Source organism: Manis pentadactyla, chromosome 11 (assembly GCF_030020395.1).
Source record: "Manis pentadactyla isolate mManPen7 chromosome 11, mManPen7.hap1, whole genome shotgun sequence".
Classification (NCBI taxonomy): domain Eukaryota; kingdom Metazoa; phylum Chordata; class Mammalia; order Pholidota; family Manidae; genus Manis; species Manis pentadactyla.
The window spans coordinates 24,803,518-25,380,233 of record NC_080029.1 but is presented as its reverse complement, the minus strand read 5'-3'; the positions used below and the strand labels follow the sequence as shown (position 1 = coordinate 25,380,233).

The window sequence follows — 576,716 nt, the reverse complement described above, 5'->3', positions numbered from 1 at the left end:
AGGGGTCTGGGAGAGCGAATGTCAGGTACAAAGGCCCTTGCCTATGTGGCCAAGGCAGGGGGTGACCAAGGAGTGGGAGGAAATGAGGCCACAAAGATTGGGATGGGGGCAATCCTGCAGGCACTCGTTGGAAGTTTGGATATATTCAGATAAATCTGGAAGTGGGAAGCCACTGGAGGGTTTTCAGCCTAGAAGTAACATGATCTGATTAGGATTTTTAAAAGCTTCCATTGGCTGCTAGGTGGAGAACTAGTTACAAAGGAGCTGGAGGAGAAGCAGGGAAACCAATTCAACATTTTATTGCTTGGGTTAATATCAACATTCCAGCCCAACATCTCCCTTTAGACAATTATGCTGGCTAGTTGCATAGAATCCCATGCATATGCAGTGCAAACACACATACATACCTCCAGGTCCCCACACTCAGGAGGACCCACAGACTGCCATGTTCCCCCACATACACAGAGGCATGTAAGTCTAATGCACACATGCTCCTGTACGTGGCACCAGCAGAGACATTTTCATGCACATGCAAGTATACACACTCCCATCTGTACACTTCCTTACACACATACAAGATACTTCCATGCACAGACACACATACAGCTATACACATTTTCTACACAGCTACACAGACATACCGTTTCCCACTGTCCAAAGAGAAAAATGTCTGAGCAGGTGGGGTGGCTGGGAAAAGGTGTTAGGCATTTTATGAGAGGAAGATATCATTGCAAACCAACCTAGTCATTGAAGAAAGAAAATGCCTGAATGCCTGCTTTACCCTAAATTGCACCTGATGGTTGGGGTAGCCAGTTATTAGTGAAACTGCATTAAAGCCTTCATTCATCAGCTCAGGGCCTCCCCCAACCCCTACTTGCAGTTCCTCCCCACTAAGCTGCTGCTGCCCACCTGCCCACCCACCCCTAGCCTTAAACAGCTCTCACTGCACCCCTAATGGCTCACAGGGCATGAGGGGTAAGGCACAGGTGGCTACCCCAAAGACCTAGGAAGTCCTGCAGCTCCAAGGACCCGGCGGATTGGGGGAGGAGGTTTCCTTTCAGGGCCTCAGGTGCCTGGGCAAGCAGAGAACAGGCTGAGGGTGAGGGGTGTGGGGTGGGACTACTATGGGAAAATCTGGACCCCTCAGAAAGTAGGGCCCGCCCTCCAATCCCAGCCCCTCTCCAGCACTTCCTTCCTGCAGCTCTGAGCCCCAGACACGGTGCCCTGCCAGCAACCAGCAGCTCTTCACACACACACCTTCAGATCTCTGCCGCCCCTGCCCCCGCTGCCACCTGGAACCACTTCCTTATCCTTCTGTACCTGGCTTGGGAGCCACTTCCTCAGGAAAGCCTCCCCTTACTGTCCCACCATGTCCCTCCAATGAGAGGTCCTCCTGGGCTCATCTCCACCTGAGCTTTTATTGCACCATCCAGAGCCCACAGGGTCATACTGCTTCCCCTTCAGGGCAGACAGCATGTCTGTTTTATTCATTGCTGCTTGGCACATAGCAGGCGCTCAAAAAATACTTCCTGAATAAATGAAGGTTGCTTCTATGCACCAGCGAAACTAGAAAGCAACAGACACCCTGCCCCAGAGGAATCCTCCGAGTAAAGGCCCCTCCCTGCCCACTGGGCAGACATCCCCACCCCCTCATCAGCCTCCCTCTGCCAGAGGCCTGGAGCTGCGGTGTGTTTATCTGGACCAAGCTGTCCCAGGAAGGAGCCAGCCATGTTCCCACTCCATCCTCACTCTGAGGCCTGGGATTCAGATGTCTCTCTGGATGTTCAACATTTGCTCAGGGAATTAGAAGAAAAACAAAGTGAAACCGTTGAGGTGACAGACTGGTGACTGAGGCAACTAGACCATACCAGCCCCAGGGTTTCCAGAGAGGGCTGGCTGGAGGGGCAGGGGGCATGGAAGCCTGGGGCCGCCTGAGGACTCAGAGGAGGGAACCAAGTGGGGCTGGAGATCCTGGTGGCTCAGGCTCCTCCCTCTCCACACACCCCTTCCTGAGGCTTCCCCCTGGGGGATGGCAGCACCTGGGCCCAATCATTCTATAGAACTGATGCACTGCAAGGGCAGACCAGGGCTCCTGTAGTCACCAGGCTGCAGAAAGAGATGTGTGCGTGTTCCCTGAGCTCAGGAAACCTACGGCATGTGGGGTACACAGCCCTATAAATGCTCTGGAGGGAGCTGCAGGTAGGTACAGGCAGGTCGCAGGGGTGCTTTGAACCAGTTCCTCTCCCGGAACCCAAGACCCTCCTCTTCCTCCAGTCCTGTGGATCCTGAGGACAAGCCTATGGCTGGGCTCGCAAACGTCTCCCCTGGCCTCCAACACCTGCCCTCAAACAAGGCTGGAGACAGATCCTGGGAGTGATCTAGGGAGACTGGACCACCTCCTTCCTGCCCTCTCACTGCCTCAGACACACACTGCCTCTGCCCTGCAGTGTCACCATCCAAGCCAGCAGCCCCCAAGTTCTTGGAGAATGGCCCCTTCCCAGACCAACAGGATGAGCACCCTCCCCTGGGTTGGAAGGGAACTGCAGCCCCCCAGAGTCTCGCATCAAACACAGCTTGGTGGTCTTTGCTGATGATGCGCAGAAGAAGGCCCTGCCTGTAATGGATAGCAGGTATGGAGGGCCATTGCCCCTTCCTCCAGGGATGTCATCGACCCGAGCCTGTCTGTGCCGGGGCCACCTGTCCACCCCACAAGGCACAACCAGCCTGCTCCATGTCTGAGGCGGCTGAGCAAAGTGGGACCCCTGGGGCAGGGCAGGCACCTCTGCTCACCCCTTGCCTCCTGCCCCACTGGACCCTCTGCCCTTCCTAAGCTGCACACTGGGAGCTCCGCCCCTATTGTGCCAGCCTTCAGCAGCTCCAGGCTGCCCCAAACAAGGTGGGTGCTAGGCCCTCGTCAGCTTCTCTCTCCTGGGCTCTGTGGGTCAGGAGGGAGAGTTTGAGTGTGTAGGGGCCGCCTGGGGCTGGGGGGACCAAGTGCAGGAGAAACGGTCTTCTCTTGGCTTTGTAAAGCAGACCCACCCCCCAGCTTGAAGCTGGCTGGCATTGGCATGCGCCATAAATCTCCGGGATGCTGCAGCTGTGACTGGATTATTTATAGCTCCGGTCTTACATTCCTAACACGAGAATATCACACAAAGGGAAAGGTAATGAAATCTCACCTCTCCTGTACGTCCCTCACTCCAAACTGCAGGGCTTTCTAGAGCCCTTGTGTCTGCAGGAGGGATGACAGGCTCGCCACCCGCACCCTGCGTGTCTCCCTCCCTGTGCTGTCAGTCACAGTCCCCCTCACCCACGGTTCTCTCAGACACACTCTCACACACACATTTCCTCACAGATGCACAGGCAATTCTGCTCTCTCTGCCTTTCAGTTCACCCTGGCTGAGCCTTCCTAGGCCCCAGACACACTCCACACATCCTTGCCCTTTTCTGTCCTCCACCACTGTCTCAGTGTGACTCACTCCCTCCACTTGTGTTTTCACTTATTTGCTTTGTCACTGAAGACACTGGCGCGTTAATTACCAGGTCTGTCTTCTGTGAGGCACGTCAGCTCCTTGTCAATAGTGGGTGGAAGTGTCATCTTACATTCATCTTGCTCTGCCTTTAAAACTCCCCTGGGCATTGCCTCCCCAGGGCAACCCATTCTGTGGCAGTGAGGCCTCTGATTCCCAGGCTTGACACACACAGAAACACAGAAAACATAGGCCACAGAACACACCTCTCACCTGCTAGAGGTAACAGCTGAGGATGTTCTCAAACTGGATGCCCAGCCCCCATCCAGTGCAGAGGACAGGAAGTTCCTCTCTCTGCCTCCTGTGTTACTGTCTCCCTGGTGTTCTGTAGGATCAGCCCTGTGTTACACCATCCTGCAGGCACAAATAGGAAACCCTGAGCCCTGTGCAAGCTCCCGTGGAGAGCCACCCCCTTGACTGGCCCTCTCACACCTCTGCCCACCTCCAGGTGCAAGCCTCTGATCATGCATTCTATCTGCAAGGCAGTTAGTCACCAAAGGTTCTCCTCCATTCTAGGCACTGTTCCTGGACTAGCCATTCCATATCATGAAAGATCCAGAGGGGGAGGCAGAAAACATGCAAACACGGTATGGACCACATTCAGAACTGAAGACCCAAAGATGAGTTAACGTCATTCCTTCTTTCAGAGAGTCACTGCCTAGCTGCAGGAAGCCAGAGGCAGACAGATTAAAGAGGTGAGGGCAGTATAGTGTGACTGTGATGATGTTGTCCAGTGGCCTGGAACACTCTTGGCTCATGTTTATATCAGGTCTCATCTTTGATGTCTGTCACCTCACCTGCTGGGCCTTCTAGAATGACCTGTATAAAATAACAATGCTTCCCATTCTGTCAACCACACTCCCCCTACTTGTCCTATCCATCTTCTTAGCTCTTACCACCACCTGACATTTTTTGATGTTTATTTGTCATTGGTCTGCTCCACCAGAATGTAAGCTTCCTGAGGACAGAACCTTTGTTTTGCTTCCTCCTGATTCCCCTGTGCTTGGAGTAACAATTGGCAAGTGGTGGATGGTTTATAGGTGTCTGTTAAATAAAGGAAATGTGGGCAAATCACTCTTCAGTGTCCTGACTTTCCCTTGGGTGAAATAAGTAACAAAACCCCACTCTCACTTTCCACATGGGGAAACTCAAACTTGAAAAGAGATAATACATGATAGTCAGACATGCTTTTGACTCATCCGACCATAGATGCAAATAAATTCAGCAGAGATCAAATCCGTGCATGGCTTTGCACTCTCTATTGCATAAGCAATGAGGGACTGTGGTCACAAACAGACCGTGTATGCCCACTCTAATGGCTCTGCCCTGCAGTTGGCCCATCTGCTCCTAGAAATAGTGAACATGGGCTCTGCCATATTCAAGTGGGTGACTACCTGTGGTCACACAGCTGGTCAGGGACTGTGCTTTTGCTGCAAGTCCCTAAGAGGAGGGCAGAATTTATCAGGTTGTTTGTGTAAGCTCAGGACTCAGGAAATAACTGGAGATAGCCATGTAGGAGTCTGGATCCTGAACCACTGAGCCAAGTCAGAGGTCTAGAAAAATGATGGGTCAGGGCTCAGCGGGACTGTCTCCAGAGCAGGTTAAGAAAGATGAGGGTGCTAGGTGGGTATGCTCAGAGCAGAGTGAGGTCCTCCTATCTGTATATTGACTCTCTGCAGCACCATTAAAACGTCCTCCCTTGACCTCTATGCTCCCTGCTGTCAAGGCACTGGACGGCTAGCTCCACCCAGTGAATTTGAGAGAGGAATTTGGTTTGGGCCAAGTTTTCTTCCAGCTGAGCCCAGGGAAGAGCTAGAGGCCTGACCAGTGAGGAAGTTGCCAAAATTATAGTATCAGGGAGATTCACTGTCAGATCTAGACTGGCTTCATTCCTGAGTCATGCTTTCCTGCAGCCTTACAGCATCTCCCAGCACCCATGTGTTCTGCACAGGTGTGGTGATACTTTAAACCAATGGACAAGACCAGAAATTTGCCCTTCCCTGCTCAGTGAACTCCTATTCACTCATCAAAGCCCAGGCAAAATTGCCCAAGCTAAAGCAGTTGCCCTTCCATTATCAAGTTGTGTGTTTCTGAAACTTTCCTACTAGACTGTGAGCATATCAACAAGGACTTCGGCTTATTTATGACAACATTCTAAATGCTGAATATATGATAACTGACTATATGATCCAACAAAGCAAGGATAATCCATGCATCCTGACTCTGCCTGATTACATCTCTCATTCCTCCTCCATAATCCAGGCATCTGCTCAGCTGAAGGGTCAAGATGTTCCTGTTTGGCAGGGACAGTTACAGGTTTTGATGACCTGCCTCAGCCAGATTATTATCTACTCCACATTATCATTTATACATACTCTGCAAGGGGCTGAGGGAAATGGTTATACAAAACAGGAAGAGGGTGCCAGCCTGTAGCAGTCCCCTCCTGCTCTAGCCATGGACCCCTGGCTCCATATAGGCATGGGACCTTCATATCTTCCCAGAATCCCTTATGGAGCAGCCCGTCAGTTCTTCAGACAGGTCAGAGAGCCCCTCCTCTTGGGGGGCCTTGGAGGGGTAGAATCAGCTGGGAAGGGAATGTCACCCTTCCTGTCTGGCAGTGAGCCCTGCGGCCCTTCACTCTGGAAGGCTGAATGGGTGCATTCCACCCTGGGGCAATGTGAGCACCGGCTGCTCCCTCAGCAACACCCCAGGGCACAGGGGACAGGGCACACATAAAGCAAATACCTGACTCATCTCAGCCTCTCTCCTGAAGCTCAGAAATCTCAAGGCTCTCGGACAAAATTCACTTGATCCACAGCCTCTCTGCCCTCACCTTGTCACTGTCTTCACTAACCCTCAAACTGACTTTTTCCCTTAGGCAGATAATAACATCAGTGTGTCAAGTCAACAACTGTAGATGACTTCATAGTTTACAATATAATCCATTATCTCATTTAGTCCCCTTGATAATGCTTTGAAGGGGGTACTGTTCTTTCTACTTAACAGAAAAAAAATTCAAGGCTCAGAGTGACTTCTCCAAGATCACTAGCACAGAAGAAATGTGAACCCCTTTCTGTCTAATCCCAAAGCCTGAACAAGCTCTTCCCGAACACTGCATCTCTGTATGTTACAGCCTTTTCTGGGGGAGCGCTTGCTGAGGAAGAAAACACACAACCTAATCCCCCAGAGCTGAAATTCCAAAACAGGGCAGAGGTCAAAGAAAAGCACTAATTTCACTCCCAACCCATATCCTTATTTCCTTCTCCCCAAGCCTTTAACCAGAGTGGCTGCTGGTCAACACCAGCTTCAGGATTTGAACTAACAGCTTTTGCCCTCGCCAGGGAGACTTCTAGCAGCCAGACTGAACTCCACAGCCCAAGACTGCAGACCAAGGGGCTAAAGCATGGTGCAGGGCTCAGATTGTGGAGCCACAGAAAGCCCTAGGTTCAAATCCCAGCTCCACTTCTTCCTAGATGGAGGAAGTCCCTCCTTATGCCTCAGTTCCCCACTCTGTAAAAAAGGGGGAGAACAGCAGCTCTCCCCTGGGCTCTGGCAGGATGCAATGAGACCACGCACAGAGAGCACTGGTGGCAGGTGGGCCATATCCTTAGGGCTGTGTGGTAAGGTTGTGGTCCTGCAGGAGCCAGGGAACAGTGGGGAGATAGGGTCCAGTCTGAGCTTGGCTGCACAGAGAACCAGCGCATTAAAGTTTTGCCAGGGCTCATCTCTAGGGTGGGAGTAACTCACAGTGCTTTGCAAGGCTGTTCAAAGGCTTGGAAATCATAAACGGGAAATACCCTGCACCCAGAATCCACTAATTCCTTTCCTTCTCTCCCTCGAATGTAAAATTTCCTTCAGAAAACATCTAACCTCCTCCAGCTTTCGTTTATTATCAAGAGGAAACATGGTTTTGTGTGTACTGTGCCTGACACAGTAAATGCACGTCCCCTTGGAGAGCTGAAAGGAGCTGGATGGGCCCCGGTGGGACCAGACACAAAAAGAGCTGAGCAAGAGGATGGGCGGAGGCGGGGAGCGCCCAGTGCCTTCTGGCTTTATCGGGGCGTGCCTAGAGCTGCAGACAGGAGGTGGAGGGTCGTCCTCATGCCCCACTCAGAGAGGAGGGAGGAGTAAGACAAGGCCAACAGGCTCTGTTCCACCTGCCACTTGTTTGGTGGTGACCTTGTGGGAAGGACTTACCCTTCCCTTTTTAGGACTGTTTTCTCTCTGCAAAATGAAGTGCCCTGAAAGGTCCCCACCCCCTAGAATTTCCCAGGATGCTCCCTGATTGTACTAAAGAGGCCTGATCCTCCTGCTTGTCCATAGCCTTCTGCCTGCCTTCCCTGTCAACCACCACTGCGCCCTCCTACCCTCTCCTTCTCAGACACGTGGGGTTTATTTTTAACTAAAGTTAACAGGCAGTATCTGGAAAAGCTTGTCTGCAGAATTTCTTGCACTTGTTCGCCCCCTCCCCCACAGTGGGAGGCGGAGTAGCTGAGGGCCTGGAGACCTGCCCGACAGGTGTGGAGTGAAGGACAGCAGGCCTGGGGACTGACACAGCTCAGCCGTCCTTGGCCAGCTGGAGGACTGGAAGGGGGCCCAGCCTGGCTCCGGCTGCTCTGGTTGGGAGGAGAGGGTGCACCTGGGGCAGGGGCGGAAGTGGAACATTCTAGGCTTTCCAGACATCACCTCCCCATCAGGAGCTGATTGTCCCAGGCTTCCCTCTACCCTGGGGAAGTCTCTGGGCAGAGTGACCCAGTGCCCCATATTGCAGGCCAGGCCTCTGTCCTTCTCTGGTATAGAGGAGGAGGCAAGCAAAGCACATACCCAATAGGCAGACTGAGCATGTGCTTGGGGCACCAGCAGGAAAAGGGCATCAACAAAGTATTTGGGTTTGGTGTGGGTTTTTTAAGGTCTAATTCTTAGTATTCCAAAAATTGCAAGGAAGTAGTCATCCTGGAAAAAATCAGAACTTTGTTGGACTTCCTCACACTGATTTTAAGATTCGGGGTGGGTTTTTTTTTAATCTGTATGTGGGTGGGTTGGGAGAGGTGCTCCTTAACCTCTCAGCTCTCAGGGCTGCTAAAGGTCTTAATCCAGCTCAGGGTGTCAAGGATCAGAAAGGGGGTGGGAAATGCAGGGTGTTGAGGAGGAGGGAGCATGTGACCTCAGGCAATGGCTACATCTCCTGGAGGGAGGCCTTCCCTAGATCAGGGTCACTGCATTGTTATGCAGGGAAAGCTGGCTAGCCTAGTGTTAGAGTGCTGTGAGGTAGCCAGAGAGGCAGGATTGCTCAGGGTCCCAGAAAAAGACCCCACTTGGCAGACTGAAACTCCCACCTCTAGGCCAGACCTGGGATTTGGAAATGGCAGGGCTCTTGGCCAGAAGGGGCCAAAGATGGTAGACATTTTGGAAAGGGAACCGGCAGCCCATTTCCTGGAAGGTGGTTCCAAAAATGGAACTCAAACCTGTGAGTCCCCTGCAGGGCAGGGCAGGGCCTGCATGCCTCTTCTCCCAGAGTTTCCTAGAGCAGGAGTGTGTCACTCACAAATACCCAACAGCAAACATTTACTAAGCACCATGAACCAGCACTTCACATACATTCCCTCCTCAACTCTCATACTGCCCTTTGACATGGTCACTCTGTCCCTGCTCCAGAGGGGACGAACCAGGCTCGGGGAAGTCCAGTACCTGCTGAGGAGCACACAGCTAGCTAGTGTCAGGGTGAGGATGCAAGCCCAGTTGTCTGACCGCCCAGCATGCTTTACTCAATACCACGTCTCACCCCCACTCCAGGCCTCTGGAGGGACAAAACAGCCGGCTGGTCCCTCACCTCTCTCTGGCCCACCATGTACTTCTCAACTTTCATGGGGCCAGGAGCAGATGTGGGCCTCCCATATTCATTATGGGTGGGAAAACAGACAAACACCCCAGGCCCAGAACCAGGACAGGCTGCATGATTGACAGGGCCCAAAGCAAAATGAAAATACCTGCATCTTAGTTTTTGTCACCTCCATCCTGCACACACCATCTGGCTGGGTCTCCAGGGACCTCCCTGCTGCCAAATAGAAGGGACACCTTCTAGGCCTTATCTTCCTCAATCTCAGCCCAGTACCAACGGACCCTGTCAGTGACTCCCTCCTACAGTAGCTCCTGTGGCAGTCAGGACATTGCCCTCCGACCACCTTCCCCACCTTCACTCTCCCTCCTCCTGCCCTGGCAATCAGTGCTCCCAGCATTCCACTGCCTTCTCATTCTCCCCACTTCCCCCCAGGGACCTCATCCAAACTCACATCTCTAACTACCCCCACAAAGAAGACAACGCCTCTCAGCTGCTGCCAAGACCTGTCTTGCAGCCCAGACCAGCATGTCCCACTGTTTACCTGGCATCTCTCCCCAGCTGGCCCATGGCACCTCAGGCCAGTGTCTAAAGCTACCCAGACCTCTTCCCCTAAACCCATTTCCATGCTGCATTCCCTGGGCCCCTGAGCTGAGGGCTGGCCCTGCCTCCTCCCTTCCTCTGCCTCAAGCACCTGGGCACCAGGGCCTGCCGTCTCTCCTCCTGACAGCTCTCAGCCCTCCTTAACTTGGCTTCATCTCCATCTGCCTGGATCGCTGCAGTCCCCTTCCTTGCTAGTTTCCCAGGGTTTTCCCTGCACCCCTCCCAATCTAGGTCTCAAGCTGCTGCCAAAAAGATCTTTTAAAAAGGAAAATCGGACTGTGTCCCTCTGCTCATGACATCCTTCAATGGTCCTTCAGGATTAATTCCAAGCCCCTCAGCTTAGCTCAGGAGGTCTCACTTGCAGGGTCTGCCTCACCTCCCCACACTCCAGCCCAACAAAACTAACTCTTTGCTCTTCTCCGGTGGAGCCTCGCGCTGCTGCCTCCCAGCCCTCTCCTCCCCTCTGTCTCCTTCCTTTACAGGTCCCACCTTCTGGAAGGGGTCCCACCCATGCTCCTGCAGCCCCATGGTCAGAGCACTTCCTGTCCCGGCACTGGAGGTGTGTGGCAGGGTATCTAAGCCAAGCAAGAATGAACAGTAATAGCCAACATTTCTTGGGAGCCCATCACGCACTGATGGGCACTCTGTGTTTTGATTTTCCAACAACCTCGTGAGAGGTATTCTCATCTCACAGGGGGACCCTGATGCCCTGAGAGAGCAACCAACTTGACCAACGTTAACAGCAGAGCCAGAATTTGAACCCAAACATCAACAGGTCAGTATTTGTTGGGTGAATACAAGTTTTCAGGGCAGCATGGACCTTCAGTAGTGTGAAAGGAGAAGCAGTGGGTGGTGAGGGGAAAAAAGGAGAGGGAAGCAACCTTTCAGACAGGAGCAACTGTCTGGGACCTAGGCTTCTCAGGCCTCTGCCATCCTGAGGGACCAGGAACCCTGTGTCAGGCTCACAGCCTCAGTGGGGAGGAGAGAGCCCTGGGAAAAAGCCACTGCACGTAGGACTGGAGATGAAGGGACAAGGAGACCAAAGACAAAGATTCAGCTCTTCCCAGGGAGAAGGGCTTGACCTGGAGCACGCTGGGTTAAGAAAAGGAGGCCTAGGCTGTCAGAGGCCCTCCCTGGCCCCAGGGTGCTGGAGGCAGCCGCTTGGACTGGCAGACACCTGCTGACCCCTTCTGCCTCCGTGGGGGTGGGGCAAGGCTGAGGACTCATAGCGGCTGAGCCTGGGTGCCAGGTTCCTGTGCAACGGCCAGGCCTGCCTCCCCCAACCCCAACTGGGTTGCTCCACTCACTGAAGTGGCATGGAGACCCTTCTGGGGCAGAACGAGCCTGGAGCCTGAGAAGCTGCCTCTGGGCAGACAGTCTGGCCAGGTAAGTCAACCCTAGGTGAGGGGGATTCTCCATGGCAGCTTCTGCTCTGGGCCCCTCAGCTATCCCCCATTCTGTCCTGCCTGGGAAGCTCCCGGCCACCAATCTTTCCCCCTCCCCCAAAACTATCCAATTCTAGAGGACTTCCTTGCCTCTAGCAGAGCGGGCATGTTGGCAACTTCCCGAGTCAGAAGTCAGGAATCCGTCGCCTGGTCTTCGCCAAAAAGAGCACCGCGGGACCAGGCAGATGAGGAGAGGAGGGGTGGGGGTGGTGTAGTAGGTGGTCACATGGCCGTCTGGGCTGAGACCCAGGGGCGCAGAGTTAATGCCTTCATGTTCACGTGGCCTGACATTCCAGAGCTGCTGCTCCTGGGGTGCTGGCCGCCAGCATCTCCCCATGCCTGCAGCAACACAAACCTGTTCTCAGAGGCAGCCAGACCTCCCGGAGCTCTGGCTCATAAGCCACTAACCCATGGCCCTGGATTTCAAAGGCTCACTCCTTGCAACAGAAATCCAGGTCTCCCTGGAAGGGCTGGTGCTGGTGGGGAGTGAGGTGCGGGGCTGTGGGGCTAGGGGAGCGTGTGAACGCCCCTCAGCTATGAGACAGCAAGTGAGGCCAGCAGGGGCGAGTTACTGTGCTTTGGCTGCCCTGGCTGTAAAATGGGGTAATGAGAGTACCTACTATGGGTATTGTCCTGTCAAAGGAGAATAATAGCAACAAGCAGCCTCAAAGGGTTGCCATAATAAATAGGATATGACGATGCCTAGTCCATTGCCAAGTGCAAAGGTTATAGTCAATAGTGTTTCTCCCTTGCTCTTTTCCTTTTTCCACAGTTTCCAAGTCTGTTGTCTAGGGAAGCAATTCTGCCAGCTTCACCAAGCCATCATAGGTGGTGGGAGAGAGAGCAGTGCATGGCTACTGGTGACACAGGCACTGGACACTGCAGGAGATACCTGGCCTCCAAGGTCACCACCCAACCTCTCCCCATCCCCATTCCTTCCAGAGAAGCCCCCAAGACACACAGAGGCTTCTTCACGGAGCCCAAGGCACCAGAGTGATGTAGATACATTGGGTGTGAACTAAGGATACACATACACCCCTCACCTAGGAGCCTATCAAGAATAATAGCTAATCTCTGGCTGTGGGGGTAGGGGACACCCCAAACCCAAACTGGGGCTCTGACCCAAGTCTCTTCCTCCCAAGACCTTCTTTCTTGCCTTCAGCTTGTCCCAAGATCCCCTATATCCCGAAGATACGTATTATAAATCCAACTTCCTTTGTGCATCTAATACGGCTGAGAGCATGTCCAAACAACTGCCAACAGTGTTTACCTGGGACCGGAAAGAGACTGCCACGTTTTTTACTGAGTATCTTTCATACCTTTTTTTTTTAAACCATATGTATATAATACCTTTTTTAAAATTAAAATACCCTACCCCTGGGAAGTTAGAAATAAAAGAGGGCTTTGCTTACTGTGCTAAGGAATTTGGACTTTATCCTGTAAGCAATAGGGAGCAAATGGAGGTTTCTAAGCACGGACATGACATGCTCAGATGTGTAAAAGAACTGACTGCTACAGAGCTGTGGCCTGCAGTGGGCAGAGACTGGAGCCAACAGGAGACCAGTTGGGAGGCTGAGACACTTTTCTCTTGAGTCTAGCCTGAACTGGGGACCTCAGTTGTTCATATGGTACCCACAGAGAGGTAAGCCTTCCTGGATCAAACCCCAAGACCTGCACACAGACTCTTGTACCTGGTGGATACACATCTATGACCGCAAAAGACAGGACAACCAAGCCAGGCCCAAGAGTTAATGGCCACTTCTTTTCCCCTAAAACAAGCAAGATCGCCAGGGTAGATGATGGCTCATAGGGTTGATGCTACCCATAGGAAAAAGATGCCTTAGAAACTAGAACCCCCATCTGCTTCCTGCCCACCTCTCTGTTCACCAAAACTGAGACACAGGTGGGCTCATTCTTTGATTAAGTTTGAAGGTAGCCGGCACCTGATGGAGACTTCAGAACAGCCTTGCTCCAGAGCCCCTAATTGGACATATTGCTTGGCGAGCACCACCATGTGTTCCCAGAACACTGAGCCTAGGACATGCCCTCTCCCAAGGGCTTCCCAACAGCCCCTACAGCGTTGCTCACTGGCACTGGCTAGGCTTACACTGAGACTCTGGGAGGTAGGAAAAGGGCTGAGAGATGGGGCTCAAGCTCTGAACCTGGATTTCTCAGGCCCTGTGGGCCAGAAGTCAGAGGCCCTCTGTATGGAACAACATAGGGGTCTTGGGAAGAGCCCAGGCTCCAGGCTGGGCTTAAACTGCACACCAAGGATGGCCTTGGGCCCTCTCTGAGCTCAGCTGGCACATCTCTAAAATAGGAGCCATCACACCTTCCTCAAAGGATGGCGTAAAGCTTGGATGGCATCATGTGCATCTAGCTGGCCCACCATGCAGAACCTGGCAGGCCATTGTCTCCTTCGGTCCCCTCTTTAGCACTGGGGAGAGACAGCCAGGCTGAGGTGGCAGGAATAGAGGAGAGAAGCCACAGCTCAAAGGGAGGCAAGAGGTGTCTTAGTCAATCTTTCTCCCTTCTTACTTAATTCCGTGCCCAGATGGTTGCTTATCCAACTGTCTTTAAATCTTCAGAAGTTTCCAATCAGCAAAGGTGGAGATGGTATGAAGATCCACACGTCAAAGTTAAGAAAAGACTCCACTAGTTCATGCCCACCTGCTATTTATAGTCAGAAACCTAGAAACTTCTCTGAGCATCCCCTTTCCTAAAGGGATGGCTGCAAAAGACCAAGGGACAAATGTTTGTTCCCTGTCTGCCAAGAGTTAGAAAAAACACTGAGCCCCACGCCACCAGCCACTCACTCTCCTTTGGGCCACCTCATCATCACCCTTTCTCATATACAACTCTAGCTGACCAAGTGTCATGAATTATTTGTCTTTTAAATATCCATTGGCACTGTTCTCTAACAGGCATCTAGCTATGGCTCTGCCATTGTGTGACCTTAAGCAAGTTACCTCACCTCTCTGTGCCTTGGGCCCTCATCTTTACAAGGTGGATGGGCTGAACCTAAGTTCTGACCTCAAGTTCCACGGAGGGACTTTAGATAAGCATGAACACCTCTAAGAATCTGGTAACACCAATTGCATCCCAGAAGGGAACTGGCTGGCAGAGGGGCCAACTGCAGAAAAGAGACCTTTCTGTACTGGATTCCCCTTTGCATCTTTTGAATTTTGAATCAAAGGAATATATTATCTATTAAAAAATAAACACATTCAATTTATATTAAAAAGGAAAGAAAATATATGCAAATCCATGTGTGTGGGGGACACCTGTGCTTTCTGCAAAAGGATTTTTTTTCCATCAGATTTTCCAAGGTGTCTCTGACCTCAGAAATATATAGAAAGCATTTCCCTGGATTACCTTAAGGGTCATTCCCAGCTCCAATTTCCTTGATTTGATAAAGCATGATTAAAAAACAAAAGTGAATTTCAGTACTCATTACATTAAAAGCCTGGGTGATGCACGTGAAAATGTGCCCTTGAATCTTACATTTAATAACTCAGCACGCATGCCCACATGACGGGAGTGGGTTCATATTCGAATGCAGGACTCCACAGGGCAGATCTCCTGTCCTGCAGCCTTCAGAGATCTAGGTCAAAAAGTGACCCTATAAGGGGATCTCTCAAAACCCTCCTTGCGCTATCCCCCTACCCACTTAAACATCCAGCTTGGATTAGCTGTACAAACAATGCATAAAGACAATATGGATTTTTAAATGTTGGCCACTTTGATTCTTAGGGGAAAGGGAGTGAGAAGGATGGGAAATGGAGGAGATCCAGGGTGAAACGGAGATGAAGGAAGCCTAGGCTCATCCAAAGGCCTCCATCTGAATCTCTGGGACCCACAGAAATCCTCACATGCTGGAGAGGAAAATGCTTCCCAGGCGTGCAATGTGGAAAGCTTCAGGGAAGGGGGAATCTAGCTGAGGGATCAAAGTAAGACTGGTTAAGCAACCAGACTAGCGGCTGAATGGGTCAGGGCAAAGAGAAAGGTCACTTGGTCCCAAAAAAGGGAAGGGAAAGCAGCCATTTAACAATTGGCCCCTGGCTATGGTAAACTTTAATTAACTGCACCATTATAATTCACTTCCAGCCTGAGTTCCACCCAACCAGCTCTCTCCCTCCCACTTCTTCCCCATACTGTGCCCCTCTCCCCAGCCCAGGTCTCATAGAGGCAAGCTTGCTTAGTGAAACCAACTGGCTGCCGGTGCTGGATGCCTCATTATTACAGCCCTCCTGCTAATAATGCACCCAGCAACAAGAAGGGGTAGCAACTACACTCACTGTTCTCAGCTCTTTATGACAGGCCCCTTTTCCTACCAGGGGCACTAAAGCAAGAGTCTCATAATCCTAAAAGTACCTGAATGTATACCGTCGCAATGAAGACACAGCAGCAGGCCAGCAGGAGCAGATACGCACAGAGGCAGGTAATAAGGCCCACTCCCACTTGGAGCCACTGGAGAGCACTCAAAGCGTCACACCCTGACAGGTCACCCACACACGGGGACGTGCATATGCACAGTTCAATGCTGTGGCTACAGCCACCATTCCTTCATTCAGTGGTGGTTCAATTACACCTGTGACACTCTCTCTCTCTATTCTCAGGCTGCTGAGCTTTACCCATTTTAAGAGTGCGTATATTGGGAGGGGGGCTGGAAACACCTTAGAGGATCTTCCAGGCGAAATATTCTTGGTTTTTATTAATGAGCTTATGAGAAAAGCCAACCCAGACCTTTACGTGAAACATATGATTGGTAGCCAGGCAAGGATGGGTTTTAGAATTAACTCTTCCTACAGTCTGCTATGCATTATCACCCCCAAGTTAATTACCCCTGAAGATGAAAATAGGTTTCATGACTCACAAGCACCAATACAACACTTGGCAGCAGACGAAAATGCAAGGATACATTTTCAGGAAGCTGACACGCCAATCTATTTATATGCGGGGAGATTCTTAAAGAGGTGAGAAAGACACCTCCCATGTACCAGGATTAAGAGGCTGCAGCAGATCCATTAATTGCCATTTGTCCACCGCCCCCTGTCCCACCCGCCACACAGAGCCATGGTTTCCACTACTTCAATGATGGTGGTGGCAAAGCAGGAACAGAAACCAAAAGAGCGCTATTAACAGCAAGTACCAGCACTGACCCAACCTCCACACCGGTGCTCAGGGCTAACTGGGGATTTGCTTTTCTCTAAACCCCATATACCCACCTCCCTATGCATCCACCCCTCTTTCAAGGGAGCCAGATTGGGGGAACCAGGTCTCTTCCCTTAGTCTCTTAGCTGTGGTGGAGACTGTTCTGGCCCAGCTGCCCCCACCAGAAATGGGATTTGGCCAGGAATGAATTTCAGATAGGATCTCAGGTTTTGTTTTGCTTCCTCCCCACCCCCCATCTCCCACCCCGAGCCGTTTTCTACTCTTCGTCCACTTGCCTCCCAGGAAAGTACAAGGTTCATACGAGGTTTGTTAGCCTTGCCCTAGCCTGGGAGGGATCCAGTCTGGTCTCGGCTAAGGGAGTCAGAGCACTAACGGGTATTCCTGACCCTGGTCTCCTTGCCACCCCTCTGTACCTCACAAATGCCACCACCAAGTTGGGCAGATGAGTTAATTCCATTTCTTCACCAGTGGGAGTGCCCTAAGTGATCTTTGCCTCAGGAACTGGGTTTGAGCTTTCTCTTCCCTATTCCCCCCAGCTATCTTCTGACCAGCTAAGTGTGCTGCCCTTTTTCAAAAAGAGCAGAGAAAGTGTGGGGAATGACTGAGGTGAGACTGCTTTCCCAGTGCATCAGCTGGAAGCCTCTGGGAACCCTCCTGGCTGAGAGCATGCATTTGTCTTCCCGTTGCCCACACCCCTCCTGCCTCCACTGAGGGCTCCCAGCAATGTGGCGATTTTGCTTTAGATGTGTAATCACAGTGATTTCTACCACATCTCAGAGGCAATGCCTCCTAGCCCCCCACACCCCTCCTTTGAACAAGTCATAGCTGCATTGGGTATCAATCAGCATATACTCACAGCCAGAGGGGCAAGGCACCAAAAAGCATTCCTGACAATGCCATTTGCAGCTGGGGCAGCATTGGGGAAAATAGAGATGCTTTAGAGTAAACAGAAATCGCTTAGTCAGCAACTGTCCCGCCCCAAGAGGTGAGTGTAAACAGCCTGGTACTGAGGGGGAGGGGCAGGCAGCCCGAGGGGCCTTCCACAGATGCCATATCTGAGGGCTTTCAAAGACACCAGTATTGCTGTTCTGTTGGGAGGTAGGGAGGGTATCCCCTTTGTTGGAACTATGTGACCTTAGCCCTAGAAAAACACACTTGCTGACTCAGGGCAGAATTAATATCAATTGGATTTATTACAATTTACTAAGCTCCAAGGCACATTACAGTGTTCTGTTAACTACAGAAATGTATAAAGGACAAACAGAGCAGATTCTCCATGTCTAGCATTTCGCTCTACTGTTCAAAAGCATCCGTGCATCAATAAAGCAAAAACAAAACAACACGTGAAGATCCAACACATTCAGGTCCGTAGAAACAAACTGAAACATTTTCCCTCACAAACTTGCAACAAAAAACACCCCCACCCTCCCCAACACCCCTCTTACCATTTTGCAAACAAAACAGAAAAATGGAACAGAACAAAATAAAGTGAAGACTTCAACACTTGGGGCTGTTTAGAAAGAAGCTTTCACCATTTTATAGCTTTTTTTTTTAGGCAGCAACACTGGCCTTGGCAAAAAAAAAAAAAAGTCATGTTCTTTTGTGTTTTTTTCCTTTCAGAGAGTGCATAACATTTACAAAAATACACACCAGCAGCAGTCGTTGCTAAGGGCTAGTAATTCTGTACCTAGGCAAACTCTGCCACCAAGTAAATGCTAACGAATATGATGCAAATGACCCAACCAATTATTATACTGCTTAACACAAACCAGGTTATCCTTCAAATGAAGAAGTTACATACCTTTGTTCCAAAATATAGAAACATACGACGAAAATAATGTCTATACATAAGACTAACTCTTTGCAGTTTGTTATATTCACAACTCTACATCTTGGGGAAGGGGAGGGGGAGGGCCTCTGTGGGCGGGGGAGGGGCTCTCTGGATTGGAGAGGAGCTGGTCTGGGGCAAAGGAGGTGGCTGTTTTGTGGTTCAAGGGTCTCTCTCCTTTTTCACTTTAACATCTCCAGCTAAGATCGTTGCGATTTCGCCCTGCATGAAAGCCCAAGGTACATTAGACCCAACCAAGGGGCATTTCTCTCCGCTGGGGCAGTACACCTCGCCGGTGGCTCCCTGTGCCTTGATACTCTCTCTGGAGCAAGGGAAACAGAACTTGTGGCTGGGGACAGATGGGCACTGAACGAAATGCGTGTCCTCCAAACGTTCGTGGCAAATGGTACAGCACAGCGGCCCGCTGTTGGCCATAGGAGAATCTGGAATGTTTTGGGGGTGCACTTGGTCCATGCCCGGGTGGGTGCTAGGAGGTGGGGGCGCCACCTGTAAATTCAGGTCCCCGTTCCGTGATGCCAAGCGGCGCTGCCCGGGCACAGAGGCCGGCGACACTGGGCTGCTGCTGTTGCGCCTCGCGGACGCAGTGGTGGAGTGCACGGAAGTGCCATCCTTGGGTGAGTGCGCGGTGCCCAGAGTGTCTGCCACCGACATGAGGGCGGCCATGGGGGACGGCCCGTTCTGTGGGGCTGACTCGGGCGGGGTGGTCCGGTTGGAATGGGGTCCCAGGGGTGGGGGCGGCGGGGGCGGACCCCCCGCCGCATGCCCTGGCGCTGCAAAGCCCCCGGCCGACATGGTGAGCTTTAGTGCCTCGCTCTGGTTCGCCATCCACTGCTGCCTCTGCTGCTCCTCGCCCAGCTTCAGTGCGCCCTCGGCGGAGTCCGGGGGCTCGGGAGATGCTTTCCTCTTGCGCAGGCTGGCGGCTGCGCTCCGGCCCGAAGGGGCAGCGGGCGGCAGGGCCCCGGTTCCCGGGGGTGCGCTGGGGGCGCGGCTGAGACTCACCAGTGCCGTGGGCAGCATGGGGCAGTTGGCGTCCAGGTAGGGCTGAGGCAGCATGTCGGCGCCGGGCACGCCCTCCTTGAAGAAGCGAACGGCCTCGGGCAGCAGGTCCCCAAGTAGGCGCCAGTCCCCGGAACCGTGCTTCTTCTCATACTCCAGATACTTGAAGCCGGAGGAGAGACCCCGTCCGAAGTCCTTCATACAGTCCTGGTACATTTGCTTGGCCACACCAGACGCGCTGGAGTACACGTTGCCCGAGCCGGTGGGATACTCAATGAACAGCTTTAGTTCGTAGTCCATGCCAGGTTTGGAGACGGCGTCAAAGGCGAAGACTCGGCCCAGCAGCGAGTGATCCTTCTTGAAACGCACCTCGTAGGGCGTGCAGCCCGCCAGCGTGAGAAGCGTGTCGCGAACCATCTTGGGCTTGCTGGCCCACTCCTCGGCGCGGTTGCGCAGGCTTTCGCTCAGCTCGGCCAGGGCCTCGGCGTTACGCTGCTTCTCCTTCAGCTCACGCTCCTGGTCGGTGCTCGATACTGAGCCGGGCCTTTTGACACCGGCACCCACGCCCACCTCGGCAACCGAAGACGAGGTGGAAGACGCCGCCGAAGACGCTGAGACTGACACGCCTGTGGCGCCCCCGAGACAAGCGGGGCCCCCGGGGGCGCCAGGGGGCGCAGGCGTCGGGGGCCCACGACTGCTCAGGCCGTGGGGCGGCGGGGGCGGCAGCACGGCAGCGCTGGCCGGGCCATTGAGCAGCGTCTGCGGCAGCAGGCTTGGGGGCACGGTGAGCTGCGGGCCTCCGCCGCCCCCCGGGTTGGGCAGCCCCGTCACTAGCCCGCCGTGCGTCCCGCGCCGAGCCGCCACCGACGCGGCTGCTGAAGAAGAGTTGGGACTCTGGCGGTTCAGTTCCGGGGGCCCCTCCTCCGGTGTCGGCTTGGGGAAGCCATTGGGGCCCCCCAGGCCGTTGGGCAGCCGCGCGGCATGGCTGCTGCTCCCCAGGCTCGGCGGCGGCGGCGGGTACTCAAAGCGGCTGCGCTGCTCCACGGCGGCGGCGGCGGCGGCGGCAGCGGCGGCGCTCAAGCCGTAGCGCTCCAGGCCGGACGGTGCCGCCAGCACCGCGGGTTTGCCGGGCCCGTCGACGTGGTTGAGCTGCTGTTGCTGCTGCTGTTGCTGCGCGGCGGCAGCGGCCGCCGCTGCCGCCGCCGCCGCCGCTGCCGCCTCTTTAGCCGACAGGGCCACTGTCTTGACGCCGACGGGCGGCGGAGGCCCGGGGGAGCGGCCGTCCTGGAAGCAGCCGTGCGCCCGCTTCAGCTGGCGCGCGGTCTCGATCACGAACTCGATGCGGTCGGCGCCCTCGTAGTTTACGCAACCGCGGCAGACGGGTTCCGAGAAGTCCCAGATCATGGCCCAGGGCATGCGGGGCAGGTCGCACAGGTAGCAGGACTGTCTCCGCGACGAGGACACCTGCGCCGCCGCCATGGTGCCGACCCCGGAGGTGGGTCCCCGCCCGGGCGGTCTAAGCTGAGCCTTCTCCGCCCGGAGGACTGGCCGGCCGCGGGGGGAGTCCGGCTGCGGGGGAAGGCGGGGGGGCGATAAAGTTCTGCCCCACGGGCTGGAGGCAGCGCGAGTCTCCGCCGCCGGCGCAATGCCTCTCCGCGGGGGCTCCACCGCCCGGGCCGCGGACGGGTTCAGCCCTCGCTTCGCCCCCACCTCCTGCTGCGGCTGTCTCGTCGGCAGGGAAGCTTAGGCGCCTTCTTCCTGGTGCAGCGGACCCGGCCTGGGACCTCCGGACGGGGGGAGGGGGCGAGGGTGCCAAGCGCTGGCAGCCGTTGGCTCTAGCCCCCTCCCCGGTGTGGCTGGTGCGTGGAAGCTCGGAAGGGGCTGTCTCTTCCTCTCCCTTGGGGGCCCCCTACGAGCTCAGTCCTCTGCCCGCCAGGCTCCCCGGGGCGAGGGCTAGAAGGCTCCGTGCCACCCGGCGCCGGGTCCAATCTTGCTCAAGTCGTTGCTTCCCTGGAGGGCCGGCGGGCCGGGGGGCTGGGAGGGAGTGGCAGCAGAGAGGAGCTTCTCCCCTCCGCAGCTTCGGCCGTTCCGCTGGCGGTGGCTGCGTTTGCACGGCCGGAGAAAGCCGCCGCGGCCACTGCTTCCAGGACGCGCGAGAGGAGAGGAAAGGAGCGCACGCACGCAGGCTCCCGCCGCCCCAGGCCTGGCCGGCGCCTGGGCCGCCGCAGCAGGCGGGGCTCACGTTGGCTGCAGGGCGCTCGCACGGTGCCTCGGCCAGGGTCGCATCCCTTCCCGCTCGCACTCGCCCAGAATGTGGGGTTGTGATTGTTACTCTACGTTCCGGAGGCGCGTCTCGGCGCTCCCGCTCGCGCTGCGGCTCGCGCTGTCCCCGGCTTGGCCGCGCGGGATGCCGCCCGGGCGGAGCGCTGACGTCACCGCCATGCTCTGCACCAGTTCTTCCCCCCTCCCCTTTACACTTCCTCCGTCTGTGGAGCCCACTTGTTGCTCGCGAAAGGCGCATGCGCGGCAGGACGCCCAGATTCCTCCCAGTCGGCCCCTCCTCTGCGCCTCCGCCCTCCCCTCCCCCCTCGCCGTGTGTGTACAACAGCTGAGGCTCGGCGAGCTAATGCTGGAAGTCCAGGACTGGGGGTGGAAATTAAACAGACGATGACCTTTCCTTTCCCCTCCCGGCTTTCCCAAGTAAAAACGCATTTAAAAACCACAAGTGTCGTTTCCGATCCCGCTCCTCACCCCACCCCGGGCAGTGAATTTTAATGTCCTGTTCAAGATTTTTGTTGTGAATTTCATATAGGGTGTTAACCCATGTCATCTGCAATCAAACCTTTTCCCCCGTTACGGATGTTTCATTCACTGCTGTCACCGATGATGAAGCACCTGCAAAATTAGCTGTTTTCCACTCTTACAGAAACTGCCTTTTCTCATTGTTTTTTGTACACTGGTCTAGCAACCTAAGCCTCAACGACGGAGCTAAATAAATTCAGGGTAAGCCACCCCTTCCCCCAAGCCGCACTCTAAAAATTTTGGCTGAATGTCCAAAGAAGCTACGAGAACCCGGAGGCCTTTAAGGAAAAAAGGCTACTGGCTGCTCACAGCTGCAATTGGGGCCAGGGAGGGGGAGGTGCTGGAGAGGCCAAACAGGTGAGTGGTTTTTCCAGGTTTGACAAAAGTGTGGGGACGGCACTTAAAAATATTTGATATCTCTTTGTAAAACGCAGTTTTCAGTTATTTCTCGTGTGCTGTGATTTCATCCCATAATGCCCCAGAAGGCTGAGCCGTCTGGTGATTTCGTTTCCGTTAGATCGCTGCTCGTCATTATTGCGTATTGTGGAACATATATGTTGGCTCTAATCAAAGTTTTTCAACTGATTCTTCTAAGTTTTGGGTCTGTTTTTTCTTTTTTTTTCCCAGGAAAACAGATAATTCTGGGCAAGGCTGGGGATGGGGAGGCAATGTAATAGGATCTCAGGATCTGCAGTCAGGCAGACTAGGTTGGAATTTCTTCTCCATCACTTACTTGGCTTTGTTCTTGAGCTAGTCTTAACCTCATAACCTGTTTCCATCTGTAAAATGGGATCGTAACTCCCAACTTACTAGGACTGTTTTGAGATTTCGTTTTCTTGTAATAGGTAACTCACTGAGTACTTGCTGTTGACTAGACATTGCTAGGTGGTTTGCTTGCATATTATTAAACCCTCAATATTATCTACAAGATAGATTCTACGATTAACTCTGTTTTACAGTCTCAGAAAGTAAAAAAGTTAAATAACTGGCCCAAGGTCACACAGCCATTGGAGGTGGAGCTGAGATCCAAATCAAGTAAATCTGATTTGAGAAGCCACTTTGACAAGCTTAGGTTCTCAGAGGTGGTTTAGGGTGTTCAAAATTTCCATCGCTGCCCCCCCCCCACTTTGTTACATGCAAGCTCATGTAAAGTACTATGAAATATGCCTTCGTAACAAACGCCTCTTCTCCTATTCCAAACAGATTGTGCTGCTGAATTCTTCCATATACAGAAGTTTTGGATCTGCCACTGACACAGACTATAACATAAATACACTGTATAGTGTATAGAGCAGTGTTGGACTCACCTGAAGCCATTGGTAAAATGTTGGTTAGTATTAATATTAGCGTTGGTACTATTGCTAGTTAACATGTAAAAGTACTTTGTAAAGTACATAAAATGTAGGGAGCATTATTCTTATCACTACTACCACTATGAATTGTAATAGAGCTCAGTTGAAGCAACCAGAAAGATTTATTTTTGACACTTGACCTTCAGAACCTGTTCCCCCATCCAGCACTCCCCAACACTCCCCAGTACTCTGATCTTCTGCTCATTCTGGGGCCCTAGGTGCAAAGGAAGGGCTGTTTTAAGGATAGGGAGAAAGGGGGAAGGAAGAGCTCTAGGGTGCCCCGCTTTCATCTCAGAGCAGCCAGATTTCTGTTTTTGCAAAACAGTGAGCTCACTGTGCACTCCCCAACAATAATAAACTTTCCCTGGCCTGCTGGCTCCCGGCAGTGATTCCTCTGTTAAATGCTGCTGTGGGAGCATTGCCTCACCCTTCCAAACTCCAGCCCTCCCCACACCACAGCTACCCTGGAGTGAGTCAAAGCATAGGGCTGGGAAATGGAGTGACATCCCCACCGGCCCAGGGCTCAGGACTTTGGGCTTGTCAGCTTTGGCTTGGCTGGTTCATCCATTTCTTTACATTAATATTTATTCAACCCATCCTTTTATTTACCAAAAATACTGAGGAATAGCAATTTAGCCCCAACCCTCTAGCCAGGATGCTAGAGAAAGCGAGTTGGATTCTGTGTCATGGTGGTGTTTTGTATGTGCACACATATGTCTCTATCTCCTTGTCCGTCTCTATCTTCACTGTTTCTAAAGGATATATATATATATATAGATATCTACACACATCCACAAATGCCTGGTGTCTTCAGGCACACTTGAATTAGAAATAAACTTGCATTTCAGCAAACTTCCATTACAGTCCCATAATCCTTTAATTTAAAAAGCATAGCTCTCTTGATAACCCTTCCTCCCTCAAAGAATCACCATCCTTTATGATGATAAATTTCATCTTAACTGTCTGTCTGAAATGGCCCTATGTGGGGATATGTCAGGGATTGTGAGAGGCAAGACAGTGTTTTCAGAGAGATTTTTCCCCTGAAGGAGGAGAATCCTATATGACAACACTGCGTCCACAGTGGGTAGGACTGGGGTGAAGGTGCTCAACCCAAAACACCAGGTGGAGAGACTCTGGCAGTGGCATCTGGGAGAGTCTGAGCCAGGCTCAACCAGGCCCAAAGGGAAATGCTTGCAATCCTCAGAAAGTTCCTCCTTACAGCTGCTGTCTCCCCACAGCTTGCCATCTGAGCTAGCATCCTCAAAGAACCGCCCACCCCAACCTCGGCTCTAAACTGGAGCAAAAGGTCAGCTCTTCACTTCGTCCTGGTTGGTGGGTGGGGGAGCAGGGGTCAGAACAGCCCAACCTTAGGGGTGAGAAGAGTGAAGTGTGCCCAGGCATTTATAAGCTGGCCGCAGTCACCCTGTCGTCATCCCGCCAATCCCGCCCCCACCCCCGCTGGCTTGTGGCACACATAGGTCAGGCTGGGGTACTCTTAGGCCGGGCATCCCTGTAGCCAGCTGGCTTGGCTTTCGAGGAGGCCCGGGCTAAACCTTGCGTCACCCGGCTGCAAAGCGCGCAGCGTGCGGCCAAATGCTCAAGCAAGAGAAAGGCCTTTTTTGGTAACAGTCAGCCTGGCGGTAAGGAAGACCCGTTCACCGGCCCGCTAAAGCAGCCTCAGAGCAGATGAAAACAAACGCCTGGGTAGGGCTGCCCTTTGGGCTCTCACAGGGCCCCGTCTTGCACGCCAGGAGCTAATGGGGCTACTGGGAAGAATCGAGTCAGCACAGTAATTTACACATTTACTTCCAGGCCAGTTCCGTGGCGGAAGTCTTTGCTTTTTTTCTAAAGTATAAATTCTGATACTAATTTTTTTTTCACTTAGCCCAGGGTGCAGGGTTACGCAAAGCCATTCGAGCGTGAAATCCCAGCAACTACGTGGTGCGCTGAAAACCTTTTGCGAAGGCAGCCTGCGGCGCTGCCAGGACCTGCCCAGCCCGAAGCACGCAGGCAGCCTGGCATTCTCTGCAAAATTGGGTGGAAGGAAACGGTGAACATAGTGGTTGGTGCTGGCTGGCCACAGAGAGCGATCAGATCTCTGACTGCTCTCTTCCTGAAGGGGCGGGGAGCAGGGAAGGGAAGAAAGGCTGGAGTCGTGTCAGGTTCCTCCCACCTCCCACTTCCTTCCCTTGCCAGCATGTCCGGGCACCGGGAAGCCCAGCGCTGTCCTCAGCAAAGCGGATGTGTTTTTTAGGTACCCCCCCCAAAAAAGGAACTATGGAATGAGCCTCCCATAGACCAGTCCTCGAGGGGGCGGGGAAGGAATCGCTGTTCAAGGGTGCTATTCACTGACTCAGTTGGGAAGGAAGACTTGAAGGGCAAAAGTGAGCGGGGGAGCCGTTAAGGCCACAGGTGCGCACACCCCCAGGACCCTCCATCTTACTCCGTGTGCACTTGGACCTCAGCAGGGAGCAAGAGTGCCAGTGGGTTCCCATCGGCCAACATCAGGCCTGGGGATTTCCACTGCCTGGCTTTGGAGACCCGTCGCCGCCAGCGCTTTCCTGTTGGGGCCGCCAGAAGGCAGGGCCTCAGAGCCGAAAGCCCTCCCTGTGACCTCACCATCCCTCGGTCAAGCCCGGTACAGACAGGCAGCCATCACTACTGTCCTTGGTTGGGGTGAAGGTCCAGGATCTCCAAATAGTTTGACTTGCCCAAGCTGGGCGGTTCAACCCAAACCTCAGGAAAGAGGGCGGAAGAGAGGGCACTTAGCATTGCACTTATTTACATTGTATTGTTCAACTTGGACTTGGCTGACCCTCAAAAACTCTTGTGACCTTGAGCAAATCATCTGAACTTTGGTACCTTAGTCTATAAAGTGGGAATAATTACACTGCCTCCTTTGCCTGTCTCATTGGCCTGTGTGAAAGATAGAATATTATAATGTACTTAAAACGGAAGAGATTACGAACAACAGAATGACCAACATTTGTCTAGGCCTCTGAAGTGCATTCCCAGACATTATCTCACCAGTCCCACACCAGCCCTGTGAGGTAGGTGTTACTTTCATCACCTTCCTATATAGGTGAGGAAAGCAGGTCCAGAGCTGGTCCAGAATTACTGGAAACCAGTTCACTGGCTCTAAACCCGCCTTCCTTCAAGTACATCGGTTCTTCCTTTTTTGTGGGGGAGGAGGGTTTCCCAGATGTTTCTAAGAAACTGCGATAAAGTAAAATGCCTCTCTCCACAGGAGTTTGTGGGTGAAGAATGCCACTACTATCTAAATAGATGCAAGATGATATACAGGCTAGCATCAGCTATTTTGGAGTTAAAATCAGTCACCATTCAGCTTTGAACAAAATTGTGTAGCCATGCTTCCCTGGCATCCCTGAGACTTTTCTCTCTCTTCCTGGGTTTTCTATACCCTGGCCCTAGGCAGAGGTGATGGAGGAAAATCTGAAGCTCTAGAACACCCTGAAATATTTAGGAACTCACTGAGTTACCTTCACAAGATTACTGTATTTTAAGTGTCCTCACCTGAGGAGGACCCCAGATGTTCATGCTGAATCAGGGACAGGAAAGTGAAGGGGGTGCATTTTATGGTGGAAGGAAGGAGCCTCTTTCTAGACCTACAAGTCATATCACACAAGTAACCACCCTTTGTCCTCAACTAATTGAGGTCACTCTGCACCCAACAATACATACCTCCTGTGCTTGGTCTGGAAGCCACTCAATGACCATGGGAGACTGCTGCCCTCAAAGCACTTCTAGCCTAGGGAGGCCTATACCCATAATGATCAAACCTGGCCCAGGTGTCATTGGAGCTAGAGAGCAAGGGAACAAGATACCTGCCTACCCCCACCCCATCTAGAGGACCACCATCCTTTAACCTGAACTTCTGTCTTTGGCCAGACTGAGAGGATCCAAGCCTAACTGTGTTCCTGGTGGGTGTGAAACTATTCTTATCACTTACATTTTGTTTCAAAGCTAAAACTTGGCTGCCAGATGGACTGATGGGTTTCCATTCCCCAGCTCCTTAACCTGTACCCTTCCATTTTCCATTCAGTATTCAGCTACCTTTTTAGAGAGGATTTTCTCAGTCCTGGGGACCTAAGAACCAAGCTAGATTGGCTCCAGCCCCAAATCTAGAAGCTTCCATTTCCTTGTAGGTGTCCTAGCTTCCTGATGTAATAGCCCAAAATCATTAGAGACAGTGCTTACTGAACACTCCCCATGGCCATTTGACTGAACTGGAGCAATTTATGTACTCTTTCTGGGCCTCAGTTTCCTTGCCCATCAAGTGTTGATATTAAAACCTGTTATCCCTACCTCAGGGGCTTACAGTAAAATTCTGTATGTTGACAACTAGGGCTGTAGAAAGGTGAGACTTTGTCCTGAATCTCTTTTTCAGAGCTAAGCCCTTCCAGATAAAGTAGCTGAAAACCAAAGCTTGATGCTAAGGCCAATCCACATTCTTCATTTTGTCTCTGGAAGGTTTTCTGTTGGGGTGGACAGCCCAGCATCATCTCTGTTCTTCTGGGCTGAGGGAAAAATAAGCAGTGACTGACCCTCAATCTAAGAGCTAGAGCAGGACAATAGCAAGGTTGGGCTGTCTTCTCATCTCTCCTAAAGGGACATGGATTTCCCATCTTCAAATCCATCCCTGGTGGTGCCCAAGCTTGGAGCAGTTGGGTTTAGTTGGGGCTTTTGCTTTTTTGTTTTGGTCAGTTTGGAAAGAAAAGAGGCAATGACCTCTTCTTCAAAACCAAAACTAGGCAGGAAGTGTGCTGGGTCTGAGTGGCAAGGACTAAGGGTGTAATTACAGGATTTTGTCCAGCATTCTCATGTAATTAAATCCAAGGGAAAGCGAGCCTGAGCCTGACCCATACTTTTTGGATGCAGAGTAGACAAGAGGGGTGTATGTTGGGGTGAGGAGAGCAGTAGGTGAAAAATAGATCTGCTTTCCAAGCTGAGAAGCAGGTTTCTCCCTTTTATTAGTACGTTCACATCCCTTTTCCAAAAGGTAGCCAATTACTCATCTTTTGTTGGGCACCACAGCACTCTCCTTGGTGACATTTCCCAGTCGTGCGCAGCCTTCTCCTGCGCACTGATTTCCCTTCAACCGTGGACTCTCCCCCCTCCCCACTTTTTTCACATTGCCACTTTCTGCCTGGTTGCCCACACAATAAACCCACTGCAAAATCCTCAGCCAGCTTTCTTGCCTAGAGTTGCAATACCAACTACCTCCAATGCTGTGAAATAATCCTTCCTTTTGTTTTAAACATCTTCTGTTTCCCCGTGTCCTGCTTTAAAATACTTCCTACCACCACCGCCCCATCCAGTCTTCCACAGGGCTGCCTCGGTTTCCCCTGGCAAGCAGTCTCTGTGCGAAAGAGCCTGGGGGTCTGCAACGGCAGGGGACTTCGAAATGGGTCCAAAGTGTCAGGGCCCCGGGGCCCGCCTCTCCCCTCCCCTCCCCTCCCATTCCCAACCCTTAGTGTCCCTCTGATGTTTCCTGGACATTGTGAACTGGCAGCAAGAATGGACACACTGCTCACATTCTTAAAGGCAAGAAACCTGACCCACCCCAAAACCACACACTCCAAAGACAGGGTACTCACATTTTCTGGGAGGGCGGGCCTCTGCTACAGTTTGCAGGGTTGGTCTCCAGTGCCCTCTGCTCTCCTGCCCCCTCACCACCTCCCACCATGCCCACAGGTTACCTCCACCCCCACCTTTTACACCCCCTTCACCTACTCTTCCCAAGAACAGATTATAAGAAAGGGCAGCCAAGAAACCTACCCCTGTTTCTGGCCTCTGCCAGAGATTAATCACACTTGGGGAAAGCACAAAACTTGACTGTGTTGGGGGGCAGAGTGGGGGAAGCTATATTAAAAAGGAAAGACCAATAATTTTGACATTTGACAAGCTGACCAAATTGGTGCTACCTTTCCTCTCCTTTATATTATTAAGTCGGTGCAGAGGACTGAATTATATTTCTTTCCCACCCACTTTACCCCCATTTATAGTCCCCCTCCTTCTCTAAGTCTTCATGTTTGATGCTTTAATAGTACTAACTGGCTTTTAATTCTGATTAACATTCTCAGCTGGTTTTGTGTGTGTGTGTGTGTGTGTTGGGGACTGGAAAGACACATTCACAAACCTGACCGCCTGACAAATTCACCCTTTTCATCCTCCTCTTTGAAGTGACATCAAGATGACTGGGGATGGGGTCTGAAGAGAGGAGGCATGGAAAAAAGAGAGGGAGGGGGAAGCAATTTATGTGCTTTTCTAAGGCAGCTAGTAAAATTCCTAAGGGAGAACAAATGCCAAAATTGACTGTCTTGGTGTATTTTAGACCTGATCATCAGGGTGCATCATGTCAGGGCTTTGCACTGGAACTAGAAGCCAGGGACAGGCACAAGAAACATCCCTATAGCTGAGAGGTGCTCTTCTGAAGGAGGCAGGAGGTAGGCATTTGCTCTCACCAGATTCCTTTCCATCAGATTTTTTTTCTCTAATTCATTGCAAGATGTATTAAAACAAAATGGGCTGATAAAGAAAAGACAGGGATAGAAAACGCCCCATAAAACATGGCCCCCAAAGGAAAGGTGCAAAACCCATTTGATCCAAGATACAGATATCTCCACCCTGGATTTTTTTCCTGTGCTTTACAACTCTGCAGACGTCAGGTTAGCAAAAGGTAATAAATAGTCCTTGCACAGCAGGGGCTGGACTAGTGAAAACAGTTTACTGAAATTAATGGGCCTCGCTTAAACCAAAACCTCCACTTTGGAATTAATGCCAGACAGAGTTTTCCTGAACTCTATCCAACTGCTTAAGCAGCAGACAATTTTCGTTCTATTTGTGCTGGAAAATAAAGCTTGGGCCCTTGATCTCAGTGTAGATTATATATTTTTTTATAAATTCAGCAGAATGAATACTATGCCAATTTTCAGTTTCTGCTAGTAGAAGCCCTTGTGCTCTGGGCTGTGCCTGATGATCAGAAGTAAACTTTCCATTGAAAACCATCTCCGAACTCCCTCCCCATCGGTGGCCTCAGAGCTTTCACCGTGACATCCGAGAGATTTAAGGAAAGCTCCAGAAACAGGCTCGGTTCTCTGTAACAACCCTCTTCCCCAGGGCTCTTGGAAAAGCTGGATCTGAACAACGCTGCCAGCATGACCTCCATTCCCCACCCTAAATGAAAATTCAAAGCACCCAAGTGAAAAATACTCCCGGGCCTGCACCCCGACTTGGGATATACGGTTATGAAGCTGCTTTTATTTTTATTTTTATGAATGTTATTTTTAAGGCCGAAAGGCGCGTGCACACACACACACACACACAGGCGCGCGCGCGCGGCGGGACTTTACACCCAGTGGTTATGGCAAGTACAGTGGAGACCCATCACCCGGCTGTCAGTGTCTGATCTCAAAGTGCCCCGCTTCCTCCCCGCCCCCCACCCCCCATTTAATAACAGTCCGGTCGTGAGCAGCTTGCGTTCTGGTTTTCATTTGTACAGCCTGCGCTGGTGACACAGGACATGTGGAAAATTTTGAGAGCACTGCGGTGAATGGCGTGGAGGGGGAGCGTGAGCAGGGGGAAGGGAGGAGGGGAGGAGGGGAGAGGAGCGAGTTACTTTTTAGCTTCCGCTAAGTACTTGGCAGTGCGCCAGGCCCAGAGGATTCTGGGAAGCGAAAGCCTCCCCAGTATAAACTGCCAGCTTTAAGCAACCCTGACAGTTCGGCTCCTTCCAAACTTGGCAGCCGTTCAAAGTGCTCTTTCATTTGAAATGCTGGAAGCCTGCCATGTGCAATGCAGATTTGCTGTGCCTGTGCGCAGAAGGAACTGATAAATGCCGTTGCAGTTGCCATGGGGACAGGAGGCTATCAGAATGGCCTTGTGATCCTCAGCCTCTCAGCGCGGCAGGCTCTCACTCTGCCTCCCGCCCCTCCTCCTTCTAGTCAGTGAGATGGTGAAATAAATGTTCTGGAAAAAGGTTAACCCTCCCCGCTCTGGTTCCATAGCCGACAGAAGGTTAACCTCGCAGCACTTTCCAGGACTTAGTGCCAACCAGGACCACAGGCCTGAGCACTGTCCTTGACGGGTCACCACACCCCCAGCCCCCACTCAATCACACACATCCCCAGCCCTGCTTCCTGTTCCCTGGGGGCTTTCACAAAGCTGTGTTTTTAATAGAGCTTTTCAGCAAGCTCAAGTTGTAAGTCTTTGAGTCATCAAAACCCGGATGTAAACACAGCAGCCCTACCTTCTGCGATGTTTGCGTGTATTTTATCTTTTTAATAATATTTAGCTGGCATCTTAAATCTGCAAGAATGCCAGATATTCTAGCCAATCACGTACATCATGCATGATCCATCTTGGGGAGAATGGCTGCCTGTCCATTCCTTGTTCTCCCTACCTTGAGACCGTGGGGAATCTGGGTCTTTCTGAAGCCCTCTTATTGCAGTATAGACAACCCAGTGCCTCAGAACGCCAGGCTTTAGAATGAGCATGAGACACTGGGTGATCGGAGGTGAAGTGAAACAGGTCTGTCATTTACGTTGGGAGGGAGGGAGGGAATACCAGTCTGGATAGCAGACCCCCCATTTTGCACAAGCTGCTATTTGAAACACAATCCGATTCAATGTACAGAAACAAAATAGCACATTCAGATTTGGTAAGTGTTCAGGTCTATAATGCCAACTCTCCGGGTGGCCTGTTTAATGGGGAAAAAATGAAATACTCCATTCCAGCCAAGGCCTATGGAGGCCAAAGAGATTTAGTGATTTATTTATATTGAACGCTATTCCTTCTCAACCCAACTCGCTATTTCCTGAAGGTTTCCTGAACCTAAACCTTCGTTAACATCCCAGGAAGAGAACATATTTTTCCTGTGGCTTTCAGTATTTTCTGCTAAATGTATTTCAGCGCACTGTTTATCTAGGGTTTCAGCTTTCAGACCTTTATATACTTTTGACACCTTGAGGCTGTTCCACTGAAAAATGATGTATGTTTATTAAAGAGGACTTTATGTGCTGGGCGTTGAGGCAGTGGGAATTTCTCTTTGGGTATAATGAGGGCTTCAGGATGAGATCCAAGTCAGAGGCCTCTTTGGCTTATGAGGCCCTTTTGACAAAGTGGGCCCTACATAGCTCACACAAGTCCTTGAATACCAGAAAGTTGAACCAAATTAGGTATTCCTTCGTAAGTATCCTGCTGACTAAGAGGCTGGGACCAGGAGAAAGACTAAAAATGCCCCAAGTTCCCGGGGCTTAGTTGCAGTTTCTTTTAACCCACCTCTCTCTGGGTGTCTGCTTATGATTGTCACAGCAGTTCTGGCCAGGACGATGTACTCTATCTCACTGGATTTTCCTGACTTCAAAGTAGCCCCTTCCAAATACATACATTTATCAAAAGCTATTTGCTTCACCTTGCCAGCAGGCCTAAGGCTGGAAGGAATAGTGTTAAATGCGATTTTTAGGAGCAGGTGGCTCTTGAGACATTTTGAGGTGGGTTTGGCTTGGAATTAAATAGGACATGGAGGCAAATATCAGGTGATTCAAAAAGCCCCTCTTTCTCTCCCCACCAGCCCCCCACCTTCCCAGACAATCTAGGCACCTGGGTTTTTGGCTCTGGCAGCTGTTAAACTTTGGCAAGCTAAAAGCATATTTCATGGTGGTGATTCCTTTCCCATGTTGATGGACGTGTTTCTGTACTGAGTGAAGGGATGTTTCCTGACAGTGTGCATGAATCAGAGGCTGTATTTTTTGATCCAGGGCTTCTGGTGACAGTTTTAAACTGGAAGAACAAAGATCATGATGAGCTCCTATCGTCAGGGTCCAGAGATAAAGAATCCATCTGAAGGACTGGCCATAAATAGCTCAGATGTATGATTTCTACATTTTAACCATGCCAAGAGCAGCCCATTTCCCCAGAGGGCAATGCCCATGTTCACATTTCAGACACTACACATCCTTTCTCTCTTGATGTCCTTGTGCTGTTTATCTGTTGGCTTCAAAAGTTCTTACTTTATTTTCAGCCTTCCTCTCCCAAATGGGAAGATTTGCAAAAGCCATTTATGTGACCCTTGAGTGCCTTTCCATCTGGAAGCCAGCCGTGAGATTCTAAACAGCTTAGACACTTGCCCATGCTCTGCCCTGTTACAGTAGGATGACAACAGAGTGAGTAGGTGGGGCGGCCCCTCTGTGCCAGGGCCTGAAGAGCCAGCTTCCCAGAAGTCCATGGACCAGGAAGGTTTGTCAGGGCAGCTTCAGGAGTGCTGGGGAACAACTCCCTTTTGTTCTACTGTGTAGCATGTGACCAGAATGCTGCCAGCTAATTTTAACCCTACCAAAGTACTGCTGGAAAAAAAACAAAAAACAAAAAACTCTCTTGCATCTGGAGAGAGAAATGCTGTGGGCTGGATAAAAGCATTTTCAGCCTATGTTCCTTCCTGTTTCGGTTTCCAAACTTGTATTATCAGTAACCTGAAAAATGATGAGTTTCACCAAATTCCTGGATATTGCACAAGAAGGACAATGAGTCTATTTCGGGTGCTGTGATTGTGTCTGGCACAAACCCTGGAAGCCATTGTTTTCGGGAGGGTGACCGCTTTGGGGTTTCCTGGTGCTTTTCTTCTAGGGTCTCAAAGCCCCAGAAGGTAAGGGGGAGGGGAGGTGCTCTCTCCATGGCAACCATGTCAGCTGTACTCTGAAAGAACCTGGATGGGAAGTAGATGCTTAGGCCAGTGGAGGGGTGGCAGTGGCTGTGGTGACCCTGGAGGTGTTAAAAAGGTGGGTGGTAGAGTGTTTGAAGTAGAACAGCAGGAGCAGGAGGAAGTAGGGAGAGGGCGCTTTCACAATAGCTGGGTGGCCCCCTGGGACACAGGCCACCAGCTTTCCTGCTAAATTTCCATTTCCGCTTTCAGCACCATGAGTTAATGGAGGACTTCATGGAGTTCCTTGCCCTGGATACTGGATTCTCAAAGCATTCCTCTGGTGGTGAATTGATGTCTGACTGGGTGGCCTCTGATGTGAGTGAAAAGGTACAGAATCTGAAGATCAAGGAAATTAAGCAGATTAGATTAGATAGTGTGTAGCTGCAGCCAGCTGTTCTAAAATGGGTAGTGAGCTGGCTGTCATTAACCTGAGGGTCTATGCTGTAGCCCTCACAGATAATATGACAGCGAAGAGACGGAGGGAGACGCCCTGGTTAATGCTGCCGCACTCCTCTCAACCAGGAGGACGTTGTTCTGACAGCTGCTGAGGGCTTCAGCTGTCTGAAAGCCATTTGCTAAAGCCTGCCCTGTCTGGCCAACTTCTGTGTATTTAAAGGATCCTTGTTGGTCATTGAGGCCCCCCTCTCCACCTGAATCCTCAGGCACAGACACCAACTTTGGAGGGGCAGAGAACTCCTAAGGGACTTTCACCCAACCGTCTGCCTCTAAACTTGCTGCTGTAACCTGCCCACAGTAGTCATGATCAGTTGGCAAATTCCTAAATTAAGGTTCTGTTTACTCTGCTGTTCCAAAGGCTTGTTTTGAGCAAGATGTTGTGCTTTAATTAAAAAGATGAGAGCTCATGAGTAAGTGAAAATATTTTCGAATCTTCACAAATATGTTAGAATTTTGTTTCTTGTGTTTCACAGGAGGGGGTCAGGCTGGTCACTTTTCTCTATAAAAGCCCACTAAAACTTTTCTGTAAGCTAACAGCTGGCTCTTCTGCACAGTAGAATTACAAAGAGAACCTTAAGTCAAGAATTTGTTCATGCTTCTCTGTTTGCAGATTTTAGCCAGCATTCAGGTGTCATTAGGACACAGGCCATTTACCTTTCCCCCCAGAGGATTCCTAAAGGTTTCCTAATAGCTCCACAGCTGGAATGCAGCTGCGGCAGGGTGGAGCAAACACAGTTCCTTACGGGTCAGCAGGGTGAGGGAGGGCAGGGAATCTTGGAAGGTTGGGAAAGTCCCTCTTTCTAAAGCCAGAGCTCAGGAATGAGTGGGGCCTCTGGTGAGAAAACTTTCCAGATGGGGGAAAGGAGGGTAAGTTTTTGCCCTCTGGGTAGATTCCAAAAAATCGCTTTGGGGAAGCCAGCTATTTTGAAATCGCCTTTAAAGCAAACAACACAAATGTTTAAATTGACCTGGAAAACCCTTTCTTTTTCCTTCCCTTACAATCCAAGTCTGTTCCCTTGAACATTAATCAACAGGAGCATTTGCCCAACCTCCTCTCCTCCCCCACCATTTTTTTTTTTTATTATCTTTGGTTCAGAAAACTTTTTGGAATCTTTCCCAGGCTGGAGCTATAGAATGTTTCCAGGAAAATACATAAGGAGTGTCTGTGTTTTGAGTTTCTCTGGAGGGGATCTGAACATGTTTTTCAGAGGGACCGAGCTGGGGACAGCCAGGTCTTATGCAAGAGTCCAGCCAAGCAAACGGGCAGATGGTGCCGGAAAGATCTGTGTGCACTCAAAAGTGCTGAAACAAAGGTGTGGCCTAGCAGGCCTGCCTATTCTCTACCTCTTTCAGCCTTTTATTGTGGCAGCTGCCTTGATGTCTGTCTGTGCTCTGAAGCACCCCATCTCTAGGAGATGTGCTGGGAACAGCACCAGGGTTTGGACTTCATTCTCAAGTTAGCAGCACTTGTAATTTCTATCTAAAGAACACCCCAAGACTTAGATGGAGAAGTGCTGGGTGTCAATACTCACCCAGCAGATAGAGGCCCCTCCCAAGAGTGGAATGTAACAGGCAAAAGGTGTCCTGGGGCTGTGGCTACCAAGGGTGGTGCCAACCCCCAGCCTGTGCCAGCACAGCTCCACTTGGGCCCAGAAGCACACAAAAGCTACATGCACTCATGGATAAGAAACATCCATACACAAAACCAGGAAGGGCAGACATAAAGTCCGAGGGCGACAGGGACTCTCAGGACCTCTCCCTCATAGACGGGGCTCTTGAAAGCCAAGGTAGGTGGGGTTTCCTGGAAATACCCTCTACTGGGGCTGCTTCATGGGTAAAGGAGGCAGAAATCGCTCCACAGGAAGGCAGCTTTGTGTGAGAGCTGAGCTGCCCCAGCCACCCTCCAATGAGTAGTCTGCTGCTCCTCCTGGGTAAGTGCCCTGTGTCTCTGAGGATCCAGAGACTCAGGCGAGGAAGAAACAAGCAGGGGCCTGCAGTGCTGGAAACTCAAGGACTCAACTCCTGGCTCTCCTCACTCGGTGAGTTTGATGACTGTTTACCAGTAACACTGATATGGTTCTTGCAGTAAAATCTCTTTCCTTTCTACCCAGGGGACAAACTGATGCCAGAAGACATCTCCCCCACTGCAGGTTGGGAAGGTGCTTAACAGTCCAGACTTTGGAATATGAATAGCTACAATGACAAGGCATTGATAATAGTCATCAGGCACCTCTTCTGTGTCTGGTGTTGTGCTCAGTGTTTTAATGCATCCTCTCTACTAATCCACACGCAATGAAGTGGGTTCAGTTATTATTCCCATAGCATACATGCAGAAATGGAAGCTCAGAGAGGTTAAGTAACTTGTCCCAGAACACACAGATAGTAAATGGTAACTGCAGTTAGAACTCAGGATTGCCTTCTCCTACACTGCTGGTGAGATTGTAAATTGGTGCAACCACTGTGTAAAGCAGTATGGAGGTTTCTTTAAAAACTACAAAGAGAAACACCATACGACCCAGCGTTTCCACTTCTGGGAATTTGTCTGAAGAAAACAAAATCACTAATTTGGAAAGAAACATGCACTCCTATGTTTATTGCAACATTATCTACAAAAGCCAAAATATGGAAGCAACCTAAATGTTTACTGATAGATGAGTAGATAAAAAATAGGTGGTATATATACATAATGGAATATTATTCGGACATAAAAAAGAATGAAATCTTGCTATTTGCAACAACATGGATGGACTGAAAGGGTATTATGCTACGTGAAATAAGTCAGAGAAAGATGAATACCATATGATTTCATTTATATGTGGAATCTAACAAAACAAAACAAATATAGACCACAGACACAGAGAACAGACTGGTGGTTGCCCTAGGGGAGATGATAGGTGAAATAGGTGAAGGGGAAAAAAGTTAGACTATTTGATATCTTGATCTGGGTGAGAGTTACATGAGTATATACACATGTCAAAATTCATCCAGCTGTACACTAAGATTTGTGCATTTTATTGTATGTACCTCAATAAAAAATGAAAGAAAGAATGAACTCAGGGTTGCCTTATTCTAGAGTCTCCATCAAATAGACCTAAGTTTGAATCCTGAGTCTGCCATGTGTGATTTTGTGACCTGTGCCAACTTCCAGGCTTCCTCATCTGTTTTCATAAATTAAGTACATCAAATATTGGCAATTTCATATAATTTGGCCTGAACCTTCCTTATAAGATTGTTGTAAAAATTAAATAGGATAATGCATATAGAGTACTTAGCATAGTGCATAGACTGTAGAAAGCACTCAATAGATGCTAGCTTTTCATAATCAGTATGTTTCAGAGTCAGTATGTTCATTCAGTATAGATACATTTCATAGACTTTGGGTTTTCTCAAACCCTTGCAAGGTCCTGCACATCCCCAGACAGGCACATCAGCCCCAAGTACATTTGGACACAGTGCTGATGCCAGGGCAGGGGCCCCTTCTCACTCCTTGGTGACTTCTCTGAACTTGTGCCAGGATCCAGACATCTGGAGCATACATTTTTGTCTGAGCCACTGATTCCTCCCTTCTACATTGCTCACCCATGATGTTCACTTAGGTTCATTAGGGGGTGCCAAATCTTCAAAATCCTTCAAATCTGATCACTTTCCCTTCCTGCTTAAAAATTTTCCAGGCACCTAACAGAATAAAGACAAACTCTTTAGCTTGGAAGGCAAGGCCCCCCAGGAAACTGCCTCCAATCCAGCCTTTCTGTCTCTTTCTACCCCTCAGTTGTTTTTTGACCACATTAAATCCCTCTTTTTTTCCTTGAAAACAACATGAACTTTGAAGTCCATGCCTTTGCAGGGCTCATTTCTCTACCTAGAAGGAACGTTTTCCCCTCTTCTTCTTTGAGCAAACTTTTATGCATCTTTCAAAACCCAACTCTGTGTCCATCTTTCCTGTGAAATTCATCTTCAGCATTTCCTGGCTCTATATTCCATGGCAATTTGCATATATCATACAGAACTGTTATTTTCTGTTCACACAACTCCTTGACTGGGACTTGCTGAAGTTGAAAGCTAGGGCTTAACCCATCCCCAAACTCAAAGGGCCCAGAAGGCCCTAAATAAATGCTAGTCAAATGAACATACGTGAATGCAAATTTTTATGACATAATTTTATTGGCAGTAAAATAGTATGTGAGTATATGTGTATATTATTTATACCTTCCCTTGTCCCAGCAAGAGTTTGAAGTATGTGGATATACCAATCTTTCTTATTCACAGGCTGATATAGAATAGTGCTTGGCACATCCTATAGCAGAAAGAGCCAAAACTTTGGAGTCAAACAGTTCTGGATTTAAATCCTAACTTGGCTTCTTACTGTGACCTTACATCATTAGTTGATCCCTCTTATCCTCAGTTTTCCCTTCTGTAAAGTGGAGATTAATAATTACCTATGTGGTAGACATTGTTGATTGCCATCCAGTAGTCGCTCATGCTTTCTTCCTTAGTGTCCTGAATTTTTTCTTCAGGAGCCCACCCCCTCTTCCATGTGTCTGTTAGAGGAAGGAGAAATCCTGATTAGTCTAAACTAATCTTGTTATTCCATTCCCCTTGCCAGTCATTCATCTTGGGATGGATCTTTTTGGGGTGTATGTGGAGAGCTGTTCTAGCAAATATCCCTTGCTCTCAAAACATGAGAGAAACAATTGTCCTTCTGCAGCCAAATGTTGTGTCTGGAATGATGGCTGGGGCAATAGCAGCCATCTTGTTGGGATGAAGATAACTAGTCAGAGAACCACGACAATAAGCTAGGGATGCTAGACTGGAAACATGGCATGAGCTGGGTTCTAGAGGCACAACTCAGGAGCTGGATTATGCTGCCCTGGAGCCACCAACATCTGAACCATTTTCTTAGATCAATTCCTTCATTGTTCAGCCAACTACCTCTGCTTCAATCTAATACTGCTGAGGTTGCTGTTACTTGCATCCGAAGCATTCTGAAAGATCAGTGTAACAGGGTTGTCATGATGACTAAATAAAATTAAGTTTGTTATGTACCTAACACAGTGCCTGGTACATGGTAGGTTCTTAATAAAGATTACAGACTTCCCTGCTGTGACATTCTGAGGTGAAGGCATGAATGACTGTGATGAGTGGCCTGAAGAACTGGACAGATGGTAAGAAAGTTTAGAGCAGTTCAGCGGTGGGCGGGCGTTGGAATGACAAGGAAGATGACAATGACAGTGCAGTTCAAACATTATGTTATCAAGTGTCCTGATGGAACTTCTTGGGGCTGTAACAATAGTTCCCCTGTGTTCTTCTCAGGCCTTTTCTTCCACCAGTCAGAGTTAAACACTGCACAACACAAGCTTTTCTAATTGTGGGCAGCCATACTTGTACAGTAAGGGTGGTCTCTGATTACCCTGGGGCATGGAAGCCCTACGACAGGATGAAGGCTAGAGCGTAATTTGTAGCTCCAGGAGGGGCCAAGATTTGGAAGCAGAACTAACATACCCTCATAACGCAAAACACGGGCTGTAACTGACAAAAGCAAGTCTGTCCTCTCCAAGGGTGCCCAGAGAAGTCCTGTGGACTTCTGCCACTTGAGAATGCCTGCCTTTGGGGACCCTGGGGCTAGTGGCCGACCTGGCTTTTGGCCTGCTGACCAGGCCACAGAGTTCTGCTGCATGCCAGCCCATTGCTCTTCCAAATGTCGTTCCAGGAGGCTCAGCCACACCAGTGTCTGCCAGACTTACGTCCGCCCAGCTGCGTAGGCGGCCCTGGCAGCAGGAGATGGGGCCGGGTTTGTGCAAGGACATTGTGGATCCCAAAGGAGGGTTGTAGACGAGGCAGTGGCTTACTTCAGGGGCGAGCCAGGAGCGAACTCAGAGAAAGTAGGGAGCAGAAGCTGCAGCCTCAAGGCAGCTCCCCTTTTCAAAGACCATCTTCACCTTTGAAACCTGTTCCAGGCCCCCTTGCCCTCCAGCTACCTTCTGGCCTTTATTCCCTGCTTGCCCTGCTCTCTCCCAGCCAGGTTCAGCATGGCCCTGTTTTCTAGGACTGACATTCAGTTCCATCCCTCAACTATTTATTGAGAACACTCTATGCAAGATGCTATACTCCTGCTAGTGACTGGGGTCTGGTGGGGGGGTGTTGGTGAGAGAGACACAAAAAGCCCCAACAAGATGAGAGTAGGAAGGACCTCAAAATGTTTTTCAAACTTCTTTCCACTTTAAAGTCTTCCCTTCTCTCCCCAACAAAAGCCCGTGTATTTAAGAAAGGGAAAAACCTGAGACCATACACTTGAACTGGCTGGGGCAGGGGCCTGTCCCCTCTGGCCAGAGGCCGACTCCACCCACAGAGGCTGAAAAGCCCTGATCTAGACCTGCAGGGAAACTTAAGGCCCAGATAAGTGAGATACACTGTCAGTCAGTGGCCCAGTCAGGGTCAAATTCAGGTGTCTGCACACTGGCACAATGCCTTACTTATTGTACTGCCCTACCCTTTGCCCCTTTGTTTCAAAGATCAACTGGGGCGAGGAGGCAAGTTACCCCAGAATAGGACGCATGCTACAGGCCAGTGAAAGAGAGCAAAGGATCTAATGCAGGGAGAAAAATCTTCAATGGAAGACTGGGAGGAGGCTGGGCCTAGAGCGGGATGGGTGATTTGACATGGAACATGGCTGCCGAGCGGCAGGCAGTTCGGTAGTGGGAAGGAGGCAATGCCAGGCTCTGGAGAACATCATCAGCTAAAGCCTGAAGAAAGCCTGGCAGTGCAGAGACCTGGGTTCCAGCCCTGGCTCTGCCATTATAGGCTAGGTGGCGCTGGGCGGGTGGCCTCCCCTGTCTGGGTTTGCTTCCTTGCATGTAAAATGGCAGAAGGGCTGAGCTAGCTGGTCCTGTCTTTACCCACTGTGATGCTTCCTCCCCTGCCACGGGGCTGGCCCTTTTCCCCACCGTCACCACCCAGGACACTCCCCAGTGTATGCCAGGTGGCTGGAACTGACACCAGGAGGAAGTGGCCCTGGTGTGCCAGGAGAGCAGCTCAGAGTTGGAAGTTCAAGGGGCCCGCCCAGAGCTTTGGGGAACAGTGACAAACCACAGGGAGGCAGGAACCCAGGGCAGAACTGGAGCAGGAACCATGTCCCTTCTGAGAAGTATGCCTTCCAATCCAGCCGTCTCCAGAGGCTCCAGCTCTGCCAGCATCCCTTGCCCTTGCCCACCACCTGGTAGCAGAAAGGGGAGGCCTCCAGTGTAAGGGTGACAAGCCTCTTAGCTCCAAACCTCAGTATTCTTACTTGTAAAATTAATACCTTAGTATTCTCATTTGTAAAATTTACCTTTCAGTATCTCAGATAGTGAAATGACCTTTTCAGTATCTCAGTTCTCCAGAGCCACTTGTCCAGTGCCTAGCACAGCACCTGGTGTAAGAACCACTCAGTAAATATTCGTCCCATACACTGCCAGAGGACTGCCTGCTGAGGAAGACCACACAATTTGAAGGCTCTTGACATTAAACAGACTGGCTGAACTAGGGCCCAGTTTGTCTCACGCACCCATCTCTCAATCGCAGGAGGGGAGAACCAAGCTGCGCATGGGGTTGGGGGGCGGGGAGGTTGGTGAGAAGCCCATTAGACACAATGTGTGCGCGCCCCCTGCTGGCTAGGAGCAAAGGTGCAGACCTGCCGGCTCCGGGGATCCCGGGATGGTGCTGGGGGGATGTTCCTCAGTACAACTAGTTGCTGCTCAGTATTTTGACTCAGGATTCCCAGAGCACCCACCAGGTGTCACCGCCAGACTTTGGAAGGGATGCAAAATGAGTGGCAGGTAAACTAGGTTTTTGGAGCCACTAGTTTTTAGAGTCAGCCAGGCATGGGTTCAAGCTCAAAAACCATCCCAGAAACCATCTACATCAGATATAGCAGTGAATAAAGTGCCTTGCTTCTTCGACTTGTAGTGTGTGGTATAACCTTGAACAGTGCACAGAATCTTTCTGAGCATTAGTTTCCTCATCTGTCATGGTGAAGTCTTCTCTACCCCTTTCTCCCAAAACAGAGAGAGACAGTAGGTGTGGATCTCAAGGACTCTCATTTGGGGTGAATTGAAAGCCACCGCAGTCATCCCTTCTCAAGGGAAACCTGGACCTGCACTGTCACTGTTTGGTTCATTTGTTAGGGTCCCTGTCATGATTCTGTGGCAACACTGGCTCCCCAGGTTCTTGCATCCATTGGGTACCCTGGCAGACCACCGGCTCCAGGCCTTTCTGCTCAAGGATAATGGTGGAGCTGAGCTCCTAATGAGAGTCCATCAAAGCAGTTGTGGGAGGATCTTGCAGACAGCTCCTCAGATGGTCCAAGTCCCACACTGCACCTTCCAGGCCACACCTGGGTGTTTCTCCTTAAGTTAATCAGACTGTTTAGCCTCACAGTATCAGCCTGGTAAGGGCCATTTGTCTTCCTGGCTACCTGCTGTCTTCCAGACTACTGGGTGACTTCTGTCTCACTGGTATGGCTTTGAGGGCTTAAGGAGGATAGGGAAATACATTCTCAATGAATTTTTATTAACATCCACTATCATTACCACAATCAGCAAATTTCTGCTCCCAGTGGCCTTTACTGCCCTCATGTACATGTGCACATATGCACATATCACACATGTGGGCACACACACACATGTGGGCACACACATACACACACAGAGCAAAGTGTGGGCTGGGAACCCTCGATGATATGCTTTAATACTCATATCAAAACACAAGCCAAGTTGGGTCCATTTTATTTTTTGAGGAGGTATATAGCATCATCTCACATTCTGTATATGTACGTGCTTTTGCATTCATTCATGTAACAATGTTTTATTGAGCTATTGCCAGGTATTAGGGCAATATCAGTAAACAAAATAGACAAAATCCTCACCTTGGAGCTTATTTTTGTGCAGTGAGGAGGCATATGGTTAAGCCAGTGGCATAAACATGATGTTTAATGGTGGGTTTGGGTAGCCCAGGAGAGGGGGTCGATTTTAAATGGAGTGATCAGGGAAGGCCTCCGTAAAAAGGTGATATTTAAGTAAAGACCTAAAGGAGGTAATAGAGTGAGCCATGTAGTTATTTGGCAGGAGATGGTTATGGGCAGAGGAAATGGCAGATGCAGAGGCCCTGAGGCAGGAATATGCCACATTGACAGAGAGGCTGTCCTAGAGAGAAGCAGGGAGAGGAATAGGACAGGCAGTCAGGGAGGGAATGGGGAGGAGCAGGTGGCGGCAGGCTTTGAGGGCCACTGGTGTTTACTCTGAGTGAGATGGGAGCCATAGGGGGGTTTTGAGCTGATGGGTGATATTAACTGCCCTGCATTTGAACAGGATCATTCTGCAGGAGTGAGGGTGGGAAACCAGGGTGTGCCAGGCTGTCGAAGGGATGTAAGCAAAGGAATGGTGGCTGGGACCAGGGGGGTGGTGGCGCAGTTCGTGGCTGGGCAGTAAGGAGAGTGAGATGGTAAATCACTGTTTTGAAGTGTATAAATACTGCTCTTGCATGTTTTGCTGTTAGTCCCTAAGCTATGTAGGGAGAAGGAGCAGTGTTCACACATAGGATCTTGCTTGACTCGGCAGGGAATTGGAGTGTCCTCTGCAAGGCCCAGTCCTCAGGTGGGAATGGCGATGACGGTGCTTCCCTCACAGGGGTGTTGTGGGGACAATACACGCAAAGCACCTAGCAAGCATTTTGGACTCGGTAAAGAGGAGCTACTTTTACTCATAAAAGGGGGTCAAGGATCCCCCATACTCTTTTCCCAACCAATATAGTTCATTTCAACTGTCCTCTGAAGGTTCAGAAATTAGCACCTGTCTTGTAAGGAGGACATGAAAAGCTCCATTTAGAGAAATGTGGTGGGAAGAGGTTAACCAGGGTGGGCTTCCTGGAGGAGGAGCTTGGCTGAATTCCTTTCTTTTCAGGTGAGGAAACCAAGCTCAGTGACATTTAATCACCTGTCTGAGGTCACAAAACTAGAAGCTGGCTGAGAAGGCCTTGCATCCATGCTTGGCCTGGAAGCCACTGAGCTTAGCCAGGGTGCTGTCATGGGGACAGGCCATTCCCTTTAGAGACCAATGACCATTCATGTGAAGACATGGGACAACATGACCTGAATGGCCATCACTTAGGATGGAGCACGAGTAAGGGAACTTGGCACCCACTTCACAGTCAGATATTCTTGGGGTGAGCTTTAGTATGTGCTAGGCCAGGCCACACAGGGGTTTAGATGCGTAATCTCGTTTAACCCTCATCCTGCAGATCAGGAAACCGAGGCTGGTTTTGCCTGAGAGGGTCAGACAAGAACCCAAGTGTTTCAGTTATCTATTGCTGTGTAACAATCAACTTGAAAAGTTAGTGGCTTAAATCAATTTATTTTTTCTCATGATCTGGTGAGTCTGGAATTTGGGCAGGGCTCAGCTGGGTGGTTCTTTGGCTTCATGTGGCATTAGCTGAGGTCACTCACTTGGCTACATTCAGCTGGCTGCTGGGCTGGGAGGGAAGTGCCAAAAAGGCTTCCTGCACGTGCCTGGTACCTCAGCATCCCTGTCCACAGCCTTTCCACTGTCTTCAGGGTAGTTGGATTTTTTTACATGGCGGCTAGCTTCCAAAGGAATGAAAGCAGAAGCTGCCGGGCTCCTTAGGGGCTAGCCCTGGAGCTGGCACAGTGTCCCTTCTACCACATTCTACTGGTCAAAGCAAGGCACAGGCTCAGCCCAGATTCAGGAGGAGGGAAAACAGATTTCTCCTCTTGATGGGTGAGGCAGCATGTGCATACTGGAATGGGAGACGTTTGTGGCCATTGTGGGAGGCTAACTGCCATCCCCTGCCTCCTCACAGCCAGTCTTTCTCCCAGGCCCTGGGCCTAACCCCAGGAAGCTCTCATTTCCAGGGACTTGCTGAAGACCGCTAGGCCCCTACCTCAAGGCACATGCCCATGTTTGGCCTTACAGGGCCCTCCTGCCCAATGACTCCCTTGTGTTCTATGCCTGGCTTCATAGGAATTTATCTTATCGTGCTTCCTCAAGAGCAGGCACCGATTTTTCCTGCTTACTGGGTCCCCATCACATGGGTTAGCCTGAGCCTGTCTTGTTCTCAGGAACCTGTAAGAACCTACAACATGGCTCACAGCCCGTCAGACACCTGAACAAGACGGCGTCTGATTCATGTTTGCAGACCCAGCCCCGGCACCGGGCCTTTCCCAGAAGAGCTCTGTAAACAGGACTTTCTGGCACCTGAGGTCACGTGCTTGGGCCTGGAACAAAAGGAGAGTCTTCCTTCTCCAGGACCAACCTCATCACCATCACCTGCAAATGTGTTTAGGAAAACAGACCTCCCACTCACTCTTCCTAACCAGAACTTGCATTTTAACAAATGACCAAGTGATTCATATCATGTTAAAATTTGAGACAACAGAGGTAGAAGTTCCCAAGGTGAAAGGAACAGAAACAGGTTGGGAAGACAGATGCCAGGTGAGCCCACCTAGAATGATAAGGTGTGGGTCTTAACTTGGCTGATGATTAGAATCACATGTGGTGCTTTAAAAACAATCCTGATGCCCAGTGTGTGCCCAGATTAACTAAATCTAGGTCTCTGGGGGTAGCAGAAGCAGCAGAAATTTCTAAAAGCTCCTTGGGTGATTTCAGTGTACAGCCGGGGTTGAGAGCCGCTGGATTAGAGTATTAGTTCTTAAAGTATGATCTGTGGACCACGTGCGCTCAGAACACTTGGGGCATTTATTGAATGTGCAGATTCCTGGGTCCCACACCAGGTTCTTGAGTCTGAACCTCCTCGTGGTGGGGCCCAGGAATCCACATTTCAAACAATCTCTCTGGGTGATTTTAATGTGCACCAAACTTAGAGACCATTGGTTTAGGGCCATGAATAAGCAGTAATTGCAATGATGTTTTCAAATGCTACAAATATAGTGGGCAAAACTTAGAAAATATGGACAGGTAAAGTAGGGGAAAAATTTCTGTGCTCTCACTGCCTAAAGACAATTAGAGGCCCCTCTCCGCACCTGTTCTAAAGAAGGAAGGAACTCCCTCCCCCAGAGGAGCTGCCACCCGTTGCAGAGGTCAGCTGTGATTTCGGATCTGTTCTGCTGGCAGGGTGGAGCCAGCCTGTCATCTGGCCTGGACAGAATTATTGCCTCAAATTACATGGTTGATTATCAATTACTTGTGTCCATGTGAGAGTATGTGTGTGTGTATGTGCATAAGTGTCTTTGAAAATCATTAAGGGTCGTAATTCTGGATTATCATTGATTAACGAGAGGGAGGCCTGGTACCTCCAGCAGCCGGGATGGCAGCCCCGCAATTATGTCCCAGCTGATCAGTAATTGGTGCATCACAAGAAGATTTTTCTCTCTCCGCTGCCTCCTCCCGGCCTTTCCTGCCTGCTCTGCAATTAGCACCATCGATCATTCCCTCCCAGCCCAGGCTGAACTCACAGGCCTGCGTTCTGGCAAGTGGGTGCAACAGGGACGGCTGACGGTGGTGTGGGGGGTGGTGGCAGAGACTCAGGGTTGGGGCTGTGGTGCTGGCGTGAACCCCAGCTCACTGAGAACTAGGGTGCCTTGAAGAGTCTTACCATCATCCTTCCCAGCAAGCCCAGGAGCCATTCTCCATCTCCCTGCCCACTCCCCACTGCATGGATGAGGAAACTGAGACCCAAGGAAGGAAAGAGGCAACTTAAAAAAGATCTAAAACCAATCATGCCACCCAGTGTAGCAACATGAGTCCAAGCCCACAGAGCCAAGGGAAGAGCAGACACAGAAGGGCCCCTCCTACCATCACTCCCATCCTTGGGAGGCTGTAAGGTTGCCACTGGTTATGCTTTCCTGAGCAGCGTAAGCTTTTGCCCTCCAGAGACTGCAAATAGGTGACCAACTCCTGGGTGGGGAGGAAGTGCCCTGAGGCCCGTGCGGGTTCACGCGAGGCGGTACATCACCCGCCTGGATAGTGGCAACGGCCTCCTAATTGTTCACCGCACTTCTACACTCAGTCCCCAGTAGTATCTGTCACTCTGGAATGGAGTGATCTCTGTAACGTCCCGTCCTGTCTTACCCCCTGCGAGATACCCTCCCTCCACCCCTTCTAACTCCCCTTTGCTGTCAGGATAGAGTCCAGGTCCCAGGCTCCTTTCTTGCTCCACCCCACCGGCCCTCTCTGCTCCAGCTCAGACCCCTCAGCACGCTAGCTCCCCCGAGTCTCACCCCTCTACCTGGAACCTCTGTTCCCTCTTCCCATCTCCTATCACCTGGGGCACATATCTGTGGGGGAGGCAGCGATGCTTTCTCTCATATCTGGGCTCCATTCCCAGGAAAGGGGTTCTGCCCTCCCTGGGGACCAGCAGTTACAGAAGCAGCAACTTTAAGGACAGCTCTACGGGGGTCCGAGAGGATGGGGAAGGCGGGACTGTGCCAGAAACCTTCCACATAAAAGACCCCGCAGAGGCGCCAGGCAGTTTGTTTCTGAGCCTTACAGCTGCCTTGGCTATTTTCATTTTTATGTACTTAGGGTGGTCAGCAGGTCATGGCAAGCGGGAGACGCAATGCTAATGACTCCGGCTCCACGTGGCGACCATTCAGGAAAAAGCTGCAATGTTCTCTCTGCCACATTAATCAGAGAAGCACATCAAGAGCTGTTGCGTGGAGACAGCTTTCCTCGCCACACCTGCCCTGCATACTAATCACCATCCCCTCCTGGCGGTGAGTCAGCTCCATGCCAGGCAGGGCAGTGAGGGAAGGCCAGAAATGTCAGCTCCATGTGTGTGGGGCACAGCCAGAGGGGCAGGAGCCATGGCCCCAGCCCTCAAACACACACTGCATATATCTTTGAGGCCCCAAGCAGGTGGGGATGGCAAATGCTGGGAGAGTTGATCTAAATGAAAATTCTTGGCTTCTTCCTTGGGTTTAGGTCTTACCCAAGTCTACCAAGGGGATCCCTGGACAGAGTCTGCTTAAAGCAAGAGGGACCTCACTATGAGGCACTTTGATAATAATAAGACATAGCCTTAGGTTGTGCTTAACACATGGGAGGCACACCTGTAAGCACTCTCAATATGTTACTCATTTAATCCTCGTACAGCGCTATGCACTGGGTGCCATTACTATTTCCATTGTGCAGATAAGCATCGAGACACAGAGAGGTTAAGTAGCCCATCCAAGGTCACATAGCTAGTAGCAACCACTTGGGTTTGAACCCTAGCACCCCTACTCCGAACCACTCCGTTCCGCTGCCTCTCATTGCTCTACCAGGGCTCAGAGTCGCCTGAGCTGGGAGTAACCATGGAAAGACTCTGAGTGTCTTTGCATGTATTCACTCATTGATTCACTCACTCATTCATTCATACAGCAACTATTTGTTGAGCACCTACTTTTTACAAGGCAGGGTTCTCAGCACCAGGGGGACAATGGTAAACAAAACAGACACAGGCTTAAGAGGGAGACTGGCATCAGTTTTAATATTTTCATAATGGGCCATGAGAAGTACTGAGTCCCATGAAAGCAGGGGGCGGGAGGCCCTTTCACTATGTTAGCTTTCAGAGCGCCCACGTTTTCAGCTTCCTCCTCCCATCGTTATGAATACAAATACATATTGATCATTCATTTGGAAACAGCCCATCAGGGCACAGCAGTGAGCAGTCTCCTCAGGGGCAGCCTCATGGGGAAGACAGATAAATGCAAATGTTCCAGAAAGGAGCTATTGGGTGTTTTTAGGGCCAAGATTGAGGGTTCTGAGGGTTATTTTTTTTTCATTAAGAAACACATCAGTTCTTTAAGGGTCCTTGGCAGGGAGAGAGAAACCAAGAGGAACTGCTGTCTGCTAGATGTTCCCATTGGCTTTGCCCAGTTACTACTAAACACCATTGAAGGACCGGGCAGTAGTTGAGCTCATCAGTGCACCAGGTGCCAGGCATCTCTCTGAGGATGGGCTGGCCAGTGTCCACTGCCCCCTCTTCCTAGCTGCCCCACCTGCTCTCCGTGGGGCTTTTGCACAAGACGCTCAGGGGATTCCTGCATCCGCCTATAGAAGAGACACCTGTGTGCTGTCTCCCCTCCTAGTGTGTAGTCCTGCAAACCTGACAATGAGTCTTGGAGACTACAGGCTTTGGGGAAAGGTGGGGAGCAAAACAAAAAGAGCATTTTAAAGCATGTCCCTGTTAGTTCCCTTCTTGGACTCCCCCATCTCCCCACCTGGCATATGAACTTGTTCCTCCTTTATACAGCAATGAGAAAAGTGCCATATGGCAGTTACATCGGGCTTACGGACTAGTTTCTGTCCGGCCCACTCTCATTTCCTCCCAGCCATGGGTCTACAGAGTGGCCCATCCTTCATGAGACACACAGAGGAAGGGCAAAACAACAAAAACCATGCAGACATCCAAGCAATGACACCAGCCAGGAGCTCTTCTGACCGTGTGTGTGGTTGATGTTTGCCACAGCCCTAGAGTACTGCTGTTACCACCCCCTGTTCACTGAGGGATGAAAAAACCAAGACACGGAGGTGTTCAGAGACATTCTCAAAGTCTCTTGGCTACTGATGGCTGTGGTATGGGCCAGAATGACTATCAGTCTTTGCTGATTTGCTGTCATGGACAACCCGGTCATGGCTGAAAGATGTTGGCAGTAAGGGTGAGAGTTTAGAAGGAGTTTTGTCCATTTTGCCAGGAGAGGGGTCTGCCAAAGAAAAGGCCAGTACATCCAGAAGGAGGGCGTGGGCCAACAGACCCTGCCTCCAACAGCGCAGGGTCTGAGCTACCGAGTGAACCAGCACACCAGGAGAGCGGCCAGAGGCTGGAAGCAGGCAGGACGCCTGCAGGCGCCCCTGTGGAGAGCTGTTTAGGAGCTGCCTGGAGCCCTCAGCAGGCCTGGAGGCTGGCCTCCCCCTTGGGTTTCTTGCCCAGCTTATGTTCTTACCAAGAGCCCCCTCCACCACTGTTTTCTCTGCTCTCCAGGAGTGAGTGACAAGCACACCCTCTCTGAGGCCTGCTGAGGAGTGAGGCTACACCCGGGTTTGGTGCAACTGAGCCTCTCTTTGGAGCTCAGGGGCCTGGCACAGATCTCAGCTTCATGTCTGTTGTGTGGCTGTGTGGCCATGTCACCCCCACCCCCATGGCTATGAGCCTCATCTAGAGGGTAAAAACCCAGGTGGGCTCCTGGTGCAGAGGAGATGTATGATCTATGTGTTCTGCCCCCATTCCCTGCTCTTCCTTCTAGGACAAGAGAGGAGGAAGGAAAGGCACCCTGGACAATCGGGGCTGGTCCTACAGTAGGCTGGCAGATGCACGGGTCTCCACGATGGAAGGGCTCCTCCTTCACAGCCTCTGCGGCAGGCCTGGGAGGTGCAGGCAGGCAGTGCCAGGCCAAGTAGAGAGTTGAGGGCCCCTGGCTTGGCACCGGGGATGGTCCTGCCCTGACTCCTTTGGTGGCAAAATCACTTCGATCCACAGGCCGGAGTGGAGCTGTGGCTTAGTTTCACCAGCTGGCCGGTTGAAGGCTTCACCAGCTCCCCAGTCGGGCCTGCCGCAGGTGCAGAGGCAAGCTGTGCTTCCTCCCCTCCGCCGTCCCCTAGGATGGAGGGATTGGCTGCCGGTGAGGGGCTCCCCTAGAAAAGGGGGCTGTATTCAAAACAGCCCTCCCAGATTCCTTTGGCCTTTTGGGGTCCTCCCCACACATCGCCCCTGCTGCAGGCCTGGAGCTTCATGCCCCGCAGGCTGTCTCTGTAGCGTCCATCAGACACCATAGACCCCGTAACAGACTCAGGGCAGAAGTCCTGGATGGATGTTGGGCTGCTCCTGGCCCCTCCAGGGTTCCAGGGGCCTTTTGATGTGGGTCTGGGTAGACCTCTCCTCCCCAGGATTTCTCCTTTGAGAGAAAAAAAACTAAGGGATCTTGGAGGAACCCAGCGTCCCAAGAAGTATGGTGAGGAATGGGGATTTGGAGAAGGCCGTGATGGGTAAGCCAGGTAGGCAAGAATCGCAGAGGACAGGAGGATACTTTTCCTCACACTAGTTTTTTTCTTCATAAAAATATGTGAACACAGAGGTAAGGAGAGAAAAAGGTGAAAAGTTCCTTTTATTCCCGTCTCTCATCAATATCACCACTTTCCCCAGCAGTATATTAGCAGTTTGCTGGGTATCATCCCAGACATTTTCCAAGCATTTACACACACATACACACACACACACACACACACCTGTGTGTATGATGCCAGGATCTTTGTTTTTCTTTGCTTTTATTTAAATGAGATCGTGCCAATCATATTCTCTAACTTTTGCCCTTATATAGTGGTATGTACTGGACACTTTCTCACATCAACATATATGGAGCATTCTCTTTTTTTTTAATTTTTGGTTTCGTTTTTTAAACTTCTGCATAATATCATATGTGTGGATATTACACAATTGATTCAACCACTCCTCTTCCACTCACGCCTTCACTCAGGGTCCCTGTTGCCCAGCCAGTTCTCATGAACATGCGTCAAAGGCTTTACGGTAAATGGGACCTCTACACAATTCCAGGGGACCTGTCCAGATTTGAGTGCACCGCCCCTCCCACCCCCATGAACAGATAAGGCATCTCCAATTTGTTCCCATGCAAACAATTTTGTACCCGGTGTCGTTGCCCATGCATCTTAGTGCCTACATATGGGTGGTTCTCTAGGCACTGGTACCTCAAGGTAGAGTGAGTGGGCAGAAGTACATGCACTCTGCATTTGACAGACCTTGCCAGGGTGTCCCCCAGCACGCATCCATCATGTGGCTGCTGGCTGGATCAGCCGCTTCCAGGAAATCAATTGCAAAGACTGGAGGTTGTCAGTAGCTGGAACGCTGGAGGCCATTTAGGGAGTAGATTAAATCGTAGGAGAAAATCGTACTAGGTTCAAGACTGCTCATAATGGAGACCCTTTGGTGACCTTGTTGGAGAAGGTAAAAGAACACAGGCAGATATATTCTCACTGATGATCACATACTACCAACCCACCTGCCAGAGCACAGCCCTCTGCCCTTAGAGCAGCCACTCCTCATTAGCTGAACTGGCAGGAAAGGGGAGACCCGGTCCAGGGTCCAAGCCGCTGGTGTGTAGGCAAGGAGGCCAGTGGGGGTACCTGCTTCCCTGCAGGGTGGACCCAGCCAGCCATCAGGCCCTTAGCTGCTCAAGGTCCTAGAGCCCCCTTGCTCCACTGCCCACGCCTGCTCCTGTTGCTCACTGATCTGGCAGCCAGGCAGCAGACCTCTGGTGACCCTTTTTCTACCTCTTCCCCAGTCCAGATCCTCCCACTGAGTACAGCCCTTTGCTCCTATGGCTCTGTTCTTATTTTCCAACTTGAGACCCTCACCCTGCACCTCCAGGGCAGGGGTCCTCTTTGAGGGCAGCTTGAGGGAGGGAGATGCGGTGTGGACAATCTGATGTGTTCCTTAACTGGGAGAGTGACCAGAGCCTTTACCTGGTTTCAAAGCAGCTAGGTTTGCAAGCTCTCACCCCCAGTGCCTTCCTCTCTAGATCCCAGCCACCCACACTCTCACCTGGCCATGCACAGGAAACCCAGCCATAGCTATGAACTTGGGGAAACACACATTCATTTTCTACATGCAACTGTCTCTCAGCTCTTCAGGGTGACTTCCCTGATAATGGTCAAAATAACTTGAGCTACCACAGAGTGGGCACTCATGGTGCACTTGCCAAGTACCTGTGAATATGATCTGACTTAATTTTCACAAACTCGGTGAGATACGTACCACTGTGATTTACAGGTGGGGAAACGGAGGCTCAGAGAGGTTAAGTGACTTGATCCAGGTCATACATCTGGTAAGTGCTAGAACCAGGGCTGGAAGCCAAGTCCCGGTCAGACTCCAGGGCTTGCTGGCTTAACCACTGTACTACCCTGATTCCCACGTACTTCATTTCTTTCCTTCCTCCAGGGTATCCCAGAGACCAGGGTGAGCTGGCCAATTTCCCAGGGCTGTGCCCAGGCTGAGGGGCACTGCCTCTTCTGGTCCTGGAGTTCTGTGGGTGACTGGCAAAGGAAAGACCCTTACATCTCCTCCCACCACCCCGCCCTTCTCCAAATTCTCTGACTCTCTCTTTAGCAAACCCAGCCCCTGCTCTGGGCCAGCAAGCCCTGACAGGCCACCCTGGCAGCCAGGGAACACTTTGGACTCGGCCTAAGGACTCTGGAACTCCCTCTGGCCAGTACCTCCCCACCTGGGTCTGAGTGGGGGCTGGATTCCTTTCTTCCGGGCTGCCCAAGTCCACTGGCTGGGAGAAGGGAGAGGGAAGTAGCCCCCCACCTCCGTTCCAGAGGGACCTGCTGCCTTTGTGTGGCCTGGGGCCGGGCCTGCCGCATCTCGCTCCTGCCTCCCTCCCTCCCGCTGCGGCCTAGCTAAGGCTCCAGCGGGAGGAGGAGGAAAGAGAAGAGAGAGGGTGACGTGGGAGGGCAAGAGAAATCAGAAGGACCAGAGAGGGCTGGGTACTGCGGGCAGGGCTGAGAACACCGACAACAATAATAACACAGCTACTAGTACTAATATTTTTAAGGCAGCTACCACGTAGCATTTGTTATGACCTTCAGATCCTCTCATTTAATCCTTACCTTTACATCAATGTGACTAGTAGCTGTGATTAGTTTTACAGGTGATAATTCAAGGCTCAGTCATTTGGGTGAATGTCCCAGCTGGTGGGGCACCGAGCCAGGACCTTATGTGACTTCAGAGCCCTAACCACCTCCACTGCCCCACCCTCCCAGCTGGGGCTCCTCTCCACTCAGGGGTGCGCCAGGATGCTGAGCCTCTGGGCACCTGCATCCTCCTTCCATGTGGCTTGCCCTCTGTTCCTCCCCAGTTCTCCCTGGTGCTGTTCCCTGCTGGGGCCCATCTAAGAGGTCAAGGTCGCTGCGGGCCTATTGGGCTGTCCCAGCATGTCCTCACTCTGGAACAGCTCTGTGCCTTGAGGGTCTCCAAACACCCCCAGCTGCCCAAGGACAGACTCCCGCCGCCCAGTGCAGGTGCCCAGACCATTTTTGCTGCTGAGGGGACAGAGGCACAATGACTGGAGGTTGAAATTCCCAATCACTGGATAACACCACAGAGTCCATAACATTAATGGAGGTCAAGGATACTTATCTGTTGGTCTGAAAAGATATCCTAGTATATTATTCCATGAAAAAGAAAGAAAACAAGCAGGTTTTATAACTGTGTACCATAAGAAAACATTTTATTAATGAAACAAAAGTATTCTCTACTAAGCATAGAAAAAGGATGTTTGCCAAGATGTTACAGATGATTTTTGTTGTCTTCTCTTGGCTTATCCGTTTTCTTTTTTTCAATGAACACCAATTATTCACATGACTTTAAAAAGCAATAAAAATAAATAGTCAGTATCTGTCCTCAAACCCCCAAAAAGCTCTCCAAAAAAATCACAGTTCCACATTCCTGGACCTACCCTTCCCTGCCCACCTGCCCTTTTCACATCTTGGTTGGGGGTGGGAGTCGCACCTGCTCTAGGATGCCTTCCCTGACCAATGGGAGGTGTGAAGGCTGTGCAGGGCTGACCCACCTCTGTCCAAATACACAGTGCCTGGGAGGCCCTCTCCTTTCCTCCCGATACCCTTTCACAGACGAGGAAAAGCTCTGCTTTCTACTGAGCTGTTTGCTTCTGCAGGCTGACACCAGCTTCCCTGAGACCAGGTCGCTCAGAGGCCAGGCCCTCCAGGTCCTGTGGATTGGACCCTGCAGGCGAATGGCTCCTCTGCTGAGAGGTAATCATAGGAAAATGAAGAGTGAGGGGAAAGAAATCACAGAAGCTCCTGATCATAGGAAAAGAAAAAGCAGTACCTCAGGATGGGGCTAGGCTGACCCTTCCAGAAGGCTTGGAGGAAACTAGTAAGGAAATGGGAATGGAGCTTTCTGAGCTTCTTCTACATAGTAGTGGATCTCCCCACCCCCACGTGAACAGCCCACTGTCACTCCTCAGACCACCCTCCCTTTGCACAGGTGAAGCAGCTGAGGCCAGGTGGCACCCGGGCCTTAGTTTCATGCATTTCTGGTCCTTCATCTCCAGAGTAGGCTCCAAAAAATGACTCTGGATAGAGAAATTCATGTTGGCAAGGCAGTGCCTTCTCCTCCCATGTTAGGCACTGCCCAGTCTCCACAAGAGCCACAGAGATCCCTCTGCTCAGGAGCAGGGGCTGGGACCATGCATTTTCCTGCGGGGTCTGGCTTTCTGAGCACCTCCTAGTTTAATGATTCCATCATTCCTGTCATTATAATAGCAGTCAACAGAAAGGCAGCCTGAAGTGCCTGGCAGAGAGCTGGGCTGCAACCCAGCAGAATCCAGGACTCAAAATGTTAAAAAACAAAATTCATCCAAGTAAATTGGAAGATTTAATTGGCTTTATTAAATGATTCATGAATCCAGCAGCATCCCCTCTAGCAAGTAGAGAGATGCTCCAAAGGGTTCCACAGAGGCAAAGGCTTTTACAGGCAGGACAAGGAAGTCATAAACAGAAAATAAAGATTATTTCACCTTCATCTGGGGACAAAAGGGTCTCATGTGGATTCCTTTGAGGAATGGAAAGGACACAGGTGACATTATCTTATCGATGCTGAATGGAGAATTCCTGACTGACTACATTTCTGGGGAAGGTTGAAACTGCAGTTAAGTTAGGCATTCAGTGCTGGTTTGGTGACCTGGCCTAGCAGAAGTGATCCCATGTTGGGCCTTATCTTTCTGTTTAACAAAAGGAAATGGGCAGAAGACCTTTAGTGTCACCCTGAAGCTCCGTCTTCAAATCACAGTCCCTGAGGTGGCCATTCCTTGAGACCCAGAAACCAGGCTCCCGTCCCCCAACCCACCCCACCAAGCCTCTTACACACTCAGGACAGACGTGCAATTGGTGCATCTAACCGGCAGGCAGGAGACCCTTACTCTTCCAGCTCTGCACCTAGCTACCTGGGTCACCTAGGCTGAGTCACCCCTCACACCAATCCTCCTACTTACACAATCTGTATCAAGAAGATTTCAAAAGATGTTGTTGAAGAATGTTTAGCTGCTCTCTGAATCTCCTCCCTGAGTGGGAGTCTGGTAACCAGTTCCAGGCCCTGAATATCTTGTTTTGGCTTCAGGGAGTGGAAATGTGATTAATTACGACATCTCGTGGACATAATGGGTAACTGCACCCAGTTGGGCAGAAGCCACAGGGTGACATCCAGCTTCCGTCATTATGTGGAAAAGAGCTGATTGCAATTAACCACACTCATCACCTCACACAGAGAGAGCTGTCTTAGAGCTGGAAAAGAATCCCTCCAAAAAACAGAAAACAACCTACCTGCCACAAATTTCCATCAACTTCCAGCTATGTAACTCTTTCTTTCAAATTTGTCTATCTTCAAACTGACCTGAAAAAGAGTCTAGTGGCCATGGAGGGAAAGTGCTGTTAATATTAACAGAAGAAAAACATAATGGGCTGTTTACTTTTGCCATGAATTTCATGCATTATCTCATTTACTCCTCCCCAAAATACAAGGAGGTATGTGTTCCTATCCTCAGCTTTCAGATGAGGAATCAGAGACTTGGAGGATAAGGAGACACTAGGTTTCAAACCTGGGCTGTTGGGCATTAGACCCAATTATCTTTAGCCACCACTCTGTGCAACCTCACCAGCACCAGTGAATACCTACCACGGTAATCCCTTGAGGCTCGAGAAAATCCCAACTCCTGGGGCCCTGGCTTTAATCCCCAGACTGAATTCTCCTGATCACCCTCTATAGCAGTGAGAGGTGAGTAGACAAAAGGGGCATTAGGGTCTGACAGGCCCAGGCTGGAGTCCCAGCTCAGTCCCTCATTAGCACCATGACCTTGGGCTCACTCCTGAGCTTCACCTTCCTGAACTGCCAAATGTAGGTCATAATCTTTCACCTTGGAGGAGTGCTGTGAAGATTAGAGAAATAATTTGCTGCTGGGTAGATACTCCAGAAATGGTGGCTATTCTTACCTGCAAGGTCTGTGAATAGATCTGGAGAGGGGCCAGCCTGGAAGATTTCTGTAGGTGGTACATCTGATTCAACTTTTGTAGGAAACACCACCACTAAGGAGGTCTAGGACTTGCATGCAGGTGAGGGCTAGCCTTCTCACCCTTAGGCTTGTACTGTTTCAGAGGGAGTGGCTGTTGTGTCACGGCTCAAAGGATCCCCAGAAGAAGGAGCTCAGTCAAGTTGACAGAGCAGAAACAAGATCCTAGGACTCTGGGCCCCCATCTTTCCACAGAGACAACATTATCCAAAAAGAGTGTCCTGGAAGAATTCAAGTCCATGCCTCGAGGTATCTACAGAGACCCTGGTGCCATGATTTATCCTCTGTGAAGCTCAGGAAGCACAAATCCAAAACCAGAAATAGGGGGTCTGGATTCCAGCTCTACCTCCTACTGTTCTGTGGACCCTTGAGCTTGGTTCTCTTTTTGCCTCTACAGGGTCACACCACTAAAGGCTTCTCCTCTCAGTGTCTCAACGGCTCCTCCTCCTGCCTCTGCAGATGAGTGTGGTCCTTCTTGCCCATACCTGTCTCGGAGCAGAGATATGGCCCTGACAGGACTGTTCACACCTATAGCCCCAGGCCCTAACACAGCATTGGCACATGGAAGGTGCTCATTGGTAAATGAATAAGTGGGATGCCTCGCTACTAATAGCTGTGGAGCGCATTGCTGGAAATATTACCACTGCAGAGAGGATGGCATTGGGGTACCTGATCATTCCAAGTGATATATGAGTATGACACGATTCAAGGCTTCCTGTTTCAGGTTATACCTAGGCCCCAGCAGGACAGATACCAGTATTAGTCACCTATTGCTGCATAAAAATTACTCTGATACTTTGAAGCTTACAATAATAATAAGCATTTATTATCTCACAGTTTCTGTGGGTCAGGAACTGGGAAATGGCTTAACTGGGTTTTCTGGCTCAAGATTTCTTAGCAGTAGCAGTCAAATGCCCATTAGGGCCGCAGTCATCTGAAGGCGTGACAGGGCTGTAGGATCCACTTCTGAGGGAGCCCGCTCACATGGTGGCAAGCTGGCGTGGCTGTCAGCAGGAGGCCTCAGTTCCTTCCCTTGCTGGTTTCTCCATAGGTCTGCTGTAGTGACTCAAGAGACAGCAAGAAAGAAGTCACAATGACTACATTAGTTTCTTAGGACTGCCTAACAGTACCACAAATGTGGTGGCTTGAAACAACCAATATTTACTTTCTCACAATTCTGGAGGCCAGAAGTCTGGAATCAAGGTGTTACCAGGGCTACACTCCTGGCAAAAGATCTAGGGTAGAATCCTTCCTTGCCTCTTCCAGCTTCTGGTGGCCCCATGGTTCCTTGGCTTGTGGCAGCCTGTTTGCATCTTCACACAGAGGTCGCTGTATCTGTCTCTGTGTCTCTCTTCTTATAAGGACGTCAGTCATTGGGTTTAGGGTCCATCCTAATCCATTATGGCTCTTGATTACTGCAAAGACTGTTCCCAAATAAGCTCACATTCACAGGTCCTGAGGGTTAGGACTTGAACATATCCTTTTGGGGTATAGCTGAACCCTAGAAGTCACATATGACCTAGCCTCAGAAGTACATACCATCACTTCTGCAATAGCAAGTGGTGACAAGGGTCAGCCCTGTTCAGGGCGGGAGGAGACTGCACAGGATGTGAATATCTGGAGGTGAGAGGCCATTCTGGAGTAGGCTACCACAATATCAAATAGCAAATTGAGCATGAGACACACCCTCACATGCAGTGTTTACAAAGGAAACAATGGAGAACCAACTGCAAGCACTTGGGCCCCTGGGCCTATCAAAAATAGGAAAAGAGTCAGAGTGTAGAAAATGGGAAGATTGGAAATAGAAACCTTCCAAAGAGTAAAGCTCTTCTGTGAGTTGTGCCCCAATGGAGGTGGGTGCCCTACCACGTTCATCTCAAGCCCTGTGGTGGGGGCTTCCACGAGGTCGTTCAAGCTGTGGGCACCCACGGGCCTGTGTCAAAAGGAGGGGCTGTACTGGGATTGGGGCAGAGGCCACTGAGTGCTTCCCCTGGCCAGATGTGGTGCATGGGGGAGAGAGGACCAGCATAGGGTTAGTGTAAGACCTGTGGCGCCTCCTAGGGGATAAAAGGATCTCAGCAGGAAAAAGTTGGAGGGGAATGCTGGTTTCTTGGCGGCTGAAGACGAAGTCACAGTCATTACCCCCAACAGAGATGCAGCCTGGGAACCTCAGGAGAGGGCCCTGAGGTGGAAACCTCTGAAGGGCAGGACATCGCCTTGGAAACAGCTTTCACCATTTGCCAGGCCAAGAGAGCTGGCAACTGTACAATCAAGTAACGATCGCCCTGTTCCCCTTTCCCTCGCTTCTTTCCCTCCTGCCCCTCCCACTTAGACCTTGGAAGCAACCAGCAAGTGGGGAAGGGGATGGGCGGTCAGGTGAGAAAACACAAAAGCTTAGCACACCCCAGGGCCTGGCGGTGGCAGCCCTAACTCCAGACCTTAGAGCAGGAAGAGGAAGAGTTAATCCTGAAGCAAGATGAAATTCCTTTCATATCTATGACTGGAAGCTTTAAATCTCTAATTGATTGTAGATTTTGTGATATAAAATGACATTATCTGAACCTGATCAGAAGAAGCCTGGGTGGGCTGGGCTCTCCCCCAGGGGGAGGGAAAAGGCCTTCCCTTGCTGAATAGTTAAAACGGATGGTGAGAGGACAAAATCAGTTGCATTTTGATTACATCCCACATTCAACGGATTGGTTTCACTGAACTCAAGCTTTCTTAAGAGAAGTTGAGTCAGAGCCTTGACCTTCAAGGAGGTTCCTAAAGAAAATTCCATTTCAGCTTCTGTCCAGAACTGAAGACTGTTTACTATTTTTTCCTAGCTATCTGTCTGGAAATGACACTAAGAACATCAACAAAAAAAGGACTCCTTGTCCGGGTGCAGAACACCCACACCCTCCCAACTCTCACCGGGGCTTGGCCTGGCTTCACCCCGGGAGGGGGAGGCAAGCATAAGGTCTATGGGTTGCGTGTGCTGGAAGAAAGGTTCCTGGGAGGATACAGCTCAGCCTGGGAACAAAAGCTGTTTTTCGAAAGCTCTGTGCAAAGTCCACTCAATGGGGGAGGCGTCTGGGCAAAGCCAGGAGAAAACATTCGGGGAGAAATTTCCACAAAAAATGTTTGATTCCCCAGGGACATTGAAACCATGCTCTGATCTGTCCGGTGTCTTATTTGTTATTTTTGAAAAAAAAGAAAAAGTAAACAATTCTGCCCGTGAGTCTCCCCTCTCTCACTATCCTTGCCCCAAGCTTGGAACTTATTCTGTCCTTTTTTAGGAGTCAGGCTTTGTCAAGAATGCCCTCGAGGAAAGGCTCTAGGACCAGGCAGGAGCGGGGCTCCGCGGAGAGTCAGGGCCTTCAGAGCGCTGCTCTGCTGTTCAGATACCCACCAGGAAGTTTCTAGCACAGACGGCTAGGCAGAGGCGTGGGCTGGAATGCGAGTGGAGATGTGAACCCGGAAAGCAGGGGCGTTCCACGATCACAGCTTCTAGAAAAGATGCCTTCTCAGCACAGAGGCTTCAGGGAATAGAGGCCCTGGTTCTCTATTTCAGTACAAAGTATTTGTTGTGTTCATGTAACAGCGGTATTTCAGGACCTAAACAGGCTTGGTTTTTCAGTCTGTAGGAGACAGGGCGCCTAATACTCTTGAGAAGATATGAGGCCCTAAATAAACTCTCATATCACCAGGCCACCCGTTTTTCTCTCTCCCAGACCCTGGTGCCAAGAGACCGTCACAATCGCCTCCAGGCAACGGAGCCTTCTTGGATCAGTTTTCTGAAGAGCTTAATCATGAACAAGTCCCCGTCTCTGCCTGGAGCTGACAAGCCCAGGAGGGTCTCAGGGTGAGGCCTTCCCTGCTGAGGCCACAGCCCCTTCAGGGGGCCGCAGTGTCCCGAGCATGTTGCACTGGGGAGTAACTCCGGAGTGTCTGAGCTCCCGTGGGGTTGTCAGGGCTTTTCAGCTTTGGCCATGCTGACACTTTGGGCTGAATAATCTTTGCCGTGGGAGCTGCCCTGTGCATTGTATGGTGTTTAGGACCAAGCCTGGCCTCCAGCCATAAGGTGCCAGCAGCCCCCATCGTTTCCCTCTCACACACTGTGACAAACAAAATTGCCTCTAGATATTGTCAAATGTCCCTGGGAACCAAAATCATTCTTGGTTGAGAAGCAATGGCTAGGAGCAGTGCCCATGCAGCAACCAGACAGCTAAGGAAATCCAGGGTAGAGCTGGGCCACACATATCACAAGGGAATCTTCACTTTGTGCAAAAAAAGAAAAAAAAACCAAACCCCACCCAGGTCTATGTGGTCTGTATATCAGTTAGTGCTCTCTTGGTTGCACCAAATGACAAAAATTCAACTCTGAATGACTTCAGAGGGGGTTGGATGCTGTCACATGTACCTGAGAAGACCAAGCATAGTGCTGGCACAGGCCTAGCTTGGACCAGGGACTCAAACAATATCACCAGGACTTGGTTTTATCTTTATCTCTTAACTCTGCTCTTCTCCACATCCTCTTCTTGTAGGGGCAAGATGGCTACCAGTCCTGTATCTTCTAAGGTTTGAGAATGTGGAAGGAAAATGCAAAGTGTTCTCTCTGCAATCCTAGAAAAAGTCTCATTGCACTTCATTGGCTCTGATTGGACCATGGGTTTGTCACTGAGCAAAACACCATGGCCGGGGAATGTGATGGCCTAACTGGCCAGGCTGCAGTCACATGCCCATCCGTGGGTCTGGGAGTACAGTCAACTGTGCATGCAGGACATAAAACATGGAAAAGTGGGGGCTCCCAAGAGGAAAATCAGGGTACCACTACCAGAGGACAGGTGAAAGAATTCTGTATGATAAAAAGCAACAGAGAGCTACCACAGTCTTTATCCTAAAAACAAGTTCATCATTATTAAACCCATCAAGGTGAGAGGTAATAATAGGGATGGCTTTGCTGAATGGCAGTACAAAGGTTGTGCCATGATTGTTCAAATCAAACTCCAGGTGACAAACGAAAGCTCTCTTATGTGTCTTTAGGACAAACTAGCCACTGAGATGATTCATTCAAATGGTTCCTAAAATGAAGACTACCAGAGTTCCACCAAGACACTTCCTCCCCTACTTCCATAGTAACACATTTGTATTTGGGGCCATAGCTGTCCAGCATTTCCCAGTCTCCCTTGCAGTTAGGTGTGACCATGTGACTAAGTTTGCACTATTTGAACAGAAGAGATGACCAGACCTATGACTGAAGATAGTAGGCCTGCTGATGCTCACTCTTTCTCCTTCCCTTGCACCACACATAAACTTGCTTGAGTCCCAGCTTTGACCATGCAACTGAGAATGATGCCCTAGAGGATGACAGAGGAAGATGCAAGGAACCTGGATCCCTGAATGACCATGTGGCACAGAGCCTCCAACCATCCTAGAATAAGTATCTCAAGTGAGAAAGAAAGAATTTTTTGTCTTTTCTAAGCCACTAAATCATTATATTTCATCTTTTTAAGATACAAGTTTTTGGTTTGGTTTTTTTTTTCATATTCTAATTACCTTTGAAATCCATCATGCCACTGGCCAGTCAGGGGTCATCAGGGGCCACCTTAGGTCAGGCCCCAGAAAGACACATTTGTGGGACTCCTGTTTATATAAATGAATTAATTCAAAATTAATGCATTGTACAATATTCATAAGCCCATTGAGGTATAGTGATTTATCAATAAAGATTAAGAATAATGGAAAGAGAAATGCTGCTTATATATGCATTTATTGTCCAATTAATGTACATGGAGATTCCTTATTGCCAGGAACCATCTCTTTCTGTCAAGATCCAAAAACCATGTCTTTTCAATTTCCTATCACCCACTACAAGACACAATAGCACACCATTACACTTATTAAACACTGGGCACCTAATAATCTTTTACGAACACCATGCCAATGTTCTATCTCAGCCTTTACTTGCCTTTTTTTTATACAAATTTTCTTTTAATAAACATTTTTATTGAAACATGAAATGTTTAAAAGTACACAAATCATAACAGGACAGTTGTATGAATAGTCATGAAGTCCTATCCCTGAGCAAGTACTTATATACTTTCTGTTCCAGTAGACATGACTATTATGGACATTTTGTATAAACTGATTCATATAATATGTGCTCTTTTACAACTAACTTTTTACTTAGCATGATGTTTTCAACATCCATCCATTTTGTAGCATCATTACTTTATTATGTTTTGTTGCTAAATAATGATTGTATAGCTATACCACATTTTGTTCATCCACTCATCATTTAGTGGACATTTGGATTGTTTTCACTTTTTGGCTACCAGGAATAATGCTACTGTGAACATTCATGTAGAAGTTTTGTGTGGTCTTATGTTTTTAATTCTGTAGAGTATATGCCTAGGAGTGGAACTGCTGGATTTTATGATAACTCGTGTTAGCTTTTTGAAGAATGGCAGCCTTTACTTGTCTTTGTTGCATACTGTCATTTATTTGATCTGTACTGAGTTTTTGTCCTAGAAATTGCATATTGTGTGAGTTAACCTTGAAAATAAAACTCAGTCTTTTTTTTTCAGCAAAAGCAGGTTTACAATAGCAGGGCAATAGCAGAGAATTACAATTCAGAGCAAGCAAGATGGTGTAAAACCATAGGCAAGTTCAGAGAACAAAGGATGAAAGGGTGAACTTGGGAGGGGCTGTTATAAACAAAAAGCCCATTGGAGGAAATTGGGAGTTCCAAGTATTGTGGCTGTTCATTGGCTAGGTTGTAACAGTCTCTCACTGGCTGGCCTGTTGCAGAGAGGCAGAAACCTTCCTCCCTCCTGGTGGCCAGTAAAGCTAAGGCGATATGGTAGGGCCTGAGAGCGACCCCTGCTGGGCCTTGCTGGGCCCTGTTAGTGAGGTTTCCCTTTGTTAAGTTTTCACATGTGGAAGTGATGTTTTGTGTTCATTTGATAGAGAGCCTATATATTTCTGATCCCAGACACCTTCATTGGCCAACACTAATACTGAAAGGGGGATTTTAAAACAAGTAACAGTGGTAACAGAACACTTGACTTTGAACTTAGAATATACTTAGGCCATAACAGCCAGTTTCTACAGTTTCTTTTGCCTTTTGAAGAAGGTGTAAAGCAAGTTGCTGGCTTGTATTCTAGACTTTGGGCAGATCCCTTTGCTGAAGAATCCTGGTTTTCCAGGCAACAGAACGCAGTCCCTCGTTGGTCCCCAACCCTTGCCCAAGTCTTAAAGAGGGCCACCGGTGCACCTGCGCAGATGCTGTGGGGCCATCCTTATTAGCAATGAGACCCCTGCCCACCCTCTCATCCCTTACCCCCAATCCTGCAATGCCCTGGGCTTGATGGTCAGCCAGAGGCGAGGTGGGGGGTTGCCTTGAGGGGTGGAGCTGACTGAAGAGATGGGTGAGGGATGCCTAGACTTAGATCAGCCTTTGCTGCAGGGTTGGGTCTTTAATGGAGGCCAGTCATGCTGCAAAACCTTTTAATGCTAAAGTCATGACCATTTAGGGACACAAGCTGGACTTTCCAGGCATATGACACATTCCTCTTCTTATCACAATAAATTGTGCTAGTGGTGAGTGGGCTCCGGGCAGAGGCAGGGGCTCTGCTTTTTCTGGTTTCAGCAGTACTGGTGTTTGTCACTTCCTGAATATGCAGGCTCTTTCTGGTAAGGGAAAGGAAAATGCCAGTATTAAAACTTGAAGAAAGAGTGTCCGTGGCTTGGAAAAAAAATCCCAGAGATAATAGTACAGTACTCTGCATCACAATGCTCTTGGTATGAAGGATGATATTGTTGGGAAAACATGGCAATGATTCTGAGAGGAGGAGAAGTGGTTCCAGAGAACTGGCCTCTGATGAAAGAGGGGATTTGATTGATGCACTATGTCAGTGGGCACACACATAATCATCTAGACACCATCATTCCCATTCTTTCTGGTCCTTGGGCTGGCCTCACCAGATTTTCCACTGTGCCTTAAACAAGGTAATATATCAGGATGGGTTCTGTCAGCCCTAGGCCTCACATCTGTGCTGGACACACAGGTGGCATGATGTGTGGGCACAGAGACAAACCCTAAAAAAAACTCCCCCAAACTAGAGAGCCTCATTGACGTCACTGAGCCGCTGTGATTTCTTCCAGCTTGCCGTTAGAGAATAACAAACACTTTACCATTCGCAAAGCACTTTTATTTATAGTATATTTATTTTATCCCATTCCATTCTCACAACCCTGGAAAGGAGGGCAAGTATTATTATCAGTCCATTTTAGAAATGAGAAATAGCAGCTCAGAGAGGTCAAGGGACTTTCTCAGCAGACTCCAGCTTGTAAAGCTTGTATTCAACTGAGATCTTTAATTGAACCCTGGGCTCTGTTCACTGTTTCATGAATTCTACTTTTAGGGCAATCCCATTTCTGTCTTTGTCTTTTGCATTATCTGGTTCTGAAGAGTTTAGTTTGTGTAGGTTTCTTTTTTGCATTTGTTTGGGTGGGGTTGGGGGGGAGTTACAGATGTTTCTTAGAGTATACAGAAAAATTCTTGTACAGCAAGCACCCCAATTGACAAGACAATGTTAAGTTTCAGTCTGCAATCATTGCTTATTTCTCTTGAAATGGCATTCTCACAGATTGCCCATAAGATGGGAGCTTTTCATGCATTATATCCCTAATGGAAATTAGAGGTACCTTTAAGAATGGGTTGGGTACTCATTACCTCAAGTTACACAAGAAACCCTCATGGGATGAGTTTACAGAACACCATCAACTCAAGTATTATTATCTCTTTGCATCAGTGGACACACTTTTGTTATATTTTATTGAACTAGAAAGGTTTGGAGTTTTATTTTGTTAGAGTTGTTTTATTTGGGTGCAGAGCTCCCTAGAGAGAAAGAGAAGAGTGATGGAAGGAACTAATGAACTGTCATTCCCCATCTTGGCCTGGAAGACTCAGTCCAGCCCCAGTGAGGGAGGAGTAGTCATGTAAGACTTAGAGTAACCAAAGATACAAGCAGTTGTGCTATGGGACACAGGTAGCCAAGAACAGCCAATCAGCGAGAGGTTCATTCATTCCCCAATGCTCCACCCCACCCTCCACTTTGGCTACTTGGTGGCCTAGAGTGGCCCCAGGAGAGCATGCTGCATCCAGCATGGCATCAGGAGTGCCCATTTAGGAGCAGTCTGTTTACAGAGTGTGCACATGCTGGCGAGGTACCCTTTTGTAGGGGGTGTGGAGAGAAGACCACCAGTGGGTTGGTTACAGTGGAAGAATAAGTTGGTCTGCCTATAAACTATGCCTCAGGGGCCTCCAGAAATAACTGAGGATGAGTTGGCAAGGGAAGGGATGAGTATAAAGTTTGACAGACCTTCAAGAGGGCTTGGAGCTAATGAAATTTCGGTCTGGATATCAATAGGACAATCTATAGGCTGGTGAAGTCTGGTAGTGGGGTATTGTGAAACACTGAACTGTATTCTTCTCTTCTGTGTCATTCAACTTCAAAAATTCTGCTTGTAGTGAAGGTGCCATGAAACATGCTTATAGTGCAGTCTCCTTCTAAATGCAGTTATCTGGGGCAGGCCCCCTCTAGCCGATTGCCCTATCTCCCCCCATCATTCGAGGATGGGCCACGCAGAGGGGAGGGAGTCTCTCAGAAATTGTTTCTAGGGCAGCAGCTGAGAAGTCTAGCTGCAGGATTTGGGGATGGGAAGAAAATAAATAGTTGTTTCCTATGTCAGGGCAGATAGGATTTGCTAAAGGCTTCTGAGTGACTAGGTTATTAGGTAAAGATTTTTTGCTATTTCAACTGAAACTGGAATGAGAGTAAATATGGAACTATAGAGCAAACTGCAGTGTAAAGGATTTAATTAGAGCAATAAAGGATTTCCCAACATCAAAGGAAACAAGTTCTTTGCTCTTGGCCCATTTTTAAAGGTAAACAGAGAGGCTTCCTTTGTCTGCCAACCTTCCAGATCTAGTTTAAATGGCTCCCTACATATCTGTTCCTGAATGCCCACCCTTTGCCTGAATTCACTGACCTTCTGTCCATGCTCCCATATCCTCATTATAGCACTTAAAACTGGTCTGTGAATTTCTCTGGGTAGAGAGAGAGTGTCTTATTCTTTACTGCTTCCTTGACCCTTAGGAGGTACACAGTACCTAGTAAATGTTGGTTGGTTTGATTGTAAGTGAAAAGCTGCATCAAGGCAGGAAAGTATGGTGGTGCTCATAAAAGCCATACACGTCAGCACTTTTTGAGCTTCATTTGTGGAATGGGCCATGAGGGGCTACATGAAGTTGATGGTGCAATGAGGTTGTATAAGGTAAAAATTTTTGTGCCTGATCTCACACAGTCCCCTTCTCTACTTTAACCCTTCCTTCTGCCTGACAGTGGGTCTGGAAGCAAAAGTTAGGTGCTCTATGTGAAGACAAGAGGTCTGAATGATTTCTTGAGAATGGCAAAGGATTTGAGGGAATGATGGTGGAGAAAATGAGCAAGATGCAGGTGCTGCCCTGGGATGTGGGAGCACAGAGAGAGCAAAGTGTGCTTACCAAAGGCGGCGGAGGGCAAGTCGGTACCACAGGACCACTACCCCAAAAGCGTCTTCTTTTCTGTGTGGATTCCTAATACGGTCCACTCAGGAGGGGCCTCCAATGAGTGTGTGTAGGACTGTGTACCAGTGCTGCCAGGAATAGCTACTTTACCGGGCCCTGGCACCTTCCTGAGGAAGAAGAGGCCAAACCAACACACCAGATAAATCAACTCAAGGGAAAGGGGTTAGTCAAACCCCAGGCGCTGTCTCACAACCATCTCCGCAGTGGATGGGAAAGAACTTGGCGCAAGTGATCCAAAGACTCCCTAATGCAAGATCTGGAACATTCCAAAGACCTCCTTACATGGAGAGAGGGAGGCCTATGGCACTGCTGCAAAGTAAACAAAGAACGACATGGGGTTTCTTTTAAACTGGAGCGTGTCAAATAGAGGTGGGGAGGCTGTGAACACCTTGGCAGCAATTATGCAGAAAGACGGCAGTAGATACAGGGCAGCACCCTATCCAACAACATCGGCAGTGTCACACTCCAACAAGAGCTGTGTAAGAGCTGCTAATTACTGAGACTCCAATAGGAGCTGTGTCTTAAAAGTGATTTTGAACTGATTGCAGCTTATTGAACTGACTGCAGCTGTAAGCTACAAAGGAAGGAATCTAAATAAAAGTGAAAAATCCTTTGATCAAACACAAACAAACTGTTCCAAATAAAAATACCTTTAGTTTACATACCCATCATAGCTGTCTGTTTCACATGTGTAAACAAATGCTTATACACATTTACTAAACATAGAAGTTCCCTGAGACAGGGACCATACTTGTTCACCTTGATAACTCCTTACGGTATACCATAGCATCTAGCACATAGAAGCTGCTTACTGAATTGAATTTGTGGTAATGATTTGACCAGATAATTGTCCTTTTTAGGATAATGGGCCACTATAAAATGAATACCCAGGTGAAGCAATACAAAAGGCCATTTTAATAACCTCAACTCCAAGAAAACATACCATTTTTTCTAGAAGCCCAAAAGAAATATGCAAATACAAACATTCTTGAAAGCCAACCACACTACATTCCACCACACAGACTGTGTTGCTTGAGCCGAGTTGCTAGGCAACCACTTGGTAATTCCCCTTGTAAGAGAGATGAACCTGTCATCTGCTTTCTTGGCTATATGTGACATAGGGAGACAACAGGTAAAGGACAGGCAAGAACACCTGCACCTGGATGACACAATCACTCTTGAAGTGTGATGACACTGAAGAAAATCTCCATGCCCTGTCAGAAAGTGCTGGAGGGAGAATTCCATTAAACTATTAGCACAAGACATTCTGGTGAATTTTCTGGGATGTACCCTGTGGGTAAATCCTGTGGGTTATCCTGTTATCCCTGCCCACAAAGCAGGAGACCAAAAGCACTGTAGCTCTGCATGTGGATGGCTGTCAACTCACTAAGGGCTCCAGATCAGCATGTCCCATTACTGCAGCTGGGATGAGATTTCTACCAAATAAAAGCAGGCTTTTAAAAGAACACTCGACATCTCAAAGAAATCCAAGTTCTGGGTGAATAAACCACACTTTTTTTATATACCTGAGGAAATGCTTTTAGTAATGTCTTTGTTTGGACATGATTTCCCAGACATTTTAGGCAAATGAGCTCCTTTGCAAAGACCCCACTCTGCTATAGGTATTAACATCGCTGCCTTTGAAATAGTCTGAAGATCTGATAAAGTATTGGAGAATGAATAAGAAATGTCTCAAAACTTCTCTGACATTAGGAAAAAATAGAACTTAAACTTAAATGCCACTTCCGATTTAGAAGGCTAAGGGTATACATCTTTTTCATATGAATTTTCAAAAGGACTGTTCCCCTGGTTTAAAACAAATAAGAATATTTGCCCACTCCCTACTCCCACAAATATTGTATATATGTCTTCTTTAAAATGGCTTGCATTTCAGTCTCCTGTTTGAGATTTAACTTTGAGATCTTAGACTCTGGGATCAAGCAGTCAGTTGAAAAGAAAGCAGTTTCTGAATCAAGATAAAACCAACTAGGCAGTTTTGATGAATAACTGGGTAAGGTTTCACCTTAGCCTCTAGTGCCCACTTACCCAAACTGTTGTGATGCTGACTTAAACAAGCCCAACTGGCCATCCCTGTGGAGTGAAGCCTGTCAAAAGTGCCAGTCCTGTCTCTCTGGTGCCATAAAGAGGATTGCTGGCATGTGAAGTTCCTGGGCTTGTCTCTGCAAAATAAAGCCAAGGCATGTCATCTCTACCAACTACCAGGTTTTATAAGATTCTTCATGGAATTCCAAACAGAGTCAGCCATTCCAACAGAGCCAAATTGTTAGGGAGGAGGAATCATGGGCATTCCTGAACAAATGCTCAGAATGAAACGACCCTACAATGACTCTAGGGGGAGCAAGTTGTAGAAGGAGCAATGAAGGCTCTGGAATTTCTTCACCGGAATTAAAGTGTGGAGCAAAACCTGCCAGCAGCTACCTTCACTCCACCTTCTCAACATGCAGTTGTACGTAAGTGGCCTGGACAGCAGAGCGTTATCAGGGACCTGACAAAAGAAGAGGAGGTCTCCGGTCCACCCTGCCCCAGTGGTCCTGGAGGTGACTCACTCCTCTGGTTGATGGTGTCTTCCTTCTTTGGAATCCTGTCAGTGATGCGTGAGCCCATTGTCAAATTCTCAGAAAGCTGGAGTCCCACTGGTGTCAAGTTGGTTGAATAATTTTTATATAGAATTTACTTTGTGGAAGAAAAATATTAAGTAGCCTACCCTGATGGAGTTCAGACTCTAGTGGGGAAGACAGATACGTACCCAAGAAATTATAAGGCAAACCAGTCTGGATCAAGCCACAAGAGATAGAAAGTGTTCAATTTGGGGAATACTTAATGTCTGTCTGTGTGAAAGCTGCTCCTGATGGTGGGCTTTGTATTCAGCTTCCTATTACTGAAGAGTTAGGTTCCACTGAAGAGCTCCATCTCCATCTGGTATTCTGCTGTGGTGGCCTGTGTTCCCTCCCTGTTGACAATTCCATGCTGGGGAGCTCAGCTGGGATGCGAAGGCTGTTTACAGAAGGGAGGGAAGCCTGTAAGGCAGGATAGGAGGCCAAGGAGTAGTTAAAAGTCCACAACACAAAGGGGCAATTGAACAGCTTTCTGGTTCTGGGTCTTCTACAGAAAGAGAGGTGGTGAGTTTAAGTCAAAGACTATTATATTCAGTGGGGGGAGATGACACTTTATATTTCCACTAAAAAGGTTCTAGATAGAGGATCTAACAAGTAGAAGGCAGCTGCTGAGTGGTTTGAAAAGATTGGAGGGTTGAAATCAGCATTATCCTCCCACCCCCACTCTGCCCCCACAACAAATACCTCTACCATGTGCAGAGTGAAAGAGGAGGACCAGATGGAGGTGTTTTCTGCAGAGTTAGCCTTTCTAGTGCTCAGTCTCCATTCCTGGCATCCTCTCCCGTGAGTGCTTGTACCTTGTGCCTTCTGGCCTGGCTTCCCACTTGCCTCCCCCTCAGCACAGCAGGAAAGGGTGTGGTGGTACCATTTCCACTTTACGACAGAGGCCGTCTAGCAGAATGGCTAAAAGCAAGGATTCTGGAACTCAAATCCTGGCTGCACCACTTTCCACCAGTGACCTTGGCAAATGACACAGCTTCTTTACCTTAATTTACTCCCTGTAAAATGAGAGTAATGACACCACAGCCATCTCATAGGACAGTGTGAGGTTAAAATGACTAAATCTAGGCAAATCACTTAGAACAGTATCTGGCAGATAGGAAGCACCATGTTTGTGGTTATGAAAGAATTTGTCTTGAGTTCTATAGTATTTGCATGTTAAACAATTATACTTAAAAGAATTTCAGGTAAGATTGGCAAGAAGATGGAGAGCTATTTGGGAGAGGTTTCCATTGCCCCTGAAACCAAACCTGTCTATATATTAATATCCTGATTGTAACCCAAATATTATCCTTTTATTGTTCCTGCTCTTCCAGATATCTCCTAAGAATATAAGGTAAGAACCAATTGGCTGGTGGGGGCCTAAGTCACCTGAACTTCTAAGGAAAAGAGGATCAGGCAACTCTATCACCCACCTCTGCCTCTGCCAGCCTGGGACCTATAGACCTCGGGCCCATGTGCAGGCTGGAGCCCCCCTCCTCTTCTCTCCTGACTCATGGCTCTGGGACTCTTGAGCATAAACACACTAACCATCCCAGCAAATCCTCTTCAAACTGTGAAGTGGTCAGCACTAATGCTAGATGCAGACTAGAGGATAACTTTTACAGATGGCCAAATTAAGTTTCAGAAAAATAAAACAGATGTCTTTCAAATGTCTGCCCAATAACTGATGCCAGTCCTTGTGTAATATTTTTATTGGACCTCAGCAAAATTAGAAAAATAAGAATAATGCAATGTATTTTTCATAAAGCAGAAATCATTCAACTTATAAGATTATGACTATCTTCCCTCCTGTGTACAGGAGAGGGAAGATGTTGAAATGCTCCTCCTTTTATAAAATGATATTGACAGGAGCTGGGATTTGAAACTATATCTTTTGAATACTTGCACTGTTTCCAATCCTTTCAACTACTTTTAAGTAATTTAAAAAGAATTTTAATTTAGAAATAAAAATTATATATTAAAATAAGTATTACACAATTATTAAGTATATTAAATTATATACAAATTGTCTATTTTTAAATAACTTCAAATAAAACTCAACACAAGGTTAACTCTTCATGGCATCCTATACAGGACTGAAAACTCAAATCCTCACATGGACAGGGCAGGTAATAATTTGATGAAGAGGGGTGGAGGTGCAGTTTCTGACCTCCTGTCTGTGGCTCTGCAGGAGAGGAGAAAGCTGCAGCCTATTTGCAAATCCGCTAAGTATTGCATTTAAGGGAGCAGGTCTCCCCCTGCTGTCCGTGATGGTAAAGCAAGAAGATACCATACTTCGAAACCCACTCTGTCACAGGAACCTTATAGCCTAAATAAGAGTGTAACAACAAAGATTTAAGAACACAAAGCATCAGGAAACTATCAACAGAAGAGATGCTGATTAACAAACCCTGGTGAATTTATTTATTTATTTATTTATTGGTATCATTAATCTACAATTACATGAGCAACACTATGGTTACTAGACTCCCCCCATCAACAAGTACCCACCACATACCCCATTACAGTCACTGTCCATCAGCGTAGTAAGATGCTATAGAATCACTAGTTGTCTTCTCTGTGTTGTACAGCCCTCCCTGTGCCCCCCACCCCCACATTAAGTCTATTGTAAATAGTGCTGCGATAAACATAGGGGTGCCTATGTCTTTTTCAAACTGGGCTCCTGCATTCTTAGGGTGAATTCCTAGGAGTGGAATTCCTGGGTCAAATGATATTTCTATTTTGAGTTTTTTGAGGAACCTCCATACTGCTTTCCACAATGGTTGAACTAGTTAACATTCCCACCAGCAGTGTAGGAGGGTTCCCCTTTCTCCACAACCTTGCCAACATTTGCTGTTGTTTGTTTTTTGGATGGTGGCCATCCCTACTGGTGTGAGGTGATATCTCACTGTGGTTTTAATTTGCATTCCTCTGATGATTAGCGATGTGGAGCATCTTTTCATGTGCCTGTTGGCCATCTGAATTTCTTTAGAGAACTGTCTGTTCAGATCCTCTGCCCATTTTTAATTGGCTTATTTGCTTTTTGTTTGTTGGGGTGTGTGAGCTCTTCATATATTTTGGATGTCAACCCTTTATTGGATATGCCATTTATGAATACATTCTCCCATACTGTAGGATGTCTTTTTGTTCTATTGATGGTGTCCTTTGCTGTACAGAAGCTTTCCAGCTTGATATAGTCCCACTTGTTCATTTTTGCTTTTGTTTCCCTTGCCCAGGGAGATATGTTCATGAAGAAGTTGCTCATGTTTATGTCCAAGAGATTTTTGCCTATGTTTTTTCCTAAGAGTTTTATGGTTTCATGACTTACATTCATGTCTTTGATCCACTTCGAATTTACTTTTGTGCATGGAGTTAGACAATAATCCAGTTTCATTCTCTTACACATAGCTGTCCAGTTTTGCCAACACCAGCTGTTGAAGAGGTTGTTATTTCCCCATTGTTTATCCATGGCTCATTTATTGTATATTAATTGACCATATATGTTTGGGTTAATATCTGGACTCTCTATTCTGTTCCACTGGTCTGTGGATCTGTTCTTGGTGAATTAGTTTTTACACTGGCTTGGCTTTATAAAAATATTCATCATCTATGTTCATGAACTGTGTATTCTATATATCTAATTATATGCAACCATACAGTGGCTCAATAAAAATTTGCCTATCAGTAAACTGATCTGACTCAGTTGGTTCCATTACTAAATCTGTCTTTGAAGTTTAAGTTATTGATACCATATGGCTGCTCATAAGATAGTTTGACTTGTTTGTCCTTTTGGAGAACTAAAATAATCCTCACGCAATCATTTATTTCATTTATTCTCCTTTGCCTGGTATTCATTATGCTCTCACCCACTTTAAATCCAACTTTCATCTGTCCTTAAAGTTTTACTTCCTGTTCTCTTCCTCCTCTAACAAACAAAAGAACAAGCTGAAATTATTTTTTTCACTCCCTTGGTTTTATTAGATTTTTTTTCAGATTCCTCTGGCATTTATCACATTCTCTCCCATACTGTATTAGAATATGTCTAATTCCTACATCAGATTCCAAGGTATTTGAAAGGAAAGGCTGTTTTACTCTGCCTCAGAAAGAGGCATTATGGGTAATGGTCAAGACCCCAGGTTTCTTAGTCGTGTCATAGGCATAAACTCCAGTACCCTCATCTATAAAGAGGATATGATAATAACATCAATCATCATGAATTTGTACAGGCATAAGAGAAATGTATGTAAAGCTGCCTGGTTCTTAATTACTTGACAATTGTTAACTATTGTTTTCATTCCCTCCATCCCCTAAACAAAAACCTCATATACTGTAAGCATTCAATTATCCTTTATTGGTAGTTAATGCTAATAAATACATTCATACCCAGTAATGTTTTAGCATTGTGTCTGGAGGACTAATGTGATTAACTATGACCTCGCAGTGCTTAGAAAGGCTTGGATTACCAACACAGGAGGGCTATTTCCTCCTGCCCCTTCATCTAGATCAGTACTATCCAACATAACTTTCCGTGATGCTGGCAATGTGCTAGAATGTGTGCTGTCCAATACAGCAGCCATTAGCTGCATGTAGTTACTGAGGAAATGTGGCTACTGCGAATAAGAAACTGAATTTTTTCATCAGTTCAATACCCTCTAATTATAAGTGGCTACCTTATTGGACAGGGCAGCTCTAGAACTTGCCTCCACCTATCAACTTTAAATTCACTCGTGTCCTCTTTTTCACCACTGAAGTAAATTTTTTCTAATCTTAAAAAGTAACCCTCACCCATTCAAGGCATCGGCACTTCCACTTATTCCAATCCCTTTTCTTCTTTGGCTGCCACACGTGCGTTCAGTGTGACACCTGGCCAAGATCCGGCATGGGAGACAGCATCCATAGAAAACCCAACATGTTCGACAGTCGCATGGGACAAAGCGAGCCGTACATCAAATGACATGAAGTCATCTAACAAAAATACTGATTACGTCCCTGCCTCGTGAGGCACTGTCTCACGGGTTAGTTCGGAAGGCGTATCAACCGCAGAGACAGGCGTGGCAAAAATGTGAAACGGGCGCAGGGCGGCCAGGTCACGCCTCCATCAGTCCGAGACGGCGGCGAGATTGGCTGCCGGACCTCCCACGCCGGCCACCGCCTCCACAGCTCGCGTGCAAGTCAGCATGGACAGTCCCGGTCCCCAACCTTAACAGTGTCCCAGTGTACAAACCGAGAGAGCCGTTTCCCCTGGCCGACCTACATCCGCTCCCACAGGAAAATCGCCTCCAGCTTTGTAGGCCAGAAGCCAGCCCACCCCCGACTTCGCCAAACCCCGCCTCAAAACCGTGCCCCAGCTACTCGTCTCTAGAGGTCCCCTGTGCAAAATGGCGGCGGGGGCCTGGAAAACCATAGAGACGTCCTCCTTCCGCGGAGAGAGAGCGAGCCTCCTAGGAATGTCCGCGCCTCCCAGACAGGCTGCAGGCCGCGCCTTCTGGCGGAGGCGGGGATAGGGTGCGCCTCCAAGGGCCCCTCTAGGAGAACAGCGGGCCATCTCCATGGTCCCGGGTCCTCCGAGCCGCATCACGCGGCTGGTGAAAGCGTCGCGGAGGCGTGGGGAGAAATGGGCGGGACGCTGGGGGAATAGCTTGAGACCCGGCGACCACGGGGTTGTCATGGAGCCGCGGGGCCGTACTCGCGCATGCGCCGCCAGACCCGCGGGGCCGGTGGTGGAGCGGCAACCTCGGCCCTAGGTGAGAACAGGCGGGCTGGGCAAGGGGTGAGAGAGGGTTTGGGCGAGGAGCGTGGGGAAGTGACTAGGAGTCGGGGAGAGAAGAAAGGAAGCGAGGTAGGCAAGAGAGAGAACCGGCACTTTCGGGGGACAGATGCAGGTGGGAGCAGGAGGTGGTTTGTCCCTCCCCCATGTAGTTTGTTGGTTTTGCTGCGAGCAGCGGGTCTGCGTGGGAGAGGGGTCGCGGGTGAGGAGGGGGCTTGTGTGAGGAGCAGGTGGGGAAGACCGTCAGGGCTGGTGGGTCCTGGGCTAACCCTAGGGGCCACAGCCTGCCGGGCGTCCGGATGGCGGGGGAGAGCCTGAAGGCCTGAGGGGCAGTGAGCAGAGGGGCAGATGAGTGGGCGCGGGAGCTGGTAACCGGTGAGGGTCCTGGGCCTCCCTTGTGGGGATGGGGGTACTGCCCCGTTCTGGGCCTGGAGCACAGGTGTGCTCTTTTCCAGAGACCCGCTGTCACCCACTTGGCTGGTTATTTCCCCTGGGTGGCCAGCTTGCCAGGCGTGGTGGCAGGGGACGGGGAGATGCAGGAGCAGGTGGACAGTGCCAAGTAAGGAGTTGGTTGGTGGTGGGTGTGTTGGTGGGGAGCTCTGATCCAGACCCAGGGCACAGGCTGCAGCTAGGCTCCCTGTTGTTGCCCAAGTCCTGGCAGTACACATTGCCTGGGCGTTTGCCCTGGGAGGCTGTTGGTATGCCAGTCACAGCACAGTCCCAGGGTCTGCCCAGTTCTGCCTTGCTGAGCTGGCAGGCTGGCGGATGCCTGGAGGGTGCTCCTGCTGTCAGGCACAGATGCAGTGTGGGCTGGTGTGAATGGGGAGGTGGGCACTGTTACTGTGAACCCTCCTCAAAGCATGGAATTTGGGGAAGTTCTCCATATCTCCTCTTTGAAAGGAGTATGGAGTGAGCTATACCTGGTCTCTAACAGAGAACATTGAATAGAACTGGGGTTCGAGATCTTTGGCGTGAATCTGCAGCCAAGTTGGAGAATGGACATGGATGTGAAGAAGAAAATGAATATTAGAGAGTTAGGTAAATGGGGTTTTCCCCCATTCTGTTAAAATACAGACATTCCCCCAGAATGGTATCTCCAAATGACTTCAAGAAAATCTAGTAATATGTTTATAATTCTGACTGGGATTACTCAGAATTACTGGGTTTTTTGGGTGGTAAGTTCTTAATTATCTGTGGCCTTATCCCTTTATTGTAGTTAAGCCTCTGCTTGGGCTTTCATCTCACACCTTTGTCCATGCACACATGTTATACACATGACACCTTTTGAAGGGAACTCGAGCTCTCAGGGAAGTTGCCAAGTACCTATAAAAAGAGATCTGAGAGCAGCATTTCAGATCCTTTGCTTGTAAACCTTGGGTGTCCTCTTTATCAATCCATAGAAACTTGATTAGACCCCCCATTAATTTGGTGGATTCATCCCTGAGGTTTCATCTTAGAAGAGGGGTAGATGAGATATGTTTCCTGCAGGACACCAAACCTAGAAATCAGATCCTTAGGGTGACCATGATTTTTGGAAATGCAGAATCTTGACCTTCAAGCTGTTCAGGTATTTTGGTGACAGCTAAGCTGCTAGGGCTGTCAGCAAGATGCAGCAGGACAGAAGATTTGTTGGAATTTATTATTCTGTTGGGTATCTCACACACCAATTGTTGGGGGCTGAGATTGCAAAGACGAAAAAACAATTCTTGAGATTGAGAACACAAATAATTCAACTCTAATGTAAGAAATGCAAAAGTAGAAGTAAGAGCCAAGTGCTTGGAACACTTGTTAGAATTTTATCCAATATTTATATAAACATCTGTATTTATTGATTTACTTTCTGTTATGAGTTTCAGTGTGTACTGTACTCTCTGGGAACCTTTTGGACTCTATGTTACATATGCACTTATAAGAGACCAAATTAGGTCGATTCTGACAGTTTGAGGAGCTGAGGTTGGAGTCCTTCTAATGCAGGGTCAGGCATGTGAGGATCTGAGATGTTTGTAAAGCAGCGTTAGTGGTTACCAGTCTGTGCCAGGAAGCAGAGATGGCACGGTAAGAGCCTCCTAACGCATTTTCAACCCCCACTGCTTATGAGTATTTAACTTTATTGTAAAGTAATATCAAGGAGGAAAAATCTTGAGGTCATTAGACTTTGCTGTTTGCATGGTGGTGTGTCTGAGAGCTGGGGTAGTAAATGTCATCACTCTGTCTGCTTCCCTCCCAACGAGGGCTTCATGTGTCCTGTGGATGAGTGGTTCTGTTGTTCACTGGCTAATCGATGTCCTCAGCACCACTCCCAAGACAGAAGTGCCTCTCCTCCCAAAACAGAGGGTCAAGGTAGGATGTAGCCCTTCATTCTCCATCCCACTTGAACCTCCCTGGGATGCTAGGCTTTTTCTGCTGCTTAAAGAGAACTCTAATTTATACAAAGGCTTTCCTATTTTTAGTCATTTTCAGATCTAAGTTCGTCAGTTTACTGTTCTCAAAGTAGATTATGCATTCTTTATTTCCAACTGCCACCAAAATTCCCCAGAATCTGAAATTTTTGCATCTGTTCTCCTTTTAACCTCTTTGTCAAAATTTCAGTGTTTTGATTTCACAATCCACATTGTCTTGCAATTTCTCAGTGAGCCAGATAGAATGAATCCCTGTGTGTCTCCTGTAGTCTGTTGACTAGCCTTCAATAACAGCGCAAGATGTTTTTTTGCTGTCACAAGAAAGACTAAATTGTCTTGTAGAAGAATAAACTGGGAGGCTTATCTAAAATACCTGTATAAGGGTCCATGTTTAGTAAGATAATATGAAACTTTGTCAAGTTCTCAATTAGTTGCAACTAATATGAGCTACCCTCCTAATCTAAATCAACAGCGGCTGGGTCAGACTGGAGGCTATTTGAATGCCCATCCACAGGCTACATCTACTTCCATTTTGAAGAAGCCTTCTATTCACTTTTTGAACATTTCAGGGAAATGAAACTATGCACATTTGTTGGGTTTCATACAAAAGTACCCTGATTTAATTGGAGATAGAGTTTTATATTTTAGTATACTTTTTAAATTGGATTGCCCATGCTGTCAGACTTCATAGCCGCTCAGTAGAGAGACAATGCTTTTACACAGTGCTCGGCAAGATGTGGCAGTGCCATTATCGTTTATGCACATAGGACATGTGACCTGTGAAAGAGTTCTTGGTTTGACATGGATTGAATGGGGAAGCCAGTCCCCTTAAATGAGTTAGATATGGTACAAAATAATTGTTATTCGGAATTATTTAAAATTCAATCTCATTCAGAGCAGCGTGTGTTCCTTTTACTCCACTTAAACTGTTTACAAAAGTATGAGCAAGAGGGTTGCTCAAGAATGCCGGAGACTTCCTTGTCTTCTATTTAATTTTATTTCAAGTCATTCCTCTGCTTCTGGAGTAGATCCTGTATTAGCAGAAATGTTTGGACTTGACATTTCAGGGTATTCTTGGTACAGTGCTTTTTGGAAGGGAGCTTGTGTTTCTACCCGGAAGGACAAATCATTGGAGTTGCAAGTGGATTGTGAATGAAAAAGTCACCAGGTGTAGTGTACACCTAGTATTGTGACCCATCCAGGCTGCTATACCATAATACCATAGACTAGGTAACTTGTAAAAAGTAGAAATTTGTTTCTCCCAGTTCTAGAGGCTAGAAGTCTGCTATCAGGTGAGGGCTGTCTTCCAGGCCTCAGACTTTTCACTGTGAAAAGGGTGAGGGATCTCTCTGGAGCCTGCTTTTTTATTTTTTCCCCATTAAAATATTGCTATACAATCTTATGTTGGTTTCATATATACAACACAGCAGTTCAGCAGTTACTCATATTACCAAATCCTCACCCCCTCCAGTGTGGTGACTATCAATGTAGTAAGGTGTTACAATCATTAACTGTATCCTCTGTGCTATACTACCATCCCCGGGACCAACCTATATTGTGATTGCGAATTATTGGGCCCCTTATCCCCTCCCGCCTTCCCCCTCCCCAACCCCTCCCTCTTGGTAACCACTAGTCCCTTCTCTGTGTCTGTAGGTCTACTGCTATTTTGTTCTGGAGCCTCTTTTATAGGGCACTAATTCCATCCATGAGAGCTCCACCCTCATGACTGAAGCACCTCCCAAAGGCCCCACCTCCTGACACCATTCTTTCAGGGTTAGGGTTTCAACATATGAATTGCCCGGGGGGGTGGGGGCGGCACACAAACACTCAGACCACAGCACCTACCTAGTCTCATTAACATGGTCGTTTTCCCTCTTGGCCTTCTGTTCTCTTTCTTCCCTACAGTGTTTTAATCATGCCACCCTTACAGCTGCCTTTGGTGACTTAAATGGTCTTGTTAAAATATCTGGAATGTTCTCAGCCTCTGCTAGCCCTTGAAGAGCTCACTTGTCTCATTCTTTTTACTGTTTGTATCCTGGTTCTAGATCTGCTGTGGCCCACCTGTGTGTCCAGGGTCAAATCTAGGCTTCTCTATATTTTCTGAACTCAACTTGGACAGGTGACAGCCTGCCCTGCATCTCTCCTTGGATGGCCCACAGTCACTTCTTTCTACATGTGAATCAGCCTAGCCACCCTACCCAACTCCTTCTGTGCTCTTGGGCTCCCTAGCTTAGAAAATGGTACCACCATCTACCCCCCAACACATAGTCACCACTAAATGGAGTCATCTTCCTAACGATGTCTACAATCTGTTCACTTCTCTCTGTTTCCACTGCCACCACTCTAATTCACCTGGACTATCATGGTAGCATCTGAATGAGCTCAGTGACATTCTTGCCTTTCTCTACTTTAGTCTCAGTCCAGTATCCAAAATGCTTTTAAAATGCTGATCTGATCACGTCACTCTTCCAGTTAAAATCCTTCTGTGGCTTCCCATTGCTCTTAAGTTAAAAACCTTTGCAAGGTGGGTTACAAGGCCCTGCCTGTCTGGCCCCCACCAGCCTCTCTAGCCTTCTGCTCCCTGCATTGTGCTCTGGTTTCCCTGGCCTTTCAACTCTGAATGTGTCAGGCTCCTTGTTCCCTAAGACCTTCATACCTCCACCCGCCCTTCCCCCTTTCCCTGGTGAACTCCTGCTCACTCCCTCATCCTCTGGGTGCCAGCTGCATGTCACTTCCTCAGGAAAGCCTCAACACCCTCCACCCCCAGGAGCTCCTCTCCTTTCATAGCTATTATCAAAATTAACTGTGATTACTTGATTAATGTCTGTCTGTCTAGACTAAACTCCAGGAAGGTAGCAACATGTATCTGTTCTATTCACTGCGTATCCCCAGTCCTAGCACAATGCTTGGTTCACAGCGGGCACTTGATAAATATTTTTAATTGACTGACTATAACTTAACTGAGCCTGTTTCCTCAGATAGCAACTGAGGAGATCATGATGAGGCTCAAGTCAGCTAATATTAATGGCAATAATGTTACAAGCTTTTACAGAATCAAAACACTATTATATACGATCTAATTTGTACAAAAAAGTGCCTTTTAAGTCAAAATGTAGCATGCAATACAAGGAGTTGTTTTTACTCTGTTCAGGACCCCATTCACAGGAGTGAAAGGTTAATTTGAAAAACTATGCTATGGGAGGTGACCACAGTAAGTAGGAGCCTGTGGAGGTACGCTGGGAAAGCAGGCTTGTCCGAGGTGGGCATTACCTCGCCTTCCCTCCCCCACGCAGCAGGATGAGTTACCCATTCCAGAAAGCTTGATCAAATGTGCCTTTGTTAGCAGTTTACAAAGCTTCCACTGAATGTGGCTTGTGTGCCTTGAGTTTATAATGGAACTAGAGGGCAGTGAGGGGGCGTTGTACCCCCTTTTAGGTAGAAACGTTCTACTGTTTGGTAAACTTGAAGCCGTCATCAGTTGAGACCTCTGAGAAAATACAGAGGGAGTGGGTGAGGCCAGTGTTCTTCACCCTTACTTGACTCACCACTTGGATCACCTGTTTCGGCTCTCCAGGCAGTGACTTCTTATGTAATTTATTGTTTTTCACAGGGCAGTCGGATGAAAAGCATACTGATGAATCCACTTCCTTCACAGTAAAATATGGAGAGGAAAAGCTCATCCAGAGAGAGCCCCAGAAGGCCCTCAACCAGACTAGTCAAAGGCGCAGACACCAAAGAAGTGTCTCGGCAGCTCGGCATGGCAGCTGCCGAGTCAGATAAGGACTCTGGATTTTCAGGTTAAAAATACCTTATTCTTTCTACATTGTAATAAATGATTTGCTTGAAAGATGTCCTCCCTTAAAACTCATTTGTGGGATAAAGATGGGAAGATTTCATGTACAGGATAAATAAGTGAGCTCTTAAATGGCAATCTGATGCTATATGGCAGATTATATACCCATCAGAGTCACCATGGGGTTAGTTCTTTTTCTTAAGTTTTCTTTTTCTTTTTTTTGAAATATAGCTGACATACCATGGAGTTACTTCTGAAGGAATAATTTGACATCATTTTTCAACTCAAGACTCTCAACTTTAAATCTTATGCTTTTAGCTCTTGCAAGTGGTTACTGGAAAAAAATGTTTAAGTACTCATTATTCTGTAGTCTTAGCTCCTTTTTCATAGGAATGGTTACATTGCTGGAAAAGAAAAAATACTACTGCGTTTTGTCACCATGTAACAGATTAAACGAGCGTAGTATATAATTTAAGAACTTATTTTGCTAAAAAAGTAATTTTGCTGTGTTTAAAAATGTTTTCCCCCACAGTCCATCCCTACCAGTATCTGTGCAGCTTGTGTTTGGACTTTGAGACCCCTGGCTCAATTTCAGACTTGAGAATCTATTAGAGACGAGAAAGTAGAACAGTTTCCATCACTGATTTGTTTTAAACCTTCACCCGAAAGGGCTAACTTGCATACCCATGGAACTTAGTTTTGTGCTGAAGCACTTGTGTTTCCAGGTCTGAGGGTAGTGATTGGAGTATGGTTTTACTGTCCACATTTTTGGTCCAGGGGATGCAGAGGGGTGAGGTCAGGGGATTCTGGCTGGATCAGCATCGTGAAGAGTGGAGCCCTCTGCTGGAGGAAGATTTATACTATCTAGCCTCACAGAAGCTAATCAGCCCATCTTTTTGGCCTATTAATTTATAGTGAGAAATGCAGCTGTTAGGAAAACTTTTCTCTCACCCTTAGATTGGTATATTTTCTCCCTGTAGGCATGCTGCATGGGAAGCCAAATTATAAATAGACTGTTGCTCAGAGAGGAACAGAACACTGACCCACTGAAGGACTAGAATAAGGACAGTCCAGGGAGGGAGGGCCAACTTTAGCCCTTTAGGTTTTTCTTTATATCTTAGCATGATTTCCCAAGCTTGCCTCCTGATAAGGCTCATCTAAGGCATTTGTTAAAAATATTAATCACCTCTCCTAGAGACTGTGATACCGAGGGCCTGGGGGAGGGCCTAGAATATGGGTTTTATTTTTTTACAAGTGTCTCTGGTGATTCGTGTGATCACACATGTTTAGGAAACATTGCAGGCTTACGGTCTCTTTTTATTCTTTTAATATCATGTTTGTTTTTCATATCATGAAGGTAAACCATGCTCATCGTAGAAGCTTAGAAATTTAGGAACATGTGAAGAAGAAAATAAACATTATCCATAATCCTATCACCTATTATTCCCAGTACTGTTGACATTTTGGTACTTCTTCCCACAAGTTAAGCTTTGTCAGGCCTGTTGTTCTGTAGTATGTCCCAAAGTCTGGGTAGTGTTTCTGGTAGTTTCCTTATTCTCTGCGTAGAAGTGCTCAAAGAAGTATTGTGCTGTTCAAACATAAGGCAGTGTTAAAAATAATCAAACTCAATATGCCCAGAAAGTGGCCCCAGTGAGTGCCTCCAGCCCCTGTGGGCCAGTGCCAGCGATTTCATCACAGCCTGAGTTATCATTCCATTTACCTTGGACTGTGATGTGATTTTCAAATCCAAGATAGTTTTTTCCATTTTAATTATTTTCCCAACTTTATATTTTGAAAAATTTGAAGTCTACACAAAAGTGAATGAATACCACAGATGTTTTTCATTCAGATCCACTGAGTGATATCATTTTGCCATATTGCTTTATATCTCTCTATATACATACACATATATGTAAAATATATATACTGAACTATTTGAAAGTTACGAACACTTGACATTTCACCTTAAATACTTCAGTATGAATCTCCTAAAGCAAAATTCTCCTATATAATTATAATATTATACCCAAAAATTTAACACTGATACAGTTCATCATAGTCCATATTCAGATTTTTCCCATTGTCCCAACAGTGTCCTTTATAGCTATTTGTCTGTAAACGTGTTTGTTTTGTACCCAGGACCAGTTGAGAGTTGTGCATTACATTTAGTTGTCCTGTCTTGTTAGTCTTACTTAGTCTAGAACAGCTTCCTCATACTTCCTTTCCAATCCTTTGTCATTAAAAAAGAAAGAAAAAAAAAAAGGAACATTGTTATCTTTGAGTTAGACCTGTGTTTTGTAGAACATCTCACACTCTAGATTTTCCTCGTGTCTCTCCATTATTAGAATCAGGATAAGCATTATTTTACCAGAATACTGTGTTTTTGATGTTACATCCTTCCCATTGCAACACATAAGGAGACCCTAAGTCTGTCTTACTCTTGGTGACACTCTCCTTAATCACTTGGTTTAGGTGGTGTGTGAGTGTATTCCAGATTTATTTATTGTATTCTCTTCTCTTTGTAATTTAACAAGTAATTTACGGGATGACACATTAAGGTGTGTGACTGTACCACTCCCCGACAAACTCCAGACCAGTGATGATCCTGCCTGCATGAGTTACTACAGTTGGGGTTTAAAAACAGTGTTCTAACTTTATCATTCTTGTACATTTTGTTAGCTGACATTCTTCTGTGATGAAGTGCTTTCCCTCCTCATTTTTTGAATATCACTATGGATTCATGAAATTCTTTTGTAACTGAGTGTGTCAATCCATTAGTATTGTTCTTTTTGATACTCAGATTGTCCCAAATGTGGCCAGAGAACGTCCCTTCTGGAGAACTCCTGTGTCCTTTTGACATATCCCCATTTGTGTTTGAGTACTTCCTTGCTTCCTGGGAGAGTGAGATGTACAGGCTCATCTTGTACCTCCCCTGCGAAGGCCCGGAATCAGCTGTTTCCCCAAGGAGCCCTGCTTTCCTTTTTTGCAGAATGGCATTCAGTTTATGTATTTTGCTTTTGAAGTCCTTGGTTTCTTGGCCATTTAGATTGCTTGTGGGGCTTTGTGAAAACACCCCTGCCTCGGCATCGGATAAGCCAACTTAGTGGACTCTGGGCAGGCCCCAATATCCATATCTCCTAAAAAGCATCACTGGAGATTCTGTTTAAATCCAAGTGTTAAAGTTGCACTCATTCAAATTATAGCCACATTCCAGTCCTGCCTCATCCCGATTACTCTGAGATTCTTGTTGAGCATTTAGGGCATTACCACAGTCCTCATTAGCAGGGCTGTAGCAGCCTCTTGGCTCACTACAGCAGGTAGCTCATTAACTCCTTTTTGTATGGATTTCACGTAGGGCGACCTTATTTTCTTTGTCTTTGGGAGTATCTTTCTATCACCCGTTGTGCAGGATTCCCAGTAGGCACAGTCAGCGTGCATTTAGGTCACCAACAAAGGGGGTGCTTACATGGGTGGAGGGAGAAAACAAAGACACATTCCCCAACATCAGCTTTAATGAACTTAGCCAGAATAGTACAATTAGAAAACTTAGGAAGAAGTTACTTAAATTTCAGCAAGGATGTAAGTTTTGAGGTTTGCAGATTGGTTTTGTTTTTATTATATCTTGTGTCCAGAGTCTCTAAAGGTCTTAATCCTGCCGCAGGTCCCACATACACTCCCCTCCTCCTATGAACCCTAATTGATGCTGGCTTTTGTATGTAATAGATCTAGAAAGGAAGTCTGTTGTCCTAGGACAGTGATTCTTAATCTTTTGGGGTGGAAGGGATAATAATGGATTCCACTGAGAATTCAATGGAAGCTGAAGACTTGTTCAGAAAAATTCACAAAAAAAATGTATCACAAATGCTCGCTTCAATTTCAAAGGGTCCATGTCTCCCTTGGAGGCCAAGTTAAGAGCCCCTAGCCTAGAGAACCTAAGTGAACTGCCCATTCTTCTGCCCACCAGATGGGAGCTCCGAATGTCTGAGCTCGGCAGAGCAGATGGAGTCCGAGGACATGCTGAGCGCCTTAGGCTGGAGCCGAGAAGACAGGCCAAGGCAGCACTCCAAGACTCCCAGCAGTGCCTTCCCTACACTGTCCCCGATGGTTGTCATGAAGAACGTGCTGGTCAAACAGGTGAGGAGGACTGTATCTCTTAACGCCTTTGCAAATGGAAGTTTCTAAGCTTCCTGCGCACAGAGCTACTCCCCTGTCTGCCAAGGAGAGATTTCAGAAGTAGACCACCGCAACCACACTGCTGCGTGCTCCTCCCCAGGGAGACGATGTTTCCCTGCAGCTGCTGAGTGTTTTCACAGAATGACAAGAATCTTAATGTGTTCTCATTTTTCAGACAGTGAAACTATTTTATTTCTGTATCTCTAGTTTTTCCACAGTCCCTGTGGAATTCCTTAGTTATGTACAAAGGAACCAGGCAGAAGTGTCTGAACTCCTATAGGACATTCTAATATATGGCAGAATTTAGGGTAGAAACAAAAGAAACTCTTTTTAATTTGAATCGCCTTGGGAATTTAGAAGTGTAGGATGCATTTATCTATTTATCTAGATATCTCTATCTGTCTAATTGGTAGAGGCAGTTTCCATGTTTTTCTGTAGGCCATGTCATTAATGAGAAAACAGCTCTTTGGTCTAGGTATGGCTATACCAGCAGAATCCACACAGCATTGCTGCAGAGTTGAAAAGTACCTCGTTTGGGGCTTTATTACATAACTGTGTATATCATGGGTTATTGTCTAGATATGAAAGAAGACTTAGATGAAAATCTAAGCTAAGCCCCAGTGTCTGAAACAGAACTCAATCATATAAACGTGGTTAAAGAACAACTAACCATACCCTACTTTGCTGTAAAATATATCAGTTTTTGTGTGTGTCCATTGGTGAGGCTGCTTGAAGCTAGTGAAATTTGAAATCTGGCTTTCTGTTGTTAACCTTCCTTCCCACCTTAGATAGAAGACCATGGCTCTAGGCTGACAGGAATCCTTAATGTCTTAACTGTTACCTAGGTATTTCTGAGGATCACACACTGATTTTCAGCAAGGCAACCTGGTGGGTTTGCAAAAAGAATTGAAAGATTTTTGCTTGGCAAATCCCATCTCAGCTGGAAGCCCAGCTCTCCTTATTGAAATGAGGAAAAGAGGATAAAGACATGAAATGGAGTCCGAATGAGATTGCCCAGGCCCCACCAGCACTGTGAGGCTTTTTGGGGCTTCCTTTCTCCTGGCTCTTTCTCCCTGCTTTCCTGTCTGGCTCCCTTGTCACTCTTTCTTATGCATCTGTGTTTATATGCCTTCTTTGTAGGCGAGGCTGGCAGCTCCCGAGGGCTGAGAACAGCCCACAGTTGAGGAGTAAGTAGGCTTTTCCAGCAGAGCCACATACTTCAGAACAAAGACCTGCTGCTGGGAAGGCTGCTGGGCTCAATCTGGAGATAGGAAGCTTGGGGGCAGACTGACCTCATGGAGCAGTCTAGGAGTTCTGTTTTTCACACATGCTGGAATCCAGCACATTCCAAAATTAAAGTAATTATATATTTTTAAAAAGCTCTGCATATTGTGTAGTGTCTTGGTTATTGCTGCTTGGTTGTAAGTAATAGTCTTCTGAAGGTCTGATTCCAGTTCTGCCACTGGACTGGGGCATCTTGCACAGAGTTGCTTAACCACAATGGACTTCAATTTCCTCATCTTTAACAGGAAGGCTCTATGTGAAATGATTCTGAAACTCTATCCAAGTCTAAGATCGTGTCCCATATTCCCTCAGATGATTTCTGCATGAGTAATACATGTTAAAATCTAGTAATTAGAACAAATAATCTAAGTATCTTTTAGGGCAGTGGGTATAATAGCAGCATTAGGAAGAACAATCCAGTGAAATCATCTTGAGAAAGCAATGACTTAGATGTTTTCTGGATCCGTTTGCCTTGTAGGTCCACCCTTAGGGCCTGAGTGACTAAGGAGATAGCCTGAAGTTTTACTTCTGACTGAGCTGGACTAGGCTGATCTCTACTTTGCAAGACCCCTGATTTTGGATCTCTTCTGACAGGGAAGTGTGGTTGCTAGGCCAGCATTGCTTGTTTACGTACATCCCAGCGTATATCTGAACACCAAAAGGGCTCAGAATGGACTCTCCTGGTCATTCCAGCCTTTACACAGATGACCTACAGTTGAACTTGGCCTAACATTCCTACCAAGGCATCCAAGAAGCTGAAATGTGTGCCAAACAGTGTGCACATGTGGGAAGACAGTCCATAGCTTTCTCCTGATAAACGACCCCACCAAGGGTGAGAACCTCTCTCAGGCTCTCTGCCTGGCCTCATCTACTCTCATATCTTCAAGACCAAGTTGGAATTGAACTTACTTTTTAAATACTGGAGACAAGTAGCCAGTGCTTTAATTAAAAATAAAAATGTAAACTTGAAGAGTAATATAACCAAAGCAGTACAACAGAATGGTTAGAACAGGTTTGAGTCAGACAGGCTGGAATCCTAGCTCTGTCACTCGGTAGCTTGGTGACATGAATGAAGCAAGTTACTTTTAACTTTCTAAGCCTCAGCCTATTTATGAAAGGAAATGATAAGTACGTTGTGGAGTCATTCTGGAGAGTAAATGAGAGACCCGTGTAAAACATCACACAGTGCTAGCCTGCCCTAGGCACCGATACTTCGTACGTATGGTCTTATGGCTCCTGGGTGCTACTGATTTAAAAAATGGGCCCATGAGCTCCGAACAACATGTAACTTTTTAACCAAAAGTTGTTTGCAGGTGAAAGAGGTTCCAGACATAACCGAATGAAAATAAATTTTGGTGTAAAGTCACATGTATAGTCTTGAGATAAGCACATTTAACTTAAGCCAGGAAATTATACTATCCATATTTTTATTGCCTCAGTGTGATGTTACCTGTTATTACTTCACCAACCTACAGTTTCCTTTTCTGAGTGATAGCACTTGAATAAAAAATAGATACTTATTTCAAATTTCCCTTAGTAAAAGTTAAAGAAAAATGATACCAGATCCAAATGGATTTTCAAGCCACCCTTTTGGTCATTTCTTTAGAAGGGCCACTTGCATATGTGAGGGTAGCTCCTTCCTGGAAATTGTCGTAAGCATCTGAGTGTCTGCCTTGCCCTGTAGTCAGAAGCGTCCAGTGTCTGTCCTTTCCCCAGGTACTGAGTAGTCTGCTGCTCTTCTCCTTTGTTTTTAGGGCAGCAGCTCATCCCAGCTCCAGTCATGGACTGTCCAACCCTCCTTTGAAGTTATCTCAGCACAGCCACAGCTCTTATTCCTTCATCCATCTGTACCGTCTCCTGCCAGCTCATGTCACACTGGAGACAAAAAGTCGGACTCCAGGAACTACTTGCCCATCCTAAATTCTTACACCAAAATAGCCCCACACCCAGGCAAAAGGGGCCTTTCCTTCAGCCCAGAAGAACGAGGAGAGAGTGGAGTGCGAAAGAAAATCTGTACAGAGAGCCTTGGGCCGAGCTTGTCTTCCAGTGAGCCGACCAAGACTGGGGCTGTGCCATCCAGTCCTCCGGCTCCAGCCCCCTCCAGCGCCAAGCTTGCCGAGGACTCCGCTCCGCGGGGTGTGCCCTCCCTGGTGGCAGGTGGAAGTCCACAGACTCTTCAGCCGGTGTCCAGCAGCCATGTGGCTAAAGCTCCCAGTCTGACCTTTGCTTCCCCTGCCAGTCCAGTCTGTGCATCAGATAGCACTCCACATGGGTTAGAGAGCACCTCCCCGCTCTCACCACTCTCCGCGAGTTACAGCTCACCTTTATGGGCTGCAGAGCACCTCTGCCGCAGTCCAGATATCTTTTCAGAGCAGCGGCAGAGCAAACATAGGCGCTTTCAGAATACCCTCGTAGTCCTGCACAAATCCGGTTTGCTGGAGATCACTTTGAAAACCAAGGAGTTGATTCGTCAGAACCAGGCAATGCAGGTGGAGCTAGACCAGCTAAAGGAACAGACTCAGCTGTTCATAGAGGCTGCCCAGAGCAGGGCCCCTCAGGCATGGGCCAAACTGCAGGCCTCTTTAACATCAGAGTCCAGCCACGCTGGCAGGCACCTAGAAGTGCTCTCTGACCACCCAGACATATAACCCAGAAGGCATATTTTCCTGTTATTTGAGTGCTTCTTTTTACTCTTTTGCTGTTATTTACTTCTGTTTCCCAAAGCTTATGTAAGAGCTTTTCCTTAAACTAAAACTCTTCAGTGGTTCACTTATGAAGCCACATGCCAATACTTGGCTGCTGTCTTAAGCTGTGGTCTGTGCACAGTTTACATATGTCTCTGTCCCACTGCAAATCTCGGATTTGGAGTGTCCTTGAGTCCCTTTTCCTTAGCCTGCAGACACTTAGATGGGTCATGGGGCAAAACAGGAGGGAGGATTGTGTGGGGCTCTTCTAGCTGTCACCTCCCACCAGCCACTATTACTGTGATCAAGGGTACAGTGACATGGATGAGCCTACGGAGTGATGCCTGTCAAACCAGGGAATAGGTGACATAAAGATCCCTTCATGGATCTTCCTTTGAATGCCTCAGTCACAGAGAAAAATAAGAGGAGGTGTGTCTGCATTCCACAAGGCCTTGTTTCATTTGGATGAAACCTTAAATGCTTTTGGGCACAGGTTGGGCCTGGGTGCAAGCACTTAATCACGTGCAGCTTTGTTTTCTGAAACTTGAAGGGCAAGGGGAAAGAGTAATACCATTTAACTCTTCCACTTTAATCACAAGTCAGATTTCACTTAAACTGGTAGGCAGAATGCTTCTGATTTTTGAAGTATAGAATGGATTCAGTACCATCTGGAATTACAGTTGATGGATTGATTTTTTGACTTAAAGTCTGAAGAAAGTAGCCATGGCCAGCATCTCTTGGTCAGGAGTTGGAAGAGTCAGGAAATTTATGCTTCCTCTCCCCACTTTCTTCTTTTAAAATAATGCAACCTGTTTCATGTGTGGAAATCTTAAAAGATAGTCCCATGGTTTCTGAGAGTGTAGTGTAAGTTAACCCTCTGCTGCCACCTTTTTTCTTTTTGTTTTTATAAAAGAGGAAAGAAGTGATTGTTAAGCTTGCTAAATTTTGAATTAAAATCATCCTGCATTATGACACATAAGTTTACAAAATATAGGAAAATATTCTTACCAATTTATTACTTCTGAAGTTTGCATTTCTCCCACATCACAGTGTGTGGGGCGATGGTGAAACAGCCTTCTGGGTTTCTCTTGTGCGTTGGATGTTGTCAGCAAAACCAAGGGTGTAGCATTGGTTATGTGAAGTTCATCCGAAGATGGAGAGTGTGATGAGAATTTCCAGACGATACACACTCTTTCAGCTTCATTGTAAGGGTAAACTAGATTTCTAAGTAGTAATGTTTCAAACATTTTTATCTTTCGTCTAAAAATCTCATCCTCTTGAACATCTTTGTACAAATTACCTTAATAAGTTCTGTGTGACTAACTTCATCTTTTCTGCAAGGAAAATGTTCTTGAAGTTTTACCAACGCCAGAAGCTAATGGTCACATTGATGAGGTAATTGTAACTTTAATATAATTTTTAAATGACAAGGCTTCAGATTGCCAGCACTCTGTTCTCAAGCAAGTGCGATTTAGATATGACAATTTAGAAATAAACAACTTGGGAAAATCTCTTCCGATCATGGAAAAAATTATTTGCCTTTTGCTTTCCAAAAGGGTTTCAAAAATTGGAGTAAATGTGTCATTAAGCAGATTCAGCTCCTTTAAATATTTTTCTCTTGGCCCACTCCCTTTGCTTCCCCAAATCTGTGTGGTACGGTGGCAGCTCTGTGCCGTACACCATGCTAGGAAGCTTCCTTTTCAGCAGAATCTATTTGGCAGCAAAGCTACAGAGACAGGTGCATTCAGAACAGCCTGGGCACCAGTCATGAGTCGGAGTGTCGAAATCTGAACACTTGCTGTGAACCAAATTTATTCCATCGGTAAAACCCTCTGTGGAGCTGTAAGCCTCCTGGATTCTTCTTCCTAGATGAAGGTTTGCCTTTCCCTTTCTATCATGGTAAAAGGTGATGAAAGCCATCATTGATCCTCATTGCTGAGTGGCAGGGAGAAGCTGCACCACCCCCTGGCTCTTCTTGATCTTGTAACTTAGTACTGGAAGTCTCTCTAGGCTGTTAGTGTGGATGTTCTTTCCCTAGTGGTGCTGTTAGCAGGTGAAGCTGAGTAGAGCAGCTAGAATTTGGAAGAAGAGATCCACTGAGGCTAGCAGACAGTTGGGATCAGAAGCCAGATCGGCAAATGGAGGAACCTCAGAGTTGACCAGAAAGATGTCCATTGGTTTCACAAGGCTGTAAGTAGTAATGGTCTTTGCATTGCATGATTTGATCTGGTGTGAAGTACTGTGGCAGAGCTACTGTTTTCTGACCGTGAGAAGCCATTCTTATTTCAAACCAAACCCTTAAGGGAACTTTTGGCAGATTTTGTTGGCAATGTTGAAACATGTCTAGAAAAACCTGCTGATTGAATTGGGTATGGGAGTAGAGGTCAGTGACGTCTGTACTTTGTGACAGTCATTGCTTTTTATTGATTATAGTGTTGTCTAACGACTATTGAGTCCTTCAGCAGAAAAGTAACTTTCGTGCATTTATTGAGGTGTTTTTCCTGCTATGAATTCTTTAGGGTAGAGATGTATTTACCAAATGTGAATTCCTTTGAGGAAGTATGAAGTTTTGTAGAAATTGACTGTGAAATGTCAGAGAAAAATAAAAATCACTTACTTGAAAACCATTTGGCCTTTTTACTTCATAACTGCTTAAAAATACTAAGTGAAATCTAGACTAAATACTTGAATTGATGTAAGTTTCAAACATATGTACTCACATATTGTAGGAATGTTGGGGTAGATACTGGGGGTGTGGAAATTCCTTGTCAGACTTCACCAGTGTGAACTTAAATTAAAAGGAAGTGCAGGCAATGTTGAGGCAAATGAATAGACCAGTGTTCCCTAAGGCTTAGAAGTTTATGTTGGGTGGGTTGGGTGGAGTGAGAGTAGAATACACTCCAGTGATTTCTTCAACTATCTGACACTTTCACAAATAGAATTTTTTAATGACAAAACTACTACAGTTGTCCACTGGGATAAACGAAAGCCTCATTAAGTGAAGATCTTTCTAAAAACAAAGAGGTCCTTAGCAAGTAAACTCCAAGCCTTCCTTAATGTTTCTTAAGAGTTGATTCCTAATGCTCTGCTCCTCATCATGGTTCACCTACAGAGTCTCGATGAGGAGACCTGAGTCCTCCCTGCTTCCCGAGGCCAGTCAGGATGCCCCTCCCTTGAATCTTAAGACCCTAACTAGAAAAGTTAAAAGCTTATCCTCCCTTAAAGCCTAGAGGGTTGCCATAGTCTAATTCTTAAACAGTATTTCTGTCCTACACAATTCAGAAGTAACTTCTAAAAATATGTCTATAAGAGCACAAAAACTAAATAAAAATGAGTAAATATGGCTAGAGGAGGCCCCTCCTCAAACAGAGCCATGCTTCCATAAGAGGTGTAACCCAGAGAAACAAGAGGCACAGAGTGGATCCTATGAGAACAAGAAAACCACGTTTGTGCCTGTAGCTCTTGGCCCCTCGGCATGGTTCCTGTACACAGACATAGTTGTCCACCTAGGATGCCTGTTGGTGGATATGTCTGCTTAATCCACATCTTTCATGGTGTCACTGCAGATTGTAGCCTGGTGTGAGGGGATCTAAAGACCTGCATGCACTTGTCACAGCTGTTACTCATTAACTTGGGTGACTTTGGCCAAGTCACTGAAAGTCTCTAGGTGTCACTCCTCTCAGCTGAATCATACAGAATTGGAACTGGTTATTTTCTCCCAGTTCTGATCGTTTTTAAGATCTCCAGCTGTGTTACAGGTGAGCCATAAAATTAACAGATTAAATTGAAATAAAACCTGGGGTGCCTACAAAGTAGATTCCTAGTGCTCTGGTAAGATTATTTTCTGTTAAATTGTTCTGTCAGGCTTTTAAATTATATGTGACTCTGAGAGAAGCATTTTGCCGGTCTGCATTCCTTTTGCCTTAGGTTCACCTGCTTGCAGCTAACATGGACTCAATCCCTATATAAAAGGCTGCTCTCAATTACTAGCCGCAAAGGAGAATGATTTGGGGGTTAAATCAAATCATGGCCTTTCCTAATCAGTCATCTGCAAACAGCTCTTTCCTTTCATCTGCAATGAAGGAAATAACTGGTTTTATATTTGGGGGAGTATGTCAGCTTTTATTTCATTCGAGATTTCTCTCCCCACAACCAAGGAGGATGTTTCTGCATATGTCCTAAGGAGCCTCCTAGGTTAATTTAACATTTTTAAGGTAAACAGTCACAGACTGTAAACTAGGAGGCACTTTGTAAGGACTTTATTCTGGTCCCAGCCTTCATCCAGGGCAAGCACCGTAGGGATGGGGAGAGGTCTGCCTGGCGACATTGCAAGATCAGAATGGCTAGGGAGAGAGAGGCAGCAGGGAACAGCCTCTATATAAGAGGAGGGGAGTAATCCTTGCTGTCTACTTGACATCCTGAGATTATGGTGAGGTACCAAAAATGATGTCTCCGAAGTGTTAGAAGCACTCCATTGAGCAAGGCAGCCTCCCTGCACACAAACCCTGGGATGGAATTCAAGCGATAGCATTCCACCGCTTAAGGGTTGTCATTGCTTGGAATAATTAAAACTATCTTCTACTAAAATCTCATTCACAACTCATGGAAAGGCAGCAAATATCAACCCAGCTTTGGTTTCCCTGGAAGGAGCCGTTCCATGGGTCCATGAAGTCCTGTGACAATTCTGGCTTTTTCCTCTCAGAATTCCTCCCTCATTCTTAGAACACATGGCTTTCCTATCTCTTTCACTTTCTGAAAGATGGTTATGCAAGACATTAGAGAATTGCTTGAAAGAGCAGTCTGTATGGTTCCTTCCTCAAATTATAGCAGCTGGGGGAGATGAGCAAACCAGAAAGAAAAGCCTGTGGAGTATGAAGTTAACAGCACGTGGGTGGAAGCTGTTAAGAAACGAAGGGGGATAAAAACTGGAGGCAGGATCCCGAGGCCAGCGCGCGTGAGGGCCCCCATAGGCTGAACGTTAGCGTTTGGAAGGAGGCTTCTGAGGGGTGGCTTGAGCCTGAGAGTAAAAATAGCTGCCTTTAATTTTCCTAAAGACTCACTTTATCTCTGGAATTACAGTGGCCTTGGAGATGTGCTCAGTAATTCTGATAAATGTCTCTATAGCAGGCTGGCTGGGGCCTCTGTTCTCCGGGGGCACCCACAAGCCTTTGATCACTGGGTGGCAGATGGCAGCGCTTGGCCTGGAGCCCACCCTTCATCCAGGGCTGAGAGCAAGGCAGCTCCTGGGTCCTGGCTAAAAAACCAAGACCTGCTGCTGTCATACATGGTAAAGCCGTAACACTCCTGCAGAGAGCTGGGCTGAAATCATCGTCTCTGCTCATCCTTTACACAACTTAATAAATTGCCCCAAAGGTAGAGGAAGAGAACTTAAAAGATAACCACACATAAAAAATGGTACCCACAGCAGGCCCTGCACCAGATCTAATATGCAGGAAAACTGGCTCCCACTAGGTGGTTCTCCTAGTGAAAGTTTAATTCTGACTCCCCTGTGTTCTTCAGCAAAGCTTCTGGGCTTCTCTGAGCCGTCACTGGGCTGCGCAGGAAATGCAAATGAGCGTTCACTTAAGCAAAACACAGAGGAAGGGAATGGTCCGCCAAAGCAAGCAGCCCAGGATACCCACAGCCAACAGCGAAGTTCCAGGCATGGTTTAGATGGCGTGCTTTCACTAATGGCTCTGGTGCTCTGGCAGGCTGAGAGAGACCAGAGTAACTTGAAGGTGAGAACTTTTTTTTAAAGCCTCCAACTCAATGCCTGTCTAGTCAAGATGTATTTGGAAGTTTGTGCTTTATAGCCTGAGCTGCTTTCACTCTCGAAGCATTTTCTGAGCATCAGGCTGTGAAGCCCCTAGCCGGGAAGTTACTAATGTTGCTGGTTGTACTGTTTCAGACTGGGCCACAGTGACGGGACTGGCCTCCTGACCCCACCAAGTGCAGAGGATTGGGAGAGGTGGGAGCAAGCACACTCAGTGGTAAATGTCTCTGCCACTGATTTTTTTTTTTTTAATTGAGGGCAAAAGGGCTCTGTAGCCCACAGGGTCAGAGGTGAGAAGGCACCTGACAGCACAGGTCAGCCCCAGCGTAGGTCCCTCTTTGGGGACCTTTACAAATCCTCAAACATGTGGTCTCCACTACTCTGTTTTTCACTCACCCTCCTTCCTCCCCCCAAATTTGTATTATTCTTAAACCCTGTTTATTTCCACTTCCCCTGGAAGTTTTAATGATTCCTAAAGCTTACTTAACCAAGACGTTGTCATTGTTACTTCAGGCTAACAAACTCATTGCCAACAAGCTTATGGCCCAGGTGCTGATCTAGCTGTGGGTATAAAATGGTAAATGAAACAGGCATGGTCTCTGCTTATATTCTAGTGGGAGGGCAGCAATGACTGTCAACTAGTCAATCATCTCTTTGATGGTCTGAGTCTCACTAGGTCTTAAACATCCAAAGTTGGGTGTGTAAACCAGGCAAGGTGATACTTTCTACCTCCTACTTTTATTTTGAAGATTAACATTTAATAACCTTTGGGTTTGGCATCTTTGATTAGGGCATGAATCCTTAACATTAAACTGTTGAGAACAGAAGTGCTGATGTAGGCACCATATATTAATTAGTTTATAAGTTCACCCCCAACACCCAGGCACACCAATAGAGAGTTCTTGGAAGTGGATTATCCTGTTTGGTGGCTCACCTGCCAACCTCTGAGCTCACGCACAGGCAGCTGCGCTTGCCTTCCCCAGCTGCAGCCAGCAGTAGCGTTCACAGGCACCCAAGTGTGGGTCCTTCGCTCTGCACTGTAGGCACCTCACTTTCCTCCACCTGGTTCCTGGGGGGCAATTCTAAATACTTACAGAGGTGCAGGGCCTAGAGAGAGAGACACATGCAGTCCCAGCCCTGGAGCCCTCGCAGCTGAGCCAGATGTGACTCACAGGGAAAGCAGCAACACAAGGTAGCCTGGCCTGGTGCCCAGGGCCAACCACAGGCCAGAGCTGCAGGAGCTCTCCAAGGCCTGGCGAGGAACTCAAGGTGAGTTGAGATTTGAGCTCAGCTTTGGAATATGGTGTTTAGATAAGCCTAGAGGAAGGGCAATGATGTTTTAGCCAAAGGAAAGAGCTTGAGTTCAGGCATCGTGATGAGAATATCATGGCTTTGGATCTGTTTTCTGTGGGCTCCTAGCAAGTTACAGAGACTCTCTGGGCCTTGTTTCCCCATTTGTTCTACTCTGAAAGATTATTGTGCCATGTGTGCAGTGTCTAGTACAGTGGTTCCACATGGTGGGTGCTCAACAAACAGTTATCATAAAATTGTTGCTGCAGGTGAAACATGCTGTTCAAGGGGTGACTGTGGGGCCAGCTGGGCTGACCTAGATCCAAGGTCAACCTTTCCCTTTCTACCTATAGCCTGGCTCCCCTCCTGCCTCCCTCACTCTGCTGCACCCAGAACAGAGCCCCTCCTTAGGACACACCCTGCAGAGCCCTTGACCAGCACTCTCCCCAGCCTGTCCTAGGTCTCACCCCTCTTCAGGGCTATATAGCCAGAGGGTGGGGCTACAGACGAATCACGAGCCTTGACTGTCAGCCTCACCCTAGTCAGGATCCTTAATCTCACACTCGGTGCAGCCTAGCTGGTGACAGTCACCAGTGTCCTGCACAGTCGGTCCTCCACACCTGTTTCAGGTGAACTTGCCCAAAACCCCCGCTAGCCTTACTGCCCACCCCAGGCACCTCTGCTGCAGTGGCTCTAGCCATGGCTGGACAGTGGCAGTCTCTGGGAAGCTTATAACATGTGGCTATCCAGGCTACACCCCAGACCAACTCTACCAGATTTGTTGGAAGGTAGAACCTCCCCTACCCCACACTCACCAGTAATTTTTAAAGCTCCTCAGATGATTGCAAATGCTGAGACAAGACTGGAACTGTGGCGATCGCTCCCTATTGTGGGATTGGATGGGGCTGGGGGAGTGGGGGAGAAGGTGAGACTAACTAGCCTCACCAGCGCATGTAGTGTGATCAGTAGCATCCCACCTCCCAGGAGCTTGTTAGAAATGCAGACTCATAGGCCCAGCTGATTTGGAATCTGCATTTTTACCAGATCCCCAGATAATTCCTGTGCACTGTCAAGTTAGAGCAGCGTTCGCACCAGCTCTTACTACATGCTCACAGCAGTCCAAGTGTGGTGCCAGGTGTTTTACACACATCACACATTGTCTCATTTCACACAGCCTCTCAGCTGTTAGCACCCTCTCTGACAGACAAGGAAACACCTGCCATTCATTCAACAAATCCCTACTGAGTGCCTATTATGAGAAAAGCTCCGTGCTCGGGGCGGGATAAAAACAGGTGCTCCCTTGCTGGAGAAGAGCTCAGAGAGCAATGGGGCATGATGCCCACCTCATCACTTAACAGCTGTGTGTTCCTGGGCAACTTCCTCTGCCTCTCTGAGCTCGTTTCCTCTTAAACAGATCTGGGCTGTCATGATGCAGTGTTTCCCCAGGCCAGGTACTCACCACGTGGCTTGGATCTAACATGAGTTAAAGCATGGTCACTGTTGTCACAAACAAAAATACTACCAGGTGGGAGGGAGGGAGGGAGGAGGTGAGGTGGGGTGACCCTGTGCCACAGTGGGGCTTGCATTAGGGCGACAGGGATGAGAGCGAGGTCATGAGCGCTAAGAACCTCCCAGAAGGTAATGCACGGGGGAGGGGCACTATGTGGACAAGACTGCCCTGTCCTCTCACTCCCTGACCCCATTTCCCTGGATCAAGTCGGTTTCTTCCCAGTTTTCTAACGAGTAGATACGTGTCTTGGGTCAGACTACTATTAGCAGCACGAGTCTGGCCCCTTGAAGCCAGTTGTGCTCGGCGAGGCAAGAAACCCTGCAGTCCTGGGTTTGGGTCGCTCCGGGTGCTCCCCTTGTGCTCAACCTATTCCAGCTGAGCGCCGGCCCCCGGGGGCCGGGTGTGCGGCCCGGCGGCGCCCCCTTCCGGCGGAGCCGAGGCACGGCAGCGAGCGCCGGGCGGGCCGCGAAACACAGGGACACACAGCCCGCGGCGGAGACCCTGCCCCGCGCCACCCTCGTCTCACAGCTGGGGCCTAGGCTGCGGAAATAAGGTCCTGGCGCGCGGGGCCTGAGAGGTCGGTTTAGGGGGATCCTGTTCTTCGGAGTGCACCGTTGTGTCTTGTAATTTAATTTTCTCTCCTGAAAGCCTTGCTAATTAAATCCTTGCTCCGGCGAGCCGTCGCCACCCCCCACCCCCGCTCCTACGTTCATTAATTGACCAGCGCGTGCGAGGGAATTCTTCGCCTCCGCTGCCAGGCGCTCAGGTGGACCGGCCTCGCTGCCTGTTCGCGGGCCGCCTCGGCGTCCCTCCTCAGGGCTCCTGGCTCTTTCCAGCTGGTCCATGCAGCAATCCTTGCAGTCTGAGTAAAGGCAGGAGCAGCCTACGCCTGCTGTGGTGACCTCTGCTGGCTCGGACTCCACCAAAACCACATTCGTGTCATTTTCTCTCCCTTGTCTTTCCAACTTGAAGTCATACTCCCTCATTGCCTTTTTTTAAATAATTAAAGTATCATTGACATACAATCTTATGAAGGTTTCACATGAACAACGTTGTAGTTTCAACATGCGCCCATACCGTAAGTCCTTACCCGACCCCAACGCCCCCATTACAGTCACTAACAGTGTACTAAGATGCTATAGACTCATTACTTGTCTTCTCCGTGCTGTACTGCCTTCCCCGTGACCTACCTATACTGTGATTGAGAATTATAGCGCCCCTTAATCCCCTTCTCCCTCCCCACCCACCCTCCCCAACCCCTTCCCTTTGGTAACCACTTGTCCCTTCTCAGATTCTGTGAGTCTGCTGCTATTTTGTTCCTTCAGTTTTGCTTTGTTTTTATACTCCACAAATGAGTGAAGTCATTTGGTACTTGTCTTTCTCCACCTGGCTTATTTCACTGAGCATAATACCCTCTAGCTCCATCCATGTTGCTGCAAGTGATAGGAATTCTTTTCTTTTTATGGCCGAATAATATTCCATTCTGTATAGGTACCACATCTTTATCCATTCACCTACTGATGGACACTTAGATTGCTTCCATATTTTGACTATTGTAAATAGTGCAGTGATAAACATAGGGGTGCAAATGTTTTTTCAAATCAGGAATCTTGTTTTCTTCAGGTAAATTCCTAGGAGTGGAATTCCTGGGTCAAATGGTATTTATTTCTGTTTTTAGTTTTCTGAGCAACCTCCATATTGCTTTCCACAACGGTTGAAGTAATTTACATTTCCACCAACAGTGTCGGAGGGTTCCCCTTTCTCTGCATCCTTGTCAGCATTTATTGTTGTCTTTTAAGAATGTTGGCCATTCTAACTGGTGTGAGGTGATACCTCATTGTGGCTTTAATTTACATTTTCCTGATAATAGCAATGTGGAGCATCTTTTCATTGGCCATGAAAAATTTCTTCTTTGGAGAGGTGTCTGTTTAGATCCTCCACCCATTTTTTAATCGGTTTATTTGTTTTTTGGGTGTTAAGGCATGTGAGTTCTTTATATATTTTGGATGCTCACCCCTTATAGGATAAGTCATTTACGAGTATGTTCTCCCATACTGTAGGGTGCCTTTTTGTTCTGCTGATGGTGTCCTTTGCTATACAGAAGCTTTTAAGTTTGATGTAGTCCCACTTGTTCATTTTAGATTTTGTTTCCCTTGCCTGAGGAGATGTATTCAGGAAAAAGTTGCTCGTTTATATTCAAGAGATTTTTGCCTATGTTTTCTTCTACGAGTTTTATGGTTTCATGACTTACATTCAGGTCTTTGATTCATTTTGAGTTTACTTTTGTGCATGGAGTTAGACAATAATCCATTTTCATTCTCTTACATGTAGCTGTCCAATTTTGCCAACACCGTTGTTGAAGAGGCTGTCATTTCCCCATTGTATATCCATGGCTCCTTTATCATATATTAATTGACCATATATCCTGGGGTTTATATCTGGGTTCTCTATTCTGTTCCATTGATCTATGGGTCTATTCTTGGGCCAGTACCAAATTGTTTCGATTACTGTGGCTTTGTAGTAGAGCTTGAAGTTAGGCAGCATAATCCCCCCAGCTTTGTTCTTCTCAGGATTGCTTTGACTATTTGGGGTCTTTTGTTGTTCCATATGAATTTTAGAACTATTTGTTCAAGTTCATTGAAGAATGCTGTTGGTATTTTGGTAGGGATTGCATTGACTCTGTAGATTGCTTAGGCAGGATGGCCATTTTGACAATATTAATTCTTCCTGTCCATGAGCACAGGGTATCTTTCCACTTATTGGTGTCTTTAACTTCTCTCATGAGTGTCTTATAGTTTTCAGAGTATAGGTCTTTTACCTCCTTTGTTATCCCCTGCCCCCATTAAGAACTATTAAGAACTATTTTCTCCTAAGAACTATTCCTGCCTTCTCCCCACCATCCTCAGCACCACACACTAAGCAGGTTTGCCAGACTGGGCTCAGTGACTTGTTGAAGGCCACACAACCTATCTAAGGCATCACTGGGACTAGGACTCAGCATTCCTGAAGCTTAGGGGTCACCAACTCAGAAGGCTCCAGGAGCCAAACAGACAGGGGAAAAGTGTGGGTAGCTCTGTATTGGACTGTGGGGAGAGGTGGAGGCTGTGGCAAAGTAGACTGGCTTGCCCCTCTCGGGGGTCATTCAAACAACGGGCCCCACTGAGGGGCAAGCGTATCCAATTCTTGGTTAAGTCTGAGTGAGTCAGATCTCCAGTGACTTGCCCAGGGTCACAAAGGGACTCAGCAGAAGAACCACTGGGCACTCCAGGCTCACAGTGTGGTGACTTTCCAAGGTACCACATCCTTGATGGGGATGGTATGTGAGCCCTCTTGCTGAGTTCGGTCCAGCCAGGCCTAGTTCCTGCCCTCTGGCCAGCCACTCCCCTCCTGCCCCAAGCTGTAAACTTACATAGGCCTGAGCCCCTTCCACAGCTCCTGCAGGGACCCCTCTCCAAATAGTACCTCTTGCCTAGGAGGCGCCCTCTCCCCTCCTATCTAAAAAATCCCCATTAGATTTTTAGACAGTTCTGGCCCAGCTTTCAGCTGTCAGAAAAATAAGGCAGCTCAAGCAAATCCCAGAATTTGAGAGGAGGGGTTGGGGGGGCAGTGTTATTTTCAGGAGATAACATAGGGATTTCAGGTACCACAAGCAGGCCAGAAAAGGGGCATTTAGGGACAGGGACTCTGGGAAGGAGCCCACACATGGACTGCCTCCTCCCTGGGCCTCATGGCACCTGCTCTCTGCTGTTCTGGCTCAGGGTTCCAGGTCAGCGCCCTGCTCCCTGCCTGGAGGGCTTGGCACTAAGGCTGCCTTATTGGGGGCCAGGCATTAACATGAGATCCAAGCTCACCAGCCTTCCCTTCAACCCCTCAGGAGCCTTCTCCTTTCCCATGTCTTCGATGAGCTTGGCAGATGTTTTTGTCTTTGGGGCCTGCTCTGTTTTAGAGTCTTTGGTGCCTCCCAAACCCTGGTCTCCAGCCAGTGGGTGTGGTGATGTCCGTCTGGTGTCTGCCCTCTAGCAGTGTCTGGTCCCCTCCTGCAGGCACCATTACCCTGCCGGGAAGGGCAGCAGCCCAGAAATAGCTTTTCTCCTGGCAAGGTGTCACCCTCAAGCCCTGGGGTAGGGTCCCCAGCCTGGATTGTCCTCAGACTGCCACAGTCAGCCTCAGGAAGATGCTGCTTGGTCCAGGCAGTCTGCTCATACCCTCAGTCTAGGAGGGACCAGATACACTCCACAGGGCCTGAAGCCAGACTGTTTTCACCCGTAGTCACCTTAAGCAGCTAATTGTCAACTCTGTGAAGGTGGAGGCTGAGCCCAGTTCCTCTCTCTGTATCCATGAGGGCCTATTGAATAGTAGGTGCTCATTAAACATGTTGAATAAATGAATCAGTTAATGAATTAATGAGTGAAAACTTAACTCCTTGTTACTTTGTAGCAGGCAATTTATTAGATGTTTACAATAGTCCACAATAGAAAGACAGTCTCGTGTTTGGGTTAAAAATTTAACTCAGGAGCAGGCAGCCTTGTTTGAATCCTAGCTCTGCCACTTATTAGGCTCAAAGTTGGGGACAAGTTATATAACCTCTCTGTGCCTGTTTCTTTACCTGGAAAAAGGGTTAATAATAAAGCATACTTCAAAGGGTTGCTATGTGTAATACATAGTCAATACAGGTAAAGTGTGTATATGAACAGGGCCTGGTATGTAGTGACTGCTCAGTAAATGCAGGTCACTTTTACTCATAGTGGAATTTCTACAGCAGCAATGGTATCAATGCCCCACACTACGTGCTAGGGACTAGGAGAAACCAGAGGATTCCCCACCGCCATTCCTGCCTTCCAAGGTTTAGTAGAGTTGGGAGACAAAACCTGCACAGGAAGGAGGGAGTGGGAAGAGCAGCAGAGTGTGCTGGGAGGTTTCCATGGGGGGCTGGGCCAGTTGAGGGAAGGCCCTGGGGACATGTAGTGGGACTGGGAGAGGCCTGGGGTAATAGAAGAGGCCGGCTATGGGGAGGGGAATGGTGCCCACAGGGCACAGAGGGCCACCAAGGGGATGTGGATCTCGCTAGTCACCATGAGGAGATTGTACATCATGAAAGGTCACCCCCACATTTCAGAGTTGAGTTTTTAGCCTTTTCTACTCCAACTTCTGGAAGTCTTGGTAGAAACAGTTTCCTTCCCACCCATTTGCTGTACAGGAAGGCAAGAGTGATGGGGGCTCCCAGAGGCCTCTCCTTGGGCCCAGAGAGAGGCCCCGGGGCCTCTGGTGCTCCCACTTGGGTTGGCCAGTAGCTTTGAGTGACCCTCAGCCTTTGATCTCCAACCTGGAGGATGCTGTTGATCATTAGAAAAACTAGACACCCTTTCTTGCTTGACTCAAGTGGGACACCCTTGAGCTAGGGTGTGTCAGGGTTTTGTGAGAAGTGAGGCAGGGTTCACAGGGAATGTGGCCTGAACACTAAAATCTCTGACTCTGCCTTCAGGGTGCATACTCATGCCCCCATCCCTCCTAAGTGGAGGCTTATAATTCCCAGAAATCACCTGGCAGTTCTGCCTCTGGAGAGTCCCTCCTAACTGCACTCCCACCCACAGCCCTGCTTTTCTGCCTGGCCAGCTCCTATTCATCCTGCATGACCGTACATTGCCTCCTGAAGTCTGCCAGCCTATCCTAGCACACTTTCCTTCTCTCTCCCTTCAGCATTCTCATGCTACAGCTATCGCGATCAGTCCTCTTCCTTGTGAGCTTCCTAAGGTCAGGTAATGGGTTTCATTCATCTTTGCATTCCTGGTTCTTGGCATCATGCTTGGCATCAAGTCGGCATCAGTGAATGTCTGAGGAATGAATGGAGGAGCTGAGCCAGCACTACCCACAGAGAGAGGAATGAGGGCAGAGGCAGAGGCCAACATCAAGAGCAGCTGAGCAGCCCCAGACACCCCCTCACCCTGCCAGCAGGTTCATCCTGGCTGGTGACAAGGTCCAAGGCTCTGCTTCATCTCTAAAGCATCTCAGCTAAGGCAGGAGCAATACATCGTTGCTCCCTGTCCATCCCCTCCTTTTCTCCAGCAGAAGGGTTTCCTCCCATGCATCCCTGAGAGCATGCCCAGAGGCAGGGCAGGAGGGAGAGGAAGGGAACAGTGGGGCCAGCTGGAACACAGGGTATAGAGAGGAGCCTGGGAACCTGAGGGATCAAATGCATGGAGTGATGAGGACAGCCATATTCTTAGGAAAGGAGACTGGCTAAAGGTGGCCATTGGGCCCTAAGGACTGGCTTCCTTGGAAGACTGGAGCGAGGAAGGGGATGTGGCTCAGGTCTTCTCAAGTTCATCCTCTTCCCTAAGCTTCTTTGATTCCTGAACCCTAGAATGTGGCAGTTCCTTTTTTGCCTCGTGCAACATTACAGCATGGGCCAAAGCAAAGTGCCCACTTTCCAAATGGGAATATTGAGCCACTGGGGAGCCAAGTGTCTTACTCCACCAGACACTGGGTGTATAGGCCAGAGGACACATGCCCTCTGCTGCCACAGGCAGATGGTGCCCCCAGCTTGGGGAATCAGACAGTTGTGCTGCAAAGTACATGTACAGATTGCCCTGCACCCCTTCCTCCTCACAAGGTTACAGAGTAGTTAAATAAGAGTGATGCCATCAATGCCAACCAAAGGGCCAATGACAGAGGCGAGTACCTCTAGTGGTCATGAACCACAGGGCCATGATCTCCTCCCCAGTGCAGTGCTTCTGATGGCCTGTCCTTTGAGGCCTTGACCACCCTGTCTCAACCTTCAGGATCATCTTGGGCCCCTCCCCAAGGCCTCTCCAGTCACGTTTCATGTCTGTGAGTGTCTCTGATGCCTTCCTCTCTGTGCCAGCCTGCAGCCAGTATCCCCACCCACATGCTGGCTGCGGCACACTCAGATCACAGTGAATGTCTCTTACTGGGTCCCTCCCACTTCCACTCTTCACACCAAGGTCCCACTGCCTGAAATCTAGGTCTAATCACGCAGCTCCCTTGCTCACAACATTTAGTGGTTCCCTATTGACAGAAAACCGTCAAATACACTCCAGATCTCTTAGCTTGGCATTCAAGGCCTCCTGTGCTCAGGTCCCAACTCTTAGTCTCAACTCCCTCTGCCTTTCTGTGTTGTCCCTTATGCTCACTGTTCCATAATCACTCTAAAGCTTCAGGACTGTTTCCCCTCCCCAGAAAGCCCTCTGTGTCCTTCTCTACCTGCTAAAATCTCATCCATCTTTCCAGGCCCTGCCCAAGTGGAAGCTCTCTGGTCCCTACAGCTGGTTGTGCTATCTTCCTCCTTCTAGCACGCCCAGGATTCCCAGGATGTGAACCCCTGGAAGATATAGTTGTTTCATCTTCTCTTCCAGCCCTACACAGTGCTGGGCATATCAGAGGAAGAAGAGATGTGGAGTGATTTGATCAATATTTATTGGGTACTTGCTATGTGCCCAGTCCTGGCTAGGCATCCAGGACACAGTGGTGAGCAAGGAAGGTGGGTCTGCCCTGTGGAGTGTAGCCAGCCCATGCTCTAGAAGGTGCTGAGGGTATCTCCATTCATCTCCCACCCCCACCGCAGAATATCTAGGGGCTGCCTTGCTGGTTGCCTAGTGGCGTGTGTTCAGGGAATGCAGATCCAGGTGTAAAAATGCCCTATGCTGAATGATCTTCAAGAGCTCAAGTAAAACTAGCACTTTGCAGCTTTGTCCTCCACCAGTCTAGGCCTGCATGTCTTTAGGATGCATCAGAGGTCACTCCCATTCACCTGTCCGGGGACCACTCCCTCCTTGCAGGACTCAACCCCCTCCCAGCTGCTCTCAGGACAAGGTCACCAGGTGTTGTAGGGACTGGGAGGACAGGGGGCCCTGCTGACCCTCAGGGGTGGTCAGCTCTGGCTGTGATGGAGGAGCAGGTAGAGCCCCGCTTCATTCTCCCCCCACCTGTCCTCTGACACGGGAAGGAGGAGAAGGAGAGTGAGTGGGAGAAGGAAGAAAGGCCCCAGGCTAGACACTCCATCCCTGGTTCCCATGGATTCCCAGTCTCAGCATGTAGATTGCTACCAACCAATGATGATATCCACACATTTACCAACCACACAGCGCAAGCCTGACCAATCACAACAGACGCTGGCTGAAGGGCAGGAGCAGGGTCCCGGGAGCCCCACGCAGGCGCCAGGCACTGCCTTTTCCATGACTGGATTGTGAGGAGAGCCAGGAATCCCAGGGAGGGGCTGGAGCTGCCGGGGCAGCAGGGTGGGCTACTCAGGAAGTCTGGACAGTGGTCATTTACTTACAGGAAAAAAGGTGTTTTTAATACTAAACTTAAATATTTTGACAGCTTGTATGACTGCATCAGTGCATTCCAGCCTTCCAGCCCTACTACCAACCACAATGTCCATACAATCGTATCGAATCCAACTTAAAGCCACATATTTTATTGATGTTCTTTATCGACAGTACAGGGTGATGTGTACAAATGCGACTGACGTCCCACGCCTGGCAACCTCCCCACCATCACCCCTCACTGGGCAATGTGCCAGGAGTAGACGCCTGAAGGTCCCCCCATTGTTCCCACCCCTATATCAAGCCTCACAGTGCTGAGCCTCCAGGAGGCTGGGGTTGGCTTGGCTGGCTTCCAAGCTTGAGCTTTGAGGTCAGGAGAGAGTCAAGACCTGGATCACCCAGGAGCCCTACCTTCCCCTTCTGATCCCACTGCTTAAGTATGGCCAGAACTGGGGGTGGGGACACCTCCTAATGACTGCTCCATCCAAGCAGCCTGAGCTGCCCTTCAGCCCTCTCTGCCACATCCTTCCCCTCCAGGTGATGTACCCTGCTGCCCACCAACATGGCAGAGTGGCCATTTTGTTTAGAGGGTGGGAGTCTGTGCATGGGGACAGTGACAAGTACCCCTATAGCAGGGACCTCGCCATCTTGTTCACCTATGTATGCTGGTGCCTGGAAGAGACTGGGCACATAGTTGGTGCTCATTAAATATATCTAGGATGCATGAATAAATGAATATGGAAAGTATGAGCAGGGCGCCATTACCACATCAGCCTCTAGGGGGCATAAAGGTGGGACCAAGGTGCAATCTCCCCAAGCTCGGCTCCAGAGCTCAGGGTGTTATGGGCCAGTGGTGGGGATCACTGTAGCTACCACTGAGACACTGTAGGGTATGGGCTTCAGTTCTGATAGGTGGCAGACAGGCCTTAGGACCCTGTCAAGAGAGGGCACTTGTCTTCAACTCCCTCATATGTCCCAGGGCTCTGATCCTCTGGGTCCCACAACTGAGAGCAGTTCCCCACTTCCAGTCAGATAAGCAGGTTTATATTCTAGTCTCTCCCATTCCTGAGCCTCAGCTCTCCCAATATCACCCCTCAGAGTTGAGCATAACCTTCCTGCTTTGCTCGCCCCAGCACTGCCTCCACCTGCCCCTGAAACTGCTCCATCTCCCTGTCTTCAAATGCCAACCCCCTCAACTGACATTAACACCCAGGTTGTCCTGCCTCTCCCGAGACTTTCTTCTCAGTGGCTGGGTAGGGTCCTGAAAGTTTACATCATGGTTTTCAGACTGCTCCATACCCGCCCCAACCTCCAGGAAAGCAAACAGCTCACAGCCATCTGCAGATCTTGTTTCTGGACCTGAGCAATCACAAAAGGACACTAGAGTCTTGGGGTGGGGAGTGATCTTCCCTTCTCTGACCCTGTGCAGAAATTCTTTCTAGGGCATGCCTGCCAGATGACTACCTAGGTCTTACTGGAAACCCTCCAGTGATGGGGCACTCACTACCTCCCCAGGTAGTCACTCAAACACTGAACAGCTTTAGCAGCTAGAATATCTGTCAGAAAGGAACCCATTGCCCCTCTCATCCTCTTTCCTCAAAGATCACAGAGACTAACCTCTGTGACCCCCTCCGTTCCCCTCCCATGGGTATCCTTTCTCTATTTGTGTGACAACATTCCTCTCAGCACCTCTCCTTCCCCCTCCCTCTTCCTTCCTTATCTCTCCCTCTCCCTCCCTCCCCCCCAAGTGTGCGCACACACACACACACACACGTGTCCCCTTCCATAAGGCTGTGCACTCACATGCCTCTCTCATTGATCAGTATTCCCCCTTTCCTTCTTCCTTCTTCCTTGCCTTCCCAGCATCTAGCAAAGACCTGGAAGCTGGAGACCCAGGGAAAAGGCTAGAACAGCGCTAGGAAATGAAGTATCCAGTCAGGTCCTGCACTGGGCTGGGGTGGCTGGCTGGGATGGAGTGGACAGGGGACAGCAACTGGAAATCCCTGGCCATTAGTTGCTGTCTCCCAGAGAAAGGGCTTTCCGACTTGTGGGAAAGGTGTTGATCTACTGAGTTCTTTTCCCCTTCAACTGCCCACAGTTCCAGAGGGGATGAGGGCCCACACCCCTCTATTCCCCAGCAGTTGGTGAAGCTGACTTGGCTGCTTCTCACACTTGGTAATTTAAGCACTTTTGCCAGCCTCCAGGTCCTGGAGAGCATCATTCGGCTGCAGGAATCCACTCCCCCACTCCTAACATGGGGCTGAGAGGAGGCACTCTAACAGATAGTAGGGACCAGATGGGACATGATCAAGAGTGGATGAGCCAAGGAAAAGGGGAAAGAAGGGACCCCAAGTGGAAGAAGCAAAAGCAGAGACCTCCTAACAGTTGGCTGGCTACTATGGAGCCTAGGAATGCCTGGGTGGCCATTTTTTCTTCTTGTCATGATCCATCAGCCAAAGCTGTTCTCTATATGTCAGAAATCAAGGGTACACACTAGGACCTTACCAGCCAGAGGTTATAGTGGGTCAGTGATGGAAACAAGAGGCCATGGTCTTATGTTCACAAGGAGTCAAGACACACACACAGAAAAATGACAGGAGTGTCTGCTACTTGTCCCACTGCTTGGAGCTCTCACCTCCAACATTGAACATGGGCACCAGCAGGCCCAGCAGCCACCTCTTCCCGAAGACCTCCTGTAAATTCTTGCGCCAGGGCCGAGCCCTCACTGCTACCCCCTTGCGCAGCTGGTGGCGCGTCTGCCCCCGGAGGATCAACAGCAACTGATGGCAGCAGAAGCCTGCACAGGCCAGGCCGATGGCAAACCAGAGGTAGAGCATGAGGATGACGAACATTTCAGAACCGAGGACAGCTCCTGCAGGGGGCGGGGAAATACGAGAATCGCTTTACACCCAAGCCACGTACAGAACCGCCATCCAGGCAGACGCTTTGCTAGGCAGGGAGGGAGATTCATGAGGCTGAAGCTGTATTTGGTAGCAATCTCAATGCCGCAGTGAGAGAGAGCAAGGATGAACTAAAGTTGCCCTAACTTTTTCTTAGTGCTCATGGCTCCCGAGGCAGAAGGGGAGGACTGGGGGTGTGGAGAAGGGAAGGAAGCTTCGCCGGGCAGTGGCTAGACACTAACATTTCCACAGAGTCAGAAATGCCTGTCTCTCTTTGCCTTTTCTTTCTGATCTGGGATCAGGCAGGGTGAGGGGGTTTTATGAGGAGGGAAGAGGGTTGAGCTGAGGAACCTACACAAGGATCCAGTGCCTGGGCAGCCGTCTAGACTGCAACAGTTTCTCCCTGGGGAGCTGGGAGCACCGGCTGTGCCTCTGGAAAGTGACAGCATGATTGAGAATAGGGCCTTGTCATCAAGAAAAGTCACGAGCTGCAAGGGCAGCTCAGAACATTGACTTAGAGAATAATCCAGTCATTAATGTGAACAAGAGGACAGTGTGGCCACCAGAACATTTGGCAAGAGCTGTACTGTCAGAGCTCATTAAGGCTGAAAGAGGCCCCCAAGGTCATCAGCCCAGCCCCCTGCCTTGAGTAGGAAACCCTCTCCCCAAAACCCCTCTAAACAAGCAGTCTCTATTATAAACATCCACTGAGTAAGAGATCCTACACTCTTCTTCAGAGGTAGGGTGGTCAGTCCACACTGAGTTTGAGTCTTCCAGCTCTGTGGTCTTACACAAGTTTCTTAACCTCTCTGAGTTGCAGGTTGCTCATCTGTAAAATGGGTATAATAATAATGATGATTCCATAGGGTTGTATGATTCAGGGAAATTGTGTGCACAACATTCTGGTTCACATTTGTACAGCACTCCTGCTGAGGGTCATTCACAAATGAGGAGACTACATCCAAAATAGGCTCAAGTTTAACTTCTAAGACCAACCAGCTTTCTCCTTTTCCTTCCCAAGGCTTGGAGACCTGGCTGGGCTGGAACTTTGGCAGCCATGACAAATACCCCTACCTTGACCTGCTAGCAGTCAGAGCAGTATACCCAGGAGAGAACTCAAAAGCCCTCATCAGCCCCTTTCTCCCTGCAGAGCAAGCCCACCACCACCTCCTCCCATGAGACAAGGGTATCTGCTCCAGCAACCCCACCTTACAACCTATTCAACCTCTGCAAGTCTCAACTATATCCTTCCTTCTCCTGCTTCTCCCAGCCGTAGCCTGCCTCTTCTCTGGTCTCTCCAGGCCCCAATTTCCAGACCCCTGAGGTTTGGGCTTTTAAAACTTGTCCAGTCTGCACACTGGTGAGTGCTGGTGGACTCAGCAACCAGGAGGATATGAACTTGATTCAGGTTTGCATTAGCAACATCTTCTTGCCCTCATTCCTAGGAGTTTTGATAGCAGATTTGTCTTTGCAAAGTTGGAGACAATAAGTCCAGCTGCCCAGGGGGTGGAAGGCTCACTCTAATTGGCATTTTGAGCAGGCCCTCCTCTGGCATGCAGGCAGCAGCAGGACAGGGCTTGCATTGGGCTGTACCATCCCTCTGACCCACTTCTCCTTGTCAGCACAGGTTAGCCGGCACAGTTATGTACAGGATAAAGTATCCTAGGGCCGTTGTGCCCTTTGGGCTGTGGGAATGCTGACAGGCAAAGGTGGCCCTCAAGCTGGGATGTGAGAACATTGGAATTGTCAAGTGCAGGCCTGTCTTGCAATTCAGCTACAGGAATAAACCTGGGCTGTTAGAAGATGTTTTCTGCAGGCGTTTTTCTGGCATGAAATCAAGGCATACAGAAAAGACCTTATGGTCTTTTCCTGGCCCCTTGCAGCAGCTACAAAAGGCTATTATGGGGACCTACTTTCTCTCAAAGTGTTTGAAGTTATCTAGCCTGGCTGTCTCAGCTCCTCTGAATTATTTAATAATAGTTCTGCTTCTTTTAGGAAATCACAGAGTTTTCCTAAAGGGCCTGAATGGCCATACCACCCAAATCTCCCCACCCTGCTTCCCACCAAACATTTATAACCCTTTTGACAGATCATCACCCAGCATCTTTAATATATATCCAGAGACAAGATGCTCCCTCCCACCCAACATAGCTCATTAATTAAGAAGCAGCCCCAGAGAGGTGGTGTGGTATAATGGGAGGAGTAGCATGTCCGGAGGCTAGCAGCCCTGAGTCCAACTCTCAGATTGGAATCATACTTGCTATGTGTTCTCAAAGCAGTTTAACTTTGCCAAGCCTTTGGTTCCTGAACCTTTAAAATGGATGTGTTCATACCTACCTCACAGACTCGTCAAGAAGACTGGATAGAATGAGACCTGCACAGTGGGTAGCATATAATAGGTGCTCAACAAACATTAGTCCCTTTCCCTTCTACAGGACCTCCCAGTAGCACCCACTGTGCGAGCATACTTACCCAAGTGCACAGGTCAGATGGCATCATCCCCATTTCCCAGATGATAAACAGGCTCAGAGAAGTAACACACCAGCACTAGTTCCATGAAGCCAAAAGAAAGTTCCTAAAATCTAACTGGCCAGTCTCCTCCTCTTTGGCATCGGCTGAGGGTCTGTGAGCAGTGGCCACCAGAAGACCCCCCTACTTCTAGCTCGCAGGACTCATACTCACAGCCCCGCCATGCTCTGCTGGCAGATCTGACTCAGGGGCAGCACCATCAGTTGGGGACAGCTCAATCTATTAAACAGCTTGTCCCTTCTTACTCCCTCCCGTCTACCCATTCTCCTGAACAGATGAGAGAGGGTGTGCCTTCAACCGTTTGGGTTGAAAATAGAGGGAGAAGAGATAGGAAGGGAGAAGCCAAAGAGGTTAAGGGTATGTGTCAGGAAGGAGACAGAAGGGCTGGCACGGGGGAAAGATGAAATGGGGACATTGCAACTTAGAAGTCGTGGCCTCCTTTTCCTAGAGAGTATGGTGAGGAGGTAAAAGATGGTAGGACTCATCCTTCTTGGGAACAGGCATCTGGGCCCCAAGGTAGGCACTGACTGGCTCTGTCCTCCCATCAGATCAAAGCAAAAGAATCCTCTTCCTTTCTTTCCTGTCTCCCAAACCTACCACATATGGACAGGCCTCAAGCCCAGGCTTATCTCTAATCAAACCATTTCAAGATCCTCCCTTTGGAACTATCCATTTTTATCTGAAACTACTTGGAAAAGAAAGTATCACCAGGCTCTCTGGCTCCCCTCATTCCTCCACCTGCCTGTGCTCACACTCCACCTCCTAGCCCGCCCACCTACCCTCCCTCATCCTGGTTATTTTGGTCCCAGCAGCCTCCTATGCCAGTGCCAGGATCCAGAAGGCCTGAGAGCTCTGAGTTCTGGGCCCAGCCAAGCCACCAGTCCTCAAAGGCAGCCCCCATTGCTGGGTCCTTCCTGGGCCTCTGTGTTCCCTCTGCCAAATGGCACAAAAGTTCTGTGCCTGCAAAGGACTAGGTTGCAACCCCAACAAAGACTGAAGTGATGGCATCCGTCAGAATGGAGCATAATGTTTGTGAATGTCTAGCCCAGGCACATCAAGGCCATCTTGGGTTCTCAGAGGAAGTAGCTGTGCTCTGTCTTTCTTTGTCCCTGAAAGGTCAGGGGATGAGGAAACATGCTGTATTCCCAGGGCTGCTGTGGTTGTTTAAAGACGTGGGGGCAGGCCAGAGGCTGCAACTCAGTAATAGCAAGATCTTGGGCAAGCCATTTAATCCCATCTGAACCTCAGTTTCTTCGTCTGAGAAATGGAGATAACAATATCACACACACACACACACACACATGAGTTCATGCTAACAATTGTAAACCAACTCAGAGTCAAAGGCCAGGGTAGGGATGGGTGTAAGGAAATGAGGTGGGGGGCAAATTTCAAGCTAGGTCAAGTAGTAAGAACAGCCACCAGGAGCTGGGGCTCTCTGGGCCAGGTATCAGGGTGCTTCCCTCGGGGCACACTATGTAAAGTACAGTATTCACTAGAATGCCCAACAGAGCACCAGCATGAAGGCCCTCAAGCCGGCTCCTGCAGTTAGGAGAGCTTCCTGGAGGGTCAGATCCCACACTAGTCCTATGGCTCTGTAGTGTGAAAAGAAAGTATGTTTTGGAAAAGAAACTCTCATCATGGAGCCATTAAACATGGCTGCATCTCCAACCAGGGCGCCATTGAAGAACAGCCTGGCAAAGTTAAACAGAGTGAGCGGGAGGGCAGGGCTTAGCCTCCTGCTGGGGCTGGTCTGGCACTCTGACCAACCTTACTGTGATTGGTTGGCAAGACCTTTAGAAGGCAAGGTCCTTGGGAGTGTGAGCAGGACTGGCGTCCAGGCAGAAGAAAGTCATAGCAAAGGTGTACCTTGCAGGTGGCATGGGGAGCACCCTGCCCTACCTGGCACTAAACAGCTGTGTTGCCTTCATTGCCACAGTTCTATGAGAAATGGACAGTGGCAAGCAAGGAGGGTGTGATGAATGAAGATGGGGTTCAGGAGGAAGTTTGCCAGATAAAATACAGCAGATCCAGTTATTTGAAATCCAGATAACAGTAAATATTTTTAGTATAAGTATGTCCCACGCAATATTTAGGATATACTTATGCTGAAAATTATGCATTGTTTATTTGAAATTATGATTTAAGTGGACATCTGTATTTTTATTTGCTAAATCTGGCAAACCTGGGGTTGGGATGGAGGGTCTCTTGTAGGGCCCAGCCTGCCTGCCAAGGCCCACTCACCGGCGAAGAACTGGCTGATGGAGGTGGGCAGGAGCGTGAGGAAGGCCAGGGGGTGGGCGAAGGAGATGGAGAGGACTGCAGAGATGTAGGCCACACCAGCCACCATGGAGTAGAGACAGGCAAGGGAGGTGTAGAGACAGAACAGGACGAAGTTGCGCATGTTCCTGCTGCCGATGCAGTTGCCCGTGAAGAAACAGTGATGGTCGTGCCTCAGGGCGACTCTGGCGCACACTCGGCAGAAGTGGGTGCTAGGCGGGGGACAGGAAGCCCTCCTGGCCGGGGTCCCCTGGCAGGTGTTCAGGTCGTCTGGGGAGTTCTGGATGACCAGGACATAATTGCCCAGGGCGTTGGTTGAGAGGAACAGGAAAAGTGCGCCATGGAGCAGCACGGGGGAGAACAGCGGGGTAGCCTCGGGGTCCTCGCGCATGCTGGGCAGGAAAAGGAAGATCTGCAGCACGAAGGTCACCAGTGAGATGCACAGAAAGTAGGCGGGGGCCACCACGTTGAGCAGCCTCAGGGCCAGCATCCTTGATCACATTCCTGAAGGACCCAGGTAAGAAGGAGACTTATTGCGGCGTCTAGGGGGCGCCGTAGGGCGCTACTCCCGCGCTCTCCTGCCCCACGAAACCCCCGCTCCGAGACCCCTGCCCCTCGGATCGCCCCTCCTCCCTTTCTTAACACGGGACCAAACAGGAGTGAGACCCTGAGGCCGCAACCATCCCCCCGGTGCCCACTGCCTCGGTTTTTGAGTGACCTTGGCTTCCTGGTCTTTCGTCGACAACCACCAGGAGGGCGAGGTCGGGACCTCCAGTGGAGGTGTGGGCTAGGCCTCTCTTCTTTATTGCAATGGAAACAGGCCCAGGCTTGGGAATTTCTCCTCCAGACCCCCTAGAAGGAGAAATCGAAGGACTCGGGGTGGGGGGCAAAGATAAATGACCTGCTGGAAGTCCTGTTTCACCTCCCCTTTCCTCGCCGCCTGCCCCCTCACCATTTGGGGCAATATTCAGGGACCTCACCGGTAACCAATTCTCTTTGGAGGTACGTGTGCCTGTGGGTCCATGATGTTTGTGTGTGTGTGTGTGATGGGGGTTCCTCGTGTGTGACTGTATCTGTTACTTGTATGCACATGGGTATCTGTGTGAGTGTGTGTGTGTGTGTGTGTATCTGCGCATTCACACACGCTCTCAGGCATCCGGTAGGGTTGGCTGGGGGCGGAGTGGGGGAGCGCAACCGGAATACCTGTGTCAGCCGGTCCCGGTCAGCCCATACCTCCTACGCTGGCTGCCCTGGCTATTTCTTTGCAAAGAGCGTTTTCATTTGAGGAGACGAAATTAAAATCCCCCCTTCGCGCCCTCCTCCCGCTCTCCTGGAGCGAGAAACCCAAACAACCTCGATGGCTTCGAAACCCTTTCGATGCCGGCTAGCTTGCCCTCCGCGCAGGAGTGGAAGAGCTTGGCTAGCCTTTCCGCGGATCGACCCTAGTCGCAGATCGCAGCCCCCAACTGCATCTCCACCCGCCCCCGCCCCCCACAGCCCTGGTTCCTGCCCAGCTTCAGAAGCCACCAGGAAATCGGGCACTCCGGGCGCCCGAGAGAACTTTTCCAGGGGCTAAGGAGTCGGCGAGCCCGAGGCGCGAGAAAAGTTCTGGGAGGGCGACTGCACCCTGGATGGGCACGAGGCGTCCATCAGGCTGTCCCGTCCCGATCCGCGACTGATCACCTTGGAGTCCCCTTTGCAGGTGCCGGTGGCCCCGGTGACCCACGGCCACCGTGGGGAGCTGGAGGCTCTCTCTCTGCCTCCCTGGCTTAGTGCAGGGCACGCGCGCGGGGGTGGTCACTGGGGATTTGGCACCGCCCCGGGCCATGCACTCCCGGGGGCTGCGGTGGCGCTGCCCACCCCAGAGAGCATTCGGCCCCGGGCTCCCGCGAAGCAAGTGTCTTCCCCACGCCAGTCGCCAGGGGGGTGCAGGAGCAGCCTCCAGATGCTCCCTGGCGCCTGGCAGGCGAAGGACAGGAGATGGGGGAGTGAGGAGCGCTTGGCGGGCGGCTGCAGCCCGGGGCTCTGCGCGGGAGAAGGACCGCGGTGAACCTCCCCAGCCGCCGGCTGGCGCGGGGAGCTATCCTTTCAGCACTGGCGGCTGCCTCGCCCACGGTGGAGGGCGGCACATCCCCAGCCCTGGAGAGGCAGGCAACGCGGGCGGCCGCCGGCTGCTCGGCCACCGCCTCCCGGACTCTTGGGAAGCCGCCCCCCGCGCCGCCGCCGCACCGCCGCAGAGGGGTGGGGAAATGAACTCACCGAGCTCTGGTCGCCGACAAGAGGAGCCCTGGACGCCGGGTCTCGTCCAGCCCGAGGCTGCAAAGTTGTGGGCTCGGCCCCGCTGGCTCGCAGCCGCCTCACGCTTCGCTTCGAGAACTGGGCAGGTAGCGAGGATGTGGGGAGGAGGGAGCGGGCAGCTGCGGTCCTCCCACTTCGGCGCCAGCGGGTGGGGACCAGGAGGCGGCGGGGATGGCAGCTGGGCACCCCTCAGCCCCGCTACCCCTCCCTCCCCTTATGGGGGCGGCGCTCCGGCCACCCGTCTTAGCATCGTGGACTTGGCACCCACCCCCTTGTTCCTCTGAAGAGGGCTGGGGCGACCTGTGACTTCAACCACGGTTCTAACTGGGGTATCTGGATTCAGCCCTGATGTGAATGCTCTAGCCATCATCTGCTCCTTCGATCCCCTCTGTGGCTGACGCTTTCCCTGCTCTATCTCAGACAGAGGGAAGCCTGGGGGTTTGAGAGCTCAGCTTGCCAGGGGCAACACCCATTAAGATCAGCATCATTGTGCACAGAGGGGGTTGAGAGCCCCAACTCTGGAGCCTGTGTGCCTAGGTCTGAATATCCACCATTCAGTACTATGTGATATTCAGATTCCAGTTTCATCTCTGTAGAACAGAGATGTAAGGGTTATATGACAATATATATAAAGTCCTTAAATAAGGCCTGCCCTTGGTAAGCACTATTTGAGTATTCGTTCATAATTATTGACACTATTTATTGGGCCCTAACTAGTACTGGTCATTGTGCTAGGCCTTTAGCATAAAAGAGCTTCCTTAATCCTCACAGCAGAAGTTCCATGGTCCCCGTTGTATGGATGAGGAGGTAGAGGCACAGAGAAGCTAAGTCACATGCCCAAGGTCATACAGCAGGTCAGTGACAGAGCCTGATTTAACTAATGCACCTGCTCTCAGCGTCTGCACAACCCAGCATCCCCCTGAGACCCAGGGGATAGACAGCAGAAGGGTCTATCCATATACAGAGCTTGAACCAGGAGCTTCTGCCTGGAGCCCTGCCCCCAACTCTCTGTTCCTATTTCCTTTCTCTTACAGACTCCACTATGCTGAGGTAGGTACTGAGAGACGCCAAGAGGGTGGGACACTTGACTTGGCCAGTGTGTATCAAATGGGGGTACGGGAGTAAGTAGAGAGAGCATTAGAAAGGCTGCAGGAATATTGCTGCCACTGCCACCTCAGTTTCCTGGGCTGTCATAGCTCACCCACCTGCTCTATTCCATTCCTCCAAGTGAAGGCAAACATAATAAATGTTTCTTGCTTTCTCAACTGGTTGTTAAAACAAGAGCAATCCCTTAAAATGAGGACCATATGCTTATCAGCTCAGCCTGTATTTTTGTATCATCATATACTGTTCTCTCTTTATTTTATTAGTATACATTAAAATGAAAAAGGGGCCAGGAATCCTTTTCATGTTCTTATAAGCAACTTACATCTCAGTAAAAGAACAACTTGCCAGGCATTAGCCTCTGAGAATCTGGTAGCCCTGAGTTCCAGCGGCCACAGCGCAAACACAGGGAAGCACATATGACCTTTTCCCCTTTAGAACTGTTTTGTATCAAGATCATAGCTGTTTGGACCCTTTCACGAGCTCTGCCTGCCTCTCACACTGGCTTGGGAGGGAGGGAGACTGAAGTACTTAGTTTTAGCTATATTGATTGAAGGTTTCCATTCCCTAAATACCTTGAGAGTCGGGCAGTATTTCTAATTTTATTTTGCATATGGGTGTGTTGTGGGAAGGTGTGTGTCTGAATTTGTGTGTGTATGAGGGGAGGGAAAGAGAGAGAGAGAAGCTAAAGGAATGTGGGAAGATGTCAGTGGTGGAGGGGGGGGTAGTACTCAGCCAGGAAAGAGGTGGAGATTCAGCTGTGGAAATGCAAATGGACAAGAGCAATTATTTATTTAGAAATATAGTTTCTAATGTAGTTTATAGTTTCTTTTTAGAAATATAGATTTTTTAAAAGAAATTGTTTCTTTTTCAACAGAAAAAGACATTAAATCTTCAGATGTAGAGCTAGTAGTTCCTCAGATACTCCCTTAAGGGAACTGAGTCAGAGGAAGTACAGCAAATGGCATTTTGTTTTTCTAAAATTGGTGCTTATCCCTGACAAAATCAGCAGGGAGTTCAATTTGTAAATTTCACCTTGATTCTGATCCCATCAGAATTAAGCAGACAAGAACAAATACTTTATTGCCACTTTCAGCTGTGGGACCTTGAGCAAGTCACTTAACCTCTCTGCTCTCTCTCATAAAATGGGATGAAGATGTTACCTTGAAGCAATGATGATCAAGTGGGATGATGTAATATAAGTGCCTCACTCTCAGACGTTAGCTTCTTCCTCCTCCTGTCTCTCTTCTGGGCCCTCATCTTTTTCCATAAGAACCTCTGATCTTTCCAACTAAATGAGAGCTCCTGGTCTATGTTGGAAATATTGTGGGGTCTCATACCATGATGACTAGGCCAGAAGTGACACTGAGTAGAAGTGTACCAACTCAGGCTAAACCATTGATACTGGTCTTTCTCTGAGAGGAAAAGCCAAGTTCCAAGGTCTTTGAAATGTCTGGTGAGGACACATTTGCATTGATCTTGCATCCTGCTGCCACTCACCCCAACTACAGTCTCACCCTTCATAAACTGCATCAGAAAATAATTTATAAACCCTACTCTCCATTGCTCGTATCATATATTCTTATAGTTAAGCTTTGACGGTACCTGCAGGTGGTCTCAAGGGGACAGGAACACAGGCCGGCATCTCATTGCTGCCAAGCACTTTCCCAGAAAAGTGTGCCATAAATCTTGCTTGGATAAAATGAATTCCTTCCCAAGTGGCAACCATTCCATTTTGCCTTAAAATGTTCTGTACAAAAAGAGGAACTCTGTGCAGCAAGTGGCTTCTCCCTTGAGTGGGGAACCCCACACACGTCTGTCTGGCCCTACAACTTCCCAACAGTTTGGGATGGAGAACATTCCAAAATACAAGGGGCCACACTTAAGGAAGTACTGGGGATTTTCCTCCATTCTCATACTCTTTATTCATATTGATCAGGGTGAAGATAGACTGGGGTCTCAAGGTTAACTGGTGCCCTGAAATTAAGATTTTAATAGACATCCTCAGACAGGATGCTCTTTACTGCCATAGCAAGTCATTGCCAAAGGCAACCACAAAGTTCTCCCCAAGTCTCAGAAGGCTTAATGAGACGCCATCCCTGCCTGCCTATATTTGAAAAACATGTAAGTGTAAACTTCATCTTAGCCAATCAAATACATGAAAGTTGTATTATCACTGAATTTCTATTTGGAGATGACAATTTACCTGGCCAACTACATCTGCATTGTAACAACAATAACATTCCTTTGGTGTAATAAAGTGCTTTTCAGGTTACAAGGTATAAAATTACAAAAATAAAATTCCATTCACTCTCAATAGCCCTGTAAGCTAGCTGGCGGCAAAGATTATTAAACCCATTTTTCTTATGAGGAAACTGAGATTCAGAGGCTTGCTACATGTTAATCTGTAAGCCTTGCCTTCGTTCCACTGAAAATGTGACAATATGCAAAACTCTCATTGATACTTAACTTCTCTGGAACATGTCACTTTCATAAAGGAAGCAGGTATATACCATGCTCCCTCAGAATAAAAGACCTGCCTGGTCTCTGTGTAAGATGTTAATGTAAAATCACATAAAGTAAGCCTGCAGCCCATTGATCAAATGCTCTCAAGCACTCTGTTGCTTGTGGTGCTGGAGAGTGTGTATGTGATTGGGGGTAGTGAGGCTTATCATCCAAGCCCATATGGCAAGGTAGAAACAGCAGGTCTGAATGTCATCACCCTCTGGGTGACAGGTAACCCCAGAGGTCTCCCTGACGATTGAGTGCATGAGGGTGGACATCTTGGCTTGGCTTGGCAGAGCCTCCTTTGGAGTGTTCAGGCTGTAGAAAAACAAATGTGATCTTTTACCCATTCACCCTGGTTTCCCAGGACTGCTCAGGCAGTCCTGGTAGGGATGCCTAGCCTGTGGACCAGTGCACAGCTTAGCTGTGATGGTGGCAGTAAGATGAATTGGCCCTTTCATTTCAAAGCATGCAGGAGGCAGAGGGAGGGAGAAAGGGGGGTATAGGGAGGGAAAAGAGGAGGGCAGTAGAGGATAGAGGGGAGAAGAGGGAAAAGGAGAGAGGGATTGCATGCTCATCTGTCTGACACAACCTCAGTTTATGTCTTCATGATGGAGGGAGTTCTGCAGGCACAAGGGAAATCAGCTGTCTCCGCTGAGCCCTGCATTGCCAGGTGTCCAGGTTGGGAGGGAATGAGGCAAAGGTTGACATCTCAATTACAGGAGCGGGGGGGTTGGGGGTGAGACCAGGAGCATGAGGTCACTGCAGTGCCCTTGGCTGTTTGTAGGACTCTTGGATACACTGCTATAGTCTCAGAGCAGCAGGCAGTCCAGACCTCACACCTCTGAACCTCTTCCCACCCCACATGCCCATGTCCCCCACTGCTGCAGCAGAGATGGCCCAGGGCCCAGAAGAGAGGCAGTACAGTGTGAAGAAAAAAGCACAGCTTTCGATGTGAGGTTTCAGTGTCTGCTGACCTGGACTTAAATCCCTGTTTTCCTATTCACTTGCTGTGTGACCTTGAGCAACTGGATTTGAAAAACATGTAAGTGTAAACTTCATCTTAGCCAATCAAATACGTGAAAGTTGTATTATCACTGAATTTCTATTTGGAGATGACAAATTACCTGGAGGTAAACTTCCTTAGCCTTTCTAAACCTCAAATTCCCTATCTGTCAAAAGGGGATTTGTATTTTGTCATGAATTCTAAATGACAAAGATGCCAGCTCACTAGCACCTGCCCTTGCTACTGAAACAGTCCCCCAGCTACCAGCTACCAAATAATCCTGCTTGCTGCATAGCACTTACTGCCTCTATGATGATCTCGTTTGTAGATTTATTTACTTGTTTATTGTCTCTTTCCATCTGATAGAATATAAACCCTCAAGGGCAGGGACTTACCTATCTGCTTTATTTCTGTAACCTAAACCCAGCACAGAGCCTGGCACACAGTGGGTGCTAAACAAACATAGAACAAATAAACAGTTGGTGGAACAAAGAGGTATGATAGAAGTAGTTGGGGTGTGGAAATCTATACTTTGACTGAGGTGGTAGTTATATGATGAAATGTTTATCCAAACTCACAGAACTGTACCCCTGAAAAGGGTACACATTACTGTATGAAAATTATACCTCAGTATCTGACTTTAAAAAAACAGGCTAGAGAGCAATGGATAAACAGAATTCAACTAAATAAAGATTCATATTTACTGACATCCATTACGTGCCAGGCTGGCTGGGGACCAGGTACCTTCACATTGGTTATTTCATTTAATCCTTATCACAACTCTGCCTAATGAAAGTCTGACTCTACCTGTTTTGTAGAGGGGTAAATGGAGGTTCAGAGTGGTTATGAGATTTGCCAAGATTGCAAAGCTTGCTGGCAGCTGAAATCAAATCCAGGTCATTTGATTGCAATGTCCAAGCTTTGTCCAGTGTGGTTCCTTCAGGGTCTCACACCTCTAAACTCCCACACGAAATAGAAGTAGAGCCTATTTTTCTTATGGAGAGGTGACTTGCTAATGTTGATCTCTTACACTTCATCATGAATTGGCCAATTAAAATCTCTTCTCAGTGAAACAGGGTGTAGACAGAATGGACTTTTTTGCTGGAGTCAAGGAACGGGGTGTGATGGGGAGTAAAGTTAACACATACAGGCCTGCAGCAGGGGATAGAGATGTCAGATGGGACCAGGGGACAAAAAGGAACCAATGTAGAGGGTCCAGAAGAGCAGAGGACAGGTTCTGGGGTCAGATGATCTAGGCTCAGATCTCATTTCCACTAAAGCACTGTACGACCTTGAGCAAGTCAATCACCCTCTCTGTGTCTCAGATTCTTGATTTGTAAAACAAGGTTAATTAGGGTTCCTACCTCATAGGATTGTTATAAAGATTAAACAAGATAACATCTGTAAAGCACTAAGAATAGTAGCTGGGTATTTAATAGTATTAAATAAGTGATAGCTATTATAATTAATTAAGTTCTATGACATGTGGTAGAAACCTCAAGAAACACTGGTTTAAACTAAGATGGAAGCTTACTTCACTCTTACATTAATGAAGTTTAAAGGAGTCGATCCAGGACTGGTATGGAGACTGCAATCTTGTGGGACCCAGATTCTTTCTAGCTTGTTGCTCTATCCTCTCGAGCATGGCGCCTCATGGTTCAGAATGGTTGCTCCTGTCCCAGCCAATATGTCCATATTCCAGAAAAGGAGAAAGGACATGCCCCGCTCTTTAAGGGAATTTCCTGGAAGTTGCACACAGTATATCCACTGACCTCTTATCAGCCAGAATTTAGTGATATAGCCCCACCCAGCTGTAGGTAGCTATGTAACCAACTACAATTTGTGAATTGCATTGATAAAGAGGAAAATGGGAATTAATTTGGGAGAAAACCTTGGAGTTCTTTCTTCTACTCTGGAGAAGTTTAGACACATTCCAGTTATCCATATCCTAGGTCTCAGGACAGAAGCAGGATTTTCCTGGCATTTCCAGCCTTTCTGAGATTCCAGGTCCTCATTGACCAAGTGGGCTATAATCTCCTGCCCCTTCCAACCCTCCCACTGACCCGTGCCTTCTTCCTGGCACTTCTTCTCCCATAAACAGGCCCAGAAAAGGCAGCTCCAGCGTGCCAAAGCCTTGGCCTCAAGTGAAAATGGACAGTGAGCCCTACAGGCAGCTGTGGTCAGTGCCCGAGACCATCTGGCCAGCTCAGCATTCTTGAAATATGACCCTGGATGAAATAGAAAAGGGAGACAGAAAAAATGTGCTTTAAATATTTTTTATTTTTAAAAACCATGTAAGTAATATATTTAGTAAGAAAATCCTTAAAATTAATTAAAAGTAAAGCAGAAATCCTTTAATATTAAACCCAGAGATAATCATCACTACTGTTTGTGTGTCTTTCAATCTTTTATCTATTCAGATTTTTCCTCCCTTAATTACAAATTTGGGCTCACATCTTCAACCTCTTTTACAACCAGCATTTAAAATTTAGCAATAGTAAGACGATCCTTCCATGTTTATAAATCCATTTCCCCAATATCTTTTTTAATGGACAGCTTGTATGTACCTCTTACAGAAGGGACTTTAATAGATATGCACAAAATTTGTCTTTGACTTTGCTATCTGGCTGAAATATGCTCTTTAGCTTAATCTTCAGCCTTTGAAAGGCTGAATAGCTAAGTTCAGACTTCAGCATCATTCCTGGGTTCCCTAGACTTGTATATGATCCATGATCCTGTGACCATGATACATAACCTTTGCATCCAAGGAGTGTAATTACTTCCTTTATATGTACATAACATGTCATCCAGATTTACTGTTACTAATCACTTTCAAATATAATCTTTTAGATATAAGTTGCAATGTACATATTCTTTCAGATTCTATTAGTTGAAATTCTATCAGTCGGTTCAAAATTAAATGTGTATTTATTATTGCAAGGGCAAAATACTCTGTCATTCATAATAATTATAAACACTGCCTCTTTTATGTACAGAAATAATTGTTAAGGGTTTTCAGGTGTTTAACAGAAAAACATTGATAGTACAAACATTGAGAAAGCATGTTAGCTGGGTACTTTCTGACACAACAACACAAAACATTAATAATATGAAGCAGAATAATAGAGATTAGGCTATATCATAGTCCTAATCTTTGTAGAAATGTTTGGATACTAGCATTCATAGCAGTCAACAAAATAACCTTTAAAAATGTAGTCAGTTTTGCCTTATTCTATTTAGGTCATGAGGCTTTAACAAAAAGCCCTATTTGTAATTCTTTACCCACTGTAAAGATAAACTAAAAACAGAATGTCATACAACCTCCCAGTTTCATGAACAAGAAAACATGTAAAACCAGGTGTAACATTACCCATGGTAAGTCACATTTGATGTAACATGGGAAGGAGTATAAAGAATATGAAGGAAAGAAAAAATTATTAGAAAAAATTAGGATCACGCTCCTCCACCATCATCAGTCAAAAGTAAGCATCAATTTATTAACACAAATGTGCATAGTATACATACAGGAGCAAGCTAGCTACTGATAGCACTGGGAATGTATTGTTCTTACACTATAATGTTAAAACTGTTAAATGTTAATGTTAAAGCATTGACAAGGGAGTTGATTAATAATGAAATTATCATCATGAATAATCTCTGATAAAATTTGATGTACTCTTTTATCAAAGACATTTGCTCCAGGAAGGTGATATTAGGCCTTGGCCTAGATTTCAGCTAAATACTGATCTTAACACTTGGCCATCTGGCATTCAACCAAAGTGTGTATTGAGTGCATCTCTAACTTTAGATTATTTCCAATTTCTCACTATTATTAGCAACATTGCAATGCATGTCCTAGCACAAACAACTCCGAGGGGCTCTATGATTATTTCCTTGGCTGAATTCCTAGAAGTGGAGTAGCTGGGTCAAAAGGATCCCTACTGCCAAACTACCCTCCAGAAGTTTGTACTAGCTTCCCTCCCATAACAGAAGTGGAATAGGAGAGACTGTCCTGTCTCATCATCAGCCATGGCACCCACATTTCCCATCTCCTGTGGCAGCTGACACTTGGGTGGTGGGCAGTAGCATCCTGTAGACAGCCCCAAACCCTCTTGGATCCCAGCAGAGCTATAATTTATTGTGTGTTTATCTTGTTTCCAGCATCATGGTAAACCCTTTAGGTACCTCTTGCATTTTAATCCTCACAATGTTGATACACAGTAAATATTACTGGCCCATTGTATGGAAGACAATACTGAAGCTCACAGGTTGGGTGGCCTTGCTCCTAACCCTAATGGAAGCCTTCAGAGGCATGGCCAAGCAACAGACTGAAAGCTTTTTCCTGCAGGTAAATGAAACCTGTAAGTTCCCATCCCCATGATCCCAACTGTTCAGCCCCTTGGGGGTTAAAGGGATCCCCAAGCCCTCCTAGCATGCATCCATCTCCATCCAGGGATTGAGGGTAGAAGGTAAAAGGCAGTGCCAACTGGACCCCACTGTACTCCAGGCCTGGCTCTGTGCACTTTGTGTGTCCATCGTTTCTTGAATTTTTCTGAAGGAAACTGCATCAGAGCCTCTGTCTTCCCTGAGCGGTGTGAGTGTGTGTGCTCCAACTCAGACTTAGCACCAGGAGAAGGTCAAGATTATTGGCCACTGAGTCCCCCATCACAGCAAGCTGGCAGTTGACCATTGGCGCAAAGGGTGTGTAGTGACCACATGCCAGGGACTTCATATACAGTGTCTCGTGTAGATCTCAAACTGCTGGATGAGATGATCTACATCTGACCAGGGAGGAGCCAGAGCCTTGGGAAAGTGTTCAAGAGCTCACAGCTAGTAAATGGTGAATGACCAAAATAGTCCAGGATAGATGCACATATTTTATTTTGATCAAGACAACAAAATACACCGTAATATATTTCTATAATCCTTGAAAGAGCCAGAAGACTTCAGAGAAAAACAAGGAATCTTCAGAAGCCCCACAGGAGCCTGCAGGCTGCTAGTCTAAGGCCTTACAGAGGAAGAAATGCATGAGCCCTGAGCGGAGGGGAACACACAAAGGTAGGCGGCCTGGGGAGGGTGCTGGGACCTGACCTCCCAGCCTGGAGCAGAACTGCCTGGGCTGCATGGGTAGTGGAGTGGGGTGGTGTCCTCTCACATAAGGACCTGTGCGCTTCCTTTCCTTTTCCAGGTCTGGGCTTTGGGTAGTAAGACCAGAAAACCTAGAGAAGGTGAGAAAGGAACCAGTCTGCTCTTCTCCCTGGCATCATTCAGCGAAGACACACATAGCACCCATAGGCACCACTGCCAAGCCCTGGGGTCACACAGATCTGGAGCCAGTATGACTCACTCACTCTCCAGCTATATGACCTTGAGCAATTACTTAACCTGTCTAAGTCTCAATTTAAGCCAAAGAATGTGGGCACAGTAATAGCTCTTCATCAGTGTTGGGAGGATTGCACAACCTATGCTCCAGCCCTGTTGCTGCTTCAGTCAGAAGCCAGCCCCTGACTTGTTGTCTCCAGTGCCCACCTGTGTAGGGAGCCTGTGCTTCGCTGAGATCTGGGACCCCTGGATCTCCAGGGACCCACCCAGACCCTCCAGGATCCCAAAAGCCTTGTAGGTTGCACATTTACTCTAGCCTTCAGGCCTTTGCACATGCTGTGGCCCCTCCTGCGCCTTCGCCTGCCTTATTGTACTCATCTTTCAGCCTTCACATAGCTGTCACTTCCTCCAGGAAACTTCCCTCGGCCCCAAGTCCAGCTGATACGTGTCCTCCTACCAACACATCACACCAAGTTTTCATGACTTGGTCAGTTGTCCTCCACTGGACTGTTAGCTCAGGAAGGGCAGGGCTCAGGTTTTGCCCATGTTGGACACACAGTGCCCAGCATGGACCCTGGCCCAGAGTAGATGATCAGGACATGTGAACAGAGTAGTAAAAAAGGATGAATGGACTCTATAGGAGCCTGGGTGACAAAACTATGGGAGACATTGCCACAGACCCTCTGTTTGAGCCAGGGACTCAGGCAGGAAATAAAAAGGCAGGACTTATGCAGCCATGGTGGCAGGGATCCTGTCTTTTTTTCATTTTCTCAGACAAGAGAAGATGCATCTAGGGCTGCCCTGTACAGTTGTTCAGGTTCTGCACTTTATAATTCCAGCGGGCATCATTTTCACACTTCAGACATCACAGATGTGTACAGTTATTATGACAATTTTCCAGTAGATGGCAGTAAAGCACCCTGAGTTGGGGCACATGTTTCTGCTGGTGCAGATGCAGTTTGGGGCTATCTGCTGTGCCGGGTACATCTACCAGCCCTCCAAGCTGCTGAGAAATTGCCTGACACCCTTTCCCAGTCTGGCCCCACCTCCACTTCAGAGCTTTACAAACGACACCCAGGGTCTTAGTGTTGGCTTGGGGACTTTGGGAGAAGAGCCATTAGAACCAGAAATCCCCAACTGCCTCCTTTGTTCCAAAGAAGGTGATGATTGTGATCAGAAGCCCTGGGTTCAAGTCCCAGCTGCTGCATTTCCTGTTGAGTGGTCTTAGGCAAGTGAGCTTGCAGGTTTGGGACCTAGCTTTCTCTTCTGGAAAGAATGCCGTAATAATTCTTGCCTTTGAGATTGTGAGGAACAAATGCTATGCTGAACATGGTCACGCATTGCTAGCTGTAAAGCACCTCTGCCCAGGAGCATCCTGCAGTAATAAAATTCAGGCCCTTTCCAGCTGACCAGGGGAGGATGTATGTCACTACTGGGGGAGGGGAGGGCTGCAGATCATGTGACTCCAGTTTTGTCACCGTTTCCCCCAAGTCATCTTCAACTAGCAGATCTCTGCTCCGGTCTCCATCACCACTCTATCTCCAGGGGTGCTTTGGCCCCTTCAGTCTCTGCTCCAAACTCAGTACAGTCCATCAGCCAGCAAAGAGATATTTATTGAGCATCTTCTATGTGCTAGGTGCTGTGCCAGTCCCTGTGTTCTAGCTGCTTACAGGACCATGGGGGCAATAAAGTTAGCATAGTTGCCATCCTGTTTCTGATGCTTCAGACCTTATCCCTTTCCTCTGGGACTGTGAGGAGAATGAAGCCTTGCCCAGTCCCTCCCACTTTCTAGCTACTAGGCCACTTAATGACTGGACACTGTTTTGGGCCTCCACCATTGTAAATACCCTTCATAGTCCAGACCAAGAGAGGCTCTCTGGTGTCTTCCCTGTCCCTCTCATATGGGGAAAGCCCAGGTTGGAAAAGCAGAGGATAAACTCATGACTATATCTGGATGCAAAGAAGGCTAGGAAATGAGTCTTCATTCCAGGTCCATCCAGTTCCCAGGGAAGAAGAGGAAAATGGTTGTTGAGGAACTATGAGAAGTCCCCACCACACCTTGCCTATGAAGTGCCATCTTGCTCCTACAGATGGGGGGCCTCTAGCTAGCAGACTCCTCTGCATAAATTAATCAGGAAAATAACCCAATAACCATAAGATCACAGAACAAGAATTATACCAAGACAGTAATGAGGTAATTTCCTCTTTGTGTATAAATGACATTTATAGTCTGTTGTAATTATCATCATCGCTAATATTCAGTACTGCACACCCCACCACCACCACCCCCTTGCTCTCAGCTGCCCACAGCCCTTCTCTGCTGGCCCAGCTATAGCATCCCCACCCCCACCCAGAGACAACCCCACCATACACCCAACACGGCCCCCTCGTTTCTTTTTAGAGTAGAATCTAGCTGAAGGAAGTGCCAATGGAGGGAGCAGCAAGAGGGAGGCCCTGTGACAGGGGACACTGCATAGCAGGAGCGGACGGCGCGTGGCCTTGGTGAGTGGGGCAAAGAGGTGTCCAGGATGTTGCGAAATGCGTGTTCCTGACCCACCACCACCTTCTCTTTCGTGCTTAGGAGGTAGCTCTTGGGGGCTGAGGCCTCTCAGTCCCACCTTGTTCTCTCCTCCTTTTAAAATATTCAATTCAACTCTTTTAAAATATTCAATTGCCTGCTCATGACCTCTTCCTATAAGAAGGGGGTTTCAAGCCCTCAGGCACCCTAGAGTGTGGATGGGGGACTGGACACTAACATTGTTTTTCCCTATAACCTCATGCCAGCCCTATGCCTTAGGTGCTTCATCCCCATTTGACAGATCAAGCCGCTGGCTTGAGAGCTGCTTGGCAGTTGGCCCTGGTCACCCAGCTTGTCGGTGGCAGTCCTAGACTGGAACCAGCTATTTGATTCTAAAGCCCACGCCGTCATGGGTTATCCAGGTAGGGTTCTGCTGGTGGAATTTGAGGCAGGCTGCCAGATGGTAGAGGAAACTTTTGGGTCAAGAGAATGTTCGCAGCACTCACTGTCCCCACCAGCTTTGCAGGGATAAGTTTGGAGCAGGGAGAGAATGTGCCCCTGCTGGTAGTATTAGCAATAAGCTACAAACCTGGCCTGCGATTTGGTGGTGGTGGGGGGGTCACTTGAGACAAATTGTGATGGCACCACTGCCCGCTCCCCTTGCCCTATCTGCCCCCAGGCAGCTTCCCCACACCCTGACCCCGATCTCCAGGGACGCTGGCTCTGCTGTCCCTCTGATCTCTCCAAGCCGAGAAAAAACATCCCTCCACTCAGCAAAGGAGGCCACATGCCTATGCCTACAGTTCCCCATTCCTCACTTGTCCTCCCTTCCTGCATCTCAGTCCCAGGGCTGCTAGATCAGGGGAGTCCTGAGAACTTTCCAGAGGGCCCTAAAAGGGGAGGGCACCTTCTCTCCCCTGCCAGGGCCAGTTGGCTCCAGCTCTACAGAGCCCAGCACCTGGAGGCCTGTCTAGGCTGCCTCTTCCTCTCCCCAGACAGAGAAGGGGAGAGGGCCTGCAGGGCAGGTTGGGGTTAAGGCCATTTCAGCGGACACACTGGAAGCAGGACTTGGGGACCAGGAGCTGGTGTTCTGCAGATTTATATGCATACTCCTACTCCTATGTGTAAACTCACTCTCCTTCAGGCCCTCAGGGATGCCTGTACTCACACTCTCAGTCATTCACAAATGCACACGCCACACCTTAGTCCCAATTATTCTATGGCAGCACGGTGTTATGGTCCAGAGTCTGAGCTCTGAAATCAGACAGTGTGGACTTTGCTTTATATACTGCATTATGGATTTTAAACAATGGTTTTTTGTTTTCAGAAGGTGACATTTGGCACTTGACTCACACAAAGGTGCAACAAGGACATTGGTTTCTTCTTTACTCTCCTCAGAGGCAACTCTTGTCACCACTTCCCGTGCCTCCTTCCAGAGCTGGCCTGCAGAAGAGAGCCTCTGAGCACACACATGCACGTGCAGCCCACTGACACACTGCTCTGCACTGTTCTTTGTTTTCTGTTTGTGCAAATGCACCAGGAGGGCTATCTGCAGTGCTGGTGCATCCATCTACCAGCCCTCCAAGCTGCTGAGAGCTGGCCTGACATCCTTTCCCAGGCTGAGTGCTATAGCCGGTGATCACTCAGGTTCACGTACTCACAGAGCTCCTTAGTCTTTCTAAGGGCAGCGTGCTGTCCCATCGTGCAGATGCACCATGATTCCTTTAACGGGCCTGCTGGGTGAGCACAGGCTGCTTCCAGCTGTTAGTTTTGCCTTATTCACTGCTACCTCTGGTTTTTCAGTGAGTGCTGCCCGTACACGGCAGCCACATGGGCGTGAGAACCTGTCAGAAGAGGGTATGAAGGAGTGCCTGGCCTGGTTGTTTGACCTCTTGTACCTAACTTTCTCAATCCGTAGCTGACAATGATCAAAGCACGGACCTCACTAGGTGAGGAAACGGAATTGTACTCACTGAGTGCCTAGCCCAGTGCCCAGCACACAGGAATCACAAATGTTAGCATCTGAGGGCAGCAGTGCAGACCTGGGGGGAGTGAGGGCCCAGGTCCCCCCAACTCAGGGCCACCAAGTTAGATTGTAGTGGCCTCAGCCTGGGAAGTTCCCTGCCCTTGTGACCAGGGTTGGAGAGATTTTGCCTCTGGCCAGCCAGTGTGGGTGCCACAGGGAGGAGAAGCAGGGGGCAGGGAGCCGGGTGTGTGGGGGTGCAGCCGCTTCACTGGAGCCTGAGTGAGGAGCAGGCCTGGCTTTCCTGCTGAGTCATTCCCACTGGAGCTGCCAGGAGGGGCAGGCTGCTGAGAGGGAGAGAGAGTGTGTGTATGCAACAGCGAGCTCTCGGGCATAACACACACACACACACACACACACACACACACACACACACACACACACACCACGCTTCCCAGCTTAAGGAAAAGGAGCCCCTCCCAGCAGAGACACTTTGTTCCCCACAAAATATAAAAGCCATGGAGACAAAGGAAAGTAGGCTCCCCCCACCTCCCTCAGCTGCCATTGCTTTCCCTCTCTCTCTCTCCACCACGTTTCTGCCCAGCCCTCTCCTCCATCCAACCCTGCCCTGCCCCGAGGGCAACCAAACATCTTGGATGGCCCTGGACAATGGACTCTCCCAGGGGTAGGTTGGTCAGCCTACTGACCCTCCTCCATTCTCCTCCTCATCCAGGACCTGCTCCCCTGGCCCCGTTTACCCTGGGGAATCACACCCACCTGGCCCCTCTCCTGGGCTGGAAGCCTTCCTGGCTGGAAGCTGGTGTTTTGCTGTAACAGACTTTATGAGACATAGCTGTGCACCAGCGGGGGACAGAGATGAATGGGGCTGGTCCAAGGGCTCAGAGGGGCTTACACCCCAGGGGGTGGAGAGGCTGGGGAGGGAGTTCCTGCCCCCACAGCTGGCTGGGTGTTGGACCCATGGGGTGGGCTGCCTGGAAGGGCAGAATTGAGATGGGCTAGAGACTCAGAGGGCAGGCTGGATGGAGAATGTGATGCTTCCTTCCATTAAAAGTCACTTTTTGACTTACAAAAGTGTACGTAACTTGTACAAAGTCCCCAAAACCAATTGTTATCTTACAGCTGGCTCTATACCCTTCTAGGCATATTTCTATTCACGTGGACCTGCTTTATGTAAAAGTCTGCATTTGACAGGATTTGAACAGGAGATGAGATATTTTTTGCATTATCTCTAATTACAGTTTTCAACCATGCTTTGTCAAATGTCCTCTTCTGGCCCTGAACAATATTCCGGGCAGATTCTTAGTTTTCTGATCAGATTTTCTAGGTTTTTTCAATGATTTCAATGATTAAAAATCCAGGTTAGTCCAGTTCAATTTAAAAATTAAACATCATATGCAAATAAAGGGTGATTCTCTTCCCCAACCAGTGCCAAGCAAGACTAGGAATGGGGAGGGAGGGAGTCTTCTCTCCACTCCTTGCCCATCAGAGTGCTGTCCCCTCCAGCGTTAGAGGTTGGGGTGTGATGGGGGTCGTGGGTGAGAGGCAGAGGGGGGCAGCTCCCGGTCCTGTTTTCTTGGCCAACACGGCTTGGTGATCAGTGATCCTGCAGGCAGGCTTCCAAGAGAGGTGAGCCGCTGGGTGCTCTGGGGAGAAAGCTGCTTTGGCCCCACTCTTTCTAACACTTGCTATCAATTCTGGCCCCTGGAGGCTCACCGCGGGAACCCTCCCCAGCTACCTGACCCACAGGAAACTCCTGCACCCTTGCCTGGCCAAACTGGGGCCTGGAGCCTGCCTCCACACCCCCTGGCCTGCCCTCCATCCCTGTCCATTCTCCTTCCCATCCCCCTCATATAGGCCACAGGACAGGTTGGCCAGTCAACAGGTATCCAGCTGAGCATGGGGAGCCAGTCTCTCCCTCGCAGCACCCTGCTCTCTGAGCAATCCCTAGCAGCCGTCCCTCCACCCTCAGCGAGCGGAGGGGAAGGCCAAAGCATGGTGCCTTAGCCTGGGGACCTGTGACCCGCGCAGTCACCCGGAGCCCCGTGCCCAGCACCTCCCGCGCTTGATCTAATGTTCTGCTGTCTTGAAATTCTTCATAATTTTTTTAATAAGAAGCTACTCATTTTCATTTTTCACTTGCCCCTAAAAATTACATAGCCTGGGACTCTGCTACTCTGGGACCTGATGCTCTGACCCTCTTCGTCTGCTTGTAAAAAGGAGCGGAGGGGTGGCACTGCTAGTTAGAGCAGCGGGGCTGGTTCTGGGTGCTGAAAATGCCCTGGGAAGCCCCACCCTTCACAGTGGTTTCCACCCTTCCTTAGAGCCAGGGATGCCTCACACCCTGTCAGCCTTCCTTTGGATTCCAGTCATCAACAGCCAGGTGACAGGATCTGAACTAATCAGCATCCTGTTAGGAATGCGAGCATCTTTGTACATCAAACACGCTTGCCAAATCAGGAATGAATAGATTCAGATTATGTGCTTTTTTTTTTTTACAACAATGAAATGATGTTGCACATATTGTTTTATAGCATGCTTTTTTTTACTTAACAATACATTGTAAATATATTTTCATGGAGAAAACATTCATCTACAATCCAATTTTCAGCATCTGTTCCAATTACATATTTCTGTGCAACAAACAACCCCAAACCCAGTGGCTTAAATCGTCAATGATTAATTTTTTCCTTGTTATTCAATGGGTTGCCCAGGCAGTCCTTCTGACCATTCACAAGAAACAGAATCCAGAAAGAGAAAAACTGTTCCAGTGTTAGCTGAGCCACTTTCTGCTCGTGTGACCTTGGCCAAGTTATTGAACCTCAGATTCCTCATCTGTAAAGTGTTCCAGCTATAGATCAAGCACAGGAGGTGCTGGGCACGGGGCTCCAGATGGTAACAATGATGTCTCCCTTACCTGAGAAAGTTTGAAGATCAAACAAAAATTATAATAATAGTATCTACCATGTAAGGTCATCATGAGGATTAAACAGCTAATCTGGCTAAAGTATAACAAATGTTAGCCTCTAGCTATTATGTGCCTTGGCAAGGGGCTAGGCTAGTGCAGGAACTGCTGGGACAGGGAGATAGCTGGTTCTCCAGCTCACTACACTGAGATGCAGGAGGGAGAGGGGATTTCTCCTGGGAGTAGAGGATTTGAAAGGATGCAATGGGCAGAGCTGAGAGTAGTGAGCTTTGCTCAGCCAAAGGAGAAATGAAGGCTGGTGGAGAGAGTCATTTTGCTGTAGCATAAAGGCATTTATTTGTTAGCTGTGTTTTCCTGCAAACTAGTAATATGCTGGTAATAAATTCAGGAGTAAAATATGCTGGAAAGCAGGTAGTGCCAGCCTAGAGTCAGCCAACTCAACAAATAACCCATGGGTTGTCCACTGCCTCTGTCCCCTGCTCACTCTGTCATAGGAGCCCCTTCGGTTGCTTTGGGAAACAAACAAGAGGCGGAGGACCAACAAAGCATCTTTGTAGCACAGGAGAAACAGTATCAAGAAGCCAAAATCTAGACCCCGATGGTTTCTGTGCCCAAATACCTTATTTCAATTCTTTGACTACATTTTCAGAGGTTCAAACATGTAGAGATTCTTGTCCTTGTGTTTTAAAAAAATTAGGTAATATTTAAAACAAACCAAAAGATATAAAGAGTCACACAAGAACTCATGTTCTTGTTACCAGCTTAAGAAATAAAACATTGCCAATACAGTTAAATTTCCCCTGGGGTACTTCCCATCACCTTTTCTCGCCTTCTCACAGAGGCAACTACGGTTCTGAACCCTGATGTTGATTATGCCCTTCCATTCTTTTTAATTTTTCAAATACACAAATACACCTGGTGGAAAGGATAGGTTGATGTACAGAGATCAGAGGTCCAGTGAAGGGCTTGGGGTTTTCCTGCAGGATTTAGATGAGTTCTAAAGAGGCTCCAGGAGAAACAAAGAGAAAATAAAGGCCAAATAAAGGAATAGACTTTCAGTAACCTGTGACAATATCAACTGGAGTAATAAATTCGTAATGAGACTCTTGGGGAGGGGCAGGAACGTCTTTGAAAAAGTAATGGCAGAAATGTTTCCAAATTCAGTGAAAAATATAAATCCACAGAGCCAAGAAGCAGAATCCATGCCTGGCACAAAGAAAATCACACCAAGGCACATGATATTTAGATTGCTGATGAAAAACAATTTTTTTTAAGGAGCCAGAGGTAAAAGAAACATTACAGGAAAGAAAATACAATAATCTCTGACTTCTCATTAGATATAATACAAGTCATAAAACTATGGAATTAAATCTTCAACATTTAATTGAATCAAACAAAAAACTGTCAGGATAGAATCCTGTTTCCAGTAATAGAGTTGCAGGAGTTCATTGTCAGCAGACCTGTTAAAGGCTTGAGGGAAATGATACCAGGGGAAAATCAGATCCCCACCAAGAAATAAATGGAAAGAAATCAGAGATGTTTTACCCTCATTTTAAAATTTATGTAAAAGATAAATAAAAATTTAAAGCAAAAATATTAGCAATGCACTGCGGAGTTGATAATATATGTAGAATTAAAATGTATGACAAAAAGCACAAAGGACAAGAGAGGCAGAAAAAGGACTACAGCTGACCCTTGAACACCACAGGAGTTAGGGGCACCAATCCCCCTACAGTGCATAGTTGAAAATCTGCATATAACTTTTAACTCCCCCAAAACTTAACTACTAATAGCCTATTGGTCAGCTAATAGTTTACCAGAAGCCTTACCAATAACATAAGCAGTCAGCACACATTTTGTATGTTATATGTGTTAAATACTGTATTCTTACAATAAAGTAAGCTAGAGAGAAGTAAATGTGTTTTCAAATTGTCACCTCTCCAGAAATGTTTCCAATCTATTTAGAGAAAGAATTCCACATATAAGTGGCCTCACATAGTTCAAACCTGTGCTATTCAAGGGTCAACTGTACAGGGTTATAAGTTTCTTCTGTAATATGTGAAGTGGTATAATATCATTTGAAGGTAGACTGTGAGAAATTAAAGATGCATACTGTAGACTTTAGAGCAACCACTAAAAAACAAGATCAATAACTAAAAAGCCAACAGAGATAAAATGGATTCCTAAAAAATACTCAATCTGAAAGAAGGCAGGAGAGGAGGGAAAAAAACAAAGAACATATGGAACAAATGGGGCAAAATAGCAAAATGATAGACTTAAACTGAAACATATAAAAGATTACCTTAAAAGTAAATGGACTACATGGATGAACCTTGAAAATATTGTGCTAAGTAAGAGAAGCTGGTCTTAAAAGGCCACATATTAGATCATTCCATTTGTATGAAATATCTATAACATGCCCATCTATGAAAACAGAAAGTAGATTTGTGGTTTCCTGGGGCTGTGGGAGGAAGGGAGCAGAGGAATGGAAGTAATTGCTAATTGGCATGAGGTTTCTTTTTGGGGTAATAAAAATTTTCTAGAATTAAATAGAGGTAATGGTAGCACAACTCTGACTATACTAAAAACCATTGAATTATACACTTTAATATGGGGATATTTGTATCATACATGAATTATATCTCAATAAAGGTGTTTTCTTAAAAGTAAATGAACTAAACGTTTGAATTAAAAATATCAAAGAACTAATAAGAGAGTGAAGAAGCTGCTGTAGCTCTATAGACATTGACAAATTGGAAGAAAAAGCTGTAAATTTGGGCTGTATTCCCAGCCAACAGGCCATCCAAAATGGGGAGTTTAACTCCTCTAGTTTAAGCTGGGATCCCAAAGAATAGTCCTCTAGTCTAACACTGAAGTGGAAATAAATCAGTCCCTGCATAAGCTTTCAGCCAGGGTTCTTGTCACATGGGTGGTTGATTGCACCTCAAAACTCTAACTTGATTTTAGATGTTTCCAGTATGGTAGTTCCCAGCATCAGGCAGAAGCAAATGAAAATCCTCTCTGGGGAAGGCACTGTCACCCTAGGCCTCAAAATATTTCAAGAAATACTTTTTCAAATGCAATGTCTGCTTGTATAGCACACAATTAGGTCAGGCACACAAGGAAACAAGACACCATGAGCAAGAACCAGCAGAAACATCTACCAACAGAAACAAGGACTTGAGGCACTGGAATTCTGGATCAGAGGCCACAAAATATATGCTTACCATTTTTAAAGAAATAAAAGTCCTGTTTGAAATATCTGCATGGAAACAAAAGGATTAAAATAAAATCTATAAGAAGTGATAGCTGTCAGAAGTGTATGTTGCTGAGTTAATATTTCAAAGGAGAAATATGATCATTCTATTGGATATAGAAATGTTTGATAAGAAATATCTGTTCATGATACAAACTAGAAACAGGAGGATACTCCTTTAATCTGATAAAGGGAGTCTATAAAAATAATAGCAAACATCATACTTAATGGTGAAACAATAAAAGTTTTTCCCTTGAGATTAGAAAGAAAACAAAGACACTATCATATTTTCTATTCTACATCCTAGCCATATCAGAAAGGCTAAATAAATAAATGAGGAAGGGAGGGAGGGAAGGATAGAAAGAGAGAATGGAAAAAGTATAAGGATAGTGGATTAGTCTGCTAGGGCTATCATAACAGAATACTGGGTGGCTTAAACAGAAGAACTTTATTTTCCCAAAGTTCTGAAATCTGGAAGTCCAAGATCAAGGTTCTGGCAAGGCTGGTTTCTGGTGAGGCATCTCTCTTTGGCTTGCAAGCAGCCTCCTTCCTGCTGTCTTCACCGGGCCTCTTCTCTGTGTGTGCATGGAGAGAGAGAGAGTTCCGGGTGTCTCTTCATCTTTTTAAAAAGACACCAGTCCTATCGGGTTAGGGCCCCACCCTTATGAACTCATTTAACCTTAATTACCTCCTTAAAGGCCCTTTCTCCAAATACAGTCACATTGGGGTTGAGGTCTTCAACATACAAATTTTGGGTAACACAATTTAGCCCAAAACAGAAAAGAGAGAAACAAAACTGTCATACAGATGATATCCTTATGTATATAGAAAATCCAAAATAATCTAGGAATAAGAATTAATAGAGTTTAGCAAGGTTACAGAATACAAAAGTTAATATATAAAAATCAATTATATTACTGTAGAATAGCAACAAATATTTTGAAATTGAATAACTTTAAGTGTACTAGTTATAGAGTATAAAAATACCAGAATTTGGAAATAAATCACTTTTTTAAAGAGATAAGCAAGCCCTCTATAGGAAAAATTATGAAATTTTATCATATTTTTGGTATGATATGCCAACACACTATATTATTGGATTGAGAGATTCAACAATTTAAAAATGTAAATTAAATAAAAATTATCTGTAGGTTTGACCCAATCTGAATCAAAGTATCACCAGGTTTCTTTCTAGAACTTGACAAGCTGATCCCTAGAACAAGGAGCCAAGAAAATCCAAAGATACTCTTGAAGTGGAAGAACAAGGTAGGAGAACTTGCTCGATCAGATTTCTAATTTTCCAATGAAGTTTTAGTAATGGTGGTTGTACAGACAGACAAATAGGCATATAGAACAGAACAGAGAGCCCAGAAACAGACCCCACACATTTGGCACTTGACATATGGCAGGGGAAGGAATATTTTATTTTTAGTAAATGATGGTGGAGTAATGGGTATCCATAGGTAAAAAATGAGATTGAAGTCCTATCTCCCATAGGTACAAAAACCAACCCCAGGTGATTTTTTAATAAAGATAAAATTAATATAACATAAAATTCACCATTTAAGCTATTTTAAGGAGTACAATTTTCATTGCTTTTTAGTATATACAAAGTTGTGCAACCATAACCATTATCTAATTAGAGAACATTTTCACCACCCCAAAAGAAACCCTGTATCTGTCAAGCATCCACTCTCCATTCCCTCCAGACCCCCAGCCCCTGGCAATGGCTAACCTACTTTTTATTTCAATGAACTTGCTTATTTTGGATATTACATATAAACTATAAATGGAATCATGCAATATGTGAATTTTTGTGTCTCACCTTTTTTATCTAGCAAAATATTTTCAAGGTTCATCCATGTTGTAGCATGTATCAGTACTTCATTCCCTTTTATGACTGCACAATATTCCACTGTATGGATATACCACATTTTGTTTCATTCATTAATGGATATACACTTGGGTTGTCTCCACTTTTTGGCTATTATGAATAAGGTTGCCATCAACATTCATGTACAGATTTTGAATATGTTTTCAATTTTCTTGTGTTTATACCCAGGAGTGGAACTGCTGCAACATATGTAATTTTATGGTTTTTTTTTAAGGAACCACAAAACTATTTTCACAGAAGCTGCACCAAATTATATTCCCATCAGTAGTGCATGAAGGCTTCAATTTCTCCACATTCTCACCTCCCCTTGTTACTGTTATATTCATCCTAGAAGGTGTGAAATGGTACCTTATTATGGTTTGATTTGCATTTCCCTAATGACTAATGACATTAGGCAACTTTTCATATGCATATTGTCCACTTACAAATCTTCAGAAAAATGTCTATTCAAGTCCTTTGGTCATTTAAAAAAATTGGCTTGTCTTTTTGTGGTTCAGTTGTTAAGAGTCCTTGTATGTTCTAGACACTAGGCCCTTATCTGATATGTGATTTGCAAATATTTTATCACATTCTGTAAGGTGTATCTCTCGATAGTGTCCTTTGATCAAAAAAGTTTTATTTTCATGAAATCCAGTTCATCCATTTTTTTTTCTGTTTCTCAACTTTGGGTGTCAATTTAAGAAACCATCATCTGTTCCAAAGTCACAAAGATTTACACCTATGTTTCCTTCTAAGACTTTTATAGTTTTAGCTCTTACATTTAGATCTCTGATATTTTTGATATAACATGAAGGTAGAGGTTCAAATTAATACTTTTACATGTGAACACGAATTTGTTCCAGTACCATTTTTTGAAGAGATCATTCTTTCCGCCATTGTTGAAAGTCAATTAACCATAAATACATGGGTTTATTTCTGGACTCTTGAATTCTATTCCACTGATCTACATGTATATCCTTAGGCCAGTATCACACTGTTTTGATTACTGAAGTTGTGTAGTAAGTTTGAAATTGAGAACTGTGAGTCCTCTAATTTGTTTTTTTTTCAAGATTGTGCTGGCTATTCGGAGTGCTTTGCAATTCTGTATGAATTTTAGAATCAGCTTGTCAATTTCTATGAAGTCACCTGGGATTCTGATAGGGATTGTGTTGAATATGTAGATCAATTTGAGTGTTGCCATTTTTTAACAGTATTAAGTCTCCTAATTCATGAATGTGGGATGTCCTTCCATTTATTCAGGTCTTCTTTAATTTCTTTCAACAATGCCTGCAGTTTTCAGTGTACAAATCTTGCACTTGGTCATTATCTATTCCTAGTATTATATTCTTCTCAGTGCTATTGTAAATGGATTGTTTTCTAAATTTCAGATCACTCATTGCTATTTTTGTGTAGAAATACAACTGTGTTTTGTATATTGGTCTTGTATCCTGCAACTTTATGAACCTGTTTGTTAGATTTAATAGTTTTTTCATGCGTGTATAGATTCTTTAGGATTTTCTGTATATCTAAGAACATGATATCTGCAAATAGAGATTGTTTTACTTCTTCCTTTCTAATCTGGGTGTCTTTCATTTCTTTTTCTTGCCTAATTTTCCTGGATAAAACTTTCAGTAAAATGTTGAATAGTAGTTGCAAGAGCTGATATCCTTGCATTATTCTTTATCTTTGGGGGAAAACTTTCAGTCTTTCATTATCAGGTATGATGTTAGCTCTTAGTTTTTTATAGATATCCTTTATCAGGTTGAGAAAGTTCCCTTCTATTCCTAGTTTCTTCAATGTCTTTATGATGAAAGGGCTTTATCATGGAAGGGCTGGATTTTTTCAAATGCTTTTCTGCATCAATTGAGATGATTATGTATTTTTTCCTTCAATATATTAATATATTACATTGATTTTTGTATGTTGAACCATCTCTGTGTCACAGGCATAAATTCCACTTGGTCATGGTGTGTAATCTTTTTAGTATACTGTTGGATTTGGTTTGCTAATATTTTGTTGAGCATTTTTGCATCTATATTCATAAGGGATATTAGTCTGTCATTTTCTTTTCTTGTGATGTCTTTATCTGATTTTAGTATCAGAGTAATAAATACTGGCCTCACAGAATGAGTTAGGAAATGTTCTCTTCTGTTTTTGGAAAGAGTTTGTGAAGGATGGGTGTTAATTCTTCTTGAAATGTTTGGTAGAATTCACCTGGAAAATCATCTTGTATTGTGTTTTTCTTTGTTGGAAGTTATTTTATCCCCAGTTTTATTGAGATATCACTGTATACATTTAAAGGGTACAGCATAGTGGTTTGATTGGCATATATCATGAAATGATTATCACAATGTTTAGTTAGCATGTACCATCTCATATAGATACAATAAAAAGAAAAATCCCCCCCAAAATTTTCCTTGTGATGAGAACTCTTTGGATTTACTCTCTTAACAACTTTCCTATATATCATACAGTAGTGTTAAGTGTAGTCATCATATACTGCATACATATACTTAGTTTTTCTATAATTGGAAGTTTGTACCTCTTGACCACCTCCCTCCAAGTCCTCCTCCCTTCACCTCACACCTCTGTTAATCACAAATCTGATCTCTTTTTCTATGAATTTGGCATTTGTTTGTTTTAAATTCCACATTTCAGTGAGATCAGACAGTATTTGTCTTTATCTGACTTAGCATAATGCCCTCAAGCCAGTCCATTTTGTTACAAATAGCAGGGTTTCCTTGTTTTTACAGCTGAATAATATTCCAGTATGTGTGTGTGTGTGTGCGTGCGTGTGTGTGTGTGTGTGTGTTTACAACTTCTTTATCCATTCATCCATCAATGGACACTTAGGTAGTATTTTGTACTGGCTATCGTAATAATGCTGCTCTGAACATGGGGGTACAGATATCTTTTTGAGTTAGTGTTTTCATTTCATTTGGATATAATTCCAGAAGTAGAATTGCTGGATCATATGCTAGTTCTATTTTTATTTTTTGAGGATCCTCCATACTGTTTTCCATAGTGGCTGCGCCAGTTTACCATCTCATCAACAGTGCACAAGTATTCCCTTTTTTTTTTTGGAAGTTTTTTGATTACTGATGTATTTGCTTTACTTGTTACTGGATAATTCATAGTTTCTATTTCTTCTTGACTCAGTTTTGGTAAATTGTGTGTCTAGGAATTTGTCCATTTCATTTAGGTTATCTAATTTTTTATATATATTTGTTCATAATATTTCTTATAATCCTTTTTTATTTCTGTAAAGTGAGTTGTAATGTCCCTACATTCATTCCAGATTTTAGTAATTTGAGTTTTCTCTCTTTTTCTTGTTCTCTCTAGGTAAAGGTTTTTCAATTTAGTTGATTTTTTTAAAGCACCAACTTTTGGGTTTGTTGATTCTTTCTATGGTTTTCCTATTCTCCATTTCATTTATCTCCACTTTAATGTTTATTGTTTCCTTCCTTCTGCTTTTTTAAAATTTAGTTTGCTCTTCTCTTTCAAATTTCTTAAGCTAGAAGTATGGGTGATTGACCTTGTTCTTTTTTAATATAGACACTTATAAAGTCCCCTCTGAGCATTGCTTTGATTACATCTCATGAGTTGTGATAAATGTATTTTCATTTTCATTCATCTCAGTCTTTTCTAATTTCCCTTGAGATTTCTTATTTGACCCATTGTTTATTTAAGGATATATTGTTTAATTTCCACATTGTGAGTTTTCCAGATTTCTTTCTGTTACTGATTTCTAATTTTATTCCATTGAGGTCAGAGAAGATGTTCTGTATAATTCTGTTTTTTTATTGAGACCAGTTTTGTGGCCTAACTTATGATCTGTACTGGAGAATGTTGTGTCTGTTCTGCTGTTGTTGGATGGAGTATTCCATAGATATCTTTTAGGTTTAGTTGGTTTACAGTGTTGTTCAAGTCCTCAATATCCTGTTGATCTCTGTCTAGTTGTTCTATCCATTATAAAAAGTGAGTTGTTATTATCAAATTGTCTATTTTGCCCCTTCAATCTTGTCAGTTTTTGCTTCATATATTTTTGGGGGGTTCTGTTGCTACATGCACATATGTTTATAATTTTTATATCTTCTTGATGGTGACCCTTTTGCATTATATAATGTTATTTTTTTTTGTCTTGTAATAATTTTGTCTTAAAGTCTGTTTTTTCTGATATTAGCACAGCTACTCTGGCTCTTTGGTTACTGTTTGCATGGGATATATTTTTCCATCCTTCCCATTTCAACCTATTTGTGTCTTTAGATCTAAAGTGAGTCTCTTGTGAGCTTTTACTTGTTGTTTTTTTTTAAATTAATTCTACAAGTCTCTGCCTTTTGATTGGATAGTTTAATCCATCTACATTTAAATTACTGAACTTGCTGTCATTTTGCTATTTGTTTTCTGTATGTTTTATACCATTTTTGTTCTTTATTTTCTCCATTACTCTTCTTTTGCATTAAACAGATATTTATTTTCTAGTTCACCATTTAAATTTCCTTGTCATTTCTTTTACTACATTTTTTTTAGTTATTTTCTTAATGGTTGTTCTGAGGATTACAGTTAACTCTTAGATTATAACAATCTAGTCCAGATCAATATCAATTTAGTTTCAATATTATGCAAAAACTTTCCTTCTATATAGCTCTTTACCCACCTTTATGTTGCTATTGCCACAAAGTAATCTTTATGCATTGTGGGCTTATCAACATAGATCTATAATTTTTGTTTTATGCCTATTTGTCTTTTAAATCATATAAGAAAAAGAAGGGCTACAAACCAAAAATGCATTAATATGGACTTATAGTAACCTGTGCAGTTACCTTTACCAGTGTTCTTTATTTCTTCATGTGAAATTGAGGTACTATCTACTGTCCTTTCATTTCATCCTGAAGGACTCCCTTTAGGATTTCTCATAGGGCAGATCTACTAGTGGTGAACTATATCAGTTTTTGTTTATCTGGAAATGTCTGAACTTTTCTTTCATTCTTGAAGGGTGACTTTGCTGCATATAGAATTCTTGGTTGATAGTTTTTTCTTTCAGCACTTTGAATATGCCATCCCATTGCCTTCTGGCCTCCATGGTTTTTATACTAAATCAGCCATTAATCTTATCAAGTGTTCCTTGTACATGTGTTGCTTCTCTCTTGCTGCTTTCAAGAGTCCTTGTCTTTTGACAGTTTAATTATGATGAGCCTTGGTATGAATCTCTTTGAGTTTGTACTACTTGTAGTTATTTGAGTTTCTTGAATGTGTAGACTAATTTTTTCATCAGATTTGAGAATTTGGGGGCCATTATTTCTTCAAATATTTTTTCTGTCCCTTTCTTTCTCCCTTTTCTTTCTGGCTGTCCCATTCTGCACATATTGGTAGTTTTGATGGTGTCCCACAGGTCTCTTAGGCTCTATATTTTTCTTTATTCTCCCCAGATTGGAGAATCTCAATTGACCTATCTTCAGGTTTGCTGATTATTTCTTCTATTTGCATAAATCTGTTTTTGAACCTCTCTGGTGAATTTTTCATTTCAGTTATTCTATTTTCAATTCCAGAATTTCTGTTTAGTTTTTTTTAAATAATTTTATCTTTTTATTGATATCCTCTATTTGGTAAGACATCATGCTGATGTTTCCCTTCAGCTCTTTAAGCATATATAAAATGACTGATTTAAAATCTTTTTAAGGAAATCAGATGCCTGGACTTCCTCAGGAACAATTTCTATTAATCACCTCCTTCTTGTTCATGGACTATACTTTCCTGTTTCTTTTCATGCTTCATAATTTCCTGTTGAAAACTAGATATTTTTAATATTATAATATGGCAATTCTGGGAATCAGATTCTTCCTCTCTCCAAGGTTTGTGGTGGTTGTTTTTTTGTAGTAGTTGCTATTTGTGTAAAATGTTTTTTCTGAACTAATTTTGTAAATATCTTAATTTGTTGTATGTGGACACTGAAGTCTGTATTCCATTAGCTTTGTGGTTAGCTGGTGATTTAATAGAAATTTCTTTAAATTTCTTGAACAAAAATATCTCCCAGTCTCTGAAGATGGGCTCTGTGTCTGTGTTGGGGCATGCCTTGCAAACTCAGCCAGGCAATTTACAACTTTACTTTAACCTTCACTTTCTGCTTGCACAGAGACAAGTCAGCTAGCTTAGGGAATACCATAAACAGTAACAATGAATAACTACAACTGCATGTTACAACATGGGTGAATCTTAAAAATATAATATTGAGTAAAAGAAGCCCAACATAAAGTGTATATAGTCTTTGATTCCATTAATGTCCACTTGAAAAACAGACCAAAACAAATTATATTGATTAAGGATGGTAAAAGTATAAAGAAAAGGAAAGAAGGATGATCATTAAAGTCAGGATAGGGTTATCTCTGGGGGCGGTGGAGGAAGATGGGGTGTGACTGGGAAACAACACAGGGAAATGTCTGGTGATAATGTTCTATTTCTTGACTTGGTCAGTGGTTACACAAGTATTTGCTTTATGATTATTCATTATGGTGCTCATTTATGTTTTATATATAGTTTTCTGTAGGTGTATTATATCCCACTAAGTAATAAAGTTTATAAAACAATAAAAGGATTCATTTCTGAAAGCAGGTGACAATGCCCAGTGGAATGAGTACCACAGAGTTGTGTTCAGGAACCTGGCTATAGAGAGGGGATCCTTACTTTGTAGCCCAGAAGAAACCATATAAGAAAGCTGTATTTCTGTCCCATGAGGATCCCTTTCAGAGTCTTTAGCCTTCATAACATATCAACATAAGAACCCAAATATTCTTTTACCTAATTCTGCAGAGCATCAGCCAGGTTCAAGACAGAACTGTGGTGAGACTGCACAGGCTTAAAATCCCTAGATAGGTCTGGAAATGCTCATTTAGATCAATTCTGGCTGGGGAAACTCGCCTTATCACATGTTTCCAGAGTTCTAGCAAAAAGTGGTGATTCCTTTGTGATGTCATCAGTACCTGCCTCTGACCTGGCTCACCAGAAGTTTCCAATATGGTGCTGGTGACAGATGATGGTGACCTCCCACCAGTTATGAACATCCCCTCTTCTGGAGAGAAGTCATAGTTAAAGAGGCTACTGCTAGCTAAGAACATCCCCCTGGTGGGCCTTGGTGAGTGGGGCTTGAGGCCAGGGCTCTGCTAGCAGTTGATGGTTTCTCTGCTGTGATAGGCAAGTGGTTACAGGGCTCTGACTTCTCCACTCTGGCTCCACCAACCTGGGAAATGACACTTCCAATGAGGGGTCAGTGCTGTGTTTCTGGATCTAAGCCTGAGGACTTATCTTCCCTCAAAATCTACACCCCCACATTTGATTAGACAAACACACTGGGAAAATAGTTTTCCACCCCAATGCATTGTTCCCTTACTTTCTGCACAGGAAATCAAATTCCCTTTGGTTTGGAAAGGCAGATCAGGGTGTGTGACAGAAACCCAAGCTTTCAAAGTGGACCCACTTTGATGGAGAGTCTTGATTTGTCTCTTAGGGACAGAGGATAACCTAAAGTATTTGGGTTGTCCCTTAAAGTATGAATAGTGGTATGGTTCTTTCTTGAAAATACTGTCCCTGTCAGTGATATAAGTTTACATTTTGGATTCCATAGCAAAATCTGCAGAGTTTCATGCCCATCACCTCCAGGCCCACTGACCCCTTCCCCCACTTACTCCCTACCTACTAGTCCCACCCAGCACCAGACCTTGGGGTGAAAGAGACAACAAGAATAGTTCTCCTACCTCAAAGCCCAAAATCACTGGAGTCTCATTAGTGAGAAACAGGCAGGGAACACACCAAGCTGACTCTTTTCTGGGCCTCCCATATTTTCCCTCTCATTTTGAGTTTTTCTGAAAAAATCTTATCTGGGCAGTGCAGAAAAGCCATGTACAGTTGAGTAGGTTGTGTGTGTACAGGTGTGTTTTTTTTTTAGCAATTACAATCAGTTCTGCAATGAACATCCTTGTGCATGTAGATCTTTGTGAGCTCAGGGGAGTATTTCTGATTAAATGATTTCTAGACAACAGGGGTGAGGACTGTGCCTCTGCAGCTCTTTGCTGGAGTGGTTTAGGACTTCAAGCAGTTTCACTGACCTATATTCCCAGTCAGCTAATGAGAACTTACTAAACTCTGGCATCTAAGGTAACATAGACTTCACCCCCCAGAGCCACCTAAAAGTATCTATTGAGTCATGGCACTGTGCTAGATACTAGCAATAAAAGAAAAAGGAAATAATACAATCTGATCTTAACAGGATTTATAGTCTAGTGAGGGAGGTGAATATCAAAGAATCAAAATCTCTGCTTTCTGATCCTTGAGGAAAGGTATCACGTTGGATGGCTGAGGTATCTGGATGCTGAAGGTTTCTACTCTCAAGCATGGAAGTTTTATTTTATGTTCACCACTTTTGATCAGACATACTTTCTAGACATATCATTTAATTTCTTTCCTTTTAAAATAAAATATTTGGTGAGAACTTGACTTCTCTTATTGATTCAGATTATTGTTCTTGAGCATATTTTCAACATCAGCCTTCATGCCCGAGGACTGTTGTACGGACCTGAACTAAATGGCCCAAACTTCTGAGTTTGTTTTACAGGTGTTCTATCTCCTCTGCTCTCAACTTCGGCTGATTTCACTGTGCTGGCTTTTTTATAAGTCATTTTCCTTCGAATGTGCTCCTGCTCATCAGTTGTAGGCTTGAAAATCAGGAAACCAGGTTTATCAGGCCATTTGTTCAGCTGCTGTTACAGAGACCAAGCCGGGCAGGAGTCCAGGGCTCTTCTCCTCCAGTTCATTATGAGACTCAGGTTCTTCATGTCTTGTTGATTGGACAGTCCTAGGGTATCATCCTTGTCAGCATTATCAAAACTGCCCCCTAGCTCCATCCCCATCTCCATGGTCCAGTCACACAGGGCAAAGAGGAAATAGAGAGCAGGTGTCTTCCTTCTAATAATGTGGCCCCAAAATGAAATACATCACTTCCACTCACATCCCATTGGCTAGGACTTAGTTCTGTAGCTGCACCCGGCTGCAAGGGAGGCTGGGATATGTAGTCTTCTTGCAGGATAGCCAAGAATCCAGATTTAAATCTTAGGAGCTCTTCTACTGAAAGGAGGGAAGGAAAGGATATAAGGGGGCACTCAGCAGTCTCCACCACATTGGATCTGTTGAAGTTGCATGTCAAGTGAATGTAGGTGGGCTCTCATTGAAGACGCAAGGTGCTCTTCTGCAGAAAGAGCACCTGATTTTGACAGTTTCATCTGTTTGGGTTGTTCAGAGGCCTTTTGTTTCTTTGTTGTTGCTTTGGATTATGTTCACAGACAAGACATTGGAGGCTAACAAAGCAGTCATGTGTTCAGACATCTCCTACCTCAACACACACAAGTGAGAGCATGAAAAATATCTCAGCACCCATAAGCCAAAAACACCATTCCTTTAAAGCTTCCCAGAGCTACAAAGCCTTAGCTATTCATTCCCACATACCTTTACCAAGCACCTTCTACCAGCCAGACACTCTTCTAGCTGGTTGGTGTTTAGCTGTCAGGACATGGGAGTCATAGTCTGATTATACAGCCCACCTGGAATTCCCATGGGTCTCTCTCCTTCCCTGTCTCTATCTCCCTTTATCAGACATCCTTGATGCCTATCAAGTCTTGTCTCCAGGAGCTGGAGTGGGTTGGTGTGGGCTCAAAAATCTTATCCCTTGGCTGCTGCTTAAAAACTTTCCATGGCTCCCTTTTGCCTGCTAAAGGTCGAAACTCCTGAGCCTTGTGTTTGAGACCTTTTAAGACCTGTCTCTGGCCTCCCGTTCTGGCCTCAGCTCCTCTCAGTGGGGCATGTTCATGGATCAGTTCATCCAGGGAGGCTGAGACGCAGGTTCTGTGTGGATCGCACCTCGGCCAAGGGGGCTGGAGAGCTGCTGAAACCAGCTCTGGGTCTTGGCTGGAATACCCACAACCCAGTCTCCTCACAGGGCATTCAGTTAAGGGTGCCTGGGAATTTTAGTGCAAAGGTCTCCCCTCCATTCTATCTAGAGCCTTCCAGGAAGGGAGAGAATAACATTGGCCCTGTCTCTTTTGCTTGCAGAAAATGAAACTAAGCACCTGACATGCATTTTATACTCAGAGCTCCTCTATGAGGTAGGTGTTCTTATTGGACTCCTTCTATTTGCATCATGGCACCCACTTTACTGTGTGGAAATTAATCTCTTTGTGGTTTAGTAACATGTACAACATCACACAGCTAGTAAAAGGCAAAGCCCAGATTTAAACCAAGGTTACACTGAATCCAAAGACCATGTTCTTTCCACTTAACAGGACTTTCTACAAGAACAACTATTATCCCCATACACAGGTGGGTTGGTGTGGGCTCAACAATCTTATCCCTTGGCTGCTGCTCAAAAAATTTCCATGGTTCCCTTTTGCCTGCTAAAGGTCCAAACTCCTAAGCCTTGTGTTTGAGACCTTTTAAGACCTGCCTTATTGTCCTTCCACTCCGGGGTCAGATGCTAGTTCTGTAATGAGGAGCAAAGGGAGGACAAGCTGCTTTTGTCCAGATTTTACTTTCTCTCACCAGTACCATAACAAGAGAACAACAATTAGTATTTACTGAGCATCTACTTTGTATACAATATCTCATTTAATCCTCACAACCACCCTTTAAGGATGTCACTGTTTTTTCCCCCATTTTACATATGCAGAGAATGAAGTGCAGAGAGGTTAAGTCCCATATTTGGAGGATCCAGCTGGGGGTCGAATCCATGCAGCTAGAGTTCTTAAACATTACTCTTATATTTATCTGGCTTATCTTTGTTCCCACCAGCCTTTTCCCTGGAAGAGGGTAACAGAAATGTTAGGGCCCGGGGGCCCCAGATCCCAACAAGCCCAGCCCTCTTGAGAGGGAAAAACAAAGTCAGAGAGATCAAGTGAACTAACCAAGTCGCACAGCACACTGACAGCTAAGCTAGCGCTGGGACCCAGATCCCTGACACCCTGTTGCCACTGCATAAGAGACATCCAAAAGCCTTCCTCATGAACAAATGAATGAATTGGTGGGAAGTGAAGAAATGGACAAATCTTGACAGAATCTTTTCTAGTGGCTCACTTTGGGTTTTCAGTGGATGGGTGGGTCAGAAGAACCAGGGCATGGGGACTTGGGGGACAGGTGCTTGGTAGGGAGAGGCATAACCTTGGTATGCAAGCCTGAGGAGGTGCTGTATAGCTAGTTATGGGGAACCAACCCATGCAAACACCACTACCCTTTGCCCCTCCCCCAGCGTCTCAAGACCTTATATTCAAACTGCTTCCTCTATCGCCCTCTTATATTGCTGACAACCCAACTGTTCAGAGATTTTTCAACAACCCTCCTAGCCCATTAGCTACTATACTGCAAGTACTGGGTAAAGTCTATTCAATGAAGTGCCCAGGCCCCTGCCTGGGAGATGGTGAGAGCGCCTGTTTTAGTACCGACCCTTACTATGCATACTGATCTCTGGGGCTTCAAAAGCTGGCACCTGCCTCCAGGGTCAAAGCTAGTTGTCTCTAGCACAGTACCCAGGACTGATGGAACAGGAGACTTGCAGGACTGTGCCCCAGAGCACACTGGAAATGAGCCAGCCCACTTCCTTAGGCCTCCCGGGCAGGGCTGTGGCTGATTCGTAGATCTCTCCATTGCTGGAGAAGGCGGCAGAACCGGGTACCAGCCACTGGGCAGGTGCCAGGAGCTGGTCCCTGAGAGGGGTAGATTGCTGCTACGTTTATGCAGTTGTGTGTCTTTCCTTGCTTTGGCTGGCGGGGTAGGGAAGGTTTGGAAGGGGGACATGCCTCACAGGAGAGCTTGGGGTAGGGGTGAGGGCTGTTGGGCAAAGAGTGGTACAGCAAGTCAGCTCCTAGGCCCAGAGCATCAGAGGGTGCTGGAGAGCCTGCAGCAAGGGACGGCAGCCTTGTGCGTTTGTGTCGGTGATTTGCAGATGGTTCCTGGTAGCGAGGAGGTAACTGAGGAGGAGCGGGGGCCTTTGCATATGATAATCCAGCCTGGGTTCCCCGGCGGGTCGGAGCAGCCTTGGGGCGGGGCCGAGGCTTGCTGCTGCCGGGGAGGAGCCGGGGCGTCGCTCCCGCGGTGATGCAGACGAGAATTTGCTGACAGTCCCTTGCCAGGTAGGGGCTGGCTTCACCAGGCCGGCGAGGAGGAGGGCCGGCCCGCAGTCTCCTCCCAGGTAGGGAGCGTGCTGCCTGTCACCGCATCCCCGCGGCCTGAGCACCTTGCCTGGGGCTGGGGCTGGGGCCGGGGCGCCGAGGGCGCAGTTGTGGTGAGCACGCGGGCGTTACCCGCCAGGCCGGGAGAAGGGGCTCAGAATCCGAGTCCTGGACAGGGAAGGGGGTGGGAAAGGACCGCTTCCGGGAGGGATGGGGGTGGGGGAGACTGCGCCACACACCCTTGCCACGCTGGCTGTCCCCCAGCCTGGACCCAGGAAGGGTGGGCGCGGCTTGGTGGGCCATTTTCAGGGGGCTGGGGGAGGATGGGCAGGAGACTTGCCTGGGGTCCCGGGCTGCCTAGGGCCTGCCTGACAGCAGGTGGGAGCTGCCTCTCTGACCACCCCCACCCCGGGATCCCCAGGGGCTGTGCCGCCCACTCCCTGGCCTGGAGTGGGAGGGGTGCGCTCTTCACAGTTACGAGTTACGACAGCGTCAGGCCGCGCTGCTGCTGGTGTGGGTCTCATCCCGTGCTGTGTGGGCCCCAGCTCCTGGGCCCCCAAGGGCAAAAGATGCCATCTTTTCTCATACCTTTCAAAGAAAGGTGCTCACTTTCATCCTCACTTTGGTCTTGAGAGAGAAACTGGATTTGGCTGAGGGGCCTGGGGAAACTGAGGCCCAGGGTCCTGTGGTTTCATCAAGGTCACGTAGCAGGCCCTACAGAGTGGCCTTCCAAGCACTGTCTTGACCTGATGCTGTCTGAGGGGCAGGGGCCGATCTCACTCTCTAGACCTCTGGTCCAATCTAGGGTGCCCCCCACCCCAGCACCCCCTTTCCTCCTTCCTGAGAGTGGAGGGAGTCACAGCTTCTTTGTGGGGCTCCAGGGTATCATGGGTGAGGTTTGCAGAGATCAGAATTGTCTGGGACAAGAGAAAATTGCTCATCTGAGCTGGGGGGCTGTGGGTCTCTGTCATCTTTGTGGGTTCGGGGAGAGGAAGGCCCAAGGGGCAGACCGGTTTCAGGCTTCAGTCTCACATACCAGCCCTGATGAAAGCCCCGTGGAAGTTCCTGGGCTGCTGTGGGAAGGACGGGGGTCGAGGAGCTGGACTCCCTCCTTTAATGGCCGGGCCGTTAGGTCTCCTAGGTGAAGAGGCTGGGAACCACGCTGGCGAGTCCGCCTCCTCGCAGCATCACCCTCCGTGGTTTATCACCGAATCCCAACTCCTGTGCCCAGGAGAATGGACTCCATGGGATTGGTTGCCTTTGGAGGTGAACTTTTCCTGAATCCATCTTGTCCTCCTCCCTGGGACAGATGCCTTTCTCTGGAGGGAAACTGAGGCAGGGAGAGAGCTATATTTTCTTTCAGAGCTGGAGCCAGCCAGTGTCATTGTGCAGGTGAGGAAACTGAGGCACAAAGAGTGCGTCTAGTCGCTCTGGCTCTCTTACCTATCTACAGGTCTCCTGACTCCCCAGCCCACCACAGGGCAGACTGGAGGAGACCCCTTCCTCCTCCTCCTCCCCAACAGCCACCACCTCTGCTAAGGCGAGACTGCGAGTGCCTCCTGACAGGTGCAGGCAGGTGTCAGTGATAGGGGACAGCGCCAACGTTCTCTCTTCCCTTAAGGTAGGTTTTCAAGTTACTTGGGAAAGAAGCGACTTGAAGAGCAGAGCCACAGTCACTTGGTCACCTTTCCATTGTGCTCCCCACAGGGTCGCACAGTTTCCCTTAGAGCCAGAGAAGCTAGATCCCTCCTGCTCCGGGGCCCGCAGCAGGGATGGCCGCCCAGAGGGGCCGCAAGCAGAGGACTTCAGATGGGAGGTTCTGCCCGCAGTATTCTGAGGAAAAGGCAGTGTCACATGAGCTGCTGCTTCTCAGACACGCCCTCTGGATGCAGAGCCCCTGAAGCTGGCCCCTGGTGACGCCACAGCATGCCCTGGGCTGCATGATGGCCACCAGTACTCCCTGGGGTGACCTGTGGGAAGGGATGGGGTTCCCAGTGAGCAAGACCAGAACGAGCTGCACATGGGGTGACAGTACAATGCCAGAGAGAGGAGAGGACCCACTGTGTGTCTGGCTCCTCTGCTAGGGTGCGCAGGGGTCCCTCCAGGCCTTCTCCAGGAGGAAGGACACTGGCCCATGGCCCCAGGAGGCTGGGGCTGTGTTTCTCCTAGCTAGTGAGGCAGAAGCAGACCTCAGAAAGGCCTTGGGTCCTGGGAGGAGAACCACTTGAAAAGCAGAGCACCTGGTTCTGGACCACAGCCCCTAGTGGCTGGCACTCTGCACTCAGTTCCCCTACCTGCCAGTTGGGCATGAAAACACCTTCCCCAGGTGGATGGGAGACCATTAGAAACGTGGCAAGTGAGACCATCTGTTCATGGCCTCAACAGAGTCTGTGTGCTCTACAGCGGAGAGGATCCCCCCTCTCCCCAGGGCCAGTCTAGGGCAGCCTCCCCCAGCCCACTTTTGTCCCTTGAAGACTTCCTCCCCCACCCTCTTTGGCTGTCTGTGATATTTAACAGGATCTCCATGCCTGAAAATGATGGTGACTGGCAGCACAGGGAACCTTCCCACAAACCCGTATCCTACTGATTGGCTTTGCATCCTGTGGACTCTCTACTCTGGTTCTTTCTGGGAAGTCGCTGGTGGAAGAGTCATAGGATAATGGGCACAAAGTGCTGAGAGCTCTTTGCCCAGGGTGTCCAGGGTGCAGGGAGTCCCGGGCATTCACGCCCATGGGCAGGCTGGCTCTGGGAAAGGCTGTGATGAAAGTGCTTAGGGGAAGTGCTCAGCTTGAAGTGCACCGTTTGCCTGAGGGGGGCCTGGTGCTCCCTCCCCTTCCATCTCCCCGGAGAGCAGTGGTTTTCACAGCTTACTCACATGTCAACAGGGGGGTGTACACCGGACTCCTCATTCTCGCTCATAGGTTGGCTGGTGCAACTCATGCAAAATAGGGTTGCAGGAGGAGCTGAGATGGGAATGTGAGCTATGATGTGTCCGTGGTCTAGATCTGTCTGATTGCTCTGGACTAAGCACAGGTGGCTCTTCAGAAGAGCACCTGTGGCCAGAATTCTGTGTCCTGTGTTTCTAGGGCAGGATATGCACCCAAACTGCCATGTTCCTTCCCAGCCTCTTGGGGGCTGGTACTGAGACACGCAGGGGCAAGGTGAGAGGGGCAGGAGTGCCCCATTGTCACCTCCTGCCTCCTCCAGGTGATTAGTACAATACAAAAGTGAAGTGAAGCCTGGACCCACTTAGAAAACCAGGACCCAAGTGTCCTGGGGTCCCTTTTCTCAGTCTTCCACTCTGCTGTTTTGTGCAAGCACCCTCAAGACAAGATCGGGAGAGAGCCTCCAGACCCTTGGTCATACTAAGGCAGGGCCCCTGGTACCCTCAGAGGACCGGAGGCAGAGGAGCCAGGCCAGGTTCCTGTGGGGAAGCCAGGCCTTTGGTCTCCCCACTGAGTGGCCTTGCCAAGAAGTGGCCCTGAGACAGAAGCCCTCTCCTCACGCAGGCTGTCTTCTCAGAACCATGCCCAGCCACAGGGACACTGGCCTCAGGACACGGGATCCAGTAAAAGAGCCAGGAATCCTGAGGTCTTTGGAGGTACAGATAAACAAAATGGGCTTATGGCTGGGAATACGGCTGCTTGTCGGGTTTTGATGTGGAGGCCTCATCGCCTCAGGTGTCTGAGTGGCATTGACTTAGTTGTAAGCTGGGAAGACAGCTGGACACTGACCCTGTGCCCTGTGGGGAAACCAGATGTGCTTTGATGGGGGGCTTGTGAGCATGGAGGACAGGGCACACAGGCTCACAGCCCACGGGGCACTTGGCAGCTGGGTTTCCACCTGCTTCACTACCTGCTCGCTTCTCCTTTGTGCCTCCTGCATTCACAACACAGTGAGGGGGATGAATGGAGGAAGTAGAAAGGTGCTGGCATGTGCTCAGTGACTAGAAGGGGTCTGTCCATGTTCTCACCCCTTTACCTGCTCAGTGGTAGGCTGTCCAGGGGCCTGTGGACTGGCTGGTCACTTTGATGGCAGTGGCTGACCAACAATGTTGATTGTACCAATATTGAGTATGTGTGTGTGAGATGGGAGGTGCCTGTACTTCAGTACAGAAAACAAGCTGTTCTTCAGCCGGGGATCCCTCCTGGGCTGGGACCTCATGTGCCCAAGCGTGCAAACGAGGCCAGGCTTTGGGGAGACATTCTCAGGCACCAGAAGAACAGCCCCAGCAGTGTCCCTGGTCTGATATCCGGTGCTGCTCAGTAACTTCACACTCTTGTTGGTAGTTTTTAACCCTCTGCATGTGGCAGGAGAGGGACAGAGCAGGTATGAGCAGCCCACTTGATAGACAAGAATGGTGAGGCTCAGAGCCACACACAGGCACAAAGCAGAACTCACACTGGGCCCCGGCAGTCTGATCCCAGCGGGCTGGCCCTCCTCCCTGGAGCACAGCTTCTATGTACCTGCTATTGCGCTGTGGGTGGTTTTGCTGAAGTTGCTTAAGACAAAAGGACTTGGAAGTGAAGGTCGTGCACTCCTCCCCTGCCCCTCCAGTCTGGTCAGGGTGCCCAGAGCTGGGTTCTGCTGAAGGACAGCGAGGAAAATAGAAGGATAGGACTGCCGTCCCACCCCCAGCCCATGCCCTGGGACACACTGAAGGCAGGTCCAAGGGGCCAGGCCCAGGCGTGGGAAGGAGGTGCCGTGCAGCCAGGCACTGGCTCCCCGCTTCACGGAGAGGGCTTCTCCGGCCCCCGGCCCAGGCACCAGCGTGGGGCGAGTGGGTGGAGGGGATGGGAAGCCATGGCCTGGGCTCACAGAACTGCAAAGACCTGCTTCCTGCCTGCTTCCCTCACACTCTGCTCTGGTTCAGAGGCTCTTCCTGCATGGGATGGGGAACATAACAGGTGACCTTGGAGGTTCTAAAAATACACATACCTTTTCTACCCCTGCTCACTCCCAGCTTGGATGAGAACTGCTTTTCCCACAAATCAAATGTGCCTGGATCGTCCCACCCACCTGCTCCTCCCAGCCCAGTCCATGTCTCCATCCCCATCCCCATCCCCATCCCCATCTGTTCAGAGTCTCCCTGCCCTTCAGAGTCCAGCCTGAATCCTCCAAGAAGGATTCAAGAAGTCCAGCTCTCCTCCGTGAAGCCTTTCCTGGATCCCAGCCAGGGCAGGTCTCACAGCTTTTAATGCACTTGTCCCATTTAAGTCTGTTTCTTCTGCTAGACAGTGAGCTCATCCTTCCGTTTGTCAGGTGCCCATCGAGTGCCAGTCACACACATGCCCTCTGGAAACTCCATGAGGAGGGGCAGGTAGACAAGTCAACACAACTTCAGAAATGCTACAGTAATGGAAGTACAAAGTGCCAGGGGACATTTTGGTAATGGCACCTAAAGCTGAAAATGTACCTACTCCGTGACCAACAGCTTCACATGTAGGTGTCTAATTACCTAAGAAACTCATACATGTGCATGAGGAGACAGTTCCAAGGACATCTAAGGTACCACAGGGATTAAACCACAAAAAAGAGGTCTCCACCTCAGTATCTTCAGTATCTACAATAATGGAGTCGGCAACTAAAATGTGATGTTGTATAGCAGTTAAAATATATCTAGTTGCGGGATTTTATATTTTCTGAATTATACTTCCACAAAGTTGCCATACATACATATGCACACGTACCTATTCTGTATTAACGTGAATACATCTCAAAAACAATATTGCAAAAAAAGGAAATTGCAGAATAATGCCACTAGTCCACATTTAATTTTAATAAAAATCACAAACACTTTACTCTCTGTGATTTATGGATATAAACACGTGCAGTGGTGCAGTTCCTACCAAGTTCACACTTGGGGTGGTCTTGGTAACAGAGAGAAGGAGCTGAGGCTCAAGCGGACATTCTGATGTGTCAGTAACACTTCTTTTAACAAAAAAGTTCTGAAGCGGAAATGACAGCATGTTATGTTAATTCTGTTGGTTTTATTCTTTTAACTTTTTTATGTTTAAAAATTTTCAAAATTAAAAAAAAAAAAGTCATCTGGGATGTCAGAGGAAAGATATTGACTTTTCCCAGGGAAGTCAGGAAAGATTCCAAAAGAAGGTGACAGCCGGGTGTTGAAGGCAGGGTGGGGAGTCGGCAGGTTGAATCGGGTGTGGGAGAGTCCGGAAAAGGCGATGTAGGTGTTTAAGGCCAAGGAATATGTGGGCAGGCTCTTTGCACTTTCTAAATGCTTGTTGAATGGCTTGTGCTTGTCAAGCTGCCCCTCCCCTGCTACCTTCCTCGTCCCTGTGCCCTGATTCCAGCTCCTCTATTTCTGGGCTGTGTACATAGTAAATAGGCTCTTGAAAAAAAGTCATGTGTCATTTGAAGATTTGTAAAGTCTAGACAATCTAATGAGGGTTGAGGGAGGAATGAGCCAAATATATAAAATTGAACATTAAAATGGGGAAATAGCCACTGATACAGAGAATATAAGAAGAATTCCTAGTGGATACTGTGCTCAACCACATACAAATTCAGCTGAAAACTAGCTTGAACTGTTTTCTGAGAAAATATAAATCGTCAGTTCAGCCCCAGAAGACCTGAAAACCACAATAGACCAATAGTCTTGGAAGAGACAGAGGTTTCATAAAGCTCTATTCCAATAAAACCCAACTTCAGACAGCTTTTAATTTCTATCAAGCCTTCAAGGAAGATATAATTTCAATGTCATTTAAACATAAAAAACATAAACATTAAACGTAGAGAAGGGAAGATTCCAAATTAATCTGTAAAGCCAGTGCAATGTTGATAAAGCACAAAAAAGAAAAATTACTAAAACAAATCTCATTTATGAATATTGGTGCAAAATTCATAAATTAGTAGCAACAAATAGAATCATACAGCATCATGTTAAAAAGATGAATGCACCACAAGCAAGTGGAGCTATATTCCAGAAATACAGATTCATTAGGAGAACTATTAAAATAAGTGAGCAAACTAATAGTCAAAAGAGATGAAAAATGCTAAAAATGTCTAAAAGGGATTTGATAAAATTCAACATATGTCTAATTTTAACCCTTATTTAATAGGAATAGATAGCTATTGCTTAACATGTTCTGCTTATGTGTGTGTGTGTGTGTGTATACAGAAATACATATAAGAGAAAAATGACCACCATTACCTTCATTCTTTAACACTTCTTTAGAGGTACAAGCCAATACAAAGTTTGAAAATAGAAGCTATAAAAGGAGGCAAATTTATCAATTAAAATTAATAAGATTGGCCACCTGGAGAAAAACAAACAAGATAGTCTATTGAAAAACTATTAGAAATAGTAAGAGAATATACTAAGATGACTGCTAATATTAAAAACACAAATGAATAGCTTTCCTGTATATATGAGCTTCAGCCTCTTTTAAAATATAATAGAAGGAAACATTTGTGATATCAGTAAAAGTGCTACACATAACTAGAAGTAAATTTGGCCAGAGATGGCAAGAACAGCTCCGATTACTGCTATTCACTCCTGGTTCCCTGGCACTTAGAACAGGACCTGACACATAAAAGATCTTTGTCGCCTGGTAGAACTGGCTCACAGATCAATGGAATCTAGACAAAGACCTAAGCACTTTCGATGTGCAATGGTGATCATAGCCATAGCCAACATGTAGTAGTCCCCATGTGCCAGGCAGTGTTCTATGCCCCTTGCCTGTTGACTGTTGATTGCCTGTTGATCTATCCTGGAGAAATTCTCTGTGTGCTTGAGAAGAATATATTCTGCTGCTGTTGGGTGGTGTGCTATGTGTATGTCAGTTGGGTCCGATTTGTCTCTAGTGTTGAATATATCAAGTCCTTATTGATCTTCTGTCTAGTTCTTCTACCCATCATTGAAAGTGGTTTATTGAAATCTCCTACTATCGTCCCTTCAATTCTGTCAATGCTTGCTTCATATATTTGGGTGCTCTGTTGTTAGGTGCATATGTATCCATAATTGTTACATCTTCCTGGAAAATTGACCCTTTTTCATTATGTAATATCCCTTTTTGTCTCTTCTGTCCATTTTTGACTTAAAGTCTATTTTGCCTGATAGGAGCTTGGCCACCCTGCTCTCTCTGGGTCACCACTTACATGGAATACTTTTTTCATCCTTTCACTGGCAGCCTGTGTGTGTGTGTGTGTGTGTGTGTAGCCAGCTAAGGTGAGCTCTTATAAATTACACATAGTTGCACCTTTCTACACCCTTTACCTGAAATAACTCATTTAATCCTCACCATAACCCTAGGCTGATGGTGCTATTGATCCCCATTTTTAAATGAGGTGACTGAGGTGCAGAAAGGTTTGGTAACTTCTAGATCCAGGGAGGCTGGAATTTGAACCAGCACTTGACTCAGAGATCATGCTCTTTGTGTCATTCCCACTACATAGTTAGATGGAGATTTTGAATCTAGAGGGAGGGAGGGAGGGAGGAGGGAAGGAAATGGATTATTAAACATGACTTTGAGACAACTATCTAGCTCTTTGGGGAAAAAAATAAAGCTGGGTCTTACCACACTCCTTACACCAAAATAAACTCTAGAAAGAAAAGATTTAAAAGAAGGAAAGATAAAAGAAAGAAATTCTGACAATACTTGCAGAAAACACAGACAAATATTTTTAGAATTCTCTAGTAAGGTATAGTTTTGTCTACAGAAAAATCTAAAACTTCCGTAAGCAAAAGATGCTACAAATAAAGTAAAAGGAAGACAAATGACAATTTGCCATCCAATGACAGAAAATTAATTGCCTTAATTTAAAAAAACCTCTTTTAAATTAGGACATTAACAGATAGTTCACAGAAAAAAATAAATGCAAAGGCCAGTCAATCAATAAACATGAAAATAATGTCTGCCTTTAACACTAAAACAAGAGATCATTTTCAACTCTCATATTGGCAAAGTTAAAAAATTTGATCATGTGTCAAGGGTGGGGGCAATAGGCACTCTCATTCCTGGCTGGGGTGTGCAAACTGGTTTATCCTCTTCAGAAGACAATTTGGCAATAACTCCCAGAATTTTAGGTGCACCTGACCTTCACCTAGGGATTTATACTACAGCTAACCTCACACATACGCACACATATATAGAATCAAAGATGTTCATTGCAGCTTTGTGCAACAAAAATGTAGAAACAACCTAAACCCATCAATAAGGACAATTCATGTAAATTACAGTGCATCCTTCAATGGAACACTATGAGTGGCTATAAGAATGAAGGTTCTTTCTGTGTTGGTATGTATAAATGTGTGGTGTATATTCATAAAACCAAGATAGAGTACCAGGAATATGTTCCTGATTGCCTTTAAATAAAGATGCAGGCATATATAAATATTTGTCAGTGTTGATGGAAAAATTCTCAGGAAAAACTTAAGCAGGAAACTTGACAATGTTATGTTTGGGAGTAGAAGAGAGGTCTGAGATAGCAGGGGGACTTTGCATTGTGTATTACTTTAAATGGTTTGATTTCTTTCCCCCAGAAGCATGTTATTTTCTGAATTTAAAAAGAATATTTAAGAAGAAACCACTTATAGTGGGAGAACACTATTTAAAAGTCCTCACACTAAACTTTCTTTTTAAGTTTGTTACTCAGTGCATTCTCCTCTTGTTACATTCATAATTTTAAATCTGGAAGGCCCCAAGAGATCGTCTCCAATCTTCATTTCATCCATGAGGAAAATGAGACCTAGAGAGGCTTCAGCCAGTGCCCCAGGGACCCCTGGCTTGGTCTGTCTACTGAGTGCACTCCTCTGAGGCTGCCTTCAGGAAAAGGGAGCAATGACCCCTTTATACATGTGATCAAAGCTTCTCCCTTGGACTTGGGGGCCCTATCCCAGCATGTAATCCAGCAAGTCTTATTTTACGTGCATCCACATAGAAACCTGTTAATATGCAGATTTGCAGGCACCTTCCTGGAGACTCTCCTTCAATGGGCTAGCGTAGGGTCCTTAAATCTGCATTTTAGCATGCCCCCTAAGTGATTCTCAAGTCCTACTTGAAGTCCCCTGAGGGTGATCCCCCACCTCTGCTCTCCCCAGCTCAGTCTTGCTGGCAGTGTCTGTGTATCTAGGTTGAAGCCCCCCACCCCAGCAAGGGAGAGTGGGGTTCTCCCGCTCTCCAGTGGCGAAGTCACAGAGCAGACCTAGGTGCTTGGACTCCCAGTGCAATGTTCCATCCCTGGCGCCCCTCCGCTCCAGCCTTCTCAGCTGGGATGATGGATGACTCCCCAGCTCACCTCCCTCCAGGGCTGGGTAGCTGGATGTGGAGGTGGGTTGCAGATTGGGGGTCATGGCTGCATCTGGGATGCCTCTCAACCCCTCAGCACTCACCTGAGGCAGCCCTCATGGGAAGGTGCTAACAAACATCTTGGTGCTAGAAGGGGCCTGGCCTGCTTGGGCTGTGGGAGGAGGTGTGGGGAGGCTGGGGAGGACTAAGACCCACGCTTGCCTGCTGAGAGTGCTTCCTTGTTCCTGTGCCACAGAGCCTCGGAGGAGCCTTCGTCTTGGACAGGAATCAAGCAGGGATACGGCTGGGCCACTCAGAAGCACCTAAGGACTGATCAAAAAGACAGAGGGCCAGCGACAGCAAGCTGCCTGGGCCCCAAACTTGACCTGCTGCTCCAGGTAGGCACTCTTGCCATGATCCCACCCACAGGGCTAAGCCCCCAGCACCAGCTCCCTCCTCAAGCCAGGATGGGGCCACCCACTGCCCATGGCCTGTGGCTCTCCAGCCAGTGTTTGGACGAAAGCTGTGGATGCGTGCAGGAAAGTCCAATCCCCTCTCCAAAGGACACTGTCCCAGGTGACCCTGGCTCCTGAGGTATGGGAAGGGAGTCAAAGACTCTCTGGTTCTGATTAGGATGCCCCCTGCCCTGCAGAAAAACCCTAGGCTAAGCTGCTAGCTGGGACCCAAATGGCTCTTGCTCAGCTGACCCTGGTTTGGAAGAGGCCCAGAACCCGGCTGGACATGGTTCTTCCCAGAGTTCTCTGCCTCTCAATATTTTTTTCTCAGGAAAGGATTATGACAGACGGTATCTTCACAAACTCTTAGAGCTGGAAAGGATCTTTGAGATATAATTCAACCTCAGTCTCCTTTCACTTCACAAGCATTATGTATATCCATAGTGTCCTTTAAAATGTTGTAGCTGAACATCTCAGAGGAACCAGGTGTTACCTCATCCAAACAGTACAGGAAGCCCTTGGGTCTCAGGCAGCCCTTCCTAGGCCCTACTGCCTCCTCCCTGCGCAGCCTCAGCCAGCCCCTGCCCCCGGCACCTTTCCTCTCCTTTCACCTACCTGGTGACTTCTAGCAACTCACCCACCTTTGTGAGAGGGACACTGGCAGTGTGGACATCCAAAACTAGAAGGTGTTAAGGCCAAGTTAGCATCAAAGTGAGGCTTTCTTCCATATTTAAGTAAGTCAATAAATGAAACCAAGAAAGGATTGGATAGTAGAGGGAGGCTATAACAGTGTGATATTTCTCTATTTGAGCATCTCTAAAATCTCTTTTCCATGAAAAAGTTGTCCTATATGGGTTGACCAAGAACATTGCTACTATCAATAAAAGTGATCTTAGATACAACTCTTTTCTGTGCAGATCAAAGTGCTTGGTGTTCACATCCCCCTTCTAATTTCCTGGTCCAGCCTCCTGCGAGCCCTCCAGAGCAATGAGTCAGCGAGTCAGTATTTCATTTCTGTCCCTCCAGCCATGCCCAGTGCCCCAGCCCACACTGGGCCTTGTTTGTCTAGATTACTGTGACTGGCAGCTTTGAATAGTGGTAAAGAATGGGGGCTCCGGAGCCTGCAGGGTGCAATTCCCGGCTTCACCAGCAGCTAGCCTGTAATTTCTGTGTAAGGCAGTCTTTTCATCTATAAAATGGGGAAAAAAACAGTACCCTGCAGTGACTGAGAAAATTAAAGTTAATATCTATAAAGCACTCAAAACAACATGCAACATGCAGTGAATATTTAAGGCACATTAGCTCTGGTTCTTGCCAAAGCTGTTCTCCTGCAACAACTCTGCCTCCTGACTCACCTCTGCGAAGCACAGGGTTGCCATCTCACTCCCCTGCCCTAGAATCAGCCAGAGCTCCTACTGCCTGTTTAGTGACTATGCTTTAACCTGCCCTTGAATGGTCTCAAAGGCAGAAACTCAGCATTTTTCTCACATCCAATAGAGAATCTGTAGTGTCTGCTGAGGAAGAGGTTTTCACCCTCAAGGAGATTGAACTGAGTCCCTAAGGAACTAAAGTGCAGCCCCCTTCAGCCCCTGGTAGGCAGGTTGCTCCAAGCTCTTCAGCCTCCCCAGCCATGGCCCAGCTGTGAACAACCCTGGATGCTGGGCACTGGGTCTACCCACAGGGGGAGGTTTGGTTTCCCATGGATCTGCTAGGGTCTCAAAGGCGGGCAGCCCTGTTCTGGACTCCCAGCCTCGTGGTACACATCAGAGTAAGGAGAAGCCAAAAAGGCAGTGACACAGTTATAGCACACACTCTTGCATGAATTCAGGCTGGGTGGCAGACATGGCATCACTGTCCTCATTTATCCCTGGGAGGTGGCCAAAACTTCAGCTCCCATAGCTCAGGTGGGCAGCCCAGGCCAGCAGAGACCACTCCTGACCTGGTGCCTCAGACAGAGAACTCAGCAAGGCCCCACCTTTCATCTCAGCTGCTTCCCTGGCAGAAGAGAGGCCACATACTGTGGAAGAACAAGTACTAGGTTTAGGTAGGACAGACCTGGGTCCGAAACCAGGCTCCTCACCTGGTGGGGAGTCTACCTGTCATTTCTAGAATATTCCACTCTCTACTTCCCTCCTTCACTCATTGTTCCCCTCTGCCCAAAGCCCCTGTCCTCCCTGGTTTCTGTTACCCTAGAAATCCCACCCGCCACCTCTCTGGAGCCTTCCCTAAGGGTGTGATCTCTGAGCCACATCACCTTGACTTGTGCCCTTCTCTTTGTGGCCCTTACTCTTCCCTGGGTGTAGGCCTTGGTTTAACTGTCTGATCTCTCCACCTGGCTGGAAGTGCCTTGGCCAGGGCCTGGGGCTCTTTCACCTCCAGCAGGTGTAGGGCTCAGCAGACATTGGCTGTATTGAGTATGCCCTGGCTCCAAGACCCCAGCAATACTGGGACAAGCCAGGGGGGAGTCTATGGCCCACTCGGACAAAGAAGGCAGAAGCAGGAAGCCAGCAGGAAAGGACAGTGGGAACAAAACACAGATGAGATACCATGGAGGAACTAGTGAAGGAAGGAGACAGAGATCACCAACATATTTTTTCCAGAGAGGCAGACTGTCAGAGACAGGAGGATGGGTCTCTTCTTCCCCGTAAATAGCTACTACTCCCTTCAGCATCCCAGGCCAGTGCTTCCTTGTGTCTAACTAGAATACCTCTTGCTGCAGCTGGTGCTCATTTCCTCTCCTACCTCTGATTCAGGCTGCTGTTTGAGTCTTCCTTCAGCATGGATCAGGGTGATTTCCCTGACCCCCACCCCAGAGGCAAGAGCAAGGTGGTAATAAGGCTGGCCCCTGCCTGGGGGCTTGTGCTCTAGTTGAGGGGGCCAGTGACCCCAGGAGACACACAGAGACTGCTGGGGGCCAAAGTATGGGGGCACCATAAGTCGCGGAGGTTGTGATAGCCAGTTGCCTCTCGGCCCAGCTTCAGGGCTAATCTTCATTACGAGAAATTCTGTACATAGAGAGCCCCCACCTCAGTAGCATGGTGATTCTCAGGCCCCTCATGTTCTGGCCCTTTCTGCCCGCCAGGCCTCGTGAAGCCATGTGAGCCAGACCCTCGGCCCCTGCCATCTGGCTCCCCACAGTCGCTGGAGCAGCTGTGCCCAGAGAGAGCCCCTCCCTCTGCCTCTCCACAGCTCCTGCCCCCAAGGCAGCCACCTGGCTCCTGCCCTATTTAGACAGATGGGGCGGGAGCCTGGTGTCCCTCCCGTCTCTGCCGCCCTGTGGAGTGGTGCCTTTCCATCTGGGGAAGGAGAGCTCCCCTGGGTGGAAGCCTCAGCGCAGTCTGAGCCGGCCTCCCTCTTTGCTTTGCGCATGTGAGGTCTCCTCCTGGAGACCCAGCTCCTCTCCAGGTCAGAGGCCTCCTATGCACTCAAAGCTAGGATTGGGGCTGCTGAAATCTTGGGGTTGTTGTGAGGATTAAAAGAGTTCATGCTTGTGGAGTCTTAACACAGTGCCTGGCAGTGAGCCCTCAAGTAATATGACTTCTTCTGCCCATCCTTTAAGAGCTGCCTTGGTTAGCACCTCCTCTGGGCTACCTTTCGGGGTTGGCCACAGCTCAGTCAGGTGCTCCTCCTCTGTGCTCCCAGCACCCCTTCACAAAGCCTCTGGAGCACACTTATGCAGACCTGTCATGGTGCTCCTTTGTGGTGGGGGTGGTTTCTGTACCCACTAGGATCTTGTGCCTAGACTACAAGGGCCTTGAGTGCAGGGATCAAAGTCTGGCCCACTTTTTTGCTGAATAAAGTATTTCATGAATGCCAGATAGGCAGCTGAGAAAGTCAGACTGAGAGAACAGGCTTGACCCTGCCAGGCCTGACTTTTCCAGGGCCTGTGCTGAAAGATCAGGATGCCCACACCGAGGCCTGGGGGATGCAGAGGGGGCTGAGGAGGAGCCCATCCCCTGTCATCTGGTCTAATGCTTCGATCCTGAAAGCATGGTGTTATCACCAACCAGGAACTTGTTAGAGATGCAGATTCTCAGGCTGTACCCCAGACCTACTGCATCAGAAACTGTGGGGTGGGGCCCAGCCATCTGTGGTGTAACAAGCCCTCTAGGTGATGCTGATGCACCAGAGCCAGAGTCACTGCTCTAATGTTTCAAAGCAACTCAGACTCATAGGACGTGGTTTCTCTTGGGGGTTTCTGCTCTACTGAAGGTTTCTGAGAATGCTATCAGGCTGGGTGCACAGGGAAAGGCTTTTGTTGGACCCACACTCCTGAGCTTGAGACCCTTCTGCTGACAGGGTAGGTGCAATGGAGGACAAGCTCTCTGCAGACCTCCCCCTTCCCAGGTGGCTAGAGACCACAGCAGGTGCTGCTCCCACAGGCATTGATGCTAGTCCCTCCCCATTGCCATTGGCCAGTATTCCCTGGTATTCCCTTGAAGTACCAGCAGCAGGGGCCCCAGGGCAGAATTCTGGAATGTTAGGGCTTGAGAGAAGCTCTAGAGATCATTGGCTATATGCACATATGCTCGTACATGCACCAAAACACAAATAAGCACACACACACACAAATGCATAGACATATATAACTCGACATACACACATATGAACACATAAACATGCATATACCCCAAAATACACACAAGCACCCAAAACCCAAATTATAGTCAAAAAAGCATTCCCAAGCATACCCAAATACCCCCAAAACATATACAGACAGCTCCTACACACACACACACACACACAAAAAAAAAAAAAAACATTGATATACCTCAAAATATACAAGAACAACAGACACTTATTCTCTTGTAGTTCAGGAGGCTATAAATCTGAAACCAGGTTGTTGGTAGATCCGTGCTCCCTCAGCAAGCCCTAGGGGATAATCCTTCCTTGCCAGTTTTTAGCTTCTGGTGGTTGCTGGCAACCCTTGGCATTCCTTGATTTGTAGCTTCATCATTCCAGCCTCTGCCTCTATCTTCTCTGTGTGTCTCCATGAAGCCGTCTTATAAGGACACCAGTCATTGGATTTAGGACCCACTCTAATTTGCAGTGACTTCATTCTAACTAATTAAACCTGCAGAGACTGTGTTTCTAAATAAAGTCACATTCCATGGTTCTAGGTGGACATGAATTTTGGACAGACATCATTCAACCCAGTACATTCACCTGTCCCCAAACACACAGGTACAGAGACAGACAGACAGACAGACAGACACAAGCACCTCTGGCAGATGAGAACTGAGATCCGATGGGAAGAGAATCCCAGTGTCTGCCCGTTCCTCCTCCCAGGTCAAGCTCAGTGTAGGTCCTGCCCTATCGTAGCACGAATCACATGGTGCTGCTTTCACCTTGGTTTGCTTTGTCTGGTTTGAATTGGTTAGGTGTGTACATAGTACAAAACTCAAAGTAAAAAGAGAAAATATAATGGAAGTAAGTCTTCCTCAACATGCTTCAGCCTCCACCTAGCACCCCCCTGAGAAGGCAACCACTGTCAAGAGTTTCTTGGGTCTCCTTCCAGTGGAAATCCAGATGCAGGCAGCTGCACATGAGGCACGTGCCATCTGCACTGTGCGTTCTTCATTGAACAGAGCATCTATCACTGCATTCTGATTGTGTTGCTTTCACTGCCCCTTCCTAGTCCAATGACAGCACAGAGCAGGGGTTCAGTTATAGCTGGTTCTATCTACACATCACCAAATCGTCATCATCAGCCGGTTGGGTCCGTGTGGCCTGAGCTCAGCCTCCTGGCTGCAGATCCTTGGCTCTGCCCCAGAGTGTGGCACTGTCCACCAGAGCCCATTCTGGCAGCAGGCAGAGCTGGGGCAGGATGGCACCCAACAGCACACTGCCTGTTTGCGCCTGCTGCCAGACACCTTCATCCCAGCTCTAATGGGAGCTGACTCCAGAATCCACCTGGGCCTGTGCTGAGACTGGCTTCTCTGCCTCCCTGCCCTCCCCTCTCAATCCGCTTGGGACTCCTGTGGAGGAATCCGTTAGGAAGAGGCTGGGGAGAGAACAACACTGCCACACTGCCGGCATCTTAGCCTGGTGGGGGCTGGTGGGGAAAAGGCTGTTGATGACAAGCCCTTTGCCCAGTCTTTGCAAGGCAAAGGCTTAGTCTGGACTGTTACCGTGGAGACAGGAATTAAGGCAATAACTCAGGGTCGAACTAAACCTGCAGCTTTATCCAGTCGCGGTTGGAATGTATTTGCTCCACCACACTCAGATATGAGATGCAATGTGCCACATTTTTTTCTCAATCAAGATGGAAATGGCACCTTAGGCTGAGATTTCACCATGCCCTCAACATACTGATTGAGCAGAGCCCCATGGGGAAATGGAGATGGACAGGGGCTGACTAGCCCTGTGAGATTGGAAGCCAAGGAAATGTTGGCCAGCAGCTCCCTTTGTGCATATGTGGAAGGAAAGGCTTAGGTCACAGGATTTCTAAGAGCCCCTCCAGCCAAAACATTTTGGGTCTGAGATCATGGGAGCCCAGTGAGACCCACCCTGGCCCCACTGACAGTCATTTGTTCCTTCAAGTATTTGTAAAGCACTGAGCTCTACCCAACACAGCACTTGCTCTATGGAGCAAACACAGCCATCAACTCTGTTGTCAAGAAGCTTTCCATCCACTGGGGCAGTCAGTGATTTGCCATGTCATCCCATAAATAAACATCAAGTATACTAGGTACTAACAAGAAAAATACTTAATGGTACTGAGCCATTGCTATGTTCTAGGCACTGTTCCAATTGTTCCATGTGAATTTCTTCATGTAATCCTCATATCCACCCAATAAGGGGGATACTATTAACATCACCATTTTACAGATAAGGAAACTGAGGCACTGGGAGGTTAACACACTTGCCCAAAGACATGAAACTAGTAAATAGCAGAGACAGAATTTGGAACCAAGATGATGACTCTCCCTAAGGACCCACACCTAAATGCCATACTATGTCTGAGGCATGGAATATGTGGCCTTGACCTGGCCTGGAGTTCTTCCCTAAGGAAGCGATGTTAAGATTAACTAGTGGGAGAATGAGTTAACTCATGGGAGAGGGCAACATTCCAGGTAGAAGGACAGGCATATGCAAAGGCCCTGTAGCAAGAGGGAAGGTGGCGTGCTCCAGGCATTAAGGGAAAGATGAAAGAGGCCAGGGAGTGGAGAAGGGGAGAAATGGGATGGCGGTAAAGGAGAGCAATAGACAGGCCTTGTTGGCCAAGTCAAAGAATGACAGGAAGCCCTTCCCACTGAGTCCATCATAACCTGCAGGCTAACTCAGGCTCACCTCGTCAGAAAGGCTCCCTGGACACTCCAGACTGGGTTCAGTGTCCTGTCCACTGCAGCAGCGCTTCTCACACACTGCATGTTGTAATCACTTCTTAGCTGAGGTCACCCCCACACACCATTCTAGAATGAGGTTGGTGAGGGGAAAGACATATCTCATTGCCCTTAGCACCAACTGCCCTGTAGAGAACTGGAAAGAATGCACTAAAGCTACAAGAGGTGGGGGAGGACGAGATTCCTGAGGAGGGGTGCTTGGAGTGGCTGCCTGGAGGGAGCAGGGTCCAGCCGGGCCTGGTGGTGGAGCATCCTTACTGGGGGAGGACCAGGAGGCCTTTCACAAGATTAAGAATGGAGGGAGCAGGGGAAGCCAAGGCCTTTGAGGAAACAAGAGGCTGCCCATCAGCTGGAGCTGGGGCTTCTTGCAGGGAGATGGGGAAGGTAAGACTGGAGGGGTCCCTGAGGCCCCCCTAGAGAAGGCCAGGAACCAATATCTCAGATGTCAGAAGGAGCAGGGAGCCAAGCAAAATCTCAAGCCTTGGATTCAGACCCCCAGCCCCTCCCTGCCTTGCCGCCGCTAGCTGTGTGATCCCGGGCAGGCTCCTCACCCTCCTCAGCACCCTCATCTGTAAAATGGGGACAGTCATCACCCTGCCTCAACAGGGCTTTTAGGAGTCAGGTGAGATGATGACATTTCATAACCTGGAAGAAAGGGCACTCCAGGGCCTCCATCAGGTAGGTACCTCAGAGACGGTCCAGAGCCCAGGCCCATTTCGGGACCCCCATCCCCACCCCAGGTCAAGCCTTGGTCTTCCTGTACCTCTTATCTTCTCCCTAGGAGTCTAGGTTTAGACCAGTCCCCAGATTAGCTATAGCTCAGTGGCCACCATTTTTCACGGATTGATTGGGGGTGGGGTGGGGCAGAGCAGGTGGTAGGGCAGGCTGGCCCCCACTTGCCCAAGTGAGAGCTGTGTTGGGAGGCCACCGACCTCCCTCCCCGATCACTGCACCTGGGTCTTGATGCTATAGCCAGCACAGTACCATGGCAGCCAGGAGGAGCCATCAAGCTGAGGATGAAGAGTGTCTCTGGCTCCTGGGTAGACCCCCAGGGGCTTGGTGGCCACACTGTCCTGCATGGTGCAAGATCAAGCCTTGCTCCCCCTGCCCCTGGCCCAGCCAGACCCTGTGGGGTGAGGGAGAAGGAGGCAGCATCCGATGCAGGCCTGAGTCTTCTTTCTGGGTAGGCAGCCTGCACAGAAACTAGTGGGCCCTCCCACTCCCTCCGCCCCACCAATGAGCTTGAGTGGGAGCTGATCAAAATGAGGGCACTCGAGGAGGATGAGAAGGATTCGATGCAGAAGGAGGGAGGGAAACTGATCGAATGGTGTGCCTAGAAGTAATAAACCTTCCTTCCGAAGTATGACTTCTAGTTATAAACTGGAATACATGCTCAGATCAAATAGTTTTTAAAATTCAGAAAAAAGTTTTTAAAGATCACTGACAGAACATAGCCCCACCATCCAGAGATAACTGGCCTTTTTTTCTATAGGCCTGGTTTTTCATTTTTTCTTTCTCCCCTCCCCTACCTTTTTCTTTTAGAATTGAGATCATCTAGTTTAACAGCATTATATCCTGCTGTTTCTCTATTTTGACTTTACTACAAGCAGGGAGTGGCCCCTCCCCCTCCCACTGTCTCCCTGACTCACCATCCGGCTCCCATGGGCTGTCTCTCCCTCTGGCCTCCAGCCCCGTTTGGACACTATTATGGCTGCTCTTTGACTGGCAGGAAGGCATGGCCCCCTGGGTTGGTTTGCAGGGTCTGGAGGGCAAGGTAAGGAAACCTTCTGGCAAGGAAGGGGTTGCGGAGGTGGATGGGTGAGAGGAAGCCAGCATGCTCGGCTTCCAGCCCTGTTTGGTTGGCTCTCTTCTGCCCTTGCTGTACTCTAGCTCCCTCTGCCACCCGCGGCCTTTCCTCCCTTCTAGCAGAGAGTCCCTTAGATGTAGGGTAGATCTGGGAGCCTGTCTTCCTGAACCCCAGAAATAAGCCCACCTGGGATAAGCAGAACAGCTCTCTCCCCAGCTGTGCCTTCAGCATGATGGAGTGGTGCTAGACACTTAGATTCCCATCCTGCCTCTGTCTCTCTCCAGTTGTGACTTTAGGCCAGTTACTTAACTTCTTTGAGCCTCAGTTTCTCTACCTATAAAATGGGGATACTGATCCCTTTCTCCTAGGCTGCTACCTCTTAGCTTGCTTGAAAGGCATAAGTGATGCTCAGTGGATTAAATGTAAGAAGGCACCTGGTACAGTGCCTAGCCCATCACAAACATCCATGTCCTCTCCTTCCCCTTTCTTCTTCTGAGGCCTCAGAGGTTGTGCCCATTCTAGCCTGGAGTGTGCTCCCAGAATTCCCTGTTGGCACTTTTCTCCATTTAGCTTCTGTTTTCAGGCCAGGAGCTTCATTCCTAAGTGCTGGGACTGAGGTTCTCTGCCTTGGGGATGGCATATAGCAGAGTGATTAGGAGGGGTTGGGGAGGCTCATGTCCTGGCTCACTGGCTGCCTAACCTGGAGTAGTGACTTAACATCTCTGTGCCTGAGATTCCTCATCCATAAGATGGGATAATAACAGAACCTATCTGTTCTTTGTATAGGAAACAGAAGCCACTCTAAGAACTTTATGCAAAACAGATTTGATACAAGTAACTACACCAAATTGCTGAAGGGTTAGAATCTAAGTCTTCAGAACAGAACAGACCCACCAGACAAACAGCTCCTCAGCTACAGCCAGGATGTGACTACTAGAGGCACAAATTCACATCCCCTTACCTGCAAGCCTGGCCTCTCACCCTGCCCCACTCCCAGGAGCCAGATGGGCATTGATCTGCTGCAGAGAACTCCCTTTTTTCAATATTGCCTGTCAGCAGAACACAGCCCAAGCACAGGAAGATGGCCTCCTCCTCCCTTCTGCCTTATAAATCTATCTCCAGTGTATCATCTAACTGATGGAACCTGACCTGTAGTTTTTAGCTTTCTAGCTTTTGCAATATGAATGCTGGAGACCATCAACTGTATCCAACATGCAATTGTTATGGTTGTTAATGCAGATAATGCATTAAGAAACTTGGCTCAGTGTCTGGCACATAGAATTTTTCAATACATGTTAGCTCTTATTTTTATTGGGCCAGTGCATCAGCGAGCACAGGCTGGCCCTGCCCACAGAACCCTGGCGGAGAGAAGCAGCCACAGAAATGCGACGCTGGGCAGGGTGCTGTCCATGGTGCTGTCCGTGGTGCCATCCGTGGTGCTGTCCATAGTACTAAGCATCCTTTTGCAGGTGCCAGCTGCCTGCTGCCTTATTTTAGCAGGTCTAACAGCAAAGTGGAACCCAAATCCAATTACCCCATGCTGGGGGTTCAGGGGTGACTGAGAGGCTTCTGGAGGAAGGTTGACCTCAGTCCTAGGACAAGGATAGCAAAGGCAATAGCCAACATTTGTGGAACTCATAGTTTACAAAATGTCTTCATGTACCAGCTCCTTTACTCTCATAACCACCCTGGTGTAGGCAGGACAGACACAATCATATCTATTTTATAGACCACAAAGCTGAGAAGAATGAGGGTAAGTCACAGTTAATAAATAACAGAGCGAGATTCATACTCCGTCTTCTGACCCAAAATCATATTCTGCCTTTGCTCCGTGCTGTGACCTGGGGAGCAGGCATGGTAACCAACGACGTGCCATGGGGAGGTAAAAAATGAGTGTGTGCTTTCTAGCTTCTTACACAAATCATCCCAAATTTATTATTTCCTGCACCTGGGTGTGGCCCTGGGTAAGGGATCATCCATCTTTCACTGAGGCTTATTCTATAGTGATCATTATGGAAGAACCACAATAACATGGAACCTGCCATCCATGAGCCCATGGATTTGTTGGATAAGTGGATGCTCACGTGCATGGAAAATGAGAGACTAGTGCCAGGAAGTGGTAGCAGAGGCCAACTGTGTAAAGAGGGTGGGGATGAGGTACAGACTGAGTTGCTCATTGGAGGAAAGCTTTGGGGAATAGCATTTGAGCTGGACTCAGGGGCTATAAATGCTGATGAGACCAAGGGCCCCAGCTGAGCCCAGAAGAAGGTGTTTGAGCTCAGTCAGGGTGGGGTGAGCAATTCTGAGAGACATGGAGACAGGAAAGAGGGTAGGCATGATGCCCCACAAAGAAGTGGCCAGGCCAGTGACCTCTGGCATAAGCAGAAATGCAAGAGTTTGTAGATTCAAGGGGGTGGTGTTGGCCTCTGTGGATCTTCAGCCAACTTTCCACATACTCAGAACTGGCTGAAAGGGGTGTAAGAATTCTCTTGTGAGAATAAAAAGACCAGCCTCATGAGCTGCCCACTGCGTTATGATATCAGAGGTACTGAGCCACCCACCATCCTTCATCCCCAAACCACTTTATCCTCCTTCCTTATTTAGGTGGAGTCAGAAAATCTTTTTCATCTTCAAGAACTCCTGATCTAGATGCAAATAACCCTGGAAATCTTAAGCTGTTGTTTCTCTATCTTGGCTGCACATAAGAATCGACTGGAGATGCTCATTCTTAAAGTCTGGAGTCAGGCATGAGTACCTGGATCTACTAAACACCTTCCAGGTGACTCCACTGACTCCCATCCCCATCCCTAGGCTGAAGAGTCACTGATCCAAGCCCAAGAGCACTGAATGGGGGCCCAAAAACCTAAGTTGTAATCCCAAATCCACCACTTCCCCAAGCCTTAGGCAGTTCTCTCAGACTGCTGGCGACCCAGTTTCTTCATATATGAAGTTGGTCAAACTATCCTTTGCTGTGAAGGCATGAGTAGATTGAGACTCAGGGCACTTAAGAGCAAGGAAGGGCTTATTGCCACTTAGGGGAAGATTCCTGGCCAGCTAGCATGGTGGGTGGAGAAGGACATTAACCAGAACCCTCACTGCAGTAACACCCCCTTCCTCTCCTGCCTCTCCTCCAGAGTACCTAGCCCACTAGCAATGACAGTGAACCTGAGCCACTGAGCTGACATCCTGTAAAGCTGGGGAAGGAGAAGATTTGAGAGCAGAAAGCATGGAATGGGAGAGAGATCCAGAGAAGAAGGGGAAGTGGGAGGGGTGCCCATGGTCAGGAACTCATTTATTTAAGGTTCAGAACCATGGGAAATATTCTTTCCTGTTTTTAACAAAAGGAGATGAATTATTGAAAAGCAGAAGTCCAGGTGGTAGTAAGGGTTGGGGGACAGATACTGTGGCTTTGTGCACTTGGTGAGGGACAGGGTTGGGAGAGGATGTGGGGATAGCTCCCTACCCACAGCTTATTCTCCTCAGATGTGGCTTATGGCTACAGTGATATGCTCCTCCAAAACAAATTTCAGACCCTGTAGACCAGCTGCTAGGAACTCCTGGGGTTGCTGGAGCAGAGTGGGCTCAGGCAATGCCAGGAAATTCAGGCTGTAGGCTGTCTCTGAGACATCTGGAGTCCCAGATCCAGCCTGGCCCTCAGACACCTCCCATTGAAACCCCTCATCTTACAGACAGGAGACCCAGAGAAGGGAAGGTACTTACCCAAGACCAAACAGGTGGCCCAGAGATTAGCTCTCCTGGAATCCCTCAGTCTACAGGACTTTCCACAGCACCACCCTGAAAGGCTGGTAAGAGTTCTAACCCTGGACCAGGGCTTGAGTGGGGTCATCCCCCTCCTCTGGCCCCCTGCCCAGCACTGCCAGCCCAGAAGAGGCCCAGAGGGTCCAGAAGGTAGCAGAGCAGAGAGTTACAAACTGCCTGGGTTTGAGGGCCAGCCCTGCCACTCATGGCAGCTTTTGCCACTAGAGGCCAGGAAGGGGAGGAAATTGGAAGGGAGAGAAGCTGCACACTCCCCGATCAGATAAGATGTGCAGCTGAGGAGGGAACCTGAGAGTCCTGACTCTCCAGCCAGCATTAACACCACCTCTCATTGCCCCCTCTTTGGCCCCAAAAGCAAGGCTGACATTTGCTTTTCTGCACAGGAAGAACAGAGGCAACGGCCACCTACAGGCTGCAGTTTGCAGGGTACTGGACAGTCTTTCCCATACCCTGCGGCTTTCCTCTTGCCTATACTAGAACAGAGCAGGTGGAAGGAGACTAGGAAAGGTCCAGTCTGGGCCCCTCATCACCACCTCACAAATAAGCTGTTGAGAATGATGCCAGTACTGGCCAATACTGAGCACATACATTTCTCAAGCACTATGTGAATGGCTTTATGTGAATTACCGTATTTCATGCTCACAGTAACCCAGCAAGGCAGCACTCCTGTTGTCCTCACTTTCTAGAGATGAAAACTGAGGTTCAGAGAGGTGAAGTCACTGTCCACAGTCACACAGCAAGGGCAGATCTTGGATTTAAGCTTAAACAGTCTGTCTTCAGAAAGCCCACTTACCCCCACTGCCCTAGACGGCCTCTCTGTGCTCTGCTGTGAATTTGTGCCCACAGATAGGAGTTCCCTGATACCCTTGTACCAGGCAGTTTGGTGCCCCTGCTCTGTGTTCCTCCAGCACCCTTGGATTTCAAGTTGCATTCTTTCTAGCGCTGATGCTGTGGTCTCCAGTAAGCTTTCTGCCCCTCTAATTCACACCCAAGGGCTATCTCTGCCTCCAGAAAAAAAGGTCTGGGCATGGTTTAGGGGTGAAGACAAAAGGGGGGCATTGCTCTCAGTTTCCACAGCCTCTGCTTGTTGCCGAGGAAGCTGAGGAGGGTGGTGAGGTAGGGGTGAGGCTCTCCTCTCTCTCTTCTTCCTCACCGCCTCTTTGGGATGGCCAGCCAGATGAACTGCAAGCTTGCACTAGACCCAACCCTGCTGGATGGCTTTCACCCTGCTCCAAGCTTAGAGGCTGGGACTTTGTAGTTAGAGTCCTCCCAGGCAGAATGGTGGCCTGGCCGAAAAATCCTCTCCCCAAATCCTGAAGCCTGTGAACTGCCTGAAGAGAAGCTCATGTTTATACTTTCAGAGTCTGCACAGGGCCTGGGAGGAGCAGATATGCAGCAAATTCTTATTGAATGAATGGATGAACAACTGAAAGAACAAACCAGTGATCCATGCTATACTCTAGCCATGACTTCATTTTCATGGTCCCCAAATACCATGCTCTGTCTCCCCTCTGGGTCTTGGCTAATTCAGTTCCCTCTATGCATGCTCCCTACTGCACTGTGCTCATTCTGACAGCACTCACGTCTCAGCTCAGGAGCCACTGCCTCACGGGAGTAACCACATCCTCACAGGAGGATGGCCCTCCCTGGGGCCCTTTACCTGGGCTGTTAGAGTGTGCTGGGCTGCATGGCGGGGTGTGCTTTCCATGCTTCTGTGTCTCCCCAGTGAGTCTGGGAGCCTCAAGGGGGTGCAAACCAGGTCTGCCAGGTCCCCAGAGCCTGGCATGATGCCTGGCCCATGGTACATACTCAACCCTTCTTCATGGAAGGAAGAATGGAGGGAGAGAGAATGGATGGAGGGAAGGAGGGAGGGATGCTTTGGGAATGAGAGAGCATGAGGGAATGGGAGTTGAGTGGAAAGAGCAGTGTCCAGGAATCAACCCTCCTTAGAGCCAGATGGAAGCCAGAACTCCTCACATCCCAGGAACCCCTCCCTTCTCTCATGCACAGTGTTAACCAAGTAATAACAGCAGCCACAAGTCCTTAGGCCTCCACAGCAGTTCGCCGTGCTCTTTCACATCCTTGGCCCAGTTCCAGTCCTCCAGACATCCCTGAGAGGGGCTTATATGCTATTCCCCTCATTTTAAAGATGAGAATTCAACAAACGGTGCCGGATTACTGGACAATCCCCAAGAGACGCACTTAGACTCTTACCTCATACATGCAAAAATTAGCTCAATATTGACCATAGATTTCAATGTAAGAGCTAAAACTATACAATTTTTAGAAGGAAATGTAGAAGAAAATCGTTAAGACCTTGGATTAAGCAGATTACTTAGATTCAAAACCAAAAGCATGGTCCATAAAAGAACAATTTCATACACTGGACTGTATCAAAATTCTAAACTTTGGTTCTTCCAAAGATACCAGGAAGGAAATGAAAAGACAAGCAAAAGACTGGAGAAAACTATTTACAAAACAGATACGTGATAAAGGACCAGCACCCTGAGCATAAAGATGAGAAAAGAGGCCCTTAGAGATGATGCACACAGGGACAGCCTGGGTCCCTAAGTCACCAGTCTCCCCACTGCATTTGTCTTTTGCAGCAGCTGCACAGCTAAGTGGAGCCTGCAGACTTGACTTTGACCCTCTCAGGAGAACTGACTCAGGTAGGTAAAGTCTTGCCAAGGCCCTCAGACTCAGATGTGCCCCCTTCCTCCTTCCCCACCTGCTTCCTCAACTAGGGCTCCCCCTAGTGATTACCTGCAGAACTGTGGCTTCCTGCGGCAGAAGACAGCCTGCGTTTGCTGAGACACCCCATCCCTCCCAGGGATCCTAGAAATGCCACTGCTGCTACTGTGACTCTGGCGGAAAGTGTACTGTTAAGATGTACCATGTTCAATGTAAACTATTATAAGTTTACATTTGGCTGAACATGTTAGTGTAAATGAGTTAACCAATAACCTGGGCTAGAAACACCATGGGCAGCCTAGGCAGAAAGAGAGGAGAGCAGAAAGTCGGGAAACTTAAAAAAGATAGGCGAGAGGCTCTGTTAGATGCTAATCTGAGGGTAGGAGGGTGATTCATGTGTTCTCCTTCCTTCCTCCAGAATTAATGTCATTATGTCTTTCCCCCTATTTTTATGAATTAATACCAGAAGTCCAGACTCTCAGGCCACCTCCCATCTCCTGCATGCCAGGCCCTTTACCTTCATTTCCTTCTCCATTCCCATCTCCCAATCCTTTCCAAATCCTGAAACCATTCCACTATGCCATCTGAACTTTCCGTCCACTTTTTATTTTACAAATACCTATGTGATGCTTCCTGTGCTCCAAGTCCTGTTCTCCATGACTGACAGACCGTAACCCACTTAGTCCTCTTAACGGCACTGTGAAGTGGGTGCTAATTGCTAGCACCATCCCCATTTTACAGATGAGCCCATGAGGCCCAGAAACACCCCCAGTTCCTCAGCGCCTCGCTCTCTCCCTGGGAACTGGAACCACAGACTCCCCAGGACTCAGCTTCCCTCCCAAACCCCTCAGGGACGGCTTCTGTTTCTCCCCCAAGACCCCTGGCCGACGACGCAGAGACATCTTTCTTGCTCCTCTTTGCAAATTCCAGGTTTCTCCTTCCTCCCTTTGAAGCCCCTGTCTTGGACCCACTATTCCTGTCTTCATTCTCACTGACTTCAATAACACACATCCACGGAGATAATGACCCTGCTAACTCTCTAGCCTCTTGACAGGAACTCTCTAGTTCCTTGACACTGCCCAGCTGCTCACTCCATGGTCAGGCCCTGGACCTTATCACTACCAGTAACTGCAGTCCCTTCCTAATCTCAGGGTCGCACAGCTCATTTTCCAGCAGCCATGTCCTATTCTGTCGGCTCACACCCTCTAGGACTCAGCAGGTCTTCCCCATTGGAACTCCATCACCTTTCGCTGTTTCTTGCCCACCCTGTATCTCATTTCTCTCCTTACCTGGCTCAAATTCCACAGCCAGTCACGAACACCTTCAACCTAACACCTTGCCTACACCTTCAACACTCTTGTCTCATCTCATACTTGCTTGGAAAACCTCCACCCTGGCTACATTTAGCTATCTGCCTCCTCCACGTCTGCAACCGCACAGATGAATGCAGCTGGGGAAGGCACAAGGGGTGTGGCTGCTCTTGTCAGTTAAAGACCGTGAGCCTCAATGAGTGCTCAGTGCTTCCCAGCAGTCCTACTACCATCCGTCCACTACCCCAGTCCATTCTCTGGATCATTCCTGGGCTTCAGTTTCCACCTTTTTTCCCTGTCCACAAACATCCCACATCTGCCCACCACCAGCACCACACAGGCACCTGAGACTCCATCCCCTATTCACTGAGGAAACAGAAGCAGTGAGGAGTGTGTGTCCACACACCACACCAGGATACCTGCTCCCCTCCTGCTACCGTGGGTCAACTGTCCGGCTCTGGGTGAAGGCCAGGTTTTCCACTTGGGCACTAGTTCCCCACCCCTCCCACACCCTCACCTTGCTCCAGTGATTCCCCATCTCTCCTGTCCCAGCAGATGTTTATTTCCTACTGGATCATTCCCGTCAGCGCACCCTGTGCTACTGGTTCCCACCCTACCCTGTCCGCCTCTCAGCACTCTCTGGGGAGTTGTTCCTGCCCCCTGACTCCAGCCCTCTCCTATCACTCTCAGGCACCTGTTCAGTCTGACCACCACTACTAGTCTCCAAGTTGCTTCAACTATGGCTAATTGTCGGCTGTCGTCTTACTTGGCCACATCAACACAACGGGCCCCTGCGTTCTCCAGGAGACATTTTCCTTATTTGGCTTCCAGAGCATCACCCTCTTCCAGGGCTTCCTCCTTCCTCACTGGCTGTTCTTCTCAGTCTCTTTCTGTTTTTTCTTCATCTGCCTAATCTCTCCACACTGGAGCATCCCAGGGCTCAGACTGTGACCTCCCCCTATGCTCACTCTTTTGGTGACCAAGTTCCACGTCCCTAAGAGTCGTCTGCATACTGGTGACTCCCACATGTATGTCCGCAGTCTACCCTCTGAACTGCAGGCTCATGTATCCACAGCCTACTCAACATCTCCACTCAGCATGTCCAAACTCCTGATGCCCTCAGCACCCTGCACTTCCCGTCTTTCCCATCCAGTAACAGCACCTCTATTTTTCCAGTTGCTCAAGCCAAAAACCTTAGAAGCATCTTTGACTCCTCTCTTTCATAGTCCCTACCCAACCTGTCAACATATCTAGTTGGCTTCACCTTCAAAATATTTCTACAATCTGACCCTTCTCACCACCTCCATTGCTTGCATTCAGGTCCAGGCTACCCTTATCTCCTGCCTTGATTGCTGCAATATCCTCCTAACTGGCCTCTCTATTTCTACCTCTCTGCTTGCCCTGGCCCCATGTATTCTCAGTACAAAGGTCAAAGCGGTTCTATTAATGCATAAGTCATTTCACGTCACTCCTTGGTTCAACCCCTTTTACCACCACCTACCAATCCTCCCCCCGCCCCGCCATGCCCTTCACTCTACCTTGTCCAGCCATACTGGCCCACTTGCTCTTCTTCAGTGCTCCCTGTTGCTCTGCTTCAAGTGGCCTTTGCCCCATAGCTATATTTGCTCCCTCTCTTCAAGACTTCGCTCAAACACCCTCCTCTCAGTAAGGTCTTCCCTAACCACTCACTTTACGATCGTAATCTCACCCTCATCCCTGCACTGCTTCTTCCCACTAGAATCTCAAGAAGGAGGGATTTTATTTATCTTGCTCACTGATGCATCACCAACATTAGTCTGGCACAAGGCACTTGTCCACTACATATTTGTTGAATGAATGAATGAGCCTGCTTTTCTTAAATGGTCATGAAGAACTTCCATGGTAAGAAGAGGTCTGGGCTTAAACAAATGCTCTTTTAAAATCACAGCAACTTTGTGGATAAGTCCAAGCAGCTGCCCATTGCCTCCAGTTTTCACCTGCTCTTCCCACTCTTATCCATGCTTGAAGAATATTGATGCCAGTGCCCAAGAGCTCTGCATTTGAGTCTTAGGCTCACTGGAGTGGTTCAGGTCCCTGGGCAGATGCTGGTCTCCTGGTTCGAGTTCGATGTAAGACAGTGACATTACTGAGCACAGCTGTGTGCCAGGCACTTGTGATCCTTACCTAATTTAGTTTTAGGAGCTATTGCCTTTCCTGAAAATTGGATAAGAGAATCTTAGGACATTAGAGATGATCATCTGTGAGCCTTCTCTGTACAGGCAGCCCATGAGTTCAGTGGTTCGGTTCTTCAGACTTAGTATTTGCACCCTATGATCTTACCCACCTTTGTGAAGTGTGTTCATTTATATATAAGAAAAAAGCTTCACAAAGGTAGAATTAGGAATACATATTTGGATGTGCATTTTAGGAAGACACATTTGAATGTGTATTTTATAACTCTTTTTACAAAGGGAGCAAGTGGTACAAAATAAAGATGTTCCCAAGGGACCTGGACTATTCTGCTGTCTCAGAACTGGATTTGTGGAAGCTGTGCTCCTAGGTTAGGGCGATGTACCATCTCAGGGCTGACCCTCCTGCCTGACCAATTGCAAGCTGACACTGGGCACTGGGTTTGAAGTGTATTCAGTGCTCCTCCCCCAAATCCCAGCAGGCTTCTGAGTTTACAACGTGAGAGGGATTCCTTGTGTCTGACCTGGACACCCCTCTGTTCACCAGGGAGCCTCCCAGGATGTCTGTCTCACCAAACAACCTGAATTTGGTGGAAAAGGCACCAAATGTATCGGCAAGGGACTGCTTCCAATCTCGGAGCACCGTCCTGCAGGGGCAGCCCTTTGGAGGGGTCCCCACCGTGCTGTTCCTTAACGTCATCTTGTGGGTGGTAAGTCCCAGGCACTGTGGTGGGCAGACCACGAGGTCTCAGCCGGGGCAGCCGGTTGAACCTTCATAAGTGATGCCACAGGGCCTCCTGCTGTCCAAATGGACCCCACCAAATGATTCCCAAACAGGAACTTGCTGGTCTGGGTGGGTGGGCCTCAGGAAAGGGGTCTGCAGGAGCAGGCAGAATTCCTAAGATTCTCTTCCATGTGCTGTTGTCCAAAGGGCCTCCTAGCTAGTGTCCTTGGACCTCCCTTCTCTCTCTCCTTGCTGATTTCTTCAAGGAGTGTTCTTGTGCCATAGTTCTAAATATGCCACCAGCATCTTCATTCAACAAACTCTGAACATCCACTCTGTGCCAGGAATCTGCAAGGCACTGGGAATCCAGAGTTGAAAAAGGCATGCCCCCACCCTGACAGAGCCAGCCACTTAGTTTGGGGGCCCCAGGGAGGCCCCTGGGGACCTCAGGGACAGGGTTTCCCCCATGGGAATTCAGGGACCACCAAGGGAAGACATGAGCTTTCTCACCTGCCATCACATTTCCTGGCCTGTAGCTCATCATTCTGGTTTACTCCTTCCTCCGGAAAGCTGCGTGGGACTATGGGCGCCTGGGTCTGCTGATCCACAATGACAGGTGAGGAGAGGATGGGGCCTGGAGGAGCGAGCTGCTGGCAACCCTGGAAGATGTGCCACCACAGTCAGGATGTGGCTCTGACCCGTCCCTAGCCACAGCGGGTGACCCGTCAGCCATCCCTGCCCCTGCTCTGGCCCTCCCTGCAGGTAGGGAACTTGGAGGGCAGCCACCTGTGGGCACCAGGCTACTTTTTTCTCAGATCCAGACTTGCTGAATCCTGTGACTCCCAAGATGTTCTGGGGGATTACCGTCTGTCCCCAGAGATGTGTACAGCTTAGCGAACAAACTGGGGCATGCCCGCTCTTGGGCAGGAGGGGACTGCAGCCCCAAGGCAGACACCTGAGGCCTTTCCTCTTTTTCTACCTCTCTGGCCTTCCCTGGCCACAGCCTGACCTCGCTGATCTACGGGGAGCAGAGCGAGAAGACGTCTCCCTCGGATATTTCCCTGGAGATGGAGCACAAGGACAAGGTGGGTGCCAAGGCAGCCTGGGCCGGGGGGTCCTGGCTCCGGGGCAGCCCTGGCATGTGCAGGAAGGAGCCCGCTCACAGTCAGGGGCTGTGCAGCCAGCCACACCCAGCGACTTCTGGCAGCATGACCTTAGACAAATTCCTCGGCCTTGCCAAGCCTGTTTCCCCATCAGAAAGATGGAGATATGAACCATACCTACCTCCTAGGATGCCAAGTATTAACTAATTCTACTATTTTAAAGAGATTTTTAAAACTAGTTTTTCTACTCTTCTCAAATCTCCAATCCTTCTTACAGCCCCAATCCTGCCCCAGTTTCCCACTCTAAGCCAAGGAACTCACCTCCCACTTCACATAGAAGATTCCAGACATCAGGTAGGGATTCCCTCCATCTCCTGCCACCCAACTCTCCCACGTGGAGCCCAGTCTTCTCCTTCCTTCTCTTCCTGTGGAATGCTAGTCCCCCGCCAGTGCGTGCTCGTTCACTGAGCCCCTTGCTAGGAAGCACCTGCCATGGGCCAGCCACTGCTCAGCGGACTGGAGTCCTGTCTCATGGCACTTTCCTTCTGGGTGAGAGATGCCAAGCCAGATGCGGATAGAACAGTGGTAACAGCAAGAAGGCAAAAAGGGGCAAGGAAGGCCCTTACCACCAATGGAACAGAGCTGGAACATTATAGATGGTGGCCAGGGATGGTCTTGGGCATAAGATGACATCTGAGCAGGGACGTGAATGCAGAGGGTGGGGGGACCACGGGACCCTCCCTTGCCCCCACGACTGCCTGTCTCCCTCTGCCCCATCACAGCCCTACTCCTGAAAGACAGGCTGTGCTTGCTGTCTGCATTTCCTCACCTCCACTCCCTCCCCAACCCACTAAATGTGTCCCACCCTGTCACTCCACCCAGACGGCCCCAAGGTCATCAGTGGTCCTGTGCCACGAAATCCGGTGGACATTCCTCATTTCTCATTTCAGCTGCTCCCTCTGAAATGTCAAATACTGTAGACCATCCTCCCTTCTTGAACAGGCACCTCTGGTTGCTTCTATGACGTCATGCTCTCTGAGTTTTCCTTCTGCCTCTCTGCCCATTCCTCCTCCATCCCTTTGCGGGCTCCCCCTCGCACCTGGGGTCCCCCGCTGATCCCAGACCCACCCCCTCTAGCTCTCCACTTCCCTCCCGGGCAGTGTCACCCACACTTACCATTTCTGTTGCCACCTCTACATGGATCGTTCCTGAATTTTCCATCTCTAGCCAAACCTCCCTGTGGGTTCTAGCCGGAGTTATCCAGTGGCCTTCAATACACCCACGAGGATACTGTAAAGGCGTTTCCTATTCAATACATCTAGAACATGCCGCGACATCCCTCCTCCCCAACCTGTTCCTGGATGGCTGCTCTCAGAGTTTTCCCGCCATCCACCCCAGTGCACGGCCCTTGCTCCTGCCCAGGCTGCTGGGCAGTCAGCTCATTACCAAGCATCACTTCCACCTTCCCAGTTTTGTTTTTTTCCCTCCACCTCTCCCCCACCCCCCATCTTGCTAGGATGACTCTGGTGGCCCAGCCCGTCTGGGACCAGCTCCTTTGTTACATACTCACAGAAAATACACTCCCTTTCTTCCCACTCTTAGCCCGATCTGTCCCGATCCCTCATCTACACGATCGGACCTGTGTGTCTGCTTCCCCAGTGAGAGCAGACACTGACCTGGTCGTGTTCACCACTGTCCCTGACCCCATGAGCCTGCCATGTAATTAACAGCTGGTTTGTTGGATGTGATGACTCAGTAGAACCATATTCCTTCTGTTATGATCCCTCCAAGACCTCGTCCCGTTGCTTGCCAGGACCTGCCCTGAGCAGGTCCAGGATGCCTCAGACCACTTCATCTCTTAAAGGTTCCTCCGTGAGACAAGGACAGTCACACCTACCTTGCAAGGTAGCTCTCAGGTTTATTTTTAGAAACATCACTTTGGTTGGTGTTTGGGGTATTTTTTTGTGCAATGACAGAGATCATTTTATTTCTAAAATACCTGAGAATATAAATAATTATGGTAGCAGTGGGGCATCCCAGCAAAAGAGGGAGAAGTTAGACAAAAAGGGAGAGTGTAGGGACATGGCCCATGCAGTGCTCGGCCAAAACGGTGGGGCCTCAGCCCGGCTGAGTGGTGTTGGCGAAGCAAATGAGTCACCGTAGGGCCCCAGGCAAAGCAGGGCAGATGTCCTCACCCATGTGGCGGGGAGCGGACAGGAGGAGGCCACCAAAATGGGTGCAGTGAACTGACCTCTGGCACTTGATGTTGTCTGCTGAGTGGGCTCTTCGGAACTTGTGGGTATTTCCTGCTTGGGCAGGGAGAAGAGGGGAGATGCGGTCTGCTTCTCAGGCCTGCTGTTCAGCTGCTGAGTTTTCTGAATGGTTTGTATCTTTCAGAGCTACAGTGTACATTCGGAGGAGTGTGTATGTGTATATGTGGGTGTGTGGGTGTCTGTGAGACAGAGATGCTCACTCACACATCTGTGTCTGTGTGATTTTCATAGGCTCATAGGCCCCCCTTCTACTCAGGACCTCTGCCCTTTCATGGACAGTCCTGTTTGTGTGAATTACAGGACGTGTACGTGCCTTGTGTGGTATACACCTGTATACCTGTCTTGGAAGGGGTGGAGGTGATTCCCAGAAGGTGTGTCCTTCACTGTGTATAACCACTAGGGCCCATCAACAAACCTGCCTAATAAATTGCACCCCTATTTGCCCTAAGGTGGGTGGTGAAGGAAGACTCTCCATGTGGGGCGGGGTGGCTAGACTTTCATCCCCAATTTTGTCTAGCAATGCACCCCCTCCCTGGGGACGTTCCCAGTTGTTGCTGCCACCATCATGCTAGTCCCTTTCACTCTTCTGACTCAGACCTGCGCCTCTGGCCCCACTTGGGTCGTGCTCTTGTTTATCAGCGGACCACTGGTGGCCGACCCCTACTTGATGGACAGCCCACAGGCCACATGCATGGGGGAGGGGCATTTCACAAAGAAAGCAACGAGGGACAGACAAAAAGCAACTGACGTCTACCCCCAAAAGGATCCCTTCTCCCCCTCCAGTCCAAGGCCCACTTTCTAAGCCCCCGATTCCTGTAAATGGATGCCAATGGCATTAATGTCACCTCACTTTGGGGGAGACACAGCCCTCAGCAGTCACACGGGTTCCAGATGGAGCCGGCTCCCGTCCAGTACTCAGGCTTTCTTGCCACTGTTGCTTGCCTGAGAAGGGGGCCCCTTCTGGACGCTGCCCTCGCACTGCCTGGGTTCCCAGAGTGGGGACGGGCGGGGACAGGCAGGCCCAGGCCTAGATTTTCTCACACTTTCTCTCTTTTTTCCCCAGCACTTCTATTCCTGGTTCTTCAACACCATCACTATGAAGTAAGTGCCTGAGCTTCCCAAGTGTGTGACAGCAGCATTTCCTCATTTGGGGGAAGGTGTGAGGGGAGTCTGGGCCTGAGGTCTGTACCCCACTCCCCACACCCCACAGACCACCTCAGCCCAGCTTGGGCAGAGAACTCATTCCAGGGCTACAGTTGGTGAAATGGGAACTGGACATAGCCCATGTCCTGTTTTATCTCTGCCACAGCCCTCAGGAAAGAACCACTGTCACATGCTTATAAGAACACTTTTATGAACTCTACACCAGGGAAAAGAAGTCCTTCCTGAATTCTTTGTGCTTTATTTCTATGAGCATCATTTGTCACATTTGCAAAATGGAAAAAATAAAACCCACTGGGCAAAAGGGCAGGCAGAGGGACCACCCTTTGCCCACCTCACCTTCTGGGTTTCTTTAGTGCCAGACCCTACTTAGCAAGAAAACAGACCCCAGGTCGCCTGTTTTCTCCTGAGTCCCTGTACCAGCCTGATCTTCAGCTGAGCACTTAGCAGACCTCTATGCACCCCCCACACGCATACACATACATGTGTGCACACAGCTCTGCCCCCCACCTCAGGGCCCTGTATGTTCCTGGGCTCTCCCTAAACATTTCCCATCTTTCCTGCCCTCCAAACCCCTTCTCCAGGGTGCTTTCTTGCCTGGTGAGGCCTCCTTAGGGTGCGATCTCCCAGCTCCCCAGAGGCCAGTGCTCCAGGCCTGGCTGGACTTGTTAATTTGCTTCTTTGCAAAGCCTCAGAGGACTTCTTCCTTCAGGTGCCTCCATGCCCACCAATCAAGGGTCTGGCTGGGAGCATTCACGCATTTCCCTAAGACCCCCATGCCATCCCCATGAGCCACACCGGGGAACCCCTCTTCCTCCAGACCTGCTGAAGGGCCTGAAAGCCTGTCAGGGCAGAGGGCACCCTGACTGGGCCCTGGGAAAACCATGCTGGGCTTAGGACCAGCAGCCTCTGGAGTTTGGGCTCCAACCTTGGTAACAGGCGACTCCCCACAGCCTAGGCCTCCAGTCAGCCTTTGTTACGCATCTGAGGCCCCAGGAAATGATAGAGCTAGTTTGTATGTGGTTCAAGAATCTTAGCCGCATGTGGGGTGAGTGAAGGGTCACTGTTTCTTGGCACCATTTCTAGTTTTGCTTTGTTAATCTTTAAAATATGCATGAGCTCACATAAGTACATTTTCATTAAGAGAAACATGAAAGTTCATCTCTAGTCTCTCACACCCCTCTTCATAACCCCTCCTAGAAGCAATCCCTGTCAACAATTTCAAGGAAATTTAACTTTTTACTTTTTGACAAGCATTTTACTACTTTTGTATTTTTTAAATGACCAATAATATATATGAATATTTGAAGTTTGTTACCTTGTGAGGCTGTACTGACTATAGGTTCCTGGGTTTAACAAGTTCAGGCATGATGGGCAGGGGTGTGAGGGCAAATGAGCCGCTCTCTGCTGCAAGAGGGAAGGGAAACTGGGACGCATGAGCCTGCTCGAGCTGACCACATCCTCAGGAGTAGGATAGTTTGAGGCTGACTTTCTCATTTTCTCCACCGTCCGCTGACACGTCAATGGGTAGACACAGGGAAGGAAAGAAAGTGTCTGTGCATGTATGGGGGTGGTAGGTACAAGCAAAACAGCAAAATTCCATGTGGTAGTGTCTCTGTGGTGTGCATGGAAGTATGACATAAAAGACACACATCGTTGCATTGGGGCAAGTCTCTGTGTACAGCTGTGTGTGTGCATACCTGGTCCTGCAGGTCAGTGGGAGGTCAGTGGGCACAGCTGTGTGTGTCTTTGTGAGAATCCTTTGCCCCCATCCCCACTCTATCCAAGGACCCATCTCCATTGGGAACATATCATCCAGGAAGAGAGGAAAGCTGGGCATCCTAGTATGCATGCTGCCCCCTTGGGGAGCTGTGTCTAGAAGACAACTTGATAGAATGAATTCACTGAGCAGGGACAAGGAAAAAAATAAGAGAGTTCTAAATAACTCCCTAGAGGGGAAGTTGAAAACCCTGACAATATGCTCTTTGTAGTATCGTTTAAAAATAAATCTGAATACTGGACTGGATGCTAGAAGTTGCCCACACCCTATAAGCCTGACCAGAAGGCAAAGGTGAGTAAACTATAGGACATCTACCGGTGGAGTAGGGAGGCCATCTTGGCTCTGGGCATGAACCAGTGCTCCACAGACAGAGGCCACTGTCACCATTGTTACTGCACAACCATGGAAATATCTAGACAAAATGAAGAACAGTTGGAGAAGGCTTAAGATTAAATGCTAAGCAAAAGAGCAATGCACTGAATACTGTTTATACTATAGTTACTAAGTTAAACCAGATTGATAACAAGAAACTAAAGGAAATTACCAAAATGCTTAGTAGTCATCATCTTAGGTTGGATGAGATTATAGAAGAATGATTTTCTTCTGTTTTGCATTTTCCTAAATTTATAAGATGCTTGTGTATAACAACACATGCTTTTAATTTTTTTATTGAATTATAACACAGAAAATTACACAAAAAGTATATGTCCAACTTATCACAAAGAAAGCCTATACAGCCACAATCCTGATCAAGAATTAGAATATTGCCAACACCCCAGAAGCCCTCCCCTCCTCCTCCTCCCTCTCAGTTATCTCCCATCTCCCCAACTCCAAAGGTAACCAGTATCTGGATTTCTAACTCTCTAGTTCAATATTGCCTATTTTTGAACTTTGTATGTAAAATCATTCAGCCTGGGTTTGTGCCTGGGTCTTTCACTCAATGTTGTGTTTGTGAGGTTCAGGTGTGGCCATTCATCTTCATGTCTGTATAGTATTTCATTGTACACATATATAAAACATCTCAGTATATCTATTATACATATTACACATATTTATCACATATACATATATATATATATATCTCACAATTCTTGTGTCCATCCCACCTTTGATAGACATTTAGGTTGTTTCCAGTCTGGGGCTGTTACAAATAATGCATCTATTAGATTTTTATATGTGTCTCTTGATACATATATGCATGTATTTCTGTGGGGTATAAATCTAGGAGTGGAATTGCTAGGTCATAGGCTGTGCATGTATTCAATTTCTGTCAATAATACCAACTGTTATCCAAAGTGGGCAGAGTGTGTACTCACGAGTGTGGAAGAACACCTAGTCCCCCTATGCCCTTGTGAGCACTTGCTAGTGTCTGACCTTCTAACTTCAGCCAGTCTGGCATTGTGGAGTGATATCTCATTGTGGTTTTAATTTAAGGAATTAAAAGAAACAACTTAGAGAAAAACAGGATGCATCTTTGTCCAGTGCCTACACCATAGCAAGCACTCAAAATGTTTGAAGAAGCAATAGAAGATGGGATGAACGCTTGATTTCAGAAGTGCCTCTGGGTTCCCAAGTGTGTATCTGTAACATAGCCCCCATCTTTGATATGCCTGTGATATCCAGTGAAATACATTTTAGGTGAACGGAGGTTCTGAGAAGAAGGGTGATATTTCTAAAAAGAAAATTTAAACTTGAGCGTAGAGTGGTAATCTCTTTTTTTCCTTTTTTTTTAAGTTGAAGGGAGCCAACTTAAACTGTGGCCACAGTGGCTTCTAAGGAACATCCTTGTCTGTGTGTCTCTTCCAGGAATGAAGATCTGATTAGCAAGTGTGGAGACGATGCCCGCATCTACCTCATGTTCCAGTACCATCTCATCATCTTTTTGCTCATCATCTGCATCCCCTCCTTGGGCATCATTTTGCCCATCAACTACACTGGAACGGTTCTGGGTAGGCGGAGCTCAGCAGGCCCTGGGTCTGGGCCACTAGATCTAAGAGGCAGCCTAGCAGATGGAACAGAGTCTGGGTCTTGGTAGTTTAGAAATCAAAATTTTAATCCCACTTCTTAGAATTAGTTATGTGACCTTAGGCAATCCATGCTTCAGTTCTTTAATGTGGAGACTGGAGCTGATACCTCCTTTGTCTGGCCAGGGCCTGGCACACAGCATGTACATGGTAGTAATTCAGTCTGGAACTGAATGGTTTTCCATGACCCCACCTGCACCCTGGCCAAGTATTCATGGAGGCCTTTGCATGACATGTGACCCGCTGCAAAGATCCCCGAACCTGAACTTTCCCTGCACCCACTCAGGCAGACACAGCAGCATAAGCACAGAATTTGTCTCATGGGAAGCATATTCACACTTGTTCTAACAGGGTAAGTCCTTCTGGCAAAATAACATTGTAGGTAAGGGCTTGGGCTTCAAAGTCAGAAAATATCTTGGTTCTCCAACTTTTACCTACATCTGCTTCCCAGGAAATACCTTTGCCCAATCTAGCAAATTATTTCATCTTATATTCAGCAAATCAATTTCTCCAGGCCTCAGTTTTCTCAGCTGTCATGGGGATTGGGAGATAATGCGTGTCAGTGCCTGGCACAATGCCTGATACACAGTGAGTGCTCAGGGAAGACAGCTGGTATTTTATTTAGAAATATGAAGTGGACAGAGCTGTATGAAGCCTGTACAACTAGGTGGTATAGGATAGCACCTTAAATGCCCTGGTGGGAACCAGTTTTACCCTGATCCTCAGATTTCTCCTGGGCCAGAAGTAGACCTAAATTAATTTGAAGTCTCACAAGGGTTCATGCCACCAAATACCATTACCAGAGTAAATAACTTCTCAGTCCTGTCTTTCCAGATTCTCACCTTAAGATCTAGTGTGTCAGCAATGATAATATAACATAGGATTTCTAGACACATTTCATAAAACCTGGAGATGTCTAAAGCGACCAATTAACACACTTAGCCAGAAGGGTTGACTGTGCAAATGAGGCAGCATCACATTTTCCAGAGTTTCAGGTTCTTGTGATTGTTGCCAGTGGTAACAAGATTGCTAGTTTTGTCATTCAGCTTCTGGTGGGAGCTGGGTCCCTTTGACCAGCATCTACTATGTCTGCTATGTGCCAGTTCTGAACTGGGAGGCCACGCCAAGACTTGGTCTTGCTCCACAGCCAAGGAGCCCCACATAGAGGTCCAGGGAAAAGAAGAGGCCTCTTTTGTTTTTGTTGGGTGTTGGGGACAAGCTCTGGGGAGCTGGAAGGAAGAGCAGGATATAGGCAAGCATCTCGAGACTCCAGGCATTCACTTGGAAGCCTTTCAGTCTGGGCCCTGCACGGGTCAAGGAGCCAGGCTTGAGGCCAGCGACTTTCTTCTCTTTCAGACTGGAATAGTCACTTTGGCCGGACCACCATCGTGAATGTCTCCACAGAGTAGGTACCTGATCCTCTTAGTTCCCATTCTACTGGCTGGGGGCACTGATGGGGAGATAAGGTTCCATGTGTGAGTCCAAAACATGAGCACTGCTTTGCTCATAAGAAAGGCATGATTTCCTTGTGAACCCAGGTCCTGAGGAGGATGCCAGGCATTGCATTCTCTGGTGGGACAGGACTCTTGGTGCCTCAGTGTCCCCATCTCTGTAATGGGTGGAGCTACCCAAACTAGCCACTCCTGAAGACCTGAAAGGATGGTCCAGTTAGCCAAGGGCGTGGGGCAGTGCACCTTCCTCTCTGAGCTCCATTCCTAATCCATGATGAGGAAAAGCTGTTGGATCTCTCAGCCCCATCCAGCCCTCGTGGTCCAGGAACCCGTGGATTTTAACATCAGCCAACACAACTGGTGGCAAAATCAAGAGCCTGGTCCTGTTGGTCCATGCTAAGAAAATAGGGCCACTGGGCATGTTGGCTAGGCTTGGCTGACTTCCTGATGAAGCTGAAACTGCAATTCCAGCAGGTGTGAGCTGGGATTCACGTACTCCTGCCCCACCCCTCTGCACCTGTACCCCTGCAATCCATCAAACTCCAAAATCAGCAGAATAGGGCCATGGCATCCTTTCATGTCCCCTTTCAGCCAGCTCCTCCCAGGGGATATCAATCCCAGAGCAGAGCTCCCCAGCTCTCCCCAGACCAGCCACTCATGGACAGTCCCTACACCGTCCCAACAAGAAGTGAATTTCAGTAGGGCACCCAAGACCCTTCATCATCCATAAACCCATATGACAGAAAACTGGAATGTTCCTTGGAGACCATGCGACCTTTCCCCCTCTGTGGAAACTGAGGAAAAAGCCTCTAGCCTAGTGGGAATGTTAGGTGACATGTCAGGCACTGGAACCAGCAGTGAGGCATTCTTTTGAAGCAAGGCGCCCTTTTTCTCCTCAAAGCACACCAAGTAACTTGGGTCTATTTCTGAGCCTTCATCCTGGCCAGATGCCTTGGGTCAGCATCATGGGAGCCCAAAGCCCAGGTGCCACTGCTTTTCCCACCCCAAGAGAGGTGGAGTGGACCTACCCTCCTCCCTTCTGGGTCTGTGTATGACCCCAGAGTCCCTCACCACAGAGATCAGATGGCCCTTTTGGGCCAGTCACTGCCACTCTGGCCCTCACTTTTCAACAGGGGAAAATGAACTTAGTCACAGTACCAGCCCCCCATGGTGTGAGAATCTCATGAGAAAATATACATAAGGCGTCTAGTCCCACCCCCAATTTGGTATACAGTAAGCACTTAATAAATATTAGCCTTTATTAGCTGGTGCAGGATACTCCCTTCACCTCACTGCCATCTCTTCCAAGGTGTCCAGGTGTCTGGCGGTACCAGAGGGGGACCCAGGGGGAGGTCAAGGGGTGTGGGAGAGGGCAGTCTCACCCTTCCTGTGTCTTGTTCTGGCAGGAGTAAGATCCTGTGGCTGCACAGCCTCTTCTCTTTCTTGTACTTCATCACCAGCTTCCTCTTCATGGCTCATCACTGTTTAGGGTTTGTGCCCAAGAAGAGCTACAAGGTACGTGAAAGACCTACCAGAGCCAGGCCCACCAGCTAACCCCACCCCAGCGGCACCCTCCTACTCCCAGCCTTCAGAGGCGTCCCAGCTGGGCACTCTTTGCACCCTGCAGGGGGTGGTCCCACCTGAGCAGAGCCTCCGCCCATTACCTGGCCCCCAGACACAGTTGTCCTGATTGTTAATCCACTGGACCACTTCCAGACCTGTTGGTAAACAGCTGCCCCCAGGTGCCTCTGAACTCCTGCACCCTGCTGCCCTGACCCCCCTCCAAGGACCCCGGACCTCCCCACCATCCGCAGACTAAAGGGTTAACAACCCCCTGGACCAGCAGGGAGCCTCCATCCTGTGGTCATTGCCCCCTGCTGGGTAAATATTTTTGACTAGCCTTGCCCACTCACTATGCCCAAGCTCCTTTCCCTTGTAGTCTCTCTGAGGTCAGAGATCCCATGCCCTGCCCCCATTTTCCAACGCCTTGGTTTGGGTCACCACCACCCCACCTCCGGGTCAACCCTGAGACTAGGACTAGCACTGCATTCGCTTACCTGGGAGGTGATCCCAGGAAAGACCTGGTGGGGGGCAGACTAGAAGAAAAGACCCGGATAAAAGGGACTGGAGCAGCTCACCCCCATGGGCAGCCGCACTTAATCCCCTCAGGGAGCTCTGGGAATTGAGTAGCATGTGCACCCTAGTTTTCCAGCCTGGAGGGAGCAGTCAGAGGCACTTTCCCACCAGCTCCCTGTTCATCACTGGGTGCGGCTGCATTTGGGGCTTTAACTCTCCACTCCTTGCCCTGCCCGTGGGCTGACCCTAGGCAGCTGGGCTGCAGGGCGCAGCTGCCCTCGGGGTGTAGTCACTTGGCCCCTTCGCTGCCTGCCCACAGCAGCACACCCGCATACTAGCAGTGGGGTGGGGGGAGTGCAGGCTCTCCCAGCTCTGCTAGGGAAGGAAATCAGTGAAGACAAACACCCTTGGCTCCATCCTCAACTTTTCAGAGGCTCAATGGAGTAGAATCGGCTCCTTCGAGACCATCCATCCCAAAGGCCTGATTCACCTTACCCCACCCCAGAAGGCCGATCCACACAACCCTGGAAGGTTACCCCCGATGCTTTGGCCTGCCAGGCATAAGACTGGGGTACCCCTGACCAGTTGGGGCTTGGCTTCTTGTCACCAGAAGCTTCTGCCTAGACTCCCATCTCATGCAGCCCAGTTTACCAGACTGTCCCATTGAGGCTCAGGGAAACATTTCCCACTCACAGAATAAAATGGGAAGTTTGAGGAGCTTCCCCATCCCCTCCCGAGAATCTAGCTCACCTCCCAACTGCTGGGCCCAGTCTAGGGACAGCCCTAGTGACATGGGACTTCACAGGGCACAGGGAGTTGCAGGGAGAACAGAACTATCTATCATGCCACACAGTGTGCAACTAAGCTTGAGCAGCCTTTGTGGGTGCTGGAGCTCGGGTGCCCCTGCCTGGCCTGGTCTGCAGCCTCTGACTTTTCCTTCACTCAGCCATCCCCAGCAGGGAGACCAGAGAATAACAGAGATGAGATTTTCCCACCTATGGTTTTCCATGGCCTGCTGACCTCAGGGGCAGGGAGGCAGCCTGGTGTGAGGAGAAGGCCTATGCCAGATGGCGCTGGGCCGCCCAAAGACCCGGACAGCCAGGAGTCCTCTGTGAGCAGTCTTCTTCCATCTGCGCTCCCCACCTAGGTCACAAGGACACTGATGATCACCTATGTCCCCACGGACATCCAAGACCCAGAAGTCATCATTAAGCATTTTCAGTAAGTGGGTTGGGTGGGCCAAGGCAAGGGTTGCCTCCTTCTGGTATCCCTGCCTGGATCCTCATGAGGGTAGTGAGTTTGCACAGGATGGTGGGCCAAGAGACACCCCAGGTGGTGGCTCACCCTGGATTCGGTGCCAAATCACCCTTTCAGAAAGGGGAAAGCCCTGTGGCCAGAGCAGTGTTTCTGAAGCCACGGATTTCCTGCATGGCAAGGGTATGATGTGGGTGAAATTTTCCTTTCCCTCATTGCTCCAACTATGGAGCCCAGGGAGTTCCTAGGCCACAGCTAGCTAGAGCAGGTCTTCTAGAGACATCTTTTGTGACCCAAGTTCGTAGACCTAGGAGCTAATTATCTCTCCATGAGCAGCAATTCCCCGCTCTGCCCCTGACCCTGTTCTGGGTCATCTGGAAAGGATGTGGCCAATCCCTGGATTACCAGGGATCAACTCTGAAATTCAGCCTTAGGAGCAAGGGATGGATTCTCCCATCCAAGAACCAGGAACCACAGGCAACTGACACCCGGCCCTGTGGGCTAGAGCTCCGGGTCGGGGGCAGGGTGGCACACCCCTAACCCCACAGGCTGGCTCAGCATCCATGTCTGTGCCTGCAGCGAGGCCTATCCAGGATGTGTAGTGACCAGAGTCCACTTCTGCTACGACATCAGGAACCTGGTCGACTTGGATGATCAGAGGTGAGGCTGCAGGGGTCCTGTCTGGGTCTGGGGTGGGGGAAGAAGGGGAGAAGGTGGCTTTGCTGGCCCCGGACCACCAGATCTCCACCCCCACCATTGCCACTGGCTGACAGGCGCCATGCAATGCGGGGCCGGCTCTACTACACTGCCAAGGCCAAGAAGACTGGGAAGGTGATGGTCAAGGTCCACCCCTGCTCCCGCCTGTGCTTCTGCAAGTGCTGGACCTGCTTCAAAGAGGTACCTGGCCCAGCATCAGGGGATGGCAGTGGTGAGGCTGGGGCACTGGGTCTCCAGCCTCTGTCCAGGCCTCTGGGCAGTGTCCCCTATCCACACCCTATGGCTCCAGGCCCCTTCAGGTCTACTCAGGTGCTGTGGCACCTGGCTCTTCCCTTCCTTTCCACGGTGTCCTGCCTCCCTGTCGAGAATGTAGTGGAGCTGAAGCCTTTCTTGGGGCTGCCTGCAGAACAGTCCAGGGAGGCCTGCTCTTGCCCACTTCCAGTCTTGGATGGGAGGACTAGAAAGGGCACAGTAGGCTGCTGTGAACATTTAAAGGTCGTGGGCTCCATCTTATCACCCAACCAGTGTGGCTGGAAAGGGACCTTGTGGCAGGACTGAAATCTAGCTAGTCTAGGAAAAAAACCATCCCCCTTCCTTAAAATGCTGCAGACACATTCTGTCACTCCTCTGGAGCCCATCCCAAGTCCCAAACTACCTCCTTGCTCCCAGGTATGCCTCACTTTCCCCAAATCTAAGAGCCGGGAGCTAATTTCTGAGTCATAGCCTCCTCAGTTCTAGAGTTGGGGCTGCGGAGTCCAGCTGGGGCCCTGGGCTCTTTGCCAGGTTTCACAGGGAGCTGGGTATGGAACGGAGGCCTCAGACCCGCCACCTGAGTGGAGAGAGTCCAGGCGAGGCCTTCCTGGAGCTCTGGCCTCTTTAACTCTGAGGGCCACTTCTTGCCCCAGGTAGATGCGGAGCAATATTACAGTGAGCTGGAGGAGCAGCTGACAGATGAGTTCAACGCCGAGCTCAACCGCGTTCGGCTGAAGCGTCTGGACCTGATCTTTGTCACCTTCCAGGACTCCAGGATGACAAAGCAGTGAGTGCCAGAGCAGGCTGCCTGCTATGCCCAGCCCCGAAGATGGGCCTCTGCTCCACTGAAACCATCCTTTTTCACCCCCAAGCCCCAGCCACGGGGAGGAGGAGAGAGAGCCTCCCTCAGTGTGCGGTATTCTGACCTCCCCTCCACCCATCCCTGCTGCTCACGGGCAGCCCATCTTGCTTTCCAGAGCACGTCCACATCCGTTTCCCCCCAGCTTCCAGGTACAGCTTGTCTCCAGAGATGCCCAATGTCCTCACTCCTATGTGTCCTTGCTTCAGCGCGGAGCTGGCTGGGGCAGCCTTTGACCTCCTGGTTCCTCTTCCAGGCCTTCACAAGGAAGACACCTAGTTTCTCCCTCATCACTCTCTCCTCACAAGAGACCAAGTCAGGGTGGAGAAGCCTTGCTTCCCATTTCTCCTCTCCTGCTGCAGGCCTCCCCTAATTTATAGCCTCCTCTCTCCTCTGCCCCAGCCTCTGGCAGCCCCACATTGATTAGGTCCATTCTGGAATGTTTTGGAAGGATCCTTAGGACTGGGTCAAATAGATGGGGATCCAAGAATCAGTCTCCTGAGAATTGTGGGGGCCCTCCTAACCCTGAGGGATGCTGGTCATGCATAATATTTGCCCTCATCCCCACCGCACCCCCCCACACACACACTCCACACAGGAACAGCAGGACAGCCAAGAATTTAGTCATGAATAATTGTGTGCAATTTTGCAAGACACCTACACTCTCAAATTTCTTATCTATCAGATTGGGTTACTTATAGCTCCCCTGTCCACCTCCCAGAGGGCTAAGAAGGGATAAGCGTTCTATCCAGTGTGTGTCACCTAAGGCAGTATCCCCTGCACGGGACGAGACTGCCTGAGACACCATCACATGGCAGAGAGGCTCTGAGGTTTCATTACAGCAGAAGTGTGAACTGGAAGACCAAAGACAGGCCTCAGTGCCAGCACCTGCCCCTCATTGCTTGTGTCTTTAGGCACCTCAGTTTAGTAATCTGTGTAATTGGGATGTTATTAAGCACCAGTTAGCGCAGGGTCAGGCACAGGGCAAGAACTCAGTGGTAGCTATTGACATTAAGATGAGGCTGAAGTGAGTGCCTCCCTATCAGCCTCAGAGAAAGGGCCTGTGTTGGCTGTCCCTGCTCCTAAGGAGAAAAGATGGAACCGAGCCATGTGGGGCCCTCTCTCCCTGTGCAGTCCCTCCCTCTAATACCCCTTTCCTCCAGCGACTAGACCTTAGGAACCGCTTCCTCTAAGGCCGGAGGAGATATATCAAGGCTTCAAGACTCCCCAGAAAGCGGACAAGCTCCACCTGTGGGTCCTGGCATGAGACGCTGTTGTCTTCACCACTGACCTCTGTTCCCCACCCTCTGCAGCATCCAGGAGGATTACAAGTACATCCAGTGTGGTGTGCCCCCCCAGCAGTCCTCAGTGACCACCGTCGTCAAATCCTACCACTGGAGGGTTGCCCATGCCCCACACCCCAAAGACATTATTTGGTAAGCTCCCTCTGTCCCTCCCCTCTCCTTTGAGCTCCTCTGAAACTTAAAAAGGCCACAGGGACTGGGGCCTGTTCTCTCACTTCCACTGCCCCATTGCCCACATCCAGGTCCCCTGGGCTGGGCCATGTCCTCTCCTGGGCAACATGGCCTCTGCCCACCCTGAAACCCACCCCATCACAAGCATGGAAGGCATGCACACTTGGGTAAAGGTTTTTCCTGCAGGAAGATTCAGTTTTTGGCTCACCTACAGGATATACTCAGAGCCCGTACAAATCGTGACTGAGGGGAAGACCCAGGGCCTATTTCATGGGGGTCTGGGCCCACGGGGCTGAATCAGACCGTGGCAGCCTGCAGGAAACAGCATGTGGGCTCCAAGGGCTGGGGCCCTGGGTACTGAGTGCGTCTCCCTCTGTCCTCCCTCCCCAGGAAACACCTGTCCATCCGTCGCTTCCACTGGTGGGCCCGCTTCATCACGATCAACACCTTCCTCTTCTTCCTTTTCTTCTTCCTCACCACACCCGCCATCATCATCAGCACTATTGACATGTACAATGTCACCCGCCCCATCGAGAACCTGCAGGTGCTGCTCTGCTCAGGCCAGGCGTGGGGGTCCCAAGGGAAACAGAGGAAGAACTCAGGCGAGGAAGGGATGGGGGGCCACTGGGACGCAGCTCCAGAGCCCGTGGACCACCAGCATTGGGAGGTGGCGGGGGGGTAAACGGTGGCACGGAGCTTCCTGTCCTAAAGAGGATGAGTGCGCAGGTTGTTGACCATTTAGGGCCTGGGGCTGGAGAGGAAGCAGAGTGGGGGAGCTGTGGGCAGGTTCTGGGGTGAGTCTGGGGTCTGGGTGGTTCAGTCAAGCATGGGTTCAGAGGGCTTCTTTAGATCAGGTCGCCCCAGGCCAGCAAAAGGTACAAAAGGTGCAGTAGAGGATGTGGCAAGTGTGACAGCTCTGCTCTCCCCACGTCCCTTAGAGCTGGGGCCCCTGGTTTGAGGGCTAGGCTTAAGGGTGGGGAAGAGGGACGTAAGTGCCAATACGGGCCTGGGAGAGAAGCAGGACCTCCACTTCCCTCACTTCCAGACACACCCGCTCCGGGCTGGGAGTCCCGACCCTGCAGGGACCATCCCCACATTAGGACAATGCTTCCTACTGACCGGGGAGCTCACAGGAACTGAACTGGCCCATTTACAAGTTCTGTAGCCTCAAAGCTGTTATAAGGGCCTGGAAGGCCTGTCCTTCCATATAATCCCCCACCCTATTCCAGCAGTGTGCACGCACACATGCATACACAAGCACACGCGCACGCACACATGCACACAGAGAATCAAGCCACATCGCTTCTGCTTCCTTTTGCCTTCCTTTGTCAGGAGCACCACAGCTCTTCTGGGGGTGGGCTTCCTTTACACAACGGCTCCTCCACCATTTCCCAGACAACATAAGATTAAAGATAGTGCCTTCTCTCTGTGGTACGGGTCACGAGGGACAGCAGTGGCTCTGGCCTTATGGCAAAGTCACAGGGGAAGCCCCAGATGCCGCTCCAGTGGCCTCAGTGTAGAAGGCCTCTGCCCCTAAGCTGGTGGAGAAGAAGCCAGGGAGTAGGAGAAGGCAGGGGCAGCCCAGAAGGGGAAGGACTCTTCTTCACGGATGTTTTTCCACCCTCCTCGGCTCCACCCCTACAGAGCCCAGTCGTGACGCAGTTCTTCCCCTCCCTGTTGCTCTGGGCCTTCACAGTGATAATGCCTCTGATTGTCTACCTCTCCGCCTTCCTCGAGGCCCACTGGACCAGGTGAGCTGGGGGCTCCTCTCCTAGCCCTAGCCCCTTTCCTGTCCCCACCAGCCTGGTGCCCAGGCCTCCCATCTGGCCTAAGGAATGGAATTGATATGGATAGCTTTAATACCAAGACTAACAGATATTTTTTCTTTGGAAAGAGGGGACTGAGTTGTATCTGGGTATCTGGCCTCCTGGATGCTGAGATAGGGCAGCCATATAGAGGATGTGGAACACCAAGCCTTCCCTGGGCTGCCCCCTCAGATGCTGCCACCCTCTTCTCCTTCCTCCCCTTCCTGTGCCCAAGGCAGACATCGTTAGTTAATCATGCTTTCCTTTCCTGCTGCTCCCAGCTGTGGCACTGCTCACGGCGTTCCCCTGAGATGCTATTGGTATGCACTAATAAACAGTTTTTAGTGAAAGGTGCTGTCTCCCTCTTTCTCTTCATTCTGTAGGTAAGCCTTTGGTTCTTAACATGCCTCTCTTTGTTTCTTTCTAGATCAAGTCAGAATCTGATCATAGTTCACAAGTGCTACGTCTTTCTTGTGTTCATGGTGGTCATTCTGCCATCTATGGGACTGACCAGGTACCTCACCTCCGATTATCCCTCTTCCCCTAGCCAGGCTCACCCTAGAGTTGGAACCTCCTCTTTCAGACACTGTAAGCCTACTGCAAGTCTGTTTCTCAAGTAACAGTCCAGGGCCTGTGCCAAGCATGAGCCAAGTATCATGCAAGTTCTAAGGTGTCAGCCATGAGCCCACCTCAAAGAGTTTATCATCCAGCTGGGAAGACACGTCATGCCTACCAGCTAACTGACAGCCAAGGTGGGGGAAACACAGCCAACATGCAGTAGAAATTCAGGAGAAAGAGAGAAATGGCTGGCGAAGGTTTGCTGAAGGAGGCAGCCTTGAGCTGAAAGACCAAAGGGTTAGGGGCAGGGGTGGCCCAGCATTAAGAAGGAAGACAGGCCATGTAGACTGGCTGGCTGGACTATTAAGACGCAGGAGTCTTTGGGGATCGGGCAAGGGAAGACAGAAGAAGGATAGCAGGTCCTGGAATTGAACCCCAGGCCCTAGCTCATAAATTCATTAACTGAAGGGCTGCCTTGTTTCTGCCCCTAGTTTGGATGTCTTTTTCCGCTGGCTCTTTGACATCTACTATCTGGACCAGGCGTCCATCAGATTTGAGTGAGTACTAGAGTACAGGTTCTAGGGGTACCCCCAGGTCACACTGGGGCTTCTGCGGGATCGCACTAGGTAGATATGTGTGTCCTTTTATTTGTTCACAAAGGTAGAGATGAATGCATGCAAACACTCATTAGGCAGCTTCTTAACCTTTCCTGCGCCACAGGGCCCTTTGGCAATCTGGTAAAGCACAGGGAACCCCTTCTCTGAATGAAGTTTTAAAAGTAATTGTAGATTCACAGACAATTACCAAAAATTGTCCTGTGTACCCTTCACCCAGTTTCCCCCAATGGTAACATCTTGTGTAACTATAGTACAATATCACAACCAGGAAACTGACATTGATATAGTCCACAGAGCTTATTCAGATATATAGTTATCAAAATATTTTAAAAATTAAACTTGTAACATAATCTTTACTATTACACATTTAATACTATTACACATACAGTAACAGGACAATGCATTTTAAATGTAGGTAAGCTAAAGTTACATTTTATTGTTTTAAATGCATCAGTGTGAAAGCTAAAGTTGTTTAGTGGGAAGAATATTAAATTGGGGTTGGGGAAGATCTTTGACAAAGCACATGCAGGTTCTATTGGACACCCGGCCAATTTTGGGTTTTTTTGTTTGTTGTTAGGCCACAAATGTTGAAAACCCCAGTGTTCAAAGATGTAATGTTGCAAATGACATGCAAGCTTTCCTAGCTTGCTTCCTAGGGCAAGGGCCAGAATTCTCCAAAGTTTCTGCAGTTAAACTATAATTGTAATCAGTTGGGGTTTTTTTACAAGATGAATGAGTTCATCTTCAGCTAGGTCAGTATCTTCAATGCAGTTTAAATATGAGAAAGAAAAGAGCTGTGAGTCCATGACTCAATTTTGATGCCAAGAAAGAATAGGTTTTGAAGGAGTTCTCAAATATGCCCAGGAACTCACAGATTTCTCTTTTCAATGAAGTTGACAGAATTGTGTAGGTGGGGACACTGGGAAACAACAGGAATACCTGGGTCACCAATGTGAGAACACGCAGCTTGGCCATTCATTCAGGTGGCTGAACGAGTCCTGGTTGAAGTTGGCCAGCTATGTCAAATACAGGTCTACAGGCAGGAGAATTTCAATCATGTAAATTTAGCATGTCTAATTTAGCAGCATGTCTAATAACTACCCTCATTTTGAAGTGATGATGAGTGCAAACGGCATTGTGAAATATCAGCAACAACTGCAGCATTATGTGAAAATGTCTGATTTCATTGGTGACAGACTCACTGACATGGCTGTGATTTGTTGCCCACGTTCTTAATTGAAGGCCATGCTAAATTGCATTTAGAAGTTAGTGAAAATAAAGATGTCATTTCTCCCCATTCAAGGTCAGTGACCCCCAAAACCCTGCTCATGGGCTCTCCAGGTTCTATGGATCCAGGTCAAGCACTCCTGCTTTTGATAAGGCAGCCCCTCTATCTCCAGCACATCCGTGCTTTATGCAGACCATCCCTGCTCAAAAGCACCGTCCCTAACATCCTTTGGGCTGGGCGCACATATATTTGAAGCTCATCCCCATCTCTACCTCTGCCCCCCGTGCCTACTCCCTCGGCTCTTTTCCCCTCTCTCTTCCCTCCTCCCTCCTGACATCTCTCCCTTTCCTTCTCCCATGGCTTCTGCTGCTGTCTTCCACTTTCCCCCATGCCCAGGTGTGTGTTCCTGCCAGACAATGGCGCCTTCTTTGTCAACTACGTGATCACGGCAGCTTTGCTTGGCACAGGCATGGAGCTGTTGCGCCTGGGATCACTATTCCTGTACACCACCCGCCTCTTCTTCTCCAGATCAGAGCCAGAGAGAGTCCACATCAGAAAGGTATGTGCCAGGCCCTTCCCTGAGCACAGCTCTTGGGCTTCCCCTTGTGAGGGTGTCAGGAAGGGGGCCTGCGGTGGGAGGCATAGTGTGGTGGGGTGGGTCCTTCTTGGACCCAGGGTTGGAAGGACCAGCTTCCAGGGGACAGATAAGGAGGCACAGAAGCAGCCGAGCCAAGGGGACCAGGCCCCCTCAGGGTGACCTCTGCCTTCTGCCCCAGAACCAGGCCATTGACTTTCAGTATGGGCGAGAGTACGCGTGGATGCTGAATGTCTTCAGCGTGGTGATGGCGTACAGTGTCACCTGCCCTATCATTGTCCCTTTTGGTGAGTCCTCTCTCAGGCACCCCAGGGCTGCACACCTCAGGCTGGGAGGAGGACTTGAGTCCCACAATGTCAGGCCACATCCTGGAGCACAAGGAGACCTGGGACAGACTGCCAGCAAGGCGGGGAGATGCCAGGGCTAGGGCCAAGTTTACGTAGGATGTTTGTTGAGTGAACGACTCTTCACTAAACTGGCAGAATGGGATCTGGTGGGGGGGTCAAGGGAAGCTGCTCATCCCCATGGGGCTCCCACAGCCCGTCCCTGGGCCCTTGCTGCTCTCACAGACCTGAATCTGGCTTCTCAGGCCTGTGGGGGCCTTGGGACAGCACAGATTCTGATCGTGCAAGCAGCCACTGAGTGTGCCTCCATCTTCTGGGCCCGCAGGGCTGCTCTACTTGTGCATGAAGCACGTCACGGACCGCTATAACATGTACTACTCCTACACACCCGCCAAACTCAACGAGCAGATCCACATGGCTGCTGTCTACCAGGCCATCTTCGCACCACTCCTGGGGCTGTTCTGGATGCTCTTCTTCTCCATCCTACGGTTAGGTGGGTAGCGAGCCTGCCTGGCCATCCCATCTCCACCTGCTCCCCACTGCTCCTCAGCAACAACTCTTAGATCGGAAAAAGCCCAGGAGGAACAAGGCATTGTTCATGGAGCCTGGCCCAGCCCAGCGGCTTCTCTAGGCCTAAAGGACTCAGAGTCCTGGCAGACCTTTGAAGTTAAGGGCAGAAGGGGTGGCTTGGACCAAGATGGACCAAATCGTACACATTTTGGTGTACAGCCCTCAGGGCAAGAAACATCATATTCCTTCTGATTCCAGGCTGGCAGGAAATGAAATACTAGGAAATATTAGCCATCAGGCTCAATTCCCATGGCATTCCCTCTGGGATCTTATAAGATGCCTGGTCTATGGGTTACCAGAAACCTGGAGGAGGATTCAGAGTCAGCCCTGGTGGCCAGCTTTGGCCCTAATCTTGACTACACAAACTTTCTGTCCCTGTCCCCATGGGCCACAGACTGGGGAAGGGAAAGTCTTCATTTTCCTACTCCCCCATAACAAGGACATCTGTGGTGTTTATGGGAATTACCCATTTGGTGTCCCCCTATTTCTTATCTCCCTAGACTTCATTTTTTATAATGCATTTTTCTAAGTATAAAGGACTACATATTTATTGTTTCTATTTCAAAGATAGAAAAAATAGAAAGATCAAAATTTGGATGACCTGTAAATCTTACCCAGAACCTGATGTCTGTCCCTCCCAGACCTCATTCTGTGCATACTTTTCAGAGGAGGGGGCAGAACAGGAGGGATTTTATTGGTTAGTTGTTACTTTTCAAAATTGTGATAATCATTTTATAACATTCAGTCCTCTATCCTGAGTTTCTTCACTGAACATTCTGTCCTAAGAAATTTCCTGTGTTATTAAGATACTGTTTGAGCATAAGCCTTTTAATGGCTGCATTAAATTCTTTTAGGTTGTCAGTTAGTTCTCCACTGTTGGAAGCTGAGGTTATTTACCATTTTTTGCCATTATATAAACATGACAATGAGCATCATTATGCAGTAAGCTCTGACTGTAAAAACTGGTTTTCATCTTCACCTAGTCAGAAAACTGCTGCCACAAAAAGTTACCAAATAGCCCCAAGCAAGATATAAATGACTTCTAAATTCTGGATTGCTTTTCAATGCCACTAGCACATTAACTGAGCACACTCACTTCAGAAGGGCTTGCAAGGAAAGGTGTGGGTCAGAGATTATATTTTGGGACATTGGCATAAAGGAAAAGACACATCCCTGGGACGGTGATGAGGGATGTAACATAATGGGTGGGTTCAGGGCATGTGTGATGGGCATTTAAGTGGGTATGTAAGTCAATTACATATTTTTCATGGAATTGACAAGGAGCTACATTTCAAACTAGTCAAAAAGCACCAAGGGATGATGGAACTGTTGGTTCATCGATCCCAGTTGTTAGGAAGAGAATTGGGCAGGGCTTGAAGCCCCTGCTGACGGGCTGAGGGGGTCCCTGGGGATCTGTCAGTCTTCGTGGCGTCTCAGCCGGCAGGCTCCTGCACATACCTCCAGGCCTCAAGCGTCAAGCCCCATAGACTTTTCTTTTCCTTGGCAGGTTCGCTGCACGCCATCACCTTCTTTTCCCTTTCCACCCTTATCGTTTCGATTATAATCGCCTTCGTTGGCACTTTTCTGGGGAAGCTTCGGAGGGTATCTGACTATGAGGTGAGTTGCGAGCCATGTTTCCCCCACTAGCTCTCCCTGACTCCTGGGGGACACAGCTCTAGCATACCCTCCTGACCTGGGTGCCCAGAACACCACAAAGATGAAAGTTCTTGCCTTTCTCTCTGATTAGGGGGTGTGCAAGCTCAATGTGTGTATATATATGTGTGTGTGCATGCCTATGCTCTGGTATTGGCCCCCTTCCGGGGTGGGGAAATTTGGAAGACAGCTGTCCTCTCCTCCTCTCCTTTCTCACACCTCCTCCAAACAGCAGGCTCTGGCCCATCCCCTCCTACACTGAGCCTGTCCAGCCACTGAGCATGAGCACCATTCAAGGGCTGCAGGGCTGAGAGACAGGATGAGTGAAGGATGGCAGGGTGGGGTGGTAAAGGATGATGACCTAGGGAAGGGGGGAATAGTCATCCTCTCTGTTTAGGAATCCCAGGATATTAAATTTGGAGGGGAAGCCTGGCTGGCTGGGCCCTGTGACTCCTCTGGGGCGTTACTTGCGGGGCCCAGGCTAATCATTCGAGAAGGGAGCCAATCCGTGCCAACTGAGAGCTGTGCCATGTGCTCTTGGTTTAAGACTCATTCCAGATAGAGGGGAGACCCCCCCAGAGCAGGTGTCTGCACATGCATGTTAGAGTGATTTCCAGGGGACTAAAGCATTGTTTTTCTAGTTTTCATGGTTATATGTGTTTTTCTATTGGTTCACATTTATCTCTCTTTCTGCTTTTGGCAACAGACACAGGTTTTCTTTTTATAATAGTGAATTACTTCATTTTTAAATGAATTTATATGAAGAAAAGAAAGTAAGCTGATTTAAAGCACTGACGTGCTGCTCAGTCAGAGAGGGGAGCTTCTTGGAAAGGGATCCTCTTGCTTCTAATAGCCCCATATCTGGAGCCCTGGGCACAGGCTCCTGCTGCTCTCTGCTGGGCCCCCCTCCTCCATGCCCTGGCCCTTGTGCCAGGCTAGTGAAGGACCGGAGTGAACGACCCCTCTGGTTCTGTCTTCCTAATACAACAATGCCATATGATCTGGTTGCCCAAATAGCCTCTGAGGAGAAGGAAGGTGGCAGGGGACCTAGACCGCATTGGTTTAGGACTCATTCCAGATGGAGAGGGGAAATCTTGGGAAGAAAGAAGAGAGAGTTGAAGTCAAGGCTTTTCCTAAAGTCAAACATGCTCATCTTTGAACTCCAATCCCAGCATTGCTTACTTCCCTCCATAATTGTCCTTGAGAATGGAACATTCTGGAAGGATCTCCCTACCATCTCAGTCCTCTCTTTGTCTCCCTGGGCTTTAGCTCTGTTGGCTGGGCTGCAGGTCTGGAAAAGTGGAAGATGAGTTGAGTCCAAGGGGAGCAGGAGGCCTGGGTGCAGGGTGCATGCACCTCTGGATGCGGGGAGGGGGGAGGCAAAGGGTGGATACCCCCATTCGGTGACCCTCTGCACCTCTCCGCACTGCTGCAGCCCGAGGAGGAGATGGAGACGGTGTTTGACATGGAGCCAAGCAGCACCTCCTCCACGCCCACCTCACTTGTGAGTTGAGCTTTTGCCCTGGGGACAGTTCAGGAGGGGCACCAAAGGGAGGGCTGAGCCAGCCCTGGCGCTGGGGGTGGCCTGGCTCCCTGCTCTGATGCGACAGGACTTGGCCCAGGTCAGCTTGCTGCCATGGCCCTGGCTGAAGAGCTGGGATGAGAGAACATACAGGAACTACTGGGCATTTCCTATAAGGAGCTCAGAGAGGACGCAAGAGGTCAGGGTGCACCCTGCCACAGCAAGCTCAGTCATGTAGATGCAGGGACGTGGGGCTCAGCCTCAGGACTGAAGGCTTCCTCCCAGGGCACAGGCACACACAGAGCTGCAGGCAGCTATTGGAGCTCTGCGCTGAATCGTAAGGCAGGGGCGGTGCCAGATGCGTGAGCCCCCCAGCACATGGAGAGACAAGGTCGTGCTCGGAGGGCAGGGGTCTGGCACTGGCTGCCACACCTCTTTGTGGCTCAGCCTGGAGGGCTGTGAGCATTCTCCTGTATCTTGACAGAAGGATGGCTGCAGGGCCACTGAGGCATGCACTGAGCTGGGCACCGGGTCAGCCTGTGCCCCAGTGCCAGGGTGCCTTAGAGGAGCATTGAAGAAGGGCAGCAGCCAGCCTGGGCACTCAGGGAAGGCTTCCCAAAGGAGGAACCATCTAACCTGACTTCAGGAGTGGGAGTAGGGGTTGCCAGGTGGAATGGTTCTGGGGGAAGAGCATTCAAGGAAGAGGATCAGCCTATGCAAAGGCCCAGAAGAGAAAATCTAGAGCACTTGAGGAACTGAAGACCCTTTCAGCCTGGCAGAAATGCAAAGTGGGCGGTGGGAGAGGAGGCTCTTTAGTAGTGGCAGAATTGGGTAAAAGTGCTCAGAAACAGCAGTGGTGTGCACAGAACTACAGGTCTGCCTCACTTTGGAAAAAAACCCTACATGGAGGGACAAATCGCCTCTGGGAGGTGGCAGGAGAGAAGGCGCTGTGGTACTGGAGGACCATAAAGGTTTCAAAGCATAAAGTCTCTCCTCCTGTAGCATCTCCCCTGGGGCCCTTCCAGGACGACCCCTCTGGAATATTCTTAACTGTTGGTTATTCAGATCTTCTTAGGAACCTGACGCTTCATCATTATCACTTTTAGTCTTTATGATAAACCCACACAGTAGCGATTTTTACCCTCATTTTATGAAGGGAGAAACCGAGGCTCAAAAAGGTCAATTAATTTAGACCCCAGGCCACTACTAAGCAAGGAAGTAGCAGAGCAAAGTTTGAACCTGGTCTGTCTGATGCTAAAGCCTGAACTTAAAAAAAAAATACTGGAATTGATTTTTAAAATCTTTCATTATTACAACAGTGGTATATGAACATGGTAGATAATTATAGGGAAAAAAACAGATAAGCACAAATAAGGAAATAAAAAATATATATTCCCACCCACCACCCAGTGATGATCACTGATACCTTCGTGTGTATTCTTCCAGGTATATACATAATTTTTGCTAAAATAAAATAATACATACTGTTTTGTAATCTGCATTTTTAATTAAGAATCCCCATCTTTTCATATATATGAACTTTTACCTCTTTGAATACCCAGTCCATTCGGCCCTAAGTATTCCAGAAATATCCTTTATAGCTTGTCCAAACCAAAATCCAATCCAGTCTCTGTGCTAGATTAAATTAGCATTGTGCACATTCCTTTTAATTTAGCATCGTCCCTTTTTTATGACTTGTGGGGAAGACCAAGCCAAGAGTCCCATCTTCTAGACTTTTCTGGCTCTTTCTTCATGATGTCTTACAGCAGGTTCCACTATCTCCTGTATTTCCTGAAAACTAGTTAATCCAAAGGTTTTATAGATTCAAGTTCAACACTAGAGGCTAGAATACACTACAGGTAGCGCCATGCATCACATCAGGAGATAATATTCCATTTAGTCCCATTAATGATGCTAAAGTCACTCCCTGATTCGGGGGCCCTCTTCCAGTGTTGTTACCATTTTTACCCTTATGACCAAAAGGTGATCTGGGGGATTTACTTCAGTGTTATGCAAATATCTAAATTCTTCTGTAGGAAAGATGTTCCCTCATCAATTAGGGGTGTGTGGTTTCACTGAAATGAATTCCTGCAGGAAAGGTTTAATTCTATCCCATAATTATCTATTTTCAAAATAAGGAGTTGGTTTAAAAGCCACTTCAAAGGATGCCCAGCAGCATCCCTAGTACTTTCTGTGTTTTTCTATTCTGCGCCCCTCCCAGGCGGTCCTGGGAACCTTCCTGGATTTGACAGGTCGCATGACCAAGACATTAGCGAGCAGTCTTGGGTTTCAAATCCTGATTCATAGGCCAACCAATGACACGCTCTGGAGGAGCTGTGGACGTGCCTCTAAGGTTGTATTAGAAAGTATGCTAGCTCAGGACTGGGGTCTCTCCAGACCCCAGCATAAGGGGATCCTCATCTCACCTCCCCCTGGGTTCAGCCTGACTTGGAACCAAGAATGAATGGAGCATGCATTGAAGGAACAGTGGGCTAGGAGTTAGGAGACCTTCACTCACTAGCCCTGAGAGCTTGTAGATGCTCATTAAATGATCAGGAGCAACTGGGTGGGTGGGATGGCCAGGACTCAGCTGGTGGGGAGAAGGAAAAATATCTGTGGCTTGGAAAGGCAGAGGCTCTGGAGGAAGGACGCGAGGGGGAAGGGTGTGTCCAGGGCCTCGCCCCAGACGCGATCTCATCCCCATCTCCCCTCCCTGTCCTGAGCAGCTGTACGTGGCCACTGTGCTGCAGGAGCCAGAGATGAACCTGACGCCAGCCTCCTCCCCTGCCCGGCACACCTACGGCACCATGAACAGAGAGCTGGAAGAGGGAGAAGAGGAGCGCGGCACGGGGGGCTTTGAGAGTGAGCTGCACTCAGCCCAGTTCCAGGAAGGGCTGGAACTGGAGGGCCAGAGCCAGTACCACTGACCAGCGCCCAAGGCCTCCACCCGGCGACTCCAGCCGGGAGTGGCAGCCAGAGGAGGCCCCCGCAGGGGGAAGAGGAGGGCGGCCAAAACGTCCTGCAGACCGTGGGGGGGCCCCAAGGGAGACATCTGCCACCCTGGCTATCAACTGCACGGAGACCCCGACCTGCTGATCCACTAGAGCAGGAGGTGCCGGGCAGTACAGAGGCACCCGGCATGGGATGGAGGATGTAGCCAAGCACCATGCCTTGGGAGAGGTGGCTGATGCCCTGGGCACAGATACCGAAGGCTGGGGGACCCTCCTGGGGTAAGGATGGAGAAGGTGTGTGTAAAGGAAGGGACAGAAGCCCACCAAAGACTGTCTGGGGTCTTTGCCACCCTTCCACAGCTGCCCTGCCAAGGACCTGCCGCTCCCCTGCCCCGCCCCACCCCTCCCCTGCAGTCTGAGGAAGCAAAGGTATGTGAGCTGGGCCTCGTGGACAAGACGTGACCACCTCATCTGGTTTCCCTACATGGGGATCTAGAAAGGGGAAGTTCCTGCTCTCACCAGAGCCAGGGGCAGCTGAGACCAGAGACCTGAGGGGAGGTGGCTGAGTCCCTTCCTGTTGCTCTGCGCCTTGTCCGATGTCCCCAGGAGCAGCAGGGTGGAGACCCTTCTTCTTCCTATTATTGCAAGGGTAGCTCGGGCATGGCACTCGGGGCTTATTAAATGGGACCTGTGTGCGTTTTGATGAAGGCGACCTCGGCTGGTTACTGTAAGGTGGGAGGGGCAAGGGCAGAATTCATGGAGGCAGTTCTTCTCCCAAAATGCTAGGCGATGGGAAACCATATACACCTCTCCAAGCACCAGGCCTAATGTAAAGATCCCCAAGTTCAAGGTGTGGCCACTGAGAGCTGTTCCTGCCTCATACCCACCTGAGGGTCTGGGGCCCCAGCATGGCCAGGGTGGGTGGTAGCTCAGTGTAAGAAGCCCATGCTTCAAACTGAAGGCACTGGCCATTCCTTCACCTCCAAGTAGGACCCATCCTGTCCTCTCAGGGCCACCCTGAACCCTGGACTAAAGACCACTCAGGTGGCCTCCAGTGTGGTCCTGGCCCAGACACTGTGTTGCCTTGCCGGTGACTGGGGGTAGGGACTGTCCTCCCCAGAGAAGTCCCTTCTGGTGGAGAAAGGCTGCTGCCCAGGGCTGCTACCATCCCACACCTGGAAGAGCCAAATCTTGAGCAGGTACAATGCTGGTGACACCCAGCACCTTTGCTAAAGGCAGGCGGGTGCATGCCTCTGGGCATCGGCCACATCAGAACCACCCGGGAGGCCAGCAGGGGAGGACATGGAGAAGGGCTGGCTGGGGCCTCAGTGGACAAGAATGAGCCAATCAGATGGGGTCTGTGTGCTCTCTCCTGAGCTCCTGTCCACAAAGGTCTGGATCCTTGCCACCAACCTGCTGAAAATGGGCCCCAGGCTCACCTCACCCGGGTGTTTCCCACCGGGTTCCAGGCATGTGGGTGTCCCTGAACACAGATCACCTGGGCCTCATCCCTGCTCCGCCTTTCCCACATCTCGGACCCAAAAGCTCCAGGCTTCACCACAGGAGTAATAGCACTCAAGAGGCAAACACTGTCGTACCCCCAGGGTATGTTCCCCAGGGAGCAGTCCAGAGACCTTGAGTCTCTCTCCCTGTCTGGCTAGGAATAAGGAGGAAAGGTACCCAGCCAGTCCCTCACAAACCCAGGCCCTAGCATTTCACCAGCCAGCAAGGGGAAGGGTCCTTTCCAGAGCAGAGCGGTCAGGGCCCCCACAGGGAGCTCTGGCTGCCATGGGGAGGCGGCCGGCTCCAGACGTTGCCTGACCCCCAGACCGTGTACCTAGCGAGGGGGGAGTCCTGCCAGAAGCCAGCCTGTGGGTGCTCCGTCACTGGGCACCCCTTGCTGGCACCTGTCCGCAGGCTCCGCAGCCCCTGCTGGGCTGTTCTGCTGCTCCCACCACTCTCCCTGCTCGCTACTCCCCCTGCCCACTGGGCAGACTTCAGAAGCTGCATGTGGATAGGGTCCCAGCAGATTGATTACATGGCAGCATGGCTGGGGGGCCTCGCCCTCTGAATTTGGGTCAAGTGTAGTCTGGTTCTGAAAAAAAGTAGTGCAAATGTTGGGAAAGTTCCAGAGTCCATTCCCTTCTCTACTCTTCCTAGAGACCCAGGACAACCGGCAAGGCCCCCCACCCCCAACAGCTGCTTGACTTCCCAGTCATGTGTGCTGGGCGTGAGCATGCTTCTGCTCCTCCCCAGGCAGCTTCCACCATCCCACCCTACCGTCAGCTCCTGCCAGCCACCCCTCCCCTACCTGTCCCCTGAGGCACCCCCTCTCAGACTTGGTTCTTTCTGGAGGGAGCTGCCTCAAGGGGTAACCTGGTATTGCCTAGGGCCTCCAGGAAGTACCCCACTGGTCCTGGAGCAGCTCCATGCCTGCCTGCCTCTCCCTCAGACGCTTCTGGAAGCAAAGTGCCTATCAGCAGCATTACATCCTTTGGGGACCCCAGTGGGGCATGTGGACTTCCCCTGGCTATGACCACTAAAGGAATGTGCCAGAATGCCGAACCTTCTTGTTATTAATGCTGTGACAGTGCCTTGAATAAACAAGTCCTCCCAACTTCCGCGGCTTGTGCCTCTGGACCAGCCCAGCAAGACCTTCCTTGTACCTGCGAAAAGCCAGAGCTGCTAAGGAGTGAAAGTCCCCGAGGCCTCCAGGCTGGAGCACTGCACTTTGCTTCATGGCTTTAGGCACTGGGGCCAGAGCTGCCCCTTCTGGGATCCCCTGACCCCTGAGGCCTTCCCTGTCCCCATTTTCACACAGGAAGGCCTGGCAAGTACTGCCTGGTTTCCCTGGAGAGACAGGAAGTGGATCTGTCATTTCTGCTGCAGATGCTCTGAGAGCCAGCCCCCTGAGCAGGAAGGGAGAATGTTCTGGTCTGTGAGCTACCCAGGACGTCACTGGGGCAGGCCCTCTGGGCAGCAGAAGCCTCAGGGTGAGTGCTGGGCCCGACTGCTGTTGACCAGCCTCACTGCTGGACTGGAAAAGACAAAGATATCAGGTGGAAATGCCCCCAGAAGAGGCAGCAGACAGGGCTCGGGTCTGTACCAGCCTCAGCCAGCAGCACGAAAGCAGGGGAGGCTGAGGAGAGATTGGGCATCAGGGAGGTATGTGGGGCTGCCAGGCCAGGCCTGCAGAGGGTAAGAAACATCCTCTACCAAAGGCTAGTTGTGCCTGTCTTGCACCACGGCGAGGAAGAGAGAACCTCCGTGACCTGGAGGACGTGTGTCCCGGCCCAGGAGACCAGGCATCTGGCCTGCCTCTGGCCAGCTGGTCACGGGGCTGGCCACTTCACGCAGAAAGTAGGGGGCAGGAGGACATGAGTTGGCCACCCTGCCCTATTACTGAGTAGGGCAGATTGACCGGCAACCGCGTTATGGAGGAAGGCTGCCTCCCACGCTGGTTCCCCCTGGGGACAGAGAACAATCTTAGGGGCAGGCTGCCCAAGGGCTGCTTCCCAGAGCCCTTGCGGGACACTGTCCTCAAGCTGTCATAGTCCATCGGTTCAGAGACCCCCATGACATGAACCCGGGCATGGGGGCAGGGCCCATCCCCCAGAGCCTTCTCCCCTCAAAGCAGTTACCTTCCAAGTTGAATCGGATGAAATCCGCAAGGGCTGCTTGAGAGAGAGAGAAATGTGAAGACCACACTGACTGGGTGGTTACTGGGGCTGTGACCCTGCTGCCTGGGAGCAGGGTGGACTGGTGGCTGCTTTAGGGACAGGGGCCTTTTCCAAGGATCTACAAACCCCTGCCATAAAAGTTGCCCCTCAGGATGTCCCCCCTAGATGTGATCAGCTAGGGTGCCCAGATCACAGGCCCTGGGCCATTCCTTGGCTCAGCAGACCTTTCCAGGAACTTTTGCTCAGAGACAGACAGACATAGAGAAGATGAAAGGGTGGGCCACAGCCCCACACATGCGAAGTCTTGAAGGAAGGATGGGGTCGGTCAATCCTCTCTGTACCCAGCAGACCAGGACAACTGGAAACCTGGAGGGTCTGTATACCCGGGCTCAGAGTTTCCTAGGAGATTTTGAACAATCCCAATGTCTAGGCCCCATCCCTGAACAAACTGAGTATCTGGGGTGGGGCCCAGGCACCCCTATTTTACACAGAGCCCCAGGCGACTCTGGTGTCAGGGAGGGTTGAGCAGGCGAGTCGGTGTGAGGAAGCAGTCCCAGGCTCACGCCCCTGGGTTGCAGAAAGCAGCCGGCCCCAGAGCCTCACGCTGCCTGCCCCTCGGAGTGTGTGGCCGGCAGCCGGGAAATAATTACAAACCACAGGCTGGGAAACCTCTCCTTCCGCCTCACATTGCTTCCCCAGGGAGTTCAGATATCAGGCGCCAGTAGGTAATCAACAGGTCCAAACACTTGCCTCCCTGCTTATAAGGGGTCAATACTTAGCACCACACAACCTGTATTGTAATCATCTCGTTTTGCATTAGTGCTACCGTCTGGGCTGGAGAGACACACACCAAGCCTCAAGGCCACTTCCCACCACCACATCTGCTTCAGCAAGGGCTTGAAGAATCGCCTCTCTCCTCTAAACACACAGCCCCAAATGGCTTTCATGTCAGCCTTCCATTTCGGATGTGATACGTTATAAGTGCAATAAGCAAATGTGCCTAGTGGACACCAGGAAGGGACAAGTGCTCTGAAGAAAAAATGCAGCAGGATAACAGGGGAGAGTGAGCAACTGGAGATGGGAAGGTCCAGACAAGCTCTTTGGGCGTGAGTGTGGAGGGGCTGCCTTAGGGGGCACTGGGCAGATGTGGAGGGCCTGCGGGTCAGGGCCCGAGGGGAGGCTGGGGTGTCTGGAGCAGAGTGAGGCCAGGTCTTCGAGGGCAACAGGGCCTGTGGGGCACAGTCAGGGCTCTGAATTTTAGTTGAGTGATACAGGAAGCTACTGGAAGATTCAGAGCAGCAGAACATCATCTCCTGAGGTTTGGAAGCCCCAAGGTGGGGACAAGGTAGAAGCAGAAAACCCTCTAGGGCTCTGCTGGAGGACCCGGGATAGAGAGCAGGGTGGCTCAGACAAGGTCAAGGCAGTGATTGTGAGAGGTAGAGACATTCAGAATAGGGTCCGAGGAGTCACAGGTGGATTAGATGCGGGGTCTGAGAGCAAGGAAGCAAGGACGATTCCCAGGTCTGCGGCCTGAACGGCAGGGTAAGGTGGTTTACCGAGGCAGAGGACGCTGGAAAGAGCAGGTTGACAGAAAACACCGAGTTCTATTCTGGTCATGTTTTATTTGCACACAGGAATCTGGAGTAGGGGAGAGTGAGGCTGGAGATGCCCACTTCAGAGTCATGAGCATCTGGATGGTGTTTAAAGCCTGGGCCTTGCTGAGACTTACAGGGGAGAAAGTGCAGGTAAGAGGAGATCCATAGGAGATGGGGAGGAGAATTCACAAGGGAGCCTGAGAAGGAACAGCAGCGGGGAAGGAGGAAAACCAGGAGAGAAGCCAAGGGAAGAACGGGACTCAAAAAGTAAGGAGGGAGCCCCCAGCTCTAACCACGTAAATATGGGCATAGAGGAGTGAGTTCAAGCCGTGTCAAAGAAGCATCAAACCCAAATGTTGAACATGCCATTAGACACATGACCTGGTTTCTCTCACAAAGACATGGGGACAAGGAAGAGGAGCTGGGAGAGATGGAAAGGTTTAAGAGGCACCACCAGATACAATGTGTGGCCCTTGACAGCATCTTGAACTGCACAAACCAGCTGCAGAAAGACATCTTTGGGACATCAGGGAAACTTGCAAATGGATGGAGCATTGGGTGATATCGAGATATGGTTCATCTTGGTAGGTATGTTGATGGCATGGGTTAAGAAGTGAAAAAGTATCAGCCTGAAGTTCACATGGAAAACTTAACAGGTGAAAGAACATGCAGTCTTAGGTCCACTTTAAAACTCCCCAGAAACATAAAAGGGCTGGGGAAATCTTGAGTTGCTCACCACTGATTCTGGGTGAAAGGTTCATGGACATTCACTAGGCTCTGATTTGTGTGTGTATGAACATTTTTTCCATAATAAAAGTTTAAAAATATAGGAAGGAGTGATCAATTCTTCCATGTGCTGCTGAGCAGTAAAGCAAGACGAGGACTAAGGCACGACCCCTGAATTTGGCAGGATAGGGGGGCTGGTGGCCTTGATGGTAACAGATTAGGGGTGCAGATGAAAGCCTGGCTAAAATATGCTCCCATTGTCATAGGAGTAAGGAAGTGAAAATGGTGAGGATGGAAAACTCTTTTGAAGAGTTTTGCTATCAAAGGGTAGCAAAGGAAAGCTGGAGAGGGAAGGAGGTGAGGGAGGGGTGGTTTTTGTGTAAGATAGGAGATGTGGGCTGATAGAATGAGGAGGAATACAGGACACAGTGAGAGAGACAATTACCGGGCTGAGACCTGGAACAGAGGAGGAACTACCCCCCCACACACACATACACATACAGACCCCTGCACACACACACACACACACACACACACACACACACACACACACACACACACACACGTGGACAAGGTCTTTCGAGAGAGGTGAAAGCATCGTGCTCAGGATGGCTGAAGACACGGGTCAGAGACAAGTGTTTGGCCTTTCCCAAGCCAGGCCACCCTATCTCCTGGGTGGATGTCAAACATTCTGGAGCAGTAAGCCAGGCAGTACCACCTGAGTCTGTGCCATTATTAGCAGAGCAGGCCTCTGTCACCAGAGCCTGTGGGGCTTGAGAAAAAATGGTTTTGGTGCCATAATGAGTAAAGGGTTTCTAACATGCCCCAGACTCTATTCTATGCCTGCAGTCACACAGCCCTACAGGCCTGGCCATCTGAGCCTAATGAAAATGAGGACCCAGCTGGGAGCTGCGGAGGTCCTGCCGGCAGCAGAGACATTGGGCTTGGCTGAGAAAACTGAAGCCTTAAGGCGAGGGCAGCGGGCCTGGGCCCAGCCCCTCCAGCTGCCACAGCCCAGCTCCAGAGCCCACACCCAGAGGCCAGGAGCACATGGGGGGCTGACCCCAAGCCTGCTCAGCTGACACCCACTTTTAATGCTGCTCCCCTCCCTGAGCCCCTCGCTGTCTCTCCACCCCCACCTGCCTGCTCCCCCTGACCACACACACACATACACACACACTCTCTCACTCTTACACCTGCTCTTCAATGCCAGTGTATACCCCAGTTAACCCATTTAATCTCCTTAGAAAGCACACCCTGGGATTGTCACCTGCCCCTCCAAGGAGCATCTAGTTTTCCTCAGAGACACTATGAGCTCTTGGCACCCTTTGCTGCTGTCCTGGTGCCTGCCCATTTCCATCCCCGGAGGTAGGCTCCCAGATCCCTGACTGATGAACTGCTTCAGACTCTGGATTACACGGGTGTGTGTTGTAACAAACCAACCCCAAATATGTAACAGTGCAAACCCAGAAGAAGTTTATGTCCTTTCCTGTAAGATACAAAATGTGCAAGTCCCTGGTCTACATGCTAGGGAAGGTCCACCAGGCACTTCTGATTAGTGGGGAGCCTTCTCTAAGCAGCAATTCACAGAGCCAGGCCCCTTCCGCCTTGTGATGCCACTTGAAACACTTGGCCCTCAAGGTCACTGTGAGGTCTGCATCAAGCCAGCGGAAGGACAACAGCACACAGAGGGGCATGCGGGAGTTTTGGGGGGCCAGGTCTGGAAGTAACACATATGTCCACACACTCCCCTTGGCCAGAGCTCAGTCACATGCCCCACCTGATTGCAAGGGAGGCTGTGATGTAGTACAGCCATGTGTGCAGGGGAAGATGAACTAGGTTTGACACTCTGCCAGCAGCCAATTTCTACCAGAGACCCCCTAGCTCTGTCTCCACCACTGGCTTCTGGACTTCCCCAGGCCTCTCCCTTTTTCGCCCTGACCTTGGCCTTCCCGACCCCATCCTCCCACCTTGCTCTAGAACCACCAGCTTCATCTGGTCACAAGCCAACACCCAAGAAAAGACCAGTCCCAGCAGGGCAGAGAGGCACACAGAACAGGTTTATTCCTCCTGAGCACATACAACCACAGCACAGCAGCAAGAGACTAAAGTGCAGACAGCTCGGGGCAGGGCAGAGGGCCTCTCCTGCTGCTTTCTCTTCTATCCAGCAGCCTGAGAACAGCACACACCAGGAGTTAAAACTGGGAAGCTGTGGGCCCCCAGGCAATGTAGACAGAGGCAGAAGGAGGGTCCGGAGAAAAGCCCCAGGCCTGCGGGAGTGGGGAGGCGAGGAAGCGCCGCCAGAACGCGGGTCTCTCTGGCATGGTTGCCCCTCCTTCCTCGCCCTTCCCCAGCCACCCCTCACTGACTCCTGGCTGGCAAGCTGCTTCTGCAGAGCATTAACAAGAGAGTGCCCAGCAGAAGAGCTGGATGAGGGAAAGGGAGATACCGCAACAGCAAAAGTACTCTGTTGGTGCCGTCCGGGTCAGCCCCTGAGCCCCAGCTGAGCCCATCACAGATCCAGGTCCCCTCTCCCTTCCACAGGGGTTGCTGATTACCTGCTTCCCTGCCTGTGATTCCACAGTGAAGGCTAAAACTGTCCCTTCTCTTCACTTGCAAAAAGTAAACACCCCAGGGAAAGGAAAGCATTGAAGGCAGGCCAGATGGGAAGGTGCCCAAGCTCACCATCCCTCCCCAGCCTGGCCGGGGCTCTCCTGAGGTGAGCCCATGCTCTGAAAGCCCTCTGCCTTCCCCTCTGTCCCTCAAATGCTGCTCCTCCCACAGCAGAGGAAAGGATGCCCGGAGAGAAAGCTGGCAGGGAAGAAGCTAGTTGGGGTGGGGGTGGGGGGGTGCACCCAGAAATCCAGAAGGAAAAGCCATGCCCGTCTGCAGTTGGAGGTGAGGGGGACTGAGACCTCAGCCCTGTTCCATCCCCTCCACAGTATGGCCGAGGGGACAAGGACCCAGAGGCAGGGAGGCCAAGGGAGCCTGGGCCACAACGGACACAGACCAACAGACAGACACAGTGGAAGCTGCAGGGCATAAGCCACTTCCTACTGGCCGTCCCAGCCTCGGCTCATGGCCTGGACCACGGCCCCGTAGAGCTGGCTCCAGGCGGCCCGCATGGCTGGTGTGAACGCAGGGCCCAGGCACTTCTCCAGCATGTAGAGCAGGGACTCGCCCACCGTCTGCAGAGGGAAGGGCAAGTTGTCATTCCCAGAGGCAGAAAGACATTGCTCTATTCTGCAGGTGAGAAAACTGAGGCCTAGACGGGGAACGGCTCCTGGCCTTTTTCTCTCCTGCACAGGGTCCATGCTTCCTGAGCAGGATTCTGCCCTAATCCTTAGGTACCACACTGTGCCCACCTTTCCCCTTAAATATGAGGCTTTATAGTGAACTAAGCATTTCACTTTACTCCCAGCCTTGCAGCCACTCGAGTGGGGCCAAGGTGTTGCCTGGGACCTTGCAGCTCAGACCAAGCAAAATCATTGCCCCAAAGCCTCAGTTTCCTCCTCTGTGAGGCAGCAATCAAGGTGTTAGGGGCCCAGGCTCAACCAGAGGGACCCAAGTTCAGTTTCTGACAGCACCATGTATGATCTGCGTGACCTTGAGTGAGTTATGTAACCTCTCTGAGTCTCAGGTGCTTCATCAATAAAACAGGGGAAGTTAATGTTCCAACACATGGATGGTTGGGATGATTAAATGAGATCATCTATAAAACAGCTCTTAGCATAGCAGCTGTACACAGTAAGACTTCAACAATAATAATGGCTTTCATTTATTATTAATATCATAATAAAGTAAGGTTTATATATTCTGCAAATATTTACTGAATATCTATTAATCTATTAAAGACCAGGCATGGTGCTGGTGCTGGGGGCGGAGAGGAAATGAGACAAACTGAGTCTGTCCCTCAAGGTGCTTACCGCCTGACAAGGTGATTAGGCTACACGGTAGACTGTTATGTCAGTGGCCACCAAAAAGCATACCTTAAGGATTCATGCCCTTGAATGGGGTCGCTCCACCTTGACACTGGGTTCAACCATGTGACTAGTTTTGGCCAATGGGACTTGGGCAAGAGGGATGCAAGCCAAGACTGGAAAAGTACTTGCTTCCCGGGATTTGTCCCCTCGGAACACACCCTCTTGGAATTCAGCTGCCACCCTGTACAGACGTTTGGCTACACTTCTGAACAATACGACGCCACAGGGAGAGAGAACTCACAAGATGACAGGCCATCTTGGGCATTCCTGCTCCAGCTGAGCCCCCAGCTGAGTGGAAGGCATGAGTGGCCCCAGCCACCCCACGTGGAACAGAAGCACCACCCTGCTGAGCCCTGAGAAATCAGAAATCATTGTTTGTTTGGGATGGTTTCATGCACAGCAATAGAAAACTAAGTAGATTCAGCAATCCCAAAGACTCGTTTTCTGTGATTCTGAGAGAAGCCACACCAAGGAAGAAAAATAGGAGGCTCAGAGAGGTCAAGGCAATCCCAAGGTCACATAGCAGGTAAGTATGGAAATGCGGAGAGAGAACAGGTGGGCAGGGAAGGACTGGGAGAGTGGTGGCCTGGAGAGAGGATGAGCCCCTTCTTTACCCACCGAGAAGGAGCTGAGCTTCACGCCCACTGCACGGTGCTTCCTGCCCAGGCCAGCAAGGTACTCCTCCAGTGAGGACAGGTCCTCCACGTTGGTCACTGCAGCATCAATGACGAGCATCACCTGCCAAGGCAGCAGTGAAACAGAGAGGCCAGAGCAACCACCCTGCTCACACCCAGAGTCAGGACCCGGGGCCCCAGCCAGGAGGGAGAGTGGCCACCAGGACCCTCCACTGTCCAGGATCAGAAATGCAAGGCGATCTGTCTGCGTACAGTAGGAGCTCCACGTGTGGTGGGCAAACGGCTGATGTTACACTGTGAAAGAAGCTCCTCTCCTCTGAGGGTCTCAAAGCTCTAAACATGGCTGCTGGACAGTGTTGTCTGCTTGGGACAAGGGGAAACGGAGGCCCTGTGCGAGTCATGAGCCTCTAAGAAAGCCCCGGGTTGGTTTTCCTAGGCAGATGGGCCCTAACGAATCAGCACCACCTGCAGGAGCCAGGGGACAAGGCCAAGGGCAGTGACAGAGCTGGGGCCAGCTGACTGAGCACAAGGCAGGGGAGAGGCCTGACCCTGGTGCCCCAGACTCTGCCCAGCTCAGCACAGGAGGAAAGGAGATGCCCTGGACATGGGGTGCAGAAGGAGGCCTGTGGCAGAGTAATTTTCCCCATCCCAGATCCCTCCGTCTTTCCCAGGAAGGCTCTCTGCTGGAGCCCAGGGGCCACACCAGCTCCGCCCTCCCCTCACCTTCCTGATGTGGTCCAGGAACTCAGGGGAGGAGAGGCAGTCCTCTGGGCTGGAGAACTGGCGACAGTTGTACTGGAAGAGGGGCAGCAGGTCAGGCTCCAGGTCAAACAGCCTGTTGGGGGAGGCCCAGGAGTCAGCTGGAGAGTGCTAACCCCTGGCAGGCCCCAGCAAGCTCTGTGAGCCCTGGCTGCCCAGCAGTAGGAGGAGGGTGGGCCAGGTCTCAGCCATAAACTGTAACACATCCTCCAACCTGGCACTGACCCCTCTGCCAGCTTTGCATATGCTCTCTTCCACCTCTTGCACCAGCTCCCAAGGGCATCCTAGGAAGGACAGTGTCCTAAGGCCTCTCATAGGACTTGGCATCGAGTGGCCCCTCCACAAACAGTTGAGGGCTGCTGGGACAGGAATCCATCCTCAAACAGGAACCCTGGAGTCACACTGTAGGAAAAGGAAATCTCTCCCCCTTCACTCTCACCCCCCACCACCCTGCTGCCCCCACTCTCAGGTCAGAACACCCAAGCCATCACGTCTGAGGGGGCTGGGCCAGTGATGACGACAGTAGTCTTAAGAACACCTTACACTTACTTAGCATTGAGTGTGTGTGGTTAACTTATGTATTTCTCCCAATCCTAAACACTGGGTATAACTATTATCCCAATTTTATAGAGGAGGAAAGAGAACCCCAGAGACATTAAGTAACTTCCCTAAGGTCACACAGCTTAGGAGTAACATTGTCACAGAGGGTGCCTGTGAAAGCAGTAGGCTTGGGGAAAGCTGAGAGCATAAGCAAAAACTCTCAGCCACATCTGGGACGGCTCACTGGGGTTCTGTGTAACTGAATTTATTCCCCTTTCATTTGGGGAGAGGTTTTGCAAAAGCCTCCTCAGAAATTCTGGGCTGGCTTAGGGAGCCAGGACTCCTGAAAAACCATGGTGAGGGAGCATTGCCTTTGGTGATGGCAGAGGGGTTACCTAGAGACCATAAAGGTGAGGATGAAGACTGACTTCCCCTTCCCCTTTGGGATCTGTGCACTCCCTTAACCTTCTCTCTAGTGGTGAGACTTGGGTGTCTGTCATCACTTTCCTGGTGTTTCTCTGGTCCTAGCCTGTTCCTTTCCTCAGAAAGGTTTGCTGTTGGTTGCTGGAAGTGCACACTCCTAGGGCCAGACCCTGCACCTGCCCGCCAGGCACCTGGCACACCCTCCTGCAAGGGCCCTTGGGGCACCCCAGTTTCGCAGCACTCACCACCCAAGGAACTAAGGCTCAAGGGGGCAGAGCCCGGGAGGGGGCGTAGCAGGGGGATTGGCGTCTGCTGGCCAGAGTGTCAGGAGATCCACTGGAGAGGACCCCACCCGCCCCCAGGGAGCTCCACTGGGAGCAGGGCATGCTGTACTAGCTCGAAAAGATGCTCCCCCCCCCGCGGGGTAAGGGCAGAAGGGGTTGCGCCACCCGTCCCCGCGCCCCGCTCCTCTGGCGCACATCTGGAGGTGCCCCAGCGCAGAGGCAGAGGGCCAGTTTTCACTCACGTAGCTCAGGTCCAGCTGTCTCCAACCCATTCCTGGCGAGGCACCCTGCCACCCGCACCCCCGGGGCGCCCGGGCTGCTCTCACCTGGCGAACAGGACGGTGCCGTGCTCCAGAGGGCTGCGGCTCACCGCCTGCCAGCTCTGCCGGATCAGCTCGGGCTCCGGGCGCTCCATGCTCGCCAGGGGACACGGGGCGCAAGGCTGAGACCCTCGGGGCGCGGGCACGGTCACCGCACGTGCTGCGCCATCTCCACAGCAACACGGGCCACTCCGAACCCTCTATAGCCTCCTGTGTCTTGGCCTGGTGAGGTCCAGCAACCGCTCCTTCCCCGTGCTAGGTGGATGCGCCCCCGCCGTGCCGGCCCAGCTGGTGCCTCTGGGGACCCCGCTCAGTCGCTGAGCCCTACTCCCGGGGCCCTAGGCGCGCCCCGCCCCGCGCGGTCCGGCTGGAGCGCTTTAAAGCGACCGCGGCCCCCGCCCCCTCCCGTCCATCAAGGCGCGCATCTCTGGGCAACCGGCTCTGGCCGGGGATGACCTGGTGGCATGCCCGGGCTTCAGAGCTTAACAGAAATCGTCGAGCCCCTCTGGGCCAGTTTCTCATCTAGAAACTGGTGATAATTTTACCACTTCGAGTTGGGGCACGGTTCCGAATTTGATCTCCTTAGGTACTAGGCTCTGCATGCGCCACCTCTCCACTAGCGCCACTTACACTGCCTGGAGGCATTTGAGTTTGCCACCCCCTTGGCCCAGTCTCCTTCCTTCCACACTGAGGACAGACCAGGAGATGCCAGGGGGTCTACCTGTGTGAGCAGGCTGCAGCCAGGGCTGGGGCGTTGTGTGTGTGTGTTGCGGGGGGTGGGGGTCCTCTGCTTTGGCTCTGGGTCTGATTAAGGAACCCTGCACAATCTGAGCCCCATCCCAGCTGGCAGAGCTGGCGGGCCTGGAGCCTGGCACCCTATCTGCCAGGCGAGGGTGGCCTGAGAGCCCCCCAGGTGCCAGTGGGAGGATCCTCTCCAGGAATGGGTTCAAAGTGGCTAGACAGGCAGCAGAGAAGGGGGCTGAAGCCGCAGCCACTTCCAGGCAAGCTCAGGTCTTCCCGAGACTCCGTCTTTAGGAATCTCTGCCTCCAGTGCCCCCTGGTGCCGCAGCTGTGAGCACTGCAGAATCTGGGTGCTGAGGGAGTTCAGCTTGAACGTTCCATGACTCCATGATTGTTAATAAACTTTTTCAAAAGTTTAAGTAGAAGTACTCTTTCTTTAAATTGGAGTTGACATAACAGGGTCTCGTGCTGCCATTCAGGGGGTGAAATTGGTCACCTAAGGATTAGATCTCAACCTTTTCCTTTCAAGCATGAAAGTTCTTCAGGCATCAGCCCAGTTGTAATGGCCCAGGTTTTGGAGAGCAAAGCCCTCATTTCTCGTTCATTATTCTGTCTCTGGGCCTATCTCCTTTCAGTCTGCCTACTTCTCCCTTTGGTCCCATGGTTATGAAACAGGCTCCATGCCCAAACCTGTGCGAGGCATGGAGTGTTGAGTCTTTGACTTCTAGAACTCCTCCTGCTGGCCCTGACTGATTCAGAACTCTTTCCTGCTCCCAGGCACACCCAGTGAAACCATCTAGTGGGTCTCCCTCTTCCAAGGCCTCAGGAGTTTGGGTCACATCCTATTCTTCTCTTCCCCATCTCCCCACACACCTTGGGTCTCTGGGCTGGAACAGCAGAGCAAGACACAAACTGAGGCAGCCTAGCTTGGACCTGAAAAGCTTGAGTAATCTCCAAGTAAGAGCACAGAGGTACTGGGAGCTAAAGGGAGAAGCCCGGAGTACTCAAGGAGTGGATTCCAATGGGGTGTCCCATGACCCTGCAGCCAGGTCAGTGTCCAGATGCCCAGTGCTCCATGTTCAGTTAAGGCCTCCCCTCCATCCAGTTTGCAGTTCCTGGCAACAATGTACACTGGGACACTTCTTGCCTCCTTTCTTCTTTGGGCAGAGGCAGGGATCTGGGAAGTTAATGGGCCTTAGCTAGTAAGTGGTAGACTCTGCACTCCCTCTGTCTTTCTAGAGCCAGAAGGAGGCAGGAGGAGAGGGCTAAGTACACTCTAATCTCTGCTCCCCTTGGAGAAAAGGCCTGAGGATCTGGCTGGGCCTAAGCTGTCAGGGTGGTGTATCCCAGCCAGGAGACAGAGGGTCTGAATCCACACCTGAGGGGCCAGGGAACAGTCACAGGGGCTCCGCTTCCTGCCTGGCATCTGTCTGTGACTTGGGCAGGAGGTTCTAACTGAGGAGAGTTCAAGTACTGTTCTAGAGCCAGTGCTGCAACTGAGGTTGGTTGACCATCAGCAACCACACAGAGCTGGCGTTTATCAGGCATTCCTGTGCAGACCCTGTGTGTCATTCACTCTTCATCCTCACAATAACTCTATGAAGTAGGCACTGTTTACTACTCCATTTTACTGTTGAGGAAACGGAAGCCAAGAGGTTTGGTAATGAGCCCAAGGTCACAGAGTGGTGGGGCCGGCATCTGACCTCAGGTCTGACTCTGGCCCATCCTCTCAGCCTCCATGCTCTGCCGTCTCCCTCACCTTAATGGATACTGACTAAGGGCCATGTCCCTAGTTCAGACTAAGCCGAGGTCACTGGGTCTGGGCCAGTGGTATACTGGCATACATGGCTTGTGAGAGCCAATTGTGCACATCTTTCCAACTTCTCATTCAGCAACATCAGGTTGTTACCCTGAAATAGGCCAGGTGGGAGTATTTACACTCTAGAAATTAGCAAATGCTACAGAGCAAGGCTTTTTTTTTCCTCCCAGAAAACAACTGATCTGGGCGCACCAGGAAACCCCAGGCCCTAGATGAGCTGTGGATGCATTAAACAGAATGCGCACAGGAACACACTGAATCTGGACACCTCTGAGCTGAGTCCAGGCCTTCTCCCCAGGGCACCAGGCTGTCTTTTGAATGCACTTCTACTCCCAAGATCACGCTGGATAAGCAGAAAAAGTCCAGCTAGGTCTCTAGTCTTGGCTCTATTTACTAATGATGGAAACCTAGGCAAGTAATGGTAGAATCCCCACCAAAACCAGCACTGACTTTGCTGGGTCTTTGTGAGGATTAAATGTCACAGACGTGTCAGGACTTGGTAAACTGAGCTCTGCCAGTCAAGAAGTGTTTGATCCTTTCTAGCCTGCCATGCTTGGTGTTTCCCATCTCCCAAACGCCTACCACCCCACCCCCACCACCCGCTTCCAGGGACTCAGGGGAGGCAGGTCAGGCAGTCCTGAAGACCCCCAGTCTCTCAGGACAGTGCTACTCCTCCCCTGCCCACCTGCTGTCCAGTGCATGTCAGCTCTTACCTCCTTCCCACTCTCATCACTCCTGGTAACAGCAGACTCCTGTCAAGAGGGGGCCTTGTGAGCAGAATGGCAGCTGCTACAATGCTGGGTTACTCAACCTGTCCCAGAAGCAGCCGCCTGTTACTCTTTCTCATTCCTTTCTATGCCGTGTGAGCAGGTTAAAAGAGAAAAAATAAGTCCAGCTTCTAACTTACTTTGGAATAAGTTTAAATAAATTAAAATCACAACCAGCATTACTCAAGTAACCTTGTACGGGGAGGACTCACATGCGCCTGGAGCAACCAGGCTCTCCTGCCCAGCCCAGGGCCTCTACTGGAACTAGAATGGCCTGAGACACAAGACACACAGGTACGGTTCTCACACTCAGAACATTCTTTTCTTCTTTCTGGGAGCCAGAAGGCAAGTCAGATTCAGTTAAGTACAGGAACAACATGGTATTCAAAATAAGAGCTATTTATTACAAAAGTAATGGCCTCGATCACATGTGGAAACTTTTTAAAAATACGTAAAACGTGGCTAAAGCAGCTGGCTGCAGGTTGGCCTGACAATGTCTTCTTCCTTCACCAGCAAGTTTGTGGGGCATGTCACATTTTTGCCAATTTCCAGGGGCTGAAGCCCACATTCAGTGCACCATCCTGACAGCCCTTCTCCCGGGCATTTTCCAACAACTAAACCTGAGCACTCAAAGCTGTGTCAACCACGTGGCCTTGTCCCCAGAGAAGTATCTGCCGGGCTGGGCAGGAAGGAGGAAGAAGAAGGAAGCAGACAATGCTCCTTCCATCCATGGAAAGCAGGGGAGACAGAGGAACCCTTCGTGGTGTGGCCAAATGAGCCTCCTTTCTCCCCCTCACTCAGAGCGGCTGCCTCTCTGGCTCCTTTGAGCTCCTCCCTTCCAACAAGATCATAAAATGGTACCAGGGAACATCAGCCACCTCCTGGCTGTCACTGGTGCCACTGTTCTTTGCTAATGAGCTAAAGCAAATGTTCTTGCCCTCTACCTCCAGAAGAGCCCACCCAGCTGCCCCCATCCAGCTCAGAAGAAACCAAGTCCACCCGCAGGAGGGAGAGAAGGGGCAGCAGTGGGGCCGAGGGGTGAGCAGAGGTTCTCTGTCCCTGCTCTCCTTCCCTTCCAGAAATGCAATTAAGTAAGCAGTCCAGACTCCACACCAGGCAGAGTTTCCTGCTGGGGGAAGTCAAAAGGGCTGGAACCCTGAGAGAGGGAGGTCATCAGGCCCCAGATCTAATTAACAAAACTGCCTTGCTTTTGACATTGCTGTATTTCCTCTATTAACATTAATGATGGTTGGTCTGAACATCCAAGCGTAGCCAGAAGCTTCCCTCCCCACCACCCAGTAGGTAGCACAGCCTGTCCCCAGGACCAATTTTCAGTCTCCGTGGCAACCGCCTCCTGAAGATGCTCTGAAGAGCTCTGACCCTGTCAGATTTGGTGGCGGATACAGAGGAGGGAAGATGGAATGTGGCAGAGATTCATCATTAGACCTTGAAGCATCACAGTCCTCTGAGACAAAATAAATATTTTGTCATGCACTGGGAGGAGGGAGGGAGGCTGAAGGGCTGGCCTTGGGTTGCTTCATTTCTGACCCAAAGGTTTTCTTAATCCCCTTTATTTGGGAAAGGAAGTGAAAGGAACAGATTGGAGCTTCTTGCTTGGGCTTCAAAGTGGTAGAGTAAAGAAACTCTGAATCATTTCTAGGTGCTCTGGGTCTTTGGGGGAAAAGATATTGGTGAAACAGTGACAGAGAAAGGGAAATGGAGTGAAAGGAGGTGTCGGCAGGGGAGGACTAGAGAAGTAAAGGCGGGAGATGCCTAGTGAGTGACAGGAACTCAGCCCAGCCAGGTTGGAGCAGCCCACACCCCAGCACCCTAAGGGGACCCCAGCCCTGCACCACACAGGTACCGGCTCTGCCGCATATCTACATCGGCTGCTAAGAAAGGGGCCCCAGAGGTGCACAGTCACCAGGGGAATCACCTGTCCTATCCTGATAGTGAGGCTGGATGCAGGGGGAAGGAGGCGCAGCAAGAGACCACCCCCGGCATGCTGGGCCTGGGAACACAGAGCCGCCCAGGACAGGATGCCATCTCACCCACCAGTCCCATCATGCGACATTCTCAGGCCATGAGGAGCCAAGGGCTCAGGAGGGCCACCCAAGGGCTGGTGAGTGCTCAGCCACCTCGCTCTGAAGCGCTCAGTCCTCTGTGCACGTTGCAGGCAGGAAGTCTAGCCACCTGCTGCCACAGAGAAGAAAGCCACACAGGGAAACAGCTGGCAGGCCGGCCCCCCAGCTCAGGGGTGTTCGGCTGTATTTGCCTGTGGGAAGGAGGGCAGCAAACTCTGATGGTCCCACCGGTCCTGCCCTTGGTGATACCCCACAGTGGCGCGAGTGATCTCAGCCCTCTTAGAGGTTAGAGGATTTCTGATGGCTCTTACTTACAAACCAAACCCAGTATGAAAGAAATGCCAGAAAATACTACTGCAGCCCTGGACTATGTCTTAGTTTATGACACTCAGCTGTCCACAGTCATGGTCTATATTCCACAGGTATATGGACAAATGTACCCTCACACTCACACGCACTGTTGCACACTCATCCTTCCTTATGTTGCACACTCGGGGAAATGGGCTTGAGAAATGCTGTGTTTTGCTGAGCCATTCCCAGTGGTGGGATCTCTGCAGACAGGGCTGTGGCTCTCTCTAGCACTGGGTTAACATCCGGGTATGGTCCCAGAGCTTGGTCCTGGCAGGCAGCAGGATTCCTCAGGCTCCTCAGGCAGCTTCCCCGAAGTTGGGAGGACCTGGGGAGAGGCTCCACAGCTGGTTGTCCCTGGGACATTCCTGGACACAGGCTGGAGACCTTGCAGTGGCCTCAAAAGTCCCACGATTCCAGCCACCTTAGTCCTGCCATTGGACTTTGGGGGTCCTGGGCTAGGGGACCAACCATCCCATAAGCCAGTGGGTGGAAGAGGTAGAAGCTATGGGAGAAATCCAGAGGGAGGCAGTTAGCATCCTCAGCAAGGCCTGGGCCTACGGACTCCTGAAATCCAGCTCCCCCTGCTGGAGCTCATGTCTTCTCCCCCTACAAGACCCATCCCTCACCACATCTATCTGAGTGTGCCATTTGGCACACTGTAGTCCGAGAGCTTAGTAGATGCTGACTTAATAAAAGAAAGGGCTCTTTCCAAGAGGCCCAGGAGAGAGACCAGTCCCAGGGTCTGGTCATAGGTCATTTGGCCCAGAGTATTTGTCCAAATGTGTAAGTGCTCTCAGGCCACAGGCCCCGCCATTCCCTATTCACATGTTTATGTTGCCTCCTTGGCCCCTAAAGGCCAGTGATTCTCAACAGAGGATCTGTGAGACTGGCAAGCAAATGGGGAGAGGACAGGTGACTGCCACACCACACCCTCCTCCCAGTTATTCTGAGCCCACAGAGAGCTGTTCCACTGGGAGCCACTGGTACTAAAGAGGGGCACTGCTCCAGGTGTGCTGGGTGATGTAAGAGCTGGGAACCACTGGCAAAAAGGAAAGACTGCAAAGAGCTGCATGTTTCACCTATCTAGCTGCACATTAGGCCCACCTGGAAGCTCTGAAAATTGGCGGATGAGGACCAAACTGGCCTCAACTGAATCAGAATCTCTGGAGATGCAGCCCAGGCATCTGTATGCCTTGAAAGCATTGAGGGGATTCTAACATGCACGCAAGGCTAAGGCTTGGTGCAGACAGGGGCGAGCAATGCAAGGCACAGGGGATGCTCACCTGTAGGCAGCTCCCAGAAGCAGGCTCAGGATTCCAGCCACATGGACACCCCTCGCCAGGGAGTAGGAGGCCAGGCTCCAGGCACAGAGCCGCAAGAGAGTGTCCCACAGAATGCCTAATGCAAAGAAGAGAAATCTAGCAACAGTCTGTCAGAGGATGACTCTGCGGATGCAGCAGAAAGGAGCCACCCCAGGTCAGAGATTCACTTTCAGCACTGCTGCTCCATGTTGCCTCTTCCCCCTGCCTCCCCTTCCTGTACCACCCAAGTCCACAGAGGCAATGCTGACCTGTCAACATGCTGGAGAAGAGCATGGCTGGGAAGTAGTGATGGAAGTAAAGGATCCGGCCCATGAGGAAGAACGGGAAGTAATGGAGCACCCAGCCCAGCAGGAGCTGACCACCTCCTTGCAGCAGCACCTGGGACAGGCCTGGGCCCAAGCAGCACAGCCCCAGTCAGCAGACAGCCCCCCATGGGGGGGGCAGAGACCCTGGGCTCTAGTCCAGCTCTGCCCCCTCCTGGCTGTGTGACTTGAATAAGCCACATCGCCTTATCGGGCCTTCCTTCTCTCATCTGGATCAAGCGGAACAGCCCTACACAGCTGCGAGAGAAGAGCAACTGGCTCTCAAGAGCCCTGCTCATTATCCAGCTGAGTGAGGGCTTGGCCCCTACAGTGGGGACCCCAAACACCAGCAGGAGGCAACCCGGCCTCTACAGAAGCCCAAATCCTACAGGCCTACACACAGCTTTCCCCACCATCACCTCCATCTCCCACATCTCTGCTGCCACAGAGATCTTTGCAGCAGCAGACAAGGCAGAGGAGGGTGAGATGGGAGGTGAGCGGTCTGGGATTATGGCTGTTCAGACAGGGCTGCAGAGACAGAGGGAGCCTGTGTGACTGTCTCAGCTGCTGTGGTTCGTGGCTGGCCGCTGAAGTTACCAGGTGCAGCACGAGGATGGGAACCCGCAGACCGTGCCCTGGGGGCCCCTGTCCACCCCACTAGAGGACAGGGCCATTAACAGGAGGGGCAGAAGAGAAAAGACAGGCAGCCCTGTACAGAGCATGGCGGTTACAAGTGAAGGCTCAGAAGCCAGACTGCTTGGGTTAAAACCTCAGCTCTGTCACTTCCTAGCATACCTCCTGGGACAACTTTTTTAACCTCTCTGTGCCTTTGTTTCCTAAGCCATAAAGTGGGGGTAATAATACCTTACCCTATAGGGCTGTGGGGAGGGTAGTGTTCAACACATCATCGAGCATTTGTGATGGGGAGCTTTCAAACGCAAAGGAGAAGGGACAGAGTGGGGGTGAAGGCAAGGGACAGCCCCTCAGCTGGCAGGCCCACCCCGAGTCAGGCACCCTGCCAGCTGCAAGGTCAGGGGAGGGAGTGCCCAAGGAAACTGACCTTCAACCTCCACCGGCAGATGTGCCCCTCTCTGCACAGCTACAGCAATGATGCTCCCCAGGAGGAGGTAGAGGGCGATGCTCAGCAGATTCAGCCACCAAACCACCTGCATGGGAGTGAGAACAGGGGTGAGTGGACAGCGGTGGCCCTCACCAGGCCCAGCTGCAGGGCCCAAACCGGGGGTGTGCGGTGCACTCACCGGGTTGCCGAGCAGATATACTCGGAAGTCTGTGTCATTGATCCCTGAGAAGCGCAGGCCCTGTGGAGCACAGGACACCCTGCTAATCCAGGACCCACCTCACCTCACCCGCATGTGCTCCAAGGGGAGTCTGAACAGGAGGATCAGAACACGCAAATTCCACCCAAGCTCTCTGGGAAGGCTGGGTCAGCTCTGGGCAGAAGGCAGCCCCATCCCCAGCCATCTCATGCTGTCACCCCAGCACACCCCACCTCCACCAAGTCTCAATGGTCCATCTTGGCTCCACTTCCTGGGAGGAGCTCTGCCTTGAGCCCTACCTGATAGTTGATAGGCCAGTGCCAGGGTTTGGATGTGAACTCATTGTCCTTGGGTTTGAGGCCATTGTTCCCCTGCAGGAAAGTGCAAAGAAAGCTAGTCAAGACAGAGCTCTAGAGGGCTGACAGAAACACCAGGCCCAGGTATCTCTGATATATGGCGAAGTATCAAGAGAAGCCCTCCCCCAACGCCCCCTCACAGGGAAGAATCAGGTGCTCGCTCGCAGTCACTGTCTACCTGCTTACAGCTGTCTTACTTCCCAACAAGCAAACTTCTATTTCCACAGTGACAGTCCCTTCAATACAGCCATCAAGGTCAGCAAACTGTGGGGTAGCCCTGCACAGTTCAGGATGTTTAGCATTCCTGGCCTCTGCTCATCTACTAGATGCCAGAAGCACCGTTATTCCTCAGTTATGCCAGCCGAAAAGGTCTCCAGATATCACCAAACATCCAGGGAGAGGCAAAATCACCCTCCGTTGAGAACCACTGGTCTAGCCCAAGAAAGATCCAGTTCTGATCCAGTGAACAAATGTCACCAGCGCCTTACTACTCCAGCTCCTCAAGGGGATGGGAATCATTGGCAGGCCTCCCCTGTGGTGGCTGGGTTGCTCCTGCAGGGTCAAAAGTGCCATAGGGGATGTCAGACCCAAAGGGCGCACTGTATAACCCCTCAACCAGTACGGCCATCTGAGCACCTCACCATGAAGAATGACTGAGGGAAATCAGTTCTCTCAGACCAGTACGGTTGAGTCCTAAACCTGGGGACTCCAGCCAGAGCTGTAACAAGCCAACAGCATCCTATTCACTACATTAAACTCTAGGAAACCCAGCTCCTTTACTAAATGGAGAAATGGAAGGAAGGGAAATCTGTAACCATTATAAGCATACACATTTGAACACTGTCCTGTGTACTTAGAATTTACAGCGGGCTCGCTCCTGCTAACCTCACAGGCAAGGCAGCCTTCTCTGCCAGGCCTCAGCGCCCCCGTCAGCAGGAGAAAAGCTCCTTCCCTGCAGCTATGCAGCCTGGTCTCTCTCCTCATCCTGACCCTGCATCAGGTGAGTAAGAAAATCTCTTATGTCCCTTTTCTTCTTTGACTCTACCTCTTAGATAACAAAAGAAGAAAGGAGACTATTTAGAGTTAGTCTTAAATTCTACCCAGACCTAGAATGATATTTTGACTGACAGGCCCATATTCAAAAGAGCTATGTCACCAGGCCACAGTGACAGCTACAAGCAAAGAGTCAGAGAAGAAGTGACCCATAGATTGCTCAATGTCAACTCATCACCTCCCAATGCGCAGAAAGGACAAAATTTGCATTTTAAAATTTCATCTGGTGAAGTAAGTCAACTGTATTTATTGAGTTCTGCTTACATAATCACTTCCAGGAAAGCCCACTTGACAATGGTTCCCCCAGGGAAAAATAACAACTGCGACACTTCTCTGCAGCCCTGTGGGTGGAGTGCAACCACACATCCAGCTTGGGATACAGGCATTCTGAAACACCGTTCCTGAAGAACACTGGTTTTCCATAAACCAGAATAAAGGCATCTCCCCCTAAATATCAAAACTGCAGCAGGGTTTCTCCAACTCACAGGGAAGATTAAAGCTAGTGGAGAGAATTTTCTCAATTTAAAGATTTCCTCTCTTAAGTGTTCTTAGGCCTTTGATGCTATGAATGCGGACAGCTACTAATGCTAGGAGTATAACAATGAGTCCTAGAAAACGCTAAAAAGAAGGTGCCCCCCAAATAGTTTGTTTCTGTCAGTCCAGGACCATGAGTGGGCTGATGGTTGGGATTTTATGCTGCATATAAATGACACACTCAAATTAGCCGTTCATCCTAAGTGATCCTAAATTTATAAGATGGAATGAACTATCAACATCTCATGATCTTCAAGCAAGAGCACTCTGGTTCTTGGGGACTCGGCCACTTGAACAGTTCTGAAACTCACTTAGAGACAGAGGAGAGTAGTGGTGACTAGCACTGACTCTGAAGCCTGCCAGCCTTGTTCTGAAGCCTGGAGCCACCTCTTATAGTTAGCTGTGTGACCCTCACAAGTTACTTAACAACTCTCTGCCTCAATTTCCTTGTCTGTAAACTAGGATCAACAATCTCCATAGGATTGTAATGAGTATTAAATAAGTGAATAGTGTCTAAGCAAGTGTTCACTGGCATCAGTGCCATTACCATCATCATCACCATCATCGTTTGATGATAAGGGGGAGAGGGTGGGCTGCCCCTGAAGACCAAGCAAATCAGTAAGAGAAGACACTTTCAAAGTCCTCCATCGGGGGCAGTAGATCCATACCATGCCTACTCATTTGTGAACCAAATGTGAGTATGGCGAAGAGCTCTTAGAGAAGCCACCAAATGGGTAAAGTCACAGTACCCAGATCATCACCATGTGGGACTCCAGCAAGATCTCAGGAAAACTGGGCTGCAGCACATCCAGGCTGATGTTTGGCACTAGAAAAAGAAATCACAGAGGAGAAAACCTTTGCCACACATTCTGCTCACAGCTGTCCTAATCCACAGCACACCAGAGTCTGAGGGTAGCCTTCCTGAGAAGCTAATACATAGGTGAGAGCATTGAAGGGACAGAAGAAAGCTTGGCCCAATTCTTGATCATTCATTCAGCTTGCAGTTAGCATTCATCAGGCAATTCTAAGAAACACAAAGGCACCAGACCACAAGGCCTGTCCTGTGCTGCCCCCGCCACCTCTTTCCAGATCTCAGTGCCGTCACCCCTCATTATGGTACTGGCTCAGATGCTGCTCTGCCCTTCCAGGTGGACGGTCTGTGAGGCAGGAGCCAAGTATCCCTCATTCACCAGAGAATCCCCAGGGCCCCACATGGTTTCCATCAGACTCAACAAAGAGTTGTTTAACTAGTTAATTAATTGGCTGTTTGGTTAGGTTAGGTGGTAAAAAGAATGGAAAGAGAAGCACAGACAGGAGAAATCAAGAAGCTTGAAGGGGGGAGTTTAGGAGGACAGATGACAAATCCAAAGACTCACTGAGGTGAAGGTGACACTGAAGTGGACATGGAAAACTAGAACCTGGAATACAGAAATGGGATCAGATCAAGGGTTGTGCGGTTGCTTTCTTTTTTTTTTTGGCTGGATGTGGGGAGGACAAGGCGAAAAGCGAAAGCATTAAGCCTTGTGAGTAAGGAGGTGCCCGTGGGGCCGAGGACAGGAAAGCCTAGATGGTGACAAGACAGATGGGCCTGCATTACAGGCAGCAGGAAGGAGAAGAGTCAGATCTGGCAAAAGGAAGGAAAATGAGAAAAGGCAGGTAGCTATGGCCTCAGATGAGGTCACTGGTCATTAAGGAGCGGAGTTTAAGGACAATAGGAAATTTAAGTGGGTGGGAAAGAAAAGGAGCTTCCTACCTAGACAACTCATAGGAAGAGATCAGGTTTAAGAAAGGAAGAAAATGGCAACAGTAAGATAAAGTGGCAGCAGAGTTTGTTTTCTTTACAAAGGTTTGTTTTTCTTTATAGTTACAAACTCTATATAACTCTTTATAAGAGCTACTTATAAATGTTTCCCTTCAGAGCCAGCCCAGGAAATGACGTCACTCACATTTGGGATTGATATGGTCTTCCACATTCCAGATGGAGTTGAGAGTTTCCTTTAAATAAGGAGTGCAGGTAACTTCCAACTGCTCCCAGCCCCTGTGAAAAGAGTAGCCACAGATGTGGCCCAGAAGACCTGAAACTCACCAGAGAACAGCACTATGACTGCTCTTAAATCCACAGAACCCTTCTCTCTTCAACCCAGTGGCCACGCCTTTTTCGGGCTCACACTTATATTCCACAGCTATCCTAGAAGTAGTCTAGCATATAGTATGCCCATTTTAGAAAGGCACACAGACCCAGTGTTGTTGCAAACCAGTTGTCCAAATGGTCAACTATCAGCACACATGAAACACCAAAGGAACTCTGGAGCTCTGTGCTCTGTGACACACCTCAGGCCTTTTCTCCCTCCATCTGCCACTAAAAATAAGCAAACATGAGGTGAACACTGACAGTTGGGAAAAAGAGGCTTCTGGTACACTCCTTATAGTGTGAAAGGAAAAGCATGAACCTTGATTGGGACATCAAAACCCCAGAGACTCACCACTTGGGCAGGACCTTTCCCGAGGAGCCCAGGACACAACCCGTGACTAGATGGATGAGGCGAATTCGACTTCTCAGCACTTTGATCCGGTTTCCAAATTTTTTGTTTACAACCTCAATCCGCCAGAAATCATTTGAGTCCCCTGTCCCATTCTGCCACAAAAATAAAGAAAAAAAAAAAAAACCACAAAGTAAGATGACTTTAGAGAAGATGAGTCAGAAAAGGGGAGTTGGCTACCCTTTTGGATGCTACCTTGTTACAAAGGCCAAAAATCAAATTGACCCCAATGGCTGAGGTGGGAAAGAGAACCAGAGGGCCACAGAAATCTCCCAAGTGATGGACACTGCCCCAGCATTCACTGTTACAACCAAGAAAAGCAGTATAACTCCTGGAACCTGAAGCCCAATTATTCACTTCATAGGACTAAAGTTCAAATTCACAACAGATTTTTGTACTAACACTGAAGATATCACCCTAAGCCAACAGAAAGAGATTTGGGCCACCTGCATCCATTACCATAGCCACCTGGACACTCACTCATCTACGCTAGAAAGGTCTGGCCCAGATATTGCACTTTGGAAATTAAGACAGTTATGTTTAATTCTCCTCAGGAGATGCCCACAAGAAAAAGATGAAGTTCAGTCTTGGCTCTAGCACACTGTGGGATTAACTAATAGAAAGAGGATTGGAAAATCCACCTTAAGGAACCCAGAATCTTTACTGATGCACAAAGCCCCTAAAAAGAAGTGTAACTGATAGTCAAGTCTAGTTGCCCGCTAGCAGTTTTTGTTCTCAAATTACTCCCCAAACCACAAGTACTCATAGAGCTTCCTCCATTAATTGCATCACCCCAAGGTAGTAAGAATCCAAAAGCAATGTGATTAGCATCCCTCTGGAGAACAGGGAAGTAATACTTATAAATAAAGCCAATGAGAATTTGGGATTTGGCAAAGAATAAACATATGTTCAACTGGAATTATAGTGTGAGTCCATGGTTTCTATGTCCAAAGTGATTTTAAAAAGGACCCAAATAGGATTCATGTTTGACATTTATTGTCAGAACATAAAAATGGCATGGTTCTTATGGGAGGAGAGAGATGGAGACAAACAGAATTGATAGGCTGCTTTTCCCACAGCAAACCTAGCCAAAATGTCCCCAGGTGCTGAGAGTCCCTGAGCAGCCTCCAATCCTTGGGAACATTCCAGAATTCTGGGGAGGATATGTTCTACCACATGGCCCTGAGCCAGGGCACACAACATTTTGCATCCTGTTCACACTCCAGTTGCTCACTTACTATGCCATAGCCAGTGACCTGATAGTGCTTCCGGGTCAGGGGGGCTTCATGATAGTGACTATGCAAGTTCCGAGAAGTCCTAGAAGTCAAAAGAGAGAACTGCCATTATCCTGAAGAAAAGAGATGTGCAATTTTTCTTCTTTTTCCAAGGATATTCAGAGTCAACTGTTAGGACAAGAAAAATTAGAATCTGAACTATTAAATCCAACATGGCAGGACCTTGTCTATTTACTCAAAGAAATATCCAGAGAATTGGAGAACTACCCAAACCAGGAGGGATAGATGGTTAGGAGTACTGGGCTACATGCCAAGAAAGGGTTAACTTTGTTGGGGGGTGGGGTGGGAAATAACTGACTTAACACCGTTGGTGGCTTTGAAGCTTTAGCTTGCTTGACTTATGAGGCAGGTTTGGGGAGGAGAAAATTAAAATTTATGATCTACATATGCCTAAAATAGGTAAACCTCCTCTCTTACTCTTTCTACTCCCACCACCAGTTTTATAAAGTGAGGATCTGTAGAGGAGTTGGGGGCATCATTTACTTTTATTTACTTTGTGCTTTTTATAATAAGCCTTACTTTTACCCATAAGAAGAAATAAATGTTCATTATAAAAATTTTGGAAATATGCAAAAGTAAAATTTTATAATTTAACAAAAGAAAATGAATTTATTTAGTAATAATATTTTTGAGTATACATAATCCTACTGACTAGAAATCCTACTTTTGCAGGGCTGCTTCTGCTATTGTTCCTGTTTGTTCTTGCACATGATGCCCTGTTTCCTTGTGTGCTTACTTTTTAATGTGTATTATTCACTGTCACTGAAAAACTATTTACAGGAATAGATGACAATGTCTTTCCCAAAAGATTTACATTCGCTTTTAGCTAGGCACCAAGGAGACATTACCAGTCTAGGATCATGTTCATTTAAATTCATGGCTTAAAGATTTTGAGACCATCCAGGTGAAATGAATTTGGGCTGCAAATCCCTGTGAGGATCAACTGATAGTTACAACTACTCAGAAATCAGAGGCAGTCTCCTTTTACTTCCCCCACCAAGCTCTTTGGGGTTCTGTATCTGGGGAAGAATCACTTAATAAATTTACGACTTTGGATGACCCTAGAGCTCTGACTTTAAAATTCCTTCTTCTCTCGAGAGGTGGTCAAAAGCAAAGATCAAAACACCAGATTATGGGTTTAAGAAAGAAGTAGCTACAGTGTCCCACTGATTTCTCTGGATTCACCCCTTTCACTTAGATTTTAGCCTGGCATCTCCTTACTATCTTGTCAGTTCTTTCAACGTTTAAGAAGATGTTTTTATACTATTCCAGAATTTTTAGTCATTTTTCAGTGAGAATATTGGGTCAATAAACTAGCCTGCCATATTTTCAGAACCAGACTCCTACATCTTTATAAAGGTAGTCACTTATACAGCAGCTCTGGGCAACTCAAATTTTTCCTTTGTTCCTCTAGGAAAAGAGAAACTGAAAAGTACCTTCAAAGTTCAAAGCTTCCTAAAGCCAAGAGAGGCAGGCAAAGGCTGGCCTGCTCATTTTATCAACCTTCACAAAATGGTCCCCTATTAGCACAGCAGCCTTGTTCCATTTACTAGAGCCTCATCCAAATGTGACTTCTGCTCATTTCCAGCTTAGAAGAACTCCCTATCTTGGTGCCCATACCACCCATTTAACCCAAACAGCAAATTTACTTACTCTTTGTGTTCTAGTCGAATGATGTCTCCATGTCTTACAAACTCCACTGGGAATGAAGGGTCTAGGGGATCTGCCGAGAAGAACAAGCACTGATATCTGAAATCATTCACACTCCCTGGGCTCATAGTAACTGAGGGCCTGCAGGCAAACAGCTATAGCCCAACATGTGCTAGAGGTACTGACAAAGTGCTGTGAAAGCGAAGAGGCCCCCACTTGCAAGTCTCAGAGGATTAGAGAAGGTGTCTGGAGATAATGCTTGAGAGACTCTTCAAGGACAAGGAGAATTTTGTCAGGTGAACAAGAGGGGAAAAGCATGGAGGGATGAAAGAACAAAACTCATTTGATCAATGGCAAATAGTTTCATAAGGTTTGGGTGGGTGGGCAAAAAGGAGAATAGGAATAGATGAGGGTGTGAATAAGCAGGGCCAGACTGTGTATGCCAGGCTAGGAAAGGTGGCCTTTATCATATAGGCACTGAGGCCCCCACTATAAGATTCTTAAGCTGAGAAACCAGACAGTAAGATTTTCCTTTTAGTAATAAAAATAGTTTTCCAAAAACTCATTCCAGGTATATGACAAATTGCCCAGCTCTCCACAAATCAAATGTTAAACCCTACAGATTTTGCTTGTGATGATCTTGTCTCTAGCAATACACTTGCTAAGTGTGAAGGTGAAGAAAATGATGAAATGATGAAAGAAAGGGACTACTTCTGTATCACCTAGAAGTCAAGGCCATCAGGATCTAGAAAGGTGATAGCAATAAAAAAGGAATCAACAATAATCATAACACAGAAGGATACTTGAAAATTTCTGTCCCAGTGACCCAATAATCAAGGTCAGGAAAGAGAAATTTGCCAGCACAAATCACTGGCTCTCAAGAGGATTAGAGAATTCAATGATAGAGATGCCCATTCCTAGGTGGGCTTTTAAGGTCTCTTAAATAGATCAATCAACAATTTGACAATTGAATAAGTCAATGGAAGAGGTAAGTTTTATTTCATATGGATTTGGGGAGAGGGGCATTTATAGCCATCAAGAACACAAAGATCTTAGTTACCTCTTCCCAAAGCTTTTATAGCTATCTGCCTTCATAAAAATCTTTAGTTGCTTGGGTAAAGAGCAACAACCACCTTAACCTAGAAGCCACAATGGAATAACAGATGAGGGAATGTTCAAAGATTTAGCCCATGCCCACACAACTTTAGAAGTAAAGCTGGTCTTCTCTCATAACTCCTCACTGTGATAGACCACTTATAATTGGCCTGTTGGACCAAAACACAATCAATACCAATATTAAAAGGTATAGAAATAGACCCTGCCCAATGGTGTCATCATTTATATTTGCTGAGGAGAAAGACAGCAGTTGTGTATGCGACATTTCTAGTTTAACAACCACGGCAATAAGAGGAGGTAAAAGGCATAAAGAAGGTGAATTTAGGTGAGCACCCCATTTCAGCACAAAGGCTCAGGAGCAGCTGACTCGAGAGAGGCTGAGCCAGGTGTGAATGGCTGAGGGGTCACAGAAAACACCTATGGCCTAAGACAAGCAGCAGGGGATCAGAAAGTGAGCAGGAGATGCCCTGTGCTCTTCTCTCAGCTGCTGCAGAAGGCACAGCCTGCAGAAGCTAGCAAAGGCTCTAACCAAAGAAAGGAAGATCCAGCTATAGCCCCTGTCACAAAGCCCTGATTGCCTGATAAGTATGCTTCACAGCAGCTTTGCCCAGGCCAGCAGGGGGCAGACCAGTGGGTATAAGTGAGGTCCATGGCACCAGCCTAGACAAGCCCACCCACAGGGCTGGCTGACCCTCAGATCTAGAACTGACTGACCCAGTTCAGGGGTGACCAGTGGGCAGGAGCACTCTGTTACATTAAGACAAGTTGAGACAGGAAAAAGATGGCAGTGTGAGAAGTGAGGCAGAAACCTCCTCCCAAAACCATATATAACAGGAAAATACAGCAAATACAACTAATCCTGAAAGAGCAACTCGAAGACTGCAGACCAGACTTCCTACATCTGGGGAAAATAGAAGACCTCACAGAAAAGGGTAAAGTATCAAAGCCATGCTCCATCAGGACCCAAGCGCTTACCCCACACCAGCTCACAGGTGAGATGAAGAGACGGAATCAGGAGGGAGTAGAAGCCCAGGACTGCTAAACATCCAACCCTGGAGATCTGCTCTGGGAGCAGGAACCCACATTACATGGGGCTCTGGAGATCAGTGGGGTTGGAAAGCAAAGACAGACAGAAAACTTGGAGAGACAGACATTCCACCCACTTGTAGAAATCAAATACCCACAACTGGTCACTTCGGAACAATAGAAAGGCAGGGGCTTTGACAGACTTCTCAACAGAGAGAGGGAAGCTAAAGGGGCAAAGATTACACAGACCTCACTGCTCATGAAAAAGGGCAGGTAGACAAAATCATCCCAGCACACTCAGTCCAGCAGGTTGGGAACTCTCAGGAGCTTCAGACGCTCCATTCCCCTGGCTGGCAATGGAGCACCAAGGCCCCCCAGTGTGATACACAGCCTGCCACTTCATCCTCCCGGCAAGCACTGGTCTGCATACCTGCTGCCCTAACCATCATGCCAGGCCAGCCAGAAGTTGGCCCCACCTAAAGAAGCTACAGGAGCATTGCACAGAGGCTACTCCCTGCACAAATGGCTCACTGGACCTGGCAGTGGAGTAAAGCACTACAGCTGAGAAGCAGAAAAGCGCTCTTTCCTCCCAGCAGGTGCCGGATCCACTCATCTGTGACCCCCTTCATTGCTATAGGTGCTCGGCTTCAGAGAGTAGAGCTTCTGGGCAATAGAAGGCACTGCTTACACAAAGTTATTCCATAGGAATTACTAAAAAAAATGAAAGAGCAAAAAAAGTTTGTACAAACAAAAATACAGCAGAAGACACCAGAAAGAGGACTAAGTGAAACTGAAATCACCAATCTTCCTGATAAAGATTTCAAAATAAAAATTATAAACATGATCATGGAGCTACAGAAAAACTATTTAAGATCCCAGGGATGACTTCAAGAAAGAGATAGAAACTTTGAAAAATATAGCATCTGAAATGAAACATACAATGGAGGGCTTTAAAAGCAGATTAGGAGAGGGAGGCACTCAAGATGAGTAGGGCGGCAGAAATCTCCTCCCAAAACCATATAAATTTTGAAAATACAGCAAATACAACTACTCCTAAAAGAGAGACCAGAAGATACAGTACAACAGCCAGGCTACATTTACACTCTGCATGCCTGCGACTCCTGGCCCTACATCGGGGAGAACTCAGCATCTCATGAAAGGGTAAGATACAAAGCTGAGACCTGGTGGGACCCGAGCACTCCCCCCACCCCAGATCACAGGCAGCAGGAAAAGAATCAGAGTGGGGAGGGAGTGGAAGCACAGGACTGCTAAATAACCAGCCCTAATAATATGCACCAGGAGCACAGACACACACTCCATGGTATACTGGATATTAGAGAAACAGAAAAGTAAAACCCTAGATGGAGACTGCAAGTGGGTCCCCACAGCCAGCTCTCCTGGGACAAAAGAAAAGCAGGTGCTTTAAAAGACTTAAAGGGACAAGCGTTTAACAGGTGAACAAAATCATCCCAGAACACTCAGCCCAGCAGGCTGGGAATCTTAAGGAACTTCAGGCTCCCTAAGCCCCTGGATAGCTGCACAGCTCCAAAGCCCCTCACAGAAATAAGCAGCCTGCCGTTCATTCTCCCTGGCTGACACTACAAGCAAACTGGCTGACTGCCATTGCTGTGGACCAGCCAGGGAGCAGCCCCGCCCACAGCAACCACACAGAGTCTTCTCCCAGCATGCAGCTAATCGGGCCAGACCCAGAGGCTGCCACCAGCACACAGCTCCCCGGTACAGACAGAGGAAGCCAGCGCAAAGTCTGGAAAGGATGAAGAGGTGCCATTCTTGCAGGAGAACACACTCTGCACACCTGCGACCCCCAGCCCTAGGCTATCCTGAGGGCCGCCCTGCCTACAGAAGCTCAGGGGATTAACACAGAGACTGCTCCCTGTGTGCAGGTAACTGGCACAGGCAGCAGAGAAGGGCAAGGTGACCAGCAAGCAGGAAGGGACTTTGCTCTCCCAGTTGACACATGCACCACTTGCCGATGATCACTTCTATCAACATGAAAAGGCAGAAGAACCTGATCCAGTAGAAAATCACTCAAACAATGCCAGAGATAGGGCCTGGCAAGATAGATATAACCAATCTGCCCAAAAAAGAATTCAAAATAAAAGTCATAACCATGCTGATGAACCTGCAGAGAAATATGCAAGAGCTAAGGGATGAAGTCTGGAGGGAGATAACAGAAATGAAACAATCAATAGAAGGACTTAAGAGCAGACTGGATGAGGTGTAAGAGACTGTTAATGGAATAGAAATCAGAGAACAGGAACAGAGAAGCTGAGGCAGAAAGAGATAAAAGGATCTCTAGGAATGAAAGAATATTAAGAGAACTATGTGACCAGTCAAACAGAACAATATTTGCATAATAGGGGTACGAGAAGAAGAAGAGAGAGGAAAGGGACAGAAAGTGTCTTTGAAGAAATAATTGCTGAAAACTTCCCCCAGCTGGGGAAGGAAATAGTCCCTTGGACCATGGAAGCCCACAGATCTCCCAACACAAGGGACCCAAGGAGGACAACACCAAGACATATAATTTAAAAAATGGCAAAGATCAAAGACAAGGACAGGGTATTAAAGGCAGCCAGAGAGAGAAAAAAAGATCATCTACAAAGGAAAACCCATCAGGCTATCATGAGACTTCTCAACAGAAACTTTACAGGCCAGAAGAGAATGGCATGATATATTTAATGCAATGAAACAGAAGGGCCTTGAACAAAGAATACTGTATCCAGCAAGATTATCACTTAAATTTGAAGGAGGGATTTAACAATTCCCAGACAAGCAAAAGTTGAGGGAATTTGCCTCCCACAAACCACCTCTACAGGGTATTTTAAATGGACTGCTCTAGATGGAAGTACTCCTAAGGCAAAATACATGTCACCAGAGAAAATAAAATCACAGCACAGAAAGCAGACCAACGAAATACTAACTAAAGACAAAAAATAAAACTAGCTATACACAAAAGCAGTCAAGGGAAACACAAAAGAGTACAGAATAAAATACCTAACATACAAAGAGTAGAGGAGGAAGAATAAGAAGGGAGAGAAATAAAGAATCATCAGACTGTGTTTATAATAGCATAATTAGTGAGTTAAAGTTAGATGGTTAGATAGTAAAGAAGCTACCCTTGAACCTTTGGTAAACATGAATACAAATCCTGCAATGGCAATAAGTACATATCTATTGATAATCACCCGAAATGTAAATAGACAGAATGAACCAATCAAAAGACAGCGTAACAGAATGGATTAAAAAGGAAGATCCATCTATATGCTGCTTACAAGAGACTCACCTCAAACCCAAAGATACACAGACTAAAAGTCAAGGGATGGAAAAAGATATTTCATGCAAACAATAGGGAGAAAAAAGCAGGTGTTGCAGTACTTGTATCAGACAAAATAGACTTCAAAACAAAGAAAGTTGCAAGAGTTAAAGAAGGACATTACATAATGATAAAGGGGTCAGTCCAACAAGAGGATATAACCATTATAAATATCTATGCACCCAACACAGGAGAACCGACATATGTGAAACAAATACTAACAGAATTAAAGGAGGAAATAGAATACAATGCATTCATTTTAGGAGACTTCAACACACCACTCACTCCAAAGGACAGATCCACTAGACAGAAAATAAGTAAGGACACAGAGGCACGGAACAACACACTAGAACAGATGGACGTAACAGACATTGACAGAACTCTACACCCAAAAGCAGCAGGATACACATTCTTCTCAAGTGCACATGGAACATTCTTCAGAATAGACCACATACTAGGCCACAAAAAGAGCCTCAGTAAATTTAAAAAGATTGAAATTCTACCAACCAACTTCTCAGATCACAAAGGTATAAAACGAGAAATAAACTGTACGAAGAAAACAAAAAGGCTCACAAACACATGGAGGCTTAACAACATGCTCCTAAATAATCAATGGATCAATGACCAAATTAAGACAGAGATCAAGCAATACATGGAGACAAATGACAACAACAGCACAACAACCCAACTTTTGTGGGACATAATGAAGGCAGTTCTAAGAGGAAAGTATATAGCAATTCAGGCCTATTTAAAGAAGGAAGAATAATCCCAAATGAATAGTCTAAAGTCACAATTATTGAAACTGGAAAAAGAAGAACAAATGAAGCCCAAAGTCAGTAGAAGGAGGGACATAATAAAGATCAGAGAAGAAATGAATAAAATTGAGAAAAATAAAACAATAGAAAAAAATCAATGAAACCAAGAGCTGGTTCTTTGAGAAAATAAACAAAATAGAAAACTCCCTAGTCAGACTTATTAAGAGAAAAAGAGAATCTACACACATAAACAGAATCAGAAATGAGAAAGGAAAAATCATGACGGACACCACAGAAATACAAAGAATTATTAGAGAATACTATGAAAATCTATATGCTAACAAGCTGGATAACCTAGAAGAAATGGACAACTTTCTACTCCAAGACTGACCAAGGAAGAAACAGAAAATCTAAACAGACCACTTACCAGCAACAAAATTGAATCGGTAATCAAAAAACTACCCAAGAACAAAACCCCTGGGCCACATGGATTCACCGCTGAATTTTATCGGACATTTAGAGAAGACATAATACCCATTCTCCTTAAAGTTTTCCAAAAAATAGAAGAGGAGGGAATACTTCCAAATTCATTCCACAAGGCCAGCATCACTATAATATCAAAACCAGGCAAAGACCCCTCCAAAAAAGAAAATTACAGATCAATATCCCTGATGGACATAGATGCAAAAATACTCAACAAAATATTAGCAAACCGAATTCAAAAATACATCAAGAAACTTGGTAATGGGGGGAGTCTAGTAAACATAATGTTCCTCATGTAAGTATAGATTAATGATTCTGAAATAAAAATTTTATAAAAATACATCAAGAAGATCATATACCATGATCAAATGGGATTCATCTCAGGGATGCAAGGATAGTACAACATATGAAAATCCATCAACATCATCCACCACATCAACAAAAAGAAGGACAAAAACCACATGATCATCTCCATAGATGGTGAAAAAGCATTAGACAAAATTCAACATACATACATGATAAAAACTCTCAACAAAATGGGTATAGAGGGCTAGTACCTCAACATAATAGAGGTCATATATGACAAACCCACAGCCAACATTATACTTAATAGCGAGAAGCTGAAAGCTTTTCACCTAAGATCGGGAACAAGACAGGGATGCCCATTCTCCCCACTGTTATTCAACATAGTACTGGAGGTCCTAGTCATGGCAATCAGACAAAAACCAAGAAATACAAGGAATTCAGAATGTAAGGAAGAAGTCAAACTGTCACTACTTGCAGATGACATGATACTGTACATAAAAAACCCTAAGGACTCCACTCCCAAACTACTAGAACTAATATCTGAATTCAGCAAAGTTGCAGGATACAAAATTAATACACAGAAATCTGTTGCTTTCCTATACACTAATGATGGACTAGCAGAAAGAGAAATCAGGAAAACAACTCCATTCACAATTGCATCAAAAAGAATAAAATACCTAGGAATAAACCTAACCAAGGAAGTGAAAGACCTATATCCTGAAAACTACAAAACACTCTTAAGAGAAATTAAAGAGGACACTAAGTAATGGAAATTCATCCCATGCTCTTGGTAGGAAGAATTAATATTGTCAAAATGGCCATCCTGCCTAAAGCAATCTACAGATTTAACGCAATCCCTATCAAAATACCAACAGCACTCTTCAATGAACTGGAACAAATAGTTCTAAAATTCATATGGAACCACAAAAGACCCTGAATAGCCAAAGCAATCCTGAGAAGGAAGAATAAAGCAGGGGGGATCTCGCTTCCCAACTTCACGCTCTACTACAAAGCCACAGTAGCAAGACAATTTGGTACTGGCACAAGAACAGACCCAAAGACCAGTGGAACAGAATAGAGAGTCCAGATATTAACCCAAACATATATGATCAATTAATATACAAAAAAGGAGCCATGGATATACAATAGGGAAATGATAGCCTCTTCAACAGCTAGTGTTGGAAAAACTGGACAGCTACATGTAAGAGAATGAAACTGGATCATTGTTTAACCCCATAAAGAAAAGTAAATTCGAAATGGATCAAAGACCTGAATGTAAGTCATGAAACCATAAAACTCTTAGAAAAATACAAAGGCAAAAATCTCTTAGACATAAACATGAGCAACTTCATGAACATATCTCCCCAGGCAAGGGAAACAAGCAAAAATGAACAAGTGGGACTATATCAAGCTGAAAAGCTTCTGTGCAGCAAAGGACACCATCAATAGAACAAAGAGGCATCCTACGGTATGGGAGAATATATTCATAAATGACAGATCCGATAAAGGGTTGACACCCAAAATATATAAAGAGCTCACACACCTCAACAAACAAAAAGCAAATAATCCAATTAAAAAATGGGCAGAGGAGCTGAACAGACACTCCAAAGTACCAATTCAAATGGCCAACAGGCAAATGAAAAGATGCTTCACAGCGTTAATCATCAGATTAATGCAAATTAAAACCACAATGAGATATCACCTCACACCAGTAAGGATCGCCACCATCCAAAAGACAAATAGCAACAAATGTTGGTGAGGACGTAGAGAAAGGGGAACCCTCCTACACTGCTGGTAGGAATGTAAATTAGTTCAACCACTGTGGAAAGCAGTACAGAGGTTCCTCAAAAAACTAAAAACAGAAATACCATTTGACGCAGGAATTCTAGTCCTAGGAATTTATCCTACGAATGCAGAAGCCCAGTTTGAAAAAGACATATGCACCCCTATGTTTACTGCAGCACTATTTACAATGGCCAAGAAATGGAAGCAACCTAAGTGTCCATCAGTAGATGAATGGATGAAGAAGATGTGGTACATATATACAATGGAATATTATTCAGTCATAAGAAAACAAATCCTACCATTTGCAACAACATGGATGGAGCCAGAGGGTATTATGCTCAGTGAAATAAGCCAGGTGGAGAAAGACAAGTACCAAATGATTCCACTCATCTGCAGAGCATAAGAACAAAGCAAAAACTGAAGGAACAAAAGAGCAGCAGACTCACAGAACCCAAGAATGGACTACAGTTACCAAAGGGAAAGGGACTGGGGAAGGTGGGTGGGAAGGGAAGTAGAAGGGGAATAAGGGGCACTACGATCAGCACACATAACATAGGGGGAGCACGGGGAAGATAGTATAGCACAGAGAAGACAAGTAGTGACTCTATAGCATCTTACTACGCTGACGGACAATGACTGTAATGGGGTATGTGGTGGGGACTTGATAATGGGGGGAATCTAGTAACCACAATGTTGCTCATGTGATCTTATATTAATGATACAAAAAAAAAGATATATGCACTCCTATGTTTATAGCAGCACTATTTACAATAGCTAAGATACGGAAGTAATCTAAATGTCCCTCAGTAGATGAATGGATAATAAAGAGGTGGTACATATATACAATGGTATATTATTCAGCCATCCTATCATTTGCAACAGCATGGATGGAGCTAGAGTGTATTATTCTCAGTGAAATAACCCAGGTGGAGAAAGAAAAGTACCAAATGACTTCACTCATTTGTGGAGTATAACAACAAAGCAAAACTGAAGGAACAAAACAGCAGCAGGCTCACAGACTCCAAGAAGGGACTAGTGGTTAACAAAGGGAAGGGGTTGGGGAGGATGGGTAGGGAGGGAGGAAGAAAGTGATTAAGGGGCACTATAATTATCACACACAATATAGGTAGGTCACATGGAAGGCAGTATAGCACGGAGAAGACAAGTGATGACTCTATATCATCTTAGTTTGCTGATGGACAGTGACTGCAATTGGGTTGGAAGGACTTAATAATATGGGTGGGTGAATGATGAAACCACAATGCTGCTCATGTGAAACCTTACTAAGGTTGTATATCAATCATACCGAATTGAAAGAAAAAAAAGACAAGTTGAGCTGCACCATATGCTGGGGTTTGCTCTAAAGTAGAAACAAGGCTTGGTGTGCTCTAAATTGTAAATGAGAGCAGCGGCTGTGTGCCCTCAATTGGGGCTACTCACTAGTCCTTTGCAGTATATCAGGTAACCTCTTCTGGATTAATCTAAGCCTTGGCCCTGATCTCTGACTTCAGTATGACAGCTCTAAGAGTGAGATGGCTGTGTTGTTCTCTGTCTACTGCCTGTGCCAACAACAGTGCTTGGAACACAGTAGTCCTTAAAAAATAACTGCTGAAAGAGTAACAGATCAGGAAAGATGTTGCCAAAGAACGCTCAGGAAAGGCCATCTCCATAGCACTGTTCTGGAGGCCTGAGAAATGTTAAGGAGTAGGTAATAACACAGGAAGCACCAGCCCCCACCACATTACCTGAGTTTGTGTTATGTTTCTTGATAATCCACAGGTTGTTGTAGTCCTTGTGCAAGTAGGTGGTGATCTGGGTAGGGATGGGAGGGAGAACAGCATCACGGTCAGCACAACTGGACACAGGACACTCAACGACAAACTGACATCGCTTAAGCCTCTTTCAGAATCCCCAGCCATCAACCCGAGAGGCCATGTTTTCCAATAAGGTTCAGAAGTAGTATTGGTGGGATTTTTCTCCTTCCTTCTGTATTTAGAGGGCTTTTCCCATAAGAGCCTTTTTGATTTGTCTCTTTATAACTTTCCACATCTTTTCTTGTAAAGGTCCAGTCTTCTAGAGGTAGGAATCATGATACCCTGTACAAGACAGTCTCCAGCACACAAAGAGGATTTAGTGCATTTTAGAAAGTAATTAAAAGACTGCCTCAAACATTCTAATGGAAAAACTTAATGCCATTATATTTTCTAGAATATAGCCAAATGAAATAAAAACTCCATAAATATCTCACCCTAGACACCTGAAATTTTAGCCCATAGCCATTTTGCACACACTGATTTTTTAATTACATGTGTGTACATACATGTGTACACACATGTAATGCTGCCATTAATCTAAAAGCAAAAATCTGGAAACAGTATAAATGTCCGATAAGAGAGGAATAGTTAACATGATGGTATATCCACAGGAAAGACTATTACACAGCCACAGAAAATGTTTCAAAGTCTCTTTTACCAGTGTAGGAAAAGGCTTATAAAACGCCGATGCTGAAAATGGCTACCATCTCTCACCAGGCACTGTTTCAAGCACTGGGCAAATTTTATCATGTTGTAGGCACTATGGTTATCCATACTTTGCTTACAAGAAAACAGAGATTAGTATTAGGCTTCAGGTCACACAGCTTATCTCTGGGAACAGGATTCAAACCGAGGCAGCTAAATCCAATGCTCCCAGGATAGAGACCATATTTACACAATTATGCCAATGATGTAAACAAGAACATAAATGCCCAGGAATAACAGAAACATAGGCATTTCTCTTACAATGTAAGTTTTCATAACTCCAGTTGGACAAAACACAATTGACTAACTTGCAAAGAGATTTGAAATTAGCATTTAGGAAAAAAACCATGCATGTATTATAGCTACTTTGTTTTAGTAGATTTTGCTTTCTCAAGAAAAAACTAGGGATAACAGTATTAAGAATATACAAGAAGCTAAGAAGTTTTGGTAGCCATGAGAAATTAAGCCCACACTCCTAAACAAAAGCTATATACAGTTCACCCACCTTGGATTTGCTCAAGCATGTTAATTTGTAGTGCTCGTACATGCACTCTGTTTTTGTTTTTTGTTTCCCAGTAATAATTATTATTAAGATTCCTATAAGAAAAATTACTTATTTATTGTGAGTACAGTAAATGACCTCTTTTTCCCATTGAAACATTTGTTTTTACAATAGAGGTTTTTATAACATGAGCTCTCCTAGGAACACAGGTATCTTATTACAACAGAATGTTGTACATCAAACACCTGTGGATAAACACTGACCTTCTGGAGTTATGTGGAGATTTTGTTTACATTCTTATAGTCTATATTTTCCAATTTTATTTTATAAATGTTATGTTTTAAAAAACATTTAAAAATAGAGACCTAAAGTTGTTGCAAGACATTAAACCACAGGGCACAGAGGGCTACTAGAAGCTATTTAGCCCAAACACTCCAATTTACAGATGAAGAAACCAGCTAAAGAAGGCTCAGTAATTCAGTGAATGACAAAACCAGCTCTTGTCTCCCTTAGCCCAACGTGTTTTCTCTGTACCACCATCACAATTTCGTGCTTCCACATACAGGCTGCAAGTGTACACTGCTCCCACTGGCTTAATAGGGCTTTTCAGACCTTGGCCTTTTTCTCCCTTTACATGGTGTAGATGCTCCTGGTCACCACGTCTGTAATTCTGTTTTCTACATGACACCTTATTGCAAGGTATTACCATGAAAGGGCCAGCTGTGGTTTTCTGCCCTGGCTGTACATCAGATTCTTCTGGACAGCTTAAAACCAAAACAAAAATTCACAGTGCATGGGCCCCATCTCAGATCAATTAAGCCAGAATCTCTAGGATGGAGCCCAGGCATCAGAATTTAAAAGCTCTCCAATGGACTCCAAAGTGCAGCCAGGGTTAAGAACCACTGGGCTAGGAGATAAGTAGAGAATCAATAATGAGAATCTGATCCTAAAACCCAATATTCTGGGTCAGCTTTCTAGTAAACTAGTAAATAAGAAAGTAATAATAAAGTATTTTGAGAAGCAAAACTTTTTTGCAAAGTAAAAATACTGGTCATTTTGCAAGAAGAGAATTTTCACTTCTAAGCTCCTCAGAACAACAGCCTGCCCTGTAGCCTCCACTTCCTCACCTCTTACCTACTGCTTAAATCACTGCACCTGGGACTTCTGCTCATGCCAACCCACAGAAACTATCCTCCTCAGAGGTAGGAGGCCCCTATACTGCTTTCCAAAGGCCTCGCCTTCCCTGAGGTCTTTGCAGCACCTGACCTGTGCCCACCTCCTCCTCCTGGAGCCTCTCTTCCCTGTATTCCCCTCCACTCCTTCCAACCTCCTGTTCCACCTTCCTCCTCAGCCGCTTCTACAGGTGCAGATCTCGGCATCCTTAAAGCTGCCTTAAATGTTGCTGTTCCCCTGAATGCCTTCACTGGCACCCCACCCTGCACACCCATTCTGGGCACCGTCACCTATCCCACTGTGTCACTAACACCCATGTGCCACGCACTCAGATTTCCTTCCTGAGACAAGCGCCAGACCTAAAATACACTAAGGGGACTCTATCATCTACAAAGCCACTCCTCCTCCACCACTTCTGATCATGGTGACACAGCATTCCCACCCATACACCTGGACCCCCAACTAGAGACCTAGACATAGCTCACCCCTGACATCGCCATCCTGTTACCATCATCAGTTACTGGGCCCTGACACTTGACCTGTGAAGTGTCCCTGAATCAATTCCCACCTCCACTCCCTGGTCTTTGCCTCTGTTCACCATCCTTTGTCATGATTTTTGCCTCCTACCTGGTTGCCTACCCCCAGTCTGCCCCTCCTTTCAATCCATCACACTCCTACTGGTGTGATCTTACTAAGCTAGAAATCTAATCATAGCCCGTTATCCTTTAATAAGTTTCGGTACCTCCCCAGGGTCTACAGAACAAAGTCAAGCCTACTGGAACATGCGAGGCCTCTCCACAATGTGGCCCCACCAACCTCTCCAGTACTCCGCTTCTCCCTTGCAGGCACGGTCCACCACAGCCACACCTAACATCCCATACCATGGACACAGACGTGTCACTCGCTCTCAGATAACACTCCTAGCTAACCCCCAATGTGCACTTCACATGACTCTCTCACTCTGACCCTCACAACAACCCTATAATGGAGAGAGGTACTATTGATTTTTCCCAATTTAAAGATGAGGAAACTGAAGCACAGAATGGTAAGGCACTTGTTCAAAGTCCTCCTTGGGCGGAACCAGGATGCAAACCCAGGTGATCTGGTCTGGTTCCCAGGTCTGTGTTTAAAACCACTACATGTTACTCCTCTTCCTCTTCATGCCTGGCACAGTGCTAGGCACTTGAGCCTTCCAGGAGCCAGCGATCCACAGCAAAGAAACAGGAAGAAGGAGCACTCACAATTCCCTGTGAACAGCATTACCAAGCAGGCATTACCACAGGTGCTGAGATAGCCTCTCAGACGAGGGACACCTAAGGCAGCACAGGAAGAGGGACGCCATGTGGCCGGCGGGGAGCCCCACACTGAAGCCTAAAGGAGCCAGTTAGCCAGAGGAGAAGGGCGCAGGAGGAAGAGCATGTCAGCGGGCAAAACAGCGCGGGAGAAGGACGGGAAGCCAGAGAGAAAGGTGGGCTCAGCCACGACAAACAGTTTGGTGTCGCTGCTTAAGGCAAACAAAATATAAGCGCGCACAAGGCTCACCGACCTGCTGCTGGCGGGCGCCAACGCCCTCAGGGTAGAGGTGCCTGTGGGAGTGGAGGTAGCCGATGGCCGTCCGCAGGTTCTTCACAGTGATCACAGAGCCATAGGCCAGGTCTGGGAGGAAGGAGCGTGGCAGCGGGTGTGAGCTGGCACAGCACTGGAGGCTGGCCCTGACCGGGGGAGGCCTCAGAAGCCACAGGGCTCACTAGCCCTCCAACAGACCCCCCAGGGCCCAGGATGGCCTAAAGCGAGACGCACCGCTGCCTTCCTGCTCCAGTGGAGTCGGTCCATCTACAAAGGGGGTTCACTACAGGCTCGCTTGTGCCCTCCCCCTCCTCCCTAAGGACGTCAGAAGAAATTGGGTATTAACAATATTACTATCAAAGCTCCGTTTATAATAGCAAAGATTAGAAACCACTTGTCCTTTAATCAAGGTCTATACATACATTCAATGGAATAAAGAAGGAAGAAGCATTCTATCATCCAGAATGTTCTCCAAGATATAATGTTATGATAGACTTTTAAGATAGACTTCCCTATATATCCTTTTGTGCCTTTTGAACCTAATACCATAACCATCCTATGGTTTGGGGTGTTTTTTTTACTCTGAATTAAAAAAAAAAACAGAGTAAACAGCTTACCCAAGAGCAGCCCCTCCTCCCACAGTCCCTGGTTACTGAGAAGCCTTTTCCTTATTACTGTCCTTCTCAACCCTCTGTAAACGGACACCCTGCTAATTCCCACTCCACAGAACTATTCTCATTCCACAGTGATGGCCTACTCCCGTCTCCCCGTTGGCCAACAGACCACAGGAGTTACAAGTGGGTCCAAAGGTGGAGGAGGCCTGGCTGTGGCCCTGGAAGAACTCAGTCTTGGGGAAGGTGGCTTCACACACTGATGAGCACAGGACAGTGGGCAAATGCTCAGCAAAAGTATGACAGTGTATGCCATGACGGGGAGCCCAGAGCAGGGTAGGATGAATTCCCGTCAAAGAGGAAGAAGCAGCAGCAATCACAGCTGAGCTAGGTGTTTTAAATAATGATCATGAACTGGCTGAACACCACAGCTGTTTTTCTAAGTTCTTGTTTAGACCAACATAAGCAGGCCGGCCCACTGCTGAACATGTTAACTTTGTGAAGTGCTGCGCCCACTTCCTAGCCCTCCACCCGCTCATGGACTGCTCCTTCGCAGCCTCCTTTCCTAACTTCCCCCTCTTCTTCCTGCATTCCACAATGACCTGACCTCAATTCTCTTCCCCTTTCAAAAGTCTCCTTATGATGCCAGCCACTGCCATGGCATCAGCTACCCCTTGGAAAGCATCAATCATAGCCTCCTGGCCCCATTGCTCAGATTTCCCCCAAGCATCTCAAAATCAACTTCTCTAATGTGGAACCCAGTATCTGCCTTTCCAAACCAACTTTTTTTTTGCCTGCTTTCCTATTTCTCATTCTTTCCATGGTGTTTTAGGCACTGCGCAAGGCACTGGAGACACTAAAGACATAGTCCTTGTGTCCAGGAAACAATCCCCTGGGCGCAAGTCCTCAGTGACATCCTTCATCCTTTTCCCATGTCCAGTCTCCTTTGCGTATGCTGTTTGCCTTACCCCTGCGGCCGCTGCCACCATGCCGAGCTCATGTCCCTGCGATAGCTCTCCAGAGGATACCCCCTGCCTCTAATCCCACCGCCTCTCTGGCCATCCTACTTGTGCCACACGTGTCATCTCCCTATGGCACAGCCTTCCTGGCCTCCTCCCTGCTCAAAAGGTTCTATTGCCTGTTTAATAATATCAAACACCTCATCCAAATGTTTTAAACTTTCATAATCTGAACTATTACCTTTTCAACCTTATGCTCCAGTGCTTTTATGCATATAACCTATGCCTTAAGTTTTGCCCTCATCTTGGCCTTGGTCGTGCTGCCCCTATGCCCCATATGCCCCCTCCTCCCTCTCCATCTGTTGAAATCTACCCACTCTTCCAGGACCTGACCCCAAGGCACTGTGCTCTATGTTCCTCTGATCCCCCTCCAACCCCCTGGCAGAAGTGAGCTCCTGCTCTTCAACCCCCACAGCTCTCTGCTCCCTCTTCATATACTAAGTACGTACAGTCACTGACTCTGCACTCTGGAGGGCATCCATCTATAGCCTCCAATAGGGCTAAACACTTGCTCAACTACTGTCCGTGAATAAGTGAGTGGATATGAGTCACAGAATACTGTGGTGGAAACTGACCACTAGCCCTTGACGGCCTTGTTCTTTCACCAGATTGTCTCTGGTTGGCCTTCCCACAGAGCTGACTTGGATGATTCCAGTGATTCCACAGTCACAGTGGAGAAGTTATTCCTTAGGGTCAAAGAGATCACTGCTCAAGATGTCTTCCTCTGCACTTACTGAGTTCCAAGTCACTCTCGAGTGCTTGTACCATATCTACCCAGATCTTTCTCCCATCTTGCCATCTATAGGCTAAAACAACTCAAGTTATCCTACTGGTCCTTTCCACTTCAACTCCCAGGAGCATTTCTGCCTTTCTGACACTCACGTTCAGGGATGGAAGCATTGTGAAGGCTGTTTCCTGAAAGCCTGGACTGGAAGGCAGAACTGAAGAAGCCGTCGCCAGGGCCACTGTGGGGAAAGAATGAACAGAAGAGAGTCAAGTTAATGGAGTAAAACTGTGATTTCCCAGGAGGCCTAGAAAGTACTTTGTGCAGTTATTTTAAAAGAAGTACAACCAGAGTGGCAGCATAGCTATCATGGGACAGACATAGGAGATGGAGTTAGAACACCTGTGATACAAATCCCAACTCTGCCACTAACTAGCTAAGTGACATTCAGAAGTACCTAACTTTGCTTAGCCTCATTTATAAATTGGGGGTTTGAAAAAATATCTAAAGAACTCAAAAACGATTATGATTATATGTGATAATATGTACCAAATGGTGAACACAGTTCCTGACACTTAGTAGCTACTTGTTAAACAAGAGCTGCAGCTGACTTAACTGGATTATTATCCTTACTCTAACTGCACACTCTTATAGTGGCCCAACCCTGTAAAGCACAAGGGACTTTGTGTAGGGATATGGGGCACTTTGGCCATCAGGAAATTCTCTTCTTCCTTCAGGCCAGGGTGTTGGCCTTCCTGAGCCCTCTAGATACCCAAAAGACAGAACAAAGGAGGAAACAAATAGGAAAAAAAACACTGATCTCCCTCATCCTAGCCCAGGAAATCACACAGCCCTTCCATGGGTACAAAGGCAAAATGAAGACCACAAATGAGAGGCTGGAAAGGCTCTGCTGTACCTTTTATTCAGCACCATGAAGTGAACAGCATAGATGGCCGTATAGAGAGCCAGAGGCAGCACTATGAGGCACAGGATGCGAGCAGCCAGGTGTTTTCCTATGGCCACCTGCAAACACAGCCAGTGTGAGGGGCTGGGTATATGGGGCTTTATTATTCTTTATACTTTATGTGTGCGTCATATACCATCTTTCTGCATAAGTCATAATCATACAAAATTGAAAAACTAATGGCCAACAAGAAAGAATATATGGAAACCCTAAAGCCTTTCTTTCTGCAACAACCCACCACCCAAGCACCACAGGGGCTTGAACATGGGCCAGCCCTCTGTTGTCCGTCCAGGGCCTCACTGAGGACCCCAGACTGTCACTGCGCTGCCAACAGGACACTGCCTGCACCTGCAGCACTGTCACTCTTTAGGCCCCTCTACAAACCAGTCCCCCTGAACTCCTTGTACTTTCCCCATGCTTTCTGTACTGTGCCAAGCCCATCTACCACATGGATAACTGATTCTTATCTTAACTTTAGGCCTCAACATCCTCCCTGAGGCCTCGCCGGCCTACCTGAGGCTGGGCTAGCACCCTTCTCTGGGCTCTTACAGCACTCGTTGGCTGGACTGTCATGACAGTTTTCTTATTTCTCTCCCTCCATTGTCTCTAGAGAGCAGGATCTTTGTTTTATTTATCTGCATATTCTGTGTTTTACACTTAATGGATAGTCTGTCTATATTTTCTGAATGAATAAATGAACTTGTTGGTACTTTGGTTCAGAGGTGATGGCAAAACATTGTAGCAAAGAAGTTCAGACCTGGGATCAGCCTCCAGTAAGTCGAGTCCTAGATCTACATTTTACCACTTGTATAACCTTGAGAACATTATTACCTCTCTAGTTTCAGTTTTCTTATTTGTAAAGAGATGGCAATAACTACCTACCTCATAGGAGTGTTACAAGAAGCAAAAGAGGTAATGAAGGTAAAGCATTTTGCACAGTGCCTGGCCCAGAATCAACTCTCTTAATAAAGACTGTAATAAACCCTACAGGTTCTTCCTGGCCTCCAAATCTGAAGACTCTGAGTCAGGAAAAGAAAACTGCAAGTCCAAAAAGTCATCCCACCCATTTTACCTAAGATCCCATATGGTCAGTATCTGCCAAATGTTTGGCATCAGCCCAGCTGGACAGAATCCCCTAGCAGGTAGTTTGTAGAGCAGTTAAAAAATAATCACAGAAACAAATGCCAAAGGAGAATTCCAAGGAATGTTAGTTCATCCCCTCCCTTTATAGCACTCCAGCCTCCACCTGGGCCCACTCCCCACTGCTGTGCTGCCTACAGAGGGCAGCTGGGGCCAGCCCACCTTGGGCCCAGAACAGCCATTCCACTGCCTGCAGTAGAGGCAGAGAATGGCTGGGGGCTCTGCTGAGCAATACCTGGGAGCAAAGACATTTCTAGTTGCACTTGTGTTCTCACCATTGAAAGACTGAGGTCTCCAAACAGGTACCAAAGGTCTGAAATGGTGTTGCACCCCACTTGCAGGATGATAAAGAGGCCAACAAACTTGACCCCTAAAGCACCAGCCAGATTAATGCCGGTCAGGCTGAGCCAGAACCACCAGGGGGCAGAGAAGGGCCTGAAAACCAAAAGACACAGAGTTCAGTTTGACAGCTGGAATCAAACTCAGACGCCAGAGCAGCAGTGGGAAAGGGCAGAGGTCCTCTGACCGGGAGAGGCTGTGCTGTGCCCTCCATCTTGAGGGCTCCTACCTCAGGGAACCCTGCATGGCTCCACAGAGGATATGGTCTGTGAAACGTGACACCACAGGAAGCACAGTGTGAGAGTGAGTAGGGCATTTTTCTGGAGAGAGGGGCCAAAGCTTTCCTAGCTAAGTACTGGGCTGCAAGTAAGCTGGAGGTTTATTCTTCAGTGGTGACCAGTCAAGCAGAAGTAAAAGGAAAGTCCAGAGAAGCCCCCTGGATCCAGTCAGCCTCTCCTTTGGGTCGCCTCCAGACGCCGTAAAACCCAGCAATTACTGGTGCTTACTATGTGTCAGGCACTGTTTTTAGCTCTTTACATTCATTCAGGCTAGGCTTCACTATAACCCCATGCAGGCAGATCCCATTATTACCCTCTTTTTACACATGAGGAAATCAAGGTACAGAAAGGTTCAGAAATACAGCTAGTGAGTGGTAGAGTACTACGGTTCTCACCCTGGCAGTCGGTTCCAAGGTTTGCTATATTTAAATCACCCAGTACTCTGTGCTGCAATTTTCGGATTTTCTGGCTCTCTCCCTGCCAGAGTGCATGCTCAATAGCCAAGAATGACACACCTCTGTACCTCCAACTCCTAGCACAGTACCTGGCACATAGTACATATTCAAGAAATGGCAGGTGGAAGTGGATGTGGTAGAAGGAGAAAATAACCCAAAGTCCAGGGGCGCTGGTGGTCACTGGATCAGGCTTCAGTAGCTTCATGCAACTGAATGGGCTGGGCCTGGTGAAGCCGAGCTGGCTTCTGGAAAGCCTAGGCAGAGCTAGCTCTTTCAGCCTGCACAGAATGAATGACCTGTTCTACTCTCTGAGAGGCCGGAGGATGATCTGGAAGGCTATTCTGGAGAAAGACCAGGCCCTCCAGAACAGCTTTAGAACTGACCAGGGCCTGCAGAGATCCTCTCGACTGTTGTAAACCATTCAAGCCACCCTTTAAATACACTATTCCCATCACTGGGTCAGGACTGGACACAACTACCGAAGGCAAGGAGACAAATAGTTCCCAAGTAGTATCTGTCCTGGTACCCTCCCTGCTAGGACAGAGAATGTGAGAAAGTTGTCCTGGGATCTCTTAACCAGCACTGGTGTTAAGGGGTGGCTTATAAGATGGTGGGGTGGAGAAAGGCATTAGGACCCTTCCGAAATATCCACAGATCCCTACTCAAATCCACCCCCCTTGTAAAAATAATGGTAATACTCTTAAAAAAGTATTCTTAGTCTTGTGTAAAACAAAAATAAAAGTACTATAGAAAACTTTTTAAAATCTATTTTTATGATCTAAAATGGGCAATATAAGTTTTGAAAAAAAGTATGCTGGCCTTAAATTCGGCTTCAAGACAAGTCCTCTAGGCACCCACCCTATCCCTGGCCATTATGGAAATTCTGGAGTTGCCACAGCTTCTGACCACCCCTCCCAAAGATGGTGTTTCTGACCTGTCAGCACAGGATTTGTACTTGACCATGCTCAGCATGGCAGCCATGATGAAGAACATCAAGATGGGGTCAAGGAGGATGTACTGGGACAGAGTGAGGCATCCTGTATCTGAAAAACATGAGCTCAGTGGTCAAAATGTGGAATCAGAGTTTGGCCCCAAGAACCAAATACCCCAACAATAAAAAACAGTGCCCCTTGTGCTAAACTGCATATAAGCATTGTGTAGTCAAGGCTAGATGGGCCCCTGAGTCATCAGGAGGTGGAAGGCCCTAGCATTGGGGCACACCAAGGCCCAGTGATGGAAAGAGTATCTCACACTGCTCTCAGGCCCTTGATGCAAGAAAGGATCATGTCATTCCGTCAGACCGAGCAGTGCTGAGAGGAGGGTTTTCCTTATTTCCACCTACCAACAGGAGGTCTGCCATCCTGCTAAGGTGCCCACAAACTAGCTACAACTGGGCTAGAGTTGCCATTTTACATGAAGTCTCTGTTTAGAGTTGATTCTCCATACAGATGCTACAGTGTTGTTTCTTTTAACAAAAAAATGTTTATTATATCATGCCCCTGTTGAAAGCCTCCAGTGTCTTCTCATCTCTAACAGACTCCTCATGACAGCCACCAAAGCATGCATACTCTCCCTACCTATCCAACCTCCTCTCCCAGCCCCCTCTCGCTTACTCTACTCTGGCCACAGTGGCCTCCTTGCTGTTTCTCGAACCCACCAGGTACTGCCCTTGCACTAGGAACACTGCACATGCTGCTCTCTCTGTCCAAATGCTCTTCCCTCAGATCTCTGCACGGCTTCGTTTTTTTGCTTTGCTCACATCTCTGCTCAAGGCCACCTCCTCAGGGAGCTCTTCACTGACCATCCTACCTCAACTGGAATCATTCCCTATTACTCAATCCCTTACCCTACTCTACTTTCCACATTACACTTACTGCTTAGGATGTTACATTACAAACTTACTGATTTACTGGCTCATTTATTGTCTACCCATCTAGTGGGCAAGCTCCACGATAGCATAGTGTATCATAGGCCTCCAAGAAAAGTGGCCTGGCACAGGGTAAATGCTTGAAAAATAGTTGTTGAGTGAAATGGCTAAATGCTGAATGGATGAATACCTGAAGATGGAAATGAAAGACACAAGGAAAAAGCCACCAGTCCTATACAGAGAGACCCTATGATCTAGCAACATATCTGTCAAAAAGAAAAAAACAAAAAACAAAAAACAGAATCACCCCAAACTACCCACCTAAACTGGTCTGGAATTCTCTGAGTGTTAAGCTATAGGGTCATACATTTACTTTCAGAAGAACAAGAACAGCAACAGGAATAATTTCTATGGATCAACTCTCATTTATTCATGTGAGGATTACCCACAAAAATACTTAAGTTTCCTTTTTGCTATCCCCAGCCATCTGGCTACTTCTGAGGCGTGCGCCCTTGCATTCAGCTGCAATTGGTTTAAAGAAAGCAAACTAATCTTTACAGTAACCTAAGAGAAGCAGAATTAGAATTGTAAGTCTCCTTCAGACACACACACACACACACGCAAACACAAATTTATATTATCCATTCCAAACTCAAATGTGGATAACTTGGCAATAATCTAGTCCTTTGGATTAACCATGCCAACTCTCCCCAGGCTTGCTACATAAAGTATTTATATATGCAAGTATTACTAGTGAATAAAGTGAGGTTTACAATACACTTATCCAACCCTAAAGTTCCTTAAGAACCAGGCCCATAGATTGGACACTTCAACAAAGGGATTTCCAGCTACATCCATAGCATGGCAGTTTCAATTTCCCAAGAAATGTGGTTTAAGACCACTTACCAAAGGTGAGGAGGGCAGCAGTGAGCAGTGCTGCTGGGAGGGACCCGGACAGCTCCAGTACAGTGAGGTAGGCCAAAGGGACCAGCGAGGAGCCAAGGAAAGCACAGAACTAGGAAGGAAAAGAGAACAGTGAAACAGCCAGCTAAGCTAAGTGTCAGGGACCTATCTGACCTGGTATGCTGATGTCTAGGATGGAGGACCTGATAAAGGCATGACTTGGTGACCTAAAATCACCTATAAATAAGAAAGGGGGAGTGTAACAGTGAAGCATCAAATTCAGCAAACTTTCTGTTCCCACTGGGAACCAACTTGAACAGTGACATGAAATCAGCAAAATTCAGCTAAGAAAGTGTGGGTAGGACAGCACAGTGTTTTCAAGTGGGGGAGACTGTGCCATTCCTGCTAGCTGTGCCTTGAGAAAGTTACATCTCTGAATTTCAGCCTCCCTGTGTAATGTGAAAAATCAGAGTTCCTACCTCATAGGTTTTCCTCTGGAGATTCAATCAGCTGCAGCTTAATTAACACACAGAAAGTACTCAATAAACATTAGCTTCTACTACAGAACTGTGGGTACAAGTTGAGAAAGACCTCACTGAAGGCCTTTTAATATTTTAGAGAATTATAATGTTACTTCTGTTAATTCTCCCTTGGCTTTTTTCTTCAGTCACACCAGAAATCATTTTTTTAAATCTACCGGTTGTATTTTAATTTTGGTAAAAAAGATTGCTTGAAACTTTGGTATTTGCAGGACTGTTTTCTCATTCTGTTTGTTTTTAACCACCAGACTTCTCTACCGCTCTACTCTGCCCATCAAAAGAAAATAAACAAGCCCAGGGGAATGGAAATTCTCACATTTGGGTTGTCACTTTCTGTCAACAGAAAGCAATTGTGTCCTAATGTGAAAGGAAACAAAGCAGTTACAGCTAGCCTTCTCAATTTCCACAGCAAGCCCACAGCGAGTCAGGCCTCCGTCCAATTATGTAGGCTACGTGGTGTTCAAAAGTCATTAGGAAGACAGAGTCATCTGAGAGTAAGGAAGGGATACTCTGTTAGTACAATATGATATGACCACACAAATCATCCAATGACAGTCCAAACAAGCACACAGCATTTATCTCAAGTGCTCTGAGCTCCTTAAGGTAAGGGGCTTGTAAATGCACCCTGCTCTGAGAGCTCCACGTTGGAGGTCAGTTTCTGCAGGTTTCATTAGCTACAGGTACAGGGTTCCCACGGACTGTTTAGGCCCTGCCATGTTCCAGCAAGGCTGGTTCTGGGACTCAGGGCCAACACATGGCCCCCCCCTTAAAAGACTGGAAACCCCTTGGGTGTGCCTGAAATCTTTCTGGGGAAAGAAGCAGAAACCTAGTGACAGGGGTGAGGGATGCTGAAATCTTAAGAAAAGTTAGGCAATATTCCAGGAATCATGGCTGTGGAGAGGAAGAATGCATAGCTTGTCAATACTCTGAAGTTAATGTCAAGTCTTTAGGAGACTCCTGGCTGCCTAGGTCCCAGCTGCTCTCCAACCTGAAGTCTGATGCCTCACCTGGGCAGGGCAACAGGTAACAGTGTGTGCTTGCTCCTATCTATGTAATCTCTACTATCTGTGGCCTCTCCTTCCCACCTCACCCATCCCAGTTCTGAATCTCTACACATGAAATCTCCACTACAGGGTGTTGGTCTAATCATCATCCCCTCCCCCTGCCTATGACCCCAAAGTCCCTCCTACACCTGTCACCACTCCAGGGCTTCCAACTGTAATGCTTCTGACTGACTGAGGCCCCAGAGTTCAGTCAATCTATATCAAGTCAGGAAGCCTTACTCCTCTCATTCCCATGTAGTTGTGATGCTCGTATTTGTCGCCAGGCTTCTGGAACAAAAAGGTACCATCATATCCACTCAGGTAGCCAGCAAGTCCTATCAGCATCTGAGGAGAGATGGAGAACAAATAAAAAGATGAAAGACCTCAAGAAGACTCCTCCCTCTCCTGAACATCTCTCCACCTGCCCCGAGAATACAGCTTTCCTTGACAACTGCACTTACAAGGAGAGGCCAGTGTGACGTTTTCTCCTGCAGCTGTTGGAGAGCAAAGAATGTTTTGTCTACAGAGCTCACTGCTCGGAACAAATCCTCTCCTATATCAAGGCCAAAACAGGGCAAAATGAACTCGTAGGAAGAAAAACACCCCAAAATTTGAAGGGCAGAGCCAGCCAGGGGCTCTCTTATTCAGCCTTTTTTCCTTTGCTATGAAATAAAACATGACAACTCATGGGGGAGGCCATGGGCAAGGGCTGATTCCTGGAGATGGACCCACTGAAAGGGAAATGGGGCTCCAAGTCAGAATGAGGCAGGAGGAAAGTGGCCAAGGCGTTACACACCAGCAACAGGGAGAAGGGAAGAAAACAGGAAAGAGGAATGTGAAGACAGATGCATTTCCTCAGAGGGAAAGAGAAACATCCCAGTGGAAAAAATGCCCAAAGGCAAGAGACTGTTGTAAACCATTCAACGTTCCAAAGGAAGGCAACTTGGCACATCCCAAAGCAGAACAAGTCACTATAAACTGAGACTGTGAGCCATGAATCCTTCAAAATGTCCAAGAGGATTGTAAGATAAATTCTAGCTGAAATAAGCAGGCCAAGAGAGGCAACAAAGGGCCAGGTAATTTATTTAAATACCCCCGGGTGAGGTTCTGTGGCCTTATTGTCAGAGGCCAGAGAAGTCACGCCCGGTTAGGGAGGTGGGGCGCTTATAAGGGATTAGGAGGGGGAGCAGTGGGCAAACTATCTTTAGGGGGGTGTTGAGAGGTATGATTGGCTAAAGGTGACATAATAGTCAACTAGAAACTTTTTTCCTTCCAAGAGGGAGGAGGCTGACATCCGGGTCTTAGTTGGCACATCAGGATGGAATTCAGGGAGAGCTGTCCCCTTTCCATATAGGGCACAGACTTTGGGGTCTGGTCTGTTCTCCCCCTATGGCATCTCTCTGTTCTGTTTGCATGTTCTTGTTTTTCCTTTCTCCAGCCTAACATTCCAGCCTTTTGGTTATAATGGGCGACGACTCAATCTGGCTACTTCCGGCTGACAAGGGGCGTCGTGGGGGTTTGAGGCTGGTATTAGGCCGAAGGAGGGGATTCAGTGGGAAGATGTGCATAACGGTGAAGTAACATCTGGTTGGTGGCGACCCGGGTCATCTGGGTTAGCTGCTGTTGGAGGAACCTGAGAACACAAGGGGCAACTAAGAGTAAACCACAAACTGTTATTAAGGGGCCCAGTAGGGGCATTAGCCAGGCTATCATGGGGGACTGGAATTCTGGATCGAGTTTAAATCTCAATGACTAGTATTAGGATTTAGTATAGATAAGACTGCATTATTGAAACAATACTTTTCTCTAAAATCAGCCTTATTTTTATTAGAATTAGCCAGATTAAGAAAATAATTAACAGTTGGCTTGATTATTTGCATAAGTGCAGCAAGAAGAGCAATTGATTACACAGGCTCTTTTAAATGTGCTTTGCTGGAACTTTTTGTAAGGAATTTCAGATTGAACTTTTAAGGGCTTTTTGAGGCCAGAAAGCCAAGCCAGACTTGCGATCAGGTTGTGCCTGCAGTATCTGTTCATTTGGGTGAATTCCTCTCTTCTTGAGGTTCTTGCACCTGCCAGGAAGTGACCTTCTTTACTCACCTGGTAAGGCTGCTGGGAACTCTGTAAGCAAGGTACCAGGCCAGTTTTTTTAAGGGGCTTTGTTGGCTCCATAAAGTCAATCTTAGTTCCTTAAAGCTGTCTGTTCATATCTGAGTTTACACACGTGTCTCTCAGGTATGATGTTCCAGTCAAAGCCTTAGTAGTATAACCAGTGTTTTTAATTGGTCCTCTTAGAAGGAAAGCAGGTTCTTATTGAACTTATGCAAATAAACATACTGCCATGAAATATAAAAATAGTTACTGAGAGTTTTTAAATTCTGGAGGGATCAGGCAGAGAGAAAAATAACGTTTCAATTCTGCTTATAGAGACAGTCATTTACTAAACTGTTGTCAGCTTAAGAGAAAAAGCTTAAAACACTTTATCAACAACATTTGAAACAGAAAGCCACAAAATCATCTTCTTTAGCTTACTTAATGTTATGTAACTAATACGTGTTCTGCTGAAATCTTGTTTTTTACTAGTTTAGGAGTAATAAAATAGTGACTATAAATAATAAAAGACTTACAAATGACAATGGTTAAAGATCTGATGAGAGCTTACTGTAAGACAGTTGGCATAAGGAAATTCTGATATTTCTGTAATACAAAACATTCAGTAACAAAGTTTAGCATTATTCTTTTTGACAGTGCTTCCTAGGTAATTAAGCAGGTAATTATATATCAGATAAATAAGCTAAATTAGCCAAATACTTTCTCCAATGAGAAAAAAATTCCTCTGACATGTTCCAGGGGCCCTCTGGAAAATATCAGAGTTAACTAGAGGCAAAAGCACTTTTTTGAATTTGATTTTGGGAAGTTGTTAAAAGTTTTAAGGCACTTGCTTAAATAGGATTATAGGTTGCTATGAAGCAATACTTATCCAATTAACTAGAATGACAACAAAGTACTTCAAAGGCAAATAAAGGTTGCACAGTTGTTATCAAAGTTTAGCTTTTAGTCCTTTTAATATTAAGATCTCACTTTCTTAAAGACTGACAACTCACTGAGACTTTAAGCACAAACTGCTTTGATAAAACAATTTTGTCTTTTTAACTGAAAACAAAATTCTAATTTTGCTGTGCACTTGATACTGAGACTTATTTGCTTTAATTTTATATAGCATGACCATATTAAATTATTCTACAAACTTTTTACAACTTTCTTTTATCAAAAGACTTATTTTTTTAGCATGCAGAAATGTTTTCCTTACTACTTTAAGTAGTTTTGATCAGAACTTAAAACTATTACTTTAACCTTCAGTGAACACTGAAAAATAGGCTACTGTAAACTGTTACACTAGCATTCTTCAGATTGATACATTTATGAACATATATTATCATTTTTGGAAATGTGCTTTATAGCACAATTTCTTATTAGGCACAAAATATGTTTTTATGACTTAGCAAACTTTAAGAATTTTGGTTACTACAAAAATTCTCAGGCTGTTTGCATATATATATATACTGTTATACATTAATACGGTATTATTATTAAAATTTATTTGCTAGGCTTGTTTATTTATTTTTAGCAACTATGCTAGATCACTTACAAAATTTTTACTGAATGTTAGACAAAGCCAAGCATTTAAGCATTTTATTCTTAAAAGATTTAGCAGATAACACTGACTTAAATGACTTCAGGTAAACTTAGGCAACTGATAACAAGGACATGCCCGCCTCAGCTAAACTCAAATTAGCTTTCATGCTTAACATTTTTTACTAGATTCTCTGGAAGTTCTAGAATGCTCAATCTTCACAAGCGCTTGTTTTTAAATAAAATATTTTTCATTTATACACCTAGACACACAAACATACAAACTGAGATACAACAATTACAGTCAGCAACACTTTTTTCATAAAAACATATACACAGATAGACAAACCGATACAAAGACTTAAGTTACTGATATCTAATTGCTCTCTCTCTTCTCAGCTTCTTGTCTGTGGCTTCTGGAACTAGAGGGCGGGAGGGGCGTGTTCTGGTGGGGGAAGAGGGCGGTGAAGGTGGAAGGAGAGGGGGAGCGGGTGGTGCAGCCACCGGAAGAGGAGAGCAGGACAACAGCATGATTTAGAATGCAGGACTTTAAGATGGAGGCGACACGTGGGAAGACAAAGGACTTAGAGATGGTGGTGGAGAGAGGGGGAGGGGATTGCGAGCTGAGGGAGGTGGGCGACTGAGGTTTTCTGACGGATCTGAAAAGGAAGAAGGACTGGGCAGAGTAAGAGGCTGACAATCTTTAACTGGAGATCAGGCCAGAAGAACCTGAGTTATAGAACACTTAACATAAAGGTTTTGACGGGAGTGCAAAGTCCAAAAAGCCTGCACATGTGGGATTTCATTCTACTTTCTGCTCTGGTGGCAATAATTAGTTAAGTCGGTGAGGAGGCTAAAATCAAAAGTTCCCTCAGGGGGCCAGTGAGATTGGTTGTCCAAGGGATACTGAGGCCCGGCCTCAGAGCAAAGGAAGACTAACTTCCGTTTGTAGACTTCCCGGGACAAACAGAGTAGCCAGATTAGAAATGAGACACTGCAGCGGGGTCTGAGCCTCTGCTTTCATGGGCTGGTTCCTCATGTCTGCGCTCACTTCCCAAAAAACATCCCACTGAGAGGAGCGCCCAGAGTCCCAAGTGCACCAAGTCAGGGGAGACGGCCTGGGAGCCTGGGTGAGGGACATCTCCCCCACCGCAGGGCCAGGGACAAGTATCCCGGATACTCGCAACGGATGGGCTGAATGCCTGGACCTGGATGTAGCTACGATTTCGGACGGACCAGGTGAAACGGAGTTAGGAAGGGAAGCAGACCGGGGAAACTGAGGGACTCACCAGAAAACAGTCCATGCAGCGGAGAGCAGGCTGAGGTCCCGGGTTGGGGAAGGAGGGGGTGGGGCCACCGGTGGCTGGTCAGGGCCTCGCACTCACACTCCTCCCAGGTTTCAGCACCATATGTAAGATAAATTCTAGCCAAAATAAGCAGGCAAAGAGAGGCAACAAAGGGCCAGGTAATTTATTTAAATACCCCCGGGTGAGGTTCTGTGGCCTTATTGTCAGAGGCCAGAGAAGTCACGCCTGGTTAGGGAGGTGGGGGGCTTATAAGGGATTAGGAGGGGGAGCAGTGGGCAAACTATCTTAGGGGGGTGTTGAGAGGTATGATTGGCTAAAGGTGACATAATAGTCAACTAGAAACTTTTTTCCTTCCAAGAGGGAGGAGGCTGACATCTGGGTCTTAGTTGGCACATCAGGATGGAATTCAGGGAGAGCTGTCCCCTTTCCATATACGGCACAGACTTTGGGGTCTGGTCTGTTCTCCCCCTATGGCATCTCTCTGTTCTGTTTGCATGTTCTTGTTTTTCCTTTCTCCAGCCTAACAAGGATCAACCTCTTCATTTCTATCTTCTTTTGGCCATCAACAGTAAAACTCTTTTTTCCACACAATCAGAAGCAGCTAAAACATAAAACTGTCAGCAAATACCGAGCATCTGTAACAGCTCCAGGCCACTGCAGCCTTCCTCACAGTGGGCTCTAAGGAACAGAGGTGACGCTGCAGGTAAAACACCTGGTACTGCGCCAAGCACTCACCAGGCACTAGAAAGTCAGTTCCCTCTCAGTTCCCTTCAAAATAGCTCGGAGCTAACTTCCTAACTAAATAACTCTTTCACATCAATACAAAAAAGAATACCTACTAGAAAAAAGTACACATTTATAGAAAACAAAATACAAATGGCTAATAAACATATGAAGAAAATGTTCAACCTAATTCATAAGGAAAGGATATGCAAATGAAATAGTGATACACCATTTTTTACCCTCAAACTGGCAAAGTTTTGAAAGTATGATCATACGAGTGCTAGCAACAGCATAGGGGAAGCAAGCACCCTCACACACTGTTGGTGGGAGCAGATTATCACAACACGATTTTTGCAGGAAAACCTAGCAATGTCTAACACAAATTTAAATGTGCATATCCTTTGCCTCTTTAGTTTGACTGCTTGAGGATCTTTAAGATATACTTGCACAACTATGAGAAGATAGTTGTATAAGGATATGCTCACTGCAGTCATCTTTTGTAATGGCTAAAAATTGGAAATAACATAAATATCCACCAATTGAAGGATGGCAAAATAACTAATAGCACATAAATTATTATGTACATGGAATAATACACAGCCATTAAAAAGAATGGAGCATAATTCTATGACAATATAGAAAGAAGTTAAAATGTATCATGTTTAAACTACATGTTGCTAAACACTTTTAGTTGATCCCCTTTGTATATATAAAGTGTTGTTCATGTGAACATGTATAAATGTATACACATTTATATTTGTATAAAAAATTTCAGAGAGGCTATATAAGAATCTGCTAACAAAAGGGACTGTGGTTACCTCTGAGGAATAGAAATGAGTAGTTTTTGACCTTTACTTCCTTCCATACTGATCACATTTTTTTATTATATGCAGGTATTTTTATTCCCCTCAAAAGTAAGTTTGACTGGAGCCCACAGGCGCCCAGGGTTGGGGGCCAGCGGGCAGTGGCAGGTAGCCACCTCAGTACTGCAGGAGAAAACGTCCTACTCTCCACTTCAAGGGGCTTTTGATTCTTTGACTGGCTCAGCCTGAGAACTTATGAAAGCTACTTTGCTCTTTCTCACAGGTTTCTAATTTGCTCATTCCTTTCTTTCAACCAGGAAGAACCCAGGACTATCAGGAGATTGATCAGGAGGGCAAACGAACTAAAGTCCCTGGGGGCAGCCTTAGAAAGAAGCATCACATTTCCCCTTTACACAGGAGCCATATGTGAGGAAGGGAAGGTGAAAGTCAAAACCAATTGGCCAGTGTTTCCCCATTCATGTCTTCACTGTGCTGGGCACTACGAGACTCCAAAAACCAACATGTAGCCCCAAGCTGAAAAGACTATGCTGGGTTTCCTGTGAAAAATCTCCTCCACCAGTGGTCTAGTTCTCAGGCTAACCCAGTGCAAACATTCAGCATGTTCTGTTGCTTAGTTCTGTGGTAGTAGCAAACACAGTCCGTTCATGAGGCAGCATGATGTAAGGATTAAGAGAACAGACTCTAAGCCTGTCTGAACCTTGACTCTGCCACTTATTAGTAGTTACCCCCCTATGGCAAGCTACTTATCTTCTCTGTGCCCCAACTTCCCCACCTGCAAAATGGGGATACAACAGTGCCTACTTCATAGGGTTATCCTGATGATTACATAAGATAATGCATCTAAACTGACTAGAGTAGACTGTGTTCAATTGCTTGTACTTTTATTGTTGTTATCTTATTAAGGAGATGGGAAGAGGCATAACATCTACTTTTCTGGGCTTAAGAGCTAATTTTGAAATAGGCTACCTATCCCACCTCCCTCTCCACCCCTCCCACCTAGAGGGGCCTTCTCCCTGGTCCCTACCCCATGTTCTCATGCTTCCCTAAGCCCACCTGTCACAGACCACCACCCCTGCCTCCATCCCCAAGTGCTCCATGCCCCAACGTCACCCCTTCTTCATAACAGGCAAATTCCTGTCCCCTTGATACTGAAGATGTCAGCCACTAGTTAGGAAGAAAGGACTGAGTGAAAGTCAGGGAGAATCCATTAGTCTTCTCAGAGGTGTTTGTTTTTAAAAAGAGTAAAATGAATTCTGATTGGTAGAAGTTCTAATTGTAAAACATACAAGAGGTGCAGGTCAAACAAAGTGCATGCTGGGAGTGGGGAGGGGAAAGGAATTCCCCTTCTTTGTGGACAATCAGCTCCCTCAGCTAATTTTGCTTTATGCAACATATTCCTTCTCTCCATTTCTTTTTTCTTTTTTTCAATTGGGGTAAAATTCATATACCATAAAATTCACTACATCCAAGTGTACAATTCAGTGGTTTTTAGTACATTCATAAGGTTGTGCAACCATACCACTACCCAATTCCAGAACATTTCATCACCTCAAAAAGACATTCCATACCCATCTGCAGTCATTCCCCATATGCGCCCTCCCTCCAGATCCTAGAAACTTCTAATCTAGTTTCTGTCTCTATGGATCTGCCAATTCTAGGCATTTCGTACAAATGGAATCATACACTATGTGTCTGACTTCTTTCACTTAGCATAATGTTTACTACAAGATTTATCTATGTTGTACCATGTATCAATGCTTCATTCCTTTTTTTGGTTGAATAATATTCCATTGTACAGATATACCACAGTCTGTTTATCCATTCATCAGTTAATGGGCTCTCTCTCTATTTCTGAACCCAGAGAACTCCTAAAAACACCAAAGATTTTCTGTGAAAGCAGCTGATCTAGAATGTCAGAGAATTCTTTTTACAAGCCCAAGAATAAAATGCAAAATGAGGCTTGGCTCCAGCCCCTGGGAGAAAGCTGCCTTTCACCACTGCTCACCTTTCCCAGAGGTGGGTGCACGTCAAAGAAAAAGGTGCGGTTGATATAGTAACTTCCCATTTTTCCAAAGTGAGTCTCATCCCAACTAAAGGGAAAGCAGAAAGAGAAATGATAATTTTTGAACTGTCATACAACCCAAATAACCTTAATAAAGCACACTTAAAATTACAGTTAAGGCCAAAGGCAATTAAAATTAATGAGAATTTAAAAAAAAAGCTTTTGACACAAGTGATTTGAGGAAGCAAGACATCAAGCTGGTCATTAACCTTCATTTACATAGAGAGAAAGGTCAGCAAAAATTTAACAACCAGTCACTATAAATTTAAGTTAAATCTATACTTACTCTTTATCTTGAGTTTCTACATACTTTAAAAGGACAGAGTTTTCCTATAACATAGAAAGGTTTGTAGAAAGAGTTTTCTTCCAAATCTGTTCACTTCTAACCCTCAACTACCAGAAACTACATTATTATTGCTATCATAAGCTATACTGTGGCTACTTAGAGTAGCCTATAACCACCGTTGTCATAGAAGTTGGATTTTGCTCATCAACCTGTGATAACCTGCTGACTATGAATTCACTCATCTTATTATAAGAAACTAACCAGTGTATAAAAATTGAGGTAAGAGTCTATCTAAAACCTATCCTCATTGTACAAATTATTTTGCAAGTAAATAAGTGATTCTAATATATCAGCTTTTAAACACCATGTAAAAAATTTCTTCTATACAACCACATAAACCTCTTCACATCCTGCAAGAGGACGTTCTAGCAGCAGCCCAGTTATCCAGCAGAGCCTGGCCATTTCTGTTTGTCAGGCTCCTCTTGCAGCTCAGGAGAAGGTTGCTTTCTAGTGACTATCCATTCCAGGTCAATTTCCATAAGCAGTTATTACCCATCTACAATGTAAGGGGCAAACATGTTTTTCCCAGAAATATAGGGTTCTTTTTGGGGGAGGGGTTTGTTTGTTTGTTTTACTCAGTAGGTCCAACTGATAGGCAGAAAAGTAAATTCCTTCTGCATCTGCTAAACACACTGCTTGACATGAAGTAAGGACAGTACTGATAATGTAAAAGAGAGAAATAACTTCCAAGCAGTGTGACAAAATAGATTTGCAGAAAGCAGAGAGATCCAGTCCCAGCTCTCCAGCTTCCTAACATCATGACCTGGCAAAATGCTCCCCCTCCAGATCTTCTTTCTCATCTACACATTGAAGACAATAACAGTATCTGCCATGCTCCCTCGCAGGTAGTATTAGGGCTCGATTCAGATAATACACGTGAAAGAACTCCGTAGACTATAAAGTCTTACACATACCAGGCACTATTTAAATTATATAAAAAGTCCCTACATTTGTGGTTAGTTTTAAGTCTTTTTGGAAACATACTAACAAAAGGGTATGAGATTTTTTTACTTCAAAATTTTCCCAAGTAAAACTAGTAGTAATATTCACATTTCCTGTCAGCTTGCCTGTGTGTGTGTGTGTGTTGGGAGAGACAGTCCTCTGCAGTGCTCCTGTGGTCCGAGAACTCCTAGGAACCCTGCAGGGTGTGCCAAAGATGCAAGGTCCTGACCGCTCTTTACTCAACCCTTTCTCAGGGTATGTATGCAACAAGCAACCACAGAGAAGAGTTAGCATCTCCCTCAGGACAGACAGCAGTCTTGTTTACTGCTTATTATAAAACAGCAGATTCCCCAAGTTCAATATTCCTCAGATGTGATGTAGCCCACTGCATATGCAGGCTTCCATCCAGGCCATAGCATCACATGGGACTCTGGGGCAAATGGGGCTCATGCTAACATGCTGATGCTCATCCTGCTTGCCAGGCCATGAGAAATGAAGTCCTTTGCCTCTAACCCAGGATTTTGTTTCTGCCAGTATCCAGAAAACAGTGCAGGCTCACTTAATAGTTTGCAAGTAGGGTAAAATAAGATCCCAGAGCCTTGTAGCTTGGGGTGATGTGGATAAAATTGTGTTACTTCCAGAACCTCTCACCTGGCCTTAGTGCATCTCCGTATCAGTAGGTTTTTCCAAGGGGTGGAGAGAAGTCCATCTCCGTATCAGTAGGTAATTACATGGGTGAGGGAGGGCATGTCTGGATGGGAGAGGTTGGGTCCCTTCTGCAGCCTGTCGCAAGAGACATGGGAGAGCAGAAGCGGAAGACTGCTTGTAAGGACTAAACGGGTTTCTCTCACTTTATTTCTCCCTTTGACTGATTTCAGTTTCAAAAATTTTGCCGCAGGATTTTCCCCCTAGCATGACAGGTAACAAGCACAAGATGCTGAGTGATAACTTTCTGTAAGAGAAGAGACAAGGGCCCCACAGGCTGGGTTAGAGGGTGGACTCTGGTTGTGAATGCTCTTGCCCAGGTAGTAGGCAAGGGAGGTGGTAAGAGTCTCCCACTGTCCTTCCTATTAAATGGGGCTGAGTGGCGAGGCAGAATTGGAGCAAATTGTCTGAATGTTGCCTTGATAACCGCTCACTCTCCTCTGGGCAAAAGGAGAGATATAATCATGACAATCGGACAGCAAACCTAGCAGCCCCAGCCAACTGGCAACACGGATACGGCTGCTGAATCAAGGAGTCTTCAAAGCTTGCAAAAATGGTGCCAGCAGTAAGGACCTTGCTATTCAACACAGAACTTTGGGTAAAATGAAAACACAGAAAGATCCTAGGTGAGCTGCGTGCTGGAGCCAAGTGGACATGCCTTGCTCGGTGTGCTCTCTCCGACTCTGTCCCGCAGTTCCTCCCCCTCTACCATGACCTGGGCTGCTTTAAAGAGTAAGAGGATGAAGGGCAGGGCCAAGGTCTCCCTGGCCACTCACACCCGTCCTAGTAGGCTGGTGAACTCCAGGAAGGAGAGGGACTCAAACTCAGGGCTTGGTTGGATAGAGGGGCCTGAGTCGCCACCCTACTCAATCCCATGGGGTACGGAGAGGATTGCTGGGTGCTGGGGTTGGTGCCGAAGACTGCAAGGAGAGCCGCAGCAGTGCGCCCAGGGACTGAAGGAAGAGGCCCCTAAGACCAGGTGCTCACCATACACACGGTAGCTCACTGGAAGGCAGCGGTGCCAAGCCTATGGAGGGGAGAAGGAGAAGGCAAACTCCCTTCCACCCCCTGCATCCCACACTCCCCACTGGGAAACGGCATAATCTCTGGTGGCCTCCATTGTAGCTCTGATGCAGGCCTATTAGACTCATTAGTTCATGGGGAAAAAAGCACCTAAATTCAACTTGAGCCAAACTCCCAGTAGGGAGGGGAAGGTAAAGTGACCTGTGAGTAGGGCCCTTGTACTACTATTGTGGTTCCCACTGCTGAGAGTCTAACTGGTATTGATCTTGTAAGTGTCGAAGAGGATTATCCCATTCAGAAACTGCCCCGTGCTGGGAGGTGATCCTGTCGCCTTCTGGCAAGTCCAGGACAAATAATATAAACCCCGGAAAAGAAAGGTAAATCCTTAAAGACAGAATGGCTTCTTCCCCAGAGTTGAGAGACCCCATTCTCCAGAATAACAGCGCCATCTGCTGGACACATGCACAGTAATACTTTTTCAAAAGGGCAGCTATCAACCTACAGCTAATAAGCCCTTGCTCAAATTGACTGCCTCACCTTTGAAAGCCTTAGGACTTTTTGACTTGATGTTGCCACTCAGGGGTGGATCAACTTGGAATCTATCGCTAACAAGGGAAGAGCTCAATACAGTTAATGGAAATGGTAAATACAAGAGTATAGCTGGCCCAGCCCTGGAGGCATCTTGGTTTTACATGAAGAGATGGCGCCTTCTCTTTGAGAGAAACTCTCTCTGCCACTTGAAGCAAAGCCACCAGCTCAGTGGGGCCCTTGATTCACAGAGGTTCTTCTCAATTCTTGTGCCAGGTTCTGATGGTTGGGCTTAATTAAACGCTGACGGTATCCATTGGGTGGCAGCAGTCATCCAGCCCCAGTGACAACTCTGGAAGCCAAGTGCAGTAAGGGCTGATCAGCACAATGGACTGAACTGAATTCATTCCCCTTGCCTTAGACAATACTCCTAAGAACCAGACAAGTTATATTTTTACTGACTCTGGGCTTTTGCCCTTAGCCTCTCCTTCTGGTGTACCACTTGGAAGACTATATACTGAGAAACTGAAATAAACGTTCTTCAGAGCCAAGAACTGTGGGAAAAAATCATGGCTCTCCTGCTGATGGGGTAATCTGGATCACTCTGTAGATGCCCTTGGTAAGGGGCAGTATTCTGATAAAACCGTCTGGAATCAAGCTGCTGATCAAGCCTGCACCCCCAGGCTGCTACCATTGCCACCTGGACTCATCAATGCCCCAGTCATGGAAACATCTGCCATCATGGACTGGGCACAAAGTAAAAGACTGTACGTTGTTTCTGAAGCAGAAGTCATCACTGCATTATGTGACTCCTGCCAAAAGTTGGCCTGTTCGTCTTGCAGTAAAGGAAGCCACACTGCAAAGGACGCTGACCCTGCATTGTTGGGGAAACTGACTCTACTAGAAAATTGACTATATTAGGACTTTGTTCCCCTCTCCAGGCTATCACTGGTGTCTCACTGCTGCTGACACTTTTTCAGGCTGTGGTGGTGATGATGCTGTTCTACTTCAATCATCCGATTCTAGATATACCATTGTGGCCCTTGAAACTAAACGATGTCATGTTTTCTGCTTTCCAAACCATCCACAGCCTGACAATGGTGCGCCGTATTTTGTTTTTTTGCAATAGGCACCCACTAATGGGCCAACAGTCAAGGTATCTGATGACATTCCACACTCCCTACCCTCCACAGGCACCTGATACTGTCAAGCACTGAATAGCCTTCTCAAAAAGACTTCTGACTCTACTTCTCTGACCTCCTTCTGTTTCCAACACCTTAGTAAAGCAGTTTGGTCATCTCATGCAGCCATCACTAGAAAGGATTCTTCTCCTCTTGGCCACCAACTGGGCAATGATGAGGACAAAAGGGGGTCATATAAACTTAGTTTAGAAATTTAAAGAGATTCTTCTCTATCCCTGGGCATGATCCTTCTTTCCCCTAGATCAGCCTAGGCAAAGGGGTGAGGAGACATCTATGGGACTCAAACCGAACTGGAGTCCAGTCACCTGGATTTTCTCATTGGAGTGACATGGTCCTAGATAATGATTATCATAAAGATAATGATTACTTGGTTGAATACACTGCTTGTCAAGTTCCCCTACAGTGGCTTACATGAGTCAAGTTAGAAGACATAATGAGTCTGTGTACATTTCCTAAGTATGCCTTTGACAAAAAGGTCTGGATATTGGCAGGGGCTAAGCAGAGTGAAGGCGAAGTTACAGGTACTAGAGTGGGATGCACTGATTACATGGCAGTGGAAGGAAAGAAACAACCCTGGCACCTTAGGACGGAACATCTTAGATGCCTAGAAGTGTAAAAACAAATGAAACAGTTAGTGCTCTCTTTTTCCCAAGCCCAGCACCCAGCCTGACAAAACACTCATATGGTACAACTAAGTCAAGTGACAGCTGTGCCTGGCAATCTGACCTGCAGCTGAGTCTGTCATGCCACTATGAAGTTGGAAAAACTCATGCGGACATAGCCAGTGTTAAACTATTCTGATATGCCTGATGACATCAGTACCAACTCCCAAACATGGATGTCTCTCGTATGTGTGCAAACACACAGACCTTCCCAACTTTCTATCAGTCTGACTGGTACAAATTCATATGCTTCTGACACTCTAGGGGCCTTAGGTTATGCCTTATAGAGGCTGCAACTACACAGCACATTTACCACCCAGGTAGCTTAACCAAATCACTGTAATGTTGGTTTAAATGACACTTGATGGTAATTCAAATAAAATTTAATAATCCTGAACTGGAGGGACATGCACCCCTTCAGATAATATGACCATGTAGGCAAAACATGGGTCAGCCTAAACACCTGTGGATCAGAATGGATAATAGTGGCTGGTTAGCTCAGTTGGTCAAAGTATGGTGCTAATAAGGAATAATAGATTGGCCTCAGACTATATGAAAAAAGACTTCTTGGTCCTTCCCACACCCCATCCTGCCCCCCACACACAGTTATTCACAAGGGGCTGAATCTAGGACCCTGGATGGCATGGTTGAGGTTAACACCAAGGGTTGGCCTCATCCTGCTGCTTAGAGTCCAACTGAGGGTAGCCTTAATTAAATGCTGTATGAGACAAACCGAACAGATTTTTATCCCTGTCTCTCTCAGCCAAGTTAATCAGAGTAGCCAATGGCATTGCATGTTCATGTGAAAATTTGTTAGGAACCAAAACAGTGTAGGACTGAGAGGTAAGACTGTTGGGAGAGACAGTCCTCCATGAGTCTCCTGTACTTCCCACACACCTTGCTGGGTATGCAAAAAAGGCAAAGCCCTTCCTGCACTTTACCTGAACCATTTCTGAGTTTGTACCAAGCAACCTTGAGAGATAAAGTAATATGTCTCTCCAGGACAAAGAGTAAGCTTCCTTACTGCTTGCTATAAAACAGTAGATTCAAGCCTGTTGTTCCTTAGCTGCAAGGAAACCCACTCTGTGTGCAGTCATCCATCAGAGCCCCTAGCATCATCCTGTGGGACTTGGGAGGCATGAAACACTGAATCTAATATACTAACGTTCATCCTGCATTCTGTGCCATGAATAATTAGTCCTTTATCTCTGACCCAGGAGTCCCGTGTCTTCTACCAGCACTCATGAAACAATAACAACCTAATTTATTAACTTCCAACTAGGGTAACTCTGATACTTTGTTAGCTTGCTTGCTTGCTTTTTGGTCAAAGGAGTTTCATTGCTGACATCCCCTACACTAACTTTCTGCTCAGCAATACTAATTACATGGCAGTGGAAGGAAAGAAACAACCCTAGCACCTTAGGAGGGAATATCTTAGATGCCTAGAAGTGTAAAAACAAATGAAACAAGAGAAAACATGGTGTCATTTGCTTTTCATTGGCCAAAATAAAGGTTGACCAAACAAATGAGCTTGTTTCAGATTACAGTATTCTTCCTTCCAGATGGAGACGTTTTAAGCTTATCCAATAAAAAAAATTTGACTCCTGAAATTGACAAAATACAACATTTAAGAAAGTCTCTCCTCACAGAATGACCCCAGACCTGCTTTCTGGGACCCCTCATCACCATCGGGGACACACGTCCCTGCTCCAAAGAATGAAGCTATATCCTTGTTAGAAATTTTCCCCTCGGCTCATGCCTGGAAATCATGCAGATTAGGAACTCAGACTTCAAGGAATTCTGTACCAAGAATTTGAAAAGCACAGTTTAGAAGCCAGATGAGACAAAACCTGCAAGACATGAAGACTGCTTCCTCCGATCCTAAAGAATCCCACTTACACCCACGAGAGCGGAACGATTCCGTTTGGAGGCTGCACCTGGCCAGAGGTAACCACCAGAAACCTGTTTCCCTCCAGCGCGGCCCCGCCCCTCTTCCTGTGACTCTCTCTCCCCGGACCAATCAGAGGGCACGTCCCTCCCCCCAGTTGCTATGGTGCCCTCGGAGCCCCTCCCATCACTCACCAGACGTGCTGAGGCTCCTCCAGACGGTGGAATCGGGTGGCGAAGGACAGCAGCGTCACTAGGGCCAGCAGGGCCCACCGGCCGGCCGCCTCGAAGCGCCGTGAACCCTGAGTAGGCCGTTTGGGGCTCCGCGCTGCAGCCTCGGCGGCCATGTTAGGGCGCACGGTCCTAGCAGTCTGGGGCCCAGAGCGGCCCCTCCGGGGACGCAGCTCGGACCTTGCCAGGCCTCCGTCTACAGAAGGCGGCATCCTTCCCCACTTCAGGATCGCCCTCCGACCCGCAGGCACCTGGATCTTGCGAGCCTCTCCTCCGAGAAGCCACAGAGGACGCGGTGCCCTGGGAAATGTAGTTCCCTGCGCCGGCGGCGGGGCGCGGGGCCCCGGCCTCTGGGCTGGGCGGGAAGCACAGTCGCAGCCCCGGCCGCTAGGAGGCGGCTAGTGGCGCAGAGCATGACGGAACGCGAAGGCGGGCTTGGCCTGGCCGAGAGGAAAAAGCTCAGGAAACTGCAATTCCCAGCCGCGCCGGGTGTAGGGGCGTGGCGGCAAGACGGGGCGAGCTAGAGGAGACCGTGAAGATCATTCTAGTCCAACCCCTCCCTTTGCCAAGACGAAAGCCTGGGGGCTGACGTGTCGGGCTCTCACAGGGCCTCAGTCATCGACGCGTCCGGAGAGTCCAGGCACGAAATTTCCTAACCTGGAAGAGGGGTCGCCCGAAGTGCGAGATGCAAGCGGGGAAGGTCTGTGCCGCGCATCTGAGTAGAGGGGTGTCGCTTAGAGTTAACTCCGTGTGTAGCGGTGGGGGGGGGGGTGCATGGGAAAGGTGAGTGGCAGGGCTCCCCCTCCAGTTCGGACGACGTACTACTCCCAGCATGCAGTGCGCTCCCTGCTCCTCTCTGCTCTGCGCCTGCGCGCTGGGTTTGTGGCTCAGAGAAGAATGGGCTGAGGCGACGTACCCTCGTGGGGTATGGTGGGTAGGCGTAGGTCGCTGTACCCACGTGCTTCACCTGCCTCTCCCTATTCCGTCTACTAGGGCTTCCAGACATCGACCCTCGCCTCTCTTCTGCACAAACCCTGCGTGCCCCTTTCCCGGCTGCCCTGACAGGTCCTAAAAACATACGGTTTTCCAGGGTCGCTTGCATTTTGAGAGAGCACTTTTAAGTCATCACAGTCACTTGGGGAGCTTCTCAGTCCCGCCCTAGATGCACCGATCTCTGGAGGAAGGGTCCCAAGAATCTGCATGTTTAAAGTGACCCATATGAGCCTTATTAAAGTTTGAGAACCACTGTTGTAGCTCAGAGGGTGGCAGCCACATCAGGTGTGATACAGCATCACTTTAATAATGTATAGGCCTCCCACTCCCAAATAGGATTTTAGGAGTGTTTCTCTAAATCGTGTGTTAGAGATGTTTTTAAAATAAAATCTGCTGTAGTGCTCAGAACTCACGTTTGAACTGGAAACAAAATTCCTCCAGGAGTGGTGATGAGATGGCTACTGTCTTGCCAATGGGTTTCAGCCCTGAGCAAGTTCACTGTGGATTCAATGTTACCAAAGAAAATGACAGCAAAACGTTCTTGGGGTGAAAGGGTTATACCGAACTTTATTTCCATGGTGGCAGGTCAATCACTAAGATCCCGTTCACTCAGAGCAAGTCTGCATACAGCAAGCCGTTCTCTGCCTCTAGGCCCCTCTGCCCACACAGCATCTTCTGGGCCCCTCTGCCTGTACAGCCGTCCTCTGGGCCTCTGCCTGCACACTCGTCCCACACAGACGTCCTCTGGGCCTCTGTCCTCAGCACTGCCACCACTCCAGCCTCTGCTCTGCTCTCCTGCAGCCTTGCAGTCATGCCACCACGTCGCCCAGAGCCCTGGGCGGAGCTCTTTGTATAGAGTCAGTAGCAACGTATTGCCCACACATGTGTAGTGAGCTAGCCGACCAGGGCCAGGTGAGAATCCTGGGCACAGGAACTTTCATTTTATCCACACTACTCTTTCTTTACTTGGGCTTAAAATTTAGCTTTATAAGTGCAAAAAGGAACATGGTATGGTTTATATAGTTATCTTTGGTAAGAGAATAGAAACTGCCCTCCATTTCATCTACAGATGGCCCATAATTAGGAAAGCTGAGGGCAGTGGCATTTAAGTGACTATGATCAGCCTTAGTACAGGTCAAAGGTATAACATTTAGTAATTAGATAAGGCATTTCTTCAAGGATTCTAAGCTAATGTCTGCATTTCTCTAGTGGTCTCATCCCTCACCAGCAGTCCCTCTCTCTTGCCCCAGGGAACCCTTCAGTCTGACCATGTACCTCCCAATAGGGTACAACCGATTGGGGTGACTTAACTTCTCCCCTTCCAAGGACACTGCTATCACCTGCCCTCTGCCAGAACCATCTTCCCTTTTCCACAAAAGGTGCCTTTAATACAGACTGGAAATCCTGGGCACAGGAACCAACTTGGATGGGCTTGGGTTCCTGCTCGTGCCCTTGACTACTTAGAAGGAGTTCGTAGTTCAGGTGTGAAAGCAGGGTCACATAGCAGCTTGGTGTGCTGGGGATGCAGAAGGAAGAGGGAACTTGGATGAAATGTCTGTAGTCAGAGGGGTGGTATACAGGGGTAATCTAATAAATTCTATTAAGTTATTTCTTATCCATATGGATAAACATGTGTCTGCTGGAAGATTCAAGAGTGCTAATTACTGGTAACTCCTGAGTCCTACTTTGAACGTTGGTTGCCCAAGAAGCACCAGAGAAGTTAACAAGAGTCCCTTAAACTTTAGAGGAGAGGTCACACATTCAGCAGGCAGCCTCCAGGTCCCTCAAGGTAACAAAAATGAGGGAAGTGGGCCAGGGAGAGGCCAGAGCAGATCAGAGTGGGCATGCCCTGACTGAAGGGGCCATTAATCTGCTCCAGTCATTGTTGCTAGCAGGAGCCCTGTCCACTATCTCCAGATATTTTAAGAAAACAATAGGATTTGTACGGGAAGCATCCCAATCTTTTGATTTGGCAACTAATTGAAACATTTTTAAATTAAAGAGTAGACCAAATAGAAAACTGCCGTGCTGCCAGATGGGGACCTCAGCTTTGGAGCCAATGATCTCCCCCAGTTATTTTTGCAAGACCAACTGAGATCCTGGAGGACTGGTGGGTGGGCACCAAAGCATCAAAAAATTAGAATTCCTAGTCTTTCTGCTACTGCTGGAAGGAATTAAGCTATCATTTTAGAGCAACCCTTCATTTTACAAATGAGGGAGCTGAAGACTAGGGAAAGCAGAGATCTGTCCGATCTAGTTCCTGCAGTGAGACTAGATCCCAAGCATGCCAGCTCCCAGCCTGCACCGTACTGCCCCACATGCACTACTGCTTGAAAACCAGGCCAGCCTGTCTGCCCTGGACACCAAACCTGGCTCCCCCAGGAGCGTAAAAACTTCCCACAAGTTGGAAAGAGACGCCCTTTCTTACCAGAGCCGAAGTTCCCCTGACGCCTGCCTAGCCCAGGTTCCCCATTGGCTCATGGGATCCACCCCTCCAGGGCACCTCCCCCTGCCCTGCAGCTCGTGAGAAAGGGACATTCCTTGAGAGGCTGAGGGTCATCTCAGCACCATGACTGAGTCTGGCAAGGTAAGGAAGGCACCTACAGGCTGGCGGCTCCTTTTGGGACCCCTTGGACCTCAGGAAGGCATGGCAGTACAATTTGGAGCTGAGGGACCCCACACGACTCCCAGGGTCTCTGACCCAGAGAGCTCTGAATCTGGCCAGAGTTGCCCAGACACAGGCCTGGGGAAGGAGGCCCAGCGGGACGGGAAGAAACAGTGCTGGCTTGGAGTCCCTGGCTGGGGGCTTTGCCTCTTCTCCAGTGGGCTCCTGGGGTGGAGAACCCACCGAGATGGATTCATAGGCATCCTTGTCCTCTCTCTCCACAGCCCATTCTCTATTCCTACTTCCGAAGCTCCTGCTCATGGAGAGTTCGAATTGGTAAGAGCCATGCCCACACCAAGAGCCTGGGTGGGGTGGGATCAGGTGGGAGGCACTCTTGGTGAAAAGCTGGCCTAGGACAGAAGGGGTACTCTGCCAGACAGGGTACCACCCACAGCAGCCAGCATCTGCAGTCTCTGGAGCCCCCAGCCTAGAAGGACACCTCCACCTAGGAAATCCAAGAGGTGTGTGGGGATGGCAGAAAGGGAGGGTTGTTTTCTCTCCCAGGCCTACCACCTCTCCCACACTGCTCTCCAAAGCCCGTTAGCAACCATGCTTAAAACAGGCTCAGAAAATCCAGAGGTCCTAGGTAACTGGCAGGGAACAGCTGTCCTTCCTCAGTGCTTATCTTTTTTGATCTAGCAAATTAAACAGAACTGGCCAGTGTCAACCGAGGCATCGGGAAAACAGAAACTGGGGCCCTTTGGTTTAGTTCTTATTTGACCCTTCCCTCCTCCCCCAGCTTAACTTGGCCCTTGGCAAAGATCAAAGCTGTAGCAACTCACTCTGAAGAACTGTGCTGACTGCTTTTATGTGCATGATTCCTTTTAAACCTGACAGCCTTCAGAGGGAGGTACCTTTACTGTCCCTGCTGTACATGTGAGGAAACTGAGGAAGAGGGAGGTTAAATAAGTTGCCCACAATTAAATAGCTGGTGACAGGCAGAGCTGGAATTTGAACCAGCTAGTCTGACTCCAGAGTTCATGTTCTTAACTGCTACACTATGCTGCCTGTCAAATGAGGAAACAGGCACAAAGGTTCATTAAGTTATTTGCCCAAGGTCAAACAGCTAGGAAACGGATGTGATACAATTTGAACCCAGGCAGCCTGCCTATGGGAGCCTAGGCCTAACTGGGAAGCCTAACACCAGGACCCTCCGCCATCCCACAGTCACTTGGGATTTGCTGGAATTAGCAGGCAAGAGCCCTGGAGTGCCAAAGGAAACATGTCTCCAGGAAGACACCTTCCTGGGCCCAGAGCCTCTTCCCTAGCTGGGCCAGACCAGAACAGCATGAGGGCTGGCACTGTAGAGCCTGCACGATTGGCCTCCTCTGCCTGGAAGACCAACTCCACCCTCTGGAGTGGAGCTGGTCAGCCGTGTTCCCTAGGCTCTCTTCAGATGTGTCATCCTCCTCCCCTTGCCCCTTTGCCCATGTCCAGGACCAGCCGTCACCATAGTTCAATGCATGTGCATGCATACACACACAGTCTCCACCACAGTTGACCGAGTGTTTTCACCCTCACCTGGCATGGGGAGATTATCAAAGCAGATGGAGAGGAAATCTGGTCACTCTGTGTCACAACAGATGCTCTGAGGCCACCAAAGAGCCCTGATGCCTTGCTTTAAATGCACGTAAACAGCCCCGAGAGCAAAGCAAATGGGTTAGAAAGGGATTCTTCTCTAGACAGAAAGCGTGTGCTTTGTGGTCACCTGAGCACCTTCTCTGGGCCCCTAGATGCGTTCATGAGGGAATCTTTGCATGTCTCCAACAATTAAGCTCTGCTCTCCACTCGGGACAGAAATGAACAGACCACTTCCCTGCTGTCTTCCAGAAGCACACAGGGTGCCAGGGCATGCACCTCTGCAGCACCGCCTGGGGGCGTGAGGGCCCGAGTGGGGGTGTGGAGAGTAAGGCTGCAAGAGTTCAGGGCCAAGAGAGGCAGAGAGCATCATGGACCTGGGGTGGTGGAGTGGGTGGCTACCAGGGAAGCTGGAAAGGGGGATAGAGCAAGCTGGGCCTTGACCACCCAGCAGTGTGGAGAAAGAAGCCTCCCCCACAGGCTCATGTCGCCCTTGGAAGCATAGGCAGAGGTATCCCCTGACTGCTGTCTGACCTCTCTCCTAGCTCTGGCCTTGAAAAGCATCGACTATGACACAATGCCCATCAACCTCATAAAGGATGGGGGGCAGCAGGTAAGGAAGCTGCCCCCAGCTCATGTGGGGACTGGAGGGCCTTGAAGAGGGTCCTGGCAAGGGGTATCGACTTCGCCCCCAAGAGATGAACCTGGTGGCTCCCCTTTGTGGAACTAGGTGACAAGCTGTGCAGCAAGAGGAGGCAGGGAAGCACCCAGGTTCCCAGCTCTGTACCACAGCCTGGCCTCTCAGTGCCTGACTCCAGGAGGATGGGTGGCACATGGGCCTTTGCTCCATGCTGGACCTTGATGGCCACTGTGAGATGCAAGGAAAAGCACAGAGCCAGGCCATTGGCATGAAACCTGTAGCTCAGCAGCCACTCGGGGTTGGGATATGCGTGGATCCTCCACGTGTTCCCCTGGGCCTAGGAGCCAGAGCCTTCTCCAGGGGAGGAAGGTATGGATGGGCAGCAGGCCTGGGTGGGGTCTTCCTGCTCGTCTGCTTCTACTTCAGCTAACTCAGGCCAGGCCTCCCAGACCACCAGGGCCTTGTCTCCACAGTTCTCTGAAGAATTCCAGGCTCTGAATCCCATGAAGCAAGTGCCGGCCCTGAAGATTGATGGGATCACCATCAGCCAGTCAGTGAGTACAGGGCCCGGGAGGCCCCTCTCGTGGTGCCCTGAATAAGAGGACCTCATAGCTCTTCCTGGCCTGTGTATGGCCAAGAGCCTAGCACTCAATAGGGATGCAGTATTTGTCAGAGGAAGGTCAGTTGTTCTGGGAAGTGAAGGGAGGGGAACCAAGCTCTGCAGGACAAGGGTCCAAAAACAGCTCCTCTCTGGGGAGCTTCTTGGCTTCCCAGGGCTTGGCGAGGAGGGTGAAGGCAGCAGAGGCGCTGGGAGACGAGGGAGGGAGAAGTTTGCTGGCTTTGTCCACTCTGATCCAGGGGTCCCCAGCCCTCACTGCTCCCCTCTGGATAGCTGGCCATCATTGAGTACCTGGAGGAGACTCGGCCCACTCCGCAGCTCCTGCCTCAGGACCCAAAGAAGAGGGCCCGCGTGCGCATGATCTCCAGCCTCATCGCTGGCGGCATCCAGCCCCTGCAGGTGGGGCTCTTGTGCACGTGCACCCTTGCACACCTCTCTACTGGTATCCCCTCACATGCTCTTACTGTCAAACCCTGGCACGCTGACTGCAGAGAGCCCACAGCAGAGTGCCCAGCTTGGGGGTGGAGGTGGCAGGACAGGGAAGAACTCTTGGGTTCAGACCTGGACCTGTGGCAAATTGGAGAGGGATCCCAGAAATCATCCACTCCACTGGGTCCCCACCCACATTCTGAGAAGTCTGGGGTTTCCAAGGACAGGTCCACAAGTGCTGGAGGAGGGGGAAGGGCGGGGCGAAGCGGCCTTCCTCTCACTGTTCCACATCATACTTTGGGATTCGCATAAGATTTTGTTTAAAATGTTTTCACCAGGAGAACTACAAAATAAGTATTAAAACAATTTATTTGTGCTAAGCTCTGACTTGGCAAATAAGGAAATAGCTCCAGGAAAGTAAAGTGACTTTGCTGAGGCACTCAGCTAAGAATGGCAGAGCAAGGACAGAGCCCAGGACCCCTGACTGTGCCCGTGTCCCCTACCCTCATGTCACTTTGTCTTTTTTAGCAAAGGAAGTTGATTGAATAGACAGGAATCCCCACTTTATAGCTGAGGGAACTGAAGCCCAGAAGTAAAATGGCTCCAGGGGTACAAGGATGGAAGTAGAGTCCAAATCTCCTGAAGTCCAGTCCTGCTGCTCCTCCCCATTCAGCTACTATTGCCCTTCCTCTCCTTACAGCGACCGTGTAAGGGAGAACCATTGGGTGCAGGGGAGATAGGCCGTGGGTTGTGGCCACACCTGTCACAGCCATGGCAATGCCCTGTGCCCAGACTCTTGCACATGTCTGCCAGCATCACAGGCTTCCAGACTACAGGGGCCACTGGGGCAACCTGGGAAGGTGGCTGCTGGAATCATGACCTCCTTCTAGCCTCAGGCAGGAGGAGTCTGGTGGAGCCCTGAGGGCACAGATGTACAGCCGGGGGCAGGTGGGAACTAAGTTTCCCTGACAGGGCTTGACTGAGTGGGTAGGGCTAGCCTAGCTCTCAAAGCCAATCACAGATTTTCCTTGGGCTGCACAGAACCTGTCTGTCCTGAAGCAAGTCGGGCAGGAAAACCAGCTGACCTGGGCCCAGAAGACCATCAATTCCGGCTTTAATGGTGAGTCCTTACCCCTGTGAGCTGCCCCAAGGGGACCTCTCAGAGCAGTGGCTCTCTTACCCAGGTCCCTGGGCATTTGCAGTAACCTCCAGACCCTTTGGTCTTGACAGAGGCATGGGTAAAGACAGACAGCAGGCAGGGTGGTGTCTAAACCTGGCCTAACCCTCTGGCACTTTTGGGAACCGCAGTACCTGAGGCCCGCCGCCCTTTGCAGCTGGATGGCCCAATTTCTGCTTTACTGCCCACCCCAACCAGAAAATGCAGGCCAGCAAGTGCCAGTGCATCAGTGTGAGAGCCGCAGCCTTGGCCAGGGGCAGGTCTTGTCCCCCGTGAGCTGTGACAGAGGGGATGGCCACTGGACTTGAGGAACCCAGGGGAGCATCATCTCACCCCCGGGTTCCCATCAACCCTCTCCAGATCTGGTTGGTTGCCACATTCCCTCCAGCACACATGGCCCGGCCTGTCACTCAGCTGCCCATTTCAGAACTAAGGAGGCCCAGGTCCAGAAGGGCTGATATCCCCTTTCTGCGTCACGTAAGATGATTCATGTGGCCTCCCCACAGCCCTGGAGCAGATCCTGCAGAGTACGGCGGGCAAGTACTGTGTGGGAGACGAGGTAAGCCCTCCCAAGCGTGCCCACAGCAGCCTCCTCCCTCTTCGACTCAGCCATCTCCCTCCACCCCGTGGCAGGTGCCACTCAGCTTCCTGAGGAGGCATGGTGGGGGACCAAGGTCGCCTTCTCTCTGCCAGGCAAAAGGTAGCTCATGGGGCAATCCTCAGCTCCCTCCTGGTCACCTGCCTCAAGAGGAAGTGAGTTTCTCAATCCTGAGGGTACTGCAGCTGAAGCCCTCGTCTCTGAAATGAGGTGGTCCAGGCTTCAGATGAGGGGTTAGACTAGAAAGTGTCTCCATTCCCTCCCAATTCTGAGAGCCTAGGGTTCAGGTGTCCTTGATTCCTCCAGGCTAAGGCCCTGGCCCTGTGGTAATTCTGGCCCCAGGGTCCCCCTGCCTCACCCTGAGGAGTGTCTTCCTGCTGGGAGCCCTCAGTCAGGCCTGTGAAGGCAGGTTTAACAGGCACAGTGACACCCGCTGAGACATGCAGACCTCTGGCCACCCAGAGCTGGTTGTCAAGGCAGCTGGAGCACAGCCTGGGAAAAGCACGTCAGCTCTGGGGACGGACCTAGATGGGCCCAGGGGAGATGAGGAGGGGCGGGCAGTGGGGGTGGGGAGGAGGAGCCAAAAGCTGATGGGAACATCAAGGGCTGGCACCCCAGTACAGGCACCAGGGGACACACCCAGCCCTGCGTGTGAATCTGGGGTGCACACCTGATGCACACCCACCCAACCCTTTCAGGTGTCCATGGCTGATCTCTGCTTAGTGCCTCAGGTGGCAAATGCCGAAAGGTAAGAGAGCCCCACCACCTCCTTCCTCCTGGCTCCTCCCCTCTAAATGGTCAGCCTTCCATTCAGGCCCTGACTTCAGCTACAGAGGGAGCATGTCATGCAGACTTTCCCCAACTGCTAAGGAGCCCCCTGGGCCAGAGCATGCCAGCCACCGCGGCCTGGAAGAGACAGTGGAAGTGATTAGTGAAACACCCCCTCCCATGCCCACTGCTGCCCAGGTGACACTGCAGAGCTCCTGCTCCTAAGAGGAGGCTGCTCACTGGTGGGCGCTCCTAAGAAGAAACCTCCCCAGAAGCCTGCTGTCCCCAGATGTAGGGTGTCTGTACCCAGCAGTGAGCTCTGCGTGTGCCTTCCTCCATCAGCCCTTCAGTAAGGCACCTCTCTGTGGAAGGCATTGCACTGGGCACCATTAGGGATGCGGGAGTGTATGACACATTCCCTGCCCCTGAAAATCCTGTGACATGAGTGGAGAGAGAATTGGTATATATAATGCCTAGCACTGTGCCTCACACATAGTAGGTTCTCAGTAAATAGCCATTGCTTGGAATAGGACAGCAGGTAACAGATGCCAGACAATACCACACAGGACCTACCCATCCCTAGAGAGCCACCTGTGAATAAGCTCCCCTGTGTGGCAGGGTCACCCTCCTTGCCCTTCCTGGCCAGCCCCAGGGGCCTCCTCTAGCCCTGTCTCTGTGCTTCCTTGGCAACTACAGGGCCGTCTCCCTGTGCCCATGCAGACCTTGGCTTAGATGGATGTTTCTCTGCCACAGGTTCAAGGTGGATCTCACTCCCTACCCTACTATCAGCCGCATCAACAAGACACTGCTGGCCTTGGAGGCTTTCCAAGTGTCTCACCCTTGCCGGCAGCCAGACACCCCGCCTGAGCTGAGGGCCTAGCTCTCAAACCTGGCCCCTTGGTTTGGGAGCAGGGAGGAGGCGCAGGAACAGAAGCTGGGTGGACTGAACAGGCCTGGAAACACCAAGCTTTAACTGGAGAGGCAAGAGACTTGTACCCCCAGCCGTTGAACCTGAATCTAGCTCTAGATCTGCCTTCCCACTCAGCCTCTTTCTGCCTCAGTCCCCCATCTGTGAAATGTGGGCAGGGTGGGATGGGAGGATGCTGGGAGGAAGAGAGGCAGGAACGTTACCTACTGTCTCTGTCACGGGGCAGTTACAAAGGTGGAGGAAGAATATAGGCTAAATGCCTGGCAGTTTACCCAAAAGCCTGAGCGCCTCCGCACCCCGTCTACTGTACCTGACTCCAAAGAACGCCCACACTGAAATTTGATAATTAAACTGAAGTCAAGGCCTCCAGGTTGTTTTGTTAAGGTGAGCTGGGTTGCAAAAGATGAACACCTTTCCTAGCTGGAATTCCCCCTGTGTCTGGACCAGGAGAGGAAGTCAGCCAGCCTCTTGACTACCCTGTGGTAGGCCTGGCGCCTGGGACCTAAGGGCAAGGAAGAGAAATAAGCCCAAAAGTCTCCTGAGAGAATCAGACAAGATTCAGAAGAGAAGAGATGTAAGAAGCAGGGAAGAAAGCATTTGGGGACCAGCTGAGTCCTCAAGGCTGGGAATGGTACCATGGTGAAGTGTCCCACTGCAGCACTGAGAGGGACCCTGGCCCTCTCCCCCAGGCCCCCACCTTCAGGGCAGCATTCTCTGGCACTTGGAATAAATCCAGTCCTGAGTGGTCCTGGGAACGGGAGGCAGGCTCCTCTGTGGGCAGTGTGAACAGCTGCTAACCAGGCTAGCTCAGATCAACCAGATTAACAATTGGCCTTGGGGTCCCTGTTGGGAGTGAAACAAAATGACCTTTGTGTCCCACACCTGAGATTTCATTTCCCCTGCATGGCTGAGGTTCAAACAGGGATGGTTTAAATGTGTCTGATTCGAATGGAAGCCACTTTTCTCAGCCATGAGTCCCTTTTCTTCATCCCCAATCCCAGGGCACCTGAAGTTCTCCCCTCTCACCAAGCTCCTTTGTGGTGTCTCATCTCTTCAGTGATTTGGGCTCCAGGCTTTAGAATAACCGAAGTGAGCCACTCTTGTTCCTGACGTGAGTTTGTCCTAGCAGAGCCGGAAAGAAGCACAGGAAGGTAGATGAGACACAGCAGTGATGAGGGAGGCTTGCCTGGCTGGACAAAGTTCACCTGGGCTCTCTCCAAAAAACCTTTACCTGAGATGAAAGACTGAGTTCCTCAGCCCCAGGATCAGGAATCATGACCTGATTCAGACATTTGAAATTGAAGGTGATCAAAGCTCCTGTGGATTTTAAAGACAGAATGAACTCAGGGGAAAGGAGGGTGGCCCCACACCTCAAGCCATGCTCCTACAGGGATCAGCTAGGAGCAGCAGGCGAGTCTCAGGGGCTGGGCGTTGACCAGATGGGGCACCGCTGCCACTTCCCAGGCATTCAGGCGGCAGCTGGCTGTGCCTTTGGGGGCCTAGATGAAAAAAAGATTTCCAACACTGCTGAGGTTACCAGGCGCTCCCACCCCTTCCTCTCCCAGCCTCGCCTCCAGGCAACAGACAAGCCCAAGAGACTTGGAGGAAATGAGAGAACTAGATAGAACCCACATCTAAGATGAGGAACAGAAAGAGACAACCTGAGACAACTCCCCTGCCCTGAATGATTCTAGAGAGAACTAGGTACAGTGTGGGGGCCGGCAGGGCGGGTGGGGGGGACTGGGATTTTTCCTAGAAGAAAACCATCTGGTGATTGTCTTACTCCAGCTAGCACGAGCTGGGCGTTGGCTGTGTGGCTGTGCAAGTGGAAATATAGCAGACGTGGTCCCTGCTCTTACTGAGCTTATGTCCCTTTACTTACTCCTGGAAACTTAACTGGCCAACTTGAATGCTACTACTCAACATCGTGGGCTTGTTGCCTATCTGTTTGTCTGTCCTGATCCAAGATGAGAGTTGACATATTTTAACTCAGGTCTCCTGCTAGATGGTATCAGAATATTAACCTGCTTAATCTGGGGCTCCATCAGCCATCCTAAAACTGGTGGCAAAAGAAATCTAAATCACATAAAAAAGGTGATACAGCCTCTGTTATCAAACTTATTGTTATCAAACCATCCCTCATCTAATGCACAAAGCTCATTTTACATATTTTTCTCATAGTTCCCATATTTCCAGGCCTCTGGTTCAACAGGAGCTTTGTGATGGTGTGTCCAGTGTAAGGTGAAAATCATCTGTGTGGCTGGGGAGGGCAGAGAACAAATGCCAAGGCTTTTCCTCTGGGCTCGGCAGAGATCCTTGGAGTCTTGTGACGTTTCTGAGGTCTCCTATCTCACTGGGTTTCCCGTAACCCCTATGCCCAAACCCAGGCAAACCTATCCTTCCCTGAAAAACAGAAATGTTTTTCTTAGACAAGCCAAAGAAACTCACCAAGCTCCCTTGAGGTGACTCACCTGGGAAGTGCTGGGTCCTTGCAAGTGTCCCCACATCGATATGTGTGCCACCCAGAGACAGCAACCTTTGTGGCTCTCGGCTGCACTGGCTTTAGGAGGCTAGTAGTCCATCTTCTTACCTCATAATGGTTTTGTAAAGGAGATATTTGTATTTTAAAGCAAGAACCTGAGCTGTGGGGGGTCTACACACAGGCCATAGCAATGCAAGGTGGTCTCAAGGCCAGGGCTGGGAACCCCCCATACTGCCTTCTTCCCCCAGAACCAAGGAGACAGCCTCAGCTCTCAAGGGCCTGCAGCAGCTTTTCCTGTTGGCCTCAGGGATGGAGGCTCTGAGGAAGTGCGGGAATGGGGAGATGAAGGGGGAGGGCAGAGTGAAGGCAGGCCCAGGGAGCCACCAGCTCAGGATCAACTGAGGGATGGAAAAGGGGTGTGTGTTGGGGTGTGGGAGACAATGGGGTGAGTAGAGGTTCTGGCCTTACTCAATGACCACAGCTCATGAGAAAGGAGAGCAGTCTGTCTGGTGTCTGGGCCTGCAGTTTTGAGTCCGCCTGAGGCTATTGTGTGTTCCAGCCATGGGGTGTTCATGGAGTCCAGGTCATCAACATGGTAGCTGCCTGCCTTGGAAATGCGGAGACCTGCTAGTGCGCTGGCTTCAGTCCCTCTCCATAGGGGAGGGTTAACCCTCCTTCAGGAACCTGTGGCTGGCCACATGGGAGAGCAGAGAACCCTCTCCTCTAGTCCCAGAGGAACGTAGCTGTGCCCTGAGCTGTAAAGAATGCAGGATTCCTAAACCATCTTGCCTGTGTGAGAGCAATTCCCTCAAGTTCTTCTGGGACCACACTCCTGACCCATCTGTTAACCTACTACCAAGGTGAGTAGCCTTGCTCCGTAAGGAACTGTCAAATTAAAACATGTCCTTCCTGTACAGGTGGCTACTCCGCACCCCAACCCTTCCCTGACTGTTTCTTTCCTCTTTGGGGGCACCCTAGATCACAAAGGAGCATATATTTCCCCAGGTGCACAGGCTTTTCTCTAGAGCTTTGAGGCTTAGCAATAATTAATTTTGTATAAAAGTTGTTTTGAAAACTACCACCTCTGTGACTCCATCAAGTTTGCAAATAAATTCCTATTTTCAGGGGTCAGATATATCTATCAATCCAAAACCATCAGCTACTTGGGAGATATTTCCAGTAAGGGCTTCTCTCCAAAGGTTGAGTGGGTGGTAAAAATCCAGTCCTTCATTCCCATATCAGCTGTCAGAACTATGAAGAACAACCAGCAGACACCTGAGCCTGGTGAGGCCACAGGGAGACCTGAGCCACAGTCTGCCCACAGGCCGAGTGGCCATGGTAGATGAAGAACAGATGCTGGAAGGCTTGGTCACTGGTAATTAGCTGCGGAGGGTCTTCCAACTCTATGGAAACAGTAAGTGCTGGCAAGCACTTCAGAAGCATGAAAGCAGGAAGGAAGCACTGCTAGGAAATACTTGAGAGCAAAGTAAAATACGTAGGATTATGTTCCAGAGCAATTTTACATATCCATTAAGGAAAGCAGGAGATTTATTGGGCAAGCAGGTGGACACATATTAATAAGATAAGCACTCATTTTATCAGCTTCTCCTAACTTTTAAACCTAACTTTTTTAGCTCTGGATCCCAAGGTCACAAGCAGGCATCATTCCACTTTGGGAGAACAGATGAACTAAGCTGGCTGCAGAGTTTAGCCAGAACCTCATGGGTTAAAAAGGTCAGGCTGAATCTGAACTGCCTTGCATGAGTGGGATTATATAATCCTGAACTACGTCAGGATCAATATGACAGATAGGAATGCCTAAAAGTCAAAAAATAATCTTCAGTATCTTATGTGTTAGCAGTGATATACTATATATTCAGCATACCTGAACTTTCTGCCTGGGCTTTTTATTTTTGATTCTGGTGTAGTTTGGTGAGCAGATTTTATTCACTTAGCTCACAGGTATTTCAGATCTCTTCCTCCTTTAGACATCAGCCTCTAAAATATATGGCAAAGGAAGGCAGAGTAAGATCTAACAGGTTCATCTTAGAACCACAGACCTCACTGAAGATAATATTTAAATGACAGCCCTTCCTGCTCAGATCTGAGCCCTTCTCATTCTGTAGTAGATACCAGGGATGTGCATAGGCAGCATTTTAAGAGAGGTCAGAGGTATCAGGGGTCATTTTTGTAAATGAAAACAGGGTGAATTAATATCACCTAGACTGTGTTCATGATTACGTTGGTGTCCAAGGGACTGGTCAGGAAAAAAGATGGGGGCATGAGAAGTGAGGCTAAATCTCCTCCCAAAACCACACATATTAGGAAAATACAGCAAATACAGCTATTCCTAAAACAGTGACCAGAAATAAGCAGTCAAGGGATACACAGAGTACAGAATATGACAACATATAAACAGGGGAGGAAGAAAAAGAAAGAAAAAAAAAAGAATCTTCAGATTGTGTTTACAGTAGCATAATAAGTGAGTTAAGTTAGACTGTTAGACAGTAAAGAAGCTGCCTTTGAACCTTTGGTAACCATGAATCCAAAGCCTGCAATGGCAAATAAGTACGTATCTATTGATAATCACCCTAAATGTAAATGGACAGAATGCACTAATCAAAAGACATTCAGTTACAGACTGGATAAAAAAACAAGATCCATCTATATGCTGCCTACAAGAGACTCATTTCAAACCAAAAGACATACACAGACTAAGAGTGAAGGGATGGAAAAAGATATTTCATGCAAACAATAGGGAGAAAAAAGCAGGAGTTGCAATACTTGTATCAGATAAAATAGACCTCAAAACAAAGAAAGTAACAAGAGACAAAGAAGGACACTGTATAATGATAAAGGGGTCAGTCCAACAAGAGGATATAACCATTATAAATATCTATGCACCCAACATAGGAGCACCCAAATATGTATAACAAATACTAACAGAATTAAAGGAGGAAATAGAATGCAATGCATTCATTCTAGGAGACTTCAACACACCATTCACTCCAAAGGACAGATCCACCAGAGAGAAAATAAGGAGACAGAGGCAATGAACAACACATTAGAACAGATGGACCTAACAGACATCTATATATAACACTCCACCCAAAAGCAACAGGATACATTCTTCTCAAGGGCACATGGCACCTTTTCCAGACTAGATCACATACTAGACCACAAAAAGAGCCTCAGCAAATTGAAAAAGATTGAAATTGTACCAACAAACTTCTCAGATCACAAAGGTATAAAACTAGAAATAAATTGTACAAAGAAAACAAAAAGGCTCACAAACACATGGAGGCTTAACAGCACGCTCCTAAATAATCAATGTATCAATGACCAAATTAAAACAGAGATCAAGCAATATATGGAGACAAATGAAAATGCCCCAACTTCTGTAGGGCACAGTGAAGGCAGTTCTAAGAGGAAAGTATATAGCAATTCAGGCCTATTTAAAGAAGGAAGAGCAACCCCAAATGAACAGTCTAAATTCACAATTATTGAAACTGGAAAAAGAACAAATGAGGCCCCAAATCAGTAGGAGGGACATAATAAAGATCAGAGAAAAAATAAATAAAATTGAGAAGAATAAAACAAAGACTTAATGAAACCAAGAGCTGGTTCTTTGAGAAAATAAACAAAATAGATAAACCCCTAGCCAGACTTATCAAGAAAAGAGAATCTACCCACATAAACAGAATCAGAAATGAGAAAGGAAAAATCACTATGGATACCACCAAAATACAAAGAATTATTAGACAACACTATGAAAAATTATATGCTAACAAATTACCTAGAAGAAATAGACAACTTTCTAGAAAAATAAAACCTTCCAAGACTGACCCAGGAAGAAACAGAAAATCTGAACAGACCAATTACCAGCAATGAAACTGAATCAGTAATCAAAAAACTACCCAAGAACAAAATCCCTGGTCCAGATAGCTTCACCACTGAATTTTATCAGACATTTAAAGAAGACCTAATACCCATTCTCCCTAAAGCTTTCCAAAAAATAGAAGAGGAGGGAATACTTCCAAACTCATTCTAGGAGGCCAGTGTCACTCTAATACCAAAACCAGGCAAAGACACCACAAAAAAAGAAAACTACAGACCAATATCCCTGATGAACATAGATGCAAAATCCTCAGCAAACTGAATTCAAAATATATCAAGAGGATCATACATCATGATCAAGTGGGATTCATCCCAGGGATACAAGGATGGTACAACATTTGAAAATCCATCAACATCATCCACTACATCAATAAAAAGGACTAAAATCACATGATCATCTCAATAGATGCTGAAAAAGCACTCAACAAAATTTAACACCCATTCATGATAAAAACTCGCAACAAAATGGGTATAAAGGGCTAGTACCTCAACATAATAGAGGCCATATATGACAAGCCCACAGCCAACATCATACTTAACAATGAAAATCTGAAAGCTTTTCCTTTAAGATTGGGAACAACGCAAGGATGCCCATTCTCCTCACTTTTATTCAGCATAGTACTGGAGATCTTGGCCATGGCAATCAGACAACACAAATAAATAAAAGACATCCAGATTGGTAAGGAAGAAGTTAAACTGTCACTGTTTGCAGATGACATGATATTGTACATTAAAAAACCCTAAAGACTCCACTCCAAAACTACTAGAACTAATATCTGAATTCAGCAAAGTTGCAGGATACAAAATTAATACGCAGAAATCTGTTGCATTCCTATACACTAATGATGAACTAGCAGAAAGAGAAATCAAGAAAACAATTCCATTCACAATTGCATCAAAAAGAATAAAATACCTAGGAATAAACCTAACCAAGGAAGTGAAAGACCTATATCCTGAAAACTACAAGACAGTCTTAAGAGAACTTAAAGACAACACTAATAAATGGAAATACATCCCATGTTCTTAGGTAGGAAGAATTAATATTGTCAAAATGACCTTCCTGCCTAAAGCAATCTACAGATTCAATGCAATCCCTATCAAAATACCAATAGCATTCTTCAATGAACTAGAACAAATAGTTCTAAAATTCATATGGAACCACAAAAGATCCCGAATAGCCAAAGCAATCCTGAGAAGGAAGAATAAAGCAAGGGGGGATTACACTCCCTAACTTCAAGCTCTACTACAAAACCACAGTAATCAAAACAATTTAGTACTGGCACAAGAACAGAGCCATAGAGCAGTGGAATAGAATAGAGAGCCCAGATATAAACCCACACATATATGGCCAATTAATATATGATAAAGGAGCCAAGGACAACAGGGAAACGACAGTCTCTTCAACAGCTGGTGTTGGCAAAACTGGACAGCTACATGTAAGAGAATGAAACTGGATTACTGTCTAACTCCATACACAAAAGTAAACTTGAAATGGATCAAAGACCTGAATGTAAATCATGAAACTATAAAACTCTTAGAAGAAAACATAGGCAAAAATCTCTTGAATATAAACATGAGCAACTTTTTCATAAACATATCTCCTTGGGCGAGGAAAACAAAAGCAAAAATGAACACATGGGACTACCTCAAACTAAAAAGCTGTACAGCAAAGGACACCATCAGTAGAACAAAAAGGCATCCTATAGTGTGAGAGAACATATACATAAATTATATATCCAACAAGGGGTTGACATCCAAAATATATAAAGAGCTCACAAGCCTCAACACCCAAAAAGCAAATAACCTGATTAAAAAATGGGTGGAGGATCTGAACAGATGCTTCTCCAAAGAAATTCAGATGGTCAAGAGGCACATGAAAAGATGTCCACATCACTAATCCTCAGAGAAATGCAAGTTAAAACCACAATGAGGTATCACCTCACACTAGTAAGCATGGCCAACATCCAAAAGACAAGAAACAACAAATGTTGGCAAGGATGTGGAGAAAGGGGAACCCTCCCACACTGCTGGTGTGAATGTAAATTAGTTCAACCATTGTGGAAAGCAATATGGAGGTTCCTCAAAAAACTAAAAATAGAAGTACCATTTGACCCAGGAATTCCACTCCTAGGAATTTACCCTAAGAAAACAGGATCACAGATTCAAAAAGACCTATCACCCCTATGTTTATTGCAGCACTATTTACAATAGCCAAGAAATGGAAGCAACCTAAGTGTCCATCAGTAGATGAATGTCTAAAGAAGAGGTGGTAAATATACACAATGGAGTATTATTCAGCCATAAGAAGAAAACAAATCCTATCATTTTGCAACAACATGGATGGAGCTAGAGGATATTATGCTTAATGAAATAAGCCAGATGGAGAAAGGCAAGTTCCAAATGATTTCACTCAATTTGTGGAGGATGACAACAAAGGAAAAACTGAAGGGACAAAACAGCAGCAGACTCACAGAACCCAAAGGGACTGGAGAGGGTGGGTGGTAAGGGAGGGATAAGGGGATTAAGGGGTATTATGATTAGTGCACATAATATGGGGGGGTATGAGGAAGGAAGTATAGCACAAAGACAAGTAGTGACTCTATAGCATCTTACTATGCTGATGTAATGGTGTATGTGGTGGGGACTTGGTAATAGGGGGAAATGTAGTAACCACAATGTTGCTCATGTGAAACCTGAGCATAAGGTTGTATACCAATGATACCTTAATAAAAAAAAAAAAAAAAGGACTGGTTCCAAATGTAAATAGAGTCAGTTCATTGGAAAATGAACATCACTGGGCACCAAATACTGATAAAACACAATAATGTGCTATTTAGTAATAATCACCACTCTAAACCCAATTTTTCTGCTGTTGGGCCAAACCCAAACTCCCAGTTTATATACTGTGCCATGAATTTACATGCAGTTGAAAGTCAATCATGAATCTCATTCTCACTTTTTTTCTTAGTTGTGAATTTTTCTTAATTTTTATAATCCTAATAGATTACAAAATGATTCATATAGATTTATAGGGCACCTATCCTCTTAAGATGCAGAGGAGAGATGAATTAAAAAACTTTAAATGTAAATCAGGTTTATTAACTTAGATGTTTCAGGTGCATAGTGAAAAAGTTTATTTATGACAGATTTCAAATCTTGGCAGACAAGACAAAGAATGCACAAAACTTCACAAAACTCTTACATAATATTAAAACCACAAGAACTGAGCTATTTAAAGAACCATAGCTCAGGATCATCTGTGTATCACAGCAACACATTCAGTGCCACAGGTGGTAAAACGCGATTTTTTAAAGGAAAAACCACTCAGCAGGATGTAATGATTTAATAACAATTTGGTACAAAGCTCTTAACTTAGAAATGACAGGAAATGTTGACAGCATTTCTCGCAATAGAGGAAGTGTAAAACCAGATGACAATAAATGATTGTTGGGCTACCTTTGTATTTTAAAGAAAAGACTGACACTGTTTCCCTTCCAGACCCCTTTTGTAATGTCTGTGTCAGCACATGATACAGAACAGTAAGAAAGAATGCCTTTGTGGTTGTCAATGGCTTAAATACTTACCAAGAAAACATGGTCATCTTTCACTCAACTGATAGATGTAGTGTGCAGCACCAAAGCAGGACTTTCAGAAATATAAGCTAAAAGGTATAAATCTTAGGAACGCCTCTCTATTCCAATTATCCCTGCCTGGAGTCTGGCTTTCTTACAATGCATCAGTATGATTACAGAGCAGCTTTCTTCTGGGAGTTTCAATACACTTCCCATTACTGAGGGAAAATGGATACACCCGACAGGGCTGCTTTCTCCAGACTTTACTTGCTCTTTCAGCATGGCTAAATGGAAATAATTCAGCTTGATTAAATGAAAACAAATTCATTTATGGGGCCATAATCTCAGAAAGGGATGTTAGTGGGGTTTTTAATACAGAATTTCTTAGTAAAATGACATGAAAGAAGGGATTAAGATGTTTTCCAGATGATTCTTGGCCTGAACCTAAAAATCAACAATAACAGTCAATCACAAGGAACATTTTAGATAGAGGTATTTCACACCTGAGTGAGGAAGAGAATTCAGGAGCTCCCTAACCTGACTACGCTGAGGCTCTTCTGTAACCCTGTACACTATAATAATCCAAACCCAAACTTAAGAATTGTTCATGAGCCTCTATCAGAACTTTAAGAAAATGCACTTTGTCCCTGGAAGTCATTTCATATAAATTACTTTACCCTTGGATAAGCCAAAACTACCTGCTTAAAGGACAGAAAACTGTAGAATTTAATAAAGAAGCCTGTATTTGTAGATTACTGGGATGCCTTTTCCTCATATCTTACAGTAAAGAAGAGCCAGGAAATTAACTCTGGTCCACAAGCCTGGGTCCTAAAAGAAATCCAAGTACATAAAATAGAAATAGATTAATTCAAATTACCGACCAAAACCATAAATAATTTCAAAGCCAGCACCTTGCCTTTGGACTTGGTTTTTGAAGGAATGACTATTTGTAAACGAACCCCACTATTGAGGCTTTACACAACTATTTTTGTTTTGTTTTTGTTTTATTTTGGTATCGCAACTGGTTTTTTTTTAAGCTTAGAAATAAGATTCATATAGGACGGGCTTTGTGTGGCCTTCCTGGTTCAGGCAGGAACAATGCAAACCTTCAAAGGGAGAAGTGATTTCTGAAATATAGCCACACAATACTTGGCAGTTTCTCTCACTTGTTGGGTCCCACATCCTGCCCTAACCTCATCATCTAAACAACTGGTAAGATGTCAGTAGAGCACTCGGAGGGGCTGGATGGGTCAGAGCAAAGGGGTGACACTGACCATCACCAGGTACCAACTGAGCCAAAGTAGTTCTTGCCTGGGTGCCTCCCCATTCCCAGAAAAGAGGCAGCCAGGAATCAATGCCAACGGGGCTTTTCTTCTGAGAACGCTGAGCTGTAAACTCACACTGAAATTGCACTTAGAGCCAGTGACAGACTATAGTTGGCACAGATGGAGGGCTTGCTCTGTTTATTACTCAATTTGTCATCTTCATCAGTCTCCCAGTCTCCCATCCTCTTCACTCACTTGGTAATATTAACAAGGGTTCTGCTTGCACAGTCATACATGAGTCACCCAGCTATCCCAATATGGGACTATAATCCCTCTCCAACCCTCCTTCCAGCTAAGGCCAATTGCTTTACCTACTCAAGTCACGCTATAATTCTGGTTAAGGTAAACAGAGGCCTTGGCTACCATGTTTGCCAGTGCTAAACAATATAAAGAAGACATCAGAGAGAAGTGGGGGCACCCTAGTTCCTCTCTGTCTCTCAGTTGTGCAGAAATGAGGGTCTGAGGATAGGATCCCATGTGCTGTGAAGACTGGGACTTTGGCCATAAGGGTACTCCCCATATACAGGGGAGCTGGATGATGACTTTAGACACCCTTTCCCTACTTACTCCCTAAAGCACCATGCATTATGGCCCCTGAGCACAATCAAACACACAATGAATACAATGACTTGCTCTCTAAAAGGCATAAATCCCTTAACAAGCTACCCCCTACAATAACAACAAAATGAAATTAACTTTCTTCAAACAGAAACCCACTTCCCAACTCTCTTCAACCACTGAGACTCTGGGGAAGGTGCTCTTCCCTTTTCCAGGCGACTGAGGCCCCCAGGAGTTCTCTATTTTTGGCCAGGTGGAAAGAGACTAGTTTAAGAAGTTGAGGTGGCCTTTTCAGACCTAGGAGAAATCGTAAATGGAAGCTTTAAAAGGGAGAACAAACCATGTCTTTGGTTTGTTCTATTTACTGCTGTGTATGACCATCCCTCCAGATTAAAGGTGGTGGTGATTCCTACACCTTACAGCAAGGTCGGCCTACAAGGGGCACAGCTTGTTGGCAGACATACTCTTGTGGCATGAGGCTTCTGTGAGGTGTGGCCAAAATTCCTCTCTTTATCCCTTTCTTGGCCATAGTCAAAACCAACTGACACTCCAAGCTGCACAACTTGTCCTAGCCCCTTTCCAATCACACCATCTTCTTCACAGCCCTAGACTCCTCTACATCCCAGAGAATACAGAGATGAGATCACTCCTCAAAGGCCAGCATTACACTTAGCAGAGGGGACCTACCCAAAAATATCCCTGAAGTCGATCCTGTTAGAAAAGACAGCAAAGTGAGGGTGGAAATCTACACCAACATGAGGAGAACCAGTGAGGCTTCCGGCTTAAAGAAAATTCCAACTAATGAAATGCAAACTAAAGAACTAAACAAAATTGGGATATGAGCAAAATTCTGAGGTACAATTGACAGCTTTTCCCTCTTCCCCCAACTTTCTTGTTTTTATCTCTTCCTATCAACTCAAAAAGGCAGTTCCCAAGTTGCACAAAACTATTTTACTCACACCCCTTCCTCACCCTCCAGTACAACAAGGTCCTTTATGTAAATAAATGGTCACCCAATTCCATACCTTAGAAGTACATATTTTGGAATTAAAAGGCAACCACTGGCAGAAAAGTGGACTTAAAAAAACAAATACAAAAATAAAGACCTTAGGTTGAGTTTTACCTAATTCTTCTAAAGAGGGACTGGGTGGGCTCATCAAAAATATAAACTCACATATTTTCCATAAATGAGAAGTTTTACAATCATATCTAATCCCACTGATTAATATAAGACAGTGAGCTTTCAGATTTAAGTCTTCCATATACATACTGTAAGGGATAATACATACTTTTTAAAAGTCTGAGATCATGTTTCCTAGATAACAAAAATATTTTTAAAGTGCATGAATTAATTAAGAAAAAAAAATAGTCAATTTTCAAGTTGCTACCTACTTCCTTTATAAAGCTACATTTTGTCTGAGGATTGAGTTTTAATTTCAGAGTCCTGAGGATGTGTCATAAAGCAACACAGATTAGAATAAAGTCCTTCAGAGCAGCTTCACTCTAACTACCAGTTAGAGAAGAAAACAGCATAAGTTATGGCCTGAGGGAAGAGAGAAATAGAGCATGAGTTTTGAAAGATGGAGACTAGAAGCATTTTTATGAGGACCACCTTCCAGGTAATTCACATCAAAAGAAACAAATCTGCTAAAAAAACAGAAGCTCTCTGACATAGGAGAGTGGATATCTGTGCAGGGAACATACACTAATTTTTGACAAGGAACAGAATAGTAGAATCATCTTTATTTAAAAATTAGTTTATAATTTTAAAACCTATGTGGGCGGATACATAAGGGTGTTTACTATCTACTTCTTTTAAGTTTTCTATTTGCTAAAAATTTTTCATAGTAATTTTTTTGGAAAATTAATACTTTAAACATGTCTTCCTTTCTAAAAGCCCCATCTCCCAACAGAATGGTAAAACTAAACAAACTGAAGTACTTTAAGAACTCAGCCACTCTGTGCAGAGAATTCCAGTCTCTCTCCTACTTAAAGCACGTTCTTCCATCTGGTTGTTAATATTTATTTGTGCTCTAGAGAACAGGGTGAAGGTAGAAGCAAAAATGACTTTCATTTCATTGTTTGGTCCTATGAACTTGACAGGGAGAAACTAAGGGAATGACTACCTCTTAGGATTTGCTGGGCTATGAAATTCTCAGTAATTACCTGTGCTTCAGTAAATAATATATTGTTCCTAAAGTTCAATAATTTCAGAAGTTTAATATGAGTATAGTGAATGAATTAGACAGTGAAAACATCTTCTAGCTATTTTGTGTTACTGTAACATAGAAACCCTGTTAGTGAAACACCAGTACAGAATGAAATACAACAATACCCAGGACTTCAAAAGTGACCAGATAATAAGAGGCACACAGAGGCAACGGCAACAAGTCCCTCAGGCTTCCCTGATGCAACAGAACTAGGATTCCAAAGAAAATAAGTACAGAGACTCTCATGACAAAAGTAAACAATGAGTGTTATCCCAGGGAGTTTGCTATGGCCTGACAGCTCCATTTTGAGAGAAAGTCAGAAGTTAATAATAAACAGGAAAAAATAAGCAAGGCTTTAGCTGACTGGAGAATAGCTCAGTAAAAAATTATTTTATAAAGATTATATTCAGCTAGCTAAGGCATGATTCAACTTCAGTGACGAAAGCCTGGTCAATCAGCTACCTGATGGGATGATGCACAGCAAGTTTGCTTTTCTCTGTTCATATGGACAGTCACTAAATAATTCTTAATTTCCTGCACGGCATATAAATTTTGGCCAGTATAATATAATGGAGGTATGAGATAATGGAGGTTGTGCTGCTCAGTCCACAACATCCTATACTACTTGGGGCTCTGTTCCCAGGGGAACAGAAGGTGCAGGCTGAATGGCCCTTTGTTCATGACATGGATGCTACTACAGACCTGCCATGTAGAGCCCTGTTCTTGGAGTTCCTGCTCCTGTAGGGAGGAGAGGCTTGTGTGAGGCGTGCACACAAGGAAGGAATGAGCCAAAGGGAACAGCATGAAGATGACTCCTTAGAACAGGCAAAGGACTCTGACATTCTAGGATCACAGGACATCTCTGATTTGGCCAGTCAATTCCCCCATACTCAATTCTGGGCAAATGGGCAGATTCCCTCACAATCTAGAATTCCTCACGGATAGTGCCGGTAAGTTGGTAGCATCCATCTCACAAGGGGCCAATTCCTCCCAAAGCATCACAGGATTAACCCACAGGAATGGAACCTGCAGGAATGCCCAGCTTCTCCTGACATCATCATCTTTAACTCTACAGAAAAGGTGGCCTCAATGGCTCACAGCAGATGGAAGCCTTCTGAGAAACAGATGGAAACTGTTTCAAAGGCAAAATGAAATGTGCTAAAAAAATAAATAAAGTAATAAATAAGTCTTATTATTCCTCAGAATTCTAAGGCAGACTTGACATAAGGAATAAGAAACAACGAGGCACAGACAACCGCAGTGGTCCCTTCTCCACCTCCTCTGCCTGAGGCCCTGCCACCCTGCTGCTCTGGTGACTACTGGTGGCAGGACCCGGAAGCACTCCGGGGCCTCAGGACAACTACAGCGGGAAAGATGTCACCAGAGAAATGCAAGCTTTGGCCTGGTAAAGAACAAATCCAGTCAGCAGCAAAAGTGAAGCTTCACTATCCCCTCAAAAGACTTTGAACACCAAAAGCTTTCAGCCTTCCATGCAAGAAGCCTAAATCTGGAAACTCTGGAAATCTGATTCATTCCAAATCAAAATTTCTAAATAACATTCCTACTCTAAAGACAAAAAATATGTGGTAGAGAATCCACAAGTGTCGTTTTTGGGTTTTAACCTCTCAGATCATGCCCCTCCTATTGCTTGTACAAATATACATTTAATAACACTTGACTCTCAAAGATGTGGGTTCTGAGATCAATCCTATATCTAATTTCCACCCTTTCTGTCTCAACCACCAGTGCCCTTGAGAAGTGACACTACGTCTGGAAGCAGGAAGTGATGGAGGCAGTTTTTCTTCCCAGAAGATCATAGACTACATCAATCATCACTTCAGACTGCATGGGAGTTCTTAATGGAAAACACACAGACTTAGGAAAAGGAAATAAAGGAGGTGGGAAAAAGGCAGAGTCAAACCCTCAGAACTCGTAACACCCCTCCTGAAGCAGGGAGGGCTCCCAGCCTGTGCTCGAGACCATGAAGGGCCAGCAGGCTGGAATATGGCAGTGGTGAGAGGCTGGACAGAGATCTCCATCCAAGACACTGGGTTCATTCATGGACAATGTGCTTTCCTCTCTTCCAGCACTTTCAAATAGTGAAGAGAAGAGAATGGCTGCCACTAAACACATCTGCAGTAAAGGTGCTGGGAGAGGAGAGAGCAGAAAACAGTTGGGATAACACACCTTGTATCAAAACAAACCTGTTTTTAAAAGATAACACCCAACTACTTTTTAGGCTTTTTCCTAATGGGTTCCTCCACAGAGGGATTTTGCCAGTCTGAAGTAATAAGAGCATGAGTCAGGAACCACAGGACAGGGCACTACACCGCCACCTGCAGAAGCCAAGAAGGGGGAAAAGCTATGTGGAGTCAACAGTCAGGCATGCCAGGCAAGGCATGAGGGTCAAGAGTCTCACGCCCAACTTTCAGCCCTTGCCTGTCCAAAACAGGAGGCACCAACTGGCAGCCTGTCCCAGCCAGCAAACACCCACCTGCCTGTCTGAGCAGGCCTTCAGCTGGTGTAGTAGATGTGGAAGTAGAGGGTCTTGTTGCGTAACAGGGAGTAGGAGTTGTCAAACTTGAGCAGGTAGATGCCCTCACCAGGGTAGTCGTGGCTTCCAGCCTGCACATCTCGGTGGCTGTCCCGACGATACACAGGCATGACCTCCCCATAGCGACCTCGCAGGGAGCTCCTGGAGCCTCTCTCTACATCTCCAGCTGGGACGGGGTCTGCATGAGCAAAACAACAGAGTGTTTAGATATGACATCAGACACTCAGACACTAAGTCCTACCTGAAGGTAAGAGAATGGATTAGGTGACCCACAGGTTTTCACCCAGGGGGATGCTATTGCCCTCCTACAGGAATTTGGAAATGTCTGGTGGCCTTTTTGGATATCACAGCAACTCATGGGTGATATTGGCATTAAGCACCTAACATCAGGATGGTACCTCTTCAACAAAGAAGCATCATATGCCAGTAATGGCTCCACTGAGAAAAAATGACTTAGGCTTATAGAGCTTACATAGCTCCAGAAATGTCTGGACAGTTCAAGGGGGAGAAAAGGATACTTAGAAGGGAAGATTCTGATACCTTTTCATTCAACAGGGGAAAGAACTAGCTAATGGAGGTGGAAAATGCAGACAAACACATTATACACAGAGACCTAGAACTTCCACTTAGCCTCCTGAAGATCAGCAAATAAGAAATGAGGTTCTCCTCTTCCCTAAATACCTGAAGATTTCCCTGTAGACTTACTTTTCCATGGAGAAGTAAGTTAAGGGGTTGATTATACTGTACAGGAAAATCCAAGAATAAGGCTAATGCTTAGAACCTATTCTTATATTACCAAAATAGAAAAAGTATGTCTCAGGGCCATCCTGAGTGGACACTGCCAATAACTGGCATGGAACACAGATTACTTTTAAAACTTCTCTGAGCATGAAATAAAGAAGTGAATAGTATTCAGCCAGCTGTGACAGTTTGATGGGGGGTACATTTAGCAAACTGTAATCACCCAGTTTGGTTCCAGACCAAGAATAATTGTAAATATCCCCAAACTAAAAGAGAAATATAAAATAATCTCAAAAATTAACTGTAAAATGATCTGAAAAAATACTGCAGCAGTGACTCACCCTTTTCCCTGTCCCCACCCCACCCCTGGCCCCAAGGAATTGATGGGGAAACAGGTAGGCACTGATTAAAAGGAAAAGAAGCTTTTCACCAAGGCATCAAAACCAGGCCCACCAGCATATTCTTTAGGAGCCTGACTTTGGCATGTATCACTCAGCATAGCTTGCAGTGCTGAAACGGATTCCTTGCCTGCATCCTAAAGAAAAGGAGGACTAGTGCAACACAGGAAACAGTCTCTAGAAATTAGGACTAAATCAGAAAAAGGAAACTGAATATAATGTTAAAATTAAACTTACCTTCAATCTCTTCCTCTTCATCCTCATCTTCATCCTCATCCTCACTGGAATCACTGACCTGCACGGTTATGTCCGTGCTGGTTACGGGGGTCCAGTCAAAATAAACTCCAAAGCCAATGTCATAGTCATCAGTTGCAAATTCCCAGCAGACACGCTTCCCCTCTGGATGGGTAGGTACCCGGATGGTCACCACCTCACCCCGCTTCACCACCAGACGGCTGTTCTTCTCTTTGCCCAGCTTGCTTTTGAATTCCTTCATCTTGGCAAAGGTCCAGATGCATGGAGGAGCCATGAGAGGTGGGGAGACTGAAAAGACAGGCAGCTTACTACTGAGAAACCAAGAGGAGATGCTGCCACACCTGGCATTTTGCTTAGGGAGATTGTCCCAGTCAAAGACATTCTTTCTACCAGCTTTGACTTATTTTCACAAGTCATTTTCTTACTTTCTTTCCTTCTGTCTACCTATCTTTCTTTAATTACCCACTGGGAACAAAAAAACCCACCTTCCACACCCCAAGAGGTCTCACCTTTCCTGTGGTCACCGAGAAGATCTGCAGATTCCAAATCAGCTGAAAGAATATCTATAGCTCCTGTGTGCTCAGACTGGATCACAACGATGTCCCCAGACCTTTGTGGAACTTGATACTTGGCCATCTGCACAACAGAATTCTGATTAGAGGATGTACTAGAGCGGCAGATTCCAGCTAGCCTCTTTCCAAATGAAGACTACCCACCCTTGCCCATTACCTCCATTCTCCTAACACAAAGCCTAATGCTATTCAACATTCCTTCTCTTTCTTCCAGGTCAGAGAATCCTTGCTAATAAATTCAACTAATTTTTTTAATGCCCCCAAAATGTTCCCTAGTTTACAGATGTTTGTTCTCTCCTAACTTTTGCAGTTTTCCCACTGCAGATCCTTTATAAAGCCATTGCCAGTGAAGATCCTCAAGGCTTGCTACTGACTTCTGCATCAACATCGTTTCTGGCTCATGCCTGCATCTCAGCCTGGCATGCATAGTACCTCCCTGTGGCTCCTCTCCTGGAAGCTCTTGCACCCAGGGTTTAGCTTGACTCCCACTCTGCCACACATTCTCCTGCTACAATTCTCACTCAGGGGTTACATCTAGATCACTGTCAATCAATTCACCAAAGTACTGCAGAGAGAAAATTTGGTTTATATTCTCTCTGTCTCTGTCTCTCTCATCCATGGCACACCTTGGATGCCCTATCCTATAGGTTGTCCCATCCACTAACAGTGTTCTATAAATAATTATAATTTCACCTTAACCAGCTCCCAGTTTGCATTTAAACAGTAGATTTGCTGCCAGACGTCGAACCCGCATGAAAGAGTATAAATGTCACTTGATACATCCCTCGCTAACCCATGGCAGGAGACTGCAATCTCTCTCTAATGGGCTTCACTTCAAATCACTCAGATTAGTGTTTCCTGTTTCATATTAACAGGCCTTAATTTCCTGCTCCTTCTCCAAGAAGTTGGCAGATAACTCAAGGGTACATGAGTGAGATGGCAGTGAGCTATGACACCATATGAAATAAACAGAGTTTGCAATCCTCCCAGACTATATTCTCATATCTGTTTTTGGAGAGTAAGTCCTTCAGTTCTTATCTCTATTGCTGAATAAGGTGAATCAGACTTTGGCTAACTTGCTTAAATGAGTCCTTCCTTTTCCAAAAAGATAAACAAATGATTTGGTTTACAGCTTACTAGCTGCACAGCCTTAGCAAAGTCACTAACAGCTCTTAGCCTCAGTTTCTGCATCTGTAAAATGGGAACAATGATACCCATCTCACAGGGTTATTATCAGTAGTAAACGAAGTATTGTGGATAAAAATGCCTTGTAAACTGTAAGGCATTATGCAAACATAATTATAATATTTGTCATTGTCTTTGGTGACACTAATAACATCTGTTATTAAAGCATATGTGTTAATAATAATACAAACCATTCCTCTATGGCAGGGAGACCACTGCTATGGATTGGTATCACTTCTGTGGGACCTCTACTATACTGACTAGATCTACCACAAGAAAATGAGACTAAAACACAATTCAATGGTTAAGGCTCCTCTCATCAAAAGGATTTTAGACAACACATGAATATTTATTCAGACCACTCTGCGAGTAATTAAAAATCAGATGTCCCAGTGCTTTTTAATCCCAACCCAACCATAACTAATCTCAGATTTGTTACCACAAATTCCTCCTTTTTGAAGAGAGAGCAAGAATGTGTTCCATACCTTGCTAAGGACCTGGGCCTGGTCTGCAGGCAGCAATTCCTGTTCCACTAAGGCCTGAGCCTCCAAGGCACCAGCTGCTTTCTGCAGATCTTCCGTGGCATCCTCACCCGCTGGAGATACCATCTGTGGCCTCTCAGAGGAAGAGAACAGGTCAATTCAAGAACTCTTTCAAAAGGCACAGTAGTTCTGGAGAAACTCAGAAATAAAACAACCTTTAAAGGACACCCTCCCTCCAGCCCACACTTTCCTCTGGCATTTAGGTCTAAGTCACGTTAGCTGACCACTGCCCAGGGCTGAACTGGCTCATAATAAAGCAATGACAGCACGAGGGGGCCCAGGACTGATGAAGCCAGGTCCCAGGTCCCAAGAACTGTGGTAAACACACAGCTCAGTTATCGGAGATGGACCGCAGATCTGAGTTTATCTCTCACTCTGGGACCCACACCATTTGCTCCCCACAGAATTTCAACCAAAGAAGAGTTAGAATCCTAGTTCTGTTCTACACAGAAAGCCAGTGTTAGAAACAAAGGGAGGTGGCCTCCCTTAAGCCAAAAATTGATCACAAAGAAGTGCAAACCGGTCAACAAGGTAATCCCACTCCAAAGTCTCTCAGCAGTGCACATCACACTCCATCACTGACAGCCATGTCCCACCCAGTTCACTGGGTAATAAGAAAAGCACCTGCTTTCTTTCCATTTTTAAACACACTAATTCTACTATCCCAATGACTTAAAACACGACTATTCAAATAGGTGATCTTAAAGAAGCAGGGGAACAATGTACGCTCTCTTTCATTTCCCCTGGCTTCAAGAGAGACTAGAAAGTGGGTTAAGTGCCAGGGCTGTAGCACAATACCCAGGCCTCTTGGAAATCATTGCGAACAGAAAGTGGCATGGATTCTTTAGAGCAACAGTTATCAAAGTATGGTCCAGGGACCCAGGTTCCTTAAGACTTTTTCATAATAATTCTAAAATATGATTTGCCTTTTTTCATTTTTGTCTTCTCAAGAGTGTATGTTGGGAGTTTTCCAGGAAACTACATGACATGTAAACTCACAACAGAATGAATGCAAAAGCATATCTGAGTATCCAACTGTCTTCTTTTAAAGAGATTTACAATGTCTCTTTTCTCACTAAATTATTTTTGCTTTGGAAAATAGTTGTTTTTCATTAAAAACATGCTATTCATGTTAACATGTAATGAGTTCATTATTTTTATTCTTAAATGAATCAGTAACTTTTAGAATTTTTGTTTTAATTTCTAATATAGTAAATATTGATAGATAAAACCCACATAAACAGATTCAATAAATTTGAAGAGTGTAAAAGTTTGAGAACCTGTGCTTTATAGGTCATCATTTCCTCAGAAAAGCCAAGTAATGACTTGGAAATGGTACTGTAAACCACAAGGGGAAACAGAAGACTTATTTTGGTGTTCATTAGTTTCCTTCCCTCTTTCTTCTTTGTTAAATATATACAAGAAAAATCACTCCTAGTTTATAAATTACCTCTTCTTCAGATAAAACAGACCCAACTTTTGGAATATCCCAAGTCACTTCAACCTATCTTAGAACAAACAAGAGGCAGTTACAGTAACAACCAGAGGACAGGGGCGACCCTGTTGATTTTTATGGGTTTGCTTGGGTAATGCTGTGTAAAATGTAAATTGGTCTAGGCTGTCAGCCTATTTTCTTCTCTTAAATCCAAACATTACAGTGCATTTTTGTTTCTTGACATTATATGTTATTATGTCTCCTCCATTAGAAGGTGAGCCTGATGGCAGGGCCTGGGTCTTACTCCCTGTATGCACAGCATCCACAGCCAAGCCTGCCACAGAACCCTAAGGCCCTTGGCACTCTGACTTCATCTCCCCTTGCCCAGTCCTCTTGTCACAAGGCCTCTTGAATCTCTGAGAGTCCTCAAACACTTGCATCGCCTCCAAGATACTACACCTGCTGCCGCGGCCTAGCGTACATACTCTGCCACTAGTTACACTCGGGCTTCCTTCCTTCAGGCTTTTCCTCAGCCATCACTTCCGGGGAGGGTTTCCAGGTGTCCTCAAATAAATGGCCCTCTCCTGCCTGGCCCCACCACTCTACACCCTACCCTGTTTCACTGTTCCCTGCACTTATTCCTGCCTGACATATTATGTACCATATTTTGTTGATTGCAAGATGCATATTTGTTTTCAGATTTAAATACAGCTGAAATAGGGATGTCCTACAATTGGAGGTGTCTTAAAACTGCTGCAGGCCTGGACTGACACTGAGTCTTCCCACAGGGGATATCACTTGCTCCTGCCAGTACTGTGGAGTACTATCAACTGAGACGACTTGAGATTAAGTTCTATGTGAGGGTTTTGTTTAGACCACAGTGGCAGAGCGAATTTAGACAACAAACTGATGACTACAGACGTGCGGTTCATATTCTCAGGGGGATATTTTTTTCTTCCCTTAATACAGTTCCAAGGTTGGGACGTCCAGGTTTCCTTGCAGTCCTTTTCTGTATGGAGGGATCTTTTTTCCTTGTTTGTGTTTTTATTGAAGGTGCAGGCTTTTGGTGTCCCAGCTCCATGTGGGGGACTCTTATTAGACTCTATCTTAGGCATTTTTTCCTTTCTTGGTGATACATAAAATAACAGTACACCTTGCAGTTGATGGCAACTTAAGAGTCTATGAAATAGGATGTATATGTATTTTCTGTCTGCCTCCCCCACTAGAATAGAAGCTCCCAGAAATCAGGGACTTGAATTGTTTGTTCATTTGTGGTATCTCTAGTGCCTAGAACACTGCCAGGTACCTAGCAGGCTCTCAATGAATATCTGTTGAATGAATAAATGAGTAAGTTTCTTTTTGTTTGGGAACAAAAGAGGAATATTTGGAATGTGAATATAAATATTTGGAATACAACATTTAATCTCATCACTAGTCTGACCTCACTGTATATGGCATCTAAAATTTAGTCTCTTCTTGCCTTTATACACATTACTTTGCACAGATATGGTTCTGCTTATTTAAAAAAATAACATTTAAACAGGACATGCAACAGCCACATAAATATAATATTCACATTAGCATTTTACACTCTGAATAATTACTGGAGGACATTCTGGGAAAGATAAATTGCAAATCCCTTGGTGCTGAAGGTAAATCACATAAAGGAAAAAAATCACATAGAAAGGTTTCTGGTTCATGCTGACTTGAGGCAGGGAGGCCATCCCAAAGGGAAGGGAGAGCCTGGCCAGCTGTTCAGCCTCACTAGAAAAGATATAAAGAGTTGTGCAATTTCTATTTCCAATATACATAAAACACAAACACTAAACTTCAAGTGTCATGCTCTCTGGATTTTTTTCTTCACACACTAGATTTCAGAAAGAAAACTTTAAAATTAAATCTCTTATTTCCCAACAGGCACATGAAAAGATGTTCCACATCACTAATCATTAGGGAAATGCAAATTAAAACCACAATGAGATATCACCTCACACCAGTTAGGATAGCCAACATATAACAGACAAGAAACAACAAATGCTGGCAAGGATGCAGAGAAAGGGGAAGCCCCCTACACTGTTGGTAAATTAGTTCAACCATTGTGGAAAGCAATATGGAGTTTCCTCAGAAAACTAAAAATAGAAATACCATTTGACCCAGGAATTCCACTCCTAGGAATTTACTGAATGAGAACAAGATCCCTGATCCAAAAAGATATGAATTCCTATGTTTATTGCAGCACTATTTACAATAGCCAAGATATGGAAGCAACATAAGTGTCCATCAACAGATGAATGTATAAAGAAGATGTGGTACACATGCACAATGATATTATTCAGCCATAAAAAGAAAAGAAATCCTACCATTTGCAACAACATGGATGGAGCTAGAGGGTATTACGCTCAGTGAAATAAGCCAGGCAGAGAAAGACAAGTACCAAATGATTTCACTCATTTGTGGAGTATAACAACAAAGCAAAACTGAAGGAACAAAAGAGCAGCAGACTCACAGACACCAAGAAGGGACTAGTGTTACCAAAGGCGAGGGGTTGGGGAGAGTTGGTAGGGAGGAAGGGAGAAGGGGATTAAGGGGCCTTATAATTAGCAAATAGGTAGTCACGGGGAAGGCAATATAACATGGAGAAGACAAGTAATGACTCTATAGCATCTTACTATTCTGATAGACAGTGACTGCAATGGGAGGGGTGAGGACTTGATAATATGGGTGAATGTTGAAACCACAATGTTGTTCATGTGAAACCATAATAAGATTTTATATCAATGATACATTAATTAAAAAGTTGTGTATATGTATGTATATATATATATATATATATATAATTAAACCTCTTATTTCCTAAGAATGTTCTATATTCTTCACTTAAAACATTTATTTACTCTTAGGAAAAATCAGTTCTATGTCAAAAGCTATATCCCCCAAAGATCCTTCAAATCAACATGTGCAAAAAATGATGGTGCCAGGAAGATAGAAAAGAGTTCTCCTTGGGGGATTTGATGAGAACATGAATTGTCTCAAATAATCAATACCTTGAGGAGGCTGTGTCTTCTAAAAGGATGGTTATTATATACAGTAACCTAGCAGCTCCAAGCATAGAACTCAAAACCCTTCTGTTGCCATTATAAGAATAAGCTCTAGAGTGGAACAAACCTAGAGCTGTATGTACTTGGGCATATCATCACTGTTTCATTTTTCTCATCTTAAAAAAAATACTTTATGGAGGGGCGGAAGATGGCGGCGTGAGTAGAGCAGCGGAAATCTCCTCCCAAAACAACATATATCTATGAAAATATAACAAAGACAACCCTTCCTAGAATAAAGACCAGAGGACACAGGACAATATCCAGACCACATCCACACCTGAGAGAACCCAGCGCCTCGCGAAGGGGGTAAGATACAAGCCCCGGCCCCCGCGGGAGCCGAGCGCCCCTCTCCCCAGCTCCCGGCGGGAGAAGAGCAGGCAGAGCGGGAGGGAGACGGAGCCCAGGGCTGCCGAACACCCAGCCCCAGCCATCCGGGACAGAGTGCAGGGCCCTCGATACTGGGAAAACAGGGCAGCAAGAACAGTGAGCAGGCACTGGAGGCTGGGCGACAGAGGACATAAGAAAAGCGCGCGACCATTTTTTTTTTTTTTTTGCTTTTTTGCTGCTTTGTTTTGGCGAGCGCTGTTTGGAAGTCTTAAAGGGACAGGGACCCCAATATTAGGGAAACAGGGCAGAAAGACCGGTGAGCAGAGGCCTGAGGCTGGCACCGGAGAATAAAGAAAAACGAACGACCACCTTTTTTTTTTTTTAAATAAAAATTTTTTTTTTTTTTAATTAAAAAAATTTTTTTTCTTGTTTTTTTTGTGGTCGTTGTTTTGTTTTGGCGGGTGCTTTTTGGAAGTCTTAAAGGGGCAGGGCGGGCCACTTAATCCAGAGGTAGGGAATCCGGGACCTCTGGGCACCCTAACCCCTGGGCTGCAGGGAGCAGGGAGGCCCCTTACGGAGATAAATAGCCTCCCAGCAGCTCCTGCTCCAACGCGACTCCACCATTTTGGAGTAGCTGCCCGAGCCAGGCCACGCCCACAGCAACAGCGGAGATTAACTCCATAGCAGCCGGGCAGGAAGCAGAAACCCTGTCTGCGCGCAGCTGCGCAGCACAAGCCACTAGAGGCCGCTGTTCTCCCAGGAGAGGAGGGCCACAAACCAACAAGAAAGGAAGTCCTTCCAGCCGTCACTCGTCCCAGTTCTGCAGACTATTCCTATCACCATGAAAAGGCAAAGCTACAGGCAGACAAAGATCACAGAGACAACACCAGAGAAGGAGACAGACCTAACCAGTCTTCCTGACAAAGAATTCAAAATAAGAATCATAAACATGCTGACAGAGATGCAGAGAAATACGCAAGAAAAATGGGATGAAGTCCGGAAAGAGATCACAGATGCCAGAAAGGAGATCGCAGAAATGAAACAAACTCTGGAAGGGTTTATAAGCAGAATGGATAGAATGCAAGAGGCCATTGATGGAATAGAAATCAGAGAACAGGAACGCATGGAAGCTGACATAGAGAGAGACAAAAGGATCTCCAGGAATGAAACAATATTAAGAGAACTGTGTGACCAATCTAAAAGGAGCAATATCCGTATTATAGGGGTCCCAGAAGAAGAAGAGAGAGGCAAAGAGATGGAAAGTATCTTAGAAGAAATAATTGCTGAAAACTTCCCCACACTGGGGGAGGAAGTAATCAAACAGACCACGGAAATACACAGAACCCCCAACAGAAAGGATCCAAGAAGGGCAACACCAAGACACATAATAATTAAAATGGCAAAGATCAAGGACAAGGAAAGAGTGTTAAAGGCAGCTAGAGAGAAAAAGGTCACCTATAAAGGGAAACCCATCAGGCTAACGTCAGATATCTCAACAGAAACCCTACAGGCCAGAAGAGAATGGCATGATATATTTAATACAATGAAACAGAAGGGCCTTGAACCAAGGATACTGTATCCAGCACGACTATCATTCAAATATGACGGTGGGATTAAACAATTCCCAGACAAACAAAAGCTGAGGGAATTTGCTTTCCACAAACCACCTCTACAGAACATCTTACAGGGACTGCTCTAGATGGGAGCACTCCTAGAAAGAGCACAGCACAAAACACCCAACATATGAAGAATCGAGGAGGAGGAACAAGAAGGGAGAGAAGAAAAGAATCTCCAGACAGTGTATATAACAGCTCAATAAGTGAGCTAAGTTAGGCAGTAAGATACTAAAGAGGCTAACCTTGAACCTTTGGTAACCACGAATTTAAAGCCTGCAATGGCAATAAGTACATATCTTTCAATAGTCACCCTAAATGTTAATGGGTTGAATGCACCAATCAAAAGACACAGAGTAACAGAATGGATAAAAAAGCAAGACCCATCTATATGCTGCTTACAAGAAACTCACCTCAAACCCAAAGACATGTACAGACTAAAAGTCAAGGGATGGAAAAACATATTTCAAGCAAACAACAGTGAGAAGAAAGCAGGGGTTGCAGTACTAATATCAGACAAAATAGACTTCAAAACAAAGAAAGTAACAAGAGATAAAGAAGGACACTACATAATGATAAAGGGCTCAGTCAAACAAGGGGATATAACCATTCTAAATATATATGCACCCAACACAGGAGCACCAGCATATGTGAAACAAATACTAACAGAACTAAAGGGGGATATAGACTGCAATGCATTCATTCTAGGAGACTTCAACACACCACTCACCCCAAAGGATAGATCCACTGGGCAGAAAATAAGTAAGGACACGGAAGCACTGAACAACACAGTAGAGCAGATAGACCTAATAGACATCTATAGAACTCTACATCCAAAAGCAGCGGGATATACATTCTTCTCAAGTGCACATGGAACATTCTCCAGAATAGACCACATACTAGGCCACAAAAAGAGCCTCAGAAAATTCCAAAAGATTGAAATCCTACCAACCAACTTTTCAGACCACAAAGGCATAAAACTAGAAATAAACTGTACAAAGAAAGCAAAGAGGCTCACGAACACATGGAGGCTTAACAACACGCTCCTAAATAATCAATGGATCAATGATCAAATCAAAATGGAGATCCAGCAATATATGGAAACAAATGACAACAACAACACTAAGCCCCAACTTCTGTGGGACACAGCAAAAGCAGTCTTAAGAGGAAAGTATATAGCAATCCAAGCATATTTAAAAAAGGAAGAGCAATCCCAAATGAATGGTCTAATATCACAATTATCGAAATTGGAAAAAGAAGAACAGATGAGGCCTAAGGTCAGCAGAAGGAGGGACATAATAAAGATCAGAGAAGAAATAAATAAAATTGAGAAGAATAAAACAATAGCAAAAATCAATGAAACCAAGAGCTGGTTCTTCGAGAAAATAAACAAAATAGATAAGCCTCTAGCCAGACTTATTAAGAAGAAAAGAGAGTCAACACAAATCAACAGTATCAGAAACGAGAAAGGAAAAATCACGACGGACCCCACGGAAATGCAAAGAATTATTGGAGAATACTATGAAAACCTATATGCTAACAAGCTGGGAAACCTAGGAGAAGTGGACAACTTCCTAGAAAAATACAACCTTCCAAGACTGACCCAAAAAGAAACAGAAAATCTAAACAGACCAATTACCAGCAACGAAATTGAAGCGGTAATCAAAAAACTACCAAAGAACAAAACCCCCGGGCCAGATGGATTTACCTCGGAATTTTATCAGACATACAGGGAAGACATAATACCCATTCTCCTTAAAGTTTTCCAAGAAATAGAAGAGGAGGGGATACTCCCAAACTCATTCTATGAAGCTAACATCACCCTAATACCAAAACCAGGCAAAGACACCACCAAAAAAGAAAACTACAGACCAATATCCCTGATGAACGTAGACGCAAAAATACTCAACAAAATATTAGCAAACCGAATTCAAAAATACATCAAAAGGATCATACACCATGACCAAGTGGGATTCATCCCAGGGATGCAAGGATGGTACAACATTCGAAAGTCCATCAACATCATCCACCACATCAACAAAAAGAAAGACAAAAACCACATGATCATCTCCATAGATGCTGAAAAAGCATTTGACAAAGTTCAACATCCATTCATGATAAAAACTCTCATCAAAATGGGAATAGAGGGCAAGTACCTCAACATAATAAAGGCCATCTATGATAAACCCACAGCCAACATTATATTGAACAGCGAGAAGCTGAAAGCATTTCCTCTGAGATCGGGAACTAGACAGGGATGCCCACTCTCTCCACTGTTATTTAACATAGTACTGGAGGTCCTAGCCACGGCAATCAGACAAAATAAAGAAATACAAGGAATCCAGATTGGTAAAGAAGAAGTTAAACTGTCACTATTTGCAGATGACATGATACTGTACATAAAAAACCCTAAAGACTCCACCCCAAAACTACTAGAACTGATATCGGAATACAGCAAAGTTGCAGGATACAAAATCAACACACAGAAATCTGTGGCTTTCCTATATACTAACAATGAACCAACAGAAAGAGAAATCAGGAAAACAACTCCATTCACAATTGCATCAAAAAAAATAAAATACCTAGGAATAAACCTAACCAAAGAAGTGAAAGACTTATACTCTGAAAACTACAAGTCACTCTTAAGAGAAATTAAAGGGGACACTAACAGATGGAAACTCATCCCATGCTCGTGGCTAGGAAGAATTAATATCGTCAAAATGGCCATCCTGCCCAAAGCAATATACAGATTTGATGCAATCCCTATGAAACTACCAGCAACATTCTTCAATGAACTGGAACAAATAATTCAAAAATTCATATGGAAACACCAAAGACCCCGAATAGCCAAAGCAATCCTGAGAAAGAAGAATAAAGTAGGGGGGATCTCACTCCCCAACTTCAAGCTCTACTATAAAGCCATAGTAATCAAGACAATTTGGTACAGGCACAAGAGCAGAGCCACAGACCAATGGAACAGACTAGAGAATCCAGACATTAACCCAGACATATATGGTCAATTAATATTTGATAAAGGAGCCATGGACATACAATGGCGAAATGACAGTCTCTTCAACAGGTGGTGCTGGCAAAACTGGACAGCTACATGTAGGAGAATGAAACTGGACCATTGTCTAACCCCATATACAAAAGTAAACTCAAAATGAATCAAAGACCTGAATGTAAGCCATGAAACCATTAAACTCCTGGAAGAAAACATAGGCGAAAACCTCTTAGACATAAACATGAGTGACCTCTTCTTGAACATATCTCCCCGGGCAAGGAAAACAACAGCAAAAATGAGTAAGTGGGACTATATTAAGCTGAAAAGCTTCTGTACAGCAAAAGACACCATCAATAGAACAAGAAGGATCCCTACAGTATGGGAGAATATATTTGAAAATGACACATCCGATAAAGGCTTGACGTCCAGAATATATAAGGAGCTCTCACGCCTCAACAAACAAAAAACAAATAACCCAATTAAAAAATGGGCAGAGGAACTGAACAGACAGTTCTCCAAAAAAGAAATACAGATGGACAACAGACACATGAAAAGATGCTCCACATCGCTAATTATCAGAGAAATGCAAATTAAAACTACAATGAGGTATCACCTCACACCAGTAAGGATGGCTGCCATCCAAAAGACAAACAACAACAAATGTTGGCGAGGCTGTGGAGAAAGGGGAACCCTCCTACACTGCTGGTGGGAATGTAAGTTAGTTCAACCATTGTGGAAAGCAGTATGGAGGTACATCAAAATGCTCAAAACAGACTTACCATTTGACCCAGGAATTCCACTCCTAGGAATTTACCCTAAGAATGCAGCAATCAAGTTTGAGAAAGACAGATGCACCCCTATGTTTATTGCAGCACTATTTACAATAGCCAAGAATTGGAAGCAACCTAAATGTCCATCAATAGATGAATGGATAAAGAAGATGTGGTACATATACACAATGGAATACTACTCAGCTATAAGAAAAGGGCAAATCCAATCATTTGCAGCAACATGGATGGAGCTGGAGGGTATTATGCTCAGTGAAACAAGCCAAGCGGAGAAAGAGAAATACCAAATGATTTCACTTATCTGTGGAATATAAGAACAAAGGAAAAACTGAAGGAACAAAACAGCAGCAGAATCACAGAACTCAAGAATGGACTAACAGGTACCAAAGGGAAAGGGACTGGGGAGGATGGGTGGGTAGGGAGGGATAAGGGGGGGAGAAGTAGGGAGGTATTAAGATTAACATGCATGGGGGGGTAGGAGAAAAGGGAGGGCTGTACAACACAGAGAAGGCAAGTAGTGATTCTACAACATTTTGCTATGCTGATGGACAGTGACTGTAAAGGGGTTTATAGGGGAGACCTGGTATAGGGGAGAGCCTAGTAAACATAATATTCGTCATGTAAGTGTAGATTAGTGATAGCAAAAAAAAAAAAAAAAAGGGCAGTTCCTGTGTGGTAACCTCCAACGAGTTCTACACAAGGGTATAAAGGGCATATAAAAGTGTAGGCAAAGGGTCTGTTTGTGTTTATACAGAGGATCAAAGCCTAATTGGGCTACCCCGAAAATGAACTAAGATACGATATGAAAAAGAACTTCCAACATCTGCACCCTCTGGAAGACTCATGCCAGAAGATGATCATCAAAAAACCCCAACAAAGATCCACGCACTGCTACAGCTGTAGATGCACTCATCCCACCAGTTCCTGGACCTGCCATGGGAATGAGGAAGGAGATATCTAAGCTGGCCTGTGCATACAGTAAAACAACAAAATTGGACTGGATCTATACTGTTGGAACTCAACCAAGAATTTGGAGAAGTGCAAATTGTAGCGCTCCAAAGTCTTACAACTATAAACTATTTACTGTTAAAAGAACATATGGCATGTGAACAGTCCCCAGGAATGGGTTGTTTTAATTTGTCTGATTTCTCTCAGACTGTTCAAGTTCAGTTGGACAATATCCACCATATCATAGATAAGTTTTCACAAATGCCTAAGGTGCCTAACTGGTTTTCTTGGTTTCACTGCAGATGGCTGGTAATTACAGATATGCTTTGGTTATGTAACTATACTCCTATTATGTTAATGTGTGTGTGCAATTTAAGTAGTAGCTTAAAACCTATACATGCTGAAGTTACTATACAAGAAGATATATCAAAGAAATAATCAATCTTCCCATGTTTTCTTCCGCCTGCTACTTCTATAGCTTTTCTTCTTCCTTCCTAATTACAACCCTTAAATAGAATTCGTGCCTCATATCAAATTTACCGAGTATCCTAATTCTTCCAAGTGGTAAAGATACCTCAAGACAAATGCTGGGCATAGAAGCCACAGGGCATAAATATGCAAAGAAGTAAAAAGCTAACTTTTTCAAACAATAAGGCTTCTCTCTCACTTACCAACTTCACATTTCCCTGTATGGCCCCGGAAGATGACTGGTTAGCCAGAGACGGGTAAGATTCCTCAAGGGAGGAACAACCTAAGACAGGCACAGTCACAGGGGGGCCATCAGGTGAGAAATTGGGGATCAACAGAGGTGAGGCTTAGAACCTCACCCCCCCGTTCTGAGAGAAATCTTCTGCATACGTGGATGTTTTATTGCCCTGGTCTAGCTTGGATTAACACATAGTCTACAGGCACACACCTGATCATCTACATGTGCTCTCTTACAACACTAAACTATGTTTTCTACCTTTATCTTGTATCTACCTACCACTTCAGCATTTTATTAAAAATAATAATAATAAAGAGAGAAATGTGGTATCCACATATAAATCAAGTATAAAAACCAAATGAGTATTCATATTTGAACTGACTGTTTATAGTTCATAATGCATGAGCAAAACCGAAAGTTTCTGTGATGACTGCCCTTGTACTGTTCACTATGTAACTTATTCATTATGTAAGAATTTGTTCTACATGTAAAAACTTGTTTGTTATGCCTCAGAAGATTGGAGACTGACAAAAATTAGGCTTGGGGTGGAATAATGATTGTGCATTGAGCATTGACTCCCCTATACAGAATTTTATTGTCGTTAACAACCATTTGATCAATAAATATGAGAGATGCCCTCACAAAAAAAAAAAAAAAAAAAAAAAAAAAAAAGGACAGACTTTCAATGGTAAAATAAATTAGTAACCGGGATGTAATGTATAGCATAAGGAATATAGTCAAGATATTGTAACAGCCTGGTAGGGTGATAGCTGGAACCTAGAATTATGTATATAAATGTTCTACCACTGTGTTGTACACTTGAAACTCATGTAATGTAATACTGTGTGTCAACTACCCTTCAATAAAAAATAATTATTAAAAAAAAAAAAAAAAAAAAACTTTATTAGGGTAGTTATGAGGATTCAATGAGACAATACATTTTAACACCTTGTATAGTACTGAGCAAATGGAAATATTTGATAATATTATTACAGAGAAACATTCAGTAAAGTGTGACTATTATATCACCAACTATATTATAATTATATTAATGATTATCTTCCACCATATGAATTCAGGGAGGAAAAAGTTTTATTTCATATACTTTCTTCATAAAGGTAAGAAGAAAGAACTGCTACTCAGAAAATAATAGATTTTTTAAATATCTTGACATGCCGTCCTACCCCCAGCCATCAATCTTGTGTGGGGCATGGAGACCACAGGTTCTACTGGATAATAGTGTACCAATGAGCTGATCAGTCTGACTATATCTCCTAGCTCAGGAGTCTCCAAAATACAGTTTTTCATTGATTATTCCATTAATTTTTGTGGTTTCCACTTATTCCAGGGCCCAGTACAACTTTTTAATTTATGCTCTATACTCTGATACCAGTGATGGTAGGTGGATGAGAAGGGTGGAGAGGTAAATTAAGAATGACAACCTGAAGGTCATCATAATGGTTTAATCTGAAAATTACATAATAAAAAACTGCTTCCAATAGTGTGTATGCATGTGCTTTTTATGGGTAAAAACCAGACACACATTCTCTTGAAAGTCCACCTAGAATCCACTCTAATGTTTTAACATTTGAACCTGGTCTTCACGAGAAGATAAATGAAGACACTATACTATCTGTTAGTTTTATTCTCTAACAGTAAAAGAAAGCTTTACAACCTGAAATAATCTGACATTGCCCCTAAACACATTTAAGGTTTGATTAATGAAAAACTATCCACATCCTTCTCTTCAACTCGTCTTCCCCTCTGAAATCGCTGTTCACCTCTTTCATCAGTTCCTTACCCCACAAGAGAAAACCTCTAGAAGCATTTTATCAAAAACAGTTGCTATCCCTACCTGTAGGGAGAGGAATGTGGTTCTGGATCAGAAGCAGAAGCCACTAGAGAGGTGATGCTGGTGTTTTCTAGATCTTCATTCTCTACAAAATCATGGAAAGAAAAATTCAGTACCAAAGAGAGAACACAATCATAATTATCTTGTATCTTAAAAAACATTCTAGCAGTTTCAACCAATTTTCTTTTTCTAAAATTATTCTGGGCATAAACTTTATACTCTGGGAGGCCCAGTACATAAATTATTTAAGTCATCACTTCCAAGTATTCTCAAATTATCATAACCCACTCATAAATAAATAAGCCATTTTCCAAAAAACAAATCCCCACAGAATTAGTCCTAATCCAAGAATCACATTTCTCAGAAAGCAAATGGTTAAATTAGGCAGAACATCAAGGGCATAGTGGGAGATAGGATGAAATGAACTGGAATTCAGTGCCAAAGTACAGAGTGCCACCTCTATATTCAGTAAGCTCTCATGACTATATCCAGGTCAGGTAAACGATTTTTGCAATTTCATTCATTCACTCACCAATCACTTATTGAGTAACTGTTAGTGCCCTCAAGTAGTACACTGGTGACATGCATAATGAAGGGTATGTTCCCAAGGCCACAACAAGCCAATGGCTGGCATTATCACTGCCATTTTGCAGGTAAGGAAACTAAGGCATAGTGACAGGACTCAAACCCAGGAGGTCATGCTCTTATCCACTAGGTACTACTAAATTTTATGGCTTATTCATTTAGCCTTTCCTTGAGCAGTCAGAAAAGCCTGTGGTTCAGTGTATTCAGAAAACCTGTGGTTTAACCTCCTCTAGGTAAGAAAACAAGAAACGAAAGCCCAAAGTTCACGCATGTCTCAATACAAAATACAACTTCATGAAATAAATCTCCACCACTGAAAATTTCAGTTTGGTAGCAATATAAAAATGCAAATGACAGGCAAATGTTTGTGATCCAACTTTAGTCTCATTTTTTTGTATGTGTATAAGATCTATGTTTCTTTTTGTCTACTCACATGGTTAGGAAGATCTCAAAGCTTATGCCACCCAATTTTTCTCTTGTAAGATAATTAAAAATACATATATATTAGTTGTTGCCCCCAGTTCCTGGCATAGAACTCCTACAACCATTACAGTTTCCTAAGTGATAAGAGCACTAGGACCGTCTTTTGCTCAATTTGGTCTTTGACCTTGGCTCCTGATAGAGTTCCTAAATCCCTTGTTATTTCCTGGGTGGTATCAGTGTCTTCTGTACCAGTGAGGTGACTCTGGGTGGGCTCCTAGGTGGAGGTTCCTCACCAGAAAGACCTAGCCATAATTAGAAGCTTGAAATTCTCAGCCCCATCCCCTACCCCCATTCTCCAGAGAGGGGAGAGGGGCTGGAAATGGAGTTAATGATCCATCATGCCTATGTGATGAAGTCTCCACAAAATCCCAAAAGTATGGGGCTCAGAGAGCTTGCAGGTGGTGAACACATCCATATACTGGGAGGGTGATACACCGCAACCCCACAGGGACAGAAACTCTTGCACTCAGGACTCTCCCAGACCTTACCCTCTGTATCTCTTCTTTTAACTACCCATCTGTATCCTTTTTCATATTCTTTAATAAACTGGTAAACGTTAAGTAGGTGTTTTCTTGAGTTCTCTTGAGCTGTTCTAGCAAATCATCAAATCCAAGGGGAAGGAGGCCATGGGAACCTCCAATTTGTATCCAAGTGGGACAGAAGTTGCAAGTAGCCTGCTACTTGCAATTGGCATCTGAAGTTGGGGGCCGGTCTCATGGGATCTGATGCCATCTCCGGGGAGTTAGGGTCAAAATTAAGTTAAATTCTAAGACACCCAGCTGGTGTTGGAGAACTTCTTGGTATGGGGAAAAACACCACACCATCTGGTGTCAGAAGTGGTGTGAGTGTAGTGTGAGAAGTTGTGTGAGAGTAAAGGAGAAACACAAGAGGAGGACTTTGGTTTTCTTTACACCTCTCAACAAAGGAACTGAGTCTAAGACAATCACCGAAGGTTCCCCAGCCTCTGCTACTCTGTGAAGAGGTCCTTTTCACCGAGAAATAATGAGAATACAAAGATCTTCCCTATGCTGACATAAGGAAAATCTGCTTCCTAATAAATTCTGCCCTTTGATCACTCCTCTCCACAATATCCTTTCAAATATGTACAGCCTGCTATCACATTTCCTGCACGTTCTTTCCAGGCTGACAATCTCCAGTTCTCTCAATCATCCCTTAGATGACCTCTGACCACGCTGGCCTTATTTTGTTGTTCCTCTTTATTCCATTTAAAGCAAAGAGCTAAAATGGACAACTTTTCCGGATGTGTCCTAATCCACACAGAACACATGAAACAATAATCTTTTAATAAGGACATTATTTCTTGACATAATACCCTAACTGGGCACTAGATTTTTTTAAACTGCAAACTTAGCCTGTCAGCCTAAATAAGTCAATCAAGATCTCCAGAGCTTGTAAAAATAAACTTATCCAAGCCCAGTCTCTTCTATGCTCTATTTTTTAAACAGATTTTTTGAAAATAATTGACTTTTAAATTTAAATGCAAGGCCTTATACATCCATATTCTTTATTTCAAATTAACTTTTTGAAATTATACTAATACATGTTTTGCTCACTATATAACAAATTAAATACAGAAAAGAAAACACTTTACCCTTCCAGACTTTAATATGCAAATCCATTACTCAGTGTAGAAAAAACAAGAAAAACAGATAGGCAAAAAACAAGAGCCAAAAACCCAAAAACAAAACCAACCACATTCCACTAGCCAAAGATAACCACTGTTAACATTTTGTGCATATCCTTTCAGAAATATATTTATATATTTATAAATACATTTATACATATACATCCATATCAGTATGGATGTATATATACATAGATATGCATGTATATACACCTATGTATTTATATATTTACCCCCTATCCCCAGTCACCAATCTTGTGTGGGGCATGGGGACCACAGGTTCTACTGGACCGTATTGTACCATGAGCTAATTGGTTGAGGTATAACACCCAGTAGCTTAGGGTTCTCCAAAATAGAGCTTCCACTAATGTTTCATAGTTTCCACTCATTCTAGGGCTCAGTACAAATATATATATATATATGTATTTCTGGAAGGGCACAGACCAAATGTTGTTGAACATTATTCATGAACATCTTTCAGGATCAATAAAAATGGGACTATATCATAATTTTAAATGGTTGCATACTACTCCATAGGCTATAAAGAAACCATAATTTCTTTAACCAATACCCATCTCTATTGTTAGAGATTGTTTCAAACCTTTTACTGTTATAGATAATGTTACTATTACAGATGTCTACCACCTTTTAAGAACTTCCCCTGCCCACAGGCTTAAAGGGGCAGTCCCTGTGAGCAAGGTGCACTATGCTAGCTAGCTACAGCTCATCAGTCCAAGGTGAACGTCTGCCCAAAAGTCAGTCCAATTCTCCTGCCAAAAATCTGGTACCATAGACCAAAATAAGACTGTGAAGAGCCTCAGTCAGGTTAGGGACTGATCAGTCCTGCCATTGTGGAGATGTCACAAGCCAGGTAAATGCAGATAATTAAGCAGAAAAGACAACTGACAGAGACAGAAAAATAATGCACTTGAGCAAGAGAAGAAACATGGGATGGGGGGATTCGGGAGGAAAAGAGACAGAGAGGCTACCTGGCCACTTTCCAATTCCCAAAGTGTCCAACTGTGCTTCCTGCAACTGGGTTCTGTGAGAATCCTTTATGTCCTAACAATAAGCTTTCTTTTCACTTTTTATTGTAAAATATGCCAGACATATGAAAGACTGCATGAAAAGCAGACATATAACGAAAAATGTTAACAGCAGTACCAATACCTCCTTACTCACTTACTAGGTTTATTAGTAGTACTTAGGAAGTCTTGCCTAATGTCCCTTCCCAATCATCTCCCCTCTTCTGAATTTTGAATAAATAATTCCCTCATTATTCTTTAAATATTTTAATCATATTAATTACTGTGTCAAAAACTTCCTTTTAGAAAAATTTAAATATACACAAAATTAGAAAATAATGTAAGATTCCTGTACCCATTACCTATCTTCTCAACACCTTTTAACATCCTGTTTCATTTATCCCCTACCTCCCTGCCCCCACCACCACACACAGTGGACTATTTAATGCAAAGTCCAGACATCATTATAACCATCTAGAATACATCTCTGAAGAAAAAGACTTTGAAAATATGTATAATATCATTTTCACTTCTGAAAACTGGCAATTTCTTAATGTTATTCAATGCCTAATCCATGTTCAAATTTCTTCAGTATCTCACCAATTTTTTTAAAATAGGTGATTTGCTTGAATCAAGATCCAAATAAGGAAGGTTCACATACTAAATTAAGCTGATATGTATCTGAGGTCTCTTAAGCCATATAAACCTTTGCCCCATTTTTTTTCATACATTTGTTGGAGTAAGAATAAAAAGGTCATGAGACCTGCTGATTTTTGCACATTCTGAACTTGGCTGATTGCACTTTCATGGTCCTGTGATTCTTCTAATCACTGTATTACCTGTAAATTGGTCATAGATCTAGAGCTGTGCTAATACAGTAGCCACTAGCACATACGGCTAAATTTAAATTGACTAAATTAAATAACATTTAAAATTCAGTCCGTGGTCTCACTAGCCATGTCCAAGTACTCAACAGCCACAAGTTGCTGTGTGGACAGCACAGAAACATTTTCACCATCACAGAAAATTCTAGCGGACAGTGTCAACCTAGAGGCTTGGCTAGATTCAGGCTCAGTTTTGATCTTGAAATAATACTTCAGACATGGTACATGAAACTCCCATTGCATCATACCAGGTAGCCCATAATGTGTGCCTGTCACAACTTCAAAGATGTAAAGATGGATGATTGCATTCATGTTTTCAGCCTATCAACTAATGGCTTTAGCAGCCATTCAAATCATTATCTAAAATCAATCCATTATTTCAATAGAGACTAGAAAATAATTTTTATGATTCTAGCATTTTCAACATTAGTTAGAATTTTTCTATAAAAAAATAACTTCCCCTCATCAACTATTTGGTTATTCCACAGTATTAGTCATAAAAGAGAGGTAGGATAAAGGTTTAAGTCTTCCCCAAGAGTGAGAATACTGAAGTAGAGTCATAGCAATCCCCATATAATGATTTGTTTTTTGAAGTATTATTAGAAACACATTGATTTTAACATATTTTATGTGTTTCTTTTCCTAGATATGGGCAATGGGAGCTCATTATAGGTGGTTCCTGTGTCCTTTGAACATGACCCCAATAGTCTTGTCTACAGCACAAGTGCCAAGTTCATCCTTTTTTTAATTAAAGTTTCATTGATATACAATCTTACTATGGTTTCACATGAACATTGTGGTTTCAACATTCACACATACTATCAAGTACCCCCCACCCCATTGCAATCACTGTTCATCAGCATAGTAAGACGCTATAGAGTCATTACTTGTCTTCTCTGTGCTATATTGCCTTCCCCATGACCTACCTATATTGTGTGTGCTAATTATAAGGCCCCTTAATCCCCTTCTCCCTTCCTCCCTACCAACCCTCCCCAACCCCTTGCCTTTAGTAACCACTAGTCCCTTCTTGGAGTCTGTGAGTCTGCTGCTCTTTTGTTCCTTCAGTTTTGCTTTGTTGCTATACTCCACAAATGAGGGAAATCATTTGGTACTTGTCTTTCTCTGCCTGGCTTATTTCACTGAGCATAATACCCTTGAGCTCCATCCATGTTGTTGCAAATGGCAGGAGTTCTTTTCTTTTTATGGCTGATTAATATTCCATTGTGCATATGTACCACATCCTCTTTATACATTCATCTGCTGATGGACACTTACGTTGCTTCCATATCTTGGCTATTGTAAATAGTGCTGCGATAAACATAGGAATTCATATGTCTTTTTGGATCAGGGATCTTGTTTTCTTTCAGTAAATTCCTAGGAGTGGAATTCCTGGGTCAAATGATATTTCTATTTTTAGTTTTTTGAGGAAACTCCATATTGCTTTCCACAATGGTTGAACTAATTTACCAACAGTGTAGGGGGCTTCCCCTTTCTCTGCATCCTTGCCAGCATTTGTTGTTTCTTGTCTGTTATATGTTGGCCATCCTAACTGGTGTAAAGTGATATCTCACTGTGGTTTTAATTTGCATTTCCCTGATAACTAGTGATGTGGAGCATCTGTTCATGTGCGTATTGGCCATCCGAATTTCTTCTTTGGAGAAGTGTCTGTTCAGATCCTCCACCCATTTTCTAATCAGGTTATTTGCTTTTTGGGTGTTAAGGCTTGTGAGTTCTTTATATATTTTGGATGTCAACCCCTTATCAGATAAGTTGTTTATGAATATATTCTCCCATATATCGTGATGCCTTTTTATTCTGCTGATTGTGTCCTTTGCTGTACAGAAGCTTTTTAGTTTGATGTAGTCGCATTTGTTCATTTTTTATGTTGTTTCCCTTGCCTGAAGAGATGTTTTCAGGAAAAAGTTGCTCATGTTTATATTCAAGACATTTTTGCCTACATTTTCTTCTAAGAGTTTTATGGTTTCATGCCTTACATTCAGCTCTTTTATCCATTTCGAGTTTACTTTTGTGTATGGGGTTAGACAATGATCCAGTTTCATTCTCTTACATGTAACTGTCCATTTTTGCCAACACCATTTGTTGAAGAAGCTGTCTTTTTTTCCCCATTGTATATCCATGGCTCCTTTATCATATATTAATTGGCCATATATGTGTGGGTTTATATCTGGGCTCTCTAGTCAATTCTATTGAAATATGGGTCTGTTCTTGTGCCAGTACCAAATTGTTTTGATTACTGTGGCTTTGTAGTAGAGCTTGAAGTCAGGGAGTGTAATCCCCCCAGGTTTTTTCTTTCTTCTCAGGATTACTTTGGCTATTCAGGATCTTTTGTGATTCCATATGAATTTTAGAACTATTTGTTCTAATTCATTGAAGAATGCTGTTGGTATTTTGATAGGGATTGTGTTGAATCTGTAGATTGCTTTAGGCAGGATGGCCATTTTGACAATATTAATTCTTCCTACCCACGAGCACAGGATAAATTTCCATTTATTAGTGTCTTCTTTAATTTCTCTCATGGGTGTCTTACGGTTTTCAGAGTATAGGTCTTTCACCTCCTTAGGTTTACTCCTAGGTATCTTATACTTTTTTTTTTTTTTGTAGATAATTATTTTTTTATTGAAGGGTAGTTGACACACAGTATTACATTACATTAGTTTCAGGTGTACAACATAGTGATTCAACATTTATATACATGACAATTCTACGTACCAGCTATCACCATACCAAGCTGTTACAATATCTTGACTATATTCATTACATCCCGGTTACTTATTATTTTACCATTGGAAGTGTATACTTTTTTTTTTTTTTTGAGGGCATCTCTCATATTTATTGATCAAATGGTTGTTAACAACAATAAAATTCTGTATAGGGGAGTCAATGCTCAATGCACATTCATTAATCCACCCCAAGCCTATTTTCGTCAGTCTCCAATCTTCTGAGGCATAACAAACAAGTTCTTACATGGAGAACAAATTCTTACATAGTGAATAAGTTCTTACATGGTGAACAGTACAAGGGCAGCCATCACAGAAACCTTCGGTTTTGATCACGCATTATGAATTATAAACAGTCAGTTCAAATATGAATACTCATTTGATTTTTATACCTGATTTATATGTGGATACCACATTTCTCTCTTTATTATTATTATTATTTTTAATAAAATGCTGAAGTGGTAGGTAGATACAAGATAAAGGTAGAAAACATAGTTTAGTGTTGTAAGAGAGCAAATGTAGATGATCAAGTGTGTGCCTGTAGACTATGTGTTAATCCAAGCTAGACAAGGGCAATAAAACATCCACGTATGCAGAAGATTTCTCTCAGAACAGGGGGGGGTGAGGTTCTAAGCCTCACCTCTGTTGATCCCCAATTTCTCACCTGATGACCCCCCTGCGACTGTGCCTGTCTTAGGTTGTTCCTCCCTTGAGGAATCTTACCCGTCTCTGGCTAACCAGTCATCTTCCGGGGCCATACAGGGAAATGTAGAGTTGGCAAGTGAGAGAGAAGCCTTATTGTTTGAAATGGTTAGCTTTTTATTTCTTTGCATATTTATGCCCTGTAGCTTCTATGCCCAGCATTTGTCTTGAGGTATCTTTACCACTTGGAAGAATTATGATACTCGGTAAATTCGATATGAGGCACGAATTCTATTTAAGGGTTGTAATTAGGAAGGAAGAAGAAAAGCTATAGAAGTAGCAGGCGGAAGAAAACATGGGAAGATTGATTACTTCTTTGACATATCTTCTTGTAGAGTAACTTCAGCATGTATAGGTTTTAAGCTACTACTTAAATTGCGCACACACATTAACATAATAGGAGTATAGTTACATAACCAAAGCATATCTGTAATTACCAGCCATCTCCAGTGAAACCAAGAAAACCAGTTAGGCACCTTAGGCATTTGTGAAAACTTATCTATGATATGGTGGATATTGTCCAACTGAACTTGAACAGTCTGAGAGAAATCAGACAAATTAAAACAACCCATTCCTGGGGAATGTTCACATCCCTTATGTTCTTTTAACAGTAAATAGTCTATAGTTGTAAGATTTTGGAGTGCTACAATTTGCACTTCTCCTAATTCTTGGTTGAGTTCCAACAGTATAGATCCAGTCAAATTTGTTGTTTTACTGTATGCACAGGCCAGCTTAGATACCTCCTTCATTCCCATGGCAAGTCCAGGAGCTGGTGGGATGAGTGCATCTACAGCTGTAGCAGTGCGTGGATCTTTGTTGGGGTTTTTTGATGATCATCTTCTGGCATGAGTCTTCCAGAGAGTGCTGATGTTAGAAATTCTTTTTCATATCGTATCTTAGTTCATTTTTGGGGTAGCCCAGTTAGGCTTTGATCTTCTGTATAATCACAAACAGACCCTTTGCCTACACTTTTATATGCCCTTTATACCCTTGTGTAGAACTCATTGGAGGTTACCACACAGGAACTGCCCTTTTTTTTTTGTTTTGTTTTGTTTTTGGTATCACTAATCTACACGTACATGACGAATATTATGTTTACTAGGCTCTCCCCTATACCGGGTCTCCCCTATAAACCCCTTTACAGTCACTGTCCATCAGCATAGCAAAATGTTGTAGAATCACTACTTGCATTCTCTGTGTTGTACAGCCCTCCCTTTTCTCCTACCCCCCCATGCATGCTAACCTTAATACCCCCCTACTCCTCCCCCCCCTTATCCCTCCCTACCCACCCATCCTCCCCAGTCCCTTTCCCTTTGGTACCTGTTAGTCCATTCTTGAGTTCTGTGATTCTGCTGCTGTTTTGTTCCTTCAGTTTTTCCTTTGTTCTTATATTCCACAGATAAGTGAAATCATTTGGTATTTCTCTTTCTCTGCTTAGCTTGTTTCACTGAGCATAATACCCTCCAGCTCCATCCATGTTGCTGCAAATGGTTGGATTTGCCCTTTTCTTATGGCTGAGTAGTATTCCATTGTGTATATGTGCCACATCTTCTTTATCCATTCATCTATCGATGGACATTTAGGTTGCTTCCAATTCTTGGCTATTGTAAATAGTGCTGCGATAAACATAGGGGTGCACTGATCTTTCTCATACTTGATTGCTGCATTCTTAGGGTAAATTCCTAGGAGTGCAATTCCTGGGTCAAATGGTAAGTCTGTTTTGAGCATTTTGATGTACCTCCATACTGCTTTCCACAATGGTTGAACTAACTTACATTCCCACCAGCAGTGTAGGAGGGTTCCCCTTTCTCCACAGCCTTGCCAACATTTGTTGTTGTTTGTCTTTTGGATGGCGGCCATCCTTACTGGTGTGAGGTGATACCTCATTGTAGTTTTAATTTGCATTTCTCTGATAATTAGCGATGTGGAGCATCTTTTCATGTGTCTGTTGTCCATCTGTATTTCTTTTTTGGAGAACTGTCTGTTCAGTTCCTCTGCCCATTTTTTAATTGGGTTATTTGTTTTTCATTTGTTGAGGCATGTGAGCTCTTTATATATTCTGGACGTCAAGCCTTTATCGGATGTGTCATTTTCAAATATATTCTCCCATACTGTAGGGATCCTTTTTGTTCTATTGATGGTGTCTTTTGCTGTACAGAAGCTTTTCAGCTTAATATAGTCCCACTTACTCATTTTTGCTGTTGTTTTCCTTGCCCGGGGAGATATGTTCAAGAAGAGGTCACTCATGTTTATGTCTAAGAGGTTTTTGCCTATGTTTTCTTCCAAGAGTTTAATGGTTTCATGACTTACATTCAGGTCTTTGATCCATTTTGAGTTTACTTTTGTATATGGGGTTAGACAATGGTCCAGTTTCATTCTCCTACATGTAGCTGTCCAGTTTTGCCAGCACCACCTGTTGAAGAGACTGTCATTTCGCCATTGTATGTCCATGGCTCCTTTATCAAATATTAATTGACCATATATGTCTGGGTTAATGTCTGGATTCTCTAGTCTGTTCCATTGGTCTGTGGCTCTGCTCTTGTGCCAGTACCAAATTGTCTTGATTACTATGGCTTTATAGTAGAGCTTGAAGTTGGGGAGTGAGATCCCCCCTACTTTATTCTTCTTTCTCAGGATTGCTTTGGCTATTCGGGGTCTTTGGTGTTTCCATATGAATTTTTGAATTATTTGTTCCAGTTCATTGAAGAATGTTGCTGGTAGTTTCATAGGGATTGCATCAAATCTGTATATTGCTTTGGGCAGGATGGCCATTTTGACGATATTAATTCTTCCTAGCCACGAGCATGGGATGAGTTTCCATCTGTTAGTGTCCCCTTTAATTTCTCTTAAGAGTGACTTGTAGTTTTCAGAGTATAAGTCTTTCACTTCTTTGGTTAGGTTTATTCCTAGGTATTTTATTTTTTTTGATGCAATTGTGAATGGAGTTGTTTTCCTGATTTCTCTTTCTGTTGGTTCATTGTTAGTATATAGGAAAGCCACAGATTTCTGTGTGTTGATTTTGTATCCTGCAACTTTGCTGTATTCCGATATCAGTTCTAGTAGTTTTGGGGTGGAGTCTTTAGGGTTTTTTATGTACAGTATCATGTCATCTGCAAATAGTGACAGTTTAACTTCTTCTTTACCAATCTGGATTCCTTGTATTTCTTTATTTTGTCTGATTGCCGTGGCTAGGACCTCCAGTACTATGTTAAATAACAGTGGAGAGAGTGGGCATCCCTGTCTAGTTCCCGATCTCAGAGGAAATGCTTTCAGCTTCTCGCTGTTCAATATAATGTTGGCTGTGGGTTTATCATAGATGGCCTTTATTATGTTGAGGTACTTGCCCTCTATTCCCATTTTGATGAGAGTTTTTATCATGAATGGATGTTGAACTTTGTCAAATGCTTTTTCAGCATCTATGGAGATGATCATGTGGTTTTTGTCTTTCTTTTTGTTGATGTGGTGGATGATGTTGATGGACTTTCGAATGTTGTACCATCCTTGCATCCCTGGGATGAATCCCACTTGGTCATGGTGTATGATCCTTTTGATGTATTTTTGAATTCGGTTTGCTAATATTTTGTTGAGTATTTTTGCATCTACGTTCATCAGGGATATTGGTCTGTAGTTTTCTTTTTTGGTGAGGTCTTTGCCTGGTTTTGGTATTAGGGTGATGTTAGCTTCATAGAATGAGTTTGGGAGTATCCCCTCCTCCTCTATTTTTTGGAAAACTCTAAGGAGAATGGGTATCATGTCTTCCCTGTATGTCTGATATAATTCCGAGGTAAATCCATCTGGCCCGGGGGTTTTGTTCTTTGGTAGTTTTTTGATTACCGCTTCAATTTCGTTGCTGGTAATTGGTCTGTTTAGATTTTCTGTTTCTTTCTGGGTCAATCGTTGAAGGTTGTATTTTTCTAGGAAGTTGTCCATTTCTCCTAGGTTTCCCAGCTTGTTAGCATATAGGTTTTCATAGTATTCTCTAATAATTCTTTGTATTTCATATTTTATACTTTTTGATGCAATTGAAAATGGAGTTGTTTTCCTGATTTCTCTTTCTGCTAATTCACTGTTAGTATATAGGAATGCAACATTTCTGTGTATTAATTTTGTATCCTGCAACTTTGCTGAACTCAGTTATAGTTCTAACACTTTTTTGGTGGAGTCTTTAGAGTTTGCTATGTATAATATCATGTTGTCTGACAAAATTCATCTTATAAATGCCCTACCTCAGACCTGGAATCTGCCATTTTCCTAAGGAGTTCGGGTCCTTTTTCATCAGAGAAGTTATTTAGAGACCACAATCTAGGTAAAATATCATACACACACACACACACACACATATACACACATCATGAATTCACCCAAATACTTCCAGTTCAGAGTACAGGATATTTATCTAGTTTTAATTTTATATCTGTATTTCTTGGTCTCTTTTACAGAAAATACTCACATAAATATTTATTTGTTTGATTCTACAATATAATCATTAGAATAATAATATTATTACTAAGAGTATGGTTACTTAATTAGAGGTTTAAATTCATTGTAGTTCTTTTTAGACCTATGATATATCCCAATGGACATGTTCTGTCAAATTTTACTGTTTTTAAAGTCACTTGAAATAATAATTCTATATGTGGTCTTGCCACTAACTTCTAATTATGCCACAAAGCTAATCTGTTTCATTTTATTTTAATTTTTAGAAATTCCTTTGGATTTATTTTTTATTTACACTGATGTAAATCATTTTCATGTTTCCAAAGTCAAGATTTTTTTAAATCAGAGAAGCCTTTTATTGTAGATGACTATTTTTATTTGTTCTTAAATTTAATTTTCCATTACTTCTTTTTGAAATATAAGGAAACATATATGCATATACTCATATTTTACCTTTCCTTAGGAAAAACATATACACATTCTTCTGCACCTTGTTTTTATCATTTCACATATAGTCTTGAGATCCCTCCATAAAAGATTACACAGATCTTATTCATTCCTTCTCACACCAGCATTCCTGGTTGTGTGGAAGCACACCATATTGATGTCCCTACAGTAGTCATTTGGGTTATTTCCAGTCTATTACTATTACACATTGCACTACAATTCCTTGTGCATAGTTCATATTTTGCCCATGTCTTTGGGATAAATTCCTAGCACCAGAATTACTAGACTAAATTCCTCTCCATAGAGATTGTATCATTTTATATTCCCATCAGCCACATATGAGTGCCCCTGTGGGGACAGCTGCCACAACAGATTATGTTGTCAAATTCTAAACAGAACATGAGGAATGGTATTAATGTGCACTCTTATTTTTTAATGCATTCAAGCTTTCTTTTCAAACAATAACCTCTCTTTACTTTTATTTCCTTAAGACAAATCCTCAGAATTAAAAGGCCATGTCTACACATTCTTTTATATATATACACATTGCCCAATTTCTCTCCAAATTTAACTTCTATTAGCAATGTGACCATTTCCCCACATACTCACTAACACTGTAACTTATAATCTCTGCCCATCTGATAAATAAAACAGCATGAGACATTACTGTATTAATTTGTAATCCTTTGATAATTCATGTCAAAACAAATTCTTTTATGCATATAAGCTTGGTTGTTTTTGTTTGCTTCTGGTTAAAAACATGAGGTAATACTATACAAACTGTTTAATCTACCTTCTTCGTTCAACAATGGCATTTATCTATTTAAAGTAGCCCACTGAATTTACCCTTCAGATATCACTTCACTAAACATTTTGCCAAAAATCAAAATATACATAGCAACCACATCAAAAAGGTATTGTATCTTCTGCATACGTGGATGTTTTATTGCCCTTGTCTAGCTTGGATTAACACATAGTCTACAGGCACACACCTGATCATCTACATTTGCTCTCTTACAACACTAAACTATGTTTTCTACCTTATCTTGTATCTACCTACCACTTCAGCATTTTATTAAAAATAATAATAATAAAGAGAGAAATGTGGTATCCACATATAAATCAAGTATAAAAACCAAATGAGTATTCATATTTGAACTGTTTATAGTTCATAATGCATGAGCAAAACCGAAAGTTTCTGTGATGACTGCCCTTGTACTGTTCACTATGTAACTTATTCATTGTGTAAGAATTTGTTCTACATGTAAGAACTTGTTTGTTATGCCTCAGAAGATTGGAGACTGACGAAAATTAGGCTTGGGGTGGATTAATGATTGTGCATTGAGCATTGACTCCCCTATACAGAATTTTATTGTCGTTAACAACCATTTGATCAATAAATATGAGAGATGCCCTCACAAAAAAAAAAACAAAAAAAACGGGACAGACTTCCAATGGTAAAATAAATAAGTAACCGGGATGTAATGTATAGCATAGGGAATATAGTCAAGATATTGTAACAGCTTGGTAGGGTGATAGCTAGAACCTAGAATTATGTATATAAATGTTTTATCACTGTGTTGTACACTTGAAACTAATGTAATGTAATACTGTGCATCAACTACCCTTCAATAAAAAATAATTATTTAAAAAAAAAAAAAAGGTATTGTGAGTTAAGAATTTTGCCTATTTCATCAAACAAAACTTTACTGATACTCTGCTATGTGCCAAGCAGTATATTCCATATTGGGAAAAATAAGTTAAATTAGACATGATTTGTGTCCTCAAAGAGCTCAGTCTACTGAGGAAAGAAACTCATAAATAGACAATTGTAATATAAACATGGTGTTATTTAGAACAGAACTAGAGTTATGCACTAGGTATCACAGTATCACAGAAACACAGTAAGTATGTAACTAATTCAGGGAAGAAAGGTGTCAAAGAGGTTTCCTGAAAGAGATGACAATTAAGCTGTCTTAAAAAATGAGTAGGATAAGACCAAGTCAAGTGGACAAGGGCACTGAAGGCAAAAGGGACTGAATGAGCAAGTGCAAGGAGACAAAAAACACTGCAATGAAAACTACAGAACATTAATGAAGACACAAACAAGTGGAAAGACATTTCAATAAATGAATCTAAGTTCAGAGACTGGAACTTAACACAGTTATTTTTGGGGGGGATTTTTATTAAGGTATTATTGATATACACTCTTATGAAGGTTTCACATGAAAAAACCATGTGGTTACTACATTTGTCCACATTATCAAGTCCCCACCCATACCCCAATGCAGTCACTGTCCATCAGTGCAGCAAGATGCTACAGATCCACTATGTGCCTTCTCTGTGCTACACTGTTCTCCCAGTGAACCCCCACACCATGTGTACTAAACGTAATACCCCCTCTCCACCCGCCTTCCCACATCCCTCCCCTTTGGTAACCACTAGTTCCTTCTTGGAGTCTCTGAGTCTGCTGCTATTTTGTTCCTTCAGTTTTGCTTCCTTGTTATACTCCACAAATGAGGGAAATCATTTGGCACCTGTCTTTCTCCACCTGGCTTATTTCACTGAGCATAATGTCCTCCAGCTCCATCCATGTTGTTGCAAATGGTAGGATTTGTTTCTTTCTTATGGCTGAATAGTATTCCATTGTGTATATGTACCACATCTTCTTTATCCATTCATCTACTGATGGACACTTAGGTTGCTTTCACATCTTCGCTATTGTGGAACTTAACACTGTTATAATGCCCATATCACCCAAAGCAACCTACAGATTCAATGCAATCACTATCAAAATTCCAATGGCACTTTTTACAAAAATACAAAAAAAGTATTAAAACTCATAAAGGCTGCAAAAGACCCCAAAAAGCCAAACAGTCGTAAGAAAGAAGAACAAAATTGAGGACACCACACTTTCCGGTTTCAAAATATATTACAAAGATACAGTAATTAAAATAGTATGATACTGTCATAAAGACAGACATATGGACCAACAAACCTGAGTAAGAGCCCAGAAATCAATCCACATATATATGGTCAACTGATCTTCAACAAAGGTGCCAAGCACACAGAATAGGGAAAAGATAGTCTCTTCAACAAATGGTGGTGGGAAAACTGGATACCCACATTCAAAAGAATGAAATTGGACCCTTATCTCACAACATACAAAAATCAGCTCAAATTGGATTAAAAACTTAAACATAAGGCCTGAAACTGTAAAACTTCTAGAAGAAAACTGGGAGAAAATCTTTATGACATTGGTCTAAGTGATGATTTTATGAATATGACACTAAAAGCAGAGGTAACAAAAGCAAAAACAGGCAGGTGGAACTACATCAAACCAAAAAGCTTCTGCATAGCAAAGGAAACAATCAACAGAATAAAAAGACAACATATGGAATGACAGAAAATATTTGTCAACCATGTATCAAATAAGGGGTTAATTTACAAAATATATAAGGAACTCCTACAACTCAATAGAAAAATAACTCAATTAAAAGTTGAGCTAAAGACTTGAATGGACATTTCTCCAAAGACGACATATAGATGGTCAACAAGTATATGAAAAGATGCTTAACTAATCATCAGGAAATGCAAATCCAAACCACAATGAGATATCATCTCACATCTGTTAGGAAGGCTATTATAAAAAGCACAAAAGACAAGTATTGGAGAGGATGTGTGGAATTGGAACACTTGTATACTGTTGGTGTATGCTGTAGGTGGGAATTTAAAATAGTGCCACCAGTATGTAAAACAGTATGGGATGCCTCAAAAAAATTAAAATTAGAACTATCATATGCTCTACCAATCTCACTTCCAGGTATTTATCCCAAAAAGAATTGATATTAGGATCTTGAAGAGATAATAGCACTCCAATGTTCACTGCAGCACTAGTCACAAAAGACAAGGTGTGGAAACAATTTAAATATCCACTGAAAGATGAATGGATAAGGAAAATGTGACATACACATACAATGGGATATTATATGCCTAAAAAAGGAAATCCCACAACATGCAACATGGATGAACCTTAAAACATTATGTTAAGTGAAATAAGCCAGCCACAGAAGGATAAATATTGCATGATTCCATTTATATGAGATGTCTAAAATAATCAGACTCATAGAATCAGAGAGTAGAATGGTGGTTGCCAGGGGCTGGGAGAAGGGGGAATGGAGAGTTGCTAATCAATGGGCATAAAGTCTCGATTATGTAAACTGAATAAGCTCTAGAGATCTACTGTACAATATTACCCCTTTAATTAACAATATTGTATGTGTGCAAGAAAATTTTAAGGATGTATTTAAAATTTCACATAAATTTTAAGAAGAATAAACATCAGTATAACAAACAGAACACCATGCCAGCTCATGTGTATAGAAGAGTACACAGAGGTGAGTCCAGAGACCCAGGTCCCACCAATTTAACTCTGTTTATTGAATTCTTAACAAGTGCCTGGCCCCATGCTATGTACTGGAAATAGTGCACTAAAAAGAAGACACAGTTCTGGCCCTCTTGAAGATAACAGGGAAAACTGTGAAGGGCTTTTATCCCACAGATGATGAAGAATGCTAACCTAGGAAACTACATGGTCACATTTGTATTTTTTGGTAGAATTCTATGGCAGCTGTTGGTAGAATGGATATTACCAGATCAGATAGGAGGCCTTTGCAGAAGTCCACATTGGGAGGCAATAAGGACCTAATCATGATAGTTGAAACAGACAGAACTCAATTAGAAAATAATTAGGTAGTCAAATTTGTTTTTTAGTATGCCCATGCTGGCTACTGGAAATCCTCATTTTCTTTACTAAGTGTTCACAAACCATCTGTGACATATTCTATAACTTTGCTGAGAAGTTGCATCAAGTTTAATGGTCTACAGATTCTGGATTCTCTCTCCCCCCTTAGGATAATTGGTACATCAGCTCATTTCTAGTCCCTGACATTCCTCAAAGATGGCACACAATTACATTTGCCAGGTTCTTTCAGGACCCTAGATGCATAGTCATCTGTCAACCTTGTGGCTTTCAAATACTCAACCTTGGGGTAGGGGTAGGGGGTGGGGGGGTGGGAAGTAGGGAGGGGAAAATGGGGGTGGGGATTGGAACGGTGGACATTGTAAATAGTACACAATGTAAGCCAGACTGGAAGATCTTTTTCCAGCCCCACCTAGTTAGGGAACAGGCACATGACTTAAAATACTCCCACCAAGAATTTGGAATAGGGTTGGCGCACAGAGGAGACAGAATTCACCAACTGACAGCCAAAGAGCCCTGGCCAAACTGCTTTTGCTGCTTAGCCTCTAGAGTCTATTCTTCAGCTTTCTAACAATGTGGTGAGCCTCCTGGATTCAATAATCCTTTGTGCTTAAGGCAGCTAGAATTAGTTTCTATTACCTATAAACAAGAACACTGACTAAAATAGCTGGGTGAAATTTGCCTGGGTCCAGAAATCTGAACTTAAAAGTAGTTAGTTATCCTATTTTCATTCTGATCATCTTTATTATTATGGCCAAGACTCAGTGATCACTTACTATATGCAAATTACTTTCTAAGCAGAGGCAGAAGGCACAGCCTCGATATAGGCTTGTCTGTTCTGGTCAGTTTTCCTAATCTTCACACCCTTCTAAATCACCAGTTGCCTTGACGATATAATCAATCTTTTTTGGAGACAGACCCAGAGAGCCAATCTTGGGGGCCAGGGTAAACATGGCACTGACTTCCACACCACACACCTCAGGTATGACTTTGACTTCCCTGGGATCAAATTTAGGCAGCATGGTGGAGGCAGTTGGTGTCAGACGAACCCACATTAGGGATGATTGAAGAAAGTTGCACCTTGGCCTCTTTCAGGCCAGAAGTCAAGAGCTGGATTGTCCTTGTACAATTTATTCTGGATACAAATGTTTTATTAGTTATATGTTATAAATACCTGCTTCCACTTTATGGTTTACCTTTTTATTCTTTTAATGGTGTCCTTTGATAAGCCAAAGTTAATTTTACTGTAGTCAAAACTCATCAGTCTTTTTCTTTATTAGTCATTGTGTGTCCTGTTTCAGATGTCTTTCCCTCCTACACTGAGATCAAAAAAATATTCTATTATCTTTTAGGACCTTTCTTATTGCCTTTCACATTTTCATCTACAATCCAACTAGAGTTTTTTTGTGTATATGGCGTGAGAAGAATCAAGTTTCTTTTCTTTTCTTTCTCTCTTTTCTCTAAGGATATTCAATGGACCCAACATTTACCATTCTTTCCCCACTACAGTACAATCTTTGTTGCAAATCAAAGATTTTGTTTCAAGGCTTTTATTCTATTCCTAGGGCCTATCAGACCATTTGTAAAAGCTTTAAAATACGTCTTGACATCTGAGAGAACAAATCTTTCCACTTTATTGCCCCTACTCTTACTCGTTCTTATGAGTTTGCTTTGGGTGGGCTTTTGTTTCTATATATATTTTAGAACCAGCTTGTAAAATTCCACCCAAAAAACCCACCAAAATCCTGATGGAATTTTTATCAGGATTGCATTTTATTTATAAATAAAGTGGGGAAAATTGATTATCTTACACAATATTGAGTCTTCTAAAAATATGATACATCTTTCCATTTATTAATTTCTCTCAATAATGTATCAGAACCTTCTGCATAAAGGTTTTACATATCTTCTGTGATATTTATTTCTAGGTATTTGAATTTTCTTTACTTCATGGTAAACAGTAGTTTTATATTATTTTTTAAACTTCACTACTGGTATATAAATTCAATGGAATTTTGGATACTGGCTCTGTACCCAGAAATCTGGACAAATTATTAATTCTAATAATTTATCTGTAGATTATTTTGAATTTTCCACATATATAATCATCTGAAAACAAAAGATTTATCAAGATTCTTTTCTAATCATATTTTATTTTTCTTGCCTGACTGTACTAGCTAGAATATCCTAAAATGATAAAGAGCAAGTTGTCTTTTTCCCAATTTCAAGAGGAAAACTTTCAAATCTCAGCATTAAGTTTAATGTTGTTTGTAGGTTTTTTGTAAATATGCTTTATACAATTTTGGAAGTTTTCTTTTATTCCTACTTTGCTAAGAGTTTTGAATCATAAAGAGAGGTTGAGTTTTACCAGTTTTTTTTGCACCTATTAAACTGGTAATTTTAAACTTCTGGTGTATTAAAATGGCGATTTACACTGACTTTAATATATATTAAATGACTTTGTCTTCCTGGAAAAACCCAACTTAGTCATATATATTGCTCGATTCAGTCTGCTAATATTTGTTGATGACTTTTTATATCTGTTAATAAGGGAGATTAAATTGTAATTTTCTTTTCATCTGAGATCATTTTGATTCTGCCTGAAGGATTTATTCCTTAAGTGCATATCTGGAGGTGATAAATCTTGTTTTGATATCTTTATTTCACCTTCATTCTTGAAGACTATTTTCACTGGGAAAAAAAATCTTGCATTGGTATTCTCTTTCAGGATTTTAAAGACAATCTAGCTTCTATTGCTCCATGCAGAACTCAGATGGAAGTCTAATTACTATTCCTTTGAAAGCAAACTATAATTTTTCTCTGGCTACTTTTTTTCTCTGCTTTGGTTTTTTAAGTTTTAACTTAATGTGTACTTACTATGGATTTCATTGTATTTATTCTGCTTAAAGCATATAAGGCTTCTTGAATCGGTGTATTCCATTAGTTTTGGAAAATTCACAGCTATTATCTCATCAAACATTATTTCCATCGATTCTTGCTCTCCTCATAGCTGATGACTCCAATTATACAAATGTTAGACCCTCTCACCATATCTTTTATGTCTCTTACCTCTATTCTGAATTTTCTATTGTTGCATTCTCACATATTTCCTTCTGGATATTTTTTTTCTGACCTTTCTTCCAGTTCACTATTCTCTCTTCAGTTGTAGTGACTTGTTGCTAAACCTATTAATTAAGTACTTAACTTTCATCTGAATTTTCAGTTATAGAATTTCTATTTGGTTCTATTTTTTTTTTTAATTGAAGGGTAGTTGACACACAGTATTACATTAGTTTCAGGTGTACAACACAGTGATTCAACATTTATATACATGATAATTCAAGCTACCAGCTATCACCATACAAAGTTGTTACAATATTTTGACTATATTCCTTATGCTATACATTACATCCCGGTTACTTATTTATTTTACAATTGGAAGTCTGTACTTTTTTTTTTTTTGAGAGGGCATCTCTCATATTTATTGATCAAATGGTTGTTAACAACAATAAAATTCTGTATAGGGGAGTCAATGCTTAATGCACAATCATTAATCCACCCCAAGCCTAATTTTCATCAGTCTCCAATCTTTTAAAGCATAGCAAACAAGTTCTTACATGGAGAACAAATTCTTACATAGTGAATAAGTTACATGGTGAACAATACAAGGGCAGTCATCACAGAAACTCTCGGTTTTGCTCATGCATTATGAACTATAAACAATCAGTTCAAATATGAATATTCGTTTGATTTTTGTACTTGATTTATATGTGGATACCACATTTCTCTCTTTATTATTATTATTTTTAATAAAATGCTGAAGTGGTAGGTAGATGCAAGATAAAGGTAGAAAACATAGTTTAGTGTTGTAAGGGAGCAAATGTAGATGATCAGGTGTGTGCCTGTAGACTATGTGTTAATCCAAGCTAGACAAGGGCAATAAAACATCCACAGATGCAGAAGATTTCTCTCAAAACTGGGGGGGTGAGGTTCTAAGCCTCACCTCTGTTGATCCCCAATTTCTCACCTGATGGCCCCCCTGTGACTGTGCCTGTCTTAGGTTGTTCCTCCCTTGAGGAATCTTATATTTGGTTCTATTTTTATAAATTCAGTTACCTGCCAAGTTTCTCAAACTTGTCTTTTACCTGCTTGAACATAAAAATGTAATTATTCTTAAGTCTGTATCTGGCTAACTCCAAAATCTGGTAACCTTCTGGATCCATTTTTACCTCCTGTTGTTTCTTGTTTTTGTTCACATTGTCTGGTGAACAATGATTCTCACACATCTGGTCTTTTTTGATATGTGCCAAAATTGTTTGTGGAAATAATTTGAAGCTTACAATGATCCTTCAGAGATTTGCCTTTGCTTCTTCCACATACCTGGGGGCAATAGCACCCCAGGATCACATTAATCCAATTTCACGAACTTAGATGTTGCCGAAGCTGAGCTGCAGTACCTGCAATGACCTACTTCTAATTTACCCTTACTTCTAAAACATGGCCTTCCATGGTCCTAACCCAGAGAAAAGGGGGTTAATCAGAGTTTTACCTACTTGAGTGGTCCTGAACAGTAACTCCTGTTACGTTAATCCAAAGAGGCACTTTCACAGCCTTGACAGTCTCCCCATTCAGGAATTCAAAATATGCCCTCAGAGGAAAAAGGAGCCCCCAAATGAACTCTCATCTTTGGACCTCTATCTCTGTACTTCTGCCCTCACATGGATCATAGCCTAGCAATTCTTCATTATCTAGCTTGTTCTCCAGGATCTTCAAGATGTTTATATGTCGACAATTATTTTCTAATTGTTCCAACTGGGAGAACTGATCCCAATTACCTAATCTGCCATTACTCTACATTTCCTCTTAACTTTTTCAGTTTGAAGATACCTCAGTGAATAAAATGGAAACAAAATAGAAAATTTTAAATTCTGCCTTCTTTCTGTCATTGGCTAGTAGTATCAGCTTATCTAAGCAGTGGTTATATCTCCCTTTGATTTATCCTGTTGCTTAGATCAATAAGGTTAAATTTTTAGACAGAAGTGAAATTAGCACAAAAATGCAAGACAGTAGTAGATTTTTTAAATTACATAAAATTAATCCCTAGGTAGATTTACATAAAAATTCATCAAAAAGAAAAAGGCCTAGAAAAGGTCAGTGCCTGATGAGTAAAAAGGCAACAGAGATGTATAAAATTGCTCTACAAACATACTGAAGAATCTCATGACACATTTGTGTCTATTTTTTCTGAATAGGTACTATATCCACATTATTCAAAACTCAAGAGTATAAAAGTAGGCAGTGAAACAACATGGATGGAGCTGGAAGATATTATGCTCAGTGAAATAATCCAGAAGAAAAAAACAAGTGCCAAATGATTTCCCTCATTTGTGGAGTATAACAACGAAGCAAAACTGAAGGAAAAAAATAGCAGCAGACTCAGAGACTCCAAGAAGGAACTAGTGGTTACCAAAGGGGAGAGGTGGGGGAGGGCGGGTGGGGAGGGAGGGAGAAGGGGATTGAGGGGGATTGTTTAGTACACACGGTGTGGGGGATCACGGGGAGAACAGTGTAGCCCAGATAAGGCACATAGTGGATCTGTGGCATCTTACTACACTGATGGACAGGGCCTGCATTGGGGTATGGGTAGGGACTTGATAGTATGGGTAAATGTAGTAACCACATGGTTTTTTCATGTGAAACCTTCATAAGAGTGTGTATCAATAATACCTTAAATAAACAAACAAACAAACAAACAAATAAAAGTAGGCAGTGAAAACTCCCCCCTTTCTCAGTCCCCACTTCCAAAGGCAACGGTTATTAGGTTTTGGGTAGTATTCTGGAGATACTTTATGCATACTTAAAAAGTGGGTGTGTGTGTACACAAATAATGAACATACTAGACATACTACTATAAACCTTGCTTTTTCTCCTTATTTCAAAGACCTTTCCATAACTACATATGAAAAATTTCCTCATTCTCTTCTACAGCTGATTAATATTTCATTGGATGTTCCATAATTTATTTAACCAGTTTTCTACTGATGGACACTTACATCCTTTCTAATATTTTTACCATCATAAACAATGCTATAATAACCTTATGCTTCATCACTAAACAGGCATATGAATAAATCTATAGCATAAATTTCAGGAAGGAATGGATCAATGAAGGCCTATACTGTAATTCTGATGGATATTGATAAATTGCCCTCCATAGCATTTGTATCAATTTACATTCTCATCAGCAATGCATCAAGGTTTTTGTTTCTAAACATCCTTATCAACATAATGAGATATCAAAATACCCATTTTGATCAAAATACCCATATGATTTTCATTTACATTACGAGTTAGGTTGAGCATTTTTTGTATGTTCAGAGCCACTTTTTGTAGCCTCTTAACAACTTATGCAGGAAAAAAAATGAAAAGAGATACTGCTCTATATTTTTAAGGTTAAAGGTATATATAAATTATATAAGAACTACTGGTAAAGTGACTTGTAATTGGATTCAAAGAGGCTGGAAGTAAGAAAAAGAGAAACAGAGGTATAGAGTGTAGAAGATGCAGTCCTGTTTTAAAGAGAGAGAAAATAATTGCAAACAATTTTTATGTCTCCTAAATTTATTTAGTTAAAATTTAACTACTGTAAAGAAGAAAAAGCCAATTTTTCTATAATATAGCTTTTAATGTCAACCAAATATAGACCAATTCTACAAGTACTCCTAGAAGAGACCAGAGAAACTGGGACAAGTTTTGCAAATTTAGATGGTATGTGGAAAAATGCTTTTTTTATTTTAATGGGTGTATAGTTATTTGAACGTGTATTAGGAAAAACTGACACAAACCAGTAATATCCATGGGTATTATTTAGGATAAATCCAAATTTTAAATATCAATTTAAAGAAAATAATAAAAATAGAATAATAAAAAATAAAAACAATATTGGAAGGTATTTAATGTTGCAAGAATCATGACTACACCTGAATGGCCAAAGTCTTGGGAACAATGAATGGAGAAGGGAAAATGGAAGCTCAAGAATAACTCAGTTTAAAACTGGTAGCCTCCAACGCAAAGGTGAGGTAGGGGAGTAAAAAAAAACTTTCTTCAAAGGATTTCTCTTATATTAGACAATTTTTAAAATATATGAGTTTTCTATGTTACCAGAGTATGGTTTCAGACTTTTCTGATCATGCTACAGATTTACATTTACTATGAACTTGTACTTTCTCTACAAAGATAACCAAAAAAAAAGTTTTTTTTTTTCTAGAGCCTTTAAATACGAGGTCAGAGTTCTTTAGAACAGACCTCATAGGATTTCCTGTTCACTAAACAGGCCACGAAGAGATAATTAACCTGGCCCTTTAGATTCAAGTACAGAAGAACCAAAAGCAGGTTATGTGGTTATAGACTTAAGAGGCCTAAACAAAAAGAAACTGGCTGAATTTATATTCCAACCAAATCCAGAGACCATGTGATCCAATTTCTCTTCAGCCCTTATGAGTGGGACATGCTCCTAAATGGTCATTCAGATTAAGCATGGGTTGTACTACTGTGGACTGATTTATGACAGTTCTAATAGGCTATCTCAATACCATAAAAACACAACTGCTTTCAGATAAAAAACAACCACAGGCGGACAAATTTATACCATTTTGACAAAAAACTTCAACAGAAAACCAAAAAATATAGGACTCTCTGGTATAAACTTCCACTCTTTTGCTCCATCCAGTATGGTAGCTATCAATTAAAATTTTTAATTTTAATTAAATAACCATATATATGCAACATCATCATCACTGCAGAAAGACTTACTGCACTGTTCTAAGTCCTTTATAAGAATCATGAAAGAGTTCACCTGACTGTTTCCAGTCATTACAGTCTCAATGCATTGATAGTTTTCAGGATCAAATACACCAAATCAAGTTCTACTCCTGACTTCAGGATCAAAACAGACTTTGCCATTTACTTCCCCCAAAGCTCCCAACATTAAAAAAAAAAAAACCTGCTTTTAAATGATGCAACAAGTATGCCTCAGAGAGTTTCAATATGTAAAGATTAATATTTCTCTCCTCTTGGGGACTGAAGGATCCAAGTGCCCTAAATAAAAGACTATTAAAAACAATTACAGTTCATAAAACAATAAGAACACTACGACCCACTGGAGAACTTAGTTCAGAAGAACATTAAACACTTTTCACTTTATCACCAAAACCTCAGCTAACAAACATGAAGACTTTCAATAGGTATTCTCTGCAGAGAATACTAAAAAAAAAAAAATAAGTTATGGTTATTCTTCATAATTACTTGAAGGAATAAAATACACTGACAAATCAAAACTCTTAATTCAATAACAACTGAATGTCCAACTTCATTTCCTATTGCTGTTTTCCCTCTAAGAAAGGATGACAGAAACCTCTTTCAAATTTCATTCTTTCTTAGGCCTCTATTGCTTACTCACTGGATCATTTTCCAGAGGAAGTCAGCAGGATCCAACAGAAGAAATTCCTAATTTGAAGCGGATTTTTTACCCCCAAATCTATACAACTCCGAGCCATGCCAAATGAGTGATTTCCACACCACTTGGGAAACCTAGCTAACTCTCTAACTCACGGTTTCTCAGCAATAGCACCACTGACATTTAGGGATATATAATTCTTTGTTGGGAGGGCTGTCCTGTACAGTGCAGGTTTTAGCAGCATCCCTGGCCTCCACCCACTCAGTAATAGCCCTCCCCGGCTTCCCAGATATAGTTCTGAGAACCAAAATGTCCCCTGGGGGAGGCAAAATCACACCTGGTTGAGAACCACTGCTTTCGCCCACAGAACATTCTTGATTATCTCAACCCTAATTCCTCACATTCACTTGATACTCCTCCAAATCTGTGTTGAGACTTTGTCTCACAATCCAGCAAATATTTACAGAATCTCTATGACACAACATGTAGGGCTCTAAGGAAATAAACATACAAGTTAAATTCAGACCCTGGTTTCTTGGAGGGTGAGTACATAAAGAACTGTGATAAAAGACAGCCAATTATAAAATGTTTCAGATTGATTTTTGTTCCTGTGGTACTCTCATCTCACCAAACTAAAAACACTTTGGGGGCAGAGACCATAACTGCTCTGGAGTACCAATACTTAATTAATGGCCAATAAAAATAAACTATTGTAAACTTCATCATAACAAGATGACAATTTCACATAAACAAAAAACTCCATAGCTAACCTGGAGAAATAAGTAAACCTCTCTAGGTTGTAATTTGTTCTTCTGTAAAATGGGGAGAAAATGATTGTCGACAGGATTAAGTCAGATAATATGAGTAAATCTTTTCCCACATTCTGACACAGAATAAGCATTCAATTATTGTAAGCTATGATTACTATTATTTTATTAGCCACAAATCCTACCTTAAGGGGAAGAGCTTGCTCTGGGCTACAACAACAAACCACTACATGACATAAAGGAAATCAACACTTATCTTTCTGAGGGCCAGAGGAAGAAAGTAACTGTTAAGTATTTCTATCAGTGTTCTGGCAGAAAAAGTCAATGCAGGTACCAACTAAAGGGCTGGGGAACAAACTTAGTGACAAACCCACTATCTTGCAATATATTTCTGGACTATTCTTAAGACCTTTCTATTTAAAAATATGTGTTATTTTTGCCATAAGCATACAGGATCTAAAGGGAAAGTAGAAAAAATCTGTAATTTATAAATATTGACACATGCAAGGGACAGATGTTTATAAGACTTTGAGTCTCATTTGCTTAACCTTTTAGAAATTATGCTTAATTTCTATTGCTCTAGTGTTAAATACATGCCATCAATTTTGAATTTACTGCAAAACCTAAGAGTTCATAAGTTAAAAAAAAAGAAAAATTGTCATCTGCAGGGGTGTGTGTGTGTGTGATGAAAGCAGTATTAGGGGATGAGAGATATATGGGATACAAGTAAAAGACAGGAAAAGTCACCATGCTGGAAGTTGCACATCCAAGAACACCTCCCCTGAGAGCACAGAGTTTACGTGAGCAAAAACAGACCTTATTCTGATAATAATACATGACACCAGTATAGTTTGTACCATGGGCTTGGCACCAAGTTCCTCATACACAGTGGCTCATGTAATCTGTCCAGCAATCTTATAAGGCAGGTACTATTAGTACCCACATTTTACAGATGACGAAACAGACCAAGGGAAGTTAAATGACTTGCCCAAGTTGACTTAATTAGTAAATGGAAAATTCTGACTCCAAACCAGGCACTGTGGGTGGCACTAACTCTGCTGCTATACTTCATGGCCTATTTTAATTTCAGGTTTGGAAAATTCATTTCCGTTTGCAACTCAGTGAGACCAGTTCTCTTCCCCTACCTTTCTGTATTTCAAGAGCATCCTTTTAGTTGTATGTTGTGTAGTGATCTTAAGGAGGCCAGAATCTAAAAGTGTGACAGGCCCCCTTTTACCTTTGAACACTTAAGTAATCCACACTGAGGAACCTGAGTGGGTAGAAATGAAGAAGAAGGTCCTGGAGAATAAGGGAGGTCGCCAAAGTTCCTATTTCTGCCCCTATTTCCTGCCTTGGCTCTGGCCACTATAATCATTTAAAAGACCCCAGAACCTACCTATTCCAACTCTGCTTTTCATCTCTCCCATGCTGAGAGATGGAGAGGATGGAGGCGAGGCGCCGAGACCTACGTGCAGGGAGGCTAGAGTCAAGTGGAGTTCTGGCCAAAGGAAGGTAAGGCTGCCCGCCTGGATGGGGGCAGAGGAGTGCGTGGAAGGGGACAGGTGTGGATATCGGGGCGGGGAGCCAGAAGCTGGGGACAGCGAGGCCAATGCTGGGGTCCGCAGCCAAGGCGTGATCGGCGCGCGGGCAGAAGCTGACGAGGCGCCAGGGGCCGAGCAGCCCTGTCACTACCATCTGGGCTGATCTGAGAACGAAAGCGAGGCAGGAACCGAAGCGTTTCAAAACAGGAGTAGAAAACAACCTTGAGTGAAGCCCTGGGTCCGGGCGGTGGCAACGGCGGGGGCGGAGGTCGCGGGGCAGCGGGGCCGGGCAGCAGCGAAGGCGGGGGTTCCGCCGCGCAGGGGCTGCCCAGGCGGGTCCGCTCCGCCGGGAAAAGCGGGCAGAGCGCGGCCGAGCCTCGCGCCGAGGTGCGGGGCCCCGAAGCCGGGCTGCACCCACCCGCCGGCGCCCCAGCCTTGCGTACCTGAAGCGGCCGCCTGGCTCCCCTCCACTCCCAGGCCGTCCCCGACGCCGCCCGCCGGCCCTCGGCGGGCTGTGGGGCTCAAGAAGCCGGGCCCCTCAGCCACCAGCCCGTCCGACATCTGCAGCCAGCGCCAGGAGCGCCTCGGCCGCCAGCCGCGAGTGGCTCCGGAAACAGCCGAAGGCCCAGCGAGTGAGCCCGCGGTGCGCCGGGAAGAACCGAGCGGAGCCCACGGGCCGGAAGGGGCTGCGCGCCGGCCCCTGAGCGGCCACAGGAGCTCTGGCCAGAGGAGGCTGGAGACGCGGACGGTCGGAGGGTCACTGCGTGCTTGTGAACGCAGGATTTTAAAGTCGGGACTTGAAAGGACAAACAAAACCTCGGGTAAAGTCTGAAAGCCCCGTCCGGAAATCGTGGTATCCATGGAGACGCTATCGGAAATTGGCGTTGCTAGGAGGCCTGGGAGCGTGGGCTAATCTGCGTCATGGCTGAAATCCCGCAAGGTTACTATTCTGGCCCCGATGAAGATGAAGACCTAGAATCTGAGAGACCTAAACTGCCTAGGTCTCTTAAAATTGCCAAAGACGCCGAACCAGACAACCTGGCAGAGGTAGGCACAGAGCAATCTGTAGAGACTGACCAAGAGCCACAGCCAGAGACCGAGGAAGAGGACTTAAAAGAGGGAGTTCCAGAGAGTGCTAAAAATGTAGACCCACGCCCAAAACCAACCACCACATCTGAGGAAGAGATTCCCAAGGAGCCAGAGATAGACCTTTCTAGCGATCCTGCGCCAGGGATTTCCCAAGAGGTAAAGTCGGAGACATACAGAGAGATGGAAGAAGAACCTTTAGAGGATTTGGAGGTCCCTGTGGATGAAAAATGTGAGGAGCCAGACCTAGAGCCACCAGAAGAGGCCAAACCTCTTACGGAGGATGTACTCATAGAATCAGCGAAAAGAACAGATCTAGAACTACGAAAGGAAACCGAGTCTGATGTTCCAGGGACCACAATCATTGAGACAAGATTAGAGTTCCTGGAGGAAACCAAACCAGAGGTTACAGAGAAACCACTTGGAGAACAATACACAGAGGCAGCTCAAGATCCTCCAGAGCAGTCTAAACCTGAATTTCCAAGTGAGAAACCAAGAAAATCCATTGAAGAGATAGATCTACAGCCACCAAAAATGACCATACTAGAGATCCCAGAGGAGACACACAGAAAGTCACCTGAGGAGAAAAGGACAAAGCCATCTGAGGAGGCCAAATCAGAGTCTCCAGAAAAAACAAAGTCTACTGAGAAGGCAGTGCTAGAGCCTCCAGAAGAGAGGAAGCTAGATGTTCCAGAGGAAATGCAAAAAAAATCAACTGAAGAGAAAGAGACAGAGCCACCCGTGCAGACTAAACGAGAGTTTCCAGACCAGAAACCAAGTCAGTCTACTGAGGAGACAAAAAGAAAGTCAACTGAGGAGAAAGTTCCAGAGTCACTAGAAGAGACCAAATCAGAGTTTCCCGAGGAAAAATCAAGAAAACCAACTGAAGAAACAGGTCTAGAGCAATCGGGGGAGACCAAACCAGAAGTTCAAGAGGAGACACAAAGAAAGTCAACTGTGGAGAAGTTTCTAGAGCCACCAGAGTATACTAAGCCAGCAGATGAAAAAGAAAAGCAGAGAAAATCAACTGAAGAGAAAGGACCAGCACCACCATTGAAGTGCAAATCAGAGACACTGAGAGAGTCAACTGAGGAGGAAGGTCTAGAGACACCAAAACAAACTAAACCAGAGTTTCCAAAGGGAAAAACAAGAAAATTAACTGAGGAAACGGGTCAGGTGTCACCACAGAAGACCAAACCAGAAGTTCAAAAGAAGACACAAACAGAGTCAACTAAGGAAGATCTAGAGTTACCAGACAAAGCCAAACCACCACTTAAAAGAGAGACAGAGGTAGAATTTGCCAAGGAAGATATGAAAGAACCAGTCCAACTTAAGCATTCTGTAGACAAGGATGAGCTGGAGTACCCTGACTCTAAAACAACAACGTCAGTAGAAAAAACTAAAAAGGCTACAAAAGGCTCTGTGTTAGGGTCTCGCTCAATAAACAACAGAGACTCAATGACTTCAAATTATGAGTTTGCTGAAAAAAAACAAGAACTGTATGAGTTTATTGATACCAGTAGTGATTTCTATTTCTCAGAGTCTCAGAGGGATTTAAGAGAATCCTTTAGTGAAAAGAAAGTTGTAGATATGTCCCCAAAGTTGGAGAAGAGGGTAGGTAAAGAAACCCAGCCAAAAAAAAGTAGTGAGCTACAATTTGAGTATCTTAAATGGGACCCAGAGAATGTTGCAGAGTGGATTAGCCAGCTAGGCTTCCCTCAATACAAGGTATACAAAAACAACAACATTTTTGAAATCACATACTCCCATCCTGCTCCCTCTTATTTCTCTATCCTTACCTGAGTTCTTGCCTTTTCTTCCCTTGAGGGAGTACAAAAAAGCCTTGGACTATGCAGATGTGACTTGGATTTTCATTTTGGCCTTTCCACTGATGTATATTTGTAGTTTGGGTGGAGGAGAGTCACGTTTGTTTTTCCTTTTCATCAAGGTGATTATACTTCTCAGCAATCATTGAGTAATGAATAAAATTTATACAGGCCTCTTTTCATAGGAAATTATTTTTAATAGATTTTATCCAATGCAGACTTTTTAGTTCTTTGTCAAGTTGTTTTAATGGCAGATCTGTTAACATGAACTTATACCATTAATCTTAAGTGTTTGCACCAAATATGTCATATGCATCATCAGCACCTAATTGTACTAATCTAAGTAGCCAATTAACCAAAAAATAGTTTTATTTAAAAAGATAGGGTGAATCCTCTCATTTCCCTGGTTCCAACTATGTTCTTAAGCTACCACAAAACAACACAAGATCTGAAATCTTTGTACCCCTGTACTTAAAAATGTAATTGAGGCATGAAAGAAGCACTGGTGATATCATGCCAAAAAAAATAAATAAATAAGGAGCAGTATGAAATTTAAGCAAGAGCTTAGATGGAAAATATGTGGGATTATTAGGATTATTTAATTTAAAATTTTGTCAGTACAAAACCAGAGACAAACATGATTTATTTATTCCCCCGCCCTTTCTTCCTTCCTGATCTCTCTCTCTCCCTCTCTCTCCTTCCTGCCTCTTTCCATTCTTCCTCTCTCTCCCCCTCCCTCCTTTTCTCTCTTTCTTGTTTCTTTTCTTTTCTTCCTGCTATTTGTTGTACATCCTTTGAGTGATGTTCTCATTTTATTGACAGGAGTGTTTTACGACAAACTTCATCAGTGGCCGAAAACTCATCCATGTAAACTGCTCAAACCTCCCTCAGATAGGGATAACAAATTTTGAAGACATGAAGGTAAGTTGTGTATAAAGTTTCCTTATAGAATGCTGTAAGAATGCTGCCATCTGTATCAAACCCACCTCCTTTTCTTCCCACCTGACCTCCTGCTTCTGTCAGTGGTGGTATCATACTCCCAGGCCTGCAGGCTCACAATGATCCCTTCCTCTCTCTCCTTTGATCCCCACAAAGATCCCAACAACTGTCAGTTTCTTCTATAACATCTGGTTTTATCCACTCCCATTTGTTCAGACCTTTATCACCTCATACCTAGAACATTCCACTGGCCTCCTGCTTTTGGACTCTCACCTTTCAACCATTTATATATACTATTCAGAAAACTTTTGGATCCCTTCTGCTTACAAGATAGTCTTAACTCCTTACCTTAGGATTCAAGGCCCTGCACAAGGTTTCTCCCCTACCACTCCTCTACGTGAATCTTCTGCTCCAGCCTCACAGGTCTAACTCACACCCTCCAAAACCTGTCTTGTGTATTCCTCCGTCTGCATCTTTGCTTAGATCCCCTTCCCCTGTTCTGACTAATATGAATCTAAATCATCCTTCAGGACCCAGCTCAATTCTCATCTACCCATGAAGTCTTGCCTGACCTTTGCAGCCCACAGTAACCTCTCCTCCAAGCTCTCATATTTTTTGTATCTCTTATACCCATTTGGCACATTTATAGCACCATATGTATTTTTCCTGCTTTGCTATCTAACTTTGAAACAAGTTATGTTACTCTGTCTGGAAAAAAGTTTTCTAAGAAATCTACAGCACAAACAGTCCATGATTATGCTTCTTTGCATAGCAGTGCCCCCCATTTATGGTGCTCTATCATTCACAAACCTTCACATACATAATCTCATTTATAGCCTTTCCTTTAATACCTCCCACCCCCAAATACCAGTGGTTTCATTTACTATGTTCTTGCCCATAAATACTGTGCCTCACTAGTTCTCAAACTTGGATAGTCTTTGGAATCAGATGAGATTTACAAAAAAAAAAAAAAACGCTCCACGTTCCAAAGATTTTGATTCAGTAGGTCTAGGATTGGATTTGTTCCCTAGATGACTCTTCATTTAGGCCTTAGAACCATATAATTCCATAAGTCATATGACTTAGAAAATAAGAAACATATATTTTTTAATACCTAAGCCCTTTTCCTGGCAAAAAGATATAAAGAAATCCTTTAAATTATTAAACACATAGTCTTAAGTGAACATTTAATCTCTTAAATCCATTAAGAGCTATCCTCAGTGCTTACAATGTGTTGGGTACCATACTTATATTTTTTCCCTTAATCTCTGTTTTACAGAAGCGAAAACTAAGGAGAAAGGTAAAGCAGCTTACCCAAGATCATTCAGATAGTTCAGTTTAAGAGCCAGGATTCAAAGTCATTCTATGTGACTTCCCAATCCATGTTCTATTTAAACCACTATACTGTATTGCCTCTCTAAACGAACAGCTTTGTAACCATGAACTTGCATATGCATAATGTAGAAAAGGATCACTTATCACAAATTGGTATTTTCAACCATGCCCTGTGTAGCTACCAAGTAATACCAGATAAGTCTCTTTCTCTTTTTATGTTCACAGTTACACAACTGTGTTTATGTTATGAGTTCTACTGATGTTTATAGTGTACTGAATATTCTAAATAAAATTAGGGAACAGAATTAGCAAAATAGTCACTTGTAATCCATATTCCTGAAACATTTAAGTACCAAAAATTTCAGTATTTTATCATGAGAAAGCATTGTTCAGAGTTTGCCAAATAATTTTGCTTCCTTGACATTCTAATTCCAAAAATAAAATATCAGCATGCAATCATAAAAAAATATAATCATGCTTTTCTAGTCTTGCAAGAAACAAGAGGTCTTAATCTTTTGAAATCCTCCAAGAGTAAATGATGAATCCTCATATTCCAAAAAGTTTGAATAAGCTATGTTCAGAATACTTCTTATCAAAGGCACCAGACAAATGTGGCCTCTCCTTGAGTTACTAGAGTACCATAAAGTTCAAGACTTTCAAAGGTGTGTTAGTTAAGCTTTGCCTAACACTGAGGCCCACATAAAAACACTAATTATGCACTATAACACAGTAGCTTTTTTTTTCCTTTTTTTTTCTTTTGGTATCATTAATCTACAATTACATGAGGAACATTATGTTTACTAGACTTCCCACTTCACCAAGTCCCCCCCACATACCCCATTAGTCACTGTCCATCAGCGTAGTGAGATGCCGTAAAATCACTACTTGTCTTCTCTGTGTTGCACAGCCCTCCCCGTGGCCCCCCCATATTATACATGCTAATTGTAAGGCCCCCTTTCTTCTTCCCCCCACCTTCTCCATCCCTTCACACCTATCCTGCTCAGTCCCTTTCCCTTTGGTAACTGTTAGTCCTTTCTTGGGTTCTGTGGGTCTGCTGATGTTTTGTTCCTTTGGTTTTTCCTTTGTTGTTATACTCCAGAGATGAGTGAAATCATTTGGTACTTGTCTTTCTCCGCCTGGCTTATTTCACTGAGCATAATACCCTCTAGCTCCATCCATGTTGTTGCAAATGGTAGGATCTGTTTTTTTCTTATGGCTGAGTAATATTCCATTGTGTATATGTACCACATCTTCTTTATCCATTCATCTACTGATGGACACTTAGCTTGCTTCCATTTCTTGGCTATTGTAAATAGTGCTGCGATAAACATAGGGATGCATCTGTCTTTTTGGGCTGCTGCATTCTTAGTGTAAATTCCTAGAAGTGGGATTCCTGAGTCAAAAGGTATTTCTATTTTGAGCATTTTGAGGAACCTCCATACTGCTTTCCACAATGGTTGAACTAATTTATATTCCCACCAGCAATGTAGGAAGGTTCCCCTTTCTCCACAACCTTGCCAACATTTGTTGTTGTTTGTCTTTTGGGTGGTGGCGATCCTTACTGGTGTGAAGTGATATCTCATTGTGGTTTTAATTTGCATTTCTCTAATGACTAGCGATGTGGAGCATCTTTTCATGTGTCTGTTGGCCATCTAAATTTCTGCTTTGGAGAACAACACAGTAGCTTTTTAAAGATCATACATGGACTTAAATATGCCATAGTTACCTTCATTACTGATATACTAAGCATTTTTAATCCCACTGTTGTAATTACAGCACCTAGTACATCCACAATTTACCCCATAACAACACTTTCACAGTGTAGTTATCTTTTTCATGCTTACTGTCCCACAGCATCATTCATGGCCTCTGGGAGCCTGGGAGGAGGGGGGAAGAACAGGTGGCTTGGAAGTACAGAATTCTGGACATGCTGCTAGAAAATTAAACTATATTTGAACTCTGTGCCCAATTTACAAGGCATGCAGTTAATTTATGGCCAGTTTCTATTTTCTTTAACTCCCTTTTACTTCCTTAATTTTGCAGCTACTCATGCTTCACCTGCAGAAAGAATTCACCTTTCTCTTTGGCCTTCCTACAGCATTCTGAGATTACCAGAGAAGAGCTAAATGTATAGGTGAGACTGGTGACGTGTACAGAAGGAAAGAAACACTGATTTTTATTTTCACCTACCCAAGGGAGCTCTTCAAACCACTATCCTGTCTTTCCCCTTTGTAAGAATACATTAGCTTGGTAAAAAGGGAGAGTCAATCTTATTTATTCTAGTAAAAAGCTAGACAAGATAGAATTATACTTGCTTCAGTTTACTCTCTTAGAAAATAATTCTCAAAATATTTTAAAATATTCACTCCATCAAGTGAACAGAAGAACTATGATATAAATATTTGGAGGAGAAAATAGGTGAATTGCTTATTTTTTTATATGCATTTTATTTTACAAAGTATAGCCTTATAAGCTTTATTATAGCTCAGCAATTTTACTACACTTGCTTTGTTGCAAACTACTTAAATAGCACAACATGTGAGCAATTATCACTAGACAAAAATATTTTTTTTAATTTTTAATTTTCAAATAATTTTAGTTTTACTGAAGAGTTGCAAAGGTAGTTTGGAGAGTTCCCATATACTCAACCCAGCTTCCACTAACGTTAACAACTTATTGAGGCATGTGATAGTAGGATACAGGCAGATAAAGTTCAGGACCCTTGTATGTCTCAAAAAAAAAGCCCCAATCAACTCAGCTGCTTAGTTAGACAGACCTCTGCTGCTCTGATTGGTTATGCCCTATGCAGATAAAACCCAGCCATTCAATAGCTCACTGAGACAGAATTTAGGTGCTCTGACTGGTTGTGCCTTACGAAAACAAAGCATTGTACTTTCAGCCAATCAGGAGTGAGTTGTGATGTCATTAGTCCAGTTCTCTATTAGGTCCAGGGGTGGGTGGGACTTCCTCCTCTCAGGAGGCAATATAAACCCCAGACACCACAGCTCTGAGGGCCTTCTTCCTTAGAGCCCTTCCTGATTAACAGGAACTTTCTCTTTTCACTCATTAAAATAGCTTTGCTGGTTGCTCTGTACTCTTCGCTGGCTTCATTCTTTGATGCCTCCAAGACACAATCCTGGGAAGAAACAGTGTTCCAACCAGTAACATTATATAACCATCCTATATGTATCAAAACTAAGAAATTAATTAATCCAATAGTACTACTGAACAAACTATAGACTTTATTCAGATTTCTGCAGTTTTTCCAGTGATGTCCTTTCTTTGTTCCAGGATCCAATTATGTATACCACTTTGCATTTAGCTGACATTCTTCCTTGGTCTCCTCTAATATGTGCCAGGTTTTTTAAATATTTCTTTGGCTTTCATGATCTTGACACTTTAAAGAGTAGTGGTCAGGTATTTCATAGATTTCCTTAAATTTCAGTTTGTCTTGCGTCTCCCAGGAGGTCATGCTTTTTGGGAGAGACTGTCAGGTGATGAGCCCTTCTCATCTCATCAAGGAGCACGTGATATCCACATGAATTTATTTCTGGAGATGTTCAGCCTGATCACTTGGTTAAGGTAGCATCTGCCAGGTTTCTTCACTACAAAGTTACTGTTTTTCCCTTTCCATATTCTATTCACCAGAAGTGAGTTCTAAATCCCACCCACACAAAGAAAGAGTAATTAAGCCCCATCTCCTGTAGGGTGGGTATCAAAGAGTTTATGGACATACAGAAAACTAGCACTGTAATAAACATATTGGGGAAGATATTTTGAGGCTATGCAAATACTCAATTTCTCAACATTTTGACCACTTATTTTAACTTTCTTCAGTGGATCTTGCCTGCAGAAGTTATTACTGTGTTGTTCTAATGATGATTTTTCTGTTTCCCTCATTCCTTCCATGTTTAATTCAAGCTCTCTTTAAGGAATTCTTCTGTGCTTAATTGTCCTTTCTCCCCAGTGTGGTAGTTCTTTTAAGTTGGTCCCGTGTCCTTTTGACATGTTCCCTTTATTTTGTTAGCACTTTTTGACACTCTACGTTACTTCAGACTCATTTTGTATTTTCCTTGCTGCAGACCTAGAAGCATTTGTGGCTCCAAGGAGCACTGGTTGCTTTTATCCAAGAATGGTATTTAGAAACCAAGATGTGGGCGCTAGTTGCACTTGTTGCTGCTGGGTATCACTGCTTCTGGGCACTCATAAGGAAGATGTAGGAAATGTATGTATACACAAATATCCATCTTATTTCAGTAAACATGAGCTCATGTTAATGCCTCTGACTCTAGGCAGCACCACAGCGGTCATTCTGGCCTTTGCATTGTTTCTATTCCTGCCCTGCTTTGCATCTTTATACCTTTTTCTCTGACAGTGAGAAACCTGGTTGTCCTTATCTATCAATATGTATTCCTATGAGAAAAAAAATTGACCAAATAGAGTACAGTCTTTCTGTACAGTTCTTTTTGTCTTTGGTTTTGTGTTACCTCAACAAAGCACTGTTTTTCAAAGTTAAAGGTATTTTAGGTCAGCTCCTTTCCTCCCAACCCCCTTCAGTGAGATTAAGACTTACTTTATAATACAGTGGAATTCATTTGTTCACAATCTGTATTCCATCATAGGTTCCTGTAATATCCTTGCTTTTTGAAAATTTGCATACAGTAAAGTCACTCTTTGTAGTATGGTTGTATGGGTTTTGACAAATGCCCAGGGTCATATCCACCACCACAAAACCATACAGAACAATTCTGTCATCCTAAGATCTCCCCTGTGTCCCCTTTGTAGCCAGCTCATCCTTCTACTACAATCCCTGGCAACCATTAATCTGTTTTTGTCCCTGCTTTGCTTTTCCAGAATGTCACATAAGTTGAATCAAATAATATGCAGCCTATGAGTCTGACTTCTTTCCCTTAGCCAAATGCATTTAAGATTAATTCACATTGTTATATGAATCAACAAGCAGATTTTAAGAAGATTATTCATCTGCATTAGTAATGGTGGCTTAGATGATTTACATTTGAACCATAACAATTATGTCTTCAGGCTTAATTGAAGCAAATTATAGGTTCCAATTAGACAAATGTGCACTTACATCTATAAGGTAGCTAAACAGTACATAATAAATTGGTAATGATGAAGAAAAACCATTAGTAGTTTACAAATACAAGCAAAAGCAGCAGCCTTCAAAAAACATCAATACAAGATACAGTGATGATGTAGTAATAATTAGAATCTTCCTGGGACTATAAGATTATAAATGAGAGATGCTCTGCAATGATGTCAAGAAATTAGTATGGGCCACCATCCTAGAATGTGGAATTAAGAATCTTTAGAAAACTCTAAACATCTTTATGAATATCCATGTTTAACAATCCTTACAAACGCAAGTAAGCTACTAATAAGTTGCTCTAAGTCTTAGACAAAAATTAAGTCTACTGCTTATTATTCATCAGAACTAAAGAAAGAAATGTTTTAGATTAGCTTATTGCCCATTAAAGGACTCTCATGATCCATTGATGGACCTCAGACATACCTTAAGAATCACTGATCAATGCTCAGTGAAATAAGCCACGCAGAGAAAGACAAGTGCCAAATGATTTCCCTCATTTGTGGAGTATAACAACAAAGCAAAACTGAAGGAACAAAACAGCTGCAGACTCACAGACTCCAAGAAGGGACTAGCAGTTACCAAAGGGAAGGGGTGTGGGAGGGCGGGTCGGGAGAGAGGGAGATGGGGATTAAGGGGTATTATGTTTAGTACACATGGTGTGGGGGGTCATGGGGAAACAGTGTAGCACAGAGAAGGCAAATAGAGAATCTGTGACATCTTACTACACTGATGCACAGTGACTGCAATGGGGTATGGGTGGGGACTTGATAATATGGGTAAATGTAGTAACCACATGGTTTTTTCATGTGAAACCTTCATAAGAGTGTATATCAATAATACCTTAATAAAAAATAAAAAAGATGCCATTACCTGAGCAACCGAGAATTCCTCTGTGCTGGGGGCTGGCTGCCCTCTGGTGGCCATTTGGGGGAAACTCCAGCCGGTCAGGCAGCCGGGACCAGATCACAATCCCAACTCTACTGAAGCCTGGCATCCAGCGCCTCAGCCAGGGGTTGGAGGCCAGGCCTCACTCTGTGATGCCCTAGAGGAGGCAGGGTGCAAGCCAACACCTGACCCCCCTGCCAGCCAGGGTATGGCCCCCAGTGCTTCCCTAGTCCTGTCCCTGACCCAACCCTCAATAAAAAATGATTTTGTGAAAAAAAAACACCTAATCCTGAATATGGATTTGAAATATCAGTAGAAACTCATAGCATATTTTAACTTAAAAAAATACATATATATGTATACACACACACACACACACACACACACACACACACAAAGAATCACTGATCAGAGGAGGGATAGTTAGATTGTATTTCCTCATTCCACATGTATCTAATAGCTTTATGACACTTTAAATTTCTGCATTAGAATATTAATCAGTATTGGACTTTCTTGGCCTAAGGTAGGCATTAGCTCTTTTGGTTAATAGTAGCTATGTTAATAACTATAAGATCCCTCCTTGGGAATTATCTGTAAACCTCAGTGGATTTGTAAAATAACCTCTCCTGGTAGGTGGCAATCCAAAGGAGAGTCAGGGTGAGATACTGACAAAACAAAATGCTCAGTGTAGCAGTGTCAATTATGAATGAGAATTATTTTTTTTATTAAGATATCATTGATATACACTCTTATGAAGGTTTCACAAGAAAAACAATGTGGTTATTACATTCACCCTTATTATTGAGTCCCCATCCACACCGTATTGCAGTCACTGTCCATCAATGTACTAAGATGCCACAGAGTCCCTACTTGTCTTCTCTGAGCTACATTGTCTTCCCATGACCCCACACACACCATGTGCACTGATCATGATACCCCACAATCCCCTTCTCCCTCCCTCCCCACCTGCCCTCCCACACCCCTCCCCTTTGGTAGCCACTAGTCCCTTCTTGGAGTCTGTGAGTCTGCTGCTATTTTGTTTGAAACTAAAAAAATTAAAAAAGATCCACTTCACATACTACTTTGGTTGTGTTCTGGCAGAAATTTCATGGACTACATTCTAATCCACATGCAGAATATGAATTCAAATAACAGCATTCTGACAGACCTATGATTAAAATAGAATTTGAAAATGCAATGGCAGGTTCAATCTAGGATATCAAGACGCATGGTGTTTGATGAATACAAATTATGTTTGCAAGTCATGAAAAATTGTGGAAAATTTAAAAGATATTAAAAGTATGCAGGTATAAGTACTCATAAAACAGGTGGAAATTGAATGTCTGCTTTTTAGTGTTTGAGACTCATTTTTAGTCAAACAAATTGAACAACTGTTTCAGTAGGTTTTTTTCTTTGTTGAAAATTAACTGAGCCCCTTATAGACAAGTTATTTATTAACCTTCCCAGAGACAGTTGTGGCTCCTAATCTGGTCATATTATCTGTTCGTATGGCTGGGCAGATTGCTCCGCCAAAAGAAAGAAATGAATGGATCAATAGCCATCTGATGCAAGTGCCTAGAAACATCCTTAAACGGTACTTTTAAAAAGATAATAAATCGGAGGGCGGAGCCAACATGGCGGCGTGAGTAGGACAGTGGGAATCTCCTCCCAAAAACATATATACTTTTGAAAATACAACAAACACAACTAGCCCTAAAAGAGAGACCAGAAGACGCAGGACAGTGGCCAGACTGCAGCTACACCAGCGAGAACCCAGCGACTGGTGAAAGGGGTGAGATACAAGCCCCGGCCCTGCGGGACCCGAGCGCCCCTCCCCCCAGCTCCCGGCGGGAGAAGAGTAGGCAGAGCGGGAGGGAGACGGAGCCCAGGACTGCTGAACACCCAGCCCCAGCCATCCGGGCCAGAGCGCAGACACAGTACATGCCCAGGGGGCCCTGGATACTGGGGGAACAGGGAGTAAGACCTCTGAGTGGGTGCTGAAGCTGATGCCCCTGTGACAAAGAAAAGCAGGGGCTTTTTGAAAGTCTTAAAGGGACAGGGACTTAACAGCTTGACGGAAACAACCCAGGTCACAGTACAGCAGCTGGAAATTACAGGGAAAACCGGGTGCACTAACCCTCTGAGCAACAGCTCTGAGACCCCTCACGGAGGCAAACAGTCAAGCAGCCCCCCCATCCATTACCCCACCGGGCGCTGCGAAAGCAGAGAAGCAGCCTGAGACAAATTCCGCCCACAGAAAGGGAAATTTCTCCCTCCCGGCCAGGCAAGACACAAAGACCCACTCTACACGCAATTACCCAACACAAGCCACTAGGGGTCGCAGTTGTCCCAGTAAAGAAAGGCCAGTAGCAAGTGAAAATTTTGGCCCTCCCAGCTGACAGTCAATAGCACCTGTCAATATGAAAAGGCAAAAAAATATGATCCAGACAAGACTAACCCAGACAGCTTTGGCATCTGCTACATCTTCCCCTGAGAAGGAATCTGGGGAGATAGATTTAGCCAGTCTACCTGAAAAAGAATTCAAAACAAAAGTCATAACCATGCTGATGGACTTGCAGAGAAATATGCAAGAACTAAGGAAGGAGAATTCAGAAATAAAACAAGCTCTGGAAGGAATTCAAAACAGAATGGACGAGATGCAAGAGACCATTAATGGACTAGAAAACAGAGAACAGGAACGCAGAGAAGCTGATGCAGAGAGAGATAAAAGGATCTCCAGGAATGAAAGAATTTTAAGAGAGCTGAGTGATCAATCGAAAAGGAATAATATAAGAATCATAGGTATTCCAGAAGAAGTAGAGAGAGAAAAGGGGATAGAAAATGTCTTTGAAGAAATAATTGCTGAAAATTTCCCCAAACTAGGGGAAGAAATGGCCTCTCAGACCACAGAGGTACACAGAACTCCCATGACAAGGGATCCAAGGAGGGCAACACCAAGACACATAATAATTAAAATGGCAAAGATCAAAGACAAGGACAAAGTATTACAAGCAGCCAGAGAGAAAAAAAAAAGGTCACCTACAAAGGAAAACCCATCAGGCTATCATCAGACTTCTCAACAGAAACCCTACAGGCCAGAAGAGAATGGCATGATATACTTAATGCAATGAAACAGAAGGGCCTCGAACCAAGACTACTGTATCCAGCACGAATATCATTTAAATATGAAGGAGGGATTAAACAATTCCCAGACAAGCAAAAGTTGAGGGAATTTGCCTCCCACAAACCACCACTACAGGGCATCCTACAGAGACTGCTCTAGATGGGAGCACTCCTAAAAAGAGCACACAACAAAACACCCAACATATGAAGAAGGGAGGAGGAGGAATAAGAAGGGAGAGAAATAAAGAATCATCAGACTGTGTTTATAATAGCTCAACAAGCGAGTTAAGTTAGACAGTAAGACAGTAAAGAAGCTAACCCTAAACCTTTGGTAACCACAAACTTAAAGCCTGCAATGGCAATAAATTCATACCTTTCAATAATCACCCTAAATGTAAATGGACTGAATGCACCAATCAAAAGACACAGAGTAATAGAATGGATAAAAAAGCAAGATCCATCCATATGCTGCTTACAAGAGACTCACCTCAAACCCAAAGACGCGCACAGACTTAAAGTCAAGGGATGGAAAAAGGTATTTCAAGCAAACAACAGAGAGAAGAAAGCAGGTGTCGCAATTCTGGTATCAGACAAAACAGACTTCAAAATAAAGAAAGTAACAAAAGACAAAGAAGGACATTACATAATGATAAAGGGCTCAGTCCATCAAGAGGATATAACCATTATAAATATATATGCACCCAATACAGGAGCACCAACATACCTGAAACAAATATTAATAGAACTAAAGGAGGAAATAGAATGCAATGCATTCATTCTAGGAGACTTCAACACACCACTCACTCCAAAGGACAGATCCACCAGACAGAAAATAAGTAAGGACACAGAGGCACTGAACAACACATTAGAACAGATGGACCTAATAGACATCTACAGAACTCTACATCCAAAAGCAACAGGATACATGTTCTTCTCAAGTGCACATGGAACATTCTCCAGAATAGACCACATACTAGGACACAAAAAGAGCCTCAGTAAATTCCAAAAGATTGAAATCCTACCAACCAACTTTTCAGACCACAAAGGCATTAAACTAGAAATAAACTATTCAAAGAAAGCAAAAAGGCTCACAAACACATGGAGGCTAAACAACACGCTCCTAAATAATCAATGGATCAATGACCAAATCAAAATGGAGATCCAGCAATATATGGAAACAAATGACAACAACAACACTAAGCCCCAACTTCTGTGGGACACAGCAAAAGCAGTCTTAAGAGGAAAGTATATAGCAATCCAAGCATATTTAAAAAAGGAAGAGCAATCCCAAATGAACGGTCTAATGTCACAGCTATCGAAATTGGAAAAAGAACAAATGAGGCCTAAGGTCAGCAGAAGGAGGGACATAATAAAGATCAGAGAAGAAATAAATAAAATTGAGAAGAATAAAACAATAGCAAAAATCAATGAAACCAAGAGCTGGTTCTTCGAGAAAATAAACAAAATAGATAAGCCTCTAGCCAGACTTATTAAGAAGAAAAGAGTCAACACAAATCAACAGTATCAGAAATGAGAAAGGAAAAATCACGACGGATCCCGCAGAAATACAAAGAATTATTAGAGACTACTATGAAAACCTATATGCTAACAAGCTGGGAAACCTAGGAGAAGTGGACAACTTCCTAGAAAAATACAACCTTCCAAGACTGACCCAAAAAGAAACAGAAAATCTAAACAGACCAATTACCAGCAACGAAATTGAAGCGGTAATCAAAAAACTACCAAAGAACAAAACCCCCGGGCCAGATGGATTTACCTCGGAATTTTATCAGACATACAGGGAAGACATAATACCCATTCTCCTTAAAGTTTTCCAAGAAATAGAAGAGGAGGGGATACTCCCAAACTCATTCTATGAAGCTAACATCACCCTAATACCAAAACCAGGCAAAGACACCACCAAAAAAGAAAACTACAGACCAATATCCCTGATGAACGTAGACGCAAAAATACTCAACAAAATTTTAGCAAACCGAATTCAAAAATACATCAAAACCATCGTACACCATGACCAAGTGGGATTCATCCCAGGGATGCAAGGATGGCACAACATTCGAAAGTCCATCAATATCATCCACCACATCAACAAAAAGAAAGACAAAAACCACATGATCATCTCCATAGATGCTGAAAAAGCATTTGACAAAGTTCAACATCCATTCATGATAAAAACTCTCAGCAAAATGGGAATAGAGGGCAAGTACCTCAACATAATAAAGGCCATCTATGAAAAACCCACAGCCAACATCATATTGAATAGCGAGAAGCTGAAAGCATTTCCGCTGAGATCGGGAACTAGACAGGGATGCCCACTCTCCCCACTGTTATTTAACATTGTACTGGAGGTCCTAGCCACGGCAATCAGACAAAACAAAAAAATACAAGGAATCCAGATTGGCAAAGAAGAAGTCAAACTGTCACTATTTGCAGATGACATGATACTGTACATAAAAAACCCTAAAGACTCCACCCCAGAATTACTAGAACTGATATCGGAATACAGCAAAGTTGCAGGATACAAAATCAACACACAGAAATCTGTGGCTTTCCTATATACCAACAATGAACCAACAGAAAGAGAAATCAGGAAAACAACTCCATTCACAATTGCATCAAAAAAAATAAAATACCTAGGAATAAACCTAACCAAAGAAGTGAAAGACTTATATTCTGAAAACTACAAGTCACTCTTAAAAGAAATTAAAGGGGACACTAACAGATGGAAACTCATCCCATGCTCATGGCTAGGAAGAATTAATATCGTCAAAATGGCCATCCTGCCCAAAGCAATATACAGATTTGATGCAATCCCTATGAAACTACCAGCAACATTCTTCAATGAACTGGAACAAATAATTCAAAAATTCATATGGAACCACCAAAGACCCCGAATAGCCAAAGCAATCCAGAGAAAGAAGAATAAAGTAGGGGGGATCTCACTCCCCAACTTCAAGCTCTATTATAAAGCCATAGTAATCAAGACAATTTGGTACTGGCACAAGAACAGAGCCACAGACCAATGGAACAGACTAGACAATCCAGACATTAACCCAGACATATATGGTCAATTAATATTTGATAAAGGAGCCATGGACATACAATGGCGAAATGACAGTCTCTTCAACAGATGGTTCTGGCAAAACTGGACAGCTACATGTAGGAGAATGAAACTGGACCATCGTCTAACCCCATATACAAAAGTAAACTCAAAATGGATCAAAGACCTGAATGTAAGTCATGAAACCATTAAACTCTTGGAAGAAAACATAGGCACAAACCTCTTAGACATAAACATGAGTGACCTCTTCTTGAACATATCTCCCCGGGCAAGGAAAACAACAGCAAAAATGAACAAGTGGGACTATATTAAGCTGAAAAACTTCTGTACAGCAAAAGACACCATCAATAGAACAAAAAGGAACCCTACAGTATGGGAGAATATCTTTGAAAATGACACATCTGATAAAGGCTTGACGTCCAGAATATATAAAGAGCTCACACGCCTCAACAAACAAAAAACAAATAACCCAATTAAAAAATGGGCAAAGGAACTGAACAGACGGTTCTCCAAAAAAGAAATACAGATGGCCAACAGGCACATGAAAAGATGCTCCACATCGCTAATTATCAGAGAAATGCAAATTAAAACTACAATGAGGTATCACCTCACACCAGTAAGGATGGCTGCCATCCAAAAGACAAACAACAACAAATGTTGGCGAGGCTGTGGAGAAAGGGGAACCCTCCTACACTGCTGGTGGGAATGTAAACTTGTACAACCATTGTGGAAAGCAGTATGGAGGTACATCAAAATGCTCAAAACAGACATACCATTTGACCCAGGAATTGCACTCCTAGGAATTTACCCTAAGAATGCAGCAATCAAGTATGAGAAAGACCAATGTACCCCTATGTTTATCGCAGCACTATTTACAATAGCCAAGAATTGGAAGCAACCTAAATGTCCATCGATAGGTGAATGGATAAAGAAGATGTGGTACATATACACAATGGAATACTACTCAGCCATAAGAAAAGGGCAAATCCAACCATTTGCAGCAACATGGATGGAGCTGGAGGGTATTTTGCTCAGTGAAACAAGCCAAGCAGAGAAAGAGAAATACCAAATGATTTCACTCATCTGTGGAATATAAGAACAAAGAAAAAACTGAAGGAACAAAACAGCAGCAGAATCACAGAACTCAAGAATGGACTAACAGGTACCAAAGGGAAAGGGACTGGGGAGGATGGGTGGGTAGGGAGGGATAAGGGGGGGCAGAAAAAGAGGGGTATTAAGATTAGCATCCATAGGGGGGTGGGAGAAAGGGGAGGGCTGTACAACACAGAGAAGACAAGTAGTGATTCTACAACAGGTTGCTACACTGATGGACAGTGACTGTAAAGGAGTATATAGGGGGGACCTGGTATAGGGGAGAGCCTAGTAAACAAAGTATTCGTCATGTAAGTGTAGATTAATGATTTAAAAAAAATGCAGTTCCTATGTGGTGACCTCCAATGAGTTCTACACAATGATATAAAGGACATATAAAAGTGTAGGCAAAGGGTCTGTTTGTGTTTATACAGAGGATCAAAGCCTAATTTGGCTACCCCGAAAATGAACTAAGATACAATATGAAAAAGAACTTCCAACATCAGCACTCTCAGGGAAGACTCATGACAGAAGATGATCAGAAAAAAAAAAAAAAAACTTCAACAAAGATCCACGTACGGCCACAGGTGTAGATGCACTCATCCCACCAGTTCCTGGACTTGCCATGGGAAAGATGAAGGAGATATCTAAGCTGGCCTGTGCATACAATAAAACAAAAATTGGACTGGATCTATACTGTTGGAACTCAACCAAGAATTAGGAGAAGTGCAAATTGTAGCACTCCAAAATCTTACAACCACAGACTATTTATCGTTAAAAGAACATATGGGATATGAACAGTCCCCAGGAATGGGGTGTTCTAGTTTATCTGAATTCTCTCAGACTGTTTAAGTTCAGTCAGACAATATCCACCATATCATAGATAAGTTTTCACAAATGCCTAAGGTGCCTAACTGGTTTTCTTGGTTTCACTGGAGATGGCTGGTAATTACAGGTATGCTTTGGTTAGGTAACTATATTCCTATTATGTTAATGTGTGTGCACAATTTAATTAGTCGTTTAAAACCTATCCATGCTGAAGTTACTCTACAAGAAGATATGTCAAAGAAATAATCAATCTTCCCAGGTTTTCTTCTGCCTGCTACTCCTATAGCTTTTCTTCTTCCTACCTAATCACAACCTTTAAATAGAACTCGTGCCACACGTCGAATTTACCGAGTATCATAATTCTTCCAAGTGGTAAAGACACCTCAAGACAAATGCTGGGCATAGAAGCCACAATGCATAAATATGCAAAGAAGTAAAAAGCTAACCTTTTCAAACAATAAGGCTTCTATCTCACTTACCAACTTAACATTTCCCTGTATGGCCCCGGAAGATGACTGGTTAGCCAGAGACGGGTAAGATTCCTCAAGGGAGGAACAACCTAAGACAGGCACAGTCGCAGGGGGGCCATCTGGTGAGAAAATGGGGAGCAGCAGAGGTGAGGCTTAGAACCTCCCCCCTCATGTTCTGAGAGAAATCTTCTGCATACATGGATGTTTATTGCCCTCGTCTAGCTCGGATTAACACATAGTCTACAGGCACACACCTGATCATCTACATTTGCTCTCTTACAACACTAAACTCTGTTTTCTACCTTTATCTCGTATCTACCTACCACTTCAGCATTTTATTAAAAATAATAATAATAGAGAAATGTGGTATCCACATATAAATCAAGTTTAAAAATCAAATGAATATTCATATTTGAACTGACTGTGTATAGTTCAGAGTGCATGAACAAAACCGAAAGCTTCTGTGATGACTTCCCTTGCACTGTTCACCATGTAACTTACTCACTATGTAAGAATTTGTACTCCATGTAAGAATTTGTTCGTTATGCATCAGAAGATTGGAGACTGACGAAAATTAGGCTTGGGGTGGATTAATGATTGTGCATTGAGTATTGACCCCCCTATACAGAAATTTATTGTGGTTAACAACCATTTGATCAATAAATATGAGAGATGCCCTCACGAAAAAAAAAAAAAAAAAGATAATAAATCACATGATGTTTCTCTTCAAAACTTTGTTTTGATAAGACAAAGATAATAAGCCTTTCAATGTGACATTTCATTATTTTGTTTTCCCATAACAATAACTTGTGGGGTTAGGATTCAAGAGGCCTATAAAACTAAGTAAAACTTCACTTTAGTGGTGTTTTCAGGTTAGTTCCATTAAAAAAAACGTATCCTTGTATTTCAGGTAATTTCTTGGCATACTCGGGACCTACTGAGAATTGAAGAGCCATTATTCAGTCGCAGCATCAGCCTTCCCTACAGAGACACTATCGGCTTATTTTTAGAGCAAAAAGGTCATACAGGGGTAAAATCTGATTCCTTGATGTTATCTGAATTTGTGCAAGCAGCAGGATTACAGGATTATGCTCCACAAATAACTGCCCCTGAAGAAAGTGAGGCATTAAATTACACTGAGCCATAGAGAAAAGCCATTTCACTTAGCTTGAAAGATGAAACTAAGTTGCTTGTAGGAAAAACTGTGGTCTTATGGGTTTTTATTTTCTCCTCTTTATTAAGGATCTGAGTTAGAACTGTTGGCTCCGTTACTAGTCTTATCACTGACTCACAGCACCTCCCCTTTGTTTGTGTTTCAATTTAGCCCCTCATTAAAACAAAGATAGCAGTGCTTCTCTTTCTGGGTAATTGTAAGAATTCCTGTTAAATTCAAGTAATGCATCTAGTAGTAGGAGCATGTTGAGGAAATAGAATTACAAGTGAAATCTCTTGCTAACCTAGATAATCCTCTCCACAAGTGCAGAAAAAGAAACAGTTTAATTATTGAATCAGAACTAAATCAGACTGTGATGCACATCACAGACAAGCCACAAAAGAGACTACAAAGATAAGGAAATCTTACCCTTTCATATAGCCAGGCAGATACAACCCTTAACTTACATGTTAACTATATGTACCCAAAGGAAAAATAAAACTTCTCATATCTCTATGACAAATAGGAAGTCATTCCTGGGAGCCAAGTATTTAGGCTAAATTTGCACAGAGTCGGGAAAACAAGGTAACATCCTCCTGGATGCTCACATTTCAAAGAGATGGCTCCAAGGCCCCTCAGAAAGACAAGTCATGGGATGTAAAACTGGCAGGTGGTGAGAAAGGAAAGAAGGGAGGGAGAAGAAAAGATGGTGGCATGAGAAGTGAGGCAGAAACCTCCTCTCAAAACCACATATAACACGAAAATACAGCAAATACAACTAATTCTGAAAGAGTGACCAGAAAGAAGACTGCAATAGACAGCCTACATCTGGGAAAAAGAGAAGACTTCACAGAAAAGGGTAAAGTAGCAAAGCTGTAATCCAGTGGGACCCAAGCCTTGCTCCTACCCCAGCTCACAGGCAGGATGAAGAGAAATGGAGCAGGGAGGGAGTAGAAGCCCAGGACAGCTAAACACCCACCCATGGAGATCCACTCTGGGAGCACGAACCCACATTACATGGTGCTCTGGAGATTAGTGGGGTTGGAAAGCAAAGACACGTAGAATACCCAGAGAGACTGATTCCAACCACTTGTGGAAAACAGGGACCCACAACCAGCCACTCCAGGACTAAAGAAAGTTGGGCACTTTGAAAGACTTCCCAACACAAAGAGGGGTACTAAAGGGGCAAGAATTACACAGAGCTTGCTGCACAGGAGAAAGGTCAGGTGGACGAAATCGTCCCAGCACAACCCAGCAGGTTGGGGATGTTCAGGAGCCTCAAGCAATCCAACCCCCTGGCTGGCGATGCAGCACCAAGATGCCCCACTTCAATATTCAGCCTGCTGCTCCTCCCTCCTGGCTAGCACAAATTTTCAAACCTGCTGCCCCCGCTATTGCACCAGGCCAGCCAGAGGGTGGCCCCACCTATGGCAGCTACAGGGACATAACACAGAGGGTCCTCCCTGCACACTGGGCCAACTGGCCCTGGCAGTGGAGGCAGGCACTGCAGCCAGGTAGCAGGAAAGAGCTCTTGCCTCCCATCAGGCACCAGTGCCACTCACCTGTGACCCTCACCATCACTCCAAGTGCTGGGCAGATCCAGAGAAGAGAGCTTCTGAGTACTAGAGGGCAGGGCACTGCCTACACAAAGTTGTTATCCCATAATAATCATTAGAAATATGAAACGGCAAAAGAATCTGGTACAAACCAAAATCCCTCAAACACCAGAAAATGGCATAAGTGAAATGAAAATCACTAATCTTCTTGACAAACAGTTCAAAAAAAAATCATAAACCTGTTCACAAAGCTACAGAAAACTATTCAAGGTCTCAGAAATGACTTCAAGAAATATAGAAACTTTGAAAAATACAGTATCTGAAATGAAACATACAATGGAGGGATTTAAAAGCAGATTAGATGAGATAGAGGAGACAGAAAATGAAATATAAATTAGAGAACAGGAATAAAAAGAAGCTGAGGCACAGAGAGAAAAAAGAATCTCTAGGAAAGAAAGAATAAAAGAACTATGCAACCAATCCAAACAGAACAATATTCAAATTATAGGGTTACCAGAAGAAGAGAGAGAGAAATGGATAGAAAGTCTCTTTGGGGAAATAATTGCTGAAAAATTCCCCAATTTGGGGAAGGAGGTAGTCTCTCAAGCCATGGAAGTGCACAGATCTCCCAACACAAGGGACCCAAGGAAGACAACATCATAACATTTAATAACTAAAATGGCAAAGATCAAGGATAAAGACAGACTTTTAAAAGCAGCTAGGGAGACAAAAAGGACCACATACAAAGGAAAACCCATCAGGCTATCAGACTTCTCAGCAGAAACCTTACAGACCAGAAGGGAGTGGCATGATATATTTAATGCAATGTAACAGAAGGGCCTCAATCCAAGAATATTCTATCCATCAAGATTATAATTTAAATTTGAAGAAGGGATTAGACAATTTCCAGAGAAACAAAAGTTGAGGGAATTTATCTCCCAAAAACCACATTGTATTTTGGAGAGACTGCTATAGATGGAAGTGCTCCTAAGGATAAATAGCTGTCACCAGGGAAAATAAAACCACAGTAAGGGAAGTAGACCAAATAATTACTATGCAAATACAAAATTAAATAAACTACCCACAAAGCCAGTCAAAGGATACACAAAGAGCACAGAATATGACACCTAACATATAAAGAGTGGAGGAGGAAGAAAAAGAGAGAAAAAAAAGAACCTTTAGATTGTGTTTGAAATAGCATAATAAGCAAGATAGACTGTTTGATAGTAAAGAAGCTGCCCTTGAACCTTTGGTAATTCCAAATCCAAAGCCTGCAATGGCAATAAGTACATATCTATCAATAATCATGCTAAATGTAAATGGACTGAACACCAATGAAAAGACATAGAGTTAGAGAATGGATAAAAAAGCAAGACCCAACTATATGCTGCCTACAAGAGACTCACTTCAAACCCAAAGGCATAGACCAAAAGTGAACGGATGGAAAAAGACACTACATGCAAATAATAGGGAGAAAAAAGCAGGAGTTGCAGTACTTATATCAGACAAATTAGACTCCAAAACAAAGAAAGTAACAAGAGACAAAGAAGGACATTATATAATGATAAAGGGGTCAGTCCAACAAGAGGATATAACTATTATAAATATCTATGCACCCAACACAGGATCCTCTACATATGTGAAACAAATACTAAAATGATTAAAGGGGGAAATAGAATGCAATGCATTCATTTTAGGAGACTTCAACACACCACTCCAAATGACAGATCAACCAGACAGAAAATAAGGAGACGAAGGCACTGAACAACACATTAGAACAGATGGACCTAACAGACATCTACAGAACACCACCCAAAATCAGCAGGATAGATGTTCTTCTCAAGTGCACATGGAACATTTTTCAGACTAGATCACATACCAGGCCAGAGAGAGAGCCTCAGTAAATTCAGAAGGATTGAAATAGTACCAACCAGCTTCTCAATCACAAAGGTATGAAACTAGAAATAAATTATGCAAAGAAAATAAAAAAGGCCACAAACACATGGAGGCTTAAAAATATGCTTTTAATTAATCAGTGGATCAATGACTAAGTAAAAACAGATCAAGCAATATATGGAGACAAATGAAAACAATAACAACATTGCAAAATCTGTGGGGTGCAGCAAAGGCCATTCTAAGATGGAAATATATTGCAAAACAGGCTTACCTCAAGAAAGAAGAACAATCCCAAATGAGCAGTCTAAACTCACAATGTAACTAGAAAAAGAAGAACAAATGAGGCCCAAAGTCAGTAGAAGGAGGGACATAATAAACATCAGAGCAGAAGTAAATAAAATTGAGAAGAATAAAACAATAGAAAGAATTAACAAAGCCAAGAGCTGGTTCTTTGAGAAAATAAGCAAAATAGATAAACCCCTAGTTCAGACTTATCAAGAAAAAAAGAGAGTCTACACACATAAACAGAATGAGAAATGAGAAAGGAAAAATTACTACAGACACCACCAAAATACAAAGAATCATTACAGAATACTATGAAAAGTTACATACTAGCAAATTGGATAACCTAGAAGAAATGGACAAATTTCTAGAAAAATACAACCTTCTAAGACTGACCCAGGAAGAAACAGAAAATCTGAACAAACCAATTACCAGCAATGAAATTCAATCAATAATCAAAAAACTACCCAAGAACAAAACCCCCAGACCAGATGGATTCACCACTGAATTTTATCAGACATTTAGAGAAGACCTAATACCCATCCTCCTCAAAGTTTTCCAAAAAGTAGAAGAGGAGGCAATACTTCCAAACTCATTCTATGAGGCCAGCATCACTCTAATACCAAAGCCAGGCAAAGACACCACAAAAAAAGAAAGTTACAGACCAATATCCCTGAACATAGATGAAAAAACCCTCAACAAAATATAGCAAACTGAATTCAGAAATACATCAAAAAGATCATTCATCATGATCATGTAGGATTTATTCCAGGGATGCAAGGATGGTACAATACTTGAAAATCCACCAACATCATACACCACATCAACAAAGAGGAGGACAAAAATCACATGATCATCTCCATAAATGCTGAAAAAGCAACAAAATGCAACATCCATTCATGATAAAAACTCTTATCAAAATGGCAAGTACCTCAACATAATAAAGGCCATATGAGAAAAACCCACAGCAAATATCATACTTAACAGCAAAAAGCTGAAAGCTTTTCCTTTAAGATCAGGAACAAGACAAGGATGTCCACTCTCCCCACTTTTATTCAACATAGTACTGGAGGTTCTAGCCATGGCAGTCAGAGAACACAAAGAAATAAAAGGCATTTAGATTGGCAAGGAAGAAGTGGAAGTATCACTGCAGATGACATTGTACATAAAAAACCCTAAGGAAGCCACCCAAAAACTACTAGAACTTATGACTGAATTCAGCAAAGTTGCAGGATACAAAATTACTACACAGAAATCTGCTGCATTCCTATACACTAATGATGAACTAGCAGAAAGAGAAATCTGGAAAACAGCTCCATTTACAATTGCATCAGAAAGAGTAAAATACCTAGGAATCAATCTAACCAAGGAGATGAAAGACCTACACTCTGAAAACTACAAGACACTCATGAGAGAAATTGAAGACAACAATAAATGGAAATTTATCCCATACTCATGGATAGGAGGAACTAATATTGTCAAAATGGCCATCCTGCCTAAAGCAATCTACAAATTCATTCAATCCCTATCAAAATACCAACAGCATTCTTCAACAAACTAGAGAAAATAGTTCTAAAATTCATATGGAACCACAAAAGACCCTGAATAGCCAAAGCAATCCTGAGAAGGAAGAACAAAGCTGGGGGGATTACACTCCCTGACTTCAAGCTCTACTACAAAGCCACAGTAATCAAGACAATTTGGTACTGGCACAAGAACAGACCCATAGATCAATGGAACAGAACAGAGAGCCCAGATAGAAACCCAAACATATATGGTCAATTAATGTACAATAAAGGAGCCATGGATATACAATGGGGAAATGACAGCCTCTTCAACAGCTGGTGTTGGCAAAACTGTACAGTTGCATGTAAGAGAATGAAACTGGATCATTGTCTACCTCCATACACAAAAGTAAACTCGAAATGGATCAAAGACCTGAATGTAAGTCATGAAACCATCAAATTCATAGAAGTAAACATAGGCAAAAATCTCTTGAATATAAACATGAGCTACTTTTTCCTGAACACATCTCCTTGGACAAGGGAAATAAAAGCAAAAATGAACAGATGGGAGTACATCAAACTAAAAAGCTTCTGTACAGTAAAGGACACCATCAGTAGAACAAAAAGGCATTTTACAGTATGAGAGAATACATTCATAAGTGACATATCTGACAAGGGGTTAACATCCAAAATATATAAAGAACTCACACACCTCAACACCCAAAAAGCAAACAACCCAATTAAAAAATGGGCAGAGGATCTGAACAGACTCTTCTCTAAGGAAGAAATTCAGATGGCCAACAGGCACATGAAAAGATGCTCCACATCTCTAATTATCAGGGAAATGCAAATTAAAACCACAAAGAGATATCACCTCCCACCAGTCAGGATGGCCAACATCCAAAACTAAGAGCAACAAATGCTGGCGAGGATGCAGAGAAAGGGGAACCCTCCTACACTGTTGGTGGGAATGTAAATTAGTTCAGCCATTGTGGAAAGCAGTATGGAGGTTCCTCAAAAAACTAAAAATAGAAATACCATTTGACCCAGGAATTCCACTCCTAGGAATTTACCCAAAGAATACAACTTCTCAGATTCAAAAAGACATATGCACCCCTATGTGTATCGCAGCACTATTTACAATAGCCAAGAAATGGAAGCAACCTAAGTGTTGATCAGTAGATGAATGGATAAAGAAGATGTGGTACATATACACAATGGGATACTATTCAGACATAAGAAAAAAGCAAATCCTACCATTTGCAACATGGATGGAGCTGGAGGGTATTATACTCAGTGAAGTAAGCCAGGTGGAGAAGGACAAGTACCAAATTATTTCACTCCTCTGTAGAGTTTAACAACAAAGCAAAACAGCAGGTGACTCACAGACTTCAGGAAGGGACTAGGGGTTACCAAAGGGAAAGTGGAGGGGAGGGTCGGTGGGGAGGGAGGGAGAAGCAGATTAAGGGGTTTTATGATTAGCACACATAATGTAGGGGGATCACGGGGAAGACAGTGTAGCACAGAGAGGACAAGTAATGATTCTATTGCATCTTACTACGCTGATGGGCAATGACTGCCACAGGGTGTGTGGGGGAAACTCGATAATGTAATGTGGATGAATGTAGTAACCACACTGTTGCTCATGTGAAACCTTCGTAAGGTTGTATATCAGTGATAATCTCAATTTAAGAAAAACTGGCAAGTGGCTTTTTGAGCTTTTCAAAAGCTTTATATACACCTCAAAAGCAGAGAAAAATGATTTGAATTACCAGTTTTGTAAAGGAAATATTTTTTGAAAAAGGAATATGGAATCAGAAAAAAAAAATTTTATTTTCATTGTTTTATTGTATCATGTGTCTGAAACATCTGAACAAGGTGATACCTGGGTGGTGAGGCAGCCGCTTTCTCCAGAAAAAATTTTTTTTAAAATTTTCTTTAGATTTATATTTATCCTTACAAACAAATCTGTGTCTAAAGTACCATTGACTATGGGGTAGGATCTGGAGTTTGTTTACAAGGCTCTTTTATGTGGTACTTTCAAAACCTTTATAAAATGAAATTCAGGCCAGACTTCACTCATGACTGGACTGTTCAAAAGAAATGACAGAATATTTCTTGTTTGAATGACTCCTGTTCCTCTCTATTTTTACAGACTTAACTGTTCTTTCTTTCACCAGTCTCACTTCTTAATACAAAGAACCACTCTCAGGCTACAATAATCCAGAAGGGCAATGGTGTACCTTGTCCAGTTCCCTTACACCTGAATGAATACGCTAAGGAATCCATTTTTTTTTCCTATTGAGAGGAGAAACAGTGCCTCAAATTAGCATTCATACCAAGTGTTAATATTTGATGATGAACCTATTTTTTTTCCCAAATTGGACTAACAGAATTTTATCTCGCACCATGCAACAATATACCATTGAGTTTGCCTGGTATTTATGCAAAACATTTAAAATACAATTATGCAAAAAGAAAAATGTAGGTGATTAACCTAAGACTCTAGTTGCTTAAGTGTATAGTGAGTGGTTTTATTCAAAAGTAGCATTTAGGCTTCAGGAAAAGAAACTGCAGTGTGTAACTGTCTGATAATGACATTTTAACTTCTTGAATTTAGCTTTTAGAAGAGAGATCATCTATATCACCAAGGCTTTCCTGGGGAAGCAGCTTACTTAAATGTGTTAGGTCATGTAGTTTCATTTGGTTACTTCCAAAGACAAACACACCCAAATATTCTGAAGTAAGAGACCTCTTGTTTTACACCACATTTTAAAGAGCCATCAGTACAATATTCTGCTGCCTAACACGTGGCAAACACAATATAGTCACATGACTCCCACTGTCAATTGTGATAATCAGGGGACAACCACTGGAGAGAGAGAGAGAGAAATTCCTAATTCTGAGGTCTCTTCTCTTACTGGGATGAAGAAGCTGAGGAAACCACTGGCTGTTCTCTGGTTATGGAGATGCCGAATGAATCACAGTACAGATGAGTAAGGTGGTCTTGGAGAGAAGTGCTGGTTGAGAGATGCTGACTGAAGGGAGTTTTCTTGAGTTGCACAGCAGTCAGATCAAACCAGGGGAAAGGCCTAGGGTGAAAAGAAAAAGAAGTTACTTTTTTATGTCTGTTCAGTACATCTGATTTGGCTGTTAAATATTTTCTTTAAAGAAAGTTTTCCTCCACTTGGAAATAAGGTTCTTCATTTTCTGTATCAAACTGATTAAAATTCACAGTTAAAATTTCAGCTCAAACTATTCAATATGTGGATTTGATTGTACTTTTGATGAGTTTTCACACATAGGTACATTTCTAAGTGCATTTGTGGAGGAATCCTTATACTAATAACATCACCCACCCTTTTTATATTTTCCTGAATTTAGAGAGCACATGAGAGGATCATGAGTATTAGCAATGGAAAAGATCTCATTTCTTTTAAGATAATTATCTTAAAAGAACAAGATATCCTCTTCAACCATATAGGGAAAGAAGTAGAATTATATGCAGGACAAAATGGGGCAATGTTAAATATTAGTTTATAGTGGAATTCAACTTAAAAAAACATTTAAGACATTGGGTTATAGTGTTACAAAGATCAAGAGTAAGGCAAGGAAATTGCTCTCACCAGCCTTATTCAACATAGTACTAAAAGTTGTAGCCTGTGTAATAAATAAGGCAAGAAAAGGAATTAAAAGGCATAGGGAAGGAAGGAAGAAATAAAACCATTCCTATTTATTGGAAAGGAAGTAATAAAAAAAACTGTCCCTATTTATAGATGGTATGATTGTCTAGAACATTCCAAGGAATTTACAGACATATCTCTTAGAACTAAGAGATGAGTCCAGCAAGGTTGCAGGATGCTAAGTAAACATACAAAAATCAATTGTATTTATACATATAGTTGGTCCTTGAACCACCCAGGTTTGAACTGCATGGGTCCATTTTTACATGGAATTCTTTCAATAAATGTATTGGAAAAAGTTTTGGAGATTTGCAGCAATTTGGAGAAACATATTCTTTTCTCTAGCTTCCTTTATTGTAAGAATATAGTATATATAACATACAAAATGCGCTTTAATGAATAATTTGTGTTATGAATAAAGCTTCTGGTCAACAGTAAACTATTAGTATTTAAGTTTTGGGGGAGTTAAAAGTTACATACAGATTTTTTTACTGCACAGGGGTTTGTGCCCCTAACCCCTGCCTTGTTCAAGGGTCAGCTGTACAATACCAAAACCAGGATATTGACACCAATATAATCAAGATACAGAACAGTTCTATCACTAAGGGATCCCTCATATTGGTCCTCTCCTCCCCAAACTGGCAACGTTAATCTGTTCTCTATTTCTATGATTTTCATCATTTCCAGAATGTTATGTAAATGGAATCATATAGTAAGCAACCTTTTGGCATTGACCTTTTTCATTCAGCATAATTCTCTGGAGATTCATCCAAGTTGCTGTGTGTATCAAAAGTTATTCCTTTTATTACTGAGTAGTATTCATGGCATGGATGTTTGTTTAATCATTCACCTACTGAAGGACATCAAAGTTGTTTCCAGGCGTGGGGCGGAAGATGGCGGCGTGAGTAGAGCAGCGGAAATCTCCTCCCAAAACAACATATATCTATGAAAATATAACAAAGACAACCCTTCCTAGAATAAAGACCAGAGGACACAGGACAATATCCAGACCACATCCGCACCTGAGAGAACCCAGCGCCTCGCGAAGGGGGTAAGATACAAGCCCCGGCCCCGCGGGAGCCGAGCGCCCCTCCCCCCAGCTCCCGGCGGGAGAAGAGCAGGCAGAGCGGGAGGGAGACGGAGCCCAGGACTGCCGAGCACCCAGCCCCAGCCATCCGGGCCAGAGTGCAGGGCCCTCGATACTGGGAAAACAGGGCAGCAAGAACAGTGAGCAGGCACTGGAGGCTGGGCCACAGAGGACATAAGAAAAGCGCGCGACCATTTTTTTTTTTTGCTTTTTTGCTGCTTTGTTTTGGCGAGCGCTGTTTGGAAGTCTTAAAGGGACAGGGACCCCAATATTAGGGAAACAGGGCAGAAAGACCGGTGAGCAGAGGCCTGAGGCTGGCACCGGAGAATAAAGAAAAACGAACGACCACCTTTTTTTTTTTAATTAAAAAAATTTTTTTTTTTTTTTAATTAAAAAAATTTTTTTTCTTGTTTTTTTTTGTGGTCATTGTTTTGTTTTGGCGGGTGCTTTTTGGAAGTCTTAAAGGGGCAGGGCGGGCCACTTAATCCAGAGGTAGGGAATCCGGGACCTCTGGGCACCCTAACCCCTGGGCTGCAGGGAGCAGGGAGGCCCCTTACGGAGATAAATAGCCTCCCAGCAGCTCCTGCTCCAACGCGACTCCACCATTTTGGAGTAGCTGCCCGAGCCAGGCCACGCCCACAGCAACAGCGGAGATTAACTCCACAGCAGCCGGGCAGGAAGCAGAAACCCTGTCTGCGCGCAGCTGCGCAGCACAAGCCACTAGAGGCCGCTGTTCTCCCAGGAGAGGAGGGCCACAAACCAACAAGAAAGGAAGTCCTTCCAGCCGTCACTCGTCCCAGTTCTGCAGACTATTCCTATCACCATGAAAAGGCAAAGCTACAGGCAGACAAAGATCACAGAGACAACACCAGAGAAGGAGACAGACCTAACCAGTCTTCCTGACAAAGAATTCAAAATAAGAATCATAAACATGCTGACAGAGATGCAGAGAAATACGCAAGAAAAATGGGATGAAGTCCGGAAAGAGATCACAGATGCCAGAAAGGAGATCGCAGAAATGAAACAAACTCTGGAAGGGTTTATAAGCAGAATGGATAGAATGCAAGAGGCCATTGATGGAATTGAAATCAGAGAACAGGAACGCATGGAAGCTGACATAGAGAGAGACAAAAGGATCTCCAGGAATGAAACAATATTAAGAGAACTGTGTGACCAATCTAAAAGGAGCAATATCCGTATTATAGGGGTCCCAGAAGAAGAAGAGAGAGGCAAAGAGATGGAAAGTATCTTAGAAGAAATAATTGCTGAAAACTTCCCCACACTGGGGGAGGAAGTAATCAAACAGACCACGGAAATACACAGAACCCCCAACAGAAAGGATCCAAGAAGGGCAACACCAAGACACATAATAATTAAAATGGCAAAGATCAAGGACAAGGAAAGAGTGTTAAAGGCAGCTAGAGAGAAAAAGGTCACCTATAAAGGGAAACCCATCAGGCTAACGTCAGATTTCTCAACAGAAACCCTACAGGCCAGAAGAGAATGGCATGATATATTTAATACAATGAAACAGAAGGGCCTTGAACCAAGGATACTGTATCCAGCACGACTATCATTCAAATATGACGGTGGGATTAAACAATTCCCAGACAAACAAAAGCTGAGGGAATTTGCTTTCCACAAACCACCTCTACAGAACATCTTACAGGGACTGCTCTAGATGGGAGCACTCCTAGAAAGAGCACAGCACAAAACACCCAACATATGAAGAATCGAGGAGGAGGAACAAGAAGGGAGAGAAGAAAAGAATCTCCAGACAGTGTATATAACAGCTCAATAAGCGAGCTAAGTTAGGCAGTAAGATACTAAAGAGGCTAACCTTGAACCTTTGGTAACCACGAATTTAAAGCCTGCAATGGCAATAAGTACATATCTTTCAATAGTCACCCTAAATGTTAATGGGTTGAATGCACCAATCAAAAGACACAGAGTAACAGAATGGATAAAAAAGCAAGACCCATCTATATGCTGCTTACAAGAAACTCACCTCAAACCCAAAGACATGTATAGACTAAAAGTCAAGGGATGGAAAAACATATTTCAAGCAAACAACAGTGAGAAGAAAGCAGGGGTTGCAGTACTAATATCAGACAAAATAGACTTCAAAACAAAGAAAGTAACAAGAGATAAAGAAGGACACTACATAATGATAAAGGGCTCAGTCAAACAAGAGGATATAACCATTCTAAATATATATGCACCCAACACAGGAGCACCAGCATATGTGAAACAAATACTAACAGAACTAAAGGGGGATATAGACTGCAATGCATTCATTCTAGGAGACTTCAACACACCACTCACCCCAAAGGATAGATCCACTGGGCAGAAAATAAGTAAGGACACGGAAGCACTGAACAACACAGTAGAGCAGATGGACCTAATAGACATCTATAGAACTCTACATCCAAAAGCAGCGGGATATACATTCTTCTCAAGTGCACATGGAACATTCTCCAGAATAGACCACATACTAGGACACAAAAAGAGCCTCAGAAAATTCCAAAAGATTGAAATCCTACCAACCAACTTTTCAGACCACAAAGGCATAAAACTAGAAATAAACTGTACAAAGAAAGCAAAGAGGCTCATGAACACATGGAGGCTTAACAACACGCTCCTAAATAATCAATGGATCAATGACCAAATCAAAATGGAGATCCAGCAATATATGGAAACAAATGACAACAACAACACTAAGCCCCAACTTCTGTGGGACACAGCAAAAGCAGTCTTAAGAGGAAAGTATATAGCAATCCAAGCATATTTAAAAAAGGAAGAGCAATCCCAAATGAATGGTCTAATGTCACAATTATCGAAATTGGAAAAAGAAGAACAGATGAGGCCTAAGGTCAGCAGAAGGAGGGACATAATAAAGATCAGAGAAGAAATAAATAAAATTGAGAAGAATAAAACAATAGCAAAAATCAATGAAACCAAGAGCTGGTTCTTCGAGAAAATAAACAAAATCGATAAGCCTCTAGCCAGACTTATTAAGAAGAAAAGAGAGTCAACACAAATCAACAGTATCAGAAACGAGAAAGGAAAAATCACGACGGACCCCACGGAAATGCAAAGAATTATTGGAGAATACTATGAAAACCTAAATGCTAACAAGCTGGGAAACCTAGGAGAAATGGACAACTTCCTAGAAAAATATAACCTTCCAAGATTGACCCAGGAAGAAACAGAAAATCTAAACAGACCAATTACCAGCAACGAAATTGAAGAGGTAATCAAAAAACTACCAAAGAACAAAACCCCCGGGCCAGATGGATTTACCTCGGAATTTTATCAGACATACAGGGAAGACATAATACCCATTCTCCTTAAAGTCTTCCAAAAAATAGAGGAGGAGGGGATACTCCCAAACTCATTCTATGAAGCTAACATCACCCTAATACCAAAACCAGGCAAAGACCCCACCAAAAAAGAAAACTACAGACCAATATCCCTGATGAACGTAGATGCAAAAATACTCAACAAAATATTAGCAAACCGAATTCAAAAATACATCAAAAGGATCATACACCATGACCAAGTGGGATTCATTCCAGGGATGCAAGGATGGTACAACATTCGAAAGTCCATCAACATCATCCACCACATCAACAAAAAGAAAGACAAAAACCACATGATCATCTCCATAGATGCTGAAAAAGCATTTGACAAAGTTCAACATCCATTCATGTTAAAAACTCTCAGCAAAGTTGTTTCCAGTTTGGGGCTATTATGAATAAAGCTACTATGAACATTCACGTACAGGTTTTTGTGTGAACCTAAGTTTTGTTTTCTCTGGGACAAATGTTCAGGAGTGTAATTACTAGGTCTTATGGTAGTTGCATATTTATTTTTTTAAGACACTGCCAAACTTTTTCAGAGTGGTTATACCATTTTACATTATCACTAGCAATGTATAATCCATTTTCTCTGCATCCTCATCAACATTTGGTGTTGTCACTAATTTTTATTTTACCATTATATCTATACATCAATTTATGGAGAATTGGCATCTTTATTATGCTTCTCCATTTATTTACATATTCTCTTATTTATTTCATCAGTATGTCTCTCCATTTATTTATATCTTCTCTTATTTATTTCATCAGCATGTTGTAGCTTCTAGTATGCAAGTCCTATACATATTTTGTTAGATTTGCACCTAAGTATTCCATTTTGTGTGTATGTGAATGGAAATACATTTTTAATTTCAATGCCCAAGTATTCACTGCTAATACAATTTACCCTCAAACAATAGAGGGGTTTGGGCACAGAACCTCCATGCATTAAAAGTCTGCGTATAACTTTTGATCCCCCAAAAACTTAACTAATAGTCTACTGTTGACTGGAAGCCTTACCAATAACACAAAGTCAATTAACAATATTTTGTATATTATATATATTATATACCATATTTTTACAGTAAAGTAAGCTAGGAAATGAAAATGTTAAAATCACAAGGAGAAAATACATTTACAGTACTATATAGTATTTATTGAAAAAGATCTGCATATAAGTAGACTCATGTAGTTCAAACTTGTGTTGTTTAAGGGTCAACTATAGTTAGAAGACAAAAGATAAGAGGGGAAGAATTAAGGATTCTTGACTATGTACATATTTTATATATATTCTGGACATACATATATGTTTATACATATATATATATAATATGGGGAATATATATAGAGAGAGAGTCCCCGTATTTCTAAAATGTATACATAGATACACAAATGCACACATTACCAGGGTTTTGACTTGAACAACTTAGCAAAGGAGCATGTAATTAGATAAGAAACACTGGGAGAGCAGGCATGCTTCTGGACACATTGAGTTTGAGTGGAGATTATAAATATGAATTTACCTGGGTGTAGTGTTGACATCTAAGACAGATATATAGAGTCAAATGCTGTCAGCATAAAGGTGGCAACCTAAGTCTCTCAAGTGGGAAATATCACCAATGGACAAAATGTAGAATAAAAAAAAAAGTAGGCCTGAAAATTCCCAGATTTAATGATACAGCAGCAGAAGAGCTGGAGACAGGAAGAAAATGAGGCATATGTGAGGATATCATGAGAATCAAAAGAAGAGATTGCTTCAAGAAGGATGATGTGTTCAAGAGTCAAGGAAGAAAAAGATATATAAGCATCCAGTGAATTTAGTGACATGGAAGTCACTGATAATAAGAGCAATAATTTTCCTTTCTAGATTATCAAAGATTAAAAAGATTGATCTTGAAAGTTACCAAGCTAATGAGAAATGGCACTCTCATACACTATTGGTGGACATGTAAAAGAATACACCACATTTTTGATAAGCAATTTGGGAATACTTATCAAACATAAAATATATATAACCTCTGACCTAGAGATATTCTTCTAGAATATTATTCTAGATAATCATCCAACAGAAATACTGGTACCAGTGTGCAAAGTAAGTACGAGAATGATCAGTGCATCCATTTATGCAAAATTTGGGGCCGAAGGAAACTACATCATCAAGAGAAAATAGGAAGACTACATTTAATGAAATACATGTCCAATGGATGCCTATGCAGTTGCTCATAAATGAAGTAGACATGACTATACTAACACAGAATGGTAGCCGACATAGTGAGCAAAATATATATATATAGTCCTCATATTTATAAAATGTATACATAGACAGATATATGCATACACACTATATGACACAAATATATGTTTGTAAATGCATACATAAAAAGACAAATATAAAAACTTATGTCTATTAAATATTTGGGAGCAAAAGAGGGCTTTCACTTCTCTACTACTTGGATTTTTTTACAAGAATGTATTAGTTCTGCAAATTTTTAAAGATAACATTAAAAAATGCATCTGCTAAGAAACCAGTGTGAGATAAATTAGAATAGCCAGCTGTCTGATACCTTACCTTCTCTGAGTCAGGTTCTTGGCATAGGCTTTGCTGACAAAATCTTGGAGTTGAAATTTTGGGCAAGATGCTCCATCTTTCCCACAGTCTTCAAAGTGCACAGAGAGGAACAGTTCATTCAGAAGCCGCAGTGCCTGGGAGCAGGGCATCTCCTTTGCCGTGCAAATGTTTAGGGCTGCATAGAACACTCCCTCCAACCACTTGATGTTGAGGATGACTCCCCCTACACATAAACGAGAAGGGAAATACCAGTTCGCACCACCAAAAGGGTGGACCCTAGGGACAAACCCCAGACAGCAAACAGCCACCTTTCTTCCAAGGCCAAGAGCCCTACTTGTGCCCTTTATAACAAATCATGTTGACCCTACTACAGGAGGACAGGCTTGACTAATGTAGACATTGCTAATGACAAGGGCATCTCTAGAAATCTCTAGAATGGTCCTTGCCAGTAAGGAAAAGGGACTAGAGAAAATGACAAAATTAAAGCAGGGAAAAGCCATGTAGTCCCAGATGCAGCATCCTCCTGTTTAAACAGGCTCTCCCCTCTGGTTGTTTTCAATTCATCCTTAAAGGGTTTGAAAATCAGACTTCTCAGCTTTCACTAATAAATGCTGCTTTTTGCCACCAAAGCTGCTGCCATACAAAACCTAAATAGCTGAGAATGTATCTGGCTTGTACTCCCCCACCACACACACACACACACACACACACACACAAATTATAAAATAGCAACAGATCAAGAGGTAAGTCATTTCCAAAAAAGTGCCCAAAACATGGTAAGCTAGTACCAGCTGGATTGTAGGGGCAGGTCGCTTGAAGGATCACAGGATCTTGGAGGGCAGCTGTGATTTCCTTATTGGCGCCCCAGATGTTGACAAAATCTTCACTATACTGATATTGAGGCCGCAAGATACTGGTGTGGTTCAGCAGGAGTTTCAACCTGAAAGTAAAGCCACCAAGACTGGGAGTGCAGGGCTAGGATTGGTGTAAACCACCACGTGATCTGCCAAGTTCACATCCAGCCCCAACAAATACTCCCCTGCAAGGCGCTGCTCAGAGGCAAACGTGGGTGTGAGTGAGTCGGTGCTGAGGGCGCTGCTTAGTAGTTGGATTGTTCAGCCACACATCTAGCAAAACACTTCCATAACGTTACCACGTGCCAGGCACCGGGCGGGACGCTACGGGTACAAAAATAATATTTGACACACACTCTCAACCACATTTTATGTTGTTGGTTGGTTGCCCTCCTCACTGATGCACAAGGGGAGCACTAGTCAGTCTCTAGTCGTGAGAAGCCATGCTGCGTTGCAGTTCTAACATCGCATGAAAAAAAATGTCCCGCCCGCCAGTGCTGTTTGTGAAGTGGGTAAGACACAGTTAGAAAGGCTGGCTGGGTCCTCTGCAGATGAAGCTGCTTCCGCCTCATTACTGAGAACGACCAACTCCAGGAAGTAGGGGCTGGGCTGGAGGTGGGAGGCAGAAGCCGGAAGCGAGAAGACAGCTGGTCAGCCAGTTTTGTGCTCACTCTAACAAAATACCTGGGTATTGGGACAGCAGCTACAAAGCTGTACACAATGCAGGCTCTCTCAAGCCTGGTTTGAATTTCCACACAGATTTTAGGCAGCTGAGATGGCAGGCAGCAGAGGAATATGACGTTGGCCCAGTCCACCAGACGAGTGTTATGGTAAAAGCACTGGATTCCCAGTTTCTGAAGCTCATCTAGAGGGCATAGAGGAAGACAGATCACAGTACAAAGGAGTTTGACTTGAATATCAGTTGTGGGGAGAGGATGACAATTATTTTGTCTCAGGTCTTGTGGCCACATAGAGATCCCCTCACGCCTCCTAAAAGACATAGAGCAATGCCCTGACCCCATTACTGAGGCAGCCAGGGCCACTACAGCAGCGCTCGAGACTGTATGATAATTCATTCATATCTTACTTGTAGACCAAGTGCTAGAATTTTTCAAATTTTCTTTTTTTTTTACAAAGAAAAAAAACCCTGAAAGAAGCCTTCTGCTCCAATTTACTGAATAAAGGTTCATCATGTGCCGGGTAACCTACAAAGTACATTCCATGCATTATCTAAAGGGATCCTCACAAGGAACTTCTGAGGCAGGAACTAGTAGTATTCCTACATTACAGACGAGGAAATCAAGACTTCAAGAAGTTAGGTGACTTCCCCAAAATTACATAGCTACCTGGTCTGAGCCTCATGGGGAAAGACTGAGAGCAAGGCTGGAAGGAGTTTGGAAAACAATACTTACAGTTTCAGTAAAGTATACACAATTTCATGTTAATATTGATAAATGCAGAGAGAAATGTGACAACTCATATAGGTGCATAAAAACACTCATTGTACTTATCTGATACGGATTGTCAAAACTAAACATGTAAACTTGTCTATGGTTGTATATTGTGTTATTAGAAAACAGAATATTACAGACATTAGAGAGGTGAGTTCTTATCTTAAGCACCAAGAGTAACCAACAATTGATAAGTCTGATGTTGGTTATCTGGGTCCTCATATACCTGGAAGATGGATAGGACAAACGGGAGGTTTAGAAATCACACACATCCATCCTTCTTTCATGTGTTGCTCTCAAAGCAGATAGAAGCTGATGCTGAGCATTTTGAATTTTTGCTTCCTTACACAACATGTAGTAATATTCTAAAATGGCGACTATATCCTTCTCAGTCAATCTCCCCAAGAGCAACTGCTGTTCTGATTTCTATTGCCACAGATTAGTAAATGGAATCATCACAAAACGTTTTTTAAAATTCAGTAAATGTTATTTTTAAAAACACAAGGCCAAATGTTTAGAACTGGTTAATACCCACTAGCCTCTAATTGGTCCAGTTAGAAGACCTGAACTCTGTTTAGAAAGCTTCTCTGTGTCAGAGACATAGAAAGGCCTCCATAGGCACCAAGGGCACAGGGAGGAGAGGTGGACATAACCATTTTAATGAAGAAGCAAGGGTTTTTTTCATTTTGTTTTATTTTAATTACAGTCAAAAGATTCATTCAATCTGGAGAGAAATAGGAGCATGAAAAGAAAATTGTTTTAAAGAACAAGTTGAACATCTTTCCTCTTTTATCAGGGCTAGCAAGCTGAGAACTCCTTGTGCTGTGCTCAGGGATTCCTCTTTCAAGGGACCCTTTCAAAATGGCCCTTGTCAACACCGAAACAGCACACCCAAGTCCCCTTTCCCTGAACACTGCTCCTCACCGAGTGGAGATCCGCAGGCTTTCAGCAGGGATGGGGACAAGCTGAAGCAGCACGCGAGCCAGCTGCTCCCCAAGGTGGCTGCCTCCAATGATGCCCACCTTCAACTCACCATCACCAAGTGCGTCATCAGGAGCTCTAGTCAAGAGACATCTGGAAGATTGCTTCTCATGTAATGATTCTCTGGAGAATGAACACACAGACACATAAATGCACACACACACACCCTGTAGCTCTTCTTGATGGTCAACCTCTAATGTTCTCTGCTTTAACTTTCTCATATGGCAGCCTGGTGTCACCTGAAGTACTTCAGGGATACGGCATTCCAGTTATGTGCCACTTATCCAGCTTCACCAGGGAATGAAATGTTCCTCCTGAGTAAATTTTCCAGAAAGTTAACATGCTTTTCTTCAAAGGACCAAAATTTGTTTAAAACATCCTTAAATGAACTTTTTTTGACATGTATTGTGCATTTCTCTGCCTTCTTAAACACGAGGTCTGAATAGTTAGTCATTACTTTGACTCAGACCCTCATCAGGAATAGCCACTTGTCATTCATCATCCTCGAACGCTGTGGGCCGGCTCCTTCACTGCTTCCTGTACAGACAGCTGTCGATTTTCATTGCCATTAAGATGAGCATACCGCCATCCTTACACCTATTCTTTCTAGTTTGCTATTTCAGTTTTGCACAGATCCAGGAAATTAGGTAACTTAGTATGATTTATAAAAGTTAAGTGATCTATAAGGTAAAACAGACCTGAGAAATTGAGGATCAAGGATCTGAAGTGACTCTTTTCAGAGGTTTGGCTACTATTGGTTCTAGATGTGTTTTCTTGGCCCAGGATGATCAAAGTCTAATCTCTGAATACCTAAGGCACTGATTTATGTTGATATATGTCAGTCTTATATTTGTTTCATATTTCTGTAAAAATTGGAGTCTTAAAGCTCATAAGATTTCATATAAGCATCACAAGCCACATTTGTCTTCTCTCTTGGTGGAAAGGAGAATGTTTTCTGGGCCTGATCATTCCAAATATAATGTATATCCTGGAAGTTTCATATATTGGTTTCTCACAACTCATCCTGGATGTAACCAACAAGTTATGTATCAGTTAGCCAATCAGCAAGTTCATTGAGCAGCCTGCCTTCTTGGGTATATGCTGTATCTATAACATGTTCAATTCAGAGTTGGTTGCACCATCTAGGAGTTGAGCTAATCTCAGAGAAAAGTAGACTAAGGAGAGGGCAAATGCCCCTGGAGTAACCTAGAGCTACAGAATCCAGGAGCTTAAACCTAGATAACGGGTTTTCATGCACTTCTTATTTAAGTATCTAAAGCCACATTGTATAGATATCAGAAGTCAGGACTAGACAGACCTCTACAAATAGTAATTCCTGGTTTCATGCAAGTTACTTGGCCATAAGGACCCAAAAGTCCCAGGTGGCTTTCTTGCAAGGGAACATTCTGCTATTAGCTCAGTCCCAAAAGAAACAAACAACCCCATGTTCAGCCAATAGCCATGGAATCAGTAGTCACTGATAGCTGTGCAACATGAGTTGGTGGTCCCAGTGAGTGAATGAGTGGATGAATGAATGAATGATTTAATCAATCCAGCACCAAAAAATCGCCACAAGCCATGCTTTATTATGTAACCACAGTCAAGGGACCCTGGTATGCATTTCCCTGGTACCTTCAGACCAGGAGTGATTGACTGTGGTTTGGAAAGGTAGGAAAACAATGTTACCTTCCAATATAAAAAGCTTAAGTCATTTGAATTCTCTGCAGTGAGAATCTTCTCCACCTGACTGTTCTTGGAGACCTAGTTTACCTCAAATAGCAGAGTAGCTTGCAGAAGAAGGTTGCATGGGCAAAGGTTTTGATCACCAGTCCCCGAGAACGACCCTGCAAATACAGCAAGCTGCGATCTTCCTCTTGAATCCCATACTCAAACTGCAGGGACTCGAGGTCTCCTAGATGTCCATTTCCAAGCCACCATCTCCTACAGTGACAGATACCAATCAATTTGGCTCCCTAGGAGTCAAAGAATGAGGGTGTGTGTGCCCATCACAAACTCTCATGATGGTGGGCTTCAGCACCTCTCTCCGCTCATGCAGTTCTCTAAGTGTTAAGTCCTGGAGAATTCCTGTGCACTGACTGCCCATGAATCAGGAATACCTGGACTCTTAAAATACCAAACAAAATCCAAAATGATGTTCCCCCACATAGGCCATTGACACCCTTTTCAGCAGATGCATTTACATTAGCAATGGGGTTCACAAGTGCTCTTGGGCCAAGACCCTCTCTCTTCCATTCCCTCCTAGGTTTTAGAAATAGGAATGGACACTTTGACCACATTGCAAAGGCATTCTTCCCTTTCAGTAAATTCTGTGTTCTCCACAAGACAGAAATATCAAAATTTCACATTCCTGTTGAGGGCAAGGACATCTAGATTTTAGAAAATGAAGCTAGAGATGTGTAAACCCATCTGCATAATCTCTTACCAACCAAACCAAGGAGATGGCTCTGCTCCTCAGTACTTCTGGTCATGGAGGGTAAGAACTACATTTCCAGATAGAATTACCCAAGGAAGTTGTCATTATGACTCCTTAGCTACCAGATTACTTCAGTCCCCAAGCCTTAAAGGGACCAGCCCCACCTAGAGGTTTTCCTGACCTGCAACATGAGGAATTACTGGAAATGCTGCACCAGGGCAGCATGGAACCTCCTTTTCCCAACAAAAGAGTCTGGATTTCTAGATTTTTGTGACTGGAATATCAGATCTTAGTTATTTTTAAATAACTCAAGGAGTTATTTTTAAAAGCCCTTCTTACTGTGCTCAAGAAATCAATGAATACAATGAATAAGTTCTGGGGATCTAATACAACATCACAGTGACTATAAGTAATTATACTGTATTGTATAGTTGAAATTTACCAAGAGTGGATCTTACATGTTCTCACCACACACAAAAAGGTAACTATATGAGGTGATAGTATGTGATAATTAGCTTGACTGTAGTAATCATTTCACAGTACATATCAAATCATCATTTACACCTTAAATATATACAGGTTTTGTCAATTTTACCTCAGTAAAGCTGGAATAAAATCAATGATATTCAAAACTATGTTTTACAGCAATGGCAAAATTGAGATCAGAATCCAAAAATATGTAAGTCTCTAATACACTTTTTAAATTAAAACAAATTTATTGAGGTTAAATTCATGTAACATAGCCATTTCAAAGTGATGAATGCAGTACATTCACAATGTTATACACCCACTACCTCTAGCTCGAACATTCCATCACACCCAAAGGCAGGCCTGTCCCCATTAAGCAGTTATTCCCCTTCTCCCATCCCCCTTAGGCCTGGCAACCAGTAATCTGCTTTTTGTCCCTATAGATTTGCCTTTTCTGGATATTTCATATGAATGGAACCAGACAATACATGACTCTTCATGTCTGGCTTCTCTAATCCTTTCATTGGAGGGCTGTTATGTCACTCTCAAATCTCCTCGAAAAAAAGTCTCCAGCATTTGCAATGAAGAGCATAGAAGTTCTCATTGAGGCTAAGAAACACTTCCTTAGACCTAAACAGTGGGTAGGTCATCCTAATTTTGCAAATGGTGTTTCCTGTTCCAAAGGAGATGTTCAAAGCCTCCCAGTTCATGACCGATGCAGCACTGGTTAACTTGGACAAATGTGGTCTAGGCCCATCCTTCACTTACCATTCTCAGAAATGGGGACCCTGTGGTGGTGGCTTTGTACCATGTCAAGTTGGTTAGGCTGAAATAACATTTTCCAGAATTCTCTTCCCTGTGTTTCTGGCTAGGGTGTGCTATGAGCTTTTTGTGCAAGATCTGGAGCATGGAATTGAAGCAGCAGCCAGTTGGATTTATGCTTGCAAGGTCAGGGCAGGCACTCTGGCCGTCTGTTGGCGACCCCATTGGAGTTGGGCAGCAGTTGTTACCTTCCTCTGGATCCTCCTACAGCTTTCACACTCCCCAGCCAAGTGTGTGTTCAGCTCCGTGACAAAGGCCACCAGCTAGCTCGTCCTGTCAATACCCACTTCATCAAGGCTGGAGGCAGTGAGAACTGACAGGGACCCCAGTCCATCTGCACGGGCTCTAGCTTGTCCTTGTTCTCCCTCAATTTTTATCCATCTTCCCTTCCCTCTGCCTGCCCTGTGGATTTCCAGCTCTACCACCATACATGAAAACGAGCTTCCTGAGACTGTTTAACCAACTGCCATACTTACATAAGGCCAAATCCCTGTAGTGAATCCCACACACAGACTAGACAGAGAGACTATATATGCCTAGTGGTTCTGCCTCTCTAAGTGGACCCCAATACACTAGTTAATAAAGTTACCAGTTTGAAGAGCAGCCAAAATTTTAGCAGTTTAGCAAGTGAAAATCCTGTTTCCTCAACAGCAAGAGAGATAATTAGTAAAGGAACAAAATATGAGGCTACCTGGAATTGCAAAAGGGATTGCAAAGCAAAGGAGCAACAGATGGGATCTGATCCCCTGAAGGCAGGGCTTCTCAGCACTGGCATTACTGACATTTTGGGCAGGATGATTCCTTGTTGTAGGACGTTCAGCAGCGTCCTGCCCTCTCTCCACTAGATGCCAGCAGCACCTTCAGTCACGACAACAAAAAGCGTCTCCAGACATTGACACATCTCCTCAGGGGCAAAACTGCCCCCACTTGAGGACCACATTGTCTAAAAGCATGCTGTGTGTCTCCACACGGGCATCTTCTCTTTCCCTCCTACCACTTTCCAATCACAGGAACTCAGTTACACAAACTTTTGAGAGAATCCTGCCCTCCTATTACAGATTAAGATAATGAGTCCAGAGAGAAAGGGTCACCCCACATCACACAGCTTGTCAGTGGTAGGGCTGGGACAAGAGGCCAGGTGTTTTGTCTTCCAATTTAGTGCTCTGTTAGCCACACGACCCTGCTTTGCCATAAGCACCATCACTCCATAACCTGACATGTGTTGACAGGCTGCTGAATGCAGTCACTGAGGCAGACATGCAGTGGTCCCAAGAGTCGGGGCAATTATTTCATTGTTCTGTGAAAAAGCCGGGAGGGAAAGAGAAGGCACCAAGGAATAAACAGCTTTATTAGGAGTGTAAGTATGTCCAGGAAACCCAGTTCAGACATACAGAAGAGAGGCTGATGCTAGTACAGGGCAGGAATCTAGCATTACAGAATATCCTCTTAAAACCAAGTGTGAAACTAAAACCTCCATTATAATATCCTAAGTCAGAAATGCTGCTGAGTTTAGCCCTGGTGAAACTTCTGGAAGCTCCCAGTGAAATAATGAGATTCACGTATGAAGGGAGAGCTCTCCAGCACTGCTGAGTCTGAGCTCCATACAGGGTTATGGGTCTGTGGTGGGAGAAGTAGTGGAAAAGATAACAGGGCCGTTCTCCTCCCCCACTCAAGGCCATGTCAGTGTGCAGGTGAAAAAGGAACCACAGTTTTTGGACAGAGGGTAGACTGGGGCAGCAGAGGGACGCTGGCCGAAGAAACACAACATCAGGGCAGTCTCTGTCATAACGTGGAGGACCCTGTACAGTCTGGTGTGAGGGCACCGCCGGCAGGTCCTAGCAGCACTGGGATCGCATGAGGCCCTTCAGGAGACACCATTTTGATTCTGTTCTGACTTCATTGAGAGCAGAACTGCCAATGTTCAGCACCAAGTCCAGGGTCATAATCAGCTGAGAGGAATGGAGTGGCCACCCTATAACAGCCATTATCTTTATGTCTAGAAGACTTCCTTTCCAGAGCAGGCATTGTTTTCAGACCGAGAGAGCTTGCCCAGGACAGGCCCAATCTAGAAATTATTCCCACCTTCCCAAGAGCACCAGGTGGAGCGAATGTTTCTCACGAGTCAGAGTTCTAGATCTTGGTCCCTACATGACAGGCAGCCTCTGGACAGAAGGTCAGTCTGCAGCCATCTGTGCCCAGGTGCAGGTTTCTGTCTGAAAAGTTGCAGGCGCTGCATGTTGATGGGCCCACATGACAAACGAAGTGATGCTGTATCTCTCCCAAGAAGAGTGCTCTCTGCTTCCCCAGGCAGCAGAGGAAAACATGAGGCAGGTTTCAGGGTAGCTAATGCCACTTAATTCTTCCATCGAATTTGCTGTGGAAAGAACACAAATGAGCAGTTTTCACTGACCCCTACGGAGAGGTAAAGGGAATATGAAAAAACAAGGCTCACAGATAGGTAATGTAAGGCAAAGAAGAATGGAGGGGCAGGTTGAGAAATTTCTGTTAACATGTGAGAGAGTTCATTTTTTCAAAGATGGATTAAACACCCATTCTGTATCTTACAACCCTAATTTAAGGCATTTCATTCTGGTTCTGCCTTCCTCAGGACCGAGATCCAGTAGCTTCAGATGACCACAGGGTAGGTCCCCAAATATCTAACAGGGAGCTAACCTCCTTATTAACAAAAAGCTCAGTAATTTCATGCTATGAGAGATGAGCTAGCTGTATTCCCCAAAGAGCTACAATCTATTTCATCCACTTTTTATTTTCAACAGGTAGGTGGTCACATGCAGCCCCAGGAAACTAGTCTGGAGATTCTGAATATGTAACATTTCTTTCTATACTGCCAGTAGTTAGTTCCTCCTAAGAGCTAGGTTTAACATAATCCGAGAATTGTAAATTAAGTCTCAGCCCAAAGTCCCCAGATTCCATGACTCAGGGTAATTTCTGCTGCTCATAACGGTGCTTTTGACCTTTAGGTGCTCAGGAGATCCTTAGACCCATAGGCTCAGCTACCAGCAATCCCATCCAGACCCTGGGAATATAAAGTTGAGGCTACTTTGTGAACTGTCTCCTAAGACTGCTGAAAGGGTAAGCTGCCACTACGTACCGAACTGTTGAGAATGGCATCGATCTTCTCCTCTTCTGCAGACCCTTTATCCACCTTACTCCTATACGCTAGCAACTGTTGACGATCCTTTAGGTCCCGGCAAGTCTGTACAGCACAACAGACAACCATAAAAACCTCCTATCAGCCTTCTCGATGAGGGCCTTTTGCTTTTTGTCACTCCCACTTTAAGTCATAGTTCAAGGAGCGGCTAAGAGGCTACAGTGGGGTCAAGCACCCACAGAACTTTATGTTGGAGAGAAGTTTACGGAGGTTATGTGGCTTGACTCAGTTCTATGGATTCTCTGAGTACAACAAATTTATAAAAGCAGAGAGAAACTAGTCAGAGGGCTGGGAAATAATACAGAAGCGCAGTTCTCCAAACTCACTCTTACCAGACCATCTTGTCCATTAAGTCAAGAATGACAGAAGTACCTCAAGATCCAGGACAAAGAATACCACAACCGCCCACTCTCCACCAAGGGTCTAACTCAGGGCTCTCAACTGCTAGAGACTCACATCAATGACGAGATCATGGCACTTGAACTTGGTGGCTAGGTTCAACTTTGTGTCTACATCTTCTACCAGATTGACATACTCCTGTAATATCTGTGAGGAGAGGTTACTTCTGATTAATGTTTCTCAGACCCATAAAATACAGCTCTAAAAGGTACAAAAAAATCAGAAAGCAGAAGAGTTAATATCTGATGTCTGCAATTCCCATCACCAGCCAAAGGACTAGTTCTGCAGTGGGAATGAGGTGGACTGCGCACTGATTCCATGATCCCCCAGTAAATGAGGGAAGAGCACATTCCTCCTTATCCTAGAGCTAGATGCCCATGCCAGCAACAGGTGTGCTCTAGATCTGACCCAGTGCTGTGCCTAGAACACCCCGATTCCCTTCCCAGTGAGGTCTCCTTCTGTATCACTGTAGTCAACAATGTATGTATGTCACTAAGAGTGCAATCAACAGTATGTCAGCACTCTACCCAGGGAGAACAGTCTGGGATTACTTCTAAGAGTAGTAGAGCACTTCCCTCCCTGGCCTTTTCTATCTCCAGGTCCCACAGAACCATTAAATTGCCTTAATGATAAGACCAGAGCAGGTCAAGTCTCCCATCACTGATCAGCAGGAGGCTAAAAGCTATGTCTCCTAAAGATCCGGCCTACCTCTCTCAGGTGCCCTTACCTGGACAGGGGCACTGTTCTTGTGCAAAATCTCTACGACCCGATGGAAGCCAATGGGTGCTCTCTTCTTTGTATAGCCCAGCCAGTTCTGAAAAAGGAAGGGAGGCAGCAGTAGCTAGGCTAGATATGTGCAACACACTCTGAGCTGGTCTTCCTACATCTTATGGTCAGACTAGAACAATGTGGCGCTGAGAGTAGACGGATGGGAGGTGGGGAATAGAGAAGGGGGGAGAGATGAGCTTTTCAGAAAGTCAAGTAATTTAAAAGGGTGGAAAAGAGTCAGAGGTATGAAATAAGTTCTTAGATCTACAGGCAGAGAAAAGTCTGTGAAACACAGCTAAATGAAATAAACAATTTATTTAATACTTGCAGTATGAACTTATCCTCTTTATATTTATACATAGATGTTTGTTTGTAAATTCATGAAGAAAATTCTAGAAAGCTACCCAGCAAACCTGTAACAGCGTTTGCCTTTAAGAAGGGGCTAAGATGGAAGCAGGTGGACAGTGGAAGGGAAACTTCACGCACTCTCTCCACTTACACAGTGTTTGATTTTGACACAGGTATGTACTGCTTTGGTAGTTAATGTACCTAATTAAATAATTAACAAAGGGGGAAACAGGAAAATTCTCAAACCCATAATGAAAAAATGGTATTTAAAATGTAAATCAACAGAGATATGACAACCAATTGTAATGCCAGATCTTGATTGGCTCATGTAGGGAACAAACACAAAAACAAACAAAAAACAGCCCTAGAGAATTAACTTAAATATAGATTATATATGTGATAATATTATTATATTAACGCTAAATTTCTCGAATGATAATATAGTGGTTGCAAATGAGATCAATGCTTAAGTGTATGATGTCTGCAACTTACTTTCAAACGGTTTAGGAAAGGAAAAAAGCATGTCTGTATATAGAAAAGGACAAAGCAAATATGGCAAAATGCTAGTAGATTAAGTGTTCGTTATACTATTCTTAGTATTAAGTGTTCTTAGTGTTCATTATATTATTCTTTCAACTCTTCTTGGGTTCCAAATTTTGGAAAAATGTTTGAGGAAAAATATAAACCAGTAAGTAGGCCCTTAGTCTCCCACGAGGAATGGGATAACAAGATGATGGCTCCAGGCATCAGCATCGTCAGTCAGTTCCAAGGCACCCACCTTTGTGGTGAACAGGGCATCTATATCATGCCAGGCTCGAAGCTTGGCGCGAGCAGCCAGGGCTGTCAGCACATACTGTTTGTCTGGGATCTAGAAACCAAGAACAGGGGAAGTTAAAGAGCAGGAGAAATTAACCAGGAGAGGTTTTTCAGAATTCTGGAAAAGATAGGTAAACATATTCCCTGGTATTGATTCTTCTCCTTAAGATGCATGAATCTCTTAAGTCAAGAAGAACTTAATTCCCAAGCCCCAGTATTGCTGCATGTCTTTGAATTAAAACTTCCTGTCACTTCCCACAAACTCATTCCTTTCAACCTTTAACCTTGAATATTAAGGTACTTCCTGTGCAGGGTGATAAAGCAACAACTACTCTATGTAGCTACCCTGATACTTTACCAAATACTGACCAAGGTATATCTACCTTAAATGTCTTCTTCAGGTTGACTGGACTGCTGAATGTCCCCTACAATCAAAGTGGAGAAAGAATTTTAGTGTGCTCGACTTTCCTAAATACCATCCAATTTCCCTTTTCCACTACCCAAACATTCTACATTTCACTCTGTAACCATTTCAAGCCAGAAATTTAAGAGAAAAGCTCTACTGGGTCTCACTGGATCCCACCACAACCTGGCTTAAAGGAACTGGATCAGAAAGTATGATATATTTCTTAAATTTATGCTAATCCTATGATCATTATGCTCATGTCCACCTACCTATGATCATTAAATTCAAACCTCTTCAAAAAAAAATTTTTTTAAGTACCCACAGATACTTAACACCCTGGCCAGCTGCTCCTCTTCTCACATGGTGAGAATCCATTTGCAAGTCTGGGCCTTTGATCAGAGACTGCTATGGAACCAGCACTGCTGAGACAGAATGTACTACGCTAGCATGCCAGCTCACCGGAGCCACGCAAGCCCTTACAAATCTTTTTCCCTCTTGGCTCATCCTTGCTGGGGGCCGGGAAGACTTCCAGGTGGATTCTGAGAACTATGCACACCCTTTGTAAATACAGTACACTGAATTACTGACTTTGAACTAGGTTCCTCTTGTGCAATGAGCGTGTGGGACATTCCTGACACATTTTGCTTGTACCTCAGCTTCCATGTAATGGTAGAAGCAGGAGTAGAAAAGCGTTGTCACTAGTGGCATGTTGAGGATGGAAGCTTTGCGGGGGTGCTTCCGGAAGATTTCAGTCTGTCCTGCTAATTCTAGATGTCGATCATTTGCCTGTGGTGGAATAAGCAAAGTGAAAAATAGGATAATGTCCAAGGAGGAGCGGGAGCAAGACCTTTAATACTACAGTGGCTGTGTTTCTACTCTAGGGAAGAGATAGAAAAAGAGAAAGACAGAAAATGCCTCGGGTAGCCCAGGGGAGTTTAAAATCTGTAAAATGATAATAGATCCAAGTTGGATGGAGGTAGACCACAGAAGCAGAGATGAATTGGGAGCTCCGTGGTGAAGAGGAACTACTTCCAGGTTAACAGCAGATGGAAAGAAAAAGGATGCCTGAGAAGAGAGGAAGGGGGCTATCAGGGTGAGAGAGAAAATGAAAGGCTGTTAGAGAACATAACTGAAAGAACGAACTAGATGGTTATGGCCCTGAGCAGTGGCATTGAAGCAGAAAATGTAGAGATGAGGAGTCTAACCTCAATAATGATCTGACGTTCCAGAAGCGTGTAATGGTCTTGTACATGTGCAGAATCTTCTGCTGAAAATGGCAAACTGGTAGAGGGCCAGAAGGTTAGTACTTCCTTTTCTACTCAAACAGGAAACAAACCCTAAACCAAATCACCACTGTAAACATAAGAGGCTCATGGTGCTTTACAAATCTGATCTTAATTCACCTTTAAAGCATCCCTGAAAGGCAGAGAGACACAGAAAGCAGCAAACAGCAGACCTTTGCTGGGATTTGGTATTTAAAGTTTTGCCAACTCAAGAGTGATCTTGAAAGTCCACAGAATATATACAGTCATTAGGGATTTTGCTGAGGAATGAATGAGAATCCTCTCATCGTGGGAGCTGGAATGTTTGATGAGTGACTTAGCTGGTGAGAGAGCCTAGCCACCTGCCCATCATCCACATCCCAGTGAAGCAATGTGACTCCTGTCATTGTTAAATGTCAATGCTTAACTCTCCTTAAGAGGCACTTGCATTTATTAGCCATTTCTTATTGCCGAATAATACGGTAAAATTAAATTACATGGCACGGTGGTACATTTGTACATTGGTAAAGCTCTTAAAGATCTACACAAATGTCAAAGGCCCCAACTTCAGCACTATTTTCTATTTTCACACATGAAGAAGTTGAGGTATAAACAGTGTCTTACCTGAGAGTCATATGGTAAGTCAATAGGTAGGGCCAGGAATAAAGGCCAGATTTATAACTCCCAGTTCACAGATCTATCCTTCAGCAAGTGCTCCACTTCACTCACTCCAGAAAGAATTGCAAAATTCCATTGCACTATCCCAGATAAGTGTGAGCCACAGCCAATTTTTAGAAGAAATAAAGGGACAGAGCTATAGGTTCCAGCTATTTTATCATTCCAACTTTTCTCTTTGTTTACCAGAGACCATATGACACAGCTCAGTATTTGATAATGTTGAAATTAAGGACTGCATTGATATACACTTCTAAATGTGAAACCTGGAAATCATGTCACATGACAATGAATAAAACAGCTGTGAATACTGAACCTGTAGTAAGGTCTATTGGGAAGACTCTGCACCTACCTTGAAAGACACAGGGAAGCAAGTTTCAGCTCAACCTAACAAAGCACTTTCTGATAATGAAGACTGTCCCACAACAAAATAAGCTGCTTCCAGAAGCAGAGCGCCCATTACCGGAAGAATAGTATGTGGGGCTAGTTTTAATATGGGCTCATACTGTAGATAAAAACCTGAACTGAATCAGTGACCTAGGGTTTTGGGGTTTCAAGGACCAGTGACACTGAAAATAATATGTAAGGCAAAGTGTTGCTGACTTTTTTAATACATAAAGTCACAAAAATATTATAATCCACCTTATTACCAAAAAGGTGGGGAAAGGAAGGGAAAAACCCAAGAATAAAAGGTAGTCTTTCGAATTAAATTGATTAAGCTTTATGAAAACCTTTTTATATTGTCTTTATTTTTCTCAATTTACCCCCAGTGAAAAACTCTACCAGAGTGGAAGCACTGAGACTAAGATGATCTTTAATGATGCTTGTATCATCCACTGTTAGCCCTTCCCTTCAACTATCTATCCATTCCACTCACTTTTAGTGTCTTCATTCCTCTGTATAAGAGCATTTATACTTAAAAATCTTTCTCCCCTATACTCACCCAATGCAGCTCTTAAGAAATTCTTTTCGTTTCTCAGGGTCCTGAATGTTCAAGTGCTCTCGATAATGGGATAACTAAAAAAGAAAGAAAGGCTTTGAGCTATTTTGTCTCCTTAGAAGGGTGAGGTACCTCCATAAGTAGACTTCCCTTGAAAACTTAAAAACTAAATTCTTCATTATCAAGATTCCCCTGGGTGTGGTTGGGTGGGAAGGAGAGCAAAGAGTGATTCAAAATCACTCTGGTTTATCTATCACTGCACTATCCAATACAGTAGCCACTAGTCATACTGGGCTTTTTACATTTAAATTAATTAAATAGAGTTAAGTTAAAAATTCAGGCCCTTAGTTGCACTAGTCACTTTTTAAGTGCTCAATAGCTACATGTGACTAGTGGCTACCACCCCACCAGAGAGCACAGATACAGACTACTGCCATCATTGTGGGGACTTCTATTGGACAGTCCTGATGTATAATGAAGCACTAAGTAGATGGAGCACCTGGCTGTACTCTGAGGTTTGGCTTTAGCCTCAGTATTTAACCAAAACCAGCTTTTGCTTCAGCCTTAGCCTTTGAAAGGCAAAAGAGTTAAATGCCTACTTGAAAGTTATTTTGGGCATCCTTGACCTTGTACATGATCAATGGTAGTCTGATCCCATAAATAACAATATCATTAACACAAATAGGGCATGTCATTCCAAGTCATTGTTGACAGCTAAGTAATTACATTCAAACACCACAGGTTCTTCATGTGATTCTGAAGAAAGTTTCCTTATGTGCTTTTTATTTTGAAATTCTAAAAAAATGAACAAAAGCTTAAATGACTGCTATTACAAAAGTTAAATGTGATAATTAGTGACTGCAAAAGTTGCCATTTTATATGCAATTATTAAACTTTCCAAAAATTAAAAAACCAGACTGAGAGTTAATATGACTATTAAGAGAAAGAACTGGCTTTAGGAAGAACAATATATCCTTTCAGAGACAACAGATATGTATAAAAATGTAAATGATAATATAAAAGAGTAACTGAGATTATATTATACCATAATCTTTATAAAATATTTGGTGTTCCATTTTGGCCTTGAGTCTTTTAAAAAAAAAGTCCTACTCAGAAAATCTTCATATTCTATGAAGATAAACTAAAAGCAGACTATCAGTTTTGCCATTACCAAGTTTACAGGGTAGGAAAACTCCAAATTTATATGCAACAATTGCATGATAAATCATCTTCAATTCAAATGTAAAAGAGAATATTAAGATAAGAAATTTTAGATTAAAATGAGTTATCCAAAACTTCACTAATCAAACTTCAAAACAAACTTTTAAGGATGTTGTATGAAGAAAATTCCTTACAGTTTTGAACCGATGGAGATAAAAAATGGAAACAAAAAGCTTTTTAAAATGATTGTTAAGACCTGCCATCATTTTGAGTATATTAGGATAAAGGACTTCTCTAAGATTTTTTCCATGACTTGAGTATTAACTGCAAGTTCCTTTTACAAAATGTTACTGAAAAACATCTTCCTGAATTATACAGGCTTTGTGCAACGAGTATTAACAGTATCATTAAATGTGTCTGCTGCATGTGAGCATCACTATTACCACAGATGCACCATACGGTGACGGAAGGACCAATCCTGACACTGATGGCGCTGAGAAGATCTTATCCCTGCATTGTAATGTCAAACTTTTTAAATGGATCCCTAAAGTTTTAATAATACAATGAAGTACCTGGCAAAATTTCAGATATATTCTTGTATACCAGGCATTTATTCTATAATGGTGAAAATCTGCCAAATATCAATTTTTAACATTCAATCATTGAGCTCTTAGCCAAAATGTATATTGGGCGCACCACCAGGTTGACCCATCTTCCTTCTTGACCTATACCTGATTTCTTTTCCCCTTAGCTTTCAACATTTTCTTTACTATTAGAAGCCAAAACCCAGAAGCTCCTACAAGCCAGGAATTGAAAACGAATAGAAACAAAAACAAAAATTACAAACTGAACAAGCTAGTTTTCATTTATTCAAAAAGCATTTATTCAAAAGCCCAATCAAAAGGCCATGTACGAAGAAACAGATGAACAGCGACTGTAATGGGGTATGTGGTGGGAACTTGATAATGGGGGGAATCTAGTAACAACAATGTTGCTCATTTAATTGTATATTAATGATACCAAAATAAAAAAATTTTTTAAAAAGAAGAAACAAAACAGCACATTATTGGGATTAAGTTCTCAGGCTTCCCAGGGCCCCTCTCTTCTGGATATAATCAATATAAAAGGAAGGGAAATAGTTCAATCAGTCTGGGATCTGAGAGGCTGGGGTTCTAGCTTAGATTCCTTTTAAGTAGGTCCCAAACTGAAACAAAGGCCACACTTACCGCAAGCTCTTCTGTCCTATCTAGGAACCTGGGAAAAAGCAGAAGGGAGCAGGGCATGTTTATCTTTTGCAGTGTGGCAGGAATACCTCACAAAGCAGGGTGACTGTTCTAGGAGAAACAGTTCAAACCCATCTGCCTCTAGATACAAGACAAGCTCTTCTCTCCTTAAACTTTCTACCACTAGCAACCCCTTTAAAACCCATAGTGGATCGACTACCATTGTTCCTCTGCTCTCTCCAGCGGAGCAAAAAGCAAGAAGAAGAAGACACTGCAGGGCACTAATAATTTTATAACCTTAACTGTCAGGTCTGACAGAAAGGCTCCGTCTCCATACAACCTTAGCTCATAGTAATCTTACAGGGGTTTTGAAAGATTAAAGTACTCTTCTCTGTCAGTACAATCTTGGAAACAGATTTTCTGTATTGTTCTTTGTTGTTTTCATGTTATAGTATACAATGTCTTCTGTCTCTCCCAAAAGATGGTAAGGCCTTGGAGAACAGGCCTTTTGTCCTGTACTCCTTAGTCTGAATGGACTGTTATAATTAACACCAATACTTTGACATACATGCTTCATAAAGTCTTGTTGATTGGAAAGGGAGGAAGGGAGGAAGGCAAAGCCTGCCTCAATGAACATGTCTTTTACAAATTCTTACAAAATCTGTAATCTTTACTCTAACCAGGTGACCTGCTTTCCCCACTTAGTCTTTAGGGAAGCTCATTACTGTGCTGGAGTCACTGGGTAAAGGCATTACCTTGGGCCACATGGCAGCCAAAACAGAGGTTCCAACCCCTTCCCTGACACTGAAGAAAGAACTTAATACACATATATTTTAATCTAAGGGCTGGGAATAGTCCCTACTCACCAGAATGAGATAGGGAAGGGAAACATGATAGAAGACAGCCCCCTGCCCCCAGGCAGGGAGAATCCTACCTTGCCTCTCACAGGCCCACCGTAGTTCCCTACTGCTTTCATGAGGCTTCCCTTGGGTACCCTGACAGAAAACTATATAGTTGCCTCCTCTGCTCTTCCACTGGCATCACGGGGGACCAAGTAATCAAAGATACCCTTATTCTAGTTCTTTCATAAGAAAATGCTTAATAAATACTGTCACTACTACAGACTAGGCATTATGCTGATGCCTTATGTACACTCTTTTAATCTTCACAGTGACCCCATGGGGGAGGTAACATCATCTCCATTTCACACATATGAACACTGATGCCTGGAGAGGCTGGGTAACTTGCTCAAGGTCACTCTGTGAACTAAGCATTGAATACCAAGTGTGGTTCAAATAACATTATTAGTTATCCCATCACACTTCATTTCGTGTCTAGTAAGCATTCCTAGAAAAACAAAAGGAGAGGGTCTTCTCTTTCTTTGTATCCCCCAGAGTACTTTGCACAAAGCACTTAATAACCTTTATAGATCAGATATCAGTTCTTACCTGAAGAGGTCTAAAAGCAGCTTTTGATCCCCTATTTCCTTAAGGAAGTGGATGAGATGTCTCAGGGCAACCTGTCGCAACTCCAGCTCTCGGAAGAGGACCTCTGGCAGGCAGGCAGGAGTCAGATGGGGAGAGATTAAAGTGTGAAATTGTTCTCACTACTCACACATTCTAAATACTCTCTCTTCCAAGTTGATCAGAAGTTAGGAACACATCCCTATGGCTCAATCTACCATCAGCATACTCCACGGCCCAGGGCACCTCTAAGCCACTGAGTTGGCTTTCAGTTCCCACCAACCCAAACAGCAGGCACTCAGCGTGGACTCTGACTTCCTCAAACCACACAGCCAGCTGACTGTCCAGTGACTAGCGGGGCTTTGTAGTTAATGTAGTTAATACCCTTAAGAGTGAACAACTTCCCTCAGAGATGTGACACATCTCAGGTCACCCCAGCTGTCTCTGAAGCGGACCTGATGTTGTGAATTCTGGTCTGAAAGCCCCAGTGTCATTCTCCCTTCAAATGTTGCAGACTGAAGATTTCCCTCAAACCATATTCACCTTTGCTCAGTGTCCTCTTCAGGAAGATCAGAACCTAGAGGAAAGAGAACAAAAAATGAATTACCCTGTATAACCTTTCAACCACAAAGCCCTGCCCTAAGCTCCTTACATCTAAGAACGAGGTCAGCAACTAATGAGGAATCTTTGCAGGTCCAGACAACAGATTTCTCTAATTCACAGGAGGATGGGTGATGGATATCTGGAACTGAGCCGTGTCTTGGGAGTCCACAGGCCCAATCCCCACAGTGGCGAGAGACGCCTCCCTCTGAGACTCCTCTCACCTCTCTCCTCCCTCAGATTATTTTTTAGAACACAGAGTAGCCAACCTAGTACGTCTTGGTTATAATCAAGAGTTCTACACACAATGCATGTCCTGCCAGCTGAGACTTTGAACACATATTACTAAGAATCCTACACTTAAAGAGGAAATCCAGGATCTTTACTTGACATTTAACCCAAAATGTTAAAGTCTTTGCTGACTGGACTTTCAGAAACAAATGAAAACACCAATTTAACAAACAACAAACAGAGCCTACAACTCACTGCAGTAATGACGTTTCCATCATGCATGCTTACTGCTTCTTCTAAGAGTTGTAGCTTGTCCTGCAGGGAGCGGAATCTTTCTAGTGAGCAGACCTGGCAGCATAAGGGAAGAATTAGTATGCAAGGAGGAAGACCATTTCCTAGATTCCTTTGTCACTGGATACTGAAGAATGGGCAAGAATGAAAGGAACTGTCCCCAAAGAGACCCTCTTTATTTTTACACTACAGTACAGTACCCCACACTCTGTGAGACAGTAGATTCCCACCACCTGCTGTAGTCCAGCCTTATGCCCTAGAAGATGCTTATGTCCTGATGAAGTCTTGCCAAAGCCAACAGGTAAAAAAGATCACTTGTTCTCTTCAAGGTGGTATAATTTACATATTATAAAACCTACCCTATTTAAGCATACAGTTCAGTGTTTTGACAAGTACTTATGTAATTCCATGTAACTACTATCATAAGATACAGACTGTTTCCACCACTTTGTCATTAATACCCTCCTCCAATCCCCAGCCCTCTGGCAACCACTCATCTGTTTCAGTCACTAACGTTCTGCCTATTCTAGAATTTCAGAAAACTAGAACCACACAATATGTACCCTTTTCTATCTGGCTTCCTTCACTCAATGTCATGTTTCTGAGATGAACCTATGTATTGCAGTGAGTATTAGTAGTTTGTCCCTATTTACTGGTAAGTACTTTTCCATTGTAAAGACAAACCACAATTTTGTTATCAATTTACCTACTGATGGATATTTGGGTTGTTTCCACTTTGGGGGCAATTATGAGTAAAGCTGCTATGAACATTTTATTTGTGTTCAAGTCTTTGTACAGATACATGTTTTCATTTATCTTGGATTGTAAATGCCTAGGGAAGAAATTCAGTAACATATTGAACTTTGTAAGAAACCACCAGACCATTTTCCAAAGCAGTTTTACCATTTTACATTCCTGCTCACAGTTTATGAGTTTCAGTTCCTCCATAGCTTCCCAGCAGTGGGTATAATGAGTATTTTTAAATGTAGCCATTTTAGTGACGTAGAGTGGTATCTCAGTTTTAATTCACATTTTCTTGTTAACTGATACTGGGCATCTTTTCAAGTGCTTATTGGTCATTCATGTATCTTTTTTGTGATATAACTGGTCAAATCTTCTGCCAACTTTCTCATTGGGTTGTTTATCTTCTTATTACTAAAGATAATTCATGATTTATATGTTCTAGATAAAAATGCTTTACATGTTTTTGCAAATAATTCTCCCAGCTTATGGTAGTCTTTTGATGTTTTTAACAGTGTTTTCAAAGAGCAAATGTCTTTAATTTGATGAAGTCTATTTTACCAAAAATTTTTTTTGATTCATATTTTTTGTGTCCTTAGGTAATAAATCTTTGTCTAACCCAAAGTCACAAAGACTTTCACTTATATTTTCTTCTAAAAGTTTTATAGTTTTAGCTCTTATTTCATTTAGGTTTATGATCCATTTGACCCATTAATTATTATGATGTCAATACTCCCAAAAGTCGATCTATAGATTCAACACAATTTCAATAAAAATCCCAGCAGGTCTTTTGTAGACACTGACAAGCTGATACTAAAATCTGTATGGAAATACAAAGAATAGCCAAACAACTTTGAAGGACAAAGTTAAAGGACTTATATTACCTGATTGCAAGATTTACCACAAAATTATAATAATCAAAGCTTTTGTAATGGCGTAGGGATTGACAAATCAGTGAACTAAAATAAAGACTGCAGAAATATACCTATAAATATAGGGTCAACTGATTTTCAAAGAAGCACCAAGGAAATTCAATGGGAAAAGGATAGCTTTTTCAACAAATAATGCTGGAACAAATGGAAAACTACAGGGGGAAAAAAAAAACCTTGATCCTGACCTCACACCATATACAAAAGTTAACTTACAATGGATCACAGACCTGAACATAAAAGATCACTCTCACTCTTGAATGTATTTTTCCCTCTGATCCCAATTTTCCCATCAAAACAACACTAAACCCTGTAGAATCAGAAACTTTGCACCTGAAGTACTTAGTGGATTTATTTTCGTTCTGATAAACCACTTCATTTAATAAACAGAACTAAAGAAGAAGGTCAAGAAATCTTCCCAGTGGGAACAAGCTGCCCAGCATCCCAAAAAGTCCCACAGGAATTCTCTCTCTGGTGGCCTTACCTTGCCCTTCTGAAGGCGTCGCACTGTGTCACTGAGGCTCCAGTCATTGCTGTAATCCTGGAATAGTAGCAACACATGAATCCCAGGAAGTTAAGGGACCAGAGTTATCAGTGTGTCACCTCCTAACCTCAAACTCATAGTCTTAGTCCCCAAAGGGGAAGTATTTTGTGCAAAGGAATGGATGAAAAAAAGAAAATGAATACCTGGGATGGTCATATTCTCAGTTTCTGAAGGAAATAGAGCAGAGACAGTCCAGGCAGGAGATGGATCCAAGAGGAAATGAACCAACTCACAAAACCAGGAACCTATACCTACTTCTTCAGAATTTCAACTCCTAGATGCAACTAGTCACACTGTGGGACTCTAAATGGCTTTGCTGATAAAAGGAAAGAGGGACACATGTTCCTTTACTGCACCTTTCGATACAGTTTTTTCCTTATGAATCAATTTGTTCTTTTATGTGCCTTATGGGCATATGAGCTCAACCAAGCTTCCCAACCACACTGATGATCAAAAGCTTCAAAGTACAGCCTTCAAAAGGTAATATAACAGGAAAGGAAAGTGAGCTAGGAAGGAATGATAAAACAGATTTTGAGCCCTAGTTCCACCAAGTAAAACTCCAGGCAAGCCCTAATATTTAAAAATCCAGTTTTCTTATCTATAGCAGGTGCTCAAAAAGCACCAATTGGCAAGATCAAGCAAGATAACAAATGTTGAAGCACTTTAAACTGTGTAATGCACCACACCAGTGTACGATGCAGCTCACCCTGTATTCCCCTTTGGGTCTCCCTAGCTCTGGAGCATAGCTTTTGGCAGGCGTGTCCGACAGAGCTGAAAAAGAACAGGCAGCTGGTTCAGAAGGACTCCATGTTCTTGACATTCCTTTCCTCTGCTGTTTCCTTCTCACACACATTTTTTGAACTTGTGGGCTCCCAAGACATCTTTATGGCCCAGTGCAGATCTCAGTTCCTCCCCAAAGACAGCATACCCGGAAGTCACCCTTTGCCCCTGTAGCCAAAATAATCTTTGCTTCGTTACTCAGTATCAGAAAAAATTTCTCTAATAGTGGTAGTAGATTCAGAAATCTCATCTAATCATCTAAATTACCACCCATGACTGCCCAGACTGTACCCCAAATCAGTAACATCTCCCACCGTAATCAAGAGAAGAGAGGCAATGCCTACCATCAGAAAGTGACTGAAAACTTCCAGGTCTAGTCCTCCCTAGAGGTAAAGAACATACAAGGGAAGAGATTCAACAGTTCAAGTCAGAGCCATCAACTTTGGTTAAGAACACAGTGTGTGTAGAACCTTTTTGCAATATGGGAAATGAAGGCTTGAAAAAGCTCCCATTCAACTTCAGAAACTTGTACCAAGAAAAAAACGGCAGAGAGGAAATTTCTTAAATTTTGGTGAAATATACTTAACATAAACTTTACGTTTTTACCAATTCTAAGTGTTCAGTTCAGTAGCACTGAGTATATTCACACTGTACAACCATCACCACTATCCATCTCCAAAACATTCTCATCACCTCAAATTGAGACTCAGTCCTCATAAACACTAACTCCCATTCCTCCTTAGCCCCAGTCCCCGGTAACTACTATTCTGTTTTCTGTCTCAATGAATCTGACTATTCTAGGTGTCTCATAAAAGGGGAATCATACAATATTTGTCCTTGTATGTTTGACATACTTCCTTAGCATAATGTCTTCAAGGTTCATCCATGTTGTAGCACATAGCCAAATTTCATTCCTTTTTAAGGTTGAATAATATTCCACTGCACATACATACCACATTTTGCTTATTTGTTTATCAGTCGATGGATAATTGTGTTGTTTTAATATTTTGGCTATTCTGAATAATGGTGCTATAAACAGTGGTATATAAATATCTGTCTAAGCCCCCACTTTCAATTACTTTTGTTATATATCTACAAGTGGATTGCTGGATTCATATGATAATTCAGTTTACTTTTCTTAAAGAACTGCCATCCTGCCATCCACAGTGGCTATATCATTTGACGTTCCCACCAGCAGTGCACATGCAGAGGGAGGAATTGTGAGTAGGCAAATTTCTTCAGTACCTCTCATAGAGTTAATGTCAATTTTATTTATCATGTTCTAGAAACCCAGTCCAACCCCTATTTCTCTCATTTCTCCCACTTCTAATCCCCAACTGCCAGATTCAAGGATAATCCTTTATCTTTCAATAATCTTTTTCTTCCAAATAAATGAAAATTGTAGCCTGAGTGTTTTTTTTAATGAAGAAAAGGAGGACTCCCTGTCCCTTTAACCAACACACTTTACCTCTAAAAAAGCTGCTCAGGGAGTAGGTAGAAGAAGGTTTGGGTAGCTGTGTATAGGAGGAGAAGCTGTTTCGGCTTTTTAGCTGTTCACGTCCCTCAAGGTTTGACCCACTATTACCAGCAGTCTCTTTGATGGACCATGAGATACCTGCAAGAAAGTTAAAATGAAATCGATCATTCTCATCCAAACTATTCTCTTGACATCCAGCATTCCAAATACTTTAAAAGCTTTTCACCAGTGGCCCTGGTCCCTTGTCAAAATGGACTTCAAAAATTGGGGCATAGAGGAAGGATAGAATCAAAGACTAATCAACAGAATAAGAGGCAAAGATAATGACACAGAAAAGGACATTCAAACAGCTATAAACATATGAAGAGATGCACAACCTCACCCTTAGAGAACTACACAAAGCAAAAGTATGTTTGGATGCCATCAGCCCCCTATAAGACGGGCAAAGATCCACCACTGAATAATAAATACCCTTTGTTGGCAAGGCTGTGAAGAAACAGGAACACTCCAACATTGTTGGTGGGAGGACAAATGGGTGCAAGCCCTGTGGAGGGGACTTTGGAAGTATCTAACCGATACAGATACAAATGTTCTCTGCAAGGAATTCCACTGCAGGAATTGATCCTTCGAATACACATATATGGGCAGAATACAAGGTTACTGATAGCAATATAAACAACAAAGACTGGAAAAATCTTAAGTTCATCAATAGTGAACTGGTTAAGTAAATTTATGTTAAATCCATACAATCTGACATTATGCTGCTATTTTTAAAAAAGAAACAATGAAAAGGTTCTTTCTCTACTGATATGGAGCTGTATCATCAAGTAAAAAGAGCAGGGTATAAAGTATGCTACTACCCCTGGTGTAAAAAATGGGGTATATGCATTTCCAAATGCAGAAAGAATCTTTAGATGAATACACAGGAAGCAAACAATAGCAGCTGTTTTTTGGGAGGGCAGAGCCTGAGAATTGAACAGATGTATGACAGTGTGGGAGGGAAACATTTCACTGTACACCTTACATAGATTTTTATTTTTAAATTATATGACAGTATCTATTTAATAAAAGCTTTAAAAAATATTCATAAAAATCAGATGTACTATGCAAAGGGGTTGAGTGGTATTATATAACAGCTAGACAGTGAGACTTGGTGGCTAAAGAAGTCAATTTTGCCAGTTATGAATAATTACTAAAGTCCAATCCAAGCCTTGAACTTGGAACTGTTCCAATACTCCTCCTTGTCACCCTCTGTCTGATTCATCTGGAGTGAGAGGAAACAGACGTATATCCCTTTCTGGATTCCCCCAAAAGAGTTCCAAATACTTGACATTCCTTCACTATACTAAAAACTCCTCACACTAATCAGGGATGTATGAAGGAATGTGGTAAATTAATAGTTCCCAAATATGACTGCATATTAGAAGCACTTGCGGTACTTATTACAAATTGAGACCCCCTACCCTGACCCTCAAGACCTACTGAATCAGAGTGTCTGGGTTGAAGTCTAAGAACCAAATTTTAAGAAGCACTTCAAGTGTGAAATAGGCAGCAGGCATTCCCTGTAGGAAAGCAAACCTGGAGAACTACTACTGTGTTTCCTTTTCTGTATTATCTTCTCTTGGGGTTTAATTTCCAAATGAATGCTCAGCTAAAAATAGTCTACCCTCATTCCCTTTCCTGACAAGCACTGAGCAGGCAAACAAGTGGAGCCTTCATCAGGGACAAGAACCCTGACTATCAGTCAAGGCACCTCTTCTACTTACTTCCTACAGGCTCCCCAGTCCAGCTGACTCTCTCCAGGTCATCGTCGTCGTCATCATCCACGAAGTCTCGGAGGCTATTCACTGCTCGCTTGGACTCCTTTAACTGTAGAAGGGCATAAGGCAGGACACTCAAACCATCACCACTTCCCACCTTTCTCTGTGACAACAAAGAAGGCTGTGGAATGGGGACTTGAAGATGGCCAACACTTTCACTCTCTGTAATTGAAAGCTTATGCTGCTAGGTATTTGCCTAAAGACAAATTGTTTTTTAACCAGCACTGCAGTCCGGGGACAAGAGTTAGGAGGACTCGAAGCCACTTTTGAGTTTTAATTATATTCTTGGTCATGATTTGCTATGTAAATCTGAGTGAGTTTATCTATCTCTCCAAAAATGAATCTGTTTCCCCACTTGTAAAATAGATATAATAAAGACAAAATTTCCAAGCCAGTCCATTTCCATTTTCAAAAATAATAAATTTTATCACATGATAAAAGATTTGGGGTTATTGAAAAAAAAAACCTGAAGGGAATGAATCATCTTAAGAATATAAACAAGGGCAGTGGGTTGATTTTTACAATCCCTTTGCCTCTTTTCTGAGAGCAATTTTCCTTGAAGATTGTTCTTAAGATGAACCAAAACATTTCTGAGCCTAATGAAGACATGATCGAAAGCAAGGATGCAAGAGGAAGGAATTTTAGAGTGGCACTGTGGAGGAGGGTGCAACCTTCAGCAGCTATTCAAGGAAGCTTACCTGTGAGAGCTCATCATCTTCATCATCAAAGGTGAAAGCCTTGAACTTGGAACTGTTCCAATACTCCTCCTCATCACCCTTTGTCCGATTCATCTGGAGGGAGAGGAAGACACATATGTATCCCTTTCTGGATTCGCCCCAAAGAGTTCCAAATGCTTGATGCTCCTTCACTATACTACAAACTTCCCCCACTAATCAGGGATGTATAAAGGAATCACTAAAGCAAATACTGAACCTGCCATTATGAACTCAGATTCTTGGGTCTCTGACTGATTAAGCCATACTTTTGATCCTCTAACACAAGTAGTCAGTCATTCTAGAGTACCTGCTTTGTTCAAGGCACTTGCAGAAGTGTTGTAAGGGATATTTAAAAAGTACAAGACACAGTACCTCTCCTGAAGGACCCTACACCAAAGTTGAGGTATTCGCTTAGGTATGCATAAAGGTAATAGTGCAAGACAAATGAGTGTTATAAGAATGCACATTGAATATTGCTGAACACACAAGATCCATCAAAGCATGAACAAAACAGAAATGATTTCATTCATGTACTCAACATGTATCTGCTGAGCATCATTTCTAAGGCACTGGTCTAGGCTCTGGGCATACTACAGTACTGACAAATATTCTGCTCTTATGTATGCTTGTTATATGCCTGAAAGAATGAAAACAAAGCAATTACAAGCAGCACAATTATCCTGCCTGTATCTTCAAATCCTGACCAACTTTTTAACAAGTATTGGCCAAAACGTGGGAAATGAGGGCATGGCCAAGAAAGCATATAAAGACTCAGTCCAAACACAGGTTCCTCTCATACTACTCTAAAATAAGATATCACTCTGAAAAAAAAAAATTTTGCCCCAGAATTATGAACTAAACTATCAGTGCTAACTGGAATAGAGTGAAAACATGTTTAAGCAAAGAACTAGGTACAAAAACTTGCTCAGCATCAAAAATAACTCCAAAAGTGTCAAATTCTAAAGGATCAATTTGTTGCTCCTTTTATTTCAATAGTGCCTTTCTCAACAGAAGATTGAGAAACTCATCGTGGCAGCCCTGTTGAGGCTTCTGATGGCTTTCACATACTCTATATATCATCTTCCTCAACACACAATGTGGTTATGTCCCAATAAACTCATTGTAAACTGAAAATATTGTACATCAAAAGTGCATTTACTACACCTAACTTACCAGACATCATAGCTTAGTCTAGTCTTATCTTGAACATGCTCAAATCACTTACATTAGCCTACAGTTGGGCAGAATCATCTAACAAAGTCTGTTTGAGAATAAAGTGTTGAACATCTCATGTATTTTATTGAGTACTGTACTAAAAGTGAAAAACAGAATGTTAGTGTGTCGGATGTTGACACTTGGGGTTGTCTGGCTAACTGGGAGCTACTGCTCACTGTCAGGCATCATGAGAGAGCACTGTACAGCATATTCACTAGCCCAAGAAAAGATCAAAATTCAAAATTCAAAGTACGGTTTTTACTAAATACATATCACTTTCACACCATCATCAAGTTGAAAAATCTTAAGTCGAACCACTGTACATCAGGGACAGTCTGTACTCTCACTTCTCCTGTTTTCAGAAGATGCAGGGATGGCAAAGGTACTAGTGGGAATTTTCTACTAAAATTTCTACTGAATCTGATCCCTTCCTACAACAGACATTGTTAATTGATTTCTATTGAATTTGGATGTGACTGAATCCTTTTGTTTATTTAATTCCAGATGTCAAAACCAAATGAAAAAGCAAGCAGACACAGTGAAATCATCCCTCATAGTAGTGGTACAAGCCTGGGCTTTATGGTCAGGAAGGCTTGAGTTTAAATCTTTGTTCTCCAATTCTGAGCACACTAGGTAAATAATTCTACTTCTAAGTCTTGGAGAGAATACCTACCTCACAAGGTTGCACTGAAGAATAAATGGGACTCAGGAAACACCTAACAAAATGCCTAGCAGAAAGTAAATACCAACATTAGTTCTTTTTAGTATAAGATACCTAACTGACATCTTTCTGTTTCCTCATCTGTAAAATGGGCTTATCAATAGAAGACCTTATAAGACTGTTAGGAGACTTAAACCAATTAATACATGTAAAGCACTTAGCTTATTTAGCACATGACACAAAATCAATGCTTAATATTAACTTTTACTAGTAAGTCATCATGGTTATCTTGGAAAACGCTAGGAAGAAAATATTTTTAAGCAATCCTAAATTTAAAAGACTTAACTTGAAATAAAAACTTTGAAAGCAGCCCACAAACACTGAAAGCGTGCAAAAGCATATAAAAGTCTCTGGCACAGGTGCCAGTTTATAAAACACTTTGTCATCCCCAGGAAAACTCTTGTAAGGTAGGCGTGGCAGATTCCATTTCCATTTCACTAATGAAGGAAATGGAGCATCAAAGAGTAAGTATCGAAGCCACCTTGCTAAATGCTCCTATAGTCCAATCCCTGGCCTGTGGATCATTTCCACTGTTACTTGCATGGTCCTTTTAACTATTGTCACTCTAGGAAAAACTAGGGTAGGTCATTACTTCACTACAGTAAATAAATACCTGTAAATATACAGGGAGGCATAGAATGTGTCTGGCAAACCCAGTAATCCACCAAAAGGTTTATTAAAGTCTTTTTTTACTCAAGCAAGGGCAGTGGATACTTGACACCAATTTATACTTCTAGTGCCAAATTAGAATCCAGAATTACTCGGCAACTAAAGAGATAATGATTTAATGACTCTCAGGAGTTTCAAAGCAATCAGATACAATTTTTAGAGTTCCTTTAAAAGATTTCAACATGACTTAAAATACTTAACAGACTTGTCCTTGTCACCTGTTAACTGTTAACAAAACAGGGTAGCAGATCCAAGGGGAGAACAGGCACACAACAGAGGAAGGAAAACAGGCATCAGCAAAAAAAACCCCCAAAAAACAAAACCACGACCAACATTATCCCTGCTGCAGGACGTCCCAAAGACCAGCTACTGAGAAGTTACAGCCATTCAGTTATCATCTTCCGAACAGGCCTACACAGGTGAAGCTGTGAACTGAGACCTGGAAACGTGCGGTAACTAGGAAGACTCTCTGGGCGAACGTCCAGGAAGCCACTCATCTACCGCAGTCGCCAGGGCCCGCGGATTCCTGACAGGGCAAACGCTCCTTCGCAAACAACCGTCGGGGCTCACTCACAGCTCCAACCCCGAGCATTCAGGATACTCAGCATCCCAGCGCAGGGGTCGCTCCGACTGGAATAGTGAGGCCTGGGGTGCCTAAGGACGCCTCAGAGAACAGGGGTAAAGGATCAGGATGCAGAGAGGCTGGACTCAGCCAGGTACACGGCCCAAGCGCTGTGGGAGCCCCTCACCTCTTCCACACCGAGCCCTCCCTGTCAGAGCCGTGCCACTCTTCCGCCGCAGGACCAGCCTCTCTAATCAGGCTCGGCGGCATAAAAAGGGGGCGGAAGGGGATGGTCGCGTGGAGTCAAGAAAGTGGCGCAGGGTACACTGGAAGTTGTAGTTTATTTCGCCTACGCAGTCTGGTGTTGTCCACAAGGGACATGGGCTTTTTAACTACAATTCCCAGATCCGTCCTTAGGTCCTTTGCTTTACTGTTAGCGCGACCTCACGCGGTCACCTAGGGTCATTCAACAACACTACAACTCCCATGAGGCTCGTCAGGGCCCTGGGAAACAAACGAAACATGTGTTTTGAGTCGCTATCGGGGCGTAATGGTCGTATGAGCTGTTGGGTTTCCCGCCTCTTTGGGAAAACCTGAGTGAGCTTGAAGGAACATCAGAGCACGCGGAAGTCAAGGTCTGGAGCGGCGGAACGGAAGTACCGAGTGGGGGTGAGGAGGCGCCGGAAGTTAGGGCGAGAAGGGGGCGGGGGTGGTGGAGGGAAAAGCAAGCCTGCAGCTTCTGCGGCCGCTTCTAGTAGTTTCCAGGCGCTGTCGGGCGGCGGGGACCGAGCGGTCCTGAGACTGTGGCTGTGGCTGCTCGGAAGCTGGTGGAGGTGCGATAGGAGAGCCGATGGCCAAGTGGGGTGAGGGCGACCCACGCTGGATCGTGGAGGAACGGGCGGACGCTACCAACGTCAACAACTGGCACTGGTGAGCCGCGGGCCGGGCCGCGGGAGCGCTACGGCCAGGCCAGGGTTGCGGGGGTCACTGGAACCTCGGCCGGGGCAGAGCTAGAGCTCTGGCAGCCCTTCCCGGAGATGGGGGTGGGTCCTTCCTGTGGAAGGGGTCTGTAGTCTCAGGCTTCTCCACGCCCCCGGTCTCCGTTTCAGCGTTTGGGGAACAAGGGGGCGACGTGAAGGGCTGCGCTCCAGAGAGGGCTTCAGAGATACTAGGAAATAACCCTTAGCCGCAGCTTCCAGCCTGAGCAGGAAGATGCTCGCCACACGTGGCCGGAGGGATCGGTGGGATCCAAACGGCCTTACTTGGGTTGGGAGATGGCAGTGTTAAGCTCGGGGCCGGGGGCTAGAATTACTATTTTGTGGCTTACAGGTGAAATTTCAAAGTCACATAGGGGACCACTACCTCAATCTAGAGAGCAAAGGTTTGGGACGTGTTCTGCGGGTGGCTCAGAGCTCAGAGATGCTGAAGACGCCATGGCCTCTCACCCGGAACTGTTTGGTGGGGTTTTAACTCCAGGGTCCGCGCCAGGTTGCCAGCAATCATGGCTTTATAACTTAATCCCTCTGAAAGCCTATCCTCTTCATGAAGACTTTCCGAAGTAATGTTTCCTTATCTTTTAACCCCACTGATCTTTGTTCATACTGTCCTTACTGTATTTTTACTTTTTGCAACTCTTTTTGCTACTGTTTCTCTACTAGTTAAGTTGGAGGGCAGATGATTTTTCTTCTCTGTACCTTTGCCTGATCCTCTCCTCTCAACGAAACAGTGCTTAAACCAATTTTTGTTTGTTTTGTAACCCTGGACTTACACTGCTTTCACGGCCATTTAGAGGACGCAATGTGTAGGACATTTATAGCGCAGCCTAAATTTGACAGGTCAGAACATTGTGCTAATGAGGTCAAGATTATTGGCGTATTCGTTACTGGATCTTTCACCTAAACACTGCATTGTATGCTCCTGATCTCAGCAAGATGTGCACAGTTTTCCACTTGGTCAAATGGGGGCGCCATGTTAAACTGTCAACTGTGAACCTAGCACTATCACACTGAGAAAGCAGAGCATAATTTTCTATTTGATTTGTAACCAGTTGTCTTTATTGACAATATGGAACTCCTTGTCTTCCTAAAAGAGGGTAACACATTTGTGGACATGCTAGAGTGGGACTAAGTTTTGTGTTCTTTTCAAATTATTTGTCAGGCATCTTTTAGCCTTGGATTCTCTTGGATGGAAAAAGCAGCATGTCCTTCATTTGGCTATTGGTTCATAGCTTTGTTTCTGTTTTGCAGGACAGAGAGGGATGCTTCAAATTGGTCCACAGACAAGCTGAAAACACTGTTCCTTGCAGTGCAAGTACAGAATGAGGAAGGCCAGTGTGAGGTGACAGAAGTCAATAAACTTGATGGAGAGGCATCCATTAACAATCGCAAAGGCAAACTTATCTTCTTTTATGAGTGGAGCATCAAACTAAATTGGACAGGTAAGTCTGTGCTGGGCTGTTAGGACAGAGGTTAACTGCATGTTGGTTGACCTGTAGGAGAGCCAGGTAGAACAGTTACTGAGAGATTATGAACTTCTCAAGGGAGGCAATGCTGCTGTGTAGACAGCAGTGTTGATGCTGAAATTTCTCTGCCATTGTGGGTTTCCTTTCTCTGGATCTTCTGAGTCCCACCAGTGAAGCAGCTGGACTGACTCTTCAGGCCACATACTGTGCGGGAAGCGTAAGGTAAAATGTCTTTGACTAGCTACTTCTGTCTCATGGGTGATTTTAAAGTGGGGAGAAGTATCTTTTGGGTCTTGACCTCTTTTTACTCTCCCCACTGTGAATCTAACAGTTTAGACCAATGTGCTAATGAAGCTTATATGTGACTATGATTTGGGACAGTTTTGCCCTTTAGTTTAATGTGACTGGGATGTTAGCAAAGAATTGGGGCCATGCACGTGCTCCACTTGGATATTCCTGACTACTGGGAAGCTGAATTTTGAAAGGCACTAAACCTAAGGGAGTACATGTATGGGGAGATGCATAAAATAAGTATGTGCTTTAGTAAATTTTTCTCCAGTGAATGGGTAATGAAGAGGAGAAAAGTAGACATACCTATGTTTGTTTGTTTTTTTAACTATTCCAGCATAGTAGTTTGGAAAGCACCCTAGGTATCATCATGCCCAGTCCTCTTTTTATAGATTGAGAAACAGCCCTAGAGAAGTGAAGATAAAATAAATGTTTTATTGGTTGATTTTAAAATATAATCAGTTCTGCTAGCATAATGACACATAATGTGTCATATTTATGGCATATGACATAGATGTTCTTAATTCTGCACTTTGCAAAACTGCTGAACGAAAACCACAGGGTTTGTAGGGAAGATGGGATTAGGGACATGACAACGCCCAAAAGCTTCGTCAGCGACACATTTTTTTTAAATTAGGAAAGTAAAAATTAGCAAGTTTTACACATGTTCTGTGGTAAGAAATATATAAATAATACAGTAAATATGGTGCCTTACCTTGAAAGCACCTGAAGTTTACTTATGAAAGTGAGCATCAGAGGGGATGTGGTTTGTGGGCTGTTGTGGTAGGAGAGAGGTCACCTGAAGTCAGAAGGAACGTCACATCAGTTGTGGTGGTGTGGCTCATAACACACATGGTGAACTAAGGTCACTGACAGGTAAATGTTTGTGGTGTGTGTGTTTTGTATATTCTTCTGCAGCTCTGTTAGCTAGTGTGGGTATTTTGTGTTCACCTCGTGTTTCTCTGGATGAAATCACACATAAACAAACATATAAATTCATGTTACCCCAAGTTTTTCCTAATACCCCAGTCGCATTGGAACAAATTCACATATTTTAAACAAGCATTCTAGCAGTCCTCCTTGGCAAAATTCCCGCTAGTGCCAAATCCACATAGCTCTTGGTCCCTCACTGGAATAACAACAGTTGGTCTCAAGAAATCTGATGAGGAAAGACATTACTTCTGAGTAGGGGGGAGGGTTGGTGCATGTAGCATTCTCTCAGAATAAAGAAGGTCGGTTCAGTCATCCAAAAGAAGTATAAGAGTAGCAGTTAGGAGTCCGAGAAGATGACTTTCTGCAGAAGAGGAGACTAATGACACTGCATTGCTTTTGACAGGTACCTCTAAGTCTGGAGTACAGTACAAGGGACATGTGGAGATCCCCAATTTGTCTGATGAAAACAGTGTGGATGAAGTAGAGGTTTGTGCTTCCCAGTTCGTCTGAGTTTTCCACATCCTCTTATTCTCCGATGAGAAAAATAACCTGTCATTCAAGATTAAAGCCCAGATTAGGCCCAAGCATTCAAAAGCCTAGTCTGCAGATGATTTGGGGAGCTTCCAGGACAGCTCGTATAATTACTCTGCTTTAGCTAGCAACATGGGTTCCGATGTTAGCTGCCTTTGCCTTGGCAGAACTCAAAAAGGAACACTTGTGGGGACTATACAAACACTGCAGCCCTTGTGCATTTCCTCTGAAAATGTCAGCAGTTACCTGATTGCTTAGCACCCACATTCCTTAATGTGGGTGACCCTCAAGTTATTTACCACCTGCTTGTGATCTTTCACTCAGATTAGTGTGAGCCTTGCCAAAGATGAGCCTGACACAGATCTCCTGGCCTTAATGAAGGAAGAAGGGGTGAAACTTCTAAGAGAAGCAATGGGAATTTACATCAGCACTCTCAAAACAGGTATCCTTTGGGTAGCTACATATGCCTTGAGAAGATAGTTTTCTACCGGTCAGACTCACATTAAGGGTCTTAACAGTTCTTTAGCAAATGGGCAAAGATTGGGGGGTACTCATTTTATCTTAAAGTTAGTCTGTAAACTGAGGAAAAGATCTTGAGATGCATTTTCTACTATGTTGGCTATAGAGCACTTGAAATGTGGCTAGTGCAGTTGTGAATGTGAAATACACAATGGATTTTGAAGACTTGGTACAAAAATAAAAGAATGTAAAATACCAATAATATTTTGATATTGATAACATTGAAATGATAGTTTGGATGTATTGGGTTAAATATAGTATTAGAATTAATTTCACCTGTTTTAACTGTAATGCAGCCTATAGAAATTTTTGAGGATGACATTGCCAAACTCATTACTTCAGGGTGGTCCTGGACTCTTCTTTGATACAATTCTCCAGGGACATTTAGAGAGTTACTGGAATAGCAGTCCGCTCAGCTCTCTCCTGGAAGTCCAATTCTGCTAGTGTGTCCTCATCTTGATGTAGAGGACATAGAGAACTGGCTTAGAAGGTGATCAGCTTTGGTGGAGACCAGTGTTCTGATGCCATAACTAGTTGTGGCTATTCTACAGAGTTTGAGGCAGAGGGGAGAAAGGGACTAAATATGCTTCCATGGGTATCTTGTCCCACCCACTCTTAGCCATTGGAAGTGCCAGTACGTTCATTGGCTATCACCCACACCACATACATTTAACAAGCTGTAATGCTTCCAATTGAGTCAGAGCTTAAAGTAATCCTAGAATGTGCTACGCTCTGTAGTGTACACTCAGATACCTGTCTGGCATAGACCACAGGTGAAGGTGCAAGTGGATAGGCTCTTCCTTGCCTTGTCATTACCTCATTCTGGGTTAAGATGCCCATTTTTGTCAAACTATAATGAAGCCCCAAGGCTCAGCTACTAAGAAAAAGTGTCCAGGAGGTGGGATTTTATCTTTTCAGGGTTCACGCAGGGCATGATCTTGCCTACAATGAATGGAGAGTCAGTGGAGCCGCCTGGGCAGCCAGCACTGAAAACTGAGGCACGCAAGGTGAATGGTTTTCCCACACGGTGGGGTGGTTGGCTCTCCGGAAGGGGAATTGAGGCACTGCCCCTCAATTCCACATTTCAGCTCTTTCTCTCCAATCCTAGCCTCTAAGCCAGAGCAGCCTCTCATCCGCTTGTGGTACCTTTTAGAGAATCTGCAATATGTGATTGTCTGTCTGCCTGTCTTTATGTGGTTTTTATTCATTGATAACAGAACCTATACCAAATGGAAGCCATCAGGGACTTCAGAGTCTGACTCTTGATTGCATTTTACACCAAATAGGAGCTTTGAACACAGAGTGGTCTTCATCTATATATGTCTTCAGTATTTCTTCTAAGTTGGGTGTTGATATTTCATACTTTGACACTAGAGGTCTCATCAGGGTGTCAGGTTAGATCACTGACTTCACCTATCAAGAAATTCATCAATTTTGCCCCATTTGTAGGTTGAACAAGTATTTTTCCTGGAGATGGAACTTAGGTGGTTCAGGCTTAGCACTTGGTTTTCAGCCCTGTGGCCCTTTCGTCAGCACAGTGAAGGATACTCCAAGTGGATATGAGAGTGCTGCTTCCAGAAACATCCATACCCACACATTCTCTCCAACCCTCTGGAATAAGTAGCCTTGGGGGTGAAAAAAGTTTGTGAGAATGAATGGCAGGTCTGCCCCTGGAAGCCATGTTAAATCAAGGTTTCACCATTATTCTTAACTGATGATTTTCACTGCCTCTTCCACAGACTAAGTCTGCTCCTTCAAACACCCAGGCCAGACCTGTTGGTGTCAAAATCCCCACTTGTAAGATCACCCTTAGAGAAACCTTCCTGACATCACCAGAGGAGCTCTATAGAGTTCTTACCACCCAAGAGGTAAGTATGACCTTGCCCTTCAGGCCTGACGGCACCTGCTCTTCCAGGTGACTTGAGTGGTGGGCACACCTGTCAGTGTGCAGAGGCAGTCTGATGAGTGGAACCGTGACACTTTCCTCATACAAGCAAAGGAAAAACACATTTGTTCAGCTTACTCATGAAAGTGAATTTGCTGTTTTTTCTCTATATACTACTAGCTTTGGGTCCTCTTAGGTGGGAACCACTGGAATCATTCTTGTTAGAAAAGTGAGTGGATCCAAAGTAGTGGCATCATGGATTACGGAAGTATTACTGAAGCTGAAGCCTGGTCTGTAGGCATGGTGTCAGCTAGCATTTGTCCCTGGGTCTCACTGAGAGCCATGCATCTTCTCCCTGCCTTCTCTTTCTCTACAGCTGGTTCAGGCCTTTACCCATGCTCCTGCAGTGTTAGAAGCAGACAAAGGTGGGAAGTTTCACCTGGTAGATGGCAACGTCTCTGGGGAATTCACTGATCTGGTGAGTACCTGCTAGCCCCAGACCCAGGATGAGCCTCTATCTGGTTAGAAGAGTAACGTCTGCTTTTTTTTCAGCTCTGTAGGTAAAATTCTAAGGCTTGAATCTCTTTGGTTAATAAAACCTCATTGTTTGTTTTTCATCAATTGAATTCTCTTGCTTTCCTAGAATTGTTTTACATAGCAGAGTGAAATCAGTTTCTTCCTAGAGAAATCAAACATGGAAGACAGGTTATATGTATTGGCAGCTTGTGGCTGTCCACTTGTAGCACTGAAATTTTACCTGGGCAGTTGACCAGACCTGACTTAGGAGCAGGAGGAGAAGCCGCAGCGAGTATCACGGCAGCTGCTGCCAGCTCTGTGGCCCACTGTGTCCTCCTAAGTAGTGTAATTGCACAGACGACAGACTCCATACTGAAGGCAGATGGCTAACCCTGGCTAGTCCACTGTAATCTAGACTGACCTTTCTGATTATTTTAGGTCCCTGAAAAACATATTGTGATGAAGTGGAGGTTTAAATCTTGGCCAGAAGGTAAGTAAGCATATTTGTTTATTGCCATTACTCCCAGGACTTTGTCTTTCATTCCTAGTCTCAAACCCAGTTGGAAACCCTAGATCTGAAACCTCCCACTCCTCTGCCTTCCCCCAGGGCACTTTGCTACCATCACCTTGGCCTTCATCGACAAGAATGGAGAGACTGAGCTGTGCATGGAAGGCCGAGGCATCCCTGCCCCTGAGGAAGAGAGGACGCGGCAGGGTTGGCAGCGATACTACTTTGAGGGCATCAAACAGACCTTTGGATATGGTGCACGCTTGTTTTAAGGCCAGCAGTGGGGCTGCAGCCTGCCCAACCCTTCAGTCCAGCCCTCTCTTGACTGGGGCTCGTGACTCACAGGATTGCACTGTCCCAACCACTAACTTGGGGCTGGGGCCCCTTCCTCCACATATACCTTGGGTTTGTGCATGTTTTCTGCTGGGTGGGATGAGAAGGCAGTTTCTTTTATGTGTACATACGCTAAATAAACGTAATTTAAAAAACGTGCATATCAGGAACCTGTGTTGATAGGGTAGATTGTAGGAATTAAGAGTTCCCTTGAAGATTTTTAATTAAAAAAAAACAATGGAGGGCGTTTGTCTCCATTCTGGTTAAGTGTAGGTAAGAGACACAAAGGAGCCTGCTTGTTACCACCAAGCATTTCTAAGCTAGCGTCCTTTCTGCAGACTGGCAAGAAAGTTTCCTCTTCCTCACTGAGGGTTGGTGCTCTGGTGTAAACAGTGCCAACAAACACTACTGCAGGCAGAGCTGGCATCCTGGACTTCCACTTGCTGTGGTCTCTTCCCCTATTGCAAGAAGAGGGATGACCAGGTGCTGGTTTGAGATGAGATTCCCCACTCTGTGGCCAGGGGAACTGTGGGCATTGGGTTAACAGCCTGTTGAATGAAGTCCGCACGAACCAGCACCAGACTAAGCGGTTTCCTCACATGAGCTCATTGAACCCCTATAATAACCCTATGAAATAGATAATACCATCATTTCTGTTACAAGAAACTAAGCCTTGGATTTCTTAAGTAGCATATTCCAGACCCTACAGCTAATGATTAGTAGGTTGGGGTTTGGGACAAGGACTGGACCTGCTGAGCCTGCTCAAGTCTAAACCGCTACATCTGCCACCTTGTTGGGTTTATTCCCAAAGGGAAGCTCCTGCATTTCTAGTTATGTCAGGCATCCCTCCTGGAGTAGAAAATTCCAAGCCTCTTAGTATTCCCAGAAAGAGGAAGAAATGAGTGTTTACCTGGTTCCATAAACAAGTACTGAGCACTGACCATGTGCTGGGGATATGATCGAGTGGGTTCAGACAGCCACGTTACAGGGGGTGACGACCTGAACAGGGAGGGGCACTTTCCTGGGCAGGTCCTGCCCGGGCTTCCTGCACCCCAGTGTGAGTCAGCGCCCTCTAATCCAGACACTACCTCCTGCAGCTACAGCTGTTTCCTTCATCTATTTTTGTCTGTTTTATTAGGTGGCAGCAAGGCCTGCAGGCTAATCCTACCAACATGACTTGGCTAGAATGTTTTAGTTGAAATAAAGTAGAAACTCAGTACTAATCTGGAAATTTTAGACCTCCCCAAAGCCACATTTGGGTTCAATTACTCAAAAGAGTGCTAGGCTGAACTAATTCACATCCAGCTCAGCATTCTGCCTTCTGACGGTCCAAAAGAAAGCTTGTGATGAAGAACCTGGACTACAGCTTAAATCAAACCTACCGGCCCCACCTGTTTGGGTAATAGACAAGCATTAGGCATAGATTAAATTTAGACGGTGTGTTTATGGTAAGATAATCAGAAAGAATTTAGCAGTTACCTGTGAAAACGGACTCGGATGTCTCATTAAAAAAAAAAATTCTGCTGAAAAATACTTAAAGCATGCTTGTGCTAGTTGTATTGAATTTCCCAAACAATAGGAAAGGAGTGAACTTGGACCCCATCAGGTGACCTGAGATCCTGTCTTTCTGACCCTGTAATATTCTAGTTGCACCAGAATAATTTTAGACTGTGGTCCAAATCCAGACCGTTAAACCTACCTCGAGGAGTGATGGTAATTGGAAACATCTGGCTCTCTCCAGGTGGTGGCTCTGGAGACGCCTTGTCTCATCCTTTGATATGTCTCTGTCCTTTCCCAAATGCCAGGAGTGACAGTGGAGTGTCTCATAAGGATACCAACTAAGCCAGGTACCTGTCCATCTTTGTCATCCTATAGTCCTGTGGGCAACTAAACTGGACCCTTTGTAGCAAGTTACTTGGGGCAGTGGAGCCACTTACTCAGAATACATGCAGTTTACATCTCTGACCAAAGAACAGAGTGCATGTGCCCTGAGGTCCAGCCAGCTTCCCTCTGCCTCCCAGGCCCTCACCACTGAGAGCAGGGATAACATGTTTACCGTTTGACCTCTGCCCCAGGAGCCTTGCCTGCCCAGCTGGGTTGGGTAGTCATAAACAAAACCCATGGGAGCTGGGCTTGGACTGTAAGCAAGGGCCCCCTACACCCTTCTGCTCTGCTAGGACCCCAAATTCTTCATCAGACAGAATTTTCAAATAAAGTGCTTTATTACTAAGGATCCCGCAGAGCTTCGGGGCAGCTGTCTAGGGGCTAGGACTGAAGTCCCTTAACTTTGGAGGCTTTTGTGAACAGGGACAGTGGGACCTCAGCATTTCAATCCCACAGAAGGCAAGAAGTGTGACAGGGGGCACAAGGAGGCAGGGAAGGGGCATGAGGTGTGCTGGGGGTGGGGGCAGTTATGTGCATCTCTGCCTAATTCTGAGCTCAGTGCATTCAGTGACATCACCTGGGGAGCCTGAAGTGGGCCACGGTGGGAGTACTTACACCCCAGAAATTGCCCAAAAGCTACAAACCAAAGCATCCCCCCACACCAACAGAGAAGAGGTTTACCAGCTCACCATGGCCATGTGACATCCTCCCCAGCCAGTTCTGAGCCCACCCACTCAGGGCAGTGCCACCTCCCCCAGCACAATCCTACCACTTAGAACAAAGAAGGGGACCGGAATTGGTTGATCCATTCCCCACCTGCAGCCAGCCGTGTCTCGGCTACCTCAGCCTGTCTGTTCGCTGATGGTCTTCAGCCCTACAGTGGCGTCCACAGAAAGGCAGCCCGGAGCTGAGGCTAACCAGCTCCTGGTGGCTCCCAGCAGCGCATGGTGCAAGGAGGCCATGTGCAGCCACTGAGAGAGGAGTGCTGCTCACCTGGGGCTGGCTGGCAGCCTGGCAAGAGGAAGCTGTGGGCGGGCTGAAGGGACTGGCCCTCGGGGCTGGGTCTGACTGATTCACTGCAGGTCCTGGGAAGCAGGGTGTGTCTGGAGAGCCCAGCTCACACCTGTGCACAGAGCCGGGGAGAAGATCCCAGCTCTGAGGGAAAGAAGGAAAGTGAGTGGCCAGGGTGGGGCAGCGAGTCCAGCAGGCAGGAGAGGGAGGGCTTCACAGACGCACATTCCCAGGCATCCCCAGGGGCCGCGGGAACTGAGCTCCCTCCCTCACCCTGGGCCCGAAACCCTTCAACCTGTCCCAACCCCACACTGACTCCCAGGGTGCTGGCCTGCCTTGGGTCCACCCAGACCGGCCTCATGAGGTCTGGACAGAGGAGGGGTATGAGGCCTGCGAGGCAATTCAGCACAGTGGCCCCCTCACTAGTACTCCTTGGCCTCTTCCAACTGGGCCAGGTACTCCTCCTCGGGAGGGTTGTCAGCACACGCCTGGCCATTGTTGGGGGTGCGCACAGCATGGTAGCGGCTCCAGTCCCCTTTACACAGGATCCAGGGCAGTGTGTCCACCTTGAAGTGCAGCTCTGGCGAGAAGTCGGTGCTGACAAGGTCAGGTGCGCCAGCACCCTTGCCTCGGGTCAGCAGCCGGCTGCCTGTGTCATAGCAGCAGTGCTGGGCGGCCGGCGTGCTGCTCTCCGTGGATAGCAGAGAGCGCAGGCAGAAGCGTGCTGTGGGCTGGTATACATCCAGGTGCTCTCGCGGGCCACTGGCATCTCTCCACTGGAAGCTGCGGCCCTGGTGCTTGTCCTGCAGGCTCACGGCGCTGTACATGGCCTCCAGTGGGTATGCGCATGGGCAGCTGGGCAGGTCCCGGAGCATCTGGCTCAGGTACTTGGCCAAGAAGTCACTCTTGCAGTTCAGCCACTTCTCACAGCTGTCCACATCTGCAGAAGGCAGGGAAGTGTGGGAGGGAGGCTGGTCATCCCCTTGGAGGGCTGGGAGCTGAGCAAGGGCCAGAGCCTGGAGATAGAAGGCCCAGGCCTCCGCTGGCGCAAAGGTGTGGCTTAGCAGGGCTTAGGGGCAGGAGTGGAAGGACCCACACCAGGGCAGTCCACCTGGCCTCCATCGTTGACACATAAGGGCTACCACACACCACCCAGGTAGCCTGAAGCGAGAAGCCACGGCTCAGGGGGCTGGAGCAGGAGCCTGCATGCCCTCTCTTGTGCCAGGTATTGTCCCCTTAGAAGCTGGAGGATGGCAAAGTTCCCAGGAGTTGCGGAGGAGCTGGAGGGGTTGGAGGCAGGGACAGTGGTGTAAACCAATTGGTAAGACAGTATTTCACTGTTTTAACCACCAGCCCGTTCTTGCTCTTAACTCTGCCTTCTCGGGCTCACTCTGTCTCTCCGGGTCCCTTGTGGCCCCCCTCTGTCTGTGCTGCCCTCCTTCCCTGCCCCTACCTTGAGAAATGTGGCCTCTTACTCTTGCACCAGACTTGGGGCACACCTGGCAGGGCAGGGCTCAAGTTGGGCATGTGTCTCTCTCCAGCCAAGACCTGAGCTCCTTGAGGGCAGGTCCCAGGCCTAATCTTTTGGCAATCTCCGCCCTGCACAGTGTCAGGTGTACCCTACTAGCTCAGGGAGCTGTGTAGTGTTGCACATAGGCCCTATCTGCAAGTGGGGGGCTGTCAGTCTGCACCCCCTGAGGATGCAGGTGAGACCCAGAGTCCAGACACAGAGCATGCTGGTGAAAGCATGGCTGCTCCCAGCTGCCAGAAGGGGCAGCCCTGGAGTGCTGGACGCTGGCCTGCTCCTGACAGCTCCGCCTCCCCAGACAGAGCCTGGCCAGGAGCCTCCAAGAGCCTCCTGGGTGTGGAAGCCGGACCATCCCCAGCCCATCCTGCTGCTGGGGCGGCTGCCCCACTGGAGGATCTCCACGCTGTGTCCCCCATTAAGACCTTCTCCCCAGCAGGGACATTAGGCTGGAAAAGCCAATGGGCCTGACCAGGAGGCTCAGAAGTACTGGGCTCCCCTTCCACTGGGAGATGTACTCTGCCTCACTGGATGGAGGGAGGATTCCTGTCTGTGCAGTGGTGCTCCACCCTCCTGAGAGGGGTTCTTCCCAGGCCCCAGGGGCAGGGCTGACCTCCCAGCACATCTGGAGCACTCTGGGCTGCGGGCTGCCACCCCTCACTGGGGAAGCCCAAGAGGTCCTTGTCCTCAGTGCCTTCAGGAAGAGAGGCTAGGCTGGTGGTGCCCCAGGGTACCTCCGTGCTCCTGCTGGGGAAGCCCAGCCCTCACCAGGCTCAGTGCCCATAGCATCTGGGACGAGACTGGGACAAGGCAGGACTGCCATATTCGTGAGCTTCCTGCATCCCCTCTCCCAAGCCTACCCTAGGTACAAGGCTTACGTGCCACATTCCCAGGGGACCAAGCTCAGAGTGAAGCCCCTCCCTTTGCAGAAGCAGGGGCTCTCTCACCAGGATGGGGGCAGGTCGCAGGCATGGGACTTGGAGGCAGTGCAGGCAGAGCTGCAGGGCCAAGTCCACTACAGGGAGACCAGGGGCTCCACTCCTCTTGAAGCTCATTGTCTGGGTCAAGGCAGGGAGCCAGAGTGAGACAGCACAGCCCACAGGGTTTACTGGTGCAAATTAGCAAAAGGCACCCCTTCCTCAGGAGGATACAGTCAGTGCTGGAGCTTCCCAGCCTAGCAGACAGGGCAAGGGCTGGATTTCAGCCCCATCTCCTCAACGGGGTACCCTCGGGCAGTGAACACCATGCAGGTGCAGGAGGTGGCCCTACAGAGACAGCACAAACCCTAGCCACCCACTGTGTGCCCACACAGCAGTGGACATGGAAAGGTATCTGGTGGGGGTGGGGGTGCTGGAGGCCACCTGGCCACTGTCAGCGTGACCTCGGGCAAGTCCTCCCGCATCTCTGAACTACAGTTTAATGTCAACCAAAACCAAGGTGACAGTACTTCCCTGGCACTGGAGGTATTAAAGGATGTTCCTGCTGCCCACGTGAGAGACCTGGTGCTGGTTAGGAACCTGGGATACACCCTGACTGCACAGGCCCGAGACCCAGGGCTCTCTGCAGAAACCCAAATACTGACGCAGCCGGCTCTGTGCTCACTTCCCATGCAGGTCTGAGCCTGCTGGCACCAAGAGTTAAGGAAAATTAATGGGGGGAAAGCTGAAAGTCATGATAATTCTCCCTGTTAGCCTACACTACAAAGCCTGCGATGACTTAGTCTCCACAGGCGTGTTGTCCCAACGACGGGACATCAAGGCTCCCGGAGAAGTGGCTACAACTTTGCCTGAAATGTGTCTGCACCCAGGGAAAACCTGAACTGCAATATGCAAGAATAACAATGGCTGTCATGGGGGGCCGGCAGGCTTTAGGTGATATTTTCTGAACAATCTGTGCTCTTACATTGTTTTCTAAAAATAAAAAAAAATTGCCAATACTTTGTTTACTGTGCGCTGGCACTTAAGATGTATTAACTCAATATACACCCAATCCTACATAGTAAGAATTGTACCATTCTCCACTTTATAAAGGAAGGAACTGAGACACAGTGAGGTTGAGTAACCTGCCCAAGGTCACTCACTCAGCTGGTAAGCAGCAGAGCCAGGCTTCAAACCCACACAGTCTGAAAATGAGGTCCATTGTGAGTGGTGGGGTTTATATTTCCCAATCTGTTGGAAACTGATATGAATACATATATTAACAAATGTCTGTGTTGCTTAGTGGTGGTGGGGGGTCCCAGGGCTGTTGTGAAGGTCAAATGTTTGGGGGAAAAAAATCTTTGCAAGCTATGGGTAATGTTACTATTTATCAGATGATGGTGTTTGTACAGGCCTAAGCTCCTGGCGTCCCCAGCAGGCCCTGCCTGGGAAGCTCTTTCCCACCCCCATTTCCACTCTGGACCTCCAGGGGCAGCAGCCAGGGATGCCCAGTTGGGGGTGCTTACCATAGCTGTCCAGTTCCTTGAAGGCCCAGTCCCCAGGGGCCAACCAGCCCTGCTCCCAGCCGCCTGTAGTCCCACTGAACCCAGGCTCCTCCTCGTCATCCTCGTCCTCATCACGGCCCTCCTGGTCCTCGTTTTCACTGTACTCTGCAGGGTAGTCCTCCTCCTCTTCCTCCTCCTGTTCTTCCCCAGGGGCTCTGCCCTTGACACCTGTTCTTCCCCCTTCGCCCTCCAAGTAGCCCCAGAATAGGGGCCAGAAAAGCTCCCTGGTGGGCAGCCAGCTGGGGGTGCCCTGGGACCAGTGATTGCTGGGCTTGGCCAGCAGGTCCATCTCCACCTCAGTCTGGGGGTCCTCTACCACCTCGAGAGTCACCTGCAGGAAGACAGACACAGGCCAGCCAGTGAAGGAGGGCTCAGAGACGGAACCCAGGAGAGGGGAGATGGCGAACGGGGGACAGGGGCAGGGGAAGAGGCCCAATCTTTCCTCCAAACCAGCTCGTTCTCTTGGCCAACCATCTTGGCCCTTGGGGGGAAGTTGGGGTTCCTATGGCAGGATCCTCACTGAACTTAAACCACCTGATAGTGTAACTGGCCCGTTGCTAGGCTGCCGCTTCCACACCTTTAAGCAATAGGCTATTATTATTGCGCTACATAGAGAGCTCAGCCCAGTACTCTGGGCGGAGGCATAGATGCTAGTGCTCAACCTACTGCCGGGAGAACAAGCCGGGTAATAAACACTTTCACCCCAAAGAATGTTTTGCTGTCATTTCTTTGGTCACATTGAATCCACAGGGAACTTGCCCTTGCCCGTGGCTGAAACCCATTGGCAAGACGGCCCTCCATGACTGTAGGGTCACAGCTGAAGAACTGGCTGTGCATCAGAATCTCCTGGAGATTTCTGACTCCCCGACCCCATTCCAAACATGGATTTAACTGGGCTGGGCTGGGCCAGACATGGTAGCTCTAATACGTGCCAGGATAGAGACACACTAGTTTAGGGGACACTGGCTTTGAAAGCTGGCTCCACCAGCCCTCAGGCTGCCCAGCCTCAGGGGGCACTAACAGCCCTGAGCTTCCATTTCCTCCCTGTAGGGCCAGAAAATGGGAGCAAATCCCCACCACAACCTTCAACCTTCTGGCTGCGGGGGCGGGTGGGGGTGGGGAAAGCTCGCTCTCACCACATTGTGGACAGGAAATGAATAACATGAAATCTTTATGCGAAAGTCAACTTTAAAAACATCATATGGGGTTATTATAAAGTGATATGAGGTCACTGAACAACATCTGAGTGAAAAAACAGTGAAATATAAAGAAGAAAATGAAAATCACCTGTATTCCATCACAGACAGACAACATTTTGGTGATTAATCTTCCAGGTTACACATGCATGCACACACACACACACATTCAAACAATTTTAGAATTTTACATTCTATACTTCTGTGGCCTTTTCTCTTTTGGTGAAAGTATTCTGTAAACTGTAGATGCTACACAAAAATGAGGAATTGTTATCATTAGGGATTCAGGACTAGCAGCCAAGAGTGCCAGTTGGAATTCCAGTGGCCTCTCTAGCTTCCTCTCCCATAACGTCCCTTGGTGGGCAGGCCCTACACCAGCCCACCTCATTCTGCACTTGACCACCTCTTCTGTTCGTGGGGCCCACAGTAAGGGTCAGGCTTTCCACAGGAATTCCTGGAATCCTGCAGTTCACAAAGCATGTGGCTCTGCCAGGTTGGTGCTGTCTGTCTCCTGCAATGGACTAGGAAATAGAGGCTCAGGGAGCCCTGTGACTTGCTCAGGGTCTGCAGCTAGAAGGTGGAGGAACAGATATTCCCTCTGCTCCATAAGGAGGGTACAGAGAGTCACTTTCTCTGACCACCCACAGGACCCCCACCCTCCAAGGAACACAATCTGAGGACACCTGATCACAGAGCTCAGCTGTTCGGCCCAGCAACTTGCCAAGTGTCCACTGGGCCCATGGCCTTCCACAGTTCTCACCTGGATATTGGGGTTCAGGGCACTCAGGTCTGTGTTGGCCAGCCCTGGCAGCTTCTGTAGCTCCAGCAGCAAGGGAATGTTCTCCAGAGTCCTGGCAGCCGAGGCCTCGTCCAGGGTCCGGGCTGCTGGCTCAGGGAGAGCCCGGTGTCTGTGCTGGCGTGGTCCTGCCTGGAGGCGGGTCCTGGGGGGCAGTGGTTTCCCTTCCTCTTCCCCAGGAGAGCTGGGATCTAGGGAGGCCAAGACCTGAGGGAGAGAGTGGGGGAGGGAGGGGTGGGTGAAGTCAGGGCTCTCTCCCTGTAGGCCCTGGAAAGACTGGTGGTGGCAGATTCAGGAGCCTTGGGGTCAGACCAAGTCACAGTCCCCTGTGGCCCTATATCCAAACACGCCCGCTTTAGCACCTCTGATGGTAAGTGAGGCTGTATCCACAAAGTGCTTGGACATAGTGCCAGCGTGAGGCATGTGAGGAGGGCTGAAATCAGGTTTCTACACATGAAGAGACACAATCCAACTTCCCATTTTACAGATGAAGAAACTGATGCTCAGGGGGGGAATGAGTTGTTTAAGATAGTGGTTTCACAGTGCAGTTTGCAGACCACCTGTGTCAGAATCCCCCAGCACCCTTGTCAGAGAGCAGACACCTAGGCCCTCACTAGTCAGTGCAGGAACACCTGGAGGGGAGTGGGCGGCAGGCCTGGGCCTTGCTCCCCTGCCACCTGGGCTCCCAAGCCATCCCTGTGGGGCTATATTCCTTGGCATCTTTGCCCAGAGCTATCTTTCTCTGCCAGCCCACCTGGGGCCCAGCCACTTTTCCTATCCCAGGCTGCATGTACAACCATCTGTCAGTTAATTCCCTCCACCAGCCAGTACCCATGGGGTCCACACCAAGACTGTCCTTGCTTTAGCTCAAATAATAAGTGAAAGGCAGATCCTGGCTGTCTCTGACTCCTGGTCCAGCCTTCATCTGCTCAGACAGTGGGCACTGGGGGCTCAGTGGCTGCCCACCTACTTGCAGGCTGCAGTCATTGCCCAGGTCTCTATGAGCAGACAGAGAAAGCTCTGTCCAGAGTTGCCCTTTAAGCACAGGACTGGGAGTCTGTCCACCCTGCCCCACCCACCTTCCACCCCACCTTCTGCCTCACACATGGGGCAGTGTGGAATGCCTGAAAAGACACAGGTCTGGAGAGTCAGAGCGGCTTGGGTTCAAATGCCAATTCTGCCTCTTACTTGCTCATCCAACTTGATAATTTTCTCATCTGCAAAATGACAATAACAATTCCTACTTGGAAAGACTGTCAAAATTTTACTTATCAAACACTTCCACAGCATCTACTAATAACGTCAGGCATTATTCTAACCACTTAATCACTCATTTCAACCTCCTCTTTCCGCACCGCCCTGAGTTGTTACAAGGATCAAAGGGAAAGAGGGATATGAAAAGCAGAACCTTCTGTTCTCGTGTTTTGCTCATTCAACACATTCAGCACCCCAGCGAAGCAGAGGTGCAGTCCTGCCTAGAGGTGGCAAAGCACAGGGATTAAGGAGCACAGACTTTCCAGCCAGACCATCTGTCTCAAATCCTCCTCTGCCAGCCCCCTGTGTGACCCCAAGAAAGTTACTTCACCTCTCTGATCCTTGGCTGCCTCACCTATGAAGTGAGGATGATGCTAGTTCCTGCCCAAAGGACTGTTGTGAGGATTTGAGTCTAAGCAGATAGAGTGCTCGGTGCCCTGGCTAAGGAGTTTGTGGGGCCCAGTGCAGAATGGGAGTGTGGGGCCTCTAGACATTTCAAGATTGCAGCAGCACAGCCTTAAACTTGGCATAGGGCCCTATGCAGGTTCACAGGTCACACAGCGTGAGGCCAGCTCTAGTGCTTGCAGGGTGTGTTCTGTCAACAGTACTCTCATTACAGTGAGGAGCTTAGAAGGGGGGCTTCACTGGGTGCCAAGGCGGGCTGGGTTAGAATAGTGTGTGCCAGCCCCATCCCTCTGCCCACGGTCCTCTGGCCTGGCAGAAGAGGCAGTTGCTGTTGAGTGCTGGGTCTCCTGGGAGGCCAAGGTGACTGCATGTGGCCTGGCTTTGAGTGGATAGGTCTAGGCCTCAGCAGCTGGGGCTGCGGGGAGCGGAGGTGCTGGGCTGTACCTGGCAACTGGATTTCATTATCCAGAGCAAGTTCCTGACTCCTGAACAGAGAGAACACAAGAGGTGGGAGAACACAGAGGGGGTCGCACATGAGCGGATGTCTTCATGAGTGTGTGCCCACGCGTGCATGCGTGCGCTGAGGCATGGCCATTGAGAGGGGGCAGAACTGAGTTTGGACCTGGGCTCTGCTGTGGTGACCTCTGAGACCTTCTGTAAGCTTACCCTCTCTGAACCTCCACAGCCTCCTCATTAACATAGACTTGTTCCTCCAGGGTTGCTGGCGTTCATTCAGTGGCTCAGCAATGGTTTATTGAGCTTCTACAGCGTACCAGGCTCTGTGCTAGGCACAGGATACAGCATGAACAAAGCAAACAGAAATTCCTGCCTGCCAGAGCTTACTGTAGCCAGAGGAAGTGACGAAGGCGTGTAAAGGGCCTCTCCCAGGTCTGGTACAGAAGTGCTCGGACAGTATTTAGAGCTCAGGGCTCTGAGGCTCTGCCCGTAACTCTGCATGCCTTGCTTACAGTTGCCTGTGTCCACTTGCCTGAGGGCCTTCACTGGCACTACGGCTGCTGAGATGTACACGGCAGGCCTAAAGTGCCAATGACAGGCAGGGCAGGGAAGGCATCCCCTAGGGAACATCAGGTGGTGTCTGGCTCTTGTCAGGGAGGGGCGCCACGGACACCTAGTGGGTCAAGGATGCTGGTATACATCCCACAACACACAACAAAGAACTGTGAGAGTGCAGTTCTAGTACAATCCAAAATGACAATAGTGTGGAGGCTGAGAAACCCTGGTCTATAGATGTACTTTCAACAGGGTCAAAAAATGGATGGGGGCGGTGTGCGTGTGCGTGTGTGTGTGTGCACGCACGCAAAACATATAAGATACTACAATGCTTTGTTAACTCTCCAAAGGGACATCTGTGGTATTAAATTTAATACAACAGTGTATCTGTGGCATTAAAATTTCATGGGAGAAAGGCACTTAGAAAAAAATATTTAAAAGGCCCCTTAGGAGGGCAGCAAGGAATGAAGAAAAGGCAGGCGAACACTTATCCACAGAGACCAGCCCCTGCAGTGCAGCCCCGTGGAGGCCTCAGCAGCCTGGGCGCTCCCTCTCTCACCACTCCCCTGCCCCTGGCTGGGCCCCTCTGTGTCCTCCGCTGGAAAACGAGGACATTTTCTACCCCGGCCTCCTCCTAGAATAGCTCAGTGCAGGGGAGAAGCCAGGACACCCTACCACACGGGCCTGCTCCTGCCTACCCAGGAACAAGTCTGGCAGGTTTTGTCCCCATGGGGATGAATGCCCACCCGCAGCCCGGGGTGGAAAGGCTGCCCGCTGGTGGCAGGAGACACTGGCTCTGACAGACCGTGGATCCTCTCCATGTCTCAACCAGTCTTTCCTATTCACTCTCCGGTCTTCAGTCCATCCTCCAAGCCCACTCACAAGGGGCTCAGAAAGTGCCCCCCTGCGTTCTTAGCGACCTCTTCTTCTTTTCCAAGTACAGGATAGCATAAAGGTCCCTAGCTGAGCTGACTACTCCCACCCTGCAAGTTCAAGGACGCCGCTTACCACCTTACCTTGTCTCAAATCATACTTGAAGGGACTCAAATCCACTGCAGATCTGATTTATGAGGTGCGCTAGAGGGTCACTCGACCGGCTGAACCTCAGTCCGGCCTGCCACCCCGCAAAGCGCCGACTGCTCTGCGCCCTTCCGACTCCTCTCGGAGTGCGCGCCCGGACTGGCGGCTGCAGGACAGGTTCGCTCAGGGCGCGGCCGCTGCCGGGACGCGGCGGGCGGACGCGAGGACAGGGTGTCTGGCCCTTAACTCAGCACAGACGCGCGCTTTCTCCCCGGGCTGGCCCCTGGGGTCCCGCGCTCCCGCCCGGCCCTCGCCCTCGGTGGTCGCGGCTCGCGTCCCGGCCCCCGCGGCGCGCGCGCGCCCGGGAGGAGGGACCGAGCGCGCCGCCGCCCCGCGCCCCGGAGCTCACCTCCGCCAGCCTCGCGCGGCTCGGGGGCGGGGGCCCGGGGCCCCGCGGCTTCCTCAGGGGCAGCCCTCGCCCCGCGGCCAGCAGCGCCGTCAGCAGCACGACGCCGAGCAGCCCCGCTCGGATCCGGACCCGAGGCATGGCCCCCCCGAGGCTGCTCCGCCCCGCGCCTCCGCGCCTCCCGACCCGCTCCCGCGAACCTGCAGCGCCCGGCCTGCCTCCTCCCGGCGGCCCCGCAGGAAGCGCGGCGCGGACGGGGCCGCGTCAGCGCGCGGGGCTCGCGAGGGGCGACCGGGCGGCGCGGGAGCGCGCGGGGCGGGGGCGCGCGTGCTGCTGCCGGGGTCCGCTCCCGGGAGAGGGGGCTCCTCCGCGAGCCCCGACCAGTCTCGGCCCAGCGGGCGGCTGCCTTTGATCTGGCCGCCTCCCGCCCGCAGGCCCCCAAGCGAATTCCTGTTCGCGGGCAGTTGCTCTGCGGGTCCGCGCCCTCCAGCCCTGCCCTGCGACTGCTGCAGGGTCGCCCTCCCCGCCGGCCCTCCGACGGCGTTGCGGGGCACAAGAACCAACAGAGCCTTCAGCTCTCCGGACCATGCTTGTTTATGCCTAGACGTAGGTTTGCGCGGGGAGGAGGGCCTGGAAGTAACTCCCGCGAGGCTCTTCCGGCTTCCCTGCCAGAGAAACACCTGCCACTCTGCACCCAGTTTCCGCAGGGCGTTCCAGGAGCACTAAGAAAACCAGGAGAGAATTGGAACTCAAGTGAGGATAAAGTCCCAGTCTGTAAAAGTGTCTGTAAAAGTGTGTGTGGTGGTGGTGGTGGTGGTGAGGGGGTACCTACCTCACAGGCTTGAGTAGTAGTAATGTAAAAGATTTGTATTAGAGTGAACTATATGAAGTTTCCATTTTTTCAATTAAAAGGGTCAAAATATTGGCAATTTCATATGGTTCAACCTATTAAGAGTTCAGTGAGTTTTAACAAATGTACACATCCAAGTAACCACCACCACCATGATGATACAGAACTTTCTGATCTAATTACCCTCTGGGCACTGTAGGAAAATTTATGCTTCAGTGGAAAACAATGTATTATCTACATACAGTATAGCCTTCTGAGTTTCCTGATTCTAGCTTTTCATTGTCTCTGAGTTATTTTATGACTGTAAGTTGTAGGTAACTAATAGCAAAGCAAAATAGTTCTTGTCTATAGAAATGCAAATTCTGTCCTGTCCTGTAGAGGCTCAACTGCTCTCCATCCCCTAGCATGAAAGAGAGCAGTTTTGCCTTCATTTGTACATTCATGTCAATACTCCTCATCTGTAAATGTTTGTTTTCCAGCATCTCCTTTGAACTGATTGTAATGCCCTTACCAATATCCTAACGAGTTAAATAAAATCTTTAACTGTTAGCTTTTGTATCTCTAAGAGAATCATGATTTTCTTTTTTTGGAAATTATCTTTTAACAGTCCTGTTATAGTTAATCTCTTCTTCCCTACCCTTGGCTCCTGGCAACCACTGATCCACTCTCTGTCACTATACATTCTGCCTTTCCAGAATTTCATGTCAGTGGAATTGTATTTATGTATTTTTTTGTTTGGCTTCTTTCTTTAAGCATGTTAAAATTCATCCGTCTAGTTGTAGGTATCAGTAATTGGTTCCTTTTCATTGCTGACTGGTATTCCATCAATACTAGTTTGTTCATTCACTATGATGACATTGGGTTGTTGCCAGTTTGAGCTATTAGGAAGGAAGTGGCTGTGAGTATTGCAGTGTTACGTCCTTGTGTGGACATGCTTTCACACCTGGTGGGTGAATGAAATTGCTGCCCCAAAATGGCCAAATTTTCTCAAATGGCTATTCCATTTTGCATTCCCACATCTTTGCAAACAACTGGTATCGTAACTTTTTTAAATTTAGCCATTCTAGTGTGTGGGTGAGTGGCAGAATCTTATTGTAGTTTTAATTTGCACTTTTCTGATGACCATTGATGTTGAGCATTTTTCTATGTGCTTATTGGCCACTTTACCTCTTTTTGTGAAGTGGCTGTTCAAGTCTTCTGCCTATTTTTTATTGAATAGTCTTGAGTTTAAGAGTTCTTTGTATATTCTGGATAAAAGCCTTTGTCAGATATATGTATTATGGTTATTTTATCCCAGTTTGGGGTTTGCGGTTTCATTTTATTAAGTTTTCTGAAGTTTTCATTTTGATGAAGTCCAGTTCATCATCATGCTTTTTGTATTTTGACATCATTGCATAACCCCCAGATTTTACCTTTTCTCCTAGATGTTTCATAGTTCTGGTTTTTACACTCCAGTCTATGACCTAATTATTTTATATAATGAGAGCTAAAGGTTGACGGCGTTTCCCCTAGACATGCCCCTGTCCCAGCACCATGAGTTGACTGTGCTTTCCCTACCGAATTAACTTGGCACTTTTGTTAAAAATGAACTATGTACATGTGGGTCTATTTCTGAACTCCATTCTGTTCTACTATATGACCATCCTAATGCTAATTGCAGTCTTGGTTACTGTAGCTTTGCAGAAAGTTTTGATCAGGTAGAGATTCTTTCAAAATTGTTTTGGCTATTCCACATCCTTAGCATTTACATATACATGTTATCCACTTGTCAATGTCTACAAAAAAGCAGGCTAGTGATCTTTTCAATGCTTAAAACTTTTCACTAGTTTTCCCCAGTACATAAGATAAACTCATGATGACAGCCCTGTGCAGCAGGCCCTCTTGCCCCCCTCACCATTCTCCCTTTGCTCACACAGCATCGACCACTTTCTCTTTTTCAGATCCTCTATTCCTTAGGAAAGTTTTCTGTCACCTCTGTTTGAACCAGATACTGGATACAATTTTTTATCATGCTCTTTACTTTAACTACTTAGCAGTTTGTAAAATGACAGGTATGTTCCTGTGCTTATTTTTTTTAACGGAAAGTTAAGAACTGTATCTATTTTGTTTACTGCTGTTATTAGTAATGTTCAGTGCAGTGCCTGGCATGGAAATAGCACCCAATATTTATTGGTTGAATGAATAAAGGCAGATACAGCTTTCTGAATATTTTATTGGGGTGAAACAATGTATTTGCATGGAACGATTCTTAAGTCATCTCAAGCAGTCCCTGTGCAGTTCTTAACATGCACTGTCAAAACTGATACACCTGTCCCAACCCACTATTTATAGCTTCACAGTCATCCAACAAAGTTTAAAAAAAAAAAAACTCACCTGGGAAGAGAGAGAGACAGGGTGAGAGAGAAAAAGCAACATTTTAACACATAACTAAGATTTGAAAATTTTTATTTACATTTCCCCTTCTCTCATTTTCTCAGATTATATGAGCATTATAGCAATGGAGAGGGGTAATCACAGCACCTCCTGCAAATTCCAGTTTACAGGTAAATTGGTCAATGGAAAAATATGGGCCAACAAAATAAGATCTCAGCTCCCTATAAGCTATTTATTCTTACTCTCTTTTCCCCTTCTCTTAATGTTAGCTACCTTTATACAGAGAAGGATCATCAAGACTGTGTAGGCATGTTGGCTGAATCAACAGTGATTTCACCAGTATCCTGTGAAGAACCATCAAGGATGCTTTTTACCATTCCAATCACTGGTTTAGCATCACTGAGATCACACGACCTGGTGTTAAGGGTAAAGACAAGTTACCGCTTCACCCTAGTCACTGATACATCCCATCTTCCCTTGGAAGGCCTGGGCCAAATGACTAAGCTTTTGCACAGGAAACTTGGGAAGTATGTTGGAAAAAACAGACTGAGTTGATGCAAGGCTCCTAGTACATTTAGGATGCACTTCCCTGTGCAGATGGCAAAAGGCAGGATACTTAACATGACTTCAGCATACTGCTCGTGTTTCTACCTTTCATTCAACCTTCCCACAGCTGCTTCAGAAGAACAGAGCTTTGGGTATTGCTTCATTAAAAACACAGTTAACTGTAGTTTAAAAGCCATTGCATTCTTTAGGGTCAGTTTATTATAACTCATCATACCACAAAGAATCATAGTTTTAAGGCCATTTATCATGTGTACAATGCAGTAAACATGACCTGGACTGCAGCTCTCCAACCACGCCACTCCCAAGGTGGGACTAGGAGTGTGGCACCTTCTGACTCAACTAGAGTAGACTAAACACTTTCGGTAGAGGCTCAAGCCTAACCCCTTTGGTTTCCTCCCTAGAAAAGACTCAATCTATAGCAAAAGGTGCTTGGAAGACAAAGTCACTGGAAACAACAAAAGGGGAAACAGCGTTTTCTATACTATTAAAAGCAAAGAGATCAATGGCTGGTCCTACCATTTTTAAAAATATGATATAGCAAGAAGCCAACCTTCTTTGCCAATTGCTACCTGGGCATATGGCAATTGGCTAGAAGCCTGGACACTGCATTTCATGTGGACAAAGCTGAGGAGGGAATGGACATGCTTTGCTCCACATGAAAGGCATCTTGATTAACTGGCTTAGTGGATTAAGATGCCTGCTGGGCACTGAGCTTCCCTGTGCAGCAGGTAGCAGCAATCTACAGGTTCGGGGGCTGCATTTAAGAAAAGAGCCATTTACTGGACAGCTACATGTAAGAGAATGAAACTGGATCACTGTCTAACCCCATACACAAAAGTAAATTCAAAATGGATCAAAGACCTGAATGTAAGTCATGAAACCATAAAACTCTTAGAAAAAAACATAGGCAAAAATCTCATGGACATAAACATGAGTGACTTCTTCATGAATATATCTCCCCGGGCAAGGAAAACAAGCAAAAATGAACAAGTGGGACTATATCAAGCTGAAAAGCTTCTGTACAGCAAAGGACACCATCAATAGAACAATAAGGTACTCTACAGTATGGGAGAATATATTTTGTAAATGACAGATCCGATAAAGGGTTGACATCCAAAATACATAAAGAGCTCATGCACCTCAACAAACAAAAAGCAAATAATCCAATTAAAAAATGGGCAGAGGAGTTGAACAGACAGTTCTCCAAAGAAGAAATTCAGATGGCCAACAGACACATGAGAAGATGCTCCACATCGCTAGTTATCAGAGAAATGCAAATTGAAACCACAATGAGATATCACCTCACACCAGTAAGGATGGCTACCATCCAAAAGACAACAACAAATGTTGGCGAGGTTGTGGAGAAAGGGGAACCCTCCTACAACACTGCTGGTGGGAATGTAAATTAGTTCAACCATTGTGGAAAGCAATATGGAGGTTCCTCAAAATGCTCAAAATAGAAATACCATTTGACCCAGGAATTCCACTTCTAGGAATTTACCCTAAGGATGCAGCACTCCAGTTTGAAAAAGACAGATGCACCCCTATGTTTATCGCTGCACTATTTACAATAGCCAAGAAATGGAAGCAACCTAAGTGTCCATCAGTAGAAGAATGGATAAAGAAGATGTACAGATGCACAATGGAATATTATTCAGCCATAAGAAGAAAACAAATCCTACCATTTGCAACAACATGGATGGAGCTAGAGGGTATTATGCTCAGTGAAATAAGCCAAGCGCAGAAAGACAAATACCAAATGATTTCACTCATCTGTGGAGTATAAGAACAAAAGAAAAACTGAAGGAACAAAACAGCAGCAGAATCACAGAATCCAAGAATGGACTAAGTGTAAACAAAGGGAAAGAGACTGGGGAGAATGGGAGGGTAGGGAAGGATAAGGGCGGGGAAGAAGAAAAGGGATATTATGATTAGCATGTATAATGTGGGGGGTGGGGGAAAGGGGAGGGCTTTGCAATACAGAGAAGACAAGTAGTGATTCTACAACATCTTACTACGCTGATGGACAGTGACTGTAATGGGGTTTGTTGGGGGGGACTTGGGGTTGGGGAGAGCCTAGTAAACATAATGTTCTTCATGTAATTGTAGATTAATGATAACAAAATAAAATTTTAAAAAAAGAAAAGAGCCATTTGCCAGCCAGGAGGAATCCTGATTTTTAACTTCCTCTTAACAACCTCTTTGGGCTATGCTGATTTTACTGTGTGAAATGCTCAACAGTTCTTGATCTCCATGAAAGCAGACAGAAGGAAAACCGCTACCCTGTCCTCTTATCTAACCACATGGGTCATACCAAGTAGATTAAAACCCTTTTGGGCTTACCCAGAACAGCAGGAAAGGAAATAACACCCTGGGAATCAGGTCATAGCAATTCTCTATACAAGAGAACCAGGAGACAGTCAACTGTATTTAACCTTATTCAGATGGCTGTGCCACATCCCTGCCAATTCTTACAAATCAAGAATTACCCAAATTCTTCCCTCATTGCCTGTGGTATGACTAGCAGTTCTGTGATGTTGCTCAATCAGGTATAACTAGGGGCCAGAGATCCCCATCAATTTGGGAAGGAGGAGAGGGGAGAAACAAGATCATAGTAGGTAATCACTTTTTTTTCCCTTCTCCGACTAACCAGGGAATCTTTCCATTAAGCCGTTCTTCCTCCTGGTTTTCACTAGTCGAAAGAAGTGAAGTGTATTATACACTAAAAAATTCAGCTGGAATGTACTAGTCATAAGAAACTTAGATACAGGCTCCCTCAAGTAGGGAAGAAAAAAGAAGTTCCCCATGAAAGGTAAGGCTGAGAGTACAAGAACAGGGTACCTGATCTAGTGATCCTTCAAACATAGCACCACCTGTTTATCATCTTTTTTTCTCTTGAGATAGAATTTTAAAAATCAAGATCTGAGAAGAATGGAACAGATTAGAGAGCCCAGATATAAACCCAACCATATATGGTCAATTAATATACGATAAAGGAGCTATGGACATACAGTGGGGAAATGACAGCCTCTTCAACAACTGGTGTTGGCAAAGCTGGACAGTTACATGCAAGAGAATGAAACTGGATTATTGTTTAGCCCCATACACAAGAGTAAACTCGAAATGGATCAAAGACCTGAATGTAAGTCAGGAAACCATAAAATTCTTAGAAGACAACATAGGCAAAAATCTCCTGAATATAAACATGAGCAACTTCTTCCTGAACGCATCTCCTCGAGCAAGGGAAACAAAAGCAAAAATGAACACATGGGACTACATAAAACTAAAAAGCTTCTGTATGGCAAAGGACACCATCAACAGAACAAAAAGGCATCCTACGGTATGGGAGAATAAATTTGTAAACGACGTATCTGACAACGGGTTAACATCCAAAATAGATAAAGAACTCACACGTCTCAGCACCCAAAAAGCAAATCACCCGATTAAAAAATGGGTAGAAGGATATCAACAGACAATTCTCCAAAGAAGAAATTCAGATGGCCAACAGGCACATGAAAAGATTCTACACATCACTAATCATCAGGGAAATGAAAATTAAAACCACAATGAGATACCACCTCACACCAGTAAGGATGGCCGGCATCGAAAGACTAAGAACAACAAATGTGAGGATGTGGAGAAAGGGGAACCCTCCTACACTGCTGGTGGGAATGTAAGCTAGTTCAACCATTGTGGAAAGCAATATGGAGGTTCCTCAAAAAAACTAAAAATAGAAATACCATTTGACCTTCTAGGAATTTACCCAAAGAATACAGCTTCTCAGATTCAAAAAGATGTATGCACCCTAAGTTTACTGCAGCACTATTTACAATAGCCAAGATATGGAAGCAATCTAATTGTCCATCAGTATATGAATGGATAAAGAAGATGTGGTACATATACACAATGGAAATACTATTCAGCCATAAGAAAGAAACAACTCCTACCATTTGCAACATGGATGGAGCTGGAGGACATTATGCTCAGTAAAATAAGCAAGGCAGAGAAAGACAAGTGCCAAATGATTTCCCTCATTTGTGGAGTATAACAATGTAGCAAAACTGAAGGAACAAAACAGCAGCAGACTCAGACTCCAAGAAGGGACTAGCGGTTACCAAAGGGGAGGGGTATGGGAGGGCAGGTGAGGAGGGAGGGAGAAGGGGATTGAGGGGTATTATGTGGTGTGGGGGGTCATAGGGAAGACAGTGTAGCACAGAGAAGACAAATAGCGAATCTGTGGCATCTTACTACACTGATGGACAGTGACTACAAGGGGGTGTGGGTGGGGACTTGATAATATGGGTGAATGTGTAACCACATTGTTTTTCATGTGAAACATTCGTAAGAGTGTATATCAATAATACCTTAATAAAAACAATCAAGATCTGGAAGGTAAAGAAAGAAAGGTCAAACACAGGACAGAGGGACGACAGAAACAGATCATTGGAAGAATAGTCAATTCTTTGGCTCCTGAAAGGGCATTAGGCAAATACACAGCCCTTAGTAATTGTGTAGGATATTTATGTTCATCTTCCGTGACTACATGAGAAAAAAGCATGTTTTGATCATCTAAAATTCTCACCCTATTTAAGATGGTGACTAAAGAACTAGGATGCTGAGTTCTTCAAACAAGCAAGGAGTACTTTTGGATTCTGGAGACTAAACTTTTTTTTTTTTAATTTTTTTGAGTTCACTATTTTTCTAGTTTTACACTTGTGTTCATAAGTTAAGATTGACATATAATTTTCTTGTACAATCCTTGTCCATGTCTGTTATTAAGTTTATACTAGCATCATAAAATGTGTAGAACATCCAGATGATCATGGCAGGTTAATCAAATCTATTTGTCTTCTCTTCTTCCCAAGTTCCACCGAAATAACATAAGGGAGTAAAACAGGAGTAAACCTGAAATTCAAATTTAACCACACATCCTGTACTTCATCTGGCAAATATGAGTCTTCAGAGATAAGCTATTTCCAGTCTCAAGTCCTGGGTAGAATGTCTTTTAAAGGGAAGAAAATTTCCAAAGCAAAGCAAAAAATTAAAGTGTACCAAAGACACTGCCCCTGAACATTCTGTTTCAATATTTACTTGCTCTATCATGTACACCATATTCTAGGGTAAAGCTTTTAAAATAAAGGTGGGAGGGGTATCTGCCACTGCACTTGATCCATTCTTTGTATGTGATTTTGATGTCCTCTAGTTATGAACTTCTGATGTGGTCTAGAGAAAAGGGTCTTATAAACCCAAAATGCATAAAGGTAATGCTAAATAAAAGAGGGATGAGCAAGTGAAAAGGATTAGTCCCACTTCTACTGTCCAACTCTGATTACCAGCTTTGTCAGTAAACTTAGCTGATACCTGTTTGAATCCCATCAGATTCTTGAATCTGGCTGTTAAACCATGTGCTAAACAGTACTTCTGTATGTAGAATTTCTACTCACTCCCAATGGCTGTATATTAACATATACTCATATTTCCCCAAGTGGTGGTTACATAATGATACAACAGGCCCCTATATTTATATTACAGTTTCAAGAAGGAACAACCAGTGTTTTGTCCTCTAGAAAATAGAGGTCCTGGACTGATCACAGGACTTTTGTCTCTTCAGAATAAACTGTGACTTAGCTGAATTTATCCTGAAATAACTTTGCACCAACAAAGTGATATGTGTTTTTAAATGCCCATACTAACTCACATTTTAAATTACAGTGACTTCATGCAAACCAAAATGCTGCCTAAGGTCTGTGACTTCTGCAAACTCTATACCATTAAATAGTAACTGTAGTGCCAAAGCTATCTGGTATTCTAACGGGGTTCTATGGTGAGGAACTAGATGTGTAGGGGAGGTTAGCAATATATATTTTTTTGCAGGGCTAGTTACTTAGTTACCACAATCTCTTTTTTACTTCAACTTGTACATGCTAAATATAGTCCCTGCACCTCCAGTTGGTTTTTTCATTCACTCTTTTCTATTCTTTAAAAAAGTAAAATAAAACCTTGGAATATTCCAAGGGCTTAGGGCTCTCAGATGCTGAGAGTGACCAATGATAAGACATGAAAACAAAATAATAATTCACAAACAATAATACTGCCTTTATCTTCTACTACACATATCTGCACAACCATATCACAGCTGACAACAAAGTAACCCAGGAGAATCTGGACTGAGAATGTTTATCAATAACAAGAGTGATTTCAAAAAGAGAGAGCTGCAAAAACTTTCACACATTTTTCCATTCTGTTCCCAATCCTCCCCCTGTAATAGCTGAAGCTGACCTTGAGTATAACAAAGCCAGAAGTTCTTTTCACTTAAGCTTTGGTCAACAGAAAAAAATTTTAAAAAAAGAACAGAATAAGAACATGGTGATATTCAGAATTATTCTTTGGTCAAGCTGTTCAAAGCTCTCTGAAAGACGTCCCTTACCTGGTATGAAAACAAAATCAAAATAGATGATCTCAGCTAAGCAAAGAGGTATGTGTTTAGAATTTCTCAGGGCAGGGGAAAAAAGGCAATGGAAGGAGGAGACCCTAAGCCCCAGGTGCTGGGTTAGCATTGTTTTAGGACATCAAGAATGAAAGAGAACTAACACTCAGAAAAGTACTATTTCAATGGGTCAGTTTCTAAAACGAGTAAGTTAATAACTTTAATCTTAAACAGGAACATGACAAATGACTTCTGAGCAGAGGATTTACCAACGTTTTCCTTCATCAGTTTAAATCCTAATCTGGACCCAGACCAGGCAGGCATAGACTGTCCTAATTCTGAAAGTAGAAAGAAAAAGCATTATGGACCAAATCCCAGAAGTGGTGCTGGCTGTCATCAGGTCTTCCCATGCAGCCCGGCCCCTTTACACCAATTGTGCAGGGAATCGAGCTGCTCTGTACACAGACTAGCAGGACAAGAGTCAGCTTCACCACAGAGGTCTGAGAAGGGTGCAACGTACGCGCTTCTACAACCAGTTGTTTTAAATAGGGGGTGGGAATGTTAGGTGAGAGCTTGGGAAAAACCCAGAAACTGGACATACCCTCAGACAATGACAGTTCCTAAGAAATATTTGATGGCAGAGGAAGAGATCATCTCATGACAAGAGCAAAATGGAACAAGCCCTGGGAGGCTTCTGGCCAGGCAAGTGACACAATGAGGACTTTTAGCAGTGCTAGTGTTTACTGTTTTTCTTAAATGGCTAAACTTAAGACTAAAGGAAGAGCGATTACTTGACTTGTTAAATAAGGATTTCAAGGATGGCAACCTCTGAGACCTGGACTGAAGTGGAAGGCACCTGCTCCTTAAGGGCCAGGGAGTCACCAGGACCTGGTGGGAGGTGCTGGGAGTGGGTGATGGCCTGCGTGGTTAGCCAGAGACAGGCTAGGGTCAGTGCGATTTCACAAATAGAAGAGTTATAAAATATTTTTTAATGGACAAAAAAGCAAAGTGAGTCACCTCTTTTTTTAAAAGGTGAAATGTAGCAAAGGAAGGATGGGAAGCAGTTTTTTCACTATTTACAAAATGCCACTTAGAGTTGAGGGGCCATAGTCAGTAGTTAAGGAAATGTCTTTCACACGAGATGGCCACAGACGTGTGGTTCCTGGAACTGGCTCAGAAAGGCCACACACCGTCCTGGGTGAGGGAGGGTTCCTCTAAGGGAGCACCAAAAAGGCTCAGTCTTCTGTCTCTTCATATATAGTCTCGTCAAAGGGCCGGTCCAGTAGAGGCACCAACCGATGACGGGAATACTTCAGGTGCAATAGGTCCCCCACTTCATCTATCTCCTTTAAAGCCTAAAATACATAAGACCGAGAGGAGGTTAGCCAAAGCCAGCACGATGAAGGCATGCTCATGCTTTATTTCTCTGAAAGCAATCATGGCAAGATTATCCTTTAGTGAGACCATTTGTGTCTAGTGCATTTGCTCTGATCAGACTATGGTACAGCTGTGAAAAGATCTGCTTTTTGAGCAAGGACGTCAGGCTGACCACGAATAATGGGTTGTAAATAGCAGGTATGCAGGATAAAGGGTATAATTCATCAAAGTATGTCCTTTTTCTACCAAAAGTATTCCTTTTGGTAGAAAAACGAATATGCTCCCTGAACTCACCAGGCTGGCTACAATTGGTCATCTTTACTTTTATTCTTAAGTATGTGCCCTTTCTATTATCAAACCACTAGAAAACTGATGAGAAGTCTGTGTTGAGATGCTTCCTAGATGCAAAATGAAGAAGAGTCCCAGAAGTGGACCGCTGCACAGACTCAGTGAGAGCAAGTGGAGGCCGTTAGGAGGCCCTGGGTGGGTGAGGGACAGGGTGTAGGTGAAGTAACAGGGGAACAACAGCCACAATTCAAATTCAGGTCTGATTTTAAACTCTGAAATCCTGATCTTGAGAAGCAGCTTTCCCATCAAAAGTCTATTTCAGTGTAACTTCCTTTTCTGTAAAACTTACTTTCTTAGTTTTCAAAGAAAATATGTTTCTTATAAAAAAACCACACATTAAGACGTTATAAAATAAAAAGTTTCTTCCTGAATGCAATTCTAATCCTGCCTGGTAGAGATAATCTGTATATGGTTTCTTATACGTATTTAAAAAATGAACTCTTGGTTGAAGTATAACCTATATACAGCAAAGTACACATACCATAGTCAATGCACAGAGATACCCTTCCCCAAAAGCAGCACTCAGAGAGTCAGAACAGAGGGCCCCAACATAAGGAGGGATATGCATTCAGAATTTCTCAGAAAAAATTTAATGGAAGGACAAGGAAACCCTAAGTTCCAGATACCTCTCAGAGAAATACAAGGAAGACAGCAAAAATTCTGGAATCCTAGATTCTAAGGCTTTCTAATGAAAGCAGCTAGCACAGGTCACAGGATGCAGTTTTAAACTCATGGCTGCTCTCCAGCCCTGTAATTCACTTCCTAAGAACCTGTGCATGCTACCTGGCGGGTCTAATAACAAATCTGGGGTGAAAGGGCCTCAGCTGAGGAGACAGTGGTTCTACCTGTGAGACCATCTCATTAGACTGAGAAACTGTAAGGTGAGAAGTAGAAGACTTGTTGCCTGGGCGTGACTCCAAATTTTCATTACATCATATAAACTTTCTGTCCACTCTTATGGTTATAATTCCATATGAAAATGCCTGCCCTCTGTTTCAGAAAAGGAAATAACTGATTATTAGTAAAAAGACACACCTGTTCTTAAATTAACTTTAAAATCAGTGTTTGTAGAGAAAAAAAAACCAACAGTAAATAGTATTCCTTATTCTTGAATTGTAAAAAAATCTCTATGTGAAAAATATAAAAGGCAAATAAGAGCTGGATTTCAATATGCTATCAGAACAGTGAGGATCTGAGAAGAGGTTTAACTGAAAGCTCCACAAGGAAATACTTTAAGATTGAATTTCAGCTGGGAGAACCCATTAACCATTTTTCCCTGACCTCTGTTGCAAGATTTATTAATTTTAAACAACACAAGATCACTAACATCACAAAGGACATTTATGAACTGACTTCAGAAAAAACTAGTATTTTTTTCATCAATATAAAAAAGAAAACAGACAGGAAAAAACCCCACAGTAGCCCAAAGGGACCTAGATTATATGATTTTCTCTGGCCCCATCCAAGTATTTCAGCTGAACAGATTTTATTTACATAAAAGATAAAACTGTAACTAGAAACTGCTGGCCATTATGTGGGGCTATATGGTTAATTAGGAATAAGGAACCATTACAAGTACCACCATTTGTTAGCAAATAGTCAATAATGAACCTCTGGTTCAGAGGGTAAGGTGGATACTTAGGGAAAAAACGTGTTAGTATGGGTTGAGTTTGGTCCTTGAGTAGGAGAATATTAGGATAGCTGTGCCCAAGGCTATAACCTTGACCTTCTCATTTTTTTAAAAAAACACAAAAAAACAGCTTTATTAAAATAATTTACATGCCACAAAATTCACCTTTCTGAAGTGTACAATTCAGAGCTTTTTAGTATATTCATGGGGTTCTACAATTTTCATCACTAATTTTTAAAAAATTTTTATTTTATTTATTTATTTATTTATTTATTTTTTGAGAGGGCATCTCTCATATTTATTGATCAAATGGTTGTTAACAACAATAAAATTCTGTATAGGGGACTCAATGCTCAATGCACAATCATTAATCAACCCCAAGCCTAATTCTCAACAGTCTCCAATCTTCTGAAGCATAACGAACAAGGTCTTACATGGTAAACAAATTCTTACATAATGAACAAGTTCTTACATGGTGAACAGTACAAGGGCAGTCATCACAGAAACTTTCGGTTTTGATCATGCATCATGAACTATAAACAATCAGGTCAAATATGAATATTCATTTGATTTTTATACTTGATTTATATGTGAATCCCACATTTCTCCCTTATTATTATTATTATTATTATTATTATTATTATTATTATTATTTTTAAATAAAATGCTGAAGTGGTAGGTAGATGCAAGATAAAGGTAGAAAACATAGTTTAGTGCTGTAAGAGGGCAAATGTAGATGATCAGGTGTGTGCCTGTAGACTATGTGTTAATCCAAGCTAGACAAGGGCAATAAAACATCCACGGATGCAGAAGATTTCTCTCAGAACAGGGGGGTGAGGTTCTAAGCCTCACCTCTGCTGATCCCCAATTTCTCACCTGATGGCCCCCCTGCGACTGTGCCTGTCTTAGGTTGTTCCTCCCTTGAGGAATCTTACCCGTCTCTGGCTAACCAGTCATCTTCCGGGGCCATACAGGGAAATGTGAAGTTGGTAAGTGAGAGGGAAGCCTTATTGTTTGAAAAGGTTAGCTTTTTACTTCTTTGCAGATTTATGCCCTGCATCACTATCTAATTTTAAAGTAGTATTAATTACCTCCAGAAAGAAACCCCGCACTCTCATCCTCACTCCTCCTCCCACCCAGGCCACAACAACCACCAGTTTATTACTTGACCCCGTGGATTTGCCTATTCTGGACATTTCATATAAATGTGCTCTTTTGTGCCTGGCTTCTTCTACTTAGCATGTTTTCAGGTTTATCCATGTTGTAGGGGGTCCAACTTTATTCTCTTGCATGTGGTTATCCAGTTTCCAATACCATTTGTTGAAGAGATGATTCTTTCTCTATTAACTAGTCTTGGCTCCCTTGTTGAAAATCAACTGGCTGTGGATGCTTGGGTTTATCTGGACTCTTCTAATCTATTGGTCTGTATGTCTACCTTATGCTAGTACCCCACTGTCTTAATTATTGTAGTTTTGCAGTAAGTTTTGAAATTAGAAGTTTGAATCTTCTGACTTCAGTTTTCTTTTTGAATACAGTTTTGCCTATCTGGGGCCCCTTACAGATTCATATGAAGTTGAGGATCAGTTTTTCTATTTCTGCAAAAAATGGCCATTGAAATTTTTATAGGGATGGCACTGGTATAGACCATGCTGTACTTTCATCTTAATGATATTAAATCTTCCAACCCATGAATATGGGATGTCTTTCCATTTATTTAAGTCTTCTTTCCTTTTTTTTTTTAAGCAGTATTTCATAGTTTTCAGTATGCAAGTCTTTCACCTCCTCAGTAAAATTTCTTCCTAGGCATTTGATTCTTTTGAATGCTACCATAAATGAAATTTTATTAATTTCTTTTTCATTTGTTCATTGCTGGTGCACAGAAACACACTAATTTTTGTGTGTTGATGTGCAACTTTGCTGAATATACTCAGCTCCGTAAGGTCACGTGTGTGTGTCTATTTTATGGCATTTATATATACACACACACATATATATAAATGTCATGGGGCCCATTACTAAATGAAAATTCATTTTATGTCACAAGCTCATGTTTAGTACCATAAAACATCCTAAGACAAAATGACTTCAACAAGCCTATGATGTAAAAAAAATGCACTTTATGCTTTCAAAAAGCTAAATGAAAGGCAAAGTCAAACAGTCCTGCCAGGGGACCTTAGGGAAAGGATTGGAACTTGCAACTGGCAAATGTATTTATTGGCAACACAAACCTACTTAGGCATCCTGGTTGCATCCAAGTTCTTTCATAAATGTGTATGGTTCTCAGGAGTCAGAATTGTTGTTAGAAGATATACTACTAATGTCATTGCTTATAAGGACACAGTTTTAAAAAGGTATGTCAAAACTTCTAAACATCCATATAGAATCAAATAGAAGAAAACAGAGTAGAAGTGATATAACCAAATATCACTGGGTTAAAAAAAAGAATCAATGCAGAAATTTTAGATTTTTGAGAAATGTGAAAATCTACTGAAAAAATCTGAAAGGTGTAATAAAAGAAAAACAAAGTGAGCCCAAGGCCGTGAGAATGTGATTAAGAATATGCTTATACTTGTAGAAATTTTCTTATATAGAATTAAGGAAAAATCAAAGTCTTTGGCTGTTCAGAAATTTAAAATGTCAATTAAATTGTTATAATGAACTTTCAAAAACATACATTCACAATATTCTTCAAGATTCCTAGCTCTATGAAGGAATAACTATTTCTAGCAACTAATTTTATGCAAATACCATGTTCTAGAGCTCTATGAACTCCCAGAAAGCAGCCCTTATTTAAAGTCTGAAGTCTTAGATGTGAAATAGTAGCATATTAAAAGAATATCAAGAGATGAGAATATATTAAGAGACCATAATTAATTAAACTTAGTAATAACACCTGCCTCGCACTCTGGTAGGTCCTGGGAATATATAATGAGCGAACAGACGCAGTCCCTATCCTCAAGATTTAATCTAGTGGAGTTGATGGCCACTGAATAATTATAGGTTAAAGAATTTACTAAGTAGGAATCTTAAGAGTCCAAGAAACATCCAGGCAGAGGGTATGAGAGTACCCTAAGGCAAGTTTCCTTTAAGTGGAGATGTGAAGAATGAGTTGAAGTCAGCCAGGCAAAGGGGAGAGAAGGCTCTAGAGAGAAAATTCTACAACAGAACAACATACAAGAAAGCTTAGAGTAGAAACAGCTAGTGCAGAAAGAGAACTGTACAGTTGTAGAGGCCATAATGAGGGAGAGTGTGGAATAGATGAAGCCAGAAAATTCCCCAGGCCCTGATCACACAGGGTCCGGTTATATTTGCTAATCGTTTTACAATTTGTAAATAGCAATGTTTTAAGCAGCATTGTGTACTCCCTCTTCTGTTTCGCCAGTAAACACCTTAGTTGCACAAAGAACATCAGGATCAACAGATGATTAATTTCATCGATAGACAGACCTTAATGTAAGGTGTATTTATATCAAGATGAAAAGTATCTACTTACAGTATCAAGTATTTCTTTGGTATGAGCTGCTGACAGGCAAAACCTGGCTCTGGACTCAATAATTGGAGTAGCAGGGAATCCCACCACAACTACACCGACATTCCGCTTCAGCATCTCCCGTCCAAAGGCTCTGCAAAGGGAAAGCAAGGAAAAGAAACCAGGGAGAGTAATAAAGCACACAGTACAAACATGTTGGAGTCCTGAATGATTTAAACTCTTGAGTGATACAGGCATCAGGAGACTTCTAGCAGGCATTTCCTCTAACTTCTTTTAAGGTAAAATTGACAGACTTCTCTTATTCAATCCTCAAGTGGTCTTCTCCCAAATGGTTTCCTTCATGAAGATGAAAAGAATAGAGTTGGCAGAGACCAATTTTTAAGAGGGCTTGTCCAAAGTAATTTGTAACTGTAGCCTTGAAGTATCCCTGACATGTTAACAGTGGTTCAGAGGCTTCAAAATGAACTTGAATTTATAACCTGGTCCTTGAGATGTTAGGCTTGGCAATTTGGAAATTCTTAAGATTAAGGATGCAGAGGATATGCTGTAACGTGGACATCATTCTGCTTGCAGAATGGCTGACTAGCATTAGCCCTCCATACCAGGTATTTCTCTGATCAACTTGGATGGCAAGCTACCTTTGGAATTCAGGGTTTCCTTTGGTGTTTGTGACACTAGCTCATTCCCAGGCTTCAGCTGATTGCCCAGCTACACAATTCTTGCTTAAACCACCCCCACAACCCTGTGCCCATCCCCACGCCAAATTGGCAGCATGTGACCTTACTCAACATCTGTATCTTGTCTGAATAACATAAGTCTAACTTTCATGTAAATCTTTTTATTTACTAAATTTTCTTTCTTTTTCTCTTGTTGACCTATCTTGTTCCTTTCTGATGTTTCCCTTAGCTGTGTAAAGCACTTGTTTGAAAATAAAAAATCCAGGTTTAGTTACATTAGTAACTAATTACATTGGCACCAGCCTTTCCCCATCCCTCTAGTACCAGTAACATGTCTTCAATGTATTTCCTTTGTGTCAAGGATGACCGAGTGCAACCAGTACCTTCAGCACATGCTCCCAAACTGTCTAGTGCTTTATTCCAATTCTGCCTTGTCTTGTCTAAATCTCACTTAATTCTAATGTACACAGTTTCTTCCCTGTATAGAAGAGATCAGACACAGTCCTCTCTAAAGGAAGGTTTCTAGACTAAGTCAGTCCTCCAGACTCGATAACTCTCAATTTATTTATGATATGTCTATTTAAAGAAGAATGGGGAAGATCCTACACCTCTGCTCTGGTTCATTTCCACCATCGCCTATGAAGGTCATAATGCCAACTGCCCATACAACTTCCTATTGGAAACTGAACTCTTTCCCTCACTGAGCATCTTTTCCCAATTTCCCAAATATTTGCAAATAATTATTTGTTTGCTTCATATTTGCTTTTCAAATGTCACTGGTTTTGGTTATACCTCTGGACTTCTCAAATACATTGAAAGCTATTCCAGGGCAAAGCTTTCCATTATATAAGCCTGGTGTAATCTGCACAGCTATAACTGCACAACAACTTTGGCCTTATGGCTCAGTACTCCCCCGGGCACTGCACTTCAGTGCCACTCCTTCTCTGCTATTCCTCCATCAGCCAAGCATGCTCCTGTGTTACGTACTGCCTTTGCACAGAAACGTCTTTCTCCAAGTGGCTAACTCTCTTAGCTCCTTCAAGCTCAGGTGTCATCTCCTCTTCCCAGTGAAGCTCATCCCAGCCATCCCATTTAATACTGTTATCTGCCCACCCACAGGGCCACCTTCCCATATCCTGCTCTATTTTTTTCCCATAGGAACTAACACCTTCTAACATAATACATAATTTAATTATTTATTACATTTGTCTGGCTCTTGCCCCACTAAACAATAAATTCCCCAAGGACAAGGGTTTTTATTTTTGTGTCTTGTACACTGACCTATCTCAACCCCCTAGAGTGCATTAAACCCAATGTTTGTTTAAGGGAAGACTAACAAATTAATGTGTTTTACAAACTGGAATCCACTATTGAACCTATAGCATAACTAGCAAATGAAGGCTAAATAAGGAGGCCAAAACAGTTTTCCCTAACAAAATAAATAAACCTGAGTCTCACATCATGGAAACTCTGAAGTCTAAGGAGAGACCAGTCTATAATCTACAACAAAATGTACCCAATTTTGGCTGGCATGTAGAGCATCAAAGGCACCACTGGAGAATCTTCATTTCCATAGATGATGAAGCCCATTTCTTTCAGGCGTCTCCTGAAATATCTGGTGTTTTCAGCTAACTGCTGTATACACTCTTTGCCTGAAAAATCACAGGGAGGGAAACAAAATACTACTAAAAAAAGGAGCGGAAAAAAAGACAGCAGTCTCCTTTACCTCCATTCTATCAGTCCCATACTTTGTTTCTTTCCAACACAAAATATTTTTGCACAGCAAACTGTATGTAATATAAACAAATATATCTTGCTTTGTATTTTCATACTTCGTGCAGACAGAAAATTTTATAATATACAAAATAAAGTTTAAATGACTAATATTTCCATGGCACATTAGCATTCTTCCCTTCATAAATACTACTTAATTTAACACTCTACCATCCCTTTAGAGTAGGTAGGACATTTATTATTATCTTAATCTTATCTATTAGGACTCTCACAAAGTCATATGGTAACACACAGCACGGCTGAGACTAGAATCTAGGTCTCTCAACTTCAATATTCATCCCAACTAACTCTGCTGCAAATTTTACACATAAAACTAGAGAAATCTAAAAATTTAGAGCCCCCAATTTTCCTAAGAGTTGATTTTATGTTACCATTTCCCTAACATTTCTACCAGACAGCAACAGCATATCCATCATGACATGAAATCTTATTTTTGATCCTACTTTGTTCATCTTCTCTAAACACAAATGGATTAAAACATACATTTCTCTAACTGCTGACTAAATACTTGTGCTGGCTTTGACATTATGGCAGGTCAATCTATGAACAGATGTCCAAACAATTGTGCTGTTATAGAGAACAAGCCATAAATTCAAAAGACCAGCTTACAAAGGGCTAAGAACTGTTTTATATCCTTCAGAACTACGGACACCCACAATTAAGAAAGGTTACAGTCATTTCTCACATCTATTAGAAAGCCAGCAATTTCATATTTCAAAAAATATAATCATCAAACACTTCAAAAGATAAGTTAATCAGAAATTGCTATAAATAACCCAAAAGTAATATTCTGTGAAAATAATTTCAAGGCAACAGAGAATAACACTTAAGCTTGGATTAGTTTAGTTGTGAATACTGAAGAACATCACTTAATTTATGACATACATCTTACATATAACAAAACAGACATCACAGTGTTATATTTAAGTAAACTGAGAATTAATGAGCCACATACCCTAATTTTTCCCTAGAAATACCAATATACATTTGCATTCAGAAGAGACTTCCACTTCCAGCCATGATAGAGTACCAGGGGCTGAGTTCACCTCCCTGCGGTGAACAACAGAAAACTGTGCAAAGTATATAAAACAATGGCTTTCAGACACTGGGCCACAGGCAGTGTAGGACTGTGCTGCAGGAAAGAGAAACAAGAAAAGAGCCTTTGGATTGCCCCTGTACTGCCTAGAGGCAGGTCCCAGCCTGCTCTCCAGGGAGGGGGATCCTAGTCTTGTCAGGTGAGGACACTAGAGATTGGAGTTGTGGAGGCTAAGGTGGCTAGAATCAGTTACGCAGTGTACAGGGGAGGAGGGTGATGCAAAGAGAGTTTTGGGGATCTACAGAAGGGTCCCCCTGATCCTTTGGCAGAGTGCTGACTTGTACACATGAGGACTCTCACGGGTTGGGGAAAGACCCACCCACAGAAAGCAGCGGACTGAACATACCCCAGTGCTCATACAGAGTTGGGAATAGTTTGTATTTTCACCCACCCAAATGGAAAGTCCTCAGAATCCCACTAGTAGGGGAACTACACTAGCTCTAAAGGAAATGTTGCTCTGGACCTACCCTAACAAATTTTAGTAAGAGCAAATCAAAAGGATCCAATTGAATCCCAGAACAAAGTCCAACATTATCTAAAAGAATAAATACATGACACAGCCCCCTGTAATATAAAATTCACAACATCTGACATATAACAAAAAATTCAAAGAAATAGGAAAATATAACTTACCCAACAGGAGAAAAGTCAATAAATCAAAACAGACCAGAAGTAACAGAGTATTAGCAGACAAGAACACAAAAATCTGTTACAAACATGTTCCATATATTCAGAAAGGGAAAGGAGACACGATAAAAAGAGAAAGGAAATATATAAAAAGGAAGAAACAACTGATACATGAAACTATGCTGATGAATCTCAAAAGCATTGTTCAATGAGATAAGTCAGACACAAAAGACCAAACATTATGTGAATTCATTCAGAGGAAAGTCTAAAAAAGGTATGATTAAAGTGACAGAAAACAGTAGTGGTTGCCAAGGGGTAGAGAGAGGGCTGACAGCAAAGGGGTATATGGGAACTTTCTGGAGGTGACAATATTCTATTCCTCAACTGTGGTATGGTTACATGGCTATACATATTTGTCAAAATTCATGGAATTATACTTAAAATTGGTGAAATTTATTATATGTATATGATCTCACTAAAGATGGTTTTTAAAAATCGAGCCACACATTAGCATATTAGTATACATTAGTTTTTCCTGTACCCACTTTATTATTTTGCAACTTGCTACCTTTTTCTTACCACAAACCAACTAAATTCTGTTAAAATGTTTTTTTCTCATTCCAAAGATACCAAGAAAAATTATCAAGGAAAAGAAGAAACGGTAAGAGATTTAGACCTTAACTTTTCCACTATATCATTCTACGAAAGTTTTCCTTAACGAAAGGAAATCTCAGTCTCACCATTCATTGTCCTTTGTTCCCTGACAAGAGTCCCAGAGGAAAATATATCTAGAATAACACTCATATAAGCCACCTGGATACCAGGAACAGGCACTGAAAACCCCAATTTACATATCATTATTGCGGAATAGTATTTCTTCAGAAAGATATACCACATTCGTTTATACATTTATGTGTTAATGGACAACAGAGTTGAGATTATCAACCTTCATGATGCCAGCCATAAAGTTAAAAAAAAAAAAGCTGAACAGAAAATCTCCTAACATATTTAGGCATCTCAGTCACACTCAAATAAGGGAAGAATTATTACAATTAACAATTAACAGCTTGATTTCACTTGATCCTAACTGCTTTAGATTGATATGGTAAAAGAATGAACTATTTACACTTCCCGCATAAAGAAACAGGCCCACAGATGTTAAATTACATTCATGAAGGGCTTTCATTCAGTAGGAGACAGATCAAGGTTTTCTCTCAGTGCTTCTTTTCCTATACACCAACAAATTGTTTTTCCAACATTTAGCCCTTTTTTGGGTAACAGTATCTGTATCTTATTTTTAAAACAGCACCTACTGGCAATGAATGGGGTAGGGATGACTGGGTAAAGGAGCCTAAGAAGACATAGGGCGACTACGAGACAAGTAAAAAGTAGTTCTTCCAATAAAATCATCTTGAATAGCAAATACAATTACCACTGGTGAGCAGAGGAATAATGCCTGAGTGGAAGAGTCAGACTAGCACTAAAGAAAGGCATCAACTTCAGTAAAATGGCAGTTACAGTGAGTCCCAGAAATGTACTGGTCTGTGTGTCCAACAAAGCTAGTAAGTAGACTGAACCGTGAAACTGTAAGTTATTTGACTGATTTTGGCCTAAAAAAGGAAATTTCTTGTGGTTTGACTTAATAATCTCAAAGACACTAACAGAAAAAGCAGCCAAATAAATGTAGACAAATTAGTAAGCTTTCTGGCATTTACACATATTGGAAAGCAGTCCCTTATTGAGATGATACTCAATTTCAAATACAACAGTTGCCCATTTTGAATTAAGTATCAAATGCAATAAGTGTAATTACTATTTAAGTCCAGCTGCTAGCTCAGTTCTAAGTTTTCTTACTGCCACGTTGCAGCAATTATGGGTCTAATATGGACTTTAAAAGTTTAGACTAATAAAAAAAAAGATACTACCTTTTAAAAATTCTTTATCCTTGACTCAGAAAGAACACAGATGTTATAAGAGGTCAGCATTCTCATCTTCTTTTCAAACATAAATCTTTACTTTTAAGGGTGATAAAAAGCTTAAAAGCAATTTAGAGAAAAACCTACCAATTCTTCTTAACTTGACAAATGTACCTCACTGTGTTGCTGTTCTTTTGGGCTTATGCAATACAGTTTGCTGGAATGAAGCCATTTTTAGAACCTCTTCCATAAAAATCTACAGCTTGGCATGGAAGAGAAAGAAAAGTAAACACGTGTGTAATTTAATTTCTCAGAAAATGTAGCAGAAAACTTCAACAGGATAGTTTTTAGTCCTCAACTTCTTTGCATTAAATTTTATCCTTAGGAAGGAAGTAATGAACATGAAGAATCAACAGGTTGTGGTGATATTAGATTTAATTCTTTTAAGGAAATAGTCCAAAACAGGGTAGAGGATGGAGGTGAAAGGAGCATTACAATTATCTTGCTATTAATAACCACTACATATTAATAACTTTAAATCACTTTCATAAAGTAGAATTGGATTTAGAGAGCTGTGTTTATTAACTACTTCCATTAGATTTTCAAGTTGTGCCAAATGCATTCCAGACATTTTTAGTTGGAAAGATTCTGTCAAGTTTTGATCCAGATTTATCGGGATTCTCAGCCATGTAATCTTAAGGTTTTAAGGAACTACTATATTATTACTCAAATAAAACTTCATAAGCCTTCTCAGACAGGAATCAATCAGAACAGATAGTGTTTTACGAGCTGCAGATTTTAAGTCTCAAGACTCATTTAAAAAAAAACAACAACAGATAAGATCTATGTACAAAGAATGGGATACAGAAGGCAGCAGACATTTTTCTTAAATGGTATTATATTAGTGCTAACTACTCAGAATTTATGCTTCAAAGAACATAGCACATATTCACCTGTTTCAACAGCAGCATCATTTTCAATTTAGTGGATGAGTTTTTATTTAACTTATAACCAACAAAATGTGTCTGAGTGCAATTTCAAAAATCACATTTCTGGTGTTAACTGAAATCTTTCAAAATTAAGGTCACAAATATAATTGATGTGCAGCCAAAGCTGACCCCCTAATTCACATTATACTCCATTACACAGCTTCTAATGTTCTTAGATTTCCTGGATATGCTGATATAATCTGCCTTCCTGGGAAAAATAAAATAAAATTACTGCGACTCCTTAAGACTTACACTTTCCAATTAACTGTAATGGGCTGGAAGAATCTGAAATGAAAGAACTTTTTCCCCCTCCCTCCTTCTCAGAGGTCATAATCTCAAAGCAGATAGGGGTTTTCTCAGTTTAGGGTCCCCCTAACAGAACAGATGGCCCCACGCATGGCTTCAGTCAGTCTTCAGATAGAAATATCTTAGATGTAATCATGACACTTTCAAGAGACAAGAAAACCTGGACTCAGAATTCAAATTCCTTTCATGCTCAACAATTAAACACAGCATCTTTCATACACTACATCAGTAACTTCTGAGAGGAAGAACAGACTTAGTAAGCTTTAAGAAAACCTTTTAGACTACATGCAAGAGAATGAAACTGGATTATTGTTTAACCCCATACACAAAAGTAAAACTCAAAATGGATCAAAGACCTGAATGTAAGTCATGAAACCATAAAACTCTTATAAGACAACATAGGCAAAATCTCCTGAATATAAACATGAGCAATTTCTTCCTGAAGACATCTCCTTGAGCGAGGGAAACAAAAGCAAAAATGAATACATGGGACTACATCAAACTACAAAGCTTCTGTACAGCAAAGGACACCATCAACAGACCAAAAAGGCATCCTACAGTATGGGAGAATAAATTTGTAAACGGAATATCCAACAAGGGGTTAACATCCAAAATATACAAAGAACTCAGATGCCTCAACACCAAAAAAGCAAACAACCCAATTAAAAAATGGGCAGAGGATATGAAGAGACAGTTCTTCAAAGAAGAAATTCAGATGGTCAACAGACACATGAAAAGATGCTACACATCGCTAATCATCAGGGAAATGCAAATTAAAACCACAACGAGATATCACCTCACACCAGTTAGGATGGCCAGCATCGAAAAGACTAAGAACAATAAATGCTGGCAAGGATGTGGAGAAAGGGGAACCCTCCAACACTGCTGGTGGGAATGTAAACTAGTTCAATCATTGTGGAAAGCAATATGGAGGTTCCTCAAAAAACTAGAAATAGAAATACCATTTGACCCAGGAATCCCACTCCTAGGAATTTACCCAAAGAATACAAGTTCTCAGATTCAAAAAGACATATGCACCGCTATGTTTACTGCATCACTATTTACAATAGCCAAGATATGGAAACAATCTAAGTGTCCATCAGTAGATGAATGGGAAAGAAGATGTGGTACATATACACAATGGAATACTATTTGGCCATAAGAAAGAAACAAATCCTACCATTTGCAACAACAAGGATGGAGGTGAAGGATATTATGCTCAGTGAAATAAGCAAGGCAGAGAAAGACAAGTGCCAAATGATTTCCTTTATTTGTGGAGTATTACAACAAAGTGAAACTGAAGGAACAAAGCAGCAGCAGACTTGCAGACTCCAAGAAGGGACTAGTGGTTACCAAAGGGGAGGGGTGTGGGAGGGCGGGTGGGGAGGGAGGGAGAAGGGGATTGAGGGGTATTATGTTTAGTATACATGGTGTGAGGGGTCATGGGGAAGACAGTGTAGGACAGAGAAGGCACATAGTGGATCTGTGGCATCTTACTACACTGGTGGACAGTGAATGCAATGGGGTATGGGTGGGGACTTGGTAATATGGGTAAATGTAGTAACCACATAATTTTTTCATGTGAAACCCTCATAAGAGTGTATACCAATAATACCTTAATAAAAAAATAAAAATAAACATTAAATTAAATTAAAAAAGAAAACCTTTTAGAAACAGAGGCAACTTTTTTTTTTTTTTTTTTTTTTTTTTTAGATAATTATTTTTTATTGAAGGGTAGTTGACACACAGTATTACATTACATTAGTTTCAGGTGTACAACACAGTGATTCAACATTTATATACATGATAATTCTAAGTACCAGCTATCACCATACCAAGTTGTTACAATATTTTGACTATATTCCTTATGCTATACATTACATCCCGGTTGCTTATTTATTTTACAATTGGAAGTGTGTACTTTTTCTTGGTTGTTGTTGTTAGGGCATCTCTCATTTTTATTGATCAAATGGTTGTTAACAACAATAAAATTCTGTATAGGGGAGTCAATGCTCAATGCACAATCATTAATCCACCCCAAGCCTAATTTTCGTCAGTCTCCAATCTTCTGAAGCATAACGAACAAGTTCTTACATGGAGAACAAATTCTTACATAGTGAATAAGTTACATGGTGAACAGTACAAGGGCAGTCATCACAGAAACTTTTGGTTTTGCTCATGCATTATGAACTATAAACAGTCAGTTCAAATATGAATACACATTTGATTTTTATACTTGATTTATATGTGGATACCACATTTCTCTCTTTATTATTTTTAATAAGATGCTGAAGTGGTAGGTAGATACAACATAAAGGTAGAAAACATAGTTTAGTGTTGTAAGAGAGCAAATGTAGATGATCAGGTGTGTGCCTGTAGACTATGTGTTAATCCAAGCTAGACAAGGGCAATAAAACATCCACATATGCAGAAGATTTCTCTCAGAACAGGGGGGGTGAGGTTCTAAGTCTCACCTCGAAACAGAGGCAACTTTAAGAGTTATTTTACAGTTGAGCAAACTAACACCCAGAGAAGCAAAGTAACTCAGTGCAGAATCAAGATTTGAGCTCCCTGGTTCTTGTGGTTCCACAGACTGCACTCTTAACTACTACTCACTGATCCACTCTAGCTTCTGTATCAAGTAGGGGTGCCTAAAGGGAATTGTAGGTAGGAACCCGAAAGGAAAACGATGAAGTGACTTAATTACAAGTCACTGCTGGCGCCTGCTACCCCCCCACCACAGCCCACCTCAGGGAGACTCGCCTGCAACTCAGGAAGGCTTCTGGACCGATGCTGCTCCTGCCACCCCAGCCCAGGGGCTCCGACCACCGTCACCTTGATTCTCTGGTGCTGTGCCATCTGCTCCCAGGGCAAGAGGTCATGCCCAGAGACTTCCTTCCATCCTACATTCTCCTTTCCAATTTCCATTCTAAGATTTCTACCATCCCCCATCTTCCAAAGTGGGGGCATCTGCAAACTTTCAGTCAACTGTAGCCAGTGTTTCTCAATAAGACTGCTGTTGGCATTTGGGGCATGACAATTCCTGATTGTAAAGGCAGTCCAGTGCCTGCAGAACATTTAGAATCACTGGTCCTTTGGTAATAAATGCCAAAGCACCTCCCCACAGCCAAGTCTATAACAACCAAAAATGACCCTACATTTTTCCAAATGCGGCTCAGGAAGGCAACAGTGTTCCTGGTTGGTTGAGAACTACTGGCCCTGAGGGTTATTTCTTCACAGGGACCACAGGTTTTTCTCTTGTACCCCTAATCCTGAGTTAGAGATAGATATCCTATATGATCTTGTGAATATTTTTACCTCCCATAGATTCATTACTATTCATTAACTCTACAGGAAGATATAAATGTGGAGCAACCTGATATATTTAGAGTATAAAATCACCTGTGGGAAAACCCAATATAAAATACCAGCTAACTGATTAACAGCACATTAAAGGCAATCCCTTATGATTAAGTAGGGTCTCTCTCAGTAGGCCCTTTCATTACCTTTCTGGAATTTTATTTCTATAATTCACACCCTGTTAAAATTCCATTTTAAAATTTACAATTCAGTGGTTTTTTAGTATATTTGCAAATATGTGCAACCATCACCATTATAATTTATCACTGCCCAAACTCCATACCCACTAGCAGTCACTACCCATGCCTCTTTCTCTCTTCCCACTGCCCTGAGCAACCACCAATATATTTTCTATATGAATTTTAGGATCAGCTTGCCATTTCTACAAAAAGGCAGCTGGAATTTTGTTAGATAAATTTTGGGAGTACTACCTTCTTAACAATATTAAGTCCTCCAACTCATGAGTACAGATATCTCTCCACTTATTTAGGTCTTCTTCCTGCTCATTTTTGTACATTTATTTTTCCTTGGGTGGAATTTAGTAAACATTCTCAAAATATTGGGCTGGGAAGGTAGGGCAAAAGGAAGAAATGAATAAACACTTTAAATGATATTGTTCACAGTTTGCAGTAAGAATAAATAATGTTTCTTCTTTTCTCTATTTCCATCTCTAATTTCCCCTAATGGAAATGTGTCTTTAAAGGAGTTGGAAAGCCTAAACCAAGTGTTGGCAAGAATACGGTACCCTCTAGTACTTTGTAAAAATGGCAAATATGCTGAACCTAAACATATGCCTAATTCTGTGACTGAGCAATTCCACCCCTAAGCACATATACCCAACCAAATTGTGTATCAAAAGTCATGTACAAGGAATGCCACTCTTAATAGCAGCAAAAACCAGGAAACAACTGAAAGGCCAATCAGCAGAATGGATAAACTGTTACATTTTCAAACAGGATACTAGACAGCAATGAAGATGAATTACTGATCCACTCAAACATGTGGATGTATCTCAAAGACATAATGATCCAGATTGAAAAGAATAATTACATGTACTCTGTTCTGTAAGATCCCATTTATATGAAGTTCAAAAATAGGCAAAACTAATATACAGTGACAGAGGTCAGAACAGCGGTTGTTATGTCTGGCAAGAGGCACACGATCACCTTCTGGGATACTGGCAGTGGTCCATATTAGGAACTGGATGGTGGTTAGACAGGTATGCATGTATTCATTAAATTGCCTGCTTAAGATTTGGCAACTTTACTATACGAATGTCAAAACTTCAGTAAAAATTTAAGTACTTGGAAAGACTGAAGTTAACTGGAATGAAGTTAATTTCTGATTCCTTAATCTATAATTTTAAATATATTCAACTACTATTTAATAATCACCCTCTGACTTAAAAATAAAACCAAAACAGAACCATCTAAATATTACAGGGGTGGGCTCAGATATTCACTTCTCAGCCTTCGTTGTTTAAAGACAAACCTGGAAAAATAAAAAGTGTTGGTGTTGTGTGTTCCAAGAATTTGCAGCAAAGGGGAAATGTTATGAAAATAGCACTTGGGAGTTACAGCCCTTGCCCTAAGGCAGGAAATGAAAGCATAAAGGGGCTGGCCCTTCCTTTCTTCCTCTTTGTAAATAATCATATGAATGAATGCACAAGTGAAACAATACCAACCATAAAATATTTATTTTCTATCTGTGCATCTAATTTCACTCCCATAAAGTCATTTTTTTCCACACACAGTTGTTTTAGTATTAGGTTTTTCTCCTACATACTTTGCCAAGAGGGAGACGCTGATGAATGGCTGGCCCAAAGTATTACTAACAAACCTAGTTCAGACTGCCCACTGGAATATTGCCTTTTAAGAGAGCAATGAGACATTATGATTGAAATTATTTGGGTTCAATGGCAGTCAGAACTATTCAGCAAAGAAAAAGTTAAAATGATACCACTGTAGTACTCAAGCATGACCAAATGCTTCACCTCATGATGTGGGATTAAAATGTTGATCTGGGATTAAAAAAACTGTAATGTCTACGGGTGAGTGTAATATTATCAGTGTACAGCAAAGGTTCTACTTCTCCTGAAACTATGCTTTCTAGGAAGACTGGAATCTGAAATTATGAACACTAAACCTGGTAACACTGAGAAAATAATAATTTCTCAGGACTAACACTTTTGCTGAATTACAGTAGAAGGACAGGTTCTTTTGGAAAGCAGAGGGTGTGACTTCCATTTTAAAACGGGTGAAGCTAAGCAGAGGGAGTAGTTTAAGAAAGGCTGGACTCTTTCTACCAGGACTTAAGATATTCCTGAACTAAACAGACCCTAGGTAAACAGTGCATTCCTTACATGTGCAAGTATATCCTTTAACAGGGAGAATTGCAGGGATTCCTGACTCCACTTAATCAGCAAGTTAGAGGTCCAAAAATGACTCTTATTTCTTCCAAGAAAAGGGAAGTGGGTTAGCAAGTGAACATTTAGATTTGATACCAACAGTAATAAAAACTGTTCTGAAGTCTCTGGTGATTTCCTAGAGGAAATCAATTTAATTTTGAATCCACATTATAACTGTTACTGATTTTTAAGAAAATACACACATCTATGTAAGTGTAGATTAATGATAAAAAAAAAAAAAAAAAGCAGTTCCTGAGTGGTGACCTCCAATGAGTTCTACACAATGATATAAAGGGCATATAAAAGTGTAGGCAAAGGGTCTGTTTGTGTTTATACAGAGGATCAAAGCCTAATTGGGCTACCCCGAAAATGAACTAAGATACGATATGAAAAAGAACTTCGAACATCAGCACTCTCGGGAAGACTCATGACAGAAGATGATCAGCAAAAAAAAAAAAAACCCCAACAAAGATCCACGCACTGCCACAGGTGTAGATGCACTCATTCCACTAGTTCCTGGACTTGCCATGGGAATGATGAAGGAGATATCTAAGCTGGCCTGTGCATACAGTAAAACAACAAATTTGACTGGATCTATACTGTTGGAACTCAACCAAGAATTAGGAGAAGTGCAAATTGTAGCACTCCAAAATCTTACAACCACAGACTATTTACTGTTAAAAGAACATATGGGATGTGAACAGTCCCCAGGAATGGGTTGTTCTAATTTATCTGAATTCTCTCAGACTGTTCAAGTTCAGTTGGACAATATCCACCATATCATAGATAAGTTTTCACAAATGCCTAAGGTGCCTAACTGGTTTTCTTGGTTTCACTGGAGATGGCTGGTAATTACAGGTATGCTTTGGTTATGTAACTATATTTCCTATTATGTTAATGTGTGTGCACAATTTAATTAGTAGTTTAAAACCTATCCATGCTGAAGTTACTCTACAAGAAGATATGTCAAAGAAATAATCAATCTTCCCAGGTTTTCTTCTGCCTGCTACTTCGATAGCTTTTCTTCTTCCTACCTAATCACAACCTTTAAATAGAACTCATGCCACATGTCGAATTTACCGAGTATCATAATTCTTCCAAGTGGTAAAGACACCTCAAGACAAATGCTGGGCATAGAAGCCACAGGGCATAAATATGCAAAGAAGTAAAAAGCTAACCTTTTCAAACAATAAGGCTTCTCTCTCACTTACCAACTTCACATTTCCCTGTATGGCCCCGGAAGATGACTGGTTAGCCAGAGACGGGTAAGATTCCTCAAGGGAGGAACAACCTAAGACAGGCACAGTCGCAGGGGGCCATCTGGTGAGAAAATGGGGAGCAGCAGAGGTGAGGCTTAGAACCTCCCCCCTCATGTTCTGAGAGAAATCTTCTGCATACATGGATGTTTATTGCCCTCGTCTAGCTCGGATTAACACATAGTCTACAGGCACACACCTGATCATCTACATTTGCTCTCTTACAACACTAAACTCTGTTTTCTACCTTTATCTCGTATCTACCTACCACTTCAGCATTATATTAAAAATCATAATAATAGAGAAATGTGGTATCCACATATAAATCAAGTTTAAAAATCAAATGAATATTCATATTTGAACTGTTTATAGTTCATAATGCATGAACAAAACTGAAAGCTTCCGTGATGACTGCCCTTGCACTGTTCACCATGTAACTTATTCACTATGTAAGAATTTGTACTCCATGTAAGAATTTGTTCGTTATGCATCAGAAGATTGGAGACTGACGAAAATTAGGCTTGGGGTGGATTAATGATTGTGCATTGAGTATTGACCCCCCTATACAGAAATTTATTGTTGTTAACAACTATTTGATCAATAAATATGAGAGATGCCCTCACAAAAAATATATATATATAAACACACTTCCAATTGTAAAATAAATAAGTAACCGGGATGTAATGTATAGCATAAGGAATATAGTCAAAATATTGTAACAACTTGGTATGGTGATAGCTGGTACCTAGAATTATCATGTATATAAATGTTGAATCACTGTGTTGTACACCTGAAACTAATGTAATGTAGTACTGTGTGTCAACTACCCTTCAATAAAAAAAAATAAAAAATAAATAAAAAAAGAAAATACACACATCTAAAACAGTTATAACAGATCATGTTATTTTGTTCCACATATTACTCTATATAAAAGATGAACTATTTCATCAATCTCAGTTTTGTCAATTAAAATAAAAGTGCTCATTTTTGAGAAAGATGACCAATTTATTGATATGTTCACCAAGAGTTGAAAAGAAACTGTACATATAAAGTAGTTGTAAATACACTTCAGGATTTCTTAGAGAAACTTAAAAGCAAACACTGAGAAAGCTGAATTTGGGGACTACTAACATTCCTGAAGACTCTGGGCAGCCTAACTTTAAGATACAAAACTATTAAGAAGGGAGAGCCAAGATGGCGGCATGAGTAGAGCAGTGGAAATCTCCTCCCAAAACCGCATATATTTTTGAAAATACAACAAATATGACTCTTCCTAAAAGAGAGACCAGAAGACACAGGACAACAGCCAGACTGAATCCACACCTGAGAGAACCCAGCGCCTCGTGAAGGTGGTAAGATATGAGCCGTGGCCTGGAGGGACCCGAGCACCCCTCACCCCAGCTCCCGGGGGAAGGAGAGGTGTCGGTGTGGGGAGGGAGATGGAGCCCAGGACTGCTAAACACCCAGCCCTAGCCATCCACACCAAAGCACAGACACAGTGCACGCATGGGGTGCTGGAAACTAGGGAAACAGGACAGTAAGACCTGTGAGCAGGTCCCCGCAGCCGGCGCCCCTGGTACAAAGAAAAGAGAGTGCTTTTTGAAAGTCTTAAAGGGACAGGGACCCCACAGCTGGACGCAAGAGTCCCAGGGCACTTAGCCCAGCAGCTGAGAATCCCGGTGAACTCTGGGCACCCTAACCCCCTGGACAGCAGGGCAGCTCGGAGGCCCCTCATGAAGATAAACAGCCTCCTGGCCGTTTCCCCTCCAACACAGCTCCACCATATCAGAGCAGCAGCCCGAGGCAGGCCACGCCCACAGCAACCACGGAGCTAAACTCCATAGCGGCCGGGCAAGAATGAGAAGCCCCATCTGCACGCAGCTGCCCAGCACAAGCTGCTAGAGGTCGCTGTTCCCCCAGGAGAGGAGGGCCACAAACCAACAAGAAGGGATGTTCTCCCAGCCATCACTTGCGCCAGCTCCGCAAACTATCTCTATCGCCATGAAAAGGCAAAATAATTTGATACAGAACAAAATCACAACCCCTGAGAAGGAGATAGACCTAACCAGTCTTCCTGAAAAAGAATTCAAAATAAAAATCATAAACATGCTGACGGAGCTGCAGAGAAATATACAACAGCTAATGGATGACGTCTGGAGGGAGATTACACAAGTGAAACAATCTCTGGAAGTATTTATAAGCAGAATGGATAAGATGCAAGAGGCCATTGACAGAATAGAAACCAGAGAACAGGAATGCATAGAAGCTGACACAGAGAGAGATAAAAGGATCTCCAGGAAGGAAACGATATTAAGAGAACTGTGTGACCAATCCAAAAGGAACAATATCCGCATTATAGGGGTACCAGAAGAAGAAGAGAGAGAAAAACGGATAGAAGTGTCTTTGAAGAAATAATTGCTGAAAACACCCCCAAACTGGGGGAGGAAATAGTTGCTCAGACTACAGAAGCACACAGAAATCCTAACAGAAGGGACCCAAAGAGGACAACACCAAGACACATAATAATTAAAATGGCAAAGATCAAGGACAAGGACAGAGTATTAAAGGCAGCCAGAGAGAGAAAAAAGGTCACCTACAAAGGAAAACCCATCAGGCTATCATCAGACGTCTCAGCAGAAACCTCAGAGGCCAGAAGAGAATGGCATGATATATTTAATTCAATGAAACACATGGGACTTGAACCAAGGATACTTGCACGATTATCATTTAAATATGAAGGAGGGATTAAACAATTCCCAGACAAGCAAAAGTTGAGGGAATTTGGCTCCCACAAACCACCTCTACAGGGATTTTAGAGGGACTGCTCTAGATGGGAGCACTCCTAAAAAGAGCACAGAACACCCAACATATGAAGAACGGAGGAGGAAGAATAAGAAGGGAGAGAAATAATCATCAGACTGTGTTTATAATAGCTCAATAAGCGAGTTAAGTTAGACAGTAAGGTAGTAAAGAAGGTAACCTTGAGCCTTTGGTAACCACGATTCTAAAGCCTACAATGGCAATAAGTACATATCTTTCAATAATCACCCCAAATGTAAATGGACTGAATGCACCAATCAAAAGACACTGAGAAATAGAATGGATAAAAAAGCAAGACCCATCTATATGCTGCTTACAAGACACTCACCTCAAACCTAAAGAAATGCACAGATTAAAAGTCAAGGGATGGTAAAAGATATTTCATGCAAACAACAGGAGAAAAAAGCAGGTGTTGCAATACTAGTATCAGACAAAATAGACTTCAAAACAAAGAAAGTAACATGAGATAAAGAAGGACACTACATAATGATAAAGGGCTCAGTCCAACAAGAGGATATAACCATTATAAACATATATGCACCCAATACAGGAGCACCAACATATGTGAAACAAATACTCACAGAATTAAAAGAGGAAATAGAAAGCAATGTATTCATTTTGGGAGACTTCAACACACCACTCACCCCAAAGGATAGATCCACCAGACAGAAAATAACATTCTTCAATGAACTGGAACAAATAGCCCAAAAATTCATATGGAACCACCAAAGACCCCGAATAACCAAAGCAATCCTGAGAAGGAAGAATAAAGTTGGGGGGATCTCGCTCCCCAACTTCAAGCTCTGTAACAAAGCCACAGTAATCAAGACAATTTGGTACTGGCACAAGAACATAGCCACAGACCAGTGGAACAGAATAGAGACTCCAAACATTCACCCAAACATATGTGGCCAATTAATATATGACAAAGGAACCATGGACATACAATGGGGAAACGACAGTCTCTTCAACAGATGGTGCTGGCAAAACTGGACAGCTAGATGTAAGAGAATGAAGCTGGATCACTGTCTAACCCCATACACAACAGTAAATTCGAAATGGATCAAAGACCTGAATGTAAGTCACGAAACCATAAAACTTTTAGAAGAAAACATAGGCAAAAATCTCATGGACATAAACATGACTGACTGACTTCTTCATGAACATATCTCCCCGGGCAAGGGAAACAAAAGCAAAAATGAACAAGTGAGACTATATCAAGCTGAAAAGCTTCTGTACAGCAAAGGACACCATCAATAGAACAAAAAGGTATCCTACAGTATGGGAGAATATATTCATAAATGAAAGATCCGATAAAGGGTTGACATCCAAAATATATAAAGAGCTCACGCACCTCAACAAACAAAAAGCAAATAATCCAATTAAAAAACGGGCAGAGGAACTGAACAGACAGTTCTCCAAAAAAGAAATTCAGATGGCCAACAGACACATGAAAAGATGCTCCCCATTGCTTTTCATCAGAGAAATGCAAATTAAAACCACAATGAGATACCACCTCACGCCAGTAAGGATCGCCATCATTGAAAAGATAAACGACAACAAATGTTGGTGAGGTTGTGGAGAAAGGGGAACCCTCCTACACTGCTGGTGGGAATGTAAATTATTTCAACCATTGTGGAAAGCAGTATGAAGGCTCCTCAAAATGCTCAAAATAGAAATACCTTTTGACTCAGGAATCCCACTTCTAAGAATTTATACTAAGAATGCAGCAGCCCAAAAAGACAGATGCACCTCTATGTTTATCGCTGCACTATTTACAATAGCCAAGAAATGGAAGCAACCTAAATGTCCATCAGTAGATGAATGGATAAAGATGTGGTACATATACACAATGGAATATTACTCCGCCATAAGAAAAAAACAGATCCTACCATTCGCAACAACATGGATGGAGCTAGAGGCTATTATGCTCAGTGAAATAAGCCAGGCGGAGAAAGATAAGTACCAAATGATTTCACTCATATGTGGAGTATTAGAACAAAAGAAAACTGAAGGAACAAAACAGCAGCAGAATCACAGAACCCAAGAATGGACTAATAGCTACCAAAGGGAAAGGGACTGGGGAGGATGGGTGCGAAGGGAGGGACAAGGGTCGGGGAAAAAGAAAGGGGGCACTACAATTAGCATATATAGTGGGGGAGGAGGCACGGGGAGGGCTGTGCAGTACAGAGAAGACAAGTAGTGATTTTGCTGCATCTTGCTGCGCTGATGGACAGTGACTGTTAAGGGGTATGTGGGGGGGACTTGGTGAAGGGGGGAGCCTAGTGAACATAATGTTCTTCATGTAATTGTAGATTAATGATACCAAAAAAATAAAATAAAAAAATAAAAACTATTAAGAAAAAATCTAGTACATAATTAAATAATAAAGCTTTAATTTATTTCACTGTGTGTGTGTATGTACAAGAGATACAAAAATGGTATCATAGTCATTACACAACAGGAAAAAAAATGCCAAAATTTTTGTTTTTCTATAAATGTTTATGTATTTCTAATTTTAAAAACTCCAAAGGAACCAAGAGCACCATGAAAGATAAAGGAGATAAGTAAAAAAATTAGGTTATAAATGTAGGGGGGCGCACAGGGGAGAGTTGTATAACAGAGAAGACAAGTAGTGATTCTATAGTATCTTCCTTCGCTGATGGACAGTGACTGTAATGGGAAATGGTGGGGGGGACTTGGTGATGGGGGGAGTCTAGTAAACATAATGTTCCTCATGTAATTGTAGATTAATGATACCAAAAAAAAAATTAGGTTATGGAAAAATTCCTGGCACATTTAAGACATGCCTCTACTTTGTGCTTCATTAACTTGTTATTTTATAAATTCCTGTTTATTTTTATACCTTTCCATGTGTGGTCTCATGTCCTCAAAACAAACTGCAAACTCTGATGGCAAATACTGTTTTTTTTCCCCCTAGTACCTCCCACAAGAATACACAGCTACACTCAAGCTGAAATACTCTGAGAAAGTGGAAATCCTTTTAGACGTTCAAACTTCTGGACAACTGGTTCAAATCCTGACTCCACCACTTAGTAACCCTGTGACCCTGGGTAAGCAACTTAACCTTTTAGCTTTCTCATTCTATAAGAGAGGGAGAATATGTCTAAAACTTGTGAGAATTTAATGAAAAGCACTTAGAACAGTACTCAGTACACATAAACACAATGTATGTTCACTATTATTATTTCCCTCCATTCATGTTTTCCCTTAAAATTATGCCACTTAAATCTTTCACACACTACATGTTCTGACCCTTTGGATTAGCTTTAGTTTTTAAGATGAAATAAAGGACTAGCTTACTTTCCCTCATTGTTTCTAGGTCTCCATTTTTTAATTCTTTAGCACACTCTTAATCAAAACACAGGACACAGACAACCTTACTAACATATCATCATTCTTCAACACTCTAATTTACAATTTTTAAATATGCCTCATATATTTTACCCTCCACCATACTGCCAACTTTCAGAACTAGTTTTAACCAGTTTTCCCTTATTCACCAATTCAGATGATCCTATCATCCCATAACCCACTAATTATCACCCAGGTGAGGCAAAACACCTCTGCAAATTTAAGAATCAAAGATGGCAAGCAAATGCCCTCTTTCTCTGAAAATCACTCCTCACTATAAAAGGGGTGGAACATGCTCTCTAGTGGGGCTAAACTGATTCTCCACCTAATAATATGGAATAGGTATAAAAAGATGCTTCCATCGAGGACATTTTAGAACCTAAAACCATTAGACACCCATTTTGATGCAATACATTGAAGCAGCAAAAGCAGGTTTGAGAAAGTCAGGAACTAATTGTTGCACACTCTTCCTGAGTTTCACTCATTAGTTTCACTGGTTCTTTGGTGGTATATGTGCTTGAAGTCAGACTATCTGGGTTTGTATTCTGGTTCCAGCATCTACCATCTGTATGGTTTTGGCTGGGTTGCTTAACCTCTCTGAGCCCCAGTCTGCAAACTGGGAATGATTACACCTACTTTGTAATATCTTTAAAGATTAAATGAAATAATGCTTGTAGAACATTTAATGAAATGTCTGATGCATGGTATTTAAAAACTAATTATTTTAATTATTTTATATTTATATATACAAGATAATCTATATTTAAAAAATTTTTATTTTACTTTAACAATATTTAAGGCATTATTCTTCTACCTTCAAATTAGAAAAACAAAAGGTACCTCTGGATTTTTAAAAGATCAGATACCAAATAAAAGAATAATATGCCTTAAAAAAAACTAAAATATATAAAAATGTAATGACACATCTCTTGTCTGCTACTAAAATAAATTTAACATGTCCTCACTTAACTGTGTAGATGGGGGAAGGGTGAGGTATAGCACCAGTGGTGCCCAGGTAATCAAAGTCTCCATTAGAATTTGAAATATTTTATTATTTTAAAAGCAGATTATCTTATTGCTAACATTTAATTTTGGCATAAGTCCATATATGCCAGTTCCACTGAGGTGGGAAACAACTAACACATACTTAGGGGAAATAATATACATGTTTAGTTAAAGAGGTGGATTACAATTATAAATGCGCCACAGATAATCTGTTTATAGAACCAAAACTATATGTGATATGCAAAAGCCAAGAATAAGCAAAAACATAACTGTATTAAGGTATGTTTGCAATTGTTTTAAACATACAGAAGAACAAACTACTTCAACCCCAAGCAACATATTCGTCAAATGTAGCTTTCCTTGCACAATGCTGTGTGGTGGCCTGTTTCCATTTACATTTCTGTTCCAAGCTCACACATGCAGACATTCTACATCCATAGACTGACCTGGACATACACATAACCCCTTTTAGATGGGTATGGGGTCTGGATGGACATGTGTTCCAGCACGATCCCTATAGAGTTGTACTTTCTAAAGGAACAGGAGAGACTGCTTTCTGGAATCTTCTGCAGCCCCAGCATGCTTCTAGCAATGCCAGTTTCTTCTAACTATTATTCTTATAATTACTGGTCTATTGACTCCCAGGCTGCAGTGACATATATCATGGGATGATTCTTTGTACAGTATCAAAGGCCTTAACCAGTCCTGTTTCTTGCTGATCATTATTGTGGTGTCCTCAATCACTTCCTTGAAGAAACCTCCAGAAGTCATAAAATGTACATTTGAACACCTGGGAAAATCCATTCCTTATTTGTGTGATAGCTTTATAACTTGCACACATTTGTCAGCTATTAAATATAACAGGTCAAACTGTTTTGTCAGAACACAAAATACATAACACGAAGAGAAGTGAGCAAATGCTGCTGGAAAAATGGTGTCAACAGACTTGCTCAATGCAGGGTTACCACAAACCTTTGATTTGTGAAAAATGCAGTTATCTATTACAGCATTCTTTGAACAGCTTTCAAGTAGGGGGGATAGGCAGCAGACAACAATTTCATCCCTCATCACATCATTGTCTCAGTCAATAAATTATATACTTGTCACAAATATCCATACAGGATGTACCAGGAAGAGTAGGATCTCACGGTTTACTAGAAAGGAGAAAGTGGCAAAAGAATGCTAGTAAACACATAAATCAACTGACCTTTAGGTCATCCTTTGCTCTAACTTCTCCATGAACACCTGCAGAAATGTAGACTGCAATTAGGACAATATCTAAAAATATCTTAAAGTACCAAATGGGACTACAGAGGAAGGAGGGGTAGAAGAAAGAATAGAGTATAGGATATAAAGAAAAAACATCACAGTGAAGCTATTTTTAAAACCACACTATGTTGGAATTTGGACTTGTTCAGGTTTTCACATGATTTCAGAGGAAGAAGGATTAAGCATCTTATCTAAGAATGTTACCTAAAACAAAAAAAATATTAGCTAAAGGGCAGGGAAAAATGATTTTAATAACACCTTCCCCTTAACTACCAGTTAAATGGCACTGGAAAATCTTTCTGTTTGGACCTAAAGAGACCCAAGGAATTGGAAATAAATGTACCTTCAACTAGTTCTTTATAAGCCATTTTCGTGTCCAGTGGACAGTCTTGTAAAAGGGCTATCTACAGGGGACTTTGAGGAAGAAGCAAGAGTCCAGTAACTTTATAACAATGAAGGAAAATGAGTGGAAACTAGGTTTACCATCTCCTATGTACATCCCCTATTTTGCTTGTCTGGCAACAAAATTAAGTATTCAGCTTGGGCAACTGTCAAATTAATGAACATCAAAGCAGAAAGCCTGCCTCTCCCTACCCTAGGGATACTGTTTCTAAAACAGCCCTTTAGTTTTTTACCTCCTTACAAGAAAGAATGCATCCAAGTATTTGAATCTACTCTTTCTTATTACTATTGCTATTTCCCTCATCTGCAACCAGAGCAGGTATTTGTTAACACCAAGCACAACAAACTCCTCTCACAGCACCGTTAATCACCCACTCACCTCTAGTAGGAGCTTAATCCTTTAATTAGTTTCAGTGCCAAAAACTCGGATTTCCTGACAACTGCCACAGGATGGGCAACAAGCAGCAGGGGTCAAGGCTTAAAGTTGTTGATTCAATATAATCAAAAGTTTGAAAGAAGTTAGCTAATGCATAGCCAGAAACAGAGGGCCCTAAACAAATGGACCAAAGGAGGCCAAGTGCCTTTGAAAAATTAGGGAACTGAGTTTTAAAGTGTGCTAGCTCAGGATAGAAAATCTTCGTTTGTCCAGACTCTCCTCCTGTCCTCCTTCAGGGCTGGAACACACCACAAGCCACTGTTAGAACTAAAGGAATGAGGACATATGTTTATTGTGGTCAAGCATCCACCTTCAGATGAACAGGTTAGCAAATAAGGCAATCACTGGTAAAAGGCTAAGCCTGGAATTAAACTAAACAGTTTTAGAGGAAGAAGGTAAGGCAGTAAAATTAAGTGTTTCAAAACCTGATTAGTATTGACTTTTTTTAAGTTTATAGTGGGCAAAGCCATTTGTAAATTATATACAGAAAATTTTGAAATTCTGATTTAACAAGCTTTTTAAAAAAGTAAAACAAAAATAATTCTAACCAGCCTTAAGAAGCCTGATCATAGGTCTCTGAATCCTTAGTTCTCTTTCTACCTCCCCTAATTGTTTTCTAATTTCTCCATCTATGGCACTGATTCATCCAGCAAGGATTATCAGATCTCCAGAAGGAAGCATCAAGGCATTTAGACTTCAAAAAATAATGAAAATTGGCTACTTAGCTTTATCACCAAACTCCGATTCCACCAGTCAATATTTCCCTTATTTTTCTTTTAAAAGAAAGAAATCATGTACCTTGCCTTCCAATTTCCTCTACCTTCCCCAATTACCACCAATCAGCAGTCACTTTTGGTTCTCTTTGACATAGGCAAACTAAAAAAAAAAAATAATAACCCTTAAATCTCTATAGTTTGCATTATAACTGAAGTTTTCTTTAAAATGCGTACTCTTTGGTCTGCTCCACCAAGACTCAAATCTGGTGAAACAGACTAGAAATCTTGTTTTTAAGAAGCTGTATATCAGTGGTGCTCAAGAGTGGCTACACATTAAAATCATCTGGGGTGCTTTCAAAAAAAACTCTGCAGGGGTCTCACCCCCAGATATTCACTGGGTATGCAAACGGCCCAACATTGGCATTATTACTAATTTTTAAGCTCTCCTGTGTTGGAGTCCATGGACAAAGTTTGAGAACACGTAAAGTATGCCTTAATAAAGTCCTTCTGAACCTCATTCCACCACCAAAGTAGATGGCATGGAGATACAAATATTCAAGTAATCAGAAAAACCATAGGTGACAATTTAAAAAAAATTTTTTAAATCAATTCCTCTTCATAACGCTCTCAAATCTGGCAAGCTGCCAGAAGTGTGTGTACCTGGTTCCTAACTGAGGAGTCCATCTATCCTGTTGCATGTTTATACATATTAAGTATTCTTGTAGCAATGAACAGCAATACAATTGAAGAAAAAAGCTAGTGTCCTAGACAAAGTCCTCAGAAAGAATTCTGGGGGAAAAAGCAATTCTAACCATGTTAAGGTTTAGAAAGTTCTCAATAAATTAAGAAGTCTGGGCTATAAAGTACATACACTGGAAGTGATGAGAACAGGCTGAAGTAATAATGGTCATATGTCTCAGCTAAATGGTAACTGAACAAATCAAATTGTGGGGAAAAAATATTTAAAAAATTTTTTCACTTTCTAAAAAATTGTAGTTGACATATAAAAACTAAATTTTATAAAACTAAGATAATTCACCCACTTCAATCATAAAAAAGCAAGAAAACAAAAAACCCAACTCACAGTACTCTGATTATGAGTTTAGTTTCCCTATATCATCTTACCACATTTCCAAAAGGAGGGGCACATCTAATTCAGACTCCTTCCCTGTCCCAGGGGAACATACTCAAACTTCTTATTTATGTTTGATATTAAGAACAATATTCTATTAAATGAATAAGTTTACATTTGTTCACAGGTTAGCTTCCAGCCTGCAGCCTGTCAGCATCTTAATAGCCAGCCTCAAATAAACTGAAACAATACACAAATGTGGCAAGAAACGTTTATTAGCATTTGGATCTGGAAGAAAGGGATGGGAGTGCAAGAAACAGACAGACCATGCTACAAAAGTTATTTTGAGTATTCAGAGTAGATTTCTAAAGGAGAGAGAGGGAGGTGAAAGGGGTTCCTGATCCATGGAGAGGAAACAGGCAGGTAAATGCCCCAAAGGACCTTCATTTGGAGAGCTGATTACTCACAACTTAGCTGTTTTCTTCTTGAAAATGACCAGAAGCCAGAAAATTATAAATAGGTTTAAAACAGTCTATCTTAATAAAATGCTAAATATCACTAATGAAACTTCAGAAGTAGAAGCAGGCAGAGTTCAGGAAAGCCACATTCTATTTTGAGACAAGACATTGAGACAACTTGTCCCATTCCTAAACTCAAATTTCTCCACTTGCAAAGAGGTCATACTGCTGGCTGATTTTAGAAGGCTTAAGCCGTTGGTTAAGAAATTCCTTTTGGCTAGATAATGAAAAGGATACTTTACAAAAGGAAATCTTTTTTCTCTTTGATTGCTGGTAATTAATTTATTAAAGTGGTATCTTCTATAGAGAAAAATCCAGAGTTTGATAGGAACCTAAGATTGGTAAAATTTGCATTTGCTCCAGCAAATAGTTGGCTTTAAGGAATCTTAATGGCTTTGAGGAGGTGGGAGAAGGGCAAACTGTGGTGGTGGTGATTAGGGAGCAGAGGGAGGAGGATATTTTCATGGAAGAGGAGGAGGAGGCAACTTCTAGAAAAGCTGTATCCTACCCCTACCCTTAGACTGTAAGTTTTCTCAAAGGCAAGGATCATGTACTCTTGTGGGTAAAATTGCAGCATTTTGAAAATCTCTTGCCTGGCTTTAGGAAGGCAAATTCCCTCAACTTTTGTTTGTCTGGGAATTGTTTAATCCCTCCTTCATGTTTAAATGATAATCGTGCTGGATACAGTATCCTTGGTTCAAGGCCCTTCTGTTTCATTGCATTAAATATGTCATGCCATTTCTTCTGGCCTGTAAGGTTTCTGTTGAGAAGTCTGATAGCCTGATGGGTTTTCCTTTGTAGGTGACCTATTTTCTCTCTCTGGCTGCCTTTAATACTCTGTCCTTGTCTTTGATCTTTGCCATTTTAATTATTATGTGTCCTCCTTGGGTCCCTTGTGTTGGGAGTTCCGTGTGCCTCTGTGGTCTGAGAGGCTATTTCCTCCCCCAGTTTGGGAAAGTTTTCAGCAATTATTTCTTCAAAGACACTTTCTATCCCTTTTTCTCTCTCTTCTTCTTCTGGTACCCCTATAATGCGGATATTGCTCCATTTGGATTGGTCACACAGTTCTCTTAATATTCTTTCATTCCTGGAGATCCTTTTCTCTCTCTCTCTGCCTCAGCTCCTCTGTGTTCCTGTTCTCTGATTTCTATTCCATTAATGGTCTCTTGCATCTCGTCCATTCTGCTTTTACGTCCTTCCAGAGATTGTTTTATTTCTGTATTCTCCCTCCCAACTTTATCTGTTAGCTCTTGCATTTTTCTCTGCAAGTCCATCAGCATGGTTATGACCTATGTTTTGAATTCTTTTTCAGGAAGATTGGTTAGGTCTATTTCCTCAGGTTCCCTCTCAGGGGAGGATGTCTGTGTGATTCTGGTCTGAATCAAATTCTTCTGCCTTTTCATGGCAATGGGCACATGGCATGTATGTCAGCTAGGAGAACAAAATCCCTTCCTGTTCGCTCCTCATGTTCCTCTCCTGGGAGAACGGCAACCCCTAGCGGCTTGTGTTGGGCAGTTGCGGGCAGATGGGGTCTCTGATTCTTGCCCGGGCCGCTGTGGAGCTCCATGCGGTTGCTGTGGGGCGTGGCTGGCCTCAGGCTGCTGCTCTGCTATGGCGGGGCCGCACAGGAGGGGGAATGGGCGGGAGGCTGTTTATCACAGTGAGGGGCCTCCAAGCTGAGCTGCCGCCTTGGGGGTTACGGTGCCGGAGTTCCCTGGGATTCCCAGCTGCTGGGCTGAGTGCATTGGGACACTTCCGTCCAGCTTGAAGCCCCGTCCCTTTAAGACTTTCAAAAGCACTCACTTTTCTTTTGTCCCAGGGGCGCCAGCTGCGGGGACTCGCTTGCAGGTTTTACTGTCCTGTTTCCCTAGTATTCAGCACACCACACACTGTGTGTCTGTGCTCCTGGTGTGGACGGCTGGGGCTGGGTATTCAGCAGTCCTGGGCTCCCTCTCCCTCCCCACTCCAACTCCTCTCCTCCCACCGGGAGCTGGGGTGAGGGGCACTCGGGTCCCGCCGGGCCGGGGCTTGTATCTTACTCCCTTCGCTAGGCGCTGGGTTCTTGCAGATGTAGATGTAGCCTGGCTGTTGCCCTGTATCTTCTGGTCTCTCTTTTAGGAATAGTTGTATTTGTTGTATTTTCAAAAATATGTATGTTTCGGGGAGGAGATTTCAACTGCCCTACTCACACCGCCATCTTGGCTCCTAGCCTCTTGTCTGGCTTTAGTGCATCTCCATATCAACAGGTGTTTCCAATGGGTGTAGAGAAGTAGTCCTTCTCCATATCAATAGGTAATTACATGGGCAAGGGAGAGCTTATCTGGACTGGAGAGGCTGGGTGGAGTTCTCTCTTCTTCTGCAGCCCAGTCAAAAGATATGTGGGATGACTGCTTGTAAAAAATAAATGGGTTTCTCCTACTTTATTTCTTCCTTTGACTGACTTTGTTTTCAAAGGTATTTTGCCCCAGGACGCTCCCCTGGAGTTACATGTGGCGGTAGTTGGCAGGTCCTCTGAACCTGAAATCTGTCTACATGGGTGCGACCCTCAGGCTGCCTCTAGGGATGGTGGGGAGGCCCCAGTGGCTGCAGTGAAAGAGGGTGCAGCTTCACTTGGTAACGCCCTATATGTGGGACTTCCAACTGGGGAGGTCCTACTGAGGAATTGGTCTAGGGTAAAGCACCTACCTCCTAGAGGGGTGGAGCCTTCTGCAGAATTGGGAAAAGGACACCCTGAATGCCCTTATAGCAGCTGACACTGATCTTTTTTCCTTGAGATAGTGGAAAATGTTATCAAGGAGAGAGAGAGAGGGCTATCAAGGAGAGAAAGGGAATTCGGCAGGAGAAAGACACATTTCAGCATTGCTTGGAGGAGCTGAGCGATGACCTATGGGATGCCCTTAAGGAAGAGAGACAGTTATTGAGAAGATGGGTTGCGCTCCTGGAAGATTCCTTAGCAGCAGCGAGGGGGGAGGCAGCAGGAGAGTCTGTGTTGCAGAAGATCTTGGGGGAGGGGGAGGAAAGAGCAGTGCCTTCAGCCCAGGAGATGGCAGACGAGATGTCAGAAGAGGATGAGGGGATGGGGCCTAGGGCTGATCTGTTGCTGAGGCCACCGCCCAAGACACCAGCCTCTCCTATATTAAAGGCCTGCCCAGTTGTAATTAAGAAAGTAAAAACACAACCATCACTGGCTCCTCAGGGGGAGGAGCCGCCCCCTCCCCAGGTTGTGGAGCACTCCATGCTCTGCCCCATACCCAGGATTAGTTGGTGGACATAAGCGTCTGGTATCGACAGAAGCCACTGGAATCTCTGCCTACATGGCTTTTCTGTCTCTGGGATATAGAGGTGGAAAACATTGTTATGTCGATTCTGAAATGAGTAGACTGGCTTCCCTGATGACTCACCCTTCCTCCAGCAGCAGTTGCAAAGTGCCTGTCACACCTCAGGGAATCGGGAACTTCTGGATTGGTTGACAGCAGCCATCAGGGCAGTTTGACCTAATCAGGGTGATTTACCATACTTACCCACTAGCTGGAAAACCTATGTAGAGCTCAGCAGGTTTTACAGGAGCTGGACATGAAAAATATCATCTATTAATATGGACCCCTAGGGCCCTGATGAGTTGTTCATCATAGGAATGAGAAATGTGGAGCTCCATACAGCTCTCCCACCTCTCGTTGGGTCCCTAGTGACTCTTCTTGCTCCCCACATAGGGGATTCCATATGTGAGGCTACTTGTACTTTAGCAGATCTGGGGAAGGTTGAAGTAGTAAGAGTATGGAAGGAAGTATGGGCCATGACTGAAAAGAGAGGTGTAAAGGGCCCCATGAAGGTCTTGAGGACCCATATATATGGGTTGACTTGATAAAGGCTTGGGTAGTGAAAGAAAAAATTAATGGGCACCCCAATAGGATCTTGTTAGAACTGTGGCACCAATTAAAGCCAGAACAACAGTTCTAGCTGCTGAGGTCCAGGACATGGAAGCTGGAGGCAAAGCCCCATGTCTGACCTGTGTCCCTGCAAGACTTCCTGGGGTACATTACCCAGGCTCTGCCTGGGCTCTCACCCCCATAGGACAACGTGACTGAGGGGAGGGTCAAGGCCCCCACCTTGGGGGATGTGGTGGGAACCAAAGGCCACGTGCAGAATTAGCAATTCATTGGTTCCCTGTGAATGTACAATGTGTCCTTGTGCTGGTGGACACAGGAGCTTCATGTTCTCTGATTCATGGCAACACTGAATGTTTTCCTGGGACCCCTGCTATAATAGATGGCTATGTGGGGTAAGGCAATTAGATGGAAAAAAGCCCAAATCCCATTGGGGATAGGGTATACCCCCAAAGAAGTATACTGTGCACATTTCTTCCATCCCAGAATATATTTTTGGGGTAGATATCCTGCAGGGCCTGTGGTTAAAGACCACTGCAAGTGAGTTCAGGACTGAGGGTATGTGTGGTAAAGGCAGTTCTGAGGGGACATGCTAAGCACCCACCTGTAGCTCTGCCTGAAATTTTACCTTGGTGAGTGACAAATACTAAGCAGTATAAATTGCCTGGGGGGCACAAGCAGATTAGAGAAACTCTACAGTAGTTGGAGAAGGTGGGCATCATAAAGCCCACTCATAGTCCTTTTAATTCCCCAGTGTGTCCAGTGAAAAAGTCACACAGCTTCTGGCATATGACCGTGGACTACAGGGAATTGAACAAAGTCACACCCCCTTCACATGCCGCTGTACCCTCTAGAGCAGCCCTTATGGACACCCTCAATCATGAACTAGGGACCTATCATTACGTTGTGGACTTTGTTAATGCTTTCTTCTCTATTGACATAGCACAGGAAATCCGGGAACAGTCTGCCTTCACATGGGAAGGCCGGGAGTGGACATTCACGGTCCCTCCACAGGGATACCTCCACAGTCCTACCATTTGGCATGGACTTGTAGTCCAGGACTTGGCCACATGGAAGAAACCACAAACAGTGCAGGTATTTCACTACATTGATGATATTATGCTCATGTCTGATTCTCCTTCAGATTTAGAAGAGGTGGTTCCTAGACTGCTGCAACATCTACAGGAGAAAGGGTGGGCTGTGAACAGCACCAAGGTTCAGGGACCTGGTTTGTATGTAAAATTCTTGGGGGATGTCTGGTTGAGTAAAACTAAAGTTATTCCTGAAGCAGTCATAGACAAGGTCCAGGCTTTCCCTACTCTTACCACTTGCAATATTATAAGAGTTTTTGGGTCTTTTGGGCTACTGGAGAGTGTTTATCCCACACTTGGCACAAATTCTGAAGCCCTTATACCAGTTGGTACAAAAGGGCATCAGGTGGGACTGGGATGAGACATGTGCAGCTGCTTTTACTGCTGCTAAGCGAGCAGTCAAGGCTGTGCAGGCCTGGAGTGTAATGGGCTCATAAAGGCCCTGTGAGCTAGATGTTCATGTAACCAAAGATAGTTATGGATGGGGGTCTTTGGCAGTGGCTTGAATGGAGACACCAACCCATTGGATTCTGGTCATGACTATGGAAAGGAGAAGAGATCTGATACACCTTGATAGGGAAGCAACTGGCTGCTATGTACCATGCCTTGCTGGCTATGGAGCCCATCACAAGAACAACTCCGACCAATGTAATAACCACCTATCCCATTATGGGGATGCGAGACTGGACCCGAAGGCCACGGAGTGGTGTGGCACAGACACCTACACTGGCCAAATGGGGTGCATATTTACAGCAGCGTAGCGCCCTCTCTACGAGCCCTTAAGTAGAGAACTCCAACACTTACTGGGGTCAGTGACATATACCAGTGGAAAGCAGAAAGAAATTGTTTTTGAGCCATGGGTAGCAGAGTCCTTACCAGGAGGGAAAAGCCCCTATACCTGAAGATGCTTGGTATACAGACGGCTCCAGTTGTGGGCAGCCCCCAAGTGGAGGGCTGTGGCTTTCCGTCCTAAGACTGAGACAGGATGGAGAGGGGAAGAGCAGCCAGTGGGCTGAGTTGCAGGCAGTATGACTCATGATCACCCAGGTTAAAGTTGTCTGCACTGACAACTGGGCCATCTATTGGGGCTTGACCCTGTGGCTACCAACATGGTACCATGCCAACTGGACGGCTGGTCACCGGCCCCTTTGTGGGCAAGAGTTGTGGCAAGATCTATGGGCCTCTGGTCAGACTAAGACTATTACTGTATGTCATGTGACTGGCCATGTGCCTTTGGCATCCCCAGGGAATGATGAAGCAGACACATTGGCCCAGGTGAGCTGGCTAGAAGGAAAGCCTGCCTCTGATGTAGCCTAATGGTTACATCAGCGTTTGCTGCATGAGGAGTAAAAGACAATGTGGGCTGTAGCCCGTTGAGGGGAGCCTGCCACTGACCTTTGAATAAGTCAGCAGAGCCTCAAAGGAGTGCCTTGTGTGCTCTAAGAAAGACTTACACCGAGTCTCGCAGCAACACGGGACAAGAGTAAAGGGGCCAATATTCCTTGTCAGGTGGCAGATAGACTATATTTGGCCTTTGCCCATATCAGAAGGATTATTGGTATGCCATGGCTGGTGTGGACATAGCTACTGGCCTGTTGGTTGCTTTTCCTGCATGTCATGCAGATCAGCAAACCACCATGAGGGGCCTACAGCATCTCTTTGCAGCCTATGGCTGGCTGCAGGTGATTGAAAGCAATCAAGGCACCAACTTTACTGGACAGGCGTTACAAGAATGGGTGCAGCAATTAGGAGTAAAGCAGAAGTTTCAGGTACCATATAACCCTACCGGAGCAGGCATGATAGAGAGATACAACATTACCTCTGGTTATAATGTCCCAGTTTTCTCACCCAGGGGCCATTGTAGAAGATAGGGAATGTGTAGACTGTCAGGCAAGATTTCTGGAGGGTGTGGGTAAAATTGCAGTATTTCCAGAATCTCTCACCTGGCCTTAGTGCATCTCCATATCAGTAGGTGTTTCCAAGGGGTGGAGAGAAGTCCTCCATCTCCATATCAATAGGTAATTACATGGGTGAGCCAGGGCTTCTCTGGACTGGAAAGGTTGGGTAGAGCTCCCTCTTCTTCTGCAGCCAGATCAAGAGAGACGCGGGACTACCACTTGTAAGAAATAAACAGGTTTCTCCCACTTCATTTCTCCCTTTGACTGATTTTGGTTTTAAAGGTATTTTGCCCTGGGATTTTCCCCCCAGAGTTACTATGTTCATCTCTGCACTCCTCATCAGCATACCCACCACAAGATACAGAGAGATGGTTGATAAATGTTTAAGAAATGTGGAATCGAGTATTTTTTAATGGTGTCCTAGGTAGTACATTACCAGAAAGGAGGAATCTAGCCTCTCAGAATCAGATGCACTGTTAAACTGCATTGTGGCCAAGAATAAAGCTGTGTTCACCAGAAAACTTTTTTGATTTTTATTTAGATGAATTTATAATATTGAAATAAACAAATTATGTAAAAGCAGATAAATAATAAAGAAAAAAGTGGAACCCAACCATTCTGGGCTCAGAAGTATAAGGTTTAGAGAGAGGGCTGCCCAGGCTTGGCTCAAGGAAAAGACCACCTGCCACACCTAACAAGTGGAGGTAAAAGCTGTCCACCCCCTGGGTAGAAGTAGGAAATCCTTTATGATCACCCAACTAAGACTTCGTTGTCTTTAATAACAGTTCAGTCCGGACAGCATGGGAATCCTGGAGTACTTTCTTTTAAAGAAGTTCCTCAGTTCTCCTAAATTAGTTTTTGATAGTTCCTGGGATTCTCCAGGTGATCACTTAACACCTCATTAACAAGTCTGTTACAGGAATTATTCAAATGATCCAAACCTTATTTTAATTAAGCCTCAATCTGCTCAACGCATTCTTTTTTCTCTTATACTAACAGTTACGCAAATGAGCCCAGCTCCTTTCAAAACTAAGAAATAGAAAAAATGCAGTTTTCACCATAGAAAATTATTTGTCATCATTTTAAAATTTACCTAGTGAAATGCACATATCTAGTTAATTTTGTTTCATGATTTGGCCATTTCACTCAACACAACATACTATCAACTTACCCATTTTCTAATATTTCTGAATCGTGTGTATTCATTCATTCAGCAAATTTATCAAAAGGCTACTAAGATGTCAAACACTAAGGTGGGTGCTACACATATTATTAACTACACCTTGGAAAGAAATAAAATACATGAAAATATAGCTCTGGAAAATGGAAAAGTATAATTTTTGTTGCTTTGGTCGGACATTTTACCATGATTAATAAATAGATCTTACAGCTAAATTTCTATTACCAGATGTGGACCTGTAAGAAGTAAAAGCTAGAATTTCAAATGCCTAGTGCATTTGCCAGAATCTCCTCGGTCTCATTTTTCTGCTCACCAGCCCATCCTAACTCAGTATGCCCACTTGAGGTACAAGCACGCTGGCAGCACGAATCCCATCGATGACTACCATATTTTGGTTCTACGGGTAAAATTGCAGTATTTCCAGAATCTCTCGCCTGGCCTTAGTACATCTCCATATCAACAGGTATTTCCAAGGGGTGGAGAAAAGCAGCCATCTCCATATCAATACGTAATTACAAGGGCAAGCCAGGGCATATATGGATGGAAGAGGTTGGGTGGGGTCTCTTCTTCTGCAGCCAGGTTGCTGGAGACATGGGAGAGCAGAAGTGGACGACTGCTTGTAGGCAATAAATGGGTTTCTCCCACTTTATTTCTCTCTTTGACTGATTTTGGCTTCAAAGGTAATTTGCCCCATGCTGGGAACAGATTTTCTCCCCAGAGTTAGAGGTTCCTAGGTCAGATGCCTTTCAACATCTACTCATCAATCAGTCACATACTCCTCCCTTTTTGGAAAAAGATAGGAATTGAAGGGGAAATGTCAAAAAGGTTGGGAGGGAAAGGAGTGCTCACAAAGTAGGGTAGGGAGTGGACCTCAACCTCCCTTGCATGCTGCAACATTTCTGAAGGCTCTACATGCTCATCACCAAAGAGCAGCATATCTTCCCACAGAAGAGATGAAAACATTTATTAATAATCAACCACATATTATTTGTGTATTTTTTAAGCCTTTCAATCTTATTTTAAGCAGGATTTATTTCCTGTAAGCTATTAATATCCTCTGGAATCTAATAATAAGGTTTTAATCATAAAAGTAACATATTTACATGGTAAAAAAATTCTAGTAGTACAGAATATTATTAAATAAAAAACCCCTAACGTTTCCCACCTTTCTGCCCAGCCACCTGCCTTCCCATTGTAGGAAGCAGCTCCAGGTTCTATTTCTGGCTTTTCTAGCAGTTGAATAATATACATCTGCTTCTTGCTCCATCAACACTGGATGGTGTCTATATGAGGCATGCTTCTAGATGTTTCTTCTACTACTCACCACCAATTTTTGTAATATTACTATTTTCAATTCTTCTAGTTCTAACTTTAAAATGTATTGATTTATAAACTTAAGATAGTTTCCACTGACTCTCCACCAAGTAGCAGGACAGAAACTAATACACTTGCATGTTGCCCACCTTCTCTTACCCTCTTTCTATACCTCCTGCTTTCTACCAGTTACTTTTACATTCTAATGTATTTTACATTATGAAACCACTGTCTCAGATACACTAGTTCTGTTCTGGGGGGGTAAAAAAGAGAAAACTCACACTAGGCCCATAGTTCGACAGAGAATAATAGCTTCTGTGTGAACACACATAGCCATAAGCCCTACAATCTGACACAGGTCATCTTTGCTTGGAATTGAACAGGTGTTAAGGGACAACCCTAAAATCCAACAAAGTATTTATATATTTTCTGTGGATAAAACTTTAGTAATGTAGAGCAGAATTTGGACACACTCATTCTTTTATTAAAACAAAAGATGACCTATACTACAACTTATTTACACTTGCATACTGAAGAGGTAAATTGTCTAACTGGCTACATTACTGTTCTTTCCAATATTATACAGACAGTCCCCATTACTGAAATCCAGTCTGTTCCTAAGTGTGTCAGAGTGTGAATTTTCAGGTTGCAGAGTCCATATCATTAAAAAACAGGAAAAATGATGTGTTCCTGGCTCCTCCAAAACTCCAATTTTTCCCCAAGCTATTGAAACACTCTTAAATATCTATGTAATAATCTATCCAGAATTTCTATAAAATAATCAAGCATCTAAAATACTAGTGACCTATTTTAATCCTTAAAAACTTGGGGTACACTTGCAAGCAGCATTAAGTGATCCTGCATGTACAAAATCCATTATATTTCCCATTAACACATTCATTTGTCTCAGTAAGCTTTTACAGCTCCTACATTTCCTTCCAATGTAGGGATTTGGGGCACTCTTAGGCTCTCCTACTTTCTTCATAGGCTTTTCTGCATTTCACAGTAATGTGAGGAAGATAACTAAGATATGCACAACAGAGGAAGGATTAAAATGGCGGCATGAGGTGAGACAGAGGCGTCCTCCTAAAACTGCATATAATATGAAAATATAATCAATACAACTAATCCTGAGAGAGCAACAGGAAAGAGGACTGTGCCAGACTGCATACACCTGAAGAGAAGAGCAGACCTCACGGAACAGGATAACATACCAAAGCTGTGGTCTGGTGAGACCCAAGCCCTTCCCCCACCCCAGCTCACTGGTGGGAGGAACAGAAACTGAGGAGGTAGGGAGTGGAGGCCTGGTACTGCTGAATAACTAACTCCGGAGATCTGCTCTGGGAGCACAAACCTACATTTCATGGTGCTTTCATGATACTCTTGTGATTATGGGGTTGGAAAGCTAAAACAGGTAGAATTCCCGGAGAGACTGAGATTCCAGCCATTGTGGAAAGCAGGGATCCATATCCAGCTGCTCTGTGACAAAACTTATACCTGTGTGTGACTGGCCCACTGGTTCAGGCAGTGGAGACAGGCATAGCAGCCGGGAAGCAGAAAACAGCTCTTTCCTCCCTGGAGGCACCAATCCCACTCCCCTGCGACCCCTGATATTGCTTCTGGGGCTGAGCAGCTCCAGAGAGTAGAGCTTCTGGACACTAGAGGGCACCATACACAAATATGAAACGCCAAAGGAACCTGGTACAGAGTAAAATTAATATACCCCTGAGAAAGATGACATGGACCTCATGACTCATCCCGAAAGGGAGTTCAAAATAAAAATCATTAACATGCTAATGGAGGTATGGAATGATATTTCAAGAACTCAGGAATGAATTCTGGTCGGAGACCCAATCGTTGAAGAGCCCAATGGAGGGTATTAAAAGCAGGTTGGATAGAGTGGAGGAGACGATAAATGAAATAGAAACTAGAGAACATGAATTCAAACCAGCTGAGGCACAGAGAGAAAAAAGGATCTCTAAGAATGAAAGAATATTGAGAGAACTGTGTGACCAATCCAAACGGAACAATATTCACATTATAGGGGTACCAGAAGAAGAACAGAGAGAGAAAGGGATAGAAAGCGTCTCTGAGGAGGTAAACGCTGAAAACTTCCCCAATCTGGGGAAGGAGATAGTCTCTCAGGCCATGGAGATGCACAGATCTCCCAACACAAGGGACCCAAGGAAGACAAGACCAAGACATATAATAATTAAAATGCAAAGATCAAGGATAAGAACAGACTGTTAAAAGCAGCTAGAGAGAGAAATAAGATCACATACAAAGGAAAGCCCATCAGGCTAACATCAGACATCTCAGCAGAAACCCTACAGGCCAGAAGGCAGTTGGCATGATGTTTTTAATGCAAGGAAGCAGAAGGGCCTGGAACCAAGATAACTTTATCCGGCAAAATTATCATTTGAATTTGAAGGAGGGATTAAACAATTTCCAGATAAACAAAAGTTGAGAGAATTTACCTCCCACAAACTATCTCTACAGTTTATTTTTGAGGGACTGCTATAGATGGAAGTATCCGTAAGGTTTAATAGCTGTCACCAGAGGTAATGAAACCACAGTAAAGAAAGTAGAACAGCTAATTACTAAGCAAATGCAAAATTAAATTAACTATCCTGAAAGTCAATCAAGGGATAGACAAAGAGGACAGAATATGATATCTAATATATAAAGAATGGAGAAGGAAGAAAAAGAAGGAGAAAAAGAAAAGAACCCTTAGGTTTTCTTTGTAATAGCATATTATGTGAGTTAAGTTAGACTCTTAGATAGTAAGGAAGTTAACCTTGAACCTTTGGTAACCATGAATTTAAGTCTACAATGGCCATAAGTACATACCTATCGATAATCACCCTAAATGTAAATGGACTGAATGCACCAATCAAAAGACACAGAGTCACTGCTTGGATAAAAAAACAAGACCTATCTATATGCTGTCTACAAGAGACTCACTTTACACCCAAAGATATACACAGACTAAATAAAGGTGAAGGGAAGGAAAAAGATATTTCATGCAACTAATAGAGAGAAAAAAACAGAAGTTGGAGTACTTGTATCAGACAAAATAGACCTCAAAACAAAGAAACTAACAAGAGATAAAGAAGGACATTACATAATGACAAAGGGATCAATCCAACAAGAAGATGTAACCATTAAAAATATTGATGTTCCCAACACGGGAGCACCTACATATGTGAAACAAATACTAACTGAATTAAAAGGGCAAATAGAATGCAATGCATTCATTCTAGGAGACTTCAACACTCCACTCACTCTGAAGGACAGATCAACCAAACAGAAGATAAGTAAGGACATAGAGGCACTGAACAACACATTAGAACAGATGGACCTAACAGACATCTACAGAACTCTATACGCAAAAGTAGCAGAATACACAATCTTCTCAAGTGCATGTGGAAAATTTTCAAGAACAGATCATATACTAGGCCACAAACAGAGGCTCAGTAAATTCAAAAAGACTGAAATTGTACCAACCAGTTGCTCAGACCACAAAGGTATGAAACTAGAAATAAATTATGCAAAGAAAATGAAAAATCCCACAAACACATGGAGGCTTCACAACATGCTCCTAAATAACCAATGGATCAATGACCAAATAAAAAGAGATCAAGCAATATATGGAGACAAATGACAGCAATAATTCAACACCATAAAATCTGTGAGACAAGGCCAAGGCCATGCTAAGAGGAAAGTATATTGTAATACAGGCCTACCTCAGGAAAGAAGAACAATCCCATATAAGCAGTCTAAACTCACAATTAATGAAACTAGAAAAAGAAGAACAAATGAGGCCCGAAGTCAGTAGAAGGAGGGACATAATATAGATTAGAGCATAAATAAATAAAATTGAGAAGAATAAAACAATAGAAAGAATCAATGAAAGCAGGAGCTAGTTCTTTCAGAAAATAAACAAAATAGATAAGCCCCTAGACAGACTTATTAAGAGAAAAAGAGAATCAACACACATCAACAGAATCAGAAATGAGAAAGGAAAAATCACAACGGACCCCACAGAAATACAAAGAATTATTAGAGAATACTACAAAAAACTATATGCTAACAAGCTGGAAAACCTAGAAGAAATGGACAACTTCTTAGAAAAATACAACCTTCCAAGACTGACCAAGGAAGAAACAGAAAATCTAAACAGACCAATTACCAGCAACGAAATTGAAGTGGTAATCAAAAAACTGCCCAAGAGCAAAACTCCCAGGCCAGATGGATTTACCACGGAGTTTTATCAGACATACAGAGAAGACATAATACCCATTCTCCTTAAAGTTTTCCAAAGAGTAGAAGAAGAGGGAATACTTCTAAACTCATTCTATGAGGACAGCATCATTCTAATACCAAAACCAGGTAAAGACACCACCAAAAAAGAAAATTACAGACCAATATCCTTGATGAAGATAGATGCAAAAATACTCAACAAAATATTAGCAAACCAAATTCAAAAATACATCAAAAAGATCATCCATCATGATCAAGTAGGATTTATTCCAAGGATGCAAGGATGGTACAACATTAGAAAATCCATCAACATTATCCACCACATCAACAAAAAGGACAAAACCCACATGATGATCTCCATAGATGGTGAAAAAGCATTTGACAAAATTCAACATCCATTCATGATAAAAAGTCTCAACAAAATGGGTATAGAGGGCAAGTACCTCAACATAATAAAGGCCATATATGACAAACCCACAGCCAACATCATACCTAACAGCAAGAAGCTGAAAGCTTTTCCTTTAAGATCGGGAACAAGACAGGGACATCCACTCTCCCCACTTCTATTCAACATAGTACTGGAGGTCCTAGCCACGGCAATTAGACAAAACAAAGAAATACAACCAATCCAAATTGGTAAAGAAGAAGTTAAACTGTCACTATTTGCAGATGACATGATATTGTACATAAAAAACCCTAAAAACTCCACTCCAAAACTACTAGAACTGATATCGGAATTCAGCAAATTTGCAGGACACAAAATTTACACACAGAAATCTGTGGCATTCCTATACACTAACAATAAACTATTAGAGAGAGAAATCAGGAAAATAATTCCATTCAAAACTGCATTAAAAAAGAATAAACTACCTAGGAATAAACCTAACCAAGGAAGTGAAAGACCTATACCCTGAAAACTATAAGATACTCTTGAGAAGTTAAAGAAGATACCAATTAATGGAAACACATCCCATGCTCAGGGACAGGAAGAATTAATATTGTCAAAATGGCCACCCTGCCTAAAGCACTCTATAGATTCAATGCAGTTCCTATCAAAATATCAACAGCATTATTTGATGAACTAGAGAAAATCATTCTAAAATTCATATGGAACCACAAATGACCTCGAATAGCCAAAGCAATTCTGAGAAGGAAGAATAAAGCTGGGGGCATTACGCTCCCCAACTTCAAGCTCTACTACAAAGCCACAGTAATCAAGATAATTTGGTACTGGCACAAAAACAGACCCATAGACCAATGGAACAGACTAGAGAGCCCTGATATAAACCAAACCATATATGGTCAATTACTATACAACAAAGGAGCCATGGATATACAATGGGGAAATGACAGCCTCTTCAACAGCTGGTGCTGGCAAAATTGGACGGATACGTGCAAGAGAATGAAACTGGATTATTGTTTAACCCCATACAAGTAAACTCGAAATGGATTAAAGACTTGAATGTAAGTCATGGAACCATAAAACTCTTAGAAGACAACATAGGCAAACACCTCCTGAATATAAGCATGAGCAACTTCTTCCTGAACGTATCTCCTTCAGTAAGGGAAACAAAAGCAAAAATGAACTCATGGGACTATATCAAACTAAAAAGTTTCTGTACGGCAAAGGACACCATCAATAGAACAAAAAAGACATTCTACAGTATGAGAGAATATATTTGTAAATGACATATCCGACAAGGGGTTAACATCCAAAATATATAAAGAACTTACACACCTCAACACCCAAAAAGCAAATAACCCGATTAACAAATGGGCAGAGGATATGAAGAGTCAGTTCTCCAAAGAAGAAATTCAGATGGCCAACAGACACATGAAAAGATGCTCCACATCACTAATCATCCGGGAAATGCAAATTAAAACCACAATGAGATATTACCTCACACAAGTAAGCATGGCCAACATCGAAAAGACTAAGAACAACAAATGCTGGTGAGAATGTGGAGAAAGGGGAACCCTCCTACACTGCTGGTGGGAATGTAAGCTAGTTCAACCATTGTGGAAAGCAATATGGAGGTTCCTCAAAAAACTAAAAATAGAAATACCATTTGACTCAGGAATCCCACTCCTTGGAATTTACCTAAACAATACAACTTCTCGGATTCAAACAGACATATGCACCCCTATGTTTATCGCAGCACTTTTTACAATAGCCAAGAAATGGTAGCAACCTAAGTGTCCATCAGTAGATGAATGGATAAAGAAGATGTGGTACATATACACAATGGGATACTATTCAGCAATAAGAAAGAAACAAATCCTACCATTTACAACAACATGGATGGAGCTGGAGGACATTATGCTCAGTGAAATAAGCCAGGTGGAGAAAGATAAATGCCTAATGATTTCCCTCATTTGTGGAGTATAACAATGAAGTAAAACTGAAGGAACAAAATAGCAGATTCAGAGACTCCAAGAAGGGACTAGGGGTTACCAAAGGGTAGGGGTGTGGGAGGGTGGGTGGGAGGGAGGGAGAAGGGGATTGAGGGGTATTATATTCAGTACACATGGTGTGGGGGATCAAGGGAGAACAGTGTAGCCCAGATAAGGCACATAGTGGATCTGTGGCATCTTACTACACTGATGGACAGTGACTGCATTGGGGTATGGGTGGGGACTTGATAATAAGGGTAAATGTAGTAACCACATTGTTTTTTCTTTCATGTGAAACCTTCATAAGAGTGTATATCAATCATACCTTAAAAAAAAAAAAGGGGCACGGGCGGAAGATGGCGGCGTGAGTGGAGCAGCGGAAATCTCCTTCCAAAACCACATATATCTATGAAAATATACCAAAGACAACCCTTCCTAGAATAAAGACCAGCGGACACAGGACAATATCCAGACCACATCCGCACCTGAGAGAACCCAGCGCCTCATGAAGGGGGTAAGATACAAGCCCCGGCCCGGCGGGAGCCGAGCGCCCATCCCCCCAACTCCAGGCGGGAGAAGAATAGGCAGAGCGGGAGGGAGACAGAGCCCAGGACTGCCGAACACCCAGCCCCAGCCATCCGGGCCCAGACACAGTACATGCCCAGGGGGCCCTGGATAGTAGGAAAACAGGGCAGCAAGAACAGTGAGCGGGCACCGGAGGCCGGGCTCCAGAGGACATAAGAAAAGCACGCGACCAATTTTTTTTTTTTTTTTTTTTTGTTGCTATGTTTTGGCAAGCGCTTTTTGGAAGTCTTAAAGGGATAGGGACCCCAATACTAGGGAAACAGGGCAGCAAGAACAGTGAGCAGGCACCGGTGGCCTGGCGTAGGAGGACACCAGAAAAGCGAGCGCCCATTTTTTTTTTTTGTTTTGTTTTGTTCTGGCAAGGCTGGCACCGGAGAATAAAGAAAAACGAGTGGCCACCTTTTCTTTTTTTAATTAAAAAATTTTTTTCTTTTTTTTCTTTTTTTTTTTTTTTTTTTGTTGGTCGTTGTTTTGTTTTGGCGGGTGCTTTTTGGAAGTCTTAAAGGGGCAGGGCGGGACACTTAATCCAGAGGTAGGGAATCCGGGGATCTCTGGGCACCCTAACCCCTGGGCTGCAGGGAGCAGGGAGGCCCCTTACGGAGATAAATACCCTCCCAGCCGCTCCCCCTCCAATGCGACTCCACCACTTTGGAGCTGCTGCCCGAGCCAGGCCACGCCCACAGCAACAGTGGAGATTAACTCCATAGCAGCCGGGCAGGAAGCAGAAACTCTGTCTGCGCGCAGCTGCGCAGCACAAGCCACTAGAGGGCGCTGTTCTCCCAGGAGAGGAGGGCCACAAACCAACAAGAAGGGAAGTCCTTCCAGCCGTCACTCGTCCCAGCTCTGCAGACTATTCCTATCACCATGAAAAGGCAAAGCTACAGGCAGACAAAGATCACAGAGACAACACCAGAGAAGGAGACAGACCTAACCAGTCTTCCTGAAAAAGAATTCAAAATAAGAATCATAAACATGCTGACAGAGATGCAGAGAAATACGCAAGAGAAATGGGATGAAGTCCGGAGGGAGATCACAGATGCCAGAAAGGAGATCACAGAAATGAAACAACTCTGGAAGGGTTTATAAGCAGAATGGATAGGATGCAAGAGGCCATTGATGGAATTGAAATCAGAGAACAGGAACGCATAGAAGCTGACATAGAGAGAGACAAAAGGATCTCCAGGAATGAAACAATATTAAGAGAACTGTGTGACCAATCCAAAAGGAACAATATCCGTATTATAGGGGTCCCAGAAGAAGAAGAGAGAGGAAAAGAGATGGAAAGTATCTTAGAAGAAATAATTGCTGAAAACTTCCCCACACTGGGGGAGGAAATAATCGAACAGACCACAGAAATACACAGAACCCCCAACAGAAAGGACCCAAGGAGGACAACACCAAGACACATAATAATTAAAATGGCAAAGATCAAGGACAAGGAAAGAGTTTTAAACGCAGCTAGAGAGAAAAAGGTCACCTATAAAGGAAAACCCATCAGGCTAACATCAGATTTCTCAACAGAAACCCTACAGGCCAGAAGAGAATGGCATGATATATTTAATACAATGAAACAGAAGGGCCTTGAACCAAGGATACTGTATCCAGCACAACTATCATTCAAATACGATGGTGGAATTAAACAATTCCCAGAAAAACAAAAGCTGAGGGAATTTGCTTTCCACAAACCACCTCTACAGGACATCCTACAGGGACTGCTCTAGATGGGAGCACTTCTAGAAAGAGCACAGTACAAAACACCCAACATATGAAGAATCGAGGAGGAGGAACAAGAAGGGAGAGAAGAAAAGAATCTCCAGACAGTGTATATAACAGCTCAATAAGTGAGCTAAGTTAGGCACTAAGATACTAAAGAGGCTAACCTTGAACCTTTGGTAACCACGAATTTAAAGCCTGCAATGGCAATAAGTACATATCTTTCAATAGTCACCCTAAATGTTAATGAGCTGAATGCACCAATCAAAAGACACAGAGTAACAGAATGGATAAAAAAGCAAGACCCATCTATATGCTGCTTACAAGAAACTCACCTCAAACCGAGAGATGTACAGACTAAAAGTTAAGGGATGGAAAAACATATTTCAAGCAAACAACAGCGAGAAGAAAGCAGGGGTTGCAGTACTAATATCAGACAAAATAGACGTCAAAACAAAGAAAGTAACAAGAGATAAAGAAGGACACCACATAATGATAAAGGGCTCAGTCCAACAAGAGGATATAACCATTCTAAATATATATGCTCCCAACACAGGAGCACCAGCATATGTGAAACAAATACTAACAGAACTAAAGGGGGATATAGACTGCAATGCATTCATTCTAGGAGACTTCAACACACCACTCACCCTCAAGGATAGATCCACCGAGCAGAAAATAAGTAAGGACACGGAAGCACTGAACAACACAGTAGAGCAGATGGACCTAATAGACATCTATAGAACTCTACATCCAAAAGCAACAGGATATACATTCTTCTCAAGTGCACATGGAACATTCTCCAGAATAGACCACATACTAGGACACAAAAAGAGCCCCAGAAAATTCCAAAAGATTGAAATCCTACCAACCAACTTTTCAGACCACAAAGGCATAAAACTAGAAATAAACTGTACAAAAAAGCAAAGAGGCTCACAAACACATGGAGGCTTAACAACACGCTTCTAAATAATCAATGGATCAATGACCAAATCAAAATGGAGATCCAGCAATATATGGAAACAAATAACAACAACACTAAGCCCCAACTTCTGTGGGACACAGCAAAAGCAGTCTTAAGAGGAAAGTATATAGCAATCCAAGCATATTTTAAAAAGGAAGAGCAATCCCAAATGAATGGTCTAATGTCACAATTATCGAAATTGGAAAAAGAAGAACAAATGACGCCTAAGGTCAGCAGAAGGAGGGACATAATAAAGATCAGAGAAGAAATAAATAAAATTGAGAAGAATAAAACAATAGCAAAAATCAATGAAACCAAGAGCTGGTTCTTCGAGAAAATAAACAAAATAGATAAGCCTCTAGCCAGACTTATTAAGAAGAAAAGAGAGTCAACACAAATCAACAGTATCAGAAATGAGAAAGGAAAAATCATGACGGACCCCAAAGAAATACAAAGAATTCTTAGAGAATACTATGAAAACCTATATGCTAACAAGCTGGGAAACCTAGGAGAAATGGACAACTTCCTAGAAAAATACAACCTTCCAAGACTGACCCAGAAAGAAACAGAAAATCTAAACAGACCAATTACCAGCAACGAAATTGAAGCGGTAATCAAAAAACTGCCAAAGAACAAAACCCCCGGGCCAGATGGATTTACCTCGGAATTTTATCAGACATACAGGGAAGACATAATATCCATTCTCCTTAAAGTTTTCCAAAAAATAGAGGAGGAGGGGATACTCCCAAACTCATTCTATGAAGCTAACATCACCCTAATACCAAAACCAGGCAAAGACCCCACCAAAAAAGAAAACTACAGACCAATATCCCTGATGAACATAGATGCAAAAATACTCAACAAAATTTTAGCAAACCGAATTCAAAAATACATCAAAAGGATCGTACACCATGACCAAGTGGGATTCATCCCAGGGATGCAAGGATGGTACAACATTTGAAAGTCCATCAACATCATCCACCACATCAACAAAAAGAAAGACAAAAACCACATGATCATCTCCATAGATGCTGAAAAAGCATTTGACAAAGTTCAACATCCATTCATGATAAAAACTCTCAGCAAAATGGGAACAGAAGGCAAGTACCTCAACATAATAAAGGCCATCTATGAAAAACCCACAGCCAACATTATATTGAACAGCGAGAAGCTGAAAGCATTTCCTCTGAGATCGGGAACTAGACAGGGATGCCCACTCTCTCCACTGTTACTTAACATAGTACTGGAGGTCCTAGCCACGGCAATCAGACAAAACAAAGAAATGCAAGGAATCCAGATTGGTAAAGAAGAAGTTAAACTGTCACTATTTGCAGATGACATGATACTGTACATAAAAAACCCTAAAGACACCACCCCAAAACTACTAGAACTGATATCAGAATACAGCAAAGTTGCAGGATACAAAATCAACACACAGAAATCTGTGGCTTTCCTATATACTAACAATGAACCAACAGAAAGAGAAATCAGGAAAACAACTCCATTCACAATTGCATCAAAAAAAATAAAATACCTAGGAATAAACCTAACCAAGGAAGTGAAAGACTTATACTCTGAAAACTACAAGTCACTCTTAAGAGAAATTAAAGGGGACACTAACAGATGGAAACTCATCCCATGCTCGTGGCTAGGAAGAATTAATATAGTCAAAATGGCCACCCTGCCCAAAGCAATATACAGATTTGATGCAATCCCTATGAAACTACCAGCAACATTCTTCAATGAACTGGAACAAATAATTCAAAAATTCATATGGAAACACCAAAGACCCCGAATAGCCAAAGCAATCCAGAGAAAGAAGAATAAAGTAGGGGGGATCTCACTCCCCAACTTCAAGCTCTACTATAAAGCCATAATAATCAAGACAATTTGGTACAGGCACAAGAGCAGAGCCACAGACCAATGGAACAGACTAGAGAATCCAGACATTAACCCAGACATATATGGTCAATTAATATTTGATAAAGGAGCCATGGACATACAGTGGGGAAATGACAGTCTCTTCAACAGGTGGTGCTGGCAAAACTGGACAGCTACAGGTAGGAGAATGAAACTGGACCATTGTCTAACCCCATATACAAAAGTAAACTCAAAATGGATCAAAGACCTGAATGTAAGTCATGAAACCATTAAACTCTTGGAAGAAAACATAGGCGAAAACCTCTTAGACATAAACATGAGTGACCTCTTCTTGAACATATCTCCCCAGGCAAGGAAAACAACAGCAAAAATGAGTAAGTGGGACTATATTAAGCTGAAAGCTTCTGTACAGCAAAAGACACCATCAATAGAACAAAAAGGATCCCTACAGTATGGGAGAATATATTTGAAAATGACACATCCGATAAAGGCTTGACGTCCAGAATATATAAAGAGCTCATACGCCTCAACAAACAAAAAACAAATAACCCAATTAAAAAATGGGTAGAGGAACTGAACAGACGGTTTTCCAAAAAAGAAATACAGATGGCCAACAGACACATGAAAAGATGCTCCACATCGCTAATTATCAGAGAAATGCAAATTAAAACTACAATGAGGTATCACCTCACACCAGTAAGGATGGCTGCCATCCAAAAGACAAACAACAACAAATGTTGGCGAGGCTGTGGAGAAAGGGGAACCCTCCTACACTGCTGGTGGGAATGTAAGTTAGTTCAACCATTGTGGAAAGCAGTATGGAGGTACATCAAAATGCTCAAAACAGACTTACCATTTGACCCAGGAATTGCACTCCTAGGAATTTACCCTAAGAATGCAGCAATCAAGTATGAGAAAGATCAGTGCACCCCTATGTTTATCGCAGCACTATTTACAATAGCCAAGAATTGGAAGCAACCTAAATGTCCATCGATAGATGAATGGATAAAGAAGATGTGGCACATATACACAATGGAATACTACTCAGCCATAAGAAAAGGGCAAATCCAACCATTTGCAGCAACATGGATGGAGCTGGAGGGTATTATGCTCAGTGAAACAAGCCAAGAGGAGAAAGAGAAATACGAAATGATTTCACTTATCTGTGGAATATAAGAACAAAGGAAAAACTGAAGGAACAAAACAGCAGCAGAATCACAGAACTCAAGAATGGACTAACAGGTACCAAAGGGAAAGGGACTGGGGAGGATGGGTGGGTAGGGAGGGATAAGCGGGGGGAGAAGTAGGGGGATATTAAGAGTAGCATGCATGGGGGGGTAGGAGAAAAGGGAGGGCTGTACAACACAGAGAAGGCAAGTAGTGATTCTACAACATTTTGCTATGCTGATGGACAGTGACTATAAAGGGGTTTATAGGGGAGACCTGGTATAGGGGAGAGCCCAGTAAACATAATATTTGTCATGTAAGTGTAGATTAGTGATACCAAAAACAAAACAAACAAAAAAAAAAAGGGCAGTTCCTGTGTGGTAACCTCCAGTGAGTTCTACACAAGGGTATAAAGGGCATATAAAAGTGTAGGCAAAGGGTCTGTTTGTGTTTATACAGAAGATCAAAGCCTAACTGGGCTACCCCGAAAATGAACTAAGATACGATATGAAAAAGAACTTCCAACGTCAGCACTCTCTGGAAGACTCATGCCAGAAGATGATCATCAAAAAACCCCAACAAAGATCCACGCACTGCTACAGCTGTAGATGCACTCATCCCACCAGCTCCTGGACTTGCCATGGGAATGAAGGAGATATCTAAGCTGGCCTGTGCATACAGTAAAACAACAAATTTGACTGGATCTATACTGTTGGAACTCAACCAAGAATTAGGAGAAGTGCAAATTGTAGCACTCCAAAATCTTACAACCACAGACTATTTACTGTTAAAAGAACATAAGGGAGGTGAACATTCCCCAGGAATGGGTTGTTTTAATTTGTCTGATTTCTCTCAGACTGTTCAAGTTCAGTTGGACAATATCCACCATATCATAGATAAGTTTTCACAAATGCCTAAGGTGCCTAACTGGTTTTCTTGGTTTCACTGGAGATGGCTGGTAATTACAGATATGCTTTGGTTATGTAACTATACTCCTATTATGTTAATGTGTGTGCGCAATTTAAGTAGTAGCTTAAAACTTATACATGCTGAAGTTACTCTACAAGAAGATATGTCAAAGAAGTAATCAATCTTCCCATGTTTTCTTTCGCCTGCTACTTCTATAGCTTTTCTTCTTCCTTCCTAATTACAACCCTTAAATAGAATTCGTGCCTCATATCAAATTTACCGAGTATCATAATTCTTCCAAGTGGTAAAGATACCTCAAGACAAATGCTGGGCATAGAAGCTACAGGGCATAAATATGCAAAGAAATAAAAAGCTAACCATTTCAAACAATAAGGCTTCTCTCTCACTTACCAACTCTACATTTCCCTGTATGGCCCCGGAAGATGACTGGTTAGCCAGAGACGGGTAAGATTCCTCAAGGGAGGAACAACCTAAGACAGGCACAGTCGCAGGGGGGTCATCAGGTGAGAAATTGGGGATCAACAGAGGTGAGGCTTAGAACCTTACCCCCCCGTTCTGAGAGAAATCTTCTGCATACGTAGATGTTTTATTGCCCTTGTCTAGCTTGGATTAACACATAGTCTACAGGCACACACCTGATCATCTACATTTGCTCTCTTACAACACTAAACTATGTTTTCTACCTTTATCTCGTATCTACCTACCATTTCAGCATTTTATTAAAAATAATAATAATAAAGAGATAAATGTGGTATCTACATATAAATCAAGTATAAAAACCAAATGAGTATTCATATTTGAACTGTTTATAGTTCATAATGCATGAGCAAAACCGAAAGTTTCTGTGATGACTGCCCTTGTACTGTTCACTATGTAACTTATTCATTATGTAAGAATTTGTTCTCCATGTAAGAACTTGTTTGTTATGCCTCAGAAGATTGGAGACTGACGAAAATTAGGCTTGGGGTGGATTAATGATTGTGCATTGAGCATTGACTCCCCTATACAGAATTTTATTGTTGTTAACAACCATTTGATCAATAAATATGAGAGATGCCCTCACAAAAAAAGAAAAAAAAAAAAAGAAAAAAGACATGCACTACACACTTAACTTAAACAACTCAAGTGGACAGGAGACAGGGTCTCATCAGGAAAAACCCCAAACACTAAAGTGCCCTCTACAGCCTCCTCCCCAGATTTGGGCACACCTGCAAACATTTTTGGTGGTGTGCACACGAGGATTTAGTCAACAGGGTTTCCATTCAGACAGTTAAATCTCATAAGCACTTTTGAGAGTCATTATAGCAAATAGAGAGTGAGTATTCCAACAGCAGGGGCTACTTGCAGTACACTATTTATAGACACATTCATACTAGAAGCATAAAAGTATAGGAGACAATTTCAAAATAGTGATCATCTCTGGGGAAGGGATAAGAGAAACAGAATCAGGAAAGGACACTGAAGGAGTTTTAGTCACCTTTTCCTTTTTAAAAAGTGATATAAATAGGATGGAATATTAACATTATTAAAATATGAGCTCATGGGTACATTACTTTCTGTACCTTTTCATGAAATCTGGAGGCCAATAAAATTATCTGAAAGAAGCCACATGCTTGCTACCATAACCCGCCCACAGATACTATTCAAGAATTTGAACTTCATACAAGACAGGGTAAGAGAACCAGTATGTCTGTACATCTGTGTCAATCTAACACTTAATAAGACGGCCTCCTGTCAGGATTCCACCTCCATGTACCCTCCCCCTCCCCCTCCCTCCTCCTCAGTCCCTCTACCTGTACTATTATGCCTCCTCAGTTGCCTCCCTTCTATTCCTGAACACAGAGTTGCCTCTATCTCAGGGCCTTATATCCCTGGCTTTTCAGGGCTAAAGCCTCACTTCCTTTCAGTCTTTGCTAATATCTCATGTTCTCAATGAACACCCTATTTAAAATTGCAAAATGGGTCCCCAAAACTCCTGATTGGCCCACCTTCCCTGCTTACCTTTTTCTAGAGTCCTTACCACTTTCTAGCACACTGTATAATTTACTTCCCTTACTAGAAACCTGTAAGAAAGGAACTTGGAAGTGCTTTATTCTTGATGAATCACAAGTGCCTAGAAACAGCACTAGCACATACTCAGTGGGCATTAAATATTTGGTGAATGATTAATAAAACTTCAGTTTTTCTATGCTACAGTACTCCCCTCTCAGACTAATACAACCCACTATCCTCTATCCCCAATACTCCCCAAGGGTGTACTTCACTCAAGTGATCTACTTGTATGCCTACACCTTATGGATTCTGACTCAGAGTCTAACACTGAGATACTCAATGTTTATTAATTAATGAGATTCAGTGTCCCTAACATAAGAGATTAGGTTTCTCTGAACACAGGCCATTTCTATTATAAAGTCACACTCAGGTAGTTAATTGCAGATACCTCTCTTTTTAAGGTCACCTGAAGGCATAGTTCTTATGGTGCTTGGTCTGCACCTTTTTTTCCTACAAGGACAACAAAAAATGGATTCAATGATGCCATAAAAATAAACATTACTTACCATGCTCAAACCTAAAGGAAATCAGGCCAATCAAGATCAGGTAGTAGCCTTATAGAGAAATGGTTATTTATCTCTACTTTTGGTTACATTTTTATTTTTATTATCTTCTATTTTGGTAGAGAACAATGTAGTTAACAGAAGTTTGTGATACTAATTAAAAGTTTTAGGGAGTAATTTTAAAACTATATTATTTAAAAGCTGGTAGTGGCAAGTCATAAAAATGGCTGCAAATTCTCTGACCTGCCTCCCATTTGAGGTGGAGTCGGATTTCCCATGCCCTCCAGTCTGGGCTGGCCTTAGTGACCTTAGTTAATGACATATCAGAGAAGGTCATGGTTTCAGCAGGTTGTCTGGGAATGCTTGCTCTCTGAAGCATCACCTCTGAATACCTGGTCGCCATGCTGTGAGGAGACCATGCCACATGGGGAGGACACATGAAGGTGCTCTGGTCAACAGCCATGGCTGAGCCATGGCTTTAGGTCACTCTAGCCCAGGTGACATGTGAATGAAGAAGCTGACCCTGACCCCAGCCCCAGCTAGCCATCTGAGTCTTCCCCAGCTGCTTGGGTCTTCCAACTCAAGCCGTGGATATTGTGGAGCAAAGACAAGCCATCCCTGCTGTGCCCTGACCAAATTCTTGACCTTCAGAATCTCTGAGCATAATAAAATGGCTGTTGCTTCACACCACTAAGCTTAGTGGGTAGTTGGAAAGGCAACAGTTAAACTGGAAAATGAGTGCTAACTTGAAGCCTATATCTAATTACCATATTTCATTTTCTCACCACCAGCAGAGATTGGATTTCATTATTTAGTACAGATAAGTGGTTTATCCAGAAGTCATGTGTCACACAGATCTCTGCTCCAGGATAAGGCAAAGAAATTATCCAGGATTAACTTTTATAGCTATTAGCCATTCATTTTTTTTTTTTTAGTCACCTAAATCTGTGTGCTGAATAAAGAAGGCTGATGCACCTCTGTGAAGTAACCAGATGAGCCCCATATTTATATGTATCAGACAAAGCACATTATTTCCAATAAATACTGTACAGGAAGGAGAGAAGATGACATTGTAGCTATTGTTAATAGGGAACTATTCACAGGCTCCATGCTGTATTCACAGCATTAATGAAATATTTTCTTCTCCAGGGCATCAATTCATGAAACTGAAAATGATTAACAGTACTTCCAAAAGTCTCTCGATAGAGATAACATGGATGTTCACCGATCAGAAAAAATATTAAGATTAAATTCTGATTTAAGAAAACAGGATTAAACCAATCAAAATCAGACACACCATTTCTCATTTTTCAATGCAAAGCAATCAATCTTACCACAAAATATTATAAAACTGAGAAGAGAGCTCAAGGCTGATAACACTAAATTTTTTAACAAGAGTAAAACTGATTCTAGAAGTATTAAAAAAGCAATAGGTGAAATTAATGGATGTCTCCTACCTACAGTGGAAATATTTAAAGAAGTGAATAAACAAAACAAAACCCAATAGCTCCCCTTTTTTAATAACTTTTCTGCAGCCAACACTGCCCTCTAGTGATATAGAATAAGAGTCAAATACCAGAAAGTGAAGATCACACTTTTTAAATTTAATTGGTCATTTTAGTATGTTTAAAGTCAGTGCTTCTAGTTTGGACTATAAATTCCACCAAAGACAGAATGAACAGATTCAGGATTTTATTTACTGTATGTTAACTCAGAAACTCTTTTAAAAGGCATTAAGTCAGGGCCACTATTTCATGGAAAACAGCAGCTTTTAAATACAATTGGAACAAAATATTGCCACATAGTTAATTACATCTTCATATAAAATTGTGCAATTCAGGAGAGACCCTGAAGGCTTATCACCTAAGGCTTATGAAGATAGGTGGGATCATAAGATTAAAGCTTCAGTGACTGCAGAAAAGACAATTCAGCAGGAAGCAAGCCAGGCTAGTTCTCCTGGCACATGTATCAAACACACTGGAAAGCGTCTGTACAAAACAGGGCCTCAAACACCTGCTAAGTCTCCCCACTGGTATATCTAACTCCTCATTTCAGGAAAAAGTTCAAGATAAAAAGCATGTTTGGTTAAGTATTTTCTGAGCTCAGGAAATTTTCCAAGAGAAGAAAGACTTACCAAGGGTGGTACCATCCTGCCCCATGATGCACTTCATAGAGGTGATGATCTGCTCCACAACAGGTGGCGACAGTGACGTGGCATACACCGCACTATGAGAATGTGTTCGCAGATAGTCTATTAGTTCCTGAGGAGTTCAGATAAGCAAGTTATTAGAGCAAGTTTTCAATGCTTGAAAATTCACATGCAGGTGAAAGTGGATTCCCCAGGTGAAAAGTGGACTCTTCCTCCCTTCAATCGCACTGCAACAGTGATACTAATCTGAGATGCCAGGTCAACCAACATGGTCAAAAAATAGTGTCAGCAACAGCTGGGCCAGGTATGTATGTCCCTAGGCTTTGTTTTGTTTCTTAAATATGCCACAACATGGAAGAAAGAAAAACTAGTTTTAAAGAAGTCCTCTAAACATACCATTTAGTGTTTTTAAATAGATCCACATTGCTGACAGTGTGTAGAGTGCTTTTTATACAATGATTTACCCCCAAGTATTACAGAAAATATCTGTAAAGCCCATCTTCATACTCTTGGATAAAGACAGTTCTTGAACACCAATTTTAAAGGTATTAATATCCTCTAGATATGCAGAGGTTTATAAAAAGATGAAAATGTGCCAGAAATTAAACAGAAATTCACTGGGTCTCTCATGAGAACACTAAAGCCATCTGACCGAATAAAGAAAAACCTTGTCTGTCACAAGGATTTCAAAACAATCATTTGTATATCCCTATTCTCTGACATCTTTTAACTTCATTAAATCTTTAAATATATGTGCAAAGAAGCTTAGATTCCAGACACAAAATAATGTGGCTATAAAATAGTGTATAACGTCAAAAATACTAAAAATTGCCCCAAACCACAAAAACACAGTATGCCTAAATGATATCCGAGAGTATTATTTTTCTACTCTTTGGTGTAGCAATATATCTTATCAAAAAGTAATCAATTATCCAAAGTGAGCCTGGTCCACTAACAAAAATTTGAGGTAAAAATCTATTAGACTTGACCAAAACCACTAGTAGTGGGTTTTCTCTAAAAGGTAATCAATTATTAAGAGAAAGTCCATGCTTTAATACTCCCAAAGTCAAGTTTTAAGAGGAATTAAGGACACTGATGAACATATACTACGTGCCAAATACAAACACTTGACACAAACTTTTTCCTATTGACTGCAGAGTTTTTAAAAACAACAGGTTTATTAAAATATAATTCACATACCACAGTATTCACTTTTTTAAAGTGTACAATTCGGTAGCTTTTAGTATATTCAGAGCTGTGCAACTTCCATCACTATCTAATTTTGAAACATTTTTATTTACTTAAAAAAAAAACACCTCATACCCACTAGCAGTCACTTCCCACTTCCCTGATCCCCTCAGCCTGAAGTGACTACTAACCTACTGTTTCTATGATTTGCCTATTCTGCATAAATTATAAAAAAGAAAGAGTATGTGACCTTTTATGACTGACTTCTTTAATTTACACAATGTTAAAGTTCACCCATGTTGTAGCCTACATTATCTTTTAAACCCTAACTACAATCTTATAAGGCAGGCATACTTATCTCTGTTTTACTGAAACAGAAATTAAAAGGTTAAATGCTTTGCCCAAGAACTCACAGAGTTAGGTAAGTACTCAAATCCAGGCCTCTGTCTCCATGGTTCAACCATTTCCACCATGCCACACTGATCCTCAAATGCCTCAGAGTTCATTATATAATTTTTAAATTGGAAAGCACAATGCCTATAGTACACTGGCGCTAGCAAAGTAATATTCTTTCTTCCTGTCTCTGTGCTCACCCAAGATGCATCTGAGTCCAAGGGCAGGGAACTGGTCTTCTATTTCCATTATTCACATTACCTCCCCACTATTTTTGACACTGTGAGCACAACTCAAACTGTAAAGATGACCAAACAAACAGGCAGCACCACTGTCTGTTCTTCCATACAAGAGGGTTCTCTGTATGGCAGGGCAGCATGTAGTTTAGAATGAAGCTCAAATAAGAAAACAACAAACAATGAACAGAACCAGCCTTTAGTTCATCAGTCACTCACCAGGCAGCTGAAGTGTGAGGCCCGCTGGCATTATGAGCCTAAGCCACAAACACATTCAGGACGTCTACAACCCAGTTTGGGACTGTTTACTAGACGTGAGCTACCAAAACTAGCAGCCAGTACCTTACTTAACTGCTCGATTCTCACGGCCCATTTACCTTCTTGCCTCCAATGTATCCCCCAGAAGCACCAAAGCTCTTGGTGAATGTTCCCATCATAACATCCACATTCTCAGGATTCAGGCCAAAGTAATCCACCACACCTCGACCTGTAGGGCCCAGAGCCCCAATGCTGTGAGCTTCATCTAGATACAAGTATGCCTTGTATTTCTTCTTAAGGGCAATTACTTCAGGAAGGCGAACAATAGATCCCTCCATGCTGGCAAAACAGGGTAAAAAATACATACATTGAGACTTCTTTGAACTTTCAAAATTAGGAATTGGCCACTTTGTTAATTTTTAAGATTATTGCTCTTTTAAATGGTCTGACAAACTATGGTTTTAAACTAAAAACGTTAGATGATGCCATGGCTAAGCAAATGTCTAGAGGAAAGGAGATTGGCTCTTTTAAAACAAGCACCAGAACACAATTGATCTTAATTTACCTCAGAGGGTCACCACAGCAGATTCTTCTAAAGCTTGCAATTATAGCAACATAAGAATAATTTTTATTTAAATTATTTATTACTAAGATAATAAATATACATTTTTAAAGGATAAAAAAACATTAGGAGGTAAGAGAGTAAGTGCAAGGGCTGAAAAATAGGTAACCAAAATAAAATATTTCTTAAAGCTAAAATGGTGTGTAATTTGTTTTGACATATTAGAAACATACGCCAATTCTTGCCCCTATGTATGAATTCCCCCTATAAACAGTAGAAAAATAAAGGCTCCAAACAGAAAAGGGATTTGGAGATTATGTAGCATGGTGGAGAGAATAAAGAAGGGCCAGTCAAAAGACTTCTGGTCTCCTGCTACCTCTGCTTCCAGGTATCTTTACAAATCATAAACACTGTCTCCTTAGGTTTCAGAGGGGTCTAAATTAGCATTCCCTTCATCTTAAAAATCTATGATTTCACGGGGCTAAATCAGACAGATAAAAATTATTAAGCAGGATTACCTATATATGCCCTCCACAAGGATTAGAATTTTCTTCCAGGGCCTTCGTGTCCGAGGCTGACCATAAACAATAGCATCTTTCAATAGCTTCTCTAGGCTTTGCATATCTACAGCACACAAAAAAGAATTTCAGCACAAAGTACCTTTCTCTTTCCTAACTTCATTCTAGAAATGCAAATATACATTTCTTATTCCGGATGTGTTATCTCAGATAGCAAAGGATATTAACATATTAAAGTTGGGCAGAAAAGGGGGAAAATGGTTGCATTAAAATCTTCTCTAAAATGTAACACGTTCAAAACTATAGAAACTTGACTAAATGACTGTGGCACAGTTGATTCAGTTGGTTAGCATGCTTATGAAATTACAAATGTTTCATGTTAAATACTTTGCCATTCAATTAGCTTTTTAAAATTTACAGTATTTTTATTTTTAATCCTATTCTGAGTCACTCAGAAATAACTGCATGAAGAAGACTGAGCAAGAGAGTGTGAACAAACTACTACAAAGATGTAACTCCTAAAAAGCAAATGCTGAAGAAAAACTTCAAAGTGCATGCCCCATTTCCTTTCACCTAGGATATTCAATAAATACTTGTTATATATCTTTATTTTGGTAGTGGAGTAAAAATACTCTAGTCTGGGCATACGTGAATCTATGTGCTAAGCACGGTGTGCAATTTGTTGAGATGCTCCATGTCTGACCTATCAGCTTGCTGTACACAGCCAAGTTCTTGTGGCTCTGTTGGTCCTTAAGCTGTTTAATAGGCCTAAGAAACAACTTGGTTGGTATGACCATTAATGAGAACCATAATTTCCTATTAAAGAGAAATGCTTTGAAAACCATTGTTACTACCATCATAGACTTCATACTTACTATATTTGTCCTGAAAAAAATCCCTTAAGAAAACCCTCCAAGAACGCAGTATAGCACAGAGAAGACAAGTAGTGACTCTATGGCATCTTACTATGCTGCTGGACAGTGACTGCAGTGGGGTATGTGGGGGACACTTGGTAATACAGGTGAATTTAACAACCACAATTGTTGCTCATGTGAAACCTTCATAAGATTGTTTATCAATGATACCTTAACGAAAAAAAAAAAAACCCAAATCTATGCAACATTAAATTTGGGGTGTATTTAACACCCCATCATAAATCTGATTTTATATTCTTTATTGCTCATCACCAAAGAGGGGGTTACAAAGTTACATGATTTTGCTCTTTTGATAAAACGACTGTGGTAGAGAAAAGAGATCAGGTAATAAAAACACATACCACAAACACAACTAAGATGGCCGAAAGCTGTGACTGTGTTTAAACCTTCAGTTATCATAACAAAACAACTTGTTTGCTACCTAACCCAGAGAGGAGTTGCTTCCACAGCACTCAGTCAGTCTGATCTGAAACCACTAGTCCTGCTGCAGAGGGCAAAGTATGGCAATCAGCAGCAGACAAGTAAAAATGTACTCATTGTTTCAGCTTCCTCTGTTTTGAAAGGAAGAGAAACATAAGAGAAAGGAAGAGAAAAATAAATATTGATTCAAAATTTTAGACGAAAGGAAATATCTATAGTAGAATGACCATATTTCTATTTAGAAAAAAAAATCAACATCATTCTCATATTACACTTCCCAAGTCACATGTAAATTAAAGATTTAAATAAAAAACAACACAAACCACAAGAAAATATTATATACAATAACCTATGATCTTATAATGGGGAAGGCATTATGCAAAATCCTAAAGATGTAAGATGGAGTCAAAGACAAAAGTCTTAAATGTGACAACATAAATATTTTAATATGTCTGCACAGCAAGACACTAAAAACAATTAAATATAAAATATATTGTAACATAAAAGGATAATTAGTATAAAGGGCTCTTATCAGTAAAAAGGGAAAACAGTCTGAAAACGGCCAATTTACAAAAAAATACAAGCACAGTAACTATAAAAAAGTTGCTTGACACCTTATAATCAAATAAAAATTAACATGTTATTGACTCACATTAGATAAGGAAAGATTTTAAATGATTCATAATGGCCTATGTTGGCCTGTGAATAGAAACAATTACTGTCTTGTTTAGTAAAAATTCATACAATGTTTGGAGGCAATTTAGCAAAAGTATAAAAAATTTATACCCTTTTAACCAGGCATTCTAAAATTGCTAGGAATTTATCCTAAGGCACTACTCAGACCATTGAGCAAAAATGTGGGTGTAGAGAAGAGTGTTTCTAGTAGAAACATTTAAAAACAACCTCAATGTCAAAATGAAGGGAAAGACTAACAAGGGCACCCCCAGACACTGCCTGCCACCCTAGCTAGCCTTAGGGGAGGAGGAGTCACATGTACTGCCAGGCAAAGTTCACTACATGTTTTAAGAAAATAGCAGGTTATGCAACAGTGTTTATAAATTCTGTTTACATAAAACAAAATACTATTCGTAACACTCGCACTGTAAAACATTTTAGATAAGACAAAGACAAAAGTTGCAAAGTTATTAGCATCCATACATGATCCATCCTGAGGTACAGACCTGAAATTTGGGTGTATATTCTAGACTTCTGGAAACACACACATTTTGGTAAAAGATGATATTAACATACGGTTTGGTAATCTTTCCTCCCTACATGTGAATGTTTTAACTATGAAAGTTATGCATTATTTTACTATAAATGGTTATTTTAATAATACACAAAAGTACTTACATTTAGGGAAGAAGTTTTGGCTTAGAGTCACCTTTCTCTGTGCTTTCAAAGCATATATTCATATCCCCGTATCAATATATGATGTATTATTACTAATTTGTCTATAGTCTCTTCATTAACCTTGAGATCAGGGATCCTGGATTTATTCACTTCAATACCCTGAATGTTACAGCAAGATACACCACATGCACCTAGTCAATGAATACTGAACTAGTGACTTATGAACAAGGAAGATGAAAAAGTTGAAAGTGTAGTAAAAGGATTATGTTGTATTTTGTACCAAAAGACTGTCTACAGCCTCTGTTTTCACTCCTAATCAATGAATACTGAACTAGTGACTTATGAACAAGGAAGCTGAAAAAGTTGAAAGTGTAGTAAAAGGATTATGTTGTATTTTGTACCAAAAGACTGTCTACAGCCTCTGTTTTCATTCCAATGAGGAAGAGATTAACTTTTTAAAAGGCTGGACCAGAAAAACATTTTAAATGTTGTTACGTTAGCTTCATTACATTTTCTATTATTAATGTAACTGATATCACCACTGTCAGTAACCCAAAGAATATTAAACATTACAGCAAACAGTGAATTCCATGACAACTCACTGTTGTGTTTGAAGATTCGAATAGTTGCTCCCGAGAGTCTGGCCCCTAGAACCAGCGAGGCATGGTTCAGTTCATCACTTAGAATCAGGCAACCCTGCAAAACCACAAGCACAGGAAGGTAAGAAACTGGAGAGAAAGATTTAGTTACACAAATTACAAAATGCTAAAATCATTAATAATTGTATCTTATTAAGGAAAGCTTGCACAATAGCAAAGCTATTAATTTCAAAAAGAAGAAAAGTACATATATATATATATATATATATATATATATGTATATATATATATATATATACAGTTGACCCTTGAACAATATAGGTTTGAACTGCACAAGTACACTTATACACAGATTTTTTTCAATATATATACTGGAAATCTTTTTTTGGAGATGTAAGACAATTTGAAAAAAACACTGTCTTTTCTCTAGCTTACTTTATCATTAAGAGTACAGTATACAATACATACAGTATACAAAATAATGTGTTAATCATAGCAAAATCATAGTATAATACCTTGGCCAAAAAATAATAGGATATTTTAATGAAAAGCAAAAATGTATGCTTATCTGTTTGTGTTATTGGTAAGGCTCCAGTCTTCCAGTAGGCTATGAGCAGTTAAGTTTTTGGAGAGTCAAAAGTTATAAGCAGATTTTCAACTGTATATTCTTTTTCAAGGATCATCTGTATATATACATACATATATATATAATTTTTAAAAATTAATGTAGGAGTAGACGCAAAACCAAAGACTTTAAATTTCTTCAGTCCTTGATTGACTTAGATATTCAGGATATAGCAATAGGCTTTTATTTATACCTAAAATCTGATATATCATACAGTCCTCCTAGGGTTTCAGCTGTGTTGGTTTGATAGAATTCCATGAGTTATGGTATGAGGTACTATTTTATTCATGGGAAAAAGTGTTTGGGGAGAAGGTAGCCAAAGGAAGTAATGCCTGTGGAAATAGCACATTCCTCCTCTCGTTCCTAGGCATATATAGAGTTCAATGAGTATCCCACTTATTAATCTTTTCCCCAAGTGACAAGGAATGTAGACCTTGGTTTTGCCCTAAAATTCCTGAACAGGAGGGAGAATCAAGATGGTGGCGTGAGAGGTGAGACAGAGAATTCCTCCCAAAACCACATATAGTGTGAAAATGTAGTTAATACAACTAGCCCTAAAACAGCAACAGGAAAGAAGGCTGCACCAGACTGCACACAGACCTCACGAATAGAGCAGACCCCATGAAACAGGGTAACATACAAAAGCCTTGATCCAGCGGAACCCAAGCCCTTCCCCCACCTCAGCTCACTGGCAGGAGAAAGAGAAATGGAGCGGGGAGGGGGTGGAAGCCTAAAACTGCTGAACACCCAGTCCTGGAAGTCTGCTTTGGAGCACAAACCTACATTGTGTGGTGCTCTGGAGGTTGATGGGGTTGGGGAGCTGGGACAGGAGGAGTGCTTGAGAGACTGAGATTCTGGCCATTTGTGGAGGATGGGGATCCACATTTGGCCACTCTGGGACAAAGGAAAGGCGGGAGGTCTGAGAAGCTTCCTAGCAGCTAGAGTGCTGCTGAAGGGGCAGAGTTTGCACGGAGCTTGCTACGCGGGAGAAGGGATAGGTGGACAAGGTTGTCTGGGCGCACTCTGCCCACAGAGCAGGCTGGGAACTTTGAGGAGGTTCAGGAGCTCCATACCCCTGGCTGGCTGCTCAGCTCCTAGGCCGCCACTGTGATACACAGCCTGCTGCACCTTCCTCCTGGCCTGCTGGCACCTGCTCGCAAACTGGCAGTCACTGCACTGGCGTCAGGCCAGTCACAGGGAGGCCCCACCTACAACAGCTAGAGACTCCAAGCACAGAGGCTTTATGTTTGTGTGCTTGACCCACTGGCTCTGATACTGGAGACAGGCACTGCAGCTGGGAAACAGGAAACAGCTCTTTCCTCCCACCAGGCACCAGCACCACAATCCTACGATTGCCAACTTCACTCTAGAGGCTGAGCAGCTCCAGAGACTAGAGGTTCTGGGCACTAGAGGACACGACATAGAATTATGAAATGTCAAAGGAAACTGGATCAGACCAAAATCTCACAAACCACAGAAAAAGGGCCAAATGAAACTGAACTCACCAATCTTCTGGAAAGACAGTTTAAAATAAAAATTATAAACATGTTCATGGAGGTACAGAAAAATATTCCAAGAACTTGGGGACTAATTTCAGACAGAGATTCAATCATTAAGAAATTCTATACCTGAAATGAAACATACAATGGAGGGATTTAAAAGCAGATTAGATGTAGTAAAAGAGACAGTAAATGGAATAGAAATTAGAGAAGAGGAACACAAAGAAGCTGAAACACAGAGAAAAAAGGATCTCTAAGAATGAAAGAATACTGAGAGTACAGTGTGATCAATCCAAATGGAACAATATCCACATTATAGGGGTACCAGAAGAAGAAGAGAGACAAAAAGGAATAGAAAGTGCTACTGAGGCGGTAATTGCTGAAAACTTCCCCCAAATGGGGAAGGAAATAGTCTCACAGAACATGGAAGCCCACAGATCTCCCAACACAAGGGACCCAAGGAGGACAACACCAAGACATATAATTATTAAAATGGCAAAGATCAAAGACAAAGATGGAGTATTAAAAGCAGCCAAAGAGGAAAAAAAGATGACCTACAAAGGAAAACCCATAAGGCAATCATCAGACTTCTCCAAAGAAACCTTACAGGCCAGAAGAATGGCATGATATAGTTAATGCAATGAAACAGAAGGACCTCGAACGAAGAATACTGTATCCAGCACAATTATGATTTAAATACGAAGGAGGGACTAAACAATTTCCAGACAAGCAAAAGTTGAGGGAATTTACCTCCCACACACCACTTCTATAGGATATTTTAAAAGGAATGCTCTAGATGGAAGTACTCCTAAGGCTAAATAGATGTCACCAGAGAAAATAAAATCACAGCAAAGAAAGCAGACCAACCAAATACTAACTAAAGTCAAAAAATAAAATCAACTATCCAGAAAAGCAGTCAAAGGAAACACAAAAGAGTACAGAATAAAACACCAAACATATAAAGAATGGAGGAGGAAGAATAAGAAGGGAGAGAAATAAAGAGTTATCAGACTGTTTATAATAGCTGAATCAGAGAGTTATTATTAAAGAAGTTACCTTTGAAACTTTGGTAACCACGAACCCAAAGCCTGCAATGGCAATAAGTACATATCTATTGATAATCACTGTAAATGTAAATGGACTGAATGCACCAATCAAAAGACATAGAGTAGGGATAACAGGAAGATGGTGGCATGAGAAGTTCAGTGAAAACCTCCTCCCAAAAACATATATATTTATGAAAATACAATAAATACAACTATTCCTAAAAGAGACACCAGTGGATACAGTACAAGAGCCAGGATACATCTACATCTGCGAGAACTCAACATCACACGAAGGGGGTAAGATACAAGCTGCAGCCAGGCAGGACCCGAACGCTCCCACACCCCAGAACCCAGCGGGAAGAAAGGAGTCAAAATGGGGAGGGAGTGAAAGCCCAGGACTGCTAAACAACTAGCTCTAGAAATCCGCACCCCGAGACACAAGGTGCACGGGGTGCTGGATATTAGAGAAACGGAAAAGCAAAACCTGCGGGCAGGTCCCCACAATCGGCGCCCCTGAGACAAAAGAAAAGTGAGTGCTTTTTGCAAGTCTTACAGACACAGGGACCCCACACCTGGACGAAGTCATCCTGGCACACTTACCCAGCAGCTGGGAATCCTGGGGAACTATAGGCGCCCTAAACACCTGGGTAGCAGCGCAGCTCTGAAGCCCCTCACTAAGCAGCCTGCCAGTCGTTCCCCCAACTGGCGCAGACCCCGACATACCAGCCCAGTAGTGGGAGAGTGCAGCGAGCGCCAGGGGTGGCGGCGCCAGAGGGGATCAGGAGCAGCACGTGTGTGCCAGCGGCACCAGAGGGGACCAGGAGTGGCTCATGCGAGCCCACCGAGCAGCCTGGCAGTGGCATGTGCGCATCGGTGGCAGTGGCACCAGAGGAGCCCGGGAGAGGTCTGCGCGAACCCATAGCAGTGGCAACCGAGCGGCCCGGAAGTGGCACACGCGTGCCACTGGCGGGAGAGGAAGAGGGGCACAGGAGAGGCCTGCGTGCACCTGAAGCGATGCCAGAAGGAGCAGTCACGCTCCCAGCAGCCGACCGGAATCCCAGCCAGACGCACAGCCGCCCGGGCCACACCCAAAGGCTGCTCCCGGCACACAGCTGCCCAGCAGGGGCGCAACTATCACGGAGGAGCGCACCTGGTGTGCCTGCCACTCCCTGCAGAGCTCCACGCTGCACTGACGGAGACCCCACCCACAGCAGCTTAGGGGATTAACTCGGTGGCTGCTCCAGGAGTGCGGGTAACCAACACAGGCAGTGGAGAAGGGCAAGGCATCATGCAAGCAGGAAAGGACTTTCTTCTCCCAGCTGACACACCTGCAACCTGCCTACAACCACTGCTATCACCATGAAAAGGCAAAAAAATTTAGTCCAGTCCAAAATAGTTCAGACAACACCTGAGAGAGGATCTCCAGAGACAGACCTAACCAGTCTCCCTGAAAAAGAATTCAAAATAAAAATCATAAACATGCTGACAGAGCTGCAGAGAAATATACAAGAGCTAAGGGACGACATCCGGAGGGAGATTACAGAACTGAAACAATCTCTGTAAGGATATATAAGCAGAATGGATAAGATTTTCATTGATAAGAGGCCATTGATGAAATAGAAACCAGAGAACAGGAACACATAGAAGCTGACGCAGAGAGAGATAAAAGGATCTCCAGGAATGAAACAATATTAAGAGAAATGTGTGACCAATCCAAAAGGAACAATATCTGCATTGTAGGGGTAACAGAAGAAGAAGAGAGAGAAAAAGTGATAGAAAGTGCCTTTGAAGAAATAATTGCTGAGAACTTCCCCAAACTGGGGGAGGAAATAGTTGCTCAGACTATGGAGGCACACAGAACTCCCAACAGAAGGGACCGAAAGAGGACAACACCAAGACACATAATAATTAAAATGGCAAAGATCAAGGACAAGGACAGAGTATTAAAGGCAGCCAGAAAGAGAAAAAAGTTCACCTACAAAGGAAAACCCATCAGGCTATCATCAGACTTCCCAACAGAAACCTTACAGGCCAGAAGACAATGGCATGATATATTTAATGCAATGAAACAGAAGGGACTTGAACCAAGTATACTGTATCCAGCATGATTATCATTTAACTATGAAGGAGGGATTAAACAATTCCCAGACAAGCAAAAGTTGAAGAAATTTGTCTCCCACAAACCACCTCTACAGGGTATTTTAGAGGGACTGCACCAGATGGGAGCACTCCTGAAAAGAGCACAAAACAAAACACCCAACATATGAAGAATGGAGGAGGAGGAATAAGAAGGGAGAGAAATAATCATTAGACTGTGTTTATAACAGCTCAATAAGCAAGTTAAGTTAGACAGTAAGGTAGTAAAGAAGTGAACCTTGAACCTTTGATAACCACAAATCAAAAGCCTGCAATGGCAATAAGTACATATCTTTCAATAATCACCCTAAATGTAAATGGACTAAATGCACCAATCAAAAGACACAGAGGAATAGAATGGATAAAAAAGCAAGACCCATCTATATGATGCTTACAAGAGACTCACCTCAAACCCAAAGACATGCACAGATTAAAAGTCAAGGGATGGTAAAAGATATTTCAAGCAAACAACAGGGAGAAAAAAGCAGGTGTTGCAGTACTAGTATCAGACAAAATAGACTTCAAAACAAATCAAGTAACAAGAGATAAAGAAGGACATTACATAATGACAAAGGGCTCAGTTCAACAAGAGGATATAACCATTATAAACATATATGCACCCAATACAGGAGCACCAATATATGTGAAACAAATGCTAACAGAATTAAAGGAGGAAATAGAATGCAATGCACTCATTTTGGGAGACTTTAACACACCACTCACTCCAAAGAACAGATCCACTAGAAAGAAAATAAGTAAGGACACAGAGGCACTGAACAACACACTAGAACAGATGGACCTAATAGACATCTATAGAACTCTACATCCAAAAGCAACAGGATACACATTCTTCTCAAGTGCACGTGGAACATTCTCCAGAATAGACCACATACGAGGCCACAAAAAGAGCCTCAGTAAATTCTAAAAGATTGAAATCCTACCAACCAACTTCTCAGACCACAAAGGTATAAAACTAGAAATAAATTGTACAAAGAAAGCAAAAAGGCTCACAAACACATGGAACTTAACAACATGCTCCTAAATAATCAATGGATCAATGACCAAATTAAAATGGAGATCCAGCAATATATGGAAACAAATGACAACAACACAAAGCCCCAACTTCTGTGGGACGCAGCAAAAGCAGTCATAACAGGAAAGTATATAGCAATCCAGGCATATTTAAAGAAGGAAGAACAATCCCAAACGAATAGTCTAAAGTCACAATTATCGAAATTGGAAAAAGAAGAATGAATGAGGCCTAAGGTCAGGAGATGAAGGAACATAATGAAGATAAGAGAAGAAATAAAATTGAGAAGAACACAACAATAGAAAAAATCAATGAAACCAAGAGCTGGTCCTTCAAGATAATAAACAAAATAGATAAGCCTCTAGCCAGACTTATTAAGAGAAAAAAAGAGTCAACACACATCAACAGAATCAGAAACGAGAAAGGAAAAATCACAACAGACCCCACAGAAATACAAAGAATTATTAGAGAATACTATGAAAACCTATATGCTAACAAGCTGGAAAACCTAGGAGAAATGGACAACTTCCTAGAAAAATACAACCTTCCAAGAATGACCCAGAAAGACACAGAAAATCTAAACAGACCAATTACCAACAACGAAATTGAAGTGGTAATCAAATAACTACCCAATAACAAAACCCCCAGGTTAGATGGATTCACCTCAGAATTTTATCAGACATACAGAGAAGACATAATACCCATTCTCATTAAAGTTTTCCAAAAAATAGAAGAGGAGGGAATACTCCCAAACTCATTCTATGAGGCCAACATCACCCTAATATGAAAACCAGGCAAAGACCCCACAGAAAAAGAAAACTACACACCAATATCCCTGATAAACACAGATGCAAAAATACTCAACAAAATATTAGCAAACCAAATTCAAAAATACATCAAGAGGATCATATACCATGATCAAGTGGGATTCATCTCAGGGACGCAAGGATGGTACAACATTCGAAAACCCATCAACATCATCCACCACATCAACAAAAAGAAGGACAAAAACCACATGATCATCTCCACAGTTCAACATGCATTCATGATAAAAATTCTCAACAAAATTGATATAGAGGGCAAGTACCTCAACTTAATAAAGGCCATATATGACAAACCCACAGCCAACATTTTACTTAACCGCAAGAAGCTGAAAGCTTTTCACCTAAGATCGGGAACAAGACAGAGATGCTCACTCTCCCCACTGTTATTCGATATAGTACTGGAGGTCCTAGACACGGCAATCAGACAACACAAAGTAATAAAAGGCATCCAGATTGGTGAAGAAGAAGTCAAACTGTCACTATTTGCAGATGACATGATAGTGTATATAAAAAACCCTGAAGAACCACTCCAAAACTACAAGAACTAATACCTGAATTTAGCAAAGTTGCAGGATACAAAATTAATACACAGAAATCTGTCACTTTCCTATATACTAATGATGAACTAGAAGAAAGAGAAATCAGGAAAACAATTTCATTCACCATTGCAACAAAAAGAATAAAATACCTAGGAATGAACTTAACCAAGGAAGTGAAAGACTTATACCCTGAAAACTACAAGACACTCTTAAGAGAAATTAAAGAGGACACTAACAAATGGAAACTCATCCCATGCTCCTGGCTAGGAAGAATTAATATTGTCAAAATGGCCATTCTGCATAAAGCAATCTACAGAACCAATGCAAATTGCTACAGCAATCTTGAGAAGGAAGAATAAAGCAGGGGGCATTATGCTCCCCAACTTCATGCTCTACTACAAAGCCACAGTAATCAAGACAATTTGGAACTGGCACAAGAACAGATCCACAGACCAGTGGAACAGAATACAGGGTCCAGATAGTAAACCAAACATACATGGTCAATTAGTATATGATAAAGAAACCATGGATATACAATGGGGAAAGGACAGCCTCTTCAACAGCTGGTGTTGGCAAAACTGGACAGCTACATGTAAGAGAATGAAACTGGATCATAGTCTAACCCCATACACAAAAGTAAATTAGAAATGGATCAAAGACCTGAATGTAAGTCATGGAACCATATAAGTCTTAGAAGAAAACATAGGCAAAAATCTCTTGGACATAAACATGAGCAACTTCATCATGAACATATCTCCCCAGGCAAGGGAAACAAATGCAAAACTGAACAAGTAGGACTGTATCAAACTAAAAAGCTTCTGTACAGCAAAGGACACCATCAGTAGGACAAAAAGACATCCTACAGTATGGGAGAATATATTTGTAAATGACATATCCAATAAGGGGTTGACATCCAAATTATATAAAGAGTTCACACACCTCAATAAACAAAAAGCAAATAAGCCAATTAAAAAATGGGCAGAAGGGCTGAACAGACACATCTCTAAAGAAGAAATTCAGATGGCCAACAGGCACATGAAAAGATGCTCCACATCCCTAATAATCAGAGAATTGCAAATTAAAACCACAATGAGATATCACCTCATACCAGTTAGGATGCCCAACTCAAAAAGACAAACAACAACAAATGTTGGCGAGGATATGGAGAAAGGGGAACCCTCCTACACTGCTGGTGGGAATGTAAATTAGTTCAACCATTGTGGAAAGCAGTAAGGAGGTTCCTCAAAATGCTCAAAATAGAAATACCATTTGACCCAGGAATTCCACTCCTAGGAATTTATCCCTAAGAATGCAGGAGCCCAGTTTTAAAGACATATCCACCCCTATGTTTATCGCAGCACTATTACAATAGCCAAGAAATGGAAACAACCTAAGTGTCCATCAGTAGATGAATGGATAAAGATGTGGTACATGTACACAAAGGAATATTATTCAGCCATAAGAAGAAAACAAAATCTACTATTTGCAACAACATGGATGGAGCTAGAGGGTATTATGCTCAGTGAAATATGCCAGGCAGAGAAAGACAAGTACCAAATGATTTCACTCATATGTGGAGTATAAGAACAAAGAAAAAACTGAAGGAACAAAACAGCAGCAGACTCACAGAACCCAAGAATGGACTAACAGTTACAAAAGGGAAAGGGAATGGGGAGGATGGGTGGGAAGCGAGGGATAAGGGGGAAAAAGGGGCATTACGATTAGCACATATAATGTGGGGGGACAGGGTACACGGGGAAAGCATTATAACACAGAGACGACAAGTAGTGATTCTATAGCATCTTACTATGCTGATGGATAGTGACTGTAATCGGGTATGTGGTGGGGACTTGATAACAGGGGGAGTCTAGTAATAATAATGTTGTTCATGTATTTGTACATTAATGATAGCAAAATTAAAAAATAAAAAATGAATAAAAGACTGCTTTGCTAAAAAAAAGAAATTCCTGAACATGCTTTAGTTTAACATGTAAACATGGGTTTCTGCAAAGCAACAAGAAGAGGCTCTTGGTTCTTACTCTTTCACATCTCATGGGGCCCTTCAACCTCTAAGATCTTAACTCAGAAACAGGTTTTTCTCTGCCAGAAATGGCCTCAAAATATCCAATTAGATGGAAACAGAAAGTTGCAGAATGTTATCAGCATGCTCTCATGAAAATAAAAGGCAGAGGACAGACACATATATATATGACTGTGTATTACAGAATATACTTAAGAAATTTGTCTAACAGCAGCTGTCTTCCTGAAATTGTTACTGTATGTAAAGTTTTTATTAAAAGAGAAAAAAACCACCTAGTTAGAAATGAAGAGAAGAGTTGAAGGTACCAATAGGGACTGGTAGTTTTAAAATTTGTATGTACACACATGCACGCAGAGGTATACATGCATACATTTTTCTAGCTCTGTACATAGAGGAGGAAGAAGCAGTGACACCCTAGTAGTAATAAACACACCCAACCTTGGTTTCTAAATATCATCCTCTGATAAAAGGAATCAGGGCTCCATGGAGAACTAGTTGACACTAAGGCTAAGATAGGTAAAAAAGTTGGGAGCACCTGTCATGACCAGTCTCTAGATGGCCAACACTGAAACAACTGGAGCAACAGAATAAAAAGGAATCATGTTAGACCCGAATAAGAAAATATTCATAAATCTATAATGATAAATAGGGGAGAGGCAGCAATTCTTCCTTAAAAGAACAACTCTTCCTTCAGGAGTTAAGGTAATGAAAGACAAAAAAAGAAGGAACTGTCACAGATTGGAGCAGACAGAGGAGATACAACCACTAAATGCAACGTGGATATGCAACTGGATCCTAGAAACAGAATAATGGAAAAAGTCGTAAAATTGAAATAAGCTCCGTTCTTCAGTTAATAGTATTGATCAAGGTTAATTTCTTAAGTTTGATCATGTTCCGCTGTTAGGTAAGATGCTAACATAAAGGGAAGCTGAGTGAAGGGTATATAGGAACTCTGTATTCTTTTGTAACTCTTCATTGAGTCTACATTTATCTTTGAAAAAAAGTGTTAAAATTGGAAGAAAAGTGAGAGAAACTGGGAAAAAAATTAGGAGATGCTGAATTTCTCTTCTATAAGTCTTCAAATCCTTTATTTACCATTCTTGGCATTTCATTCTACTTTAAAAGGTATCCCCCCACCTTTCCCTGCACATAGGTTTATTTTCTTCTCTTCCCAGCTAGTTTTTTTTCCCTGACAAGATCTGCAATATAATTGTGTTCTTTCTGTTTATCACTTCCTTTTTAGAGAGCCTTATTCACCATTTCTATGTATCAATCTGTTTTTTTCTTCTAATCTACTATGAGACTCTATTATATCCTTGGTTCAAAAATGAAATAAAACTTAAATGTCAGCAGTTAACATCTAAATGCTTAATGTTTCAGACATTATGTTAAGGGTTTTAAACACATTATTCCTTTCAATCCTTACAACAAATCTTTGAGGCAGGAACTATTATTATCCCTACTTTACATATGAGGAAACTCCCATTCAGAGGAGGTACAAATCATACCCAAGGTCACAAGCACAGTGATTCAATACAAAGCTTCTGCTTCCAGAACACATGTTAATATACTGTCTCCCCTGCCTTTAAGCTGAAAAATCAACCACTTCAAATAAGAATTTAATATCAGATACAAAGAAATATAAAACTGGATTAGTTGCCACCATTAATGGATTAAATGACATTGAATAACATTGTAACTACAATGTTTGATGTGAAAGATAAATCTTCAAGGTACTATCTTCTGTATCTATATACAAGATCTCTAATTCTAGATAATGATTGTTAGTTTCTGAGCATAGAAGGAGAAGTGGGATGAGGTTATTCAACCCTATAGTGTGAAAAATTCTGAGAAATTCCAAATAAGAATCTCAGATTTATACAGCCAAAATGCAGGATAGCAATGTATTATCATTACTGTGAAGCCAAATAATCACAGATTTATGTCACTGGTGGAATTTTAACCTATATTGTTGCCTGTATTACACATATTGTACACATGATTTGCCCACATATCTCTGAGGAACATGCATGACAGCAAGAACAAATATTAGGATACCTACATATTTTCATATTTTTTAACTTAGGAAAAACCACCTACTAAATAACTTTTCAAACTAAACATTCTTTCTTCTATAAGTTTAGTCTTTTAGGAGGTTTCATTTATTAGAATCCCCTTCAACATTGCATGAAATGAAGAAGGCAGGAGTCATCTAATAGGACAGCAAAGGATCAGTGGTTCTAACAAGAAATCTTCAAATGACATAAATCTCCATGGGATACACTTATCCAATAATTTGTGGTAGAAATATCTTCAGGTAATCTATGTTCAGTCTAAAGTTTACAACAGCTTCTGGCTTGTTCCAAGTGCTTTACAAAACAAAAGACATATACAAGGGCGTCTTCATAAATGACAGACCATCTTACTTTGCCAACAAGAGCAGGAATGTTCATTGAGTTTGTTGCAAATCCCATGCCATATGCCATAGCAGCTTCTACTCCCAAGAAATTTGCCACAAGCTTCTCTAGTTCTTCATGCTTGTCCAGGTTTCCTGTGTGAAGAAGTTAACAAAGTCAGTACCACCAAATACCAAATTTAAGAAATACTCACTATTTTATAAAAGAAACCAGTCTACATGTTATATATTTTAAGACTAAAGTCTATGAAGGAGTTAGTATTATGAAGAGTAATGGCTAATGAGGAATACAGTAGTTGAACAAATTCAGATTCAGCACCTGCAGTGGAATTTCTGTAAAGAGGACTGCCAACAATTTCTCCCATGTCAGTTCCCGGTCTAGGCCTTAAGCGACCCGGCAACATCTGCTCTTCTACATTTGAAGTCATCTGCCACATAAAACAGTCTAAATAGCCTGTTGTAAAGAGAGCCCATGGAGTGAAAGGGGCTCTGCAGGGTAAGAGACTATGTAAGGGGGGTGCAGGGTTCAGTCAGCCTTCCTCTTATCCAAGCACCTACCTGAGGTGCCAGGCATGTAAGTGAAGGCACCATGGATACTCTAATCCTCAGTCACAAAGACCTACCCAAAATCACAGGGAACTGAAATAAACATCAAGCCCTCCCCAAATTGCAATCACAAGCAAATAAGGGTAAGTTTCTGTGTTAAGTGACTAAGTTTTGGAATGGTTTGTTATGTAGCAAAAGACAAGTCAAAAAGCCCCTTTGCTGAGAAAAAGGTATTCATCTGATGAAGTAAGAAAAATGCAAAGCTGAATATGGAACTGGAAGAAGCTTATCATTAGGCTTTGTTTTATAAGTGGATGTGTGGGTACATGCCTATTTGTGTATTTACATGCATGCACACACATATATACCCGTGCGTGTGAGTCTGTTAGGCATAATGTTCATGTACAGCAGCTGTGTGGGTGTGGTGTTTTACATTACAGCCAAATTATTTGTTGGTTTATGAATATACTGCCCGTTCATTTTTTTCCATTGTTTAGGTGATCTCAATTTAGGAAATGCTAAAGTTTTTTAGAGCTCTTTGCCAATAGATAGTAATTCAACCTGGTATTGATATTTTCACAAATAACCAAACTGAGAAGCTTTTATATATACCTGAAGACCACATAAAACAGATTTGTATAAAATTATCATTGCTTTATGTTGATATTTAACTTGTACTTTCACACAAACAAGATTGTTTAAGAAAAAAGTTGCAAACATGGATGGATCTAGAGGGTATTATGCTCAGTAAAATAAGCCAGGTGGAGAAAGACAAATACCAAATGACTTCACTCATTTGTGGAGTGTAACACCAAAGCGAAACTGAAGGAACAAAATAGCAGCAGATTCAGAAACACTGAGAAAGGACTAGTGGTCACCAAAGGGGAGGGGTTATGGAGGGTGGGTGGGAGGGAAAAGGGGATTAAGGGACACAATAATTCACAATCACAATATAGGTAGGTCACGGGAAAGGCAGTGCAGCACAGAGAAGACAAGTAAGGGCTTGACAGCATCTTACTACCCTGATGGACAGTGACCACAATAGAGCAGGTGAGGACTTGATAATATGGGTGAATGTTGAAAACACAGTGTTATGTGAAACCATCATAAGACTGCACATCAATGATACTTCAATAAAAAATAAAGATAAAAAAAGAAAATAACATTGAAAAATAAATAGTGGCAGTTATTTAACAGTCTTTCCAACTTCACATGCTTTTTATGAGCAGACTTTAAAGAAAACAGTTGAAAATAAATTACACTGCCTTTTGTCCATTAACCAGTAAATTTTTTTTTTTTCTGGTTCAAAGCTGGTGGTCTCAACCCAGCACTTTTTTTTTTTTTGGTATCATTAATCTACAATTACATGAGGAACACTATGTTTACTAGACTCCCTGAACCACCAAGTTCCCCCCACATACCCCATTGCAGTCACTGTCCATCAGCGTAGTATGATGCTGTAGAATCACTACCTGTCCTCTCTGTGCTGTACAGCCTTCCCTGTGCCCACACACACACATTATGCATGCTAATCGTAATGCCCCCTTTCTTTCCCCACCCCACCTTATCCCTCCCTTCCCACCCATCCTCCCGGGTCCCTTTCCCTTTGGTAACTGTTGGTCCATTCTTGGGTTCTGTGAGTCTGCTGCTGTTTTGCTCCTTCAGTTTTTTCTTTGTTCTTATACTCCACAGATGAGTGAAATCATCTGGTACTTGTCTTTCTCCGCCTGGCTTATTTCACTGAGCATAATACCCTCTAGCTCCATCCATGTTGTTGCAAATAGTAGGTTTTGTTTTCTTCTTATGGCTGAATAATATTCCATTGTGTATATGTACCACTTCTTCTTTATCCATTTATCTACTGATGGACACTTAGGTTGCTTCCATTTCTTGGCTATTGTAAATAGTGCTGTGATAAACATAGGGGTGCATCTGTCTTTTTCAAACTGGGCTGCTGTATTCTTAGGGTAAATTCCTAGGAGTGGAATTCCTGGGTCAAATGGTATTTCTATTTTCAGTTTTTTGAGGACTCTCCATACTGCTTTCCACAATGATTGAACTAATTTACATTCCCACCAGCAGTATAGGAGGGTTCCCCTTTCTCCACATCCTCGCCAACATTTGTTGTTGTTTGTCTTTTGGATGGTGGCCATCCTTACTGGTGTGAGGTGATATCTCATTGTGGTTTTAATTTGCATTTCTCTGATGACTAGTGATGTGGAGCATCTTTTCATGTGTCTGTTGGCCATCTGAATTTCTTCTTTGGAAAACTGTCTGTTCAGCCCCTCTGCCCAGTTTTTAATTGGATTATTTGCTTTTTGTTTGTTGAGGTGCGTGAGCTCTTTATAAATTTTGGATGTCAACTCTTTATTGGATCTGTCATTTATGAATATATTCTCCCATACGGTAGGATGCCTTTTTGTTCTATTGATGGTGTCCTTTGCTGTACAGAAGCTTTTCAGCTTGATATAGTCCCACTTATTCATTTTTGCTTTTGTTTCCCTTGCCCAGGGTGATATGTTCATGAAGACGTTGCTCATGTTTATGTCCAAGAGATTTTTGCCTATGTTTTCCTCCAAGAGTTTTATGATTTCATGACTTACATTCAGGTCTTTGATCCATTTCGAATTTACTTTTGAGTATGGGGTTAGACTATGATCCAGTTTCATTCTCTTACATGTAGCTGTCCAGTTTTGCAACACCAGCTGTTGAAGAGGCTGTCATTTCCCCACTGTATGTCCATGGCTCCTTTATCATATATTAACTGACTGGTATATGTTTGGGTTAATATCTGGACTCTCTATTCTGTTCCACTGGTCTGTGGGTCTGTTCTTTGCCAGTACCAAATTGTCTTGATTACTCTGGCTTTGTATAACCAGCAAATTTAACATGTCCTTTAAAAAAAAAGCACCTCCCTCACTTTGCATTGTGATTTTACTTCAGTGCTCAAATCCTTAAGGACAGAACAAGATTGATCAATGATACTGGCTACATGCAGAGAGAAAAGGTGCAGAGAAAGAAGACTGTTAAGCTTGGAGGCTGTGTGTCCTTAAAGCTTAAGCAAGTCATTTAACCTCTGTGCATGTTTTTTATCTGTTAAATACAAATAATAGTATTTGCTCTACCTACCTCATGACACTGTTGTGAGGATCAAATACCTCCAAGCAATTTATTAAATATGAAATGCCATAAAGATGTAAAGTATGACTACTGTGTGTCAACACTGCACAGTGCTCCCCCAACTACATCACTGGGGACCCTGAGTGAGAACAGCCTGGCTGCACTTGCCAATCTCTAGACCCATGAGAAGTGATAATGAATCATTGTTTTAATCCACTAAGTTTTGGAATATAGTACATATTCATAAAGTTGCCTTCTATGGTTCTGTAACTTTGATGGTTATCAATTGTCTGGAACAAAATGGGAGAATTTGCAGTCTTCCTTTGAACTAAAATAAACTTAATCTCTATATGAATCTGTTCACCTTAACATTTTCAGACATAATAATAAAAAACGGGTCAATATTTATTGAGTGTTTGCCATGTTGCAAGTGCTTTATGTGAATTAGCCTATTTAATTCTTGTTACAGCCCAAAAGGTAGGAATTATAGTCCCAGTTTACCAGTATGGAAACAGACTAACCCTTATATGCTCATGGGCTTAGGACTAGTGACACTGTTAACCACTATCATTTGCAAAATCCAGTAAAGTCAACAAAAAGTTATAAATGAAACAAATACATATGGAACTTTTCTAGAGATATTCTGTATGTATAAGATAACGGAAAAGATTAATATGTCTCAAAATGTGTTGAAAGCATAAAGATCATCAGCATTTCAGAAAAATAAAGCATTCTTTGCCTGATCTAAACTACACAGCAAAGTGTGTATTTGGATTTTTAATATTCTAGCTCCTTCTCAGTGTTATTCCCTTTTGAGTGAAAAGTTAAGAACATCTGCTGGCCAAACATGCCCACACTCACCCATTTCCTGCCGAGTACTGCACACTCCAACTCCATACTCCTCTAGGACTTTGGCAGCGGCTTCTTGACATGATCCAGTATTCCGTGCAAATCCAAGATAGTTATAGGAACCCATGTTTATAACACCTTTAATTATATTCCCTGTGTACCTGTATTTCAACAAAATAAAAGTTCATGAAAAATGAGCAAATCTAATACTTACATGTGATAGTAAATATATTGTTAATACAAAAAAAGCACCATATGTAAGAAGTAGTGAGAATATGGTCTAGATGAAAAGCAGCTCAAACTCACAACCAATTAGGAAAATGGAAAAATGAAATATCAATTTTCACTCATCTATAGTGATAAATATTTAAAAACTGTCCATATCCAGTGTTGGCCAGGACAGTCTCATACATTGTAGATAAGAATATCAGTGAGTACTTTTTTCTGGAGGACCATTTAGCAGTATTTATCCACTAAAAGATACGCACACCCTTGGCCTCAGCAATTCTCACACTCATATGAAAGGATATATACATAAGGATCTGTTAAGAGTTACTACACAATTTATTTACCTTGTTTTCCCCAGGCACATGGACCAGTGATATTCTACATGGTGAAGGTCAGCCTGGGCTACTAAGAGAGGACAACATGGTTCAGAGGCCCACCAACCTAAGATGGACATTAAGTGTGGACAAGAAATAACTGCTGCTTTAACTCTGAGATTTTGGGGTTAAGACCAGATGATGTACCCCAACTTGCTATGCAAGATATACATCTATACTGTGTAGAATACTAAGCAGTCACCATAAGGAGTCTGCTGTGAATATATAGAAGAAGGATGTTACCAATATGTTAGCAAGTTAAAAAAGCAAGATGTGTAATGATTTTTATAGAATGATCCCATTTTTGTAAAAATCAGAAACTACCTTCCCAAAACCCCAGTAGATACAGTATATACATACTGCACCGAAAACATCTGGAAGAATGACACACAATGAACAGACAACAATGGTCACCTCTGTGCAGTAGGGATTTGTGCAGAAGTTAGTTGTCATGGGGAATCTTCAGTTTATCTGTATCTTTAAATAAATTTTTTAAATCTTCAATAACAATGTGACTATGGTTTACCTGTATTTTTAAATAAATTTTTTTAATATTAAATAATGACAATGCAACTATGTAATACTTGTGCAATGTCCACCAAATTAAAGCTTACAAATATAAAAAGTTATCTAGTCAATCCACGTAAATAAAAACACTCCATCTATCCTTGAATCATTTGAGAAATCAAAATATTCAGAAATATCAGATACTTGATTATGGTAAATGACATAATAAAAAGACAGTTTTTCTTTGTTTTTTCATTTCGTTTTTAAAGTCAAATTTTGTTCCAACTATGATCTAACACAGTATCAAATGTAATAGAAAAATGTATTATAAAAATCTCAGAAACACTGGACAATATTCAAGGAAACTAATCGTGTATTCTCAGCTTCTACTCCTGTTTCACAGATGACTCAATCTGCAATAGAATATTTTTTGAAGTGAAGAAATTCTTTTTTATTGTTGTCAAGAAATAATTTCCCAACCAGGCTCACTTGAATGACCAGTTGTAATCATGAGATTGTCTTTCCATGATGTCCACCCTGGCTCCAGGCACACTACAGATGGGTCGATTCCAGTTGTCCCTAATCCTCATGTAGAGGTTCCTTGTATAGAAGTTTTCAAAATCTTGATACAACGACACAAAGTCCTGCCAACAAATGGTGAAATACTGTAAATTTAACTGAGCTACTTTAAAATTTTTACAACTTCCCTTTCTGTTATGCAAGAGCACTTAAGGAGAAGTCAATTATGTAGAATTAACTGATATGGAAAACATTTGGAAAGGCACCAGTTCTCTGTTTATCTTAAAACAACTTGGCTTTGATGGCTGACCTATATGAAATGATTGCAAATTTAACTATCTGACTGCATGAATGTTGAACCAAAGAATTTAACTTAATGAAGTAGGCCTCATAAAAATAAACCTTAGTTGTACAATTCTGTCATTAAACCTTCCCAGTATTCCTTCCTAATAACCTCAAAAAGACTGCTCTTCTGCCCCCACCCTAGTAATATAGTGGAAGAAATGCCATTAAAAACCCCTGCTTCCAGTTTCAAATTAGAAAAATAATTCCGAAGTTAAGATTCCATCCTCTGCATATTTTCAAAGATCAAAATGAAACGAACCCAAAGGAGAATGAAAAATCAAGAAACACTGAAAGGCAGATTATATAGAAAGACACCTTCTCAGGTTTCTTTCCTTGGATAGGAGTTTTTGAAAAATTTTAAAAAAGAAAAAAAGATTCTCAAGATGAATTCCCATGACCAGGGGGACTTAAAGCCCTTCCTCTCCTCCCGGAGATTAAGTTATACTAAAACTTAAGTCTGTAAAAAATAACGTCTCAGTGAAGCTAAAAATGAGTGCATAATGTTATGATGTCCCATGTGGTATGACCATTGCTCAGAACAACGTGACCAGATCACATGAGACCTTTTCAACTCCTAAAGATAAAATAAACCAAGCAAAAAGAAAACTCTATTACTGTTTTACTACAGTCAGCAAACCACTGCTCCTAGCCCTCAGATCTGAGCTTGATGCCAATCTAAATTAATCTGTTAAATAAGTTTATCAAAACATTCAAAGTTTAGGCCTTATTCTGTGAAAGATTTTCATTGCTAAACAAGATTATATAGAACTTTAAGATTAATAGCCTTCTATGACATTGGACTCTAACATGCTAAATAAACCTTACATTAGATAAAATCTCCTGAAAGCTGAGCAGAATCAGAAAGTACCCTTAGGAATGTGCAGTGCCTGATACCATCTCTCTGGCTACTGGTTCTAGCATTTACATTTCCTTAAAGAGAAAATAACCACAAATAATGTGTCTTTTACAATTGGAAATGTATTACTGAAAGAGTTTATCACTTTTGTCTAGTCCAACAAGAATACTGGATGACTGAAAATTGGAACAGAGACATCTAAATTCAAATTAAGGACTTGTTTGGCTATTATTCACTATACATCTATTTCCCAAAAGAAAAAACAAGAAGAACAAAAATCATCTCCATTTCTTTTCAATTCACATAAAATAGAGTAAACATACTAACTCTTCTTGAGCTCATTTTTTTATAACCTCTCTAAACACTGCACATTAATGTATTTAATGTTAAATACTTGACAGATACTCCATCACAAATTTTTATTAGCAACAAAGCAATCTTTTTTGTTTTTACTAAATGTACATCATAAAAATTTAGCCTTGTCCTATCAAAAGGAATGAAGTAGAGCTTTGGGTAACCATGACATAGCTGTCTGTGGTTAGGAAAGAAGGGATGCAGTTTGGCTGCAGTTAGAAGGTTTAATAGAGACATCTGAAGGGCAGCTAAGCGAACATCCTGCACTTAGCAATGAAGTAAGAAAGATGGAAGGGGGTCACTATTCAGAGTTCAAGTTCTAGGCAATGTGAGTATCTGTTTCCAAAAATATCTCATACACTTGAAATATTCTAGGACTAGGGTTTAATTGGAGGAATTATCTTTTCAATCATTTATTCAAAACCTTTTATAGAACATCTCTGCTAGCCTTGGGATACTTAAAGAACAAGACAGTTCTTTATGCAAACAATGACACTCCCACTATTGCTACCCTTAGCTCACCCCCATTACCCCGCCTATCCCCATCCCACTCCACATTCCCACCTCCCTCTTCTTTCTCCTCAGTTTAGTCACTGTGAAATGACTAGTCAGGGCCAGCCTAATACTTGTTTGCTCTGTCACTGAACAAACATTTACTGAGCCGTGCTTTGCAGGCACTAAGGCAGGCAATGGGGATAAAAATGACTGAGATACAACTTCTACGTTCCCAACGAACCCTTAGTGTAGTGGAGAGGCACATGAATAAAGTTACAATACAATATAACAATACTGTAAAGGGATGCTTGCCCAGAGAGAGTATCTAACTGGTAGGTGAGTAGCAAGGACAGAGTCAAGTTCAAACAGCCTTCCTGCACTGTCTGAACTTGATGTACTCTCCCTGGACATGTTTCCTGAAGACCTTGTACATACCACATATATCAGCACAGATACATATATGTCAAGTAGAGAACAATACCTAGATGAGGCTACACTCTGGACTGTTGGGCTTGAAGTACTCACCAGTTAAGTGACTTCTACCATTTGCCTCAAAGAGAAGAATTGAAATTCATGGATTTCTTAATTAGGGATCATTGAAGACCTTAACAAAAGTAGTGTCTCATCTATAAATTAGCCAATAAATAGCCTTTACTGCTTAAGCCTATTTGAGATTAAGTTTTTTAGAAAAGCATCCTAACTGTTTAAAATAGGTACTATTTATTCTAGTGCATATATAAAGGCCTTAAGATGACAGAGAAAAAGGGGTGACTGAGTATTATCACTTTCAGAAGTTGACTTTATAACTGCCCGTATTTGTTGAGAGCAATTCTAGCCCAACACATGTGCACAAATACTTTTTAAATGATGATGATAATGAATAATTACATTAGCAACAAGAGTTCCCATTTACTAAGTACTTAAGATGTCTTGCAAAATCACATGTATTTTCTCTTAAACAACCCTGCACCCTCTTATAGAAGATGTTATAATTTTTCAGAAAGGCAAAATGGTTTTTCAAGTTAGGGAACTAGCCAGAGGCAGGGCCAGCAACTGATCTAGGTCTTTTAATTCCAAAGTCTATGTTCTTAACCCCATGCATTTCCATGGCGTATGATTTTTTCTGTAAGTTTTATGTGACAGAGTTTGCTGAGCTGCCTGACTCAACATGCGTATTCCAACTTACTTAGCCTACCTAACATAACATCACAAGAAAATCCACTTTGGTGGTAATGAGAAACTTGTCTATCTGGAAAAAATCATGGCACTTCAGAACACTCAGACACTGAAATGGAAGGCTACACACCTGAAATCTTCTCTTTAAAAACACACTAACACCGTCTGCAGTATTTCAGTACTGCTGAAATATTTCAAGACATGGTGACAACCAACATATTACTACATACCAAAGACAGGCTAGTGAAAAAAAAAGTCCATGGCATTTAGAATTTTTATTTTGGTGACATATATTCTAGAAAAGGAAACATCCTCATAAGTTAAATCTAAAAATAGTTGAAACATGGCAAATTGTTTCAAAACTTTAAGAGAACTAAAAAATCCTGAAGAATTCCTGCCTGCCTGAACAACTCTTGACAATGGAGTCATCCTATGGTTAAAAAGCAATATACAGCTAGGGTTATTTTTTATAAATCAATAATGTTGTCTTTACCCCTGTTTAATGAAGAAAATTAGGTGAATAACCTGTGAAAGGTTATTAGACTATTAACTTAGAACTCTGAACTACTGTTAAGAGTTTTCCCTACTGTTCATATAAGATACTACTGTTCTTTCCTGTTTTAAATGTCATAGACAAGAAGTCACTTCCTTGCTGTTCCTATGCTATCCATGAAGGCATAATAAGAGATTTCAAGATTAAAGACACTTCCCCTTGGATCTAAAACTGAGTCATGTGTGTCTGCATGTGCGTATGTACACACACACACACACACACCCCGAACAGTAAATACCTCAAAAGACTCAAAACTTTTCATTGTATAACCACCACTCACAACACTACTCAATTTTAAATATTTACTGAATGTCTAGTATGTGCCAAGCACTCTTCTAGGTACTGGGTTAAGTAGTAAACAAAAAGGTAACAGTAATCTCTGCCCTTGTGGAATTTATATTTTGGTAGAAGAGACAGCAACTAAATGAGACATATGTATAAAATATACAGTATGTTAGACAGACATTAAAAAATGCTAATGGAAACAAAAATCAAACAAGGAGGGGGTAAAATGCTGGAGTCATGCTAAAATTTAGCTAGAGTGGCCAGGTAAAATAAAGAAGGAAAAGAAAGCATGAGAACTATCCAAAAGACTACCTAGAGGAAGAGCTTTCTGCAGGCAAATGGCAAATGGAATGGCGGAGGGGCAGGATATACTTGGTATGTTCAAGAAACTGCATAGAGGCCAGTGTGGCTGGAGCAGATGAGTGAGGGACTACTAAGCAGTAAGAGACGATGCCCAGGTTAAAATGGAGTTGATAAGAAGTGGTGGATCTGGATTTTCTGATGAGCCACATGTGATGTGTGACAGGAAGAAGAATCAAGAACAACTCCAAGGTTTTTAGCCTTAGCAACTGTCAGAAAATTGTCATTCAAGGAGATGGAGAAGACAACGAATTGGTTAGCAGAGGATGTCAGCTCACTTTCAGACATGTAAATATTGAGATGCCTCTGTGGAGATGTCAAGTGGGCAGCTAGATATACAGGTGTACAGTTCAATAAGGAAGTCAGTACCTGATATAAATTTGGAAGTTACCAGAACACACAGGTATTGACAGCCATGACAATGGAAGAAATCACTAGAGGAGAGGAGTGAACACAGCCGACAAGACTAAGGAAGTAGAAAGCCACACCCACATCTACATCTAGAAGTTGGGCAGATAAGGATACGGCAAGACACAGTGAGAGAAAATAGCCAGAGAGGCAGGAGAAAAACCAAGCAATTATAATGTCCCGGAAAACAAGTGAACAAATGCTTCTGGAAGGAGAGACTGATCGACTGTGTCAAATGCTGCTGGCAGACCAAACAAGGTAAAGACTGAGAAAGAACTATTAGGACTAAAAGGACTATTTTGCAACACAGGTGTCACAGGCGACCCTGAGAAGAATCATTTTAGCTGAAGCACTAGGGGCAAAGATCTGACTGGACTGGGTTCAGTAAAGAGTGAGAAGCAAGACACTGGAAACAGAGGTCAGGGAACTTTGCTCTAAACAGAAGAAAGAACGGAGCAGAAGATGGAGGAGAAAGTAAGATCAAGAGAAGGCCTTTTTTTAAGATAGGAGAAATAACACATTTTAAATGGGAATAACCTAGTAAAGGACAAACTGATGTAAAGCTGACTCACCAGAATTCTAACGGTCACAACTGAATGTGTAATAAACAGGGGCAGGCTCTACTGAATGGCCAGATTTAAGTAGGGCAGATCACTTTTTTATATTTTTAGTTATTTACTACAAAGGTTGTCACAGAATTTCAAAATTCTTTAGTGAGACATATAACTACACCAAAAATACAGCTTAAAACCTAAGGGAACTTCAATATGATTTCTAAAACTGGGATCTAAGAACTATTGAGGGCTCATGGGTAGTCTCAAGGATCCACAAATTCTATTATCATGTTTTAACTTCCTTTTTGAAATTTTGACCAACATTTAAAAATAAGTTTACCAAAATGGATTAAAGACTTGAATGTAAGTCATGAAACCATAAAACTCTTAGAAGACAACATAGGCAAAAATCTCCTGAATATAAGCATGAGCAACTTCTTCCTGAATGCATCTCTTCAAGTAAGGGAAACAAAAGCAAAATGAATTCATGGGACTACATCAAACTAAAAAGCTTCTGTACAGCAAAGGACACCATCAACAGAACAAAAACGCATCCTACAGTATGGAAGAATATATTTGTAAATGACATATCCGACAAGGGGTTAACATCCAAAATATATAAAGAACTTACACACCTCAACACCCAAAAAAGCAAATAACCTGATTAACAAATGGGCAGAGGATATGAAGAGACAGTTCTCCAAAGAAGAAATTCAGATGGCCAACAGACACATGAAAAGATGCTCCACATCACTAATCATCCGGGAAATGCAACTTAAAACCACAATGAGATATCACCTCATACCAGTAAGCATGGCCAACATCAAAAAGACTAAGAACAACAAATGCTGGTGAGGATGCAGAGAAAGGGAAACCCTCCTACAAAGCTGGTGGGAATGTAAGCTAGTTCAACCATTGTGCAAAGCAATATGGAGGTTCCTCAAAAAGCTAAAAATAGAAATACCATTTGACCTGGGAATCCCACTCCTTGGAATTTATCCAAAGAATACAACTTCTCAGATTCAAAAAGACTTATGCACTCCTATGTTTATCGTAGCACTTTTTACAATAGCCAAGAAATGGGAGCAACCTAAGTGTCCATCAGTAGATGAATGGATAAAGAAGATGTGGTACATATACACAATGGAATATTATTCAGCCATAAGAAAGAAACAAATCCTACCATTTGCAACAACATGGATGGAGCTGGAGGACATTATGCTCAGTGAAATAAGCCAGGCGGAGAAAGACAAGTGCCAGATGATTTTCCTCATTTGTGGAGTATAACAACGAAGCAAAACTGAAGGAAAAAAATAGCAGCAGACTCAGAAACTCCAAGAAGGGAGGAGTGGTTACCAAAGGGTAGGGGTGTGGGAGGGCAGGTGGGGAGGGAGGGAGAAGGGGATTGTAGGGTATTATGTTTAGTACACATGGTGTGGGGGATCATGGGGAAAACAGTGTAGCACAGAGAAGGCACATAGTGGATCTGTGGCATCTTACTACACTGATGGACAGTGGCTGCATTGGGGTATGGGTGGGGACTTGATAATATGGATAAATGTAGTAACCACATTGTTTTTTCATGTGAAACATTCATAAGAGTGTATATCAATAATACCCTAATAAAAAAATTAAAAAAAAAAATAAGTTTACCACTTTAATACCCTAACAGTACTCAATTTAAATGTGGAAGGACTTAGGATACATCAGACAGGGCACCAGTTCTTTAACTTTTACATTCTCAGTTAATAGTAAAAATCAGTTCCAAACTGCTGAACAAAAAGGAAAGTGGAATAAAAAAATAAAAGCCTCAAGATTCAAAAGACAAAAAAAGCCTAAGAAAAAGCTATACTGTTGCTCCAAACAAAAATGCCCAACAGGTGACAGGGAAACTCTTACGAACCTAGCACTATGAGTAGTGCAAAAGGAGAAAGTGGTGCTGTACTACAAAACTCTTTCAAAAGTTTACTTTGGTTATAGCTTCTTACCAGTGAGGAATCCCTAGAGTGAATAAAAATAGATGACTGCTGATCAAAGGCATACGATTCGGCAATAAAAGGGAATACATTACTGAAATAGATGAACTTCAAAAATATCATGCCAAGGGAAAGAAGCCAGACACAAAAGATCACACATTGTATGAAATATCTAGAGACAAAAACAGGATTACTGGTTGGTTGCCTAGGCAGGGGAAGAAGAGAGAAGAAGTGGAGTGACTAATAGGCATGGGGTTTCTTTTTCAGATGACAAAAATGTTATAAAATTAGATTATGGTGCTGGCTGCCACCTCTGTAAATATAAAAACCACTGAATTGTACATTTTAAACAGGTGACCTTTATAGTATGTAAATAACATCTCAATAAAGTTGTAGAGCTCTTTTTAAATCCATAGAACTAAAAAGGAGGAACCAATTGATAATCCCCCAGCTTAATACATCAAGCAACTATACTACGCTAAGAGTTTCCAAAGAGACTGCTAAAGTGATAATTATCAGAATGTTCTTGGTAAGCTCTTTCTGAAGGTCAAGAATAAAGTCCTTCCAGAAATTCCTATCAATGTATTTCAATCAGTTTCCTTCTTTTGCATCTTGAAAATTAAACTTTCAGGATGTGGACATATAATGTCCCTTCCCAGCATCCTATCCCTCCCATTTTTGAATATCTGATTGTGAGCAAACTGCAGAGTTTAGTAAGTTGGGTGGTAACTACCTACCATAAATTATTCCTAAGCCTTCTAGATATTTCCTCATTTCCTCTCTGGATATTAGAACATTTTTATTAATTCAAGTTTTTGCTGTATCTATCACACATGTTTGTAGACTAGTTCTGCCTCACATAAAAAAGAAACAAACCACAGACTGGGAAAAACAACATTCTCATCCAAAACACCACTAATAACAGAGGATCAGGCAGTAAAGAATTCCAAGACTTTTATGCAATTTACATAAAATAGAACAAACTCATGCTAACTCATTTTTATTAGTGGGACCCTGTGACTCAATTCTACCTAAAGTAACATAAGAATCACCAGCATGACTAATTAAAATGGGCTCTCTTCTGTGAAGGAATGAGAATGTAACTAGGAACTACACACAGTGAAATGAAGAAGTGGAAACATTTGCATTTTATGAGAGCAAGCACTTTCTCTTACCTCTTTCTAGTGTTAACACTTTAAAGCTTGCATACCTTCCTCAATACATTTACTCCAGCATCAGAAAACAAATGATCTAGCATAAGGCTTAACAAGTCTTCCTTTTCCTTTAAAAGCTGAATTTTTATAGGAAAATGGCAGAATCCAGCCATTTTAACTGCTACTGTTATCTACAACAAAAATCCTATTGAAATGAATTTGAATAAATTAGTACAGTCCTTCTCTAAAACTGTGGAAGCAAATGTCCCCTTCTGTCCCAATTTCCTCCTATTAGAGTTATTTCCTGCTTAACTGTATGCTACTCAGTTTATATTTTTGTTCCCCATCTGCGTACAATTCAAGCACCATTTACCTGTGAAATGCTTTGCAGAAGTCCGTAAGTTTGAATTAAGTATTTGTTTCCTCAACAAAACTATTAAACTACTTAATAAAATCTATGCGTTCCAATTCTGTAACACAAAGTTAAGTACACATAGGCAGCCCCAATACTTAAACAGTCAACTTATCCTCTGATAACATGAAACAAATTCCAAAGACAATGACTCATTCATGAAGTAATTCTGGTGCACCCTTATTGTACCATTCATCTGTCACACTCTGACAGAGCACCAGCTGTGCCAACTCTCTGGACAGCCCCTGCTCAAAAACTGCTCAGGATTCCTCACTGCCTATCAAACTTTAGTTTGACATTTAAAACACAATTTCTCATACATTCACGTTCCAGGTTCTCCCAAACATTCCTCATGCCTATACTATCCCCTCAGTCAGGAATGCTGTCTACACCACAATCAGAATTCCCCCGACCCACCAGTTCTGCATGTCAATTACCAGATCTCTACACTGCATTGATACTATGAGAGGTCCTTTCAGGTAAAGATTTCCTAATTTGAATACATGAATAAAACTTCAGCTCCCATATCAGCCAGTATGACCATCAACTCAGTGTATTAGGAAGATACTGGCCTGTAAACAAGTAATTATAATACCATACAACACAGTAAGTGTCAAGTAAGCTATAACTTATAATAAGGAAGTCATACCTGAGGTATGTAAAAAAAAGTCAACATGTGAATGCACTCTAGCTGAAAGTCTCTTAGGGATGTACGGGGGCAGAATAAAGGACAATCAAAGCAATTTTTAAATTTCTTCTGGTTTTCAATGATAAAAATTAGTTTGACCTCATTACTAGACTTCATTCTGAAGGCCAGAGCTTTGCTTGCATTAGGTATTCATAACAATATCTTCTTGATGAATTAACTTGTAGGCATTTCAGGGCAGGAAAAGGGTTGGTCAACTTGTGGTCCTGGGGCTGAGGGCGGGGTGCCAAATGGTTGAGAAGAGAGAGAAGAATGCCGGATCTGGGTTCTCCCAGGACATAACCCTCAATCCACATGCTGACTGGTTCTGGCTTCCTAGCACTGAAGAGGTCTTTTCCTTTCCCGTTTCTTGATGCTCTCCTCCCCTCCCCTTCTCCCGTGTGATGCCATCCATTCCCAGTGTTTACTGGCTCCTCTCTCAGTGGTGACCCTGCTGCCATCACATCTCCTCTCTCCTTTAACACCCCACAAAAGTAAGAGATAGCATGGACAAAATAAAAACCTTCCTTCTGAATCCCTTCTCTAATCCAGTACATTCCCTAGGCTGGAGGACAGCCTCTCTATACTTCACATGCTAAGAGCAAACAAGTTTGTTTTTAGTAAAATCAGGCATTTTTTGACCTAATTTTATTTATTTTTGAGAAAAGGTAATCATGTTATTATAGAGAACTCTAGAGACATAAGGAGTATAGTGAGAAAAGTGAAGTTAAGTAAATAAGGTCCTACTTCTCAGAGACAACCATTATCATCTCTCTTTACCATTATTAAAACAAGATTGTTTTCCACTGTAAACAAAATAGCTCAGCCACATTCTGTTTTAGGGCAACTTTGTTTTAGGGTGAGGAGCTGATCTGTAAACCAGACATCTATATATAAGGTATCTATGAAAAAACACGAGTTCTGAAAAGCATAATTTTTTCAGAAGACTGTAGATACATCTTGGGATACAGTATGGTTCATGAACAAAAAGAACACGGCTTTTGGCATTTCACAGACCTGTGTCCGAATACCAACTCTGACACTAGGTATCTTAGGATACGTTACTCAACTTGCAATTTTTAGCTTTCTTATACATAAAATAGGAAGAGTCTTGTGATGATTATATTAAAGACATGTTAAATGCTTTTAATTTCTCCATGCCTTTGCCTTATTTTCAGCTTTCTTTGTGACATTTTTTCATTAACTTCATCAGGAATATTTTTATTTTAATGTGAGCCAAAATTTCTAAAGAAAAAAATGAGTGAAAATACCAAGATTTCTATAAACAGCTTCCAGTTACAAAATCAAAGACTCTCTAACACTTACCTGTTGTTCTTCTCTTTCTGTTGCATGGTGACACTTTTCAATTCTCCAATGCCTCAAAAAATCTCGAAGATACCCAAAGAGAGTGAGTACACCATACCCCACGTAAGTAAGCACGGCAACCAGCATTGGTGTTTCCTCAAAAGCTTCATTAAATGGTCGTTTATATAGCCCTCCATTTTGTGTAACATGATGGATCTAAAAGGGAGATTAAAATGTTTATTTCAATCACAGTAAGAAAAAGATTACTGCTTAAAATCTAAGTCCTTACAGATTTGCATTTAAAAAATCCACTAAGATACAAGCAGGACAAAATTGTTTTCAATGGAAATAAGTTGTAAGTTGCACGTATTTCAGATGAACAGCAAACAAAAAAAATAGAGGGAAGACTGCTTCAGAACAAGGCTCAATGATTTCTATCATTATTTAATTTTTTGAACTAGATCCTAAGATGCATAATTTCCTTTGTTCTAATAAAGAAAACAGAAAATAGAAACTAACAAAGAGAAAGCCTATCCTGAAAAACAATATATCAGCTTACAAATGAAGTATCAAATTTAAATTTCAGTTTTAGAATAAAATTAATTATTTGTAAATGTTTTACTGCTATATATTCTTAAAGCCACCCTGCCATAGTGTTCCAAATAATTATCAGCAGTAGGTCTCTGTGGAAACACATGGTTTATACTAGCCTTTCTTCTCAGTGGTAACACAAGTAATCAGGCACAAAAGCGAAACATAAGAGTGGTGCAGTATTGTATAAAAGTAGAAATAAATCCAACACAAGAGGAAAAACTGTTAAGAGTGATCAGTAACTGTCAAAATCATTCTCTCCCACTTAATCTTGACTTAAGTATCCATTTCTAGACATTTATATTATCCCTGGTTTCATCATTTGGGATACTTGAATTTTACTATATAAATAACAAGCTACTGTACTTCCAATCTCATGGCTTAAAGCCTTATATTTTTTGGTCTACTTTAACGGAAATCTTATTGTACAGAAAAATTCCACTAGAGAAATTCATGTGTTAACTTTTATCTTTTTGAATGAGATGGTCAATCACAATCTACCAGGTGCATTATTTTCAACTGAACACTGTACCAGAGTTACAAAAAGTCCCAAAGGAATAAAAGAGTCTTTCTTGGCCTCTCAGGCAACTTGATCTAGAGGTAAATTTATTTTAGAATATTGTATCCTAGTAATGTTAGTTTGGGGAAGTTTCTTGAATGCTGTTAAGTCAGAACATTTTGGAAAGAAATTGTTGTATTTGATAAAGAAAAGGCATGGCACAATACATGGAATCTAGTGGTACTGATTCCATTTGATGGCCTAAGGAACTTCTGAAAACTGTGAAACTGGTTTAGGTCATCATCTCTTCCCCAAAGGGGTGGAAGTTTGTGTGTCAATATTTACTACTTAAGACTTATAGATACTGAGAAGTGACTAGTGGTTACCAAGGGGGAGGGGGTGGGGTGGCAGGAATAAAGGGGCACAGTAATTTGCAATCACAATATAAGTTGATCATGGAGACTGTTGAAGCACTGTGATGTACATTGGAAACCAACATAAACAACACTTTAATAAAAAAAAAATCCACTACTTAAACTTTTATGCAGGAGCAAGGCTGTAATGTTCACAATGTTATTATGTTTAGGACATAATAGTGAGCCAATATCTGAAGATAGGAAATATTTTAATATTAAAAATTAAACATATAAACATATTAAGTTGGACAAAGCAAAATCAAAAGCACTTAAAACACAATAAAAAAACATTCTGATCATGTGTTTTAAAAACTGTCAGTGGTAAAAAATGTTGCCATAAAACACTGTGTTTAATACCAGTTCCCAACTCTCCTTAACTCTAAAAATGTTGAAATTGTTTTCTCGCAATTGAACATACTAGTAAAAAGTAAGGCAATTTTCAGAATTCCTAATTCTCTCATATATACATGACAGATTTATGTGTCAGGAATGCTGCAGGTGGATTTCTTTAAAAGATATCCGCCTTGACTTCAGACACACCCAAACCAGCAGGGCCAAGTAAATTTATATACTTGGCTGGACTATCTAGGAAGGAGGAAGTTAAATCATTAGTTTGCTTTTAAATATTGTGTGATTCTATCATGGCCTCATTTAAAATTAAATGCATCTTAAGGAATTGAGAGTCAATTATGAAATAACTTCTGGAATGTGGCCTCAGTCAAAACACAGGTCACTCTCTGATCATTCAGGGTGAGAATGGACAAACTGATAATGCAAACCTCTGATGGGTGAAAAAGTGTTAGGACTCAGAGAGAACAAAATTACTTGATCTTCAAGTACCGACGCTCATTTTATCTCTGACATGATTCAAATAACAACAATGATATTACCATCTTAAACATGTATAATGTTCCATAAGGGAAGACACCAGGCTTATTTTGCTCATTATCTAGTACTCAGGATAGTATTTATTAAGTGCTAACAAATAGTAAGTACTAAATAATGTTTCCTTACTACTAATACTTACGGGAACTCAACGAATATTTACTGAATAAATAAAAATACACATTACAGTCTTTGGTCTTTCAACATTAAGTATCCTGTCATAAAAAGGGTTAAGTTTCAGGGATCACACAATTAATATTAGGACATTTCTAGAACCAGATCTCACACCTTTTAGTGTCAACTGGACTGGAGATAAAGTTCACTCTAAACAAAACATGGGCTGCAAACTTACGATGTATTTCATACTCTGGATTCATCACCATCCAAGAAGGCTCTTCTTAAGAGGCCTCTATGAGTTATTCTAACTTTTGAGAATTACAATGTCAACAAGGCGATCAAGAAAAACGTTAGTGTATTACTCCCGTCAAGTAAAAAAACAGGTATCATTCTGTTCAGATTAAGCAGACAAGAGTGTGATGCTGTGTTACTAGTATTACTCAAGGGATGACTTAAGAACTCCAATGAATACGATAGGTTTGCTTCAACAGTAGTATTTTCTTCAAGAACATGCAATAGAGTAAAAAGGCAAAGGAAAAAAAATTTTTTTTCAGTCAAGACTACAAGTAAGTACATCATCATAAAACACATTCAGGATTGGGAGGGTGCAGAATCAAACCAGTAAGTCATTTTGTTCACATGCCTATTAAGGATGACAATCATATTTATCAAGCAGCTGAAAAGGGACTTTTAACCAAAGCAATAATGGGAAGGTACAATCAAAAGATAAACCATAAACATAACATATATGCACTATAATCACCTGGAGAGATATAAGAAATTGGAATGAGGAGATGTGGGAAGGAAGCATACTTTCTACTTAAACCCCTCCAAACCAATTTATTTTCATTTTTAAGAGTATATATTACTGAATGTTCTGTTATCATTTTATTTTTTAAATGTTTAAACTGAATTTTCTCACGGATTTTATTCACTATTTGGAGTAAAACAATTTAAAAAGTGACATGACTCTCATCATAACCTCAGGTCATCTATCTATAGAGCCTCTCTAGAGAATTCTTAACTACTTGTTAGTTCTCAAATAGACTTTACATGCTAGTGAGTATGTACAAATACACAGTTCCATCCCAACTTTCTCAGAACTCTAAATTGACGTTTCCACCTGCCTCCTGTATTGTTCCACTTAGACATCCCCAACTCAACAAGTCTAAAGCTTAGTTTCTCTCACCATCCAAACTCCTCCCTCAGTTAAAACCTGATCCTCCTCCTCCAGTACTGCCTACCTGAGGGACAGCATCACCGTCCAGACTACCCAGTCTCCCAGGTTTGGAGTCATCTTCAGCTCCACCTTATTTTCAGGCTTCATTCTAGATCCAGTAATAAATTTTTATGTTCAAGACCTTCATGTGGGGCACCAGGAAATTTTAAGGCCACTGGAAATGTTCTACATCTTAAAAGAGGTATGAGAGACATAGTATACACACAGGTAAAAAAAAAAAAAAACCCTGGAGTTGTACATCTAGCATACTTTGTGCACTAAACAGAATGTATGTTACTCCTCAATTTTAAAAAACCCCACTTCAATGCCTCTTCCTCTGGTGGACCATTGCAATAGGTGCCTTCCTCTGGTCTCCATGCCACCAAGACCCTCCCCAACACTCCAATTATCCCTCAGTCACACCAAACTTCTTGCCACAGTATTTCCAATAAAAATCCTCCCCTAGAACGCATGAAAATCTTCTAATAGTGGTATGTCAATAAATAATGTCCAATACTGAAAAGTCAAGAAACAGTAAAATCAGCATGTTAGTTAGAAATATGGAGGCAGACACTAAACGAATTTACTAAAAAAAAAAAGTAGTTGCTTCTGAAGATGAAGAAAAGGGATAGAAAAGAACAGAAGACTGCTGTATATTTCATAATAAGCCTTGTGGAACTATCTGATGCTTAAAACCATGTGCTACAGGTAAAAGACTGTTAAGAATTCTTAGATCTTACAGGACTGGACCACAGAGTTATTTGGCTGTCAATGGGCACTATTTTCAAGGCAAGGAAAGAGTAACTCCAAAGGTGATTCAGAGACCATCAGGGTTCCCTCCTCAGTTTCAAAGGCAGGAGTTGGCGTTGGAGTGGGGGGAGGGAGGACCATTACCTCAGACTCAATAGGTAAGAGCCTGCAAGGGGCAACCCAAAGCCTAGGGGAGGTGGGAGAAAATGAACCCCACCCAATAATTGAGAGGGCAGAGTATCAAAGTGAATAGATTATTCTTGAGTCTTAAGATCTCATGTAATATACCTTGCTAAATTTTGGACTTGGCTGGGACCTACCACCACTTTCCTTTTCTTTCTTTTTTTTAATTAGAGTATCATTGATATACAATCTTATGAAGGTTTCAAATGAACAACATTATGGTTTCCACATTCACCCATATTAGCAAGTCCTCACCCCCACTCCACCGCAGTCACTGTCCATCAGCATAGTAAGATGCTATTGGGTCATTATTTGTCTTCTCCGTGCTGTACTGCCTTCCACGTGACCTACGCTACCACCACTTTCTTCCCTCTGAATCTCTCCCTTCTGAAAATGGGAATGTCTATTCTGTCTGTCCCACCATATTATTTTGGAAGCACATAATTCACATGGGTTCACAGATGGAAAGGAATTCTCAGGACGAACTGGTATCTTGAGTTTCACTCATGCCAGATTTAGGTAAGTTAAATGAGACTTTGGACTTGAGACTTCGAAATTGATGATAGAAAGGGTTAAGACTCTGGGGGCTGTTAGGGTTAAATGTCCACATTTTGCATGAAAGGACATGATTTTGAGGGGAACATGGGCAGAATATTACAGTCTGAATGTTTATGTCCCCCACCCCATTCATATGTTAAACCCCAGAGTGATGGTATTTGGAAGTAGGACCTTGGGGAGGTGATTAGGTTTATGTTAAGTCATGAGGGTGGGCTCTCAGAATGTGATTAGTGCCCATATAAGATAAAGCAGAGATCTCCACCGAGGAAAGGCTATGTGAGCACATTATGAGAAAGTGGCAGTCTACAAGCCAGGAAGAGGACACTCACCAAGAACCGAATCTGCCAGCACCTTTATCTTGGACTTCCCAGCCTCCAGAATGATGAGAAATAAATATGTGTTGTTGAAGCCACCCCACCTATGGTATTTTGCTACAGCAGCTCACACTGACTAAGACAGATGTAAAAGAACTTAATGCATACAACCTATTCTCAATTGGTTCAGTTAAAAATAATTGTGAGTGTGTGTGTGTATGGAGAGGGAGAATAGTGGAGAATTTTCTTCATGAACCATTTGTGAGTCAGCTGCAGTTATAATAATGCAGCTTTATCATTTAATACTTCTTCAGTGTGTATTTCTCAAAAACAAAGACATTCTCTTAGATAAAACTACAGAATTATCAAAATCAGGAAACTGAAAATATTCATATCTAGGCTACAGCCTTCATTTTGATTTTGCCAATTGTTCTAATGATGTCTTTTATAGCAAAACAAAGTCCTGGATCATGTGTTATATTCTGCCTCTTTCGTTTCAGAAAAGAAAAAAAGTTAAGTTTTGATTGCACTGTAAGCTGACTTGGAAGGATGATCCTGGACAGAGGTTTCAGGAATCCCATGAAATGACACAAAGTAACTATGTAATGACCAATAATAGGGCAGAAATCACTGGGAAAGAGAGGTGTACATTTTTGATATAAATACAAAATCACATAAACAGATGTTTTTAGGCGAACAATCACATTCTGGCTGAATGTGACAGCAGGATGACAGAACCTGCCCTATCGCCACAGAACCCACCCACCTGGTGGACAGTTTAGAACAGTTTAAAAAAATTTTAATTTCCAACATGAAACACCCATTATTCTTCAGCAATCAAAGGACTGTTAGCATGCCTTTTCCTTTAAATGAACTCTATTCATTCCCAGTGGTGCTATTCTGTTGTTCCTTAAAATCACTTCTGCTGAAATGGTCTTTTCTTGGAATTTTACTGAAGTGTAATGCCTCTCTCTACTGCATGCCGCACATACTAGAGAAAATAGTCTGGGGCTTTGTGCTTGTCATACAAGCTATGCCACACTGACCATATATTTCTAGAAGTGTCCTCCTTTTTCCAGCCAGTAAAATTTGAAAAGTAGAGAATCCACATTCTTTCTTGCAATCAGGACAAATTCCCTAGCTGTGCAATAAGCATCTTACATGGAATGGACTGAGAAGTGCTTCCAAAGCTAGTTGTAAAACACTTATATTTCGACATTACTGTTGTCCTCTTGAAAGCTCAAAACTGGGGGCCTCCGAGTATATCTGCATGGGAACGTTTCAGTCCAGTGGTGTTCTGTGCACTCTGGCAGTGTTCTGCATGGGAGTCACCGCTCTCACTTACCACCCACGTCTTCTCTGTAGCACTTTCCTATCTCCAGATAAGCATCATGGAATAACAGATGAATATAACAGGAGATTAGAGTAGGAGTGCAGCTCTGCCACAGGCTCTGCACCTTCCTCTGTGTTCTCTCCCACCTCTGACATGTTCTGGACTGTGACCCCATGCCCTCCACTCTGTGGTTTTGCAGTGGACACCAGCTGCAGAGACAACATGGTCCACATCAATTTCCCTGCTCTGGCAATACTCCCTGATACACAAGGGTGGGCCCCTGGTGGTCACATCTGTGCAGTATGACCCTATTTCCTGGGTCGTAAGTGACTGACACAGTGGTGGGCACCTATGCCAAAATTAACCTAGCAACCCTCTCACAGGGATTTAAAATTTCAGTGGGTAAAGAGTCTGAAGGGCACAGGGCCTCCAAAGTCCTGAAGAAAATGTTTACAAACTCCCACCACTGAGGTCTCAAGCTCTGTGCTATTTCTGCCTCTGTGACTTTTCTGAGTTGTTCATCAATTCCTCCCCATTTTTTTCCCCCCGGTATCTATTATCTTTGCAACAAAGCACCTTTTTCTTTAGCTAGAATTAGTTTCTGTTGCAATTAACTGAAAGAAATATAACAGATATAGATTGTATATTAAAATCTCCTGGATTTCTTTTCTACACTCAATGACTGGGTATTTATGTTAGCACAGCATGCAAACTTTTAGGTTTGAGTACTTTTATTTAAATGGCTCTCAACTTTGTCAGTTTTATGAATTTGGAATACTGTTACTATGCTATCTAAGATAAGGAATACCTGGTTCAAAATTATTAGTAGGTACTTCCCTATATTAAGGGACACAGATTCTAATCCCCTTCTATAGTTAGCCTCCAAGCTTACATTAATTCACCTGAAGACCAAAAAAAAAAAAAAAAGAAAGAAAAAAACCAGAACTACTATTTTATAAAAGGGCAACAGAAGACTGCAATCAAAATTCAGACAGCACTTGTCTAAGTTTATCTAACTATAGAGAACATGCTCATTACCATTAAACAAGACTATTTCATGATAGAAAAATCACAAACTAAAAGGGAAATAGTAGATTATTTAATACAAGAGTTTAAGAAAATTGGCTATTTAGGAAAAAAACTAGTTAAAACTTCTGTTTATATTACAGTGTGAAGAAACCACTAACTGGCTCCCTGTATACATTCTCTGTATCATCCCTTCAGTAATACAATTGCTCAGTTTTAGCTGGGTACATGGCCACCCAGCCAGATACAGTCTGCATTTCCCAATCTCTTTTGCAGCTAGGAGTATCTGTGTGCTGAAATTCTGGTCAGTAAGAAATGAACAGAAGTGATGGGTCAGGACAGGATTACACCCTTTAAAACAGCAATTGCTTTCCCTACATTTCATCTTCCCTCTGCCTCTGGCCTGCAATGTAGATGTGGATGAAGATTCAGATGCTAATGTAGACATCTTAAAAGACTGCAGAACAACAAAGATGCCTCATAACCTACCTATACAGGATGACCTGTTCACCTCCAGACTCTACAAAGAGAAATTCCTATCTTGTTTGAGCAACTGTATTGTTGTGTCACGTTTATAGCAACAAAAACAAAAACAAAAAAAATCAAAAAACAATATTTAGACTTTCACTTCCAGGTTGGAGTTAACAGGTAGAGACAAGCTATCTCTTTAACAGAACTAGATAAAACTATACAGAATACTCTAAACAAGAAATAGTTTTAAAGACATTGAATAATTGTCTTCTATGCAAAGCAAAGAAGACAAGATGACCTAAAAATCTAGAAAGGAAAGAGCCTTTCCTTAGTGAGCTGAAACTGCCAGTTATTTTCTCTCTTGGTGGTATTTGCATAGTTTGAGCATGGACTGATGGTAACTGAGCTTGCCATAGGCAGAAGAACTCTATCAAGAGAAAGAAAAATAAGTGGAGATTAAAACAGCTTAATAGGAGGTATGACAGCTTGAGTTATAGAAAAGTCCCAGATATAAGCCCAGTTTTCTGCATAGGACATTTACCAAGAGCTGAAGAAGCTGGAGAGCTAGAGTAGAAATGTGACTTGAAATCAACCACATTACAATGCATAGGAAATAAAGTCATACTAGAGGGAGGGGCCGGCAGCAAATACACAATGGATCCCATCCTTGACACTCACTGTGCTCACTAGAATGGACTGAACCACCTGAAAGCTTCAGTCCAGCCCCATCGAGCTCAACCCCCAGTTAGAAAGCAATGCTCAGCCCCTCACCATATCTAAGACAGCAAAAGACAAAAACACTGACTTTAGTCTCTGCAGGTCTTTTATACATAATGTCCAGTAATTAATCAAAAACTTCTACATTCCCAGGAGGCAGGGAGGGAATATTAATGTGACTGAGAGAGCAAGAAGACACAGTAAAAAAAAAAAGAAGGCACAGTATACAGCAGTCTACACATTCACCTCTCATTATTTCAGTGCTGCTAGCCTTAAGAAATCTTTCATTGATCTTCCCCCTCTTTAAATTCCTCATGTTCAAAAATGGAGAGCCCTCCTGTTTAATTTCTGAACATTTCCAAAGCTGCAAAAACAATTTTCAAACATCAAAGCCTATTCTAGGAACCCAGAGCCCTCATTATACCAAGGAGCTTAAAATCATCATAATCATTTACTTCTTTTCACTTCTTCAACAAATATTTCATTTCTATCCATATGTCGATAGTCAGGAATTATACTCCATATTTGATGATACAAATAAAAGATAATCTTTGCCTTCAAGAATTCTGCAGTTTTTTTTCTTTAGAGAAAAAGTATGCAAAGATCAACATGACTTTTGAGATAAAAGAGAATAAAGAAACTCTGAAAGAACACTGTCTAAAGGAATTTGCATTTAAATATGCAGGATGAAAAATGCATACAAAGTAAGAAGCATTTCTTTTACAAGTGATTCTAAAGCTATCTCACTCTTCCTCTTCACATGACTAAATGACCAAATCAAGGAGATTAAGTAATCTACCCACAGTCACAAAAAAGTTAAATTAGAAGTTGGCACTAGAATTCAAGTTAAACCCCATTTATTGCCATTTCTTAGTCATATTCCTGAGATTTTTCTATGCATCACATTTTCCTTTATTTCAGATACTACAACTTAATCTAATTGTTTTAAAATCAAAGTTGCTTCAAAATTAGAATTTCACTTTAAATTCATCCTTGTGTTCATTTTTGCTTATAATTAGCTGTTTCTGCTATTCATATTACTAGCTATACTTGGATTGAGATAAATAGTTGTATGAGTTTCCTCTACTGAGAAAACATCTGTTTTGGGAGAACCAGAACTAGCACTGACTTAGTTTTCCTGGAAATAACCTGCTTCCTTTTCCTATATACCAGCCAAGCCTATACTGGAGGTGATAAAGATATTACCCTTTAGCACATAGAGCAGAGGTCTCCAACAGACAGTTGTATTACAGCCTAATTGGTGATCACAAACCAGGTTTCTAAGCCCAGCTTCTCCGCATTTCAAATCAAGATGAGAAAGGAAGGCATGGCAGGAAGTCAGTGCTGACTTGAAGTACCAACCAGCGACTCAGAAGACAGTGGGAAGAGGTGTTAGAAGAGCTAATGGAAAGTTAATAAAATATTCTAGGGTGTGTCCGTGCCATTTTCAGACCATCAAGACCATCGCTGGCCTCTTCCTACTCCTCAGGCGCCATCATCCCTAATAATGAGAACATTCAGTATGTCCCTATTGTTTTTAACCCCCCGCCCCCTGTAAACCTGAAACACTAACAATTACACTATGGGTTTCTTTAATGGCACGTGTACCACAATCCATGTCTCACCTATGTTTATAACATTATTTAAGGAAACTGGTTTTTGTCAACCAGCAAGTATATATGAGGTATCATGCTATAATAAATACAAAAAAAAGAGAAAAATATATTCAACATCTAGATTTTTCAAAACAGCCAGTAGCTTATATGCTTTAGATCTTTTTCCCCATTAAATAAAGCACTAATGTTATCATTCATTCTTTCATTCATTCACTTACTCCATTAATATTTATTAAGCCTGTGCTATGGGCTAGGCATTATCTGAGCACTAGAATAACTACCACACACTGCAGAGAGAGAGACAATAAATAAGAAAATAGAGATACAATAAAATATCAGGCAGTTGTGAGAGCTATAATCAGAAAAAAAAAAAAAGGGCAGGGACAGAGGAGAGCATTTCAGACAGGACCGGCAGACATCCTCCCTGAAGGAGGCCAGGGGAAGGCCACGGCCTACACCGAGTGGAGAAGAGAACTAAGGAAAAACGTCTTCCAGGCTGAGGTAACTGAAAGGTAAAAGTCCCTGAGGCAGGTGTGCTTGATGTGTTCTGGGAAGAGCAGAAAGGCCACCTTGGCTGGAGTGCAGCGACCTGGCAGGATATGAAATTAGAGGGGTGTGGGAGAGCCAGATGATACAGGGCCTTGGAAGCCCATAGATACTTTACATTTTGTTACCAGTGATTAGAGGCCTTCAAGAGTGTGTCATGATCGGCTTAAATTTAAGAAGTCTGCCCTAGGGAAATGCTATTTCCCTACTTCCCTAAAGGTATAAAAGCTACCCTCAATTTGTTGTTTATCATTTCCATGCATTTTAAAAATACCTTTACTATATCCATAGCCATATACAACATTGTCCTGCATGTTTTAATCCTTATATACTTACTGTATCTTTCTGCAACTTTTGCTTAACAACGTATTTCTGAGATATACCCACATTCATAATACAGACCTAGCTTCATGTTTTCACTGTATAGTATTACACTGCATGAATACGTCATGCTGGTTTTTCTTATTTTTTTTCCATTCTCCTACTAATGAACATAAGGCTATTTCCAGTGTTTTGTTATTGCATTTTTACAGTAAACATTCTTAAATGTCTCCTTGTGTCCATGAGCAGAATTTCTTGGGAAGACAGTGTTATGGGCTGAACTCATCCACCCAAGACTCATTATGCTGAAGTCCTAACACCCAATACCTTTGACTGTAGTTGGATGCAGTCTTTAAAGAGACAATTAAGTTAAAGGTCATTAAACTGGGCTCTGAGGTCATTACAGTGGGCTGTAATGCAATATGACCAGTGTTCTCATAAGAAGAAATGTGAACAGAGAGGAAAGACAATGTGATGAAGACAAAGGGAGAAGATGGTCACCTACACATCAAGAAGAAAGGCCTAGAAGAAACCAACCCTATCCACATCTTGATCTCAGACTGTCTGAATTATAAGAAAATACATTTTTATGAATTAAGAGAAAAGACACTTCTGTTGCTTAAGCCAACGAGTCCATGGTACTTTGTAATGGCAGCTCTAGCAAAATAAAAGTGTTCAAATTGTGGGTTACAACCTATCAGTGGGTCACAATATCAGTTTACTGCTTTGTGATTTATAATTTACAGCATTTAAACTTTCAGTTAAAAACATATTGAGTGGTTCAGAATAAAGACTAACACACTGTGTTGCACTCTTCAAGGGTAAGTACTGATTTAAGAAACTTTTGTTTCAGTTGTATGTATGTATGTATACATAAAATATACATATTTTATGTGTGTATTGATATTAAAATGCTATTTCTTAGTGTAGGTCGAAACAAAAATGTTTGACAACCTCTGCTATCCTACATACCTAGATACAGGCATTAGTAGGGCAATCGTTAAGAATGTGTGTATTTCAACTTTTCCAAAAATTGTCAAATTGTTTTCCAAAGCAATTGTACCAATCTATACTAAGAGCAGTTAAATACTGCTACATATCAAATTCCCACTGCCATACATCATGGTCAACATTTAATGCTCATATTTTCATAGCTTTCAAAATGGCAAAGAGGAAAACAGTATCTCACTGTTTTAACTTACAGTAACTTGAAGACTGGTGAGAATGAGCATATTTACAGACTTATTTTCAATCAGGTTTTCTTCTTTGGTGACTTGCTAGTTCCTATCTTTCACCCATTTTTCTACTGGGCCACATGTTTGTTGCTTGTTGATTTGCAGGGCTTTGTAGTCTGGATACTAACTTTTTACCGGTAACGTGTTCCAAATATTTCCTCCTAGCCCAGAGCTTATTTTTCAGTTTTGGTGACACTTTGTGGGGTCATGTTGTGCAGAAAGAAGGCTTCTGTTTTTCAAATAACAGTTTTACTGAGATATAATTAACAATATGCCATTAGATTTACCCTTTCCAAGTGTACAAGTCAGTGGTTTTCATTACATTACACAGTGATGCAACCATCACCATAACTTAATTTTAGAAAATTTTCATCACCCAAAAAGAAACTCCACACCTATTAGAAGTTACTCCCCATTTCCCCTTTGCCCCAGCTCCTGGCAATCTCCTAATCTAGTTTCTTTCTCGATGGATATACCTATCCTGGACATATAAGTAGAATCATTCAGTGTGGAGCCTTTTATGTCTGGCTTTTTACACTTACCACAATGTCTCTTTCTTCCATGATGGAGCATTTATCAGTACTCCGCTCCTTTTCATGTCTGAATAATATTCCACTCTATGGATATACCTTTTTTTTTTACCTATTCATTAGTTGATGGTCATTTGGATTGCTTCCATTTTTTGGCCATTATGAATAATGCTGCTATGAACACTCATGTAAAAGTTTTTGTGTCTGTATGTATTCATTTCTCTAGAAAGTAGAGTTGTTGGGTCATATAGGAATTCTGTTTTAACATTTTAAGAACTGTTTTCCAACATGGCTGCATCATTTTATGATCCCACCACTAATGTATAAGGGTTCCAATTTCTCCACATCCTCACCAAAATTGTTACTGTCTGGCTCTTATTTTAGCTATTCTAGTAGGTGTGAAGCAGTACCTCACTGTGATTTTGATTTGCTTTCCCTAATGACTAATGATGTGGAGCATCTTTTTTTGTACTTATTAGCTATTTGTATGTCTTCTTTGAAGAACTATCTATTCAAATACTTTGCCCATTTTAAAATAGTGTTGTCTTTCTATTGTTGAGTTGTAAGAGTACTTTATATATTGTAGATAACAAGCCCCTTAACTGCTATATGATTTGCAAATAAATTCTCCCATTTTGTAAACTGTCTTCTCCCTTTCTTGAATGGTGTCCTCTGAAGTACACAAGTTTTTATTTTAAACCAATCAAATCATTTATTTGTCCTTTGGTTGCTTATGCTTTTGAGTCATATCAAAAAAAAGTATCTAATCAAATTCACAAAGATTTATATCTTTGCATTTTTCCTAAGAATTTTATAGTTCTAACTTACATTTAGGTCTTTGATCCATTCTGACTTAATTTTTAAAATATGGTATGAGGTAAGAAACCAAATTAGTTATTTTGCATGGAAATATCCAGTTGTCTCCACAACACTTGTTGAAAAGGTCATTCTCCCCTGACCCCAATTTATCTGACACTCTTGTAGAAAATCAGTGACTCTAAACACAAGGATTTATTTCCTGACTCTCAATATTCCATTAGTCTGTATGTATATACTTATGCCTGCACCACACTGTCTTGATTACTGTGGTTTTATAGTAAGTTTTGAAATCAGGAAGAGTTCTCTAACTTTGCTCTTTTTCAAAACTAATCTTTTGGGTTCCTAACATTTACATATGAATTTTAGGATCAGTTTGTTGATGTCTCTAAAAATGTCAGCTTGCATTTTGACAGGGGTTGCACTAAATTTGCATATCAATTTGAAGAGTTTTTCCATCTTAAAAAGACTGTCTTTCAATCCCTGAACATTGGATATCTATGCATTTACTTAGACCTTTAATTTCCTTCAAAATGTTTTGTAGTTTTAAGTGTACAAGTCTTGAACTTTTTCTATTAAATTTTTTTCCTAAACATTTTATTCTTTTTGATTCTGTTGTATGCAAAAGTTTAAACAAATTTATAAACCTTTATAATTTGTGCTTTGGTGGTTTTAGGAAATTCACTATTTCTGAGGTTGCAAATATTTTTCTGATAAGCTACAGTTTTATATTTGATTTTCACATTTGTATATCTAAAAACCTGAAATTGACTTTACAAAAATGGTGTGAGGTATTTTTTCCTTTTCCTTATCCACATAGAAAGCAGCTTGTATCTACACCCTAACACTCAGAAAACAAATAACCCGATCAAAAAATGGGTGGAGGAACTGAACAGACACTTCTCCAAAGAAGAAATACAGACCAACAGACATATGAAAAGATGCTCCACATCACTCATCATCAGGGAAATGCAAATTAAAACTACAATGAGATATCACCTCACACCAGTTAGAATGGCCACTATTTAAAAGATAAGAAATAACAAATGCTGGCAAGGGTGTGGAGAAATAGGAACTCTCCTATACTGTTGGTGGGACTGTAAATTGGTGCAACAGCTGTGGAAAGCAGTATGAGGTTCCTCAAAAAATTAAAAATAGAAATACCATTTGACCTAGTAATTCCATTCCTAGAGGAAAAAAACCTGATTCAAATAGGTATCTGCACCCCTATGTTTATTGCTGTACTGTTTGCAAGAGCCAAGATATAGAACCAATCTAAGTATCCATTAATAGCTGAATGGATAAGAAAATGTGTTATATACACACAATGGAATATTATTCAGCCATAAAAAGAAAAGAACTACTGCCATTTACAACAACATGGATGGATCTAGAGGGAATTATGCTCAGTGAAATAAGCCAGGCAAAGAAAGACAAATACCAGATGATTTCACTTATTTATGGAATATAAAAACAAAGCAAAACAGAATAAACAAAACAGCATTAGACTCATAGACACTGAGAAGTGACTAGTGATTACCAACGGGGAGGGGAGTGGGTGGGGGGCAGGGGAGGAGGATTTTACCACTGTGATATACATTTGATAAAAGAGAAAACAATGGGACATTAAAGAAAAGAAAGCCCCTTGTCTCAGCACCACTTAATACAAAGGCGATCTACTTCCTACTGATCTGAAATGTTACCACGATTATCAAATTCAGTACTCACAGTGTGCTTTTTCTGTATTTTCTATTCTGTTCCAGTTCTCTATTGTTTGATCAAAATCATACTGCCTAATCAATTACTACAGTTTTATGGTAAGTCTTATTATGTAATGAAGGTGATTTCTCCCACCTCATTTTCCTTTAAAATTGTGTTGGCTCTTCTTGGCCTTTTGCTTTTTTACATGAATTTTAGAATCAGTTTGTCAAGAAATAAGGAGAGAGGGAGGGAGAGAAAGAAAGAGAAGAAAAAAACACTTTACAAGGTAGGATTTTAACTGGAACCGTATTGCCTTAAAGATCAACTTGAGGAAAATGACATTTGTACCACATTTTCACTATACTTTGGAAACCAAAGATGATACTATAACATTATATTTTCAGACAGCGGTTTTATTCATTTAAAGATGAGGTTTGGATCAATTAAAAAAATGGTCACCTGAACCTTAGAAATAAGAAAACTTTCAAAACTACCTTTAAGGTCTCCTTATATTGCATTTTACCTTATAGAATGATATTCTGATCAGAATCTAAAATACATATGTATGTAAAAATACACACACTTCTTGTATAAGCAACCTCATTTCTAAGAATTTTTCCTAACCAAAACATCAAAAGTGTAAAGAGATGTACAAAGTGTTCACATATTGGAAATATTGGGAAAAATCCAAACATTATGCATGGGGATTGGTTAAGTACATTACACTATAAATCCATTTTTATGGGATTTATGTACTCTTTAAAAGAATGTCTATATTAACTGATGATACATTAATGATATTAAGAGGGAAAAAATGTAGAACATATGTAGCATGATTTATATAAAACTGTATCACCCCATCCATATATATATTTGTCTGGCAGGATATACATCAAAATGTTACAGTGGGTAGTTATTTTGGGGTTACAGAATTTTGGGAGCTATTTATTTTCTTTATGCTTTAATGTATGGGTCTAATGTTCTGCAAGTATGGTACTTTCCAACTCCTGTATTTTCAGATGAAATAGTATGTAAACTATGTTGACAAGACAAACACTACATATGTTCATTTAAAATTTTACTGAAAATATACAAATGTTAAAAGAAATACTTGCTTTTAAAACTAAAAAAAAAAAAAATGATAGAACTTTTCAGGTATATAAACTCTCATACGGAGTATAATGCAGGTGTAAAGGGCAAACTTTCTCCCCTGAAATTTTAAATCCCTGTGAGAGGGTTGCTAGGTTAATTTTGGCATAGGTGCCCACCACTGTGTCAGTCACTTACGACCCAGGAAACAGGGTCATACTGCACAGACGTGACCACCAGGGGCCCACCCTTGTGTATCAGGGAGTATTGCCAGAGCAGGGAAATTGATGTGAACCACGTTGTCTCTGCAGCTGGTGTCCACTGCAAAACCACAGAGTGAAGGGCATGGGGTCACAGTCCAGAACATGTCAGAGGTGGGAGAGAACTCAGAGGAAGGTGCAGAGCCTGTGGCAGAGCTGCACTCCTACTCTAATCTCCTGTTATATTCATCTGTTATTCCATGATGCTTATCTGGAGATAGGAAAGTGCTACAGAGAAGACGTGGGTGGTAAGTGAGAGCGGTGACTCCCATGCAGAACACCACTGCCAGAGTGCACAGAACACCACTGGACTGAAACGTTCCCATGCAGATATACTCGGAGGCCTCCAGTTTTGAGCTTTCAATAGGACAGCAGTAATGTCAAAATATAAGCCTGTTTTACAACTAGCTTTGGAAGCACTTCTCAGTCCATTCCATGTGAGATCTTATTGCACAGCTAGGGAATTTGTCCTGATTGCAAGAAAAAAATGTGGATTCTCTACTTTTCAAACTTTGACTGCCAGGAAAGAGAACACTTCTAGAAAATCTAGAAATATGTCAGAGTGTGGCATAGCTTGTATGACAAGCACAAAGCCCCAAACTATTTTCTCTAGTATGTGCAGCACGCAGTGGGGAGAGGCAGTACATCTCAGTAAAATTCCAAGACAAGACTACCCTCTATCATCAACTCTCAAGAGATGAAATATATTGTCATGTTTAATATCCGATTTATTAAAACTCCCCAAAAGTTACCAGTAAGTTCTAAACTGCCAAATCCAGTAGCATAATAGAGTAAGACAAACCAGAAGACAACACAGGCTCTATCAACTCACTAACTGGGCTATTTCAGTGATCTGGAATTCAGCCTTCTTATTTATAAAAAGGGGATAACATTTACCTAGCAAAGCCCTTGTGAAGATTAGATAAAGAAGCTTGGAGAGGTACTGGTCACAGTAAACGATACCTACTACTATTATTATCCTTGGCTTCTCATCACCAAGATATTCCTTACCCCTCCTTTATGATTGCAACTTGTTTCCCTGGGCTTTCTCACACCACTTCCTAATGCTTCTGTTCTTTCACAATCAACCTTCTTCGTGTGTGTGTGTGTGTGTGTGTGTGTGTGTAATGCTTCTGTTCTTTCACAATCAACCTTCTTCAGGTGTGTGTGTGTGTGTGTCTGTCTGTCTGTCTGTCTTCTCCCAGGAACATTATGATTGTGTGTGTGTGTCTTCTCCCAGGAACATTATGATTGTGTGTGTGTGTGTGTGTGTGTGTGTGTGTGTGTGTGTCTGTCTGTCTTCTCCCAGGAACATTATGATTGTGTGTGTGTGTGTGTGTCTGTCTGTCTGTCTTCTCCCAGGAACATTATGATTGTGTGTGTGTGTGTGTGTGTAATGCTTCTGTTCTTTCACAATCAACCTTCTTCAGGTGTGTGTGTGTGTGTGTGTGTCTGTCTGTCTGTCTTCTCCCAGGAACATTATGATTGTGTGTGTGTGTCTTCTCCCAGGAACATTATGATTGTGTGTGTGTGTGTGTGTGTGTGTGTGTGTGTGTGTGTCTGTCTGTCTTCTCCCAGGAACATTATGATTGTGTGTGTGTGTGTGTGTCTGTCTGTCTGTCTTCTCCCAGGAACATTATGATTGTGTGTGTGTGTGTGTGTGTGTGTGTGTGTGTCTGTCTGTCTGTCTGTCTTCTCCCAGGAACATTATGATTCTGCAACATTGTATCTGTGGTGTCTCCTTTCTTGCTTATGCTGTCTTCTACCTACCAACTCCCACGGTTCCAACTCCCACCCATTCATTCATTCAACTGAGATCTCCTGAGTTCCTATTATATACCAGGCCCAATGTAAATAGAGTAGTTCCCCCTTATCTGGGGTTTTACTCACCTGTGGTCACCCACAGTCTGGAAGCAGATGATCTTCCTTCCGACTTGTCACCAGAAAGTCAACAGTAGTTGAACGCTACATCAGAATGCCTACACCATTCATCTCACTTCACTCATCACACAGACATTTAATCATCTTATCTCACATCACCACAAGAAGAAAGGTAAGTACCATATAAAAAGATATTCTGAGAGAGACCATTCGTGTAACTTTTATTACAGTATGTTGTTGTAATCCTATTTTCAGTTATTGTATTAATCTCTTACTATGCCTAATTTGTAGATTAAACTTTTATGACAGGTATGTATATACAGTAAAAAAACAAAGTATATATAGTACTGGTGCTATCCAAGGTTTCAGGCATCCACTGGGGGTCCTGGAAGGTATTCCCCACAGATAAGGGGGACTACCGTAGGAAAACTTCACTTATGTGCTGAAGGGGCTTACTAATTACGCAGCAAAAGGCTTATTTAGGATGATCCAAAACCATCACATCTGACAGATCAGTACTCTATCTGCACAACAGTTTCTGAATCTTTGCAGATTACAAAAATAATTGAATATTTCTCCCAACTTCAGTATGTATTATTTGGAATAAGTTTGGATCACAACCATAGTCTCAGTACAACTGCATTTCTCAGTGTACTTAGAAAGCATCAGACTGAATTTCAACAGACCACGTTAAAAAATGAAATCCCCAACACAGGGTGTACCCAATCCTTTAGAGTCCTACAGTATACATGTGTTCTTTCCACAATGAGCAGCAAAAATTATTTTAAAACAAAAGGAAAAAGAGCCACCTTAACCTTCATAATGGGTGTTGAAGGTAGTCTTAATGACAACAAATGTAAGATAAATTGTGAGGTGAAACAGGTCAAGAGCAAAGGGCTCACTTGCTTAATTCATCACAAATTACAAATTACAAATTACAGAAGACTTCTTAGAAGCTATTCAGAAGGCAACTGACTTTTGAGGCCACAAACCATGTATTTAATCAAGTAAGGCACACCCACTGAGATTCAAACACAGCCTCTACCCATCCCTCTCAATTGCCTATTCTGCCAATAAACACTGCTTCTTTCTTTCAAAAACTGAATCTAATTGAATCTCAACCAATTAACTATCTTGCTCAGAGCACTACAAACTTTCTAGGGCACCTAGGCCAACCTCAGAAAGTGGACAAGGCTGCCTTTCCTGAATATCCAAATTCCAAAATATTATCTTATGAATACAGTGGTTTGTACATTAAATAGTTTTCACGTCCCAATAATTTTTATTAAAGAGAATTTCTGAGTACCTCAAACGACTCTGGAATCTTTCAAATCTAATAATTGAAATGTTCTCCTTGGAACAAAACCATTTGAAACAAGAATCTAGTCCCACAAGTTATAAATTGTTACAACACTATTTTTGCAAAGCCCTGAAGTCTTCAGATGTATCATCAAGCCCTGTGAAACCTGAACAGGTATACTGGCCATTCAAGCTACTCCTCCTGTTCTGGTCTCATAATTAACTTCTTTTCTCAGTTACTGTTTCCTCTCAGTGGAAACAAAAGTTAGAAGCTATTTAGTAAATCACCCTTTAGAAATTATTCATTGCCTCCTTCTAGGTATAAAGTAGAAGGACCAGCACTTTGTTCTACTTGCTTATCTTATTATTTAAGTAAGAACATAATTTGTATCCCAGTTCTCCCAGAGGAATGTTATTTATTCTGGCAGGTAGAAAACTGTCATCCTTCTAATATTTCATTAAAATTACTCCTAAAGGGAAGAACGTTAGGTTCAAAACTGTCTCAAAGGCAGGTAATTTTTACCCCATCTATACTTGTTAACTAATTAGGAAGGTAATATGTGTCCAAACCTCAAAAGTTCTATAAAGAAATGTAAGATCTTTTTAAAAGGGCTGTTAACAAGGATCTTTAAAAGTAAAAACAAACAGTATTATATTTCAGATGCAACCCAAATATGGCATTTATTTAATCAAATGTTAAAGAAAATGTAAGAAACTCTTGGTAATTCAGGTCACTGAATACTGCAACACGCAGCTGAGAAAATTTCCTGCAAATCCTCTAGGTCTTTAAAAGTAGGGTAGAATCATCTATCAAGATTAGCTCAAAGAAAGTCCTACAAAGAGATAAAGGAACTGAATTACATAAACCCCTAAAGGTTCCTTCCAGCTCTAATTCTGCCAAAGCTTCCAATTCTAACTCTTTTCAAGGCTTCCCTAATGCTAACTGCTACCATTCACTCCAACTAAAGGCTGACCCTCCTCTTACTCATCTGAATGGAAGGGAGGAAAAATTACTGCTTTATGGCTGGGTACTTCTTGTGAAAACTCTACCGTCATCATTAGAAAACAGTAAACCCATGAGGATGTCCACTGTAAAGAAAAAAAACCCTATACTGTCGTCATGTTTCTCCTTTATTCTCACAGTGCCCCTCAACACTTCTGACAACATATGTGGACTTTTCCCACACCACAGAGCAATACTATGACACCAGCTGGGTGTCCTACAATTTAACTCAATTCTGACACTATCTACCTGGAGATGGCATCAGATCCCACAGGTTAAGGGCTCCGTCCCACAGGACTCTCCCCACCCTCACTCAGATGCCACCTGTGGTCTGACCAATAAGCTATAAATCAGTTTTCCATGACCCCCTCCCTCTGTTTCAATTAACTTGGTAGTGTGGCTCAAGAACTCAGGAAAACAGTTTACTTACTGTTTACCAGTTCCTTATAAAAAGATGACAAATTGATACAGATGAGCATCTGGCTGGAAGAGATGCGTAGGGCAAGGTAAGTGAGAAGGGATGGGTCACTTCCCAGCACCTTCACAGGATCGCCAACCTACAAGCTCTCTGAACCCGATATTTTTGATATTTTTACAGAGGCTTCATCACATAGGTGTGATCAATCATTAACTCTATTTCCAGCCCCTCTCCCCTCTCTAGAGAATGGAGTGGGGCTAAGAATTCCAAGCTTCTAACCATGGCTTGGTCTTTCTGGTGACCAGCCCCCATCTAGGAGCTCACCCAGAGTCATCTCATTACAACAAAAAACACTGCTTATCACTCAGGAAATTCCAAGGGATTTAGGAACTCTGTTAGGAATCGGAGTCGAAGACCAAATATTAGAACATGAGATGGTCCTCGTGTTCCTATCACTTAGGAAATCACACAAGTTTTAGGACTTCTGTGCCAGGAACCAGGGTCAGATAAATATATTTCCCTAATATCTCACAGCTACAATTAAAAAAAAAAAGTGTTAGGATGTGGAGAAATTGGAACTCTTGTGCACTGCTGATAGGAATGTAAAATGGCATAGCCACTGTGGAAGACAATATGGCATTTCCTCAAAATATTAAAAACAGAATTATTGTATGATCCAGCAATTCCACTTCTGGGTATATATCCAAAAGAACTGAAAGCAGGGTCTCAAAGAGATATTCATACACTTAACTCACAGCATTACTCACAATAGCTAAAACATGGAAGCAACCATTGAAAGATGTCCACTGACAGATGAATGGCTAAGCAAAATGTGGTACATACATTCAGTGGAATATTACTGAATATTTCATTCAATGCCTTAAAAAGTAAGAAAACTGTGACACATGCTATCACATGGGTGAACCATGAGGACATTATGACAAAGAAGTAAGCCAGTAACAGAAGGATAAATATTGTATGATTCCATTTAAATGAGGTATTTACAAGTAGTCATATTCATATGGACAGAAAGTTGAATGGTGGTTACCACGGACTAGGAAAAAAGGAGAGTGGGGAGATACTGCTTAATGTGTACACAGTTTCAGTCTTTCAAGAGGAAAAGAATGACAGAGATGGATGGTGGTGATGGCTGACCAGCATTATGAATGTATTTAATACCACCGAATCGTACGTGGTATGTTAATTAGTCTTCAGTTAAGATAGTAACTGTTACATTATGTGTTTCACCACACAAAAAAAAATCGGGGAAGAAAATAAAAAACAGAAGCAGTAACCTCTGATTGTTTCATATGCTCTTCCTATACCACAAGATCTATTTACTTAAACTCTAAACCCAAATCCAACAAAGTGGCAAGCATGTACTTCACCTGCCAAATCCAGTAGCGTAATGGGAGTTGGTAGGTAGAATCCATGTCAAACACAGACATATGGATTCTTGAGAGTATAAAGAGATCTTAGAAGTTTCTAACTTCTCTCCTGTTCATTAAAAGACAATATTCTTTAGCACATTCCATTAGACCATTCTTCCAAATGCCACCAAAGTGCCTTGAGTGGAATTTTTCACTAACATGTATTAGAAAAGTGAGCCAGATGTTAGAGTAAAGCAGATTTTAAAACTTCATTTTAGCAACTTAATATTTCTTCATCTTCTTAGTGGCAATCTCTGAAGAAACATGCCTACAAATGCTAAACTGTGAGGTATTATGGGAGGGATCTGATCTACTACTCCATCAGAATATAATTCCTACATTAAATGAAAAGAGCACTTAAACACAAAGCACCTCTAAAGTGCGAACACCCTCCTCCTGAACACTCTTCCCTCTTAAAAATCATAATCCACTCACTTGCCTCTCCATTAGGTTTCCATTACATGCTATACCCCAACAACTTTGTCCACTAGCCATTTAAGTTGCTAAAAAACAACTCCTTCCATCATTTATGACCTGATTCTTATCACTTCCTCTCTTACACACTTATTTCTTTAAAAATGAACACAGATATTATGAATCTGGGTTATGCTGCCTTACAGCTCACAACTTCAGGGGAGGTCCACTGTCTTTTTTGTATTTTCTCTCCAATTCTCATAATCTTAGTATGTCAACATGACCTGGAGAAATCCTTTGCTTTCTGTTTCACATCAAACAGTAATAAGCCTATCTATCCTATCTACTGATTGGGAGACAAGGCTGCCAGATATTTATGTTAAAGCCAAATTAAATTACAGCAGTGACACTCCTGCTAGAGGGAAAAGGCTACTTTGGGGAGGGAAAAATGTTTCCCTCAATACCTGAAAGAGATTTACAAGTATTAAAGTCAACTGCAAGTATCATAACATTCTCCTCCAGCAACACTGATCTTGCAGCTTTTTCAATCAGCTCCTTTTTAAGAACACATTTCAGCAGAGTGTCAGCCCAAAGAAATGGAAGGATAACAATCACTGTCTCGAATTCATAACTTCCAAAGACATTTCAGAGCCGCCTAGAGTTTGGCCGGTGATTCAGCCTTGGTTATTTAGTATAGAGACTCATCATAAGTCACCACCAGGTTAAACAACTCCCTGTGTGATAACACTCTTGCTCAAAGGGTCAAAGGAACTACCTAACTCTACCGGGAGCCAAGGATGGGCTCTCACTAAGGCTGGGTTAGAAGAGCCTTATGCCGGCTTCATTGTCCGATTTGTGGTTCAATGTCTTGCTTGTAGAGGAGGCTGGTAAGTGGTATCAAGTACCACCTCCTAACTTTCTTTACCTCCTGGGCACACCAAGAGTGGTTTCCCTCGGAGGGCTTCAGGAATCTAAGAGGAAGCAGCCACCTCGAGGGCATGAGGAAGGAGCCTCGCGAGAAGGAACCAAGAGCCCTTGAGTGGATCCTCCCTGGTCCGAGGGGTCACTCCTGCCTCCCGAGAGGGGTGGCCCGCACTTGTGGCTGGATCGGGGAGAGGAGGGTACTTGGGCTGTGAGCAGAGCCCAAACCTCCGGGAAGAAGAAGACCTCAGACGCGGAGAAATGGGGAGCCTCCGCGCCGCCCTTGAGCCCTCCCGCCCGGGGCAGGCCTGGCCAGCGCAGACACCGCCTCCAGCTCACCTGAGCCACGCCCGCCCCGCGGACGCTCACCGAGACCTAGCCAGCTCGGCCGCCCCTCGGCCGGATCCACAGCCGCGCCGCTCGCGGGGTCCCGGCCCAGCGCCCCCGGCCCAGCCTAGCCGCCGGGTCTCACCGTACCTGGCCGGCGACGGCTGCACAGGCAGCGGCGCTGCTCCTCACGTACCCGTTTCGCACATCCCCGTTCGCCACGCAGCCGTTCGCCCGCACCGGGCGACGGCAGCAGCAGCCTCCGGGCCCCGGCCGCATCGTGCCGGCAGCACCAGGGGCAAGGCAGGTTCTGGAGGCGGCGGCACGAGCAGCGGCGGCGGCTCCCAGTCCCGCTCGGCACCCCACCCGCCTTCTCGAAACCGGAAATGGCTGCACGCCGCTGCCAATTCCCGGCTAGGCCGTCACAGGGAGGCGGGGCTCACTCCCGCGGTGACCGCGGCTCGCCAGAGGCCTGGAGCCTACGGACCGCTGGCCAATCCGGAGGAGGGGAGGCGGGCCCATGCTGCTGCCAGGCCAATCACAGGTGAGAGCGGAGCAGCTGCCGGTGTCGAAGAGGGCTAGGTAGGGCTTGGCTGCTTAATGGTTCACACTAAGGAGGCGGGGCCCAGGAAGAAGTAGCCAATTAGGGTGTGAGGAAAGAAAGGGGGCTGAGCCCAAGTCTCCAGAGCGGGTTCCCGGGTTCTCCTGGGCAGGTGGCGCCCTCTCTGCCCATGCCTCTGGGGAAGTTCTTGGGTTTGACTCCAAGCCCAAGACAGGGCTCCTTTACTTAATTAGCCAATTCCGCTGTGGGTGTTTATAGAATAGCCTTTTGACAGTCTCTCACCTTCTTAAGAATTAAGGAACAATTTCTTAAGGAATAATTCAGATGTCTCTGCCCTTCACATCTGCCCCTGTCAAGGTTTTCTGTACAATTTTCTTTGAAGAGCACTCCCTTGTAAGTCAGGAAACCTGATCTCCTTCCAGCTCTGCTCATAACTAAAAGCAAAATCGTTAGGCAGGAAAATAGATATAAGCGGGATGGAAAGAGAAAAAGGCCAGAAAGTGCACTAAAAATGACCGCAAATTAATCAATTAACGCTCAAAAAGCCTAAAGCAAGTTGGCCTGGAGTGTTTGAGTATTTCAATAATATTAGTTTGAATAATAGTTTGATAAAGGAAGGTACCTCAGCATAGCCCATTTCTTTATTGTGTTAATCATGTAGACCCAGCTTACTTTTTTTACCTTTACCTATATGCTTGCTGTTTTATTCTCCTTCTGGCCCTAATTAAGTAGTTTGTAACCTAGGCAACTAATTTAGCATGCAGGCCCAGCCGTAAACAACATAGTAAAAGGTAGAAAAGATTCCATCTTAAAGATTGTATTTTAATACCCAGAAAGTTAAAAATGTAAGATTCTTAACTTTCTCTTTAGCAAACAGAATTTGTTTGATCTGCTCCCAGACCAAGACACCCATATCCCAGGGAGAAATCAGAGCAGGAACTTACTTGTGTTTAAGTTAATTCTAAGTATTCAAAGGCCACTTAACAAGTCTGTACCCACAGCCCTTGGTCACATTCCTAAAGAATCCTTAAAAGGGGGAACCCCCAATCTTTCGGGCGCCCCCCTCTCTCTGAGGTCGCCCACACTTTCTAAGTGCATAACCTTTTAACTTTAAACTCTTTTCAACCTTTCAGGGTGCGCTTCTCTCTCTGAGGTCACCCACACTTTCTAAGTGTGTAACCTTTTAATCTTAAAACTCTCTCCAAACTTCAGGGCGCCTCTCCTGGCTGAGGTTGCCTGCTGCACTTCTCTCTTTAAGTTACTTTAAATAAAACTTACTCTGCTTCACTACTTGTGTCTCTGCCCTTCAATTCTTTGTTGCAGCAGGGAAAAGAACCAAGGAAATACACAACGCTCCCCCAACAAAATCTTGAGTATTTAACCACTTTGGAAGCCAAATTCTTCAAAAGAGTTAATACTTACTGCTTCATAGACTTACTGCAAAAATTATATTAATAAAACAATGTGTACCTGTAAGATAAATTCTAGTCGAAATAAGCAGGTGACGAGAGGCAACAAAGGGCCAGGCAGTTTATTTGAGCGCCGTTCCTGGGTGATATTCCCCCATCTGGCTATCACAGGCAGGGGAAGTCACACTCAGCAGGGCAGGCAGCGAGTTTTTAAAGAAGGTAGGGAGAGGCAGAGCTTAGATTTACAGCTGCACGAGGATTGGCTAGCCTAAGGCACATTTTTCAGGTTGGGAGGGGGCAGCAGCCCGGGACTTTGGCACGTCAT

General features: G+C 44.3%; 14 protein-coding genes and 1 long non-coding RNA gene across 38 annotated transcripts; 5 read left to right on the top strand and 10 right to left on the bottom strand.

Annotated features, from left to right (window-relative positions):
• Window positions 1-17,763: 17,763 nt before the first annotated feature.
• Window positions 17,764-20,929, bottom strand: IRF2BPL (interferon regulatory factor 2 binding protein like). Its single transcript, XM_036913075.2, has one exon. It carries the CDS (start codon window positions 20,911-20,913, stop codon window positions 18,580-18,582), a length of 2,334 nt encoding a protein of 777 aa, XP_036768970.1. The 5' UTR covers window positions 20,914-20,929; the 3' UTR covers window positions 17,764-18,579.
• A 41,451-nt stretch (window positions 20,930-62,380) lies between these two features.
• On the bottom strand, window positions 62,381-71,909 carry LOC118926370 (uncharacterized). 2 transcript variants are annotated; one of them, XR_005030435.2, is made up of 4 exons: window positions 71,783-71,909; window positions 71,230-71,500; window positions 70,509-70,642; window positions 62,381-65,521 (listed from the first exon to the last, which is right to left on the bottom strand). It is a non-coding gene; the product is annotated as an uncharacterized LOC118926370 (long non-coding RNA). The 2 variants fall into 2 exon arrangements; XR_008992435.1 differs by having other exon boundaries at window positions 71,230-71,477.
• A 4,737-nt stretch (window positions 71,910-76,646) lies between these two features.
• CIPC (CLOCK interacting pacemaker) lies at window positions 76,647-92,083 on the top strand. Of its 2 annotated transcripts, none has more exons than XM_036913070.2 (4): window positions 76,647-76,824; window positions 82,857-83,043; window positions 87,004-87,173; window positions 90,251-92,083. In XM_036913070.2, exons 2-4 carry the CDS (start codon window positions 82,908-82,910, stop codon window positions 91,142-91,144), a joined length of 1,200 nt encoding a protein of 399 aa, XP_036768965.1. In that variant the 5' UTR covers window positions 76,647-76,824; window positions 82,857-82,907; the 3' UTR covers window positions 91,145-92,083. The 2 variants fall into 2 exon arrangements, with proteins under 2 accessions (XP_036768965.1, XP_036768966.1); XM_036913071.2 differs by lacking the exon at window positions 76,647-76,824 and adding an exon at window positions 78,003-79,187.
• A 17,715-nt stretch (window positions 92,084-109,798) lies between these two features.
• On the bottom strand, window positions 109,799-119,782 carry ZDHHC22 (zinc finger DHHC-type palmitoyltransferase 22). The gene is made up of 3 exons (XM_036913069.2): window positions 118,004-119,782; window positions 115,709-116,248; window positions 109,799-110,910 (listed from the first exon to the last, which is right to left on the bottom strand). Exons 2-3 carry the CDS (start codon window positions 116,232-116,234, stop codon window positions 110,645-110,647), a joined length of 792 nt encoding a protein of 263 aa, XP_036768964.1. The 5' UTR covers window positions 116,235-116,248; window positions 118,004-119,782; the 3' UTR covers window positions 109,799-110,644.
• Window positions 119,783-152,672: 32,890 nt separating this feature from the next.
• TMEM63C (transmembrane protein 63C) lies at window positions 152,673-217,757 on the top strand. Of its 4 annotated transcripts, none has more exons than XM_036913059.2 (25): window positions 152,673-152,756; window positions 163,243-163,384; window positions 178,978-179,040; window positions 183,088-183,250; window positions 183,801-183,880; window positions 184,268-184,349; window positions 187,704-187,741; window positions 191,388-191,530; window positions 192,962-193,010; window positions 194,463-194,571; window positions 196,280-196,353; window positions 196,966-197,046; window positions 197,160-197,283; window positions 198,009-198,142; window positions 199,528-199,650; window positions 200,080-200,233; window positions 201,334-201,440; window positions 201,922-202,008; window positions 202,544-202,609; window positions 204,294-204,456; window positions 204,674-204,779; window positions 205,162-205,329; window positions 206,914-207,023; window positions 208,495-208,563; window positions 211,308-217,757. In XM_036913059.2, exons 4-25 carry the CDS (start codon window positions 183,101-183,103, stop codon window positions 211,506-211,508), a joined length of 2,418 nt encoding a protein of 805 aa, XP_036768954.2. In that variant the 5' UTR covers window positions 152,673-152,756; window positions 163,243-163,384; window positions 178,978-179,040; window positions 183,088-183,100; the 3' UTR covers window positions 211,509-217,757. The 4 variants fall into 4 exon arrangements, with proteins under 4 accessions (XP_036768954.2, XP_057344266.1, XP_036768955.2 ...); XM_057488283.1 differs by lacking the exon at window positions 152,673-152,756 and adding an exon at window positions 152,772-152,849 and having other exon boundaries at window positions 178,981-179,040; XM_036913060.2 differs by lacking the exon at window positions 152,673-152,756 and adding an exon at window positions 152,772-152,849.
• Window positions 217,758-219,575: 1,818 nt separating this feature from the next.
• Window positions 219,576-228,061, bottom strand: NGB (neuroglobin). The gene is made up of 4 exons (XM_036913068.2): window positions 224,484-228,061; window positions 222,875-222,986; window positions 222,135-222,254; window positions 219,576-220,721 (listed from the first exon to the last, which is right to left on the bottom strand). The coding sequence occupies exons 1-4, from the start codon at window positions 224,570-224,572 to the stop codon at window positions 220,587-220,589; spliced, it is 456 nt and encodes a 151-aa protein (XP_036768963.2). The 5' UTR covers window positions 224,573-228,061; the 3' UTR covers window positions 219,576-220,586.
• A 126-nt stretch (window positions 228,062-228,187) lies between these two features.
• Window positions 228,188-281,519, bottom strand: POMT2 (protein O-mannosyltransferase 2). Of its 5 annotated transcripts, none has more exons than XM_036913057.2 (22): window positions 281,055-281,179; window positions 277,273-277,460; window positions 273,508-273,592; window positions 265,256-265,360; window positions 263,437-263,545; window positions 261,598-261,706; window positions 259,867-260,026; window positions 258,404-258,510; window positions 257,646-257,728; window positions 255,114-255,223; window positions 251,119-251,185; window positions 240,572-240,641; window positions 238,862-238,940; window positions 237,567-237,718; window positions 237,030-237,121; window positions 235,833-235,909; window positions 233,440-233,511; window positions 233,123-233,182; window positions 232,924-233,029; window positions 231,810-231,950; window positions 231,523-231,637; window positions 228,188-230,741 (listed from the first exon to the last, which is right to left on the bottom strand). In XM_036913057.2, the coding sequence occupies exons 3-22, from the start codon at window positions 273,565-273,567 to the stop codon at window positions 230,636-230,638; spliced, it is 1,980 nt and encodes a 659-aa protein (XP_036768952.2). In that variant the 5' UTR covers window positions 273,568-273,592; window positions 277,273-277,460; window positions 281,055-281,179; the 3' UTR covers window positions 228,188-230,635. The 5 variants fall into 5 exon arrangements, with proteins under 5 accessions (XP_036768952.2, XP_057344261.1, XP_036768951.2 ...); XM_057488278.1 differs by lacking the exon at window positions 277,273-277,460 and adding an exon at window positions 275,504-275,635 and having other exon boundaries at window positions 281,055-281,165; XM_036913056.2 differs by lacking the exon at window positions 277,273-277,460 and having other exon boundaries at window positions 281,055-281,519.
• Window positions 281,520-281,656: 137 nt separating this feature from the next.
• Window positions 281,657-291,850, top strand: GSTZ1 (glutathione S-transferase zeta 1). 4 transcript variants are annotated; one of them, XM_036913066.2, is made up of 9 exons: window positions 281,657-281,790; window positions 284,973-285,024; window positions 286,872-286,939; window positions 287,440-287,520; window positions 287,859-287,984; window positions 289,056-289,134; window positions 289,698-289,750; window positions 290,488-290,537; window positions 291,311-291,850. In XM_036913066.2, the coding sequence occupies exons 1-9, from the start codon at window positions 281,776-281,778 to the stop codon at window positions 291,435-291,437; spliced, it is 651 nt and encodes a 216-aa protein (XP_036768961.2). In that variant the 5' UTR covers window positions 281,657-281,775; the 3' UTR covers window positions 291,438-291,850. The 4 variants fall into 4 exon arrangements, with proteins under 4 accessions (XP_036768961.2, XP_036768962.2, XP_057344263.1 ...); XM_036913065.2 differs by lacking the exon at window positions 281,657-281,790 and adding an exon at window positions 284,576-284,670; XM_036913067.2 differs by lacking the exons at window positions 289,698-289,750; window positions 290,488-290,537; window positions 291,311-291,850 and adding exons at window positions 284,582-284,670; window positions 289,390-289,531 and having other exon boundaries at window positions 281,711-281,790.
• A 9,091-nt stretch (window positions 291,851-300,941) lies between these two features.
• TMED8 (transmembrane p24 trafficking protein family member 8) lies at window positions 300,942-354,879 on the bottom strand. 4 transcript variants are annotated; one of them, XM_036913049.2, is made up of 8 exons: window positions 354,462-354,879; window positions 353,874-353,942; window positions 325,551-325,632; window positions 311,720-311,849; window positions 309,987-310,113; window positions 309,460-309,765; window positions 308,133-308,261; window positions 300,942-307,676 (listed from the first exon to the last, which is right to left on the bottom strand). In XM_036913049.2, exons 1-8 carry the CDS (start codon window positions 354,877-354,879, stop codon window positions 307,453-307,455), a joined length of 1,485 nt encoding a protein of 494 aa, XP_036768944.2. In that variant the 3' UTR covers window positions 300,942-307,452. The 4 variants fall into 4 exon arrangements, with proteins under 4 accessions (XP_036768944.2, XP_036768945.2, XP_036768946.2 ...); XM_036913050.2 differs by lacking the exon at window positions 353,874-353,942; XM_036913051.2 differs by having other exon boundaries at window positions 307,532-308,261.
• Window positions 354,880-354,939: 60 nt separating this feature from the next.
• SAMD15 (sterile alpha motif domain containing 15) lies at window positions 354,940-382,733 on the top strand. Of its 2 annotated transcripts, none has more exons than XM_036913048.2 (3): window positions 354,940-356,718; window positions 357,753-357,851; window positions 374,702-382,733. In XM_036913048.2, exons 1-3 carry the CDS (start codon window positions 354,940-354,942, stop codon window positions 374,936-374,938), a joined length of 2,115 nt encoding a protein of 704 aa, XP_036768943.2. In that variant the 3' UTR covers window positions 374,939-382,733. The 2 variants fall into 2 exon arrangements, with proteins under 2 accessions (XP_036768943.2, XP_036768942.2); XM_036913047.2 differs by having other exon boundaries at window positions 354,940-356,832.
• Window positions 382,734-382,803: 70 nt separating this feature from the next.
• On the bottom strand, window positions 382,804-398,056 carry NOXRED1 (NADP dependent oxidoreductase domain containing 1). The gene is made up of 8 exons (XM_057489023.1): window positions 397,838-398,056; window positions 395,938-396,140; window positions 394,111-394,290; window positions 392,721-392,725; window positions 392,420-392,600; window positions 391,670-391,821; window positions 390,882-391,104; window positions 382,804-383,275 (listed from the first exon to the last, which is right to left on the bottom strand). Exons 1-8 carry the CDS (start codon window positions 398,054-398,056, stop codon window positions 383,101-383,103), a joined length of 1,338 nt encoding a protein of 445 aa, XP_057345006.1. The 3' UTR covers window positions 382,804-383,100.
• A 1,163-nt stretch (window positions 398,057-399,219) lies between these two features.
• VIPAS39 (VPS33B interacting protein, apical-basolateral polarity regulator, spe-39 homolog) lies at window positions 399,220-422,118 on the bottom strand. 5 transcript variants are annotated; one of them, XM_036913043.2, is made up of 21 exons: window positions 422,008-422,105; window positions 420,542-420,596; window positions 418,636-418,728; window positions 417,884-417,986; window positions 416,109-416,255; window positions 414,985-415,023; window positions 414,567-414,631; window positions 413,801-413,857; window positions 411,611-411,703; window positions 411,068-411,101; window positions 410,510-410,612; window positions 409,065-409,092; window positions 406,681-406,754; window positions 405,006-405,081; window positions 404,452-404,586; window positions 403,778-403,819; window positions 403,357-403,446; window positions 402,190-402,276; window positions 401,520-401,609; window positions 401,004-401,108; window positions 399,220-400,265 (listed from the first exon to the last, which is right to left on the bottom strand). In XM_036913043.2, exons 1-21 carry the CDS (start codon window positions 422,088-422,090, stop codon window positions 400,245-400,247), a joined length of 1,620 nt encoding a protein of 539 aa, XP_036768938.2. In that variant the 5' UTR covers window positions 422,091-422,105; the 3' UTR covers window positions 399,220-400,244. The 5 variants fall into 5 exon arrangements, 4 of the variants coding, with proteins under 4 accessions (XP_036768938.2, XP_036768941.2, XP_036768940.2 ...); XM_036913046.2 differs by lacking the exon at window positions 422,008-422,105 and adding an exon at window positions 421,833-422,001; XM_036913045.2 differs by lacking the exon at window positions 420,542-420,596 and having other exon boundaries at window positions 422,008-422,118.
• Window positions 422,119-422,516: 398 nt separating this feature from the next.
• AHSA1 (activator of HSP90 ATPase activity 1) lies at window positions 422,517-429,953 on the top strand. Of its 2 annotated transcripts, XM_036913040.2 has the most exons (9): window positions 422,517-422,750; window positions 424,067-424,257; window positions 425,906-425,988; window positions 426,358-426,475; window positions 427,471-427,559; window positions 428,292-428,420; window positions 428,814-428,915; window positions 429,392-429,443; window positions 429,561-429,953. In XM_036913040.2, the coding sequence occupies exons 1-9, from the start codon at window positions 422,671-422,673 to the stop codon at window positions 429,731-429,733; spliced, it is 1,017 nt and encodes a 338-aa protein (XP_036768935.1). In that variant the 5' UTR covers window positions 422,517-422,670; the 3' UTR covers window positions 429,734-429,953. The 2 variants fall into 2 exon arrangements, with proteins under 2 accessions (XP_036768935.1, XP_057344258.1); XM_057488275.1 differs by lacking the exon at window positions 428,292-428,420.
• Window positions 429,954-431,218: 1,265 nt separating this feature from the next.
• Window positions 431,219-443,373, bottom strand: ISM2 (isthmin 2). Its single transcript, XM_036913042.2, is given in 7 exon segments — window positions 431,219-433,629; window positions 434,828-434,928; window positions 435,162-435,222; window positions 435,225-435,272; window positions 436,658-437,027; window positions 438,653-438,895; window positions 442,788-443,373. Coding segments are annotated over 7 exon segments (1,479 nt in total). The 5' UTR covers window positions 442,926-443,373; the 3' UTR covers window positions 431,219-433,111.
• A 10,597-nt stretch (window positions 443,374-453,970) lies between these two features.
• SPTLC2 (serine palmitoyltransferase long chain base subunit 2) lies at window positions 453,971-574,816 on the bottom strand. Of its 3 annotated transcripts, XR_005030429.2 has the most exons (13): window positions 574,571-574,816; window positions 549,556-549,750; window positions 538,587-538,741; window positions 537,001-537,149; window positions 532,484-532,608; window positions 520,321-520,414; window positions 517,011-517,116; window positions 516,050-516,269; window positions 513,841-513,967; window positions 492,806-492,944; window positions 489,289-489,454; window positions 482,682-482,719; window positions 462,040-462,175 (listed from the first exon to the last, which is right to left on the bottom strand). XR_005030429.2 is itself a non-coding variant. In XM_036913038.2 (12 exons), exons 1-12 carry the CDS (start codon window positions 574,697-574,699, stop codon window positions 454,237-454,239), a joined length of 1,686 nt encoding a protein of 561 aa, XP_036768933.2. In that variant the 5' UTR covers window positions 574,700-574,810; the 3' UTR covers window positions 453,971-454,236. The 3 variants fall into 3 exon arrangements, 2 of the variants coding, with proteins under 2 accessions (XP_036768933.2, XP_036768934.2); XM_036913038.2 differs by lacking the exons at window positions 482,682-482,719; window positions 489,289-489,454; window positions 492,806-492,944 and adding exons at window positions 453,971-454,356; window positions 459,850-459,979 and having other exon boundaries at window positions 574,571-574,810; XM_036913039.2 differs by lacking the exons at window positions 482,682-482,719; window positions 489,289-489,454; window positions 492,806-492,944 and adding an exon at window positions 460,001-460,182 and having other exon boundaries at window positions 574,571-574,815.
• Window positions 574,817-576,716: the final 1,900 nt, after the last annotated feature.

What these genes read in the sequence shown, in the direction of transcription:
- NOXRED1 (XM_057489023.1), bottom strand. Translation starts at nt 398,056, where the DNA reads ATGGGGTCGCCAACAGACGGCCAGAGTGCCTGCCCTGACCTTGCAAGC. An exon ending in GGTCCCCATTTCTGAGAATG is followed by an intron (nt 396,141 to 397,837) that starts GTAAGTGAAGGA and finishes TTTGACTCCTAG; the next exon opens with GGAGCCAAATTGATTGGTAT. An exon ending in GCTGCTGTCCCAATACCCAG is followed by an intron (nt 391,822 to 392,419) that starts GTATTTTGTTAG and finishes CTTTACTTTCAG; the next exon opens with GTTGAAACTCCTGCTGAACC.
- SPTLC2 (XM_036913038.2), bottom strand. Translation starts at nt 574,699, where the DNA reads ATGCGGCCGGGGCCCGGAGGCTGCTGCTGCCGTCGCCCGGTGCGGGCG. An exon ending in GTGCAGCCGTCGCCGGCCAG is followed by an intron (nt 549,751 to 574,570) that starts GTACGGTGAGAC and finishes TCTCCCTTTTAG; the next exon opens with ATCCATCATGTTACACAAAA. An exon ending in GATTACAACTGGTCATTCAA is followed by an intron (nt 537,150 to 538,586) that starts GTGAGCCTGGTT and finishes GTTGAAATACAG; the next exon opens with GTACACAGGGAATATAATTA.
- IRF2BPL (XM_036913075.2), bottom strand. Translation starts at nt 20,913, where the DNA reads ATGGCGGCGGCGCAGGTGTCCTCGTCGCGGAGACAGTCCTGCTACCTG.
- NGB (XM_036913068.2), bottom strand. Translation starts at nt 224,572, where the DNA reads ATGGAGCGCCCGGAGCCCGAGCTGATCCGGCAGAGCTGGCAGGCGGTG. An exon ending in TCCTGGACCACATCAGGAAG is followed by an intron (nt 222,255 to 222,874) that starts GTGAGGGGAGGG and finishes CTGCCTTGGCAG; the next exon opens with GTGATGCTCGTCATTGATGC. An exon ending in TGAAGCTCAGCTCCTTCTCG is followed by an intron (nt 220,722 to 222,134) that starts GTGGGTAAAGAA and finishes TTCCCTCTGCAG; the next exon opens with ACGGTGGGCGAGTCCCTGCT.
- TMED8 (XM_036913049.2), bottom strand. Translation starts at nt 354,879, where the DNA reads ATGGATACCACGATTTCCGGACGGGGCTTTCAGACTTTACCCGAGGTT. An exon ending in CCACATTCCTCTCCCTACAG is followed by an intron (nt 311,850 to 325,550) that starts GTAGGGATAGCA and finishes TTCCTCTGAGAG; the next exon opens with GCCACAGATGGTATCTCCAG. An exon ending in TCTCGGTGACCACAGGAAAG is followed by an intron (nt 309,766 to 309,986) that starts GTGAGACCTCTT and finishes CTGTCTTTTCAG; the next exon opens with TCTCCCCACCTCTCATGGCT.
- POMT2 (XM_036913056.2), bottom strand. Translation starts at nt 281,302, where the DNA reads ATGCCGCCTTCTGTAGACGGAGGCCTGGCAAGGTCCGAGCTGCGTCCC. An exon ending in TTCATGGTGCTGAATAAAAG is followed by an intron (nt 257,729 to 258,403) that starts GTACAGCAGAGC and finishes CTTTCCCCACAG; the next exon opens with TGGCCCTGGCGACGGCTTCT. An exon ending in GAAACATAACACAAACTCAG is followed by an intron (nt 240,642 to 251,118) that starts GTAATGTGGTGG and finishes TCTTCTCGGCAG; the next exon opens with ATCCCCTAGACCCTTCATTC.
- AHSA1 (XM_036913040.2), top strand. Translation starts at nt 422,671, where the DNA reads ATGGCCAAGTGGGGTGAGGGCGACCCACGCTGGATCGTGGAGGAACGG. An exon ending in CTGGGGAATTCACTGATCTG is followed by an intron (nt 428,916 to 429,391) that starts GTGAGTACCTGC and finishes TGATTATTTTAG; the next exon opens with GTCCCTGAAAAACATATTGT. An exon ending in GTTTAAATCTTGGCCAGAAG is followed by an intron (nt 429,444 to 429,560) that starts GTAAGTAAGCAT and finishes GCCTTCCCCCAG; the next exon opens with GGCACTTTGCTACCATCACC.
- CIPC (XM_036913070.2), top strand. Translation starts at nt 82,908, where the DNA reads ATGGAGAGGAAAAGCTCATCCAGAGAGAGCCCCAGAAGGCCCTCAACC. An exon ending in TAAGGACTCTGGATTTTCAG is followed by an intron (nt 83,044 to 87,003) that starts GTTAAAAATACC and finishes TCTGCCCACCAG; the next exon opens with ATGGGAGCTCCGAATGTCTG. An exon ending in AGAACGTGCTGGTCAAACAG is followed by an intron (nt 87,174 to 90,250) that starts GTGAGGAGGACT and finishes CTTTGTTTTTAG; the next exon opens with GGCAGCAGCTCATCCCAGCT.
- ZDHHC22 (XM_036913069.2), bottom strand. Translation starts at nt 116,234, where the DNA reads ATGCTGGCCCTGAGGCTGCTCAACGTGGTGGCCCCCGCCTACTTTCTG. An exon ending in CATCAGCCAGTTCTTCGCCG is followed by an intron (nt 110,911 to 115,708) that starts GTGAGTGGGCCT and finishes CGCCCCCTGCAG; the next exon opens with GAGCTGTCCTCGGTTCTGAA.
- TMEM63C (XM_036913059.2), top strand. Translation starts at nt 183,101, where the DNA reads ATGTCTGTCTCACCAAACAACCTGAATTTGGTGGAAAAGGCACCAAAT. An exon ending in TGCCCAAGAAGAGCTACAAG is followed by an intron (nt 194,572 to 196,279) that starts GTACGTGAAAGA and finishes CTCCCCACCTAG; the next exon opens with GTCACAAGGACACTGATGAT. An exon ending in CTTCTCCATCCTACGGTTAG is followed by an intron (nt 205,330 to 206,913) that starts GTGGGTAGCGAG and finishes TTTCCTTGGCAG; the next exon opens with GTTCGCTGCACGCCATCACC.
- GSTZ1 (XM_036913065.2), top strand. An exon ending in CTCATGGAGAGTTCGAATTG is followed by an intron (nt 285,025 to 286,871) that starts GTAAGAGCCATG and finishes CCTCTCTCCTAG; the next exon opens with CTCTGGCCTTGAAAAGCATC. An exon ending in GCGGCATCCAGCCCCTGCAG is followed by an intron (nt 287,985 to 289,055) that starts GTGGGGCTCTTG and finishes TGGGCTGCACAG; the next exon opens with AACCTGTCTGTCCTGAAGCA.
- VIPAS39 (XM_036913043.2), bottom strand. Translation starts at nt 422,090, where the DNA reads ATGCCGCCGAGCCTGATTAGAGAGGCTGGTCCTGCGGCGGAAGAGTGG. An exon ending in GACCCAAAGGGGAATACAGG is followed by an intron (nt 413,858 to 414,566) that starts GTGAGCTGCATC and finishes CTACTATTCCAG; the next exon opens with GATTACAGCAATGACTGGAG. An exon ending in GCCATGATCTCGTCATTGAT is followed by an intron (nt 401,109 to 401,519) that starts GTGAGTCTCTAG and finishes TGTGCTGTACAG; the next exon opens with ACTTGCCGGGACCTAAAGGA.
- SAMD15 (XM_036913047.2), top strand. Translation starts at nt 354,940, where the DNA reads ATGGCTGAAATCCCGCAAGGTTACTATTCTGGCCCCGATGAAGATGAA. An exon ending in TAGGCTTCCCTCAATACAAG is followed by an intron (nt 356,833 to 357,752) that starts GTATACAAAAAC and finishes TTTTATTGACAG; the next exon opens with GAGTGTTTTACGACAAACTT. An exon ending in CAAATTTTGAAGACATGAAG is followed by an intron (nt 357,852 to 374,701) that starts GTAAGTTGTGTA and finishes CTTGTATTTCAG; the next exon opens with GTAATTTCTTGGCATACTCG.